The sequence below is a fragment of the Pseudorca crassidens genome, chromosome 1 (genome assembly GCF_039906515.1).
Source record: "Pseudorca crassidens isolate mPseCra1 chromosome 1, mPseCra1.hap1, whole genome shotgun sequence".
Lineage (NCBI taxonomy): Eukaryota > Metazoa > Chordata > Mammalia > Artiodactyla > Delphinidae > Pseudorca > Pseudorca crassidens.
Window position 1 is genome coordinate 163,856,094 of NC_090296.1, and position 576,716 is coordinate 164,432,809.

The following is a 576,716-nucleotide window of genomic DNA, read 5'->3' on the forward strand; positions in this document are numbered from 1 at the left end:
CAAAATCAGTGTCTCCCCGAAACCCAAACTGGGGAATTTTTTAAGCTACGGCTACACATATGTTCATTAAGGGCCTTGGGAAGTAGGCAGAGTCCAAACTTTAGATGATTGAAGTCTTCAGGGTCAGAAGCACTCACCACTGGCTTCCCTTAGGTTACACTTTAACTGTCATTGATAGATGATGTCAATAAAAATATCTATTCTTTTTCCGATTATTTCCCCTTATAGGTTATTGCAAAATATTGAGTGTAGTTCCCTGTGCTATACAGTGGTTCCTTGTTGATGATCTATTTTATACATAGCAGTGTGTATGTGTTAATTCCAAACTGTTAATTTATCCCTCCTCCCACCTTTCCCCTTTGGTAATAATAAATTATAAGATTTTATACTTCTCAGAAATGGGGGAGCTGAAAGAGAGGTATCATTTTCAATGGAAAAGCATTTAAAACAAGATTGAAGCTTTAACCAAGATTATTAGATGTACATCCTTGGAAAGAAATCACTTCATTTCTCTAATATTGACCTGACAAATAAGACAAACCTTTTCACTGAACTTGCTTATAATAAAGTGATGGAAATATCAAATGGAAGTGTTAGAAACATCTTATTTTACCCGAGCCTTATAAACTGTTCTATGTTAACTACAGTTTGGCTCACACATCTGTTCATTGAAGTTACAATAGTCTCAATTTCTGTTACTGATCCTCCAGAGTGGACCCCAACAAGTGTCCCCCTGCCCAGTGTCATTGGGGCCAACAGATCGAGACTGAGTTTGGTTCACAAGCAAAGGAAACTTTATATTTTGATCAGAGAATGGAGAGGTGAGAGCATGCACTACCCCGTGGGCTGTGGGCTGGGCTGCTGTGTAGAGATCCTGTCAGAGTCAGTGGGAGGGAGGGGGCGGAGCACTCAAGGGCCGGGTTGGCTGCAGCTCAGGCTCTATATCTTAGAGTCTGCACTGGGCCCCAGGAGCTGAGGTGTCGACCCAGCCATTCTGCACTAGGAAATCTGGTCTGAAGTGCCGGGTGTGGAACCTCTGCATGCGGGACCCTAGGAGCACGTGAAATTAGACAAAGCACAAAGGATAAAAAAGGTCAGACTTGACTTTATTGCCCAGATTCTATTTTTATCTCCCAGGGATTTTTAATGGGCTTTGCTGGGGACAAACCCCTCCTCTGCCTTTTGTCCCGTTCCTCATTCTTGGAGTGCTGAGGGTGCAGACCCTTCTTCTGTAACTGCTGAGTGCTGAGTTGGGAGCCCTCATACCAGGGGATGAGGGTCAGAACTTCTCCCCAGCAGCCTCCAGGTGACGTTGATTGGCCCCAGGACCCCTGCCTCCCTGCTCGTCCGCCTGAGCACCAGCATTGGAAGTGTTATAGATTCTAATGACCTTTAAGGGTTCAGGAAAGAGATGTGCAGAGACGCTGTGGGGGCCAGTTTCACCCCGCCCCACATTTGTTCGGCCACCTTAGGCTGACCGTTTCTGCCAGCCTAGATGCTCTGACCAGTAGTCTGCTCTTTCTTCAATTAGGCCCCTGAATTAACGTAAAAACAGCACCAGGTGTCAGAGCCCTGCCCGCTCAACTCCCAGACAGTCCAGGGTCAGTGGTGATCAAGGACCATGATGGCCACTGAGTCAACAGCCTTTTGAAGTAAACAGGAGTCCAGCCGGTCTTATTGGCCACCATCATCACGGTGTCTGTAGGCTTTTCTATGGTGACAGTGTGATATACGTTTCCCCCGCCAAGACTATTAGCTCCCCTCCGGGTGCAGTAAGTCCTGCAAGCAGTAGTCTACTCATTCGGGACACACTATTGTTGTTTTATGAGAGAAACTCCAGGTCAAGTGATGTTCACACGAGTCGTCATGGTGCCCTGTTGCCCCCGGTTATCTCTCTGGATGTTGGAGTTGGAGGGCCTCCTCACTCGAGGTCGGTGTGCCCACGGAGCGAACCCTGCAACTTCAGGGCATGGTTGGTGATTAGGATCACCACGTGGGGTCCTTTTCCCTTAGGAGGGAGGTGGCCTTTTGGGCTGCTGATTTCCAGGTTTTTAGATACCGCCAGTATCTTGGCCAGATGTGGCAGTGGGCCAAGCCCCTTGGTGACTCTATTTTATCCTACCTGGATGGCATTCTTGCGTTGTTCCATTTCAAGTGGTCCCAGTTTTTGCACTAATTCTCCAATGGCGACTCACCTTTCACCGGGAATGGAAAGGTCAAAGGGTTTAGCTCAATTAGGGAGTTCCAGGGCAAGGGTCTGAATTGACTGCTCTTTCCATTCTTGAAAGGCCACTTCTGGATTCTGTTCAAAAGGATCATCATCTTTTCCTTTCAGTGTTTCATATAGAGGCCCAGCTAGTAGACTGTAGTTAGGGATCCAGAAGCAGCAAACCCTGGCCTCCCCAGGAACCCCTAAGCTGTCTTCTAGTTTTAGAAAGGGGTAAGGCTGCAAATGGTTTCTTCCCTTTCCTGGGATGGGCTTCTCCGACCTTGTGTGAGAATGAAGCCCAGGCAGGTCACCGCAGTCTGTGATATTTGAGCTTTTTCTTGGACAACTTCTATCCTTTATTGGCTTGGTAGTTCAGAGGCCTCCTTAGTAGGGCTGGCGATCAGAATGTCGTCTGCATATTGAAGGAGGGTTTCCTTTTCTAGAGGTAGAACTTTTCGGTCTTTAGCTAAGCTTTCCCCAAAGATGGTGTGGGAATTTTTGAACCCTTGGGGCAAGACGGCCCGGAAGTATTGTTTTAGTTGTATGTTGAGTCCTGCCACTCACAAGCCAAAATTTCTTGTGACTCTGGGACTAATGGAATACAAAAGAAGGCATCATTGAAGACTAATACAGAATACCATGTCCTGGTGGTTGGTAGAATGACCAGCAGGGTGTAGGAAATGGAGCAACTGGAGGTATATCCTCGGTGGCTTCACTGACTGTCCTGACATCCTTTACCAGGTCCCCAGCAGCCCATGGGGCTCTCGTGGTCAGGCCAATCCCAGGATATGGAGCTCTCCTGGGCAGGTACCCCACCCCCAACCCAGCCCACGGGGCTCTCATGGTCAGGCCTCTCCCAGGATACAGAGCTACCCTTGCAGGTACCGTGGCAGGGCTGGGCACACAGGAACTGTGCACATAGCCCTCATTGAAGAGCACCCCCATCTCACCTGTCGCTCAGAGCTGACACAGAGCACCTCAGAGCAGGACTTGAACTAACAAACAGCAGCTCCGACAGGTCTGTGACCCTGGGCATCACTCTGTGTGGCCTCCCTCCACCTGGTCTTCCAGAGACTTCCACTGCACCCGGGGCACCAAGCCTCTGTCTCCAACCACCACCCACCCCTCCTCTCCCTGACTCCTGGGTTCCTCTCATTAGGAGAGGGTTTTCTTGAAGTTGTCTCCCACTCATGGGCCAGATAAAATGATTAGAAAACAAGCCAAAGCTGCAGCCCCTTGTCTATGCTGACTCTCAGGAGCCCACACCTGTTCCTTGGACCTGGCCGGTTCAGCAAGTTCCATTTTCTGCAACTGTGAGCCCCTGAGGGGTGATGATTGGCTGACCTGGGCAGCCTTACCATGCCGGCCAGCCCTCCCCAGGTGTGCCTGGGTTGAGATCAATATAAATACCACTCCAGGCAGCAAGAGCCCCTGCAGCTGTGCCTGACGCCATTTTCTCTGCCCTGTCAGCAGTCTCGGGGCTGGGCTGGTGGGAGGGAGTGAGAGGCCACGGCTTTGTGGGTGGCCCAGTGTGAGTGGGGCTCTGCTGGACTTTCTGCAGCAGTTGCCAGGCTGCCACCTGCTAAAGAAGAGGATGTGTCACCCATACCTGCTGCTGGAATTTCTCCCTGGGCAGAGGTGAGGAAGGAAAAAAGCAGTGGGGGCAGGGACAGGACGGGTATCTCAGGCAGGGAAATGGAAATCTTCCAGAAGAGCACCCAGGGACAGGACCATCCTGGCTGGCCTGCAGGCACCAAGTCAGCTGGCATGCTGTCACTCGTGTGGCTCCATGGCCCTTCCTCTAGGCTTTCAAGTCCTTGTATATATTCAGGTGTTTTACCTGGGAAGGGTGGGAACAGTTCAACAGCAACTGGCCTGGGGCTCAGCTCACGTTCACTCACAGATGCCTCGGCACAGTGCCCCAGCTTTGCAATGAGTACGCTTGTGTGGGGGCTGCTGGCTGAATGGGAGACGATTCCCCACCACTGACCAACTTCAGAATTGTTTACAACTGGAGCAAGTGCCCTGATACGGTTTTCCTCTGAGTAACTGGTGGGTTCTGTTTTTTTTTTTTCTCTTTTTCGTTTTTGGTTCAAGGTAGATTTTATTCCTCTTTTTTGTATTTACAGATATAAGCATGGAAATAATTTATTCATATAAATACATGTATGTGAAGGGAATAATTGTTTTTTCTGTTTTATTTTTTAAATTTTATTTCTTTTTAATTTTGAATTTTATTTTATATTTTTATACAGCAGGTTCTTATTGGTTATCTATTTTATACATATAAATGTTTACATGCCAATCCCAATCTCTCAGCTCCTCCCACAACCACCCCCCCAAGAGCTTTCCCCCCTTGTTGTCCATACGATTGTTGTCTACATCTGTTGCTCTATTTATGCCTTGCAAAACGGTTAATCTGTACAGTTTTTCTAGGTTCCACATATATGCATGAATATACAAGATTTGTTTTTCTCTTTCTGACTTACTTCACTCTGTATGACAGTCTCTAGATCCATCGACGTCTCTACAAATGACCCAATTTCATTCCTTTCATGGCTTAGTAATATTCCATTTTATATATGTACCACATCTTTATGCATTCGTCTGTCTGTGGGCATTTAGGTTGCTTCCATTACCTCGATATTGTAAATAGTGATGCAATGAACATTGCGGTGAATGTCTCTTTTTGATTTATGGTTTTGTCTGTGTATATGTCCAGTACTGGGATTGCTGTATCATATGGTAATTCTATTATTAGTTTCTTAAGACTCCATATTGTTCTCCATAGTGACTGTATCAATTTATATTCCCAACAATAGTGGAAGAGGCTTCCTTTTACCCACACCCTTTCCAGCAATTGTTGTTTGTAGATTTTCAGATGATGCCCATTCTAACAGGTGTGAGGTGATACCTCATTGTTGAGTCCATTTCGTTGAGCAAGGGGTAGGTCTTGTCTATTACATATTTGGCTTATGGAACGGTATCTGTGCTAATTTCAAACTCTGGTTTTATGCAGCACCCCAACTCACCTTTCCCCTTAAGCAAGTATAAGTTGGTTTTCTAAACTTGAGACCCTGTTCTGTTTTGTAATTCAGTTCATGTGTAGCCAAGTTTACATTCCATGTATTAGTGATACCTTATGATGTTTCCTTATCTGTGTGACTTATTTCACTTAGAATCATCGTGCCTCAATCCACTCATTATGCGGGTACAGGCCTGGTGACACAGATTTCATTGCTGAGTGGTATTCTGTTGTACGTTAAGTACCGCAACTTCTTTATCAATTATTTGCTCTCTGGGATACTTAACTTGTACCATAGAAGAGGTTCCTGTAAACAGAGCCGTCCCAAATTTTGGGGTGGCTGTGTCTTTTTGATTTTAATTTCCCTAAGCTATAGGACCATAAGTGGAAGTGCCCTAGGCTCTGTTGCTTTGTTTTGTAGATGTTTCAGGAAACACCATACACTTCTCCAGAGTGGCTGTTGGCAACTTACATCCCGCCCATCAGCATAACAAGGTTCATTTATCCCCATGGCCTGTCTTGCCTTTCTGCATTTTCCACTTTTTTCAGATGGCTCTTTAAACTGGGGGGAAGTGACACTTCATAGTAGTTCGGATTTCCATTGCAAGCTTGCTTGGTTTGCCAAAAAGGGCGTATGCGTTTTTTCCTGAATATATTCAGGAAAAAACGCATACGCCCTTTTTGGCCAAGTGCATCATTGTGGACGTTCTGCCTCTTTTCCTATGCTTTACATGCAATTCCAGTCTACCTCCTGAAATCGGTTTCCTGCAATTCTGCCCCGCTTTCAAGTCCTCTTGGCAGCCTTACTTCAATATATTTTTGGACGATAGCTGTCATTTATAACTCTGCAGGTTTGTGAATTACAGTGCCCCTAAGCTCCTTTCTTCAACTCGCTTTCTTGTGAGCTGGCCGCAACACCGCAGGATTGCTTCAGGCCCTAGTGTGGTTCCGGCATGGCACGCTGAGCCTTTGGTTAATTCCTCTTCCTGGTGGGAAATGAGAGTTAAATTTGCCCGTCCAGACACCTCCAGCTAGTCTCTCATTGGTTCTCCCTATTCCTGTTCATCTTTCAAAGAATTTGCAAACTGGGCCAAACAGGAGGTTAAAGGCACTGACTCTCCAAGTGGGGAGAGTGTTAGTAAAGCGTCTGGAATGTTGCACCCGAGTACCAGGGGACGAAACCTGAGACACATTTGAACACGTTTCCCGATCACACGGTGGATCATACTCTGGGTTCCACATGCATGTTTTAGCTGAAGGAAGAATCCCTTAAATCTGGAGAGTTGAGACCCTTGGCATGGGTAGCATGCAATATGACTTCAAAGGGTCTGCATTGGCTCACCGAACCTCACCAATCCTATCACTGCTGCGCTAATGCACTGTACACACGCTTGATTCTCTTTCAGAGACATATAAATCCATAGGTTTTAAGATTCTTACTAGTCAGGTATATTCTTAGGCGTTTAATATGGGGTGTAGAGTCCACTTCGTTGAGCAAGGAGTAGCTCTTGTCTATTACATATTTGGCTTATGGAACAGTATCTGTGCTAATTTCAATCTCTGGTTTTATGCAGCACCCCAACTCACCTTTGCCCTTAAGCAAGCATAAGTTGGTTTTCTACATTTGAGACCCTGTTCTGTTTTGTAATTCAGTTCCTGTGTACCCAAGTTTACATTCCGTGTATTAGTGATATCTTATGATGTTTCTTTTTCTGTGTGACTTATTTCACTTAGAATCATCGTACCTGAATCCACTCATTATGCTGCTACGGGCCTGATGATATACATTTCATTGCTGAGTGATATTGCATTGTACGTAAGTACCACAAATTCTTTATCCATTTTTCGCTTTCTGTGATATTGAACTTGTACCACAAACGAGGTTCTTGTAAACAGAGCCGTCCCAAACTTTGCGGTGGCTGTGTCTTTTTGATTTTAATTTCCCTAAGCTATACGACCATAAGTGGAAGTGCCCTAGGCTCTGTTGCTTTGTTTTTTAGATGTTTCAGGAAACACCATACACTTCTCCAGAGTGGCTGTTGGCAATTTACATCCCGCCCATCAGCATAACAAGGCTCCCAGTTCTCCATGGCCTGTCCTGCCTTTCTGGATTTTATACTTTTTTCAGATGGCCCTTTTGACCGGGGGGCAGTGAGACTTCATTGTAGTGCAGATTTCCTTTGCAAGCTTGCTTGGTTGGCCCAAAAGGGCGTATGCGTTTTTTCCTGAATATATTCAGGAAAAAACGCATACGCCCTTTTTAGCCAAGTGCATCATTGTGGACGTTCTGCCTCTTTTCCTATGCTTTACATGCAATTCCAGTCTACCTCCTGAAATCGGTTTCCTGCAATTCTGCCCCGCTTTCAAGTCCTCTTGGCAGCCTTACTTCAATATATTTTTGGACGATAGCTGTCATTTATAACTCTGCAGGTTTGTGAATTACAGTGCCCCTAAGCTCCTTTCTTCAACTCGCTTTCTTGTGAGCTGGCCGCAACGCCGCAGGATTGCTTCAGGCCCTAGTGTGGTTCCGGCATGGCACGCTGAGCCTTTGGTTAATTCCTCTTCCTGGTGGGAAATGAGAGTTAAATTTGCCCGTCCAGGCACCTCCAGCTAGTCTCTCATTGGTTCTCCCTATTCCTGTTCATTTTCCGCAGAAATGGCAAACTGGGCCAAACAGGAGGTTAAAGGCACTGACTCTCCAAGTGGGGAGAGTGTTAGTAAAGCGTCTGGAATGTTGCACCCGAGTACCAGGGGACGAAACCTGAGACACATTTGAACACGTTTCCCGATCACACGGTGGATCATACTCTGGGTTCCACATGCATGTTTTAGCTGAAGGAAGAATCCCTTAAACCTGGAGAGTTGAGACCCATGGAATGGGTACCATGCAATGTGACCTCAAAGGGTCTGCATTTGCTCACCGAACCTCACCAATCCTATCACTGCTGCGTTTATGCCGCTGTACACACGCTTGATTCTCTTTCGGAGACATAGAAATGTATAGGTTTTAAGATTCTTACTGGTCAGGTATATTCTTAGGCGTTTAATATGGGGTGTAGAGTCCACTTCGTTGAGCAAGGAGTAGCTCTTGTCTATTACATATTTGGCTTATGGAACGGTATCTGTGCTAATTTCAATCTCTGGTTTTATGCAGCACCCCAACTCACCTTTGCCCTTAAGCAAGCATAAGTTGGTTTTCTACATTTGAGACCCTGTTCTGTTTTGTAATTCAGTTCCTGTGTAGCCAAGTTTACATTCCGTGTAGTAGTGATATCTTATGATGTTTCTTTTTCTGTGTGACTTATCTCACTTAGAATCATCGTACCTGAATCCACTCATTATGCTGCTACGGGCCTGATGATATACATTTCATTGCTGAGTGATATTGCATTGTACGTAAGTACCACAACTTCTTTATCCATTTTTCGCTTTCTGTGATATTGAACTTGTACCGTAAACGAGGATCTTGTAAACAGAGCCGTCCCAAACTTTGAGGTGGCTGTGTCTTTTTGATTTTAATTTCCCTAAGCTATAGGACCATAAGTGGAAGTGCCGTAGGCTCTGTTGCTTTGTTTTTTAGATGTTTCAGGAAACACCATACACTTCTCCAGAGTGGCTGTTGGCAATTTACATCCCGCCCATCAGCATAACAAGGCTCCCATGTCTCCATGGCCTGTCCGGCCTTTTGGATTTTACACTTTTTTCAGATGGCCCTTTTGACTGGGGGGCAGTGAGACTTCATTGTAGTGCAGATTTCCTTTGCAAGCTTGCTTGGTTGGCCAAAAAGGGCGTATGCGTTTTTTCCTGAATATATTCAGGAAAAAACGCATACGCCCTTTTTGGCCAAGTGCATCATTGTGGACGTTCTGCCTCTTTTCCTATGCTTTACATGCAATTCCAGTCTACCTCCTGAAATCGGTTTCCTGCAATCCTGCCCCGCTTTCAAGTCCTCTTGGCAGCCTTACTTCAATATATTTTTGGACGATAGCTGTCATTTTTAACTCTGCAGGTTTGTGAATTACAGTGCCCCTGAGCTCCTTTCTTCAACTCACTTTCTTGTGAGCTGGCCGCAACACCGCAGGATTGCTTCAGGCCCTAGTGTGGTTCCGGCATGGCACGCTGAGCCTTTGGTTAATTCCTCTTCCTGGTGGGAAATGAGAGTTAAATTTGCCCATCCAGACACCTCCAGCTAGTCTCTCATTGGTTCTCCCTATTCCTGTTCATTTTCCGCAGAAATTGCAAACTGGGCCAAACAGGAGGTTAAAGGCACTGACTCTCCAAGTGGGGAGAGTGTTAGTAAAGCATCTGGAATGTTGCACCCGAGTACCAGGGGACAAAAACTGAGACACATTTGAACACGTTTCCCGATCACACGGTGGATCATACTCTGGGTTCCAAATGCATGTTTTAGCTGAAGGAAGAATCCCTTAAACCTGGAGAGTTGAGACCCATGGAATGGCTACCATGCAATATGACTTCAAAGGGTCTGCATTAGCTCATCAAACCTCACCAATCCTATCACTGCTGCGTTTATGCTGCTGTACACATGCTTGATTCTCTTTTGGAGACATATAAATCCATAGGTTTTAAGATTATTACTAGTCAGGTATATTCTTAGGCGATTAATATGGGGTGTAGAGTCCACTTCGTTGAGCAAGGAGTAGCTCTTGTCTATTACATATTTGGCTTATGGAATGGTATCTGTGCTAATTTCAATCTCTGGTTTTATGCAGAACCCCAACTCACCTTTCCCCTTAAGCAAGCATAAGTTGGTTTTCTACATTTGAGACCGTGTTCTGTTTTGTAATTCAGTTTCTGTGTAGCCAAGTTTACATTCCGTGTAGTAGTTATATCTTATGATGTTTCTTTTTCTGTGTGACTTATCTCACTTAGAATCATCGTACCTGAATCCACTCATTATGCTGCTACGGGCCTGATGATATAGATTTCATTGCTGAGTGATATTGCATTGTACGTAAGTACCACAAAATCTTTGTCCATTTTTCACTTTCTGTGATATTGAACTTGTACTGTAAACGAGGTTCTTGTAAACAGAGCCGTCCCAAACTTTGGGGTGGCTGTGTCTTTTTGATTTTAATTTCCCTAAGCTATAGGACCATAAGTGGAAGTGCCCTAGGCTCTGTTGCTTTGTTTTTTAGATGTTTCAGGAAACACCATACACTTCTCCAGAGTGGCTGTTGGCAATTTACATCCCGCCCATCAGCATAACAAGGCTCCCAGTTCTCCATGGCCTGTCCTGCCTTTCTGGATTTTACACTTTTTTCAGATGGCCCTATTGACCGGGGGGCAGTGAGACTTCATTGTAGTGCAGATTTCCTTTGCAAGCTTGCTTGGTTGGCCAAAAAGGGCGTATGCGTTTTTTCCTGAATATATTCAGGAAAAAACGCATACGTCCTTTTTGGCCAAGTGCATCATTGTGGACGTTCTGCCTCTTTTCCTATGCTTTACATGCAATTCCAGTCTACCTCCTGAAATCGGTTTCCTACAATTCTGCCCCGCTTTCAAGTCCTCTTGGCAGCCTTACTTCAATATATTTTTGGACGATAGCTGTCATTTTTAACTCTGCAGGTTTGTGAAATACAGGGCCCCTGAGCTCCTTTCTTCAACTCGCTTTCTTGTGAGCTGGCCGCAACACCGCAGGATTGCTTCAGGACATAGTGTGGTTCCGGAATGGCACGCTGAGCCTTTGTTTAATTCCTCTTCCTGGTGGGAAATGAGAGTTAAATTTGCCCGTCCAGACACCTCCAGCTAGTCTCTCATTGGTTCTCCCTATTCCTGTTCATCTTCCGCAGAAACTGCAAACTGGGCCAAACAGGAGGTTAAAGGCACTGACTCTCCAAGTGGGGAGAGTGTTAGTAAAGCATCTGGAATGTTGCACCCGAGTACCAGCGGACGAAAACTGACACATTTGAACACGTTTTCCGATCACACGGTGGATCATACTCTGGGTTCCACATGCATGTTTTAGCTGAAGGAAGAATCCCTTAAACCTGGAAATTTGAGACCCAAGGAATAGGTACCACGCAACATGACTTCAAAGGGTCTGCATTTGCTCACCGAACGTCACCAATCCTATCACTGCTGCGCTTATGCCGCTGTACACACGCTTGATTCTCTTTCGGAGACAAATAAGTCCATAGGTTTTAAGATTATTACTAGTCAGGTATATTCTTAGGCGATTAATATGGGGTGTAGAGTCCACTTCGTTGAGCAAGGAGTAGCTCTTGTCTATTACATATTTGGCTTATGGAATGGTATCTGTGCTAATTTCAATCTCTGGTTTTATGCAGAACCCCAACTCACCTTTCCCCTTAAGCAAGCATAAGTTGGTTTTCTACATTTGAGACCGTGTTCTGTTTTGTAATTCAGTTTCTGTGTAGCCAAGTTTACATTCCGTGTAGTAGTGATATCTTATGATGTTTCCTTTTCTGTGTGACTTATCTCACTTAGAATCATCATACCTGAATCCACTCATTATGCTGCTACGGGCCTGATGATATAGATTTCATTGCTGAGTGATATTGCATTGTACGTAAGTACCACAAATTCTTTATCCATTTTTCACCTTCTGTGATATTGAATTTGTACTGTAAATGAGGTTCTTGTAAACAGAGCCATCCCAAACTTTGGGGTGGCTGTGTCTTTTTGATTTTAATTTCCCTAAGCTATAGGACCATAAGTGGAAGTGCCCTAGGCTCTGTTGCTTTGTTTTTTAGATGTTTCAGGAAACACCATACACTTCTCCAGAGTGGCTGTTGGCAATTTACATCCCGCCCATCAGCATAACAAGGCTCCCAGTTCTCCATGGCCTGTCCTGCCTCTCTGGATTTTATACTTTTTTCAGATGGCCCTTTTGACCGGGGGGCAGTGAGACTTCATTGTAGTGCAGATTTCCTTTGCAAGCTTGCTTGGTTGGCCAAAAAGGGCGTATGCGTTTTTTCCTGAATATATTCAGGAAAAAACGCATACGCCCTTTTTGGCCAAGTGCATCATTGTGGACGTTCTGCCTCTTTTCGTATGCTTTACATGCAATTCCAGTCTACCTCCTGAAATCGGTTTCCTGCAATTCTGCCCCGCTTTCAAGTCCTCTTGGCAGCCTTACTTCAATATATTTTTGGACGATAGCTGTCATTTATAACTCTGCAGGTTTGTGAATTACAGTGCCCCTGAGCTGCTTTCTTCAACTCGCTTTCTTGTGAGCTGGCCGCAACACCGCAGGATTGCTTCAGGCCCTAGTGTGGTTCCGGCATGGCACGCTGAGCCTTTGGTTAATTCCTCTTCCTGGTGGGAAATGAGAGTTAAATTTGCCCGTCCAGACACCTCCAGCTAGTCTCTCATTGGTTCTCCCTATTCCTGTTCATCTTCCGCAGAAATTGCAAACTGGGCCAAACAGGAGGTTAAAGGCACTGACTCTCCAAGTGGGGAGAGTGTTAGTAAAGCGTCTGGAATGTTGCACCCGAGTACGAGGAGACGAAACCTGAGACACATTTCAACACGTTTCCCGATCACACGGTGGATCATACTCTGGGTTCCACATGCATGTTTTAGGTGAAGGAAGAATCCCTTAAACCTGGAGAGTTGAGACCCATGGAATGGGTACCATGCAATATGACTTCAAAGGTTCTGCATTGGCTAACCGAACCTCACCAATCCTATCACTGCTGTGCTTATGCCACTGTACACACGCTTGATTCCCTTTCGGAGACATATAAATCCATAGGTTTTAAGATTCTTACTAGTCATGTATATTCCTAGACGTTTAATATGGGGTGTTGAGTCCTCTTCGTTGAGCAAGGAGTAGCTCTTGTCTATTACATATTTGGCTTATGGAATGGTATCTGTGCTAATTTCAATCTCTGGTTTTATGCAGCACCCCAATTCACCTTTCCCCTTAAGCAAGCATAAGTTGGTTTTCTACATTTGAGACCGTGTTCTGTTTTGTATTTCAGTTCCTGGGTAGCCAAGTTTACATTCCGTGTAGTAGGGATATCTTATGATGTTTCTATTTCTGTGTGACTTATTTCACTTAGAATCATCGTACCTGAATCCACTCATTATGCTACTACGGGCCTGATGATATACATTTCATTGCTGAGTGATATTGCATTGTACGTAAGTACCACAAATTCTTTATCCATTTTTCGCTTTCTGTGATATTGAACTTGTACCGTAAATGATCTTCTTGTAAACAGAGCCGTCCCAAATTTTGGGGTGGCTGTTTCTTTTTGATTTTAATTTCCCTAAGCTATAGGACCATAAGTGGAAGTGCCCTAGGCTCTGTTGCTTTGTTTTTTACATGTTTCAGGAAACACCATACACTTCTCCAGAGTGGCTGTTGGCAATTTACATCCCGCCCATCAGCATAACAAGGCTCCCAGTTCTCCATGGCCTGTCCTGCCTTTCTGGATGTTATACTTTTTTCAGATGACCCTTTTGACCGGGGGGCAGTGAGACTTCATTGTAGTGCAGATTTCCTTTGCAAGCTTGCTTGGTTGGCCAAAAAGGGCGTATGCGTTTTTTCCTGAATATATTCAGGAAAAAACGCATACGCCCTTTTTGGCCAAGTGCATCATTGTGGACATTCTGTCTCTTTTCCTATGCTTTACATGCAATTCCAGTCTACCTCCTGAAATCGGATTCCTGCAATTCTGCCCCGCTTTCGAGTCCTCTTGGCAGCCTTACTTCAATATATTTTTGGACGATAGCTGTCATTTTTAACTCTGCAGGTTTGTGAATTACAGTGCCCCTGAGCTCCTTTCTTCAACTCGCTTTCTTGTGAGCTGGCCGCAACACCGCAGGATTGCTTCAGGCCCTAGTGTGGTTCCGGCATGGCACGCTGAGCCTTTGGTTAATTCCTCTTCCTGGTGGGAAATGAGAGTTAAATTTGCCCATCCAGACACCTCCAGCTAGTCTCTCATTGGTTCTCCCTATTCCTGTTCATTTTCCGCAGAAATTGCAAACTGGGCCAAACAGGAGGTTAAAGGCACTGACTCTCCAAGTGGGGAGAGTGTTAGTAAAGCGTCTGGAATGTTGCACCCGAGTACCAGGGGACGAAAACTGAGACACATTTGAACACGTTTCCCGATCACACGGTGGATCATACTCTGGGTTCCACATGCATGTTTTAGCTGAAGGAAGAATCCCTTAAACCTGGAGAGTTGAGACCCATGGAATGGCTACCATGCAATATGACTTCAAAGGGTCTGCATTTGCTCATCAAACCTCAGAAATCCTATCACTGCTGCGTTTATGCCGCTGTACACATGCTTGATTCTCTTTTGGAGACATATAAATCCATAGGTTTTAAGATTATTACTAGTCAGGTATATTCTTAGGCGATTAATATGGGGTGTAGAGTCCACTTCGTTGAGCAAGGAGTAGCTCTTGTCTATTACATATTTGGCTTATGGAATGGTATCTGTGCTAATTTCAATCTCTGGTTTTATGCAGAACCCCAACTCACCTTTCCCCTTAAGCAAGCATAAGTTGGTTTTCTACATTTGAGACCGTGTTCTGTTTTGTAATTCAGTTTCTGTGTAGCCAAGTTTACATTCCGTGTAGTAGTGATATCTTATGATGTTTCTTTTTCTGTGTGACTTATCTCACTTAGAATCATCGTACCTGAATCCACTCATTATGCTGCTACGGGCCTGATGATATAGATTTCATTGCTGAGTGATATTGAATTGTACGTAAGTACCACAAATTCTTTATCCATTTTTCACCTTCTGTGATATTGAATTTGTACTGTAAATGAGGTTCTTGTAAACAGAGCCATCCCAAACTTTGGGGTGGCTGTGTCTTTTTGATTTGAATTTCCCTAAGCTATAGGACCATAAGTGGAAGTGCCCTAGGCTCTGTTGCTTTGTTTTTTAGATGTTTCAGGAAACACCATACACTTCACCAGAGTGGCTGTTGGCAATTTACATCCCGCCCATCAGCATAACAAGGCTCCCAGTTCTCCATGGCCTGTCCTGCCTCTCTGGATTTTACACTTTTTTCAGATGGCCCTTTTGACCGGGGGGCAGTGAGACTTCATTGTAGTGCAGATTTCCTTTGCAAGCTTGCTTGGTTGGCCAAAAAGGGCGTATGCGTTTTTTCCTGAATATATTCAGGAAAAAACGCATACGCCCTTTTTGGCCAAGTGCATCATTGTGGACGTTCTGCCTCTTTTCCTATGCTTTACATGCAATTCCAGTCTACCTCCTGAAATCGGATTCCTGCAATTCTGCCCTGCTTTCAAGTCCTCTTGGCAGCCTTACTTCAATATATTTTTGGACGATAGCTGTCATTTATAACTCTGCAGGTTTGTGAATTACAGTGCCCCTGAGCTCCTTTCTTCAACTCGCTTTCTTGTGAGCTGGCCGCAACACCGCAGGATTGCTTCAGGCCCTAGTGTCGTTCCGGCATGGCACGCTGAGCCTTTGGTTAATTCCTCTTCCTGGTGGGAAATGAGAGTTAAATTTGTCCGTCCAGACACCTCCAGCTAGTCTCTCATTGGTTCTCCCTATTCCTGTTCATTTTCCGCAGAAATTGCAAACTGGGCCAAACAGGAGGTTAAAGGCACTGACTCTCCAAGTGGGGAGAGTGTTAGTAAAGCGTCTGGAATGTTGCACCCGAGTACCAGGGGACGAAATCTGACACATTTGAACACGTTTCCCGATCACACGGTGGATCATACTCTGGGTTCCACATGCATGTTTTAGCTGAAGGAAGAATCCCTTAAACCTGGAGAGTTGAGACCCATGGAATGGGTACCATGCAATATGACTTCAAAGGGTCTGCATTTGCTCACTGAACCTCACAAATCCTATCACTGCTGCATTTATGCCGCTGTAGACATGCTTGATTCTCTTTCGGAGACATATAAATCCATAGGTTTTAAGATTCTTACTAGTCAGGTATATTCTTAGGCATTTAATATGGGGTGTTGAGTCCACTTCGTTGAGCAAGGAGTAGCTCTTGTCTATTACCTATTTGGCTTATGGAATGGTATCTGTGCTAATTTCAATCTCTGGTTTTATGCAGCACCCCAACTCACCTTTCCCCTTAAGCAAGCATAAGTTGGTTTTCTACATTTGAGACCCTGTTCTGTTTTGTAATTCAGTTCCTGTGTAGCCAAGTTTACATTCCGTGTATTAGTGATATCTTATGATGTTTCTTTTTCTGTGTGACATATTTCACTTAGAAATATCGTACCTGAATCCACTCATTATGCTGCTACGGGCCTGATGACATAGATTTCATTCCTGAGTGATATTGCATTGTACGTAAGTACCACAACTTCTTTATCCATTTTTCACTTTCTGTGATATTGAACTTGTACCATAAACGAGATTCTTGTAAACAGAGCCGGCCCAAACTTTGGGGTGGCTGTGTCTTTTTGATTTTAATTTCCCTAAGCTATAGGACCATAAGTGGAAGTGCCCTAGGCTCTGTTGCTTTGTTTTTTAGATGTTTCAGGAAACACCATACACTTCTCCAGAGTGGCTGTTGGCAATTTACATCCCGCCCATCAGCATAACAAGGCTCCCAGTTCTCCATGGCCTGTCCTGCCTTTCTGGATTTTATACTTTTTTCAGATGGCCCTTTTGACCGGGGGGCAGTGAGACTTCATTGTAGTGCAGATTTCCTTTGCAAGCTTGCTTGTTTGGCCAAAATGGGTGTATGCGTTTTTTCCTGAATATATTCAAGAAAAAACGCATACGCCCTTTTTGGCCAAGTGCATCATTGTGGACGTTCTGCCTCTTTTCCTATGCTTTACATGCAATTCCAGTCTACCTCCTGAAATCGGTTTCCTGCAATTCTGCCCCGCTTTCAAGTCCTCTTGGCAGCCTTACTTCAATATATTTTTGGACGATAGCTGTCATTTATAACTCTGCAGGTTTGTGAATTACAGTGCCTCTGAGCTCCTTTCTTCAACTCGCTTTCTTGTGAGCTGGCCGCAACACCGCAGGATTGCTTCAGGCCCTAGTGTCGTTCCAGCATGGCACGCTGAGCCTTTGGTTAATTCCTCTTCCTGGTGGGAAATGAGAGTTAAATTTGCCCGTCCAGACACCTCCAGCTAGTCTCTCACTGGTTCTCCCTATTCCTGTTCATCTTCCGCAAAAATTGCAAACTGGGCCAAACAGGAGGTTAAAGGCACTGACTCTCCAAGTGGGGAGAGTGTTAGTAAAGCGTCTGGAATGTTGCACCCGAGTACCAGGGGACGAAACCTGAGACACATTTGAACACGTTTCCCGATCACACGGTGGATCATACTCTGGGTTCCACATGCATGTTTTAGCTGAAGGAAGAATCCCTTAAACCTGGAGAGTTGAGACCCATGGAATGGGTACCATGCAATATGACCTCAAAGGGTCTGCATTGGCTCACCGAACCTCACCAATCCTATCACTGCTGCACTTATGCCACTGTACACACGCTTGATTCTCTTTTGGAGACATATAAATCCATAGGTTTTAAGATTCTTACTAGTCAGCTATATTCTTAGACGTCTAATATGTGGTGTTGAGTCCTCTTCGTTGAGCAAGGAGTAGCTCTTGTCTATTACATATTTGGCTTATGGAACGGTATCTGTGCTAATTTCAATCTCTGGTTTTATGCAGCACCCCAACTCACCTTTCCCCTTAAGCAAGCATAAGTTGGTTTTCTACATTTGAGACCTTGTTCTCTTTTGTAATTCAGTTACTGTGTAGCCAAGTTTACATTCCGTGTATTAGTGATATCTTATGATGTTTCTTTTTCTGTGTGACTTATCTCACTTAGAATCATCGTACCTGAATCCACTCATTATGCTGCTATGGGCCTGATGACATAGATTTCATTGCTGAGTGATATTGCATTGTACGTAAGTACCACAACTTCTTTATCCATTTTTCACTTTCTGCGATATTGAACTTGTACCATAAACGAGATTCTTGTAAACAGAGCCGGCCCAAACTTTGGGGTGGCTGTGTCTTTTTGATTTTAATTTCCCTAAGCTATAGGACCATAAGTGGAAGTGCCCTAGGCTCTGTTGCTTTGTTTTTTAGATGTTTCAGGAAACACCATAAACTTCTCCAGAGTGGCTGTTGGCAATTTACATCCCGCCCATCAGCATAACAAGGCTCCCAGTTCTCCATGGCCTGTCCTGCCTTTCTGGATTTTATACTTTTTTCAGATGGCCCTTTTGACCGGGGGGCAGTGAGACTTCATTGTACTGCAGATTTCCTTTGCAAGCTTGCTTGGTTGGCCAAAAAGGGCGTATGCATTTTTTCCTGAATATATTCAGGAAAAAACGCATACGCCCTTTTTGGCCAAGTGCATCATTGTGGACGTTCTGCCTCTTTTCCTATGCTTTACATGCAATTCCAGTCTACCTCCTGAAATCGGTTTCCTGCAATTCTGCCCCGCTTTCAAGTCCTCTTGGCAGCCTTACTTCAATATATTTTTGGACGATAGCTGTCATTTATAACTCTGCAGGTTTGTGAATTACAGTGCCCCTGAGCTCCTTTCTTCAACTCGCTTTCTTGTGAGCTGGCCGCAACACCGCAGCATGGCTTCAGGCCCTAGTGTGGTTCCGGCATGGCACGCTGAGCCTTTGGTTAATTCCTCTTCCTGGTGGGAAATGAGAGTTAAATTTGCCCATCCAGACACCTCCAGCTAGTCTCTCATTGGTTCTCCCTATTCCTGTTCATTTTCCGCAGAAATTGCAAACTGGGCCAAACAGGAGGTTAAAGGCACTGACTCTCCAAGTGGGGAGAGTTTTAGTAAAGCGTCTGGAATGTTGCACCCGAGTACCAGGGGACGAAAACTGAGACACATTTGAACACGTTTCCCGATCACACGGTGGATCATACTCTGGGTTCCACATGCATGTTTTAGCTGAAGGAAGAATCCCTTAAACCTGGAGAGTTGAGACCCATGGAATGGCTACCATGCAATATGACTTCAAAGGGTCTGTATTTGCTCATCGAACCTCACCAATCCTATCACTGCTGCTTTTATGCTGCTGTACACATGCTTGATTCCTTTTGGAGACATATAAATCCATAGGTTTTAAGATTATTACTAGTCAGGTATATTCTTAGGCGATTAATATGGGGTGTAGAGTCCACTTCGTTGAGCAAGGAGTAGCTCTTGTCTATTACCTATTTGGCTTATTGAATGGTATCTGTGCTAATTTCAATCTCTGGTTTTATGCAGAACACCAACTCACCTTTCCCCTTAAGCAAGCATAAGTTGGTTTTCTACATTTGAGACCGTGTTCTGTTTTGTAATTCAGTTTCTGTGTAGCCAAGTTTACATTCCGTGTAGTAGTGATATCTTATGATGTTTCTTTTTCTGTGTGACTTATCTCACTTAGAATCATCGTACCTGAATCCACTCATTATGCTGCTACGGGCCTGATGACATAGATTTCATTGCTGAGTGATATTGCATTGTACGTAAGTACCACAACTTCTTTATCCATTTTTCGCTTTCTGTGATATTGAACTTGTACCGTAAACGAGGTTCTTGTAAACAGAGCCGTCCCAAACTTTGGGGTGGCTGTGTCTTTTTGATTTTAATTTCCCTATGCTACAGGACCATAATTGGCAGTGCCCTAGGCTCTGTTGCTTTGTTTTGTAGATGTTTCAGGAAACACCATACACTTCTCCAGAGTGGCTGTTGGCAATTTACATCCCACCCATCAGCATAACAAGGCTCCCAGTTCTCCATGGCCTGTCCGGTCTTTCTGGATTTTACACTTTTTTCAGATGGCCCTTTTGACCGGGGGGCAGTGAGACTTCATTGTAGTGCAGATTTCCTTTGCAAGCTTGCTTGGTTGGCCAAAAAGGGCGTATGTGTTTTTTTCTGAATATATTCAGGAAAAAATTCATACGCCCTTTTTGGCCAAGTGCATCATTGTGGACGTTCTGCCTCTTTTCCTATGCTTTACATGCAATTCCAGTCTACCTCCTGAAATCGGTTTCCTGCAATTCTGCCCCGCTTTCAAGTCCTCTTGGCAGCCTTACTTCAATATATTTTTGGACGATAGCTGTCATTTTTAACTCTGCAGGTTTGTGAATTACAGTGCCCCTGAGCTCCTTTCTTCAACTCGCTTTCTTGTGAGCTGGCCGCAACACCGCAGGATTGCTTCAGGCCCTAGTGTGGTTCCGGCATGGCATGCTGAGCCTTTGGTTAATTCCTCTTCCTGGTGGGAAATGAGAGTTAAATTTGCCCGTCCAGACACCTCCATCTAGTCTCTCATTGGTTCTCCCTATTCCTGTTCATTTTCCGCAGAAATTGCAAACTGGGCCAAACAGGAGGTTAAAGGCACTGACTCTCCAAGTGGGGAGAGTGTTAGTAAAGCGTCTGGAATGTTGCACCCGAGTACCAGGGGACGAAATCTGACACATTTGAACACGTTTCCCGATCACACGGTGGATCATACTCTGGGTTCCACATGCATGTTTTAGCTGAAGGAAGAATCCCTTAAACCTGGAGAGTTGAGACCCATGGAATGGCTACCATGCAATATGACTTCAAAGGGTCTGCATTTGCTCATCAAACCTCACCAATCCTATCACTGCTGCGTTTATGCCGCTGTACACATGCTTGATTCTCTTTTGGAGACATATAAATCCATAGGTTTTAAGATTCTTACTAGTCAGGTATATTCTTAGACGTTTAATATGGGGTGTTGAGTCCACTTCGTTGAGCAAGGAGTAGCTCTTGTCTATTACATATTTGGCTTATGGAACGGTATCTGTGCTAATTTCAATCTCTGGTTTTATGCAGCACCCCAACTCACCTTTCCCCTTAAGCAAGCATAAGTTGGTTTTCTACATTTGAGATCCTGTTCTGTTTTGTAATTCAGTTCCTGTGTAGCCAAGTTTACATTCCATGTATTAGTGATATCTTATGATGTTTCTTTTTCTGTGTGACTTATGTCACTTAGAATCATCGTACCTGAATCCACTCATTATGCTGCTACGGGCCTGATGACATAGATTTCATTCCTGAGTGATATTGCATTGTACGTAAGTACCACAACTTCTTTATCCATTTTTCGCTTTCTGTGATATTGAACTTGTACCATAAACGAGGTTCTTGTAAACAGAGCCGTCCCAAACTTTGGGGTGGCTGTGTCTTTTTTATTTTAATTTCCCTAAGCTATAGGACCATAAGTGGAAGTGCCCTAGGCTCTGTTGCTTTGTTTTTTAGATGTTTCAGGAAACACCATACACTTCTCCAGAGTGGCTGTTGGCAATTTACATCCCGCCCATCAGCATAACAAGGCTCCCAGTTCTCCATGGCCTGTCCTGCCTTTCTGGATTTTATACTTTTTTCAGATGGCCCTTTTGACCGGGGGGCAGTGAGACTTCATTGTACTGCAGATTTCCTTTGCAAACTTGCTTGGTTGGCCAAAAAGGGCGTATGCGTTTTTTCCTGAATATATTCAGGAAAAAACGCATACGCCCTTTTTGGCCAAGTGCATCATTGTGGACGTTCTGCCTCTTTTCCTATGCTTTACATGCAATTCCAGTCTACCTCCTGAAATCGGATTCCTGCAATTCTGCCCCGCTTTCGAGTCCTCTTGGCAGCCTTACTTCAATATATTATTGGACGATAGCTGTCATTTATAACTCTGCAGGTTTGTGAATTACAGTGCCCCTGAGCTCCTTTCTTCAACTCGCTTTCTTGTGAGCTGGCCGCAACACCGCAGGATTGCTTCAGGCCCTAGTGTGGTTCCGGCATGGCACGCTGAGCCTTTGGTTAATTCCTCTTCCTGGTTGGAAATGAGAGTTAAATTTGCCCGTCCAGACACCTCCAGCTAGTCTCTCATTGGTTCTCCCTATTCCTGTTCATTTTCCGCAGAAATTGCAAACTGGGCCAAACAGGAGGTTAAAGGCAGTGACTCTCCAAGTGGGGAGAGTTTTAGTAAAGCGTCTGGAATGTTGCACCCGAGTACCAGGGGACAAAAACGGAGACACATTTGAACACGTTTCCCGATCACACGGTGGATCATACTCTGGGTTCCACATGCATGTTTTAGCTGAAGGAAGAATCCCTTAAACCTGGAGAGTTGAGACCCATGGAATGGGTACCATTCAATATGACTTCAAAGGTTCTGCATTGGCTGACCGAACCTCAACAATCCTATCACTGCTGCGCTTATGCCACTGTACACACGTTTGATTCTCTTTCGGAGACATATAAATCCATAGATTTTAAGATTCTTACTAGTCAGGTATATTCTTAGACGTTTAATATGGGGTGTTGAGTCCTCTTCGTTGAGCAAGGAGTAGCTCTTGTCTATTACATATTTGGCTTATGGAACGGTATCTGTGCTAATTTCAATCTCTGGTTTTATGCAGCACCCCAACTCACCTTTCCCCTTAAGCAAGCATAAGTTGGTTTTCTACATTTGAGACCTTGTTCTGTTTTGTAATTCAGTTCCTGTGTAGCCAAGTTTACATTCCGTGTATTAGTGATATCTTATGATGTTTCTTTTTCTGTGTGACTTATCTCACTTAGAATCATCGTACCTGAATCCACTCATTATGCTGCTATGGGCCTGATGACATAGATTTCATTGCTGAGTGATATTGCATTGTACGTAAGTACCACAACTTCTTTATCCATTTTTCGCTTTCTGTGATATTGAACTTGTACCGTAAACGAGGTTCTTGTAAACAGAGCCGTCCCAAACTTTGGGGTGGCTGTGTCTTTTTGATTTTAATTTCCCTAAGCTATAGGACCATAAGTGGAAGTGCCCTAGGCTCTGTTGCTTTGTTTTTTAGATGTTTCAGGAAACACCATACACTTCTCCAGAGTGGCTGTTGGCAATTTACATCCCGCCCATCAGCATAACAAGGCTCCCAATTCTCCATGAGCTGTCCTGCCTTTCTGGATTTTACACTTTTTTCAGATGGCCCTTTTGACTGGGGGGCAGTGAGACTTCATTGTACTGCAGATTTCCTTTGCAAGCTTGCTTGGTTGGCCAAAAAGGGCGTATGCGTTTTTTCCTGAATATATTCAGGAAAAAACGCATACGCCCTTTTTGGCCAAGTGCATCATTGTGGACGTTCTGCCTCTTTTCCTATGCTTTACATGCAATTCCAGTCTACCTCCTGAAATCGGATTCCTGCAATTCTGCCCCGCTTTCGAGTCCTCTTGGCAGCCTTACTTCAATATATTTTTGGACGATAGCTGTCATTTATAACTCTGCAGGTTTGTGAATTACAGTGCCCCTGAGCTCCTTTCTTCAACTCGCTTTCTTGTGAGCTGGCCGCAACACCGCAGGATTGCTTCAGGCCCTAGTGTGGTTCCGGTATGGCACGCTGAGCCTTTGGTTAATTCCTCTTCCTGGTGGGAAATGAGAGTTAAATTTGCCCGTCCAGACACCTCCAGCTAGTCTCTCATTGGTTCTCCCTATTCCTGTTCATTTTCCGCAGAAATTGCAAACTGGGCCAAACAGGAGGTTAAAGGCACTGACTCTCCAAATGGGGAGAGTTTTAGTAAAGCGTCTGGAATGTTGCACCTGAGTACCAGGGGACAAAAACTGAGACACATTGGAACACGTTTCCCGATCACACGGTGGATCATACTCTGGGTTCCACATGCATGTTTTAGCTGAAGGAAGAATCCCTTAAACCTGGAGAGTTGAGACCCATGGAATGGGTACCATGCAATATGACTTCAAAGGGTCTGCATTTGCTCACCGAACCTCACCAATCCTATCACTGCTGCGTTTATGCCGCTGTACACACGCTTGATTCTCTTTCGGAGACATATAAATCCATAAGTTTTAAGATTATTACTAGTCAGGTATATTCTTAGACGTTTAATATGGGGTGTTGAGTCCTCTTCGTTGAGCAAGGAGTAGCTCTTGTCTATTACATATTTGGCTTATGGAACGGTATCTGTGCTAATTTCAATCTCTGGTTTTATGCAGCACCCCAACTAACCTTTCCCCTTAAGCAAGCATAAGTTGGTTTTCTACATTTGAGACCTTGTTCTGTTTTGTAATTCAGTTCCTGTGTAGCCAAGTTTACATTCCGTGTATTAGTGATATCTTATGATGTTTCTTTTTCTGTGTGACTTATCTCACTTAGAATCATCGTACCTGAATCCACTCATTATGCTGCTATGGGCCTGATGACATAGATTTCATTGCTGAGTGATAGTGCTTTGTACGTACCTACCACAACTTCTTTATCCATTTTTCACTTTCTGTGATATTGAACTCGAACTGTAAACGAGGTTCTTGTAAACAGAGCTGTCCCAAACTTTGGGGTGACTGTGTCTTTTTGATTTTAATTTCCCTAAGCTATAGGACCATAAGTGGAAGTGCCCTAGGCTCTGTTGCTTTGTTTTGTAGATGTTTCAGGAAACACCATACACTTCTCCAGAGTGGCTGTTGGCAATTTACATCCCGCCCATCAGCATAACAAGGTTCCCAGTTCTCCATGGCCTGTCCTGCCTTTCTGGATTTTACACTTTTTTCAGATGGCCCTTTTGACCGGGGGGCAGTGAGACTTCATTGTAGTGCAGATTTCCTTTGCAAGCTTGCTTGGTTGGCCAAAAAGGGCGTATGCGTTTTTTCCTGAATATATTCAGGAAAAAACGCATACGCCCTTTTTGGCCAAGTGCATCATTGTGGACGTTCTGCCTCTTTTCCTATGCTTTACATGCAATTCCAGTCTACCTCCTGAAATCGGTTTCCTGCAATTCTGCCCCGCATTCAAGTCCTCTTGGCAGCCTTACTTCAATATATTTTTGGACGATAGCTGTCATTTTTAACTCTGCAGGTTTGTGTATTACAGTGCCCCTGAGCTGCTTTCTTCAACTCGCTTTCTTGTGAGCTGGCCGCAACACCGCAGGATTGTTTCAGGCCCTAGTGTGGTTCCGGCATGGCACGCTGAGCCTTTGGTTAATTCCTCTTCCTGGTGGGAAATGAGAGTTAAATTTGCCCGTCCAGACACCTCCAGCTAGTCTCTCATTGGTTCTCCCTATTTCTGTTCATTTTCCGCAGAAATTGCAAACTGGGCCAAACAGGAGGTTAAAGGCACTGTCTCTCCAAGTGGGGAGAGTGTTAGTAAAGCGTCTGGAATGTTGCACCCGAGTACCAGGGGACAAAAACTGAGACACATTTGAACACGTTTCCCAATCACACGGTGGATCATACTCTGGGTTCCACATGCATGTTTTAGCTGAAGGAAGAATCCCTTAAACCTGGAGAGTTGAGACCCATGGAATGGCTACCATGCAATATGACTTCAAAGGGTCTGCATTTGCTCATCAAACCTCACCAATCCTATCACTGCTGCGTTTATGCCGCTGTACACATGCTTGATTCTCTTTTGGAGACATATAAATCCATAGGTTTTAAGATTATTACTAGTCAGGTATATTCTTAGGCGATTAATATGGGGTGTAGAGTCCACTTCGTTGAGCAAGGAGTAGCTCTTGTCTATTACATATTTGGCTTATGGAATGGTATCTGTGCTAATTTCAATCTCTGGTTTTATGCAGAAACCCAACTCACCTTTCCCCTTAAGCAAGCATAAGTTGGTTTTCTACATTTGAGACCGTGTTCTGTTTTGTAATTCAGTTTCTGTGTAGCCAAGTTTACATTCCGTGTAGTAGTGATATCTTATGATGTTTCTTTTTCTGTGTGACTTATCTCACTTAGAATCATCGTACCTGAATCCACTCATTATGCTGCTACGGGCCTGATGATATAGATTTCATTGCTGAGTGATATTGCATTGTACGTAAGTACCACAAAATCTTTGTCCATTTTTCACTTTCTGTGATATTGAACTTGTACTGTAAACGAGGTTCTTGTAAACAGAGCCATCCCAAACTTTGGGGTGGCTGTGTCTTTTTGATTTTAATTTCCCTAAGCTATAGGACCATAAGTGGAAGTGCCCTAGGCTCTGTTGCTTTGTTTTTTAGATGTTTCAGGAAACACCATACACTTCTCCAGAGTTGCTGTTGGCAATTTACATCCCGCCCATCAGCATAACAAGGCTCCCAATTCTCCATGGCCTGTCCTGCCTTTCTGGATTTTACACATTTTTCAGATGGCCCTTTTGACCGGGGGGCAGTGAGACTTCATTGTACTGCAGATTTCCTTTGCAAGCTTGCTTGGTTGGCCAAAAAGGGCGTATGCGTTTTTTCCTGAATATATTCAGGAAAAAACGCATACGCCCTTTTTGGCCAAGTGCATCATTGTGGACGTTCTGCCTCTTTTCCTATGCTTTACATGTAATTCCAGTCTACCTCCTGAAATCGGATTCCTGCAATTCTGCCCCGCTTTCGAGTCCTCTTGGCAGCCTTACTTCAATATATTTTTGGACGATAGCTGTCATTTATAACTCTGCAGGTTTGTGAATTACAGTGCCCCTGAGCTCCTTTCTTCAACTCGCTTTCTTGTGAGCTGGCCGCAACACCGCAGGATTGCTTCAGGCCCTAGTGTGGTTCCGGCATGGCACGCTGAGCCTTTGGTTAATTCCTCTTCCTGGTGGGAAATGAGAGTTAAATTTGCCCGTCCAGACACCTCCAGCTAGTCTCTCATTGGTTCTCCCTATTCCTGTTCATTTTCCGCAGAAATTGCAAACTGGGCCAAACAGGAGGTTAAAGGCACTGACTCTCCAAGTGGAGAGAGTTTTAGTAAAGCGTCTGGAATGTTGCACCCGAGTACCAGGGGACAAAAACTGAGACACATTTGAACACGTTTCCCGATCACACGGTGGATCATACTCTGGGTTCCACATGCATGTTTTAGCTGAAGGAAGAATCCCTTAAACCTGGAGAGTTGAGACCCATGGAATGGGTACCATGCAATATGACTTCAAAGGTTCTGCATTGGCTCACCGAACCTCACCAATCCTATCACTGCTGCGCTTATGCCACTGTACACACGCTTGATTCTCTTTCGGAGACATATAAATCCATAGATTTTAAGATTCTTCCTAGTCAGGTATATTCTTAGACGTTTAATATGGGGTGTTGAGTCCTCTTCGTTGAGCAAGGAGTAGCTCTTGTCTATTACATATTTGGCTTATGGAACGGTATCTGTGCTAATTTCAATCTCTGGTTTTATGCAGCACCCCAACTCACCTTTCCCCTTAAGCAAGCATAAGTTGGTTTTCTACATTTGAGACCCTGTTCTGTTTTGTAATTCAGTTCCTGTGTAGCCAAGTTTACATTCCGTGTAGTAGTGATATCTTATGATGTTTCTTTTTCTGTGTGACTTATCTCACTTAGAATCATCGTACCTGAATCCACTCATTATGCTGCTATGGGCCTGATGACATAGATTTCATTGCTGAGTGATAATGCATTGTACGTAAGTACCACAACTTCTTTATCCATTTTTCGCTTTCTGTGATATTGAACTTGTACCGTAAACGAGGTTCTTGTAAACAGACCCGTCCCAAACTTTGGGGTGGCTGTGTCTTTTTGATTTTAATTTCCCTAAGCTACAGGACCATAAGTGGCAGTGCCCTAGGCTCTGTTGCTTTGTTTTTTAGATGTTTCAGGAAACACCATACACTTCTCCAGAGTGGCTGTTGGCAATTTACATCCCACCCATCAGCATAACAAGGCTCCCAGTTCTCCATGGCCTGTCCTGCCTTTCTGGATTTTACACTTTTTTCAGATGGCCCTTTTGACCGGGGGGCAGTGAGACTTCATTGTAGTGCAGATTTCCTTTGCAAGCTTGCTTGGTTGGCCAAAAAGGGCGTATGCGTTTTTTTCTGAATATAATCAGGAAAAAATGCATACGCCCTTTTTGGCCAAGTGCATCATTGTGGACGTTCTGCCTCTTTTCCTATGCTTTACATGCAATTCCAGTCTACCTCCTGAAATCGGTTTCCTGCAATTCTGCCCCGCTTTCAAGTCCTCTTGGCAGCCTTACTTCAATATATTTTTGGACGATAGCTGTCATTTTTAACTCTGCACGTTTGTGAATTACAGTGCCCCTGAGCTCCTTTCTTCAACTCGCTTTCTTGTGAGCTGGCCGCAACACCGCAGGATTGCTTCAGGCCCTAGTGTGGTTCCGGCATGGCATGCTGAGCCTTTGGTTAATTCCTCTTCCTGGTGGGAAATGAGAGTTAAATTTGCCCGTCCAGACACCTCCAGCTAGTCTCTCATTGGTTCTCCCTATTCCTGTTCATTTTCCGCAGAAATGGCAAACTGGGCCAAACAGGAGGTTAAAGGCACTGACTCTCCAAGTTGAGAGAGTGTTAGTAAAGCGTCTGGAATGTTGCACCCGAATACCAGGGGACGAAATCTGACACATCTGAACACGTTTCCCGATCACACGGTGGATCATACTCTGGGTTCCACATGCATGTTTTAGCTGAAGGAAGATTCCCTTAAACCTGGAGAGTTGAGACCCATGGAATGGGTACCATGCAATATGACTTCAAAGGGTCTGCATTTGCTCACCGAACCTCACCAATCCTATTACTGCTGCATTTATGCCTCTGTAGACACGCTTGATTCTCTTTCGGAGACATATAAATCCATAGGTTTTAAGATTCTTACTAGTCAGGTATATTCTTAGACGTTTAATATGGGGTGTTGAGTCCACTTCGTTGAGCAAGGAGTAGCTCTTGTCTATTACATATTTGGCTTATGGAACGGTATCTGTGCTAATTTCAATCTCTGGTTTTATGCAGCACCCCAACTCACCTTTCCCCTTAAGCAAGCATAAGTTGGTTTTCTACATTTGAGATTCTGTTCTGTTTTGTAATTCAGTTCCTGTGTAGCCAAGTTTACATTCCATGTATTAGTGATATCTTATGATGTTTCTTTTTCTGTGTGACTTATGTCACTTAGAATCATCGTACCTGAATCCACTCATTATGCTGCTACGGGCCTGATGACATAGATTTCATTCCTGAGTGATATTGCATTGTACGTAAGTACCACAACTTCTTTATCCATTTTTCACTTTCTGCGATATTGAACTTGTACAATAAACGAGATTCTTGTAAACAGAGCCGGCCCAAACTTTGGGGTGCCTGTGTCTTTTTGATTTTAATTTCCCTAAGCTATAGGACCATAAGTGGAAGTGCCCTAGGCTCTGTTGCTTTGTTTTTTAGATGTTTCAGGAAACACCATACACTTCTCCAGAGTGGCTGTTGGCAATTTACATCCCGCCCATCAGCATAACAAGGCTCCCAATTCTCCATGGCCTGTCCTGCCTTTCTGGATTTTACACATTTTTCAGATGGCCCTTTTGACCGGGGGGCAGTGAGACTTCATTGTACTGCAGATTTCCTTTGCAAGCTTGCTTGGTTGGCCAAAAAGGGCGTTTGCGTTTTTTCCTGAATATATTCAGGAAAAAATGCATACGCCCTTTTTGGCCAAGTGCATCATTGTGGACGTTCTGCCTCTTTTCCTATGTTTTACATGTAATTCCAGTCTACCTCCTGAAATCGGATTCCTGCAATTCTGCCCCACTTTCGAGTCCTCTTGGCAGCCTTACTTCAATATATTTTTGGACGATAGCTGTCATTTATAACTCTGCAGGTTTGTGAATTACAGTGCCCCTGAGCTCCTTTCTTCAACTCGCTTTCTTGTGAGCTGGCCGCAACACCGCAGGATTGCTTCAGGCCCTAGTGTGGTTCCGGCATGGCACGCTGAGCCTTTGGTTAATTCCTCTTCCTGGTGGGAAATGAGAGTTAAATTTGCCCGTCCAGACACCTCCAGCTAGTCTCTCATTGGTTCTCCCTATTCCTGTTCATTTTCCGCAGAAATTGCAAACTGGGCCAAACAGGAGGTTAAAGGCACTGACTCTCCAAGTGGAGAGAGTTTTAGTAAAGCGTCTGGAATGTTGCACCCGAGTACCAGGGGACAAAAACTGAGACACATTTGAACACGTTTCCCGATCACACGGTGGATCATACTCTGGGTTCCACATGCATGTTTTAGCTGAAGGAAGAATCCCTTAAACCTGGAGAGTTGAGACCCATGGAATGGGTACCATGCAATATGACTTCAAAGGTTCTGCATTGACTCACTGAACCTCACCAATCCTATCACTGCTGCGCTTATGCCACTGTACACACGCTTGATTCCCTTTCGGAGACATATAAATCCATAGGTTTTAAGATTCTTCCTAGTCAGGTATATTCTTAGACGTTTAATATGGGGTGTTGAGTCCTCTTCGTTGAGCAAGGAGTAGCTCTTGTCTATTACATATTTGGCTTATGGAACGGTATCTGTGCTAATTTCAATCTCTGGTTTTATGCAGCACCCCAACTCACCTTTCCCCTTAAGCAAGCATAAGTTGGTTTTCTACATTTGAGACCCTGTTCTGTTTTGTAATTCAGTTCCTGTGTAGCCAAGTTTACATTCCGTGTAGTAGTGATATCTTATGATGTTTCTTTTTCTGTGTGACTTATCTCACTTAGAATCATCGTACCTGAATCCACTCATTATGCTGCTACGGGCCTGATGACATAGATTTCATTGCTGAGTGATATTGCATTGTACGTAAGTACCACAACTTCTTTATCCATTTTTCGCTTTCTGTGATATTGAACTTGTACCGTAAACGAGGTTCTTGTAAACAGAGCCATCCCAAACTTTGGGGTGGCTGTGTCTTTTTGATTTTAATTTCCCTAAGCTACAGGACCATAAGTGGCAGTGCCCTAGGCTCTGTTGCTTTGTTTTTTAGATGTTTCAGGAAACACCATACACTTCTCCAGAGTGGCTGTTGGCAATTTACATCCCGCCCATCAGCATAACAAGGCTCCCAGTTCTCCATGGCCTGTCCGGCCTTTCTGGATTTTACACTTTTTTCAGATGGCCCTTTTGACCGGGGGGCAGTGAGACTTCATTGTAGTGCAGATTTCCTTTGCAAGCTTGCTTGGTTGGCCAAAAAGGGCGTATGCGTTTTTTTCTGAATATATTCAGGAAAAAATGCATACGCCCTTTTTGGCCAAGTGCATCATTGTGGACGTTCTGCCTCTTTTCCTATGCTTTACATGCAATTCCAGTCTACCTCCTGAAATCGGTTTCCTGCAATTCTGCCCCGCTTTCAAGTCCTCTTGGCAGCCTTACTTCAATATATTTTTGGACGATAGCTGTCATTTTTAACTCTGCAGGTTTGTGAATTACAGTGCCCCTGAGCTCCTTTCTTCAACTCGCTTTCTTGTGAGCTGGCCGCAACACCGCAGGATTGCTTCAGGCCCTAGTGTGGTTCCGGCATGGCACGCTGAGCCTTTGGTTAATTCCTCTTCCTGGTGGGAAATGAGAGTTAAATTTGCCCGTCCAGACACCTCCAGCTAGTCTCTCATTGGTTCTCCCTATTCCTGTTCATTTTCCGCAGAAATTGCAAACTGGGCCAAACAGGAGGTTAAAGGCACTGACTCTCCAAGTGGAGAGAGTTTTAGTAAAGCGTCTGGAATGTTGCACCCGAGTACCAGGGGACAAAAACTGAGACACATTTGAACACGTTTCCCGATCACACGGTGGATCATACTCTGGGTTCCACATGCATGTTTTAGCTGAAGGAAGAATCCCTTAAACCTGGAGAGTTGAGACCCATGGAATGGGTACCATGCAATATGACCTCAAAGGGTCTGCATTGGCTCACCGAACCTCACCAATCCTATCACTGCTGCGCTTATGCCACTGTACACACGCTTGATTCTCTTTCGGAGACATATAAATCCATAGATTTTAAGATTCTTCCTAGTCAGGTATATTCTTAGACGTTTAATATGGGGTGTTGAGTCCTCTTCGTTGAGCAAGGAGTAGCTCTTGTCTATTACATATTTGGCTTATGGAACGGTATCTGTGCTAATTTCAATCTCTGGTTTTATGCAGCACCCCAACTCACCTTTCCCCTTAAGCAAGCATAAGTTGGTTTTCTACATTTGAGATCCTGTTCTGTTTTGTAATTCAGTTCCTGTGTAGCCAAGTTTACATTCCATGTATTAGTGATATCTTATGATGTTTCTTTTTCTGTGTGACTTATGTCACTTAGAATCATCGTACCTGAATCCACTCATTATGCTGCTACGGGCCTGATGACATAGATTTCATTCCTGAGTGATATTGCATTGTACGTAAGTACCACAACTTCTTTATCCATTTTTCACTTTCTGCGATATTGAACTTGTACAATAAACGAGATTCTTGTAAACAGAGCCGGCCCAAACTTTGGGGTGGCTGTGTGTTTTTGATTTTAATTTCCCTAAGCTATAGGACCATAAGTGGAAGTGCCCTAGGCTCTGTTGCTTTGTTTTTTAGATGTTTCAGGAAACACCATACACTTCTCCAGAGTGGCTGTTAGCAATTTACATCCCGCCCATCAGCATAACAAGGCTCCCAATTCTCCATGGCCTGTCCTGCCTTTCTGGATTTTACACATTTTTCAGATGGCCCTTTTGACCGGGGCCAGTGAGAGTTCATTGTACTGCAGATTTCCTTTGCAAGCTTGCTTGGTTGGCCAAAAAGGGCGTATGCGTTTTTTCCTGAATATATTCAGGAAAAAACGCATACGCCCTTTTTGGCCAAGTGCATCATTGTGGACGTTCTGCCTCTTTTCCTATGCTTTACATGTAATTCCAGTCTACCTCCTGAAATCGGATTCCTGCAATTCTGCCCCGCTTTCGAGTCCTCTTGGCAGCCTTACTTCAATATATTTTTGGACGATAGCTGTCATTTATAACTCTGCAGGTTTGTGAATTACAGTGCCCCTGAGCTCCTTTCTTCAACTCGCTTTCTTGTGAGCTGGCCGCAACACCGCAGGATTGCTTCAGGCCCTAGTGTGGTTCCGGCATGGCACGCTGAGCCTTTGGTTAATTCCTCTTCCTGGTGGGAAATGAGAGTTAAATTTGCCCGTCCAGACACCTCCAGCTAGTCTCTCATTGGTTCTCCCTATTCCTGTTCATTTTCCGCAGAAATTGCAAACTGGGCCAAACAGGAGGTTAAAGGCACTGACTCTCCAAGTGGAGAGAGTTTTAGTAAAGCGTCTGGAATGTTGCACCCGAGTACCAGGGGACAAAAACTGAGACACATTTGAACACGTTTCCCGATCACACGGTGGATCATACTCTGGGTTCCACATGCATGTTTTAGCTGAAGGAAGAATCCCTTAAACCTGGAGAGTTGAGACCCATGGAATGGGTACCATGCAATATGACTTCACAGGTTCTGCATTGGCTCACCGAACCTCACCAATCCTATCACTGCTGCGCTTATGCCACTGTACACACGCTTGATTCTCTTTCGGAGACATATAAATCCATAGATTTTAAGATTCTTCCTAGTCAGGTATATTCTTAGACGTTTAATATGGGGTGTTGAGTCCTCTTCGTTGAGCAAGGAGTAGCTCTTGTCTATTACATATTTGGCTTATGGAACGGTATCTGTGCTAATTTCAATCTCTGGTTTTATGCAGCACCCCAACTCACCTTTCCCCTTAAGCAAGCATAAGTTGGTTTTCTACATTTGAGATCCTGTTCTGTTTTGTAATTCAGTTCCTGTGTAGCCAAGTTTACATTCCGTGTAGTAGTGATATTTTATGATGTTTCTTATTCTGTGTGACTTATTTCACTTAGAATCATCGTACCTGAATCCACTCATTATGCTGCTATGGGCCTGATGACATAGATTTCATTGCTGAGTGATATTGCATTGTACGTAAGTACCACAACTTCTTTATCCATTTTTCACTTTCTGTGATATTGAACTTGTACCGTAAACGAGGTTCTTGTAAACAGAGCCGTCCCAAACTTTCGGGTGGCTGTGTATTTTTGATTTTAATTTCCCTAAGCTATAGGACCATAAGTGGAAGTGCCCTAGGCTCTGTTGCTTTGTTTTTTAGATGTTTCAGGAAACACCATACACTTCTCCAGAGTGGCTGTTGGCAATTTACATCCCGCCCATCAGCATAACAAGGCTCCCAATTCTCCATGGCCTGTAAGGCCTTTCTGGATTTTATACTTTTTTCAGTGGCCCTTTTGACCGGGGGGCAGTGAGACTTCATTGTAGTGCAGATTTCCTTTGTAAGCTTGCTTGGTTGGCCAAAAAGGGCGTATGCGTTTTCTCCTGAATATATTCAGGAAAAAACGCATACGCCCTTTTTGGCCAAGTGCATCATTGTGGACGTTCTGCCTCTTTTCCTATGCTTTACATGCAATTCCAGTCTACCTCCTGAAATCGGTTTCCTGCAATTCTGCCCCGCTTTCAAGTCCTCTTGGCAGCCTTACTTCAATATATTTTTGGACGATAGCTGTCATTTATAACTCTGCAGGTTTGTGAATTACAGTGCCCCTGAGCTCCTTTCTTCAACACGCTTTCTTGTGAGCTGGCCGCAACACCGCAGGATTGCTTCAGGCCCTAGTGTGGTTCCAGCATGGCACGCTGAGCCTTTGGTTAATTCCTCTTCCTGGTGGGAAATGAGAGTTAAATTTGCCCGTCCAGACACCTCCAGCTAGTCTCTCATTGGTTCTCCCTATTCCTGTTCATTTTCCGCAGAAATTGCAAACTGGGCCAAACAGGAGGTTAAAGGCACTGACTCTCCAAGTGGGGAGAGTGTTAGTAAAGCGTCTGGAATGTTGCCCCCGAGTACCAGGGGACAAAAACTGAGACACATTTGAACACGTTTCCTGATCACACGGTGGATCATACTCTGGGTTCCACATGCATGTTTTAGCTGAAGGAAGAATCCCTTAAACCTGGAGAGTTGAGACCCATGGAATGGCTACCATGCAATATGACTTCAAAGGGTCTGCATTTGCTCATCAAACCTCACCAATCCTATCACTGCTGCGTTTATGCCGCTGTACACATGCTTGATTCTCTTTTGGAGACATATAAATCCATAGGTTTTAAGATTCTTACTAGTCAGGTATATTCTTAGACGTTTAATATGGGGTGTTGAGTCCACTTCGTTGACCAAGGAGTAGCTCTTGTCTATTACATATTTGGCTTATGGAACGGTATCTGTGCTAATTTCAATCTCTGGTTTTATGCAGCACCCCAACTCACCTTTCCCCTTAAGCAAGCATAAGTTGGTTTTCTACATTTGAGATCCTGTTCTGTTTTGTAATTCAGTTCCTGTGTAGCCAAGTTTACATTCCATGTATTAGTGATATCTTATGATGTTTCTTTTTCTGTGTGACTTATGTCACTTAGAATCATCGTACCTGAATCCACTCATTATGCTGCTACGGGCCTGATGACATAGATTTCATTCCTGAGTGATATTGCATTGTACGTAAGTACCACAACTTCTTTATCCATTTTTCGCTTTCTGTGATATTGAACTTGTACCGTAAACGAGGTTCTTGTAAACAGAGCCGTCCCAAACTTTGGGGTGGCTGTGTCTTTTTGATTTTAATTTCCCTAAGCTATAGGACCATAAGTGGAAGTGCACTAGGCTCTGTTGCTTTGTTTTTTAGATGTTTCAGGAAACACCATACACTTCTCCAGAGTGGCTGTTGGCAATTTACATCCCGCCCATCAGCATAACAAGGCTCCCAGATCTCCATGGCCTGTCCTGCCTCTCTGGATTTTACACTTTTTTCAGATGGCCCTTTTGACCGGGGGGCAGTGAGACTTCATTGTACTGCAGATTTCCTTTGCAAGCTTGCTTGGTTGGCCAAAAAGGGCGTATGCGTTTTTTCCTGAATATATTCAGGAAAAAACGCATACGCCCTTTTTGGCCAAGTGCATCATTGTGGACGTTCTGCCTCTTTTCCTATGCTTTACATGCAATTCCAGTCTACCTCCTGAAATCGGATTCCTGCAATTCTGCCCCGCTTTCAAGTCCTCTTGGCAGCCTTACTTCAATATATTTTTGGACGATAGCTGTCATTTTTAACTCTGCAGGTTTGTGAATTACAGTGCCCCTGAGCTCCTTTCTTCAACTCGCTTTCTTGTGAGCTGGCCGCAACACCGCAGGATTGCTTCAGGCCCTAGTGTGGTTCCGGCATGGCACGCTGAGCCTTTGGTTAATTCCTCTTCCTGGTGGGAAATGAGAGTTAAATTTGCCCGTCCAGACACCTCCAGCTAGTCTCTCATTGGTTCTCCCTATTCCTGTTCATTTTTCGCAGAAATTGCAAACTGGGCCAAACAGGAGGTTAAAGGCAGTGACTCTCCAAGTGGGGAGAGTTTTAGTAAAGCGTCTGGAATGTTGCACCCGAGTACCAGGGGACAAAAACGGAGACACATTTGAACACGTTTCCCGATCACACGGTGGATCATACTCTGGGTTCCACATGCATGTTTTAGCTGAAGGAAGAATCCCTTAAACCTGGAGAGTTGAGACCCATGGAATGGGTACCATTCAATATGACTTCAAAAGTTCTGCATTGGCTCACCGAACCTCACCAATCCTATCACTGCTGCGCTTATGCCACTGTACACACGCTTGATTCTCTTTCGGAGACATATAAATACATAGATTTTAAGATTCTTACTAGTCAGGTATATTCTTAGACGTTTAATATGGGGTGTTGAGTCCTCTTCGTTGAGCAAGGAGTAGCTCTTGTCTATTACATATTTGGCTTATGGAACGGTATCTGTGCTAATTTCAATCTCTGGTTTTATGCAGCACCCCAACTCACCTTTTCCCTTAAGCAAGCGTAAGTTGGTTTTCTACATTTGAGACCTTGTTCTGTTTTGTAATTCAGTTCCTGTGTAGCCAAGTTTACATTCCGTGTATTAGTGATATCTTATGATGTTTCTTTTTCTGTGTGACTTATCTCACTTAGAATCATCGTACCTGAATCCACTCATTATGCTGCTATGGGCCTGATGACATAGATTTCATTGCTGAGTGATATTGCATTGTACGTAAGTACCACAACTTCTTTATCCATTTTTCGCTTTCTGTGATATTGAACTTGTACCGTAAATGAGGTTCTTGTAAACAGAGCCGTCCCAAACTTTGGGGTGGCTGTGTCTTTTTGATTTTAATTTCCCTAAGCTATACGACCATAAGTGGAAGTGCCCTAGGCTCTGTTGCTTTGTTTTTTAGATGTTTCAGGAAACACCATACACTTCTCCAGAGTGGCTGTTGGCAATTTACATCCCGCCCATCAGCATAACAAGGCTCCCAATTCTCCATGAGCTGTCCTGCCTTTCTGGATTTTACACTTTTTTCAGATGGCCCTTTTGACTGGGGGGCAGTGAGACTTCATTGTACTGCAGATTTCCTTTGCAAGCTTGCTTGGTTGGCCAAAAAGGGCGTATGCGTTTTTTCCTGAATATATTCAGGAAAAAACGCATACGCCCTTTTTGGCCAAGTGCATCATTGTGGACGTTCTGCCTCTTTTCCTATGCTTTACATGCAATTCCAGTCTACCTCCTGAAATCGGATTCCTGCAATTCTGCCCCGCTTTCGAGTCCTCTTGGCAGCCTTACTTCAATATATTTTTGGACGATAGCTGTCATTTATAACTCTGCAGGTTTGTGAATTACAGTGCCCCTGAGCTCCTTTCTTCAACTCGCTTTCTTGTGAGCTGGCCGCAACACCGCAGGATTGCTTCAGGCCCTAGTGTGGTTCCGGTATGGCACGCTGAGCCTTTGGTTAATTCCTCTTCCTGGTGGGAAATGAGAGTTAAATTTGCCCGTCCAGACACCTCCAGCTAGTCTCTCATTGGTTCTCCCTATTCCTGTTCATTTTCCGCAGAAATTGCAAACTGGGCCAAACAGGAGGTTAAAGGCACTGACTCTCCAAGTGGGGAGAGTTTTAGTAAAGCGTCTGGAATGTTGCACCCGAGTACCAGGGGACAAAAACTTAGACACATTGGAACACGTTTCCCGATCACACGGTGGATCATACTCTGGGTTCCACATGCATGTTTTAGCTGAAGGAAGAATCCCTTAAACCTGGAGAGTTGAGACCCATGGAATGGGTACCATTCAATATGCCTTCAAAGGTTCTGCATTGGCTCACCGAACCTCACCAATCCTATCACTGCTGCGCTTATGCCACTGTACACACGCTTGATTCTCTTTCGGAGACATATAAATCCATAGATTTTAAGATTCTTCCTAGTCAGGTATATTCTTAGACGTTTAATATGGGGTGTTGAGTCCTCTTCGTTGAGCAAGGAGTAGCTCTTGTCTATTACATATTTGGCTTATGGAACGGTATCTGTGCTAATTTCAATCTCTGGTTTTATGCAGCACCCCAACTCACCTTTCCCCTTAAGCAAGCATAAGTTGGTTTTCTACATTTGAGACCTTGTTCTGTTTTGTAATTCAGTTCCTGTGTAGCCAAGTTTACATTCCGTGTATTAGTGATATCTTATGATGTTTCTTTTTCTGTGTGACTTATCTCACTTAGAATCATCGTACCTGAATCCACTCATTATGCTGCTATGGGCCTGATGACATAGATTTCATTGCTGAGTGATATTGCATTGTACGTAAGTACCACAACTTCTTTATCCATTTTTCGCTTTCTGTGATATTGAACTTGTACCGTAAACGAGGTTCTTGTAAACAGAGCCGTCCCAAACTTTGGGGTGGCTGTGTCTTTTTGATTTTAATTTCCCTAAGCTATAGGACCATAAGTGGAAGTGCCCTAGGCTCTGTTGCTTTGTTTTTTAGATGTTTCAGGAAACACCATACACTTCTCCAGAGTGGCTGTTGGCAATTTACATCCCGCCCATCAGCATAACAAGGCTCCCAATTCTCCATGAGCTGTCCTGCCTTTCTGGATTTTACACTTTTTTCAGATGGCCCTTTTGACTGGGGGGCAGTGAGACTTCATTGTACTGCAGATTTCCTTTGCAAGCTTGCTTGGTTGGCCAAAAAGGGCGTATGCGTTTTTTCCTGAATATATTCAGGAAAAAACGCATACGCCCTTTTTGGCCAAGTGCATCATTGTGGACGTTCTGCCTCTTTTCCTATGCTTTACATGCAATTCCAGTCTACCTCCTGAAATCGGATTCCTGCAATTCTGCCCCGCTTTCGAGTCCTCTTGGCAGCCTTACTTCAATATATTTTTGGACGATAGCTGTCATTTATAACTCTGCAGGTTTGTGAATTACAGTGCCCCTGAGCTCCTTTCTTCAACTCGCTTTCTTGTGAGCTGGCCGCAACACCGCAGGATTGCTTCAGGCCCTAGTGTGGTTCCGGTATGGCACGCTGAGCCTTTGGTTAATTCCTCTTCCTGGTGGGAAATGAGAGTTAAATTTGCCCGTCCAGACACCTCCAGCTAGTCTCTCATTGGTTCTCCCTATTCCTGTTCATTTTCCGCAGAAATTGCAAACTGGGCCAAACAGGAGGTTAAAGGCACTGACTCTCCAAATGGGGAGAGTTTTAGTAAAGCGTCTGGAATGTTGCACCCGAGTACCAGGAGACAAAAACTGAGACACATTGGAACACGTTTCCCGATCACACGGTGGATCATACTCTGGGTTCCACATGCATGTTTTAGCTGAAGGAAGAATCCCTTAAACCTGGAGAGTTGAGACCCATGGAATGGGTACCATGCAATATGACTTCAAAGGGTCTGCATTTGCTCACCGAACCTCACCAATCCTATCACTGCTGCGTTTATGCCGCTGTACACACGCTTGATTCTCTTTCGGAGACATATAAATCCATAGGTTTTAAGATTATTTCTAGTCAGGTATATTCTTAGACGTTTAATATGGGGTGTTGAGTCCTCTTCGTTGAGCAAGGAGTAGCTCTTGTCTATTACATATTTGGCTTATGGAACGGTATCTGTGCTAATTTCAATCTCTGGTTTTATGCAGCACCCCAACTAACCTTTCCCCTTAAGCAAGCATAAGTTGGTTTTCTACATTTGAGACCTTGTTCTGTTTTGTAATTCAGTTCCTGTGTAGCCAAGTTTACATTCCGTGTATTAGTGATATCTTATGATGTTTCTTTTTCTGTGTGACTTATCTCACTTAGAATCATCGTACCTGAATCCACTCATTATGCTGCTATGGGCCTGATGACATAGATTTCATTGCTGAGTGATATTGCTTTGTACGTACCTACCACAACTTCTTTATCCATTTTTCACTTTCTGTGATATTGAACTCGAACTGTAAACGAGGTTCTTGTAAACAGAGCTGTCCCAAACTTTGGGGTGACTGTGTCTTTTTGATTTTAATTTCCCTAAGCTATAGGACCATAAGTGGAAGTGCCCTAGGCTCTGTTGCTTTGTTTTGTAGATGTTTCAGGAAACACCATACACTTCTCCAGAGTGGCTGTTGGCAATTTACATCCCGCCCATCAGCATAACAAGGTTCCCAGTTCTCCATGGCCAGTCCTGCCTTTCTGGATTTTACACTTTTTTCAGATGGCCCTTTTGACCGGGGGGCAGTGAGACTTCATTGTAGTGCAGATTTCCTTTGCAAGCTTGCTTGGTTGGCCAAAAAGGGCGTATGCGTTTTTTCCTGAATATATTCAGGAAAAAACGCATACGCCCTTTTTGGCCAAGTGCATCATTGTGGACGTTCTGCCTCTTTTCCTATGCTTTACATGCAATTCCAGTCTACCTCCTGAAATCGGTTTCCTGCAATTCTGCCCCGCATTCAAGTCCTCTTGGCAGCCTTACTTCAATATATTTTTGGACGATAGCTGTCATTTTTAACTCTGCAGGTTTGTGTATTACAGTGCCCCTGAGCTGCTTTCTTCAACTCGCTTTCTTGTGAGCTGGCCGCAACACCGCAGGATTGTTTCAGGCCCTAGTGTGGTTCCGGCATGGCACGCTGAGCCTTTGGTTAATTCCTCTTCCTGGTGGGAAATGAGAGTTAAATTTGCCCATCCAGACACCTCCAGCTAGTCTCTCATTGGTTCTCCCTATTTCTGTTCATTTTCCGCAGAAATTGCAAACTGGGCCAAACAGGAGGTTAAAGGCACTGTCTCTCCAAGTGGGGAGAGTGTTAGTAAAGCGTCTGGAATGTTGCACCCGAGTACCAGGGGACAAAAACTGAGACACATTTGAACACGTTTCCCAATCACACGGTGGATCATACTCTGGGTTCCACATGCATGTTTTAGCTGAAGGAAGAATCCCTTAAACCTGGAGAGTTGAGACCCATGGAATGGCTACCATGCAATATGACTTCAAAGGGTCTGCATTTGCTCATCAAACCTCACCAATCCTATCACTGCTGCGTTTATGCCGCTGTACACATGCTTGATTCTCTTTTGGAGACATATAAATCCATAGGTTTTAAGATTATTACTAGTCAGGTATATTCTTAGGCGATTAATATGGGGTGTAGAGTCCACTTCGTTGAGCAAGGAGTAGCTCTTGTCTATTACATATTTGGCTTATGGAATGGTATCTGTGCTAATTTCAATCTCTGGTTTTATGCAGAAACCCAACTCACCTTTCCCCTTAAGCAAGCATAAGTTGGTTTTCTACATTTGAGACCCTGTACTGTTTTGTAATTCAGTTTCTGTGTAGCCAAGTTTACATTCCGTGTAGTAGTGATATCTTATGATGTTTCTTTTTCTGTGTGACTTATCTCACTTAGAATCATCGTACCTGAATCCACTCATTATGCTGCTACGGGCCTGATGATATAGATTTCATTGCTGAGTGATATTGCATTGTACGTAAGTACCACAAAATCTTTGTCCATTTTTCACTTTCTGTGATATTGAACTTGTACTGTAAACGAGGTTCTTGTAAACAGAGCCATCCCAAACTTTGGGGTGGCTGTGTCTTTTTGATTTTAATTTCCCTAAGCTATAGGACCATAAGTGGAAGTGCCCTAGGCTCTGTTGCTTTGTTTTTTAGATGTTTCAGGAAACACCATACACTTCTCCAGAGTGGCTGTTGGCAATTTACATCCCGCCCATCAGCATAACAAGGCTCCCAATTCTCCATGGCTTGTCCTGCCTTTCTGGATTTTACACATTTTTCAGATGGCCCTTTTGACCGGGGGGCAGTGAGACTTCATTGTACTGCAGATTTCCTTTGCAAGCTTGCTTGGTTGGCCAAAAAGGGCGTATGCGTTTTTTCCTGAATATATTCAGGAAAAAACGCATACGCCCTTTTTGGCCAAGTGCATCATTGTGGACGTTCTGCCTCTTTTCCTATGCTTTACATGTAATTCCAGTCTACCTCCTGAAATCGGATTCCTGCAATTCTGCCCCGCTTTCGAGTCCTCTTGGCAGCCTTACTTCAATATATTTTTGGACGATAGCTGTCATTTATAAGTCTGCAGGTTTGTGAATTACAGTGCCCCTGAGCTCCTTTCTTCAACTCGCTTTCTTGTGAGCTGGCCGCAACACCGCAGGATTGCTTCAGGCCCTAGTGTGGTTCCGGCATGGCACGCTGAGCCTTTGGTTAATTCCTCTTCCTGGTGGGAAATGAGAGTTAAATTTGCCCGTCCAGACACCTCCAGCTAGTCTCTCATTGGTTCTCCCTATTCCTGTTCATTTTCCGCAGAAATTGCAAACTGGGCCAAACAGGAGGTTAAAGGCACTGACTCTCCAAGTGGAGAGAGTTTTAGTAAAGCGTCTGGAATGTTGCACCCGAGTACCAGGGGACAAAAACTGAGACACATTTGAACACGTTTCCCGATCACACGGTGGATCATACTCTGGGTTCCACATGCATGTTTTAGCTGAAGGAAGAATCCCTTAAACCTGGAGAGTTGAGACCCATGGAATGGGTACCATGCAATATGACTTCAAAGGTTCTGCATTGGCTCACCGAACCTCACCAATCCTATCACTGCTGCGCTTATGCCACTGTACACACGCTTGATTCTCTTTCGGAGACATATAAATCCATAGATTTTAAGATTCTTCCTAGTCATGTATATTCTTAGACGTTTAATATGGGGTGTTGAGTCCTCTTCGTTGAGCAAGGAGTAGCTCTTGTCTATTACATATTTGGCTTATGGAACGGTATCTGTGCTAATTTCAATCTCTGGTTTTATGCAGCACCCCAACTCACCTTTCCCCTTAAGCAAGCATAAGTTGGTTTTCTACATTTGAGACCCTGTTCTGTTTTGTAATTCAGTTCCTGTGTAGCCAAGTTTACATTCCGTGTAGTAGTGATATCTTATGATGTTTCTTTTTCTGTGTGACTTATCTCACTTAGAATCATCGTACCTGAATCCACTCATTATGCTGCTATGGGCCTGATGACATAGATTTCATTGCTGAGTGATAATGCATTGTACGTAAGTACCACAACTTCTTTATCCATTTTTCGCTTTCTGTGATATTGAACTTGTACCGTAAACGAGGTTCTTGTAAACAGACCCGTCCCAAACTTTGGGGTGGCTGTGTCTTTTTGATTTTAATTTCCCTAAGCTACAGGACCATAAGTGGCAGTGCCCTAGGCTCTGTTGCTTTGTTTTTTAGATGTTTCAGGAAACACCATACACTTCTCCAGAGTGGCTGTTGGCAATTTACATCCCACCCATCAGCATAACAAGGCTCCCAGTTCTCCATGGCCTGTCCTGCCTTTCTGGATTTTACACTTTTTTCAGATGGCCCTTTTGACCAGGGGGCAGTGAGACTTCATTGTAGTGCAGATTTCCTTTGCAAGCTTGCTTGGTTGGCCAAAAAGGGCGTATGCGTTTTTTTCTGAATATAATCAGGAAAAAATGCATACGCCCTTTTTGGCCAAGTGCATCATTGTGGACGTTCTGCCTCTTTTCCTATGCTTTACATGCAATTCCAGTCTACCTCCTGAAATCGGTTTCCTGCAATTCTGCCCCGCTTTCAAGTCCTCTTGGCAGCCTTACTTCAATATATTTTTGGACGATAGCTGTCATTTTTAACTCTGCACGTTTGTGAATTACAGTGCCCCTGAGCTCCTTTCTTCAACTCGCTTTCTTGTGAGCTGGCCGCAACACCGCAGGATTGCTTCAGGCCCTAGTGTGGTTCCGGCATGGCATGCTGAGCCTTTGGTTAATTCCTCTTCCTGGTGGGAAATGAGAGTTAAATTTGCCCGTCCAGACACCTCCATCTAGTCTCTCATTGGTTCTCCCTATTCCTGTTCATTTTCCGCAGAAATGGCAAACTGGGCCAAACAGGAGGTTAAAGGCACTGACTCTCCAAGTTGAGAGAGTGTTAGTAAAGCGTCTGGAATGTTGCACCCGAATACCAGGGGACGAAATCTGACACATCTGAACACGTTTCCCGATCACACGGTGGATCATACTCTGGGTTCCACATGCATGTTTTAGCTGAAGGAAGATTCCCTTAAACCTGGAGAGTTGAGACCCATGGAATGGGTACCATGCAATATGACTTCAAAGGGTCTGCATTTGCTCACCGAACCTCACCAATCCTATTACTGCTGCATTTATGCCTCTGTAGACACGCTTGATTCTCTTTCGGAGACATATAAATCCATAGGTTTTAAGATTCTTACTAGTCAGGTATATTCTTAGACGTTTAATATGGGGTGTTGAGTCCACTTCGTTGAGCAAGGAGTAGCTCTTGTCTATTACATATTTGGCTTATGGAACGGTATCTGTGCTAATTTCAATCTCTGGTTTTATGCAGCACCCCAACTCACCTTTCCCCTTAAGCAAGCATAAGTTGGTTTTCTACATTTGAGATCCTGTTCTGTTTTGTAATTCAGTTCCTGTGTAGCCAAGTTTACATTCCATGTATTAGTGATATCTTATGATGTTTCTTTTTCTGTGTGACTTATGTCACTTAGAATCATCGTACCTGAATCCACTCATTATGCTGCTACGGGCCTGATGACATAGATTTCATTCCTGAGTGATATTGCATTGTACGTAAGTACCACAACTTCTTTATCCATTTTTCACTTTCTGCGATATTGAACTTGTACAATAAACGAGATTCTTGTAAACAGAGCCGGCCCAAACTTTGGGGTGCCTGTGTCTTTTTGATTTTAATTTCCCTAAGCTATAGGACCATAAGTGGAAGTGCCCTAGGCTCTGTTGCTTTGTTTTTTAGATGTTTCAGGAAACACCATACACTTCTCCAGAGTGGCTGTTGGCAATTTACATCCCGCCCATCAGCATAACAAGGCTCCCAATTCTCCATGGCCTGTCCTGCCTTTCTGGATTTTACATATTTTTCAGATGGCCCTTTTGACCGGGGGGCAGTGAGACTTCATTGTACTGCAGATTTCCTTTGCAAGCTTGCTTGGTTGGCCAAAAAGGGCGTTTGCGTTTTTTCCTGAATATATTCAGGAAAAAATGCATACGCCCTTTTTGGCCAAGTGCATCATTGTGGACGTTCTGCCTCTTTTCCTATGTTTTACATGTAATTCCAGTCTACCTCCTGAAATCGGATTCCTGCAATTCTGCCCCACTTTCGAGTCCTCTTGGCAGCCTTACTTCAATATATTTTTGGACGATAGCTGTCATTTATAACTCTGCAGGTTTGTGAATTACAGTGCCCCTGAGCTCCTTTCTTCAACTCGCTTTCTTGTGAGCTGGCCGCAACACCGCAGGATTGCTTCAGGCCCTAGTGTGGTTCCGGCATGGCACGCTGAGCCTTTGGTTAATTCCTCTTCCTGGTGGGAAATGAGAGTTAAATTTGCCCGTCCAGACACCTCCAGCTAGTCTCTCATTGGTTCTCCCTATTCCTGTTCATTTTCCGCAGAAATTGCAAACTGGGCCAAACAGGAGGTTAAAGGCACTGACTCTCCAAGTGGAGAGAGTTTTAGTAAAGCGTCTGGAATGTTGCACCCGAGTACCAGGGGACAAAAACTGAGACACATTTGAACACGTTTCCCGATCACACGGTGGATCATACTCTGGGTTCCACATGCATGTTTTAGCTGAAGGAAGAATCCCTTAAACCTGGAGAGTTGAGACCCATGGAATGGGTACCATGCAATATGACTTCAAAGGTTCTGCATTGACTCACTGAACCTCACCAATCCTATCACTGCTGCGCTTATGCCACTGTACACACGCTTGATTCCCTTTCGGAGACATATAAATCCATAGGTTTTAAGATTCTTCCTAGTCAGGTATATTCTTAGACGTTTAATATGGGGTGTTGAGTCCTCTTCGTTGAGCAAGGAGTAGCTCTTGTCTATTACATATTTGGCTTATGGAACGGTATCTGTGCTAATTTCAATCTCTGGTTTTATGCAGCACCCCAACTCACCTTTCCCCTTAAGCAAGCATAAGTTGGTTTTCTACATTTGAGACCCTGTTCTGTTTTGTAATTCAGTTCCTGTGTAGCCAAGTTTACATTCCGTGTAGTAGTGATATCTTATGATGTTTCTTTTTCTGTGTGACTTATCTCACTTAGAATCATCGTACCTGAATCCACTCATTATGCTGCTACGGGCCTGATGACATAGATTTCATTGCTGAGTGATATTGCATTGTACGTAAGTACCACAACTTCTTTATCCATTTTTCGCTTTCTGTGATATTGAACTTGTACCGTAAACGAGGTTCTTGTAAACAGAGCCATCCCAAACTTTGGGGTGGCTGTGTCTTTTTGATTTTAATTTCCCTAAGCTACAGGACCATAAGTGGCAGTGCCCTAGGCTCTGTTGCTTTGTTTTTTAGATGTTTCAGGAAACACCATACACTTCTCCAGAGTGGCTGTTGGCAATTTACATCCCGCCCATCAGCATAACAAGGCTCCCAGTTCTCCATGGCCTGTCCGGCCTTTCTGGATTTTACACTTTTTTCAGATGGCCCTTTTGACCGGGGGGCAGTGAGACTTCATTGTAGTGCAGATTTCCTTTGCAAGCTTGCTTGGTTGGCCAAAAAGGGCGTATGCGTTTTTTTCTGAATATATTCAGGAAAAAACGCATACGCCCTTTTTGGCCAAGTGCATCATTGTGGACGTTCTGCCTCTTTTCCTATGCTTTACATGCAATTCCAGTCTACCTCCTGAAACCGGTTTCCTGCAATTCTGCCCCGCTTACAAGTCCTCTTGGCAGCCTTACTTCAATATATTTTTGGACGATAGCTGTCATTTTTAACTCTGCAGGTTTGTGAATTATAGTGCCCCTGAGCTACTTTCTTCAACTCGCTTTCTTGTGAGCTGGCCACAACTCCGCAGCCTTGCTTCAGGCCCTAGTGTGGTTCCTGCATGGCACGCTGAGCCTTTGGTTAATTCCTCTTCCTGGTGGGAAATGAGAGTTAAATTTGCCCGTCCAGACACCTCCAGCTAGTCTCTCATTGGTTCTCCCTATTCCTGTTCATTTTCCGCAGAAATGGCAAACTGGGCCAAACAGGAGGTTAAAGGCACTGACTCTCCAAGTGGAGAGAGTTTTAGTAAAGCGACTGGAATGTTGCACCCGAGTACCAGGGGACGAAAACTGAGACACATTTGAACACGTTTCCCGATCACACGGTGGATCATACTCTGGGTTCCACATGCATGTTTTAGCTGAAGGAAGAATCCCTTAAACCTGGAGAGTTGAGACCCATGGAATGAGTATCATGCAATATGACTTCAAAGGGTCTGCATTTGCTCACCGAACCTCACCAATCCTATCACTGCTGCGTTTATGACACTGTACACACGCTTGATTCTCTTTTGGAGACATATAAATCCATAGGATTTAAGATTCTTACTAGTCAGGTATATTCTTAGGCGTTTAATATGGGATGTAGAGTCCACTTCGTTGAGCAAGGAGTAGCTCTTGTCTATTACATGTTTGGCTTATGGAACGGTATCTGTGCTAATTTCAATCTCTGGTTTTATGCAGTACCCCAACTCACCTTTCCTCTTAAGCAAGCATAAGTTGGTTTTCTACATTTGAGACCCTGTTCTGTTTTGTAATTCAGTTCCTGGGTAGCCAAGTTTACATTCCATGTAGTAGTGATATCTTATGATGTTTCTTTTTCTGTGTGACTTATTTCACTTAGAATCATCGTACCTGAATCCACTCATTATGCTGCTACGGGCCTGATGATATACATTTCATTGCTGAGTGATATTGCATTGTACGTAAGTACCACAACTTCTTTATCCATTTTTCACTTTCTGTGATATTGAACTTGTACCGTAAACGAGGTTCTTGTAAACAGAGCCGTCCCAAACTTTGGGGTGTCTGTGTCTTTTTGATTTTAATTTCCCTAAGCTATAGAACCATAAGTGGAAGTGCCCTAGGCTCTGTTGCTTTGTTTTGTAGATGTTTCAGGAAACACCATACACTTCTCCAGAGTGGCTGTTGGCAATTTACATCCTGCCCATCAGCATAACAAGGCTCCCAATTCTCCATGGCCTGTCCTGCCTTTCTGGATTTTACACATTTTTCAGATGGCCCTTTTGACTGGGGGGCAGTGAGACTTCATTGTAGTGCAGATTTCTTTTGCAAGCTTGCTTGGTTGGCCAAATAGGGCGTATGCGTTTTTTCCTGAATATATTCAGGAAAAAACGCATATGCCCTTTTTGGCCAAGTGCATCATTGTGGACGTTCTGCATCTTTTCCTATGCTTTACATGCAATTCCAGTCTACCTCCTGAAATCGGATTCCTGCAATTCTGTCCCGCTTTCGAGTCCTCTTGGCAGCCTTACTTCAATATATTTTTGGATGATAGCTGTCATTTATAACTCTGCAGGTTTGTGAATTACAGTGCCTCTGAGCTCCTTTCTTCAACTCGCTTTCTTGTGAGCTGGCTGCAACACCGTAGCATTGCTTCAGGCCCTAGTGTGGTTCCGGCATGGCACGCTGAGCCTTTGGTTAATTCCTCTTCCTGGTGGGAAATGAGAGTTAAATTTGCCCGTCCAGACACCTCCAGCTAGTCTCTCATTGGTTCTCCCTATTCCTGTTCATTTTCCGCAGAAATTGCAAACTGGGCCAAACAGGAGGTTAAAGGCACTGACTCTCCAAGTGGGGAGAGGGTTAGTAAAGCGACTGGAATGTTGCACCCGAGTACCAGGGGACGAAAACTGAGACACATTTGAACACGTTTCCCGATCACACGGTGGATCATACTCTGGGTTCCACATGCATCTTTTAGCTGAAGGAAGAATCCCTTAAACCTGGAGAGTTGAGACCCATGGAATGGGTACCATGCAATATGACTTCAAAGGTTCTGCATTGGCTCACCGAACCTCACCAATCCTATCACTGCTTCGCTTTTGCCACTGTACACACGCTTGATTCTCTTTTTGAGACATATAAATCCATAGATTTTAAGATTCTTACTAGTCAGGTATATTCTTAGACGTTTAATATGGGGTGTTGAATCCTCTTCGTTGAGCAAAGACTAGCTCTTGTCTATTACATATTTGGCTTATGGAACGGTATCTGTGCTAATTTCAATCTCTGGTTTTATGCAGCACCCCAACTCACCTTTCCCCTTAAGCAAGAATAAGTTGGTTTTCTACATTTGAGACCCTGTTTTGTTTTGTAATTCAGTTCCTGTGTAGCCAAGTTTACATTCCGTGTAGTAGTGATATCTTATGATGTTTCTTTTTCTGTGTGACTTATTTCACTTAGAATCATCGTACCTGAATCCACTCAGTATGCTGCTACGGGCCTGAAGATATAGATTTCATTGCTGAGTGATATTGCATTGTACGTAAGTACCACAACTTCTTTATCCATTTTTCGCTTTCTGTGATATTGAACTTGTACCGTAAACGAGGTTCTTGTAAACAGAGCCGTCCCAAACTTTGGGGTGGCTGTGTCTTACTGATTTTAATTTCCCTAAGCTATAGGACCATAAGTGGAAGTGCCATAGGCTCTGTTCCTTTGTTTTTTAGATGTTTCAGGAAACACCATACACTTCTCCAGAGTGGCTGTTGGCAATTTACATCCCGCCCATCAGCATAACAAGGCTCCCAGTTCTCCATGGCCTGTCCTGACTTTCTGGATTTTACACTTTTTTCAGATGGCCCTTTTGACCGGGGGGCAGTGAGACTTCATTGTAGTGCAGATTTCCTTTGCAAGCTTGCTTGGTTGGCCAAAAAGGGCGTATGGGTTTTTCCCTGAATATATTCAGGGAAAAACGCATACACCCTTTTTGGCCAAGTGCATCATTGTGGACGTTCTGCCTCTTTCCCTACGCTTTACATGCAATTCCAGTCTACCTCCTGAAATCGGTTTCCTGCAATTCTGCCCCGCTTTCAAGTCCTCTTGGCAGCCTTACTTCAATATATTTTTGGACGATAGCTGTCATTTATAACTCTGCAGGTTTGTGAATTACAGTGCCCCTGAGCTCCTTTCTTCAACTCGCTTTCTTGTGAGCTGGCCGCAACCCCGCAGCATTGCTTCAGGCCCTAGTGTGGTTCCAGCATGGCATGCTGAGCCTTTGCTTAATTCCTCTTCCTGGTGGGAAATGAGAGTTAAATTTGCCCGTCCAGACACCTCCAGCTAGTCTCTCATTGGTTCTCCCTATTCCTGTTCATTTTTCGCAGAAATGGCAAACTGGGCCAAACAGGAGGTTAAAGGCACTGACTCTCCAAGTGGGGAGAGTGTTAGTAAAGTGACTGGAATGTTGCATCCGAGTACGAGGGGACGAAAACTGAGACACATTTGAACACGTTTCCCGATCACACGGTGGATCATACTCTGGGTTCCACATGCACGTTTTAGCTGAAGGAAGAATCCCTTAAACCTGGAGAGTTGAGACCCATGGAATGGGTACCATGAAATATGACCTCAAAGGGTCTGCATGTGTTCACCGAACCTCACCAATCCTATCACTGCTGCGTTTATGCCACTGTACACACGCTTGATTCTCTTTCGGAGACATATAAATCCATAGGTTTTAAGATTCTTACTAGTCAGGTATATTCTTAGGCGTTTAATATGGGGTGTAGAGCCCACTTCGTTGAGCAAGGAGTAGCTCTTGTCTATTACATATTTGGCTTATGGAACGGTATCTGAGCTAATTTCAATCTCTGGTTTTATGCAGTACCCCAACTCACCTTTCCCCTTAAGCAAGCATAAGTTGGTTTTCTACATTTGAGACCCTGTTCTGTTTTGTAATTCAGTTTCTGTGTAGCCAAGTTTACATTCCTTGTGGTAGTGATATCTTATGATGTTTCTTTTTCTGTGTGACTTATTTCACTTAGAATCATCGTACCTGAATCCACTCGTTATGCTGCTACGGGCCTGATGATATAGATTTCATTGCTGAGTGATATTGCATTGTACGTAAGTACCACAAATTCTTTATCCATTTTTCACTTTCTGTGTTATTGAACTTGTACCGTAAACGAGGATCTTGTAAACAGAGCCGTCCCAAACTTTGGGGTGGCTGTGTCTTTTTGATTTTAATTTCTCTAAGCTATACCACCATAAGTGGAAGTGCCCTAGGCTCTGTTGCTTTGTTTTGTAGATGTTTCAGGAAACACCATACACTTCTCCAGAGTGGCTGTTGGCAATTTACATCCCGCCCTTCAGCATAACAAGGCTCCCAGTTCTCCATGGCCTGTCCTGCCTTTCTGGATTTTATACGTTCTTCCGATGGCCCTTTTAACCGGGGGGCAGTGAGACTTCATTGTAGTGCAGATTTCCTTTGCAAGCTTGCTTGGTTGGCCCAAAAGGGCCTATGCGTTTTTTCCTGAATATATTCAGGAAAAAACGCATACGCCCTTTTTGGCCAAGTGCATCATTGTGGACGTTCTGCCTCTTTTCCTATGCTTTACATGCAATTCCAGTCTACCTCCTGAAATCGGTTTCCTGCAATTATGCCCCGCTTTCGAGTCCTCTTGGCAGCCTTACTTCAATATATTTTTGGATGATAGCTGTCATTTATAACTCTGCAGGTTTGTGAATTACAGTGCCCCTGAGCTGCTTTCTTCAACTCGCTTTCTTGTGAGCTGGCCGCAACACCGCAGCATTGCTTCAGGCCCTAGTGTGGTTCCGGCATGGCACGCTGAGCCTTTGGTTAATTCCTCTTCCTGGTGGGAAATGAGAGTTAAATTTGCCAGTACAGGCACCTCCAGCTAGTCTCTCATTGGTTCTCCCTATTCCTGTTCATTTTCTGCAGAAATGGCAAACTGGGCCATACAGGAGGTTAAAGGCACTGACTCTCCAAGTGGGGAGAGTGTTAGTAAAGCTACTGGAATGTTGCACCCGAGTACCAGGGGACGAAACCTGAGACACATTTGAACACGTTTCCCGATCACACGGTGGATCATACTCTGGGTTCCACATGCATGTTTTAGCTGAAGGAAGAATCCCTTAAACCTGGAGAGTTGAGACCCATGGAATGGGTACCATGCAATATGACTTCAAAGGGTCTGCATTGGCTCACAGAACCTCACCAATCCTATCACTGCTACGTTTATGCCGCTGTACACACGCCTTATTCTCTTTCGGAGACATAGAAATCCATAGGTTTTAAGATTCTTACTAGTCAGGTATATTCTTAGGCGTTTAATATGGGGTGTAGTGTCCACTTCGTTGAGCAAGGAGTAGCTCTTGTCTATTACATATTTGGCTTATGGAACGGTATCTGTGCTAATTTCAATCTCTGGTTTTATGGAGCACCCCAACTCACCTTTCCCCTTAAGCAAGCATAAGTTGGTTTTCTACATTTGAGACCCTGTTCTGTTTTGTAATTCAGTTCCTTTGTAGCTAAGTTTACATTCCGTGTAGTAGTGATATCTTATGATGTTTCTTTTTCTGTGTGATTTTTTTCACTTAGAATCATGGTACCTGAATCTACTCATTATGCTGCTACGGGCCTGATGACATAGATTTCATTGCTGAGTGATATTGCATTGTACATATGTACCACAACTTCTTTATCCATTTTTCGCTTTTTGCAATATTGAACTTGTACCATAAACGAGGTTCTTGTAAACAGAGTCGTTCCAAACTTTGGGGTGGCTGTGTCTTTTTGATTTTAATTTCCCTAAGCTATAGGACCATAAGTGGAAGTGCCCTAGGCTCTGTTGCTTTGTTTTTTAGATGTTTCAGGAAACACCATACACTTCTCCAGAGTGGCTGTTGGCAATTTACATCCCGCCCATCAGCATAACAAGGCTCCCAGTTCTCCATGGCCTGTCCTGCCTTTCTGGATTTTACACTTTTTTCAGATGCTCCTTTTGACAGGGAGGAAGTGAGACTTCATTGTAGTGCAGATTTCCTTTGCAAGCTTGCTTGGTTGGCCAAAAAGGGCGTATGCGTTTTTTCCTGAATATATTCAGGAAAAAACGCATACGCCCTTTTTGGCCAAGTGCATCATTGTCGACGTTCTGAGTGTTTTCATATGTTTTCAATGCAATTCCAGTCTACCTCCTGAAATCGGTTTCCTGCAATTCTGCCTTGCTGTCAGTGCCTCTTCATAGCCTTACCTCAATATACTTTTTGAAAATTGTTGGCCTTTTTAACTCTGCAGGTTTTTGAATTGCCGTGGCCCTTAGCTGCATTTTTCAGCTCTTATTTTTGTGATCTTGCCTCATATCCACAGGATTTCTTCAGGCCCTATTCTTCTTCTGGGTCGCCTTGCTCTGCCTTTGGTTAATTCTTCTTCCTGATGTGAATTAGAGTGACATGTTCCCATTGAAACCGCTACAGCTATTTTCTCACTGGTTCCCCCTATTCCCATTCATCCTCCGCACTAACTGCAGACTGTGCGATACCGGAACGTAAAGGCATTGACTCTCCATGTGGAGATGTTGTTAGTAAAGTGGCTGGAATGTTGATCCGGAGCCCCAGGAGAGGAAAATGAGGTGCGTTTTAGAAACCTTTCCCGATCATTTGGTATACCATCCGCTGGATTTCCCATGCATGGTTTAGCTGTAGGAAGATTCCCTTCAACCTGGAGTGTTGGGACCCTTGGAATGAGTAGCATGAAGTATTGCATTAAACTTTCAGCAGTTGCTCACCAAAGCTCACCAATCCTCTCAGCCCCAAGTGTCCAGCCTTATGTCTTATCCAGCTGTGGGTTTATATGTGGTCATTCCAGGTTGCATCACAGCCCCTGAGCGAATTTTGTAAGAATTTTTCTCTCTTTCATTGTTTCTGCGTTTTGGTTTTAAAATTTATTTCTATAATGGGGTTTAGCTCATTTTCACTGCTGTGTTTGGCCGCTCTGCACACACTTGATTCCCTTATGGAGATATATCAATACATGGGTTTTAAGATTCTTATTACTCAGATATATTTCTCTGCGGTGTATAGGGTGTGTTGAGGCCAGTTCATTGAGCAAGGTGTAGATCTTGTCTAATACCTATTTGGTTTATTGAACGGTATCTGTGCTAATTTCAAACTCTGGTTTTATGCATCACCCCACCTCTCCTTTCCCCTTAAGCTGACATAAGTGTGTTTTCTAAATGTGAGACACTGTTCTGTTTTGTAATTCATTTTTTGTGCAGCCATATTTATCCTCCCTCTATAAGTGATATCTTATGATATGTTTCTTTTTCTGTTTGACTTATTTCAAGTAGTATTATCGGACCTAAATCCACTCTTTATCCTTCTACTAGCCTTATTACATTGATTTCATGGTGAAGAGATATTCCATTGTACATAAGTACCACATTTTCTTTATCCATTGTTCTCTTTCCTGGGATATTTAAGGTGTACTGAAGTTGAGGTTCTTGTAAACAGAGTAGCCCTAAACTGTGGTGTGCTTGTGTCTTGTTGATTTTTAGACTTCCCTAGATATACTTCCGTGATTGGAAGTGCCCTATGCTCTGTAGCTCTGTTTTTTAGATGATTTAGGAACCACCATACACTTCTCCAGAGTGGCTCTCGGCAGTTCACACACTGTCCATCAGCGTATAAAGGCTCCCTGTTCTCCATGGCCTGTCCTGCATTTCTGGTTTTTACAATTTTTTCGGATGGCCCTTTTGACCGGTGGGAAATGAGACTTCTTTGTTGTGCACATTTGCATTGCTTGCTTGCTTGGTTGCCCATAAAGTGCGTATGCGTTTTTTCCTGGATATATTCAGGAAAAAACGCATACTCCCTTTTGGGCCAACTGCATCATTGTCGAAATTCTGCCGCTTTTCATGTGCTTTAAAGACGAGTCCAATCTATCTCTTGAAATCTGTTTCTTGCAATTCTGTCTTGCATTCAGATCCTCTTCTTTGCCTTACCTCAACATATTTTGGGACGTTAGTTTTCATTTATAACTCTGCAGGTTTGTGAATTGCAGTGACCCTGAGCTCCATTTTTTAAGTTGCTCTTTTGTGAGCTGGCCTCAAAGCCGCAGGATTGCTTCAGGCCCTATTTTGGCTCCGGCGAGGCGGGCTGAGCCTTTTTTTAATTCTTATTCTTAATGGGAAATTAGAGTGACATGTGCCCGTCCAAACCCCTACAACTATTCTCTCATTGGTTCCCCCTCTTCCCGTTCATCCTCCTCACAATTTGCAAAATGTGTGAAACAGAAGTTTAAATGTGCTGATTCTCTAAGTGGGGAGATTCTAAGTAACGTGGCTGGAATGATGAACAGGAGCACCAGGAGAGGATAAATGAGGTGCATTTTAGACACATCTCCCGATCACATGGTGTACAGTCCTCTGGGTTTTCCATGCATGTTTTCGCTGTAGGAAGATCCCTTGAACCTGCAGATTTGGGACCCATTGAATGGGTACCAGGTAGTATTACTTTAAAGGGTGTGCATTTCCTCACCCAACCTCACATTTCTCTTAGCACGAACAGTTTCCAGCCTTATGTCTCATCCTGCTGTGGGTCTAGATGTGTTCAATCCATGTTGCATCACCGTCCCTGAGGAAAAGTTGTAAGAGGTTTTCTCTGTCTCTCTGTCGTTTATTTTTTTCAATTTATTACTATATTGGTTACAGCTGATTTTCAAAGCTCTGTTTCTTGCTGCTGTACATCCACTTGATTCACATACAGAGAGACATCAATAAATTCTTTTTCAGATTCTTACCAGTCATATATATTCTTTTCCAGTGACTTGAGTGTGCTGAGTGCAGTTCTTTTAGCTACCGTGTAGGCCTTGTTGATTATCAGTTTGGTATTTGGAATGGTATCTTTGCTAATTTCAACCTCCTGGATGATGCCTCACCCCTCCCCACCTTTCCCGTTTAGCAGCCTTACGCGTGTTGTCTACATATTTGACTATGTTTTTGTTTTGTAATTTATTTCATGTGTAGCCATTTTGGATTCCACCTTTAAGTGATATCTTATGATATGTGTCTTTTTCTTTTTGAATTATGTCACTTAGAATGATCATACGTAACTCCTCCGGAGTTGTTACAACTGGCCATATTTCATTGACTTCCAGGCTGAGTAATATTCCACTCTACATAAGTACCACATCTCTATCCATTTTTTCCCTCCAGAGACATTTAAGTTATATCCTAGTCGAGAATCTTTTAAACAGAGAGGCAGTAAACATTGGGGTGCCTGTGTCCTCTCGATTTTTGTTTTTCCCAAGACATACGCCCATGAGTGCAAGTGCCCTATGCTCTGTAGCTCATTTTTTAGATGCTTTAGTAAACACAATACACTTCTCCAGAATGGCCATTGGCAATATACATTTCCACTATAAGCCTCACAGGGCTCCCTCTTCTCCTTGCCCTGTCCTGCATTTCTGGTGTTTACACTTTATGAGGATGGCTCTTCTGACTGATGCGAAGTGATATCTTTTGTAGTATTGATTTCCAGTGCCCACCTGTTTGGTTGGCTAAAAAAGTGTATGCCCTTTTCTTGAATATATACAGAAAAAAACGCATACAGCCTTTTTGGCCAACTGCAATGTTGGCAATGTTCAGCCCCTTTTCTTGTGCTTAATGGCGAGTCCTTTCTACCTCCTCAAATCCCTTTCCTGCCATTCTCCCTTGCTTACCAATCCTCTTCTCTGACTTTCCTCAAGACATTTTTCAGTGATAGATATTTTCAACTCTGCAGTTTCGTGAATTTTACTGCCCCTGAGTTCCATTGTTCAACTTGTGTTTATGGGAACTGGCCACAAAGCAGTGGGATTTCCTCAAGCCCTATACTGTTTCCATGGGCAACCCTAGCCTTTGGTCAATTCGTCTTCCTGATTGGAAATTAGAGTGACATGTGCCTGTCTGAACACCTAGGACTTGTCTCTCATTGTTCCTCATCCTTCCACTTCATCCTCTGGACAAATTCCAAACTGTATGCAACAGGATGTTGACAGTGCTGACATCTCCAAGTGGGGAGACTGTTAGTAAAGACGCTGGAGGGGTGAACCCGAGCACCAGGAGATGAGGAGATGAGATGCCTTTTCCAAACTCTTCCTGATCAGACGGTATACCATCCTCTGTGTGTGACAGACATGTTTTAGCAGTAGGAAGAGTCCCATTCATGTAAGGAGAACACCAGGGCTTTTTCAAAATCAGTGTCTCCCCGAAACCCAAACTGGGGAATTTTTTAAGCTACGGCTACACATATGTTCATTAAGGGCCTTGGGAAGTAGGCAGAGTCCAAACTTTAGATGATTGAAGTCTTCAGGGTCAGAAGCACTCACCACTGGCTTCCCTTAGGTTACACTTTAACTGTCATTGATAGATGATGTCAATAAAAATATCTATTCTTTTTCCGATTATTTCCCCTTATAGGTTATTGCAAAATATTGAGTGTAGTTCCCTGTGCTATACAGTGGTTCCTTGTTGATGATCTATTTTATACATAGCAGTGTGTATGTGTTAATTCCAAACTGTTAATTTATCCCTCCTCCCACCTTTCCCCTTTGGTAATAATAAATTATAAGATTTTATACTTCTCAGAAATGGGGGAGCTGAAAGAGAGGTATCATTTTCAATGGAAAAGCATTTAAAACAAGATTGAAGCTTTAACCAAGATTATTAGATGTACATCCTTGGAAAGAAATCACTTCATTTCTCTAATATTGACCTGACAAATAAGACAAACCTTTTCACTGAACTTGCTTATAATAAAGTGATGGAAATATCAAATGGAAGTGTTAGAAACATCTTATTTTACCCGAGCCTTATAAACTGTTCTATGTTAACTACAGTTTGGCTCACACATCTGTTCATTGAAGTTACAATAGTCTCAATTTCTGTTACTGATCCTCCAGAGTGGACCCCAACAAGTGTCCCCCTGCCCAGTGTCATTGGGGCCAACAGATCGAGACTGAGTTTGGTTCACAAGCAAAGGAAACTTTATATTTTGATCAGAGAATGGAGAGGTGAGAGCATGCACTACCCCGTGGGCTGTGGGCTGGGCTGCTGTGTAGAGATCCTGTCAGAGTCAGTGGGAGGGAGGGGGCGGAGCACTCAAGGGCCGGGTTGGCTGCAGCTCAGGCTCTATATCTTAGAGTCTGCACTGGGCCCCAGGAGCTGAGGTGTCGACCCAGCCATTCTGCACTAGGAAATCTGGTCTGAAGTGCCGGGTGTGGAACCTCTGCATGCGGGACCCTAGGAGCACGTGAAATTAGACAAAGCACAAAGGATAAAAAAGGTCAGACTTGACTTTATTGCCCAGATTCTATTTTTATCTCCCAGGGATTTTTAATGGGCTTTGCTGGGGACAAACCCCTCCTCTGCCTTTTGTCCCGTTCCTCATTCTTGGAGTGCTGAGGGTGCAGACCCTTCTTCTGTAACTGCTGAGTGCTGAGTTGGGAGCCCTCATACCAGGGGATGAGGGTCAGAACTTCTCCCCAGCAGCCTCCAGGTGACGTTGATTGGCCCCAGGACCCCTGCCTCCCTGCTCGTCCGCCTGAGCACCAGCATTGGAAGTGTTATAGATTCTAATGACCTTTAAGGGTTCAGGAAAGAGATGTGCAGAGACGCTGTGGGGGCCAGTTTCACCCCGCCCCACATTTGTTCGGCCACCTTAGGCTGACCGTTTCTGCCAGCCTAGATGCTCTGACCAGTAGTCTGCTCTTTCTTCAATTAGGCCCCTGAATTAACGTAAAAACAGCACCAGGTGTCAGAGCCCTGCCCGCTCAACTCCCAGACAGTCCAGGGTCAGTGGTGATCAAGGACCATGATGGCCACTGAGTCAACAGCCTTTTGAAGTAAACAGGAGTCCAGCCGGTCTTATTGGCCACCATCATCACGGTGTCTGTAGGCTTTTCTATGGTGACAGTGTGATATACGTTTCCCCCGCCAAGACTATTAGCTCCCCTCCGGGTGCAGTAAGTCCTGCAAGCAGTAGTCTACTCATTCGGGACACACTATTGTTGTTTTATGAGAGAAACTCCAGGTCAAGTGATGTTCACACGAGTCGTCATGGTGCCCTGTTGCCCCCGGTTATCTCTCTGGATGTTGGAGTTGGAGGGCCTCCTCACTCGAGGTCGGTGTGCCCACGGAGCGAACCCTGCAACTTCAGGGCATGGTTGGTGATTAGGATCACCACGTGGGGTCCTTTTCCCTTAGGAGGGAGGTGGCCTTTTGGGCTGCTGATTTCCAGGTTTTTAGATACCGCCAGTATCTTGGCCAGATGTGGCAGTGGGCCAAGCCCCTTGGTGACTCTATTTTATCCTACCTGGATGGCATTCTTGCGTTGTTCCATTTCAAGTGGTCCCAGTTTTTGCACTAATTCTCCAATGGCGACTCACCTTTCACCGGGAATGGAAAGGTCAAAGGGTTTAGCTCAATTAGGGAGTTCCAGGGCAAGGGTCTGAATTGACTGCTCTTTCCATTCTTGAAAGGCCACTTCTGGATTCTGTTCAAAAGGATCATCATCTTTTCCTTTCAGTGTTTCATATAGAGGCCCAGCTAGTAGACTGTAGTTAGGGATCCAGAAGCAGCAAACCCTGGCCTCCCCAGGAACCCCTAAGCTGTCTTCTAGTTTTAGAAAGGGGTAAGGCTGCAAATGGTTTCTTCCCTTTCCTGGGATGGGCTTCTCCGACCTTCTGTGAGAATGAAGCCCAGGCAGGTCACCGCAGTCTGTGATATTTGAGCTTTTTCTTGGACAACTTCTATCCTTTATTGGCTTGGTAGTTCAGAGGCCTCCTTAGTAGGGCTGGCGATCAGAATGTCGTCTGCATATTGAAGGAGGGTTTCCTTTTCTAGAGGTAGAACTTTTCGGTCTTTAGCTAAGCTTTCCCCAAAGATGGTGTGGGAATTTTTGAACCCTTGGGGCAAGACGGCCCGGAAGTATTGTTTTAGTTGTATGTTGAGTCCTGCCACTCACAAGCCAAAATTTCTTGTGACTCTGGGACTAATGGAATACAAAAGAAGGCATCATTGAAGACTAATACAGAATACCATGTCCTGGTGGTTGGTAGAATGACCAGCAGGGTGTAGGAAATGGAGCAACTGGAGGTATATCCTCGGTGGCTTCACTGACTGTCCTGACATCCTTTACCAGGTCCCCAGCAGCCCATGGGGCTCTCGTGGTCAGGCCAATCCCAGGATATGGAGCTCTCCTGGGCAGGTACCCCACCCCCAACCCAGCCCACGGGGCTCTCATGGTCAGGCCTCTCCCAGGATACAGAGCTACCCTTGCAGGTACCGTGGCAGGGCTGGGCACACAGGAACTGTGCACATAGCCCTCATTGAAGAGCACCCCCATCTCACCTGTCACTCAGAGCTGACACAGAGCACCTCAGAGCAGGACTTGAACTAACAAACAGCAGCTCCGACAGGTCTGTGACCCTGGGCATCACTCTGTGTGGCCTCCCTCCACCTGGTCTTCCAGAGACTTCCACTGCACCCGGGGCACCAAGCCTCTGTCTCCAACCACCACCCACCCCTCCTCTCCCTGACTCCTGGGTTCCTCTCATTAGGAGAGGGTTTTCTTGAAGTTGTCTCCCACTCATGGGCCAGATAAAATGATTAGAAAACAAGCCAAAGCTGCAGCCCCTTGTCTATGCTGACTCTCAGGAGCCCACACCTGTTCCTTGGACCTGGCCGGTTCAGCAAGTTCCATTTTCTGCAACTGTGAGCCCCTGAGGGGTGATGATTGGCTGACCTGGGCAGCCTTACCATGCCGGCCAGCCCTCCCCAGGTGTGCCTGGGTTGAGATCAATATAAATACCACTCCAGGCAGCAAGAGCCCCTGCAGCTGTGCCTGACGCCATTTTCTCTGCCCTGTCAGCAGTCTCGGGGCTGGGCTGGTGGGAGGGAGTGAGAGGCCACGGCTTTGTGGGTGGCCCAGTGTGAGTGGGGCTCTGCTGGACTTTCTGCAGCAGTTGCCAGGCTGCCACCTGCTAAAGAAGAGGATGTGTCACCCATACCTGCTGCTGGAATTTCTCCCTGGGCAGAGGTGAGGAAGGAAAAAAGCAGTGGGGGCAGGGACAGGACGGGTATCTCAGGCAGGGAAATGGAAATCTTCCAGAAGAGCACCCAGGGACAGGACCATCCTGGCTGGCCTGCAGGCACCAAGTCAGCTGGCATGCTGTCACTCGTGTGGCTCCATGGCCCTTCCTCTAGGCTTTCAAGTCCTTGTATATATTCAGGTGTTTTACCTGGGAAGGGTGGGAACAGTTCAACAGCAACTGGCCTGGGGCTCAGCTCACGTTCACTCACAGATGCCTCGGCACAGTGCCCCAGCTTTGCAATGAGTACGCTTGTGTGGGGGCTGCTGGCTGAATGGGAGACGATTCCCCACCACTGACCAACTTCAGAATTGTTTACAACTGGAGCAAGTGCCCTGATACGGTTTTCCTCTGAGTAACTGGTGGGTTCTGTTTTTTTTTTTTCTCTTTTTCGTTTTTGGTTCAAGGTAGATTTTATTCCTCTTTTTTGTATTTACAGATATAAGCATGGAAATAATTTATTCATATAAATACATGTATGTGAAGGGAATAATTGTTTTTTCTGTTTTATTTTTTAAATTTTATTTCTTTTTAATTTTGAATTTTATTTTATATTTTTATACAGCAGGTTCTTATTGGTTATCTATTTTATACATATAAATGTTTACATGCCAATCCCAATCTCTCAACTCCTCCCACCACCACCCCCCCAAGAGCTTTCCCCCCTTGTTGTCCATACGATTGTTGTCTACATCTGTTGCTCTATTTATGCCTTGCAAAACGGTTAATCTGTACAGTTTTTCTAGGTTCCACATATATGCATGAATATACAAGATTTGTTTTTCTCTTTCTGACTTACTTCACTCTGTATGACAGTCTCTAGATCCATCGACGTCTCTACAAATGACCCAATTTCATTCCTTTCATGGCTTAGTAATATTCCATTTTATATATGTACCACATCTTTATGCATTCGTCTGTCTGTGGGCATTTAGGTTGCTTCCATTACCTCGATATTGTAAATAGTGATGCAATGAACATTGCGGTGAATGTCTCTTTTTGATTTATGGTTTTGTCTGTGTATATGTCCAGTACTGGGATTGCTGTATCATATGGTAATTCTATTATTAGTTTCTTAAGACTCCATATTGTTCTCCATAGTGACTGTATCAATTTATATTCCCAACAATAGTGGAAGAGGCTTCCTTTTACCCACACCCTTTCCAGCAATTGTTGTTTGTAGATTTTCAGATGATGCCCATTCTAACAGGTGTGAGGTGATACCTCATTGTTGAGTCCATTTCGTTGAGCAAGGGGTAGGTCTTGTCTATTACATATTTGGCTTATGGAACGGTATCTGTGCTAATTTCAAACTCTGGTTTTATGCAGCACCCCAACTCACCTTTCCCCTTAAGCAAGCATAAGTTGGTTTTCTAAACTTGAGACCCTGTTCTGTTTTGTAATTCAGTTCATGTGTAGCCAAGTTTACATTCCATGTATTAGTGATACCTTATGATGTTTCCTTATCTGTGTGACTTATTTCACTTAGAATCATCGTGCCTCAATCCACTCATTATGCGGGTACAGGCCTGGTGACACAGATTTCATTGCTGAGTGGTATTCTGTTGTACGTTAAGTACCGCAACTTCTTTATCAATTATTTGCTCTCTGGGATACTTAACTTGTACCATAGAAGAGGTTCCTGTAAACAGAGCCGTCCCAAATTTTGGGGTGGCTGTGTCTTTTTGATTTTAATTTCCCTAAGCTATAGGACCATAAGTGGAAGTGCCCTAGGCTCTGTTGCTTTGTTTTGTAGATGTTTCAGGAAACACCATACACTTCTCCAGAGTGGCTGTTGGCAACTTACATCCCGCCCATCAGCATAACAAGGTTCCTTTATCCCCATGGCCTGTCTTGCCTTTCTGCATTTTCCACTTTTTTCAGATGGCTCTTTAAACTGGGGGGAAGTGACACTTCATAGTAGTTCGGATTTCCATTGCAAGCTTGCTTGGTTTGCCAAAAAGGGCGTATGCGTTTTTTCCTGAATATATTCAGGAAAAAACGCATACGCCCTTTTTGGCCAAGTGCATCATTGTGGACGTTCTGCCTCTTTTCCTATGCTTTACATGCAATTCCAGTCTACCTCCTGAAATCGGTTTCCTGCAATTCTGCCCCGCTTTCAAGTCCTCTTGGCAGCCTTACTTCAATATATTTTTGGACGATAGCTGTCATTTATAACTCTGCAGGTTTGTGAATTACAGTGCCCCTAAGCTCCTTTCTTCAACTCGCTTTCTTGTGAGCTGGCCGCAACACCGCAGGATTGCTTCAGGCCCTAGTGTGGTTCCGGCATGGCACGCTGAGCCTTTGGTTAATTCCTCTTCCTGGTGGGAAATGAGAGTTAAATTTGCCCGTCCAGACACCTCCAGCTAGTCTCTCATTGGTTCTCCCTATTCCTGTTCATCTTTCAAAGAATTTGCAAACTGGGCCAAACAGGAGGTTAAAGGCACTGACTCTCCAAGTGGGGAGAGTGTTAGTAAAGCGTCTGGAATGTTGCACCCGAGTACCAGGGGACGAAACCTGAGACACATTTGAACACGTTTCCCGATCACACGGTGGATCATACTCTGGGTTCCACATGCATGTTTTAGCTGAAGGAAGAATCCCTTAAACCTGGAGAGTTGAGACCCTTGGCATGGGTAGCATGCAATATGACTTCAAAGGGTCTGCATTGGCTCACCGAACCTCACCAATCCTATCACTGCTGCGCTAATGCACTGTACACACGCTTGATTCTCTTTCAGAGACATATAAATCCATAGGTTTTAAGATTCTTACTAGTCAGGTATATTCTTAGGCGTTTAATATGGGGTGTAGAGTCCACTTCGTTGAGCAAGGAGTAGCTCTTGTCTATTACATATTTGGCTTATGGAACAGTATCTGTGCTAATTTCAATCTCTGGTTTTATGCAGCACCCCAACTCACCTTTGCCCTTAAGCAAGCATAAGTTGGTTTTCTACATTTGAGACCCTGTTCTGTTTTGTAATTCAGTTCCTGTGTACCCAAGTTTACATTCCGTGTATTAGTGATATCTTATGATGTTTCTTTTTCTGTGTGACTTATTTCACTTAGAATCATCGTACCTGAATCCACTCATTATGCTGCTACGGGCCTGATGATATACATTTCATTGCTGAGTGATATTGCATTGTACGTAAGTACCACAAATTCTTTATCCATTTTTCGCTTTCTGTGATATTGAACTTGTACCACAAACGAGGTTCTTGTAAACAGAGCCGTCCCAAACTTTGCGGTGGCTGTGTCTTTTTGATTTTAATTTCCCTAAGCTATACGACCATAAGTGGAAGTGCCCTAGGCTCTGTTGCTTTGTTTTTTAGATGTTTCAGGAAACACCATACACTTCTCCAGAGTGGCTGTTGGCAATTTACATCCCGCCCATCAGCATAACAAGGCTCCCAGTTCTCCATGGCCTGTCCTGCCTTTCTGGATTTTATACTTTTTTCAGATGGCCATTTTGACCGGGGGGCAGTGAGACTTCATTGTAGTGCAGATTTCCTTTGCAAGCTTGCTTGGTTGGCCCAAAAGGGCGTATGCGTTTTTTCCTGAATATATTCAGGAAAAAACGCATACGCCCTTTTTAGCCAAGTGCATCATTGTGGACGTTCTGCCTCTTTTCCTATGCTTTACATGCAATTCCAGTCTACCTCCTGAAATCGGTTTCCTGCAATTCTGCCCCGCTTTCAAGTCCTCTTGGCAGCCTTACTTCAATATATTTTTGGACGATAGCTGTCATTTATAACTCTGCAGGTTTGTGAATTACAGTGCCCCTAAGCTCCTTTCTTCAACTCGCTTTCTTGTGAGCTGGCCGCAACGCCGCAGGATTGCTTCAGGCCCTAGTGTGGTTCCGGCATGGCACGCTGAGCCTTTGTTTAATTCCTCTTCCTGGTGGGAAATGAGAGTTAAATTTGCCCGTCCAGGCACCTCCAGCTAGTCTCTCATTGGTTCTCCCTATTCCTGTTCATTTTCCGCAGAAATGGCAAACTGGGCCAAACAGGAGGTTAAAGGCACTGACTCTCCAAGTGGGGAGAGTGTTAGTAAAGCGTCTGGAATGTTGCACCCGAGTACCAGGGGACGAAACCTGAGACACATTTGAACACGTTTCCCGATCACACGGTGGATCATACTCTGGGTTCCACATGCATGTTTTAGCTGAAGGAAGAATCCCTTAAACCTGGAGAGTTGAGACCCATGGAATGGGTACCATGCAATGTGACCTCAAAGGGTCTGCATTTGCTCACCGAACCTCACCAATCCTATCACTGCTGCGTTTATGCCGCTGTACACACGCTTGATTCTCTTTCGGAGACATAGAAATGTATAGGTTTTAAGATTCTTACTGGTCAGGTATATTCTTAGGCGTTTAATATGGGGTGTAGAGTCCACTTCGTTGAGCAAGGAGTAGCTCTTGTCTATTACATATTTGGCTTATGGAACGGTATCTGTGCTAATTTCAATCTCTGGTTTTATGCAGCACCCCAACTCACCTTTGCCCTTAAGCAAGCATAAGTTGGTTTTCTACATTTGAGACACTGTTCTGTTTTGTAATTCAGTTCCTGTGTAGCCAAGTTTACATTCCGTGTAGTAGTGATATCTTATGATGTTTCTTTTTCTGTGTGACTTATCTCACTTAGAATCATCGTACCTGAATCCACTCATTATGCTGCTACGGGCCTGATGATATACATTTCATTGCTGAGTGATATTGCATTGTACGTAAGTACCACAACTTCTTTATCCATTTTTCACTTTCTGTGATATTGAACTTGTACTGTAAATGAGGTTCTTGTAAACAGAGCCATCCCAAACTTTGGGGTGGCTGTGTCTTTTTGATTTTAATTTCCCTAAGCTATAGGACCATAAGTGGAAGTGCCCTAGGCTCTGTTGCTTTGTTTTGTAGATGTTTCAGGAAACACCATACACTTCTCCAGAGTGGCTGTTGGCAATTTACATCCCGCCCATCAGCATAACAAGGCTCCCAGTTCTCCATGGCCTGTCCTGCCTTTCTGGATTTTACACTTTTTTCAGATGGCCCTTTTGACCGGGGGGCAGTGAGACTTCATTGTAGTGCAGATTTCCTTTGCAAGCTTGCTTGGTTGGCCAAAAAGGGCGTATGCGTTTTTTCCTGAATATATTCAGGAAAAAACGCATACGCCCTTTTTGGCCAAGTGCATCATTGTGGACGTTCTGTCTCTTTTCCTATGCTTTACATGCAATTCCAGTCTACCTCCTGAAATCGGTTTCCTGCAATTCTGCCCCGCTTTCGAGTCCCCTTGGCAGCCTTACTTTAATATATTTTTGGACGATAGCTGTCATTTATAACTCTGCAGGTTTGTGAATTACAATGTCCCTGAGCTCCTTTCTTCAACTCGCTTTCTTGTGAGCTGGCCGCAACACCGCAGGATTGCTTCAGGCCCTAGTGTGGTTCCGGCATGGCACGCTGAGCCTTTGGTTAATTCCTCTTCCTGGTGGGAAATGAGAGTTAAATTTGCCCGTCCAGACACCTCCAGCTAGTCTCTCATTGGTTCTCCCTATTCCTTTTCATTTTCTGCAGAAATGGCAAACTGGGCCAAACAGGAGGTTAAAGGAACTGACTCTCCAAGTGGGGAGAGTTTTAGTAAAGCGTCTGGAATGTTGCACCCGAGTACCAGGGGACAAAAACTGAGACACATTTGAACACGTTTCCCAATCACACGGTGGATCATACTCTGGGTTCCACATGCATGTTTTAGCTGAAGGAAGAATCCCTTAAACCTGGAGAGTTGAGACCCATGGAATGGGTACCATGCAATATGACTTCAAAGGTTCTGCATTGGCTCACCGAACCTCACCAATCCTATCACTGCTGCGCTTATGCCACTGTACACACGCTTGATTCTCTTTCGGAGACATATAAATCCATAGATTTTAAGATTCTTACTGGTCAGGTATATTCTTAGACGTTTAATATGGGGTGTTGAGTCCTCTTCGTTGAGCAAGGAGTAGCTCTTGTCTATTACATATTTGGCTTATGGAACGGTATCTGTGCTAATTTCAATCTCTGGTTTTATGCAGCACCCCAACTCACCTTTCCCCTTAAGCAAGCATAAGTTGGTTTTCTACATTTGAGACCCTGTTCTGTTTTGTAATTCAGTTCCTGTGTAGCCAAGTTTACATTCCGTGTAGTAGTGATATCTTATGATGTTTCTTTTTCTGTGTGACTTATCTCACTTAGAATCATCGTACCTGAATCCACTCATTATGCTGCTACGGGCCTGATGACATAGATTTCATTGCTGAGTGATATTGCATTGTACGTAAGTACCACAACTTCTTTATCCATTTTTCGCTTTCTGTGATATTGAACTTGTACCGTAAACGAGGATCTTGTAAACAGAGCAGTCCCAAACTTTGAGGTGGCTGTGTCTTTTTGATTTTAATTTCCCTAAGCTATAGGACCATAAGTGGAAGTGCCGTAGGCTCTGTTGCTTTGTTTTTTAGATGTTTCAGGAAACACCATACACTTCTCCAGAGTGGCTGTTGGCAATTTACATCCCGCCCATCAGCATAACAAGGCTCCCATGTCTCCATGGCCTGTCCGGCCTTTTGGATTTTACACTTTTTTCAGATGGCCCTTTTGACTGGGGGGCAGTGAGACTTCATTGTAGTGCAGATTTCCTTTGCAAGCTTGCTTGGTTGGCCAAAAAGGGCGTATGCGTTTTTTCCTGAATATATTCAGGAAAAAACGCATACGCCCTTTTTGGCCAAGTGCATCATTGTGGACGTTCTGCCTCTTTTCCTATGCTTTACATGCAATTCCAGTCTACCTCCTGAAATCGGTTTCCTGCAATCCTGCCCCGCTTTCAAGTCCTCTTGGCAGCCTTACTTCAATATATTTTTGGACGATAGCTGTCATTTTTAACTCTGCAGGTTTGTGAATTACAGTGCCCCTGAGCTCCTTTCTTCAACTCAGTTTCTTGTGAGCTGGCCGCAACACCGCAGGATTGCTTCAGGCCCTAGTGTGGTTCCGGCATGGCACGCTGAGCCTTTGGTTAATTCCTCTTCCTGGTGGGAAATGAGAGTTAAATTTGCCCATCCAGACACCTCCAGCTAGTCTCTCATTGGTTCTCCCTATTCCTGTTCATTTTCCGCAGAAATTGCAAACTGGGCCAAACAGGAGGTTAAAGGCACTGACTCTCCAAGTGGGGAGAGTGTTAGTAAAGCATCTGGAATGTTGCACCCGAGTACCAGGGGACAAAAACTGAGACACATTTGAACACGTTTCCCGATCACACGGTGGATCATACTCTGGGTTCCAAATGCATGTTTTAGCTGAAGGAAGAATCCCTTAAACCTGGAGAGTTGAGACCCATGGAATGGCTACCATGCAATATGACTTCAAAGGGTCTGCATTTGCTCATCAAACCTCACCAATCCTATCACTGCTGCGTTTATGCTGCTGTAAACATGCTTGATTCTCTTTTGGAGACATATAAATCCATAGGTTTTAAGATTATTACTAGTCAGGTATATTCTTAGGCGATTAATATGGGGTGTAGAGTCCACTTCGTTGAGCAAGGAGTAGCTCTTGTCTATTACATATTTGGCTTATGGAATGGTATCTGTGCTAATTTCAATCTCTGGTTTTATGCAGAACCCCAACTCACCTTTCCCCTTAAGCAAGCATAAGTTGGTTTTCTACATTTGAGACCGTGTTCTGTTTTGTAATTCAGTTTCTGTGTAGCCAAGTTTACATTCCGTGTAGTAGTTATATCTTATGATGTTTCTTTTTCTGTGTGACTTATCTCACTTAGAATCATCGTACCTGAATCCACTCATTATGCTGCTACGGGCCTGATGATATAGATTTCATTGCTGAGTGATATTGCATTGTACGTAAGTACCACAAAATCTTTGTCCATTTTTCACTTTCTGTGATATTGAACTTGTACTGTAAACGAGGTTCTTGTAAACAGAGCCGTCCCAAACTTTGGGGTGGCTGTGTCTTTTTGATTTTAATTTCCCTAAGCTATAGGACCATAAGTGGAAGTGCCCTAGGCTCTGTTGCTTTGTTTTTTAGATGTTTCAGGAAACACCATACACTTCTCCAGAGTGGCTGTTGGCAATTTACATCCCGCCCATCAGCATAACAAGGCTCCCAGTTCTCCATGGCCTGTCCTGCCTTTCTGGATTTTTCACTTTTTTCAGATGGCCCTATTGACCGGGGGGCAGTGAGACTTCATTGTAGTGCAGATTTCCTTTGCAAGCTTGCTTGGTTGGCCAAAAAGGGCGTATGCGTTTTTTCCTGAATATATTCAGGAAAAAACGCATACGTCCTTTTTGGCCAAGTGCATCATTGTGGACGTTCTGCCTCTTTTCCTATGCTTTACATGCAATTCCAGTCTACCTCCTGAAATCGGTTTCCTACAATTCTGCCCCGCTTTCAAGTCCTCTTGGCAGCCTTACTTCAATATATTTTTGGACGATAGCTGTCATTTTTAACTCTGCAGGTTTGTGAAATACAGGGCCCCTGAGCTCCTTTCTTCAACTCGCTTTCTTGTGAGCTGGCCGCAACACCGCAGGATTGCTTCAGGACATAGTGTGGTTCCGGAATGGCACGCTGAGCCTTTGTTTAATTCCTCTTCCTGGTGGGAAATGAGAGTTAAATTTGCCCGTCCAGACACCTCCAGCTAGTCTCTCATTGGTTCTCCCTATTCCTGTTCATCTTCCGCAGAAACTGCAAACTGGGCCAAACAGGAGGTTAAAGGCACTGACTCTCCAAGTGGGGAGAGTGTTAGTAAAGCATCTGGAATGTTGCACCCGAGTACCAGCGGACGAAAACTGACACATTTGAACACGTTTTCCGATCACACGGTGGATCATACTCTGGGTTCCACATGCATGTTTTAGCTGAAGGAAGAATCCCTTAAACCTGGAAAGTTGAGACCCAAGGAATAGGTACCACGCAACATGACTTCAAAGGGTCTGCATTTGCTCACCGAACGTCACCAATCCTATCACTGCTGCGCTTATGCCGCTGTACACACGCTTGATTCTCTTTCGGAGACAAATAAGTCCATAGGTTTTAAGATTATTACTAGTCAGGTATATTCTTAGGCGATTAATATGGGGTGTAGAGTCCACTTCGTTGAGCAAGGAGTAGCTCTTGTCTATTACATATTTGGCTTATGGAATGGTATCTGTGCTAATTTCAATCTCTGGTTTTATGCAGAACCCCAACTCACCTTTCCCCTTAAGCAAGCATAAGTTGGTTTTCTACATTTGAGACCGTGTTCTGTTTTGTAATTCAGTTTCTGTGTAGCCAAGTTTACATTCCGTGTAGTAGTGATATCTTATGATGTTTCCTTTTCTGTGTGACTTATCTCACTTAGAATCATCATACCTGAATCCACTCATTATGCTGCTACGGGCCTGATGATATAGATTTCATTGCTGAGTGATATTGCATTGTACGTAAGTACCACAAATTCTTTATCCATTTTTCACCTTCTGTGATATTGAATTTGTACTGTAAATGAGGTTCTTGTAAACAGAGCCATCCCAAACTTTGGGGTGGCTGTGTCTTTTTGATTTTAATTTCCCTAAGCTATAGGACCATAAGTGGAAGTGCCCTAGGCTCTGTTGCTTTGTTTTTTAGATGTTTCAGGAAACACCATACACTTCTCCAGAGTGGCTGTTGGCAATTTACATCCCGCCCATCAGCATAACAAGGCTCCCAGTTCTCCATGGCCTGTCCTGCTTCTCTGGATTTTACACTTTTTTCAGATGGCCCTTTTGACCGGGGGGCAGTGAGACTTCATTGTAGTGCAGATTTCCTTTGCAAGCTTGCTTGGTTGGCCAAAAGGGGCGTATGCGTTTTTTCCTGAATATATTCAGGAAAAAACGCATACGCCCTTTTTGGCCAAGTGCATCATTGTGGACGTTCTGCCTCTTTTCGTATGCTTTACATGCAATTCCAGTCTACCTCCTGAAATCGGTTTCCTGCAATTCTGCCCCGCTTTCAAGTCCTCTTGGCAGCCTTACTTCAATATATTTTTGGACGATAGCTGTCATTTATAACTCTGCAGGTTTGTGAATTACAGTGCCCCTGAGCTGCTTTCTTCAACTCGCTTTCTTGTGAGCTGGCCGCAACACCGCAGGATTGCTTCAGGCCCTAGTGTGGTTCCGGCATGGCACGCTGAGCCTTTGGTTAATTCCTCTTCCTGGTGGGAAATGAGAGTTAAATTTGCCCGTCCAGACACCTCCAGCTAGTCTCTCATTGGTTCTCCCTATTCCTGTTCATCTTCCGCAGAAATTGCAAACTGGGCCAAACAGGAGGTTAAAGGCACTGACTCTCCAAGTGGGGAGAGTGTTAGTAAAGCGTCTGGAATGTTGCACCCGAGTACGAGGAGACGAAACCTGAGACACATTTCAACACGTTTCCCGATCACACGGTGGATCATACTCTGGGTTCCACATGCATGTTTTAGGTGAAGGAAGAATCCCTTAAACCTGGAGAGTTGAGACCCATGGAATGGGTACCATGCAATATGACTTCAAAGGTTCTGCATTGGCTCACCGAACCTCACCAATCCTATCACTGCTGTGCTTATGCCACTGTACACACGCTTGATTCCCTTTCGGAGACATATAAATCCATAGGTTTTAAGATTCTTACTAGTCATGTATATTCCTAGACGTTTAATATGGGGTGTTGAGTCCTCTTCGTTGAGCAAGGAGTAGCTCTTGTCTATTACATATTTGGCTTATGGAATGGTATCTGTGCTAATTTCAATCTCTGGTTTTATGCAGCACCCCAATTCACCTTTCCCCTTAAGCAAGCATAAGTTGGTTTTCTACATTTGAGACCCTGTTCTGTTTTGTATTTCAGTTCCTGGGTAGCCAAGTTTACATTCCGTGTAGTAGGGATATCTTATGATGTTTCTATTTCTGTGTGACTTATTTCACTTAGAATCATCGTACCTGAATCCACTCATTATGCTACTACGGGCCTGATGATATACATTTCATTGCTGAGTGATATTGCATTGTACGTAAGTACCACAAATTCTTTATCCATTTTTCGCTTTCTGTGATATTGAACTTGTACCGTAAATGATCTTCTTGTAAACAGAGCCGTCCCAAACTTTGGGGTGGCTGTTTCTTTTTGATTTTAATTTCCCTAAGCTATAGGACCATAAGTGGAAGTGCCCTAGGCTCTGTTGCTTTGTTTTTTACATGTTTCAGGAAACACCATACACTTCTCCAGAGTGGCTGTTGGCAATTTACATCCCGCCCATCAGCATAACAAGGCTCCCAGTTCTCCATGGCCTGTCCTGCCTTTCTGGATGTTATACTTTTTTCAGATGACCCTTTTGACCGGGGGGCAGTGAGACTTCATTGTAGTGCAGATTTCCTTTGCAAGCTTGCTTGGTTGGCCAAAAAGGGCGTATGCGTTTTTTACTGAATATATTCAGGAAAAAACGCATACGCCCTTTTTGGCCAAGTGCATCATTGTGGACATTCTGTCTCTTTTCCTATGCTTTACATGCAATTCCAGTCTACCTCCTGAAATCGGATTCCTGCAATTCTGCCCCGCTTTCGAGTCCTCTTGGCAGCCTTACTTCAATATATTTTTGGACGATAGCTGTTATTTTTAACTCTGCAGGTTTGTGAATTACAGTGCCCCTGAGCTCCTTTCTTCAACTCGCTTTCTTGTGAGCTGGCCGCAACACCGCAGGATTGCTTCAGGCCCTAGTGTGGTTCCGGCATGGCACGCTGAGCCTTTGGTTAATTCCTCTTCCTGGTGGGAAATGAGAGTTAAATTTGCCCATCCAGACACCTCCAGCTAGTCTCTCATTGGTTCTCCCTATTCCTGTTCATTTTCCGCAGAAATTGCAAACTGGGCCAAACAGGAGGTTAAAGGCACTGACTCTCCAAGTGGGGAGAGTGTTAGTAAAGCGTCTGGAATGTTGCACCCGAGTACCAGGGGACGAAAACTGAGACACATTTGAACACGTTTCCCGATCACACGGTGGATCATACTCTGGGTTCCACATGCATGTTTTAGCTGAAGGAAGAATCCCTTAAACCTGGAGAGTTGAGACCCATGGAATGGGTACCATGCAATATGACTTCAAAGGGTCTGCATTTGCTCATCAAACCTCAGAAATCCTATCACTGCTGCGTTTATGCCGCTGTACACATGCTTGATTCTCTTTTGGAGACATATAAATCCATAGGTTTTAAGATTATTACTAGTCAGGTATATTCTTAGGCGATTAATATGGGGTGTAGAGTCCACTTCGTTGAGCAAGGAGTAGCTCTTGTCTATTACATATTTGGCTTATGGAATGGTATCTGTGCTAATTTCAATCTCTGGTTTTATGCAGAACCCCAACTCACCTTTCCCCTTAAGCAAGCATAAGTTGGTTTTCTACATTTGAGACCGTGTTCTGTTTTGTAATTCAGTTTCTGTGTAGCCAAGTTTACATTCCGTGTAGTAGTGATATCTTATGATGTTTCCTTTTCTGTGTGACTTATCTCACTTAGAATCATCGTACCTGAATCCACTCATTATGCTGCTACGGGCCTGATGATATAGATTTCATTGCTGAGTGATATTGCATTGTACGTAAGTACCACAAATTCTTTATCCATTTTTCACCTTCTGTGATATTGAATTTGTACTGTAAATGAGGTTCTTGTAAACAGAGCCATCCCAAACTTTGGGGTGGCTGTGTCTTTTTGATTTTAATTTCCCTAAGCTATAGGACCATAAGTGGAAGTGCCCTAGGCTCTGTTGCTTTGTTTTTTAGATGTTTCAGGAAACACCATACACTTCACCAGAGTGGCTGTTGGCAATTTACATCCCGCCCATCAGCATAACAAGGCTCCCAGTTCTCCATGGCCTGTCCTGCCTCTCTGGATTTTACACTTTTTTCAGATGGCCCTTTTGACCGGGGGGCAGTGAGACTTCATTGTAGTGCAGATTTCCTTTGCAAGCTTGCTTGGTTGGCCAAAAAGGGCGTATGCGTTTTTTCCTGAATATATTCAGGAAAAAACGCATACGCCCTTTTTGGCCAAGTGCATCATTGTGGACGTTCTGCCTCTTTTCCTATGCTTTACATGCAATTCCAGTCTACCTCCTGAAATCGGTTTCCTGCAATTCTGCCCTGCTTTCAAGTCCTCTTGGCAGCCTTACTTCAATATATTTTTGGACGATAGCTGTCATTTATAACTCTGCAGGTTTGTGAATTACAGTGCCCCTGAGCTCCTTTCTTCAACTCGCTTTCTTGTGAGCTGGCCGCAACACCGCAGGATTGCTTCAGGCCCTAGTGTCGTTCCGGCATGGCACGCTGAGCCTTTGGTTAATTCCTCTTCCTGGTGGGAAATGAGAGTTAAATTTGTCCGTCCAGACACCTCCAGCTAGTCTCTCATTGGTTCTCCCTATTCCTGTTCATTTTCCGCAGAAATTGCAAACTGGGCCAAACAGGAGGTTAAAGGCACTGACTCTCCAAGTGGGGAGAGTGTTAGTAAAGCGTCTGGAATGTTGCACCCGAGTACCAGGGGTCGAAATCTGACACATTTGAACACGTTTCCCGATCACACGGTGGATCATACTCTGGGTTCCACATGCATGTTTTAGCTGAAGGAAGAATCCCTTAAACCTGGAGAGTTGAGACCCATGGAATGGGTACCATGCAATATGACTTCAAAGGGTCTGCATTTGCTCACTGAACCTCACAAATCCTATCACTGCTGCATTTATGCCGCTGTAGACATGCTTGATTCTCTTTCGGAGACATATAAATCCATAGGTTTTAAGATTATTACTAGTCAGGTATATTCTTAGGCATTTAATATGGGGTGTTGAGTCCACTTCGTTGAGCAAGGAGTAGCTCTTGTCTATTACCTATTTGGCTTATGGAATGGTATCTGTGCTAATTTCAATCTCTGGTTTTATGCAGCACCCCAACTCACCTTTCCCCTTAAGCAAGCATAAGTTGGTTTTCTACATTTGAGATCCTGTTCTGTTTTGTAATTCAGTTCCTGTGTAGCCAAGTTTACATTCCGTGTATTAGTGATATCTTATGATGTTTCTTTTTCTGTGTGACATATTTCACTTAGAAATATCGTACCTGAATCCACTCATTATGCTGCTACGGGCCTGATGACATAGATTTCATTCCTGAGTGATATTGCATTGTACGTAAGTACCACAACTTCTTTATCCATTTTTCACTTTCTGTGATATTGAACTTGTACCATAAACGAGATTCTTGTAAACAGAGCCGGCCCAAACTTTGGGGTGGCTGTGTCTTTTTGATTTTAATTTCCCTAAGCTATAGGACCATAAGTGGAAGTGCCCTAGGCTCTGTTGCTTTGTTTTTTAGATGTTTCAGGAAACACCATACACTTCTCCAGAGTGGCTGTTGGCAATTTACATCCCGCCCATCAGCATAACAAGGCTCCCAGTTCTCCATGGCCTGTCCTGCCTTTCTGGATTTTATACTTTTTTCAGATGGCCCTTTTGACCGGGGGGCAGTGAGACTTCATTGTAGTGCAGATTTCCTTTGCAAGCTTGCTTGTTTGGCCAAAATGGGCGTATGCGTTTTTTCCTGAATATATTCAAGAAAAAACGCATACGCCCTTTTTGGCCAAGTGCATCATTGTGGACGTTCTGCCTCTTTTCCTATGCTTTACATGCAATTCCAGTCTACCTCCTGAAATCGGTTTCCTGCAATTCTGCCCCGCTTTCAAGTCCTCTTGGCAGCCTTACTTCAATATATTTTTGGACGATAGCTGTCATTTATAACTCTGCAGGTTTGTGAATTACAGTGCCTCTGAGCTCCTTTCTTCAACTCGCTTTCTTGTGAGCTGGCCGCAACACCGCTGGATTGCTTCAGGCCCTAGTGTCGTTCCACCATGGCACGCTGAGCCTTTGGTTAATTCCTCTTCCTGGTGGGAAATGAGAGTTAAATTTGCCCGTCCAGACACCTCCAGCTAGTCTCTCACTGGTTCTCCCTATTCCTGTTCATCTTCCGCAAAAATTGCAAACTGGGCCAAACAGGAGGTTAAAGGCACTGACTCTCCAAGTGGGGAGAGTGTTAGTAAAGCGTCTGGAATGTTGCACCCGAGTACCAGGGGACGAAACCTGAGACACATTTGAACACGTTTCCCGATCACACGGTGGATCATACTCTGGGTTCCACATGCATGTTTTAGCTGAAGGAAGAATCCCTTAAACCTGGAGAGTTGAGACCCATGGAATGGGTACCATGCAATATGACCTCAAAGGGTCTGCATTGGCTCACCGAACCTCACCAATCCTATCACTGCTGCACTTATGCCACTGTACACACGCTTGATTCTCTTTTGGAGACATATAAATCCATAGGTTTTAAGATTCTTACTAGTCACCTATATTCTTAGACGTCTAATATGTGGTGTTGAGTCCTCTTCGTTGAGCAAGGAGTAGCTCTTGTCTATTACATATTTGGCTTATGGAACGGAATCTGTGCTAATTTCAATCTCTGGTTTTATGCAGCACCCCAACTCACCTTTCCCCTTAAGCAAGCATAAGTTGGTTTTCTACATTTGAGACCTTGTTCTCTTTTGTAATTCAGTTACTGTGTAGCCAAGTTTACATTCCGTGTATTAGTGATATCTTATGATGTTTCTTTTTCTGTGTGACTTATCTCACTTAGAATCATCATACCTGAATCCACTCATTATGCTGCTATGGGCCTGATGACATAGATTTCATTGCTGAGTGATATTGCATTGTACGTAAGTACCACAACTTCTTTATCCATTTTTCACTTTCTGCGATATTGAACTTGTACCATAAACGAGATTCTTGTAAACAGAGCCGGCCCAAACTTTGGGGTGGCTGTGTCTTTTTGATTTTAATTTCCCTAAGCTATAGGACCATAAGTGGAAGTGCCCTAGGCTCTGTTGCTTTGTTTTTTAGATGTTTCAGGAAACACCATACACTTCTCCAGAGTGGCTGTTGGCAATTTACATCCCGCCCATCAGCATAACAAGGCTCCCAGTTCTCCATGGCCTGTCCTGCCTTTCTGGATTTTATACTTTTTTCAGATGGCCCTTTTGACCGGGGGGCAGTGAGACTTCATTGTACTGCAGATTTCCTTTGCAAGCTTGCTTGGTTGGCCAAAAAGGGCGTATGCGTTTTTTCCTGAATATATTCAGGAAAAAACGCATACGCCCTTTTTGGCCAAGTGCATCATTGTGGACGTTCTGCCTCTTTTCCTATGCTTTACATGCAATTCCAGTCTACCTCCTGAAATCGGTTTCCTGCAATTCTGCCCCGCTTTCAAGTCCTCTTGGCAGCCTTACTTCAATATATTTTTGGACGATAGCTGTCATTTATAACTCTGCAGGTTTGTGAATTACAGTGCCCCTGAGCTCCTTTCTTCAACTCGCTTTCTTGTGAGCTGGCCGCAACACCGCAGCATGGCTTCAGGCCCTAGTGTGGTTCCGGCATGGCACGCTGAGCCTTTGGTTAATTCCTCTTCCTGGTGGGAAATGAGAGTTAAATTTGCCCATCCAGACACCTCCAGCTAGTCTCTCATTGGTTCTCCCTATTCCTGTTCATTTTCCGCAGAAATTGCAAACTGGGCCAAACAGGAGGTTAAAGGCACTGACTCTCCAAGTGGGGAGAGTTTTAGTAAAGCGTCTGGAATGTTGCACCCGAGTACCAGGGGACGAAAACTGAGACACATTTGAACACGTTTCCCGATCACACGGTGGATCATACTCTGGGTTCCACATGCATGTTTTAGCTGAAGGAAGAATCCCTTAAACCTGGAGAGTTGAGACCCATGGAATGGCTACCATGCAATATGACTTCAAAGGGTCTGTATTTGCTCATCGAACCTCACCAATCCTATCACTGCTGCTTTTATGCTGCTGTACACATGCTTGATTCTCTTTTGGAGACATATAAATCCATAGGTTTTAAGATTATTACTAGTCAGGTATATTCTTAGGCGATTAATATGGGGTGTAGAGTCCACTTCGTTGAGCAAGGAGTAGCTCTTGTCTATTACCTATTTGGCTTATGGAATGGTATCTGTGCTAATTTCAATCTCTGGTTTTATGCAGAACACCAACTCACCTTTCCCCTTAAGCAAGCATAAGTTGGTTTTCTACATTTGAGACCGTGTTCTGTTTTGTAATTCAGTTTCTGTGTAGCCAAGTTTACATTCCGTGTAGTAGTGATATCTTATGATGTTTCTTTTTCTGTGTGACTTATGTCACTTAGAATCATCGTACCTGAATCCACTCATTATGCTGCTACGGGCCTGATGACATAGATTTCATTGCTGAGTGATATTGCATTGTACGTAAGTACCACAACTTCTTTATCCATTTTTCGCTTTCTGTGATATTGAACTTGTACCGTAAACGAGGTTCTTGTAAACAGAGCCGTCCCAAACTTTGGGGTGGCTGTGTCTTTTTGATTTTAATTTCCCTATGCTACAGGACCATAATTGGCAGTGCCCTAGGCTCTGTTGCTTTGTTTTGTAGATGTTTCAGGAAACACCATACACTTCTCCAGAGTGGCTGTTGGCAATTTACATCCCACCCATCAGCATAACAAGGCTCCCAGTTCTCCATGGCCTGTCCGGTCTTTCTGGATTTTACACTTTTTTCAGATGGCCCTTTTGACCGGGGGGCAGTGAGACTTCATTGTAGTGCAGATTTCCTTTGCAAGCTTGCTTGGTTGGCCAAAAAGGGCGTATGCGTTTTTTTCTGAATATATTCAGGAAAAAATTCATACGCCCTTTTTGGCCAAGTGCATCATTGTGGACGTTCTGCCTCTTTTCCTATGCTTTACATGCAATTCCAGTCTACCTCCTGAAATCGGTTTCCTGCAATTCTGCCCCGCTTTCAAGTCCTCTTGGCAGCCTTACTTCAATATATTTTTGGACGATAGCTGTCATTTTTAACTCTGCAGGTTTGTGAATTACAGTGCCCCTGAGCTCCTTTCTTCAACTCGCTTTCTTGTGAGCTGGCCAAAACACCGCAGGATTGCTTCAGGCCCTAGTGTGGTTCCGGCATGGCATGCTGAGCCTTTGGTTAATTCCTCTTCCTGGTGGGAAATGAGAGTTAAATTTGCCCGTCCAGACACCTCCATCTAGTCTCTCATTGGTTCTCCCTATTCCTGTTCATTTTCCGCAGAAATTGCAAACTGGGCCAAACAGGAGGTTAAAGGCACTGACTCTCCAAGTGGGGAGAGTGTTAGTAAAGCGTCTGGAATGTTGCACCCGAGTACCAGGGGATGAAATCTGACACATTTGAACACGTTTCCCGATCACACGGTGGATCATACTCTGGGTTCCACATGCATGTTTTAGCTGAAGGAAGAATCCCTTAAATCTGGAAAGTTGAGACCCAAGGAATAGGTACCACGCAATATGACTTCAAAGGGTCTGCATTTGCTCACCGAACGTCACCAATCCTATCACTGCTGCGCTTATGCCGCTGTACACACGCTTGATTCTCTTTCGGAGACAAATAAGTCCATAGGTTTTAAGATTCTTACTAGTCAGGTATATTCTTAGGCGTTTAATATGGGGTGTTGTGTCCTCTTCGTTGAGCAAGGAGTAGATCTTGTCTATTACATATTTGGCTTGTGGAACGGTATCTGTGCTAATTTCAATCTCTGGTTTTATGCAGCACCCCAACTCACCTTTCCCCTTAAGCAAGCATAAGTTGGTTTTCTACATTTGACACCCTGTTCTGTTTTGTAATTCAGTTCCTGTGTAGCCAAGTTTACATTCCGTGTAGTAGTGATATCTTATGATGTTTCTTTTTCTGTGTGACTTATCTTACTTAGAATCATCGTACCTGAATCCACTCATTATGCTGTTACGGGCCTGATGACATACATTTCATTGCTGAGTGATATTGCATTGTACGTAAGTACCACAACTTCTTTATCCATTTTTCGCTTTCTGTGATATAGAACTTGTACCGTAAACGAGGTTCTTGTAAACAGAGCTGTCCCAAACTTTGGGGTGACTGTGTGTTTTTTATTTTAATTTCCCTAAGCTATAGGACCATAAGTGGAAATGTCCTAGGCTCTGTTGCTTTGTTTTTTAGATGTTTCAGGAAACACCATACACTTCTCCAGAGTGGCTGTTGGCAATTTACATCCCGCCCATCAGCATAACAAGGCTCCCAGTTCTCCATGGCCTGTCCTGCCTTTCTGGATTTTACACTTTTTTCAGATGGCCCTTTTGACCGGGGGGCAGTGAGACTTCATTGTACTGCAGATTTCCTTTGCAAGCTTGCTTGGTTGGCCAAAAAGGGCGTATGCGTTTTTTCCTGAATATATTCAGGAAAAAACGCATACGCCCTTTTTGGCAAAGTGCATCATTGTGGACGTTCTGCCTCTTTTCCTATGCTTTACATGCAATTCCAGTCTACCTCCTGAAACCGGTTTCCTGCAATTCTGCCCCGCTTTCAAGTCCTCTTGGCAGCCTTACTTCAATATATTTTTGGACGATAGCTGTCATTTATAACTCTGCAGGTTTGTGAATTACAGTGCCCCTGAGCTCCTTTCTTCAACTCGCTTTCTTGTGAGCTGGCCGCAACACCGCAGCATTGCTTCAGGCCCTAGTGTGGTTCCGGAATGGCATGCTGAGCCTTTGGTTAATTCCTCTTCCTGGTGGGAAATGAGAGTTAAATTTGCCCATCCAGACACCTCCAGCTAGTCTCTCATTGGTTCTCCCTATTCCTGTTCATTTTCCGCAGAAATTGCAAACTGGGCCAAACAGGAGGTTAAAGGCACTGACTCTCCAAGTGGGGAGAGTTTTAGTAAAGCGTCTGGAATGTTGCACCCGAGTACCAGGGGACGAAACCTGAGACACATTTGAACAAGTTTCCCGATCACACGGTGGATCATACTCTGGGTTCCAAATGCATGTTTTAGCTGAAGGAAGAATCCCTTAAACCTGGAGAGTTGAGACCCATGGAATGGGTACCATGCAATATGACTTCAAAGGGTCTGCATTTGCTCACCGAACCTCACCAATCCTATCACTGCTGCGTTTATGCCGCTGTACACACGCTTGATTCTCTTTCGGAGACATATAAATCCATAGATTTTAAGATTCTTACTAGTCAGGTATATTCTTAGACGTTTAATATGGGGTGTTGAGTCCTCTTCGTTGAGCAAGGAGTAGCTCTTGTCTATTACATATTTGGCTTATGGAACGGTATCTGTGCTAATTTCAATCTCTGGTTTTATGCAGCACCCCAACTCACCTTTCCCCTTAAGCAAGCATAAGTTGGTTTTCTACATTTGAGACCTTGTTCTGTTTTGTAATTCAGTTCCTGTGTAGCCAAGTTTACATTCCGTGTATTAGTGATATCTTATGATGTTTCTTTTTCTGTGTGACTTATCTCACTTAGAATCATCGTACCTGAATCCACTCATTATGCTGCTATGGGCCTGATGACATAGATTTCATTCCTGAGTGATATTGCATTGTACGTAAGTACCACAACTTCTTTATCCATTTTTCGCTTTCTGTGATATTGAACTTGTACCGTAAACGAGGTTCTTGTAAACAGAGCCGTCCCAAACTTTGGGGTGGCTGTGTCTTTTTGATTTTAATTTCCCTAAGCTATAGGACCATAAGTGGAAGTGCCCTAGGCTCTGTTGCTTTGTTTTTTAGATGTTTCAGGAAACACCATACACTTCTCCAGAGTGGCTGTTGGCAATTTACATCCCGCCCATCAGCATAACAAGGCTCCCAGTTCTCCATGGCCTGTCCTGCCTCTCTGGATTTTACACTTTTTTCAGATGGCCCTTTTGACCGGGGGGCAGTGAGACTTCATTGTAGTGCAGATTTCCTTTGCAAGCTTGCTTGGTTGGCCAAAAAGGGCGTATGCGTTTTTTCCTGAATATATTCAGGAAAAAACGCATACGCCCTTTTTGGCCAAGTGCATCATTGTGGACGTTCTGCCTCTTTTCCTATGCTTTACATGCAATTCCAGTCTACCTCCTGAAATCGGATTCCTGCAATTCTGCCCCGCTTTCGAGTCCTCTTGGCAGCCTTACTTCAATATATTTTTGGACGATAGCTGTCATTTTTAACTCTGCAGGTTTGTGAATTACAGTGCCCCTGAGCTCCTTTCTTCAACTCGCTTTCTTGTGAGCTGGCCGCAACACCGCAGGATTGCTTCAGGCCCTAGTGTGGTTCCGGCATGGCACGCTGAGCCTTTGGTTAATTCCTCTTCCTGGTGGGAAATGAGAGTTAAATTTGCCCGTCCAGACACCTCCAGCTAGTCTCTCATTGGTTCTCCCTATTCCTGTTCATTTTCCGCAGAAATTGCAAACTGGGCCAAACAGGAGGTTAAAGGCAGTGACTCTCCAAGTGGGGAGAGTTTTAGTAAAGCGTCTGGAATGTTGCACCCGAGTACCAGGGGACAAAAACGGAGACACATTTGAACACGTTTCCCGATCACACGGTGGATCATACTCTGGGTTCCACATGCATGTTTTAGCTGAAGGAAGAATCCCTTAAACCTGGAGAGTTGAGACCCATGGAATGGGTACCATTCAATATGACTTCAAAAGTTCTGCATTGGCTCACCGAACCTCACCAATCCTATCACTGCTGCGCTTATGCCACTGTACACACGCTTGATTCTCTTTCGGAGACATATAAATACATAGATTTTAAGATTCTTACTAGTCAGGTATATTCTTAGACGTTTAATATGGGGTGTTGAGTCCTCTTCGTTGAGCAAGGAGTAGCTCTTGTCTATTACATATTTGGCTTATGGAACGGTATCTGTGCTAATTTCAATCTCTGGTTTTATGCAGCACCCCAACTCACCTTTTCCCTTAAGCAAGCGTAAGTTGGTTTTCTACATTTGAGACCCTGTTCTGTTTTGTAATTCAGTTCCTGTGTAGCCAAGTTTACATTCCGTGTATTAGTGATATCTTATGATGTTTCTTTTTCTGTGTGACTTATCTCACTTAGAATCATCGTACCTGAATCCACTCATTATGCTGCTATGGGCCTGATGACATAGATTTCATTGCTGAGTGATATTGCATTGTACGTAAGTACCACAACTTCTTTATCCATTTTTCGCTTTCTGTGATATTGAACTTGTACCGTAAACGAGGTTCTTGTAAACAGAGCCGTCCCAAACTTTGGGGTGGCTGTGTCTTTTTGATTTTAATTTCCCTAAGCTATACGACCATAAGTGGAAGTGCCCTAGGCTCTGTTGCTTTGTTTTTTAGATGTTTCAGGAAACACCATACACTTCTCCAGAGTGGCTGTTGGCAATTTACATCCCGCCCATCAGCATAACAAGGCTCCCAATTCTCCATGAGCTGTCCTGCCTTTCTGGATTTTACACTTTTTTCAGATGGCCCTTTTGACTGGGGGGCAGTGAGACTTCATTGTACTGCAGATTTCCTTTGCAAGCTTGCTTGGTTGGCCAAAAAGGGCGTATGCGTTTTTTCCTGAATATATTCAGGAAAAAACGCATACGCCCTTTTTGGCCAAGTGCATCATTGTGGACGTTCTGCCTCTTTTCCTATGCTTTACATGCAATTCCAGTCTACCTCCTGAAATCGGATTCCTGCAATTCTGCCCCGCTTTCGAGTCCTCTTGGCAGCCTTACTTCAATATATTTTTGGACGATAGCTGTCATTTATAACTCTGCAGGTTTGTGAATTACAGTGCCCCTGAGCTCCTTTCTTCAACTCGCTTTCTTGTGAGCTGGCCGCAACACCGCAGGATTGCTTCAGGCCCTAGTGTGGTTCCGGTATGGCACGCTGAGCCTTTGGTTAATTCCTCTTCCTGGTGGGAAATGAGAGTTAAATTTGCCCGTCCAGACACCTCCAGCTAGTCTCTCATTGGTTCTCCCTATTCCTGTTCATTTTCCGCAGAAATTGCAAACTGGGCCAAACAGGAGGTTAAAGGCACTGACTCTCCAAATGGGGAGAGTTTTAGTAAAGCGTCTGGAATGTTGCACCCGAGTACCAGGGGACAAAAACTGAGACACATTGGAACACGTTTCCCGATCACACGGTGGATCATACTCTGGGTTCCACATGCATGTTTTAGCTGAAGGAAGAATCCCTTAAACCTGGAGAGTTGAGACCCATGGAATGGGTACCATGCAATATGACTTCAAAGGGTCTGCATTTGCTCACCGAACCTCACCAATCCTATCACTGCTGCGTTTATGCCGCTGTACACACGCTTGATTCTCTTTCGGAGACATATAAATCCATAGGTTTTAAGATTATTACTAGTCAGGTATATTCTTAGACGTTTAATATGGGGTGTTGAGTCCTCTTCGTTGAGCAAGGAGTAGCTCTTGTCTATTACATATTTGGCTTATGGAACGGTATCTGTGCTAATTTCAATCTCTGGTTTTATGCAGCACCCCAACTAACCTTTCCCCTTAAGCAAGCATAAGTTGGTTTTCTACATTTGAGACCTTGTTCTGTTTTGTAATTCAGTTCCTGTGTAGCCAAGTTTACATTCCGTGTATTAGTGATATCTTATGATGTTTCTTTTTCTGTGTGACTTATCTCACTTAGAATCATCGTACCTGAATCCACTCATTATGCTGCTATGGGCCTGATGACATAGATTTCATTGCTGAGTGATATTGCTTTGTACGTACCTACCACAACTTCTTTATCCATTTTTCACTTTCTGTGATATTGAACTCGAACTGTAAACGAGGTTCTTGTAAACAGAGCTGTCCCAAACTTTGGGGTGACTGTGTCTTTTTGATTTTAATTTCCCTAAGCTATAGGACCATAAGTGGAAGTGCCCTAGGCTCTGTTGCTTTGTTTTGTAGATGTTTCAGGAAACACCATACACTTCTCCAGAGTGGCTGTTGGCAATTTACATCCCGCCCATCAGCATAACAAGGTTCCCAGTTCTCCATGGCCTGTCCTGCCTTTCTGGATTTTACACTTTTTTCAGATGGCCCTTTTGACCGGGGGGCAGTGAGACTTCATTGTAGTGCAGATTTCCTTTGCAAGCTTGCTTGGTTGGCCAAAAAGGGCGTATGCGTTTTTTCCTGAATATATTCAGGAAAAAACGCATACGCCCTTTTTGGCCAAGTGCATCATTGTGGACGTTCTGCCTCTTTTCCTATGCTTTACATGCAATTCCAGTCTACCTCCTGAAATCGGTTTCCTGCAATTCTGCCCCGCATTCAAGTCCTCTTGGCAGCCTTACTTCAATATATTTTTGGACGATAGCTGTCATTTTTAACTCTGCAGGTTTGTGTATTACAGTGCCCCTGAGCTGCTTTCTTCAACTCGCTTTCTTGTGAGCTGGCCGCAACACCGCAGGATTGTTTCAGGCCCTAGTGTGGTTCCGGCATGGCACGCTGAGCCTTTGGTTAATTCCTCTTCCTGGTGGGAAATGAGAGTTAAATTTGCCCGTCCAGACACCTCCAGCTAGTCTCTCATTGGTTCTCCCTATTTCTGTTCATTTTCCGCAGAAATTGCAAACTGGGCCAAACAGGAGGTTAAAGGCACTGTCTCTCCAAGTGGGGAGAGTGTTAGTAAAGCGTCTGGAATGTTGCACCCGAGTACCAGGGGACAAAAACTGAGACACATTTGAACACGTTTCCCAATCACACGGTGGATCATACTCTGGGTTCCACATGCATGTTTTAGCTGAAGGAAGAATCCCTTAAACCTGGAGAGTTGAGACCCATGGAATGGCTACCATGCAATATGACTTCAAAGGGTCTGCATTTGCTCATCAAACCTCACCAATCCTATCACTGCTGCGTTTATGCCGCTGTACACATGCTTGATTCTCTTTTGGAGACATATAAATCCATAGGTTTTAAGATTATTACTAGTCAGGTATATTCTTAGGCGATTAATATGGGGTGTAGAGTCCACTTCGTTGAGCAAGGAGTAGCTCTTGTCTATTACATATTTGGCTTATGGAATGGTATCTGTGCTAATTTCAATCTCTGGTTTTATGCAGAAACCCAACTCACCTTTCCCCTTAAGCAAGCATAAGTTGGTTTTCTACATTTGAGACCGTGTTCTGTTTTGTAATTCAGTTTCTGTGTAGCCAAGTTTACATTCCGTGTAGTAGTGATATCTTATGATGTTTCTTTTTCTGTGTGACTTATCTCACTTAGAATCATCGTACCTGAATCCACTCATTATGCTGCTACGGGCCTGATGATATAGATTTCATTGCTGAGTGATATTGCATTGTACGTAAGTACCACAAAATCTTTGTCCATTTTTCACTTTCTGTGATATTGAACTTGTACTGTAAACGAGGTTCTTGTAAACAGAGCCATCCCAAACTTTGGGGTGGCTGTGTCTTTTTGATTTTAATTTCCCTAAGCTATAGGACCATAAGTGGAAGTGCCCTAGGCTCTGTTGCTTTGTTTTTTAGATGTTTCAGGAAACACCATACACTTCTCCAGAGTGGCTGTTGGCAATTTACATCCCGCCCATCAGCATAACAAGGCTCCCAATTCTCCATGGCCTGTCCTGCCTTTCTGGATTTTACACATTTTTCAGATGGCCCTTTTGACCGGGGGGCAGTGAGACTTCATTGTACTGCAGATTTCCTTTGCAAGCTTGCTTGGTTGGCCAAAAAGGGCGTATGCGTTTTTTCCTGAATATATTCAGGAAAAAACGCATACGCCCTTTTTGGCCAAGTGCATCATTGTGGACGTTCTGCCTCTTTTCCTATGCTTTACATGTAATTCCAGTCTACCTCCTGAAATCGGATTCCTGCAATTCTGCCCCGCTTTCGAGTCCTCTTGGCAGCCTTACTTCAATATATTTTTGGACGATAGCTGTCATTTTTAACTCTGCAGGTTTGTGAATTACAGTGCCCCTGAGCTCCTTTCTTCAACTCGCTTTCTTGTGAGCTGGCCGCAACACCGCAGGATTGCTTCAGGCCCTAGTGTGGTTCCGGCATGGCACGCTGAGCGTTTGGTTAATTCCTCTTCCTGGTGGGAAATGAGAGTTAAATTTGCCCGTCCAGACACCTCCAGCTAGTCTCTCATTGGTTCTCCCTATTCCTGTTCATTTTCCGCAGAAATTGCAAACTGGGCCAAACAGGAGGTTAAAGGCACTGACTCTCCAAGTGGAGAGAGTTTTAGTAAAGCGTCTGGAATGTTGCACCCGAGTACCAGGGGACAAAAACTGAGACACATTTGAACACGTTTCCCGATCACACGGTGGATCATACTCTGGGTTCCACATGCATGTTTTAGCTGAAGGAAGAATCCCTTAAACCTGGAGAGTTGAGACCCATGGAATGGGTACCATGCAATATGACTTCAAAGGTTCTGCATTGGCTCACCGAACCTCACCAATCCTATCACTGCTGCGCTTATGCCACTGTACACACGCTTGATTCTCTTTCGGAGACATATAAATCCATAGATTTTAAGATTCTTCCTAGTCAGGTATATTCTTAGACGTTTAATATGGGGTGTTGAGTCCTCTTCGTTGAGCAAGGAGTAGCTCTTGTCTATTACATATTTGGCTTATGGAACGGTATCTGTGCTAATTTCAATCTCTGGTTTTATGCAGCACCCCAACTCACCTTTCCCCTTAAGCAAGCATAAGTTGGTTTTCTACATTTGAGACCCTGTTCTGTTTTGTAATTCAGTTCCTGTGTAGCCAAGTTTACATTCCGTGTAGTAGTGATATCTTATGATGTTTCTTTTTCTGTGTGACTTATCTCACTTAGAATCATCGTACCTGAATCCACTCATTATGCTGCTATGGGCCTGATGACATAGATTTCATTGCTGAGTGATAATGCATTGTACGTAAGTACCACAACTTCTTTATCCATTTTTCGCTTTCTGTGATATTGAACTTGTACCGTAAACGAGGTTCTTGTAAACAGACCCGTCCCAAACTTTGGGGTGGCTGTGTCTTTTTGATTTTAATTTCCCTAAGCTACAGGACCATAAGTGGCAGTGCCCTAGGCTCTGTTGCTTTGTTTTTTAGATGTTTCAGGAAACACCATACACTTCTCCAGAGTGGCTGTTGGCAATTTACATCCCACCCATCAGCATAACAAGGCTCCCAGTTCTCCATGGCCTGTCCTGCCTTTCTGGATTTTACACTTTTTTCAGATGGCCCTTTTGACCGGGGGGCAGTGAGACTTCATTGTAGTGCAGATTTCCTTTGCAAGCTTGCTTGGTTGGCCAAAAAGGGCGTATGCGTTTTTTTCTGAATATAATCAGGAAAAAATGCATACGCCCTTTTTGGCCAAGTGCATCATTGTGGACGTTCTGCCTCTTTTCCTATGCTTTACATGCAATTCCAGTCTACCTCCTGAAATCGGTTTCCTGCAATTCTGCCCCGCTTTCAAGTCCTCTTGGCAGCCTTACTTCAATATATTTTTGGACGATAGCTGTCATTTTTAACTCTGCACGTTTGTGAATTACAGTGCCCCTGAGCTCCTTTCTTCAACTCGCTTTCTTGTGAGCTGGCCGCAACACCGCAGGATTGCTTCAGGCCCTAGTGTGGTTCCGGCATGGCATGCTGAGCCTTTGGTTAATTCCTCTTCCTGGTGGGAAATGAGAGTTAAATTTGCCCGTCCAGACACCTCCATCTAGTCTCTCATTGGTTCTCCCTATTCCTGTTCATTTTCCGCAGAAATGGCAAACTGGGCCAAACAGGAGGTTAAAGGCACTGACTCTCCAAGTTGAGAGAGTGTTAGTAAAGCGTCTGGAATGTTGCACCCGAATACCAGGGGACGAAATCTGACACATCTGAACACGTTTCCCGATCACACGGTGGATCATACTCTGGGTTCCACATGCATGTTTTAGCTGAAGGAAGAATCCCTTAAACCTGGAGAGTTGAGACCCATGGAATGGGTACCATGCAATATGACTTCAAAGGTTCTGCATTGGCTCACCGAACCTCACCAATCCTATCACTGCTGCGCTTATGCCACTGTACACACGCTTGATTCTCTTTCGGAGACATATAAATCCATAGATTTTAAGATTCTTCCTAGTCAGGTATATTCTTAGACGTTTAATATGGGGTGTTGAGTCCTCTTCGTTGAGCAAGGAGTAGCTCTTGTCTATTACATATTTGGCTTATGGAACGGTATCTGTGCTAATTTCAATCTCTGGTTTTATGCAGCACCCCAACTCACCTTTCCCCTTAAGCAAGCATAAGTTGGTTTTCTACATTTGAGATCCTGTTCTGTTTTGTAATTCAGTTCCTGTGTAGCCAAGTTTACATTCCATGTATTAGTGATATCTTATGATGTTTCTTTTTCTGTGTGACTTATGTCACTTAGAATCATCGTACCTGAATCCACTCATTATGCTGCTACGGGCCTGATGACATAGATTTCATTCCTGAGTGATATTGCATTGTACGTAAGTACCACAACTTCTTTATCCATTTTTCACTTTCTGCGATATTGAACTTGTACAATAAACGAGATTCTTGTAAACAGAGCCGGCCCAAACTTTGGGGTGCCTGTGTCTTTTTGATTTTAATTTCCCTAAGCTATAGGACCATAAGTGGAAGTGCCCTAGGCTCTGTTGCTTTGTTTTTTAGATGTTTCAGGAAACACCATACACTTCTCCAGAGTGGCTGTTAGCAATTTACATCCCGCCCATCAGCATAACAAGGCTCCCAATTCTCCATGGCCTGTCCTGCCTTTCTGGATTTTACACATTTTTCAGATGGCCCTTTTGACCGGGGCCAGTGAGACTTCATTGTACTGCAGATTTCCTTTGCAAGCTTGCTTGGTTGGCCAAAAAGGGCGTATGCGTTTTTTCCTGAATATATTCAGGAAAAAACGCATACGCCCTTTTTGGCCAAGTGCATCATTGTGGACGTTCTGCCTCTTTTCCTATGCTTTACATGTAATTCCAGTCTACCTCCTGAAATCGGATTCCTGCAATTCTGCCCCGCTTTCGAGTCCTCTTGGCAGCCTTACTTCAATATATTTTTGGACGATAGCTGTCATTTATAACTCTGCAGGTTTGTGAATTACAGTGCCCCTGAGCTCCTTTCTTCAACTCGCTTTCTTGTGAGCTGGCCGCAACACCGCAGGATTGCTTCAGGCCCTAGTGTGGTTCCGGCATGGCACGCTGAGCCTTTGGTTAATTCCTCTTCCTGGTGGGAAATGAGAGTTAAATTTGCCCGTCCAGACACCTCCAGCTAGTCTCTCATTGGTTCTCCCTATTCCTGTTCATTTTCCGCAGAAATTGCAAACTGGGCCAAACAGGAGGTTAAAGGCACTGACTCTCCAAGTGGAGAGAGTTTTAGTAAAGCGTCTGGAATGTTGCACCCGAGTACCAGGGGACAAAAACTGAGACACATTGGAACACGTTTCCCGATCACACGGTGGATCATACTCTGGGTTCCACATGCATGTTTTAGCTGAAGGAAGAATCCCTTAAACCTGGAGAGTTGAGACCCATGGAATGGGTACCATGCAATATGACTTCACAGGTTCTGCATTGGCTCACCGAACCTCACCAATCCTATCACTGCTGCGCTTATGCCACTGTACACACGCTTGATTCTCTTTCGGAGACATATAAATCCATAGATTTTAAGATTCTTCCTAGTCAGGTATATTCTTAGACATTTAATATGGGGTGTTGAGTCCTCTTCGTTGAGCAAGGAGTAGCTCTTGTCTATTACATATTTGGCTTATGGAACGGTATCTGTGCTAATTTCAATCTCTGGTTTTATGCAGCACCCCAACTCACCTTTCCCCTTAAGCAAGCATAAGTTGGTTTTCTACATTTGAGATCCTGTTCTGTTTTGTAATTCAGTTCCTATGTAGCCAAGTTTACATTCCGTGTAGTAGTGATATTTTATGATGTTTCTTATTCTGTGTGACTTATTTCACTTAGAATCATCGTACCTGAATCCACTCATTATGCTGCTATGGGCCTGATGACATAGATTTCATTGCTGAGTGATATTGCATTGTACGTAAGTACCACAACTTCTTTATCCATTTTTCACTTTCTGTGATATTGAACTTGTACCGTAAACGAGGTTCTTGTAAACAGAGCCGTCCCAAACTTTCGGGTGGCTGTGTATTTTTGATTTTAATTTCCCTAAGCTATAGGACCATAAGTGGAAGTGCCCTAGGCTCTGTTGCTTTGTTTTTTAGATGTTTCAGGAAACACCATACACTTCTCCAGAGTGGCTGTTGGCAATTTACATCCCGCCCATCAGCATAACAAGGCTCCCAATTCTCCATGGCCTGTAAGGCCTTTCTGGATTTTATACTTTTTTCAGTGGCCCTTTTGACCGGGGGGCAGTGAGACTTCATTGTAGTGCAGATTTCCTTTGTAAGCTTGCTTGGTTGGCCAAAAAGGGCGTATGCGTTTTTTCCTGAATATATTCAGGAAAAAACGCATACGCACTTTTTGGCCAAGTGCATCATTGTGGACGTTCTGCCTCTTTTCCTATGCTTTACATGCAATTCCAGTCTACCTCCTGAAATCGGTTTCCTGCAATTCTGCCCCGCTTTCAAGTCCTCTTGGCAGCCTTACTTCAATATATTTTTGGACGATAGCTGTCATTTATAACTCTGCAGGTTTGTGAATTACAGTGCCCCTGAGCTCCTTTCTTCAACTCGCTTTCTTGTGAGCTGGCCGCAACACCGCAGGATTGCTTCAGGCCCTAGTGTGGTTCCGGCATGGCACGCTGAGCCTTTGGTTAATTCCTCTTCCTGGTGGGAAATGAGAGTTAAATTTGCCCGTCCAGACACCTCCAGCTAGTCTCTCATTGGTTCTCCCTATTCCTGTTCATTTTCCGCAGAAATTGCAAACTGGGCCAAACAGGAGGTTAAAGGCACTGACTCTCCAAGTGGGGAGAGTGTTAGTAAAGCGTCTGGAATGTTGCCCCCGAGTACCAGGGGACAAAAACTGAGACACATTTGAACACGTTTCCCGATCACACGGTGGATCATACTCTGGGTTCCACATGCATGTTTTAGCTGAAGGAAGAATCCCTTAAACCTGGAGAGTTGAGACCCATGGAATGGCTACCATGCAATATGACTTCAAAGGGTCTGCATTTGCTCATCAAACCTCACCAATCCTATCACTGCTGCGTTTATGCTGCTGTACACATGCTTGATTCTCTTTTGGAGACATATAAATCCATAGGTTTTAAGATTCTTACTAGTCAGGTATATTCTTAGACGTTTAATATGGGGTGTTGAGTCCACTTCGTTGAGCAAGGAGTAGCTCTTGTCTATTACATATTTGGCTTATGGAACGGTATCTGTGCTAATTTCAATCTCTGGTTTTATGCAGCACCCCAACTCACCTTTCCCCTTAAGCAAGCATAAGTTGGTTTTCTACATTTGAGATCCTGTTCTGTTTTGTAATTCAGTTCCTGTGTAGCCAAGTTTACATTCCATGTATTAGTGATATCTTATGATGTTTCTTTTTCTGTGTGACTTATGTCACTTAGAATCATCGTACCTGAATCCACTCATTATGCTGCTACGGGCCTGATGACATAGATTTCATTCCTGAGTGATATTGCATTGTACGTAAGTACCACAACTTCTTTATCCATTTTTCGCTTTCTGTGATATTGAACTTGTACCGTAAACGAGGTTCTTGTAAACAGAGCCGTCCCAAACTTTGGGGTGGCTGTGTCTTTTTGATTTTAATTTCCCTAAGCTATAGGACCATAAGTGGAAGTGCCCTAGGCTCTGTTGCTTTGTTTTTTAGATGTTTCAGGAAACACCATACACTTCTCCAGAGTGGCTGTTGGCAATTTACATCCCGCCCATCAGCATAACAAGGCTCCCAGTTCTCCATGGCCTGTCCTGCCTCTCTGGATTTTACACTTTTTTCAGATGGCCCTTTTGACCGGGGGGCAGTGAGACTTCATTGTAGTGCAGATTTCCTTTGCAAGCTTGCTTGGTTGGCCAAAAAGGGCGTATACGTTTTTTCCTGAATATATTCAGGAAAAAACGCATACGCCCTTTTTGGCCAAGTGCATCATTGTGGACGTTCTGCCTCTTTTCCTATGCTTTACATGCAATTCCAGTCTACCTCCTGAAATCGGATTCCTGCAATTCTGCCCCGCTTTCAAGTCCTCTTGGCAGCCTTACTTCAATATATTTTTGGACGATAGCTGTCATTTTTAACTCTGCAGGTTTGTGAATTACAGTGCCCCTGAGCTCCTTTCTTCAACTCGCTTTCTTGTGAGCTGGCCGCAACACCGCAGCATTGCTTCAGGCCCTAGTGTGGTTCCGGCATGGCACGCTGAGCCTTTGGTTAATTCCTCTTCCTGGTGGGAAATGAGAGTTAAATTTGCCCGTCCAGACACCTCCAGCTAGTCTCTCATTGGTTCTCCCTATTCCTGTTCATTTTCCGCAGAAATTGCAAACTGGGCCAAACAGGAGGTTAAAGGCAGTGACTCTCCAAGTGGGGAGAGTTTTAGTAAAGCGTCTGGAATGTTGCACCCGAGTACCAGGGGACAAAAACGGAGACACATTTGAACACGTTTCCCGATCACACGGTGGATCATACTCTGGGTTCCACATGCATGTTTTAGCTGAAGGAAGAATCCCTTAAACCTGGAGAGTTGAGACCCATGGAATGGGTACCATTCAATATGACTTCAAAAGTTCTGCATTGGCTCACCGAACCTCACCAATCCTATCACTGCTGCGCTTATGCCACTGTACACACGCTTGATTCTCTTTCGGAGACATATAAATACATAGATTTTAAGATTCTTACTAGTCAGGTATATTCTTAGACGTTTAATATGGGGTGTTGAGTCCTCTTCGTTGAGCAAGGAGTAGCTCTTGTCTATTACATATTTGGCTTATGGAACGGTATCTGTGCTAATTTCAATCTCTGGTTTTATGCAGCACCCCAACTCACCTTTTCCCTTAAGCAAGCGTAAGTTGGTTTTCTACATTTGAGACCTTGTTCTGTTTTGTAATTCAGTTCCTGTGTAGCCAAGTTTACATTCCGTGTATTAGTGATATCTTATGATGTTTCTTTTTCTGTGTGACTTATCTCACTTAGAATCATCGTACCTGAATCCACTCATTATGCTGCTATGGGCCTGATGACATAGATTTCATTGCTGAGTGATATTGCATTGTACGTAAGTACCACAACTTCTTTATCCATTTTTCGCTTTCTGTGATATTGAACTTGTACCGTAAACGAGGTTCTTGTAAACAGAGCCGTCCCAAACTTTGGGGTGGCTGTGTCTTTTTGATTTTAATTTCCCTAAGCTATAGGACCATAAGTGGAAGTGCCCTAGGCTCTGTTGCTTTGTTTTTTAGATGTTTCAGGAAACACCATACACTTCTCCAGAGTGGCTGTTGGCAATTTACATCCCGCCCATCAGCATAACAAGGCTCCCAATTCTCCATGAGCTGTCCTGCCTTTCTGGATTTTACACTTTTTTCAGATGGCCCTTTTGACTGGGGGGCAGTGAGACTTCATTGTACTGCAGATTTCCTTTGCAAGCTTGCTTGGTTGGCCAAAAAGGGCGTATGCGTTTTTTCCTGAATATATTCAGGAAAAAACGCATACGCCCTTTTTGGCCAAGTGCATCATTGTGGACGTTCTGCCTCTTTTCCTATGCTTTACATGCAATTCCAGTCTACCTCCTGAAATCGGATTCCTGCAATTCTGCCCCGCTTTCGAGTCCTCTTGGCAGCCTTACTTCAATATATTTTTGGACGATAGCTGTCATTTATAACTCTGCAGGTTTGTGAATTACAGTGCCCCTGAGCTCCTTTCTTCAACTCGCTTTCTTGTGAGCTGGCCGCAACACCGCAGGATTGCTTCAGGCCCTAGTGTGGTTCCGGTATGGCACGCTGAGCCTTTGGTTAATTCCTCTTCCTGGTGGGAAATGAGAGTTAAATTTGCCCGTCCAGACACCTCCAGCTAGTCTCTCATTGGTTCTCCCTATTCCTGTTCATTTTCCGCAGAAATTGCAAACTGGGCCAAACAGGAGGTTAAAGGCACTGACTCTCCAAGTGGGGAGAGTTTTAGTAAAGCGTCTGGAATGTTGCACCCGAGTACCAGGGGACAAAAACTTAGACACATTGGAACACGTTTCCCGATCACACGGTGGATCATACTCTGGGTTCCACATGCATGTTTTAGCTGAAGGAAGAATCCCTTAAACCTGGAGAGTTGAGACCCATGGAATGGGTACCATTCAATATGCCTTCAAAGGTTCTGCATTGGCTCACCGAACCTCACCAATCCTATCACTGCTGCGCTTATGCCACTGTACACACGCTTGATTCTCTTTCGGAGACATATAAATCCATAGATTTTAAGATTCTTACTAGTCAGGTATATTCTTAGACGTTTAATATGGGGTGTTGAGTCCTCTTCGTTGAGCAAGGAGTAGCTCTTGTCTATTACATATTTGGCTTATGGAACGGTATCTGTGCTAATTTCAATCTCTGGTTTTATGCAGCACCCCAACTCACCTTTCCCCTTAAGCAAGCATAAGTTGGTTTTCTACATTTGAGACCTTGTTCTGTTTTGTAATTCAGTTCCTGTGTAGCCAAGTTTACATTCCGTGTATTAGTGATATCTTATGATGTTTCTTTTTCTGTGTGACTTATCTCACTTAGAATCATCGTACCTGAATCCACTCATTATGCTGCTATGGGCCTGATGACATAGATTTCATTGCTGAGTGATATTGCATTGTACGTAAGTACCACAACTTCTTTATCCATTTTTCGCTTTCTGTGATATTGAACTTGTACCGTAAACGAGGTTCTTGTAAACAGAGCCGTCCCAAACTTTGGGGTGGCTGTGTCTTTTTGATTTTAATTTCCCTAAGCTATAGGACCATAAGTGGAAGTGCCCTAGGCTCTGTTGCTTTGTTTTTTAGATGTTTCAGGAAACACCATACACTTCTCCAGAGTGGCTGTTGGCAATTTACATCCCACCCATCAGCATAACAAGGCTCCCAATTCTCCATGAGCTGTCCTGCCTTTCTGGATTTTACACTTTTTTCAGATGGCCCTTTTGACTGGGGGGCAGTGAGACTTCATTGTACTGCAGATTTCCTTTGCAAGCTTGCTTGGTTGGCCAAAAAGGGCGTATGCGTTTTTTCCTGAATATATTCAGGAAAAAACGCATACGCCCTTTTTGGCCAAGTGCATCATTGTGGACGTTCTGCCTCTTTTCCTATGCTTTACATGCAATTCCAGTCTACCTCCTGAAATCGGATTCCTGCAATTCTGCCCCGCTTTCGAGTCCTCTTGGCAGCCTTACTTCAATATATTTTTGGACGATAGCTGTCATTTATAACTCTGCAGGTTTGTGAATTACAGTGCCCCTGAGCTCCTTTCTTCAACTCGCTTTCTTGTGAGCTGGCCGCAACACCGCAGGATTGCTTCAGGCCCTAGTGTGGTTCCGGTATGGCACGCTGAGCCTTTGGTTAATTCCTCTTCCTGGTGGGAAATGAGAGTTAAATTTGCCCGTCCAGACACCTCCAGCTAGTCTCTCATTGGTTCTCCCTATTCCTGTTCATTTTCCGCAGAAATTGCAAACTGGGCCAAACAGGAGGTTAAAGGCACTGACTCTCCAAATGGGGAGAGTTTTAGTAAAGCGTCTGGAATGTTGCACCCGAGTACCAGGGGACAAAAACTGAGACACATTGGAACACGTTTCCCGATCACACGGTGGATCATACTCTGGGTTCCACATGCATGTTTTAGCTGAAGGAAGAATCCCTTAAACCTGGAGAGTTGAGACCCATGGAATGGGTACCATGCAATATGACTTCAAAGGGTCTGCATTTGCTCACCGAACCTCACCAATCCTATCACTGCTGCGTTTATGCCGCTGTACACACGCTTGATTCTCTTTCGGAGACATATAAATCCATAGGTTTTAAGATTATTACTAGTCAGGTATATTCTTAGACGTTTAATATGGGGTGTTGAGTCCTCTTCGTTGAGCAAGGAGTAGCTCTTGTCTATTACATATTTGGCTTATGGAACGGTATCTGTGCTAATTTCAATCTCTGGTTTTATGCAGCACCCCAACTAACCTTTCCCCTTAAGCAAGCATAAGTTGGTTTTCTACATTTGAGACCTTGTTCTGTTTTGTAATTCAGTTCCTGTGTAGCCAAGTTTACATTCCGTGTATTAGTGATATCTTATGATGTTTCTTTTTCTGTGTGACTTATCTCACTTAGAATCATCGTACCTGAATCCACTCATTATGCTGCTATGGGCCTGATGACATAGATTTCATTGCTGAGTGATATTGCTTTGTACGTACCTACCACAACTTCTTTATCCATTTTTCACTTTCTGTGATATTGAACTCGAACTGTAAACGAGGTTCTTGTAAACAGAGCCGTCCCAAACTTTGGGCTGGCTGTGTCTTTTTGATTTTAATTTCCCTAATCTATAGGACCATAAGTGGAAGTGCCCTAGGCTCTGTTGCTTTGTTTTTTAGATGTTTCAGGAAACACCATACACTTCTCCAGAGTGGCTGTTGGCAATTTACATCCCGCCCATCAGCATAACAAGGTTCCCAGTTCTCCATGGCCTGTCCTGCCTTTCTGGATTTTACACTTTTTTCAGATGGCCCTTTTGACCGGGGGGCAGTGAGACTTCATTGTAGTGCAGATTTCCTTTGCAAGCTTGCTTGGTTGGCCAAAAAGGGCGTATGCGTTTTTTCCTGAATATATTCAGGAAAAAACGCATACGCCCTTTTTGGCCAAGTGCATCATTGTGGACGTTCTGCCTCTTTTCCTATGCTTTACATGCAATTCCAGTCTACCTCCTGAAATCGGTTTCCTGCAATTCTGCCCCGCATTCAAGTCCTCTTGGCAGCCTTACTTCAATATATTTTTGGACGATAGCTGTCATTTTTAACTCTGCAGGTTTGTGTATTACAGTGCCCCTGAGCTGCTTTCTTCAACTCGCTTTCTTGTGAGCTGGCCGCAACACCCCAGGATTGTTTCAGGCCCTAGTGTGGTTCCGGCATGGCACGCTGAGCCTTTGGTTAATTCCTCTTCCTGGTGGGAAATGAGAGTTAAATTTGCCCGTCCAGACACCTCCAGCTAGTCTCTCATTGGTTCTCCCTATTTCTGTTCATTTTCCGCAGAAATTGCAAACTGGGCCAAACAGGAGGTTAAAGGCACTGTCTCTCCAAGTGGGGAGAGTGTTAGTAAAGCGTCTGGAATGTTGCACCCGAGTACCAGGGGACAAAAACTGAGACACATTTGAACACGTTTCCCAATCACACGGTGGATCATACTCTGGGTTCCACATGCATGTTTTAGCTGAAGGAAGAATCCCTTAAACCTGGAGAGTTGAGACCCATGGAATGGCTACCATGCAATATGACTTCAAAGGGTCTGCATTTGCTCATCAAACCTCACCAATCCTATCACTGCTGCGTTTATGCCGCTGTACACATGCTTGATTCTCTTTTGGAGACATATAAATCCATAGGTTTTAAGATTATTACTAGTCAGGTATATTCTTAGGCGATTAATATGGGGTGTAGAGTCCACTTCGTTGAGCAAGGAGTAGCTCTTGTCTATTACATATTTGGCTTATGGAATGGTATCTGTGCTAATTTCAATCTCTGGTTTTATGCAGAAACCCAACTCACCTTTCCCCTTAAGCAAGCATAAGTTGGTTTTCTACATTTGAGACCGTGTTCTGTTTTGTAATTCAGTTTCTGTGTAGCCAAGTTTACATTCCGTGTAGTAGTGATATTTTATGATGTTTCTTATTCTGTGTGACTTATTTCACTTAGAATCATCGTACCTGAATCCACTCATTATGCTGCTATGGGCCTGATGACATAGATTTCATTGCTGAGTGATATTGCATTGTACGTAAGTACCACAACTTCTTTATCCATTTTTCACTTTCTGTGATATTGAACTTGTACCGTAAACGAGGTTCTTGTAAACAGAGCCGTCCCAAACTTTCGGGTGGCTGTGTATTTTTGATTTTAATTTCCCTAAGCTATAGGACCATAAGTGGAAGTGCCCTAGGCTCTGTTGCTTTGTTTTTTAGATGTTTCAGGAAACACCATACACTTCTCCAGAGTGGCTGTTGGCAATTTACATCCCGCCCATCAGCATAACAAGGCTCCCAATTCTCCATGGCCTGTAAGGCCTTTCTGGATTTTATACTTTTTTCAGTGGCCCTTTTGACCGGGGGGCAGTGAGACTTCATTGTAGTGCAGATTTCCTTTGTAAGCTTGCTTGGTTGGCCAAAAAGGGCGTATGCGTTTTTTCCTGAATATATTCAGGAAAAAACGCATACGCCCTTTTTGGCCAAGTGCATCATTGTGGACGTTCTGCCTCTTTTCCTATGCTTTACATGCAATTCCAGTCTACCTCCTGAAATCGGTTTCCTGCAATTCTGCCCCGCTTTCAAGTCCTCTTGGCAGCCTTACTTCAATATATTTTTGGACGATAGCTGTCATTTATAACTCTGCAGGTTTGTGAATTACAGTGCCCCTGAGCTCCTTTCTTCAACTCGCTTTCTTGTGAGCTGGCCGCAACACCGCAGGATTGCTTCAGGCCCTAGTGTGGTTCCGGCATGGCACGCTGAGCCTTTGGTTAATTCCTCTTCCTGGTGGGAAATGAGAGTTAAATTTGCCCGTCCAGACACCTCCAGCTAGTCTCTCATTGGTTCTCCCTATTCCTGTTCATTTTCCGCAGAAATTGCAAACTGGGCCAAACAGGAGGTTAAAGGCACTGACTCTCCAAGTGGGGAGAGTGTTAGTAAAGCGTCTGGAATGTTGCCCCCGAGTACCAGGGGACAAAAACTGAGACACATTTGAACACGTTTCCCGATCACACGGTGGATCATACTCTGGGTTCCACATGCATGTTTTAGCTGAAGGAAGAATCCCTTAAACCTGGAGAGTTGAGACCCATGGAATGGCTACCATGCAATATGACTTCAAAGGGTCTGCATTTGCTCATCAAACCTCACCAATCCTATCACTGCTGCGTTTATGCCGCTGTACACATGCTTGATTCTCTTTTGGAGACATATAAATCCATAGGTTTTAAGATTCTTACTAGTCAGGTATATTCTTAGACGTTTAATATGGGGTGTTGAGTCCACTTCGTTGAGCAAGGAGTAGCTCTTGTCTATTACATATTTGGCTTATGGAACGGTATCTGTGCTAATTTCAATCTCTGGTTTTATGCAGCACCCCAACTCACCTTTCCCCTTAAGCAAGCATAAGTTGGTTTTCTACATTTGAGATCCTGTTCTGTTTTGTAATTCAGTTCCTGTGTAGCCAAGTTTACATTCCATGTATTAGTGATATCTTATGATGTTTCTTTTTCTGTGTGACTTATGTCACTTAGAATCATCGTACCTGAATCCACTCATTATGCTGCTACGGGCCTGATGACATAGATTTCATTCCTGAGTGATATTGCATTGTACGTAAGTACCACAACTTCTTTATCCATTTTTCGCTTTCTGTGATATTGAACTTGTACCGTAAACGAGGTTCTTGTAAACAGAGCCGTCCCAAACTTTGGGGTGGCTGTGTCTTTTTGATTTTAATTTCCCTAAGCTATAGGACCATAAGTGGAAGTGCCCTAGGCTCTGTTGCTTTGTTTTTTAGATGTTTCAGGAAACACCATACACTTCTCCAGAGTGGCTGTTGGCAATTTACATCCCGCCCATCAGCATAACAAGGCTCCCAGTTCTCCATGGCCTGTCCTGCCTCTCTGGATTTTACACTTTTTTCAGATGGCCCTTTTGACCGGGGGGCAGTGAGACTTCATTGTAGTGCAGATTTCCTTTGCAAGCTTGCTTGGTTGGCCAAAAAGGGCGTATGCGTTTTTTCCTGAATATATTCAGGAAAAAACGCATACGCCCTTTTTGGCCAAGTGCATCATTGTGGACGTTCTGCCTCTTTTCCTATGCTTTACATGCAATTCCAGTCTACCTCCTGAAATCGGATTCCTGCAATTCTGCCCCGCTTTCAAGTCCTCTTGGCAGCCTTACTTCAATATATTTTTGGACGATAGCTGTCATTTTTAACTCTGCAGGTTTGTGAATTACAGTGCCCCTGAGATCCTTTCTTCAACTCGCTTTCTTGTGAGCTGGCCGCAACACCGCAGCATTGCTTCAGGCCCTAGTGTGGTTCCGGCATGGCACGCTGAGCCTTTGGTTAATTCCTCTTCCTGGTGGGAAATGAGAGTTAAATTTGCCCGTCCAGACACCTCCAGCTAGTCTCTCATTGGTTCTCCCTATTCCTGTTCATTTTCCGCAGAAATTGCAAACTGGGCCAAACAGGAGGTTAAAGGCAGTGACTCTCCAAGTGGGGAGAGTTTTAGTAAAGCGTCTGGAATGTTGCACCCGAGTACCAGGGGACAAAAACGGAGACACATTTGAACACGTTTCCCGATCACACGGTGGATCATACTCTGGGTTCCACATGCATGTTTTAGCTGAAGGAAGAATCCCTTAAACCTGGAGAGTTGAGACCCATGGAATGGGTACCATTCAATATGACTTCAAAAGTTCTGCATTGGCTCACCGAACCTCACCAATCCTATCACTGCTGCGCTTATGCCACTGTACACACGCTTGATTCTCTTTCGGAGACATATAAATACATAGATTTTAAGATTCTTACTAGTCAGGTATATTCTTAGACGTTTAATATGGGGTGTTGAGTCCTCTTCGTTGAGCAAGGAGTAGCTCTTGTCTATTACATATTTGGCTTATGGAACGGTATCTGTGCTAATTTCAATCTCTGGTTTTATGCAGCACCCCAACTCACCTTTTCCCTTAAGCAAGCGTAAGTTGGTTTTCTACATTTGAGACCTTGTTCTGTTTTGTAATTCAGTTCCTGTGTAGCCAAGTTTACATTCCGTGTATTAGTGATATCTTATGATGTTTCTTTTTCTGTGTGACTTATCTCACTTAGAATCATCGTACCTGAATCCACTCATTATGCTGCTATGGGCCTGATGACATAGATTTCATTGCTGAGTGATATTGCATTGTACGTAAGTACCACAACTTCTTTATCCATTTTTCGCTTTCTGTGATATTGAACTTGTACCGTAAACGAGGTTCTTGTAAACAGAGCCGTCCCAAACTTTGGGGTGGCTGTGTCTTTTTGATTTTAATTTCCCTAAGCTATAGGACCATAAGTGGAAGTGCCCTAGGCTCTGTTGCTTTGTTTTTTAGATGTTTCAGGAAACACCATACACTTCTCCAGAGTGGCTGTTGGCAATTTACATCCCGCCCATCAGCATAACAAGGCTCCCAATTCTCCATGAGCTGTCCTGCCTTTCTGGATTTTACACTTTTTTCAGATGGCCCTTTTGACTGGGGGGCAGTGAGACTTCATTGTACTGCAGATTTCCTTTGCAAGCTTGCTTGGTTGGCCAAAAAGGGCGTATGCGTTTTTTCCTGAATATATTCAGGAAAAAACGCATACGCCCTTTTTGGCCAAGTGCATCATTGTGGACGTTCTGCCTCTTTTCCTATGCTTTACATGCAATTCCAGTCTACCTCCTGAAATCGGATTCCTGCAATTCTGCCCCGCTTTCGAGTCCTCTTGGCAGCCTTACTTCAATATATTTTTGGACGATAGCTGTCATTTATAACTCTGCAGGTTTGTGAATTACAGTGCCCCTGAGCTCCTTTCTTCAACTCGCTTTCTTGTGAGCTGGCCGCAACACCGCAGGATTGCTTCAGGCCCTAGTGTGGTTCCGGTATGGCACGCTGAGCCTTTGGTTAATTCCTCTTCCTGGTGGGAAATGAGAGTTAAATTTGCCCGTCCAGACACCTCCAGCTAGTCTCTCATTGGTTCTCCCTATTCCTGTTCATTTTCCGCAGAAATTGCAAACTGGGCCAAACAGGAGGTTAAAGGCACTGACTCTCCAAGTGGGGAGAGTTTTAGTAAAGCGTCTGGAATGTTGCACCCGAGTACCAGGGGACAAAAACTTAGACACATTGGAACACGTTTCCCGATCACACGGTGGATCATACTCTGGGTTCCACATGCATGTTTTAGCTGAAGGAAGAATCCCTTAAACCTGGAGAGTTGAGACCCATGGAATGGGTACCATTCAATATGCCTTCAAAGGTTCTGCATTGGCTCACCGAACCTCACCAATCCTATCACTGCTGCGCTTATGCCACTGTACACACGCTTGATTCTCTTTCGGAGACATATAAATCCATAGATTTTAAGATTCTTACTAGTCAGGTATATTCTTAGACGTTTAATATGGGGTGTTGAGTCCTCTTCGTTGAGCAAGGAGTAGCTCTTGTCTATTACATATTTGGCTTATGGAACGGTATCTGTGCTAATTTCAATCTCTGGTTTTATGCAGCACCCCAACTCACCTTTCCCCTTAAGCAAGCATAAGTTGGTTTTCTACATTTGAGACCTTGTTCTGTTTTGTAATTCAGTTCCTGTGTAGCCAAGTTTACATTCCGTGTATTAGTGATATCTTATGATGTTTCTTTTTCTGTGTGACTTATCTCACTTAGAATCATCGTACCTGAATCCACTCATTATGCTGCTATGGGCCTGATGACATAGATTTCATTGCTGAGTGATATTGCATTGTACGTAAGTACCACAACTTCTTTATCCATTTTTCGCTTTCTGTGATATTGAACTTGTACCGTAAACGAGGTTCTTGTAAACAGAGCCGTCCCAAACTTTGGGGTGGCTGTGTCTTTTTGATTTTAATTTCCCTAAGCTATAGGACCATAAGTGGAAGTGCCCTAGGCTCTGTTGCTTTGTTTTTTAGATGTTTCAGGAAACACCATACACTTCTCCAGAGTGGCTGTTGGCAATTTACATCCCGCCCATCAGCATAACAAGGCTCCCAATTCTCCATGAGCTGTCCTGCCTTTCTGGATTTTACACTTTTTTCAGATGGCCCTTTTGACTGGGGGGCAGTGAGACTTCATTGTACTGCAGATTTCCTTTGCAAGCTTGCTTGGTTGGCCAAAAAGGGCGTATGCGTTTTTTCCTGAATATATTCAGGAAAAAACGCATACGCCCTTTTTGGCCAAGTGCATCATTGTGGACGTTCTGCCTCTTTTCCTATGCTTTACATGCAATTCCAGTCTACCTCCTGAAATCGGATTCCTGCAATTCTGCCCCGCTTTCGAGTCCTCTTGGCAGCCTTACTTCAATATATTTTTGGACGATAGCTGTCATTTATAACTCTGCAGGTTTGTGAATTACAGTGCCCCTGAGCTCCTTTCTTCAACTCGCTTTCTTGTGAGCTGGCCGCAACACCGCAGGATTGCTTCAGGCCCTAGTGTGGTTCCGGTATGGCACGCTGAGCCTTTGGTTAATTCCTCTTCCTGGTGGGAAATGAGAGTTAAATTTGCCCGTCCAGACACCTCCAGCTAGTCTCTCATTGGTTCTCCCTATTCCTGTTCATTTTCCGCAGAAATTGCAAACTGGGCCAAACAGGAGGTTAAAGGCACTGACTCTCCAAATGGGGAGAGTTTTAGTAAAGCGTCTGGAATGTTGCACCCGAGTACCAGGGGACAAAAACTGAGACACATTGGAACACGTTTCCCGATCACACGGTGGATCATACTCTGGGTTCCACATGCATGTTTTAGCTGAAGGAAGAATCCCTTAAACCTGGAGAGTTGAGACCCATGGAATGGGTACCATGCAATATGACTTCAAAGGGTCTGCATTTGCTCACCGAACCTCACCAATCCTATCACTGCTGCGTTTATGCCGCTGTACACACGCTTGATTCTCTTTCGGAGACATATAAATCCATAGGTTTTAAGATTATTACTAGTCAGGTATATTCTTAGACGTTTAATATGGGGTGTTGAGTCCTCTTCGTTGAGCAAGGAGTAGCTCTTGTCTATTACATATTTGGCTTATGGAACGGTATCTGTGCTAATTTCAATCTCTGGTTTTATGCAGCACCCCAACTAACCTTTCCCCTTAAGCAAGCATAAGTTGGTTTTCTACATTTGAGACCTTGTTCTGTTTTGTAATTCAGTTCCTGTGTAGCCAAGTTTACATTCCGTGTATTAGTGATATCTTATGATGTTTCTTTTTCTGTGTGACTTATCTCACTTAGAATCATCGTACCTGAATCCACTCATTATGCTGCTATGGGCCTGATGACATAGATTTCATTGCTGAGTGATATTGCTTTGTACGTACCTACCACAACTTCTTTATCCATTTTTCACTTTCTGTGATATTGAACTCGAACTGTAAACGAGGTTCTTGTAAACAGAGCTGTCCCAAACTTTGGGGTGACTGTGTCTTTTTGATTTTAATTTCCCTAAGCTATAGGACCATAAGTGGAAGTGCCCTAGGCTCTGTTGCTTTGTTTTGTAGATGTTTCAGGAAACACCATACACTTCTCCAGAGTGGCTGTTGGCAATTTACATCCCGCCCATCAGCATAACAAGGTTCCCAGTTCTCCATGGCCTGTCCTGCCTTTCTGGATTTTACACTTTTTTCAGATGGCCCTTTTGACCGGGGGGCAGTGAGACTTCATTGTAGTGCAGATTTCCTTTGCAAGCTTGCTTGGTTGGCCAAAAAGGGCGTATGCGTTTTTTCCTGAATATATTCAGGAAAAAACGCATACGCCCTTTTTGGCCAAGTGCATCATTGTGGACGTTCTGCCTCTTTTCCTATGCTTTACATGCAATTCCAGTCTACCTCCTGAAATCGGTTTCCTGCAATTCTGCCCCGCATTCAAGTCCTCTTGGCAGCCTTACTTCAATATATTTTTGGACGATAGCTGTCATTTTTAACTCTGCAGGTTTGTGTATTACAGTGCCCCTGAGCTGCTTTCTTCAACTCGCTTTCTTGTGAGCTGGCCGCAACACCCCAGGATTGTTTCAGGCCCTAGTGTGGTTCCGGCATGGCACGCTGAGCCTTTGGTTAATTCCTCTTCCTGGTGGGAAATGAGAGTTAAATTTGCCCGTCCAGACACCTCCAGCTAGTCTCTCATTGGTTCTCCCTATTTCTGTTCATTTTCCGCAGAAATTGCAAACTGGGCCAAACAGGAGGTTAAAGGCACTGTCTCTCCAAGTGGGGAGAGTGTTAGTAAAGCGTCTGGAATGTTGCACCCGAGTACCAGGGGACAAAAACTGAGACACATTTGAACACGTTTCCCAATCACACGGTGGATCATACTCTGGGTTCCACATGCATGTTTTAGCTGAAGGAAGAATCCCTTAAACCTGGAGAGTTGAGACCCATGGAATGGCTACCATGCAATATGACTTCAAAGGGTCTGCATTTGCTCATCAAACCTCACCAATCCTATCACTGCTGCGTTTATGCCGCTGTACACATGCTTGATTCTCTTTTGGAGACATATAAATCCATAGGTTTTAAGATTATTACTAGTCAGGTATATTCTTAGGCGATTAATATGGGGTGTAGAGTCCACTTCGTTGAGCAAGGAGTAGCTCTTGTCTATTACATATTTGGCTTATGGAATGGTATCTGTGCTAATTTCAATCTCTGGTTTTATGCAGAAACCCAACTCACCTTTCCCCTTAAGCAAGCATAAGTTGGTTTTCTACATTTGAGACCGTGTTCTGTTTTGTAATTCAGTTTCTGTGTAGCCAAGTTTACATTCCGTGTAGTAGTGATATCTTATGATGTTTCTTTTTCTGTGTGACTTATCTCACTTAGAATCATCGTAGCTGAATCCACTCATTATGCTGCTACGGACCTGATGATATAGATTTCATTGCTGAGTGATATTGCATTGTACGTAAGTACCACAAAATCTTTGTCCATTTTTCACTTTCTGTGATATTGAACTTGTACTGTAAACGAGGTTCTTGTAAACAGAGCCATCCCAAACTTTGGGGTGGCTGTGTCTTTTTGATTTTAATTTCCCTAAGCTATAGGACCATAAGTGGAAGTGCCCTAGGCTCTGTTGCTTTGTTTTTTAGATGTTTCAGGAAACACCATACACTTCTCCAGAGTGGCTGTTGGCAATTTACATCCCGCCCATCAGCATAACAAGGCTCCCAATTCTCCATGGCCTGTCCTGCCTTTCTGGATTTTACACATTTTTCAGATGGCCCTTTTGACCGGGGGGCAGTGAGACTTCATTGTAGTGCAGATTTCCTTTGCAAGCTTGCTTGGTTGGCCAAAAAGGGCGTATGCGTTTTTTCCTGAATATATTCAGGAAAAAACGCATACGCCCTTTTTGGCCAAGTGCATCATTGTGGACGTTCTGCCTCTTTTCCTATGCTTTACATGTAATTCCAGTCTACCTCCTGAAATCGGATTCCTGCAATTCTGCCCCGCTTTCGAGTCCTCTTGGCAGCCTTACTTCAATATATTTTTGGACGATAGCTGTCATTTATAACTCTGCAGGTTTGTGAATTACAGTGCCCCTGAGCTCCTTTCTTCAACTCGCTTTCTTGTGAGCTGGCCGCAACACCGCAGGATTGCTTCAGGCCCTAGTGTGGTTCCGGCATGGCACGCTGAGCCTTTGGTTAATTCCTCTTCCTGGTGGGAAATGAGAGTTAAATTTGCCCGTCCAGACACCTCCAGCTAGTCTCTCATTGGTTCTCCCTATTCCTGTTCATTTTCCGCAGAAATTGCAAACTGGGCCAAACAGGAGGTTAAAGGCACTGACTCTCCAAGTGGAGAGAGTTTTAGTAAAGCGTCTGGAATGTTGCACCCGAGTACCAGGGGACAAAAACTGAGACACATTTGAACACGTTTCCCGATCACACGGTGGATCATACTCTGGGTTCCACATGCATGTTTTAGCTGAAGGAAGAATCCCTTAAACCTGGAGAGTTGAGACCCATGGAATGGGTACCATGCAATATGACTTCAAAGGTTCTGCATTGGCTCACCGAACCTCACCAATCCTATCACTGCTGCGCTTATGCCACTGTACACACGCTTGATTCTCTTTCGGAGACATATAAATCCATAGATTTTAAGATTCTTCCTAGTCAGGTATATTCTTAGACGTTTAATATGGGGTGTTGAGTCCTCTTCGTTGAGCAAGGAGTAGCTCTTGTCTATTACATATTTGGCTTATGGAATGGTATCTGTGCTAATTTCAATCTCTGGTTTTATGCAGCACCCCAACTCACCTTTCCCCTTAAGCAAGCATAAGTTGGTTTTCTACATTTGAGACCCTGTTCTGTTTTGTAATTCAGTTCCTGTGTAGCCAAGTTTACATTCCGTGTAGTAGTGATATCTTATGATGTTTCTTTTTCTGTGTGACTTATCTCACTTAGAATCATCGTACCTGAATCCACTCATTATGCTGCTATGGGCCTGATGACATAGATTTCATTGCTGAGTGATAATGCATTGTACGTAAGTACCACAACTTCTTTATCCATTTTTCGCTTTCTGTGATATTGAACTTGTACCGTAAACGAGGTTCTTGTAAACAGACCCGTCCCAAACTTTGGGGTGGCTGTGTCTTTTTGATTTTAATTTCCCTAAGCTACAGGACCATAAGTGGCAGTGCCCTAGGCTCTGTTGCTTTGTTTTTTAGATGTTTCAGGAAACACCATACACTTCTCCAGAGTGGCTGTTGGCAATTTACATCCCACCCATCAGCATAACAAGGCTCCCAGTTCTCCATGGCCTGTCCTGCCTTTCTGGATTTTACACTTTTTTCAGATGGCCCTTTTGACCGGGGGGCAGTGAGACTTCATTGTAGTGCAGATTTCCTTTGCAAGCTTGCTTGGTTGGCCAAAAAGGGCGTATGCGTTTTTTTCTGAATATAATCAGGAAAAAATGCATACGCCCTTTTTGGCCAAGTGCATCATTGTGGACGTTCTGCCTCTTTTCCTATGCTTTACATGCAATTCCAGTCTACCTCCTGAAATCGGTTTCCTGCAATTCTGCCCCGCTTTCAAGTCCTCTTGGCAGCCTTACTTCAATATATTTTTGGACGATAGCTGTCATTTTTAACTCTGCACGTTTGTGAATTACAGTGCCCCTGAGCTCCTTTCTTCAACTCGCTTTCTTGTGAGCTGGCCGCAACACCGCAGGATTGCTTCAGGCCCTAGTGTGGTTCCGGCATGGCATGCTGAGCCTTTGGTTAATTCCTCTTCCTGGTGGGAAATGAGAGTTAAATTTGCCCGTCCAGACACCTCCATCTAGTCTCTCATTGGTTCTCCCTATTCCTGTTCATTTTCCGCAGAAATGGCAAACTGGGCCAAACAGGAGGTTAAAGGCACTGACTCTCCAAGTTGAGAGAGTGTTAGTAAAGCGTCTGGAATGTTGCACCCGAATACCAGGGGACGAAATCTGACACATCTGAACACGTTTCCCGATCACACGGTGGATCATACTCTGGGTTCCACATGCATGTTTTAGCTGAAGGAAGATTCCCTTAAACCTGGAGAGTTGAGACCCATGGAATGGGTACCATGCAATATGACTTCAAAGGGTCTGCATTTGCTCACCGAACCTCACCAATCCTATTACTGCTGCATTTATGCCTCTGTAGACACGCTTGATTCTCTTTCGGAGACATATAAATCCATAGGTTTTAAGATTCTTACTAGTCAGGTATATTCTTAGACGTTTAATATGGGGTGTTGAGTCCACTTCGTTGAGCAAGGAGTAGCTCTTGTCTATTACATATTTGGCTTATGGAACGGTATCTGTGCTAATTTCAATCTCTGGTTTTATGCAGCACCCCAACTCACCTTTCCCCTTAAGCAAGCATAAGTTGGTTTTCTACATTTGAGATCCTGTTCTGTTTTGTAATTCAGTTCCTGTGTAGCCAAGTTTACATTCCATGTATTAGTGATATCTTATGATGTTTCTTTTTCTGTGTGACTTATGTCACTTAGAATCATCGTACCTGAATCCACTCATTATGCTGCTACGGGCCTGATGACATAGATTTCATTCCTGAGTGATATTGCATTGTACGTAAGTACCACAACTTCTTTATCCATTTTTCACTTTCTGCGATATTGAACTTGTACAATAAACGAGATTCTTGTAAACAGAGCCGGCCCAAACTTTGGGGTGCCTGTGTCTTTTTGATTTTAATTTCCCTAAGCTATAGGACCATAAGTGGAAGTGCCCTAGGCTCTGTTGCTTTGTTTTTTAGATGTTTCAGGAAACACCATACACTTCTCCAGAGTGGCTGTTGGCAATTTACATCCCGCCCATCAGCATAACAAGGCTCCCAATTCTCCATGGCCTGTCCTGCCTTTCTGGATTTTACACATTTTTCAGATGGCCCTTTTGACCGGGGGGCAGTGAGACTTCATTGTACTGCAGATTTCCTTTGCAAGCTTGCTTGGTTGGCCAAAAAGGGCGTTTGCGTTTTTTCCTGAATATATTCAGGAAAAAATGCATACGCCCTTTTTGGCCAAGTGCATCATTGTGGACGTTCTGCCTCTTTTCCTATGTTTTACATGTAATTCCAGTCTACCTCCTGAAATCGGATTCCTGCAATTCTGCCCCACTTTCGAGTCCTCTTGGCAGCCTTACTTCAATATATTTTTGGACGATAGCTGTCATTTATAACTCTGCAGGTTTGTGAATTACAGTGCCCCTGAGCTCCTTTCTTCAACTCGCTTTCTTGTGAGCTGGCCGCAACACCGCAGGATTGCTTCAGGCCCTAGTGTGGTTCCGGCATGGCACGCTGAGCCTTTGGTTAATTCCTCTTCCTGGTGGGAAATGAGAGTTAAATTTGCCCGTCCAGACACCTCCAGCTAGTCTCTCATTGGTTCTCCCTATTCCTGTTCATTTTCCGCAGAAATTGCAAACTGGGCCAAACAGGAGGTTAAAGGCACTGACTCTCCAAGTGGAGAGAGTTTTAGTAAAGCGTCTGGAATGTTGCGCCCGAGTACCAGGGGACAAAAACTGAGACACATTTGAACACGTTTCCCGATCACACGGTGGATCATACTCTGGGTTCCACATGCATGTTTTAGCTGAAGGAAGAATCCCTTAAACCTGGAGAGTTGAGACCCATGGAATGGGTACCATGCAATATGACTTCAAAGGTTCTGCATTGACTCACTGAACCTCACCAATCCTATCACTGTTGCGCTTATGCCACTGTACACACGCTTGATTCCCTTTCGGAGACATATAAATCCATAGGTTTTAAGATTCTTCCTAGTCAGGTATATTCTTAGACGTTTAATATGGGGTGTTGTGTCCTCTTCGTTGAGCAAGGAGTAGCTCTTGTCTATTACATATTTGGCTTATGGAACGGTATCTGTGCTAATTTCAATCTCTGGTTTTATGCAGCACCCCAACTCACCTTTCCCCTTAAGCAAGCATAAGTTGGTTTTCTACATTTGAGACCCTGTTCTGTTTTGTAATTCAGTTCCTGTGTAGCCAAGTTTACATTCCGTGTAGTAGTGATATCTTATGATGTTTCTTTTTCTGTGTGACTTATCTCACTTAGAATCATCGTACCTGAATCCACTCATTATGCTGCTACGGGCCTGATGACATAGATTTCATTGCTGAGTGATATTGCATTGTACGTAAGTACCACAACTTCTTTATCCATTTTTCGCTTTCTGTGATATTGAACTTGTACCGTAAACGAGGTTCTTGTAAACAGAGCCATCCCAAACTTTGGGGTGGCTGTGTCTTTTTGATTTTAATTTCCCTAAGCTACAGGACCATAAGTGGCAGTGCCCTAGGCTCTGTTGCTTTGTTTTTTAGATGTTTCAGGAAACACCATACACTTCTCCAGAGTGGCTGTTGGCAATTTACATCCCGCCCATCAGCATAACAAGGCTCCCAGTTCTCCATGGCCTGTCCGGCCTTTCTGGATTTTACACTTTTTTCAGATGGCCCTTTTGACCGGGGGGCAGTGAGACTTCATTGTAGTGCAGATTTCCTTTGCAAGCTTGCTTGGTTGGCCAAAAAGGGCGTATGCGTTTTTTTCTGAATATATTCAGGAAAAAATGCATACGCCCTTTTTGGCCAAGTGCATCATTGTGGACGTTCTGCCTCTTTTCCTATGCTTTACATGCAATTCCAGTCTACCTCCTGAAATCGGTTTCCTGCAATTCTGCCCCGCTTTCAAGTCCTCTTGGCAGCCTTACTTCAATATATTTTTGGACGATAGCTGTCATTTTTAACTCTGCACGTTTGTGAATTACAGTGCCCCTGAGCTCCTTTCTTCAACTCGCTTTCTTGTGAGCTGGCCGCAACACCGCAGGATTGCTTCAGGCCCTAGTGTGGTTCCGGCATGGCACGCTGAGCCTTTGGTTAATTCCTCTTCCTGGTGGGAAATGAGAGTTAAATTTGCCCGTCCAGACACCTCCAGCTAGTCTCTCATTGGTTCTCCCTATTCCTGTTCATTTTCCGCAGAAATTGCAAACTGGGCCAAACAGGAGGTTAAAGGCACTGACTCTCCAAGTGGAGAGAGTTTTAGTAAAGCGTCTGGAATGTTGCACCCGAGTACCAGGGGACAAAAACTGAGACACATTTGAACACGTTTCCCGATCACACGGTGGATCATACTCTGGGTTCCACATGCATGTTTTAGCTGAAGGAAGAATCCCTTAAACCTGGAGAGTTGAGACCCATGGAATGGGTACCATGCAATATGATTTCAAAGTGTCTGCATTTGCTCACCGAACCTCACCAATCCTATCACTGCTGCGTTTATGCCGCTGTACACACTCTTGATTCTCTTTTGGAGACATATAAATCCATAGGTTTTAAGATTCTTACTAGTCAGATATATTCTTAGACGTTTAATATCGGGTGTTGAGTCCACCTCGTTGAGCAAGGAGTAGCTCTTGTCTATTACATATTTGGCTTATGGAATGGTATCTGTGCTAATTTCAATCTCTGGTTTTATGCAGCACCCCAACTCACCTTTCCCCTTAAGCAAGCATAAGTTGGTTTTCTACATTTGAGACCCTGTTCTGTTTTGTAATTCAGTTCCTGTGTAGCCAAGTTTACATTCCGTGTAGTAGTGATATCTTATGATGTTTCTTTTTCTCTGTGAATTATTTCACTTAGAATCATCGTACCTGAATCCACTCGTTATGCTGCTACGGGCCTGATGACATAGATTTCATTGCTGAGTGATATTGTATTGTACGTAAGTACCACAAATTCTTTATCCATTTTTCGCTTTCTGTGATATTGAACTTGTACCGTAAATGAGGTTCTTGTAAACAGAGCCGTCCCAAACTTTGGGGTGGCTGTGTCTTTTTGATTTTAATTTCCCTAAGCTATAGGACCATAATTGGAAGTGCCCTAGGCTCTGTTGCTTTGTTTTTTAGATGTTTCAGGAAACACCATACACTTCTCCAGAGTGGCTGTTGGGAATTTACATCCCGCCCATCAGCATAACAAGGCTCCCACGTCTCCATGGCCTGTCCTGCCTTTCTGGATTTTACACTTTTTTCAGATGGCCCTTTTGACCGGGGGGCAGTGAGACTTCATTGTAGTGCACATTTCATTTGCAAGCTTGCTTGGTTGGCCAAAAAGGGCGTATGCGTTTTTTCCTGAATATATTCAGGAAAAAACGCATACACCCTTTTTGGCCAAGTGCATCATTGTGGACGTTCTGCCTCTTTTCGTATGCTTTACATGCAATTCCAGTCTACCTCCTGAAATCGGATTCCTGCAATTCTGCCCCCCTTTCGAGTCCTCTTGGCAGCCTTACTTCAATATATTTTTGGACGATAGCTGTCATTTATAACTCTGCAGGTTTGTGAATTACAGTGCCCCTGAGCTCCTTTCTTCAACTCGCTTTCTTGTGAGCTGGCCGCAACACCGCAGGATTGCTTCAGGCCCTAGTGTGGTTCCGGCATGGCACGCTGAGCCTTTGGTTAATTCCCCTTCCTGGTGGGAAATGAGAGTTAAATTTGCCCGTCCAGACACCTCCAGCTAGTCTCTCATTGGTTCTCCCTATTCCTGTTCATTTTCCGCAGAAATTGCAAACTGGGCCAAACAGGAAGTTAAAGGCACTGACTCTCCAAGTGGGGAGAGTGTTAGTAAAGCGTCTGGAATGTTGCACCCGAGTACCAGGGGACGAAAACTGAGACACATTTGAACACGTTTCCCGATCACACGGTGGATCATACTCTGGGTTCCACATGCATGTTTTAGCTGAAGGAAGAATCCCTTAAACCTGGAGAGTTGAGACCCATGGAATGGGTACCATGCAATATGACTTCAAAGGGTCTGCATTTGCTCACCGAACCTCACCAATCCTATCACTGCTGCATTTATGCCGCTGTACACACGCTTGATTCTCTTTCGGAGACATAGAAATCCATAGGTTTTAAGATTTTTACTAGGCAGGTATATTCTTAGGAGTTTAATATGGGGTGTTGTGTCCTCTTCGTTGAGCAAGGAGTAGCTCTTGTCTATTACATATTTGGCTTATGGAACGGTATCTGTGCTAATTTCAACTCTGGTTTTATGCAGCACCCCAACTCACCTTTCTCCTTAAGCAAGCATAAGTTGGTTTTCTACATTTCAGACCCTGTTCTGTTTTGTAATTCAGTTCCTGGGTAGCCAAGATTACATTCCATGTAGTAGTGATAACTTATGATGTTTCTTTTTCTGTGTGACTTATTTCACTTAGAATCATCGTACCTGAATCCACTCATTATGCTGCTACGGGCCTGATGACATAGATTTCATTGCTGAGTGATATTGCCTTGTACGTAAGTACCACAACTTCTTTATCCATTTTTCACTTTCTGCGATATTGAAATTGTACCGTAAACGAGGTTCTTGTAAACAGAGCTGTCCCAAACTTTGGGGCGGCAGTGTCTTTTTGATTTTAATTGCCCTAAGCTGTAGGACCATAAGTGGAAGTGCCCTAGGCTCTGTTGCTTTGTTTTTTAGATGTTTCAGGAAACACCATACTCTTCTCCAGAGTGGCTGTTGGCAATTTACATCCCGCCCTTCAGCATAACAAGGCTCCCACGTCTCCATGGCCTGTCCTGCCTTTCTGGATTTTACACTTTTTTCAGATGGCCCTTTTGACCGGGGTCAGTGAGACTTCATTGTAGTGCAGATTTCCTTTGTAAGCTTGCTTGGTTGGCCAAAAAGGGCGTATGCGTTTTTTCCTGAATATATTCAGGAAAAAACGCATACGCCCTTTTTGGCCAAGTGCATCATTGTGGACGTTCTGCGTCTTTTCCTATGCTTTACATGCAATTCCAGTCTACCTCCTGAAATCGGTTTCCTGCAATTCTGCCCCGCTTTCAAGTCCTCTTGGCAGCCTTACTTCAATATATTTTTGGACGATAGCTGTCATTTATAACTCTGCAGGTTTGTGAATTACAGTGCCTCTGAGCTCCTTTCTTCAACTCGCTTTCTTGTGAGCTGGCCGCAACACTGCAGGATTGCTTCAGGCCCTAGTGTGGTTCCGGCATGGCACGCTGAGCCTTTGGTTAATTCCTCTTCCTGGTGGGAAATGAGAGTTAAATTTGCCCATCCAGACACCTCCAGCTAGTCTCTCATTGGTTCTCCCTATTCCTGTTCATTTTCCGCAGAAATTGCAAACTGGGCCAAACAGGAGGTTAAAGGCACTGACTCTCCAAGTGGGGAGAGTGTTAGTAAAGCGTCTGGAATGTTGCCCCCGAGTACCAGGGGACGAAAACTGAGACACATTTGAACACGTTTCCCGATCACACGGTGGATCATACTCTGGGTTCCACATGCATGTTTTAGCTGAAGGAAGAATCCCTTAAACCTGGAGAGTTGAGACCCATGGAATGGGTACCATGCAATATGACTTCAAAGGGTCTGCATTGGCTCACCGAACCTCACCAATCCTATCACTGCTGCGTTTATGCCGCTGTACACACTCTTGATTCTCTTTTGGAGACATATAAATCCATAGGTTTTAAGATTCTTACTAGTCATGTATATTCTTAGACGTTTAATATCGGGTGTTGAGTCCACTTCGTTGAGCAAGGAGTAGCTCTTGTCTATTACATATTTGGCTTATGGAATGGTATCTGTGCTAATTTCAATCTCTGGTTTTATGCAGCACCCCAACTCACCTTTCCCCTTAAGCAAGCATAAGTTGGTTTTCTACATTTGAGACACTGTTCTGTTTTGTAATTCAGTTCTTGTGTAGCCAAGTTTACATTCCATGTAGTAGTGATATCTTATGATGTTTCTATTTCTGTGTGACTTATTTCACTTAGAATCATAATACCTGAATCCACTCATTATGCTGCTATGGGCCTGATGACATAGATTTCATTGCTGAGTAATATTGCATTGTACGTAAGTACCACGAATTCTTTATCCATTTTTCGCATTCTGCGATATTGAAATTGTACCGTAAACGAGGTTCTTGTAAACAGAGCCGTCCCAAACTTTGGGGCGGCTGTGTCTTTTTGATTTTAATTGCCCTAAGCTGTAGGACCATAAGTGGAAGTGCCCTAGGCTCTGTTGCTTTGTTTTTTAGATGTTTCAGGAAACACCATACACTTCTCCAGAGTGGCTGTTGGGAATTTACATCCCGCCCATCAGCATAACAAGGCTCCCACGTCTCCATGGCCTGTCAGGCCTTTCTGGATTTTACACTTTTTTCAGATGGCCCTTTTGACCGGGGGGCAGTGAGACTTCATTGTAGTGCACATTTCCTTTGCAAGCTTGCTTGGTTGGCCAAAAAGGGTGTATGAGTTTTTTCCTGAATATATTCAGAAAAAAACACATACGCCCTTTTTGGCCAAGTGCATCATTGTGGACGTTCTGCCTCTTTTCCTATGCTTTACGTGCAATTCCGGTCTACCTCCTGAAATCGGTTTCCTGCAATTCTGCCCCGCTTTCAAGTCCTCTTGGCAGCCTTACTTCAATATATTTTTGGATGATAGCTGTCATTTATAACTCTGCAGGTTTGTGAATTACAGTGCCCCTGAGCTCCTTTCTTCAACTCGCTTTCTTGTGAGCTGGCCACAACACCGCAGCCTTGCTTCAGGCCCTAGTGTGGTTCCGGCATGGCACGCTGAGCCTTTGGTTAATTCCTCTTCCTGGTGGGAAATGAGAGTTAAATTTGCCCGTCCAGACACCTCCAGCTAGTCTCTCATTGGTTCTCCCTATTCCTGTTCATTTTCCGCAGAAATTGCAAACTGGGCCAAACAGGAGGTTAAAGGCATTGACTCTCCAAGTGGGAAGAGTGTTAGTAAAGCGTCTGGAATGTTGCACACGAGTACCAGGGGACGAAACCTGAGACACATTTGAACACGTTTCCCGATCACACGGTGGATCATACTCTGGGTTCCACATGCATGTTTTAGCTGAAGGAAGAATCCCTTAAACCTGGAGAGTTGAGACCCATGGAATGGGTACCATGCAATATGACTTCAAAGGTTCTGCATTTGCTCACCGAACCTCACCAATCCTATCACTGCTGCGTTTATGCCGCTGTACACACGCTTGATTCTCTTTCGGAGACATAGAAATCCATAGGTTTTAAGATTTTTACTAGGCAGGTATATTCTAAGGCGTTTAATATGGGGTGTTGTGTCCTCTTCGTTGAGCAAGGAGTAGCTCTTGTCTATTACATATTTGGCTTATGGAACGGTATCTGTGCTAATTTCAATCTCTGGTTTTATGCAGCACCCCAACTCACCTTTATCCTTAAGCAAGCATAAGTTGGTTTTCTACATTTCAGACCCTGTTCTGTTTTGTAATTCAGTTCCTGGGTAGCCAAGATTACATTCCATGTAGTAGTGATAACTTATGATGTTTCTTTTTCTGTGTGACTTATTTCACTTAGAATCATCGTACCTGAATCCACTCATTATGCTGCTACGGGCCTGATGACATAGATTTCATTGCTGAGTGATATTGCCTTGTACGTAAGTACCACAACTTCTTTATCCATTTTTCACTTTCTGTGATATTGAATTTGTACTGTAAATGACGTTCTTGGAAACAGAGCCATCCCAAACTTTGAGGTGGCTGTGTCTTTTTGATTTTAATTTCCCTAAGCTATAGGACCATAAGTGGAAGTGCCCTAGGCTCTGTTGCTTTGTTTTGTAGATGTTTCAGGAAACACCATACACTTCTCCAGAGTGGCTGTTGGCAATTTACATCCCGCCCATCAGCATAACAAGGCTCCCAGGTCTCCATGGCCTGTCCTGCCTTTCTGGATTTTACACATTTTTCAGATGGCCCTTTTGACCAGGGGGCAGTGAGACTTCATTGTAGTGCAGATTTCCTTTGCAAGCATGCTTGGTTGGCCAAAAAGTGCGTATGCGTTTTTTCCTGAATATGTTCAGTAAAAAATGCATACGCCCTTTTTGGCCAAGTGCATCATTGTGGACGTTCTGCCTCTTTTCCTATGCTTTACATGCAATTCCAGTCTACCTCCTGAAACCGGTTTCCTGCAATTCTGCCCCGCTTTCAAGTCCTCTTGGCAGCCTTACTTCAATATATTTTTGGACGATAGCTGTCATTTTTAACTCTGCAGGTTTGTGAATTACAGTGCCCCTGAGCTCCTTTCTTCAACTCGCTTTCTTGTGAGCTGGCCGCAACACCGCAGGATTGCTTCAGGCCCTAGTGTGGTTCCGGCATGGCACGCTGAGCCTTTGGTTAATTCCTCTTCCTGGTGGGAAATGAGAGTTAAATTTGCCCGTCCAGACACCTCCAGCTAGTCTCTCATTGGTTCTCCCTATTCCTGTTCATTTTCCGCAGAAATTGCAAACTGGGCCAAACAGGAGGTTAAAGGCACTGACTCTCCAAGTGGGGAGAGTGTTAGTAAAGCGTCTGGAATGTTGCACCCGAGTACCAGAGGACGAAACCTGAGACACATTTGAACACGTTTCCCGATCACACGGTGGATCATACTCTGGGTTCCACATGCATGTTTTAGCTGAAGGAAGAATCCCTTAAACCTGGAGAGTTGAGACCCATGGAATGGGTACCATGCAATATGACTTCAAAGGGTCTGCATTGGCTCACCGAACCACACCAATCCTATCACTGCTGCGTTTATGCTGCTGTACACACGCTTGATTCTCTTTCGGAGACATAGAAATCCATAGGTTTTAAGATTTTTACTAGGCAGGTATATTCTTAGGCGTTTAATATGGGGTGTTGATTCCACTTGGTTGAGCAAGGAGTAGCTCTTGTCTATTACATATTTGGCTTATGGAACGGTATCTGTGCTAATTTCAATCTCTGGTTTTATGCAGCACCCCAACTCACCTTTCTCCTTAAGCAAGCATAAGTTGGTTTTCTACATTTGAGAACCTGTTCTGTTTTGTAATTCAGTTCCTGGGTAGCCAAGATTACATTCCGTGTAGTAGTGATAACTTATGATGTTTCTTATTCTATGTGACTTATTTCACTTAGAATCATCGTACCTGAATCCACTCATTATGCTGCTATGGGCCTGATGACATAGATTTCATTGCTGAGTGATATGGCATTGTACGTAAGTACCACAACTTCTTTATCCATTTTACACTTTCTGTGATATTGAACTTGTACCGTAAACGAGGTTCTTGTAAACAGAGCCGTCCCAAACTTTCGGGTGGCTGTGTATTTTTGATTTTAATTTCCCTAAGCTATAGGACCATAAGTGGAAGTGCCCTAGGCTCTGTTGCTTTGTTTTTTAGATGTTTCAGGAAACACCATACACTTCTCCAGAGTGGCTGTTGGCAATTTACATCCCGCCCATCAGCATAACAAGGCTCCCAGTTCTCCATGGGCTGTCCTGCCTTTCTGGATTTTACACTTTTTTCAGATGGCCCTTTTGACCGGGGGGGCAGTGAGACTTCATTGTAGTGCAGATTTCCTTTGCAAGCTTGCTTGGTTGGCCCAAAAGGGCGTATGCATTTTTTCCTGAGTATATTCAGGAAAAAACGCATACGCCCTTTTTGGCCAAGTGCATCATTGTGGACGTTCTGCCTCTTTTCCTATGCTTTACATGCAATTCCAGTCTACCTCCTGAAATCGGTTTCCTGCAATTCTGCCCCGCTTTCAAGTCCTCTTGGCAGCCATACTTCAATATATTTTTGGACTATAGCTGTCATTTATAACTCTGCAGGTTTGTGAATTACAGTGCCCCTGAGCTCCTTTCTTCAACTCGCTTTCTTGTGAGCTGGCAGCAACACCGCAGCATTGCTTCAGGCCCTAGTGTGGTTCCGGCATGGCACGCTGAGCCTTTGGTTAATTCCTCTTCCTGGTGGGAAATGAGAGTTAAATTTGCCCGTCCAGACACCTCCAGCTAGTCTCTCATTGGTTCTCCCTATTCCTGTTCATTTTCCGCAGAAATTGCAAACTGGGCCAAACAGGAGATTAAAGGCACTGACTCTCCAAGTGGGAAGAGTGTTAGGAAAGCGTCTGGAATGTTGCACACGAGTACCAGGGGACGAAACCTGAGACACATTTGAACACGTTTCCCGATCACACGGTGGATCATACTCTGAGTTCCACATGCATGTTTTAGCTGAAGGAAGAATCCCTTAAACCTGGAGAGTTGAGACCCATGGAATGGGTACCATGCAATATGACTTCAAAGGTTCTGCATTGGCTCACCGAACCTCACCAATCCTATCACTGCTGCGTTTATGCCGCTGTACACACGCTTGATTCTCTTTCGGAGACATAGAAATCCATAGGTTTTAAGATTTTTACTAGGCAGGTATATTCTTAGGCGTTTAATATGGGGTGTTGTGTCCTCTTCGTTGAGCAAGGAGTAGCTCTTGTCTATTACATATTTGGCTTATGGAACGGTATCTGTGCTAATTTCAATCTCTGGTTTTATGCAGCACCCCAACTCACCTTTCTCCTTAAGCAAGCATAAGTTTGTTTTCTACATTTCAGACCCTGTTCTGTTTTGTAATTCAGTTCCTGGGTAGCCAAGATTACATTCCATGTAGTAGTGATAACTTATGATGTTTCTTTTTCTGTGTGACTTATTTCACTTAGAATCATCGTACCTGAATGCACTCATTATGCTGCTACGGGCCTGATGACATAGATTTCATTGCTGAGTGATATTGCCTTGTACGTAAGTACCACAACTTCTTTATCCATTTTTCACTTTCTGTGATATTGAATTTGTACTGTAAATGACGTTCTTGGAAACAGAGCCATCCCAAACTTTGAGGTGGCTGTGTCTTTTTGATTTTAGTTTCCCTACGCTATTGGACCATAAGTGGAAGTGCCCTAGGCTCTGTTGCTTTGTTTTGTAGATGTTTCAGGAAACACCATACACTTCTCCAGAGTGGCTGTTGGCAATTTACATCCCGCCCATCAGCATAACAAGGCTCCAAGTTCTCCATGGCCTGTCCTGCCTTTCTGGATTTTACACATTTTTCAGATGGCCCTTTTGACCGGGGGGCAGTGAGACTTCATTGTAGTGCAGATTTCCTTTGCAAGCATGCTTGGTTGGCCAAAAAGTGCGTATGCGTTTTTTCCTGAATATATTCAGTAAAAAATGCATACGCCCTTTTTGGCCAAGTGCATCATTGTGGACGTTCTGCCTCTTTTCCTATGCTTTACATGCAATTCCAGTCTACCTCCTGAAACCGGTTTCCTGCAATTCTGCCCCGCTTTCAAGTCCTCTTGGCAGCCTTACTTCAATATATTTTTGGACGATAGCTGTCATTTATAACTCTGCAGGTTTGTGAATTACAGTGTCCCTGAGCTCCTTTCTTCAACTTGCTTTCTTGTGAGCTGGCCGCAACACCGCAGGATTGCTTCAGGCCCTAGTGTGGTTCCGGCATGGCACGCTGAGCCTTTGGTTAATTCCTCTTCCTGGTGGGAAATGAGAGTTAAATTTGCCCGTCCAGACACCTCCAGCTAGTCTCTCATTGGTTCTCCCTATTCCTGTTCATTTTCCGCAGAAATTGCAAACTGGGCCAAACAGGAGGTTAAAGGCACTGACTCTCCAAGTGGGGAGAGTGTTAGTAAAGCGTCTGGAATGTTGCACCCGAGTACCAGGGGACGAAAAGTGAGACATTTGAACACGTTTCCCGATCACACGGTGGATCATACTCTGTGTTCCACATGCATGTTTTAGCTGAAGGAAGAATCCTTTAAACCTGGAGAGTTGAGACCCATGGAATTGGTACCATGCAATATGACTTCAAAGGGTCTGCATTTGCTCACCGAACCTCACCAATCCTATCACTGCTGTGCTTACGCCGCTGTACACACGCTTGATTCTCTTTCAGAGACATAGAAATCCATAGGTTTTAAGATACTTAGTAGTCAGGTATATTCTTAGGCGTTTAATATGGGGTGTAGAGTCCACTTCGTTGAGCAAGGAGTAGCTCTTGTCTATTACGTATTTGGCTTATGGAACGGTATCTGTGCTAATTTCAATCTGTGGTTTTATGCAGCACCCCAACTCACCTTTCCCCCTAAGCAATCATAAGTTGGTTTTCTACATTTGAGACCCTGTTCTGTTTTGTAATTCAGTTTCTGTGTAGCCAAGTTTACATTCCGTGTAGTAATGATATCTTATGATGTTTCTTTTTCTGAGTGACTTATTTCACTTAGAATCATCGTACCTGAATCCACTCATTATGCTGCTACGGGCCTGATGACATAGATTTCATTGCTGAGTGATATTGCATTGTACGTAAGTACCACAATTTCTTTATCCATTTTTCACTTTCTGTGATATTGAATTTCTACAGTAAACGAGGTTCTTGTAAACAGAGCCGTCCCAAACTTTGGGGTGGCTGTGTCTTTTTGATTTTAGTTTCCCTAAGCTATAGGACCATAAGTGGAAGTGCCCTAGGCTCTGTTGCTTTGTTTTTTAGATGTTTCAGGAAACACCATACACTTCTCCAGAGTGGCTGTTGGCAATTTACATCCCGCCCATCAGCATAACAATGCTCCCACGTCTCCATGGCCTGTCCTGCCTTTCTGGATTTAACATTTTTTCACATGGCACTTTTGACCGGGGGGCAGTGAGACTTCATTGTAGTGCAGATTTCCTTTGCAAGCTTGCTTGGTTGGCCAAAAAGGGCGTATGCGTTTTTTCCTGAATATATTCAGGAAAAAGCGCATATGACCTTTTTGGCCAAGTGCATCATTGTGGACGTTCTGCCTCTTTTCCTATGCTTTACATGCAATTCCAGTCTACCTCCTGAAATCAGTTTCCTGCAATTCTGCCCCGCTTTCAATTCCTCTTGGCAGCCTTACTTCAATATATTTTTGGACGATAGCTGTCATTTATAACTCTGCAGGTTTGTGAATTACAGTGCCCCTGAGCTCCTTTCTTCAACTCGCTTTCTTGTTAGCTGGCCACAACACCGCAGCATTGCTTCAGGCCCTAGTGTGGTTCCGGCATGGCACACTGAGCCTTTGGTTAATTCCTCTTCCTGGTGGGAAATGAGAGTTAAATTTGCCCGTCCAGACACCTCCAGCTAGTCTCTCATTGGTTCTCCCTATTCCTGTTCATTTTCCGCAGAAATTGCAAACTGGGCCAAACAGGAGGTTAAAGGCACTGACTCTCCAAGTGGGAAGAGTGTTAGTAAAGCGTCTGGAATGTTGCACACGAGTACCAGGGGACGAAACCTGAGACACATTTGAACACGTTTCCCGATCACACGGTGGATCATACTCTGGGTTCCACATGCATGTTTTAGCTGAAGGAAGAATCCCTTAAACCTGGAGAGTTGAGACCCATGGAATGGCTACCATGCAATATGACTTCAAAGGGTCTGCATTTGCTCACCGAACCTCACCAATCCTATCACTGCTGCATTTATGCCGCTGTACACACGCTTGATTCTCTTTCGGAGACATAGAAATCCATAGGTTTTAAGATTTTTACTAGGCAGGTATATTCTTAGGCGTTTAATATGGGGTGTTGTGTCCTCTTCGTTGAGCAAGGAGTAGCTCTTGTCTATTACATATTTGGCTTATGGAACGGTATCCGTGCTAATTTCAATCTCTGGTTTTATGCAGCACCCCAACTCACCTTTCTCCTTAAGCAAGCATAAGTTGGTTTTCTACATTTCAGACCCTGTTCTGTTTTGTAATTCAGTTCCTGGGTAGCCAAGATTACATTCCATGTAGTAGTGATAACTTATGATGTTTCTTTTTCTGTGTGACTTATTTCACTTAGAATCATCGTACCTGAATTCACTCATTATGCTGCTACGGGCCTGATGACATAGATTTCATTGCTGAGTGATATTGCCTTGTATGTAAGTACCACAACTTCTTTATCCATTTTTCACTTTCTGCGATATTGAACTTGTACCGTGAACGAGGTTCTTGTAAACAGAGCCGTCCCAAACTTTGAGGTGGCTGTGTCTTTTTTATTTTAATTTCCCTAAGCTATAGGACCATAAGTGGAAGTGCCCTAGGCTCTGTTGCTTTGTTTTTTAGATGTTTCAGGAAACACCATACACTTCTCCAGAGTGGCTGTTGGCAATTTACATCCCACCCTTCAGCATAACAAGGCTCCCAGTTCTCCATGGCCTGTCAGGCCTTTCTGGATTTTATACTTTTTTCAGTGGCCCTTTTGACCGGGGGGCAGTGAGACTTCATTGTAGTGCAGATTTCCTTTGTAAGCTTGCTTGGTTGGCCAAAAAGGGCGTATGCGTTTTTTCCTGAATATATTCAGGAAAAAACGCATACGCCCTTTTTGGCCAAGTGCATCATTGTGGACGTTCTGCCTCTTTTCCTATGCTTTACATGCAATTCCAGTCTACCTCCTGAAATCGGTTTCCTGCAATTCTGCCCCGCTTTCAAGTCCTCTTGGCAGCCTTACTTCAATATATTTTTGGACGATAGCTGTCATTTATAACTCTGCAGGTTTGTGAATTACAGTGCCCCTGAGCTCCTTTCTTCAACTCGCTTTCTTGTGAGCTGGCCGCAACACCGCAGGATTGCTTCAGGCCCTAGTGTGGTTCCGGCATGGCACGCTGAGCCTTTGGTTAATTCCTCTTCCTGGTGGGAAATGAGAGTTAAATTTGCCCGTCCAGACACCTCCAGCTAGTCTCTCATTGGTTCTCCCTATTCCTGTTCATTTTCCGCAGAAATTGCAAACTGGGCCAAACAGGAGGTTAAAGGCACTGACTCTCCAAGTGGGGAGAGTGTTAGTAAAGCGTCTGGAATGTTGCCCCCGAGTACCAGGGGACGAAAACTGAGACACATTTGAACACGTTTCCCGATCACACGGTGGATCATACTCTGGGTTCCACATGCATGTTTTAGCTGAAGGAAGAATCCCTTAAACCTGGAGAGTTGAGACCCATGGAATGGGTACCATGCAATATGACTTCAAAGGGTCTGCATTGGCTCACCGAACCTCACCAATCCTATCACTGCTGCGTTTATGCCGCTGTACACACTCTTGATTCTCTTTTGGAGACATATAAATCCATAGGTTTTAAGATTCTTACTAGTCATGTATATTCTTAGACGTTTAATATCGGGTGTTGAGTCCACTTCGTTGAGCAAGGAGTAGCTCTTGTCTATTACATATTTGGCTTATGGAATGGTATCTGTGCTAATTTCAATCTCTGGTTTTATGCAGCACCCCAACTCACCTTTCCCCTTAAGCAAGCATAAGTTGGTTTTCTACATTTGAGACACTGTTCTGTTTTGTAATTCAGTTCTTGTGTAGCCAAGTTTACATTCCATGTAGTAGTGATATCTTATGATGTTTCTTTTTCTGTGTGACTTATTTCACTTAGAATCATCGTACCTGAATCCACTCATTATGCTCCTACGGGCCTGATGACATAGATTTCATTGCTGAGTGATATTGCCTTGTACGTAAGTACCACAACTTCTTTATCCATTTTTCACTTTCTGTGATATTGAATTTGTACTGTAAATGACGTTCTTGGAAACAGAGCCATCCCAAACTTTGAGGTGGCTGTGTCTTTTTGATTTTAATTTCCCTAAGCTATAGGACCATAAGTGGAAGTGCCCTAGGCTCTGTTGCTTTGTTTTGTAGATGTTTCAGGAAACACCATACACTTCTCCAGAGTGGCTGTTGGCAATTTACATCCCGCCCATCAGCATAACAAGGCTCCCAGTTCTCCATGGCCTGTCCTGCCTTTCTGGATTTTACACATTTTTCAGATGGCCCTTTTGACCGGGGGGCAGTGAGACTTCATTGTAGTGCAGATTTCCTTTGCAAGCATGCTTGGTTGGCCAAAAAGTGCGTATGCGTTTTTTCCTGAATATGTTCAGTAAAAAATGCATACGCCCTTTTTGGCCAAGTGCATCATTGTGGACGTTCTGCCTATTTTCCTATGCTTTACATGCAATTCCAGTCTACCTCCTGAAACCGGTTTCCTGCAATTCTGCCCCGCTTTCAAGTCCTCTTGGCAGCCTTACTTCAATATATTTTTGGACGATAGCTGTCATTTATAACTCTGCAGGTTTGTGAATTACAGTGCCCCTGAGCTCCTTTCTTCAACTCGCTTTCTTGTGAGCTGGCCGCAACACCGCAGGATTGCTTCAGGCCCTAGTGTGGTTCCGGCAAGGCACGCTGAGCCTTTGGTTAATTCCTCTTCCTGGTGGGAAATGAGAGTTAAATTTGCCCCTCCAGACACCTCCAGCTAGTCTCTCATTGGTTCTCCCTATTCCTGTTCATTTTCCGCAGAAATTGCAAACTGGGCCAAACAGGAGGTTAAAGGCACTGACTCTCCAAGTGGGGAGAGTGTTAGTAAAGCGTCTGGAATGTTGCACCCGAGTACCAGGGGACGAAACCTGAGACACATTTGAACACGTTTCCCGATCACACGGTGGATCATACTCTGGGTTCCACATGCATGTTTTAGCTGAAGGAAGAATCCCTTAAACCTGGAGAGTTGAGACCCATGGAATGGGTACCATGCAATATGACTTCAAAGGTCTACATTGGCTCACCGAACCTTACCAATCCTATCACTGCTGCGTTTATGCCGCTGTACACACGCTTGATTCTCTTTCGGAGACATAGAAATCCATAGGTTTTAAGATTCTTACTAGTCAGGTATATTCTTAGGCGTTTAATATGGGGTGTAGAGTCCACTTTGTTGAGCAAGGAGTAGCTCTTGTCTATTACATATTTGGCTTATGGAACGGTATCTGTGCTAATTTCAATCTCTGGTTTTATGCAGCACCCCAACTCACCTTTCCCCTTAAGCAAGCATAAGTTGGTTTTCTACATTTGAGACCCTGTTCTGTTTTGTAATTCAGTTCCTGTGTAGCCAAGTTTACATTCCGTGTAGTAGTGATATCTTATGATGTTTCTTTTTCTGTGTGACTTATTTCACTTAGAATCATCGTACCTGAATCCACTCATTATGCTGCTACGGGCCTGATGACATAGATTTCATTGCTGAGTGATATTGCATTGTACGTAAGTACCACAACTTCTTTATCCATTTTTCGCTTTCTGTGATATTGAACTTGTACCGTAAACGAGGTTCTTGTAAACACAGCTGTCCCAAACTTTGGGGTGGCTGTGTCTTTTTGATTTTAATTTCCCTAAGCTATAGGACCATAAGTGGAATTGCCCTAGGCTCTGTTGCTTTGTTTTTTAGATGTTTCAGGAAACACCATACACTTCTCCAGAGTGGCTGTTGGCAATTTACATCCCGCCCATCAGCATAACAAGGCTCCCAGTTCTCCATGGCCTGTCCTACCTTTCTGGATTTTACACTTTTTTCAGATGGCCCTTTTGACTGGGGGGCAGTGAGACTTCATTGTAGTGCAGATTTCCTTTGCAAGCTTGCTTGGTTGGCCCAAAAGGGCGTATGCGTTTTTTCCTGAATATATTCACGAAAAAACGCATACGCCCTTTTTGGCCAAGTGCATCATTGTGGACGTTCTGCCTCTTTTCCTATGCTTTACATGCAATTCCAGTCTACCTCCTGAAATCGGTTTCCTGCAATTCTGCCCCGCTTTCAAGTCCTCTTGGCAGCCTTACTTCAATATGTTTTTGGACGATAGCTGTCATTTATAACTCTGCAGGTTTGTGAATTACAGTGCCCCTGAGCTCCTTTCTTCAACTCGCTTTCTTGTGAGCTGGCCGCAACACCGCAGCATTGCTTCAGGCCCTAGTGTGGTTCCGGCATGGCACGCTGAGCCTTTGGTTAATTCCTCTTCCTGGTGGGAAATGAGAGTTAAATTTGCCCGTCCAGACACCTCCAGCTAGTCTCTCATTGGTTCTCCCTATTCCTGTTCATTTTCCGCAGAAATTGCAAACTGGGCCAAACAGGAGGTTAAAGGCACTGACTCTCCCAGTGGGGAGAGTGTTAGTAAAGCGTCTGGAATGTTGCACCCGAGTACCAGGGGACGAAACCTGAGACACATTTGAACACGTTTCCCGATCACACGTTGGATCATACTCTGGGTTCCACATGCATGTTTTAGCTGAAGGAAGAATCCCTTAAACCTGGAGAGTTGAGACCCATGGAATGGGTACCATGCAATATGACTTCAAAGGGTCTGCATTTGCTCACCGAACCTCACCAATCCTATCACTGCTGCGTTTATGCCGCTGTACACACGCTTGATTCTCTTTCGGAGTCATAGAAATCCATAGGTTTTAAGATACTTACTAGTCAGCTATATTCTTAGGCGTTTAATATGGGGTGTAGAGTCCACTTCGTTGAGCAAGGAGTAACTATTGTCTATTACATATTTGGCTTATGGAACGGTATCTGTGCTAATTTCAATCTCTGGTTTTATGCAGCACCCCAACTCACCTTTCCCCTTAAGCAAGCATAAGTTGGTTTTCTACATTTGAGACCCTGTTCTGTTTTGTAATTCAGTTCCTGTGTAGCCAAGTTTACATTCCGTGTAGTAGTGATATCTTATGATGTTTCTTTTTCTGTGTGACTTATTTCACTTAGAATCATCGTACCTGAATGCACTCATTATGCTGCTACGGGCCTGATGACATAGATTTCATTGCTGAGTGATATTGCATTGTACGTAAGTACCACAACTTCTTTATCCATTTTTCACTTTCTGTGATATTGAATTTCTACTGTAAACGAGGTTCTTGTAAACAGAGCCATCCCAAACTTTGGGGTGGCTGTGTCTTTTTGATTTTAATTTACCTATGCTATACGACTATAAGTGGAAGTGCCTTAGGCTCTGTTGCTTTGTTTTTTAGATGTTTCAGGAAACACCATACACTTCTCCAGAGTGGCTGTTGGCAATTTACATCCCGCCCATCAGCATAACAAGGCTCCCACGTCTCCATGGCCTGTCCTGCCTTTCTGGATTTTACACATTTTTCAGATGGCCCTTTTGACCGGGGGTGAGTGAGACTTCATTGTAGTGCAGATTTCCTTTGCAAGCTTGCTTGGTTGGCCAAAAAGTGCGTATGCGTTTTTTCCTGAATATATTCAGGAAAAAGCGCATACGCCCTTTTTGGCCAAGTGCATCATTGTGGACGTTCTGCCTCTTTTCCTATGCTTTACATGCAATTCCAGTCTACCTCCTGAAATCGGTTTCCTGCAATTCTGCCCCGCTTTCAAGTCCTCTTGGCAGCCTTACTTCAATATATTTTTGGACGATAGCTGTCATTTATAACTCTGCAGGTTTGTGAATTACAGTGCCCCTGAGCTCCTTTCTTCAACTCGCTTTCTTGTGAGCTGGCCGCAACTCCGCAGGATTGCTTCAGGCCCTAGTGTGGTTCTGGCATGGCACGCTGAGCCTTTGGTTAATTCCTCTTCCTGGTGGGAAATGAGAGTTAAATTTGCCCGTCCAGACACCTCCAGCTAGTCTCTCATTGTTTCTCCCTATTCCTGTTCATTTTCCACAGAAATGGCAAACTGGGCCAAACAGGAGGTTAAAGGCACTGACTCTCCAAGTGGGGAGAGTGTAGTAAAGCGACTGGAATGTTGCACCCGAGTACCAGGGGACGAAAACTGAGACACATTTGAACACGTTTCCCGATCACACGTTGGATCATACTCTGGGTTCCACATGCATATTTTAGCTGAAGGAAGAATCCCTTAAACCTGGAGAGTTGAGACCCATGGAATGGGTACCATGCAATATGACTTCAAAGGGTCTGCATTTGCTCACCGAACCTCACCAATCCTATCACTGCTGCGTTTATGCCGCTGTACACACGCTTGATTCTCTTTCGGAGACATAGAAATCCATAGGTTTTAAGATACTTACTAGTCAGCTATATTCTTAGGCGGTTAATATGTGGTGTAGAGTCCACTTCGTTGAGCAAGGAGTAACTCTTGTCTATTACATATTTGGCTTATGGAACGGTATCTGTGCTAATTTCAATCTCTGGTTTTATGCAGCACCCCAACTCACCTTTCCCCTTAAGCAAGCATAAGTTGGTTTTCTACATTTGAGACCCTGTTCTGTTTTGTAATTCAGTTCCTGTGTAGCCATGTTTACATTTCGTGTAGTAGTGATATCTTATGATGTTTCCTTTTTTGTGTGACTTATTTCACTTAGAATCATCGTACCTGAATGCACTCATTATGCTGCTACGGGCCTGATGACATAGATTTCATTGCTGAGTGATATTGCATTGCACGTAAGTACCATAACTTCTTTATCCATTTATCGCTTTCTGTGATATTGAACTTGTACCGTAAACGAGGTTCTTGTCAACACAGCTGTCCCAAACTTTGGGGTGGCTGTGTCTTTTTGATTTTAATTTCCCTAAGCTATAGGACCATAAGTGGAAGTGCCCTAGGCTCTGTTGCTTTGGTTTTTAGATGTTTCAGGAAACACCATACACTTCTCCAGAGTGGCTGTTGGCAATTTACATCCCGCCCATCAGCATAACAAGGCTCCCAGTTCTCCATGGCCTGTCCTGCCTTTCTGGATTTTATACTTTTTTCAGATGGCCCTTTTGACAGGGGGGCAGTGAGACTTCATTGTAGTGCAGATTTCCTTTGCAAGCTTGCTTGGTTGGCCTAAAAGAGCGTATATGTTTTTTCCTGAATATATTCAGGAAAAAATGCATACGCCCTTTTTCGCCAAGTGCATCATTGTGGACGTTCTGCCTCTTTTCCTATGCTTTACATGCAATTCCAGTCTACCTCCTGAAACCGGTTTCCTGCAATTCTGCCCCGCTTTCAAGTCCTCTTGGCAGCCTTACTTCAATATATTTTTGGACGATAGCTGTCATATTTAACTCTGCAGTTTTGTGAATTACAGTGCCCCTGAGCTCCTTTCTTCAACTCGCTTTCTTGTGAGCTGGCCGCAACACCGCAGGATTGCTTCAGGCCCTAGTGTGGTTCCGGCATGGCACGCTGAGCCTTTGGTTAATTCCTCTTCCTGGTGGGAAATGAGAGTTAAATTTTCCCGTCCAGACACCTCCAGATAGTCTCTCATTGGTTCTCCCTATTCCTGTTCATTTTCCGCAGAAATTGCAAACTGGGCCAAACAGGAGGTTAAAGGCACTGACTCTCCAAGTGGGGAGAGTGTTAGTAAAGCGTCTGGAATGTTGCACCCGAGTACCAGGGGACGAAACCTGAGACACATTTGAACACGTTTCCTGATCACACGGTGGATCATACTCTGGGTTCCACATGCATGTTTTAGCTGAAGGAAGAATCCCTTAAACCTGGAGAGTTGAGACCCATGGAATGGGTACCATGCAATATGACTTCAAAGGTTCTGCATTGGCTCACCGAACCTCACCAATCCTATCACTGCTGCGCTTATGCCACTGTACACACACTTGATTCTCTTTCAGAGACATATAAATCCATAGGTTTTAAGATTCTTACTAGTCAGGTATATTCTTAGACTTTTAATATGGGGTGTTGAGTCCTCTTCGTTGAGCAAGGAGTAGCTCTTGTCTATTACATATTTGGCTTATGGAACGGTATCTGTGCTAATTTCAATCTCTGGTTTTATGCAGCACCCCAACTCACCTTTCCCCTTAAGCAAGCATAAGTTGGTTTTCTACATTTGAGACCCTGATCTGTTTTGTAATTCAGTTCCTGTGTAGCCAAGTTTACATTCCGTGTAGTAGTGATATCTTATGATGTTTCTTTTTCTGTGTGACTTATCTCACTTAGAATCATCGTACCTGAATCCACTCATTATGCTGCTATGGGCCTGATGACATAGATTTCATTGCTGAGTGATATTGCCTTGTACGTAAGTACCACAACTTCTTTATCCATTTTTTGCTTTCTGTGATATTGAACTTGTACCGTAAACGAGGTTCTTGTAAACAGAGCCGTCCCATACTTTGGGCTGGCTGTGTCTTTTTGATTTTAATTTCCCTAATCTATAGGACCATAAGTGGAACTGCCGTAGGCTCTGTTGCTTTGCTTTTTAGATGTTTCAGGAAACACCATACACTTCTCCAGAGTGGCTGTTGGCAATTTACATCCCGCCCATCAGCATAACAAGGCTCCCAGTTCTCCATGGCCTGTCCTGCCTTTCTGGATTTTATACTTTTTCAGAAGGCCCTTTTGACCGGGGGGCAGTGAGACTTCATTGTAGTGCAGATTTCCTTTGCAAGCTTGCTTGGTTGGCCAAAAAGGGCGTATGCGTTTTTTCCTGAATATATTCAGTAAAAAACGCATACGCCCTTTTTGGCCAAGTGCATCATTGTGGACGTTTTGTCTCTTTTCCTATGCTTTACATGCAATTCCAGTCTACCTCCTGAAATCGGTTTCCTGCAATTCTGCCCCGCTTTCAAGTCCTCTTGGCAGCCTTACTTCAATATATTTTTGGACGATAGCTGTCATTATTAACTCTGCAGGTTTGTGAATACAGTGCCCCTGAGCTCCTTTCTTCAACTCGCTTTCTTGTGAGCTGGCTGCAACACTGCAGGATTGCTTCAGCCCCTAGTGTGGTTCCGACATGGCACGCTGAGCCTTTGGTTAATTCCTCTTCCTGGTGGGAAATGAGAGTTAAATTTGCCCGTCCAGACACCTCCAGCTAGTCTCTCACTGGTTCTCCCTATTCCTGTTCATTTTCCGCAGAAATTGCAAACTGGGCCAAACAGGAGGTTAAAGGCACTGACTCTCCAAGTGGGGAGAGTGTTAGTAAAGCGTCTGGAATGTTGCACCCGAGTACCAGGGGACGAAACCTGAGACACATTTGAACACGTTTCCCGATCACACGGTGGATCATACTCTGGGTTCCACATGCATGTTTTAGCTGAAGGAAGAATCCCTTAAACCTGGAGAGTTGAGACCCATGGAATGGGTACCATGCAATATGACTTCAAAGGTTCTGCATTTGCTCACCGATCCTCACCAATCCTATCACTGCTGCGCTTATGCCACTGTACACACGCTTGATTCTCTTTCGGAGACATATAAATCCATATGTTTTAAGATTCTTACTAGTCAGGTATATTCTTAGACGTTTAATATGGGGTGTTGAGTCCTCTTCGTTGAACAAGGAGTAGCTCTTGTCTATTACATATTTGGCTTATGGAACTGTATCTGTGCTAATTTCAATCTCTGGTTTTATGCAGCACCCCAACTCACCTTTCCCCTTAAGCAAGCATAAGTTGGTTTTCTACATTTGAGACGCTGTTCTGTTTTGTAATTCAGTTCCTGTGTAGCCAAGTTTACATTCCGTGTAGTAGTGATATCTTATGATGTTTCTTTTTCTGTGTGACTTATTTCACTTAGAATCATCGTACCTGAATCCACTCATTATGCTGCTTCGGGCCTGATGATATACATTTCATTGCTGAGTGATATTGCATTGTACGTAAGTAACAAAAATTCTTTATCCATTTTTCGCTTTCTGTGATATTGAACTTGTACCATAAACGAGGTTCTTGTAAACAGAGCCGTCCCAAAGTTTGGGGTGGCTGTGTCTTTTTGATTTTAATTTCCCTAAGCTATAGGACCATAAGTGGAAGTGCCCTAGGCTCTGTTGCTTTGTTTTTTAGATGTTTCAGGAAACACCATACACTTCTCCAGAGTGGCTGTTGGCAATTTACATCCCGCCCATCAGCATAACAAGGCTCCCACATCTCCATGGCCTGTCCTGCCTTTCTGGATTTTACAGTTTTTTCAGATGGCCCTATTGACCGGGGGGCAGTGAGACTTCATTGTAGTGCAGATTTCCTTTGCAAGCTTGCTTGGTTGGCCAAAAAGGGCGTATGCGTTTTTTCCTGAATATATTCAGGAAAAAACGTATACGCCCTTTTTGGCCAAGTGCATCATTGTGGACGTTCTGCCTCTTTTCCTATGCTTTGCATGCAATTCCAGTCTACCTCCTGAAATCGGTGTCCTGCAATTCTGCCCCGATTTCAAGTCCTCTTGGCAGCCTTACTTCAATATACTTTTGGACGATAGCTGTCATTTTTAACTCTGCAGGTTTGTGAATTACAGTGCCCCTGAGCTCCTTTCTTCAACTCGCTTTCTTGTGAGCTGGCCGCAACACCGCAGCATTGCTTCAGGCCCTAGTGTGGTTCCGGCATGGCACGCTGAGCCTTTGGTTAATTCCTCTTCCTGGTGGGAAATGAGAGTTAAATTTGCCCGTCCAGACACCTCCAGCTAGTCTCTCATTGGTTCTCCCTATTCCTGTTCATTTTCCGCAGAAATTGCAAACTGGGCCAAACAGGAGGTTAAAGGCACTGACTCTTCAAGTGGGGACAGTGTTAGTAAAGCATCTGGAATGTTGCACCCGAGTACCAGGGGACGAAACCTGAGACACATTTGAACACGTTTCCCGATCACACGGTGGATCATACTCTGGGTTCCACATGCATGTTTTAGGTGAAGGAAGAATCCCTTAAACCTGGAGAGTTGAGACCCATGGAATGGGTACCATGCAATATGACTTCAAAGGTTCTGCATTTGCTCACCGAACCTCACCAATCCTATCACTGCTGCGCTTATGCCACTGTACACACGCTTGATTCTCTTTCGGAGACATATAAATCCATAGGTTTTAAGATTCTTACTAGTCAGGTATATTCTTAGACGTTTAATATGGGGTGTTGAGTCCTCTTCGTTGGGCAAAGTCTAGCTCTTGTCTATTACATATTTGGCTTATGGAACGGTATCTGTGCTAATTTCAATTTCTGGTTTTATGCAGCACCCCAACTCGCCTTTCCCCTTAAGCAAGCATAAGTTGGTTTTCTACATTTGAGACCCTGTTCTGTTGTGTAATTCAGTTCCTGTGTAGCCAAGTTTACATTCCGTGTAGTAGTGATAACTTATGATGTTTCTTTTTCTGTGTGACTTATCTCACTTAGAATCATCGTACCTGAATCCACTCATTATGCTGCTACGGGCCTGATGACATAGATTTCATTGCTGAGTGATATTGCCTTGTACGTAAGTACCACAACTTCTTTATCCATTTTTCGCTTTCTGTGATATTGAACTTGTACCATAAACGAGGTTCTTGTAAACAGAGCCGTCCCAAACTTTGGGGTGGCTGTGTCTTTTTGATTTTAATTTCCGTAAGCTATAGGACCATAAGTGGAAGTGTCCTAGGCTCTGTTGCTTTGTTTTTTAGATGTTTCAGGAAACACCATACACTTCTCCAGAGTGGCTGTTGGCAATTTACATCCCGCCCATCAGCATAACAAGGCTCCTACGTCTCCATGGCCTGTCCTGCCTTTCAGGATTGTACACTTTTTTCAGATGGCCCTTTTGACCGGGGGGCAGTGAGACTTCATTGTAGTGCAGATTTCCTTTGCAAGCTTGCTTGGTTGGCCCAAAAGGGCGTATGCGTTTTTTCCTGAATATATTCAGGAAAAAACGCATACGCCCTTTTTGGCCAAGTGCATCATTGTGGACGTTCTGCCTCTTTTCCTATGCTTTACATGCAATTCCAGTCTACCTCCTGAAATCGGTGTCCTGCAATTCTGCCCCGCTTTCAAGTCCTCTTGGCAGCCTTACTTCAATATATTTTTGGACGATAGCTGTCATTTATAACTCTGCAGGTTCGTGAATTACAGTGCCTCTGAGCTCCTTTCTTCAACTCGCTTTCTTGTGAGCTGGCCGCAACACCGCAGGATTGCTTCAGGCCCTAGTGTGGTTCCGGCATGGCACGCTGAGCCTTTGGTTAATTCCTCTTCCTGGTGGGAAATGAGAGATAAATTTGCCCGTACAGGCACATCCAGCTAGTCTCTCATTGGTTCTCCCTATTCCTGTTTATTTTCCGCAGAAATGGCAAACTGGGCCAAACAGGAGGTTAAAGACACTGACTCTCCAAGTGGGGAGAGTGTTAGTAAAGTGACTGGAATGTTGCACCCGAGTACCAGGGGACGAAACCTGAGACACATTTGAACACGTTTCCCGATCACACGGTGGATCATACTCTGGGTTCCACATGCATGTTTTAGCTGAAGGAAGAATCCCTTAAACCTGGAGAGTTGAGACCCATGGAATGGGTACCATGCAATATGACTTCAAAGGGTCTGCATTTGCTCACCGAACCTCACCAATCCTATCACTGCTGCGTTTATGCCCCTGTACACACGCTTGATTCTCTTTCGGAGACATAGAAATCCATAGGTTTTAAGATTATTACTAGTCAGGTATATTCTTAGGCGTTTAATATGGGGTGTAGAGTCCACTTCGTTGAGCAAGGAGTAGCTCTTGTCTATTACATATTTGGCTTATGGAACGGTATCTGTGGTAATTTCAATCTCTGGTTTTATGCAGCACCCCAACTCACCTTTCCCCTTAAGCAAGCATAAGTTGGTTTTCTACATTTGAGACCCTGTTCTGTTTTGTAATTCAGTTCCTGTGTAGCCAAGTTTACATTCCGTGTAGTAGTGATATCTTATGATGTTTCTTTTTCTGTGTGACTTATTTCACTTAGAATCATCGTACCTGAATCCACTCATTATGCTGCTACGGGCCTGATGACATACATTTCATTGCTGAGTGATATTGCATTGTACGTAAGTACCACAAATTCTTTATCCATTTTTCGCTTTCTGTGATATTGAACTTGTACCGTAAACGAGGTTCTTGTAAACAGAGCCGTCCCAAACTTTGGGGTGGCTGTGTCTTTTTGATTTTAATTTCCCTAAGCTATAGGACCATAAGTGGAAGTGCCCTAGGCTCTGTTGCTTTGTTTTGTAGATGTATCAGGAAACACCATACACTTCTCCAGAGTGGCTGTTGGCAATTTACATCCCGCCCATCAGCATAACAAGGCTCCTTTATCCCCATGGCCTGTCTTGCCTTTCTGCATTTTACACTTTTTTCAGGTGGCCCTTTAGACCGTGGGGAAGTGACACTTCATAGTAGTTCGGATTTCCATTGCAAGCTTGCTTGGTTTGCCAAAAAGCGCATATGTGTCTTTTCCTGAATATATTCAGGAACAAACTCATACGCCCTTTTTTGCCAAGTGCATCATTGTCGATGTTCTGCCTCTTTTCCTATGCTTCAAATGCAAATCCAGTCTACCTCCTGAAATCGGTTTCCTGAAATTCTGCCCCGCTTTCAAGTCCTCTTCGCAGCCTTACTTCAATATATTTTTGGACGTTATCTGTCATTTATAACTCTGCAGGTTTGTGAATTACAGGGCCCCTGAGCTCCTTTCTTCAACTCGCTTTCTTGTGAGCTGGCCGCAAACCCGCAAGACTGCTTCAGGCCCTAATCTGCTTCTGGCAGGGCATGCTGAGCCTTTGGTTAATTCCTCTTCCTGGTGTGAAATGAGTGTTAAATATGCCCGTCCAGACACCTACCTCACTCTCAACCCCTTGGTGATGTGGGTCCTCTGGTTTGTGGCCACCTTTATGGGTTCCTCACCTTTCGATGATGTGGCCCCACTAGTGTGAGGACACTCCTGCCTGGTTTGGGCTATTCCTGCCTGCCTCACTCCCATTCCCTTTGTGATATGTGTCCTCTGATTTGAGGCCACATGTGCTGGGTTCCACACCTTTCGATGATGTGGCCCCACTGGAGGGAAGACAGTTCTGACTGGTTCCCATCCCCTTGCTGATGTGGGCCCTCAGGTGAGAGTCTGATCCTGGCTGGGTTCCTCACCCTTCTGTGAGGTGGGCCCTCTGCTGTGAGGTCAATCATGCCTGTCTGGCACACGTCACCTTGGCGACGTGGGCCCTCTGGTGGCAGTTGGAGTGTGCTGGGATCCTCCTCCCCTCGGTGATGAGGGCCCTCTTGCCTTAGGCCATAACTGCTGGGCTCCCCACATTTTCTGATGTGCGCCAAGTGAGTGAGGACACTCTTGCCAGGTTCCCATCCCCATGGGGATATGGGCCTTCTGCTCTGAGGTCAAAACGCCTGGCTTGCTCACAGTACCATGATGTGGGCCCTCTGCTGTGAGTTCACTCCGGCAAGGATCCCTTATCATCGGTGCTCTGAGCCGCCTGCTGGGAGGGTCCAACTGCTGGATTCCTCAACTTTTTTATTCTTTGGGCCCTCTGTTGTGAGGCTCCTCCTGCCTGCCTCACTGCCAGCCCCTTGGTGATGACTGTCCTATGGCTTGAGGCCACATGTGCTGCATTCCTCACCTTTCGATGATGTGGCCCCACTCGTGTGAGGACACTCCTGCCTGGTTCCCATCCCCTTGGTGAGGTGGGCCCTCTGGCGAGAGTCTAATCCTGGCTGGGTTCCTCAACGTTCTGTGAGGTAGGCCCTCTGCTGTGAGGTCACTCCTGCCTGGCTGGCACACGTCACCTTGGAGATGTGAGACATCTGGTGGCAGTTGGAGCGTGCAGGGTGCCTCCTCCTCTCGGTGATGACGGCCCTCTGGCGTCAGGCCCTAAATGGTGGGCTCCCCACATTTTCTGATGTGCGCCCAGTGGTGCGAGGACACTCCAGCCAGGTTCCCATTCCCATGGGGATGTGGGCCTTCTGCGCTGAGGTCCCAACGCCTGGGTTGCTCACAGTTTTATGATGTGGGCCCTCTGCTGTGAGTTCACTGCGGCCTGGATCCCATAGCCTCAGTGTTCTGAGCCACCTGCTGGAAGGTCTAAATGCTGGAATCCTCACGTTTTTTATATTATGTGCCCTGTGTTGTGAGTCTACTCCTGCCTGCCTCACTCCAAGGCCCTTGGTGATGTGGGTCCTCTGGTTTGAGGACACATGTGCTGGGTTCCTCACCTTAAGATGATGAGGCCCCACTGGTGTGAGGATAATCCTGACTGGTTCCCATCCCCTTTGTGATGTGGGACCTCTGGTGAGAGTCTGAACCTGGCTGGGTTCCTCACCCATCTGTGAGGTGGGCCCTCTATGATCAGGTAACTCTTGCATGGCTTGCTCACCTCGCCTTGTTGACATGAGCCCTCTGGTGGCACTTGGACCCTGCTGGGAGCCTCCTCACCTCTGTGATGAGGGCCCCCTGACGTCAGGCCCTAACTGCTGGGCTCCCCAACTTTTCTTAGTGAGCCCAGTGATGCTCGGGCACTCCTCTTAGGTTCCCATCTCCATAGGGATGTGGTCCTTCTGCTCTGAGATTAAAACGGCTAGGTTGATCACAATTTCATGATGTGGGCTCTCTGGTGTTAGTTCACTGTGGCCTGGATCCCATAGCCTCTGTGCTCTGGGCCGCCTGCTGGGAGGTTCCAAATGCTCGATTCCTCAACTTTTGTATTCTATGGGTCCTGTGTTGTGATGCTCCTCCTGCCTGCCTCACTCGCAACCCCTTCGTGATGTGGGTCCTCTGGTTTGAGGCCACATGTGCTGGGTTCCGCAACTTTCAATGATGTGACCCCACTGGTGTGAGGACACTCCTGCCTGGTTCCCATCCCCTTGGTGATGTGGGTCTTCTGGTGACAGTCTTATCCTGGCTGGGTTCCTCACTCTTCTGTGAGGTAGGCCCTCTGCTGTGAGGTCAATCTTGCCTGACTTGCACAAATCACCTTGGCGACGTGGGCCCTCTGTTGGCACATGGAACCTGCTGAGAACCTCCTGCTCTCGGTGATGACGGCCCTCTAGCATCAGACCCTAACTGCTGGGCTCCCCACGTTTTCTGATGTGAGCCCAGTGATGCCAGGACACTCCTGTCAGGTTCCCATCCCCATGGGGATGTGGGCTTTCTGCTCTGAGGTCCCAACGCCTGGGTTGCTCGCAGTTTCATGATGTGGGCTCTCTGGTGTTAGTTCACTCCTGCCTGCATCCCATAGGTTCTGTGCTCTCGGCCGCCTGCTGGGAGGTTCCAAATGCTGGATTCCTCACCTTTTTTATTCTTTGGGCCCTCTGTTTTTAGGCTACTCCTACCTGCCTCACTCCCATCCCCTTTGTGATGTATGTCCTCTGATATGAGGCCGCATGTGCTGGGTTCCTCACGTTTCGATGATGTGGCCCCACTGGTGGGAGGACAGTCCTGACTGGTTCTCATCCCCTTGGTGTTGTGGGCCCCCTGGCGAGAGTCTCATCCTGCCTCGGTTCCTCACCCTTCTGTGAGATAGGCCCTCTGCTGTGAGGTCACTACTGCCTTGCTGGCACATGCCACCTTGTAGACGTGGGCCCTCTGTTGGCAGTTGGAACCTGCTGGGAGTCTCCTCCCCTCAGTTATGAGGGCCCCCTGGTGTCAGGCCCTAACTGCTGGGCTCCTAACATTTTCTGATATGTGCTAAGTGGTGCAAAGCCACTCCTGCCAGGTTCCCATCCCAATGGGGATGTGGGCCTTCTGTTCTGAGGTCCCAACGGCTGGGCTGCTCACAGGTTCATGATGTGGGCCCTCTGCTGTGAGTTCACTGTGGCCTGGATCCCATAGCCTCGGTGCTCTGGGCTGCTTGCTGGGAGGTTCCAACTGCTGGATTCCTCAACTTTTATATTCTATGGACCCTGTGTTGTGAGGCCGGTCCTGCCAGCCTCATTCCGAACCCCTTGGTGATGTAGTTCCTCTGGTTTGAGGCTACATGTGCTGGGATCCTCACCTTTCGATGATGTTGTCTCACTGATGTGCGGACACTCCTGCCTGGTTCCCATCCCCTTGGTGATGTGGGCCCTCTGGTAAGAGTCTGATCCTGGCTGTGTTCCTCACCCTTCTGTGAGGTGGGCCCTCTGCTGTGAGGTCACTCCTGCCGGGCTGGCACACATCGCCTTGGCGACGTTGGCCCTCTGGTGGCAGCTGGAGCCTGCTGGGAGCCTCCTCCCCTCGGTGATCAGTGCCCTCTAGAGTCAGGCCCTAACTTCTGAGTACCCCACGTTTTCTGATGTGAGCCCAGTGATGCCAGGACACTCCTGTTATGTTCCCATCACCATGGGGATGTGGGCCTTCTGCTCTGAGGTCCCAATGTCTGGGTTGCTCACAGTTTCATGATGTGGGCTGTCTGGTGTTAGTTCACTCCGACCTGGATCCCCTAGCCTCTGTGCTCTGGGCCGCCTGCTGGGAGGTTCCAACTGCTGGATTCCTCAACTTTCTTATTTTTGGGCCCTCTGTTGTGAGGCTCCTCCTGCCTGCCTCACTCCCAGCCCCTTGGTGATGGGTGTCCTATGGTTTGAAGCCACATGTTCTGGGTTCCTCACCTTTAGATGATGTGGCCCTACTCATGTGAGGATACTCCTGCCTGGTTCCAATCCATTTGGTGATGTGGGCCCTCTGGTGTGAGTCTGATCCTGACTGGGTTCGTCACACTTCTCTGAGGTGGGCCCTCTGCTGTGAGATCATTCGTGCCTGGTTGGCACACATCGCCTTGGTGACGTCAGCCCTCTGGTGGCAGTTGGAGCCTGCTGGGAGCCTCCTTCCCTTGGTGATGAGGGTCCTCTGGCGTCAGGCCCTAACTGCTGGTCGGCCAAAATTTTCTGATATGTTCTCAGTGGTGCGAGGACACTCCTACCAGATTTCCATCCCCATGGGGATGTGGGCCTCCTGCTCTGAGGTCCCAATGGCTGGGTTGCTCAGTTTCATGACATGAGCCCTCTTCTGTGAGTTCACTGTGGCCTGGATCCCATAGCCTCGGTGATCTGGGCCGCCTGCTGGGAGGTTCCAACTGCTAGATTCCTCACTTTTTTATTCTATGGGCCCAGTGTTGTGAGGCTACTCCTGCCTGCCTCACTCCGAGGCCCTTGGTGATGTGGGTCCTCTGGTTTGAGGACACATGTGCTGAGTACCTCACCTTTCAATGATGTGGCCCCACTGGTGTGAAGACACTCCTGCCTGGTTCCCATCCCCTTGGTGATGTGGGCCCTCTGGTGAGAGTCTGATGTTGGCTGGGTTTCTCACCCTTCTGTGAGGTGGGACCTCTGCTGTGAGGTAACTCCTGCCTGGCTTGCTCACGTTGCCTTGGCAACGTGAGCCCTAGGTGGCAGTTGGAGCCTGCTGGGAATCTCCTCCCCTCAGTTATGAGAGCTCTGGATAAAACACATATGCCCTTTTTTGCCAAGTGCATTATTTTCCAAGTTCTGTCTCTTTTCCTATGTTTTAAGAGCGACTCCCGTGTACCTTCTGAAATCGGTTTCCAGCAATTCTACCCCACATTCAAGTCCTCTTCGCAGCCTTACTTCAGTATAATTTTGGATGATAGCTGTCATTTATAACTCTGCAGGTTTGTGAATTACAGTGCCCCTGAGCTCCATTCTTCAACTCGCATTCTTGTGAGCCTGCCGCAAAACCGCAGGATCTCTTCAGGTCCTAATCTAGTTCCAGCACGGCACGTGGAACCTTTGATTCATTCGTCTTCCTGGTGGGAAATGAGAGTTAAATTTGCCCGTCCAGAAACCTACAGATAGTCTCCCATTGCTTCTCCTTATTCCTGTTCATCTTCCGCAGAAATTGCAAACTGGGCCACACAGGAGGTTAAAGGCACTGACTCTCCAAGTGGGGAGAGTGTTGGTAAAGCTTCTGGAAAGTTGCACCGAGTACCAGGGGACAAAAAATGAGATACATTTAAAAAAGTTTCCCGATCACACGGTGGATCATACTCTGGGTTCCACACGCATGTTTTAGCTGAAGGAAGAATCCCTTACACCGGGAGAGTTGGGACCCATGGAATGGGTACCATGCAATATGACTTCAAAGGGTCTGCATTTGCTCAACGAACCTCAATAATCCTATCACTGCTGTGTTTATGCCGCTGTACACATGCTTAATTCACTTTCGGAGACATATAAATCCATAGGTTTATAATTCTTACTAGTCAGGTATATTCTTAGGCGTTTACTATGGGGTGTTGTGTCCACTTCGTTGAGCAAGGAGTAGCTCTTGTCTATTACATATTTGGCTTATGGAACGTTATCTGTGCTAATTTCAATCTTTGGTTTTATGCAGCACCCCAACTCACCTTTCCCCTTAAGCAACCATAAGTTGGTTTTCTACATTTGAGACCCTATTCTGTTTTGTAATTCAGTTCCTTTGTAGCTAAGTTTACATTCCGTGTAGTAGTGATATCTTATGATGTTTCTTTTTCTGTGTGATTTTTTTCACTTAGAATCATGGTACCTGAATCTACTCATTATGCTTCTACGGGCCTGATGACATAGATTTCATTGCTGAGTGATATTGCATTGTACGTAAGTACCACAACTTCTTTATCCATTTTTCCCTTTCTGCAATATTGAACTTGTACCATAAACGAGGTTCTTGTAAACAGAGCCGTCCCAAACTTTGGGGTGGCTGTGTCTTTTTGATTTTAATTTCCCTAAGCTATAGGACCATAAGTGGAACTGCCATAGGCTCTGTTGCTTTGTTTTTTAGATGTTTCAGGAAACACCATACACTTCTCCAGAGTGGCTGTTGGCAATTTACATCCCGCCCATCAGCATAACAAGGCTCCCAGTTCTCCATGGCCTGTCCTGCCTTTCTGAATTTTACACTTTTTCAGATGCTCCTTTTGACAGGGAGGAAGTGAGACTTCATTGTAGTGCAGATTTCCTTTGCAAGTTTGCTTCGTTGGTCAGAAAGTGCGTATGCGTTTCTTCCTGAATATATTCAGGAAAAAACGCATACGCCCTTTTTGGCCAAGTGCATCATTGTCGACGTTCTGAGTGTTTTCATATGTTTTCAATGCAATTCCATTCTACCTCCTGAAATCGGTTTCCTGCAATTCTGCCTTGCTGTCAGTGCCTCTTCATAGCCTTACCTCAATATACTTTTTGAAAATTGTTGGCCTTTATAGCTCTGCAGGTTTTTGAATTGCCGTGGCCCTTAGCTGCATTTTTCAGCTCTTATTTTTGTGATCTTGCCTCATATCCACAGGATTTCTTCAGGCTCTATTCTTCTTCTGGGGCGCCTTGCTCTGCCTTTGGTTAATTCTTCTTCCTGATGTGAATTAGAGTGACATGTTCCCATTGAAATCGCTACAGCTATTTTCTCACTGGTTCCCCCTATTCCCATTCATCCTCTGCACTAACTGCAGACTGTGCGATACCGGAACGTAAAGGCATTGACTCTCCATGTGGAGATCTTGTTAGTAAAGTGGCTGGAATGTTGATCCGGAGCCCCAGGAGAGGAAAATGAGGTGCGTTTTAGAAACCTTTCCCGATCATATGGTATACCATCCGTTGGATTTCCCATGCATGGTTTAGCTGTAGGAAGATTCCCTTCAACCTGGAGTGTTGGGACCCTTGGAATGAGTAGCATGAAGTATTGCATTAAACTTTCAGCAGTTGCTCACCAAAGCTCACCAATCCTCTCAGCCCCAAGTGTCCAGCCTTATGTCTTATCCAGCTGTGGGTTTATATGTGGTCATTCCAGGTTGCATCACAGCCCCTGAGCGAATTTTGTAAGAATTTTTCTCTCTTTCATTGTTTCTGCGTTTTGGTTTTAAAATTTATTTCTATAATGGGGTTTAGCTCATTTTCACTGCTGTGTTTGGCCGCTCTGCACACACTTGATTCCCTTATGGAGATATATCAATACATGGGTTTTAAGATTCTTATTACTCAGATATATTTCTCTGCAGTGTATAGGGTGTGTTGAGGCCAGTTCATTGAGCAAGGTGTAGATCTTGTCTAATACCTATTTGGTTTATTGAACGGTAGCTGTGCTAATTTCAAACTCTGGTTTTATGCATCACCCCACCTCTCCTTTCCCCTTAAGCTGACATAAGTGTGTTTTCTAAATGTGAGACACTGTTCTGTTTTGTAATTCATTTTTTGTGCAGCCATATTTATCCTCCCTCTATAAGTGATATCTTATGATATGTTTCTTTTTCTGTTTGACTTATTTCAAGTAGTATTATCGGACCTAAATCCACTCTTTATCCTTCTACTAGCCTTATTACATTGATTTCATGGTGAAGAGATATTCCATTGTACATAAGTACCACATTTTCTTTATCCATTGTTCTCTTTCCTGGGATATTTAAGGTGTACTGAAGTTGAGGTTCTTGTAAACAGAGTAGCCCTAAACTGTGGTGTGCTTGTGTCTTGTTGATTTTTAGACTTCCCTAGATATACTTCCGTGATTGGAAGTGCCCTATGCTCTGTAGCTCTGTTTTTTAGATGATTTAGGGACCACCATACACTTCTCCAGAGTGGCTCTCGGCAGTTCACACACTGTCCATCAGCGTATAAAGGCTCCCTGTTCTCCATGGCCTGTCCTGCATTTCTGGTTTTTACAATTTTTTCGGATGGCCCTTTTGACCGGTGGGAAATGAGACTTCTTTGTTGTGCACATTTGCATTGCTTGCTTGCTTGGTTGCCCATAAAGTGCGTATGCGTTTTTTCCTGGATATATTCAGGAAAAAACGCATACTCCCTTTTGGGCCAACTGCATCATTGTCGAAATTCTGCCGCTTTTCATGTGCTTTAAAGACGAGTCCAATCTATCTCTTGAAATCTGTTTCTTGCAATTCTGTCTTGCATTCAGATCCTCTTCTTTGCCTTACCTCAACATATTTTGGGACGTTAGTTTTCATTTATAACTCTGCAGGTTTGTGAATTGCAGTGACCCTGAGCTCCATTTTTTAAGTTGCTCTTTTGTGAGCTGGCCTCAAAGCCGCAGGATTGCTTCAGGCCCTATTTTGGCTCCGGCGAGGCGGGCTGAGCCTTTTTTTAATTCTTATTCTTAATGGGAAATTAGAGTGACATGTGCCCGTCCAAACCCCTACAACTATTCTCTCATTGGTTCCCCCTCTTCCCGTTCATCCTCCTCACAATTTGCAAAATGTGTGAAACAGAAGTTTAAATGTGCTGATTCTCTAAGTGGGGAGATTCTAAGTAACGTGGCTGGAATGATGAACAGGAGCACCAGGAGAGGATAAATGAGGTGCATTTTAGACACATCTCCCGATCACATGGTGTACAGTCCTCTGGGTTTTCCATGCATGTTTTCGCTGTAGGAAGATCCCTTGAACCTGCAGATTTGGGACCCATTGAATGGGTACCAGGTAGTATTACTTTAAAGGGTGTGCATTTCCTCACCCAACCTCACATTTCTCTTAGCACGAACAGTTTCCAGCCTTATGTCTCATCCTGCTGTGGGTCTAGATGTGTTCAATCCATGTTGCATCACCGTCCCTGAGGAAAAGTTGTAAGAGGTTTTCTCTGTCTCTCTGTCGTTTATTTTTTTCAATTTATTACTATATTGGTTACAGCTGATTTTCAAAGCTCTGTTTCTTGCTGCTGTACATCCACTTGATTCACATACAGAGAGACATCAATAAATTCTTTTTCAGATTCTTACCAGTCATATATATTCTTTTCCAGTGACTTGAGTGTGCTGAGTGCAGTTCTTTTAGCTACCGTGTAGGCCTTGTTGATTATCAGTTTGGTATTTGGAATGGTATCTTTGCTAATTTCAACCTCCTGGATGATGCCTCACCCCTCCCCACCTTTCCCGTTTAGCAGCCTTACGCGTGTTGTCTACATATTTGACTATGTTTTTGTTTTGTAATTTATTTCATGTGTAGCCATTTTGGATTCCACCTTTAAGTGATATCTTATGATATGTGTCTTTTTCTTTTTGAGTTATGTCACTTAGAATGATCATACGTAACTCCTCCGGAGTTGTTACAACTGGCCATATTTCATTGACTTCCAGGCTGAGTAATATTCCACTCTACATAAGTACCACATCTCTATCCATTTTTTCCCTCCAGAGACATTTAAGTTATATCCTAGTCGAGAATCTTTTAAACAGAGAGGCAGTAAACATTGGGGTGCCTGTGTCCTCTCGATTTTTGTTTTTCCCAAGACATACGCCCATGAGTGCAAGTGCCCTATGCTCTGTAGCTCATTTTTTAGATGCTTTAGTAAACACAATACACTTCTCCAGAATGGCCATTGGCAATATACATTTCCACTATAAGCCTCACAGGGCTCCCTCTTCTCCTTGCCCTGTCCTGCATTTCTGGTGTTTACACTTTATGAGGATGGCTCTTCTGACTGATGCGAAGTGATATCTTTTGTAGTATTGATTTCCAGTGCCCACCTGTTTGGTTGGCTAAAAAAGTGTATGCCCTTTTCTTGAATATATACAGAAAAAAACGCATACAGCCTTTTTGGCCAACTGCAATGTTGGCAATGTTCAGCCCCTTTTCTTGTGCTTAATGGCGAGTCCTTTCTACCTCCTCAAATCCCTTTCCTGCCATTCTCCCTTGCTTACCAATCCTTTTCTCTGACTTTCCTCAAGACATTTTTCAGTGATAGATATTTTCAACTCTGCAGTTTCATGAATTTTACTGCCCCTGAGTTCCATTGTTCAACTTGTGTTTATGGGAACTGGCCACAAAGCAGTGGGATTTCCTCAAGCCCTATACTGTTTCCATGGGCAACCCTAGCCTTTGGTCGATTCGTCTTCCTGATTGGAAATTAGAGTGACATGTGCCTGTCTGAACACCTAGGACTTGTCTCTCATTGTTCCTCATCCTTCCGCTTCATCCTCTGGACAAATTCCAAACTGTACGCAACAGGATGTTGACAGTGTTGACATCTCCAAGTGGGGAGACTGTTAGTAAAGACGCTGGAGGGGTGAACCCGAGCACCAGGAGATGAGGAGATGAGATGCCTTTTCCAAACTCTTCCCGATCAGACGGTATACCATCCTCTGGGTGTGACAGACATGTTTTAGCAGTAGGAAGAGTCCCATTCATGTAAGGAGAACACCAGGGCTTTTTCAAAATCAGTGTCTCCCCGAAACCCAAACTGGGGAATTTTTTAAGCTACGGCTACACATATGTTCATTAAGGGCCTTGGGAAGTAGGCAGAGTCCAAACTTTAGATGATTGAAGTCTTCAGGGTCAGAGGCACTCACCACCGGCTTCCCTTAGGTTACACTTTAACTGTCATTGATAGATGATGTCAATAAAAATATCTATTCTTTTTCCGATTATTTCCCCTTATAGGTTATTGCAAAATATTGAGTGTAGTTCCCTGTGCTATACAGTGGTTCCTTGTTGATGATCTATTTTATACATAGCAGTGTGTATGTGTTAATTCCAAACTGTTAATTTATCCCTCCTCCTACCTTTCCCCTTTGGTAATAATAAATTATAAGATTTTATACTTCTCAGAAATGGGGGAGCTGAAAGAGAGGTATCATTTTCAATGGAAAAGCATTTAAAACAAGATTGAAGCTTTAACCAAGATTATTAGATGTACATCCTTGGAAAGAAATCACTTCATTTCTCTAATATTGACCTGACAAATAAGACAAACCTTTTCACTGAACTTGCTTATAATAAAGTGATGGAAATATCAAATGGAAGTGTTAGAAACATCTTATTTTACCCGAGCCTTATAAACTGTTCTATGTTAACTACAGTTTGGCTCACACATCTGTTCATTGAAGTTACAATAGTCTCAATTTCTGTTACTGATCCTCCAGAGTGGACCCCAACAAGTGTCCCCCTGCCCAGTGTCATTGCGGCCAACAGATCGAGACTGAGTTTGGTTCACAAGCAAAGGAAACTTTATATTTTAAACAGAATGGAGAGGTGAGAGCATGCACTACCCCGTGGGCTGTGGGCTGGGCTGCTGTGTAGAGATCCTGTCAGAGTCAGTGGGAGGGAGGGGATGGAGCACTCGAGGGCCGGGTTGGCTGCAGCTCAGGCTCTATATCTCGGAGTCTGCACTGGGCCCCAGGAGTTGAGGTGTCGACCCAGCCTTTCTGCACTAGGAAATCTGGTCTGAAGTGCCGGGTGTGGAACCTCTGCATGCGGGACCCTAGGAGCACGTGAAATTAGACAAAGCACAAAGGATAAAAAAGGTCAGACTTGACTTTATTGCCCAGATTCTATTTTTATCTCCCAGGGATTTTTAATGGGCTTTGCTGGGGACAAACCCCTCCTCTGCCTTTTGTCCCGTTCCTCATTCTTGGAGTGCTGAGGGTGCAGACCCTTCTTCTGTAACTGCTGAGTGCTGACTTGGGAGCCCTCATACCAGGGGACGAGGGTCAGAACTTCTCCCCAGCAGCCTCCAGGTGACGTTGATTGGCCCCAGGACCCCTGCCTCCCTGCTCGTCCGCCTGAGCACCAGCATTGGAAGTGTTATAGATTCTAATGACCTTTAAGGGCCCAGAAAAGAGATGTGCAGAGACGCTGTGGGGGCCGGTTTCACCCCGCCCCACATTTGTTCGGCCACCTTAGGCTGACCGTTTCTGCCAGCCTAGATGCTCTGACCAGTAGTCTGCTCTTTCTTCAATTAGGCCCCTGAATTAATGTAAAAACAGCACCAGGTGTCAGAGCCCTGCCCGCTCAACTCCCAGACAGTCCAGGGTCAGTGGTGATCAAGGACCATGATGGCCACTGAGTCAACAGCCTTTTGAAGTAAACAGGAGTCCAGCCGGTCTTATTGGCCACCATCATCACGGTGTCTGTAGGCTTTTCTATGGTGACAGTGTGATATACGTTTCCCCCGCCAAGATTATTAGCTCCCCTCCGGGTGCAGTAAGTCCTGCAAGCAGTAGTCTACTCCTTCGGGACACACTATTGTTGTTTTTATGAGAGAAACTCCAGGTCAAGTGATGTTCACACGAGTCGTCATGGTGCCCTGTTGCCCCCGGTTATCTCTCTGGATGTTGGAGTTGGAGGGCCTCCTCACTCGAGGTCGGTGTGCCCACGGAGCGAACCCTGCAACTTCAGGGCATGGTTGGTGATTAGGATCACCACGTGGGGTCCTTTTCCCTTAGGAGGGAGGTGGCCTTTTGGGCTGCTGATTTCCAGGTTTTTAGATACCGCCAGTATCTTGGCCAGATGTGGCAGTGGGCCAAGCCCCTTGGTGACTGTAGTTTATCCTACCTGGATGGCATTCTTGTGTTGTTCCATTTCAAGTGGTCCCAGTTTTTGCACTAATTCTCCAATGGCGACTCACCTTTCACCGGGAATGGAAAGGTCAAAGGGTTTAGCTCAATTAAGGAGTTCCAGGGCAAGGGTCTGAATTGACTGCTCTTTCCATTCTTGAAAGGCCACTTCTGGATTCTGTTCAAAAGGATCATCATCTTTTCCCTTCAGTGTTTCATATAGAGGCCCAGCTAGTAGACTGTAGTTAGGGATCCAGAAGCAGCAAACCCTGGCCTCCCCAGGAACCCCTAAGCTGTCTTCTAGTTTTAGAAAGGGGTAAGGCTGCAAATGGTTTCTTCCCTTTCCTGGGATGGGCTTCTCCGACCTTCTGTGAGAATGAAGCCCAGGCAGGTCACCGCAGTCTGTGATATTTGAGCTTTTTCTTGGACAACTTCTATCCTTTATTGGCTTGGTAGTTCAGAGGCCTCCTTAGTAGGGCTGGTGATCAGAATGTCGTCTGCATATTGAAGGAGGGTTTCCTTTTCCAGAGGTAGAACTTTTCGGTCTTTAGCTAAGCTTTCCCCAAAGATGGTGTGGGAATTTTTGAACCCTTGGGGCAAGACGGCCCGGAAGTATTGTTTTAGTTGTATGTTGAGTCCTGCCACTCACAAGCCAAAATTTCTTGTGACTCTGGGACTAATGGAATACAAAAGAAGGCATCATTGAAGACTAATACAGAATACCATGTCCTGGTGGTTGGTAGAATGACCAGCAGGGTGTAGGAAATGGAGCAACTGGAGGTATATCCTCGGTGGCTTCACTGACTGTCCTGACATCTTTTACCAGGTCCCCAGCAGCCCATGGGGCTCTCGTGGTCAGGCCAATCCCAGGATATGGAGCTCTCCTGGGCAGGTACCCCACCCCCAACCCAGCCCACGGGGCTCTCGTTGTCAGGCCTCTCCCAGGATACAGAGCTACCCTTGCAGGTACCGTGGCAGGGCTGGGCACACAAGAACCGTGCACATAGCCCTCATTGAAGAGCACCCCCATCTCACCTGTTGCTCAGAGCTGACACAGAGCACCTCAGAGCAGGACTTGAACTAACAAACAGCAGCTCCGACAGGTCTGTGACCCTGGGCATCACTCTGTGTGGCCTCCCTCCACCTGGTCTTCCAGAGACTTCCACTGCACCTGGGACACCAGGTCTCTGTCTCCAACCACCACCCACCCCTCCTCTCCCTGACTCCTGGGTTCCTCTCATTAGGAGAGGGTTTTCTTGAAGTTGTCTCCCACTCATGGGCCAGATAAAATGATTAGAAAACAAGCAAAGCTGCAGCCCCTTGTCTATCCTGACTCTCAGGAGCCCACACCTGTTCCTTGGACCTGGCCAGTTCAGCAAGTTCCATTTTCTGCAACTGTGAGCCCCTGAGGGGTGATGATTGGCTGACCTGGGCAGCCTTACCGTGCCGGCCAGCCCTCCCCAGGTGTGCCTGGGTTGAGATCAATATAAATACCACTCCAGGCAACAAGAGCCCCTGCAGCTGTGCCTGACGCCATTTTCTCTGCCCTGTCAGCAGTCTCGGGGCTGGGCTGGTGGGAAGGAGTGAGAGGCCACGGCTTTGTGGGTGGCCCAGTGTGAGTGGGGCTCTGCTGGACTTTCTGCAGCAGTTGCCAGGCTGCCACCTGCTAAAGAAGAGGATGTGTCACCCATACCTGCTGCTGGAATTTCTCCCTGGGCAGAGGTGAGGAAGGAAAAAAGCAGTGGGGGCAGGGACAGGACGGGTATCTCAGGCAGGGAAATGGAAATCTTCCAGAAGAGCACCCAGGGCCAGGACCATCCTGGCTGGCCTGCAGGCACCAAGTCAGCTGGCATGCTGTCACTCGTGTGGCTCCATGGCCCTTCCTCTAGGCTTTCAAGTCCTTGTATATATTCAGGTGTTTTACCTGGGAAGGGTGGGAACAGTTCAGCAGCAACTGGCCTGGGGCTCAGCTCACGTTCACTCACAGATGCCTCGGCACGGTGCCCCAGCTTTGCAATGAGGACGCTTGTTGTGTGGGGGCTGCTGGCTGAATGGGAGACGATTCCCCACCACTGACCAACTTCAGAATTATTTACAACTGGAGCAAGTGCCCTGCTACGGTTTTCCTCTGAGTAACTGGTGGGTTCTGTTTTTTTTTTCTCTTTTTCGTTTTTGGTTCAAGGTAGATTTTATTCCTCTTTTTTGTATTTACAGATATAAGCATGGAAATAATTTATTCATATAAATACATGTATGTGAAGGGAATAATTGTTTTTTCTGTTTTATTTTTTAAATTTTATTTCTTTTTAATTTTGAATTTTATTTTATATTTTTATACAGCAGGTTCTTATTGGTTATCTATTTTATACATATAAATGTTTACATGCCAATCCCAATCTCTCAACTCCTCCCACCACCACCCCCCCAAGAGCTTTCCCCCCTTGTTGTCCATACGATTGTTGTCTACATCTGTTGCTCTATTTATGCCTTGCAAAACGGTTAATCTGTACAGTTTTTCTAGGTTCCACATATATGCATGAATATACAAGATTTGTTTTTCTCTTTCTGACTTACTTCACTCTGTATGACAGTCTCTAGATCCATCGACGTCTCTACAAATGACCCAATTTCATTCCTTTCATGGCTTAGTAATATTCCATTTTATATATGTACCACATCTTTATGCATTCGTCTGTCTGTGGGCATTTAGGTTGCTTCCATTACCTCGATATTGTAAATATTGATGCAATGAACATTGCGGTGAATGTCTCTTTTTGATTTATGGTTTTGTCTGGGTATATGTCCAGTACTGGGATTGCTGTATCATATGGTAATTCTATTATTAGTTTCTTAAGAAACTCCATATTGTTCTCCATAGTGACTGTATCAATTTATATGTCCAACAATAGTGGAAGAGGCTTCCTTTTCCCCACACCCTTTCCAGCATTTGTTGTTTGTAGATTTTCAGATGATGCCCATTCTAACAGGTGTGAGGTGATACCTCATTGTTGAGTCCATTTCGTTGAGCAAGGGGTAGGTCCTGTCTATTACATATTTGGCTTATGGAACGGTATCTGTGCTAATTTCAGTCTCTGGTTTTATGCAGCACCCCAAATCACCTTTCCCCTTAAGCAAGCATAAGTTGGTTTTCTAAACTTGAGACCCTGTTCTGTTTTGTAATTCAGTTCATGTGTCGCCAAGTTTACATTCCGTGCATTAGTGATATCTTATGATGTTTCTTTTTCTGTGTGACTTATTTCACTTAGAATCATCGTGCCCCAATCCACTCATTATGCTGGTACAGGCCTGGTGACACAGATTTCATTGCTGAGTGGTATTCTGTTGTACGTTAAGTACCACAACTTCTTTATCAATTATTTGCTCTCTGGGATACTTAACTTGTACCGTAGAAGAGGTTCCTGTAAACAGAGCCGTCCCAAATTTTGGGGTGGCTGTGTCTTTTTGATTTTAATTTCCCTAAGCTATAGGACCATAAGTGGAAATGCCCTAGACTCTGTTGCTTTGTTTTTCAGATGTATCAGGAAACACCATACACTTCTCCAGAGTGGCTGTTGGCAATTTACATCCCGCCCATCAGCATAACAAGGCTCCTTTATCCCCATGGCCTGTCTTGCCTTTCTGCATTTTACACTTTTTTCAGATGGCCCTTTAGACCGGGGGGAAGTAACACTTCATAGTAGTTCGGATTTCCATTGCAAGCTTGCTTGGTTTGCCAAAAAGGGCATATGTGTCTTTTCCTGAATATATTCAGGAACAAACTCATACGCCCTTTTTTGCCAAGTGCAGCATTGTCGATGTTCTGCCTCTTTTCCTATGCTTCAAATGCAAATCCAGTCTACCTCCTGAAATCGGTTTCCTGAAATTCTGCCCCGCTTTCAAGTCCTCTTCGCAGCCTTACTTCAATATATTTTTGGACGTTATCTGTCATTTATAACTCTGCAGGTTTGTGAATTACAGGGCCCCTGAGCTCCTTTCTTCAACTCGCTTTCTTGTGAGCTGGCCGCAAACCCGCAAGACTGCTTCAGGCCCTAATCTGCTTCTGGCAGGGCATGCTGAGCCTTTGGTTAATTCCTCTTCCTGGTGGGAAATGAGTGTTAAATATGCCCGTCCAGACACCTACCTCACTCTCAACCCCTTGGTGATGTGGGTCCTCTGGTTTGTGGCCACCTTTATGGGTTCCTCACCTTTCGATGATGTGGCCCCACTAGTGTGAGGACACTCCTGCCTGGTTCTCATCCACGTGGTTATGTGGACCCCCTGGTGAGAGTCTGTTCCTGGCTGTGTTCCTCACCCTTCTGTGAGGGAGACCCTCTGCTGATAGGTCACTCCTGCATGGCTGGCACACATTGCCTTGCTGAAGTCAGCCGTGTGGTGGCAGTTGGAGCGTGCTGGGAATCTCCTCCCCCCGGTGATGAGGGCCCTCTTGCGTCAGGCCCTAACTGCTGGGCTCCCCACATTTTGTGATGTGCGCCCAGTGGTGCGAGGACACTCCAGCCAGGTTCACATCCCCATTGGGATATGGGCCTTCTGCTCTGAGGTCCCAACGCCTGGGTTGCTCACAGTTTCATGATGTGGGCTCTCTGCTGTTAGTTCACTCCTGCCTGCATCCCATAGCTTCTGTGTTCTTGGCCGCCTGCTGGGAGGTTCCAACTGCTGGATTCCTCACCTTTCTTATTCTTTGGGCCCTCTGTTTTTAGGCTATTCCTGCCTGCCTCACTCCCATTCCCTTTGTGATATGTGTCCTCTGATTTGAGGTCACATGTGCTGGGTTCCGCACCTTTCGATGATGTGGCCCCACTGGAGGGAAGACAGTCCTGACTTGTTCCCATCCCCTTGCTGATGTGGGCCCTCAGGTGAGAGTCTGATCCTGGCTGGGTTCCTCACCCATCTGTGAGGTGGGCCCTCTACGATCAGGTAACTCTTGCATGGCTTGCTCACCTCGCCTTGTTGACATGAGCCCTCTGGTGGCACTTGGACCCTGCTGGGAGCCTCCTCACCTCTGTGATGAGGGCCCCCTGACGTCAGGCCCTAACTGCTGGGCTCCCCAACTTTTCTTAGTGAGCCCAGTGATGCTCGGGCACTCCTCTTAGGTTCCCATCTCCATAGAGATGTGGTCCTTCTGCTCTGAGGTTAAAACGGCTAGGTTGATCACAATTTCATGATGTGGGCTCTCTGGTGTTAGTTCACTGTGGCCTGGATCCCATAGCCTCTGTGCTCTGGGCCGCCTGCTGGGAGGTTCCAACTGCTCGATTCCTCAACTTTTGTATTCTATGGGTCCTGTGTTGTGATGCTCCTCCTGCCTGCCTCACTCGCAACCCCTTCGTGATGTGGGTCCTCTGGTTTGAGGCCACATGTGCTGGGTTCCGCAACTTTCAGTGATGTGACCCCACTGGTGTGAGGACACTCCTGCCTGGTTCCCATCCCCTTGGTGATGTGGGTCTTCTGGTGACAGTCTTATCCTGGCTGGGTTCCTCACTCTTCTGTGAGGTAGGCCCTCTGCTGTGAGGTCAATCTTGCCTGACTTGCACAAATCACCTTGGCGACGTGGGCCCTCTGTTGGCACATGGAACCTGCTGAGAACCTCCTGCTCTCGGTGATGATGGCCCTCTAGCATCAGGCCCTAACTGCTGGGCTCCCCACGTTTTCTGATGTGAGCCCAGTGATGCCAGGACACTCCTGTTATGTTCCCATCCACATGGGGATGTGGGCTTTCTGCTCTGAGGTCCCAACGCCTGGGTTGCTCACAGTTTCATGATGTGGGCTCTCTGGTGTTAGTTCACTCCTGCCTGCATCCCATAGCTTCTGTGCTCTCGGCCGCCTGCTGGGAGGTTCCAAATGCTGGATTCCTCACCTTTTTTATTCTTTGGGCCCTCTGTTTTTAGGCTACTCCTACCTGCCTCACTCCCATCCCCTTTGTGATGTATGTCCTCTGATATGAGGCCGCATGTGCTGGGTTCCTCACGTTTCGATGATGTGGCCCCACTGGTGGGAGGACAGTCCTGACTGGTTCTCATCCCCTTGGTGTTGTGGGCCCCCTGGTGAGAGTCTCATCCTGCCTCGGTTCCTCACCCTTCTGTGAGATAGGCCCTCTGCTGTGAGGTCACTACTGCCTGGCTGGCACATGCCACCTTGTAGACGTGGGCCCTCTGTTGGCAGTTGGAACCTGCTGGGAGTCTCCTCCCCTCAGTTATGAGGGCCCCCTGGCGTCAGGCCCTAACTGCTGGGCTCCTAACATTTTCTGATATGTGCTAAGTGGTGCAAAGCCACTCCTGCCAGGTTCCCATCCCAATGGGGATGTGGGCCTTCTGTTCTGAGGTCCCAACGGCTGGGCTGCTCACAGGTTCATGATGTGGGCCCTCTGCTGTGAGTTCACTGCGGCCTGGATCCCATAGCCTCGGTGCTCTGGGCTGCTTGCTGGGAGGTTCCAACTGCTGGATTCCTCAACTTTTATATTCTATGGACCCTGTGTTGTGAGGCCGGTCCTGCCAGCCTCATTCCGAACCCCTTGGTGATGTGGTTCCTCTGGTTTGAGGCTACATGTGCTGGGATCCTCACCTTTCGATGATGTTGTCTCACTGGTGTGCGGACACTCCTGCCTGGTTCCCATCCCCTTGGTGATGTGGGCCCTCTGGTGAGAGTCTGATCCTGGCTGTGTTCCTCACCCTTCTGTGAGGTGGGCCCTCTGCTGTGAGGTCACCCCTGCCGGGCTGGCACACATCGCCTTGGCGACGTTGGCCCTCTGGTGGCAGCTGGAGCCTGCTGGGAGCCTCCTCCCCTCGGTGATGAGTGCCCTCTAGAGTCAGGCCCTAACTTCTGAGTACCCCACGTTTTCTGATGTGAGCCCAGTGATGCCAGGACACTCCTGTCATGTTCCCATCACCATGGGGATGTGGGCCTTCTGCTCTGAGGTCCCAATGTCTGGGTTGCTCACAGTTTCATGATGTGGGCTGTCTGGTGTTAGTTCACTCCGACCTGGATCCCCTAGCCTCTGTGCTCTGGGCCGCCTGCTGGGAGGTTCCAACTGCTGGATTCCTCACCTTTCTTATTTTTGGGCCCTCTGTTGTGAGGCTCCTCCTGCCTGCCTCACTCCCAGCCCCTCGGTGATGGGTGTCCTATGGTTTGAAGCCACATGTTCTGGGTTCCTCACCTTTAGATGATGTGGCCCTACTCATGTGAGGATACTCCTGCCTGGTTCCAATCCATTTGGTGATGTGGGCCCTCTGGTGTGAGTCTGATCCTGACTGGGTTCGTCACACTTCTCTGAGGTGGGCCCTCTGCTGTGAGATCATTCGTGCCTGGTTGGCACACATCGCCTTGGTGACGTCAGCCCTCTGGTGGCAGTTGGAGCCTGCTGGGAGCCTCCTTCCCTTGGTGATGAGGGTCCTCTGGCGTCAGGCCCTAACTGCTGGTCGGCCAAAATTTTCTGATATGTTCTCAGTGGTGCGAGGACACTCCTACCAGATTTCCATCCCCATGGGGATGTGGGCCTCCTGCTCTGAGGTCCCAATGGCTGGGTTGCTCAGTTTCATGACATGGGCCCTCTTCTGTGAGTTCACTGTGGCCTGGATCCCATAGCCTCGGTGCTCTGGGCCACCTGCTGGGAGGTTCCAACTGCTGGATTCCTCACTTTTTTATTCTATGGGCCCAGTGTTGTGAGGCTACTCCTGCCTGCCTCACTCCGAGGCCCTTGGTGATGTGGGTCCTCTGGTTTGAGGACACATGTGCTGAGTACCTCACCTTTCAATGATGTGGCCCCACTGGTGTGAAGACACTCCTGCCTGGTTCCCATCCCCTTGGTGATGTGGGCCCTCTGGTGAGAGTCTGATGTTGGCTGGGTTTCTCACCCTTCTGTGAGGTGGGACCTCTGCTGTGAGGTAACTCCTGCCTGGCTTGCTCACGTTGCCTTGGCAACGTGAGCCCTAGGTGGCAGTTGGAGCCTGCTGGGAATCTCCTCCCCTCAGTTATGAGAGCTCTGGATAAAACACATATGCCCTTTTTTGCCAAGTGCATTATTTTCCAAGTTCTGTCTCTTTTCCTATGTTTTAAGAGCGACTCCCGTGTACCTTCTGAAATCGGTTTCCAGCAATTCTACCCCACATTCAAGTCCTCTTCACAGCCTAACTTCAGTATAATTTTGGATGATAGCTGTCATTTATAACTCTGCAGGTTTGTGAATTACAGTGCCCCTGAGCTCCATTCTTCAACTCGCTTTCTTGTGAGCCTGCCACAAAACCGCAGGATCTCTTCAGGTCCTAATCTAGTTCCAGCACGGCACGTAGAACCTTTGATTCATTCGTCTTCCTGGTGGGAAATGAGAGTTAAATTTGCCCGTCCAGACACCTCCAGCTAGTCTCCCATTGCTTCTCCTTATTCCTGTTCATCTTCCGCAGAAATTGCAAACTGGGCCAAGCAGGAGGTTAAAGGCACTGACTCTCCAAGTGGGGAGAGTTTTAGTAAAGCGTCTGGTATGTTGCATCCGAGTACCAGGGGACGAAAACTGAGACACATTTGAACACGTTTCCCGATCACACGGTGGATCATACTCTGGGTTCCACATGCATGTTTTAGCTGAAGGAAGAATCCCTTAAACCTGGAGAGTTGAGACCCATGGAATGGGTACCATGCAATATGACTTCAAAGGGTCTGCATTTGCTCACCGATCCTCACCAATCCTATCAGTGCTGCATTTATGCCGCTGTACACACGCTTGATTCTCTTTCGGAGACATATAAATCCATAGGTTTTAAGATTCTTACTAGTCAGGTATATTCTTAGGTGTTTAATATGAGATGTAGAGTCCACTTCGTTGAGCAAGGAGTAGCTCTTGTCTATTACATGTTTGGCTTATGGAATGGTATCTGTGCTAATTTCAATCTCTGGTTTTATGCAGCACCCCAACTCACCTTTCCCCTTAAGCAAGCATAAGTTGGTTTTCTACATTTGAGACCCTGTTCTGTTTTGTAATTCAGTTCCTGTGTAGCCAAGTTTACATTCCGTGTAGTAGTGATATCTTATGATGTTTCTTTTTCTGTGTGACTTATTTCACTTAGAATCATCGTACCTGAATCCACTCATTATGCTGCTATGGGCCTGATGACATAGATTTCATTGCTGAGTGATATTGCATTGTACGTAAGTACCACAACTTCTTTATCCATTTTTCACTTTCTGTGATATTGAACTTGTACTGTAAACGAGGTTCTTGTAAACAGAGCCGTCCCAAACTTTGGGGTGGCTGTGTCTTTTTGATTTTAATTTCCCTAAGCTATAGAACTGTAAGTGGAAGTGCCCTAGGCTCTGTTGCTTTGTTTTTTAGATGTTTCAGGAAACACCATACACTTCACCAGAGTGGCTGTTGGCAATTTACATCCCGCCCATCAGCATAACAAGGCTCCCAATTCTCCATGGCCTGTCCTGCCTTTCTGGATTTTACACTTTTTTCAGATAGCCCTTTTGACCGGGGGGCAGTGGGACTTCATTGTAATGCAGATTTCCTTTGCAAGCTTGCTTGGTTGGCCAAAAAGGGCGTATGCGTTTTTTCCTGAATATATTCAGGAAAAAACGCATACGCCCTTTTTGGCCAAGTGCATCATTGTGGACGTTCTGCCTCTTTTCCTATGCTTTACATGCAATTCCAGTCTACCTCCTGAAATCGGTTTCCTACAATTCTGCCCCGCTTTCAAGTCCTCTTGGCAGCCTTACTTCAATATATTTTTGGACGATAGCTGTCATTTATAACTCTGCAGTTTTGTGAATTACAGTGCCTCTGAGCTCCTTTCTTCAACTCGCTTTCTTGAGAGCTGGCTGCAACACCGCAGCATTGCTTCAGGCCCTAGTGTGGTTCCGGCATGGCACGCTGAGCCTTTGGTTAATTCCTATTCCTGGTGGGAAATGAGAGTTAAATTTGCCCGTACAGGCACCTCCAGCTAGTCTCTCATTGGTTCTCCCTATTCCTGTTCATTTTCCGCAGAAATGGCAAACTGGGCCAAACAGGAGGTTAAAGGCACTGACTCTCCAAGTGGGGAGAGTTTTAGTAAAGTGACTGGAATTTTGCACCCGAGTACCAGGGGATGAAAACTGAGACACATTTGAACACGTTTCCCGATCACATGGTGGATCATACTCTGGGTTCCACATGCATGTTTTAGCTGAAGGAAGAATCCCTTAAACCTGGAGAGTTGAGACCCATGGAATGGGTACCATGCAATATGACCTCAAGGGGTCTGCATTTGCTCACCGAACCTCACCAATCCTATCACTGCTGCGTTTATGCCACTGTACACATGCTTGATTCTCTTTCGGAGACATAGAAATCCATAGGTTTAAAGATTCTTACTAGTCAGGTATATTCTTAGGCGTTTAATATGGGGTGTAGAGTCCACTTCGTTGAGCAAGGAGTAGCTCTTGTCTATTACATATTTGGCTTATGGAATGGTATCTGTGCTAATTTCAATCTCTGGTTTTATGCAGCACCCCAACTCACCTTTCCCCTTGAGCAAGCATATGTTGGTTTTCTACATTTGAGACCCTGTTCTGTTTTGTAATTCAGTTCCTGTGTAGCCAAGTTTACATTCCGTATAGTAGTGATATCTTATGATGTTTCTTTTTCTGTGTGACTTATTTCACTTAGAATCATCGTACCTGAATCAACTCATTATGCTGCTACGGGCCTGATGACATAGATTTCATTGCTGAGTGATATTGCATTGTACGTAAGTACCACAACTTCTTTATCCATTTTTCGCTTTCTGTGATATTGAACTTGTACTGTAAACGAGGTTCTTGTAAACACAGCAGTCCCAAACTTTGGGGTGCCTATGTCTTTTTGATTTTAATTTCCCTAAGCTATAGGACCATAAGTGGAAGTGCCCTAGGCTCTGTTGCTTTGTTTTGTAGATGTTTCAGGAAACACCATACACTTCTCCAGAGTGGCTGTTGGCAATTTACATCCCGCCCATCAGCATAACAAGGCTCCCAATTCTCCATGGCCTGTCCTGCCTTTCTGGATTTTATACGTTTTTCAGATGGCCCTTTTGACCGGGGGGCAGTGAGACTTCATTGTAGTGCAGATTTCCTTTGCAAGCTTGCTTGGTTGGCCAAAAAGGGCGTATGCGTTTTTTCCTGAATATATTCAGGAAAAAACGCATACGCCCTTTTTGGCCAAGTGCATCATTGTGGACGTTCTGCCTCTTTTCCTATGCTTTACATGCAATTCCAGTCTACCTCCTGAAACCGGTTTCCTGCAATTCTGCCCCGCTTTCAAGTCCTCTTGGCAGCCTTACTTCAATATATTTTTGGACGATAGCTGTCATTTTTAACTCTGCAGGTTTGTGAATTACAGTGTCCCTGAGCTCCTTTCTTCAACTCGCTTTCTTGTGAGCTGGCCGCAACACCGCAGGATTGCTTCAGGCCCTAGTGTGGTTCCGGCATGGCACGCTGAGCCTTTGGTTAATTCCTCTTCCTGGTGGGAAATGAGAGTTAAATTTGCCCGTCCAGACACTTCCAGCTAGTCTCTCATTGGTTCTCCCTATTCCTGTTCATCTTCCACAGAAATTGCAAACTGGGCCAAACAGGAGGTTAAAGGCACTGACTCTCCAGTTGGGGAGAGTGCTACTAAAGCGTCTGGAATGTTGCACCCGAGTACCAGGGGACGAAACCTGAGACGCATTTGAACACGTTTCCCGATCACACGGTGGATCATACTCTGGGTTCCACATGCATGTTTTAGCTGAAGGAAGAATCCCTTAAACCTGGAGAGTTGAGACCCATGGAATGGGTACCATGCAATATGACCTCAAAGGGTCTGCATTTGCTCACCGAACCTCACCAATCCTATCACTGCTGCGTTTATGTCGCTGTACACACGCTTGATTCTCTTTCGGAGACATATAAATCCATAGGTTTTAAGATTCTTACTAGTCAGGTATATTCTTAGGCGTTTAATATGGGGTGTAGAGTCCACTTCGTTGAGCAAGGAGTAGCTCTTGTCTATTACATATTTGGCTTATGGAACGGTATCTGTGCTAATTTCAATCTCTGGATATGCAGCACCCCAACTCACCTTTCCCCTTAAGCAAGCATAAGTTGGTTTTCTACATTTGAGACCCTGTTCTGTTTTGTAATTCAGTTCCTGTGTAGGAAAGTTTACATTCCGTGTAGTAGTGATATCTTATGATGTTTCTTTTTCTGTGTGACTTATTTCACTTAGAATCATCGTACCTGAATCCACTCATTATGCTGCTATGGGCCTGATGATATACATTTCATTGCTGAGTGATATTGCATTGTACGTAAGTACCACAACTTCTTTATCCATTTTTCACTTTCTGTGATATTGAACTTGTACTGTAAACGAGGTTCTTGTAAACAGAGCCATCCCAAACTTTGGGGTGGCTGTGTCTTTTTGATTTTAATTTCCCTAAGCTATAGAACCGTAAGTGGAAGTGCCCTAGGCTCTGTTGCTTTGTTTTTTAGATGTTTCAGGAAACACCATACACTTCTCCAGAGTGGCTGTTGGCAATTTACATCCCGCCCATCAGCATAACAAGGCTCCAATTCTCCATGGCCTGTCCTGCCTTTCTGGATTTTACACTTTTTTCAGATGGCCCTTTTGACTGGGGGGCAGTGAGACTTCATTGTAATGCAGATTTCCATTGCAAGCTTGCTTGGTTGGCCAAAAAGTGCGTATGCGTTTTTTCCTGAATATATTCAGGAAAAAACGCATATGCCCTTTTTGGCCAAGTGCATCATTGTGGACGTTCTGCCTCTTTTCCTATGCTTTACATGCAATTCCAGTCTACCTCCTGAAGTCGGTTTCCTGCAATTCTGCCCCGCTTTCAAGTCCTCTTGGCCGCCTTACTTCAATATATTTTTGGACGATAGCTGTCATTTATAACTCTGCAGGTTTGTGAATTACAGTGCCTCTGAGCTCCTTTCTTCAACTCGCTTTCTTGTGAGCTGGCCGCAACACCGCAGGATTGCTTCAGGCCCTAGTGTCGTTCTGGCATGGCACGCTGAGCCTTTGGTTAATTCCTCTTCCTGGTGGGAAATGAGAGTTAAATTTGCCCGTCCAGACTCCTCCAGCTAGTCTCTCATTGGTTCTCCCTATTCCTGTTCATCTTCCACAGAAATTGCAAACTGGGCCAAACAGGAGGTTAAAGGCACTGACTCTCCAAGTGGGAAGAGTGTTAGTCAAGGGACTGGAATGTTGCTCCCGAGTACCAGGAGACAAAAACTGAGACACATTTGAAAACGTTTCCCGATCACACGGTGGATCATACTCTGGGATCCACATGCATGTTTTAGCTGAAGGAAGAATCCCTTAAACCTGGAGAGTTGAGACCCATGGAATGGGTACCATGCAATATGACTTCAAAGGGTCTGCATTTGCTCATCGAACCTCACCAGTCCTATCACTGCTGCGTTTATGCCACTGTACACACGCTTGATTCTCTTTTGGAGACATAGAAATCCATAGGTTTTAAGATTCTTACTAGTCAGGTATATTATTAGGCGTTTAATATGGGGTGTAGAGTCCACTTCGTTGAGCAAGGAGTAGCTCTTGTCTATTACATATTTGGCTTATGGAACGGTATCTGTGCTAATTTCAATCTCTGGTTTTATGCAGCACCCCAACTCACCTTTCCCCTTAAGCAAGCATAAGTTGGTTTTCTACATTTGAGACCCTGTTCTGTTTTGTAATTCAGTTCCTGTGTAGCCAAGTTTACATTCCGTGTAGTAGTGATATCTTATGATGTTTCTTTTTCTGTGTGACTTATTTCACTTAGAATCATCGTACCTGAATCCACTCATTATGCTGCTACGGTCCTGATGATATAGATTTCATTGCTGAGTGATATTGCATTGTACGTAAGTACCACAACTTCTTTATCCATTTTTCACTTTCTGTGATATTGAACTTGTACTGTAAACGAGGTTCTTGTAAACAGAGCCGTCCCAAACTTTGGGGTGGCTGTGTCTTTTTGATTTTAATTTCCCTAAGCTATAGAACTGTAAGTGGAAGTGCCCTAGGCTCTGTTGCTTTGTTTTTTAGATGTTTCAGGAAACACCATACACTTCTCCAGAGTGGCTGTTGGCAATTTACATCCCGCCCATCAGCATAACAAGGCTCCCAATTCTCCATGGCCTGTCCTGCCTTTCTGGATTTTACACTTTTTTCAGATGGCCCTTTTGACTGGGGGGCAGTGAGACTTCATTGTAGTGCAGATTTCCTTTGCAAGCTTGCTTGGTTGGCCCAAAAGTGCGTATGCGTTTTTTCCTGAATATATTCAGGAAAAAACGCATACGCCCTTTTTGGCCAAGTGCATCATTGTGGACGTTCTGCCTCTTTTCCTATGCTTTACATGCAATTCCATTCTACCTCCTGAAATCGGTTTCCTGCAATTCTGCCCCGCTTTCAAGTCCTCTTGGCAGCCTTACTTCAATATATTTTTGGACGATAGCTGTCATTTATAACTCTGCAGTTTTGTGAATTACAGTGCCTCTGAGCTCCTTTCTTCAACTCGCTTTCTTGTGAGCTGGCCGCAACACCGCAGCATTGCTTCAGGCGCTAGTGTGGTTCCGGCATGGCACGCTGAGCCTTTGGTTAATTCCTATTCCTGTTGGGAAATGAGAGTTAAATTTGCCCGTACAGGCACCTCTAGCTAGTCTCTCATTTGTTCTCCCTATTCCTGTTCATTTTCCGCAGAAATGGCAAACTGGGCCAAACAGGAGGTTAAAGGCACTGAATCTCCAAGTGGGGAGAGTTTTAGTAAAGTGACTGGAATGTTGCACCCGAGTACCAGGGGATGAAAAATGAGACACATTTCAACACGTTTCCCGATCACATGGTGGATCATACTCTGGGTTCCACATGCATGTTTTAGCTGAAGGAAGAATCCCTTAAACCTGGAGAGTTGAGACCCATGGAATGGGTACCATGCAATATGACCTCAAGGGGTCTGCATTTGCTCACCGAACCTCACCAATCCTATCACTGCTGCATTTATGCCGCTGTACACATGCTTGATTCTCTTTCGGAGACATAGAAATCCATAGGTTTTAAGATTCTTACTAGTCAGGTATATTATTAGGCGTTTAATATGGGGTGTAGAGTCCACTTCGTTGAGCAAGGAGTAGCTCTTGTCTATTACATATTTGGCTTATGGAACGGTATCTGTGCTAATTTCAATCTCTGGTTTTATGCAGCACCCCAACTCCCCTTTCCCCTTAAGTAAGCATATGTTGGTTTTCTACATGTGAGACGCTGTTCTGTTTTGTAATTCAATTCCTCTGTAGCCAAGTTTACATTCCGTGTATTAGGGATATCTTATGATGTTTCTTTTTCTGTGTGACTTATCTTACTTAGAATCATCATACCTGAATCCACTCATTATGCTGCTATGGGCCTGATGACATAGATTTCATTGCTGAGTTATATTGCATTGTACGTAAGTACCACAACTTCTTTATCCATTTTTCGCTTTCTGTGATATTGAACTTGTACCGTAAACGAGGTTCTTGTAAACAGAGCTGTCCGAAATATTGGGGTGTCTGTGTCTTTTTGATTTTAATTTCCCTAAGCTATAGGATCATAAGTGGAAGTGCCCTAGGCTCTGTTGCTTTGTTTTTTAGATGTTTCAGGAAACACCATACACTTCTCCAGAGTGGCTGTTGGCAATTTACATCCCGCCCATCAGCATAACAAGGCTCCCAATTCTCCATGGCCTGTCCTGCCTTTCTGGATTTTACACTTTTTTCAGATGGCCCTATTGACCGGGTGGCAGTGAGACTTCATTGTAGTGCCGATTTCATTTGCAAGCTTGCTTTGTTGGCCCAAAAGTGCGTGTGCGTTTTTTCCTGAATATATTCAGGAAAAAACGCATACGCCCTTTTTGGCCAAGTGCATCATTGTGGACGTTCTGCCTCTTTTCCTATGCTTTACATGCAATTCCAGTCTACCTCCTGAAATTGGTTTCCTGCAATTCTGCCCCGCTTTCAAGTCCTCTTGGCAGACTTACTTCAATATATTTTTGGACAATAGCTGTCATTTATAACTCTGCAGGTTTGTGAATTAGAGTGCCCCTGAGCTCCTTTCTTCAACTCGCTTTCTTGTGAGCTGGCCGCAACACCGCAGCATTGCTTCAGGCCCTAGTGTGGTTCCGGCATGGCACACTGAGCCTTTGGTTAATTCCTCTTCCTGGTGGGAAATGAGAGTTAAATTTGCCCGTCCAGACACCTCCAGCTAGTCACTCATTGGTTCTCCCTATTCCTGTTCATTTTCCGCAGAAATTGCAAACTTGGCCAAACAGGAGGTTAAAGCCACTGACTCTCCAAGTGGGGAGAGTGTTAGTAAAGCCTCTGGAATGTTGCACCCGAGTACCAGGGGACGAAAACTGAGACACATTTGAACACGTTTCCCGATCACACGGTGGATCATACTCTGGGTTCCACATGCATGTTTTAGCTGAAGGAAGAATCCCTTAAACCTGGAGAGTTGAGACCCATGGAATGGGTACCATGCAATATGACCTCAAAGGGTCTGCATTTGCTCACCGAACCTCACCAATCCTATCACTGCTGCATTTATGCCGCTGTACACACGCTTGATTCTCTTTCGGAGACATATAAATCCATAGGTTTTAAGATTCTTACTTGTCAGGTATATTCTTAGGCGCTTAATATGGGGTGAAGAGTCCACTTCATTGAGCAAGGAGTAGCTCTTGTCTATTACATATTTGGCTTATGGAACGGTATCTGTGCTAATTTCAATCTCTGGTTTTATGCAGCACCCCAACTCACCTTTCCCCTTAAGCAAGCATAAGTTGGTTTTCTACATTTGAGACCCTGTTCTGTTTTGTAATTCAGTTTCTGTGTAGCCAAGTTTACATTCTGTGTAGTAGTGATATCTTATGATGTTTCTTTTTCTGTGTGACTTATTTCACTTAGAATCATCGTACCTGAATCCACTCATTATGCTGCTACGGGCCTGATGATATAGATTTCATTGCTGAGTGATATTGCATTGTACGTAAGTACCACAAATTCTTTATCCATTTTTCACTTTCTGTGTTATTGAACTTGTACCGTAAACGAGGTTCTTGTAAATAGAGCCGTCCCAAACTTTGGGGTGGCTGTGTCTTTTTTATTTTAATTTCCCTAAGCTATAGGACCATAAGTGGAAGTGCCCTAGGCTCTGTTGCTTTGTTTTTTAGATGTTTCAGGAAACACCATACACTTCTCCAGAGTGGCTGTTGGCAATTTACATCCCGCCCATCAGCATAACAAGGCTCCCAATTCTCCATGGCCTGTCCTGCCTTTCTGGATTTTACACTTTTTTCAGATGGCCCTTTTGACCGGGGGGCAGTGAGACTTCATTGTAGTGCAGATTTCCTTTGCAAGCTTGGTTGGTTGGCCAAAAAGGGCGTATGCGTTTTTTCCTGAATATATTCAGGAAAAAACGCATACGCCCTTTTTGGCCAAGTGCATCATTGTGGACGTTCTGCCTCTTTTCCTATGCTTTACATGCAATTCAAGTCTACCTCCTGAAACCGGTTTCCTGCAATTCTGCCCCGCTTTCAAGTCCTCTTGGCAGCCTTACTTCAATATATTTTTGGACGATAGCTGTCATTTTTAACTCTGCAGGTTTGTGAATTACAGTGTCCCTGAGCTCCTTTCTGCAACTCGCTTTCTTGTGAGCTGGCCGCAACACCGCAGGATTGCTTCAGGCCCTAGTGTGGTTCCGGCATGGCACGCTGAGCCTTTGGTTAATTCCTCTTCCTGGTGGGAAATGAGAGTTAAATTTGCCCGTCCAGACACCTCCAGCTAGTCTCTCATTGGTTCTCCCTATTCCTGTTCATCTTCCACAGAAATTGCAAACTGGGCCAAACAGGAGGTTAAAGGCACTGACTCTCCAGTTGGGGAGAGTGCTAGTAAAGCGTCTGGAATGTTGCACCCGAGTACCAGGGGACGAAACCTGAGACACATTTGAACACGTTTCCCAATCACACGGTGGATCATACTCTGGGTTCCACATGCATGTTTTAGCTGAAGGAAGAATCCCTTAAACCTGGAGAGTTGAGACCCATGGAATGGGTACCATGCAATATGACCTCAAAGGGTCTGCATTTGCTCACCGAACCTCACCAATCCTATCACTGCTGCGTTTATGCCACTGTACACACGCTTGATTCTCTTTTGGAGACATAGAAATCCATAGGTTTTAAGATTCTTACTAGTCAGGTATATTCTTAGGCGTTTAAAATGGAGTGTAGAGTCCACTTCGTTGAGCAAGGAGTAGCTCTTGTCTATTACATATTTGGCTTATGGAACGGTATCTTTGCTAATTTCAATCTCTGGTTTTATGCAGCACCCCAACTCACCTTTCCCCTTAAGCAAGCATAAGTTGGTTTTCTACATTTGAGACCCTGTTCTGTTTTGTAATTCAGTTCCTGTGTAGCCAAGTTTACATTCCGTGTAGTAGTGATATCTTATGATGTTTCTTTTTCTGTGTGACTTATTTCACTTAGAATCATCGTACCTGAATCCACTCATTATGCTGCTACGGTCCTGATGATATACATTTCATTGCTGAGTGATATTGCATTGTACGTAAGTACCACAACTTCTTTATCCATTTTTCACTTTCTGTGATATTGAACTTGTACTGTAAACGAGGTTCTTGTAAACAGAGCCGTCCCAAACTTTGGGGTGGCTGTGTCTTTTTGATTTTAATTTCCCTAAGCTATAGAACTGTAAGTGGAAGTGCCCTAGGCTCTGTTGCTTTGTTTTTTAGATGTTTCAGGAAACACCATACACTTCTCCAGAGTGGCTGTTGGCAATTTACATCCCGCCCATCAGCATAACAAGGCTCCCAATTCTCCATGGCCTGTCCTGCCTTTCTGGATTTTACACTTTTTTCAGATGGCCCTATTGACCGGGTGGCAGTGAGACTTCATTGTAGTGCCGATTTCATTTGCAAGCTTGCTTTGTTGGCCCAAAAGTGCGTGTGCGTTTTTTCCTGAATATATTCAGGAAAAAACGCATACGCCCTTTTTGGCCAAGTGCATCATTGTGGACGTTCTGCCTCTTTTCCTATGCTTTACATGCAATTCCAGTCTACCTCCTGAAATTGGTTTCCTGCAATTCTGCCCCGCTTTCAAGTCCTCTTGGCAGACTTACTTCAATATATTTTTGGACAATAGCTGTCATTTATAACTCTGCAGGTTTGTGAATTAGAGTGCCCCTGAGCTCCTTTCTTCAACTCGCTTTCTTGTGAGCTGGCCGCAACACCGCAGCATTGCTTCAGGCGCTAGTGTGGTTCCGGCATGGCACACTGAGCCTTTGGTTAATTCCTCTTCCTGGTGGGAAATGAGAGTTAAATTTGCCCGTCCAGACACCTCCAGCTAGTCACTCATTGGTTCTCCCTATTCCTGTTCATTTTCCGCAGAAATTGCAAACTTGGCCAAACAGGAGGTTAAAGCCACTGACTCTCCAAGTGGGGAGAGTGTTAGTAAAGCCTCTGGAATGTTGCACCCGAGTACCAGGGGACGAAAACTGAGACACATTTGAACACGTTTCCCGATCACACGGTGGATCATACTCTGGGTTCCACATGCATGTTTTAGCTGAAGGAAGAATCCCTTAAACCTGGAGAGTTGAGACCCATGGAATGGGTACCATGCAATATGACCTCAAAGGGTCTGCATTTGCTCACCGAACCTCACCAATCCTATCACTGCTGCATTTATGCCGCTGTACACACGCTTGATTCTCTTTCGGAGACATATAAATCCATAGGTTTTAAGATTCTTACTTGTCAGGTATATTCTTAGGCGCTTAATATGGGGTGAAGAGTCCACTTCATTGAGCAAGGAGTAGCTCTTGTCTATTACATATTTGGCTTATGGAACGGTATCTGTGCTAATTTCAATCTCTGGTTTTATGCAGCACCCCAACTCACCTTTCCCCTTAAGCAAGCATAAGTTGGTTTTCTACATTTGAGACCCTGTTCTGTTTTGTAATTCAGTTTCTGTGTAGCCAAGTTTACATTCTGTGTAGTAGTGATATCTTATGATGTTTCTTTTTCTGTGTGACTTATTTCACTTAGAATCATCGTACCTGAATCCACTCATTATGCTGCTACGGGCCTGATGATATAGATTTCATTGCTGAGTGATATTGCATTGTACGTAAGTACCACAAATTCTTTATCCATTTTTCACTTTCTGTGTTATTGAACTTGTACCGTAAACGAGGTTCTTGTAAATAGAGCCGTCCCAAACTTTGGGGTGGCTGTGTCTTTTTTATTTTAATTTCCCTAAGCTATAGGACCATAAGTGGAAGTGCCCTAGGCTCTGTTGCTTTGTTTTTTAGATGTTTCAGGAAACACCATACACTTCTCCAGAGTGGCTGTTGGCAATTTACATCCCGCCCATCAGCATAACAAGGCTCCCAATTCTCCATGGCCTGTCCTGCCTTTCTGGATTTTACACTTTTTTCAGATGGCCCTTTTGACCGGGGGGCAGTGAGACTTCATTGTAGTGCAGATTTCCTTTGCAAGCTTGGTTGGTTGGCCAAAAAGGGCGTATGCGTTTTTTCCTGAATATATTCAGGAAAAAACGCATACGCCCTTTTTGGCCAAGTGCATCATTGTGGACGTTCTGCCTCTTTTCCTATGCTTTACATGCAATTCAAGTCTACCTCCTGAAACCGGTTTCCTGCAATTCTGCCCCGCTTTCAAGTCCTCTTGGCAGCCTTACTTCAATATATTTTTGGACGATAGCTGTCATTTTTAACTCTGCAGGTTTGTGAATTACAGTGTCCCTGAGCTCCTTTCTGCAACTCGCTTTCTTGTGAGCTGGCCGCAACACCGCAGGATTGCTTCAGGCCCTAGTGTGGTTCCGGCATGGCACGCTGAGCCTTTGGTTAATTCCTCTTCCTGGTGGGAAATGAGAGTTAAATTTGCCCGTCCAGACACCTCCAGCTAGTCTCTCATTGGTTCTCCCTATTCCTGTTCATCTTCCACAGAAATTGCAAACTGGGCCAAACAGGAGGTTAAAGGCACTGACTCTCCAGTTGGGGAGAGTGCTAGTAAAGCGTCTGGAATGTTGCACCCGAGTACCAGGGGACGAAACCTGAGACACATTTGAACACGTTTCCCAATCACACGGTGGATCATACTCTGGGTTCCACATGCATGTTTTAGCTGAAGGAAGAATCCCTTAAACCTGGAGAGTTGAGACCCATGGAATGGGTACCATGCAATATGACCTCAAAGGGTCTGCATTTGCTCACCGAACCTCACCAATCCTATCACTGCTGCGTTTATGCCACTGTACACACGCTTGATTCTCTTTTGGAGACATAGAAATCCATAGGTTTTAAGATTCTTACTAGTCAGGTATATTCTTAGGCGTTTAAAATGGAGTGTAGAGTCCACTTCGTTGAGCAAGGAGTAGCTCTTGTCTATTACATATTTGGCTTATGGAACGGTATCTTTGCTAATTTCAATCTCTGGTTTTATGCAGCACCCCAACTCACCTTTCCCCTTAAGCAAGCATAAGTTGGTTTTCTACATTTGAGACCCTGTTCTGTTTTGTAATTCAGTTCCTGTGTAGCCAAGTTTACATTCCGTGTAGTAGTGATATCTTATGATGTTTCTTTTTCTGTGTGACTTATTTCACTTAGAATCATCGTACCTGAATCCACTCATTATGCTGCTACGGTCCTGATGATATACATTTCATTGCTGAGTGATATTGCATTGTACGTAAGTACCACAACTTCTTTATCCATTTTTCACTTTCTGTGATATTGAACTTGTACTGTAAACGAGGTTCTTGTAAACAGAGCCGTCCCAAACTTTGGGGTGGCTGTGTCTTTTTGATTTTAATTTCCCTAAGCTATAGAACTGTAAGTGGAAGTGCCCTAGGCTCTGTTGCTTTGTTTTTTAGATGTTTCAGGAAACACCATACACTTCTCCAGAGTGGCTGTTGGCAATTTACATCCCGCCCATCAGCATAACAAGGCTCCCAATTCTCCATGGCCTGTCCTGCCTTTCTGGATTTTACACTTTTTTCAGATGGCCCTATTGACCGGGGGGCAGTGAGACTTCATTGTAGTGCAGATTTCCTTTGCAAGCTTGCTTGGTTGGCCCAAAAGGGCGTATGCGTTTTTTCCTGAATATATTCAGGAAAAAATGCATACGCCATTTTTGGCCAAGTGCATCATTGTGGACGTTCTGCCTCTTTTCCTATGCTTTACATGCAATTCCAGTCTACCTCCTGAAATCGGTTTCCTGCAATTCTGTCCCGCTTTCAAGTCCTCTTGGCAGCCTTACTTCAATAGATTTTTGGACGATAGCTGTCATTTATAACTCTGCAGGTTTGTGAATTACAGTGCCCCTGAGCTCCTTTCTTCAACTCGCTTTCTTGTGAGCTGGCCGCAACACCGCAGCATTGCTTCAGGCCCTAGTGTGGTTCCAGCATGGCAGGCTGAGCCTTTGGTTAATTCCTCTTCCTGGTGGTAAATGAGAGATAAATTTGCCCGTCCAGACACCTCCAGCTAGTCTCTCATTGGTTCTCACTATTCCTGTTCACTTTCCGCAGAAATTGAAAACTGGGCCAAACAGGAGGTTAAAGGCACTGACTCTCCAAGTGGGGAGAGTGTTAGTCAAGCGTCTGGAATGTTGCACCCGAGTACCAGGGGACGAAACCTGAGACACATTTGAACACGTTTCCTGATCACACGGTGGATCATACTCTGGGTTCCACATGCATGTTTTAGCTGAAGGAAGAATCCCTTAAACCTGGAGAGTTGAGACCCATGGAATGGGTACCATGCAATATGACTTCAAAGGGTCTGCATTTGCTCACCGAACCTCACCCATCCTATCACTGCTGCGTTTATGCCACTGTACACACATTTGTTTCTCTTTTGGAGACATATAAATCCATAGGTTTTAAGATTCTTACTAGTGAGGTATATTCTTTGACGTTTAATATCGGGTGTTGAGTCCACTTCGTTGAGTAAGGAGTAGCTCTTGTCTATTACATATTTGGCTTATGGAATGGTATCTGTGCTAAATTCAATCTCTGGTTTTATGCAGCACCACAACTCACCTTTCCCCTTAAGCAAGCATAAGTTGGTTTTCTACATTTGAGACCCTGTTCTGTTTTGTAATTCAGTTCCTGTGTAGCCAAGTTTACATTCCGTGTAGTAGTGATAACTTATGATGTTTCTTTTTCTGTGTGACTTATTTCACTTAGAATCATCGTACCTGAATCCACTCATTATGCTGCCATGGGCCTGATGACATAGATTTCATTGCTGAGTGATATTGCATTGTACGTAAGTACCACAACTTCTTTATCCATTTTTCACTTTCTGTGATATTGAACTTGTACCGTAAATGAGGTTCTTGTAAACAGAGCCGTCCCAAACTTTGGGGTGGCTGTGTCTTTTTGATTTTAATTTCCCTAAGCTATAGGACCATAAGTGGAAGTGCCTTAGGCTCTTTTGCTTTGTTTTTTAGATGTTTCAGGAAACACCATACACTTCTCCAGAGTGGCTGTTGGCAATTTACATCCCACCCATCAGCATAACAAGGCTCCCAAGTCTCCATGGCCTGTCCTGCCTTTCTGGATTTTATACTTTTTTCAGATGGCCCTTTTGACCGGGGGGCAGTGAGACTTCATTGTAGTGCAGATTTCCTTTGCAAGCTTGCTTGGTTGGCCAAAAAGGGCATATACGTTTCTTCCTGAACATATTCAGGAAAAAACGCATACGCCCTTTTTGGCCAAGTGCATCATTGTGGACGTTCTGTCTCTTTCCTATGCTCTACATGCAATTCCAGTCTACCTCCTGAAATCGATTTCCTGCAATTCTGCCCCGCTTTCAAGTCCTCTTGGCAGCCTTACTTCAATATATTTTTGGACGATAGCTGTCATTTATAACTCTGCAGGTTTGTGAATTACAGTGCCCCTGAGCTCCTTTCTTCAACTCGCTTTCTTGTGAGCTGGCCGCAACACCGCAGCATTGCTTCAGGTCCTAGTGTGGTTCCGGCATGGCACGCTGAGCCTTTGGTTAATTCCTCTTCCTGGTGGGTAATGCGAGTTAAATTTGCCCGTACAGGCACCTCCAGCTAGTCTCTCATTGGTTCTCCCTATTCCTGTTCATTTTCCGCAGAAATGGCAAACTGGGCCAAACAGGAGGTTAAAGGCACTGACTCTCCAAGTGGGGAGAGTTTTAGTAAAGTGACTGGAATGTTGCACCCGAGTACCAGGGGATGAAAAATGAGAGACATTTCAACACGTTTCCCGATCACATGGTGGATCATACTCTGGGTTCCACATGCATGTTTTAGCTGAAGGAAGAATCCCTTAAACCTGGAGAGTTGAGACCCATGGAATGGGTACCATGCAATATGACCTCAAGGGGTCTGCATTTGCTCACCGAACCTCACCAATCCTATCACTGCTGCGTTTATGCCGCTGTACACATGCTTGATTCTCTTTCGGAGACATAGAAATCCATAGGTTTTAAGATTCTTACTAGTCAGGTATATTATTAGGCGTTTAATATGGGGTGTAGAGTCCACTTCGTTGAGCAAGGAGTAGCTCTTGTCTATTACATATTTGGCTTATGGAACGGTATCTGTGCTAATTTCAATCTCTGGTTTTATGCAGCACCCCAACTCACCTTTCCCCTTAAGCAAGCATATGTTGGTTTTCTACATGTGAGACGCTGTTCTGTTTTGTAATTCAATTCCTCTGTAGCCAAGTTTACATTCCGTGTATTAGTGATATCGTATGATGTTTCTTTTTCTGTGTGACTTATCTTACTTAGAATCATCATACCTGAATCCACTCATTATGCTGCTATGTGCCTGATGACATAGATTTCATTGCTGAGTGATATTGCATTGTACGTAAGTACCACAACTTCTTTATCCATTTTTTGCTTTCTGTGATATTGAACTTGTACCGTAAACGAGGTTCTTGTAAACAGAGCCGTCCGAAATTTTGGGGTGGCTGTGTCTTTTTGATTTTAATTTCCCTAAGCTATAGGATCATAAGTGGAAGTGCCCTAGGCTCTGTTGCTTTGTTTTTTAGATGTTTCAGGAAACACCATACACTTCTCCAGAGTGGCTGTTGGCAATTTATATCCCGCCCATCAGCATAACAAGGCTCCCAATTCTCCATGGCCTGTCCTGCCTTTCTGGATTTTACACTTTTTTCAGATGGCCCTATTGACCGGGGGGCAGTGAGACTTCATTGTAGTGCAGATTTCATTTGCAAGCTTGCTTGGTTGGCCAAAAAGGGCGTATGCGTTTTTTCCTGAATATATTCAGGAAAAAACGCATACGCCCTTTTTGGCCAAGTGCATCATTGTGGACGTTCTGCCTCTTTTCCTATGCTTTGCATGCAATTCCAGTCTACCTCCTGAAACCGGTTTCCTGCAATTCTGCCCCGCTTTCAAGTCCTCTTGGCAGCCTTACTTCAATATATTTTTGGACGATAGCTGTCATTTTTAACTCTGCAGGTTTGTGAATTACAGTGTCCCTGAGCTCCTTTCTTCAACTCGCTTTCTTGTGAGCTGGCCGCAACACCGCAGCATTGCTTCAGTTCCTAGTGTGGTTCCGCAATGGCACGCTGAGCCTTTGGTTAATTCCTCTTCCTGGTGGGAAATGAGAGTTAAATTTGCCCGTCCAGACACCTCCAGCTAGTCTCTCATTGGTTCTCCCTATTCCTGTTCATTTTCCGCAGAAATTGCAAACTGGGCCAAACAGGAGGTTAAAGGCACTGACTCTCCAGTTGGGGAGAGTGCTAGTAAAGCGTCTGGAATGTTGCACCCGAGTACCAGGGGACGAAACCTGAGACACATTTGAACACGTTTCCCGATCATACGGTAGATCATACTCTGGGTTCCACATGCATGTTTTAGCTGAAGGAAGAATCCCTTAAACCTGGAGAGTTGAGACCCATGGAATGGGTACCATGCAATATGACTTCAAAGGTTCTGCATTGGCTCACCGAACCTCACCAATCCTATCACTGCTGCGCTTATGCCACTGTACACACGCTTGATTCTCTTTCGGAGACATATAAATCCATAGGTTTTAAGATTCTTACTAGTCAGGTATATTCTTAGACGTTTAATATGGGATGTAGAGTCCACTTCGTTGAGCAAGGAGTAGCTCTTGTCTATTACATGTTTGGCTTATGGAATGGTATCTGTGCTAATTTCAATCTCTGGTTTTATACAGCACCCCAACTCACCTTTCCCCTTAAGCAAGCATAAGTTGGTTTTCTACATTTGAGACCCTGTTCTGTTTTGTAATTCAGTTCCTGTGTAGCCATGTTTACATTCCGTGTAGTAGTGATAACTTATGATGTTTCTTTTTCTGTGTGACTTATTTCACTTAGAATTATCGTACCTGAATCCACTCATTATGCTGCTATGGGCCTGATGACATACATTTCATTGCTGAGTGATATTGCATTGTACGTAAGTACCACAAATTCTTTATCCATTTTTTGCTTTCTGTAATATTGAACTTGTACCGTAAACGAGGTTCTTGTAAACAGAGCCGTCCCAAACTTTGTGGTGGCTGTGTCTTTTTGATTTTAATTTCCCTAAGCTATAGGACCATAAGTGGAAGTGCCCTAGGCTCTGTTGCTTTGTTTTTTAGATGTTTCATGAAACACCATACACTTCTCCAGAGTGGCTGTTGGCAATTTACATCCCGCCCATCAGCATAACAAGGCTCCCAGTTCTCCATGGCCTGTTCTGCCTTTCTTGATTTTATACATTTTTCAGATGGCCCTTTTGACCGGGGGGCAGTGAGACTTCATTGTAGTGCAGATTTCCTTTGCAAGCTTGCTTGGTTGGCCAAAAAGGGCGTATGCGTTTTTTCCTGAATATATTCAGGAAAAAACGCATACGCCCTTTTTGGCCAAGTGCATCATTGTGGACGTTCTGTCTCTTTTCCTATGCTTTACATGCAATTCCAGTCTACCTCCTGAAATCGGATTCCTGCAATTCTGCCCCGCTTTCGAGTCCTCTTGGCAGCCTTACTTCAATATATTTTTGGACGATAGCTGTCATTTATAACTCTGCAGGTTTGTGAATTACAGTGCCCCTGAGCTCCTTTCTTCAACTCGCTTTCTTGTGAGCTGGCCGCAACACCGCAGGATTGCTTCAGGCCCTAGTGTGGTTCCGGCATGGCACGCTGAGCCTTTGGTTAATTCCTCTTGCTGGTGGGAAATGAGAGTTAAATTTGCCCGTCCAGACACCTCCAGCTAGTCTCTCATTGGTTCTCCCTATTCCTGTTCATTTTCTGCAGAAATTGCAAACTGGGCCAAACAGGAGGTTAAAGGCACTGACTCTCCAAGTGGGGAGAGTTTTAGTAAAGCGTCTGGAATGTTGCACCTGAGTACCAGGGGACGAAAACTGAGACACATTTGAACATGTTTCCCGATCACACGGTGGATCATACTCTGGGTTCCACATGCATGTTTTAGCTGAAAGAAGAATCCGTTAAACCTGGAGAGTTGAGACCCATGGAATTGGTACCATGCAATATGACTTCAAACGGTCTGCATTTGCTCACCAAACCTCACCAATCCTATCACTGCTGCGTTTATGCCGCTGTACACACGCTTGATTCTCTTTCGGAGACATATAAATCCATAGGTTTTAAGATTCTTACTAGTCAGGTATATTCTTAGGCATTTAATATGGGATGTAGAGTCCACTTCGTTGAGCAAGGAGTAGCTGTTGTCTATTACATATTTGGCTTATGGAACGGTATCTGTGCTAATTTCAATCTCTGGTTTTATACAGCACCCCAACTCACCTTTCCCCTTAAGCAAGCATAAATTGGTTTTCTACATTTGAGACCCTGTTCTGTTTTGTAATTCAGTTCCTGTGTAGCCAAGTTTACATTCCGTGTAGTAGTGATATCTTATGATGTTTCTTTTTCTGTGTGACTTATTTCACTTAGAATCATCGTACCTGAATCCACTCATTATGCTGCTACGGCCCTGATGATATAGGTTTCATTGCTGAGTGATATTGCATTGTACGTAAGTACCACAACTTCTTTATCCAATTTTCGCTTTCTGTGATATTGAACTTGTACCGTAAACGAGGTTCTTGTAAACAGAGCCGTCCCAAACTTTGGGGTGGCTGTGTCTTTTTGATTTTAATTTCCCTAAGCTATAGGACCATAAGTGGAAGTGCCCTAGGCTCTGTTGCTTTGTTTTGTAGATGTTTCAGGAAACACCATACACTTCTCCAGAGTGGCTGTTGGCAATTTACATCCCGCCCATCAGCATAACAAGGCTCCCAGTTCTCCATGGCCTGTCCTGCCTTTCTGGATTTTACACTTTTTTCCGATGGCCCTTTTGACCGGGGAGCAGTGAGACTTCATTGTAGTGCAGATTTCCTTTGCAAGCTTGCTTGGTTGGCCAAAAAGGGCGTAAGCTTTTTTTCCTGAGGAAAAAACGCATATGCCCTTTTTGGCCAAGTGCATCATTGTGGACGTTCTGCCTCTTTTCCTATGCTTTACATGCAATTCCAGTCTACCTTCTGAAATCGGTTTCCTGCAATTCTGCCCCGCTTTCAAGTCCTCTTGGCAGCCTTACTTCAATAGATTTTTGGACGATAGCTGTCATTTATAACTCTGCAGGTTTGTGAATTACAGTGCCCCTGAGCTCCTTTCTTCAACTCGCTTTCTTGTGAGCTGGCCGCAACACCGCAGCCTTGCTTCAGGCCCTAGTGTGGTTCCAGCATGGCAGGCTGAGCCTTTGGTTAATTCCTCTTCCTGGTGGCAAATGAGAGTTAAATTTGCCCGTCCAGACACCTCCAGCTAGTCTCTCATTGGTTCTCCCTATTCCTGTTCACTTTCCGCAGAAGTTGAAAACTGGGCCAAACAGGAGGTTAAAGGCACTGACTCTCCAAGTGGGGAGAGTGTTAGTAAAGCGTCTGGAATGTTGCACCTGAGGACCAGGGGACGAAATCTGACACATTTGAACACATTTCCCGATCACACGGTGGATCATACTCTGGGTTCCACATGCATGTTTTAGCTGAAGGAAGAATCCCTTAAACCTGGAGAGTTGAGACCCATGGAATGGGTACCATGCAATATGACTTCAAAGGGTCTCCATTTGCTCACCGATCCTCACCAATCCTATCACTGCTGCGCTTATGCCACTGTACACACGCTTGGTTCTCTTTCGGAGACATATAAATCCATAGGTTTTAAGATTCTTACTAGTCAGGTATATTCTTAGACGTTTAATATGGGGTGTTGAGTCCTCTTCGTTGAGCAAGGAGTAGCTCTTGTCTATTACATATTTGGCTTATGGAACGGTATCTGTGCTAATTTCAATCTCTGGTTTTATGCAGCACCCCAACTCACCTTTCCCCTTAAGCAAGCATAAGTTGGTTTTCTACATTTGAGACCCTGTTCTGTTTTGTAATTCTGTTCCTGTGTAGCCAAGTTTACATTCCGTGTAGTAGTGATATCTTATGATGTTTCTTTTTCTGTGTGACTTATTTCACTTAGAATCATCGTACCTGAATCCACTCATTATGCTGCTACGGGCCTGATGACATAGATTTCATTGCTGAGTGATATTGCATTGTATGTACCTACCACAACTTCTTTATCCATTTTTCGCTTTCTGTGATATTGAACTCGTACTGTAAACGAGGTTCTTGTAAACAGAGCCGTCCCAAACTTTGGGGTGGCTGTGCCTTTTTGATTCTAATTTCCCTAAGCTATAGGACCATAAGTGGAAGTGCCCTAGGCTCTGTTGCTTTGTTTTGTAGATGTTTCAGGAAACACCATACACTTCTCCAGAGTGGCTGTTGGCAATTTACGTCTCGCCCATCAGCATAATAAGGCTCCCAGTTCTCCATGGCCTGTCCTGCCTTTCTGGATTTTACACTATTTTCCGATGGCCCTTTTGACCGGGGGGCAGTGAGACTTCATTGTAGTGCAGATTTCCTTTGCAAGCTTGCTTGGTTGACCAAAAAGTGCGTATGCGTTTTTTCCTGAATATATTCAGGAAAAAACGCATACGCCCTTTTTGGCCAAGTGCATCATTGTGGACGTTCTGCCTCTTTTCCTATGCTTTACATGCAATTCCAGTCTACCTCCTGAAACCGGTTTCCTGCAATTCTGCCCCGCTTTCAAGTCCTCTTGGCAGCCTTACTTCAATATATTTTTGGACGATAGCTGTCATTTATAACTCTGCAGGTTTGTGAATTACAGTGCCCCTGAGCTCCTTTCTTCAACTCGCTTTCTTGTGAGCTGGCCGCAAGACCGCAGGATTGCTTCAGGCCCTAGTGTGGTTCCGGCATGGCACGCTGAGCCTTTGGTTAATTCCTCTTTCTGGTGGGAAATGAGAGTTAAATTTGCCCGTCCAGACACCTCCAGCTAGTCTCTCATTGGTTCTCCCTATTCCTGTTCATTTTCCGCAGAAATGGCAAACTGGGCCAAACAGGAGGTTAAAGGCACTGACTCTCCAAGTGGGGAGAGTGTTAGTAAAGCGACTGGAATGTTGCACCCGAGTACCAGGGGACAAAAACTGAGACACATTTGAACACATTTCCCGATCACATGGTGGATCATACTCTGGGTTCCACATGCATGTTTTAGCTGAAGGAAGAATCCCTTAAACCTGGAGAGTTGAGACCCATGGAATGGGTACCATGCAATATGACCTCAAAGGGTCTGCATTTGCTCACCGAACCTCACCAATCCTATCACTGCTGCGTTTATGCTGCTGTACACACGCTTGATTCTCTTTTGGAGACATATAAATCCATAGGTTTTGAGATTCTTACTAGTCAGGTATATTCTTAGGCGTTTAATATGTGGTGTAGAGTTCACTTCGTTGAGCAAGGAGTAGCTCTTGTCTATTTCATATTTGGCTTATGGAACATTATCTGTGCTAATTTCAATCTCTGGTTTTATGCAGCACCCCAACTCACCTTTCCCCTTAAGCAAGCATAAGTTGGTTTTCTACATTTGAGACCCTGTTCTGTTTTGTAATTCAGTTCCTGTGTAGCCAAGTTTACATTCCGTGTAGTAGTGATATCTTATGATGTTTCTTTTTCTGTGTGACTTATTTCACTTAGAATCATCGTACCTGAATCCACTCATTATGCTGCTACGGGCCTGATGACATAGATTTCATTGCTGAGTGATATTGCATTGTACGTAAGTACCACAACTTCTTTATCCATTTTTCACTTTCTGTGATATTGAACTTGTACTGTAAACGAGGTTCTTGTAAACAGAGCCATCCCAAACTTTGGGGTGGCTGTGTCTTTTTGATTTTAATTTCCCTAAACTATAGGACCATAAGTGGAAGTGCCCTAGGCTCTGTTGCTTTGTTTTTTAGATGTTTCAGGAAACACCATACACTTCTCCAGAGTGGCTGTTGGCAATTTACATCCCGCCCATCAGCATAACAAGGCTCCCAGTTCTCCATGGCCTGTCCTGCCTTTCTGGATTTTACACTTTTTTCAGATGGCCCTTTTGACCGGGGGGAAGTGAGACTTCATTGTAGTGCAGATTTCCTTTGCAAGCTTGCTTGGTTGGCCAAAAAGGGCGTATGCGTTTTTTCCTGAATATATTCAGGAAAAAACGCATACGCCCTTTTTGGCCAAGTGCATCATTGTGGACGTTCTGCCTCTTTTCCTATGCTTTGCATGCAATTCCAGTATACCTCCTGAAATTGGTTTCCTGCAATTCTGCCCCGATTTCAAGTCCTCTTGGCAGCCTTACTTCAATATATTTTTGGACGATAGCTGTCATTTATAACTCTGCAGGTTTGTGAATTACAGTGCCCCTGAGCTCCTTTCTTCAACTCGCTTTCTTGTGAGCTGGCCGCAACACTGCAGGATTGCTTCAGGCCCTAGTGTGGTTCCGGCATGGCACGCTGAGACTTTGGTTAATTCCTCTTCCTGGTGGGAAATGAGAGTTAAATTTGCCCGTCCAGACACCTCCAGCTAGTCTCTCATTGGTTCTCCCTATTCCTGTTCATCTTCCACAGAAATTGCAAACTGGGACAAACAGGAGGTTAAAGGCACTGACTCTCCAAGTGGAGAGAGTGTTAGTAAAGCGTCTGGAATGCTGCACCCGAGTACCAGGGGACGAAAACTGAGACACATTTGAACACGTTTCCCGATCACATGGTGGATCATACTCTGGGTTTCACATGCATGTTTTAGCTGAAGGAAGAATCCTTTAAACCTGGAGAGTTGAGACCCATGGAATGGGTACCATGGAATATGACTTCAAAGGGTGTGCATTTGCTCACCGAACATCACCAATCCTATCACTGCTGCGCTTATGCCGCTGTACACACGCTTGATTCTCTTTCGGAGACATATAAATCCATAGGTTTTAAGATTCTTACTAGTCAGGTATATTCTTTGGCGTTTAATATGGGGTGTTGTGTCCACTTCGTTGAGCAAGGAGTAGCTCTGGTCTATTACATATTTGGCTTATGGAACGGTATCTGTGCTAATTTCAATCTCTGGTTTTATGCAGCACCCCAACTCACCTTTCCCCTTAAGCAAGCATAAGTTGGTTTTCTACATTTGAGACCCTGTTCTGTTTTGTAATTCAGTTCCTGTGTAGCCAAGTTTACATTCCGTGTAGTAGTGATATCTTATGATGTTTATTTTTCTGTGTGACTTATCTTACTTAGAATCATCGTACCTGAATCCACTCATTATGTTGCTACGGGCCTGATGACATAGATTTCATTGCTGAGTGATATTGCATTGTATGTAAGTACCACAACTTCTTTATCCATTTTTTGCTTTCTGTGATATTGAACTTGTACTGTAAATGAGGTTCTTGTAAACAGAGCTGTCCCAAACTTTGGGGTGGCTGTGTCTTTTTGATTTTAATTTCCCTAAGCTATAGGACCATAAGTGGAAGTGCCCTAGGCTCTGTTGCTTTGTTTTTTAGATGTTTCAGGAAACACCTTATACTTCTCCAGAGTGGCTGTTGGATATTTACATCCCGCCCATCAGCATAACAAGGCTCCCAGTACACCATGGCCTGTCCTGCCTTTCTGGATTTTACACTTTTTTCAGATGGCCCTTTTGACCGGGGGGCAGTGAGACTTCATTGTAGTGCAGATTTCCTTTGCAAGCTTGCTTGGTTGGCCAAAATGTGCGTATGCGTTTTTTCCTGAATATATTCAGGAAAAAACGCATACACCCTTTTTGGCCAAGTGCATCATTGTGGACGTTCTGCCCCTTTTCCTATGCTTTACATACAATTCAAGTCTACGTCCTGAAATCAGTTTCCTGCAATTCTGCCCCGCTTTCAAGTCCTCTTGGCAGCCTTACTTCAATATATTTTTGGACGTTAGCTATCATTTATAACTCTGCAGGTTTGTGAATTACAGTGCCCCTGAACTCCTTTCTTCAACTCGCTTTCTTGTGAGCTGGCCGCAACACCGCAGGATTGCTTCAGGCCCTAGTGTGGTTCTGGCGTGGCACGCTGAGCCTTGGGTTAATTCCTCTTCCTGGTGGGAAATGAGAGTTAAATTTGCCCGTCCAGACACCTCCAGCTAGTCTCTCATTGGTTCTCCCTATTCCTGTTCATTTTCTGCAGAAATTGCAAACTTGGCCAAACAGGAGGTTAAAGGCACTGACTCTCCAAGTGGGGAGAGTGTTAGTAAAGCGTCTGGAATGTTGCACCCGAGTACCAGGGGACGGAACCTGAGACACATTTGAACACGTTTCCCGATCACACGGTGGATCATACTCTGTGTTCCACATGCATGTTTTAGCTGAAGGAAGAATCCCTTAAACCTGGAGAGTTGAGACCCATGGAATGGGTACCATGCAATATGACTTCAAAGGTTCTGCATTGGCTCACCGAACCTCACCAATCCTATCACTGCTGCGCTTATGGCACTGTACACACGCTTGATTCTCTTTCGGAGACATATAAATCCATAGGTTTTAAGATTCTTACTAGTCAGGTATATTCTTAGACGTTTAATATGGTGTGTTGAGTCCACTTCATTAAGCAAGGAGTAGCTGTTGTCTATTACATGTTTGGCTTATGGAATGGTATCTGTGCTAATTTCAGTCTCTGCTTTTATACAGCACCCCAACTCACCTTTCCCCTTAAGCAAGCATAAGTTGGTTTTCTACATTTGAGACCCTGTTCTGTTTTGTAATTCAGTTCCTGTGTAGCCAAGTTTACATTCCGTGTAGTAGTGATATCTTATGATGTTTCTTTTTCTGTGTGACTTATTTCACTTAGAATCATCGTACCTGAATCCACTCATTATGCTGCTATGGGCCTGATGACATAGATTTCATTGCTGAGTGATATTGCATTGTACGTAAGTACCACAACTTCTTTATCCATTTTTCACTTTCTGTGATATTGAACTTGTACTGTAAACGAGGTTCTTGTAAACAGAGCCGTCCCAAACTTTGGGGTGGCTGTGTCTTTTTGATTTTAATTTCCCTAAGCTATAGGACCATAAGTGGAAGTGCCCTAGGCTGTGTTGTTTTGTTTTTTAGATGTTTCAGGAAACACCATACACTTCTCCAGAGTGGCTGTTGGCAATTTACATCCCGCCCATCAGCATAACAAGGCTCCCAGTTCTCCATGGCCTGTCCTGCCTTTCTGGATTTTACACTTTTTTCAGATGGCCCTTTTGACCTGGGGGCAGTGAAACTTCATTGTAGTGCAGATTTCCTTTGCAAGCTTGCTTGGTTGGCCAAAAAGTGCGTAAGCTTTTTTTCCTGAGGAAAAAACGCATATGCCCTTTTTGGCCAAGTGCATCATTGTGGACGTTCTGCCTCTTTTCCTATGCTTTACATGCAATTCCAGTCTACCTCCTGAAATCGGATTCCTGCAATTCTGCCCCGCTTTCAAGTCCTCTTGGCAGCCTTACTTCAATAGATTTTTGGACGATAGCTGTCATTTATAACTCTGCAGGTTTGTGAATTACAGTGCCCCTGAGCTCCTTTCTTCAACTCGCTTTCTTGTGAGCTGGCCGCAACACCGCAGCATTGCTTCAGGCCCTAGTGTGGTTCCAGCATGGCAGGCTGAGCCTTTGGTTAATTCCTCTTCCTGGTGGGAAATGAGAGATAAATTTGCCCGTCCAGACACCTCCAGCTAGTCTCTCATTGGTTCTCACTATTCCTGTTCACTTTCCGCAGAAATTGAAAACTGGGCCAAACAGGAGGTTAAAGGCACTGACTCTCCAAGTGGGGAGAGTGTTAGTAAAGCGTCTGGAATGTTGCACCCGAGTACCAGGGGACGAAACCTGAGACACATTTGAACACGTTTCCTGATCACATGGTGGATCATACTCTGGGTTCCACATGCATGTTTTAGCTGAAGGAAGAATCCCTTAAACCTGGAGAGTTGAGACCCATGGAATGGGTACCATGCAATATGACTTCAAAGGGTCTGCATTTGCTCACCGAACCTCACCAATCCTATCACTGCTGCGTTTATGCCGCTGTACACACTCTTGTTTCTCTTTTGGAGACATATAAATCCATAGGTTTTAAGATTCTTACTAGTGAGGTATATTCTTAGACGTTTAATATCGGGTGTTGAGTCCACTTCGTTGAGTAAGGAGTAGCTCTTGTCTATTACATATTTGGCTTATGGAATGGTATCTGTGCTAAATTAAATCTCTGGTTTTATGCAGCACCCCAACTCACCTTTCCCCTTAAGCAAGCATAAGTTGGTTTTCTACATTTGAGACCCTGTTCTGTTTTGTAATTCAGTTCCTGTGTAGCCAAGTTTACATTCCGTGTAGTAGTGATATCTTATGATGTTTCATTTTCTCTGTGACTTATTTCACTTAGAATCATCGTACCTGAATCCACTCATTATGCTGCTACGGGCCTGATGATATAGATTTCATTGCTGAGTGATATTGCATTGTACGTAAGTACCACAACTTCTTTATCCATTTTTCGCTTTCTGTGATATTGAACTTGTACCGTAAACGAGGTTCTTGTAAACAGAGCCGTCCCAAACTTTGGGGTGGCTGTGTCTTTTTGATTTTAATTTCCCTAAGCTATAGGACCATAAGTGGAAGTGCCCTAGGCTCTGTTGCTTTGCTTTTTAGATGTTTCAGGAAACACCATACACTTCTCCAGAGTGGCTGTTGGCAATTTACATCCCGCCCATCAGCATAACAAGGCTCCCAGTTCTCCATGGCCTGTCCTGCCTTTCTGGATTTTATACTTTTTTCAGATGGCCTTTTTGACCGGGGGGCAGTGAGACTTCATTGTAGTGCAGATTTCCTTTGCAAGCTTGCTTGGTTGGCCAAAAAGGGCGTATGCGTTTTTTCCTGAATATATTCAGGAAAAAACGCATACGCCCTTTTTGGCCAAGTGCATCATTGTGGACGTTCTGCCTCTTTTCCTATGCTTTACATGCAATTCCAGTCTACCTCCTGAAATCGGATTCCTGCAATTCTGCCCCACTTTCGAGTCCTCTTGGCAGCCTTACTTCAATATATTTTTGGACGATAGCTGTCATTTATAACTCTGCAGGTTTGTGAATTACAGTGCCCCTGAGCTCCTTTCTTCAACTCGCTTTCTTGTGAGCTGGCCGCAACCCCGCAGCATTGCTTCAGGCCCTAGTGTGGTTCCGGCATGGCACGCTGAGCATTTGGTTACTTCCTCTTCCTGGTGGGAAATGAGAGTTAAATTTGCCCGTCCAGACACCTGCAGCTAGTCTCTCATTGGTTCTCCCTATTCCTGTTCATTTTCCGCAGAAATTGCAAACTGGGCCAAACAGGAGGTTAAAGGCACTGACTCTCCAAGTGGGGAGAGTTTTAGTAAAGCGTCTGGAATGTTGCACCCGAGTACCAGGGGACGAAAACTGAGATGCCTTTGAACACGTTTCCCGATCACATGGTGGATCATACTGTGGGTTCCACATGCATGTTTTAGCTGAAGGAAGAATCCCTTAAACCTGGAGAGTTGAGACCCATGGAATGGGTACCATGCAATATGACTTCAAAGGGTCTGCATTTGCTCACCGAACCTCACCAATCCTATCACTGCTGCATTTATGCCGCTGTACACACGCTTGATTCTCTTTCAGAGAAATATAAATCCATAGGTTTTAAGATTCTTACTAGTCAGGTGTATTCTTACGCGTTTAATATGGGATGTAGAGTCCACTTCGTTGAGCAAGGAGTAGCTGTTGTCTATTACATATTTGGCTTATGGAATGGTATCTGTGCTAATTTCAATCTCTGGTTTTATGCAGCACCCCAACTCACCTTTCCCCTTAAGCAAGCATAAGTTGGTTTTCTACATTTGAGACCCTGCTCTGTTTTGTAATTCAGTTCCTGTGTAGCCAAGTTTACATTCCGTGTAGTAGTGATATCTTATGATGTTTCTTTTTCTGTGTGACTTATTTCACTTAGAATCATCGTACCTGAATCCACTCATTATGCTGCTACGGGCCTGATGATATACATTTCATTGCTGAGTGATATTGCATTGTACGTAAGTACCACAAATTCTTTATCCATTTTTCGCTTTCTGTGATATTGAACTTGTACCGTAAACGAGGTTCTTGTAAACAGAGCCGTCCCAAACTTTGGGGTGGCTGTGTCTTTTTGATTTTAATTTCCCTAAGCTATAGGACCATAAGTGGAAGTGCCCTAGGCTCTGTTGCTTTGTTTTTTAGATGTTTCAGGAAACACCATACACTTCTCCAGAGTGGCTGTTGGCAATTTACATCCCGCCCATCAGCATAACAAGGCTCCCAGTTCTCCATGGCCTGTCCTGCATTTCTGGATTTTATACATTTTTCAGATGGCCCTTTTGACTGGGGAGCAGTGAGACTTCATTGTAGTGCAGATTTCCTTTGCAAGCTTGCTTGGTTGGCCATAAAGGGCGTATGCGTTTTTTCTTGAATATATTCAGGAAAAAACGCATACGCCCTTTTTGGCCAAGTGCATCATTGTGGACGTTCTGCCTCTTTTCCTATGCTTTACATGCAATTCCAGTCTACCTCCTGAAATTGGTTTCCTGCAATTCTGCCCCGCTTTCAAGTCCTCTTGGCAGCCTTATTTCAATATATTTTTGGACGATAGCTGTCATTTATAACTCTGCAGGTTTGTGAATTACAGTGCCCCTGAGCTCCTTTCTTCAACTCGCTTTCTTGTGAGCTGGCCGCAACACCGCAGGATTGCTTCAGGCCCTAGTGTGGTTCCGGCATGGCACACTGAGCCTTTGGTTAATTCCTCTTCCTGGTGGGAAATGAGAGTTAAATTTGCCCGTCCAGACACCTCCAGCTAGTCTCTCATTGGTTCTCCTTATTCCTGTTCATTTTCCGCAGAAATGGCAGACTGGGCCAAACAGGAGGTTAAAGGCACTGACTCTCCAAGTGGGGAGAGTGTTAGTAAAGCGACTGGAATGTTGCACCCGAGTACCAGGGGACGAAAACTGAGACGCATTTGAACACGTTTCCCGATCACATGGTGGATCATACTCTGGGTTCCACATGCATGTTTTAGCTGAAGGAAGAATCCCTTAAACCTGGAGAGTTGAGACCCATGGAATGGGTACCATGCAATATGACCTCAAAGGGTCTGCATTTGCTCACCGAACCTCACCCATCCTATCACTGCTGCGTTTATGCCGCTGTACACACGCTTGATTCTCTTTCGGAGACATAGAAATCTATAGGTTTTAAGATTCTTACTGGTCAGGTATATTCTTAGGCGTTTAATATGGGGTGTAGAGTCCACTTCATTGAGCAAGGAGTAGCTCTTGTCTATTACATATTTGGCTTATGGAACGGTATCTGTGCTAATTTCAATCTCTGGTTTTATGCAGCACCCCAACTCACCTTTCCCCTTAAGCAAGCATAAGTTGGTTTTCTACATTTGAGACCCTGTTCTGTTTTGTAATTCAGTTCCTGTGTAGCCAAGTTTACATTCCGTGTAGTAGTGATATCTTATGATGTTTCTTTTTCTGTGTGACTTATTTCACTTAGAATCATCGTACCTGAATCCACTCATTATGCTGCTACGGGCCTGATGATATACATTTCATTGCTGAGTGATATTGCATTGTACGTAAGTACCACAACTTCTTTATCCATTTTTCACTTTCTGTGATATTGAACTTGTACTGTAAACGAGGTTCTTGTAAACAGAGCCGTCCCAAACTTTGGGGTGGCTGTGTCTTTTTGATTTTAATTTCCCTAAGCTATAGAACCGTAAGTGGAAGTGCCCTAGGCTCTGTTGCTTTGTTTTTTAGATGTTTCAGGAAACACCATACACTTCTCCAGAGTGGCTGTTGGCAATTTACATCCCGCCCATCAGCATAACAAGGCTCCCAATGCTCCATGGCCTGTCCTGCCTTTCTGGATTTTACACTTTTTCAGATGGCCCTTTTGACTGGGGGGCAGTGAGACTTCATTGTAATGCAGATTTCATTTGCAAGCTTGCTTGGTTGGCCAAAAAGGGCGTATGCGTTTTTTCCTGAATATATTCAGGAAAAAACGCATACGCCCTTTTTGGCCAAGTGCATCATTGTGGACGTTCTGCCTCTTTTCCTATGCTTTACATGCAATTCCAGTCTACCTCCTGAAATCGGTTTCCTGCAATTCTGCCCCGCTTTCAAGTCCTCTTGGCAGCCTTACTTCAATATATTTTTGGACGATAGCTGTCATTTATAACTCTGCAGGTTTGTGAATTACAGTGCCTCTGAGCTCCTTTCTTCAACTCGCTTTCTTGTGAGCTGGCTGCAACACCGCAGCATTGCTTCAGGCCCTAGTGTGGTTCCGGCATGGCACGCTGAGCCTTTGGTTAATTCCTCTTCCTGGTGGGAAATGAGAGTTAAATTTGCCCGTCCAGGCACCTCCAGCTAGTCTCTCATTGGTTCTCCCTATTCCTGTTCATTTTCCGCAGAAATGGCAAACTGGGCCAAACAGGAGGTTAAAGGCACTGACTCTCCAAGTGGGGAGAGTGTTAGTAAAGCGTCTGGAATGTTGCACCCGAGTACCAGGGGACGAAACCTGAGACACATTTGAACACGTTTCCCAATCACACGGTGGATCATACTCTGGGTTCCACATGCATGTTTTAGCTGAAGGAAGAATCCCTTAAACCTGGAGAGTTGAGACCCATGGAATGGGTACCATGCAATATAAATTCAAAGGTTCTGCATTGGCTCACCGAACCTCACCAATCTTATCACTGCTGCGCTTTTGCCACTGTACACACGCTTGATTCTCTTTTGGAGACATATAAATCCATAGATTTTAAGATTCTTACTAGTCAGGTATATTCTTAGACGTTTAATATGGGGTATTCAGTCCTCTTCGTTGAGCAAAGACTAGCTCTTGTCTATTACATATTTGGCTTATGGAACGGTATCTGTGCTAATTTCAATCTCTGGTTTTATGCAGCACCCCAACTCACCTTTCCCCTTAAGCAAGCATAAGTTGGTTTTCTACATTTGAGACCCTGTTCTGTTTTGTAATTCTGTTCCTGTGTAGCCAAGTTTACATTCCGTGTAGTAGTGATATCTTATGATGTTTCTTTTTCTGTGTGACTTATTTCACTTAGAATCATCGTACCTGAATCCACTCATTATGCTGCTACGGGCCTGATGACATAGATTTCATTGCTGAGTGATATTGCATTGTATGTACCTACCACAACTTCTTTATCCATTTTTCACTTTCTGTGATATTGAACTCGTACTGTAAACGAGGTTCTTGTAAACAGAGCTGTCCCAAACTTTGGGGTGGCTGTGCCTTTTTGATTCTAATTTGCCTAAGCTATAGGACCATAAGTGGAAGTGCCCTAGGCTCTGTTGCTTTGTTTTGTAGATGTTTCAGGAAACACCATACACTTCTCCAGAGTGGCTGTTGGCAATTTACATCTCGCCCATCAGCATAATAAGTCTCCCAGTTCTCCATGGCCTGTCCTGCCTTTCTGGATTTTACACTATTTTCCGATTGCCATTTTGACCGGGGGGCAGTGAGACTTCATTGTAGTGCAGATTTCCTTTGCAAGCTTGCTTGGTTGACCAAAAAGTGCGTATGCGTTTTTTCCTGAATATATTCAGGAAAAAACGCATACGCCCTTTTTGGCCAAGTGCATCATTGTGGACGTTCTGCCTCTTTTCCTATGCTTTACATGTAATTCCAGTCTACCTCCTGAAATCGGTTTCCTACAATTCTGCCCCGCTTTCAAGTCCTCTTGGCAGCCTTACTTCAATATATTTTTGGACGATAGCTGTCATTTATAACTCTGCAGGTTTGTGAATTACAGTGCCCCTGAGCTCCTTTCTTCAACTCACTTTCTTGTGAGCTGGCCGCAACACCGCAGCCTTGCTTCAGGCCCTAGTGTGGTTCCGGCATGGCACGCTGAGCCTTTGGTTAATTCCTCTTCCTGGTGGGAAATGAGAGTTAAATTTGCCCGTCCAGACACCTCCAGCTAGTCTCTCATTGGTTCTCCCTATTCCTGTTCCTTTTCCGCAGAAATTGCAAACCGGGCCAAACAGGAGTTTAAAGGCACTGACTCTCCAAGTGGGGAGAGTTTTAGTAAAGCGTCTGGAATGTTGCACCCGAGTACCAGGGGACGAAAACTGAGACACATTTGAACACGTTTCCCGATCACACGGTGGATCATACTCTGGGTTCCACATGCATGTTTTAGGTGAAGGAAGAATCCCTTAAACCTGGAGAGTTGAGACCCATGGAATGGGTACCATGAAATATGACTTCAAAGGGTCTGCATTTGCTCACCGAACCTCACCAATCCTATCACTGCTGCGTTTATGCCACTGTACACACGTTTGATTCTCTTTTGGAGACATATAAATCCATAGGATTTAAGATTCTTACTAGTCAGGTGTATTCTTAGGCGTTTAATATGAGATGTAGAGTCCACTTCGTTGAGCAAGGAGTAGCTCTTGTCTATTACATATTTGGCTTATGGAACGGTATCTGTGCTAATTTCAATCTCTGGTTTTATGCAGCACCCCAACTCACCTTTCCCCTTAAGCAAGCATAAGTTGGTTTTCTACATTTGAGACCCTGTTCTGTTTTGTAATTCAGTTCCTGTGTAGCCAAGTTTACATTCCGTGTAGTAGTGATATCTTATGATGTTTCTTTTTCTGTGTGACTTATATCACTTAGAATCATCGTACCTGAATCCACTCATTATGCTGCTACTGGCCTGATGATATAGATTTCATTGCTGAGTGATATTGCATTGTACGTAGGTGCCACAAATTCTTTATCCATTTTTCGCTTTCTGTGATATTGAACTTGTACCGTAAACGAGGTTCTTGTAAACAGAGCCATCCCAAACTTTGGGGTGGCTGTGCCTTTTTGATTCTAATTTCCCTAAGCTATAGGACCATAAGTGGAAGTGCCCTAGGCTCTGTTGCTGTGTTTTGTAGATGTTTCAGGAAACACCATACACTTCTCCAGAGTGGCTGTTGGCAATTTACATCTCGCCCATCAGCATAATAAGGCTCCCAGTTCTCCATGGCCTGTCCTGCCTTTCTGGATTTTACACTTTTTTCAGATGGCCCTTTTGACCGGGGGGCAGTGAGACTTCATTGTAGTGCAGATTTCCTTTGCAAGCTTGCTTGGTTGGCCAAAAAGTGCGTATGCGTTTTTTCCTGAATATATTCAGGAAAAAACGCATACGCCCTTTTTGGCCAAGTGCATCATTGTGGACGTTCTGCCTCTTTTCCTATGCTTTACATGCAATTCCAGTCTACCTCCTGAAACCGGTTTCCTGCAATTCTGCCCCGCTTTCAAGTCCTCTTGGCAGCCTTACTTCAATATATTTTTGGACGATAGCTGTCATTTTTAACTCTGCAGGTTTGTGAATTACAGTGCCCCTGAGCTCCTTTCTTCAACTCGCTTTCTTGTGAGCTGGCCGCAAGACCGCAGGATTGCTTCAGGCCCTAGTGTGGTTCCGGCATGGCACGCTGAGCCTTTGGTTAATTCCTCTTCCTGGTGGGAAATGAGAGTTAAATTTGCCCGTCCAGACACCTCCAGCTAGTCTCTCATTGGTTCTCCCTATTTCTGTTCCTTTTCCGCAGAAATTGCAAACTGGGCCAAACAGGAGTTTAAAGGCACTGACTTTCCAAGTGGGGAGAGTTTTAGTAAAGCGTCTGGAATGTTGCACCCGAGTACCAGGGGACGAAAACTGAGACACATTTGAACACGTTTCCCGATCACACGGTGGATCATACTCTGGGTTCCACATGCATGTTTTAGCTGAAGGAAGAATCCCTTAAACCTGGAGAGTTGAGACCCATGGAATGGGTACCATGAAATATGACTTCAAAGGGTCTGCATTTGCTCACCGAACCTCACCAATCCTATCACTGCTGCGTTTATGCCGCTGTACACACGCTTGATTCTCTTTTGGAGACATATAAATCCATAGGATTTAAGATTCTTACTAGTCAGGTGTATTCTTAGGCGTTTAATATGAGATGTATAGTCCACTTCGTTGAGCAAGGAGTAGCTCTTGTCTATTACATATTTGGCTTATGGAACGGTATCTGTGCTAATTTAAATCTCTGGTTTTATGCAGCACCCCAACTCACCTTTCCCCTTAAGCAAGCATAAGTTGGTTTTCTACATTTGAGACCCTGTTCTGTTTTGTAATTCAGTTTCTGTGTAGGCAAGTTTACATTCCTTGTAGTAGTGATATCTTATGATGTTTCTTTTTCTGTGTGACTTATTTCACTTAGAATCATCGTACCTGAATCCACTCATTATGCTGCTACGGGCCTGATGATATAGATTTCATTGCTGAGTGATATTGCATTGTACGTAAGTACCACAACTTCTTTATCCATTTTTCACTTTCTGTGTTATTGAACTTGTACCGTAAACGAGGTTCTTGTAAACAGAGCCGTCCCAAACTTTGGGGTGGCTGTGTCTTTTTGATTTTAATTTCCCTAAGCTATAGGACCATAAGTGGAAGTGCCCTAGGCTCTGTTGCTTTGTTTTTTAGATGTTTCAGGAAACACCATACACTTCTCCAGAGTGGCTGTTGGCAATTTACATCCCGCCCATCAGCATAACAAGGCTCCCAGTTCTCCATGGCCTGTCCTGCCTTTCTGGATTTTATACATTTCTCAGATGGCCCTTTTGACCGGGGGGCAGTGACACTTCATTGTAGTGCAGATTTCCTTTGCAAGCTTGCTTGGTTGGCCAAAAAGGGCGTATGCGTTTTTTCCTGAATATATTCAGGAAAAAACGCATACGCCCTTTTTGGCCAAGTGCATCATTGTGGACGTTCTGCCTCTTTTCCTATGCTTTACATGCAATTCCAGTCTACCTCCTGAAACCGGTTTCCTGCAATTCTGCCCCGCTTTCAAGTCCTCTTGGCAGCCTTACTTCAATATATTTTTGGACGATAGCTGTCATTTTTAACTCTGCAGGTTTGTGAATTACAGTGCCCCTGAGCTCCTTTCTTCAACTCGCTTTCTTGTGAGCTGGCCGCAACACCGCAGGATTGCTTCAGGCCCTAGTGTGGTTCCGGCATGGCACGCTGAGCCTTTGGTTAATTCCTCTTCCTGGTGGGAAATGAGAGTTAAATTTGCCCGTCCAGACACCTCCAGCTAGTCTCTCATTGGTTCTCCCTATTTCTGTTCCTTTTCCGCAGAAATTGCAAACTGGGCCAAACAGCAGTTTAAAGGCACTGACTCTCCAAGTGGGGAGAGTTTTAGTAAAGCGTCTGGAATGTTGCACCCGAGTACCAGGGGACAAAAACTGAGACACATTTGAACACGTTTCCCGATCGCACGGTGGATCATACTCTGGGTTCCACATGCATGTTTTAGCTGAAGGAAGAATCCCTTAAACCTGGAGAGTTGAGACCCATGGAATGGGTACCATGAAATATGACTTCAAAGGGTCTGCATTTGCTCACCGAACCTCACCAGTCCTATCACTGCTGCGTTTATGCCGCTGTACACACGCTTGATTCTCTTTCGGAGACATATAAATCCATAGGATTTAAGATTCTTACTAGTCAGGTGTATTCTTAGGCGTTTAATATGAGATGTAGAGTCCACTTCGTTGAGCAAGGAGTAGCTCTTGTCTATTACATATTTGGCTTATGGAACGGTATCTGTGCTAATTTCAATCTCTGGTTTTATGCAGCACCCCAACTCACCTTTCCCCTTAAGCAAGCATAAGTTGGTTTTCTACATTTGAGACCCTGTTCTGTTTTGTAATTCAGTTTCTGTGTAGGCAAGTTTACATTCCTTGTAGTAGTGATATCTTATGATGTTTCTTTTTCTGTGTGACTTATTTCACTTAGAATCATCGTACCTGAATCCACTCATTATGCTGCTACGGGCCTGATGATATAGATTTCATTGCTGAGTGATATTGCATTGTACGTAAGTACCACAAATTCTTTATCCATTTTTCACTTTCTGTGTTATTGAACTTGTACCGTAAACGAGGTTCTTGTAAACAGAGCCGTCCCAAACTTTGGGGTGGCTGTGTCTTTTTGATTTTAATTTCCCTAAGCTATAGGACCATAAGTGGAAGTGCCCTAGGCTCTGTTGCTTTGTTTTTTAGATGTTTCAGGAAACACCATACACTTCTCCAGAGTGGCTGTTGGCAATTTACATCCCGCCCATCAGCATAACAAGGCTCCCAGTTCTCCATGGCCTGTCCTGCCTTTCTGGATTTTATACATTTTTCAGATGGCCCTTTTGACCAGGGGGCAGTGACACTTCATTGTAGTGCAGATTTCCTTTGCAAGCTTGCTTGGTTGGCCAAAAAGGGCGTATGCGTTTTTTCCTGAATATATTCAGGAAAAAACGCATACGCCCTTTTTGGCCAAGTGCATCATTTTGGACGTTCTGCCTCTTTTCCTATGCTTTACATGCAATTCCAGTCTACCTCCTGAAATCGGATTCCTGCAATTCTGCCCCGCTTTCAAGTCCTCTTGGCAGCCTTACTTCAATATATTTTTGGACGATAGCTGTCATTTATAACTCTGCAGGTTTGTGAATTACAGTGCCCCTGAGCTCCTTTCTTCAACTCGCTTTCTTGTGAGCTGGCCGCAACACCGCAGGATTGCTTCAGGCCCTAGTGTGGTTCCGGCATGGCACGCTGAGCCTTTGGTTAATTCCTCTTCCTGGTGGGAAATGAGAGTTAAATTTGCCCGTCCAGACACCTCCAGCTAGTCTCTCATTGGTTCTCCCTATTCCTGTTCATTTTCCGCAGAAATGGCAACCTGGGCCAAACAGGAGGTTAATGGCACTGACTCTCCAAGTGGGGAGAGTGTTAGTAAAGCGACTGGAATGTTGCACCCGAGTACCAGGGGACGAAAACTGAGACACATTTGAACACGTTTCCCGATCACATGGTGGATCATACTCTGGGTTCCACATGCATGTTTTAGCTGAAGGAAGAATCCCTTAAACCTGGAGAGTTGAGACCCATGGAATGGGTACCATGCAATATGACCTCAAAGGGTCTGCATTTGCTCACCGAACCTCACCAATCCTATCACTGCTGCGTTTATGCTGCTGTACACACGCTTGATTCTCTTTCAGAGACATAGAAATCTATAGGTTTTAAGATTCTTACTGGTCAGGTATATTCTTAGGCGTTTAATATGGGGTGTAGAGTCCACTTCGTTGAGCAAGGAGTAGCTCTAGTCTATTACATATTTGGCTTATGGAACGGTATCTGTGCTAATTTCAATCTCTGGTTTTATGCAGCACCCCAACTCACCTTTCCCCTTAAGCAAGCATAAGTTGGTTTTCTACATTTGAGACCCTGTTCTGTTTTGTAATTCAGTTTCTGTGTAGGCAAGTTTACATTCCTTGTAGTAGTGATATCTTATGATGTTTCTTTTTCTGTGTGACTTATTTCACTTAGAATCATCGTACCTGAATCCACTCATTATGCTGCTACGGGCCTGATGATATAGATTTCATTGCTGAGTGATATTGCATTGTACGTAAGTACCACAAATTCTTTATCCATTTTTCACTTTCTGTGTTATTGAACTTGTACCATAAACGAGGTTCTTGTAAACAGAACCGTCCCAAACTTTGGGGTGGCTGTGTCTTTTTGATTTTAATTTCCCTAAGCTATAGGACCATAAGTGGAAGTGCCCTAGGCTCTGTTGCTTTGTTTTTTAGATGTTTCAGGAAACACCATACACTTCTCCAGAGTGGCTGTTGGCAATTTACATCCCGCCCATCAGCATAACAAGGCTCCCAGTTCTCCATGGCCTGTCCTGCCTTTCTGGTTTTTATACATTTTTCAGATGGCCCTTTTGACCAGGGGGCAGTGACACTTCATTGTAGTGCAGATTTCCTTTGCAAGCTTGCTTGGTTGGCCAAAAAGGGCGTATGCGTTTTTTCCTGAATATATTCAGGAAAAAACGCATACGCCCTTTTTGGCCAAGTGCATCATTTTGGACGTTCTGCCTCTTTTCCTATGCTTTACATGCAATTCCAGTCTACCTCCTGAAATCGGATTCCTGCAATTCTGCCCCGCTTTCAAGTCCTCTTGGCAGCCTTACTTCAATATATTTTTGGACGATAGCTGTCATTTATAACTCTGCAGGTTTGTGAATTACAGTGCCCCTGAGCTCCTTTCTTCAACTCGCATTCTTGTGAGCTGGCCGCAACACCGCAGGATTGCTTCAGGCCCTAGTGTGGTTCTGGCATGGCACGCTGAGCCTTTGGTTAATTCCTCTTCCTGGTGGGAAATGAGAGTTAAATTTGCCCGTCCAGACACCTCCAGCTAGTCTCTCATTGGTTCTCCCTATTCCTGTTCATTTTCCGCAGAAATGGCAAACTGGGCCAAACAGGAGGTTAATGGCACTGACTCTCCAAGTGGGGAGAGTGTTAGTAAAGCGACTGGAATGTTGCACCCGAGTACCAGGGGACGAAAACTGAGACACATTTGAACACGTTTCCCGATCACATGGTGGATCATACTCTGGGTTCCACATGCATGTTTTAGCTGAAGGAAGAATCCCTTAAACCTGGAGAGTTGAGACCCATGGAATGGGTACCATGCAATATGACCTCAAAGGGTCTGCATTTGCTCACCGAACCTCACCAATCCTATCACTGCTGCGTTTATGCCGCTGTACACACGCTTGATTCTCTTTCAGAGACATAGAAATCTATAGGTTTTAAGATTCTTACTGGTCAGGTATATTCTTAGGCGTTTAATATGGGGTGTAGAGTCCACTTCGTTGAGCAAGGAGTAGCTCTTGTCTATTACATATTTGGCTTATGGAACGGTATCTGTGCTAATTTCAATCTCTGGTTTTATGCAGCACCCCAACTCAGCTTTCCCCTTAAGCAAGCATAAGTTGGTTTTCTACATTTGAGACCCTGTTCTGTTTTGTAATTCAGTTCCTGTGTAGCCAAGTTTACATTCCGTGTAGTAGTGATATCTTATGATGTTTCTTTTTCTGTATGACTTATTTCACTTAGAATCATCGTACCTGAATCCACTCATTATGCTGCTACGGGCCTGATGATATACATTTCATTGCTGAGTGATATTGCATTGTACGTAAGTACCACAAATTCTTTATCCATTTTTCGCTTTCTGTGATATTGAACTTGTACCGTAAACGAGGTTCTTGTAAACAGAGCCGTCCCAAACTTTGGGTGGCTGTGTCTTTTTGATTTTAATTTCCCTAAGCTATAGGACCATAAGTGGAAGTGCCCTAGGCTCTGTTGCTTTGTTTTGTAGATGTTTCAGGAAACACCATACACTTCACCAGACTGGCTGTTGGCAATTTACATCCCGCCCATCAGCATAACAAGGCTCCCAGTTCTCCATGGCCTGTCCAGCCTTTCTGGATTTTACACTTTTTTCAGATGGCCCTTTTGACTGGGGGGCAGTGAGACTTCATTGTAGTGCAGATTTCCTTTGCAAGCTTGCTTGGTTGGCTAAAAAGGGCGTATGCGTTTTTTCCTGAATATATTCAGGAAAAAACGCATACGCCCTTTTTGGCCAAGTGCATCATTGTGGACGTTCTGTCTCTTTTCCTATGCTTTACATGCAATTCCAGTCTACCTCCTGAAATCGGATTCCTGTAATTCTGCCCCGCTTTCGAGTCCTCTTGGCAGCCTTATTTCAATATATTTTTGGACGATAGCTGTCATTTATAACTCTGCATGTTTGTGAATTACAGTGCCCCTGAGCTCCTTTCTTCAACTCGCTTTCTTGTGAGCTGGCCGCAAGACCGCAGGATTGCTTCAGGCCCTAGTGTGGTTCCGGCATGGAACGCTGATCCTTTGGTTAATTCCTCTTCCTGGTGGGAAATGAGCGTTAAATTTCCCGTCCAGACACCTCCAGCTAGTCTCTCATTGGTTCTCCCTATTTCTGTTCCTTTTCCGCAGAAATTGCAAACTGGGCCAAACAGGAGTTTAAAGGCACTGACTCTCCAAGTGGGGATAGTTTTAGTAAAGCGTCTGGAATGTTGCACCCGAGTACCAGGGGACGAAAACTGAGACACATTTGAACACGTTTCCCGATCACACGGTGGATCATACTCTGGGTTCCACATGCATGTTTTAGGTGAAGGAAGAATCCCTTAAACCTGGAGAGTTGAGACCCATGGAATGGGTACCATGAAATATGACTTCAAAGGGTCTGCATTTGCTCACCGAACCTCACCAATCCTATCACTGCTGCGTTTATGCCGCTGTACACACGCTTGATTCTCTTTTGGAGACATATAAATCCATAGGATTTAAGATTCTTACTAGTCAGGTGTATTCTTAGGCGTTTAATATGAGATGTAGAGTCCACTTCGTTGAGCAAGGAGTAGCTCTTGTCTATTACATATTTGGCTTATGGAACGGTATCTGTGCTAATTTCAATCTCTGGTTTTATGCAGCACCCCAACTCACCTTTCCCCTTAAGCAAGCATAAGTTGGTTTTCTACATTTGAGACCCTGTTCTGTTTTGTAATTCAGTTCCTGTGTAGCCAAGTTTACATTCCGTGTAGTAGTGATATCTTATGATGTTTCTTTTTCTGTGTGACTTATTTCACTTAGAATCATCGTACCTGAATCCACTCATTATGCTGCTACGGGCCTGATGATATACATTTCATTGCTGAGTGATATTGCATTGTACGTAAGTACCACAAATTCTTTATCCATTTTTCGCTTTCTGTGATATTGAACTTGTACCGTAAACGAGGTTCTTGTAAACAGAGCCGTCCCAAACTTTGGGTGGCTGTGTCTTTTTGATTTTAATTTCCCTAAGCTATAGGACCATAAGTGGAAGTGCCCTAGGCTCTGTTGCTTTGTTTTTTAGATGTTTCAGGAAACACCATACACTTCACCAGAGTGGCTGTTGGCAATTTACATCCCGCCCATCAGCATAACAAGGCTCCCAGTTCTCCATGGCCTGTCCGGCCTTTCTGGATTTTACACTTTTTTCAGATGGCCCTTTTGACTGGGGGGCAGTGAGACTTCATTGTAGTGCAGATTTCCATTTCAAGCTTGCTTGGTTGGCCAAAAAGTGGGTATGCGTTTTTTCCTGAATATATTCAGGAAAAAACCCATACTCCCTTTTTGGCCAAGTGCATCATTGTGGATGTTCGGCCTCTTTTCCTATGCTTTACATGCAATTCCAGTCTACCTCCTGAAATCGGATTCCTGCAATTCTACCCCGCTTTCGAGTCCTCTTGGCAGCCTTACTTCAATATATTTTTGGACGATAGCTGTCATTTATAACTCTGCAGGTTTTTGAATTACAGTGCCCCTGAGCTCCTTTCTTCAACTCGTTTTCTTGTGAGCTGGCCGCAACACCGCAGGATTGCTTCAGGCCCTAGTGTGGTTCCGGCATTGCACGCTGAGCCTTTGGTTAATTCCTCTTCCTGGTGGGAAATGAGAGTTAAATTTGCCCGTCCAGACACCTCCAGCTAGTCTCTCATTGGTTCTCCCTATTCCTGTTCATTTTCCGCAGAAATGGCAAACTGGGCCAAACAGGAGTTTAAAGGCACTGACTCTCCAATTGGGGAGAGTGTTTGTAAAGCGTCTGGAATGTTGCACCCAAGTACCAGGGGACGAAACCTGAGACACATTTGAACACGTTTCCCGATCATACGGTAGATCATACTCTGGGTTCCACATGCATGTTTTAGCTGAAGGAAGAATCCCTTAAACCTGGAGAGTTGAGACCCATGGAATGGGTACCATGCAGTATGACTTCAAAGGGTCTGCATTTGCTCACCGAACCTCACCAATCCTATCACTGCTGCGTTTATGCCGCTGTACACACGCTTGATTCTCTTTCGGAGACATATAAATCCATAGGTTTTAAGATTCTTACTAGTCAGGTATATTCTTAGGCGTTTAATATGGGGTGTTGAGTCCACTTCGTTGAGCAAGGAGTAGCTCTTGTCTATTACATATTTGGCTTATGGAACGGTATCTGTGCTAATTTCAATCTCTGGTTTTATGCAGCACCCCAACTCACCTTTCCCCTTAAGCAAGCATAAGTTGGTTTTCTACATTTGAGACCCTGTTCTGTTTTGTAATTCAGTTCCTGTGTAGCCATGTTTACATTCCGTGTAGTAGTGATAACTTATGATGTTTCTTTTTCTGTGTGACTTATTTCACTTAGAATCATCGTACCTGAATCCACTCATTATGCTGCTACGGACCTGATGATATACATTTCATTGCTGAGTGATATTGCATTGTACGTAAGTACCACAACTTCTTTATCCAATTTTCGCTTTCTGTGATATTGAACTTGTACCGTAAACGAGGTTCTTATAAACAGAGCCGTCCCAAACATTGGGGTGGCTGTGTCTTTTTGATTTTAATTTCCCTAAGCTATAGGACCATAAGTGGAAGTGCCCTAGGCTCTGTTGCTTTGTTTTTTAGATGTTTCAGGAAACACCATACACTTCTCCAGAGTGGCTGTTGGCAATTTACATCCCGCCCATCAGCATAACAAGGCTCCCAGTTCTCCATGGCCTGTTCGGCCTTTCTGGATTTTACACTTTTTTCAGATGGCCCTTTTGACTGGGGGGCAGTGAGACTTCATTGTAGTGCAGATTTCCTTTGCAAGCTTGCTTGGTTGGCCAAAAAGGGCGTATGCGTTTTTTCCTGAATATATTCAGGAAAAAACGCATACGCCCTTTTTGGCCAAGTGCATCATTGTGGACGTTCTGTCTCTTTTCCTATGCTTTACATGCAATTCCAGTCTACCTCCTGAAATCGGATTCCTGTAATTCTGCCCCGCTTTCGAGTCCTCTTGGCAGCCTTATTTCAATATATTTTTGGACGATAGCTGTCATTTATAACTCTGCATGTTTGTGAATTACAGTGCCCCTGAGCTCCTTTCTTCAACTCGCTTTCTTGTGAGCTGGCCGCAACACCGCAGCATTGCTTCAGGCCCTAGTGTGGTTCCGGCATGGCACGCTGAGCCTTTGGTTAATTCCTCTTCCTGGTGGGAAATGACAGTTAAATTTGCCCGTCCAGACACCTCCAGCTATTCACTCATTGGTTCTCCCTATTCCTGTTCATTTTCTGCAGAAATTGCAAACTTGGCCAAACAGGAGGTTAAAGGCACTGACTCTCCAAGTGGGGAGAGTGTTAGTAAAGCGTCTGGAATGTTGCACCCGAGTACCAGGGGACGGAACCTGAGACACATTGGAACACGTTTCCCGATCACACGTTGGATCATACTCTGGGTTCCACATGCATGTTTTAGGTGAAGGAAGAATCCCTTAAACCTGGAGAGTTGAGACCCATGGAATGGGTACCATGAAATATGACTTCAAAGGGTCTGCATTTGCTCACCGAACCTCACCAATCCTATCACTGCTGCGTTTATGCCGCTGTACACACGCTTGATTCTCTTTTGGAGACATATAAATCCATAGGATTTAAGATTCTTACTAGTCAGGTGTATTCTTAGGCGTTTAATATGAGATGTAGAGTCCACTTCGTTGAGCAAGGAGTAGCTCTTGTCTATTACATATTTGGCTTATGGAACGGTATCTGTGCTAATTTAAATCTCTGGTTTTATGCAGCACCCCAACTCACCTTTCCCCTTAAGCAAGCATAAGTTGGTTTTCTACATTTGAGACCCTGTTCTGTTTTGTAATTCAGTTTCTGTGTAGGCAAGTTTACATTCCTTGTAGTAGTGATATCTTATGATGTTTCTTTTTCTGTGTGACTTATTTCACTTAGAATCATCGTACCTGAATCCACTCATTATGCTGCTACGGGCCTGATGATATAGATTTCATTGCTGAGTGATATTGCATTGTACGTAAGTACCACAAATTCTTTATCCATTTTTCGCTTTCTGTGATATTGAACTTGTACCGTAAACGAGGTTCTTGTAAACAGAGCTGTCCCAAACTTTGGGGTGGCTGTGTCTTTTTGATTTTAATTTCCCTAAGCTATAGGACCATAAGTGGAAGTGCCCTAGGCTCTGTTGCTTTGTTTTGTAGATGTTTCAGGAAACACCATACACTTCTCCAGAGTGGCTGTTGGCAATTTACATCCCGCCCATCAGCATAACAAGGCTCCCAGTTCTCCATGGCCTGTCCTGCCTTTCTGGATTTTACACTTTTTTCAGATGGCCCTTTTGACCGGGGGGCAGTGAGACATCATTGTAGTGCACATTTCCTTTGCAAGCTTGCTTGGTTGGCCAAAATGGGCGTAAGCTTTTTTTCCTGAGGAAAAAACGCATATGCCCTTTTTGGCCAAGTGCATCATTGTGGACGTTCTGCCTCTTTTCCTATGCTTTACATGCAATTCCAGTCTACCTCCTGAAATCGGTTTCCTGCAATTATGCCCCGCTTTCAAGTCCTCTTGGCAGCCTTACTTCAATAGATTTTTGGACGATAGCTGTCATTTATAACTCTGCAGTTTTGTGAATTACAGTGCCCCTGAGCTCCTTTCTTCAACTCGCTTTCTTGTGAGCTGGCCGCAACACCGCAGCATTGCTTCAGGCCCTAGTGTGGTTCCAGCATGGCAGGCTGAGCCTTTGGTTAATTCCTCTTCCTGGTGGGAAATGAGAGATAAATTTGCCCGTCCAGACACCTCCAGCTAGTCTCTCATTGGTTCTCACTATTCCTGTTCACTTTCCGGAGAAATTGAAAACTGGGCCAAACAGGAGGTTAAAGGCACTGACTCTCCAAGTGGGGAGAGTGTTAGTAAAGCGTCTGGAATGTTGCACCCGAGTACCAGGGGACGAAACCTGAGACACATTTGAACACGTTTCCTGATCACACGGTGGATCATACTCTGGGTTCCACATGCATGTTTTAGGTGAAGGAAGAATCCCTTAAACCTGGAGAGTTGAGACCCATGGAATGGGTACCATGCAATATGACTTCAAAGGTTCTGCATTTGCTCACCGAACCTCACCAATCCTATCACTGCTGCGTTTATGCCGCTGTACACACTCTTGTTTCTCTTTTGGAGACATATAAATCAATAGGTTTTAAGATTCTTACTAGTGAGGTATATTCTTAGACGTTTAATATCAGGTGTTGAGTCCACTTCGTTGAGTGATTTGATTTGGCTTATGGAATGGTATCTGTGCTAAATTCAATCTCTGGTTTTATGCAGCACCCCAACTCACCTTTCCCCTTAAGCAAGCATAAGTTGGTTTTCTACATTTGAGACCCTGTTCTGTTTTGTAATTCAGTTCCTGTGTAGCCAAGTTTACATTCCGTGTAGTAGTGATATCTTATGATGTTTCATTTTCTCTGTGACTTATTTCACTTAGAATCATCGTACCTGAATCCACTCATTATGCTGCTACGGGCCTGATGATATAGATTTCATTGCTGAGTGATATTGCATTGTACGTAAGTACCACAACTTCTTTATCCATTTTTCGCTTTCTGTGGTATTGAACTTGTACCGTAAACGAGGTTCTTGTAAACAGAGCCGTCCCAAACTTTGAGGTTGCTGTGTCTTTTTGATTTTTAATTTCCCTAAGCTATAGGACCATAAGTGGAAGTGCCCTAGGCTCTGTTGCTTTGTTTTTTAGATGTTTCAGGAAACACCATACACTTCTCCAGAGTGGCTGTTGGCAATTTACATCCGGCCCATCAGCATAACAAGGCTCCCAGTTCTCCATGGCCTGTCCTGCCTTTATGGATTTTATACTTTTTTCAGATGGCCCTTTTGACCGGGGGGCAGTGAGACTTCATTGTAGTGCAGATTTCCTTTGCAAGCTTGCTTGGTTGGCCAAAAAGGGCGTATACGTTTCTTCCTGAACATATTCAGGAAAAAACGCATACGCCCTTTTTGGCCAAGTGCATCATTGTGGACGTTCTGCCTCTTTTCCTATGCTTTACATGCAATTCCAGTCTACCTCCTGAAATCGGTTTCCTGCAATTCTGCCCCGCTTTCAAGTCCTCTTGGCAGCCTTACTTCAATAGATTTTTGGACGATAGCTGTCATTTATAACTCTGCAGGTTTGTGAATTACAGTGCCTCTGAGCTCCTTTCTTCAACTCGCTTTCTTGTGAGCTGGCCGCAACACCGCAGGATTGCTTCAGGCCCTAGTGTGGTTCCGGCATGGCACGTTGAGCCTTTGGTTAATTCCTCTTCCTGGTGGGAAATGAGAGTTAAATTTGCCCGTCCAGACACCTCCAGCTAGTCTCTCATTGGTTCTCCCTATTCCTGTTCATTTTCCGCAGAAATTGCAAACTGGGCCAAACAGGAGGTTAAAGGCACTGACTCTCCAATTGGGGAGAGTGTTTGTAAAGCGTCTGGAATGTTGCACCCGAGTACCAGGGGACGAAACCTGAGACACATTTGAACACGTTTCCCGATCATACGGTAGATCATACTCTGGGTTCCACATGCATGTTTTAGGTGAAGGAAGAATCCCTTAAACCTGGAGAGTTGAGACCCATGGAATGGGTACCATGAAATATGACTTCAAAGGGTCTGCATTTGCTCACCGAACCTCACCAATCCTATCACTGCTGCGTTTATGCCGCTGTACACACGCTTGATTCTCTTTTGGAGACACATAAATCCATAGGATTTAAGATTCTTACTAGTCAGGTGTATTCTTAGGCGTTTAATATGAGATGTAGAGTCCACTTCGTTGAGCAAGGAGTAGCTCTTGTCTATTACATATTTGGCTTATGGAACGGTATCTGTGCTAATTTAAATCTCTGGTTTTATGCAGCACCCCAACTCACCTTTCCCCTTAAGCAAGCATAAGTTGGTTTTCTACATTTGAGACCCTGTTCTGTTTTGTAATTCAGTTTCTGTGTAGGCAAGTTTACATTCCTTGTAGTAGTGATATCTTATGATGTTTCTTTTTCTGTGTGACTTATTTCACTTAGAATCATCGTACCTGAATCCACTCATTATGCTGCTACGGGCCTGTTGATATAGATTTCATTGCTGAGTGATATTCCATTGTACGTAAGTACCACAAATTCTGTATCCATTTTTCACTTTCTGTGTTATTGAACTTGTACCGTAAACGAGGTTCTTGTAAACAGAGCCGTCCCAAACTTTGGGGTGGCTGTGTCTTTTTGATTTTAATTTCCCTAAGCTATAGGACCATAAGTGGAAGTGCCCTAGGCTCTGTTGCTTTGTTTTTTAGATGTTTCAGGAAACACCATACACTTCTCCAGAGTGGCTGTTGGCAATTTACATCCTGCCCATCAGCATAACAAGGCTCCCAGTTCTCCATGGCCTGTCCTGCCTTTCTGGATTTTATACTTTTTTCAGATGGCCCTTTTGACCGGGGGAAAGTGAGACTTCATTGTAGTGCAGATTTCCTTTGCAAGCTTGCTTGGTTGGCCAAAAAGGGCGTATGCGTTTTTTCCTGAATATATTCAGGAAAAAACGCATACGCCCTTTTTGGCCAAGTGCATCATTGTGGACGTTCTGCCTCTTTTCCTATGCTTTACATGCAATTCCAGTCTACCTCCTGAAATCGGATTCCTGCAATTCTGCCCCGCTTTCAAGTCCTCTTGGCAGCCTTACTTCAATATATTTTTGGACAATAGCTGTCATTTATAACTCTGCAGGTTTGTGAATTACAGTGCCCCTGAGCTCCTTTCTTCAACTCGCTTTCTTGTGAGCTGGCCGCAACACCGCAGGATTGCTTCAGGCCCTAGTGTGGTTCCGGCATGGCACGCTGAGCCTTTGGTTAATTCCTCTTCCTGGTGGGAAATGAGAGTTAAATTTGCCCGTCCAGACACCTCCAGCTAGTCTCTCATTGGTTCTCCCTATTCCTGTTCATTTTCCGCAGAAATTGCAAACTGGGCCAAACAGGAGGTTAAAGGCACTGACTCTCCAAGTGGGGAGAGTTTTAGTAAAGCGTCTGGAATGTTGCATCCGAGTACCAGGGGACGAAAACTGAGACACATTTGAACACGTTTCCCGATCACACGGTGGATCATACTCTGGGTTCCACATGCATGTTTTAGCTGAAGGAAGAATCCCTTAAACCTGGAGAGTTGAGACCCATGGAATGGGTACCATGCAATATGACTTCAAAGGGTCTGCATTTGCTCACCGAACCTCACCAATCCTATCACTGCTGCATTTATGCCGCTGTACACACGCTTGATTCTCTTTCGGAGACATATAAATCCATAGGTGTTAAGATTCTTACTAGTCAGGTATATTCTTAGGCGTTTAATATGGGGTGTAGAGTCCACTTCGTTGAGCAAGGAGTAGCTCTTGTCTATTACATATTTGGCTTATGGAACGGTATCTGTGCTAATTTCAATCTCTGGTTTTATGCAGCACCCCAACTCACCTTTCCCCTTAAGCAAGCATAAGTTGGTTTTCTACATTTGAGACCCTGTTCTGTTTTGTAATTCAGTTCCTGGGTAGCCAAGTTTACATTCCATGTAGTAGTGATATCTTATGATGTTTCTTTTTCTGTGTGACTTATTTCACTTAGAATCATCGTACCTGAATCCACTCATTATGCTGCTACGGGCCTGATGATATACATTTCATTGCTGAGTGATATTGCATTGTACGTAAGTACCACAACTTCTTTATCCATTTTTCACTTTCTGTGATATTGAACTTGTACTGTAAACGAGGTTCTTGTAAACAGAGCCGTCCCAAACTTTGGGGTGGCTGTGTCTTTTTGATTTTAATTTCCCTAAGCTATAGAACCGTAAGTGGAAGTGCCCTAGGCTCTGTTGCTTTGTTTTTTAGATGTTTCAGGAAACACCATACACTTCTCCAGAGTGGCTGTTGGCAATTTACATCCCGCCCATCAGCATAACAAGGCTCCCAATTCTCCATGGCCTGTCCTGCCTTTCTGAATTTACACTTTTTTCAGATGGCCCTTTTGACTGGGGGGCAGTGAGACTTCATTGTAATGCAGATTTCCTTTGCAAGCTTGCTTGGTTGGCCAAAAAGGGCGTATGCGTTTTTTCCTGAATATATTCAGGAAAAAACGCATACGCCCTTTTTGGCCAAGTGCATCATTGTGGACGTTCTGCCTCTTTTCCTATGCTTTACATGCAATTCCAGTCTACCTCCTGAAATCGGTTTCCTGCAATTCTGCCCCGCTTTCAAGTCCTCTTGGCAGCCTTACTTCAATATATTTTTGGACGATAGCTGTCATTTATAACTCTGCATGTTTGTGAATTACAGTGCCCCTGAGCTCCTTTCTTCAACTCGCTTTCTTGTGAGCTGGCCGCAACACCGCAGGATTGCTTCAGGCCCTATTGTGGTTCCGGCATGGCACGCTGAGCCTTTGGTTAATTCCTCTTCCTGGTGGGAAATGAGAGTTAAATTTGCCCGTCCAGACACCTCCAGCTAGTCTCTCATTGGTTCTCCCTATTCCTGTTCATCTTCCGCAGAAATTGCAAACTGGGCCAAACAGGAGGTTAAAGGCACTGACTCTCCAAGTGGGGAGAGTGTTAGTAAAGCGTCTGGAATGTTGCACCCGAGTACCAGGGGACGAAACCTGAGACACATTTCAACACGTTTCCCGATCACACGGTGGATCATACTCTGGGTTCCACATGCATGTTTTAGCTGAAGGAAGAATCCCTTAAACCTGGAGAGTTGAGACCCATGGAATGGGTACCATGCAATATGACCTCAAAGGGTCTGCATGTGTTCACCGAACCTCACCAATCCTATCACTGCTGCGTTTATGCCACTGTACACACGCTTGATTCTCTTTCGGAGACATAGAAATCCATAGGTTTTAAGATTCTTACTAGTCAGGTATATTCTTAAGCGTTTAATATTGTGTGTAGAGTCCACTTCGTTGAGCAAGGAGTAGCTCTTGTCTATTACATATTTGGCTTATGGAACGGTATCTGTGTTAATTTCAATCTCTGGTTTTATGCAGCACCCCAACTCACCTTTCCCCTTAAGCAAGCATAAGTTGGTTTTCTACATTTGAGACCCTGTTCTGTTTTGTAATTCAGTTCCTTTGTAGCTAAGTTTACATTCCGTGTAGTAGTGATATCTTATGATGTTTCTTTTTCTGTGTGATTTTTTTCACTTAGAATCATGGTACCTGAATCTACTCATTATGCTGCTGCGGGCCTGATGACATAGATTTCATTGCTGAGTGATATTGCATTGTACATAAGTACCACAACTTCTTTATCCATTTTTCGCTTTCTGCAATATTGAACTTGTACCATAAACGAGGTTCTTGTAAACAGAGCCGTCCCAAACTTTGGGGTGGCTGTGTCTTTTTGATTTTAATTTCCCTAAGCTATAGGACCATAAGTGGAAGTGCCCTAGGCTCTGTTGCTTTGTTTTTTAGATGTTTCAGGAAACACCATACACTTCTCCAGAGTGGCTGTTGGCAATTTACATCCCGCCCATCAGCATAACAAGGCTCCCAGTTCTCCATGGCCTGTCCTGCCTTTCTGGATTTTACACTTTTTTCAGATGCTCCTTTTGACAGGGAGGAAGTGAGACTTCATTGTAGTGCAGATTTCCTTTGCAAGCTTGCTTGGTTGGCCAAAAAGGGCGTATGCGTTTTTTCCTGAATATATTCAGGAAAAAACGCATATGCCCTTTTTGGCCAAGTGCATCATTGTCGACGTTCTGAGTGTTTTCATATGTTTTCAATGCAATTCCAGTCTACCTCCTGAAATCGGTTTCCTGCAATTCTGCCTTGCTGTCAGTGCCTCTTCATAGCCTTACCTCAATATACTTTTTGAAAATTGTTGGCCTTTTTAACTCTGCAGGTTTTTGAATTGCCGTGGCCCTTAGCTGCATTTTTCAGCTCTTATTTTTGTGATCTTGCCTCATATCCACAGGATTTCTTCAGGCCCTATTCTTCTTCTCGGTCGCCTTGCTCTGCCTTTGGTTAATTCTTCTTCCTGATGTGAATTAGAGTGACATGTTCCCATTGAAACCGCTACAGCTATTTTCTCACTGGTTCCCCCTATTCCCATTCATCCTCCGCACTAACTGCAGACTGTGCGATACCGGAACGTAAAGGCATTGACTCTCCATGTGGAGATGTTGTTAGTAAAGTGGCTGGAATGTTGATCCGGAGCCCCAGGAGAGGAAAATGAGGTGCGTTTTAGAAACCTTTCCCGATCATATGGTATACCATCCGCTGGATTTCCCATGCATGGTTTAGCTGTAGGAAGATTCCCTTCAACCTGGAGTGTTGGGACCCTTGGAATGAGTAGCATGAAGTATTGCATTAAACTTTCAGCAGTTGCTCACCAAAGCTCACCAATCCTCTCAGCCCCAAGTGTCCAGCCTTATGTCTTATCCAGCTGTGGGTTTATATGTGGTCATTCCAGGTTGCATCACAGCCCCTGAGCGAATTTTGTAAGAATTTTTCTCTCTTTCATTGTTTCTGCGTTTTGGTTTTAAAATTTATTTCTATAATGGGGTTTAGCTCATTTTCACTGCTGTGTTTGGCCGCTCTGCACACACTTGATTCCCTTATGGAGATATATCAATACATGGGTTTTAAGATTCTTATTACTCAGATATATTTCTCTGCGGTGTATAGGGTGTGTTGAGGCCAGTTCATTGAGCAAGGTGTAGATCTTGTCTAATACCTATTTGGTTTATTGAACGGTAGCTGTGCTAATTTCAAACTCTGGTTTTATGCATCACCCCACCTCTCCTTTCCCCTTAAGCTGACATAAGTGTGTTTTCTAAATGTGAGACACTGTTCTGTTTTGTAATTCATTTTTTGTGCAGCCATATTTATCCTCCCTCTATAAGTGATATCTTATGATATGTTTCTTTTTCTGTTTGACTTATTTCAAGTAGTATTATCGGACCTAAATCCACTCTTTATCCTTCTACTAGCCTTATTACATTGATTTCATGGTGAAGAGATATTCCATTGTACATAAGTACCACATTTTCTTTATCCATTGTTCTCTTTCCTGGGATATTTAAGGTGTACTGAAGTTGAGGTTCTTGTAAACAGAGTAGCCCTAAACTGTGGTGTGCTTGTGTCTTGTTGATTTTTAGACTTCCCTAGATATACTTCCGTGATTGGAAGTGCCCTATGCTCTGTAGCTCTGTTTTTTAGATGATTTAGGGACCACCATACACTTCTCCAGAGTGGCTCTCGGCAGTTCACACACTGTCCATCAGCGTATAAAGGCTCCCTGTTCTCCATGGCCTGTCCTGCATTTCTGGTTTTTACAATTTTTTCGGATGGCCCTTTTGACCGGTGGGAAATGAGACTTCTTTGTTGTGCACATTTGCATTGCTTGCTTGCTTGGTTGCCCATAAAGTGCGTATGCGTTTTTTCCTGGATATATTCAGGAAAAAACGCATACTCCCTTTTGGGCCAACTGCATCATTGTCGAAATTCTGCCGCTTTTCATGTGCTTTAAAGACGAGTCCAATCTATCTCTTGAAATCTGTTTCTTGCAATTCTGTCTTGCATTCAGATCCTCTTCTTTGCCTTACCTCAACATATTTTGGGATGTTAGTTTTCATTTATAACTCTGCAGGTTTGTGAATTGCAGTGACCCTGAGCTCCATTTTTTAAGTTGCTCTTTTGTGAGCTGGCCTCAAAGCCGCAGGATTGCTTCAGGCCCTATTTTGGCTCCGGCGAGGCGGGCTGAGCCTTTTTTTAATTCTTATTCTTAATGGGAAATTAGAGTGACATGTGCCCGTCCAAACCCCTACAACTATTCTCTCATTGGTTCCCCCTCTTCCCGTTCATCCTCCTCACAATTTGCAAAATGTGTGAAACAGAAGTTTAAATGTGCTGATTCTCTAAGTGGGGAGATTCTAAGTAACGTGGCTGGAATGATGAACAGGAGCACCAGGAGAGGATAAATGAGGTGCATTTTAGACACATCTCCCAATCACATGGTGTACAGTCCTCTGGGTTTTCCATGCATGTTTTCGCTGTAGGAAGATCCCTTGAACCTGCAGATTTGGGACCCATTGAATGGGTACCAGGTAGTATTACTTTAAAAGGTGTGCATTTCCTCACCCAACCTCATATTTCTCTTAGCGCAAACAGTTTCCAGCCTTATGTCTCATCCTGCTGTGGGTCTAGATGTGTTCAATCCATGTTGCATCACCGTCCCTGAGGAAAAGTTGTAAGAGGTTTTCTCTGTCTCTCTGTCGTTTATTTTTTTCAATTTATTACTATATTGGTTACAGCTGATTTTCAAAGCTCTGTTTCTTGCTGCTGTACATCCACTTGATTCACATACAGAGAGACATCAATAAATTCTTTTTCAGATTCTTACCAGTCATATATATTCTTTTCCGGTGACTTGAGTGTGCTGAGTGCAGTTCTTTTAGCTACCGTGTAGGCCTTGTTGATTATCAGTTTGGTATTTGGAATGGTATCTTTGCTAATTTCAACCTCCTGGATGATGCCTCACCCCTCCCCACCTTTCCCGTTTAGCAGCCTTACGCGTGTTTTCTACATATTTGACTATGTTTTTGTTTTGTAATTTATTTCATGTGTAGCCATTTTGGATTCCACCTTTAAGTGATATCTTATGATATGTGTCTTTTTCTTTTTGAGTTATGTCACTTAGAATGATCATACGTAACTCCTCCGGAGTTGTTACAACTGGCCATATTTCATTGACTTCCAGGCTGAGTAATATTCCACTCTACATAAGTACCACATCTCTATCCATTTTTTCCCTCCAGAGACATTTAAGTTATATCCTAGTCGAGGATCTTTTAAACAGAGAGGCAGTAAACATTGGGGTGCCTGTGTCCTCTCGATTTTTGTTTTTCCCAAGACATACGCCCATGAGTGCAAGTGCCCTATGCTCTGTAGCTCATTTTTTAGATGCTTTAGTAAACATAATACACTTCTCCAGAATGGCCATTGGCAATATACATTTCCACTATAAGCCTCACAGGGCTCCCTCTTCTCCTTGCCCTGTCCTGCATTTCTGGTGTTTACACTTTATGAGGATGGCTCTTCTGACTGATGCGAAGTGATATCTTTTGTAGTATTGATTTCCAGTGCCCACCTGTTTGGTTGGCTAAAAAAGTGTATGCCCTTTTCTTGAATATATACAGAAAAAAACGCATACAGCCTTTTTGGCCAACTGCAATGTTGGCAATGTTCAGCCCCTTTTCTTGTGCTTAATGGTGAGTCCTTTCTACCTCCTCAAATCCCTTTCCTGCCATTCTCCCTTGCTTACCAATCCTTTTCTCTGACTTTCCTCAAGACATTTTTCAGTGATAGATATTTTCAACTCTGCAGTTTCGTGAATTTTACTGCCCCTGAGTTCCATTGTTCAACTTGTGTTTATGGGAACTGGCCACAAAGCAGTGGGATTTCCTCAAGCCCTATACTGTTTCCATGGGCAACCCTAGCCTTTGGTCAATTCGTCTTCCTGATTGGAAATTAGAGTGACATGTGCCTGTCTGAACACCTAGGACTTGTCTCTCATTGTTCCTCATCCTTCCGCTTCATCCTCTGGACAAATTCCAAACTGTATGCAACAGGATGTTGACAGTGCTGACATCTCCAAGTGGGGAGACTGTTAGTAAAGACGCTGGAGGGGTGAACCCGAGCACCAGGAGATGAGGAGATGAGATGTCTTTTCCAAACTCTTCCCGATCAGACGGTATACCATCCTCTGTGTGTGACAGACATGTTTTAGCAGTAGGAAGAGTCCCATTCATGTAAGGAGAACACCAGGGCTTTTTCAAAATCAGTGTCTCCCCGAAACCCAAACTGGGGAATTTTTTAAGCTACGGCTACACATATGTTCATTAAGGGCCTTGGGAAGTAGGCAGAGTCCAAACTTTAGATGATTGAAGTCTTCAGGGTCAGAAGCACTCACCACTGGCTTCCCTTAGGTTACACTTTAACTGTCATTGATAGATGATGTCAATAAAAATATCTATTCTTTTTCCGATTATTTCCCCTTATAGGTTATTGCAAAATATTGAGTGTAGTTCCCTGTGCTATACAGTGGTTCCTTGTTGATGATCTATTTTATACATAGCAGTGTGTATGTGTTAATTCCAAACTGTTAATTTATCCCTCCTCCCACCTTTCCCCTTTGGTAATAATAAATTATAAGATTTTATACTTCTCAGAAATGGGGGAGCTGAAAGAGAGGTATCATTTTCAATGGAAAAGCATTTAAAACAAGATTGAAGCTTTAACCAAGATTATTAGATGTACATCCTTGGAAAGAAATCACTTCATTTCTCTAATATTGACCTGACAAATAAGACAAACCTTTTCACTGAACTTGCTTATAATAAAGTGATGGAAATATCAAATGGAAGTGTTAGAAACATCTTATTTTACCCGAGCCTTATAAACTGTTCTATGTTAACTACAGTTTGGCTCACACATCTGTTCATTGAAGTTACAATAGTCTCAATTTCTGTTACTGATCCTCCAGAGTGGACCCCAACAAGTGTCCCCCTGCCCAGTGTCATTGGGGCCAACAGATCGAGACTGAGTTTGGTTCACAAGCAAAGGAAACTTTATATTTTGATCAGAGAATGGAGAGGTGAGAGCATGCACTACCCCGTGGGCTGTGGGCTGGGCTGCTGTGTAGAGATCCTGTCAGAGTCAGTGGGAGGGAGGGGGCGGAGCACTCGAGGGCCGGGTTGGCTGCAGCTCAGGCTCTATATCTCGGAGTCTGCACTGGGCCCCAGGAGCTGAGGTGTCGACCCAGCCATTCTGCACTAGGAAATCTGGTCTGAAGTGCCGGGTGTGGAACCTCTGCATGCAGGACCCTAGGAGCACGTGAAATTAGACAAAGCACAAAGGATAAAAAAGGTCAGACTTGACTTTATTGCCCAGATTCTATTTTTATCTCCCAGGGATTTTTAATGGGCTTTGCTGGGGACAAACCCCTCCTCTGCCTTTTGTCCCATTCCTCATTCTTGGAGTGCTGAGGGTGCAGACCCTTCTTCTGTAACTGCTGAGTGCTGAGTTGGGAGCCCTCATACCAGGGGATGAGGGTCAGAACTTCTCCCCAGCAGCCTCCAGGTGACGTTGATTGGCCCCAGGACCCCTGCCTCCCTGCTCGTCCGCCTGAGCACCAGCATTGGAAGTGTTATAGATTCTAATGACCTTTAAGGGTTCAGGAAAGAGATGTGCTGTGGGGACGCTGTGGGGGCCGGTTTCACCCCACCCCACATTTGTTTGGCCACCTTAGGCTGACCGTTTCTGCCAGCCTAGATGCTCTGACCAGTAGTCTGCTCTTTCTTCAATTAGGCCCCTGAATTAACGTAAAAACAGCACCAGGTGTCAGAGCCCTGCCCGCTCAACTCCCAGACAGTCCAGGGTCAGTGGTGATCAAGGACCATGATGGCCACTGAGTCAACAGCCTTTTGAAGTAAACAGGAGTCCAGCCGGTCTTATTGGCCACCATCATCACGGTGTCTGTAGGCTTTTCTATGGTGACAGTGTGATATACGTTTCCCCCGCCAAGATTATTAGCTCCCCTCCGGGTGCAGTAAGTCCTGCAAGCAGTAGTCTACTCATTCGGGACACACTATTGTTGTTTTATGAGAGAAACTCCAGGTCAAGTGATGTTCACACGAGTCGTCATGGTGCCCTGTTGCCCCCGGTTATCTCTCTGGATGTTGGAGTTGGAGGGCCTCCTCACTCGAGGTCAGTGTGCCCACGGAGCGAACCCTGCAACTTCAGGGCATGGTTGGTGATTAGGATCACCACGTGGGGTCCTTTTCCCTTAGGAGGGAGGTGGCCTTTTGGGCTGCTGATTTCCAGGTTTTTAGATACCGCCAGTATCTTGGCCAGATGTGGCAGTGGGCCAAGCCCCTTGGTGACTCTATTTTATCCTACCTGGATGGCATTCTTGCATTGTTCCATTTCAAGTGGTCCCAGTTTTTGCACTAATTCTCCAATGGCGACTCACCTTTCACCGGGAATGGAAAGGTCAAAGGGTTTAGCTCAATTAGGGAGTTCCAGGGCAAGGGTCTGAATTGACTGCTCTTTCCATTCTTGAAAGGCCACTTCTGGATTCTGTTCAAAAGGATCATCATCTTTTCCTTTCAGTGTTTCATATAGAGGCCCAGCTAGTAGACTGTAGTTAGGGATCCAGAAGCAGCAAACCCTGGCCTCCCCAGGAACCCCTAAGCTGTCTTCTAGTTTTAGAAAGGGGTAAGGCTGCAAATGGTTTCTTCCCTTTCCTGGGATGGGCTTCTCCGACCTTGTGTGAGAATGAAGCCCAGGCAGGTCACCGCAGTCTGTGATATTTGAGCTTTTTCTTGGACAACTTCTATCCTTTATTGGCTTGGTAGTTCAGAGGCCTCCTTAGTAGGGCTGGCGATCAGAATGTCGTCTGCATATTGAAGGAGGGTTTCCTTTTCTAGAGGTAGAACTTTTCGGTCTTTAGCTAAGCTTTCCCCAAAGATGGTGTGGGAATTTTTGAACCCTTGGGGCAAGACGGCCTGGAAGTATTGTTTTAGTTGTATGTTGAGTCCTGCCACTCACAAGCCAAAATTTCTTGTGACTCTGGGACTAATGGAATACAAAAGAAGGCATCATTGAAGACTAATACAGAATACCATGTCCTGGTGGTTGGTAGAATGACCAGCAGGGTGTAGGAAATGGAGCAACTGGAGGTATATCCTCGGTGGCTTCACTGACTGTCCTGACATCCTTTACCAGGTCCCCAGCAGCCCATGGGGCTCTCGTGGTCAGGCCAATCCCAGGATATGGAGCTCTCCTGGGCAGGTACCCCACCCCCAACCCAGCCCACGGGGCTCTCATGGTCAGGCCTCTCCCAGGATACAGAGCTACCCTTGCAGGTACCGTGGCAGGGCTGGGCACACAGGAACTGTGCACATAGCCCTCATTGAAGAGCACCCCCATCTCACCTGTCGCTCAGAGCTGACACAGAGCACCTCAGAGCAGGACTTGAACTAACAAACAGCAGCTCCGACAGGTCTGTGACCCTGGGCATCACTCTGTGTGGCCTCCCTCCACCTGGTCTTCCAGAGACTTCCACTGCACCCGGGGCACCAAGCCTCTGTCTCCAACCACCACCCACCCCTCCTCTCCCTGACTCCTGGGTTCCTCTCATTAGGAGAGGGTTTTCTTGAAGTTGTCTCCCACTCATGGGCCAGATAAAATGATTAGAAAACAAGCCAAAGCTGCAGCCCCTTGTCTATCCTGACTCTCAGGAGCCCACACCTGTTCCTTGGACCTGGCCGGTTCAGCAAGTTCCATTTTCTGCAACTGTGAGCCCCTGAGGGGTGATGATTGGCTGACCTGGGCAGCCTTACCATGCCGGCCAGCCCTCCCCAGGTGTGCCTGGGTTGAGATCAATATAAATACCACTCCAGGCAGCAAGAGCCCCTGCAGCTGTGCCTGACGCCATTTTCTCTGCCCTGTCAGCAGTCTCGGGGCTGGGCTGGTGGGAGGGAGTGAGAGGCCACGGCTTTGTGGGTGGCCCAGTGTGAGTGGGGCTCTGCTGGACTTTCTGCAGCAGTTGCCAGGCTGCCACCTGCTAAAGAAGAGGATGTGTCACCCATACCTGCTGCTGGAATTTCTCCCTGGGCAGAGGTGAGGAAGGAAAAAAGCAGTGGGGGCAGGGACAGGACGGGTATCTCAGGCAGGGAAATGGAAATCTTCCAGAAGAGCACCCAGGGACAGGACCATCCTGGCTGGCCTGCAGGCACCAAGTCAGCTGGCATGCTGTCACTCGTGTGGCTCCATGGCCCTTCCTCTAGGCTTTCAAGTCCTTGTATATATTCAGGTGTTTTACCTGGGAAGGGTGGGAACAGTTCAGCAGCAACTGGCCTGGGGCTCAGCTCACGTTCACTCACAGATGCCTCGGCACAGTGCCCCAGCTTTGCAATGAGTACGCTTGTGTGGGGGCTGCTGGCTGAATGGGAGACGATTCCCCACCACTGACCAACTTCAGAATTGTTTACAACTGGAGCAAGTGCCCTGATACGGTTTTCCTCTGAGTAACTGGTGGGTTCTGTTTTTTTTTTTTCTCTTTTTCGTTTTTGGTTCAAGGTAGATTTTATTCCTCTTTTTTGTATTTACAGATATAAGCATGGAAATAATTTATTCATATAAATACATGTATGTGAAGGGAATAATTGTTTTTTCTGTTTTATTTTTTAAATTTTATTTCTTTTTAATTTTGAATTTTATTTTATATTTTTATACAGCAGGTTCTTATTGGTTATCTATTTTATACATATAAATGTTTACATGCCAATCCCAATCTCTCAGCTCCTCCCACCACCACCCCCCCAAGAGCTTTCCCCCCTTGTTGTCCATACGATTGTTGTCTACATCTGTTGCTCTATTTATGCCTTGCAAAACGGTTAATCTGTACAGTTTTTCTAGGTTCCACATATATGCATGAATATACAAGATTTGTTTTTCTCTTTCTGACTTACTTCACTCTGTATGACAGTCTCTAGATCCATCGACGTCTCTACAAATGACCCAATTTCATTCCTTTCATGGCTTAGTAATATTCCATTTTATATATGTACCACATCTTTATGCATTCGTCTGTCTGTGGGCATTTAGGTTGCTTCCATTACCTCGATATTGTAAATAGTGATGCAATGAACATTGCGGTGAATGTCTCTTTTTGATTTCTGGTTTTGTCTGGGTATATGTCCAGTACTGGGATTGCTGTATCATATGGTAATTCTATTATTAGTTTCTTAAGACTCCATATTGTTCTCCATAGTGACTGTATCAATTTATATTCCCAACAATAGTGGAAGAGGCTTCCTTTTCCCCACACCCTTTCCAGCAATTGTTGTTTGTAGATTTTCAGATGATGCCCATTCTAACAGGTGTGAGGTGATACCTCATTGTTGAGTCCATTTCGTTGAGCAAGGGGTAGGTCTTGTCTATTACATATTTGGCTTATGGAACGGTATCTGTGCTAATTTCAAACTCTGGTTTTATGCAGCACCCCAACTCACCTTTCCCCTTAAGCAAGCATAAGTTGGTTTTCTAAACTTGAGACCCTGTTCTGTTTTGTAATTCAGTTCATGTGTAGCCAAGTTTACATTCCATGTATTAGTGATACCTTATGATGTTTCTTTATCTGTGTGACTTATTTCACTTAGAATCATCGTGCCTCAATCCACTCATTATGCGGGTACAGGCCTGGTGACACAGATTTCATTGCTGAGTGGTATTCTGTTGTACGTTAAGTACCGCAACTTCTTTATCAATTATTTGCTCTCTGGGATACTTAACTTGTACCATAGAAGAGGTTCCTGTAAACAGAGCCGTCCCAAATTTTGGGGTGGCTGTGTCTTTTTGATTTTAATTTCCCTAAGCTATAGGACCATAAGTGGAAATGCCCTAGACTCTGTTGCTTTGTTTTTCAGATGTATCAGGAAACACCATACACTTCTCCAGAGTGGCTGTTGGCAATTTACATCCCGCCCATCAGCATAACAAGGTTCCTTTATCCCCATGGCCTGTCTTGCCTTTCTGCATTTTCCACTTTTTTCAGATGGCTCTTTAAACCGGGGGGAAGTGACACTTCATAGTAGTTCGGATTTCCATTGCAAGCTTGCTTGGTTTGCCAAAAAGGGCGTATGCGTTTTTTCCTGAATATATTCAGGAAAAAACGCATACGCCCTTTTTGGCCAAGTGCATCATTGTGGACGTTCTGCCTCTTTTCCTATGCTTTACATGCAATTCCAGTCTACCTCCTGAAATCGGTTTCCTGCAATTCTGCCCCGCTTTCAAGTCCTCTTGGCAGCCTTACTTCAATATATTTTTGGATGATAGCTGTCATTTATAACTCTGCAGGTTTGTGAATTACAGTGCCCCTGAGCTCCTTTCTTCAACTCGCTTTCTGGTGAGCTGGCCGCAACACCGCAGGATTGCTTCAGGCCCTAGTGTGGTTCCGGCATGGCACGCTGAGCCTTTGGTTAATTCCCCTTCCTGGTGGGAAATGAGAGTTAAATTTGCCCGTCCAGACACCTCCAGCTAGTCTCTCATTGGTTCTCCCTATTCCTGTTCATTTTCCGCAGAAATTGCAAACTGGGCCAAACAGGAGGTTAAAGGCACTGACTCTCCAAGTGTGGAGAGTGTTAGTAAAGCGTCTGGAATGTTGCACCCGAGTACCAGGGGACGAAACCTGAGACACATTTGAACACGTTTCCCGATCACACGGTGGATCATACTCTGGGTTCCACATGCATGTTTTAGCTGAAGGAAGAATCCCTTAAACCTGGAGATTTGAGACCCATGGAATGGGTACCATGCAATATGATTTCATAGGGTCTGCATGTGTTCACCGAACCTCACCAATCCTATCACTGCAGCATTTATGCCACTGTACACACGCTTGATTCTCTTTCGGAGACATATAAATCCATAGGTTTTAAGATTCTTACTAGTCAGGTATATTCTTAGGCGTTTAATATGGGGTGTAGAGTCCACTTCGTTGAGCAAGGAGTAGCTCTTGTCTATTACATATTTGGCTTATGGAACGGTATCTGTGCTAATTTCAATCTCTGGTTTTATGCAGCACCCCAACTCACCTTTCCCCTTAAGCAAGCATAAGTTGGTTTTCTACATTTGAGACCCTGTTCTGTTTTGTAATTCTGTTCCTGTGTAGCCAAGTTTACATTCCGTGTAGTAGTGATATCTTATGATGTTTCTTTTTCTGTGTGACTTATTTCACTTAGAATCATCGTACCTGAATCCACTCATTATGCTGCTACGGGCCTGATGACATAGATTTCATTGCTGAGTGATATTGCATTGTATGTACCTACCACAACTTCTTTATCCATTTTTCACTTTCTGTGATATTGAACTCGTACTGTAAACGAGGTTCTTGTAAACAGAGCTGTCCCAAACTTTGGGGTGGCTGTGCCTTTTTGATTCTAATTTCCCTAAGCTATAGGACCATAAGTGGAAGTGCCCTAGGCTCTGTTGCTTTGTTTTGTAGATGTTTCAGGAAACACCATACACTTCTCCAGAGTGGCTGTTGGCAATTTACATCTCGCCCATCAGCATAATAAGGCTCCCAGTTCTCCATGGCCTGTCCTGCCTTTCTGGATTTTACACTATTTTCCGATGGCCCTTTTGACCGGGGGGCAGTGAGACTTCATTGTAGTGCAGATTTCGTTTGCAAGCTTGCTTGGTTGGCCAAAAAGGGCGTATGCGTTTTTTCCTGAATATATTCAAGAAAAAACGCATACGCCCTTTTTGGCCAAGTGCATCATTGTGGACGTTCTGCCTCTTTTCCTATGCTTTACATGCAATTCCAGTCTACCTCCTGAAATCGGTTTCCTTCAATTCTGCCCCGCTTTCAAGTCCTCTTGGCAGCCTTACTTCAATATATTTTTGGACGATAGCTGTCATTTATAACTCTGCAGGTTTGTGAATTACAGTGCCCCTGAGCTCCTTTCTTCAACTCGCTTTCTTGTGAGCTGGCCGCAACACCGCAGCATTGCTTCAGGCCCTAGTGTGGTTCCGGCATGGCACGCTGAGCCTTTGGTTAATTCCTCTTCCTGGTGGGAAATGAGAGTTAAATTTGCCCGTCCAGACACCTCCAGCTAGTCTCTCATTGGTTCTCCCTATTCCTGTTCATTTTCCGCAGAAATGGCAAACTGGGCCAAACAGGAGGTTAAAGGCACTGACTCTCCAAGTGGGGAGAGTGTTAGTAAAGCGACTGGAATGTTGCACCCGAGTACCAGGGGACGAAAACTGAGACACATTTGAACACGTTTCTCGATCACACGGTGGATCATACTCTGGGTTCCACATGCATGTTTTAGCTGAAGGAAGAATCCCTTAAACCTGGAGAGTTGAGACCCATGGAATGGGTACCATGCAATATGACTTCAAAGGGTCTGCATTGGCTCACCGAAACTCACCAATCCTATCACTGCTGCGCTAATGCACTGTACACACGCTTGATTCTCTTTCGGAGACATATAAATCCATAGGTTTTAAGATTCTTACTAGTCAGGTATATTCTTATGCGTTTAATATGGGGTGTAGAGTCCACTTCGTTGAGCAAGGAGTAGCTCTTGTCTATTACATATTTGGCTTATGGAACGGTATCTGTGCTAATTTCAATCTCTGGTTTTATGCAGCACCCCAACTCACCTTTCCCCTTAAGCAAGCATAAGTTGGTTTTCTACATTTGAGACCCTGTTCTGTTTTGTAATTCAGTTCCTGTGTAGCCAAGGTTACATTCCGTGTAGTAGTTATATCTTATGATGTTTCTTTTTCTGTGTGACTTATCTCACTTAGAATCATCGTACCTGAATCCACTCATTATGCTGCTACGGGCCTGATGATATAGATTTCATTGCTGAGTGATATTGCCTTGTACGTAAGTACCACAAATTCTTTATACATTTTTCACCTTCTGTGATATTGAATTTGTAATGTAAATGAGGTTCTTGTAAACAGAGCCGTCCCAAATTTTGGGGTGGCTGTGTCTTTTTGATTTTAATTTCCCTAAGCTATAGGACCATAAGTGGAAGTGCCCTAGGCTCTGTTGCTTTGTTTTGTAGATGTTTCAGGAAACACCATACACTTCTCCAGAGTGGCTGTTGGCAATTTACATCCCGCCCATCAGCATAACAAGGCTCCCAGTTCTCCATGGCCTGTCCTGCCTTGCTGGATTTTATACTTTTATCAGATGGCCCTTTGACCGGGGGGCAGTGAGACTTCATTGTAGTGCAGATTTCCTTTGCAAGCTTGCTTGGTTGGCCAAAAAGGGCGTATGCGTTTTTTCCTGAATATATTCAGGAAAAAACGCATACGCCCTTTTTGGCCAAGTGCATCATTGTGGACGTTCTGCCTCTTTTCCTATGCTTTACATGCAATTCCAGTCTACCTCCTGAAATCGGTTTCCTGCAATTCTGCCCCGCTTTCAAGTCCTCTTGGCAGCCTTACTTCAATATATTTTTGGACGATAGCTGTTATTTTTAACTCTGCAGGTTTGTGAATGATAGTGCCCCTGAGCTCCTTTCTTCAACTCGCTTTCTTCTGAGCTGGCCGCAACACCTCAGGATTGCTTCAGGCCCTAGTGTGGTTCCGGCATGGCACGCTGAGCCTTTGGTTAATTCCTCTTCCTGGTGGGAAATGAGAGTTAAGTTTGCCCGTCCAGACACCTCCAGATAGTCTCTCATTGGTTCTCCCTATTCCTGTTCATTTTCCGCAGAAATGGCAAACTTGGCCAAATAGGAGGTTAAAGGCACTGACTCTCCAAGTGGGGAGAGTTTTAGTAAAGCGTCTGGAATGTTACACCCGAGTACCAGGGGACAAATCTGAGACACATTTGAACACGTTTCCCGATCACACGGTGGATCATACTCTGGGTTCCACATGCATGTTTTAGCTGAAGGAAGAATCCCTTAAACCTGGAGAGTTGAGACCCATTAAATGGGTACCATGCAGTATGACTTCAAAGGGTCTGCGTTTGCTCACCGAACCTCACCAATCCTATCACTGCTGCGTTTATGCCCCTGTACACACGCTTGATTCTCTTTTGGAGACATATGATTCCATAGGTTTTAAGATTCTTACTAGTCAGGTATATTCTTAGGCGTTTAATATGGGGTGTAGAGTCCACTTCGTGGAGCAAGGAGTAGCTCTTGTCTATTACATATTTGGCTTATGGAATGGTATCTGTGCTAATTTCAATCTCTGGTTTTATGCAGCACCCCAACTCACCTTTCCCCTTAAGCAAGCATAAGTTGGTTTTCTACATTTGAGAACCTGTTCTGTTTTGTAATTCAGTTCCTGTGTAGCCAAGGTTACATTCCGTGTAGTAGTGATATCTTATGATGTTTCTTTTTCTGTGTGACTTATTTCACTTAGAATCATCGTACCTGAATCCACTCATTATGCTGCGATGGGCTTGATGATATACATTTCATTGCTGAGTGATATTGCATTGTACGTAAGTACCTCAAAGTCTTTATCCATTTTTCGCTTTCTGTGATATTGAACTTGTACCGTAAACGAGGTTCTTGTAAACAGAGCCGTCCCAAACTTTGGGGTGGCTGTGTCTTTTTGATTTTAATTTCCCTAAGCTATAGGACCATAAGTGGAAGTGCCCTAGGCTCTGTTGCTTTGTTTTGTAGATGTTTCAGGAAACACCATACACTTCTCCAGAGTGGCTGTTGACAATTTACATCCCGCCCATCAGCATAACAAGGCTCCCAGTTCTCCATGGCCTGTCCTGCCTTTCTGGATTTTATACATTTTTCAGATGGCCCTTTTGACCGGGGAGCAGTGAGACTTCATTGTAGTGCAGATTTCCTTTGCAAGCTTGCTTGTTTGGCCCAAAAGGGCGTATGCGTTTTTTCCTGAATATATTCAGGAAAAAACGCATACGCCCTTTTTGGCCAAGTGTATCATTTTGGACGTTCTGCCTCTTTTCCTATGCTTTATATGCAATTCCAGTCTACCTCCTGAAATCGGTTTCCTACAATTCTGCCCCGCTTTCAAGTCCTCTTGGCAGCCTTACTTCAATACATTTTTGGACGATAGCTGTCATTTATAACTCTGCATGTTTGTGAATTACAGTGCCCCTGAGCTCCTTTCTTCAACTCGCTTTCTTGTGAGCTGGCCGCAACACCGCAGCATTGCTTCAGTTCCTAGTGTGGTTCCGCAATGGCACGCTGAGCCTTTGGTTAATTCCTCTTCCTGGTGGGAAATGAGAGTTAAATTTGCCCGTACAGGCACTTCCAGCTAGTCTCTCATTGGTTCTCCCTATTCCTGTTCATTTTCCGCAGAAATGGCAAACTGGGCCAAACAGGAGGTTAAAGGCACTGACTCTCCAAGTGGGGAGAGTGTTAGTAAAGCGACTGGAATGTTGCACCCGAGTACCAGGGGACGAAAACTGAGACACATTTGAACACGTTTCCCGATCACATGGTGGATCATACTCTGGGTTCCACATGCATATTTTAGCTGAAGGAAGAATCCCTTAAACCTGGAGAGTTGAGACCCATGGAATGGGTACCATGCAATATGACCTCAAAGGGTCTGCATTTGCTCACCGAACCTCACCAATCCTATCACTGCTGCGTTTATGCCGCTGTACACACGCTTGATTCTCTTTTGGAGACATATAAATCCATAGGATTTAAGATTCTTACTAGTCAGGTGTATTCTTAGGCGTTTAATATGAGATGTAGAGTCCACTTCGTTGAGCAAGGAGTAGCTCTTGTCTATTACATATTTGGCTTATGGAATGGTATCTGTGCTAATTTCAATCTCTGGTTTTATGCAGCACCCCAACTCACCTTTCCCCTTAAGCAAGCATAAGTTGGTTTTCTACATTTGAGACCCTGTTCTGTTTTGTAATTCAGTTCCTGTGTAGCCAAGGTTACATTCCGTGTAGTAGTGATATCTTATGATGTTTCTTTTTCTGTGTGACTTATTTCACTTAGAATCATCGTACCTGAATCCACTCATTATGCTGCTACGGGCCTGATGATATACATTTCATTGCTGAGTGATATTGCATTGTACGTAAGTACCACAAATTCTTTATCCATTTTTCGATTTCTGTGATATTGAACTTGTACCGTAAACGAGGTTCTTGTAAACAGAGCCGTCCCAAACTTTCGGGTGGCTGTGTCTTTTTGATTTTAATTTCCCTAAGCTATAGGACCATAAGTGGAAGTGCCCTAGGCTCTGTTGCTTTGTTTTGTAGATGTTTCAGGAAACACCATACACTTCTCCAGAGTGGCTGTTGGCAATTTACATCCCGCCCATCAGCATAACAAGGCTCCCAGTTCTCCATGGCCTGTCCTGCCTTGCTGGATTTTATACTTTTTTCAGATGGCCCTTTTGACTGGGGTGCAGTGAGACTTCATTGTAATGCAGATTTCCTTTGCAAGCTTGCTTGGTTGGCCAAAAAGGGCGTATGCGTTTTTTCCTGAATATATTCAGGAAAAAACGCATACGCCCTTTTTGGCCAAGTGCATCATTGTGGACGTTCTGCCTCTTTTCCTATGCTTTACATGCAATTCCAGTCTACCTCCTGAAATCGGTTTCCTGCAATTCTGCCCCGCTTTCAAGTCCTCTTGGCAGCCTTACTTCAATATATTTTTGGACGATAGCTGTCATTTATAACTCTGCAGGTTTGTGAATTACAGTGCCTCTGAGCTCCTTTCTTCAACTCGCTTTCTTGTGAGCTGGCTGCAACACCGCAGCATTGCTTCAGGCCCTAGTGTGGTTCTGGCATGGCACGCTGAGCCTTTGGTTAATTCCTCTTCCTGGTGGGAAATGAGAGTTAAATTTGCCCGTCCAGGCACCTCCAGCTAGTCTCTCATTGGTTCTCCCTATTCCTGTTCATTTTCAGCAGAAATGGCAAACTGGGCCAAACAGGAGGTTAAAGGCACTGACTCTCCAAGTGGGGAGAGTGTTAGTAAAGCGTCTGGAATGTTGCACCCGAGTACCAGGGGACGAAACCTGAGACACATTTGAACACGTTTCCCGATCACACGGTGGATCATACTCTGGGTTACACATGCATGTTTTAGCTGAAGGAAGAATCCCGTAAACCTGGAGAGTTGAGACCCATGGAATGGGTACCATGCAATATGACTTCAAAGGGTCTGCATTTGCTCACTGAACCTCACCAATCCTATCACTGCTGCGTTTATGCCGCTGTACACACGCTTGATTCTCTTTCAGAGACATAGAAATCTATAGGTTTTAAGATTCTTACTGGTCAGGTATATTCTTAGGCATTTAATATGGGGTGTAGAGTCCACTTCGTTGAGCAAGGAGTAGCTCTTGTCTATTACATATTTGGCTTATGGAACGGTATCTGTGCTAATTTCAATCTCTGGTTTTATGCAGCACCCCAACTCACCTTTCCCCTTAAGCAAGCATAAGTTGGTTTTCTACATTTGAGACCCTGTTCTGTTTTGTAATTCATTTCCTGTGTAGCCAAGTTTACATTCCGTGTAGTAGTTATATCTTATGATGTTTCTTTTTCTGTGTGACTTATTTCACTTAGAATCATCGTACCTGAATCCACTCATTATGCTGCTACGGGCCTGATGACATAGATTTCATTGCTGAGTGATATTGCATTGTACGTAAGTACCACAACTTCTTTATCCATTTTTTTCTTTCTGTGATATTGAACTTGTAGTGTAAACGAGGTTCTTGTAAACAGAGCCGTCCCAAACTTTGGGGTGGCTGTGTCTTTTTGACTTTATTTTCCCTAAGCTATACGACCATAAGTGGAAGTGCCCTAGGCTCTGTTGCTTTGTTTTGTAGATGTTTCAGGAAACACCATACACTTCTCCAGAGTGGCTGTTGGCAATTTACATCTCGCCCATCAGCATAATAAGTTTCCCAGTTCTCAATGGCATGTCCTGCCTTTCTCGATTTTACACTATTTTCCGATGGCCCTTTTGACCGGGGGGCAGTGAGACTTCATTGTAGTGCAGATTTCCTTTGCAAGCTTGCTTGGTTGACCAAAAAGGGCGTATGCGTTTTTTCCTGAATATATTCAGGAAAAAACGCATACGCCCTTTTTGGCCAAGTGCATCATTGTGGACGTTCTGCCTCTTTTCCTATGCTTTACATGTAATTCCAGTCTACCTCCTGAAATCGGTTTCCTACAATTCTGCCCCGCTTTCAAGTCCTCTTGGCAGCCTTACTTCAATAGATTTTTGGACGATAGCTGTCATTTATAACTCTGCAGGTTTGTGAATTACAGTGCCCCTGAGCTCCTTTCTTCAACTCGCTTTCTTGTGAGCTGGCCGCAACACCGCAGGATTGCTTCAGGCCCTAGTGTGGTTCCGGCATGGCACACTGAGCCTTTGGTTAATTCCTCTTCCTGGTGGGAAATGAGAGTTAAATTTGCCCGTCCAGACACCTCCAGCTAGTCTCTCATTGGTTCTCCCTATTCCTGTTCATTTTCCGCAGAAATTGCAAACTGGGCCAAACAGGAGGTTAAAGGCACTGACTCTCCAAGTGGGGAGAGTGTTAGTAAAGCGTCTGGAATGTTGCACCCGAGTACCAGGGGACGAAACCTGAGACACATTTGAACACGTTTCCCGATCACACGGTGGATCATACTCTGGGTTCCACATGCATGTTTTAGCTGAAGGAAGAATCCCTTAAACCTGGAGAGTTGAGACCCATGGAATGGGTACCATGCAATATGACTTCAAAGGGTCTGCATTGGCTCACCGAACCTCACCAATCCTATCACTGCTGCGCTAATGCACTGTACACACGCTTGATTCTCTTTCGGAGACATATAAATCCATAGGTTTTAAGATTCTTACTAGTCAGGTATATTCTTATGCGTTTAATATGGGGTGTAGAGTCCACTTCGTTGAGCAAGGAGTAGCTCTTGTCTATTACATATTTGGCTTATGGAACGGTATCTGTGCTAATTTCAATCTCTGGTTTTATGCAGCACCCCAACTCACCTTTCCCCTTAAGCAAGCATAAGTTGGTTTTCTACATTTGAGACCCTGTTCTGTTTTGTAATTCAGTTCCTGTGTAGCCAAGGTTACATTCCGTGTAGTAGTTATATCTTATGATGTTTCTTTTTCTGTGTGACTTATCTCACTTAGAATCATCGTACCTGAATCCACTCATTATGCTGCTACGGGCCTGATGATATAGATTTCATTGCTGAGTGATATTGCCTTGTACGTAAGTACCACAAATTCTTTATACATTTTTCACCTTCTGTGATATTGAATTTGTAATGTAAATGAGGTTCTTGTAAACAGAGCCGTCCCAAATTTTGGGGTGGCTGTGTCTTTTTGATTTTAATTTCCCTAAGCTATAGGACCATAAGTGGAAGTGCCCTAGGCTCTGTTGCTTTGTTTTGTAGATGTTTCAGGAAACACCATACACTTCTCCAGAGTGGCTGTTGGCAATTTACATCCCGCCCATCAGCATAACAAGGCTCCCAGTTCTCCATGGCCTGTCCTGCCTTTCTGGATTTTATACTTTTATCAGATGGCCCTTTGACCGGGGGGCAGTGAGACTTCATTGTAGTGCAGATTTCCTTTGCAAGCTTGCTTGGTTGGCCAAAAAGGGCGTATGCGTTTTTTCCTGAATATATTCAGGAAAAAACGCATACGCCCTTTTTGGCCAAGTGCATCATTGTGGACGTTCTGCCTCTTTTCCTATGCTTTACATGCAATTCCAGTCTACCTCCTGAAATCGGTTTCCTGCATTTCTGCCCCGCTTTTGAGTCCTCTTGGCAGCCTTACTTCAATATATTTTTGGACGATAGCTGTTATTTTTAACTCTGCAGGTTTGTGAATGACAGTGCCCCTGAGCTCCTTTCTTCAACTCGCTTTCTTCTGAGCTGGCCGCAACACCGCAGGATTGCTTCAGGCCCTAGTGTGGTTCCGGCATGGCACGCTGAGCCTTTGGTTAATTCCTCTTCCTGGTGGGAAATGAGAGTTAAGTTTGCCCGTCCAGACACCTCCAGATAGTCTCTCATTGGTTCTCCCTATTCCTGTTCATTTTCCGCAGAAATGGCAAACTTGGCCAAATAGGAGGTTAAAGGCACTGACTCTCCAAGTGGGGAGAGTTTTAGTAAAGCGTCTGGAATGTTACACCCGAGTACCAGGGGACAAATCTGAGACACATTTGAACACGTTTCCCGATCACACGGTGGATCATACTCTGGATTCCACATGCATGTTTTAGCTGAAGGAAGAATCCCGTAAACCTGGAGAGTTGAGACCCATTAAATGGGTACCATGCAGTATGACTTCAAAGGGTCTGCGTTTGCTCACCGAACCTCACCAATCCTATCACTGCTGCGTTTATGCCCCTGTACACACGCTTGATTCTCTTTCGGAGACATATGAATCCATAGGTTTTAAGATTCTTACTAGTCAGGTATATTCTTAGGCGTTTAATATGGGGTGTAGAGTCCACTTCGCTGAGCAAGGAGTAGCTCTTGTCTATTACATATTTGGCTTATGGAATGGTATCTGTGCTAATTTCAATCTCTGGTTTTATGCAGCACCCCAACTCACCTTTCCCCTTAAGCAAGCATAAGTTGGTTTTCTACATTTGAGAACCTGTTCTGTTTTGTAATTCAGTTCCTGTGTAGCCAAGGTTACATTCCGTGTAGTAGTGATATCTTATGATGTTTCTTTTTCTGTGTGACTTATTTCACTTAGAATCATCGTACCTGAATCCACTCATTATGCTGCGATGGGCTTGATGATATACATTTCATTGCTGAGTGATATTGCATTGTACGTAAGTACCTCAAAGTCTTTATCCATTTTTCGCTTTCTGTGATATTGAACTTGTACCGTAAACGAGGTTCTTGTAAACAGAGCCGTCCCAAACTTTGGGGTGGCTGTGTCTTTTTGATTTTAATTTCCCTAAGCTATAGGACCATAAGTGGAAGTGCCCTAGGCTCTGTTGCTTTGTTTTGTAGATGTTTCAGGAAACACCATACACTTCTCCAGAGTGGCTGTTGACAATTTACATCCCGCCCATCAGCATAACAAGGCTCCCAGTTCTCCATGGCCTGTCCTGCCTTTCTGGATTTTATACATTTTTCAGATGGCCCTTTTGACCGGGGAGCAGTGAGACTTCATTGTAGTGCAGATTTCCTTTGCAAGCTTGCTTGTTTGGCCCAAAAGGGCGTATGCGTTTTTTCCTGAATATATTCAGGAAAAAACGCATACGCCCTTTTTGGCCAAGTGCATCATTTTGGACGTTCTGCCTCTTTTCCTATGCTTTATATGCAATTCCAGTCTACCTCCTGAAATCGGTTTCCTACAATTCTGCCCCGCTTTCAAGTCCTCTTGGCAGCCTTACTTCAATACATTTTTGGACGATAGCTGTCATTTATAACTCTGCAGGTTTGTGAATTACAGTGCCCCTGAGCTCCTTTCTTCAACTCGCTTTCTTGTGAGCTGGCCGCAACACCGCAGCATTGCTTCAGTTCCTAGTGTGGTTCCGCAATGGCACGCTGAGCCTTTGGTTAATTCCTCTTCCTGGTGGGAAATGAGAGTTAAATTTGCCCGTACAGGCACTTCCAGCTAGTCTCTCATTGGTTCTCCCTATTCCTGTTCATTTTCCGCAGAAATGGCAAACTGGGCCAAACAGGAGGTTAAAGGCACTGACTCTCCAAGTGGGGAGAGTGTTAGTAAAGCGACTGGAATGTTGCACCCGAGTACCAGGGGATGAAAACTGAGACACATTTGAACACGTTTCCCGATCACATGGTGGATCATACTCTGGGTTCCACATGCATGTTTTAGCTGAAGGAAGAATCCCTTAAACCTGGAGAGTTGAGACCCATGGAATGGGTACCATGCAATATGACTTCAAAGGGTCTGCATTTGCTCACCGAACCTCACCAATCCTATCACTGCTGCATTTATGCCGCTGTAGACACGCTTGATTCTCTTTCGGAGACATATAAATCCATAGGTTTTAAGATTCTTACTAGTCAGGTATATTCCTAGACGTTTAATATGGGGTGTTGAGTCCTCTTCGTTGAGCAAGGAGTAGCTCTTGTCTATTACATATTTGGCTTATGGAACGGTATCTGTGCTAATTTCAATCTCTGATTTTATGCAGCACCCCAACTCACCTTTCCCCTTAAGCAAGCATAAGTTGCTTTTCTACATTTGAGACCCTGTTCTGTTTTGTAATTCAGTTCCTGTGTAGCCAAGTTTACATTCTGTGTATTAGTGATATCTTATGATGTTTCTTTTTCTGTGTGACTTATCTCACTTAGAATCATCGTACCTGAATCCACTCATTATGTTGCTACGGGCCTGATGAGATAGATTTCATTGCTGAGTGATATTGCATTGTACGTAAGTACCACAACTTCTTTATCCATTTTTCGCTTTCTGTGAAATTGAACTTGTACCGTAAACGAGGTTCTTGTAAACAGAGCCGTCCCAAACTTTGGGGTGGCTGTGTCTTTTTGATTTTAATTTCCCTAATCTATAGGACCATAAGTGGAAGTGCCCTAGGCTCTGTTGCTTTGTTTTTTAGATGTTTCAGGAAACACCATACACTTCTCCAGAGTGGCTGTTGGCAATTTACATCCCGCCCATCAGCATAACAAGGCTCCCAGTTCTCCATGGCCTGTCCTGCCTTTCTGGATTTTACACTTTTTTAAGATGGCCCTTTTGACCGGCGGGCAGTGAGACTTCATTGTAGTGCAGATTTCCTTTGCAAGCTTGCTTGGTTGGCCAAAAAGGGCGTATGCGTTTTTTCCTGAATATATTCAGGAAAAAACGCATACGCCCTTTTTGGCCAAGTGCATCATTGTGGACGTTCTGCCTCTTTTCCTATGCTTTACATGCAATTCCAGTCTACCTCCTGAAATCGGTTTCCTGCAATTCTGCCACGCTTTCGAGTCCTCTTGGCAGCCTTACTTCAATATATTTTTGGACGATAGCTGTCATTTATAACTCTGCAGGTTTGTGAATTACAGTGCCCCTGAACTCCTTTCTTCAACTCGCTTTCTTGTGAGCTGGCCGCAACACCGCAGCATTGCTTCAGGTCCTAGTGTGGTTCCGGCATGGCACGCTGAGCCTTTGGTTAATTCCTCTTCCTGGTGGGAAATGAGAGTTAAATTTGCCCGTACAGGCACCTCCAGGTAGTCTCTCATTGGTTCTCCCTATTCCTGTTCATTTTCCGCAGAAATGGCAAACTGGGCCAAACAGGAGGTTAAAGGCACTGACTCTCCAAGTGGGGAGAGTGTTAGTAAAGCGACTGGAATGTTGCACCCGAGTACCAGGGGACGAAAACTGAGACACATTTGAACACGTTTCCCGATCACATGGTGGATCATACTCTGGGTTCCAGATGCATGTTTTAGCTGAAGGAAGAATCCCTTAAACCTGGAGAGTTGAGACCCATGGAATGGGTACCATGCAATATGACTTCAAAGGGTCTGCATTTGCTCACCGAACCTCACCAATCCTATCACTGCTGCATTTATCCCACTGTAGACACGCTTGATTCTCTTTCGGAGACATATAAATCCATAGGTTTTAAGATTCTTACTAGTCAGGTATATTCCTAGACCTTTAATATGGGGTGTAGAGTCCACTTCGTTGAGCAAGGAGTAGCTCTTGTCTATTACATATTTGGCTTATGGAACGGTATCTGTGCTAATTTCAATCTCTGGTTTTATGCAGCACCCCAACTCACCTTTCCCCTTAAGCAAGCATAAGTTGGTTTTCTACATTTGAGACCCTGTTCTGTTTTGTAATTCAGTTCCTGGGTAGCCAAGTTTACATTCCGTGTAGTAGTGATATCTTATGATGTTTCTTTTTCTGTGTGATTTATTTCACTTAGAATCATCGTACCTGAATCCACTCATTATGCTGCTACGGGCTGATGATATACATTTCATTGCTGAGTGATATTGCATTGTACGTAAGTACCACAAATTCTTTATCCATTTTTCGCTTTCTGTGATATTGAACTTGTACTGTAAACGAGGTTCTTGTAAACAGAGCCGTCCCAAACTTTCGGGTGGCTGTGTCTTTTTGATTTTAATTTCCCTAAGCTATAGGACCATAAGTGGAAGTGCCCTAGGCTCTGTTGCTTTGTTTTGTAGATGTTTCAGGAAACACCATACACTTCTCCAGAGTGGCTGTTGGCAATTTACATCCCGCCCATCAGCATAACAAGGCTCCCAGTTCTCCATGGCCTGTCCTGCCTTTCTGGATTTTACACTTTTTTCAGATGGCCCTTTTGACCGGGGGGCAGTGAGACTTCATTGTAGTGCAGATTTCCTTTGCAAGCTTGCTTGGTTGGCCCAAAATGGCGTATGCGTTTTTTCCTGAATATATTCAGGAAAAAACGCATACGCCCTTTTTGGCCAAGTGCGTCATTGTGGACGTTCTGCCTCTTTTCCTATGCTTTACATGCAATTCCAGTCTACCTCCTGAAATCGGTTTCCTGCAATTCTGCCCCACTTTCAAGTCCTCTTGGCAGCCATACTTCAATATATTTTTGGACTATAGCTGTCATTTATAACTCTGCAGGTTTGTGAATTACAGTGCCCCTGAGCTCCTTTCTTCAACTCGCTTTCTTGTGAGCTGGCCGCAACACCGCAGCATTGCTTCAGGCCCTAGTGTGGTTCCGGCATGGCACCCTGAGCCTTTGGTTAATTCCTCTTCCTGGTGGGAAATGAGAGTTAAATTTGCCCGTCCAGACACCTCCAGCTAGTCTCTCATTGGTTCTCCCTATTCCTGTTCATCTTCCGCAGAAGTTGCAAACTGGGCCAAACAGGAGGTTAAAGGCACTGACTCTCCAAGTGGGGAGAGTTTTAGTAAAGTGACTGGAATGTTTCACCCGAGTACCAGGGGACGAAGACTGAGACACATTTGAACACGTTTCCCGATCACACGGTGGATCATACTCTGGGTTCCACATGCATGTTTTAGCTGAAGGAAGAATCCCTTAAACCTGGAGAGTTGAGACCCATGGAATGGGTACCATGCAATATGACTTCAAAGGTTGTGCATTTGCTCACCGAACCTCACCAATCCTATCACTGCTGCGTTTATGCCGCTGTACACACGCTTGATTCTCTTTCGGAGACATAGAAATCCATAGGTTTTAAGATACTTACTAGTCAGCTATATACTTAGGCGTTTAATATGGGGTGTAGAGTCCACTTCGTTGAGCAAGGAGTAGCTCTTGTGTATTACGTATTTGGCTTATGGAACGGTATCTGTGCTAATTTCAATCTCTGGTTTTATGCAGCACCCCAACTCACCTTTCCCCTTAAGCAAGCATAAGTTGGTTTTCTACATTTCAGACCCTGTTCTGTTTTGTAATTCAGTTCCTGGGTAGCCAAGATTACATTCCATGTAGTAGTGATAACTTATGATGTTTCTTTTTCTGTGTGACTTATTTCACTTAGAATCATCGTACCTGAATCCACTCATTATGCTGCTAGGGGCCTGATGACATAGATTTCATTGCTGAGTGATATTGCCTTGTACGTAAGTACCACAACTTCTTTATCCATTTTTCACTTTCTGTGATACTGAATTTGTACTGTAAATGACGTTCTTGGAAACAGAGCCATCCCAAACTTTGAGGTGGCTGTGTCTTTTTGATTTTAATTTCCCTAAGCTATAGGACCATAAGTGGAAGTGCCCTAGGCTCTGTTGCTTTGTTTTGTAGATGTTTCAGGAAACACCATACACTTCTCCAGAGTGGCTGTTGGCAATTTACATCCCGCCCATCAGCATAACAAGGCTCCCAGTTCTCCATGGCCTGTCCTGCCTTTATGGATTTTACACATTTTTCAGATGGCCCTTTTGACCGGGGGGCAGTGAGACTTCATTGTAGTGCAGATTTCCTTTGCAAGCTTGCTTGGTTGGCCAAAAAGTGCGTATGCGTTTTGTCCTGAATATATTCAGTAAAAAATGCATACGCCCTTTTTGGACAAGTGCATCATTGTGGACGTTCTGCCTCTTTTCCTATGCTTTACATGCAATTCCAGTCTACCTCCTGAAATCGGTTTCCTGCAATTCTGCCCCGCTTTCAAGTCCTCTTGGCAGCCTTACTTCAATATATTTTTGGACGATAGCTGTCATTTTTAACTCTGCAGGTTTGTGAATTACAGTGCCCCTGAGCTCCTTTCTTCAACTCGCTTTCTTGTGAGCTGGCCGCAACACCGCAGGATTGCTTCAGGCCCTAGTGTGGTTCCGGCATGGCACGCTGAGCCTTTGGTTAATTCTTCTTCCTGGTGGCAAATGAGAGTTAAATTTGCCCGTCCAGACACCTCCAGCTAGTCTCTCATTGGTTCGCCCTATTCCTGTTCATTTTCCGCAGAAATTGCAAACTGGGCCAAACAGGAGGTTAAAGGCACTGACTCTCCAAGTGGGAAGAGTGTTAGTAAAGCGTCTGGAATGTTGCACACGAGTACCAGGGGATGAAACCTGAGACACATTTGAACACGTTTCCCGATCACACGGTGGATCATACTCTGGGTTCCACATGCATGTTTTAGCTGAAGGAAGAATCCCTTAAACCTGGAGAGTTGAGACCCATGGAATGGGTACCATGCAATATGACTTCAAAGGGTCTGCATTTGCTCACCGAACCTCACCAATCCTATCACTGCTGCGTTTATGCCGCTGTACACACGCTTGATTCTCTTGCGGAGACATAGAAATCCATAGGTTTTAAGATACTTACTAGTCATCTATATTCTTAGGCGGTTAATATGTGGTGTAGAGTCCACTTCATTGAGCAAGGAGTAACTCTTGTCTATTACATATTTGGCTTATGGAACGGTATCTGTGCTAATTTCAATCTCTGATTTTATGCAGCACCCCAACTCACCTTTCCCCTTAAGCAAGCATAAGTTGGTTTTCTACATTTGAGACCCTGTTCTGTTTTGTAATTCAGTTCCTGTGTAGCCAAGTTTACATTCCGTGTAGTAGTGATATCTTATGATGTTTATTTTTCTGTGTGACTTATTTCACTTAGAATCATCGTACCTGAATCCACTCATTATGCTGCTACGGGCCTGATGACATAGATTTCATTGCTGAGTGATATTGAATTGTACGTAAGTACCATAACTTCTTTATCCATTTTTCGCTTTCTGTGATATTGAACTTGTACCGTAAACGAGGTTCTTGTAAACAGAGCTGTCCCAAACTTTGGGGTGGCTGTGTCTTTTTTATTTTAATTTCCCTAAGCTATAGGACCATAAGTGGAATTGCCCTAGGCTCTGTTGCTTTGTTTTTTAGATGTTTCAGGAAACACCATACACTTCTCCAGAGTGGCTGTTGGCAATTTACATCCCGCCCATCAGCATAACAAGGCTCCCAGTTCTCCATGGCCTGTCCTGCCTTTCTGGATTTTACACTTTTTTCAGATGGCCCTTTTGACCGGGGGGCAGTGAGACTTCATTGTAGTGCAGATTTCCTTTGCAAGCTTGCTTGGTTGGCCAAAAAGGGCGTATGCGTTTTTTCCTGAATATACTCAGGAAAAAACGCATACGCCCTTTTTGGCCAAGTGCATCATTGTGGACGTTCTGCCTCTTTTCCCATGCTTTACATGCAATTCCAGTCTACCTCCTGAAATCGGTTTCCTGCAATTCTGCCCCACTTTCAAGTCCTCTTGGCAGCCTTACTTCAATATATTTTTGGACGATAGCTGTCATTTATAACTCTGCAGGTTTGTGAATTACAGTGCCCCTGAGCTCCTTTCTTCAACTCGCTTTCTTGTGAGCTGGCCGCAACACCGCAGCATTGCTTCAGGCCCTAGTGTGGTTCCGGCATGGCACGCTGAGCCTTTGGTTAATTCCTCTTCCTGGTGGCAAATGAGAGTTAAATTTGCCCGTCCAGACACCTCCAGCTAGTCTCTCATTGGTTCTCCCTATTCCTGTTCATTTTCCGCAGAAATTGCCAACTGGGCCAAACAGGAAGTTAAAGGCACTGACTCTCCAAGTTTGGAGAGTGTTAGTAAAGCGTCTGGAATGTTGCACCCGAGTACCAGGGGACGAAACCTGAGACACATTTGAACACGTTTCCCGATCACACGGTGGATCATACTCTGGGTTCCACATGCATGTTTTAGCTGAAGGAAGAATCCCTTAAACCTGGAGAGTTGAGACCCATGGAATGGGTAACATGCAATATGACTTCAAAGGGTCTGCATTTGCTCACCGAACCTCACCAATCCTATCACTGCTGCATTTATGCCGCTGTACACACGCTTGATTCTCTTTCGGAGACATAGAAATCCATACGTTTTAAGATTTTTACTAGGCAGGTATATTCTTAGGCGTTTAATATGCGGTGTTGTGTCCTCTTCGTTGAGCAAGGAGTAGCTCTTGTCTATTACATATTTGGCTTATGGAACGGTATCTGTGCTAATTTCAATCTCTCGTTTTATGCAGCACCCCAACTCACCTTTCTCCTTAAGCAAGCATAAGTTGGTTTTCTACATTTCAGACCCTGTTCTGTTTTGTAATTCAGTTCCTGGGTAGCCAAGATTACATTCCATGTAGTAGTGATAACTTATGATGTTTCTTTTTCTGTGTGACTTATTTCACTTAGAATCATCGTACCTGAATCCACTCATTATGCTGCTAGGGGCCTGATGACATAGATTTCATTGCTGAGTGATATTGCCTTGTACGTAAGTACCACAACTTCTTTATCCATTTTTCACTTTCTGTGATACTGAATTTGTACTGTAAATGACGTTCTTGGAAACAGAGCCATCCCAAACTTTGAGGTGGCTGTGTCTTTTTGATTTTAATTTCCCTAAGCTATAGGACCATAAGTGGAAGTGCCCTAGGCTCTGTTGCTTTGTTTTGTAGATGTTTCAGGAAACACCATACACTTCTCCAGAGTGGCTGTTGGCAATTTACATCCCGCCCATCAGCATAACAAGGCTCCCAGTTCTCCATGGCCTGTCCTGCCTTTATGGATTTTACACATTTTTCAGATGGCCCTTTTGACCGGGGGGCAGTGAGACTTCATTGTAGTGCAGATTTCCTTTGCAAGCTTGCTTGGTTGGCCAAAAAGTGCGTATGCGTTTTGTCCTGAATATATTCAGTAAAAAATGCATACGCCCTTTTTGGACAAGTGCATCATTGTGGACGTTCTGCCTCTTTTCCTATGCTTTACATGCAATTCCAGTCTACCTCCTGAAATCGGTTTCCTGCAATTCTGCCCCGCTTTCAAGTCCTCTTGGCAGCCTTACTTCAATATATTTTTGGACGATAGCTGTCATTTTTAACTCTGCAGGTTTGTGAATTACAGTGCCCCTGAGCTCCTTTCTTCAACTCGCTTTCTTGTGAGCTGGCCGCAACACCGCAGGATTGCTTCAGGCCCTAGTGTGGTTCCGGCATGGCACGCTGAGCCTTTGGTTAATTCTTCTTCCTGGTGGCAAATGAGAGTTAAATTTGCCCGTCCAGACACCTCCAGCTAGTCTCTCATTGGTTCTCCCTATTCCTGTTCATTTTCCGCAGAAATTGCAAACTGGGCCAAACAGAAGGTTAAGGGCACTGACTCTCCAAGTGGGGAGAGTGTTAGTAAAGCGTCTGGAATGTTGCACCCGAGTACCAGGGGACGAAAAGTGAGACATTTGAACACGTTTCCCGATCACACGGTGGATCATACTCTGGGTTCCACATGCATGTTTTAGCTGAAGGAAGAATCCTTTAAACCTGGAGAGTTGAGACCCATGGAATGGGTACCATGAAATATGACTTCAAAGGGTCTGCATTGGCTCACCGATCCTCACCAATCCTATCACTGCTGCGCTTATGCTGCTGTACACACGCTTGATTCTCTTTCGGAGACATATAAATCCATAGGTTTTAAGATTCTTACTAGTCAGCTATATTTTTAGGCGTTTAATATGGTGTGTTGTGTCCTCTTCGTTGAGCAAGGAGTAGCTCTTCTCTATTACATATTTGGATTATGGAACGGTATCTGTTCTAATTTCAATCTCTGGTTTTATGTAGCACCCCAACTCACCTTTCCCCTTAAGCAAGCATAAGTTGGTTTTCTACATTTGAAACCCTGTTCTGTTTTGTAATTCTGTTCCTGTGTAGCCAAGTTTACATTCCGTGTATTAGTGATATCTTATGATGTTTCTTTTTCTGTGTGACTTATTTCACTTAGAGTCATCATACCTGAATCCACTCATTATGCTGCTATGGGTCTGATGACATAGATTTCATTGCTGAGTGATATTGCATTGTACGTAAGTACCACAACTTCTTTATCCATTTTTCACTTTCTGTGATATTGAATTTGTACTGTAAACGAGGTTCTTGTAAACAGAGCCGTCCCAAATTTTGGGGTGGCTGTGTCTTTTTGATTTTAATTTCCCTAAGCTATAGGACCATAAGTGGAAGCGCCCTAGGCTCTGTTGCTTTGTTTTTTATATGTTTCAGGAAACACCATACACTTCTCCAGAGTGGCTGTTGGCAATTTACATCCCGCCCATCAGCATAACAAGGCTCCCAGTTCTCCATGGCCTGTCCTGCCTTTCTGGATTTTACACTTTTTTCAGACGGCCCTTTTGACCGGGGGGCAGTGAGACTTCATTTTAGTGCAGATTTCGTTTGCAAACTTGCTTGGTTGGACAAAAAGGGCGTATGCGTTTTTTCCTGAATATATTCAGGAAAAAACGCATACGCACTTTTTGGCCAAGTGCATCATTGTGGACGTTCTGCCTCTTTTCCTATGCTTTACATGCAATTCCAGTCTACCTCCTGAAACCGGTTTCCTGCAATTCTGCCCCGCATTCAAGTCCTCTTGGCAGCCTTACTTCAATATATTTTTGGACGATAGCTGTCATTTTTAACTCTGCAGGTTTGTGAATTACAGTGCCCCTGAGCTCCTTTCTTCAACTCGCTTTCTTGTGAGCTGGCCGCAACACCGCAGGATTGCTTCAGGCCCTAGTGTGGTTCCGGCATGGCACGCTGAGCCTTTGGTTAATTCCTCTTCCTGGTGGGAAATGAGAGTTAAATTTGCCCGTCCAGACACCTCCAGCTAGTCTCTCATTGGTTCTCCCTATTCCTGTTCCTTTTCCGCAGAAATTGCAAACTGGGCCAAACAGGAGTTTAAAGGCACTGACTCTCCAAGTGGGGAGAGTTTTAGTAAAGCGTCTGGAATGTTGCACCCGAGTACCAGGGGACGAAAACTGAGACACATTTGAACACGTTTCCCGATCACACGGTGGATCATACTCTGGGTTCCACATGCATGTTTTAGGTGAAGGAAGAATCCCTTAAACCTGGAGAGTTGAGACCCATGGAATGGGTACCATGAAATATGACTTCAAAGGGTCTGCATTTGCTCACCGAACCTCACCAATCCTATCACTGCTGCGTTTATGCCGCTGTACACACGCTTGATTCTCTTTTGGAGACATATAAATCCATAGGATTTAAGATTCTTACTAGTCAGGTGTATTCTTAGGCATTTAATATGAGATGTAGAGTCCACTTCGTTGAGCAAGGAGTAGCTCTTGTCTATTACATATTTGGCTTATGGAACGGTATCTGTGTTAATTTAAATCTCCGGTTTTATGCAGCACCCCAACTCACCTTTCCCCTTAAGCAAGCATAAGTTGGTTTTCTACATTTGAGACCCTGTTCTGTTTTGTAATTCAGTTTCTGTGTAGGCAAGTTTACATTCCTTGTAGTAGTGATATCTTATGATGTTTCTTTTTCTGTGTGCCTTATTTCACTTAGAATCATCGTACCTGAATCCACTCATTATGCTGCTACGGGCCTGATGATATAGATTTCATTGCTGAGTGATATTGCATTATACGTAAGTACCACAAATTCTTTATCCATTTTTCACTTTCTGTGTTATTGAACTTGTACCGTAAACGAGGTTCTTGTAAACAGAGCCGTCCCAAACTTTGGGGTGGCTGTGTCTTTTTGATTTTAATTTCCCTAAGCTATAGGACCGTAAGTGGAAGTGCCCTAGGCTCTGTTGCTTTGTTTTTTAGATGTTTCAGGAAACACCATACACTTCTCCAGAGTGGCTGTTGGCAATTTACATCCCGCCCATCAGCATAACAAGGCTCCCAGTTCTCCATGGCCTGTCCTGCCTTTCTGGATTTTACACTATTTTCCGATGGCCCTTTTGACCAGGGGGGCAGTGAGACTTCATTGTAGTGCAGATTTCCTTTGCAAGCTTGCTTGGTTGACCAAAAAGTGCATATGCGTTTTTTCCTGAATATATTCAGGAAAAAACGCATACGCCCTTTTTGGCCAAGTGCATCATTGTGGACGTTCTGCCTCTTTTCCTATGCTTTACATGTAATTCCAGTCTACCTCCTGAAATCGGTTTCCTACAATTCTGCCCCGCTTTCAAGTCCTCTTGGCAGCCTTACTTCAATATATTTTTGGACGATAGCTGTCATTTATAACTCTGCAGGTTTGTGAATTACAGTGCCCCTGAGCTCCTTTCTTCAACTCGCTTTCTTGTGAGCTGGCCGCAACACCGCAGCCTTGCTTCAGGCCCTAGTGTGGTTCCGGCATGGCACGCTGAGCCTTTGGTTAATTCCTCTTCCTGGTGGGAAATGAGAGTTAAATTTGCCCGTCCAGACACCTCCAGCTAGTCTCTCATTGGTTCTCCCTATTCCTGTTCATTTTCCGCAGAAATTGCAAACTGGGCCAAACAGGAGGTTAAAGGCACTGAATCTCCAAGTGGGGAGAGTGTTAGTAAAGCGTCTGGAATGTTGCACCCGAGTACCAGGGGACGAAAACTGACACATTTGAACACGTTTCCCAATCACACGGTGGATCATACTCTGGGTTCCACATGCATGTTTTAGCTGAAGGAAGAATCCCTTAAACCTGGAGAGTTGAGACCCATGGAATGGGTACCATGCAATATGATTTCATAGGGTCTGCATGTGTTCACCGAACCTCACCAATCCTATCACTGCAGCATTTATGCCACTGTACACACGCTTGATTCTCTTTCGGAGACATATAAATCCATAGGTTTTAAGATTCTTACTAGTCAGGTATATTCTTAGGCGTTTAATATGGGGTGTAGAGTCCACTTCGTTGAGCAAGGAGTAGCTCTTGTCTATTACATATTTGGCTTATGGAACGGTATCTGTGCTAATTTCAATCTCTGGTTTTATGCAGCACCCCAACTCACCTTTCCCCTTAAGCAAGCATAAGTTGGTTTTCTACATTTGAGACCCTGTTCTGTTTTGTAATTCAGTTCCTGTGTAGCCAAGTTTACATTCTGTGTAGTAGTGATATCTTATGATGTTTCTTTTTCTGTGTGACTTATTTCACTTAGAATCATCGTACCTGAATCCACTCATTATGCTGCTATGGGCCTGATGACATACATTTCATTGCTGAGTGATATTGCATTGTACGTAAGTACCACAACTTCTTTATCCATTTTTCACTTTCTGTGATATTGAACTTGTACTGTAAACGAGGTTCTTGTAAACAGAGCTGTCCCAAACTTTGGGGTGGCTGTGTCTTTTTGATTTTAATTTCCCTATGCTATAGGACCATAAGTGGAATTGCCCTAGGCTCTGTTGCTTTGTTTTTTAGATGTTTCAGGAAACACCATACACTTCTCCAGAGTGGCTGTTGGCAATTTACATTCCGCCCATCAGCATAACAAGGCTCCCAATTCTCCATGGCCTGTCCTGCCTTTCTGGATTTTACACTTTTTTCAGATGGCCCTTTTTACCGGGGGCCAGTGAGACTTCATTGTAGTGCAGATTTCCTTTGCAAGCTTGCTTGGTTGGCCAAAAAGGGCGTATGCGTTTTTTCCTGAATATATTCAGGAAAAAACGCATACGCCCTTTTTGGCCAAGTGCATCATTGTGGACGTTCTGCCTCTTTTCCTATGCTTTACATGCTATTCCAGTCTACCTCCTGAAACCGGTTTCCTGCAATTCTGCCCCGCTTTCAAGACCTCTTGGCAGCCTTACTTCAATATATTTTTGGACGATAGCTGTCATTTTTAACTCTGCAGGTTTGTGAATTACAGTGCCCCTGAGCTCCTTTCTTCAACTCGCTTTCTTGTGAGCTGGCCGCAACACCGCAGGATTGCTTCAGGCCCTAGTGTGGTTCCGGCATGGCACGTTGAGCCTTTGGTTAATTCCTCTTCCTGGTGGGAAATGAGAGTTAAATTTGCCCGTCCAGACACCTCCAGCTAGTCTCTCATTGGTTCTCCCTATTCCTGTTCATTTTCCGCAGAAATGGCAAACTGGGCCAAACAGGAGGTTAAAGGCACTGACTCTCCAAGTGGGGAGAGTGTTAGTAAAGCGCCTGGAATGTTGCACCCGAGTACCAGGGGACGAAAACTGAGACACATTTGAACACGTTTCCCGATCACATGGTGGATCATACTCTGGGTTCCACATGCATGTTTTAGCTGAAGGAAGAATCCCTTAAACCTGGAGAGTTGAGACCCATGGAATGGGTACCATGCAATATGACCTCAAAGGGTCTGCATTTGCTCACCGAACCTCACCAATCCTATCACTGCTGCGTTTATGCCGCTGTACACACGCTTGATTCTCTTTCGGAGACATAGAAATCTACAGGTTTTAAGATTCTTACTGGTCAGGTATATTCTTAGGCGTTTAATATGGGGTGTAGAGTCCACTTCGTTGAGCAAGGAGTAGCTCTTGTCTATTACATATTTGGCTTATGGAACGGTATCTGTGCTAATTTCAATCTCTGGTTTTATGCAGCACCCCAACTCACCTTTCCCCTTAAGCAAGCATAAGTTGGTTTTCTACATTTGAGACCCTGTTCTGTTTTGTAATTCAGTTCCTGTGTAGCCAAGTTTACATTCCGTGTAGTAGTGATATCTTATGATGTTTCTTTTTCTGTGTGACTTATTTCACTTAGAATCATCGTACCTGAATCCACTCATTATGCTGCTACGGGTCTGATGATATACATTTCATTGCTGAGTGATATTGCATTGTACGTAAGTACCACAAATTCTTTATCCATTTTTCGCTTTCTGTGATATTGAACTTGTACCGTAAACGAGGTTCTTGTAAACAGAGCCGTCCCAAACTTTGGGGTGGCTGTGTCTTTTTGATTTTAATTTCCCTATGCTATAGGACCGTAAGTGGAACTGCCCTAGGCTCTGTTGCTTTGTTTTTTAGATGTTTCAGGAAACACCATACACTTCTCCAGAGTGGCTGTTGGCAATTTACATCCCGCCCATCAGCATAACAAGGCTCCCAATTCTCCATGGCCTGTCCTGCCTTTCTGGATTTTACACTTTTTTCCGATGGCCCTTTTGACCGGGGCACAGTGAGACTACATTGTAGTGCAGATTTCCTTTGCAAGCTTGCTTGGTTGGCCAAAAAGGGCGTATGCGTTTTTTCCTGAATATATTCAGGAAAAAACGCATACACCCTTTTTGGCAAAGTGCATCATTGTGGACGTTCTGCCTCTTTTCCTATGCTTTACATGCAATTCCAGTCTACCTCCTGAAATCGGATTCCTGCAATTCTGCCCCGCTTTCGAGTCCTCTTGGCAGCCTTACTTCAATATATTTTTGGACAATAGCTGTCATTTATAACTCTGCAGGTTTGTGAATTACAGTGCCCCTGAGCTCCTTTCTTCAACTCGTTTTCTTGTGAGCTGGCCGCAACACCGCAGGATTGCTTCAGGCCCTAGTGTGGTTCCGGCATGGCACGCTGAGCCTTTGGTTAATTCCTCTTCCTGGTGGGAAATGAGAGTTAAATTTGCCCGTCCAGACACCTCCAGCTAGTCTCTCATTGGTTCTCCCTATTCCTGTTCATTTTCCGCAGAAATTGCAAACTGGGCCAAATAGGAGGTTAAAGGCACTGACTCTCCAAGTGGGGAGAGTTTTAGTAAAGCGTCTGGAATGTTGCACCCGAGTACCAGGGGACGAAAACTGAGACGCATTTGGACACGTTTCCCGATCACACGGTGGATCATACTCTGGGTTCCACATGCATGTTTTAGCTGAAGGAAGAATCCCTTAAACCTGGAGAGTTGAGACCCATGGAATGGGTACCATGCAATATGACTTCAAAGGGTCTGCATTTGCTCACCGAACCTCACCAATCCTATCACTGCTGCATTTATGCCGCTGTACACACGCTTGATTCTCTTTCGGAGACATATAAATCCATAGGTTTTAAGATTCTTACTAGTCAGGTATATTCTTAGGCGTTTAATATGGGATGTAGAGTCCACTTCGTTGAGCAAGGAGTAGCTGTTGTCTATTACATGTTTGGCTTATGGAATGGTATCTGTGCTAATTTCAATCTCTGGTTTTATGCAGCACCCCAACTCACCTTTCCCCTTAAGCAAGCATAAGTTGGTTTTCTACATTTGAGACCCTGTTCTGTTTTGTAATTCAGTTCCTGTGTAGCCAAGTTTACATTCCGTGTAGTAGTGATATCTTATGATGTTTCTTTTTCTGTGTGACTTATTTCACTTAGAATCATCGTACCTGAATCCACTCATTATGCTGCTATGGGCCTGATGACATAGATTTCATTGCTGAGTGATATTGCATTGTACGTAAGTACCACAACTTCTTTATCCATTTTTCACTTTCTGTGATATTGAACTTGTACTGTAAACGAGGTTCTTGTAAACAGAGCCGTCCCAAACTTTGGGGTGGCTGTGTCTTTTTGATTTTAATTTCCCTAAGCTATAGGACCATAAGTGGAAGTGCCCTAGGCTCTGTTGTTTTGTTTTTTAGATGTTTCAGGAAACACCATACACTTCTCCAGAGTGGCTGTTGGCAATTTACATCCCGCCCATCAGCATAACAAGGCTCCCAGTTCTCCATGGCCTGTCCTGCCTTTCTGGATTTTACACTTTTTTCAGATGGCCCTTTTGACCGGGGGGCAGTGAGACTTCATTGTAGTGCAGATTTCCTTTGCAAGCTTGCTTGGTTGGCCAAAAAGGGCGTAAGCTTTTTTTCCTGAGGAAAAAACGCATATGCCCTTTTTGGCCAAGTGCATCATTGTGGACGTTCTGCCTCTTTTCCTATGCTTTACATGCAATTCCAGTCTACCTCCTGAAATCGGATTCCTGCAATTCTGCCCCGCTTTCAAGTCCTCTTGGCAGCCTTACTTCAATAGATTTTTGGACGATAGCTGTCATTTATAACTCTGCAGGTTTGTGAATTACAGTGCCCCTGAGCTCCTTTCTTCAACTCGCTTTCTTGTGAGCTGGCCGCAACACCGCAGCATTGCTTCAGGCCCTAGTGTGGTTCCAGCATGGCAGGCTGAGCCTTTGGTTAATTCCTCTTCCTGGTGGGAAATGAGAGATAAATTTGCCCGTCCAGACACCTCCAGCTAGTCTCTCATTGTTTCTCACTATTCCTGTTCACTTTCCGGAGAAATTGAAAACTGGGCCAAACAGGAGGTTAAAGGCACTGACTCTCCAAGTGGGGAGAGTGTTAGTAAAGCGTCTGGAATGTTGCACCCGAGTACCAGGGGACGAAAAGTGAGACACATTAGAACATGTTTCCTGATCACACGGTGGATCATACTCTGGGTTCCACATGCATGTTTTAGCTGAAGGAAGAATCCCTTAAACCTGGAGAGTTGAGACCCATGGAATGGGTACCATGCAATATGACTTCAAAGGGTCTGCATTTGCTCACTGAACCTCACCAATCCTATCACTGCTGCGTTTATGCCGCTGTACACACTCTTGTTTCTCTTTTGGAGACATATAAATCCATAGGTTTTAAGATTCTTACTAGTGAGGTATATTCTTAGACGTTTAATATCGGGTGTTGAGTCCACTTCGTTGAGTAAGGAGTAGCTCTTGTCTATTACATATTTGGCTTATGGAATGGTATCTGTGCTAAATTAAATCTCTGGTTTTATGCAGCACCCCAACTCACCTTTCCCCTTAAGCAAGCATAAGTTGGTTTTCTACATTTGAGACCCTGTTCTGTTTTGTAATTCAGTTCCTGTGTAGCCAAGTTTACATTCCGTGTAGTAGTGATATCTTATGATGTTTCATTTTCTCTGTGACTTATTTCACTTAGAATCATCGTACCTGAATCCACTCATTATGCTGCTACGGGCCTGATGATATAGATTTCATTGCTGAGTGATATTGCATTGTACGTAAGTACCACAACTTCTTTATCCTTTTTTCACTTTCTGTGATATTGAACTTGTACTGTAAACGAGGTTCTTGTAAACAGAGCCGTCCCAAACTTTGGGGTGGCTGTGTCTTTTTGATTTTAATTTCCCTAAGCTATAGAACCATATGTGGAAGTGCCCTAGGCTCTGTTGCTTTGTTTTTTAGATGTTTCAGGAAACACCATACACTTCTCCAGAGTGGCTGTTGGCAATTTACATCCCGCCCATCAGCATAACAAGGCTCCCAATGCTCCATGGCCTGTCCTGCCTTTCTGGATTTTACACTTTTTTCAGATGGCCCTTTTGACTGGGGGGCAGTGAGACTTCATTGTAATGCAGATTTCCTTTGCAAGCTTGCTTGGTTGGCCAAAAAGGGCGTATGCGTTTTTTCCTGAATATATTCAGGAAAAAACGCATACGCCCTTTTTGGCCAAGTGCATCATTGTGGACGTTCTGCCTCTTTTCCTATGCTTTACATGCAATTCCAGTCTACCTCCTGAAATCGGTTTCCTGCAATTCTGCCCCGCTTTCAAGTCCTCTTGGCAGCCTTACTTCAATATATTTTTGGACGATACCTGTCATTTATAACCCTGCAGGTTTGTGAATTACAGTGCCTCTGAGCTCCTTTCTTCAACTCGCTATCTTGTGAGCTGGCCGCAACACCGCAGCATTGCTTCAGGCCCTAGTGTGGTTCCGGCATGGCACGCTGAGCCTTTGGTTAATTCCTCTTCCTGGTGGGAAATGAGAGTTAAATTTGCCCGTCCACGCACCTCCAGCTAGTCTCTCATTGGTTCTCCCTATTCCTGTTCATTTTCCGCAGAAATGGCAAACTGGGCCAAACAGGAGGTTAAAGGCACTGACTCTCCAAGTGGGGAGAGTGTTAGTAAAGCGTCTGGAATGTTGCACCCGAGTACCAGGGGACGAAACCTGAGACACATTTGAACACGTTTCCCAATCACACGGTGGATCATACTCTGGGTTCCACATGCATGTTTTAGCTGAAGGAAGAATCCCTTAAACCAGGAGAGTTGAGACCCATGGAATGGGTACCATGCAATATAAATTCAAAGGTTCTGCATTGGCTCACCGAACCTCACCAATCTTATCACTGCTGCGCTTTTGCCACTGTACACACGCTTGATTCTCTTTCGGAGACATATAAATCCATAGATTTTAAGATTCTTACTAGTCAGGTATATTCTTAGACGTTTAATATGGGGTATTCAGTCCTCTTCGTTGAGCAAAGACTAGCTCTTGTCTATTACATATTTGGCTTATGGAACGGTATCTGTGCTAATTTCAATCTCTGGTTTTATGCAGCACCCCAACTCACCTTTCCCCTTAAGCAAGCATAAGTTGGTTTTCTACATTTGAGACCCTGTTCTGTTTTGTAATTCAGTTTCTGTGTAGGCAAGTTTACATTCCGTGTAGTAGTGATATCTTATGATGTTTCTTTTTCTGTGTGACTTATTTCACTTAGAATCATCGTACCTGAATCCACTCATTATGCTGCTACGGGCCTGATGACATAGATTTCATTGCTGAGTGATATTGCATTGTATGTACCTACCACAACTTCTTTATCCATTTTTCACTTTCTGTGATATTGAACTCGTACTGTAAACGAGGTTCTTGTAAACAGAGCTGTCCCAAACTTTGGGGTGGCTGTGCCTTTTTGATTCTAATTTCCCTAAGCTATAGGACCATAAGTGGAAGTGCCCTAGGCTCTGTTGCTTTGTTTTGTAGATGTTTCAGGAAACACCATACACTTCTCCAGAGTGGCTGTTGGCAATTTACATCTCGCCCATCAGCATAATAAGGCTCCCAGTTCTCCATGGCCTGTCCTGCCTTTCTGGATTTTACACTATTTTCCGATGGCCCTTTTGACCGGGGGGCAGTGAGACTTCATTGTAGTGCAGATTTCCTTTGCAAGCTTGCTTGGTTGACCAAAAAGTGCGTATGCGTTTTTTCCTGAATATATTCAGGAAAAAACGCATACGCCCTTTTTGGCCAAGTGCATCATTGTGGACGTTCTGCCTCTTTTCCTATTTTTTACATGTAATTCCAGTCTACCTCCTGAAATCGGTTTCCTACAATTCTGCCCCGCTTTCAAGTCCTCTTGGCAGCCTTACTTCAGTATATTTTTGGACGATAGCTGTCATTTATAACTCTGCAGGTTTGTGAATTACAGTGCCCCTGAGCTCCTTTCTTCAACTCACTTTCTTGTGAGCTGGCCGCAACACCGCAGGATTGCTTCAGGCCCTAGTGTGGTTCCGGCATGGCACGCTGAGCCTTTGGTTAATTCCTCTTCCTGGTGGGAAATGAGAGTTAAATTTGCCCGTCCAGACACCTCCAGCTACTCTCTCATTGGTTCTCCCTATTCCTGTTCATTTTCCGCAGAAATTGCAAACTGGGCCAAACAGGAGGTTAAAGGCACTGACTCTCCAAGTGGGGAGAGTGTTAGTAAAGCGTCCGGAATGTTGCACCCGAGTACCAGGGGACGAAAACTGACACATTTGAACACGTTTCCCAATCACACGGTGGATCATACTCTGGGTTCCACATGTATGTTTTAGCTGAAGGAAGAATCCCTTAAACCTGGAGAGTTGAGACCCATGGAATGGGTACCATGCAATATGATTTCATAGGGTCTGCATTGTTCACCGAACCTCACCAAACCTATCACTGCAGCATTTATGCCACTGTACACACGCTTGATTCTCTTTCGGAGACATATAAATCCATAGGTTTTAAGATTCTTACTAGTCAGGTATATTCTTAGGCATTTAATATGGGGTGTAGAGTCCACTTCGTTGAGCAAGGAGTAGCTCTTGTCTATTACATATTTGGCTTATGGAACGGTATCTGTACTAATTTCAATCTCTGGTTTTATGCAGCACCCCAACTCACCTTTCCCCTTAAGCAAGCATAAGTTGGTTTTCTACATTTGAGACCCTGTTCTGTTTTGTAATTCAGTTCCTGTGTAGCCAAGTTTACATTCCGTGTAGTAGTGATATCTTATGATGTTTCTTTTTCTGTGTGACTTATCTCACTTAGAATCATCGTACCTGAATCCACTCATTATGCTGCTATGGGCCTGATGACATAGATTTCATTGCTGAGTGATATTGCATTGTACGTAAGTACCACAAATTCTTTATCCATTTTTCACTTTCTGTGATATTGAACTTGTACTGTAAACGAGGTTCTTGTAAACAGAGCCGTCCCAAACTTTCGGGTGGCTGTGTCTTTTTGATTTTAATTTCCCTAAGCTATAGGACCGTAAGTGGAATTGCCCTAGGCTCTGTTGCTTTGTTTTGTAGATGTTTCAGGAAACACCATACACTTCTCCAGAGTGGCTGTTGGCAATTTACATCCCGCCCATCAGCATAACGAGGCTCCCAATTCTCCATGGCCTGTCCTGCCTTTCTGGATTTTACACTTTTTTCAGATGGCCCTTTTGACTGGGGGGCAGTGAGACTTCATTGTAATGCAGATTTCCTTTGCAAGCTTGCTTGGTTGGCCAAAAAGGGCGTATGCGTTTTTTCCTGAATATATTCAGGAAAAAACGCATACGCCCTTTTTGGCCAAGTGCATCATTGTGGACGTTCTGCCTCTTTTCCTATGCTTTACATGCAATTCCAGTCTACCTCCTGAAACCGGTTTCCTGCAATTCTGCCCCGCTTTCAAGTCCTCTTGGCAGCCTTACTTCAATATATTTTTGGACGATAGCTGTCATTTTTAACTCTGCAGGTTTGTGAATTACAGTGCCCCTGAGCTCCTTTCTTCAACTCGCTTTCTTGTGAGCTGGCCGCAACACCGCAGGATTGCTTCAGGCCCTAGTGTGGTTCCGGCATGGCACGCTGAGCCTTTGGTTAATTCCTCTTCCTGGTGGGAAATGAGAGTTAAATTTGCCCGTCCAGACACCTCCAGCTAGTCTCTCATTGGTTCTCCCTATTCCTGTTCCTTTTCCGCAGAAATTGCAAACTGGGCCAAACAGGAGTTTAAAGGCACTGACTCTCCAAGTGGGGAGAGTTTTAGTAAAGCGTCTGGAATGTTGCACCCGAGTACCAGGGGACGAAAACTGAGACACATTTGAACACGTTTCCCGATCACACGGTGGATCATACTCTGGGTTCCACATGCATGTTTTAGGTGAAGGAAGAATCCCTTAAACCTGGAGAGTTGAGACCCATGGAATGGGTACCATGAAATATGACTTCAAAGGGTCTGCATTTGCTCACCGAACCTCACCAATCCTATCACTGCTGCGTTTATGCCGCTGTACACACGCTTGATTCTCTTTTGGAGACATATAAATCCATAGGATTTAAGATTCTTACTAGTCAGGTGTATTCTTAGGCGTTTAATATGAGATGTAGAGTCCACTTCGTTGAGCAAGGAGTAGCTCTTGTCTATTACATATTTGGCTTATGGAACGGTATCTGTGCTAATTTAAATCTCTGGTTTTATGCAGCACCCCAACTCACCTTTCCCCTTAAGCAAGCATAAGTTGGTTTTCTACATTTGAGACCCTGTTCTGTTTTGTAATTCAGTTTCTGTGTAGGCAAGTTTACATTCCGTGTAGTAGTGATATCTTATGATGTTTCTTTTTCTGTGTGACTTATTTCACTTAGAATCATCGTACCTGAATCCACTCATTATGCTGCTACGGGCCTGATGATATAGATTTCATTGCTGAGTGATATTGCATTGTACGTAAGTACCACAAATTCTTTATCCATTTTTCACTTTCTGTGTTATTGAACTTGTACCGTAAATGAGGTTCTGGTAAACAGAGCCGTCCCAAACTTTGGGGTGGCTGTGTCTTTTTGATTTTAATTTCCCTAAGCTATAGGACCATAAGTGGAAGTGCCCTAGGCTCTGTTGCTTTGTTTTTTAGATGTTTCAGGAAACACCATACACTTCTCCAGAGTGGCTGTTGGCAATTTACATCCCGCCCATCAGCATAACAAGGCTCCCAGTTCTCCATGGCCTGTCCTGCCTTTCTGGATTTTATACATTTTTCAGGTAGCCCTTTTGACCGGGGAGCAGTGAGACTTCATTGTAGTGCAGATTTCCTTTGCAAGCTTGCTTGGTTGGCCAAAAAGGGCATATGCGTTTTTTCCTGAATATATTCAGGAAAAAACGCATACGCCCTTTTTGGCCAAGTGCATCATTGTGGACGTTCTGCCTCTTTTCCTATGCTTTACATGCAATTCCAGTCTACCTCCTGAAATCGGTTTCCTGCAATTCTGCCCTGCTTTCAAGTCCTCTTGGCAGCCTTACTTCAATATATTTTTGGACGATAGCTGTCATTTATAACTCTGCAGGTTTGTGAATTACAGTGCCCCTGAGCTCCTTTCTTCAACTCGTTTTCTTGTGAGCTGGCCGCAACACCGCAGGATTGCTTCAGGCCCTAGTGTGGTTCCGGCATGGCACGCTGAGCCTTTGGTTAATTCCTCTTCCTGGTGGGAAATGAGAGTTAAATTTGCCCGTCCAGACACCTCCAGCTAGTCTCTCATTGGTTCTCCCTATTCCTGTTCATTTTCCGCAGAAATGGCAAACTGGGCCAAACAGGCGTTTAAAGGCACTGACTCTCCAAGTGGGGAGAGTGTTAGTAAAGCGACTGGAATGTTGCACCCGAGTACCAGGGGACGAAAACTGAGACACCTTTGAACAAGTTTCTCGATCACATGGTGGATCATACTCTGGGTTCCACATGCATGTTTTAGCTGAAGGAAGAATCCCTTAAACCTGGAGAGTTGAGACCCATGGCATGGGTACCATGCAATATGACTTCAAAGGGTCTGCATTTGCTCACCGATCCTCACCAATCCTATCACTGCTGCGTTTATGCCGCTGTACACACGCTTGATTCTCTTTTGGAGACATATAAATCCATAGGATTTAAGATTCTTACTAGTCAGGTGTATTCTTAGGCGTTTAATATGAGATGTAGAGTCCACTTCGTTGAGCAAGGAGTAGCTCTTGTCTATTACATATTTGGCTTATGGAACGGTATCTGTGCTAATTTAAATCTCTGGTTTTATGCAGCACCCCAACTCACCTTTCCCCTTAAGCAAGCATAAGTTGGTTTTCTACATTTGAGACCCTGTTCTGTTTTGTAATTCAGTTTCTGTGTAGGCAAGTTTACATTCCTTGTAGTAGTGATATCTTATGATGTTTCTTTTTCTGTGTGACTTATTTCACTTAGAATCATCGTACCTGAATCCACTCATTATGCTGCTACGGGCCTGATGATATAGATTTCATTGCTGAGTGATATTGCATTGTACGTAAGTACCACAAATTCTTTATCCATTTTTCACTTTCTGTGTTATTGAACTTGTACCGTAAACGAGGTTCTTGTAAACAGAGCCGTCCCAAACTTTCGGGTGGCTGTGTCTTTTTGATTTTAATTTCCCTAAGCTATAGGACCATAAGTGGAAGTGCCCTAGGCTCTGTTGCTTTGTTTTTTAGATGTTTCAGGAAACACCATACACTTCTCCAGAGTGGCTGTTGGCAATTTACATCCCGCCCATCAGCATAACAAGGCTCCCAGTTCTCCATGGCCTGTCCTGCCTTTCTGGATTTTATACATTTTTCAGATGGCCCTTTTGACCGGGGGGCAGTGACACTTCATTGTAGTGCAGATTTCCTTTGCAAGCTTGCTTGGTTGGCCAAAAAGGGCGTATGCGTTTTTTCCTGAATATATTCAGGAAAAAACGCATACGCCCTTTTTGGCCAAGTGCATCATTGTGGACGTTCTGCCTCTTTTCCTATGCTTTACATGCAATTCCAGTCTACCTCCTGAAATCGGATTCCTGCAATTATGCCCCGCTTTCAAGTCCTCTTGGCAGCCTTACTTCAATATATTTTTGGACGATAGCTGTCATTTATAACTCTGCAGGTTTGTGAATTACAGTGCCCCTGAGCTCCTTTCTTCAACTCGCTTTCTTGTGAGCTGGCCGCAACACCGCAGGATTGCTTCAGGCCCTAGTGTGGTTCCAGCATGGCACGCTGAGCCTTTGGTTAATTCCTCTTCCTGGTGGGAAATGAGAGTTAAATTTGCCCGTCCAGACACCTCCAGCTAGTCTCTCATTGGTTCTCCCTATTCCTGTTCATTTTCCGCAGAAATGGCAAACTGGGCCAAACAGGAGGTTAAAGGCACTGACTCTCCAAGTGGGGAGAGTGTTAGTAAAGCGACTGGAATGTTGCACCCGAGTACCAGGGGACGAAAACTGAGACACATTTGAACACGTTTCCCGATCACATGGTGGATCATACTCTGGGTTCCACATGCATGTTTTAGCTGAAGGAAGAATCCCTTAAACCTGGAGAGTTGAGACCCATGGAATGGGTACCATGCAATATGACCTCAAAGGGTCTGCATTTGCTCACCGAACCTCACCAATCCTATCACTGCTGCGTTTATGCCGCTGTACACACGCTTGATTCTCTTTCGGAGACATAGAAATCTATAGGTTTTAAGATTCTTACTGGTCAGGTATATTCTTAGGCGTTTAATATGGGGTGTAGAGTCCACTTCATTGAGCAAGGAGTAGCTCTTGTCTATTACATATTTGGCTTATGGAACGGTATCTGTGCTAATTTCAATCTCTGCTTTTATGCAGCACCCCAACTCACCTTTCCCCTTAAGCAAGCATAAGTTGGTTTTCTACATTTGAGACCCTGTTCTGTTTTGTAATTCAGTTCCTGTGTAGCCAAGTTTACATTCCGTGTAGTAGTGATATCTTATGATGTTTCTTTTTCTGTGTGACTTATTTCACTTAGAATCATCGTACCTGAATCCACTCATTATGCTGCTACGGGCCTGATGATATACATTTCATTGCTGAGTGATATTGCATTGTACGTAAGTACCACAAATTCTTTATCCATTTTTCGCTTTCTGTGATATTGAACTTGTACCGTAAATGAGGTTCTTGTAAACAGAGCCGTCCCAAACTTTGGGTGGCTGTGTCTTTTTGATTTTAATTTCCCTAAGCTATAGGACCATAAGTGGAAGTGCCCTAGGCTCTGTTGCTTTGTTTTGTAGATGTTTCAGGAAACACCATACACTTCACCAGAGTGGCTGTTGGCAATTTACATCCCGCCCATCTGCATAACAAGGCTCCCAGTTCTCCATGGCCTGTCCGGCCTTTCTGGATTTTACACTTTTTTCAGATGGCCCTTTTGACTGGGGGGCAGTGAGACTTCATTGTAGTGCAGATTTCCTTTGCAAGCTTGCTTGGTTGGCCAAAAAGTGCGTATGCGTTTTTTCCTGAATATATTCAGGAGAAAACCCATACGCCCTTTTTGGCCAAGTGCATCATTGTGGACGTTCGGCCTCTTTTCCTATGCTTTACATGCAATTCCAGTCTACCTCCTGAAATCGGATTCCTGCAATTCTACCCCGCTTTCGAGTCCTCTTGGCAGCCTTACTTCAATATATTTTTGGACGATAGCTGTCATTTATAACTCTGCAGGTTTGTGAATTACAGTGCCCCTGAGCTCCTTTCTTCAACTCGTTTTCTTGTGAGCTGGCCGCAACACCGCAGGATTGCTTCAGGCCCTAGTGTGGTTCCGGCATGGCACGCTGAGCCTTTGGTTAATTCCTCTTCCTGGTGGGAAATGAGAGTTAAATTTGCCCGTCCAGACACCTCCAGCTAGTCTCTCATTGGTTCTCCCTATTCCTGTTCATTTTCCGCAGAAATGGCAAACTGGGCCAAACAGGAGTTTAAAGGCACTGACTCTCCAATTGGGGAGAGTGTTTGTAAAGCGTCTGGAATGTTGCACCCGAGTACCAGGGGACGAAACCTGAGACACATTTGAACACGTTTCCCGATCATACGGTAGATCATACTCTGGGTTCCACATGCATGTTTTAGCTGAAGGAAGAATCCCTTAAACCTGGAGAGTTGAGACCCATGGAATGGGTACCATGCAATATGACTTCAAAGGGTCTGCATTTGCTCACCGAACCTCACCAATCCTATCACTGCTGCGTTTATGCCGCTGTGCACACGCTTGATTCTCTTTCGGAGACATATAAATCCATAGGTTTTAAGATTCTTACTAGTCAGGTATATTCTTAGGCGTTTAATATGGGGTGTTGAGTCCACTTCGTTGAGCAAGGAGTAGCTCTTGTCTATTACATATTTGGCTTATGGAACGGTATCTGTGCTAATTTAAATCTCTGGTTTTATGCAGCACCCCAACTCACCTTTCCCCTTAAGCAAGCATAAGTTGGTTTTCTACATTTGAGACCCTGTTCTGTTTTGTAATTCAGTTCCTGTGTAGCCGTGTTTACATTCCGTGTAGTAGTGATAACTTATGATGTTTCTTTTTCTGTGTGACTTATTTCACTTAGAATCATCGTACCTGAATCCACTCATTATGCTGCTACGGACCTGATGATATACATTTCATTGCTGAGTGATATTGCATTGTACGTAAGTACCACAACTTCTTTATCCAATTTTCGCTTTCTGTGATATTGAACTTGTACCGTAAACGAGGTTCTTATAAACAGAGCCGTCCCAAACTTTGGGGTGGCTGTGTCTTTTTGATTTTAATTTCCCTAAGCTATAGGACCATAAGTGGAAGTGCCCTAGGCTCTGTTGCTTTGTTTTTTCGATGTTTCAGGAAACACCATACACTTCTCCAGAGTGGCTGTCGGCAATTTACATCCCGCCCATCAGCATAACCAGGCTCCCAGTTCTCCATGGCCTGTCCGGCCTTTCTGGATTTTACACTTTTTTCAGATGGCCCTTTTGACTGGGGGGCAGTGAGACTTCATTGTAGTGCAGATTTCCTTTGCAAGCTTGCTTGGTTGGCCAAAAAGTGCGTATGCGTTTTTTCCTGAATATATTCAGGAAAAAACGCATACGCCCTTTTTGGCCAAGTGCATCATTGTGGACGTTCTGTCTCTTTTCCTATGCTTTACATGCAATTCCAGTCTACCTCCTGAAATCGGATTCCTGTAATTCTGCCCCGCTTTCGAGTCCTCTTGGCAGCCTTATTTCAATATATTTTTGGACGATAGCTGTCATTTATAACTCTGCATGTTTGTGAATTACAGTGCCCCTGAGCTCCTTTCTTCAACTCGCTTTCTTGTGAGCTGGCCGCAACACCGCAGCATTGCTTCAGGCCCTAGTGTGGTTCCGGCATGGCACGCTGAGCCTTTGGTTAATTCCTCTTCCTGGTGGGAAATGAGAGTTAAATTTGCCCGTCCAGACACCTCCAGCTATTCACTCATTGGTTCTCCCTATTCCTGTTCATTTTCTGCAGAAATTGAAAACTTGGCCAAACAAGAGGTTAAAGGCACTGACTCTCCAAGTGGGGAGAGTGTTAGTAAAGCGTCTGGAATGTTGCACCCGAGTACCAGGGGACGGAACCTGAGACACATTTGAACACGTTTCCCGATCACACGGTGGATCATACTCTGTGTTCCACATGCATGTTTTAGCTGAAGGAAGAATTCCTTAAACCTGGAGAGTTGAGACCCATGGAATGGGTACCATGCAATATGACTTCAAAGGTTCTGCATTGGCTCACCGAACCTCACCAATCCTATCACTGCTGCGCTTATGCCACTGTACACACGCTTGATTCTCTTTCGGAGACATAGAAATCTATAGGTTTTAAGATTCTTACTGGTCAGGTATATTCTTAGGCGTTTAATATGGGGTGTAGAGTCCACTTCGTTAAGCAAGGAGTAGCTCTTGTCTATTACATATTTGGCTTATGGAACGGTATCTGTGCTAATTTCAATCTCTGGTTTTATACAGCACCCCAACTCACCTTTCCCCTTAAGCAAGCATAAGTTGCTTTTCTACATTTGAGACCCTGTTCTGTTTTGTAATTCAGTTCCTGTGTAGCCAAGTTTACATTCCGTGTAGTAGTGATATCTTATGATGTTTCTTTTTCTGTGTGACTTATTTCACTTAGAATCATCGTACCTGAATCCACTCATTATGCTGCTACGGGCCTGATGATATACATTTCATTGCTGAGTGATATTGCATTGTACGTAAGTACCACAAATTCTTTATCCATTTTTCGCTTTCTGTGATATTGAACTTGTACCGTAAACGAGGTTCTTGTAAACAGAGCCGTCCCAAACTTTGGGGTGGCTGTGTCTTTTTGATTTTAATTTCCCTAAGCTATAGGACCATAAGTGGAAGTGCCCTAGGCTCTGTTGCTTTGTTTTTTAGATGTTTCAGGAAACACCATACACTTCTCCAGAGTGGCTGTTGGCAATTTACATCCCGCCCATCAGCATAACAAGGCTCCCAGTTCTCCATGGCCTGTCCTGCCTTTCTGGATTTTATACATTTTTCAGGTGGCCCTTTTGACCGGGGAGCAGTGAGACTTCATTGTAGTGCAGATTTCCTTTGCAAGCTTGCTTGGTTGGCCAAAAAGGGCGTATGCGTTTTTTCCTGAATATATTCAGGAAAAAACGCATACGCCCTTTTTGGCCAAGTGCATCATTGTGGACGTTCTGCCTCTTTTCCTATGCTTTACATGCAATTCCAGTCTACCTCCTGAAATCGGATTCCTGCAATTCTGCCCCGCTTTCAAGTCCTCTTGGCAGCCTTACTTCAATAGATTTTTGGACGATAGCTGTCATTTATAACTCTGCAGGTTTGTGAATTACAGTGCCCCTGAGCTCCTTTCTTCAACTCGCTTTCTTGTGAGCTGGCCGCAACACCGCAGGATTGCTTCAGGCCCTAGTGTGGTTCCGGCATGGCACGCTGAGCCTTTGGTTAATTCCTCTTCCTGGTGGGAAATGAGAGTTAAATTTGCCCGTCCAGACACCTCCAGCTAGTCTCTCATTGGTTCTCCCTATTCCTGTTCATTTTCCGCAGAAATGGCAAACTGGGCCAAACAGGAGTTTAAAGGCACTGACTCTCCAATTGGGGAGAGTGTTTGTAAAGCGTCTGGAATGTTGCACCCAAGTACCAGGGGACGAAACCTGAGACACATTTGAACACGTTTCCTGATCATACGGTAGATCATACTCTGGGTTCCACATGCATGTTTTAGCTGAAGGAAGAATCCCTTAAACCTGGAGAGTTGAGACCCATGGAATGGGTACCATGCAGTATGACTTCAAAGGGTCTGCATTTGCTCACCGAACCTCACCAATCCTATCACTGCTGCGTTTATGCTGCTGTGCACACGCTTGATTCTCTTTCGGAGACATATAAATCCATAGGTTTTAAGATTCTTACTAGTCAGGTATATTCTTAGGCGTTTAATATGGGGTGTTGAGTCCACTTCGTTGAGCAAGGAGTAGCTCTTGTCTATTACATATTTGGCTTATGGAACGGTATCTGTGCTAATTTCAATCTCTGGTTTTATGCAGCACCCCAACTCACCTTTCCCCTTAAGCAAGCATAAGTTGGTTTTCTACATTTGAGACCCTGTTCTGTTTTGTAATTCAGTTCCTGTGTAGCCAAGTTTACATTCCGTGTAGTAGTGATAACTTATGATGTTTCTTTTTCTGTGTGACTTATTTCACTTAGAGTCATCGTACCTGAATCCACTCATTATGCTGCTACGGACCTGATGATATACATTTCATTGCTGAGTGATATTGCATTGTACGTAAGTACCACAACTTCTTTATCCAATTTTCGCTTTCTGTGATATTGAACTTGTACCGTAAACGAGGTTCTTATAAACAGAGCCGTCCCAAACTTTGGGGTGGCTGTGTCTTTTAGATTTTAATTTCCCTAAGCTATAGTACCATAAGTGGAAGTGCCCTAGGCTCTGTTGCTTTGTTTTTTAGATGTTTCAGGAAACACCATACACTTCTCCAGAGTGGCTGTTGGCAATTTACATCCCACCCATCAGCATAACCAGGCTCCCAGTTTTCCATGGCCTGTCCGGCCTTTCTGGATTTTACACTTTTTTCAGATGGCCCTTTTGACTGGGGGGCAGTGAGACTTCATTGTAGTGCAGATTTCCTTTGCAAGCTTGCTTGGTTGGCCAAAAAGGGCGTATGCGTTTTTTCCTGAATATATTCAGGAAAAAACGCATACGCCCTTTTTGGCCAAGTGCATCATTGTGGACGTTCTGTCTCTTTTCCTATGCTTTACATGCAATTCCAGTCTACCTCCTGAAATCGGATTCCTGTAATTCTGCCCCACTTTCGAGTCCTCTTGGCAGCCTTATTTCAATATATGTTTGGACGATAGCTGTCATTTATAACTCTGCATGTTTGTGAATTACAGTGCCCCTGAGCTCCTTTCTTCAACTCGCTTTCTTGTGAGCTGGCCACAACACCGCAGCATTGCTTCAGGCCCTAGTGTGGTTCCGGCATGGCACGCTGAGCCTTTGGTTAATTCCTCTTCCTGGTGGGAAATGAGAGTTAAATTTGCCCGTCCAGACACCTCCAGCTATTCACTCATTGGTTCTCCCTATTCCTGTTCATTTTCTGCAGAAATTGCAAACTTGGCCAAACAGGAGGTTAAAGGCACTGACTCTCCAAGTGGGGAGAGTGTTAGTAAAGCGTCTGGAATGTTGCACCCGAGTACCAGGGGACGGAACCTGAGACACATTTGAACACGTTTCCCGATCACACGGTGGATCATACTCTGTGTTCCACATGCATGTTTTAGCTGAAGGAAGAATCCCTTAAACCTGGAGAGTTGAGACCCATGGAATGGGTACCATGCAATATGACTTCAAAGGGTCTGCATTTGCTCACCAAACCTCACCAATCCTATCACTGCTGCATTTATGCCGCTGTACACACGCTTGATTCTCTTTCGGAGACATAGAAATCCATAGGTTTTAAGATTCTTACTAGTCAGGTATATTCTTAGGCGTTTAATATGGGATGTAGAGTCCACTTCGTTGAGCATGGAGTAGCTGTTGTCTATTACATGTTTGGCTTATGGAATGGTATCTGTGCTAATTTCAATCTCTGGTTTTATGCAGCACCCCAACTCACCTTTCCCCTTAAGCAAGCATAAGTTGGTTTTCTACATTTGAGACCCTGTTCTGTTTTGTAATTCAGTTCCTGTGTAGCCAAGTTTACATTCCGTGTAGTAGTGATATCTTATGATGTTTCTTTTTCTGTGTGACTTATCTCACTTAGAATCATCGTACCTGAATCCACTCATTATGCTGCTATGGGCCTGATGACATAGATTTCATTGCTGAGTGATATTGCATTGTACGTAAGTACCACAACTTCTTTATCCATTTTTCACTTTCTGTGATATTGAACTTGTACCGTAAACGAGGTTCTTGTAAACAGAGCCGTCCCAAACTTTGGGGTGGCTGTGTCTTTTTGATTTTAATTTCCCTAAGCTATACCACCATAAGTGGAATTGCCCTAGGCTCTGTTGCTTTGTTTTGTAGATGTTTCAGGAAACACCATACACTTCTCCAGAGTGGCTGTTGGCAATTTACATCCCGCCCATCAGCATAACAAGGCTCCCAGTACTCCATGGCCTGTCCTGCCTTTCTGGATTTTATACTTTTTTCAGATGGCCCTTTTAACCGGGGGGCAGTGAGACTTCATTGTAGTGCAGATTTCCTTTGCAAGCTTGCTTGGTTGGCCCAAAAGGGCGTATGCGTTTTTTCCTGAATATATTCAGGAAAAAACGCATACGCCCTTTTTGGCCAAGTGCATCATTGTGGACGTTCTGCCTCTTTTCCTATGCTTTACATGCAATTCCAGTCTACCTCCTGAAATCGGTTTCCTGCAATTATGCCCCGCTTTCAAGTCCTCTTGGCAGCCTTACTTCAATATATTTTTGGACGATACCTGTCATTTATAACTCTGCAGGTTTGTGAATTACAGTGCCTCTGAGCTCCTTTCTTCAACTCGCTATCTTGTGAGCTGGCCGCAACACCGCAGCATTGCTTCAGGCCCTAGTGTGGTTCCGGCATGGCACGCTGAGCCTTTGGTTAATTCCTCTTCCTGGTGGGAAATGAGAGTTAAATTTGCCCGTCCACGCACCTCCAGCTAGTCTCTCATTGGTTCTCCCTATTCCTGTTCATTTTCCGCAGAAATGGCAAACTGGGCCAAACAGGAGGTTAAAGGCACTGACTCTCCAAGTGGGGAGAGTGTTAGTAAAGCGTCTGGAATGTTGCACCCGAGTACCAGGGGACGAAACCTGAGACACATTTGAACACGTTTCCCAATCACACGGTGGATCATACTCTGGGTTCCACATGCATGTTTTAGCTGAAGGAAGAATCCCTTAAACCAGGAGAGTTGAGACCCATGGAATGGGTACCATGCAATATAAATTCAAAGGTTCTGCATTGGCTCACTGAACCTCACCAATCTTATCACTGCTGCGCTTTTGCCACTGTACACACGCTTGATTCTCTTTCGGAGACATATAAATCCATAGATTTTAAGATTCTTACTAGTCAGGTATATTCTTAGACGTTTAATATGGGGTATTCAGTCCTCTTCGTTGAGCAAAGACTAGCTCTTGTCTATTACATATTTGGCTTATGGAACGGTATCTGTGCTAATTTCAATCTCTGGTTTTATGCAGCACCCCAACTCACCTTTCCCCTTAAGCAAGCATAAGTTGGTTTTCTACATTTGAGACCCTGTTCTGTTTTGTAATTCAGTTTTTGTGTAGGCAAGTTTACATTCCGTGTAGTAGTGATATCTTATGATGTTTCTTTTTCTGTGTGACTTATTTCACTTAGAATCATCGTACCTGAATCCACTCATTATGCTGCTACGGGCCTGATGACATAGATTTCATTGCTGAGTGATATTGCATTGTATGTACCTACCACAACTTCTTTATCCATTTTTCACTTTCTGTGATATTGAACTCGTACTGTAAACGAGGTTCTTGTAAACAGAGCTGTCCCAAACTTTGGGGTGGCTGTGCCTTTTTGATTCTAATTTCCCTAAGCTATAGGACCATAAGTGGAAGTGCCCTAGGCTCTGTTGCTTTGTTTTGTAGATGTTTCAGGAAACACCATACACTTCTCCAGAGTGGCTGTTGGCAATTTACATCTCGCCCATCAGCATAATAAGGCTCCCAGTTCTCCATGGCCTGTCCTGCCTTTCTGGATTTTACACTATTTTCCGATGGCCCTTTTGACCGGGGGGCAGTGAGACTTCATTGTAGTGCAGATTTCCTTTGCAAGCTTGCTTGGTTGACCAAAAAGTGCGTATGCGTTTTTTCCTGAATATATTCAGGAAAAAACGCATACGCCCTTTTTGGCCAAGTGCATCATTGTGGACGTTCTGCCTCTTTTCCTATTTTTTACATGTAATTCCAGTCTACCTCCTGAAATCGGTTTCCTACAATTCTGCCCCGCTTTCAAGTCCTCTTGGCAGCCTTACTTCAGTATATTTTTGGACGATAGCTGTCATTTATAACTCTGCAGGTTTGTGAATTACAGTGCCCCTGAGCTCCTTTCTTCAACTCACTTTCTTGTGAGCTGGCCGCAACACCGCAGGATTGCTTCAGGCCCTAGTGTGGTTCCGGCATGGCACGCTGAGCCTTTGGTTAATTCCTCTTCCTGGTGGGAAATGAGAGTTAAATTTGCCCGTCCAGACACCTCCAGCTACTCTCTCATTGGTTCTCCCTATTCCTGTTCATTTTCCGCAGAAATTGCAAACTGGGCCAAACAGGAGGTTAAAGGCACTGACTCTCCAAGTGGGGAGAGTGTTAGTAAAGCGTCTGGAATGTTGCACCCGAGTACCAGGGGACGAAAACTGACACATTTGAACACGTTTCCCAATCACACGGTGGATCATACTCTGGGTTCCACATGTATGTTTTAGCTGAAGGAAGAATCCCTTAAACCTGGAGAGTTGAGACCCATGGAATGGGTACCATGCAATATGATTTCATAGGGTCTGCATTGTTCACCGAACCTCACCAAACCTATCACTGCAGCATTTATGCCACTGTACACACGCTTGATTCTCTTTCGGAGACATATAAATCCATAGGTTTTAAGATTCTTACTAGTCAGGTATATTCTTAGGCATTTAATATGGGGTGTAGAGTCCACTTCGTTGAGCAAGGAGTAGCTCTTGTCTATTACATATTTGGCTTATGGAACGGTATCTGTACTAATTTCAATCTCTGGTTTTATGCAGCACCCCAACTCACCTTTCCCCTTAAGCAAGCATAAGTTGGTTTTCTACATTTGAGACCCTGTTCTGTTTTGTAATTCAGTTCCTGTGTAGCCAAGTTTACATTCCGTGTAGTAGTGATATCTTATGATGTTTCTTTTTCTGTGTGACTTATCTCACTTAGAATCATCGTACCTGAATCCACTCATTATGCTGCTATGGGCCTGATGACATAGATTTCATTGCTGAGTGATATTGCATTGTACGTAAGTACCACAAATTCTTTATCCATTTTTCACTTTCTGTGATATTGAACTTGTACTGTAAACGAGGTTCTTGTAAACAGAGCCGTCCCAAACTTTCGGGTGGCTGTGTCTTTTTGATTTTAATTTCCCTAAGCTATAGGACCGTAAGTGGAATTGCCCTAGGCTCTGTTGCTTTGTTTTGTAGATGTTTCAGGAAACACCATACACTTCTCCAGAGTGGCTGTTGGCAATTTACATCCCGCCCATCAGCATAACGAGGCTCCCAATTCTCCATGGCCTGTCCTGCCTTTCTGGATTTTACACTTTTTTCAGATGGCCCTTTTGACTGGGGGGCAGTGAGACTTCATTGTAATGCAGATTTCCTTTGCAAGCTTGCTTGGTTGGCCAAAAAGGGCGTATGCGTTTTTTCCTGAATATATTCAGGAAAAAACGCATACGCCCTTTTTGGCCAAGTGCATCATTGTGGACGTTCTGCCTCTTTTCCTATGCTTTACATGCAATTCCAGTCTACCTCCTGAAACCGGTTTCCTGCAATTCTGCCCCGCTTTCAAGTCCTCTTGGCAGCCTTACTTCAATATATTTTTGGACGATAGCTGTCATTTTTAACTCTGCAGGTTTGTGAATTACAGTGCCCCTGAGCTCCTTTCTTCAACTCGCTTTCTTGTGAGCTGGCCGCAACACCGCAGCATTGCTTCAGGCCCTAGTGTGGTTCCGGCATGGCACGCTGAGCCTTTGGTTAATTCCTCTTCCTGGTGGGAAATGAGAGTTAAATTTGCCCGTCCAGACACCTCCAGCTAGTCTCTCATTGGTTCTCCCTATTCCTGTTCCTTTTCCGCAGAAATTGCAAACTGGGCCAAACAGGAGTTTAAAGGCACTGACTCTCCAAGTGGGGAGAGTTTTAGTAAAGCGTCTGGAATGTTGCACCCGAGTACCAGGGGACGAAAACTGAGACACATTTGAACACGTTTCCCGATCACACGGTGGATCATACTCTGGGTTCCACATGCATGTTTTAGGTGAAGGAAGAATCCCTTAAACCTGGAGAGTTGAGACCCATGGAATGGGTACCATGAAATATGACTTCAAAGGGTCTGCATTTGCTCACCGAACCTCACCAATCCTATCACTGCTGCATTTATGCCGCTGTACACACGCTTGATTCTCTTTTGGAGACATATAAATCCATAGGATTTAAGATTCTTACTAGTCAGGTGTATTCTTAGGCGTTTAATATGAGATGTAGAGTCCACTTCGTTGAGCAAGGAGTAGCTCTTGTCTATTACATATTTGGCTTATGGAACGGTATCTGTGCTAATTTAAATCTCTGGTTTTATGCAGCACCCCAACTCACCTTTCCCCTTAAGCAAGCATAAGTTGGTTTTCTACATTTGAGACCCTGTTCTGTTTTGTAATTCAGTTTCTGTGTAGGCAAGTTTACATTCCGTGTAGTAGTGATATCTTATGATGTTTCTTTTTCTGTGTGACTTATTTCACTTAGAATCATCGTACCTGAATCCACTCATTATGCTGCTACGGGCCTGATGATATAGATTTCATTGCTGAGTGATATTGCATTGTACGTAAGTACCACAAATTCTTTATCCATTTTTCACTTTCTGTGTTATTGAACTTGTACCGTAAATGAGGTTCTGGTAAACAGAGCCGTCCCAAACTTTGGGGTGGCTGTGTCTTTTTGATTTTAATTTCCCTAAGCTATAGGACCATAAGTGGAAGTGCCCTAGGCTCTGTTGCTTTGTTTTTTAGATGTTTCAGGAAACACCATACACTTCTCCAGAGTGGCTGTTGGCAATTTACATCCCGCCCATCAGTATAACAAGGCTCCCAGTTCTCCATGGCCTGTCCTGCCTTTCTGGATTTTATACATTTTTCAGGTAGCCCTTTTGACCGGGGAGCAGTGAGACTTCATTGTAGTGCAGATTTCCTTTGCAAGCTTGCTTGGTTGGCCAAAAAGGGCGTATGCGTTTTTTCCTGAATATATTCAGGAAAAAACGCATACGCCCTTTTTGGCCAAGTGCATCATTGTGGACGTTCTGCCTCTTTTCCTATGCTTTACATGCAATTCCAGTCTACCTCCTGAAATCGGATTCCTGCAATTATGCCCCGCTTTCAAGTCCTCTTGGCAGCCTTACTTCAATATATTTTTGGACGATAGCTGTCATTTATAACTCTGCAGGTTTGTGAATTACAGTGCCCCTGAGCTCCTTTCTTCAACTCGCTTTCTTGTGAGCTGGCCGCAACACCGCAGGATTGCTTCAGGCCCTAGTGTGGTTCCGGCATGGCACGCTGAGCCTTTGGTTAATTCCTCTTCCTGGTGGGAAATGAGAGTTAAATTTGCCCGTCCAGACACCTCCAGCTAGTCTCTCATTGGTTCTCCCTATTCCTGTTCATTTTCCGCAGAAATGGCAAACTGGGCCAAACAGGAGGTTAAAGGCACTGACTCTCCAAGTGGGGAGAGTTTTAGTAAAGCGACTGGAATGTTGCACCCGAGTACCAGGGGACGAAAACTGAGACACATTTGAACACGTTTCCCGATCACATGGTGGATCATACTCTGGGTTCCACATGCATGTTTTAGCTGAAGGAAGAATCCCTTAAACCTGGAGAGTTGAGACCCATGGAATGGGTACCATGCAATATGACCTCAAAGGGTCTGCATTTGCTCACCGAACCTCACCAATCCTATCACTGCTGCGTTTATGCCGCTGTACACACGCTTGATTCTCTTTCGGAGACATAGAAATCTATAGGTTTTAAGATTCTTACTGGTCAGGTATATTCTTAGGCGTTTAATATGGGGTGTAGAGTCCACTTCATTGAGCAAGGAGTAGCTCTTGTCTATTACATATTTGGCTTATGGAACGGTATCTGTGCTAATTTCAATCTCTGCTTTTATGCAGCACCCCAACTCACCTTTCCCCTTAAGCAAGCATAAGTTGGTTTTCTACATTTGAGACCCTGTTCTGTTTTGTAATTCAGTTCCTGTGTAGCCAAGTTTACATTCCGTGTAGTAGTGATATCTTATGATGTTTCTTTTTCTGTGTGACTTATTTCACTTAGAATCATCGTACCTGAATCCACTCATTATGCTGCTACGGGCCTGATGATATACATTTCATTGCTGAGTGATATTGCATTGTACGTAAGTACCACAAATTCTTTATCCATTTTTCGCTTTCTGTGATATTGAACTTGTACCGTAAATGAGGTTCTTGTAAACAGAGCCGTCCCAAACTTTGGGTGGCTGTGTCTTTTTGATTTTAATTTCCCTAAGCTATAGGACCATAAGTGGAAGTGCCCTAGGCTCTGTTGCTTTGTTTTGTAGATGTTTCAGGAAACACCATACACTTCACCAGAGTGGCTGTTGGCAATTTACATCCCGCCCATCTGCATAACAAGGCTCCCAGTTCTCCATGGCCTGTCCGGCCTTTCTGGATTTTACACTTTTTTCAGATGGCCCTTTTGACTGGGGGGCAGTGAGACTTCATTGTAGTGCAGATTTCCTTTGCAAGCTTGCTTGGTTGGCCAAAAAGGGCGTATGCGTTTTTTCCTGAATATATTCAGGAGAAAACCCATACGCCCTTTTTGGCCAAGTGCATCATTGTGGACGTTCGGCCTCTTTTCCTATGCTTTACATGCAATTCCAGTCTACCTCCTGAAATCGGATTCCTGCAATTCTACCCCGCTTTCGAGTCCTCTTGGCAGCCTTACTTCAATATATTTTTGGACGATAGCTGTCATTTATAACTCTGCAGGTTTGTGAATTACAGTGCCCCTGAGCTCCTTTCTTCAACTCGTTTTCTTGTGAGCTGGCCGCAACACCGCAGGATTGCTTCAGGCCCTAGTGTGGTTCCGGCATGGCACGCTGAGCCTTTGGTTAATTCCTCTTCCTGGTGGGAAATGAGAGTTAAATTTGCCCGTCCAGACACCTCCAGCTAGTCTCTCATTGGTTCTCCCTATTCCTGTTCATTTTCCGCAGAAATGGCAAACTGGGCCAAACAGGAGTTTAAAGGCACTGACTCTCCAATTGGGGAGAGTGTTTGTAAAGCGTCTGGAATGTTGCACCCGAGTACCAGGGGACGAAACCTGAGACACATTTGAACACGTTTCCCGATCATACGGTAGATCATACTCTGGGTTCCACATGCATGTTTTAGCTGAAGGAAGAATCCCTTAAACCTGGAGAGTTGAGACCCATGGAATGGGTACCATGCAATATGACTTCAAAGGGTCTGCATTTGCTCACCGAACCTCACCAATCCTATCACTGCTGCGTTTATGCCGCTGTGCACACGCTTGATTCTCTTTTGGAGACATATAAATCCATAGGTTTTAAGATTCTTACTAGTCAGGTATATTCTTAGGCGTTTAATATGGGGTGTTGAGTCCACTTCGTTGAGCAAGGAGTAGCTCTTGTCTATTACATATTTGGCTTATGGAACGGTATCTGTGCTAATTTAAATCTCTGGTTTTATGCAGCACCCCAACTCACCTTTCCCCTTAAGCAAGCATAAGTTGGTTTTCTACATTTGAGACCCTGTTCTGTTTTGTAATTCAGTTCCTGTGTAGCCGTGTTTACATTCCGTGTAGTAGTGATAACTTATGATGTTTCTTTTTCTGTGTGACTTATTTCACTTAGAATCATCGTACCTGAATCCACTCATTATGCTGCTACGGACCTGATGATATACATTTCATTGCTGAGTGATATTGCATTGTACGTAAGTACCACAACTTCTTTATCCAATTTTCGCTTTCTGTGATATTGAACTTGTACCGTAAACGAGGTTCTTATAAACAGAGCCGTCCCAAACTTTGGGGTGGCTGTGTCTTTTTGATTTTAATTTCCCTAAGCTATAGGACCATAAGTGGAAGTGCCCTAGGCTCTGTTGCTTTGTTTTTTCGATGTTTCAGGAAACACCATACACTTCTCCAGAGTGGCTGTCGGCAATTTACATCCCGCCCATCAGCATAACCAGGCTCCCAGTTCTCCATGGCCTGTCCGGCCTTTCTGGATTTTACACTTTTTTCAGATGGCCCTTTTGACTGGGGGGCAGTGAGACTTCATTGTAGTGCAGATTTCCTTTGCAAGCTTGCTTGGTTGGCCAAAAAGTGCGTATGCGTTTTTTCCTGAATATATTCAGGAAAAAACGCATACGCCCTTTTTGGCCAAGTGCATCATTGTGGACGTTCTGTCTCTTTTCCTATGCTTTACATGCAATTCCAGTCTACCTCCTGAAATCGGATTCCTGTAATTCTGCCCCGCTTTCGAGTCCTCTTGGCAGCCTTATTTCAATATATTTTTGGACGATAGCTGTCATTTATAACTCTGCATGTTTGTGAATTACAGTGCCCCTGAGCTCCTTTCTTCAACTCGCTTTCTTGTGAGCTGGCCGCAACACCGCAGCATTGCTTCAGGCCCTAGTGTGGTTCCGGCATGGCACGCTGAGCCTTTGGTTAATTCCTCTTCCTGGTGGGAAATGAGAGTTAAATTTGCCCGTCCAGACACCTCCAGCTATTCACTCATTGGTTCTCCCTATTCCTGTTCATTTTCTGCAGAAATTGAAAACTTGGCCAAACAAGAGGTTAAAGGCACTGACTCTCCAAGTGGGGAGAGTGTTAGTAAAGCGTCTGGAATGTTGCACCCGAGTACCAGGGGACGGAACCTGAGACACATTTGAACACGTTTCCCGATCACACGGTGGATCATACTCTGTGTTCCACATGCATGTTTTAGCTGAAGGAAGAATTCCTTAAACCTGGAGAGTTGAGACCCATGGAATGGGTACCATGCAATATGACTTCAAAGGTTCTGCATTGGCTCACCGAACCTCACCAATCCTATCACTGCTGCGCTTATGCCACTGTACACACGCTTGATTCTCTTTCGGAGACATAGAAATCTATAGGTTTTAAGATTCTTACTGGTCAGGTATATTCTTAGGCGTTTAATATGGGGTGTAGAGTCCACTTCGTTAAGCAAGGAGTAGCTCTTGTCTATTACATATTTGGCTTATGGAACGGTATCTGTGCTAATTTCAATCTCTGGTTTTATACAGCACCCCAACTCACCTTTCCCCTTAAGCAAGCATAAGTTGCTTTTCTACATTTGAGACCCTGTTCTGTTTTGTAATTCAGTTCCTGTGTAGCCAAGTTTACATTCCGTGTAGTAGTGATATCTTATGATGTTTCTTTTTCTGTGTGACTTATTTCACTTAGAATCATCGTACCTGAATCCACTCATTATGCTGCTACGGGCCTGATGATATACATTTCATTGCTGAGTGATATTGCATTGTACGTAAGTACCACAAATTCTTTATCCATTTTTCGCTTTCTGTGATATTGAACTTGTACCGTAAACGAGGTTCTTGTAAACAGAGCCGTCCCAAACTTTGGGGTGGCTGTGTCTTTTTGATTTTAATTTCCCTAAGCTATAGGACCATAAGTGGAAGTGCCCTAGGCTCTGTTGCTTTGTTTTTTAGATGTTTCAGGAAACACCATACACTTCTCCAGAGTGGCTGTTGGCAATTTACATCCCGCCCATCAGCATAACAAGGCTCCCAGTTCTCCATGGCCTGTCCTGCCTTTCTGGATTTTATACATTTTTCAGGTGGCCCTTTTGACCGGGGAGCAGTGAGACTTCATTGTAGTGCAGATTTCCTTTGCAAGCTTGCTTGGTTGGCCAAAAAGGGCGTATGCGTTTTTTCCTGAATATATTCAGGAAAAAACGCATACGCCCTTTTTGGCCAAGTGCATCATTGTGGACGTTCTGCCTCTTTTCCTATGCTTTACATGCAATTCCAGTCTACCTCCTGAAATCGGATTCCTGCAATTCTGCCCCGCTTTCAAGTCCTCTTGGCAGCCTTACTTCAATAGATTTTTGGACGATAGCTGTCATTTATAACTCTGCAGGTTTGTGAATTACAGTGCCCCTGAGCTCCTTTCTTCAACTCGCTTTCTTGTGAGCTGGCCGCAACACCGCAGGATTGCTTCAGGCCCTAGTGTGGTTCCGGCATGGCACGCTGAGCCTTTGGTTAATTCCTCTTCCTGGTGGGAAATGAGAGTTAAATTTGCCCGTCCAGACACCTCCAGCTAGTCTCTCATTGGTTCTCCCTATTCCTGTTCATTTTCCGCAGAAATGGCAAACTGGGCCAAACAGGAGTTTAAAGGCACTGACTCTCCAATTGGGGAGAGTGTTTGTAAAGCGTCTGGAATGTTGCACCCAAGTACCAGGGGACGAAACCTGAGACACATTTGAACACGTTTCCTGATCATACGGTAGATCATACTCTGGGTTCCACATGCATGTTTTAGCTGAAGGAAGAATCCCTTAAACCTGGAGAGTTGAGACCCATGGAATGGGTACCATGCAGTATGACTTCAAAGCGTCTGCATTTGCTCACCGAACCTCACCAATCCTATCACTGCTGCGTTTATGCTGCTGTGCACACGCTTGATTCTCTTTCGGAGACATATAAATCCATAGGTTTTAAGATTCTTACTAGTCAGGTATATTCTTAGGCGTTTAATATGGGGTGTTGAGTCCACTTCGTTGAGCAAGGAGTAGCTCTTGTCTATTACATATTTGGCTTATGGAACGGTATCTGTGCTAATTTCAATCTCTGGTTTTATGCAGCACCCCAACTCACCTTTCCCCTTAAGCAAGCATAAGTTGGTTTTCTACATTTGAGACCCTGTTCTGTTTTGTAATTCAGTTCCTGTGTAGCCAAGTTTACATTCCGTGTAGTAGTGATAACTTATGATGTTTCTTTTTCTGTGTGACTTATTTCACTTAGAGTCATCGTACCTGAATCCACTCATTATGCTGCTACGGACCTGATGATATACATTTCATTGCTGAGTGATATTGCATTGTACGTAAGTACCACAACTTCTTTATCCAATTTTCGCTTTCTGTGATATTGAACTTGTACCGTAAACGAGGTTCTTATAAACAGAGCCGTCCCAAACTTTGGGGTGGCTGTGTCTTTTAGATTTTAATTTCCCTAAGCTATAGTACCATAAGTGGAAGTGCCCTAGGCTCTGTTGCTTTGTTTTTTAGATGTTTCAGGAAACACCATACACTTCTCCAGAGTGGCTGTTGGCAATTTACATCCCACCCATCAGCATAACCAGGCTCCCAGTTTTCCATGGCCTGTCCGGCCTTTCTGGATTTTACACTTTTTTCAGATGGCCCTTTTGACTGGGGGGCAGTGAGACTTCATTGTAGTGCAGATTTCCTTTGCAAGCTTGCTTGGTTGGCCAAAAAGGGCGTATGCGTTTTTTCCTGAATATATTCAGGAAAAAACGCATACGCCCTTTTTGGCCAAGTGCATCATTGTGGACGTTCTGTCTCTTTTCCTATGCTTTACATGCAATTCCAGTCTACCTCCTGAAATCGGATTCCTGTAATTCTGCCCCACTTTCGAGTCCTCTTGGCAGCCTTATTTCAATATATGTTTGGACGATAGCTGTCATTTATAACTCTGCATGTTTGTGAATTACAGTGCCCCTGAGCTCCTTTCTTCAACTCGCTTTCTTGTGAGCTGGCCGCAACACCGCAGCATTGCTTCAGGCCCTAGTGTGGTTCCGGCATGGCACGCTGAGCCTTTGGTAAATTCCTCTTCCTGGTGGGAAATGAGAGTTAAATTTGCCCGTCCAGACACCTCCAGCTATTCACTCATTGGTTCTCCCTATTCCTGTTCATTTTCTGCAGAAATTGCAAACTTGGCCAAACAGGAGGTTAAAGGCACTGACTCTCCAAGTGGGGAGAGTGTTAGTAAAGCGTCTGGAATGTTGCACCCGAGTACCAGGGGACGGAACCTGAGACACATTTGAACACGTTTCCCGATCACACGGTGGATCATACTCTGTGTTCCACATGCATGTTTTAGCTGAAGGAAGAATCCCTTAAACCTGGAGAGTTGAGACCCATGGAATGGGTACCATGCAATATGACTTCAAAGGGTCTGCATTTGCTCACCGAACCTCACCAATCCTATCACTGCTGCATTTATGCCGCTGTACACACGCTTGATTCTCTTTCGGAGACATAGAAATCCATAGGTTTTAAGATTCTTACTAGTCAGGTATATTCTTAGGCGTTTAATATGGGATGTAGAGTCCACTTCGTTGAGCATGGAGTAGCTGTTGTCTATTACATGTTTGGCTTATGGAATGGTATCTGTGCTAATTTCAATCTCTGGTTTTATGCAGCACCCCAACTCACCTTTCCCCTTAAGCAAGCATAAGTTGGTTTTCTACATTTGAGACCCTGTTCTGTTTTGTAATTCAGTTCCTGTGTAGCCAAGTTTACATTCCGTGTAGTAGTGATATCTTATGATGTTTCTTTTTCTGTGTGACTTATCTCACTTAGAATCATCGTACCTGAATCCACTCATTATGCTGCTATGGGCCTGATGACATAGATTTCATTGCTGAGTGATATTGCATTGTACGTAAGTACCACAACTTCTTTATCCATTTTTCACTTTCTGTGATATTGAACTTGTACTGTAAACGAGGATCTTGTAAACAGAGCCGTCCCAAACTTTGGGGTGGCTGTGTCTTTTTGATTTTAATTTCCCTAAGCTATACCACCATAAGTGGAAGTGCCCTAGGCTCTGTTGCTTTGTTTTGTAGATGTTTCAGGAAACACCATACACTTCTCCAGAGTGGCTGTTGGCAATTTACATCCCGCCCATCAGCATAACAAGGCTCCCAGTACTCCATGGCCTGTCCTGCCTTTCTGGATTTTATACTTTTTTCAGATGGCCCTTTTAACCGGGGGGCAGTGAGACTTCATTGTAGTGCAGATTTCCTTTGCAAGCTTGCTTGGTTGGCCCAAAAGGGCGTATGCGTTTTTTCCTGAATATATTCAGGAAAAAACGCATACGCCCTTTTTGGCCAAGTGCATCATTGTGGACGTTCTGCCTCTTTTCCTATGCTTTACATGCAATTCCAGTCTACCTCCTGAAATCGGTTTCCTGCAATTATGCCCCGCTTTCAAGTCCTCTTGGCAGCCTTACTTCAATATATTTTTGGACGATAGCTGTCATTTATAACTCTGCAGGTTTGTGAATTACAGTGCCCCTGAGCTGCTTTCTTCAACTCGCTTTCTTGTGAGCTGGCCGCACCACCGCAGCATTGCTTCAGGCCCTAGTGTGGTTCCGGCATGGCATGCTGAGCCTTTGGTTAATTCCTCTTCCTGGTGGGAAATGAGAGTTAAATTTGCCCGTACAGGCACCTCCAGCTAGTCTCTCATTGGTTCTCCCTATTCCTGTTCATTTTCCGCAGAAATGGCAAACTGGGCCAAACAGGAGGTTAAAGACACTGACTCTCCAAGTGGGGAGAGTGTTAGTAAAGCGACTGGAATGTTGCACCCGAGTACCAGGGGACGAAAACTGAGACACATTTGAACACGTTTCCCGATCACACGGTGGATCATACTCTGGGTTCCACATGCATGTTTTAGCTGAAGGAAGAATCCCTTAAACCTGGAGAGTTGAGACCCATGGAATGGGTAACATGCAATACGACCTCAAAGGGTCTGCATGTGTTCACCGAACCTCACCAATCCTATCACTGCTGCGTTTATGCCACTGTACACACGCTTGATTCTCTTTCGGAGACATAGAAATCCATAGGTTTTAAGATTCTTACTAGTCAGGTATATTCTTAGGCGTTTAATATGTGTGTAGAGTCCACTTCGTTGAGCAAGGAGTAGCTCTTGTCTATTACATATTTGGCTTATGGAACGGTATCTGTGTTAATTTCAATCTCTGGTTTTATGCAGCACCCCAACTCACCTTTCCCCTTAAGCAAGCATAAGTTGGTTTTCTACATTTGAGACCCTGTTCTGTTTTGTAATTCATTTCCTGTGTAGCCAAGTTTACATTCCGTGTAGTAGTGATATCTTATGATGTTTCTTTTTCTGTGTGACTTATTTCACTTAGAATCATCGTACCTGAATCCACTCATTATGCTGCTATGGGCCTGATGACATAGATTTCATTGCTGAGTGATATTGCATTGTACGTCAGTAGCACAATTTCTTTATCCGTTTTTCGCTTTCTGTGATATTGAACTTGTACCGTAAACGAGGTTCTTGTAAACAGAGCCGTCACAAACTTTGGGGTGGCTGTGTCTTTTTGATTTTTATTTCCCTAAGCTATAGGACCATAAGTGGAAGTGCCCTAGGCTCTGTTGCTTTGTTTCTTAGATGTTTCAGGAAACACCATACACTTCTCCAGAGTGGCTGTTGGCAATTTACATCCCGCCCATCAGCATAACAAGGCTCCCAGTTCTCCATGGCCTGTCCTGCCTTTCTGGATTTTACACATTTTTCAGATGGCCCTTTTGACTGGGGGGCAGTGAGTCTTCATTGTAATGCAGATTTCCTTTGCAAGCTTGCTTGGTTGGCCAAAAAGGGCGTATGCGTTTTTTCCTGAATATATTCAGGAAAAAATGCATACGCCCTTTTTGGCCAAGTGCATCATTGTGGACGTTCTGTCTCTTTTCCTATGCTTTACATTCAATTCCTGTCTACCTCCTGAAATCGGATTCCTGCAATTCTGCCCCGCTTTCGAGTCCTCTTGGCAGCCTTACTTCAATATATTTTTGGACGATAGCTGTCATTTATAACTCTGCAGGTTTGTGAATTACAGTGCCCCTGAGCTCCTTTCTTCAACTCGCTTTCTGGTGAGCTGGCCGCAACACCGCAGCATTGCTTCAGGCCCTAGTGTGGTTCCGGCATGGCACGCTGAGCCTTTGGTTAATTCCTCTTCCTGGTGGGAAATGAGAGTTAAATTTGCCCGTCCAGACACCTGCAGCTAGTCTCTCATTGGTTCTCCCTATTCCTGTTCATTTTCCGCAGAAATGGCAAACTGGGCCAAACAGGAGGTTAAAGGCACTGACTCTCCAAGTGGGGAGAGTGTTAGTAAAGTGACTGGAATGTTGCACCCGAGTACGAGGGGACGAAAACTGAGACACATTTGAACACGTTTCCCGATCACACGGTGGATCATACTCTGGGTTCCACATGCATGTTTTAGCTAAAGGAAGAATCCCTTAAACCTGGGGAGTTGAGACCCATGGAATGGGTACCATGCAATATGACCTCAAAGGGTCTGCATTTGCTCACCGAACCTCACCAATCCTATCACTGCTGCGTTTATGCCGCTGTACACACGCTTGATTCTCTTTCGGAGACATAGAAATCCATAGGTTTTAAGATTCTTACTAGTCAGGTATATTCTTAGTCGTTTAATATGGGGTGTAGAGTCCACTTCGTTGAGCAAGGAGTAGCTCTTGTCTATTACATATTTGGCTTATGGAACGGTATCTGTGCTAATTTCAATCTCTGGTTTTATGCAGCACCCCAACTCACCTTTCCCCTTAAGCAAGCATAAGTTGGTTTTCTACATTTGAGACCCTGTTCTGTTTTGTAATTCAGTTCCTGTGTAGCCAAGTTTACATTCCGTGTAGTAGTGATATCTTATGATGTTTCTTTTTCTGTGTGACTTATTTCACTTAGAATCATCGTACCTGAATCCACTCATTATGCTGCTACGGGCCTGGTGACGTAGATTTCATTGCTGAGTGATATTGCATTGTACGTAAGTAGCACAATTTCTTTATCCATTTTTCGCTTTCTGTGATATTGAACTTGTACCGTAAATGAGGTTCTTGTAAACAGAGCCGTCCCAAACTTTGGGGTGGCTGTGTCTTTTTGATTTTTATTTCCCTAAGCTATAGGACCATAAGTGGAAGTGCCCTAGGCTCTGTTGCTTTGTTTCTTAGATGTTTCAGGAAACACCATACACTTCTCCAGAGTGGCTGTTGGCAATTTACATCCCGCCCATCAGCATAACAAGGCTCCCAGTTCTCCATGGCCTGTCCTGCCTTTCTGGATTTTACATATTTTTCAGATGGCCCTTTTGACTGGGGGGCAATGAGTCTTCATTGTAATGCAGATTTCCTTTGCAAGCTTGCTTGGTTGGCCAAAAAGGGCGTATGCGTTTTTTCCTGAATATATTCAGGAAAAAACGCATATGCCCTTTTTGGCCAAGTGCATCATTGTGGACGTTCTGCCTCTTTTCCTATGCTTTACATGCAATTCCAGTCTACCTCCTGAAATCGGTTTCCTGCAATTCTGCCCCACTTTCAAGTCCTCTTGGCAGCCTTACTTCAATATATTTTTGGACGATAGCTGTCATTTATAACTCTGCAGGTTTGTGAATTACAGTGCCTCTGAGCTCCTTTCTTCAACTCGCTTTTTTCTGAGCTGGCTGCAACACCGCAGCATTGCTTCAGGCCCTAGTGTGGTTCCGGCATGGCATGCTGTGCCTTTGGTTAATTCCTCTTCCTGGTGGGAAATGAGAGTTAAATTTGCCCGTCCAGACACCTCCAGCTAGTCTCTCATTGGTTCTCCCTATTCCTGTTCATTTTCCGCAGAAATTGCAAACTGGGCCAAACAGGAGGTTAAAGGCACTGACTCTCCAAGTGGGGAGAGTGTTAGTAAAGCGTCTGGAATGTTGCACCCGAGTACCACGGGACGAAACCTGAGACACATTTGAACACGTTTCCCGATCACATGGTGGATCATACTCTGGGTTCCACATGCATGTTTTAGCTGAAGGAAGAATCCCTTAAACCTGGAGAGTTGAGACCCATGGAATGGGTACCATGCAATATGACTTCAAAGGGTCTGCATTTGCTCACCGAACCTCACCAATCCTATCACTGCTACGTTTATGCCGCTGTACACACGCTTGATTCTCTTTCGGAGACATAGAAATCCATAGGTTTTAAGATTCTTACTAGTCAGGTATATTCTTAGTCGTTTAATATGGGGTGTAGAGTCCACTTCGTTGAGCAAGGAGTAGCTCTTGTCTATTACATATTTGGCTTATGGAACGGTATCTGTGCTAATTTCAATCTCTGGTTTTATGCAGCACCCCAACTCACCTTTCCCCTTAAGCAAGCATAAGTTGGTTTTCTACATTTGAGACCCTGTTCTGTTTTGTAATTCAGTTCCTTTGTAGCTAAGTTTACATTCCGTGTAGTAGTGATATCTTATGATGTTTCTTTTTCTGTGTGATTTTTTTCACTTAGAATCATGGTACCTGAATCTACTCATTATGCTGCTGCGGGCCTGATGACATAGATTTCATTGCTGAGTGATATTGCATTGTACATAAGTACCACAACTTCTTTATCCATTTTTCGCTTTCTGCAATATTGAACTTGTACCATAAACGAGGTTCTTGTAAACAGAGCCGTCCCAAACTTTGGGGTGGCTGTGTCTTTTTGATTTTAATTTCCCTAAGCTATAGGACCATAAGTGGAAGTGCCCTAGGCTCTGTTGCTTTGTTTTTTAGATGTTTCAGGAAACACCATACACTTCTCCAGAGTGGCTGTTGGCAATTTACATCCCGCCCATCAGCATAACAAGGCTCCCAGTTCTCCATGGCCTGTCCTGCCTTTCTGGATTTTACACTTTTTTCAGATGCTCCTTTTGACAGGGAGGAAGTGAGACTTCATTGTAGTGCAGATTTCCTTTGCAAGCTTGCTTGGTTGGCCAAAAAGGGCGTATGCGTTTTTTCCTGAATATATTCAGGAAAAAACACATATGCCCTTTTTGGCCAAGTGCATCATTGTCGACGTTCTGAGTGTTTTCATATGTTTTCAATGCAATTCCAGTCTACCTCCTGAAATCGGTTTCCTGCAATTCTGCCTTGCTGTCAGTGCCTCTTCATAGCCTTACCTCAATATACTTTTTGAAAATTGTTGGCCTTTTTAACTCTGCAGGTTTTTGAATTGCCGTGGCCCTTAGCTGCATTTTTCAGCTCTTATTTTTGTGATCTTGCCTCATATCCACAGGATTTCTTCAGGCCCTATTCTTCTTCTGGGGCGCCTTGCTCTGCCTTTGGTTAATTCTTCTTCCTGATGTGAATTAGAGTGACATGTTCCCATTGAAACCGCTACAGCTATTTTCTCACTGGTTCCCCCTATTCCCATTCATCCTCTGCACTAACTGCAGACTGTGCGATACCGGAACGTAAAGGCATTGACTCTCCATGTGGAGATGTTGTTAGTAAAGTGGCTGGAATGTTGATCCGGAGCCCCAGGAGAGGAAAATGAGGTGCGTTTTAGAAACCTTTCCCGATCATATGGTATACCATCCGCTGGATTTCCCATGCATGGTTTAGCTGTAGGAAGATTCCCTTCAACCTGGAGTGTTGGGACCCTTGGAATGAGTAGCATGAAGTATTGCATTAAACTTTCAGCAGTTGCTCACCAAAGCTCACCAATCCTCTCAGCCCCAAGTGTCCAGCCTTATGTCTTATCCAGCTGTGGGTTTATATGTGGTCATTCCAGGTGGCATCACAGCCCCTGAGCGAATTTTGTAAGAATTTTTCTCTCTTTCATTGTTTCTGCGTTTTGGTTTTAAAATTTATTTCTATAATGGGGTTTAGCTCATTTTCACTGCTGTGTTTGGCCGCTCTGCACACACTTGATTCCCTTATGGAGATATATCAATACATGGGTTTTAAGATTCTTATTACTCAGATATATTTCTCTGCGGTGTATAGGGTGTGTTGAGGCCAGTTCATTGAGCAAGGTGTAGATCTTGTCTAATACCTATTTGGTTTATTGAACGGTAGCTGTGCTAATTTCAAACTCTGGTTTTATGCATCACCCCACCTCTCCTTTCCCCTTAAGCTGACATAAGTGTGTTTTCTAAATGTGAGACACTGTTCTGTTTTGTAATTCATTTCTTGTGCAGCCATATTTATCCTCCCTCTATAAGTGATATCTTATGATATGTTTCTTTTTCTGTTTGACTTATTTCAAGTAGTATTATCGGACCTAAATCCACTCTTTATCCTTCTACTAGCCTTATTACATTGATTTCATGGTGAAGAGATATTCCATTGTACATAAGTACCACATTTTCTTTATCCATTGTTCTCTTTCCTGGGATATTTAAGGTGTACTGAAGTTGAGGTTCTTGTAAACAGAGTAGCCCTAAACTGTGGTGTGCTTGTGTCTTGTTGATTTTTAGACTTCCCTAGATATACTTCCGTGATTGGAAGTGCCCTATGCTCTGTAGCTCTGTTTTTTAGATGATTTAGGAACCACCATACACTTCTCCAGAGTGGCTCTCGGCAGTTCACACACTGTCCATCAGCGTATAAAGGCTCCCTGTTCTCCATGGCCTGTCCTGCATTTCTGGTTTTTACAATTTTTTCGGATGGCCCTTTTGACCGGTGGGAAATGAGACTTCTTTGTTGTGCACATTTGCATTGCTTGCTTGCTTGGTTGCCCATAAAGTGCGTATGCGTTTTTTCCTGGATATATTCAGGAAAAAACGCATACTCCCTTATGGGCCAACTGCATCATTGTCGAAATTCTGCCGCTTTTCATGTGCTTTAAAGACGAGTCCAATCTATCTCTTGAAATCTGTTTCTTGCAATTCTGTCTTGCATTCAGATCCTCTTCTTTGCCTTACCTCAACATATTTTGGGACGTTAGTTTTCATTTATAACTCTGCAGGTTTGTGAATTGCAGTGACCCTGAGCTCCATTTTTTAAGTTGCTCTTTTGTGAGCTGGCCTCAAAGCCGCAGGATTGCTTCAGGTCCTATTTTGGCTCCGGCGAGGCGGGCTGAGCCTTTTTTTAATTCTTATTCTTAATGGGAAATTAGAGTGACATGTGCCCGTCCAAACCCCTACAACTATTCTCTCATTGGTTCCCCCTCTTCCCGTTCATCCTCCTCACAATTTGCAAAATGTGTGAAACAGAAGTTTAAATGTGCTGATTCTCTAAGTGGGGAGATTCTAAGTAACGTGGCTGGAATGATGAACAGGAGCACCAGGAGAGGATAAATGAGGTGCATTTTAGACACATCTCCCAATCACATGGTGTACAGTCCTCTGGGTTTTCCATGCATGTTTTCGCTGTAGGAAGATCCCTTGAACCTGCAGATTTGGGACCCATTGAATGGGTACCAGGTAGTATTACTTTAAAGGGTGTGCATTTCCTCACCCAACCTCATATTTCTCTTAGCGCAAACAGTTTCCAGCCTTATGTCTCATCCTGCTGTGGGTCTAGATGTGTTCAATCCATGTTGCATCACCGTCCCTGAGGAAAAGTTGTAAGAGGTTTTCTCTGTCTCTCTGTCGTTTATTTTTTTCAATTTATTACTATATTGGTTACAGCTGATTTTCAAAGCTCTGTTTCTTGCTGCTGTACATCCACTTGATTCACATACAGAGAGACATCAATAAATTCTTTTTCAGATTCTTACCAGTCATATATATTCTTTTCCAGTGACTTGAGTGTGCTGAGTGCAGTTCTTTTAGCTACCGTGTAGGCCTTGTTGATTATCAGTTTGGTATTTGGAATGGTATCTTTGCTAATTTCAACCTCCTGGATGATGCCTCACCCCTCCCCACCTTTCCCGTTTAGCAGCCTTACGCGTGTTTTCTACATATTTGACTATGTTTTTGTTTTGTAATTTATTTCATGTGTAGCCATTTTGAATTCCACCTTTAAGTGATATCTTATGATATGTGTCTTTTTCTTTTTGAGTTATGTCACTTAGAATGATCATACGTAACTCCTCCGGAGTTGTTACAACTGGCCATATTTCATTGACTTCCAGGCTGAGTAATATTCCACTCTACATAAGTACCACATCTCTATCCATTTTTTCCCTCCAGAGACATTTAAGTTATATCCTAGTCGAGGATCTTTTAAACAGAGAGGCAGTAAACATTGGGGTGCCTGTGTCCTCTCGATTTTTGTTTTTCCCAAGACATACGCCCATGAGTGCAAGTGCCCTATGCTCTGTAGCTCATTTTTTAGATGCTTTAGTAAACATAATACACTTCTCCAGAATGGCCATTGGCAATATACATTTCCACTATAAGCCTCACAGGGCTCCCTCTTCTCCTTGCCCTGTCCTGCATTTCTGGTGTTTACACTTTATGAGGATGGCTCTTCTGACTGATGCGAAGTGATATCTTTTGTAGTATTGATTTCCAGTGCCCACCTGTTTGGTTGGCTAAAAAAGTGTATGCCCTTTTCTTGAATATATACAGAAAAAAACGCATACAGCCTTTTTGGCCAACTGCAATGTTGGCAATGTTCAGCCCCTTTTCTTGTGCTTAATGGTGAGTCCTTTCTACCTCCTCAAATCCCTTTCCTGCCATTCTCCCTTGCTTACCAATCCTTTTCTCTGACTTTCCTCAAGACATTTTTCAGTGATAGATATTTTCAACTCTGCAGTTTCGTGAATTTTACTGCCCCTGAGTTCCATTGTTCAACTTGTGTTTATGGGAACTGGCCACAAAGCAGTGGGATTTCCTCAAGCCCTATACTGTTTCCATGGGCAACCCTAGCCTTTGGTCAATTCGTCTTCCTGATTGGAAATTAGAGTGACATGTGCCTGTCTGAACACCTAGGACTTGTCTCTCATTGTTCCTCATCCTTCCGCTTCATCCTCTGGACAAATTCCAAACTGTATGCAACAGGATGTTGACAGTGCTGACATCTCCAAGTGGGGAGACTGTTAGTAAAGACGCTGGAGGGGTGAACCCGAGCACCAGGAGATGAGGAGATGAGATGCCTTTTCCAAACTCTTCCCGATCAGACGGTATACCATCCTCTGTGTGTGACAGACATGTTTTAGCAGTAGGAAGAGTCCCATTCATGTAAGGAGAACACCAGGGCTTTTTCAAAATCAGTGTCTCCCCAAAACCCAAACTGGGGAATTTTTTAAGCTACGGCTACACTTATGTTCATTAAGGGCCTTGGGAAGTAGGCAGAGTCCAAACTTTAGATGATTGAAGTCTTCAGGGTCAGAAGCACTCACCACTGGCTTCCCTTAGGTTACACTTTAACTGTCATTGATAGATGATGTCAATAAAAATATCTATTCTTTTTCCGATTATTTCCCCTTATAGGTTATTGCAAAATATTGAGTGTAGTTCCCTGTGCTATACAGTGGTTCCTTGTTGATGATCTATTTTATACATAGCAGTGTGTATGTGTTAATTCCAAACTGTTAATTTATCCCTCCTCCCACCTTTCCCCTTTGGTAATAATAAATTATAAGATTTTATACTTCTCAGAAATGGGGGAGCTGAAAGAGAGGTATCATTTTCAATGGAAAAGCATTTAAAACAAGATTGAAGCTTTAACCAAGATTATTAGATGTACATCCTTGGAAAGAAATCACTTCATTTCTCTAATATTGACCTGACAAATAAGACAAACCTTTTCACTGAACTTGCTTATGATAAAGTGATGGAAATATCAAATGGAAGTGTTAGAAACATCTTATTTTACCCGAGCCTTATAAACTGTTCTATGTTAACTACAGTTTGGCTCACACATCTGTTCATTGAAGTTACAATAGTCTCAATTTCTGTTACTGATCCTCCAGAGTGGACCCCAACAAGTGTCCCCCTGCCCAGTGTCATTGGGGCCAACAGATCGAGACTGAGTTTGGTTCACAAGCAAAGGAAACTTTATATTTTGATCAGAGAATGGAGAGGTGAGAGCATGCACTACCCCGTGGGCTGTGGGCTGGGCTGCTGTGTAGAGATCCTGTCAGAGTCAGTGGGAGGGAGGGGGCGGAGCACTCGAGGGCCGGGTTGGCTGCAGCTCAGGCTCTATATCTCGGAGTCTGCACTGGGCCCCAGGAGCTGAGGTGTCGACCCAGCCATTCTGCACTAGGAAATCTGGTCTGAAGTGCCGGGTGTGGAACCTCTGCATGCGGGACCCTAGGAGCACGTGAAATTAGACAAAGCACAAAGGATAAAAAAGGTCAGACTTGACTTTATTGCCCAGATTCTATTTTTATCTCCCAGGGATTTTTAATGGGCTTTGCTGGGGACAAACCCCTCCTCTGCCTTTTGTCCCATTCCTCATTCTTGGAGTGCTGAGGGTGCAGACCCTTCTTCTGTAACTGCTGAGTGCTGAGTTGGGAGCCCTCATACCAGGGGATGAGGGTCAGAACTTCTCCCCAGCAGCCTCCAGGTGACGTTGATTGGCCCCAGGACCCCTGCCTCCCTGCTCGTCCGCCTGAGCACCAGCATTGGAAGTGTTATAGATTCTAATGACCTTTAAGGGTTCAGGAAAGAGATGTGCTGTGGGGACGCTGTGGGGGCCGGTTTCACCCCACCCCACATTTGTTTGGCCACCTTAGGCTGACCGTTTCTGCCAGCCTAGATGCTCTGACCAGTAGTCTGCTCTTTCTTCAATTAGGCCCCTGAATTAACGTAAAAACAGCACCAGGTGTCAGAGCCCTGCCCGCTCAACTCCCAGACAGTCCAGGGTCAGTGGTGATCAAGGACCATGATGGCCACTGAGTCAACAGCATTTTGAAGTAAACAGGAGTCCAGCCGGTCTTATTGGCCACCATCATCACGGTGTCTGTAGGCTTTTCTATGGTGACAGTGTGATATACGTTTCCCCCGCCAAGATTATTAGCTCCCCTCCGGGTGCAGTAAGTCCTGCAAGCAGTAGTCTACTCATTCGGGACACACTATTGTTGTTTTATGAGAGAAACTCCAGGTCAAGTGATGTTCACACGAGTCGTCATGGTGCCCTGTTGCCCCCGGTTATCTCTCTGGATGTTGGAGTTGGAGGGCCTCCTCACTCGAGGTCGGTGTGCCCACGGAGCGAACCCTGCAACTTCAGGGCATGGTTGGTGATTAGGATCACCACGTGGGGTCCTTTTCCCTTAGGAGGGAGGTGGCCTTTTGGGCTGCTGATTTCCAGGTTTTTAGATACCGCCAGTATCTTGGCCAGATGTGGCAGTGGGCCAAGCCCCTTGGTGACTCTATTTTATCTTACCTGGATGGCATTCTTGCATTGTTCCATTTCAAGTGGTCCCAGTTTTTGCACTAATTCTCCAATGGCGACTCACCTTTCACCGGGAATGGAAAGGTCAAAGGGTTTAGCTCAATTAGGGAGTTCCAGGGCAAGGGTCTGAATTGACTGCTCTTTCCATTCTTGAAAGGCCACTTCTGGATTCTGTTCAAAAGGATCATCATCTTTTCCTTTCAGTGTTTCATATAGAGGCCCAGCTAGTAGACTGTAGTTAGGGATCCAGAAGCAGCAAACCCTGGCCTCCCCAGGAACCCCTAAGCTGTCTTCTAGTTTTAGAAAGGGGTAAGGCTGCAAATGGTTTCTTCCCTTTCCTGGGATGGGCTTCTCCGACCTTCTGTGAGAATGAAGCCCAGGCAGGTCACCGCAGTCTGTGATATTTGAGCTTTTTCTTGGACAACTTCTATCCTTTATTGGCTTGGTAGTTCAGAGGCCTCCTTAGTAGGGCTGGCGATCAGAATGTCGTCTGCATATTGAAGGAGGGTTTCCTTTTCTAGAGGTAGAACTTTTCGGTCTTTAGCTAAGCTTTCCCCAAAGATGGTGTGGGAATTTTTGAACCCTTGGGGCAAGACGGCCCGGAAGTATTGTTTTAGTTGTATGTTGAGTCCTGCCACTCACAAGCCAAAATTTCTTGTGACTCTGGGACTAATGGAATACAAAAGAAGGCATCATTGAAGACTAATACAGAATACCATGTCCTGGTGGTTGGTAGAATGACCAGCAGGGTGTAGGAAATGGAGCAACTGGAGGTATATCCTCGGTGGCTTCACTGACTGTCCTGACATCCTTTACCAGGTCCCCAGCAGCCCATGGGGCTCTCGTGGTCAGGCCAATCCCAGGATATGGAGCTCTCCTGGGCAGGTACCCCACCCCCAACCCAGCCCACGGGGCTCTCATGGTCAGGCCTCTCCCAGGATACAGAGCTACCCTTGCAGGTACCGTGGCAGGGCTGGGCACACAGGAACTGTGCACATAGCCCTCATTGAAGAGCACCCCCATCTCACCTGTCGCTCAGAGCTGACACAGAGCACCTCAGAGCAGGACTTGAACTAACAAACAGCAGCTCCGACAGGTCTGTGACCCTGGGCATCACTCTGTGTGGCCTCCCTCCACCTGGTCTTCCAGAGACTTCCACTGCACCCGGGGCACCAAGCCTCTGTCTCCAACCACCACCCACCCCTCCTCTCCCTGACTCCTGGGTTCCTCTCATTAGGAGAGGGTTTTCTTGAAGTTGTCTCCCACTCATGGGCCAGATAAAATGATTAGAAAACAAGCCAAAGCTGCAGCCCCTTGTCTATCCTGACTCTCAGGAGCCCACACCTGTTCCTTGGACCTGGCCGGTTCAGCAAGTTCCATTTTCTGCAACTGTGAGCCCCTGAGGGGTGATGATTGGCTGACCTGGGCAGCCTTACCATGCCGGCCAGCCCTCCCCAGGTGTGCCTGGGTTGAGATCAATATAAATACCACTCCAGGCAGCAAGAGCCCCTGCAGCTGTGCCTGACGCCATTTTCTCTGCCCTGTCAGCAGTCTCGGGGCTGGGCTGGTGGGAGGGAGTGAGAGGCCACGGCTTTGTGGGTGGCCCAGTGTGAGTGGGGCTCTGCTGGACTTTCTGCAGCAGTTGCCAGGCTGCCACCTGCTAAAGAAGAGGATGTGTCACCCATACCTGCTGCTGGAATTTCTCCCTGGGCAGAGGTGAGGAAGGAAAAAAGCAGTGGGGGCAGGGACAGGACGGGTATCTCAGGCAGGGAAATGGAAATCTTCCAGAAGAGCACCCAGGGACAGGACCATCCTGGCTGGCCTGCAGGCACCAAGTCAGCTGGCATGCTGTCACTCGTGTGGCTCCATGGCCCTTCCTCTAGGCTTTCAAGTCCTTGTATATATTCAGGTGTTTTACCTGGGAAGGGTGGGAACAGTTCAGCAGCAACTGGCCTGGGGCTCAGCTCACGTTCACTCACAGATGCCTCGGCACAGTGCCCCAGCTTTGCAATGAGTACGCTTGTGTGGGGGCTGCTGGCTGAATGGGAGACGATTCCCCACCACTGACCAACTTCAGAATTGTTTACAACTGGAGCAAGTGCCCTGATACGGTTTTCCTCTGAGTAACTGGTGGGTTCTGTTTTTTTTTTTTTCTCTTTTTCGTTTTTGGTTCAAGGTAGATTTTATTCCTCTTTTTTGTATTTACAGATATAAGCATGGAAATAATTTATTCATATAAATACATGTATGTGAAGGGAATAATTGTTTTTTCTGTTTTATTTTTTAAATTTTATTTCTTTTTAATTTTGAATTTTATTTTATATTTTTATACAGCAGGTTCTTATTGGTTATCTATTTTATACATATAAATGTTTACATGCCAATCCCAATCTCTCAGCTCCTCCCACCACCACCCCCCCAAGAGCTTTCCCCCCTTGTTGTCCATACGATTGTTGTCTACATCTGTTGCTCTATTTATGCCTTGCAAAACGGTTAATCTGTACAGTTTTTCTAGGTTCCACATATATGCATGAATATACAAGATTTGTTTTTCTCTTTCTGACTTACTTCACTCTGTATGACAGTCTCTAGATCCATCGACGTCTCTACAAATGACCCAATTTCATTCCTTTCATGGCTTAGTAATATTCCATTTTATATATGTACCACATCTTTATGCATTCGTCTGTCTGTGGGCATTTAGGTTGCTTCCATTACCTCGATATTGTAAATAGTGATGCAATGAACATTGCGGTGAATGTCTCTTTTTGATTTCTGGTTTTGTCTGGGTATATGTCCAGTACTGGGATTGCTGTATCATATGGTAATTCTATTATTAGTTTCTTAAGACTCCATATTGTTCTCCATAGTGACTGTATCAATTTATATTCCCAACAATAGTGGAAGAGGCTTCCTTTTCCCCACACCCTTTCCAGCAATTGTTGTTTGTAGATTTTCAGATGATGCCCATTCTAACAGGTGTGAGGTGATACCTCATTGTTGAGTCCATTTCGTTGAGCAAGGGGTAGGTCTTGTCTATTACATATTTGGCTTATGGAACGGTATCTGTGCTAATTTCAAACTCTGGTTTTATGCAGCACCCCAACTCACCTTTCCCCTTAAGCAAGCATAAGTTGGTTTTCTAAACTTGAGACCCTGTTCTGTTTTGTAATTCAGTTCATGTGTAGCCAAGTTTACATTCCATGTATTAGTGATACCTTATGATGTTTCTTTATCTGTGTGACTTATTTCACTTAGAATCATCGTGCCTCAATCCACTCATTATGCGGGTACAGGCCTGGTGACACAGATTTCATTGCTGAGTGGTATTCTGTTGTACGTTAAGTACCGCAACTTCTTTATCAATTATTTGCTCTCTGGGATACTTAACTTGTACCATAGAAGAGGTTCCTGTAAACAGAGCCGTCCCAAATTTTGGGGTGGCTGTGTCTTTTTGATTTTAATTTCCCTAAGCTATAGGACCATAAGTGGAAATGCCCTAGACTCTGTTGCTTTGTTTTTCAGATGTATCAGGAAACACCATACACTTCTCCAGAGTGGCTGTTGGCAATTTACATCCCGCCCATCAGCATAACAAGGTTCCTTTATCCCCATGGCCTGTCTTGCCTTTCTGCATTTTCCACTTTTTTCAGATGGCTCTTTAAACCGGGGGGAAGTGACACTTCATAGTAGTTCGGATTTCCATTGCAAGCTTGCTTGGTTTGCCAAAAAGGGCGTATGCGTTTTTTCCTGAATATATTCAGGAAAAAACGCATACGCCCTTTTTGGCCAAGTGCATCATTGTGGACGTTCTGCCTCTTTTCCTATGCTTTACATGCAATTCCAGTCTACCTCCTGAAATCGGTTTCCTGCAATTCTGCCCCGCTTTCAAGTCCTCTTGGCAGCCTTACTTCAATATATTTTTGGATGATAGCTGTCATTTATAACTCTGCAGGTTTGTGAATTACAGTGCCCCTGAGCTCCTTTCTTCAACTCGCTTTCTGGTGAGCTGGCCGCAACACCGCAGGATTGCTTCAGGCCCTAGTGTGGTTCCGGCATGGCACGCTGAGCCTTTGGTTAATTCCCCTTCCTGGTGGGAAATGAGAGTTAAATTTGCCCGTCCAGACACCTCCAGCTAGTCTCTCATTGGTTCTCCCTATTCCTGTTCATTTTCCGCAGAAATTGCAAACTGGGCCAAACAGGAGGTTAAAGGCACTGACTCTCCAAGTGGGGAGAGTGTTAGTAAAGCGTCTGGAATGTTGCACCCGAGTACCAGGGGACGAAACCTGAGACACATTTGAACACGTTTCCCGATCACACGGTGGATCATACTCTGGGTTCCACATGCATGTTTTAGCTGAAGGAAGAATCCCGTAAACCTGGAGATTTGAGACCCATGGAATGGGTACCATGCAATATGATTTCATAGGGTCTGCATGTGTTCACCGAACCTCACCAATCCTATCACTGCAGCATTTATGCCGCTGTACACACGCTTGATTCTCTTTCGGAGACATATAAATCCATAGGTTTTAAGATTCTTACTAGTCAGGTATATTCTTAGGCGTTTAATATGGTGTGTAGAGTCCACTTCGTTGAGCAAGGAGTAGCTCTTGTCTATTACATATTTGGCTTATGGAACGGTATCTGTGCTAATTTCAATCTCTGGTTTTATGCAGCACCCCAACTCACCTTTCCCCTTAAGCAAGCATAAGTTGGTTTTCTACATTTGAGACCCTGTTCTGTTTTGTAATTCTGTTCCTGTGTAGCCAAGTTTACATTCCGTGTAGTAGTGATATCTTATGATGTTTCTTTTTCTGTGTGACTTATTTCACTTAGAATCATCGTACCTGAATCCACTCATTATGCTGCTACGGGCCTGATGACATAGATTTCATTGCTGAGTGATATTGCATTGTATGTACCTACCACAACTTCTTTATCCATTTTTCACTTTCTGTGATATTGAACTCGTACTGTAAACGAGGTTCTTGTAAACAGAGCTGTCCCAAACTTTGGGGTGGCTGTGCCTTTTTGATTCTAATTTCCCTAAGCTATAGGACCATAAGTGGAAGTGCCCTAGGCTCTGTTGCTTTGTTTTGTAGATGTTTCAGGAAACACCATACACTTCTCCAGAGTGGCTGTTGGCAATTTACATCTCGCCCATCAGCATAATAAGGCTCCCAGTTCTCCATGGCCTGTCCTGCCTTTCTGGATTTTACACTATTTTCCGATGGCCCTTTTGACCGGGGGGCAGTGAGACTTCATTGTAGTGCAGATTTCCTTTGCAAGCTTGCTTGGTTGGCCAAAAAGGGCGTATGCGTTTTTTCCTGAATATATTCAAGAAAAAACGCATACGCCCTTTTTGGCCAAGTGCATCATTGTGGACGTTCTGCCTCTTTTCCTATGCTTTACATGCAATTCCAGTCTACCTCCTGAAATCGGTTTCCTTCAATTCTGCCCCGCTTTCAAGTCCTCTTGGCAGCCTTACTTCAATATATTTTTGGACGATAGCTGTCATTTATAACTCTGCAGGTTTGTGAATTACAGTGCCCCTGAGCTCCTTTCTTCAACTCGCTTTCTTGTGAGCTGGCCGCAACACCGCAGCATTGTTTCAGGCCCTAGTGTGGTTCCGGCATGGCACGCTGAGCCTTTGGTTAATTCCTCTTCCTGGTGGGAAATGAGAGTTAAATTTGCCCGTCCAGACACCTCCAGCTAGTCTCTCATTGGTTCTCCCTATTCCTGTTCATTTTCCGCAGAAATGGCAAACTGGGCCAAACAGGAGTTTAAAGGCACTGACTCTCCAAGTGGGGAGAGTGTTAGTAAAGCGACTGGAATGTTGCACCCGAGTACCAGGGGACGAAAACTGAGACACATTTGAACACGTTTCCCGATCACATGGTGGATCATACTCTGGGTTCCACATGCATGTTTTAGCTGAAGGAAGAATCCCTTAAACCTGGAGAGTTGAGACCCATGGAATGGGTACCATGCAATATGACCTCAAAGGGTCTGCATTTGCTCACCGAACCTCACCAATCCTATCACTGCTGCGTTTATGCCGCTGTACACACGCTTGATTCTCTTTCAGAGACATAGAAATCTATAGGTTTTAAGATTCTTACTGGTCAGGTATATTCTTAGGCGTTTAATATGGGGTGTAGAGTCCACTTCGTTGAGCAAGGAGTAACTCTTGTCTATTACATATTTGGCTTATGGAACGGTATCTGTGCTAATTTCAATCTCTGGTTTTATGCAGCACCCCAACTCACCTTTCCCCTTAAGCAAGCATAAGTTGGTTTTCTACATTTGAGACCCTGTTCTGTTTTGTAATTCAGTTCCTGTGTAGCCAAGTTTACATTCCGTGTAGTAGTGATATCTTATGATGTTTCTTTTTCTGTGTGACTTATTTCACTTAGAATCATCGTACCTGAATCCACTCATTATGCTGCTACGGGCCTGATGATATAGATTTCATTGCTGAGTGATATTGCATTGTACGTAAGTACCACAACTTCTTTATCCATTTTTTACTTTCTGTGATATTGAACTTGTAGTGTAAACGAGGTTCTTGTAAACAGAGCCGTCCCAAACTTTGGGGTGGCTGTGTCTTTTTGATTTTAATTTCCCTAAGCTATAGAACCGTAAGTGGAAGTGCCCTAGGCTCTGTTGCTTTGTTTTTTAGATGTTTCAGGAAACACCATACACTTCTCCAGAGTGGCTGTTGGCAATTTACATCCCGCCCATCAGCATAACAAGGCTCCCAATTCTCCATGGCCTGTCCTGCCTTTCTGGATTTTACACTTTTTTCAGATGGCCCTTTTGACTGGGGTGCAGTGAGACTTCATTGTAATGCAGATTTCCTTTGCAAGCTTGCTTGGTTGGCCAAAAAGGGCGTATGCGTTTTTTCCTGAATATATTCAGGAAAAAACGCATACGCCCTTTTTGGCCAAGTGCATCATTGTGGACGTTCTGCCTCTTTTCCTATGCTTTACATGCAATTCCAGTCTACCTCCTGAAATCGGTTTCCTGCAATTCTGCCCCGCTTTCAAGTCCTCTTGGCAGCCTTACTTCAATATATTTTTGGACGATAGCTGTCATTTATAACTCTGCAGGTTTGTGAATTACAGTGCCTCTGAGCTCCTTTCTTCAACTCGCTTTCTTGTGAGCTGGCTGCAACACCGCAGCATTGCTTCAGGCCCTAGTGTGGTTCTGGCATGGCACGCTGAGCCTTTGGTTAATTCCTCTTCCTGGTGGGAAATGAGAGTTAAATTTGCCCGTCCAGGCACCTCCAGCTAGTCTCTCATTGGTTCTCCCTATTCCTGTTCATTTTCAGCAGAAATGGCAAACTGGGCCAAACAGGAGGTTAAAGGCACTGACTCTCCAAGTGGGGAGAGTGTTAGTAAAGCGTCTGGAATGTTGCACCCGAGTACCAGGGGACGATACCTGAGACACATTTGAACACGTTTCCCGATCACACGGTGGATCATACTCTGGGTTACACATGCATGTTTTAGCTGAAGGAAGAATCCCGTAAACCTGGAGAGTTGAGACCCATGGAATGGGTACCATGCAATATGACTTCAAAGGGTCTGGATTTGCTCACTGAACCTCACCAATCCTATCACTGCTGCGTTTATGCCGCTGTACACACGCTTGATTCTCTTTCAGAGACATAGAAATCTATAGGTTTTAAGATTCTTACTGGTCAGGTATATTCTTAGGCGTTTAATATGGGTTGTAGAGTCCACTTCGTTGAGCAAGGAGTAGCTCTTGTCTATTACATATTTGGCTTATGGAACGGTATCTGTGCTAATTTCAATCTCTGGTTTTATGCAGCACCCCAACTCACCTTTCCCCTTAAGCAAGCATAAGTTGGTTTTCTACATTTGAGACCCTGTTCTGTTTTGTAATTCATTTCCTGTGTAGCCAAGTTTACATTCCGTGTAGTAGTTATATCTTATGATGTTTCTTTTTCTGTGTGACTTATTTCACTTAGAATCATCGTACCTGAATCCACTCATTATGCTGCTACGGGCCTGATGACATAGATTTCATTGCTGAGTGATATTGCATTGTACGTAAGTACCACAACTTCTTTATCCATTTTTTTCTTTCTGTGATATTGAACTTGTAGTGTAAACGAGGTTCTTGTAAACAGAGCCGTCCCAAACTTTGGGGTGGCTGTGTCTTTTTGATTTTAATTTCCCTAAGCTATAGAACCGTAAGTGGAAGTGCCCTAGGCTCTGTTGCTTTGTTTTTTAGATGATTCAGGAAACACCATACACTTCTCCAGAGTGGCTGTTGGCAATTTACATCCCGCCCATCAGCATAACAAGGCTCCCAGTTCTCCATGGCCTGTCCTGCCTTTCTGGATTTTATACTTATTTCCGATGGCCCTTTTGACCGGGGGGCAGTGAGACTTCATTGTAGTGCAGATTTCCTTTGCAAGCTTGCTTGGTTGGCCAAAAAGGGCGTATGCGTTTTTTCCTGAATATATTCAGGAAAAAACGCATACGCCCTTTTTGGCCAAGTGCATCATTGTGGACGTTCTGCCTCTTTTCCTATGCTTTACATGCAATTCCAGTCTACCTCCTGAAATCGGTTTCCTGTAATTCTGCCCCGCTTTCAAGTCCTCTTGGCAGCCTTACTTCAATATATTTTTGGACGATAGCTGTAATTTTTAACTCTGCAGGTTTGTGAATGACAGTGCCCGTGAGCTCCTTTCTTCAACTCGCTTTCTTCTGAGCTGGCCGCAACACCGCAGGATTGCTTCAGGCCCTAGTGTGGTTCCGGCATGGCACGCTGAGCCTTTGGTTAATTCCTCTTCCTGGTGGGAAATGAGAGTTAAATTTGCCCGTCCAGACACCTCCAGATAGTCTCTCATTGGTTCTCCCTATTCCTGTTCATTTTCCGCAGAAATTGCAAACTGGGCCAAACAGGAAGTTAAAGGCACTGACTCTCCAAGTGGGGAGAGTGTGAGTAAAGCGTCTGGAATGTTGCACCCGGGTACCAGGGGACGAAATCTGACACATTTGAACACATTTCCCGATCACACGGTGGATCATACTCTGGGTTCCACATGCATGTTTTAGCTAAAGGAAGAATCCCTTAAACCTGGAGAGTTGAGACCCATGGAATGGGTACCATGCAATATGACTTCAAAGGGTCTGCATTTGCTCACCGATCCTCACCAATCCTATCACTGCTGCGCTTATGCCACTGTACACACGCTTGGTTCTCTTTCGGAGACATATAAATCCATAGGTTTTAAGATTCTTACTAGTCAGGTATATTCTTAGACGTTTAATATGGGGTGTTGAGTCCTCTTCGTTGAGCAAGGAGTAGCTCTTGTCTATTACATATTTGGCTTATGGAACGGTATCTGTGCTAATTTCAATCTCTGGTTTTATGCAGCACCCCAACTCACCTTTCCCCTTAAGCAAGCATAAGTTGGTTTTCTACATTTGAGACCCTGTTCTGTTCTGTAATTCTGTTCCTGTGTAGCCAAGTTTACATTCCGTGTAGTAGTGATATCTTATGATGTTTCTTTTTCTGTGTGACTTATTTCACTTAGAATCATCGTACCTGAATCCACTCATTATGCTGCTACAGGCCTGATGACATAGATTTCATTGCTGAGTGATATTGCATTGTATGTACCTACCACAACTTCTTTATCCATTTTTCGCTTTCTGTGATATTGAACTCGTACCGTAAACGAGGTTCTTGTAAACAGAGCCGTCCCAAACTTTGGGGTGGCTGTGTCTTTTTGACTTTATTTTCCCTAAGCTATACGACCATAAGTGGAAGTGCCCTAGGCTCTGTTGCTTTGTTTTGTAGATGTTTCAGGAAACACCATACACTTCTCCAGAGTGGCTGTTGGCAATTTACATCTCGCCCATCAGCATAATAAGTTTCCCAGTTCTCAATGGCATGTCCTGCCTTTCTCGATTTTACACTATTTTCCGATGGCCCTTTTGACCGGGGGGCAGTGAGACTTCATTGTAGTGCAGATTTCCTTTGCAAGCTTGCTTGGTTGACCAAAAAGGGCGTATGCGTTTTTTCCTGAATATATTCAGGAAAAAACGCATACGCCCTTTTTGGCCAAGTGCATCATTGTGGACGTTCTGCCTCTTTTCCTATGCTTTACATGTAATTCCAGTCTACCTCCTGAAATCGGTTTCCTACAATTCTGCCCCGCTTTCAAGTCCTCTTGGCAGCCTTACTTCAATAGATTTTTGGACGATAGCTGTCATTTATAACTCTGCAGGTTTGTGAATTACAGTGCCCCTGAGCTCCTTTCTTCAACTCGCTTTCTTGTGAGCTGGCCGCAACACCGCAGGATTGCTTCAGGCCCTAGTGTGGTTCCGGCATGGCACACTGAGCCTTTGGTTAATTCCTCTTCCTGGTGGGAAATGAGAGTTAAATTTGCCCGTCCAGACACCTCCAGCTAGTCTCTCATTGGTTCTCCCTATTCCTGTTCATTTTCCGCAGAAATTGCAAACTGGGCCAAACAGGAGGTTAAAGGCACTGACTCTCCAAGTGGGGAGAGTGTTAGTAAAGCGTCTGGAATGTTGCACCCGAGTACCAGGGGACGAAACCTGAGACACATTTGAACACGTTTCCCGATCACACGGTGGATCATACTCTGGGTTCCACATGCATGTTTTAGCTGAAGGAAGAATCCCTTAAACCTGGAGAGTTGAGACCCATGGAATGGGTACCATGCAATATGACTTCAAAGGGTCTGCATTGGCTCACCGAACCTCACCAATCCTATCACTGCTGCGCTAATGCACTGTACACACGCTTGATTCTCTTTCGGAGACATATAAATCCATAGGTTTTAAGATTCTTACTAGTCAGGTATATTCTTATGCGTTTAATATGGGGTGTAGAGTCCACTTCGTTGAGCAAGGAGTAGCTCTTGTCTATTACATATTTGGCTTATGGAACGGTATCTGTGCTAATTTCAATCTCTGGTTTTATGCAGCACCCCAACTCACCTTTCCCCTTAAGCAAGCATAAGTTGGTTTTCTACATTTGAGACCCTGTTCTGTTTTGTAATTCAGTTCCTGTGTAGCCAAGGTTACATTCCGTGTAGTAGTTATATCTTATGATGTTTCTTTTTCTGTGTGACTTATCTCACTTAGAATCATCGTACCTGAATCCACTCATTATGCTGCTACGGGCCTGATGATATAGATTTCATTGCTGAGTGATATTGCCTTGTACGTAAGTACCACAAATTCTTTATACATTTTTCACCTTCTGTGATATTGAATTTGTAATGTAAATGAGGTTCTTGTAAACAGAGCCGTCCCAAATTTTGGGGTGGCTGTGTCTTTTTGATTTTAATTTCCCTAAGCTATAGGACCATAAGTGGAAGTGCCCTAGGCTCTGTTGCTTTGTTTTGTAGATGTTTCAGGAAACACCATACACTTCTCCAGAGTGGCTGTTGGCAATTTACATCCCGCCCATCAGCATAACAAGGCTCCCAGTTCTCCATGGCCTGTCCTGCCTTTCTGGATTTTATACTTTTATCAGATGGCCCTTTGACCGGGGGGCAGTGAGACTTCATTGTAGTGCAGATTTCCTTTGCAAGCTTGCTTGGTTGGCCAAAAAGGGCGTATGCGTTTTTTCCTGAATATATTCAGGAAAAAACGCATACGCCCTTTTTGGCCAAGTGCATCATTGTGGACGTTCTGCCTCTTTTCCTATGCTTTACATGCAATTCCAGTCTACCTCCTGAAATCGGTTTCCTGCAATTCTGCCCCGCTTTTGAGTCCTCTTGGCAGCCTTACTTCAATATATTTTTGGACGATAGCTGTTATTTTTAACTCTGCAGGTTTGTGAATGACAGTGCCCCTGAGCTCCTTTCTTCAACTCGCTTTCTTCTGAGCTGGCCGCAACACCGCAGGATTGCTTCAGGCCCTAGTGTGGTTCCGGCATGGCACGCTGAGCCTTTGGTTAATTCCTCTTCCTGGTGGGAAATGAGAGTTAAGTTTGCCCGTCCAGACACCTCCAGATAGTCTCTCATTGGTTCTCCCTATTCCTGTTCATTTTCCGCAGAAATGGCAAACTTGGCCAAATAGGAGGTTAAAGGCACTGACTCTCCAAGTGGGGAGAGTTTTAGTAAAGCGTCTGGAATGTTACACCCGAGTACCAGGGGACAAATCTGAGACACATTTGAACACGTTTCCCGATCACACGGTGGATCATACTCTGGGTTCCACATGCATGTTTTAGCTGAAGGAAGAATCCCGTAAACCTGGAGAGTTGAGACCCATTAAATGGGTACCATGCAGTATGACTTCAAAGGGTCTGCGTTTGCTCACCGAACCTCACCAATCCTATCACTGCTGCGTTTATGCCCCTGTACACACGCTTGATTCTCTTTCGGAGACATATGAATCCATAGGTTTTAAGATTCTTACTAGTCAGGTATATTCTTAGGCGTTTAATATGGGGTGTAGAGTCCACTTCGCTGAGCAAGGAGTAGCTCTTGTCTATTACATATTTGGCTTATGGAATGGTATCTGTGCTAATTTCAATCTCTGGTTTTATGCAGCACCCCAACTCACCTTTCCCCTTAAGCAAGCATAAGTTGGTTTTCTACATTTGAGAACCTGTTCTGTTTTGTAATTCAGTTCCTGTGTAGCCAAGGTTACATTCCGTGTAGTAGTGATATCTTATGATGTTTCTTTTTCTGTGTGACTTATTTCACTTAGAATCATCGTACCTGAATCCACTCATTATGCTGCGATGGGCTTGATGATATACATTTCATTGCTGAGTGATATTGCATTGTACGTAAGTACCTCAAAGTCTTTATCCATTTTTCGCTTTCTGTGATATTGAACTTGTACCGTAAACGAGGTTCTTGTAAACAGAGCCGTCCCAAACTTTGGGGTGGCTGTGTCTTTTTGATTTTAATTTCCCTAAGCTATAGGACCATAAGTGGAAGTGCCCTAGGCTCTGTTGCTTTGTTTTGTAGATGTTTCAGGAAACACCATACACTTCTCCAGAGTGGCTGTTGACAATTTACATCCCGCCCATCAGCATAACAAGGCTCCCAGTTCTCCATGGCCTGTCCTGCCTTTCTGGATTTTATACATTTTTCAGATGGCCCTTTTGACCGGGGAGCAGTGAGACTTCATTGTAGTGCAGATTTCCTTTGCAAGCTTGCTTGTTTGGCCCAAAAGGGCGTATGCGTTTTTTCCTGAATATATTCAGGAAAAAACGCATACGCCCTTTTTGGCCAAGTGCATCATTTTGGACGTTCTGCCTCTTTTCCTATGCTTTATATGCAATTCCAGTCTACCTCCTGAAATCGGTTTCCTACAATTCTGCCCCGCTTTCAAGTCCTCTTGGCAGCCTTACTTCAATACATTTTTGGACGATAGCTGTCATTTATAACTCTGCAGGTTTGTGAATTACAGTGCCCCTGAGCTCCTTTCTTCAACTCGCTTTCTTGTGAGCTGGCCGCAACACCGCAGCATTGCTTCAGTTCCTAGTGTGGTTCCGCAATGGCACGCTGAGCCTTTGGTTAATTCCTCTTCCTGGTGGGAAATGAGAGTTAAATTTGCCCGTACAGGCACTTCCAGCTAGTCTCTCATTGGTTCTCCCTATTCCTGTTCATTTTCCGCAGAAATGGCAAACTGGGCCAAACAGGAGGTTAAAGGCACTGACTGTCCAAGTGGGGAGAGTGTTAGTAAAGCGACTGGAATGTTGCACCCGAGTACCAGGGGATGAAAACTGAGACACATTTGAACACGTTTCCCGATCACATGGTGGATCATACTCTGGGTTCCACATGCATGTTTTAGCTGAAGGAAGAATCCCTTAAACCTGGAGAGTTGAGACCCATGGAATGGGTACCATGCAATATGACTTCAAAGGGTCTGCATTTGCTCACCGAACCTCACCAATCCTATCACTGCTGCATTTATGCCGCTGTAGACACGCTTGATTCTCTTTCGGAGACATATAAATCCATAGGTTTTAAGATTCTTACTAGTCAGGTATATTCCTAGACGTTTAATATGGGGTGTTGAGTCCTCTTCGTTGAGCAAGGAGTAGCTCTTGTCTATTACATATTTGGCTTATGGAACGGTATCTGTGCTAATTTCAATCTCTGATTTTATGCAGCACCCCAACTCACCTTTCCCCTTAAGCAAGCATAAGTTGCTTTTCTACATTTGAGACCCTGTTCTGTTTTGTAATTCAGTTCCTGTGTAGCCAAGTTTACATTCTGTGTATTAGTGATATCTTATGATGTTTCTTTTTCTGTGTGACTTATCTCACTTAGAATCATCGTACCTGAATCCACTCATTATGTTGCTACGGGCCTGATGAGATTGATTTCATTGCTGAGTGATATTGCATTGTACGTAAGTACCACAACTTCTTTATCCATTTTTCGCTTTCTGTGAAATTGAACTTGTACCGTAAACGAGGTTCTTGTAAACAGAGCCGTCCCAAACTTTGGGGTGGCTGTGTCTTTTTGATTTTAATTTCCCTAATCTATAGGACCATAAGTGGAAGTGCCCTAGGCTCTGTTGCTTTGTTTTTTAGATGTTTCAGGAAACACCATACACTTCTCCAGAGTGGCTGTTGGCAATTTACATCCCGCCCATCAGCATAACAAGGCTCCCAGTTCTCCATGGCCTGTCCTGCCTTTCTGGATTTTACACTTTTTTAAGATGGCCCTTTTGACCGGCGGGCAGTGAGACTTCATTGTAGTGCAGATTTCCTTTGCAAGCTTGCTTGGTTGGCCAAAAAGGGCGTATGCGTTTTTTCCTGAATATATTCAGGAAAAAACGCATACGCCCTTTTTGGCCAAGTGCATCATTGTGGACGTTCTGCCTCTTTTCCTATGCTTTACATGCAATTCCAGTCTACCTCCTGAAATCGGTTTCCTGCAATTCTGCCCCGCTTTCAAGTCCTCTTGGCAGCCTTACTTCAATATATTTTTGGACGATAGCTGTCATTTATAACTCTGCAGGTTTGTGAATTACAGTGCCCCTGAGCTCCTTTCTTCAACTCGCTTTCTTGTGAGCTGGCCGCAACACCGCAGGATTGCTTCAGGCCCTAGTGTGGTTCCGGCATGGCATGCTGTGCCTTTGGTTAATTCCTCTTCCTGGTGGGAAATGAGAGTTAAATTTGCCCGTCCAGACACCTCCAGCTAGTCTCTCATTGGTTCTCCCTATTCCTGTTCATCTTCCGCAGAAATTGCAAACTGGGCCAAACAGGAGGTTAAAGGCACTGACTCTCCAAGTGGGGAGAGTGTTAGTAAAGCGTCTGGAATGTTGCACCCGAGTACCAGGGGACGAAACCTGAGACACATTTCAACACGTTTCCCGATCACACGGTGGATCATACTCTGGGTTCCACATGCATGTTTTAGCTGAAGGAAGAATCCCTTAAACCTGGAGAGTTGAGACCCATGGAATGGGTACCATGCAATATGACTTCAAAGGGTCTGCATTTGCTCCCCGAACCTCACCAATCCTATCACTGCTGCGCTACTGCACTGTACACACGCTTGATTCTCTCTCGGAGACATATAAATCCATAGGTGTTAAGATTCTTACTAGTCAGGTATATTCTTAGGCGTTTAATATGGGGTGTAGAGTCCACTTCGTTGAGCAAGGAGTAGCTCTTGTCTATTACATATTTGGCTTATGGAACGGTATCTGTGCTAATTTCAATCTCTTGTTTTATGCAGCACCCCAACTCACCTTTCCCCTTAAGCAAGCATAAGTTGGTTTTCTACATTTGAGACCCTGTTCTGTTTTGTATTTCTGTTCCTGGGTAGCCAAGTTTACATTCCATGTAGTAGTGATATCTTATGATGTTTCTTTTTCTGTGTGACTTATTTCACTTAGAATCATCGTACCTGAATCCACTCATTATGGTGCTATGGGCCTGATGACATAGATTTCATTGCTGAGTGATATTGCATTGTACGTAAGTACCACAACTTCTTTATACATTTTTCGCTTTCTGTGATATTGAACTTGTACCGTAAACGAGGTTCTTGTAAACAGAGCCGTCCCAAACTTTGGGGAGGCTGTGTCTTTTTGATTTTAATTTCCCTAAGCTATAGAACCGTAAGTGGAAGTGCCCTAGGCTCTGTTGCTTTGTTTTTTAGATGTTTCAGGAAACACCATACACTTCTCCAGAGTGGCTGTTTGCAATTTACATCCCGCCCATCAGCATAACAAGGCTCCCAGTTCTCAATGGCCTGTCCGGCCTTTCTGGATTTTACACTTTTTTCAGATGGCCCTTTTGACCGGGGGGCAGTGAGACTTCATTGTAGTGCAGATTTCCTTTGCAAGCTTGCTTGGTTGGCCCAAAAGGGCGTATGCGTTTTTTCCTGAATATATTCAGGAAAAAACGCATACGCCCTTTTTGGCCAAGTGCATCATTGTGGACGTTCTGCCTCTTTTCCTATGCTTTACATGCAATTCCAGTCTAACTCCTGAAATCAGTTTCCTGCAATTCTGCCCCGCTTTCAAGTCCTCTTGGCAGCCTTACTTCAATATATTTTTGGACGATAGCTGTCATTTATAACTCTGCAGGTTTGTGAATTACAGTGCCCCTGAGCTCCTTTCTTCAACTCGCTTTCTTGTGAGCTGGCCGCAACACCGCAGGATTGCTTCAGGCCTTAATGTGGTTCCGGCATGGCACGCTGAGCCTTTGGTTAATTCCTCTTCCTGGTGGGAAACGAGAGTTAAATTTGCCTGTACAGGCACCTCCAGCTAGTCTCTCATTGGTTCTCCCTATTCCTGTTCACTTTCCGCAGAAATGGCAAACTGGGCCAAACAGGAGGTTAAAGGCACTGACTCTCCAAGTGGGGAGAGTGTTAGTAAAGCGACTGGAATGTTGCACCCGAGTACCAGGGGACGAAAACTGAGACACATTTGAACACGTTTCCCGATCACATGGTGGATCATACTCTGGGTTCCACATGTATGTTTTAGCTGAAGGAAGAATCTCTTAAACCTGGAGAGTTGAGACCCATGGAATGGGTACCATGCAATATGACCTCAAAGGGTCTGCATTTGCTCACCGAACCTCACCAATCCTATCACTGCTGCGTTTATGTCGCTGTACACACGCTTGATTCTCTTTCGGAGACATATAAATCCATAGGTGTTAAGATTCTTACTAGTCAGGTATATTCTTAGGCGTTTAATATGGGGTGTAGAGTCCACTTCGTTGAGCAAGGAGTAGCTCTTGTCTATTACATATTTGGCTTATGGAACGGTATCTGTGCTAATTTCAATCTCTGGTTTTATGCAGCACCCCAACTCACCTTTCCCCTTAAGCAAGCATAAGTTGGTTTTCTACATTTGAGACCCTGTTCTGTTTTGTATTTCAGTTCCTGGGTAGCCAAGTTTACATTCCGTGTAGTAGTGATATCTTATGATGTTTCTTTTTCTGTGTGACTTATTTCACTTAGAATCATCGTACCTGAATCCACTCATTATGCTGCTACGGGCCTGATGATATACATTTCATTGCTGAGTGATATTGCATTGTACGTAAGTACCACAAATTCTTTATCCATTTTTCGCTTTCTGTGAAATTGAACTTGTACCGTAAACGAGGTTCTTGTAAACAGAGCCGTCCCAAACTTTGGGGTGGCTGTGTCTTTTTGATTTTAATTTCCCTAAGCTATACGACCATAAGTGGAAGTGCCCTAGGCTCTGTTGCTTTGTTTTGTAGATGTTTCAGGAAACACCATACACTTCTCCAGAGTGGCTGTTGGCAATTTACATCCCGCCCATCAGCATAACAAGGCTCCCAGTTCTCCATGGCCTGTCCTGCCTTTCTGGATTTTATAGTTTTTTCAGATGGCCCTTTTGACCGGGTGGCAGTGAGACTTCATTGTAGTGCAGATTTCCTTTGCAAGCTTGCTTGGTTGGCCCAAAAGGGCGTATGCGTTTTTTCCTGAATATATTCAGGAAAAAACGCATACGCCCTTTTTGGCCAAGTGCATCATTGTGGACGTTCTGCCTCTTTTCCTATGCTTTACATGCAATTCCAGTCTACCTCCTGAAATCGGTTTCCTGCAATTCTGCCCCGCTTTCAAGTCCTCTTGGCAGCCTTACTTCAATATATTTTTGGACGATAGCTGTCATTTATAACTCTGCAGGTTTGTGAATTACAGTGCCCCTGAGCTCCTTTCTTCAACTCGCTTTCTTGTGAGCTGTCCGCAACACCGCAGCATTGCTTCAGGCCCTAGTGTGGTTCCGGCATGGCACGCTGAGCCTTTGGTTAATTCCTCTTCCTGGTGGGAAATTAGAGTTAAATTTGCCCGTCCAGGCACCTCCAGCTAGTCTCTCATTGGTTCTCCCTATTCCTGTTCATCTTCCGCAGAAATGGCAAACTGGGCCAAACAGGAGGTTAAAGGCACTGACTCTCCAAGTGGGGAGAGTGTTAGTAAAGTGACTGGAATGTTGCACCCGAGTACCAGGGGACGAAAACTGAGACACATTTGAACACGTTTCCCGATCACATGGTGGATCATACTCTGGGTTCCAGATGCATGTTTTAGCTGAAGGAAGAATCCCTTAAACCTGGAGAGTTGAGACCCATGGAATGGGTACCATGCAATATGACTTCAAAGGGTCTGCATTTGCTCACCGAACCTCACCAATCCTACCACTGCTGCATTTCTCCCACTGTAGACACGCTTGATTCTCTTTCGGAGACATATAAATCCATAGGTTTTAAGATTCTTACTAGTCAGGTATATTCCTAGACCTTTAATATGGGGTGTTGAGTCCTCTTCGTTGAGCAAGGAGTAGCTCTTGTCTATTACATATTTGGCTTATGGAACGGTATCTGTGCTAATTTCAATCTCTGATTTTATGCAGCACCCCAACTCACCTTTCCCCTTAAGCAAGCATAAGTTGCTTTTCTACATTTGAGACCCTGTTCTGTTTTGTAATTCAGTTCCTGTGTAGCCAATTTTACATTCCGTGTTTTAGTGATATCTTATGATGTTTCTTTTTCTGTGTGACTTATCTCACTTAGAATCATCGTACCTGAATCCACTCATTATGCTGCTACGGGCCTGATGACATAGATTTCATTGCTGAGTGATATTGCATTGTACGTAAGTACCACAACTTCTTTATCCATTTTTCGATTTCTGTGATATTGAACTTGTACCGTAAACGAGGTTCTTGTAAACAGAGCCGTCCCAAACTTTGGGGTGGCTGTGTCTTTTTGATTTTAATTTCCCTAAGCTATAGGACCATAAGTGGAAGTGCCCTAGGCTCTGTTGCTTTGTTTTGTAGATGTTTCAGGAAACACCATACACTTCTCCAGAGTGGCTGTTGGCAATTTACATCCCGCCCATCAGCATAACAAGGCTCCCAGTTCTCCATGGCCTGTCCTGCCTTTATGGATTTTACACATTTTTCAGATGGCCCTTTTGACCGGGGGGCAGTGAGACTTCATTGTAGTGCAGATTTCCTTTGCAAGCTTGCTTGGTTGGCCAAAAAGTGCGTATGCGTTTTGTCCTGAATATATTCAGTAAAAAATGCATACGCCCTTTTTGGACAAGTGCATCATTGTGGACGTTCTGCCTCTTTTCCTATGCTTTACATGCAATTCCAGTCTACCTCCTGAAATCGGTTTCCTGCAATTCTGCCCCGCTTTCAAGTCCTCTTGGCAGCCTTACTTCAATATATTTTTGGACGATAGCTGTCATTTTTAACTCTGCAGGTTTGTGAATTACAGTGCCCTTGAGCTCCTTTCTTCAACTCGCTTTCTTGTGAGCTGGCCGCAACACCGCAGGATTGCTTCAGGCCCTAGTGTGGTTCCGGCATGGCACGCTGAGCCTTTGGTTAATTCCTCTTCCTGGTGGGAAATGAGAGTTAAATTTGCCCGTCCAGACACCTCCAGCTAGTCTCTCATTGGTTCTCCCTATTCCTGTTCATTTTCCGTAGAAATTGCAAACTGGGCCAAACAGAAGGTTAAGGGCACTGACTCTCCAAGTGGGGAGAGTGTTAGTAAAGCGTCTGGAATGTTGCACCCGAGTACCAGGGGACGAAAAGTGAGACATTTGAACACGTTTCCCGATCACACGGTGGATCATACTCTGGGTTCCACATGCATGTTTTAGCTGAAGGAAGAATCCTTTAAACCTGGAGAGTTGAGACCCATGGAATGGGTACCATGCAATATGACTTCAAAGGGTCTGCATTGGCTCACCGATCCTCACCAATCCTATCACTGCTGCGCTTATGCCGCTGTACACACGCTTGATTCTCTTTCGGAGACATATAAATCCATAGGTTTTAAGATTCTTACTAGTCAGGTATATTCTTAGGCTTTTAATATGGGGTGTTGTGTCCTCTTCGTTGAGCAAGGAGTAGCTCTTCTCTATTACATATTTGGATTATGGAACGGTATCTGTGCTAATTTCAATCTCTGGTTTTATGTAGCACCCCAACTCACCTTTCCCCTTAAGCAAGCATAAGTTGGTTTTCTACATTTGAGACCCTGTTCTGTTTTGTAATTCTGTTCCTGTGTAGCCAAGTTTACATTCCGTGTATTAGTGATATCTTATGATGTTTCTTTTTCTGTGTGACTTATCTCACTTAGAATCATCATACCTGAATCCACTCATTATGCTGCTATGTGTCTGATGACATAGATTTCATTGCTGAGTGATATTGCATTGTACGTAAGTACCACAACTTCTTTATCCATTTTTCACTTTCTGTGATATTGAATTTGTACTGTAAACGAGGTTCTTGTAAACAGAGCCGTCCCAAATTTTGGGGTGGCTGTGTCTTTTTGATTTTAATTTCCCTAAGCTATAGGACCATAAGTGGAAGCGCCCTAGGCTCTGTTGCTTTGTTTTTTATATGTTTCAGGAAACACCATACACTTCTCCAGAGTGGCTGTTGGCAATTTACATCACGCCCATCAGCATAACAAGGCTCCCAGTTCTCCATGGCCTGTCCTGCCTTTCTGGATTTTACACTTTTTTCAGACGGCCCTTTTGACCGGGGGGCAGTGAGACTTCATTGTAGTGCAGATTTCGTTTGCAAGCTTGCTTGGTTGGCCAAAAAGGGCGTATGCGTTTTTTCCTGAATATATTCAGGAAAAAACGCATACGCACTTTTTGGCCAAGTGCATCATTGTGGACGTTCTGCCTCTTTTCCTATGCTTTACATGCAATTCCAGTCTACCTCCTGAAATCGGTTTCCTGCAATTCTGCCCCACTTTCAAGTCCTCTTGGCAGCCTTACTTCAATATATTTTTGGACGATAATTGTCATTTATAACTCTGCAGGTTTGTGAATTACAGTGGCCCTGAGCTCCTTTCTTCAACTCGCTTTCTTGTGAGCTGGCCGCAGCACCGCAGGATTGTTACAGGCCCTAGTGTGGTTTCGGCATGGCACGCTGAGCCTTTGGTTAATTCCTCTTACTGGTGGGAAATGAGAGTTAAATTTGCCCGTCCAGACACCTCCAGCTAGTCTCTCATTGGTTCTCCCTATTCCTGTTCATTTTCCGCAGAAATTGCAAACTGGGCCAAACAGGAGGTTAAAGGCACTGACTCTCCAAGTGGGGAGAGTGTTAGTAAATCGTCTGGAATGTTGCACCCGAGTACCAGGGGACGAAACCTGACCCATTTGGACACGTTTCCCTATCACACGGTGGATCATACTATGGGTTCCACATGCATGTTTTAGCTGAAGGAAGAATCCCTTAAACCTGGAGAGTTGAGACCCATGGAATGGGTACCATGCAATATGACTTCAAAGGGTCTGCATTTGCTCACCGAACCTCACCAATCCTATCACTGCTGCGTTTATGCCGCTGTACACACGCTTGATTCTCTTTCGGAGACATAGAAATCCATAGGTTTTAAGATACTTACTAGTCAGCTATATTCTTAGGCGGTTAATATGTGGTGTAGAGTCCACTTCGTTGAGCAAGGAGTAACTCTTGTCTATTACATATTTGGCTTATGGAACGGTATCTGTGCTAATTTCAATCTCTGGTTTTATGCAGCACCCCAACTCACCTTTCCCCTTAAGCAAGCATAAGTTGGTTTTCTACATTTGAGACCCTGTTCTGTTTTGTAATTCAGTTCCTGTGTAGCCAAGATTACATTCCGTGTAGTAGTGATATCTTATGATGTTTCTTTTTCTGTGTGACTTATTTCACTTAGAATCATCGTACCTGAATCCACTCATTATGCTGCTACGGGCCTGATGACATAGATTTCATTGCTGAGTGATATTGCATTGTACGTAAGTACCACAATTTCTTTATCCATTTTTCACTTTCTGTGATATTGAATTTCTACTGTAAACGAGGTTCTTGTAAACAGAGCCGTCCCAAACTTTGGGGTGGCTGTGTCTTTTTGATTTTAATTTCCCTAAGCTATAGGACCATAAGTGGAAGTGCCCTAGGCTCTGTTGTTTTCTTTTTTAGATGTTTCAGGAAACACCATACACTTCTCCAGAGTGGCTGTTGGCAATTTACATCCCGCCCATCAGCATAACAACGCTCCCAGTTCTCCATGGCCTGTCCTGCCTTTCTGGATTTTACACTTTTTTCAGATGGCCCTTTTGACCGGGGGGCAGTGAGACTTCATTGTAGTGCAGATTTCGTTTGCAAGCTTGCTTGGTTGGCCAAAAAGGGCGTATGCGTTTTTTCCTGAATATATTCAGGAAAAAACGCATACGCCCTTTTTGGCCAAGTGCATCATTGTGGACGTTCTGCCTCTTTTCCTATGCTTTACATGCAATTCCAGTCTACCTCCTGAAATCGGTTTCCTGCAATTCTGCCCCGCTTTCAAGTCCTCTTGGCAGCCTTACTTCAATATATTTTTGGACGATAGCTGTCATTTATAACTCTGCAGGTTTGTGAATTACAGTGCCCCTGAGCTCCTTTCTTCAACTCGCTTTCTTGTGAGCTGGCCGCAACACCGCAGCATTGCTTCAGGCCCTAGTGTGGTTCCGGCATGGCACGCTGAGCCTTTGGTTAATTCCTCTTCCTGGTGGGAAATGAGAGTTAAATTTGCCCGTCCAGACACCTCCAGCTAGTCTCTCATTGGTTCTCCCTATTCCTGTTCATTTTCCGCAGAAATTGCAAACTGGGCCAAACAGGAGGTTAAAGGCACTGACTCTCCAAGTGGGAAGAGTGTTAGTAAAGCGTCTGGAATGTTGCACACGAGTACCAGGGGACGAAACCTGAGACACATTTGAACACGTTTCCCGATCACACGGTGGATCATACTCTGGGTTCCACACGCATGTTTTAGCTGAAGGAAGAATCCCTTAAACCTGGAGAGTTGAGACCCATGGAATGGGTACCATGCAATATGACTTCAAAGGTTCTGCATTTGCTCACCGAACCTCACCAATCCTATCACTGCTGCATTTATGCCGCTGTACACATGCTTGATTCTCTTTCGGAGACATAGAAATCCATAGGTTTTAAGATTTTTACTAGGCAGGTATATTCTTAGGCGTTTAATATGGGGTGTTGATTCCACTTGGTTGAGCAAGGAGTAGCTCTTGTCTATTACATATTTGGCTTATGGAACGGTATCTGTGCTAATTTCAATCTCTGGTTTTATGCAGCACCCCAACTCACCTTTCTCCTTAAGCAAGCATAAGTTGGTTTTCTACATTTGAGACCCTGTTCTGTTTTGTAATTCAGTTCCTGGGTAGCCAAGATTACATTCCATGTAGTAGTGATAACTTATGATGTTTCTTTTTCTGTGTGACTTATTTCACTTAGAATCATCGTACCTGAATCCACTCATTATGCTGCTATGGGCCTGATGACATAGATTTCATTGCTGAGTGATATTGCCTTGTACGTAAGTACCACAACTTCTTTATCCTTTTTTCACTTTCTGTGATATTGAATTTGTACTGTAAATGAGGTTCTTGTAAACAGAGCCGTCCCAAACTTTGGGGTGGCTGTGTCTTGTTGATTTTAATTTCCCTAAGCTATAGGACCATAAGTGGAAGTGCCCTAGGCTCCGTTGCTTTGTTTTTTAGATGTTTCAGGAAACACCATACACTTCTCCAGAGTGGCTGTTGGCAATTTACATCCCGCCCATCAGCATAACAAGGCTCCCAGTTCTCCATGGCCTGTCCTGCCTTTCTGGATTTTACACATTTTTCAGATGGCCCTTTTGACCGGGGGGCAGTGAGACTTCATTGTAGTGCAGATTTCCTTTGCAAGCTTGCTTGGTTGGCCATAAAGGGCGTATGCGTTTTTTCCTGAATATACTCAGGAAAAAACGCATACGCCCTTTTTGGCCAAGTGCATCATTGTGGACGTTCTGCCTCTTTTCCTATGCTTTACATGCAATTCCAGTCTACCTGCTGAAATCGGTTTCCTGCAATTCTGCCCCGCTTTCAAGTCCTCTTGGCAGCCTTACTTCAATATATTTTTGGACGATAGCTGTCATTTATAACTCTGCAGGTTTGTGAATTACAGTGCCCCTGAGCTCCTTTCTTCAACTCGCTTTCTTGTGAGCTGGCCGCAACACCGCAGCATTGCTTCAGGCCCTAGTGTGGTTCCGGCATGGCACGCTGAGCCTTTGGTTAATTCCTCTTCCTGGTGGGAAATGAGAGTTAAATTTGCCCGTCCAGACACCTCCAGCTAGTCTCTCATTTGTTCTCCCAATTCCTGTTCATTTTCCGCAGAAATTGCAAACTGGGCCAAACAGGAAGTTAAAGGCACTGACTCTCCAAGTGGGGAGAGTGTTAGTAAAGCATCTGGAATGTTGCACCCGAGTACCAGGGGACGAAACCTGAGACACATTTGAACACGTTTCCCGATCACACGGTGGATCATACTCTGGGTTCCACATGCATGTTTTAGCTGAAGGAAGAATCCCTTAAACCTGGAGAGTTGAGACCCATGGAATGGGTACCATGCAATATGACTTCAAAGGGTCTGCATTTGCTCACCGAACCTCACCAATCCTATCACTGCTGCATTTATGCCGCTGTACACACGCTTGATTCTCTTTCGGAGACATAGAAATGCATAGGTTTTAAGATTTTTACTAGGCAGGTATATTCTTAGGCGTTTAATATGGGGTGTTGTGTCCTCTTCGTTGAGCAAGGAGTAGCTCTTGTCTATTACATATTTGGCTTATGGAACGGTATCTGTGCTAATTTCAATCTCTGGTTTTATGCAGCACCCCAACTCACCTTTCTCCTTAAGCTAGTATAAGATGGTTTTCTACATTTCAGACCCTGTTCTGTTTTGTAATTCTGTTCCTGTGTAGCCAAGTTTACATTCCGTGTATTAGTGATATCTTATGATGTTTCTTTTTCTGTGTGACTTATCTCACTTAGAATCATCGTACCTGAATCCACTCATTATGCTGCTATGGGCCTGATGACATACATTTTATTGCTGAGTGATATTGCATTGTACGTAAGTACCACAACTTCTTTATCCATTTTTCACTTTCTGTGATATTGAACTTGTACCGTAAACGAGGTTCTTGTAAACTCAGCTGTCCCAAACTTTGGGGTGGCTGTGTCTTTTTTATTTTAATTTCCCTAAGCTATAGGACCATAAGTGGAATTGCCCTAGGCTCTGTTGCTTTGTTTTTTAGATGTTTCAGGAAACACCATACACTTCTCCAGAGTGGCTGTTGGCAATTTACATCCCGCCCATCAGCATAACAAGGCTCCCAGTTCTCCATGGCCTGTCCTGCCTTTCTGGATTTTACACTTTTTTCAGATGGCCCTTTTGACCGGGGGGCAGTGCGACTTCATTGTAGTGCAGATTTCCTTTGCAAGCTTGCTTGGTTGGCCAAAAAGGGCGTATGCGTTTTTTCCTGAATATACTCAGGAAAAAACGCATACGCCCTTTTTGGCCAAGTGCATCATTGTGGACGTTCTGCCTCTTTTCCTATGCTTTACATGCAATTCCAGTCTACCTCCTGAAATCGGTTTCCTGCAATTCTGCCCCACTTTCAAGTCCTCTTGGCAGCCTTACTTCAATATATTTTTGGACGATAGCTGTCATTTATAACTCTGCAGGTTTGTGAATTACAGTGCCCCTGAGCTCCTTTCTTCAACTCGCTTTCTTGTGAGCTGGCCGCAACACCACAGCATTGCTTCAGGCCCTAGTGTGGTTCTGGCATGGCACGCTGAGCCTTTGGTTAATTCCTCTTCCTGGTGGGAAATTAGAGTTAAATTTGCCCGTCCAGGCACCTCCAGCTAGTCTCTCATTGGTTCTCCCTATTCCTGTTCATTTTCCGCAGAAATTGCAAACTGGGCCAAACAGGAAGTTAAAGGCACTGACTCTCCAAGTGGGGAGAGTGTTAGTAAAGCGTCTGGAATGTTGCACCCGAGTACCAGGGGACGAAACCTGAGACACATTTGAACACGTTTCCCGATCACACGGTGGATCATACTCTGGGTTCCACATGCATGTTTTAGCTGAAGGAAGAATCCCTTAAACCTGGAGAGTTGAGACCCATGGAATGGGTACCATGCAATATGACTTCAAAGGGTCTGCATTTGCTCACCGAACCTCACCAATCCTATCACTGCTGCATTTATGCCGCTGTACACACGCTTGATTCTCTTTCGGAGACATAGAAATGCATAGGTTTTAAGATTTTTACTAGGCAGGTATATTCTTAGGCGTTTAATATGGGGTGTTGTGTCCTCTTCGTTGAGCAAGGAGTAGCTCTTGTCTATTACATATTTGGCTTATGGAACGGTATCTGTGCTAATTTCAATCTCTGGTTTTATGCAGCACCCCAACTCACCTTTCTCCTTAAGCTAGCATAAGTTGGTTTTCTACATTTCAGACCCTGTTCTGTTTTGTAATTCTGTTCCTGTGTAGCCAAGTTTACATTCCGTGTATTAGTGATATCTTATGATGTTTCTTTTTCTGTGTGACTTATCTCACTTAGAATCATCGTACCTGAATCCACTCATTATGCTGCTATGGGCCTGATGACATACATTTTATTGCTGAGTGATATTGCATTGTACGTAAGTACCACAACTTCTTTATCCATTTTTCACTTTCTGTGATATTGAACTTGTACCGTAAACGAGGTTCTTGTAAACTCAGCTGTCCCAAACTTTGGGGTGGCTGTGTCTTTTTTATTTTAATTTCCCTAAGCTATAGGACCATAAGTGGAATTGCCCTAGGCTCTGTTGCTTTGTTTTTTAGATGTTTCAGGAAACACCATACACTTCTCCAGAGTGGCTGTTGGCAATTTACATCCCGCCCATCAGCATAACAAGGCTCCCAGTTCTCCATGGCCTGTCCTGCCTTCTGGATTTTACACTTTTTTCAGATGGCCCTTTTGACCGGGGGGCAGTGCGACTTCATTGTAGTGCAGATTTCCTTTGCAAGCTTGCTTGGTTGGCCAAAAAGGGCGTATGCGTTTTTTCCTGAATATACTCAGGAAAAAACGCATACGCCCTTTTTGGCCAAGTGCATCATTGTGGACGTTCTGCCTCTTTTCCTATGCTTTACATGCAATTCCAGTCTACCTCCTGAAATCGGTTTCCTGCAATTCTGCCCCACTTTCAAGTCCTCTTGGCAGCCTTACTTCAATATATTTTTGGACGATAGCTGTCATTTATAACTCTGCAGGTTTGTGAATTACAGTGCCCCTGAGCTCCTTTCTTCAACTCGCTTTCTTGTGAGCTGGCCGCAACACCGCAGCATTGCTTCAGGCCCTAGTGTGGTTCCGGCATGGCACGCTGAGCCTTTGGTTAATTCCTCTTCCTGGTGGGAAATGAGAGTTAAATTTGCCCGTCCAGGCACCTCCAGCTAGTCTCTCATTGGTTCTCCCTATTCCTGTTCATTTTCCGCAGAAATTGCAAACTGGGCCAAACAGGAAGTTAAAGGCACTGACTCTCCAAGTGGGGAGAGTGTTAGTAAAGCGTCTGGAATGTTGCACCCGAGTACCAGGGGACGAAACCTGAGACACATTTGAACACGTTTCCCGATCACACGGTGGATCATACTCTGGGTTCCACATGCATGTTTTAGCTGAAGGAAGAATCCCTTAAACCTGGAGAGTTGAGAACCATGGAATGGGTACCATGCAATATGACTTCAAAGGGTCTGCATTTGCTCACCGAACCTCACCAATCCTATCACTGCTGCATTTATGCCGCTGTACACACGCTTGATTCTCTTTCGGAGACATAGAAATCCATACGTTTTAAGATTTTTACTAGGCAGGTATATTCTTAGGCGTTTAATATGCGGTGTTGTGTCCTCTTCGTTGAGCAAGGAGTAGTTCTTGTCTATTACATATTTGGCTTATGGAACGGTATCTGTGCTAATTTCAATCTCTGGTTTTATGCAGCACCCCAACTCACCTTTCTCCTTAAGCAAGCATAAGTTGGTTTTCTACATTTCAGACCCTGTTCTGTTTTGTAATTCAGTTCCTGGGTAGCCAAGATTACATTCCATGTAGTAGTGATAACTTATGATGTTTCTTTTTCTGTGTGACTTATTTCACTTAGAATCATCGTACCTGAATCCACTCATTATGCTGCTACGGGCCTGATGACATAGATTTCATTGCTGAGTGATATTGCCTTGTACGTAAGTACCACAACTTCTTTATCCATTTTTCACTTTCTGTGATATTGAATTTGTACTGTAAATGACGTTCTTGGAAACAGAGCCATCCCAAACTTTGAGGTGGCTGTGTCTTTTTGATTTTAATTTCCCTAAGCTATAGGACCATAAGTGGAAGTGCCCTAGGCTCTGTTGCTTTGTTTTGTAGATGTTTCAGGAAACACCATACACTTCTCCAGAGTGGCTGTTGGCAATTTACATCCCGCCCATCAGCATAACAAGGCTCCCAGTTCTCCATGGCCTGTCCTGCCTTTCTGGATTTTACACATTTTTCAGATGGCCCTTTTGACCGGGGGCAGTGAGACTTCATTGTACTGCAGATTTCCTTTGCAAGCTTGCTTGGTTGGCCAAAAAGTGCGTATGCGTTTTGTCCTGAATATATTCAGTAAAAAATGCATACGCCCTTTTTGGACAAGTGCATCATTGTGGACGTTCTGCCTCTTTTCCTATGCTTTACATGCAATTCCAGTCTACCTCCTGAAACCGGTTTCCTGCAATTCTGCCCCGCTTTCAAGTCCTCTTGGCAGCCTTACTTCAATATATTTTTGGACGATAGCTGTCATTTTTAACAATGCAGGTTTGTGAATTACAGTGCCCCTGAGCTCCTTTCTTCAACTCGCTTTCTTGTGAGCTGGCCGCAACACCGCAGGATTGCTTCAGGCCCTAGTGTGGTTCTGGCATGGCACGCTGAGCCTTTGGTTAATTCCTCTTCCTGGTGGGAAATGAGAGTTAAATTTGCCCGTCCAGACACCTCCAGCTAGTCTCTCATTGGTTCTCCCTATTCCTGTTCATTTTCCGCAGAAATTGCAAACTGGGCCAAACAGGAGGTTAAGGGCACTGACTCTCCAAGTGGGGAGAGTGTTAGTAAAGCGTCTGGAATGTTGCACCCGAGTACCAGGGGACGAAAAGTGAGACATTTGAACACGTTTCCCGATCACACGGTGGATCATACTCTGGGTTCCACATGCATGTTTTAGCTGAAGGAAGAATCCTTTAAACCTGGAGAGTTGAGACCCATGGAATGGGTACCATGCAATATGACTTCAAAGGGTCTGCATTTGCTCACCGAACCTCACCAATCCTATCACTGCTGTGTTTATGCCGCTGTACACATGCTTGATTCTCTTTTGGAGACATATAAATCCATAGGTTTTAAGATTCTTACTAGTCAGTTATATTCTTAGGCGTTTAATATTGGGCGTTGAGTCCACTTCGTTGAGCAAGGAGTAGCTCTTGTCTATTACATATTTGGCTTATGGAACGGTATCTGGCTAATTTCAATCTCTGGTTTTATGCAGCACCCCAACTCACCTTTCCCCTTAAGCAAGCATAAGTTGGTTTTCTACATTTGAGACCCTGTTCTGTTTTGTAATTCAGTTCCTGTGTAGCCAAGTTTACATTCCGTGTAGTAGTGATATCTTATGATGTTTCTTTTTCTGTGTGACTTATTTCACTTAGAATCATCGTACCTGAATCCACTCATTATGCTGCTATGGGCCTGATGACATAGATTTCATTGCTGAGTGATATTGCATTGTACGTAAGTACCACAACTTCTTTATCCTTTTTTCACTTTCTGTGATATTGAACTTGTACCGTAAAAGAGGTTCTTGTAAACAGAGCCGTCCGAAACTTTTGGGTGGCTGTGTATTTTTGATTTTAATTTCCCTAAGCTAAAGGACCATAAGTGGAAGTGCCCTAGGCTCTGTTGCTTTGTTTTTTAGATGTTTCAGGAAACACCATACACTTCTCCAGAGTGGCTGTTGGCAATTTACATCCCGCCCATCAGCATAACAAGGCTCCCAGTTCTCCATGGCCTGTCCTGCCTTTCTGGATTTTACACTTTTTTCAGATGGCCCTTTTGACCGGGGGGCAGTGCGACTTCATTGTAGTGCAGATTTCCTTTGCAAGCTTGCTTGGTTGGCCAAAAAGGGCGTATGCGTTTTTTCCTGAATATACTCAGGAAAAAACGCATACGCCCTTTTTGGCCAAGTGCATCATTGTGGACCTTCTGCCTCTTTTCCTATGCTTTACATGCAATTCCAGTCTACCTCCTGAAATCGGTTTCCTGCAATTCTGCCCCACTTTCAAGTCCTCTTGGCAGCCTTACTTCAATATATTTTTGGACGATAGCTGTCATTTATAACTCTGCAGGTTTGTGAATTACAGTGCCCCTGAGCTCCTTTCTTCAACTCGCTTTCTTGTGAGCTGGCCGCAACACCGCAGCATTGCTTCAGGCCCTAGTGTGGTTCCGGCATGGCACGCTGAGCCTTTGGTTAATTCCTCTTCCTGGTGGGAAATGAGAGTTAAATTTGCCCGTCCAGACACCTCCAGCTAGTCTCTCATTGGTTCTCCCTATTCCTGTTCATTTTCCGCAGAAATTGCAAACTGGGCCAAACAGGAAGTTAAAGGCACTGACTCTCCAAGTGGGGAGAGTGTTAGTAAAGCGTCTGGAATGTTGCACCCGAGTACCAGGGGACGAAACCTGAGACACATTTGAACACGTTTCCCGATCACATGGTGGATCATACTCTGGGTTCCACATGCATGTTTTAGCTGAAGGAAGAATCCCTTAAACCTGGAGAGTTGAGACCCATGGAATGGGTACCATGCAATATGACTTCAAAGGGTCTGCATTTGCTCACCGAACCTCACCAATCCTATCACTGCTGCATTTATGCCGCTGTACACACGCTTGATTCTCTTTCGGAGACATAGAAATCCATACGTTTTAAGATTTTTACTGGGCAGGTATATTCTTAGGCGTTTAATATGCGGTGTTGTGTCCTCTTCGTTGAGCAAGGAGTAGTTCTTGTCTATTACATATTTGGCTTATGGAACGGTATCTGTGCTAATTTCAATCTCTGGTTTTATGCAGCACCCCAACTCACCTTTCTCCTTAAGCAAGCATAAGTTGGTTTTCTACATTTCAGACCCTGTTCTGTTTTGTAATTCAGTTCCTGGGTAGCCAAGATTACATTCCATGTAGTAGTGATAACTTATGATGTTTCTTTTTCTGTGTGACTTATTTCACTTAGAATCATCGTACCTGAATCCACTCATTATGCTGCTACGGGCCTGATGACATAGATTTCATTGCTGAGTGATATTGCATTGTACGTAATTACCATAACTTCTTTATCCATTTTTCGCTTTCTGTGATATTGAACTTGTACCGTAAACGAGGTTCTTGTAAACACAGCTGTCCCAAACTTTGGGGTGGCTGTGTCTTTTTTATTTTAATTTCCCTAATCTATAGGACCATAAGTGGAATTGCCCTAGGCTCTGTTGCTTTGTTTTTTAGATGTTTCAGGAAACACCATACACTTCTCCAGAGTGGCTGTTGGCAATTTACATCCCGCCCTTCAGCATAACAAGGCTCCCAGTTCTCCATGGCCTGTCCTGCCTTTCTGGATTTTACACTTTTTTCAGATGGCCCTTTTGACCGGGGGGCAGTGAGACTTCATTGTAGTGCAGATTTCCTTTGCAAGCTTGCTTGGTTGGCCAAAAAGGGCGTATGCGTTTTTTCCTGAATATACTCAGGAAAAAACGCATACGCCCTTTTTGGCCAAGTGCATCATTGTGGACGTTCTGCCTCTTTTCCTATGCTTTACATGCAATTCCAGTCTACCTCCTGAAATCGGTTTCCTGCAATTCTGCCCCACTTTCAAGTCCTCTTGGCAGCCTTACTTCAATATATTTTTGGACGATAGCTGTCATTTATAACTCTGCAGGTTTGTGAATTACAGTGACCCTGAGCTCCTTTCTTCAACTCGCTTTCTTGTGAGCTGGCCGCAACACCGCAGCATTGCTTTAGGCCCTAGTGTGGTTCCGGCATGGCACGCTGAGCCTTTGGTTAATTCCTCTTCCTTGTGGGAAATGAGAGTTAAATTTGCCCGTCCAGACACCTCCAGCTAGTCTCTCATTGGTTCTCCCTATTCCTGTTCATTTTCCACAGAAATTGCAAACTGGGCCAAACAGGAGTTTAAAGGCAATGACTCTCCAAGTGGGGAGAGTGTTAGTAAAGCGTCTGGAATGTTGCACCCGAGTACCAGGGTACGAAACCTGAGACACATTTGAACACGTTTCCCGATCACACGGTGGATCATACTCTGGGTTCCACATGCATGTTTTAGCTGAAGGAAGAATCCCTTAAACCTGGAGAGTTGAGACCCATGGAATGGGTACCATGCAATATGACTTCAAAGGGTCTGCATTTGCTCACCGAACCTCACCAATCCTATCACTGCTGTGTTTATGCCGCTGTACACACGCTTGATTCTCTTTCGGAGTCATAGAAATCCATAGGTTTTAAAATACTTACTAGTCAGCTATATTCTTAGGCGTTTAATATGGGGTGTAGAGTCCACTTGGTTGAGCAAGGAGTAGCTCTTGTCTATTACATATTTGGCTTATGGAACGGTATCTGTGCTAATTTCAATCTCTGGTTTTATGCAGCACCCCAACTCACCTTTCCCCTTAAGCAAGCATAAGTTGGTTTTCTACATTTGAGACCCTGTTCTGTTTTGTAATTCTGTTCCTGTGTAGCCAAGTTTACATTCCGTGTAGTAGTGATATCTTATGATGTTTCTTTTTCTGTGTGACTTATTTCACTTAGAATCATCGTACCTGTATCCACTCATTATGCTGCTACGGGCCTGATGACATAGATTTCATTGCTGAGTGATATTGCATTGTACGTAAGTACCACAAATTCTTTATCCATTTTTCGCTTTCTGTGATATTGAATTTCTACTGTAAACGAGGTTCTTGTAAACAGAGCCGTCCCAAACTTTGGGGTGGCTGTGTCTTTTTGATTTTAATTTCCCTAAGCTATAGGACCATAAGTGGAAGTGCCCTAGGCTCTGTTGCTTTGTTTTTTAGATGTTTCAGGAAACACCATACACTTCTCCAGAGTGGCTGTTGGCAATTTACATCCCGCCCATCAGCATAACAAGGCTCCCAGTTCTCCATGGCCTGTCCTGCCTTTCTGGATTTTACACTTTTTTCAGATGGCCCTTTTGACTGGGGGTGAGTGAGACTTCATTGTAGTGCAGATTTCCTTTGCAAGCTTGTTTGGTTGGCCAAAAAGGGCGTATGCGTTTTTTCTTGAATATATTCAGGAAAAAGCGCATACGCCCTTTTTGGTCAAGTGCATCATTGTGGACGTTCTGCCTCTTTTCCTATGCTTTACATGCAATTCCAGTCTAACTCCTGAAATCAGTTTCCTGCAATTCTGCCCCGCTTTCAAGTCCTCTTGGCAGCCTTACTTCAATATATTTTTGGACGATAGCTGTCATTTATAACTCTGCAGGTTTGTGAATTACAGTGCCCCTGAGCTCCTTTCTTCAACTCGCTTTCTTGTGAGCTGGCCGCAACACCGCAGCATTGCTTCAGGCCCTAGTGTGGTTCCGGCATGGCACGCTGAGCCTTTGGTTAATTCCTCTTCCTGGTGGGAAATGAGAGTTAAATTTGCGCGTCCAGACATCTCCAGCTAGTCTCTCATTGGTTCTCCCTATTCCTGTTCATTTTCCGCAGAAATTGCAAACTGGGCTAAACAGGAGGTTAAAGGCACTGACTCTCCAAGTGGGAAGAGTGTTAGTAAAGCGTCTGGAATGTTGCACACGAGTACCAGGGGACGAAACCTGAGACACATTTGAACACGTTTCCCGATCACACGGTGGATCATACTCTGGGTTCCACATGCATGTTTTAGCTGAAGGAAGAATCCCTTAAACCTGGAGAGTTGAGACCCATGGAATGGGTACCATGCAATATGACTTCAAAGGGTCTGCATTTGCTCACCGAACCTCACCAATCCTATCACTGCTGCGTTTATGCCGCTGTACACACGCTTGATTCTCTTTCGGAGACATAGAAATCCATAGGTTTTAAGATACTTACTAGTCAGCTATATTCTTAGGCGGTTAATATGTGGTGTAGAGTCCACTTCGTTGAGCAAGGAGTAACTCTTGTCTATTACATATTTGGCTTATGGAACGGTATCTGTGCTAATTTCAATCTCTGGTTTTATGCAGCACCCCAACTCACCTTTCCCCTTAAGCAAGCATAAGTTGGTTTTCTACATTTGAGACCCTGTTCTGTTTTGTAATTCAGTTCCTGTGTAGCCAAGTTTACATTCCGTGTAGTAGTGATATCTTATGATGTTTCTTTTTCTGTGTGACTTATTTCACTTAGAATCATCGTACCTGAATCCACTCATTATGCTGCTACGGGCCTGATGACATAGATTTCATTGCTGAGTGATATTGCATTGTACGTAATTACCATAACTTCTTTATCCATTTTTCGCTTTCTGTGATATTGAACTTGTACCGTAAACGAGGTTCTTGTAAACACAGCTGTCCCAAACTTTGGGGTGGCTGTGTCTTTTTTATTTTAATTTCCCTAAGCTATAGGACCATAAGTGGAATTGCCCTAGGCTCTGTTGCTTTGTTTTTTAGATGTTTCAGGAAACACCATACACTTCTCCAGAGTGGCTGTTGGCAATTTACATCCCGCCCATCAGCATAACAAGGCTCCCAGTTCTCCATGGCCTGTCCTGCCTTTCTGGATTTTACACTTTTTTCAGATGGCCCTTTTGACCGGGGGGCAGTGAGACTTCATTGTAGTGCAGATTTCCTTTGCAAGCTTGCTTGGTTGGCCAAAAAGGGCGTATGCGTTTTTTCCTGAATATATTCAGGAAAAAACGCATACGCCCTTTTTGGCCAAGTGCATCATTGTGGACGTTCTGCCTCTTTTCCTATGCTTTACATGCAATTCCAGTCTACCTCCTGAAATCGGTTTCCTGCAATTCTGCCCCACTTTCAAGTCCTCTTGGCAGCCTTACTTCAATATATTTTTGGACGATAGCTGTCATTTATAACTCTGCAGGTTTGTGAATTACAGTGACCCTGAGCTCCTTTCTTCAACTCGCTTTCTTGTGAGCTGGCCGCAACACCGCAGCATTGCTTCAGGCCCTAGTGTGATTCCGGCATGGCACGCTGAGCCTTTGGTTAATTCCTCTTCCTGGTGGGAAATGAGAGTTAAATTTGCCCGTCCAGACACCTCCAGCTAGTCTCTCATTGGTTCTCCCTATTCCTGTTCATTTTCCACAGAAATTGCAAACTGGGCCAAACAGGAAGTTAAAGGCAATGACTCTCCAAGTGGGGAGAGTGTTAGTAAAGCGTCTGGAATGTTGCACCCGAGTACCAGGGTACGAAACCTGAGACACATTTGAACACGTTTCCCGATCACACGGTGGATCATACTCTGGGTTCCACATGCATGTTTTAGCTGAAGGAAGAATCCCTTAAACCTGGAGAGTTGAGACCCATGGAATGGGTACCATGCAATATGACTTCAAAGGGTCTGCATTTGCTCACCGAACCTCACCAATCCTATCACTGCTGCGTTTATGCCGCTGTACACACGCTTGATTCTCTTTCGGAGTCATAGAAATCCATAGGTTTTAAAATACTTACTAGTCAGCTATATTCTTAGGCGTTTAATATGGGGTGTAGAGTCCACTTGGTTGAGCAAGGAGTAGCTCTTGTCTATTACATATTTGGCTTATGGAACGGTATCTGTGCTAATTTCAATCTCTGGTTTTATGCAGCACCCCAACTCACCTTTCCCCTTAAGCAAGCATAAGTTGGTTTTCTACATTTGAGACCCTGTTCTGTTTTGTCATTCAGTTCCTGTGTAGGAAAGTTTACATTCCGTGTAGTAGTGATATCTTATGATGTTTCTTTTTCTGTGTGACTTATTTCACTTAGAATCTTCGTACCTGTATCCACTCATTATGCTGCTACGGGCCTGATGACATAGATTTCATTGCTGAGTGATATTGCATTGTACGTAAGTACCACAAATTCTTTATCCATTTTTCACTTTCTGTGATATTGAATTTCTACTGTAAACAAGGTTCTTGTAAACAGAGCCGTCCCAAACTTTGGGGTGGCTGTGTCTTTTTGATTTTAATTTCCCTAAGCTATAGGACCATAAGTGGAAGTGCCCTGGCTCTGTTGCTTTGTTTTTTAGATGTTTCAGGAAACACCATACACTTCTCCAGAGTGGCTGTTGGCAATTTACATCCCGCCCATCAGCATAACAAGGCTCCCAGTTCTCCATGGCCTGTCCTGCCTTTCTGGATTTTACACTTTTTTCAGATGGCCCTTTTGACTGGGGGTGAGTGAGACTTCATTGTAGTGCAGATTTCCTTTGCAAGCTTGCTTGGTTGGCCAAAAAGGGCGTATGCGTTTTTTCTTGAATATATTCAGGAAAAAGCGCATACGCCCTTTTTGGCCAAGTGCATCATTGTGGACGTTCTGCCTCTTTTCCTATGCTTTACATGCAATTCCAGTCTACCTCCTGAAATCAGTTTCCTGCAATTCTGCCCCGCTTTCAATTCCTCTTGGCAGCCTTACTTCAATATATTTTTGGACGATAGCTGTCATTTATAACTCTGCAGGTTTGTGAATTACAGTGCCCCTGAGCTCCTTTCTTCAACTCGCTTTCTTGGGAGCTGGCCGCAACACCGCAGCATTGCTTCAGGCCCTAGTGTGGTTCTGGCATGGCACGCTGAGCCTTTGGTTAATTCCTCTTCCTGGTGGGAAATGAGAGTTAAATTTGCCCGTCCAGACACCTCCAGCTAGTCTCTCATTGGTTCTCCCTATTCCTGTTGATTTTCCGCAGAAATTGCAAACTGGGCCAAACAGGAGGTTAAAGGCACTGACTGTCTAAGTGGGGAGAGTGTTAGTAAAGCGTCTGGAATGTTGCACCCGAGTACCAGCGGACGAAACCTGAGACACATTTGAACACGTTTCCCGATCACACGGTGGATCATACTCTGGGTTCCACATGCATGTTTTAGCTGAAGGAAGAATCCCTTAAACCTGGAGAGTTGAGACCCATGGAATGGGTACCATGCAATATGACCTCCAAGGGTCTGCATTTGCTCACCGAACCTCACCAATCCTATCACTGCTGCGCTTATGCCACTGTACACACGCTTGATTCTCTTTCGGAGACATATAAATCCATAGGTTTTAAGATTCTTACTAGTCATGTATATTCTTAGGCGTTTAATATGGGGTGTTGTGTCCTCTTCGTTGAGCAAGGAGTAGCTCTTGTCTATTACATATTTGGCTTATGGAACGGTATCTGTGCTAATTTCAATCTCTGGTTTTATGCAGCACCCCAACTCACCTTTCCCCTTAAGCAAGCATAAGTTGGTTTTCTACATTTGAGACCCTGTTCTGTTTTGTATTTCAGTTCCTGTGTAGCCAAGTTTACATTCCGTGTAGTAGTGATATCTTATGATGTTTCTTTTTCTGTGTGACTTATCTCACTTAGAATCATCGTACCTGAATCCACTCATTATGCTGCTATGGGCCTGATGACATAGATTTCATTGCTGAGTGATATTGCATTGTACGTAAGTACCACAAATTCTTTATCCATTTTTCGCTTTCTGTGATATTGAACTTTTACCGTAAACGAGGTTCTTGTAAACAGAGCCGTCCCATACTTTGGGGTGGCTGTGTCTTTTTGATTTTAATTTCCCTAATCTATAGGACCATAAGTTGAAGTGCCCTAGGCTCTGTTGCTTTGTTTTTTAGATGTTTCAGGAAACACCATACACTTCTCCAGAGTGGCTGTTGGCAATTTACATCCCGCCCATCAGCATAACAAGGCTCCCAATTCTCCATGACCTGTCCTGCCTTTCTGGATTTTACACTTTTTTCAGATGGCCCTTTTGACCGGGGGGCAGTGAGACTTCATTGTAGTGCAGATTTCCTTTGCAAGCTTGCTTGGTTGGCCAAAAAGGGCGTATGCGTTTTTTCCTGAATATATTCAGGAAAAAACGCATACGCCCTTTTTGGCCAAGTGCATCATTGTGGACGTTCTGCCTCTTTTCCTATGCTTTACATGCAATTCCAGTCTACCTCCTGAAATCGGTTTCCTGCAATTCTGCCCCGCTTTCAAGTCCTCTTGGCAGCCTTACTTCAATATATTTTTGGACGATAGCTGTCATTTATAACTCTGCAGGTTTGTGAATTACAGTGCCCCTGAGCTCCTTTCTTCAACTCGCTTTCTTGTGAGCTGGCCGCAACTCCGCAGCCTTGCTTCAGGCCCTAGTGTGGTTCCGGCATGGCACGCTGAGCCTTTGGTTAATTCCTCTTCCTGGTGGGAAATGAGAGTTAAATTTGCCCGTCCAGACACCTCCAGCTAGTCTCTCATTGGTTCTCCCTATTCCTGTTCATTTTCCGCAGAAATTGCAAACTGGGCCAAACAGGAGGTTAAAGGCACTGACTCTCCAAGTGGGGAGAGTGTTAGTAAAGCGTCTGGAATGTTGCACCCGAGTACCAGGGGACGAAACCTGAGACACATTTCAACACGTTTCCCTGTCAAACGGTGGATCATACTCTGGGTTCCACATGCATGTTTTAGCTGAAGGAAGAATCCCTTAAACCTGGAGAGTTGAGACCCATGGAATGGGTACCATGCAATATGACCTCAAAGGGTCTGCATTTGCTCACCGAACCTCACCAATCCTATCACTGCTGCGCTTATGCCACTGTACACACGCTTGATTCTCTTTCGGAGACATATAAATCCATAGGTTTTAAGATTCTTACTAGTCAGGTATATTCTTAGACGTTTAATATGGGATGTTGAGTCCTCTTCGTTGAGCAAGGAGTAGCTCTTGTCTATTACATATTTGGCTTATGGAATGGTATCTGTGCTAATTTCAATCTCTGGTTTTATGCAGAACCCCAACTCACCTTTCCCCTTAAGCAAGCATAAGTTGGTTTTCTACATTTGAGACCCTGTTCTGTTTTGTAATTCAGTTCCTGTGTAGCCAAGTTTACATTCCGTGTAGTAGTGATATCTTATGATGTTTCTTTTTCTGTGTGACTTATTTCACTTAGAATCATCGTACCTGAATCCACTCATTATGCTGCCACGGGCCTGATGATATAGATTTCATTGCTGAGTGATATTGCCTTGTACGTAAGTACCACAAATTCTTTATCCATTTTTCACTTTCTGTGTTATTGAACTTGTACCGTAAACGAGGATCTTGTAAACAGAGCCGTCCCAAAATTTGGGGTGGCTGTGTCTTTTTGATTTTAATTTCCCTAAGCTATAGGACCATAAGTGGAAGTGCCCTAGGCTCTGTTGCTTTGTTTTTTAGATGTTTCAGGAAACACCATACACTTCTCCAGAGTGGCTGTTGGCAATTTACATCCCGCCCATCAGCATAACAAGGCTCCCAGTTCTCCATGGCCTGTCCTGCCTTTCTGGATTTTATACTTTTTTCAGATGGCCCTTTTGACTGGGGAGCAGTGAGACTTCATTGTAGTGCAGATTTCCTTTGCAAGCTTGCTTGGTTGGACAAAAAGGGCGTATGCGTTTTTTCCTGAATATATTCAGGAAAAAACGCATACGCCCTTTTTGGCCAAGTGCATCATTGTGGACGTTCTGCCTCTTTTCCTATGCTTTACATGCAATTCCAGTCTACCTCCTGAAACCGGTTTCCTGCAATTCTGCCCCGCTTTCAAGTCCTCTTGGCAGCCTTACTTCAATATATTTTTGGACGATAGCTGTCATTTATAACTCTGCAGGTTTGTGAATTACAGTGCCCCTGAGCTCCTTTCTTCAACTCGCTTTCTTGTGAGCAGGCCGCAACACCACAGCCTTGCTTCAGGCCCTAGTGTGGTTCCGGCATGGCACGCTGAGCCTTTGGTTAATTCCTCTTCCTGGTGGGAAATGAGAGTTAAATTTGCCGGTCCAGACACCTCCAGATAGTCTCTCATTGGTTCTCCCTATTCCTGTTCATTTTCTGCAGAAATTGCAAACTGGGCCAAACAGGAGGTTAAAGGCACTGACTCTCCAAGTGGGGAGAGTGTTAGTAAAGCGTCTGGAATGTTTCACCCGAGTACCAGGGGACGAAACCTGAGACACATTTGAACACGTTTCCCGATCACATGGTGGATCATACTCTGGGTTCCAGATGCATGTTTTAGCTGAAGGAAGAATCCCTTAAACCTGGAGAGTTGAGACCCATGGAATGGGTACCATGCAACATGACTTCAAAGGGTCTGCATTTGCTCACCGAACCTCACCAATCCTATCACTGCTGCGTTTATGCCCCTGTACACACGCTTGATTCTCTTTCGGAGACATAGAAATCCATAGGTTTTAAGATTCTTACTAGTCAGGTATATTCTTTGGCGTTTAATATGGGGTGTAGAGTCCACTTCGTTGAGCAAGGAGTAGCTCTTGTCTATTACATATTTGGCTTATGGAACGGTATCTGTGCTAATTTCAATCTCTGGTTTTATGCAGCACCCCAACCCACCTTTCCCCTTAAGCAAGCATAAGTTGGTTTTCTACATTTGAGACGCTATTCTGTTTTGTAATTCAGTTCCTGTGTAGCCAAGTTTACATTCCGTGTAGTAGTGATATCTTATGATGTTTCTTTTTCTGTGTGACTTATTTCACTTAGAATCATCGTACCTGAATGCACTCATTATGCTGCTACGGGCCTGATGATATACATTTCATTGCTGAGTGATATTGCATTGTACGTAAGTACCACAAATTCTTTATCCATTTTTCGCTTTCTGTGATATTGAACTTGTACCATAAACGAGGTTCTTGTAAACAGAGCCGTCCCAAACTTTGGGGTGGCTGTGTCTTTTTGATTTTAATTTCCCTAAGCTATACGACCATAAGTGGAAGTGCCCTAGGCTCTGTTGCTTTGTTTTGTAGATGTTTCAGGAAACACCATACACTTCTCCAGAGTGGCTGTTGGCAATTTACATCCCGCCCATCAGCATAACAAGGCTCCCAGTTCTCCATGGCCTGTCCTGCCTTTCTGGATTTAACATTTTTTCGCATGGCACTTTTGACCGGGGGGCAGTGAGACTTCATTGTAGTGCAGATTTCCTTTGCAAGCTTGCTTGGTTGGTCCAAAAGGGCGTATGCGTTTTTTCCTGAATATATTCAGGAAAAAACGCATACGCCCTTTTTGGCCAAGTGCATCATTGTGGACGTTCTGCCTCTTTTCCTATGCTTTACATGCAATTCCAGTCTACCTCCTGAAATCGGTTTCCTGCAATTCTGCCCCGCTTTCAAGTCCTCTTGGCAGCCTTACTTCAATATATTTTTGGACGATAGCTGTCATTTATAACTCTGCAGGTTTGTGAATTACAGTGCCCCTGAGCTCCTTTCTTCAACTCGCTTTCTGGTGAGCTGGTCGCAACACCGCAGCATTGCTTCAGGCCCTAGTGTGGTTCCGGCATGGCACGCTGAGCCTTTGGTTAATTCTTCTTCCTGGTGGGAAATGAGAGTTAAGTTTGCCCATACAGGCACCTCCAGCTAGTCTCTAATTGGTTCTCCCTATTCCTGTTCATTTTCCACAGAAATGGCAAACTGGGCCAAACAGGAGGTTAAAGACAATGACTCTCCAAGTGGGGAGAGTGTAGTAAAGCGACTGGAATGTTGCACCCGAGTACCAGGGGACGAAAACTGAGACACATTTGAACACGTTTCCCGATCACACGGTGGATCATACTCTGGGTTCCACATGCATGTTTTAGCTGAAGGAAGAATCCCTTAAACCTGGAGAGTTGAGACCCATGGAATGGGTACCATGCAATATGACTTCAAAGGTCTACATTGGCTCACCGAACCTTACCAATCCTATCACTGCTGCGTTTATGCCGCTGTACACACGCTTGATTCTCTTTCGGAGACATAGAAATCCATAGGTTTTAAGATTCTTACTAGTCAGGTATATTCTTAGGCGTTTAATATGGGGTGTAGAGTCCACTTTGTTGAGCAAGGGGTGGCTCTTGTCTATTACATATTTGGCTTATGGAACGGTATCTGTGCTAATTTCAATCTCTGGTTTTATGCAGCACCCCAACTCACCTTTCCCCTTAAGCAAGCATAAGTTGGTTTTCTACATTTGAGACCCTGTTCTGTTTTGTAATTCAGTTCCTGTGTAGCCAAGTTTACATTCCGTGTAGTAGTGATATCTTATGATGTTTCTTTTTCTGTGTGACTTATTTCACTTAGAATCATCGTACCTGAATCCACTCATTATGCTGCTACGGGCCTGATGACATAGATTTCATTGCTGAGTGATATTGCATTGTACGTAAGTACCACAACTTCTTTATCCATTTTTCGCTTTCTGTGATATTGAACTTGTACCGTAAACGAGGTTCTTGTAAACACAGCTGTCCCAAACTTTGGGGTGGCTGTGTCTTTTTGATTTTAATTTCCCTAAGCTATAGGACCATAAGTGGAATTGCCCTAGGCTCTGTTGCTTTGTTTTTTAGATGTTTCAGGAAACACCATACACTTCTCCAGAGTGGCTGTTGGCAATTTACATCCCGCCCATCAGCATAACAAGGCTCCCAGTTCTCCATGACCTGTCCTACCTTTCTGGATTTTACACTTTTTTCAGATGGCCCTTTTGACCGGGGGGCAGTGAAACTTCATTGTAGTGCAGATTTCCTTTGCAAGCTTGCTTGGTTGGCCCAAAAGGGCGTATGCGTTTTTTCCTGAATATATTCACGAAAAAACGCATACGCCCTTTTTGGCCAAGTGCATCATTGTGGACGTTCTGCCTCTTTTCCTATGCTTTACATGCAATTCCAGTCTACCTCCTGAAATCAGTTTCCTGCAATTCTGCCCCTCTTTCGAGTCCTCTTGGCAGCCTTACTTCAATATATTTTTGGACGATAGCTGTCATTTATAACTCTGCAGGTTTGTGAATTACAGTGCCCCTGAGCTCCTTTCTTCAACTCGCTTTCTGGTGAGCTGGTCGCAACACCGCAGCATTGCTTCAGGCCCTAGTGTGGTTCCGGCATGGCACTCTGAGCCTTTGGTTAATTCTTCTTCCTGGTGGGAAATGAGAGTTAAGTTTGCCCATACAGGCACCTCCAGCTAGTCTCTAATTGGTTCTCCCTATTCCTGTTCATTTTCCACAGAAATGGCAAACTGGGCCAAACAGGAGGTTAAAGACAATGACTCTCCAAGTGGGGAGAGTGTAGTAAAGTGACTGGAATGTTGCACCCGAGTACCAGGGGACGAAAACTGAGACACATTTGAACACGTTTCCCGATCACACGGTGGATCATACTCTGGGTTCCACATGCATGTTTTAGCTGAAGGAAGAATCCCTTAAACCTGGAGAGTTGAGACCCATGGAATGGGTACCATGCAATATGACTTCAAAGGTCTACATTGGCTCACCGAACCTTACCAATCCTATCACTGCTGCGTTTATGCCGCTGTACACACGCTTGATTCTCTTTCGGAGACATAGAAATCCATAGGTTTTAAGATTCTTACTAGTCAGGTATATTCTTAGGCGTTTAATATGGGGTGTAGAGTCCACTTTGTTGAGCAAGGAGTAGCTCTTGTCTATTACATATTTGGCTTATGGAACGGTATCTGTGCTAATTTCAATCTCTGGTTTTATGCAGCACCCCAACTCACCTTTCCCCTTAAGCAAGCATAAGTTGGTTTTCTACATTTGAGACCCTGTTCTGTTTTGTAATTCAGTTCCTGTGTAGCCAAGTTTACATTCCGTGTAGTAGTGATATCTTATGATGTTTCTTTTTCTGTGTGACTTATTTCACTTAGAATCATCGTACCTGAATCCACTCATTATGCTGCAACGGGCCTGATGGCATAGATTTCATTGCTGAGTGATATTGCATTGTACGTAAGTACCACAACTTCTTTATCCATTTTTCACTTTCTGTGATATTGAATTTCTACTGTAAACGAGGTTCTTGTAAACAGAGCCATCCCAAACTTTGGGGTGGCTGTGTCTTTTTGATTTTAATTTCCCTAAGCTATACGACTATAAGTGGAAGTGCCTTAGGCTCTGTTGCTTTGTTTTTTAGATGTTTCAGGAAACACCATACACTTCTCCAGAGTGGCTGTTGGCAATTTACATCCCGCCCATCAGCATAACAAGGCTCCCACGTCTCCATGGCCTGTCCTGCCTTTCTGGATTTTACACATTTTTCAGATGGCCCTTTTGACCGGGGGGCAGTGAGACTTCATTGTAGTGCAGATTTCCTTTGCAAGCTTGCTTGGTTGGCCAAAAAGTGCGTATGCGTTTTTTCCTGAATATATTCAGGAAAAAGCGCATACGCCCTTTTTGGCCAAGTGCATCATTGTGGACGTTCTGCCTCTTTTCCTATGCTTTACATGCAATTCCAGTCTACCTCCTGAAATCGGTTTCCTGCAATTCTGCCCCGCTTTCAAGTCCTCTTGGCAGCCTTACTTCAATATATTTTTGGACGATAGCTGTCATTTATAACTCTGCAGGTTTGTGAATTACAGTGCCCCTGAGCTCCTTTCTTCAACTCGCTTTCTTGTGAGCTGGCCGCAACTCCGCAGGATTGCTTCAGGCCCTAGTGTGGTTCCGGCATGGCACACTGAGCCTTTGGTTAATTCCTCTTCCTGGTGGGAAATGAGAGTTAAATTTGCCCGTCCAGACACCTCCAGCTAGTCTCTCATTGGTTCTCCCTATTCCTGTTCATTTTCCACAGAAATGGCAAACTGGGCCAAACAGGAGGTTAAAGGCACTGACTCTCCAAGTGGGGAGAGTGTAGTAAAGCGACTGGAATGTTGCACCCGAGTACCAGGGGACGAAAACTGAGACACATTTGAACACGTTTCCCGATCACACGTTGGATCATACTCTGGGTTCCACATGCATGTTTTAGCTGAAGGAAGAATCCCTTAAACCTGGAGAGTTGAGACCCATGGAATGGGTACCATGCAATATGACTTCAAAGGTCTGCATTGGCTCACCGAACCTCACCAATCCTATCACTGCTGCGTTTATGCCGCTGTACACACGCTTGATTCTCTTTCGGAGACATAGAAATCCATAGGTTTTAAGATTCTTACTAGTCATGTATATTCTTAGGCGTTTCATATGGGGTGTAGAGTCCACTTTGTTGAGCAAGGAGTAGCTCTTGTCTATTACATATTTGGCTTATGGAACGGTATCTGTGCTAATTTCAATCTCTGGTTTTATGCAGCACCCCAACTCACCTTTCCCCTTAAGCAAGCATAAGTTGGTTTTCTACATTTGAGACCCTGTTCTGTTTTGTAATTCAGTTCCTGTGTAGCCAAGTTTACATTCCGTGTAGTAGTGATATCTTATGATGTTTCTTTTTCTGTGTGACTTATTTCACTTAGAATCATCGTACCTGAATCCACTCATTATGCTGCTACGGGCCTGATGACATAGATTTCATTGCTGAGTGATATTGCATTGTACGTAAGTACCACAACTTCTTTATCCATTTTTCGCTTTCTGTGATATTGAACTTATACCGTAAACGAGGTTCTTGTAAACAGAGCCGTCCCAAACTTTGGGGTGGCTGTGTATTTTTGATTTTAATTTCCCTAAGCTATACGACCATAAGTGGAAGTGCCCGAGGCTCTGTTGCTTTGTTTTTTAGATGTTTCAGGAAACACCATACACTTCTCCAGAGTGGCTGTTGGCAATTTACATCTCGCCCATCAGCATAACAAGGCTCCCAGTTCTCCATGGCCTGTCCTGCCTTTCTGGATTTTACACATTTTTCAGATGGCCCTTTTGACCGGGGGGCAGTGAGACTTCATTGTAGTGCAGATTTCCTTTGCAAGCTTGCTTGGTTGGCCAAAAAGTGCGTATGCGTTTTTTCCTGAATATATTCAGGAAAAAGCGCATACGCCCTTTTTGGCCAAGTGCATCATTGTGGACGTTCTTCCTCTTTTCCTATGCTTTACATGCAATTCCAGTCTACCTCCTGAAATCAGTTTCCTGCAATTCTGCCCCGCTTTCAAGTCCTCTTGGCAGCCTTACTTCAATATATTTTTGGAAGATAGCTGTCATTTATAACTCTGCAGGTTTGTGAATTACAGTGCCCCTGAGCTCCTTTCTTCAACTCGCTTTCTTGTGAGCTGGCCGCAACTCCGCAGCCTTGCTTCAGGCCCTAGTGTGGTTCCGGCATGGCACGCTGAGCCTTTGGTTAATTCCTCTTCCTGGTGGGAAATGAGAGTTAAATTTGCCCGTCCAGACACCTCCAGATAGTCTCTCATTGGTTCTCCCTATTCCTGTTCATTTTCCGCAGAAATTGCAAACTGGGCCAAACAGGAGGTTAAAGACAATGACTCTCCAAGTGGGGAGAGTGTAGTAAAGCGACTGGAATGTTGCACCCGAGTACCAGGGGACGAAACCTGAGACACATTTGAACACGTTTCCCGATCACACGGTGGATCATACTCTGGGTTCCACATGCATGTTTTAGCTGAAGGAAGAATCCCTTAAACCTGGAGAGTTGAGACCCATGGAATGGGTACCATGCAATATGACTTCAAAGGTTCTGCATTGGCTCATCGAACCTCACCAATCCTATCACTGCTGCGCTTATGCCACTGTACACACACTTGATTCTCTTTCAGAGACATATAAATCCATAGGTTTTAAGATTCTTACTAGTCAGGTATATTCTTAGACTTTTAATATGGGGTGTTGAGTCCTCTTCGTTGAGCAAGGAGTAGCTCTTGTCTATTACATATTTGGCTTATGGAACGGTATCTGTGCTAATTTCAATCTCTGGTTTTATGCAGCACCCCAACTCACCTTTCCCCTTAAGCAAGCATAAGTTGGTTTTCTACATTTGAGACCCTGATCTGTTTTGTAATTCATTTCCTGTGTAGCCAAGTTTACATTCCGTGTAGTAGTGATATCTTATGATGTTTCTTTTTCTGTGTGACTTATCTCACTTAGAATCATCGTACCTGAATCCACTCATTATGCTGCTATGGGCCTGATGACATAGATTTCATTGCTGAGTGATATTGCCTTGTACGTAAGTACCACAACTTCTTTATCCATTTTTTGCTTTCTGTGATATTGAACTTGTACCGTAAACGAGGTTCTTGTAAACAGAGCCGTCCCATACTTTGGGCTGGCTGTGTCTTTTTGATTTTAATTTCCCTAATCTATAGGACCATAAGTGGAACTGCCGTAGGCTCTGTTGCTTTGCTTTTTAGATGTTTCAGGAAACACCATACACTTCTCCAGAGTGGCTGTTGGCAATTTACATCCCGCCCATCAGCATAACAAGGCTCCCAGTTCTCCATGGCCTGTCCTGCCTTTCTGGATTTTATACTTTTTTCAGAAGGCCCTTTTGACCGGGGGGCAGTGAGACTTCATTGTAGTGCAGATTTCCTTTGCAAGCTTGCTTGGTTGGCCAAAAAGGGCGTATGCGTTTTTTCCTGAATATATTCAGTAAAAAACGCATACGCCCTTTTTGGCCAAGTGCATCATTGTGGACGTTTTGTCTCTTTTCCTATGCTTTACATGCAATTCCAGTCTACCTCCTGAAATCGGTTTCCTGCAATTCTGCCCCGCTTTCAAGTCCTCTTGGCAGCCTTACTTCAATATATTTTTGGACGATAGCTGTCATTTTTAACTCTGCAGGTTTGTGAATACAGTGCCCCTGAGCTCCTTTCTTCAACTCGCTTTCTTGTGAGCTGGCCGCAACACCGCAGGATTGCTTCAGCCCCTAGTGTGGTTCCGACATGGCACGCTGAGCCTTTGTTTAATTCCTCTTCCTGGTGGGAAATGAGAGTTAAATTTGCCCGTCCAGACACCTCCAGATAGTCTCTCATTGGTTCTCCCTATTCCTGTTCATTTTCCGCAGAAATTGCAAACTGGGCCAAACAGGAGGTTAAAGGCACTGACTCTCCAAGTGGGGAGAGTGTTAGTAAAGCGTCTGGAATGTTGCACCCGAGTACCAGGGCACAAAACCTGAGACACATTTGAACACGTTTCCCGATCACACGGTGGATCATACTCTGGGTTCCACATGCATGTTTTAGCTGAAGGAAGAATCCCTTAAACCTGGAGAGTTGAGACCCATGGAATGGGTACCATGCAATATGACTTCAAAGGTTCTGCATTTGCTCACCGATCCTCACCAATCCTATCACTGCTGCGCTTATGCCACTATACACACGCTTGATTCTCTTTCGGAGACATATAAATCCATATGTTTTAAGATTCTTACTAGTCAGGTATATTCTTAGACGTTTAATATGGGGTGTTGAGTCCTCTTCGTTGAACAAGGAGTAGCTCTTGTCTATTACATATTTGGCTTATGGAACGGTATCTGTGCTAATTTCAATCTCTGGTTTTATGCAGCACCCCAACTCACCTTTCCCCTTAAGCAAGCATAAGTTGGTTTTCTACATTTGAGACGCTGTTCTGTTTTGTAATTCAGTTCCTGTGTAGCCAAGTTTACATTCCGTGTAGTAGTGATATCTTATGATGTTTCTTTTTCTGTGTGACTTATTTCACTTAGAATCATCGTACCTGAATCCACTCATTATGCTGCTTCGGGCCTGATGATATACATTTCATTGCTGAGTGATATTGCATTGTACGTAAGTAACAAAAATTCTTTATCCATTTTTCGCTTTCTGTGATATTGAACTTGTACCATAAACGAGGTTCTTGTAAACAGAGCCGTCCCAAACTTTGGGGTGGCTGTGTCTTTTTGATTTTAATTTCCCTAAGTTATAGGACCATAAGTGGAAATGCCCTAGACTCTGTTGCTTTGTTTTTCAGATGTATCAGGAAACACCATACACTTCTCCAGAGTGGCTGTTGGCAATTTACATCCCGCCCATCAGCATAACAAGGCTCCTTTATCCCCATGGCCTGTCTTGCCTTTCTGCATTTTACACTTTTTTCAGGTGGCCCTTTAGACCGTGGGGAAGTGACACTTCATAGTAGTTCGGATTTCCATTGCAAGCTTGCTTGTTTTGCCAAAAAGCGCATATGTGTCTTTTCCTGAATATACTCAGGAACAAACTCATACGCCCTTTTTTGCCAAGTGCATCATTGTCGATGTTCTGCCTCTTTTCCTATGCTTCAAATGCAAATCCAGTCTACCTCCTGAAATCGGTTTCCTGAAATTCTGCCCCGCTTTCAAGTCCTCTTCGCAGCCTTACTTCAATATATTTTTGGACGTTATCTGTCATTTATAACTCTGCAGGTTTGTGAATTACAGGGTCCCTGAGCTCCTTTCTTCAACTCGCTTTCTTGTGAGCTGGCCGCAAACCCGCAAGACTGCTTCAGGCCCTAATCTGCTTCTGGCAGGGCATGCTGAGCCTTTGGTTAATTCCTCTTCCTGGTGGGAAATGAGTGTTAAATATGCCCGTCCAGACACCTACCTCACTCTCAACCCCTTGGTGATGTGGGTCCTCTGGTTTGTGGCCACCTTTATGGGTTCCTCACCTTTCGATGATGTGGCCCCACTAGTGTGAGGACACTCCTGCCTGGTTTGGGCTATTCCTGCCTGCCTCACTCCCATTCCCTTTGTGATATGTGTCCTCTGATTTGAGGCCACATGTGCTGGGTTCCACACCTTTCGATGATGTGGCCCCACTGGAGGGAAGACAGTTCTGACTGGTTCCCATCCCCTTGCTGATGTGGGCCCTCAGGTGAGAGTCTGATCCTGGCTGGGTTCCTCACCCTTCTGTGAGGTGGGCCCTCTGCTGTGAGGTCAATCATGCCTGTCTGGCACACGTCACCTTGGCGACGTGGGCCCTCTGGTGGCAGTTGGAGTGTGCTGGGATCCTCCTCCCCTCAGTGATGAGGGCCCTCTTGCCTTAGGCCATAACTGCTGGGCTCCCCACATTTTCTGATGTGCGCCAAGTGAGTGAGGACACTCTTGCCAGGTTCCCATCCCCATGGGGATATGGGCCTTCTGCTCTGAGGTCAAAACGCCTGGCTTGCTCACAGTACCATGATGTGGGCCCTCTGCTGTGAGTTCACTCCGGCAAGGATCCCTTATCATCGGTGCTCTGAGCCGCCTGCTGGGAGGGTCCAACTGCTGGATTCCTCAACTTTTTTATTCTTTGGGCCCTCTGTTGTGAGGCTCCTCCTGCCTGCCTCACTGCCAGCCCCTTGGTGATGACTGTCCTATGGCTTGAGGCCACATGTGCTGCATTCCTCACCTTTCGATGATGTGGCCCCACTCGTGTGAGGACACTCCTGCCTGGTTCCCATCCCCTTGGTGAGGTGGGCCCTCTGGCGAGAGTCTAATCCTGGCTGGGTTCCTCAACGTTCTGTGAGGTAGGCCCTCTGCTGTGAGGTCACTCCTGCCTGGCTGGCACACGTCACCTTGGAGATGTGAGACATCTGGTGGCAGTTGGAGCGTGCAGGGTGCCTCCTCCTCTCGGTGATGACGGCCCTCTGGCGTCAGGCCCTAAATGGTGGGCTCCCCACATTTTCTGATGTGCGCCCAGTGGTGCGAGGACACTCCAGCCAGGTTCCCATTCCCATGGGGATGTGGGCCTTCTGCGCTGAGGTCCCAACGCCTGGGTTGCTCACAGTTTTATGATGTGGGCCCTCTGCTGTGAGTTCACTGCGGCCTGGATCCCATAGCCTCAGTGTTCTGAGCCACCTGCTGGAAGGTCTAAATGCTGGAATCCTCACGTTTTTTATATTATGTGCCCTGTGTTGTGAGGCTACTCCTGCCTGCCTCACTCCAAGGCCCTTGGTGATGTGGGTCCTCTGGTTTGAGGACACATGTGCTGGGTTCCTCACCTTAAGATGATGAGGCCCCACTGGAGGGAAGACAGTCCTGACTGGTTCCCATCCCCTTTGTGATGTGGGACCTCTGGTGAGAGTCTGATCCTGGCTGGGTTCCTCACCCATCTGTGAGGTGGGCCCTCTATGATCAGGTAACTCTTGCATGGCTTGCTCACCTCGCCTTGTTGACATGAGCCCTCTGGTGGCACTTGGACCCTGCTGGGAGCCTCCTCACCTCTGTGATGAGGGCCCCCTGACGTCAGGCCCTAACTGCTGGGCTCCCCAACTTTTCTTAGTGAGCCCAGTGATGCTCGGGCACTCCTCTTAGGTTCCCATCTCCATAGGGATGTGGTCCTTCTGCTCTGAGGTTAAAACGGCTAGGTTGATCACAATTTCATGATGTGGGCTCTCTGGTGTTAGTTCACTGTGGCCTGGATCCCATAGCCTCTGTGCTCTGGGCCGCCTGCTGGGAGGTTCCAACTGCTCGATTCCTCAACTTTTGTATTCTATGGGTCCTGTGTTGTGATGCTCCTCCTGCCTGCCTCACTCGCAACCCCTTCGTGATGTGGGTCCTCTGGTTTGAGGCCACATGTGCTGGGTTCCGCAACTTTCAATGATGTGACCCCACTGGTGTGAGGACACTCCTGCCTGGTTCCCATCCCCTTGGTGATGTGGGTCTTCTGGTGACAGTCTTATCCTGGCTGGGTTCCTCACTCTTCTGTGAGGTAGGCCCTCTGCTGTGAGGTCAATCTTGCCTGACTTGCACAAATCACCTTGGCGACGTGGGCCCTCTGTTGGCACATGGAACCTGCTGAGAACCTCCTGCTCTCGGTGATGACGGCCCTCTAGCATCAGACCCTAACTGCTGGGCTCCCCACGTTTTCTGATGTGAGCCCAGTGATGCCAGGACACTCCTGTCAGGTTCCCATCCACATGGGGATGTGGGCTTTCTGCTCTGAGGTCCCAAAGCCTGGGTTGCTCGCAGTTTCATGATGTGGGCTCTCTGGTGTTAGTTCACTCCTGCCTGCATCCCATAGCTTCTGTGCTCTCGGCCGCCTGCTGGGAGGTTCCAAATGCTGGATTCCTCACCTTTTTTATTCTTTGGGCCCTCTGTTTTTAGGCTACTCCTACCTGCCTCACTCCCATCCCCTTTGTGATGTATGTCCTCTGATATGAGGCCGCATGTGCTGGGTTCCTCACGTTTCGATGATGTGGCCCCACTGGTGGGAGGACAGTCCTGACTGGTTCTCATCCCCTTGGTGTTGTGGGCCCCCTGGCGAGAGTCTCATCCTGCCTCGGTTCCTCACCCTTCTGTGAGATAGGCCCTCTGCTGTGAGGTCACTACTGCCTTGCTGGCACATGCCACCTTGTAGACGTGGGCCCTCTGTTGGCAGTTGGAACCTGCTGGGAGTCTCCTCCCCTCAGTTATGAGGGCCCCCTGGCGTCAGGCCCTAACTGCTGGGCTCCTAACATTTTCTGATATGTGCTAAGTGGTGCAAAGCCACTCCTGCCAGGTTCCCATCCCAATGGGGATGTGGGCCTTCTGTTCTGAGGTCCCAACGGCTGGGCTGCTCACAGGTTCATGATGTGGGCCCTCTGCTGTGAGTTCACTGCGGCCTGGATCCCATAGCCTCGGTGCTCTGGGCTGCTTGCTGGGAGGTTCCAACTGCTGGATTCCTCAACTTTTATATTCTATGGACCCTGTGTTGTGAGGCCGGTCCTGCCAGCCTCATTCCGAACCCCTTGGTGATGTAGTTCCTCTGGTTTGAGGCTACATGTGCTGGGATCCTCACCTTTCGATGATGTTGTCTCACTGATGTGCGGACACTCCTGCCTGGTTCCCATCCCCTTGGTGATGTGGGCCCTCTGGTAAGAGTCTGATCCTGGCTGTGTTCCTCACCCTTCTGTGAGGTGGGCCCTCTGCTGTGAGGTCACTCCTGCCAGGCTGGCACACATCGCCTTGGCGACGTTGGCCCTCTGGTGGCAGCTGGAGCCTGCTGGGAGCCTCCTCCCCTCGGTGATGAGTGCCCTCTAGAGTCAGGCCCTAACTTCTGAGTACCCCACGTTTTCTGATGTGAGCCCAGTGATGCCAGGACACTCCTGTTATGTTCCCATCACCATGGGGATGTGGGCCTTCTGCTCTGAGGTCCCAATGTCTGGGTTGCTCACAGTTTCATGATGTGGGCTGTCTGGTGTTAGTTCACTCCGACCTGGATCCCCTAGCCTCTGTGCTCTGGGCCGCCTGCTGGGAGGTTCCAACTGCTGGATTCCTCACCTTTCTTATTTTTGGGCCCTCTGTTGTGAGGCTCCTCCTGCCTGCCTCACTCCCAGCCCCTCGGTGATGGGTGTCCTATGGTTTGAAGCCACATGTTCTGGGTTCCTCACCTTTAGATGATGTGGCCCTACTCATGTGAGGATACTCCTGCCTGGTTCCAATCCATTTGGTGATGTGGGCCCTCTGGTGTGAGTCTGATCCTGACTGGGTTCGTCACACTTCTCTGAGGTGGGCCCTCTGCTGTGAGATCATTCGTGCCTGGTTGGCACACATCGCCTTGGTGACGTCAGCCCTCTGGTGGCAGTTGGAGCCTGCTGGGAGCCTCCTTCCCTTGGTGATGAGGGTCCTCTGGCGTCAGGCCCTAACTGCTGGTCGGCCAAAATTTTCTGATATGTTCTCAGTGGTGCGAGGACACTCCTACCAGATTTCCATCCCCATGGGGATGTGGGCCTCCTGCTCTGAGGTCCCAATGGCTGGGTTGCTCAGTTTCATGACATGAGCCCTCTTCTGTGAGTTCACTGTGGCCTGGATCCCATAGCCTCGGTGATCTGGGCCGCCTGCTGGGAGGTTCCAACTGCTGGATTCCTCACTTTTTTATTCTATGGGCCCAGTGTTGTGAGGCTACTCCTGCCTGCCTCACTCCGAGGCCCTTGGTGATGTGGGTCCTCTGGTTTGAGGACACATGTGCTGAGTACCTCACCTTTCAATGATGTGGCCCCACTGGTGTGAAGACACTCCTGCCTGGTTCCCATCCCCTTGGTGATGTGGGCCCTCTGGTGAGAGTCTGATGTTGGCTGGGTTTCTCACCCTTCTGTGAGGTGGGACCTCTGCTGTGAGGTAACTCCTGCCTGGCTTGCTCACGTTGCCTTGGCAACGTGAGCCCTAGGTGGCAGTTGGAGCCTGCTGGGAATCTCCTCCCCTCAGTTATGAGAGCTCTGGATAAAACACATATGCCCTTTTTTGCCAAGTGCATTATTTTCCAAGTTCTGTCTCTTTTCCTATGTTTTAAGAGCGACTCCCGTGTACCTTCTGAAATCGGTTTCCAGCAATTCTACCCCACATTCAAGTCCTCTTCGCAGCCTTACTTCAGTATAATTTTGGATGATAGCTGTCATTTATAACTCTGCAGGTTTGTGAATTACAGTGCCCCTGAGCTCCATTCTTCAACTCGCATTCTTGTGAGCCTGCCGCAAAACCGCAGGATCTCTTCAGGTCCTAATCTAGTTCCAGCACGGCACGTGGAACCTTTGATTCATTCGTCTTCCTGGTGGGAAATGAGAGTTAAATTTGCCCGTCCAGAAACCTACAGATAGTCTCCCATTGCTTCTCCTTATTCCTGTTCATCTTCCGCAGAAATTGCAAACTGGGCCACACAGGAGGTTAAAGGCACTGACTCTCCAAGTGGGGAGAGTGTTGGTAAAGCTTCTGGAAAGTTGCACTGAGTACCAGGGGACAAAAAATGAGATACATTTAAAAAAGTTTCCCGATCACACGGTGGATCATACTCTGGGTTCCACATGCATGTTTTAGCTGAAGGAAGAATCCCTTACACCGGGAGAGTTGGGACCCATGGAATGGGTACCATGCAATATGACTTCAAAGGGTCTGCATTTGCTCAACGAACCTCAATAATCCTATCACTGCTGTGTTTATGCCGCTGTACACATGCTTAATTCACTTTCGGAGACATATAAATCCATAGGTTTATAATTCTTACTAGTCAGGTATATTCTTAGGCGTTTACTATGGGGTGTTGTGTCCACTTCGTTGAGCAAGGAGTAGCTCTTGTCTATTACATATTTGGCTTATGGAACGTTATCTGTGCTAATTTCAATCTTTGGTTTTATGCCGCACCCCAACTCACCTTTCCCCTTAAGCAACCATAAGTTGGTTTTCTACATTTGAGACCCTATTCTGTTTTGTAATTCAGTTCCTTTGTAGCTAAGTTTACATTCCGTGTAGTAGTGATATCTTATGATGTTTCTTTTTCTGTGTGATTTTTTTCACTTAGAATCATGGTACCTGAATCTACTCATTATGCTTCTACGGGCCTGATGACATAGATTTCATTGCTGAGTGATATTGCATTGTACGTAAGTACCACAACTTCTTTATCCATTTTTCCCTTTCTGCAATATTGAACTTGTACCATAAACGAGGTTCTTGTAAACAGAGCCGTCCCAAACTTTGGGGTGGCTGTGTCTTTTTGATTTTAATTTCCCTAAGCTATAGGACCATAAGTGGAACTGCCATAGGCTCTGTTGCTTTGTTTTGTAGATGTTTCAGGAAACACCATACACTTCTCCAGAGTGGCTGTTGGCAATTTACATCCCGCCCATCAGCATAACAAGGCTCCCAGTTCTCCATGGCCTGTCCTGCCTTTCTGGATTTTACACTTTTTCAGATGCTCCTTTTGACAGGGAGGAAGTGAGACTTCATTGTAGTGCAGATTTCCTTTGCAAGTTTGCTTCGTTGGTCAGAAAGTGCGTATGCGTTTCTTCCTGAATATATTCAGGAAAAAACGCATACGCCCTTTTTGGCCAAGTGCATCATTGTCGACGTTCTGAGTGTTTTCATATGTTTTCAATGCATTTCCATTCTACCTCCTGAAATCGGTTTCCTGCAATTCTGCCTTGCTGTCAGTGCCTCTTCATAGCCTTACCTCAATATACTTTTTGAAAATTGTTGGCCTTTATAGCTCTGCAGGTTTTTGAATTGCCGTGGCCCTTAGCTGCATTTTTCAGCTCTTATTTTTGTGATCTTGCCTCATATCCACAGGATTTCTTCAGGCTCTATTCTTCTTCTGGGGCGCCTTGCCCTGCCTTTGGTTAATTCTTCTTCCTGATGTGAATTAGAGTGACATGTTCCCATTGAAATCGCTACAGCTATTTTCTCACTGGTTCCCCCTATTCCCATTCATCCTCTGCACTAACTGCAGACTGTGCGATACCGGAACGTAAAGGCATTGACTCTCCATGTGGAGATCTTGTTAGTAAAGTGGCTGGAATGTTGATCCGGAGCCCCAGGAGAGGAAAATGAGGTGCGTTTTAGAAACCTTTCCCGATCATATGGTATACCATCCGTTGGAATTCCCATGCATGGTTTAGCTGTAGGAAGATTCCCTTCAACCTGGAGTGTTGGGACCCTTGGAATGAGTAGCATGAAGTATTGCATTAAACTTTCAGCAGTTGCTCACCAAAGCTCACCAATCCTCTCAGCCCCAAGTGTCCAGCCTTATGTGTTATCCAGCTGTGGGTTTATATGTGGTCATTCCAGGTTGCATCACAGCCCCTGAGCGAATTTTGTAAGAATTTTTCTCTCTTTCATTGTTTCTGCGTTTTGGTTTTAAAATTTATTTCTATAATGGGGTTTAGCTCATTTTCACTGCTGTGTTTGGCCGCTCTGCACACACTTGATTCCCTTATGGAGATATATCAATACATGGGTTTTAAGATTCTTATTACTCAGATATATTTCTCTGCAGTGTATAGGGTGTGTTGAGGCCAGTTCATTGAGCAAGGTGTAGATCTTGTCTAATACCTATTTGGTTTATTGAACGGTAGCTGTGCTAATTTCAAACTCTGGTTTTATGCATCACCCCACCTCTCCTTTCCCCTTAAGCTGACATAAGTGTGTTTTCTAAATGTGAGACACTGTTCTGTTTTGTAATTCATTTTTTGTGCAGCCATATTTATCCTCCCTCTATAAGTGATATCTTATGATATGTTTCTTTTTCTGTTTGACTTATTTCAAGTAGTATTATCGGACCTAAATCCACTCTTTATCCTTCTACTAGCCTTATTACATTGATTTCATGGTGAAGAGATATTCCATTGTACATAAGTACCACATTTTCTTTATCCATTGTTCTCTTTCCTGGGATATTTAAGGTGTACTGAAGTTGAGGTTCTTGTAAACAGAGTAGCCCTAAACTGTGGTGTGCTTGTGTCTTGTTGATTTTTAGACTTCCCTAGATATACTTCCGTGATTGGAAGTGCCCTATGCTCTGTAGCTCTGTTTTTTAGATGATTTAGGGACCACCATACACTTCTCCAGAGTGGCTCTCGGCAGTTCACACACTGTCCATCAGCGTATAAAGGCTCCCTGTTCTCCATGGCCTGTCCTGCATTTCTGGTTTTTACAATTTTTTCGGATGGCCCTTTTGACCGGTGGGAAATGAGACTTCTTTGTTGTGCACATTTGCATTGCTTGCTTGCTTGGTTGCCCATAAAGTGCGTATGCGTTTTTTCCTGGATATATTCAGGAAAAAACGCATACTCCCTTTTGGGCCAACTGCATCATTGTCGAAATTCTGCCGCTTTTCATGTGCTTTAAAGACGAGTCCAATCTATCTCTTGAAATCTGTTTCTTGCAATTCTGTCTTGCATTCAGATCCTCTTCTTTGCCTTACCTCAACATATTTTGGGACGTTAGTTTTCATTTATAACTCTGCAGGTTTGTGAATTGCAGTGACCCTGAGCTCCATTTTTTAAGTTGCTCTTTTGTGAGCTGGCCTCAAAGCCGCAGGATTGCTTCAGGCCCTATTTTGGCTCCGGCGAGGCGGGCTGAGCCTTTTTTTAATTCTTATTCTTAATGGGAAATTAGAGTGACATGTGCCCGTCCAAACCCCTACAACTATTCTCTCATTGGTTCCCCCTCTTCCCGTTCATCCTCCTCACAATTTGCAAAATGTGTGAAACAGAAGTTTAAATGTGCTGATTCTCTAAGTGGGGAGATTCTAAGTAACGTGGCTGGAATGATGAACAGGAGCACCAGGAGAGGATAAATGAGGTGCATTTTAGACACATCTCCCGATCACATGGTGTACAGTCCTCTGGGTTTTCCATGCATGTTTTCGCTGTAGGAAGATCCCTTGAACCTGCAGATTTGGGACCCATTGAATGGGTACCAGGTAGTATTACTTTAAAGGGTGTGCATTTCCTCACCCAACCTCACATTTCTCTTAGCACGAACAGTTTCCAGCCTTATGTCTCATCCTGCTGTGGGTCTAGATGTGTTCAATCCATGTTGCATCACCGTCCCTGAGGAAAAGTTGTAAGAGGTTTTCTCTGTCTCTCTGTCGTTTATTTTTTTCAATTTATTACTATATTGGTTACAGCTGATTTTCAAAGCTCTGTTTCTTGCTGCTGTACATCCACTTGATTCACATACAGAGAGACATCAATAAATTCTTTTTCAGATTCTTACCAGTCATATATATTCTTTTCCAGTGACTTGAGTGTGCTGAGTGCAGTTCTTTTAGCTACCGTGTAGGCCTTGTTGATTATCAGTTTGGTATTTGGAATGGTATCTTTGCTAATTTCAACCTCCTGGATGATGCCTCACCCCTCCCCACCTTTCCCGTTTAGCAGCCTTACGCGTGTTTTCTACATATTTGACTATGTTTTTGTTTTGTAATTTATTTCATGTGTAGCCATTTTGGATTCCACCTTTAAGTGATATCTTATGATATGTGTCTTTTTCTTTTTGAGTTATGTCACTTAGAATGATCATACGTAACTCCTCCGGAGTTGTTACAACTGGCCATATTTCATTGACTTCCAGGCTGAGTAATATTCCACTCTACATAAGTACCACATCTCTATCCATTTTTTCCCTCCAGAGACATTTAAGTTATATCCTAGTCGAGGATCTTTTAAACAGAGAGGCAGTAAACATTGGGGTGCCTGTGTCCTCTCGATTTTTGTTTTTCCCAAGACATACGCCCATGAGTGCAAGTGCCCTATGCTCTGTAGCTCATTTTTTAGATGCTTTAGTAAACACAATACACTTCTCCAGAATGGCCATTGGCAATATACATTTCCACTATAAGCCTCACAGGGCTCCCTCTTCTCCTTGCCCTGTCCTGCATTTCTGGTGTTTACACTTTATGAGGATGGCTCTTCTGACTGATGCGAAGTGATATCTTTTGTAGTATTGATTTCCAGTGCCCACCTGTTTGGTTGGCTAAAAAAGTGTATGCCCTTTTCTTGAATATATACAGAAAAAAACGCATACAGCCTTTTTGGCCAACTGCAATGTTGGCAATGTTCAGCCCCTTTTCTTGTGCTTAATGGCGAGTCCTTTCTACCTCCTCAAATCCCTTTCCTGCCATTCTCCCTTGCTTACCAATCCTTTTCTCTGACTTTCCTCAAGACATTTTTCAGTGATAGATATTTTCAACTCTGCAGTTTCGTGAATTTTACTGCCCCTGAGTTCCATTGTTCAACTTGTGTTTATGGGAACTGGCCACAAAGCAGTGGGATTTCCTCAAGCCCTATACTGTTTCCATGGGCAACCCTAGCCTTTGGTCAATTCGTCTTCCTGATTGGAAATTAGAGTGACATGTGCCTGTCTGAACACCTAGGACTTGTCTCTCATTGTTCCTCATCCTTCCGCTTCATCCTCTGGACAAATTCTAAACTGTACGCAACAGGATGTTGACAGTGTTGACATCTCCAAGTGGGGAGACTGTTAGTAAAGACGCTGGAGGGGTGAACCCGAGCACCAGGAGATGAGGAGATGAGATGCCTTTTCCAAACTCTTCCCGATCAGACGGTATACCATCCTCTGGGTGTGACAGACATGTTTTAGCAGTAGGAAGAGTCCCATTCATGTAAGGAGAACACCAGGGCTTTTTCAAAATCAGTGTCTCCCCGAAACCCAAACTGGGGAATTTTTTAAGCTACGGCTACACATATGTTCATTAAGGGCCTTGGGAAGTAGGCAGAGTCCAAACTTTAGATGATTGAAGTCTTCAGGGTCAGAAGCACTCACCACTGGCTTCCCTTAGGTTACACTTTAACTGTCATTGATAGATGATGTCAATAAAAATATCTATTCTTTTTCCGATTATTTCCCCTTATAGGTTATTGCAAAATATTGAGTGTAGTTCCCTGTGCTATACAGTGGTTCCTTGTTGATGATCTATTTTATACATAGCAGTGTGTATGTGTTAATTCCAAACTGTTAATTTATCCCTCCTCCCACCTTTCCCCTTTGGTAATAATAAATTATAAGATTTTATACTTCTCAGAAATGGGGGAGCTGAAAGAGAGGTATCATTTTCAATGGAAAAGCATTTAAAACAAGATTGAAGCTTTAACCAAGATTATTAGATGTACATCCTTGGAAAGAAATCACTTCATTTCTCTAATATTGACCTGACAAATAAGACAAACCTTTTCACTGAACTTGCTTATAATAAAGTGATGGAAATATCAAATGGAAGTGTTAGAAACATCTTATTTTACCCGAGCCTTATAAACTGTTCTATGTTAACTACAGTTTGGCTCACACATCTGTTCATTGAAGTTACAATAGTCTCAATTTCTGTTACTGATCCTCCAGAGTGGACCCCAACAAGTGTCCCCCTGCCCAGTGTCATTGCGGCCAACAGATCGAGACTGAGTTTGGTTCACAAGCAAAGGAAACTTTATATTTTAAACAGAATGGAGAGGTGAGAGCATGCACTACCCCGTGGGCTGTGGGCTGGGCTGCTGTGTAGAGATCCTGTCAGAGTCAGTGGGAGGGAGGGGATGGAGCACTCGAGGGCCGGGTTGGCTGCAGCTCAGGCTCTATATCTCGGAGTCTGCACTGGGCCCCAGGAGCTGAGGTGTCGACCCAGCCATTCTGCACTAGGAAATCTGGTCTGAAGTGCCGGGTGTGGAACCTCTGCATGCGGGACCCTAGGAGCACGTGAAATTAGACAAAGCACAAAGGATAAAAAAGGTCAGACTTGACTTTATTGCCCAGATTCTATTTTTATCTCCCAGGGATTTTTAATGGGCTTTGCTGGGGACAAACCCCTCCTCTGCCTTTTGTCCCGTTCCTCATTCTTGGAGTGCTGAGGGTGCAGACCCTTCTTCTGTAACTGCTGAGTGCTGAGTTGGGAGCCCTCATACCAGGGGACGAGGGTCAGAACTTCTCCCCAGCAGCCTCCAGGTGACGTTGATTGGCCCCAGGACCCCTGCCTCCCTGCTCGTCCGCCTGAGCACCAGCATTGGAAGTGTTATAGATTCTAATGACCTTTAAGGGCCCAGGAAAGAGATGTGCAGAGACGCTGTGGGGGCCGGTTTCACCCCGCCCCACATTTGTTCGGCCACCTTAGGCTGACCGTTTCTGCCAGCCTAGATGCTCTGACCAGTAGTCTGCTCTTTCTTCAATTAGGCCCCTGAATTAATGTAAAAACAGCACCAGGTGTCAGAGCCCTGCCCGCTCAACTCCCAGACAGTCCAGGGTCAGTGGTGATCAAGGACCATGATGGCCACTGAGTCAACAGCATTTTGAAGTAAACAGGAGTCCAGCCGGTCTTATTGGCCACCATCATCACGGTGTCTGTAGGCTTTTCTATGGTGACAGTGTGATATACGTTTCCCCCGCCAAGATTATTAGCTCCCCTCCGGGTGCAGTAAGTCCTGCAAGCAGTAGTCTACTCCTTCGGGACACACTATTGTTGTTTTTATGAGAGAAACTCCAGGTCAAGTGATGTTCACACGAGTCGTCATGGTGCCCTGTTGCCCCCGGTTACCTCTCTGGATGTTGGAGTTGGAGGGCCTCCTCACTCGAGGTCGGTGTGCCCACGGAGCGAACCCTGCAACTTCAGGGCATGGTTGGTGATTAGGATCACCACGTGGGGTCCTTTTCCCTTAGGAGGGAGGTGGCCTTTTGGGCTGCTGATTTCCAGGTTTTTAGATACCGCCAGTATCTTGGCCAGATGTGGCAGTGGGCCAAGCCCCTTGGTGACTCTATTTTATCTTACCTGGATGGCATTCTTGCATTGTTCCATTTCAAGTGGTCCCAGTTTTTGCACTAATTCTCCAATGGCGACTCACCTTTCACCGGGAATGGAAAGGTCAAAGGGTTTAGCTCAATTAGGGAGTTCCAGGGCAAGGGTCTGAATTGACTGCTCTTTCCATTCTTGAAAGGCCACTTCTGGATTCTGTTCAAAAGGATCATCATCTTTTCCTTTCAGTGTTTCATATAGAGGCCCAGCTAGTAGACTGTAGTTAGGGATCCAGAAGCAGCAAACCCTGGCCTCCCCAGGAACCCCTAAGCTGTCTTCTAGTTTTAGAAAGGGGTAAGGCTGCAAATGGTTTCTTCCCTTTCCTGGGATGGGCTTCTCCGACCTTCTGTGAGAATGAAGCCCAGGCAGGTCACCGCAGTCTGTGATATTTGAGCTTTTTCTTGGACAACTTCTATCCTTTATTGGCTTGGTAGTTCAGAGGCCTCCTTAGTAGGGCTGGCGATCAGAATGTCGTCTGCATATTGAAGGAGGGTTTCCTTTTCTAGAGGTAGAACTTTTCGGTCTTTAGCTAAGCTTTCCCCAAAGATGGTGTGGGAATTTTTGAACCCTTGGGGCAAGACGGCCCGGAAGTATTGTTTTAGTTGTATGTTGAGTCCTGCCACTCACAAGCCAAAATTTCTTGTGACTCTGGGACTAATGGAATACAAAAGAAGGCATCATTGAAGACTAATACAGAATACCATGTCCTGGTGGTTGGTAGAATGACCAGCAGGGTGTAGGAAATGGAGCAACTGGAGGTATATCCTCGGTGGCTTCACTGACTGTCCTGACATCCTTTACCAGGTCCCCAGCAGCCCATGGGGCTCTCGTGGTCAGGCCAATCCCAGGATATGGAGCTCTCCTGGGCAGGTACCCCACCCCCAACCCAGCCCACGGGGCTCTCATGGTCAGGCCTCTCCCAGGATACAGAGCTACCCTTGCAGGTACCGTGGCAGGGCTGGGCACACAGGAACTGTGCACATAGCCCTCATTGAAGAGCACCCCCATCTCACCTGTCGCTCAGAGCTGACACAGAGCACCTCAGAGCAGGACTTGAACTAACAAACAGCAGCTCCGACAGGTCTGTGACCCTGGGCATCACTCTGTGTGGCCTCCCTCCACCTGGTCTTCCAGAGACTTCCACTGCACCCGGGGCACCAAGCCTCTGTCTCCAACCACCACCCACCCCTCCTCTCCCTGACTCCTGGGTTCCTCTCATTAGGAGAGGGTTTTCTTGAAGTTGTCTCCCACTCATGGGCCAGATAAAATGATTAGAAAACAAGCCAAAGCTGCAGCCCCTTGTCTATCCTGACTCTCAGGAGCCCACACCTGTTCCTTGGACCTGGCCGGTTCAGCAAGTTCCATTTTCTGCAACTGTGAGCCCCTGAGGGGTGATGATTGGCTGACCTGGGCAGCCTTACCATGCCGGCCAGCCCTCCCCAGGTGTGCCTGGGTTGAGATCAATATAAATACCACTCCAGGCAGCAAGAGCCCCTGCAGCTGTGCCTGACGCCATTTTCTCTGCCCTGTCAGCAGTCTCGGGGCTGGGCTGGTGGGAGGGAGTGAGAGGCCACGGCTTTGTGGGTGGCCCAGTGTGAGTGGGGCTCTGCTGGACTTTCTGCAGCAGTTGCCAGGCTGCCACCTGCTAAAGAAGAGGATGTGTCACCCATACCTGCTGCTGGAATTTCTCCCTGGGCAGAGGTGAGGAAGGAAAAAAGCAGTGGGGGCAGGGACAGGACGGGTATCTCAGGCAGGGAAATGGAAATCTTCCAGAAGAGCACCCAGGGACAGGACCATCCTGGCTGGCCTGCAGGCACCAAGTCAGCTGGCATGCTGTCACTCGTGTGGCTCCATGGCCCTTCCTCTAGGCTTTCAAGTCCTTGTATATATTCAGGTGTTTTACCTGGGAAGGGTGGGAACAGTTCAGCAGCAACTGGCCTGGGGCTCAGCTCACGTTCACTCACAGATGCCTCGGCACAGTGCCCCAGCTTTGCAATGAGTACGCTTGTGTGGGGGCTGCTGGCTGAATGGGAGACGATTCCCCACCACTGACCAACTTCAGAATTGTTTACAACTGGAGCAAGTGCCCTGATACGGTTTTCCTCTGAGTAACTGGTGGGTTCTGTTTTTTTTTTTTCTCTTTTTCGTTTTTGGTTCAAGGTAGATTTTATTCCTCTTTTTTGTATTTACAGATATAAGCATGGAAATAATTTATTCATATAAATACATGTATGTGAAGGGAATAATTGTTTTTTCTGTTTTATTTTTTAAATTTTATTTCTTTTTAATTTTGAATTTTATTTTATATTTTTATACAGCAGGTTCTTATTGGTTATCTATTTTATACATATAAATGTTTACATGCCAATCCCAATCTCTCAGCTCCTCCCACCACCACCCCCCCAAGAGCTTTCCCCCCTTGTTGTCCATACGATTGTTGTCTACATCTGTTGCTCTATTTATGCCTTGCAAAACGGTTAATCTGTACAGTTTTTCTAGGTTCCACATATATGCATGAATATACAAGATTTGTTTTTCTCTTTCTGACTTACTTCACTCTGTATGACAGTCTCTAGATCCATCGACGTCTCTACAAATGACCCAATTTCATTCCTTTCATGGCTTAGTAATATTCCATTTTATATATGTACCACATCTTTATGCATTCGTCTGTCTGTGGGCATTTAGGTTGCTTCCATTACCTCGATATTGTAAATAGTGATGCAATGAACATTGCGGTGAATGTCTCTTTTTGATTTCTGGTTTTGTCTGGGTATATGTCCAGTACTGGGATTGCTGTATCATATGGTAATTCTATTATTAGTTTCTTAAGACTCCATATTGTTCTCCATAGTGACTGTATCAATTTATATTCCCAACAATAGTGGAAGAGGCTTCCTTTTCCCCACACCCTTTCCAGCAATTGTTGTTTGTAGATTTTCAGATGATGCCCATTCTAACAGGTGTGAGGTGATACCCCATTGTTGAGTCCATTTCGTTGAGCAAGGGGTAGGTCTTGTCTATTACATATTTGGCTTATGGAACGGTATCTGTGCTAATTTCAAACTCTGGTTTTATGCAGCACCCCAACTCACCTTTCCCCTTAAGCAAGCATAAGTTGGTTTTCTAAACTTGAGACCCTGTTCTGTTTTGTAATTCAGTTCATGTGTAGCCAAGTTTACATTCCATGTATTAGTGATACCTTATGATGTTTCTTTATCTGTGTGACTTATTTCACTTAGAATCATCGTGCCTCAATCCACTCATTATGCGGGTACAGGCCTGGTGACACAGATTTCATTGCTGAGTGGTATTCTGTTGTACGTTAAGTACCGCAACTTCTTTATCAATTATTTGCTCTCTGGGATACTTAACTTGTACCATAGAAGAGGTTCCTGTAAACAGAGCCGTCCCAAATTTTGGGGTGGCTGTGTCTTTTTGATTTTAATTTCCCTAAGCTATAGGACCATAAGTGGAAATGCCCTAGACTCTGTTGCTTTGTTTTTCAGATGTATCAGGAAACACCATACACTTCTCCAGAGTGGCTGTTGGCAATTTACATCCCGCCCATCAGCATAACAAGGTTCCTTTATCCCCATGGCCTGTCTTGACTTTCTGCATTTTCCACTTTTTTCAGATGGCTCTTTAAACCGGGGGGAAGTGACACTTCATAGTAGTTCGGATTTCCATTGCAAGCTTGCTTGGTTTGCCAAAAAGGGCGTATGCGTTTTTTCCTGAATATATTCAGGAAAAAACGCATACGCCCTTTTTGGCCAAGTGCATCATTGTGGACGTTCTGCCTCTTTTCCTATGCTTTACATGCAATTCCAGTCTACCTCCTGAAATCGGTTTCCTGCAATTCTGCCCCGCTTTCAAGTCCTCTTGGCAGCCTTACTTCAATATATTTTTGGATGATAGCTGTCATTTATAACTCTGCAGGTTTGTGAATTACAGTGCCCCTGAGCTCCTTTCTTCAACTCGCTTTCTGGTGAGCTGGCCGCAACACCGCAGGATTGCTTCAGGCCCTAGTGTGGTTCCGGCATGGCACGCTGAGCCTTTGGTTAATTCCCCTTCCTGGTGGGAAATGAGAGTTAAATTTGCCCGTCCAGACACCTCCAGCTAGTCTCTCATTGGTTCTCCCTATTCCTGTTCATTTTCCGCAGAAATTGCAAACTGGGCCAAACAGGAGGTTAAAGGCACTGACTCTCCAAGTGGGGAGAGTGTTAGTAAAGCGTCTGAAATGTTGCACCCGAGTACCAGGGGACGAAACCTGAGACACATTTGAACACGTTTCCCGATCACACGGTGGATCATACTCTGGGTTCCACATGCATGTTTTAGCTGAAGGAAGAATCCCTTAAACCTGGAGAGTTGAGACCCATGGAATGGGTACCATGCAATATGATTTCATAGGGTCTGCATGTGTTCACCGAACCTCACCAATCCTATCACTGCAGCATTTATGCCGCTGTACACACGCTTGATTCTCTTTCGGAGACATATAAATCCATAGGTTTTAAGATTCTTACTAGTCAGGTATATTCTTAGGCGTTTAATATGGGGTGTAGAGTCCACTTCGTTGAGCAAGGAGTAGCTCTTGTCTATTACATATTTGGCTTATGGAACGGTATCTGTGCTAATTTCAATCTCTGGTTTTATGCAGCACCCCAACTCACCTTTCCCCTTAAGCAAGCATAAGTTGGTTTTCTACATTTGAGACCCTGTTCTGTTTTGTAATTCTGTTCCTGTGTAGCCAAGTTTACATTCCGTGTAGTAGTGATATCTTATGATGTTTCTTTTTCTGTGTGACTTATTTCACTTAGAATCATCGTACCTGAATCCACTCATTATGCTGCTACGGGCCTGATGACATAGATTTCATTGCTGAGTGATATTGCATTGTATGTACCTACCACAACTTCTTTATCCATTTTTCACTTTCTGTGATATTGAACTCGTACTGTAAACGAGGTTCTTGTAAACAGAGCTGTCCCAATCTTTGGGGTGGCTGTGCCTTTTTGATTCTAATTTCCCTAAGCTATAGGACCATAAGTGGAAGTGCCCTAGGCTCTGTTGCTTTGTTTTGTAGATGTTTCAGGAAACACCATACACTTCTCCAGAGTGGCTGTTGGCAATTTACATCTCGCCCATCAGCATAATAAGGCTCCCAGTTCTCCATGGCCTGTCCTGCCTTTCTGGATTTTACACTATTTTCCGATGGCCCTTTTGACCGGGGGGCAGTGAGACTTCATTGTAGTGCAGATTTCCTTTGCAAGCTTGCTTGGTTGGCCAAAAAGGGCGTATGCGTTTTTTCCTGAATATATTCAAGAAAAAACGCATACGCCCTTTTTGGCCAAGTGCATCATTGTGGACGTTCTGCCTCTTTTCCTATGCTTTACATGCAATTCCAGTCTACCTCCTGAAATCGGTTTCCTTCAATTCTGCCCCGCTTTCAAGTCCTCTTGGCAGCCTTACTTCAATATATTTTTGGACGATAGCTGTCATTTATAACTCTGCAGGTTTGTGAATTACAGTGCCCCTGAGCTCCTTTCTTCAACTCGCTTTCTTGTGAGCTGGCCGCAACACCGCAGCATTGCTTCAGGCCCTAGTGTGGTTCCGGCATGGCACGCTGAGCCTTTGTTTAATTCCTCTTCCTGGTGGGAAATGAGAGTTAAATTTGCCCGTCCAGACACCTCCAGCTAGTCTCTCATTGGTTCTCCCTATTCCTGTTCATTTTCCGCAGAAATGGCAAACTGGGCCAAACAGGAGGTTAAAGGCACTGACTCTCCAAGTGGGGAGAGTGTTAGTAAAGCGACTGGAATGTTGCACCCGAGTACCAGGGGACGAAAACTGAGACACATTTGAACACGTTTCCCGATCACATGGTGGATCATACTCTGGGTTCCACATGCATGTTTTAGCTGAAGGAAGAATCCCTTAAACCTGGAGAGTTGAGACCCATGGAATGGGTACCATGCAATATGACCTCAAAGGGTCTGCATTTGCTCACCGAACCTCACCAATCCTATCACTGCTGCGTTTATGCCGCTGTACACACGCTTGATTCTCTTTCAGAGACATAGAAATCTATAGGTTTTAAGATTCTTACTGGTCAGGTATATTCTTAGGCGTTTAATATGGGGTGTAGAGTCCACTTCGTTGAGCAAGGAGTAGCTCTTGTCTATTACATATTTGGCTTACGGAACGGTATCTGTGCTAATTTCAATCTCTGGTTTTATGCAGCACCCCAACTCACCTTTCCCCTTAAGCAAGCATAAGTTGGTTTTCTACATTTGAGACCCTGTTCTGTTTTGTAATTCAGTTCCTGTGTAGCCAAGTTTACATTCCGTGTAGTAGTGATATCTTATGATGTTTCTTTTTCTGTGTGACTTATTTCACTTAGAATCATCGTACCTGAATCCACTCATTATGCTGCTACGGGCCTGATGATATAGATTTCATTGCTGAGTGATATTGCATTGTACGTAAGTACCACAACTTCTTTATCCATTTTTTATTTTCTGTGATATTGAACTTGTAGTGTAAACGAGGTTCTTGTAAACAGAGCCGTCCCAAACTTTGGGGTGGCTGTGTCTTTTTGATTTTAATTTCCCTAAGCTATAGAACCGTAAGTGGAAGTGCCCTAGGCTCTGTTGCTTTGTTTTTTAGATGTTTCAGGAAACACCATACACTTCTCCAGAGTGGCTGTTGGCAATTTACATCCCGCCCATCAGCATAACAAGGCTCCCAATTCTCCATGGCCTGTCCTGCCTTTCTGGATTTTACACTTTTTTCAGATGGCCCTTTTGACTGGGGGGCAGTGAGACTTCATTGTAATGCAGATTTCCTTTGCAAGCTTGCTTGGTTGGCCAAAAAGGGCGTATGCGTTTTTTCCTGAATATATTCAGGAAAAAACGCATACGCCCTTTTTGGCCAAGTGCATCATTGTGGACGTTCTGCCTCTTTTCCTATGCTTTACATGCAATTCCAGTCTACCTCCTGAAATCGGTTTCCTGCAATTCTGCCCCGCTTTCAAGTCCTCTTGGCAGCCTTACTTCAATATATTTTTGGACGATAGCTGTCATTTATAACTCTGCAGGTTTGTGAATTACAGTGCCTCTGAGCTCCTTTCTTCAACTCGCTTTCTTGTGAGCTGGCTGCAACACCGCAGCATTGCTTCAGGCCCTAGTGTGGTTCTGGCATGGCACGCTGAGCCTTTGGTTAATTCCTCTTCCTGGTGGGAAATGAGAGTTAAATTTGCCCGTCCAGACACCTCCAGCTAGTCTCTCATTGGTTCTCCCTATTCCTGTTCATTTTCCGCAGAAATGGCAAACTGGGCCAAACAGGAGGTTAAAGGCACTGACTCTCCAAGTGGGGAGAGTGTTAGTAAAGCGTCTGGAATGTTGCACCCGAGTACCAGGGGACGAAACCTGAGACACATTTGAACACGTTTCCCGATCACACGGTGGATCATACTCTGGGTTCCACATGCATGTTTTAGCTGAAGGAAGAATCCCGTAAACCTGGAGAGTTGAGACCCATGGAATGGGTACCATGCAATATGACTTCAAACGGTCTGCATTTGCTCACTGAACCTCACCAATCCTATCACTGCTGCGTTTATGCCGCTGTACACACGCTTGATTCTCTTTCAGAGACATAGAAATCTATAGGTTTTAAGATTCTTACTGGTCAGGTATATTCTTAGGCGTTTAATATGGGGTGTAGAATCCACTTCGTTGAGCAAGGAGTAGCTCTTGTCTATTACATATTTGGCTTATGGAACGGTATCTGTGCTAATTTCAATCTCTGGTTTTATGCAGCACCCCAACTCACCTTTCCCCTTAAGCAAGCATAAGTTGGTTTTCTACATTTGAGACCCTGTTCTGTTTTGTAATTCATTTCCTGTGTAGCCAAGTTTACATTCCGTGTAGTAGTTATATCTTATGATGTTTCTTTTTCTGTGTGACTTATTTCACTTAGAATCACCGTACCTGAATCCACTCATTATGCTGCTACGGGCCTGATGACATAGATTTCATTGCTGAGTGATATTGCATTGTACGTAAGTACCACAACTTCTTTATCCATTTTTTTCTTTCTGTGATATTGAACTTGTAGTGTAAACGAGGTTCTTGTAAACAGAGCCGTCCCAAACTTTGGGGTGGCTGTGTCTTTTTGATTTTAATTTCCCTAAGCTATAGAACCGTAAGTGGAAGTGCCCTAGGCTCTGTTGCTTTGTTTTTTAGATGTTTCAGGAAACACCATACACTTCTCCAGAGTGGCTGTTGGCAATTTACATCCCGCCCATCAGCATAACAAGGCTCCCAGTTCTCCATGGCCTGTCCTGCCTGTCTGGATTTTATACTTTTTTCAGATGGCCCTTTTGACCGGGGGGCAGTGAGACTTCATTGTAGTGCAGATTTCCTTTGCAAGCTTGCTTGGTTGGCCAAAAAGGGCGTATGCGTTTTTTCCTGAATATATTCAGGAAAAAACGCATACGCCCTTTTTGGCCAAGTGCATCATTGTGGACGTTCTGCCTCTTTTCCTATGCTTTACATGCAATTCCAGTCTACCTCCTGAAATCGGTTTCCTGCAATTCTGCCCCGCTTTCTAGTCCTCTTGGCAGCCTTACTTCAATATATTTTTGGACGATAGCTGTAATTTTTAACTCTGCAGGTTTGTGAATGACAGTGCCCGTGAGCTCCTTTCTTCAACTCGCTTTCTTCTGAGCTGGCCGCAACACCGCAGGATTGCTTCAGGCCCTAGTGTGGTACCGGCATGGCACGCTGAGCCTTTGGTTAATTCCTCTTCCTGGTGGGAAATGAGAGTTAAATTTGCCCGTCCAGACACCTCCAGATAGTCTCTCATTGGTTCTCCCTATTCCTGTTCATTTTCCGCAGAAATGGCAAACTGGGCCAAACAGGAAGTTAAAGGCACTGACTCTCCAAGTGGGGAGAGTGTTAGTAAAGCGTCTGGAATGTTGCACCCGGGTACCAGGGGACGAAATCTGACACATTTGAACACATTTCCCAATCACACGGTGGATCATACTCTGGGTTCCACATGCATGTTTTAGCTAAAGGAAGAATCCCTTAAACCTGGAGAGTTGAGACCCATGGAATGGGTACCATGCAATATGACTTCAAAGGGTCTGCATTTGCTCACCGATCCTCACCAATCCTATCACTGCTGCGCTTATGCCACTGTACACACGCTTGGTTCTCTTTCGGAGACATATAAATCCATAGGTTTTAAGATTCTTACTAGTCAGGTATATTCTTAGACGTTTAATATGGGGTGTTGAGTCCTCTTCGTTGAGCAAGGAGTAGCTCTTGTCTATTACATATTTGGCTTATGGAACGGTATCTGTGCTAATTTCAATCTCTGGTTTTATGCAGCACCCCAACTCACCTTTCCCCTTAAGCAAGCATAAGTTGGTTTTCTCCATTTGAGACCCTGTTCTGTTTTGTAATTCTGTTCCTGTGTAGCCAAGTTTACATTCCGTGTAGTAGTGATATCTTATGATGTTTCTTTTTCTGTGTGACTTATTTCACTTAGAATCATCGTACCTGAATCCACTCATTATGCTGCTACAGGCCTGATGACATAGATTTCATTGCTGAGTGATATTGCATTGTATGTACCTACCACAACTTCTTTATCCATTTTTCGCTTTCTGTGATATTGAACTCGTACCGTAAATGAGGTTCTTGTAAACAGAGCCGTCCCAAACTTTGGGGTGGCTGTGTCTTTTTGATTTTAATTTCCCTAAGCTATACGACCATAAGTGGAAGTGCCCTAGGCTCTGTTGCTTTGTTTTGTAGATGTTTCAGGAAACACCATACACTTCTCCAGAGTGGCTGTTGGCAATTTACATCTCGCCCATCAGCATAATAAGTTTCCCAGTTCTCAATGGCATGTCCTGCCTTTCTCGATTTTACACTATTTTCCGATGGCCCTTTTGACCGGGGGGCAGTGAGACTTCATTGTAGTGCAGATTTCTTTTGCAAGCTTGCTTGGTTGACCAAAAAGGGCGTATGCGTTTTTTCCTGAATATATTCAGGAAAAAACGCATACGCCCTTTTTGGCCAAGTGCATCATTGTGGACGTTCTGCCTCTTTTCCTATGCTTTACATGTAATTCCAGTCTACCTCCTGAAATCGGTTTCCTACAATTCTGCCCCGCTTTCAAGTCCTCTTGGCAGCCTTACTTCAATAGATTTTTGGACGATAGCTGTCATTTATAACTCTGCAGGTTTGTGAATTACAGTGCCCCTGAGCTCCTTTCTTCAACTCGCTTTCTTGTGAGCTGGCCGCAACACCGCAGGATTGCTTCAGGCCCTAGTGTGGTTCCGGCATGGCACGCTGAGCCTTTGGTTAATTCCTCTTCCTGGTGGGAAATGAGAGTTAAATTTGCCCGTCCAGACACCTCCAGCTAGTCTCTCATTGGTTCTCCCTATTCCTGTTCATTTTCCGCAGAAATTGCAAACTGGGCCAAACAGGAGGTTAAAAGCACTGACTCTCCAAGTGGGGAGAGTGTTAGTAAAGCGTCTGGAATGTTGCACCCGAGTACCAGGGGACGAAACCTGAGACACATTTGAACACGTTTCCCGATCACACGGTGGATCATACTCTGGGTTCCACATGCATGTTTTAGCTGAAGGAAGAATCCCTTAAACCTGGAGAGTTGAGACCCATGGAATGGGTACCATGCAATATGACTTCAAAGGGTCTGCATTGGCTCACCGAACCTCACCAATCCTATCACTGCTGCGCTAATGCACTGTACACACGCTTGATTCTCTTTCGGAGATATATAAATCCATAGGTTTTAAGATTCTTACTAGTCAGGTATATTCTTATGCGTTTAATATGGGGTGTAGAGTCCACTTCGTTGAGCAAGGAGTAGCTCTTGTCTATTACATATTTGGCTTATGGAACGGTATCTGTGCTAATTTCAATCTCTGGTTTTATGCAGCACCCCAACTCACCTTTCCCCTTAAGCAAGCATAAGTTGGTTTTCTACATTTGAGACCCTGTTCTGTTTTGTAATTCAGTTCCTGTGTAGCCAAGGTTACATTCCGTGTAGTAGTTATATCTTATGATGTTTCTTTTTCTGTGTGACTTATCTCACTTAGAATCATCGTACCTGAATCCACTCATTATGCTGCTACGGGCCTGATGATATAGATTTCATTGCTGAGTGATATTGCCTTGTACGTAAGTACCACAAATTCTTTATACATTTTTCACCTTCTGTGATATTGAATTTGTAATGTAAATGAGGTTCTTGTAAACAGAGCCATCCCAAATTTTGGGGTGGCTGTGTCTTTTTGATTTTAATTTCCCTAAGCTATAGGACCATAAGTGGAAGTGCCCTAGGCTCTGTTGCTTTGTTTTGTAGATGTTTCAGGAAACACCATACACTTCTCCAGAGTGGCTGTTGGCAATTTACATCCCGCCCATCAGCATAACAAGGCTCCCAGTTCTCAATGGCCTGTCCGGCCTTTCTGGATTTTACACTTTTTTTCAGATGGCCCTTTTGACCGGGGGGCAGTGAGACTTCATTGTAGTGCAGATTTCCTTTGCAAGCTTGCTTGGTTGGCCAAAAAGGGCGTATGCGTTTTTTCCTGAATATATTCAGGAAAAAACGCATATGCCCTTTTTGGCCAAGTGCATCATTGTGGACGTTCTGCCTCTTTTCCTATGCTTTACATGCAATTCCAGTCTACCTCCTGAAACCGGTTTCCTGCAATTCTGCCCCGCTTTCAAGTCCTCTTGGCAGCCTTACTTCAATATATTTTTGGACGATAGCTGTCATTTATAACTCTGCAGGTTTGTGAATTACAGTGCCCCTGAGCTCCTTTCTTCAACTCGCTTTCTTGTGAGCTGGCCGCAACACCGCAGGATTGCTTCAGGCCTTAGTGTGGTTCCGGCATGGCACGCTGAGCCTTTGGTTAATTCCTCTTCCTGGTGGGAAATGAGAGTTAAATTTGCCTGTACAGGCACCTCCAGCTAGTCTCTCATTGGTTCTCCCTATTCCTGTTCACTTTCCGCAGAAATGGCAAACTGGGCCAAACAGGAGGTTAAAGGCACTGACTCTCCAAGTGGGGAGATTGTTAGTAAAGCGACTGGAATGTTGCACCCGAGTACCAGGGGACGAAAACTGAGACACATTTGAACACGTTTCCCGATCACATGGTGGATCATACTCTGGGTTCCACATGTATGTTTTAGCTGAAGGAAGAATCTCTTAAACCTGGAGAGTTGAGACCCATGGAATGGGTACCATGCAATATGACCTCAAAGGGTCTGCATTTGCTCACCGAACCTCACCAATCCTATCACTGCTGCGTTTATGTCGCTGTACACACGCTTGATTCTCTTTCGGAGACATATAAATCCATAGGTGTTAAGATTCTTACTAGTCAGGTATATTCTTAGTCGTTTAATATGGGGTGTAGAGTCCACTTCGTTGAGCAAGGAGTAGCTCTTGTCTATTACATATTTGGCTTATGGAACGGTATCTGTGCTAATTTCAATCTCTGGTTTTATGCAGCACCCCAACTCACCTTTCCCCTTAAGCAAGCATAAGTTGGTTTTCTACATTTGAGACCCTGTTCTGTTTTGTATTTCAGTTCCTGGGTAGCCAAGTTTACATTCCGTGTAGTAGTGATATCTTATGATGTTTCTTTTTCTGTGTGACTTATTTCACTTAGAATCATCGTACCTGAATCCACTCATTATGCTGCTACGGGCCTGATGATATACATTTCATTGCTGAGTGATATTGCATTGTACGTAAGTACCACAAATTCTTTATCCATTTTTCGCTTTCTGTGTTATTGAACTTGTACCGTAAACGAGGTTCTTGTAAACAGAGCCGTCCCAAACTTTGGGGTGGCTGTGTCTTTTTGATTTTAATTTCCCTAAGCTATACGACCATAAGTGGAAGTGCCCTAGGCTCTGTTGCTTTGTTTTGTAGATGTTTCAGGAAACACCATACACTTCTCCAGAGTGGCTGTTGGCAATTTACATCCCGCCCATCAGCATAACAAGGCTCCCAGTTCTCCATGGCCTGTCCTGCCTTTCTGGATTTTATAGTTTTTTCAGATGGCCCTTTTGACCGGGTGGCAGTGAGACTTCATTGTAGTGCAGATTTCCTTTGCAAGCTTGCTTGGTTGGCCCAAAAGGGCGTATGCGTTTTTTCCTGAATATATTCAGGAAAAAACGCATACGCCCTTTTTGGCCAAGTGCATCATTGTGGACGTTCTGCCTCTTTTCCTATGCTTTACATGCAATTCCAGTCTACCTCCTGAAATCGGTTTCCTGCAATTCTGCCCCGCTTTCAAGTCCTCTTGGCAGCCTTACTTCAATATATTTTTGGACGATAGCTGTCATTTATAACTCTGCAGGTTTGTGAATTACAGTGCCCCTGAGCTCCTTTCTTCAACTCGCTTTCTTGTGAGCTGTCCGCAACACCGCAGCATTGCTTCAGGCCCTAGTGTGGTTCCGGCATGGCACGCTGAGCCTTTGGTTAATTCCTCTTCCTTGTGGGAAATTAGAGTTAAATTTGCCCGTCCAGGCACCTCCAGCTAGTCTCTCATTGGTTCTCCCTATTCCTGTTCATTTTCCGCAGAAATGGCAAACTGGGCCAAACAGGAGGTTAAAGGCACTGACTCTCCAAGTGGGGAGAGTGTTACTAAAGCGACTGGAATGTTGCACCCGAATACCAGGGGACAAAAACTGAGACACATTTGAACACGTTTCCCGATCACACGGTGGATCATACTCTGGGTTCCACATGCATGTTTTAGCTGAAGGAAGAATTCCGTAAACCTGGAGAGTTGAGACCCATGGAATGGGTACCATGCAATATGACTTCAAAGGTTCTGCATTTGCTCACCGAACCTCACCAATCCTATCACTGCTGCGTTTATGCCGCTGTACACACGCTTGATTCTCTTTTGGAGACATATAAATCCATAGGATTTAAGATTCTTACTAGTCAGGTGTATTCTTAGGCGTTTAATATGAGATGTAGAGTCCACTTCGTTGAGCAAGGAGTAGCTCTTGTCTATTACATATTTGGCTTATGGAACGGTATCTGTGCTAATTTCAATCTCTGGTTTTATGCAGCACCCCAACTCACCTTTCTCCTTAAGCAAGCATAAGTTGGTTTTCTACATTTGAGACCCTGTTCTGTTTTGTATTTCATTTCCTGTGTAGCCAAGTTTACATTCCGTGTAGTAGTGATATCTTATGATGTTTCTTTTTCTGTGTGACTTATTTCACTTAGAATCATCGTACCTGAATCCACTCATTATGCTGCTACGGGCCTGAGGATATACATTTCATTGCTGAGTGATATTGCATTGTACGTAAGTACCACAAATTCTTTATCCATTTTTCGCTTTCTGTGATATTGAACTTGTACCGTAAACGAGGTTCTTGTAAACAGAGCCGTCCCAAACTTTCGGGTGGCTGTGTCTTTTTGATTTTAATTTCCCTAAGCTATAGGACCATAAGAGGAAGTGCCCTAGGCTCTGTTGCTTTGTTTTGTAGATGTTTCAGGAAACACCATACACTTCTCCAGAGTGGCTGTTGGCAATTTACATCCCGCCCATCAGCATAACAAGGCTCCCAGTTCTCCATGGCCTGTCCTGCCTTGCTGGATTTTATACTTTTTTCAGATGGCCCTTTTGACCGGGGGGCAGTGAGACTTCATTGTAGTGCAGATTTCCTTTGCAAGCTTGCTTGGTTGGCCAAAAAGGGCGTATGCGTTTTTTCCTGAATATATTCAGGAAAAAACGCATACGCCCTTTTTGGCCAAGTGCATCATTGTGGACGTTCTGCCTCTTTTCCTATGCTTTACATGCAATTCCAGTCTACCTCCTGAAATCGGTTTCCTGCAATTCTGCCACGCTTTCGAGTCCTCTTGGCAGCCTTACTTCAATATATTTTTGGACGATAGCTGTCATTTATAACTCTGCAGGTTTGTGAATTACAGTGCCCCTGAGCTCCTTTCTTCAACTCGCTTTCTTGTGAGATGGCCGCAACACCGCAGGATTGCTTCAGGCCCTAGTGTGGTTCCGGCATGGCACGCTGAGCCTTTGGTTAATTCCTCTTCCTGGTGGGAAATGAGAGTTAAATTTGCCCGTCCAGACACCTCCAGCTAGTCTCTCATTGGTTCTCCCTATTCCTGTTCATCTTCCGCAGAAATTGCAAACTGGGCCAAACAGGAGGTTAAAGGCACTGACTCTCCAAGTGGGGAGAGTGTTAGTAAAGCGTCTGGAATGTTGCACCCGAGTACCAGGGGACGAAAAGTGAGACATTTGAACACGTTTCCCGATCACACGGTGGATCATACTCTGGGTTCCACATGCATGTTTTAGCTGAAGGAAGAATCCCTTAAACCTGGAGAGTTGAGACCCATGGAATGGGTACCATGCAATAAGACTTCATAGGGTCTGCATGTGTTCACCGAACCTCACCAATCCTATCACTGCAGCATTTATGCCGCTGTACACATGCTTGATTCTCTTTCGGAGACATAGAAATCCATAGGTGTTAAGATTCTTACTAGTCAGTTATATTCTTAGGCTTTTAATATGGGGTGTAGAGTCCACTTCGTTGAGCAAGGAGTAGCTCTTGTCTATTACATATTTGGCTTATGGAACGGTATCTGTGCTAATTTCAATCTCTGGTTTTATGCAGCACCCCAACTCACCTTTCCCCTTAAGCAAGCATAAGTTGGTTTTCTACATTTGAGACCCTGTTCTGTTTTGTAATTCAGTTCCTGGGTAGCCAAGTTTACATTCCGTGTAGTAGTGATATCTTATGATGTTTCTTTTTCTGTGTGATTTATTTCACTTAGAATCATCGTACCTGAATCCACTCATTATGCTGCTACGGGCCTGATGATATACATTTCATTGCTGAGTGATATTGCATTGTACGTAAGTACCACAAATTCTTTATCCATTTTTCGCTTTCTGTGATATTGAACTTGTACCGTAAACGAGGTTCTTGTAAACAGAGCCGTCCCAAACTTTCGGGTGGCTGTGTCTTTTTGATTTTAATTTCCCTAAGCTATAGGACCATAAGTGGAAGTGCCCTAGGCTCTGTTGCTTTGTTTTGTAGATGTTTCAGGAAACACCATACACTTCTCCAGAGTGGCTGTTGGCAATTTACATCCCGCCCATCAGCATAACAAGGCTCCCAGTTCTCCATGGCCTGTCCTGCCTTTCTGGATTTTACACTTTTTTCAGATGGCCCTTTTGACCGGGGGGCAGTGAGACTTCATTGTAGTGCAGATTTCCTTTGCAAGCTTGCTTGGTTGGCCAAAAAGGGCGTATGCGTTTTTTCCTGAATATACTCAGGAAAAAACGCATACGCCCTTTTTGGCCAAGTGCATCATTGTGGACGTTCTGCCTCTTTTCCTATGCTTTACATGCAATTCCAGTCTACCTCCTGAAATCGGTTTCCTGCAATTCTGCCCCACTTTCAAGTCCTCTTGGCAGCCTTACTTCAATATATTTTTGGACGATAGCTGTCATTTATAACTCTACAGGTTTGTGAATTACAGTGCCCCTGAGCTCCTTTCTTCAACTCGCTTTCTTGTGAGCTGGCCGCAACACCGCAGCATTGCTTCAGGCCCTAGTGTGGTTCCGGCATGGCACGCTGAGCCTTTGGTTAATTCCTCTTCCTGGTGGCAAATGAGAGTTAAATTTGCCCGTCCAGACACCTCCAGCTAGTCTCTCATTGGTCCTCCCTATTCCTGTTCATTTTCCGCAGAAATTGCCAACTGGGCCAAACAGGAAGTTAAAGGCACTGACTCTCCAAGTTTGGAGAGTGTTAGTAAAGCGTCTGGAATGTTGCACCCGAGTACCAGGGGACGAAACCTGAGACACATTTGAACACGTTTCCCGATCACACGGTGGATCATACTCTGGGTTCCACATGCATGTTTTAGCTGAAGGAAGAATCCCTTAAACCTGGAGAGTTGAGACCCATGGAATGGGTACCATGCAATATGACTTCAAAGGGTCTGCATTTGCTCACCGAACCTCACCAATCCTATCACTGCTGCATTTATGCCGCTGTACACACGCTTGATTCTCTTTCGGAGACATAGAAATCCATACGTTTTAAGATTTTTACTAGGCAGGTATATTCTTAGGCGTTTAATATGCGGTGTTGTGTCCTCTTCGTTGAGCAAGGAGTAGCTCTTGTCTATTACATATTTGGCTTATGGAACGGTATCTGTGCTAATTTCAATCTCTCGTTTTATGCAGCACCCCAACTCACCTTTCTCCTTAAGCAAGCATAAGTTGGTTTTCTACATTTCAGACCCTGTTCTGTTTTGTAATTCAGTTCCTGGGTAGCCAAGATTACATTCCATGTAGTAGTGATAACTTATGATGTTTCTTTTTCTGTGTGACTTATTTCACTTAGAATCATCGTACCTGAATCCACTCATTATGCTGCTAGGGGCCTGATGACATAGATTTCATTGCTGAGTGATATTGCCTTGTACGTAAGTACCACAACTTCTTTATCCATTTTTCACTTTCTGTGATATTGAATTTGTACTGTAAATGACGTTCTTGGAAACAGAGCCATCCCAAACTTTGAGGTGGCTGTGTCTTTTTGATTTTAATTTCCCTAAGCTATAGGACCATAAGTGGAAGTGCCCTAGGCTCTGTTGCTTTGTTTTGTAGATGTTTCAGGAAACACCATACACTTCTCCAGAGTGGCTGTTGGCAATTTACATCCCGCCCATCAGCATAACAAGGCTCCCAGTTCTCCATGGCCTGTCCTGCCTTTCTGGATTTTACACATTTTTCAGATGGCCCTTTTGACTGGGGGGCAGTGAGACTTCATTGTAGTGCAGATTTCCTTTGCAAGCTTGCGTGGTTGGCCAAAAAGTACGTATGCGTTTTGTCCTGAATATATTCAGTAAAAAATGCATACGCCCTTTTTGGACAAGTGCATCATTGTGGACGTTCTGCCTCTTTTCCTATGCTTTACATGCAATTCCAGTCTACCTCCTGAAATCGGTTTCCTGCAATTCTGCCCCGCTTTCAAGTCCTCTTGGCAGCCTTACTTCAATATATTTTTGGACGATAGCTGTCATTTTTAACTCTGCAGGTTTGTGAATTACAGTGCCCCTGAGCTCCTTTCTTCAACTCGCTTTCTTGTGATCTGGCCGCAACACCGCAGGATTGCTTCAGGCCCTAGTGTGGTTCCGGCATGGCACGCTGAGCCTTTGGTTAATTCCTCTTCCTGGTGGCAAATGAGAGTTAAATTTGCCCGTCCAGACACCTCCAGCTAGTCTCTCATTGGTTCTCCCTATTCCTGTTCATTTTCCGCAGAAATTGCAAACTGGGACAAACAGAAGGTTAAGGGCACTGACTCTCCAAGTTTGGAGAGTGTTAGTAAAGCGTCTGGAATGTTGCACCCGAGTACCAGGGGACGAAAAGTGAGACATTTGAACACGTTTCCCGATCACACGGTGGATCATAATCTGGGTTCCACATGCATGTTTTAGCTGAAGGAAGAATCCTTTAAACCTGGAGAGTTGAGACCCATGGAATGGGTACCATGCAATATGACTTCAAAGGGTCTGCATTGGCTCACCGATCCTCACCAATCCTATCACTGCTGCGTTTATGCCGCTGTACACACGCTTGATTCTCTTTCGGAGACATAGAAATCTATAGGTTTTAAGATTCTTACTGGTCAGGTATATTCTTAGGCGTTTAATATGGGGTGTAGAGTCCACTTCGTTGAGCAAGGAGTAGCTCTTGTCTATTACATATTTGGCTTATGGAACGGTATCTGTGCTAATTTAAATCTCTGGTTTTATGCAGCACCCCAACTCACCATTCCCCTTAAGCAAGCATAAGTTGGTTTTCTACATTTGAGACCCTGTTCTGTTTTGTAATTCAGTTTCTGTGTAGGCAAGTTTACATTCCTTGTAGTAGTGATATCTTATGATGTTTCTTTTTCTGAGTGACTTATTTCACTTAGAATCATCGTACCTGAATCCACTCATTATGCTGCTACGGGCCTGATGATATAGATTTCATTGCTGAGTGATATTGCATTGTACGTAAGTACCACAAATTCTTTATCCATTTTTCACTTTCTGTGTTATTGAACTTGTACCGTAAACGAGGTTCTTGTAAACAGAGCCGTCCCAAACTTTGGGGTGGCTGTGTCTTTTTGATTTTAATTTCCCTAAGCTATAGGACCATAAGTGGAAGTGCCCTAGGCTCTGTTGCTTTGTTTTTTAGATGTTTCAGGAAACACCATACACTTCTCCAGAGTGGCTGTTGGCAATTTACATCCCGCCCATCAGCATAACAAGGCTCCCAGTTCTCCATGGCCTGTCCTGCCTTTCTGGATTTTATACATTTTTCAGATGGCCCTTTTGACCGGGGAGCAGTGAGACTTCATTGTAGTGCAGATTTCCTTTGCAAGCTTGCTTGGTTGGCCAAAAAGTGCGTATGCGTTTTTTCCTGAATATATTCAGGAAAAAACGCATACGCCCTTTTTGGCCAAGTGCATCATTGTGGACGTTCTGCCTCTTTTCCTATGCTTTACATGCAATTCCAGTCTACCTCCTGAAATCGGTTTCCTGCAATTCTGCCCCGCTTTCAAGTCCTCTTGGCAGCCTTACTTCAATATATTTTTGGACGATAGCTGTCATTTATAACTCTGCAGGTTTGTGAATTACAGTGCCCCTGAGCTCCTTTCTTCAACTCGCTTTCTTGTGAGCTGGCCGCAACACCGCAGGATTGCTTCAGGCCCTAGTGTGGTTCCGGCATGGCACGTTGAGCCTTTGGTTAATTCCTCTTCCTGGTGGGAAATGAGAGTTAAATTTGCCCGTCCAGACACCTCCAGCTAGTCTCTCATTGGTTCTCCCTATTCCTGTTTATTTTCCGCAGAAATGGCAAACTGGGCCAAAAAGGAGGTTAAAGGCACTGACTCTCCAAGTGGGGAGAGTGTTAGTAAAGCGACTGGAATGTTGCACCCGAGTACCAGGGGACGAAAACTGAGACACATTTGAACACGTTTCCCGATCACATGGTGGATCATACTCTGGGTTCCACATGCATGTTTTAGCTGAAGGAAGAATCCCTTAAACCTGGAGAGTTGAGACCCATGGAATGGGTACCATGCAATATGACCTCAAAGGGTCTGCATTTGCTCACCGAACCTCACCAATCCTATCACTGCTGCATTTATGCCGCTGTACACACGCTTGATTCTCTTTCGGAGACATAGAAATCTATAGGTTTTAAGATTCTTACTGGTCAGGTATATTCTTAGGCGTTTAATATGGGGTGTAGAGTCCACTTCGTTGAGCAAGGAGTAGCTCTTGTCTATTACATATTTGGCTTATGGAACGGTATCTGTGCTAATTTCAATCTCTGGTTTTATGCAGCACCCCAACTCACCTTTCCCCTTAAGCAAGCATAAGTTGGTTTTCTACATTTGAGACCCTGTTCTGTTTTGTAATTCAGTTCCTGTGTAGCCAAGTTTACATTCCGTGTAGTAGTGATATCTTATGATGTTTCTTTTTCTGTGTGACTTATTTCACTTAGAATCATCGTACCTGAATCCACTCATTATGCTGCTACGGGCCTGATGATATACATTTCATTGCTGAGTGATATTGCATTGTACGTAAGTACCACAAATTCTTTATCCATTTTTCGCTTTCTGTGATATTGAACTTGTACCGTAAACGAGGTTCTTGTAAACAGAGCCGTCCCAAACTTTGGGGTGGCTGTGTCTTTTTGATTTTAATTTCCCTAAGCTATAGGACCGTAAGTGGAAGTGCCCTAGGCTCTGTTGCTTTGTTTTTTAGATGTTTCAGGAAACACCATACACTTCTCCAGAGTGGCTGTTGGCAATTTACATCCCGCCCATCAGCATAACAAGGCTCCCAATTCTCCATGACCTGTCCTGCCTTTCTGGATTTTACACTTTTTTCCGATGGCCCTTTTGACCGGGGGCAGTGAGACTTCATTGTAGTGCAGATTTCCTTTGCAAGCTTGCTTGGTTGGCCAAAAAGGGCGTAAGCTTTTTTTCCTGAATATATTCAGGAAAAAACCCATACGCCCTTTTTGGCCAAGTGCATCATTGTGGACGTTCTGCCTCTTTTCCTATGCTTTACATGCAATTCCAGTCTACCTCCTGAAATCGGATTCCTGCAATTCTACCCCGCTTTCGAGTCCTCTTGGCAGCCATACTTCAATATATTTTTGGACGATAGCTGTCATTTATAACTCTGCAGGTTTGTGAATTACTGTGCCCCTGAGCTCCTTTCTTCAACTCGTTTTCTTGTGAGCTGGCCGCAACACCGCAGGATTGCTTCAGGCCCTAGTGTGGTTCCGGCATGGCACGCTGAGCCTTTGGTTAATTCCTCTTCCTGGTGGGAAATGAGAGTTAAATTTGCCCGTCCAGACACCTCCAGCTAGTCTCTCATTGGTTCTCCCTATTCCTGTTCATTTTCCGCAGAAATTGCAAACTGGGCCAAACAGGAGGTTAAAGGCACTGACTCTCCAATTGGGGAGAATGTTTGTAAAGCGTCTGGAATGTTGCACCCGAGTACCAGGGGACGAAACCTGAGACACATTTGAACACGTTTCCCGATCATACGGTAGATCATACTCTGGGTTCCACATGCATGTTTTAGGTGAAGGAAGAATCCCTTAAACCTGGAGAGTTGAGACCCATGGAATGGGTACCATGAAATATGACTTCAAAGGGTCTGCATTTGCTCACCGAACCTCACCAATCCTATCACTGCTGCGTTTATGCCGCTGTACACACGCTTGATTCTCTTTTGGAGACACATAAATCCATAGGATTTAAGATTCTTACTAGTCAGGTGTATTCTTAGGCGTTTAATATGAGATGTAGAGTCCACTTCGTTGAGCAAGGAGTAGCTCTTGTCTATTACATATTTGGCTTATGGAACGGTATCTGTGCTAATTTCAATCTCTGGTTTTATACAGCACCCCAACTCACCTTTCCCCTTAAGCAAGCATAAGTTGGTTTTCTACATTTGAGACCCTGTTCTGTTTTGTAATTCAGTTCCTGTGTAGCCAAGTTTACATTCCGTGTAGTAGTGATATCTTATGATGTTTCATTTTCTCTGTGACTTATTTCACTTAGAATCATCGTACCTGAATCCACTCATTATGCTGCTACGGGCCTGATGATATAGATTTCATTGCTGAGTGATATTGCATTGTACGTAAGTACCACAACTTCTTTATCCATTTTTCGCTTTCTGTGATATTGAACTTGTATCGTAAACGAGGTTCTTGTAAACAGAGCCGTCCCAAACTTTGAGGTGGCTGTGTCTTTTTGATTTTAATTTCCCTAAGCTATAGGACCATAAGTGGAAGTGCCCTAGGCTCTGTTGCTTTGTTTTTTAGATGTTTCAGGAAACACCATACACTTCTCCAGAGTGGCTGTTGGCAATTTACATCCCGCCCATCAGCATAACAAGGCTCCCAGTTCTCCATGGCCTGTCCTGCCTTTCTGGATTTTATACTTTTTTCAGATGGCCCTTTTGACCGGGGGGCAGTGAGACTTCATTGTAGTGCAGATTTCCTTTGCAAGCTTGCTTGGTTGGCCAAAAAGGGCGTATGCGTTTTTTCCTGAATATATTCAGGAAAAAACGCATACGCCCTTTTTGGCCAAGTGCATCATTGTGGACGTTCTGCCTCTTTTCCTATGCTTTACATGCAATTCCAGTCTACCTCCTGAAATCGGATTCCTGCAATTCTGCCCCACTTTCGAGTCCTCTTGGCAGCCTTACTTCAATATATTTTTGGACAATAGCTGTCATTTATAACTCTGCAGGTTTGTGAATTACAGTGCCCCTGAGCTCCTTTCTTCAACTCGCTTTCTTGTGAGCTGGCCGCAACACCGCAGCATTGCTTCAGGCCCTAGTGTGGTTCCAGCATGGCATGCTGAGCCTTTGGTTAATTCCTCTTCCTGGTGGGAAATGAGAGTTAAATTTGCCCGTCCAGATACCTGCAGCTAGTCTCTCATTGGTTCTCCCTATTCCTGTTCATTTTCCGCAGAAATTGCAAACTTGGCCAAACAGGAGGTTAAAGGCACTGACTCTCCAAGTGGGGAGAGTTTTAGTAAAGCGTCTGGAATGTTGCACCCGAGTACCAGGGGACGAAAACTGAGATGCATTTGAACACGTTTCCCCATCACATGGTGGATCATACTCTGGGTTCCACATGCATGTTTTAGCTGAAGGAAGAATCCCTTAAACCTGGAGAGTTGAGACCCATGGAATGGGTACCATGCAATATGACTTCAAAGGGTCTGCATTTGCTCACCGAACCTCACCAATCCTATCACTGCTGCATTTATGCCGCTGTACACACGCTTGATTCTCTTTCGGAGACATATAAATCCATAGGTTTTAAGATTCTTACTAGTCAGGTATATTCTTAGGCGTTTAATATGGGATGTAGAGTCCACTTCGTTGAGCAAGGAGTAGCTGTTGTCTATTACCTATTTGGCTTATGGAATGGTATCTGTGCTAATTTCAATCTCTGGTTTTATGCAGCACCCCAACTCACCTTTCCCCTTAAGCAAGCATAAGTTGGTTTTCTACATTTGAGACCCTGTTCTGTTTTGTAATTCAGTTCCTGTGTAGCCAAGTTTACATTCCGTGTAGTAGTGATATCTTATGATGTTTCTTTTTCTGTGTGACTTATTTCACTTAGAATCATCGTACCTGAATCCACTCATTATGCTGCTATGGGCCTGATGACATACATTTCATTGCTGAGTGATATTGCATTGTACGTAAGTACCACAACTTCTTTATCCATTTTTCACTTTCTGTGATATTGAACTTGTACTGTAAACGAGGTTCTTGTAAACAGAGCCGTCCCAAACTTTGGGGTGGCTGTGTCTTTTTGATTTTAATTTCCCTAAGCTATAGGACCATAAGTGGAAGTGCCCTAGGCTCTGTTGTTTTGTTTTTTAGATGTTTCAGGAAACACCATACACTTCTCCAGAGTGGCTGTTGGCAATTTACATCCCGCCCATCAGCATAACAAGGCTCCCAGTTCTCCATGGCCTGTCCTGCCTTTCTGGATTTTACACTTTTTTCAGATGGCCCTTTTGACCGGGGGGCAGTGAGACTTCATTGTAGTGCAGATTTCCTTTGCAAGCTTGCTTGGTTGGCCAAAAAGGGCGTAAGCTTTTTTTCCTGAGGAAAAAACGCATATGCCCTTTTTGGCCAAGTGCATCATTGTGGACGTTCTGCCTCTTTTCCTATGCTTTACATGCAATTCCAGTCTACCTCCTGAAATCGGATTCCTGCAATTCTGCCCCGCTTTCAAGTCCTCTTGGCAGCCTTACTTCAATAGATTTTTGGACGATAGCTGTCATTTATAACTCTGCAGGTTTGTGAATTACAGTGCCCCTGAGCTCCTTTCTTCAACTCGCTTTCTTGTGAGCTGGCCGCAACACCGCAGCATTGCTTCAGGCCCTAGTGTGGTTCCAGCATGGCAGGCTGAGCCTTTGGTTAATTCCTCTTCCTGGTGGGAAATGAGAGATAAATTTGCCCGTCCAGACACCTCCAGCTAGTCTCTCATTGGTTCTCACTATTCCTGTTCACTTTCCGCAGAAATTGAAAACTGGGCCAAACAGGAGGTTAAAGGCACTGACTCTCCAAGTGGGGAGAGTGTTAGTAAAGCGTCTGGAATGTTGCACCCGAGTACCAGGGGACGAAACCTGAGACACATTAGAACATGTTTCCTGATCACACGGTGGATCATACTCTGGGTTCCACATGCATGTTTTAGCTGAAGGAAGAATCCCTTAAACCTGGAGAGTTGAGACCCATGGAATGGGTACCATGCAATATGACTTCAAAGGGTCTGCATTTGCTCACCGAACCTCACCAATCCTATCACTGCTGCGTTTATGCCGCTGTACACACTCTTGTTTCTCTTTTGGAGACATATAAATCCATAGGTTTTAAGATTCTTACTAGTGAGGTATATTCTTAGACGTTTAATATCGGGTGTTGAGTCCACTTCGTTGAGTAAGGAGTAGCTCTTGTCTATTACATATTTGGCTTATGGAATGGTATCTGTGCTAAATTAAATCTCTGGTTTTATGCAGCACCCCAACTCACCTTTCCCCTTAAGCAAGCATAAGTTGGTTTTCTACATTTGAGACCCTGTTCTGTTTTGTAATTCAGTTCCTTTGTAGCTAAGTTTACATTCCGTGTAGTAGTGATATCTTATGATGTTTCTTTTTCTGTGTGATTTTTTTCACTTAGAATCATGGTACCTGAATCTACTCATTATGCTGCTGCGGGCCTGATGACATAGATTTCATTGCTGAGTGATATTGCATTGTACATAAGTACCACAACTTCTTTATCCATTTTTCGCTTTCTGCAATATTGAACTTGTACCATAAACGAGGTTCTTGTAAACAGAGCCGTCCCAAACTTTGGGGTGGCTGTGTCTTTTTGATTTTAATTTCCCTAAGCTATAGGACCATAAGTGGAAGTGCCCTAGGCTCTGTTGCTTTGTTTTTTAGATGTTTCAGGAAACACCATACACTTCTCCAGAGTGGCTGTTGGCAATTTACATCCCGCCCATCAGCATAACAAGGCTCCCAGTTCTCCATGGCCTGTCCTGCCTTTCTGGATTTTACACTTTTTTCAGATGCTCCTTTTGACAGGGAGGAAGTGAGACTTCATTGTAGTGCAGATTTCCTTTGCAAGCTTGCTTGGTTGGCCAAAAAGGGCGTATGCGTTTTTTCCTGAATATATTCAGGAAAAAACGCATATGCCCTTTTTGGCCAAGTGCATCATTGTCGACGTTCTGAGTGTTTTCATATGTTTTCAATGCAATTCCAGTCTACCTCCTGAAATCGGTTTCCTGCAATTCTGCCTTGCTGTCAGTGCCTCTTCATAGCCTTACCTCAATATACTTTTTGAAAATTGTTGGCCTTTTTAACTCTGCAGGTTTTTGAATTGCCGTGGCCCTTAGCTGCATTTTTCAGCTCTTATTTTTGTGATCTTGCCTCATATCCACAGGATTTCTTCAGGCCCTATTCTTCTTCTCGGTCGCCTTGCTCTGCCTTTGGTTAATTCTTCTTCCTGATGTGAATTAGAGTGACATGTTCCCATTGAAACCGCTACAGCTATTTTCTCACTGGTTCCCCCTATTCCCATTCATCCTCCGCACTAACTGCAGACTGTGCGATACCGGAACGTAAAGGCATTGACTCTCCATGTGGAGATGTTGTTAGTAAAGTGGCTGGAATGTTGATCCGGAGCCCCAGGAGAGGAAAATGAGGTGCGTTTTAGAAACCTTTCCCGATCATATGGTATACCATCCGCTGGATTTCCCATGCATGGTTTAGCTGTAGGAAGATTCCCTTCAACCTGGAGTGTTGGGACCCTTGGAATGAGTAGCATGAAGTATTGCATTAAACTTTCAGCAGTTGCTCACCAAAGCTCACCAATCCTCTCAGCCCCAAGTGTCCAGCCTTATGTCTTATCCAGCTGTGGGTTTATATGTGGTCATTCCAGGTTGCATCACAGCCCCTGAGCGAATTTTGTAAGAATTTTTCTCTCTTTCATTGTTTCTGCGTTTTGGTTTTAAAATTTATTTCTATAATGGGGTTTAGCTCATTTTCACTGCTGTGTTTGGCCGCTCTGCACACACTTGATTCCCTTATGGAGATATATCAATACATGGGTTTTAAGATTCTTATTACTCAGATATATTTCTCTGCGGTGTATAGGGTGTGTTGAGGCCAGTTCATTGAGCAAGGTGTAGATCTTGTCTAATACCTATTTGGTTTATTGAACGGTAGCTGTGCTAATTTCAAACTCTGGTTTTATGCATCACCCCACCTCTCCTTTCCCCTTAAGCTGACATAAGTGTGTTTTCTAAATGTGAGACACTGTTCTGTTTTGTAATTCATTTTTTGTGCAGCCATATTTATCCTCCCTCTATAAGTGATATCTTATGATATGTTTCTTTTTCTGTTTGACTTATTTCAAGTAGTATTATCGGACCTAAATCCACTCTTTATCCTTCTACTAGCCTTATTACATTGATTTCATGGTGAAGAGATATTCCATTGTACATAAGTACCACATTTTCTTTATCCATTGTTCTCTTTCCTGGGATATTTAAGGTGTACTGAAGTTGAGGTTCTTGTAAACAGAGTAGCCCTAAACTGTGGTGTGCTTGTGTCTTGTTGATTTTTAGACTTCCCTAGATATACTTCCGTGATTGGAAGTGCCCTATGCTCTGTAGCTCTGTTTTTTAGATGATTTAGGGACCACCATACACTTCTCCAGAGTGGCTCTCGGCAGTTCACACACTGTCCATCAGCGTATAAAGGCTCCCTGTTCTCCATGGCCTGTCCTGCATTTCTGGTTTTTACAATTTTTTCGGATGGCCCTTTTGACCGGTGGGAAATGAGACTTCTTTGTTGTGCACATTTGCATTGCTTGCTTGCTTGGTTGCCCATAAAGTGCGTATGCGTTTTTTCCTGGATATATTCAGGAAAAAACGCATACTCCCTTTTGGGCCAACTGCATCATTGTCGAAATTCTGCCGCTTTTCATGTGCTTTAAAGACGAGTCCAATCTATCTCTTGAAATCTGTTTCTTGCAATTCTGTCTTGCATTCAGATCCTCTTCTTTGCCTTACCTCAACATATTTTGGGACGTTAGTTTTCATTTATAACTCTGCAGGTTTGTGAATTGCAGTGACCCTGAGCTCCATTTTTTAAGTTGCTCTTTTGTGAGCTGGCCTCAAAGCCGCAGGATTGCTTCAGGCCCTATTTTGGCTCCGGCGAGGCGGGCTGAGCCTTTTTTTAATTCTTATTCTTAATGGGAAATTAGAGTGACATGTGCCCGTCCAAACCCCTACAACTATTCTCTCATTGGTTCCCCCTCTTCCCGTTCATCCTCCTCACAATTTGCAAAATGTGTGAAACAGAAGTTTAAATGTGCTGATTCTCTAAGTGGGGAGATTCTAAGTAACGTGGCTGGAATGATGAACAGGAGCACCAGGAGAGGATAAATGAGGTGCATTTTAGACACATCTCCCAATCACATGGTGTACAGTCCTCTGGGTTTTCCATGCATGTTTTCGCTGTAGGAAGATCCCTTGAACCTGCAGATTTGGGACCCATTGAATGGGTACCAGGTAGTATTACTTTAAAAGGTGTGCATTTCCTCACCCAACCTCATATTTCTCTTAGCGCAAACAGTTTCCAGCCTTATGTCTCATCCTGCTGTGGGTCTAGATGTGTTCAATCCATGTTGCATCACCGTCCCTGAGGAAAAGTTGTAAGAGGTTTTCTCTGTCTCTCTGTCGTTTATTTTTTTCAATTTATTACTATATTGGTTACAGCTGATTTTCAAAGCTCTGTTTCTTGCTGCTGTACATCCACTTGATTCACATACAGAGAGACATCAATAAATTCTTTTTCAGATTCTTACCAGTCATATATATTCTTTTCCAGTGACTTGAGTGTGCTGAGTGCAGTTCTTTTAGCTACCGTGTAGGCCTTGTTGATTATCAGTTTGGTATTTGGAATGGTATCTTTGCTAATTTCAACCTCCTGGATGATGCCTCACCCCTCCCCACCTTTCCCGTTTAGCAGCCTTACGCGTGTTTTCTACATATTTGACTATGTTTTTGTTTTGTAATTTATTTCATGTGTAGCCATTTTGGATTCCACCTTTAAGTGATATCTTATGATATGTGTCTTTTTCTTTTTGAGTTATGTCACTTAGAATGATCATACGTAACTCCTCCGGAGTTGTTACAACTGGCCATATTTCATTGACTTCCAGGCTGAGTAATATTCCACTCTACATAAGTACCACATCTCTATCCATTTTTTCCCTCCAGAGACATTTAAGTTATATCCTAGTCGAGGATCTTTTAAACAGAGAGGCAGTAAACATTGGGGTGCCTGTGTCCTCTCGATTTTTGTTTTTCCCAAGACATACGCCCATGAGTGCAAGTGCCCTATGCTCTGTAGCTCATTTTTTAGATGCTTTAGTAAACATAATACACTTCTCCAGAATGGCCATTGGCAATATACATTTCCACTATAAGCCTCACAGGGCTCCCTCTTCTCCTTGCCCTGTCCTGCATTTCTGGTGTTTACACTTTATGAGGATGGCTCTTCTGACTGATGCGAAGTGATATCTTTTGTAGTATTGATTTCCAGTGCCCACCTGTTTGGTTGGCTAAAAAAGTGTATGCCCTTTTCTTGAATATATACAGAAAAAAACGCATACAGCCTTTTTGGCCAACTGCAATGTTGGCAATGTTCAGCCCCTTTTCTTGTGCTTAATGGTGAGTCCTTTCTACCTCCTCAAATCCCTTTCCTGCCATTCTCCCTTGCTTACCAATCCTTTTCTCTGACTTTCCTCAAGACATTTTTCAGTGATAGATATTTTCAACTCTGCAGTTTCGTGAATTTTACTGCCCCTGAGTTCCATTGTTCAACTTGTGTTTATGGGAACTGGCCACAAAGCAGTGGGATTTCCTCAAGCCCTATACTGTTTCCATGGGCAACCCTAGCCTTTGGTCAATTCGTCTTCCTGATTGGAAATTAGAGTGACATGTGCCTGTCTGAACACCTAGGACTTGTCTCTCATTGTTCCTCATCCTTCCGCTTCATCCTCTGGACAAATTCCAAACTGTATGCAACAGGATGTTGACAGTGCTGACATCTCCAAGTGGGGAGACTGTTAGTAAAGACGCTGGAGGGGTGAACCCGAGCACCAGGAGATGAGGAGATGAGATGCCTTTTCCAAACTCTTCCCGATCAGACGGTATACCATCCTCTGGGTGTGACAGACATGTTTTAGCAGTAGGAAGAGTCCCATTCATGTAAGGAGAACACCAGGGCTTTTTCAAAATCAGTGTCTCCCCGAAACCCAAACTGGGGAATTTTTTAAGCTACGGCTACACATATGTTCATTAAGGGCCTTGGGAAGTAGGCAGAGTCCAAACTTTAGATGATTGAAGTCTTCAGGGTCAGAAGCACTCACCACTGGCTTCCCTTAGGTTACACTTTAACTGTCATTGATAGATGATGTCAATAAAAATATCTATTCTTTTTCCGATTATTTCCCCTTATAGGTTATTGCAAAATATTGAGTGTAGTTCCCTGTGCTATACAGTGGTTCCTTGTTGATGATCTATTTTATACATAGCAGTGTGTATGTGTTAATTCCAAACTGTTAATTTATCCCTCCTCCCACCTTTCCCCTTTGGTAATAATAAATTATAAGATTTTATACTTCTCAGAAATGGGGGAGCTGAAAGAGAGGTATCATTTTCAATGGAAAAGCATTTAAAACAAGATTGAAGCTTTAACCAAGATTATTAGATGTACATCCTTGGAAAGAAATCACTTCATTTCTCTAATATTGACCTGACAAATAAGACAAACCTTTTCACTGAACTTGCTTATAATAAAGTGATGGAAATATCAAATGGAAGTGTTAGAAACATCTTATTTTACCCGAGCCTTATAAACTGTTCTATGTTAACTACAGTTTGGCTCACACATCTGTTCATTGAAGTTACAATAGTCTCAATTTCTGTTACTGATCCTCCAGAGTGGACCCCAACAAGTGTCCCCCTGCCCAGTGTCATTGGGGCCAACAGATCGAGACTGAGTTTGGTTCACAAGCAAAGGAAACTTTATATTTTGATCAGAGAATGGAGAGGTGAGAGCATGCACTACCCCGTGGGCTGTGGGCTGGGCTGCTGTGTAGAGATCCTGTCAGAGTCAGTGGGAGGGAGGGGGCGGAGCACTCGAGGGCCGGGTTGGCTGCAGCTCAGGCTCTATATCTCGGAGTCTGCACTGGGCCCCAGGAGCTGAGGTGTCGACCCAGCCATTCTGCACTAGGAAATCTGGTCTGAAGTGCCGGGTGTGGAACCTCTGCATGCGGGACCCTAGGAGCACGTGAAATTAGACAAAGCACAAAGGATAAAAAAGGTCAGACTTGACTTTATTGCCCAGATTCTATTTTTATCTCCCAGGGATTTTTAATGGGCTTTGCTGGGGACAAACCCCTCCTCTGCCTTTTGTCCCGTTCCTCATTCTTGGAGTGCTGAGGGTGCAGACCCTTCTTCTGTAACTGCTGAGTGCTGAGTTGGGAGCCCTCATACCAGGGGACAAGGGTCAGAACTTCTCCCCAGCAGCCTCCAGGTGACGTTGATTGGCCCCAGGACCCCTGCCTCCCTGCTCGTCCGCCTGAGCACCAGCATTGGAAGTGTTATAGATTCTAATGACCTTTAAGGGTTCAGGAAAGAGATGTGCTGTGGGGACGCTGTGGGGGCCGGTTTCACCCCACCCCACATTTGTTTGGCCACCTTAGGCTGACCGTTTCTGCCAGCCTAGATGCTCTGACCAGTAGTCTGCTCTTTCTTCAATTAGGCCCCTGAATTAACGTAAAAACAGCACCAGGTGTCAGAGCCCTGCCCGCTCAACTCCCAGACAGTCCAGGGTCAGTGGTGATCAAGGACCATGATGGCCACTGAGTCAACAGCCTTTTGAAGTAAACAGGAGTCCAGCCGGTCTTATTGGCCACCATCATCACGGGGTCTGTAGGCTTTTCTATGGTGACAGTGTGATATACGTTTCCCCCGCCAAGATTATTATCTCCCCTCCGGGTGCAGTAAGTCCTGCAAGCAGTAGTCTACTCATTCGGGACACACTATTGTTGTTTTATGAGAGAAACTCCAGGTCAAGTGATGTTCACACGAGTCGTCATGGTGCCCTGTTGCCCCCGGTTATCTCTCTGGATGTTGGAGTTGGAGGGCCTCCTCACTCGAGGTCGGTGTGCCCACGGAGCGAACCCTGCAACTTCAGGGCATGGTTGGTGATTAGGATCACCACGTGGGGTCCTTTTCCCTTAGGAGGGAGGTGGCCTTTTGGGCTGCTGATTTCCAGGTTTTTAGATACCGCCAGTATCTTGGCCAGATGTGGCAGTGGGCCAAGCCCCTTGGTGACTCTATTTTATCCTACCTGGATGGCATTCTTGCATTGTTCCATTTCAAGTGGTCCCAGTTTTTGCACTAATTCTCCAATGGCGACTCACCTTTCACCGGGAATGGAAAGGTCAAAGGGTTTAGCTCAATTAGGGAGTTCCAGGGCAAGGGTCTGAATTGACTGCTCTTTCCATTCTTGAAAGGCCACTTCTGGATTCTGTTCAAAAGGATCATCATCTTTTCCTTTCAGTGTTTCATATAGAGGCCCAGCTAGTAGACTGTAGTTAGGGATCCAGAAGCAGCAAACCCTGGCCTCCCCAGGAACCCCTAAGCTGTCTTCTAGTTTTAGAAAGGGGTAAGGCTGCAAATGGTTTCTTCCCTTTCCTGGGATGGGCTTCTCCGACCTTGTGTGAGAATGAAGCCCAGGCAGGTCACCGCAGTCTGTGATATTTGAGCTTTTTCTTGGACAACTTCTATCCTTTATTGGCTTGGTAGTTCAGAGGCCTCCTTAGTAGGGCTGGCGATCAGAATGTCGTCTGCATATTGAAGGAGGGTTTCCTTTTCTAGAGGTAGAACTTTTCGGTCTTTAGCTAAGCTTTCCCCAAAGATGGTGTGGGAATTTTTGAACCCTTGGGGCAAGACGGCCCGGAAGTATTGTTTTAGTTGTATGTTGAGTCCTGCCACTCACAAGCCAAAATTTCTTGTGACTCTGGGACTAATGGAATACAAAAGAAGGCATCATTGAAGACTAATACAGAATACCATGTCCTGGTGGTTGGTAGAATGACCAGCAGGGTGTAGGAAATGGAGCAACTGGAGGTATATCCTCGGTGGCTTCACTGACTGTCCTGACATCCTTTACCAGGTCCCCAGCAGCCCATGGGGCTCTCGTGGTCAGGCCAATCCCAGGATATGGAGCTCTCCTGGGCAGGTACCCCACCCCCAACCCAGCCCACGGGGCTCTCATGGTCAGGCCTCTCCCAGGATACAGAGCTACCCTTGCAGGTACCGTGGCAGGGCTGGGCACACAGGAACTGTGCACATAGCCCTCATTGAAGAGCACCCCCATCTCACCTGTCGCTCAGAGCTGACACAGAGCACCTCAGAGCAGGACTTGAACTAACAAACAGCAGCTCCGACAGGTCTGTGACCCTGGGCATCACTCTGTGTGGCCTCCCTCCACCTGGTCTTCCAGAGACTTCCACTGCACCCGGGGCACCAAGCCTCTGTCTCCAACCACCACCCACCCCTCCTCTCCCTGACTCCTGGGTTCCTCTCATTAGGAGAGGGTTTTCTTGAAGTTGTCTCCCACTCATGGGCCAGATAAAATGATTAGAAAACAAGCCAAAGCTGCAGCCCCTTGTCTATCCTGACTCTCAGGAGCCCACACCTGTTCCTTGGACCTGGCCGGTTCAGCAAGTTCCATTTTCTGCAACTGTGAGCCCCTGAGGGGTGATGATTGGCTGACCTGGGCAGCCTTACCATGCCGGCCAGCCCTCCCCAGGTGTGCCTGGGTTGAGATCAATATAAATACCACTCCAGGCAGCAAGAGCCCCTGCAGCTGTGCCTGACGCCATTTTCTCTGCCCTGTCAGCAGTCTCGGGGCTGGGCTGGTGGGAGGGAGTGAGAGGCCACGGCTTTGTGGGTGGCCCAGTGTGAGTGGGGCTCTGCTGGACTTTCTGCAGCAGTTGCCAGGCTGCCACCTGCTAAAGAAGAGGATGTGTCACCCATACCTGCTGCTGGAATTTCTCCCTGGGCAGAGGTGAGGAAGGAAAAAAGCAGTGGGGGCAGGGACAGGACGGGTATCTCAGGCAGGGAAATGGAAATCTTCCAGAAGAGCACCCAGGGACAGGACCATCCTGGCTGGCCTGCAGGCACCAAGTCAGCTGGCATGCTGTCACTCGTGTGGCTCCATGGCCCTTCCTCTAGGCTTTCAAGTCCTTGTATATATTCAGGTGTTTTACCTGGGAAGGGTGGGAACAGTTCAGCAGCAACTGGCCTGGGGCTCAGCTCACGTTCACTCACAGATGCCTCGGCACAGTGCCCCAGCTTTGCAATGAGTACGCTTGTGTGGGGGCTGCTGGCTGAATGGGAGACGATTCCCCACCACTGACCAACTTCAGAATTGTTTACAACTGGAGCAAGTGCCCTGATACGGTTTTCCTCTGAGTAACTGGTGGGTTCTGTTTTTTTTTTTTCTCTTTTTCGTTTTTGGTTCAAGGTAGATTTTATTCCTCTTTTTTGTATTTACAGATATAAGCATGGAAATAATTTATTCATATAAATACATGTATGTGAAGGGAATAATTGTTTTTTCTGTTTTATTTTTTAAATTTTATTTCTTTTTAATTTTGAATTTTATTTTATATTTTTATACAGCAGGTTCTTATTGGTTATCTATTTTATACATATAAATGTTTACATGCCAATCCCAATCTCTCAGCTCCTCCCACCACCACCCCCCCAAGAGCTTTCCCCCCTTGTTGTCCATACGATTGTTGTCTACATCTGTTGCTCTATTTATGCCTTGCAAAACGGTTAATCTGTACAGTTTTTCTAGGTTCCACATATATGCATGAATATACAAGATTTGTTTTTCTCTTTCTGACTTACTTCACTCTGTATGACAGTCTCTAGATCCATCGACGTCTCTACAAATGACCCAATTTCATTCCTTTCATGGCTTAGTAATATTCCATTTTATATATGTACCACATCTTTATGCATTCGTCTGTCTGTGGGCATTTAGGTTGCTTCCATTACATCGATATTGTAAATAGTGATGCAATGAACATTGCGGTGAATGTCTCTTTTTGATTTCTGGTTTTGTCTGGGTATATGTCCAGTACTGGGATTGCTGTATCATATGGTAATTCTATTATTAGTTTCTTAAGACTCCATATTGTTCTCCATAGTGACTGTATCAATTTATATTCCCAACAATAGTGGAAGAGGCTTCCTTTTCCCCACACCCTTTCCAGCAATTGTTGTTTGTAGATTTTCAGATGATGCCCATTCTAACAGGTGTGAGGTGATACCTCATTGTTGATTCCATTTCGTTGAGCAAGGGGTAGGTCTTGTCTATTACATATTTGGCTTATGGAACGGTATCTGTGCTAATTTCAAACTCTGGTTTTATGCAGCACCCCAACTCACCTTTCCCCTTAAGCAAGCATAAGTTGGTTTTCTAAACTTGAGACCCTGTTCTGTTTTGTAATTCAGTTCATGTGTAGCCAAGTTTACATTCCATGTATTAGTGATACCTTATGATGTTTCTTTATCTGTGTGACTTATTTCACTTAGAATCATCGTGCCTCAATCCACTCATTATGCGGGTACAGGCCTGGTGACACAGATTTCATTGCTGAGTGGTATTCTGTTGTACGTTAAGTACCGCAACTTCTTTATCAATTATTTGCTCTCTGGGATACTTAACTTGTACCATAGAAGAGGTTCCTGTAAACAGAGCCGTCCCAAATTTTGGGGTGGCTGTGTCTTTTTGATTTTAATTTCCCTAAGCTATAGGACCATAAGTGGAAATGCCCTAGACTCTGTTGCTTTGTTTTTCAGATGTATCAGGAAACACCATACACTTCTCCAGAGTGGCTGTTGGCAATTTACATCCCGCCCATCAGCATAACAAGGTTCCTTTATCCCCATGGCCTGTCTTGACTTTCTGCATTTTCCACTTTTTTCAGATGGCTCTTTAAACCGGGGGGAAGTGACACATCATAGTAGTTCGGATTTCCATTGCAAGCTTGCTTGGTTTGCCAAAAAGGGCGTATGCGTTTTTTCCTGAATATATTCAGGAAAAAACGCATACGCCCTTTTTGGCCAAGTGCATCATTGTGGACGTTCTGCCTCTTTTCCTATGCTTTACATGCAATTCCAGTCTACCTCCTGAAATCGGTTTCCTGCAATTCTGCCCCGCTTTCAAGTCCTCTTGGCAGCCTTACTTCAATATATTTTTGGATGATAGCTGTCATTTATAACTCTGCAGGTTTGTGAATTACAGTGCCCCTGAGCTCCTTTCTTCAACTCGCTTTCTGGTGAGCTGGCCGCAACACCGCAGGATTGCTTCAGGCCCTAGTGTGGTTCCGGCATGGCACGCTGAGCCTTTGGTTAATTCCCCTTCCTGGTGGGAAATGAGAGTTAAATTTGCCCGTCCAGACACCTCCAGCTAGTCTCTCATTGGTTCTCCCTATTCCTGTTCATTTTCCGCAGAAATTGCAAACTGGGCCAAACAGGAGGTTAAAGGCACTGACTCTCCAAGTGGGGAGAGTGTTAGTAAAGCGTCTGAAATGTTGCACCCGAGTACCAGGGGACGAAACCTGAGACACATTTGAACACGTTTCCCGATCACACGGTGGATCATACTCTGGGTTCCACATGCATGTTTTAGCTGAAGGAAGAATCCCTTAAACCTGGAGAGTTGAGACCCATGGAATGGGTACCATGCAATATGATTTCATAGGGTCTGCATGTGTTCACCGAACCTCACCAATCCTATCACTGCAGCATTTATGCCGCTGTACACACGCTTGATTCTCTTTCGGAGACATATAAATCCATAGGTTTTAAGATTCTTACTAGTCAGGTATATTCTTAGGCGTTTAATATGGGGTGTAGAGTCCACTTCGTTGAGCAAGGAGTAGCTCTTGTCTATTACATATTTGGCTTATGGAACGGTATCTGTGCTAATTTCAATCTCTGGTTTTATGCAGCACCCCAACTCACCTTTCCCCTTAAGCAAGCATAAGTTGGTTTTCTACATTTGAGACCCTGTTCTGTTTTGTAATTCTGTTCCTGTGTAGCCAAGTTTACATTCCGTGTAGTAGTGATATCTTATGATGTTTCTTTTTCTGTGTGACTTATTTCACTTAGAATCATCGTACCTGAATCCACTCATTATGCTGCTACGGGCCTGATGACATAGATTTCATTGCTGAGTGATATTGCATTGTATGTACCTACCACAACTTCTTTATCCATTTTTCACTTTCTGTGATATTGAACTCGTACTGTAAACGAGGTTCTTGTAAACAGAGCTGTCCCAATCTTTGGGGTGGCTGTGCCTTTTTGATTCTAATTTCCCTAAGCTATAGGACCATAAGTGGAAGTGCCCTAGGCTCTGTTGCTTTGTTTTGTAGATGTTTCAGGAAACACCATACACTTCTCCAGAGTGGCTGTTGGCAATTTACATCTCGCCCATCAGCATAATAAGGCTCCCAGTTCTCCATGGCCTGTCCTGCCTTTCTGGATTTTACACTATTTTCCGATGGCCCTTTTGACCGGGGGGCAGTGAGACTTCATTGTAGTGCAGATTTCCTTTGCAAGCTTGCTTGGTTGGCCAAAAAGGGCGTATGCGTTTTTTCCTGAATATATTCAAGAAAAAACGCATACGCCCTTTTTGGCCAAGTGCATCATTGTGCACGTTCTGCCTCTTTTCCTATGCTTTACATGCAATTCCAGTCTACCTCCTGAAATCGGTTTCCTTCAATTCTGCCCCGCTTTCAAGTCCTCTTGGCAGCCTTACTTCAATATATTTTTGGACGATAGCTGTCATTTATAACTCTGCAGGTTTGTGAATTACAGTGCCCCTGAGCTCCTTTCTTCAACTCGCTTTCTTGTGAGCTGGCCGCAACACCGCAGCATTGCTTCAGGCCCTAGTGTGGTTCCGGCATGGCACGCTGAGCCTTTGTTTAATTCCTCTTCCTGGTGGGAAATGAGAGTTAAATTTGCCCGTCCAGACACCTCCAGCTAGTCTCTCATTGGTTCTCCCTATTCCTGTTCATTTTCCGCAGAAATGGCAAACTGGGCCAAACAGGAGGTTAAAGGCACTGACTCTCCACGTGGGGAGAGTGTTAGTAAAGCGACTGGAATGTTGCACCCGAGTACCAGGGGACGAAAACTGAGACACATTTGAACACGTTTCCCGATCACATGGTGGATCATACTCTGGGTTCCACATGCATGTTTTAGCTGAAGGAAGAATCCCTTAAACCTGGAGAGTTGAGACCCATGGAATGGGTACCATGCAATATGACCTCAAAGGGTCTGCATTTGCTCACCGAACCTCACCAATCCTATCACTGCTGCGTTTATGCCGCTGTACACACGCTTGATTCTCTTTCAGAGACATAGAAATCTATAGGTTTTAAGATTCTTACTGGTCAGGTATATTCTTAGGCGTTTAATATGGGGTGTAGAGTCCACTTCGTTGAGCAAGGAGTAGCTCTTGTCTATTACATATTTGGCTTATGGAACGGTATCTGTGCTAATTTCAATCTCTGGTTTTATGCAGCACCCCAACTCACCTTTCCCCTTAAGCAAGCATAAGTTGGTTTTCTACATTTGAGACCCTGTTCTGTTTTGTAATTCAGTTCCTGTGTAGCCAAGTTTACATTCCGTGTAGTAGTGATATCTTATGATGTTTCTTTTTCTGTGTGACTTATTTCACTTAGAATCATCGTACCTGAATCCACTCATTATGCTGCTACGGGCCTGATGATATAGATTTCATTGCTGAGTGATATTGCATTGTACGTAAGTACCACAACTTCTTTATCCATTTTTTACTTTCTGTGATATTGAACTTGTAGTGTAAACGAGGTTCTTGTAAACAGAGCCGTCCCAAACTTTGGGGTGGCTGTGTCTTTTTGATTTTAATTTCCCTAAGCTATAGAACTGTAAGTGGAAGTGCCCTAGGCTCTGTTGCTTTGTTTTGTAGATGTTTCAGGAAACACCATACACTTCTCCAGAGTGGCTGTTGGCAATTTACATCCCGCCCATCAGCATAACAAGGCTCCCAATTCTCCATGGCCTGTCCTGCCTTTCTGGATTTTACACTTTTTTCAGATGGCCCTTTTGACTGGGGGGCAGTGAGACTTCATTGTAATGCAGATTTCCTTTGCAAGCTTGCTTGGTTGGCCAAAAAGGGCGTATGCGTTTTTTCCTGAATATATTCAGGAAAAAACGCATACGCCCTTTTTGGCCAAGTGCATCATTGTGGACGTTCTGCCTCTTTTCCTATGCTTTACATGCAATTCCAGTCTACCTCCTGAAATCGGTTTCCTGCAATTCTGCCCCGCTTTCAAGTCCTCTTGGCAGCCTTACTTCAATATATTTTTGGACGATAGCTGTCATTTATAACTCTGCAGGTTTGTGAATTACAGTGCCTCTGAGCTCCTTTCTTCAACTCGCTTTCTTGTGAGCTGGCTGCAACACCGCAGCATTGCTTCAGGCCCTAGTGTGGTTCTGGCATGGCACGCTGAGCCTTTGGTTAATTCCTCTTCCTGGTGGGAAATGAGAGTTAAATTTGCCCGTCCAGGCACCTCCAGCTAGTCTCTCATTGGTTCTCCCTATTCCTGTTCATTTTCCGCAGAAATGGCAAACTGGGCCAAACAGGAGGTTAAAGGCACTGACTCTCCAAGTGGGGAGAGTGTTAGTAAAGCGTCTGGAATGTTGCACCCGAGTACCAGGGGACGAAACCTGAGACACATTTGAACACGTTTCCCGATCACACGGTGGATCATACTCTGGGTTCCACATGCATGTTTTAGCTGAAGGAAGAATCCCGTAAACCTGGAGAGTTGAGACCCATGGAATGGTTACCATGCAATATGACTTCAAAGGGTCTGCATTTGCTCACTGAACCTCACCAATCCTATCACTGCTGCGTTTATGCCGCTGTACACATGCTTGATTCTCTTTCAGAGACATAGAAATCTATAGGTTTTAAGATTCTTACTGGTCAGGTATATTCTTAGGCGTTTAATATGGGGTGTAGAGTCCACTTCGTTGAGCAAGGAGTAGCTCTTGTCTATTACATATTTGGCTTATGGAACGGTATCTGTGCTAATTTCAATCTCTGGTTTTATGCAGCACCCCAACTCACCTTTCCCCTTAAGCAAGCATAAGTTGGTTTTCTACATTTGAGACCCTGTTCTGTTTTGTAATTCATTTCCTGTGTAACCAAGTTTACATTCCGTGTAGTAGTTATATCTTATGATGTTTCTTTTTCTGTGTGACTTATTTCACTTAGAATCATCGTACCTGAATCCACTCATTATGTTGCTACGGGCCTGATGACATAGATTTCATTGCTGAGTGATATTGCATTGTACGTAAGTACCACAACTTCTTTATCCATTTTTTTCTTTCTGTGATATTGAACTCGTACCGTAAACGAGGTTCTTGTAAACAGAGCCGTCCCAAACTTTGGGGTGGCTGTGTCTTTTTGATTTTAATTTCCCTAAGCTATACGACCATAAGTGGAAGTGCCCTAGGCTCTGTTGCTTTGTTTTGTAGATGTTTCAGGAAACACCATACACTTCTCCAGAGTGGCTGTTGGCAATTTACATCTCGCCCATCAGCATAATAAGTTTCCCAGTTCTCAATGGCATGTCCTGCCTTTCTCGATTTTACACTATTTTCCGATGGCCCTTTTGACCGGGGGGCAGTGAGACTTCATTGTAGTGCAGATTTCCTTTGCAAGCTTGCTTGGTTGACCAAAAAGGGCGTATGCGTTTTTTCCTGAATATATTCAGGAAAAAACGCATACGCCCTTTTTGGCCAAGTGCATCATTGTGGACGTTCTGCCTCTTTTCCTATGCTTTACATGTAATTCCAGTCTACCTCCTGAAATCGGTTTCCTACAATTCTGCCCCGCTTTCAAGTCCTCTTGGCAGCCTTACTTCAATAGATTTTTGGACGATAGCTGTCATTTATAACTCTGCAGGTTTGTGAATTACAGTGCCCCTGAGCTCCTTTCTTCAACTCGCTTTCTTGTGAGCTGGCCGCAACACCGCAGGATTGCTTCAGGCCCTAGTGTGGTTCCGGCATGGCACGCTGAGCCTTTGGTTAATTCCTCTTCCTGGTGGGAAATGAGAGTTAAATTTGCCCGTCCAGACACCTCCAGCTAGTCTCTCATTGGTTCTCCCTATTCCTGTTCATTTTCCGCAGAAATTGCAAACTGGGCCAAACAGGAGGTTAAAGGCACTGACTCTCCAAGTGGGGAGAGTGTTAGTAAAGCGTCTGGAATGTTGCACCCGAGTACCAGGGGACGAAACCTGAGACACATTTGAACACGTTTCCCGATCACACGGTGGATCATACTCTGGGTTCCACATGCATGTTTTAGCTGAAGGAAGAATCCCTTAAACCTGGAGAGTTGAGACCCATGGAATGGGTACCATGCAATATGACTTCAAAGGGTCTGCATTGGCTCACCGAACCTCACCAATCCTATCACTGCTGCGCTAATGCACTGTACACACGCTTGATTCTCTTTCGGAGACATATAAATCCATAGGTTTTAAGATTCTTACTAGTCAGGTATATTCTTATGCGTTTAATATGGGGTGTAGAGTCCACTTCGTTGAGCAAGGAGTAGCTCTTGTCTATTACATATTTGGCTTATGGAACGGTATCTGTGCTAATTTCAATCTCTGGTTTTATGCAGCACCCCAACTCACCTTTCCCCTTAAGCAAGCATAAGTTGGTTTTCTACATTTGAGACCCTGTTCTGTTTTGTAATTCAGTTCCTGTGTAGCCAAGGTTACATTCCGTGTAGTAGTTATATCTTATGATGTTTCTTTTTCTGTGTGACTTATCTCACTTAGAATCATCGTACCTGAATCCACTCATTATGCTGCTACGGGCCTGATGATATAGATTTCATTGCTGAGTGATATTGCCTTGTACGTAAGTACCACAAATTCTTTATACATTTTTCACCTTCTGTGATATTGAATTTGTAATGTAAATGAGGTTCTTGTAAACAGAGCCGTCCCAAATTTTGGGGTGGCTGTGTCTTTTTGATTTTAATTTCCCTAAGCTATAGGACCATAAGTGGAAGTGCCCTAGGCTCTGTTGCTTTGTTTTGTAGATGTTTCAGGAAACACCATACACTTCTCCAGAGTGGCTGTTGGCAATTTACATCCCGGCCATCAGCATAACAAGGCTCCCAGTTCTCCATGGCCTGTCCTGCCTTTCTGGATTTTATACTTTTATCAGATGGCCCTTTGACCGGGGAGCAGTGAGACTTCATTGTAGTGCAGATTTCCTTTGCAAGCTTGCTTGGTTGGCCAAAAAGGGCGTATGCGTTTTTTCCTGAATATATTCAGGAAAAAACGCATACGCCCTTTTTGGCCAAGTGCATCATTGTGGACGTTCTGCCTCTTTTCCTATGCTTTACATGCAATTCCAGTCTACCTCCTGAAATCGGTTTCCTGCAATTCTGCCCCGCTTTCGAGTCCTCTTGGCAGCCTTACTTCAATATATTTTTGGACGATAGCTGTTATTTTTAACTCTGCAGGTTTGTGAATGACAGTGCCCCTGAGCTCCTTTCTTCAACTCGCTTTCTTGTGAGCTGGCCGCAACACCGCAGGATTGCTTCAGGCCCTAGTGTGGTTCCGGCATGGCACGCTGAGCCTTTGGTTAATTCCTCTTCCTGGTGGGAAATGAGAGTTAAGTTTGCCCGTCCAGACACCTCCAGCTAGTCTCTCATTGGTTCTCCCTATTCCTGTTCATCTTCCGCAGAAATTGCAAACTGGGCCAAACAGGAGGTTAAAGGCACTGACTCTCCAAGTGGGGAGAGTGTTAGTAAAGCGTCTGGAATGTTGCACCCGAGTACCAGGAGACGAAACCTGAGACACATTTCAACACGTTTCCCGATCACACGGTGGATCATACTCTGGGTTCCACATGCATGTTTTAGCTGAAGGAAGAATCCCTTAAACCTGGAGAGTTGAGACCCATGGAATGGGTACCATGCAATATGACTTCAAAGGGTCTGCATTTGCTCCCCGAACCTCACCAATCCTATCACTGCTGCGCTACTGCACTGTACACACGCTTGATTCTCTCTCGGAGACATATAAATCCATAGGTGTTAAGATTCTTACTAGTCAGGTATATTCTTAGGCGTTTAATATGGGGTGTAGAGTCCACTTCGTTGAGCAAGGAGTAGCTCTTGTCTATTACATATTTGGCTTATGGAACGGTATCTGTGCTAATTTCAATCTCTTGTTTTATGCAGCACCCCAACTCACCTTTCCCCTTAAGCAAGCATAAGTTGGTTTTCTACATTTGAGACCCTGTTCTGTTTTGTATTTCTGTTCCTGGGTAGCCAAGTTTACATTCCGTGTAGTAGTGATATCTTATGATGTTTCTTTTTCTGTGTGACTTATTTCACTTAGAATCATCGTACCTGAATCCACTCATTATGGTGCTATGGGCCTGATGACATAGATTTCATTGCTGAGTGATATTGCATTGTACGTAAGTACCACAACTTCTTTATACATTTTTCGCTTTCTGTGATATTGAACTTGTACCGTAAACGAGGTTCTTGTAAACAGAGCCATCCCAAACTTTGGGGAGGCTGTGTCTTTTTGATTTTAATTTCCCTAAGCTATAGAACCGTAAGTGGAAGTGCCCTAGGCTCTGTTGCTTTGTTTTTTAGATGTTTCAGGAAACACCATACACTTCTCCAGAGTGGCTGTTTGCAATTTACATCCCGCCCATCAGCATAACAAGGCTCCCAGTTCTCAATGGCCTGTCCGGCCTTTCTGGATTTTACACTTTTTTCAGATGGCCCTTTTGACTGGGGGGCAGTGAGACTTCATTGTAGTGCAGATTTCCTTTGCAAGCTTGCTTGGTTGGCCAAAAAGGGCGTATGCGTTTTTTCCTGAATATATTCAGGAAAAAACGCATACGCCCTTTTTGGCCAAGTGCATCATTGTGGACGTTCTGCCTCTTTTCCTATGCTTTACATGCAATTCCAGTCTAACTCCTGAAATCAGTTTCCTGCAATTCTGCCCCGCTTTCAAGTCCTCTTGGCAGCCTTACTTCAATATATTTTTGGACGATAGCTGTCATTTATAACTCTGCAGGTTTGTGAATTACAGTGCCCCTGAGCTCCTTTCTTCAACTCGCTTTCTTGTGAGCTGGCCGCAACACCGCAGGATTGCTTCAGGCCTTAGTGTGGTTCCGGCATGGCACGCTGAGCCTTTGGTTAATTCCTCTTCCTGGTGGGAAATGAGAGTTAAATTTGCCTGTACAGGCACCTCCAGCTAGTCTCTCATTGGTTCTCCCTATTCCTGTTCATTTTCCGCAGAAATTGCAAACTGGGCCAAACAGGAGGTTAAAGGCACTGACTCTCCAAGTGGGGAGAGTGTTACTAAAGCGACTGGAATGTTGCACCCGAATACCAGGGGACGAAAACTGAGACACATTTGAACACGTTTCCCGATCACACGGTGGATCATACTCTGGGTTCCACATGCATGTTTTAGCTGAAGGAAGAATCCCGTAAACCTGGAGAGTTGAGACCCATGGAATGGGTACCATGCAATATGACTTCAAAGGTTCTGCATTTGCTCACCGAACCTCACCAATCCTATCACTGCTGCGTTTATGCCGCTGTACACACGCTTGATTCTCTTTTGGAGACATATAAATCCATAGGATTTAAGATTCTTACTAGTCAGGTGTATTCTTAGGCGTTTAATATGAGATGTAGAGTCCACTTCGTTGAGCAAGGAGTAGCTCTTGTCTATTACATATTTGGCTTATGGAATGGTATCTGTGCTAATTTCAATCTCTGGTTTTATGCAGCACCCCAACTCACCTTTCCCCTTAAGCAAGCATAAGTTGGTTTTCTACATTTGAGACCCTGTTCTGTTTTGTAATTCAGTTCCTGTGTAGCCAAGGTTACATTCCGTTTAGTAGTGATATCTTATGATGTTTCTTTTTCTGTGTGACTTATTTCACTTAGAATCATCGTACCTGAATCCACTCATTATGCTGCTACGGGCCTGATGATATACATTTCATTGCTGAGTGATATTGCATTGTACGTAAGTACCACAAATTCTTTATCCATTTTTCGCTTTCTGTGATATTGAACTTGTACCGTAAACGAGGTTCTTGTAAACAGAGCCGTCCCAAACTTTGGGGTGGCTGTGTCTTTTTGATTTTAATTTCCCTAAGCTATAGGACCATAAGAGGAAGTGCCCTAGGCTCTGTTGCTTTGTTTTGTAGATGTTTCAGGAAACACCATACACTTCTCCAGAGTGGCTGTTTGCAATTTACATCCCGCCCATCAGCATAACAAGGCTCCCAGTTCTCCATGGCCTGTCCTGCCTTGCTGGATTTTATACTTTTTTCAGATGGCCCTTTTAACCGGGGGGCAGTGAGACTTCATTGTAGTGCAGATTTCCTTTGCAAGCTTGCTTGGTTGGCCAAAAAGGGCGTATGCGTTTTTTCCTGAATATATTCAGGAAAAAACGCATACGCCCTTTTTGGCCAAGTGCATCATTGTGGACGTTCTGCCTCTTTTCCTATGCTTTACATGCAATTCCAGTCTACCTCCTGAAATCGGTTTCCTGCAATTCTGCCACGCTTTCGAGTCCTCTTGGCAGCCTTACTTCAATATATTTTTGGACGATAGCTGTCATTTATAACTCTGCAGGTTTGTGAATTACAGTGCCCCTGAACTCCTTTCTTCAACTCGCTTTCTTGTGAGCTGGCCGCAACACCGCAGCATTGCTTCAGGTCCTAGTTTGGTTCCGGCATGGCACGCTGAGCCTTTGGTTAATTCCTCTTCCTGGTGCGAAATGAGAGTTAAATTTGCCCGTACAGGCACCTCCAGGTAGTCTCTCATTGGTTCTCCCTATTCCGGTTCATTTTCCGCAGAAATGGCAAACTGGGCCAAACAGGAGGTTAAAGGCACTGACTCTCCAAGTGGGGAGAGTGTTAGTAAAGCGACTGGAATGTTGCACCCGAGTACCAGGGGACGAAAACTGAGACACATTTGAACACGTTTCCCGATCACATGGTAGATCATACTCTGGGTTCCAGATGCATGTTTTAGCTGAAGGAAGAATCCCTTAAACCTGGAGAGTTGAGACCCATGGAATGGGTACCATGCAATATGACTTCAAAGGGTCTGCATTTGCTCACCGAACCTCACCAATCCTATCACTGCTGCATTTATCCCACTGTAGACACGCTTGATTCTCTTTCGGAGACATATAAATCCATAGGTTTTAAGATTCTTACTAGTCAGGTATATTCCTAGACCTTTAATATGGGGTGTTGAGTCCTCTTCGTTGAGCAAGGAGTAGCTCTTGTCTATTACATATTTGGCTTATGGAACGGTATCTGTGCTAATTTCAATCTCTGATTTTATGCAGCACCCCAACTCACCTTTCCCCTTAAGCAAGCATAAGTTGCTTTTCTACATTTGAGACCCTGTTCTGTTTTGTAATTCAGTTCCTGTGTAGCCAATTTTACATTCCGTGTATTAGTGATATCTTATGATGTTTCTTTTTCTGTGTGACTTATCTCACTTAGAATCATCGTACCTGAATCCACTCATTATGCTGCTACGGGCCTGATGACATAGATTTCATTGCTGAGTGATATTGCATTGTACGTAAGTACCACAACTTCTTTATCCATTTTTCGCTTTCTGTGATATTGAACTTGTACCGTAAACGAGGTTCTTGTAAACAGAGCCGTCCCAAACTTTGGGGTGGCTGTGTCTTTTTGATTTAATTTCCCTAATCTATAGGACCGTAAGTGGAAGTGCCCTAGGCTCTATTGCTTTGGTTTTTAGATGTTTCAGGAAACACCATACACTTCTCCAGATTGGCTGTTGGCAATTTACATCCCGCCCATCAGCATAACAAGGCTCCCAGTTCTCCATGGCCTGTCCTGCCTTTCTGGATTTTACACTTTTTTCAGATGGCCCTTTTGACCGGGGGGCAGTGAGACTTCATTGTAGTGCAGATTTCCTTTGCAAGCTTGCTTGGTTGGCCAAAAAGGGCGTATGCGTTTTTTCCTGAATATATTCAGGAAAAAACGCATACGCCCTTTTTGGCCAAGTGCATCATTGTGGACGTTCTGCCTCTTTTCCTATGCTTTACATGCAATTCCAGTCTACCTCCTGAAATCGGTTTCCTGCAATTCTGCCCCGCTTTCAAGTCCTCTTGGCAGCCTTACTTCAATATATTTTTGGACGATAGCTGTCATTTATAACTCTGCAGGTTTGTGAATTACAGTGCCCCTGAGCTCCTTTCTTCAACTCGCTTTCTTGGGAGCTGGCCGCAACACCGTAGCATTGCTTCAGGCCCTAGTGTGGTTCCGGCATGGCACGCTGAGCCTTTGGTTAATTCCTCTTCCTGGTGGGAAATTAGAGTTAAATTTGCCCGTCCAGAGACCTCCAGCTAGTCTCTCATTGATTCTCCCTATTCCTGTTCATCTTCCGCAGAAATGGCAAACTGGGCCAAACAGGAGGTTAAAGGCACTGACTCTCCAAGTGGGGAGAGTGTTAGTAAAGCGACTGGAATGTTGCACCCGAGTACCAGGGGACGAAAACTGAGACACATTTGAACACGTTTCCCGATCACATGGTGGATCATACTCTGGGTTCCACATGTATGTTTTAGCTGAAGGAAGAATCTCTTAAACCTGGAGAGTTGAGACCCATGGAATGGGTACCATGCAATATGACCTCAAAGGGTCTGCATTTGCTCACCGAACCTCACCAATCCTATCACTGCTGCGTTTATGTCGCTGTACACACGCTTGATTCTCTTTCGGAGACATATAAATCCATAGGTGTTAAGATTCTTACTAGTCAGGTATATTCTTAGTCGTTTAATATGGGGTGTAGAGTCCACTTCGTTGAGCAAGGAGTAGCTCTTGTCTATTACATATTTGGCTTATGGAACGGTATCTGTGCTAATTTCAATCTCTGGTTTTATGCAGCACCCCAACTCACCTTTCCCCTTAAGCAAGCATAAGTTGGTTTTCTACATTTGAGACCCTGTTCTGTTTTGTATTTCATTTCCTGTGTAGCCAAGTTTACATTCCGTGTAGTAGTGATATCTTATGATGTTTCTTTTTCTGTGTGACTTATTTCACTTAGAATCATCGTACCTGAATCCACTCATTATGCTGCTACGGGCCTGATGATATACATTTCATTGCTGAGTGATATTGCATTGTACGTAAGTACCACAAATTCTTTATCCATTTTTCGCTTTCTGTGATATTGAACTTGTACCGTAAACGAGGTTCTTGTAAACAGAGCCGTCCCAAACTTTCGGGTGGCTGTGTCTTTTTGATTTTAATTTCCCTAAGCTATAGGACCATAAGAGGAAGTGCCCTAGGCTCTGTTGCTTTGTTTTGTAGATGTTTCAGGAAACACCATACACTTCTCCAGAGTGGCTGTTGGCAATTTACATCCCGCCCATCAGCATAACAAGGCTCCCAGTTCTCCATGGCCTGTCCTGCCTTGCTGGATTTTATACTTTTTTCAGATGGCCCTTTTGACCGGGGGGCAGTGAGACTTCATTGTAGTGCAGATTTCCTTTGCAAGCTTGCTTGGTTGGCCAAAAAGGGCGTATGCGTTTTTTCCTGAATATATTCAGGAAAAAACGCATACGCCCTTTTTGGCCAAGTGCATCATTGTGGACGTTCTGCCTCTTTTCCTATGCTTTACATGCAATTCCAGTCTACCTCCTGAAATCGGTTTCCTGCAATTCTGCCACGCTTTCGAGTCCTCTTGGCAGCCTTACTTCAATATATTTTTGGACGATAGCTGTCATTTATAACTCTGCAGGTTTGTGAATTACAGTGCCCCTGAGCTCCTTTCTTCAACTCGCTTTCTTGTGAGCTGGCCGCAACACCGCAGCATTGCTTCAGGCCCTAGTGTGGTTCCGGCATGGCACGCTGAGCCTTTGGTTAATTCCTCTTCCTGGTGGGAAATTAGAGTTAAATTTGCCCGTCCAGACACCTCCAGCTAGTCTCTCATTGGTTCTCCCTATTCCTGTTCATCTTCCGCAGAAATGGCAAACTGGGCCAAACAGGAGGTTAAAGGCACTGACTCTCCAAGTGGGGAGAGTGTTAGTAAAGCGTCTGGAATGTTGCACCCGAGTACCAGGGGACGAAAAGTGAGACATTTGAACACGTTTCCCGATCACACGGTGGATCATACTCTGGGTTCCACATGCATGTTTTAGCTGAAGGAAGAATCCCTTAAACCTGGAGAGTTGAGACCCATGGAATGGGTACCATGCAATAAGACTTCATAGGGTCTGCATGTGTTCACCGAACCTCACCAATCCTATCACTGCAGCATTTATGCCGCTGTACACATGCTTGATTCTCTTTCGGAGACATAGAAATCCATAGGTGTTAAGATTCTTACTAGTCAGGTATATTCTTAGGCTTTTAATATGGGGTGTAGAGTCCACTTCGTTGAGCAAGGAGTAGCTCTTGTCTATTACATATTTGGCTTATGGAACGGTATCTGTGCTAATTTCAATCTCTGGTTTTATGCAGCACCCCAACTCACCTTTCCCCTTAAGCAAGCATAAGTTGGTTTTCTACATTTGAGACCCTGTTCTGTTTTGTAATTCAGTTCCTGGGTAGCCAAGTTTACATTCCGTGTAGTAGTGATATCTTATGATGTTTCTTTTTCTGTGTGATTTATTTCACTTAGAATCATCGTACCTGAATCCACTCATTATGCTGCTACGGGCCTGATGATATACATTTCATTGCTGAGTGATATTGCATTGTACGTAAGTACCACAAATTCTTTATCCATTTTTCGCTTTCTGTGATATTGAACTTGTACCGTAAACGAGGTTCTTGTAAACAGAGCCGTCCCAAACTTTTGGGTGGCTGTGTCTTTTTGATTTTAATTTCCCTAAGCTATAGGACCATAAGTGGAAGTGCCCTAGGCTCTGTTGCTTTGTTTTGTAGATGTTTCAGGAAACACCATACACTTCTCCAGAGTGGCTGTTGGCAATTTACATCCCGCCCATCAGCATAACAAGGCTCCCAGTTCTCCATGGCCTGTCCTGCCTTTCTGGATTTTACACTTTTTTCAGATGGCCCTTTTGACCGGGGGGCAGTGAGACTTCATTGTAGTGCAGATTTCCTTTGCAAGCTTGCTTGGTTGGCCCAAAAGGGCGTATGCGTTTTTTCCTGAATATATTCAGGAAAAAACGCATACGCCCTTTTTGGCCAAGTGCGTCATTGTGGACGTTCTGCCTCTTTTCCTATGCTTTACATGCAATTCCAGTCTACCTCCTGAAATCGGTTTCCTTCAATTCTGCCCCACTTTCAAGTCCTCTTGGCAGCCTTACTTCAATATATTTTTGGACGATAGCTGTCATTTATAACTCTGCAGGTTTGTGAATTACAGTGCCCCTGAGCTCCTTTCTTCAACTCGCTTTCTTGTGAGCTGGCCGCAACACCGCAGCATTGCTTCAGGCCCTAGTGTGGTTCCGGCATGGCACGCTGAGCCTTTGGTTAATTCCTCTTCCTGGTGGCAAATGAGAGTTAAATTTGCCCGTCCAGACACCTCCAGCTAGTCTCTCATTGGTCCTCCCTATTCCTGTTCATTTTCCGCAGAAATTGCCAACTGGGCCAAACAGGAGGTTAAAGGCACTGACTCTCCAAGTGGGGAGAGTGTTAGTAAAGCGTCTGGAATGTTGCACCCGAGTACCAGGGGACGAAAAGTGAGACATTTGAACACGTTTCCCGATCACACGGTGGATCATACTCTGGGTTCCACATGCATGTTTTAGCTGAAGGAAGAATCCCTTAAACCTGGAGAGTTGAGACCCATGGAATGGGTACCATGCAATAAGACTTCATAGGGTCTGCATGTGTTCACCGAACCTCACCAATCCTATCACTGCAGCATTTATGCCGCTGTACACATGCTTGATTCTCTTTCGGAGACATAGAAATCCATAGGTGTTAAGATTCTTACTAGTCAGGTATATTCTTAGGCTTTTAATATGGGGTGTAGAGTCCACTTCGTTGAGCAAGGAGTAGCTCTTGTCTATTACATATTTGGCTTATGGAACGGTATCTGTGCTAATTTCAATCTCTGGTTTTATGCAGCACCCCAACTCACCTTTCCCCTTAAGCAAGCATAAGTTGGTTTTCTACATTTGAGACCCTGTTCTGTTTTGTAATTCAGTTCCTGGGTAGCCAAGTTTACATTCCGTGTAGTAGTGATATCTTATGATGTTTCTTTTTCTGTGTGATTTATTTCACTTAGAATCATCGTACCTGAATCCACTCATTATGCTGCTACGGGCCTGATGATATACATTTCATTGCTGAGTGATATTGCATTGTACGTAAGTACCACAAATTCTTTATCCATTTTTCGCTTTCTGTGATATTGAACTTGTACCGTAAACGAGGTTCTTGTAAACAGAGCCGTCCCAAACTTTTGGGTGGCTGTGTCTTTTTGATTTTAATTTCCCTAAGCTATAGGACCATAAGTGGAAGTGCCCTAGGCTCTGTTGCTTTGTTTTGTAGATGTTTCAGGAAACACCATACACTTCTCCAGAGTGGCTGTTGGCAATTTACATCCCGCCCATCAGCATAACAAGGCTCCCAGTTCTCCATGGCCTGTCCTGCCTTTCTGGATTTTACACTTTTTTCAGATGGCCCTTTTGACCGGGGGGCAGTGAGACTTCATTGTAGTGCAGATTTCCTTTGCAAGCTTGCTTGGTTGGCCCAAAAGGGCGTATGCGTTTTTTCCTGAATATATTCAGGAAAAAACGCATACGCCCTTTTTGGCCAAGTGCGTCATTGTGGACGTTCTGCCTCTTTTCCTATGCTTTACATGCAATTCCAGTCTACCTCCTGAAATCGGTTTCCTGCAATTCTGCCCCACTTTCAAGTCCTCTTGGCAGCCTTACTTCAATATATTTTTGGACGATAGCTGTCATTTATAACTCTGCAGGTTTGTGAATTACAGTGCCCCTGAGCTCCTTTCTTCAACTCGCTTTCTTGTGAGCTGGCCGCAACACCGCAGCATTGCTTCAGGCCCTAGTGTGGTTCCGGCATGGCACGCTGAGCCTTTGTTTAATTCCTCTTCCTGGTGGGAAATGAGAGTTAAATTTGCCCGTCCAGACACCTCCAGCTAGTCTCTCATTGGTCCTCCCTATTCCTGTTCATTTTCCGCAGAAATTGCCAACTGGGCCAAACAGGAAGTTAAAGGCACTGACTCTCCAAGTTTGGAGAGTGTTAGTAAAGCGTCTGGAATGTTGCACCCGAGTACCAGGGGACGAAACCTGAGACACATTTGAACACGTTTCCCGATCACATGGTGGATCATACTCTGGGTTCCACATGCATGTTTTAGCTGAAGGAAGAATCCCTTAAACCTGGAGAGTTGAGACCCATGGAATGGGTACCATGCAATATGACTTCAAAGGGTCTGCATTTGCTCACCGAACCTCACCAATCCTATCACTGCTGCATTTATGCCGCTGTACACACGCTTGATTCTCTTTCGGAGACATAGAAATCCATACGTTTTAAGATTTTTACTAGGCAGGTATATTCTTAGGCGTTTAATATGCGGTGTTGTGTCCTCTTCGTTGAGCAAGGAGTAGCTCTTGTCTATTACATATTTGGCTTATGGAACGGTATCTGTGCTAATTTCAATCTCTGGTTTTATGCAGCACCCCAACTCACCTTTCCCCTTAAGCAAGCATAAGTTGGTTTTCTACATTTGAGACCCTGTTCTGTTTTGTAATTCAGTTCCTGTGTAGCCAAGTTTACATTCCGTGTAGTAGTGATATCTTATGATGTTTCTTTTTCTGTGTGACTTATTTCACTTAGAATCATCGTACCTGAATCCACTCATTATGCTGCTACGGGCCTGATGACATAGATTTCATTGCTGAGTGATATTGCATTGTATGTACCTACCACAACTTCTTTATCCATTTTTCACTTTCTGTGATATTGAACTCGTACTGTAAACGAGGTTCTTGTAAACAGAGCTGTCCCAAACTTTGGGGTGGCTGTGCCTTTTTGATTCTAATTTCCCTAAGCTATAGGACCATAAGTGGAAGTGCCCTAGGCTCTGTTGCTTTGTTTTGTAGATGTTTCAGGAAACACCATACACTTCTCCAGAGTGGCTGTTGGCAATTTACATCTCGCCCATCAGCATAATAAGGCTCCCAGTTCTCCATGGCCTGTCCTGCCTTTCTGGATTTTACACTATTTTCCGATGGCCCTTTTGACCGGGGGGCAGTGAGACTTCATTGTAGTGCAGATTTCCTTTGCAAGCTTGCTTGGTTGGCCAAAAAGGGCGTATGCGTTTTTTCCTGAATATATTCAAGAAAAAACGCATACGCCCTTTTTGGCCAAGTGCATCATTGTGGACGTTCTGCCTCTTTTCCTATGCTTTACATGCAATTCCAGTCTACCTCCTGAAATCGGTTTCCTTCAATTCTGCCCCACTTTCAAGTCCTCTTGGCAGCCTTACTTCAATATATTTTTGGACGATAGCTGTCATTTATAACTCTGCAGGTTTGTGAATTACAGTGCCCCTGAGCTCCTTTCTTCAACTCGCTTTCTTGTGAGCTGGCCGCAACACCGCAGCATTGCTTCAGGCCCTAGTGTGGTTCCGGCATGGCACGCTGAGCCTTTGGTTAATTCCTCTTCCTGATGGGAAATGAGAGTTAAATTTGCCCGTCCAGACACCTCCAGCTAGTCTCTCATTGGTTCTCCCTATTCCTGTTCATTTTCCGCAGAAATGGCAAACTGGGCCAAACAGGAGGTTAAAGGCACTGACTCTCCACGTGGGGAGAGTGTTAGTAAAGCGACTGGAATGTTGCACCCGAGTACCAGGGGACGAAAACTGAGACACATTTGAACACGTTTCCCGATCACATGGTGGATCATACTCTGGGTTCCACATGCATGTTTTAGCTGAAGGAAGAATCCCTTAAACCTGGAGAGTTGAGACCCATGGAATGGGTACCATGCAATATGACCTCAAAGGGTCTGCATTTGCTCACCGAACCTCACCAATCCTATCACTGCTGCGTTTATGCCGCTGTACACACGCTTGATTCTCTTTCAGAGACATAGAAATCTATAGGTTTTAAGATTCTTACTGGTCAGGTATATTCTTAGGCGTTTAATATGGGGTGTAGAGTCCACTTCGTTGAGCAAGGAGTAGCTCTTGTCTATTACATATTTGGCTTATGGAACGGTATCTGTGCTAATTTCAATCTCTGGTTTTATGCAGCACCCCAACTCACCTTTCCCCTTAAGCAAGCATAAGTTGGTTTTCTCCATTTGAGACCCTGTTCTGTTTTGTATTTCTGTTCCTCTGTAGCCAAGTTTACATTCCGTGTAGTAGTGATATCTTATGATGTTTCTTTTTCTGTGTGACTTATTTCACTTAGAATCATCGTACCTGAATCCACTCATTATGGTGCTATGGGCCTGATGACATAGATTTCATTGCTGAGTGATATTGCATTGTACGTAAGTACCACAACTTCTTTATACATTTTTCGCTTTCTGTGATATTGAACTTGTACCGTAAACGAGGTTCTTGTAAACAGAGCCATCCCAAACTTTGGGGAGGCTGTGTCTTTTTGATTTTAATTTCCCTAAGCTGTAGAACCGTAAGTGGAAGTGCCCTAGGCTCTGTTGCTTTGTTTTTTAGATGTTTCAGGAAACACCATACACTTCTCCAGAGTGGCTGTTTGCAATTTACATCCCGCCCATCAGCATAACAAGGCTCCCAGTTCTCAATGGCCTGTCCGGCCTTTCTGGATTTTACACTTTTTTCAGATGGCCCTTTTGACTGGGGGGCAGTGAGACTTCATTGTAGTGCAGATTTCCTTTGCAAGCTTGCTTGGTTGGCCAAAAAGGGCGTATGCGTTTTTTCCTGAATATATTCAGGAAAAAACGCATACGCCCTTTTTGGCCAAGTGCATCATTGTGGACGTTCTGCCTCTTTTCCTATGCTTTACATGCAATTCCAGTCTAACTCCTGAAATCAGTTTCCTGCAATTCTGCCCCGCTTTCAAGTCCTCTTGGCAGCCTTACTTCAATATATTTTTGGACGATAGCTGTCATTTATAACTCTGCAGGTTTGTGAATTACAGTGCCCCTGAGCTCCTTTCTTCAACTCGCTTTCTTGTGAGCTGGCCGCAACACCGCAGGATTGCTTCAGGCCTTAGTGTGGTTCCGGCATGGCACGCTGAGCCTTTGGTTAATTCCTCTTCCTGGTGGGAAATGAGAGTTAAATTTGCCTGTACAGGCACCTCCAGCTAGTCTCTCATTGGTTCTCCCTATTCCTGTTCATTTTCCGCAGAAATTGCAAACTGGGCCAAACAGGAGGTTAAAGGCACTGACTCTCCAAGTGGGGAGAGTGTTACTAAAGCGACTGGAATGTTGCACCCGAATACCAGGGGACGAAAACTGAGACACATTTGAACACGTTTCCCGATCACACGGTGGATCATACTCTGGGTTCCACATGCATGTTTTAGCTGAAGGAAGAATCCCGTAAACCTGGAGAGTTGAGACCCATGGAATGGGTACCATGCAATATGACTTCAAAGGTTCTGCATTTGCTCACCGAACCTCACCAATCCTATCACTGCTGCGTTTATGCCGCTGTACACACGCTTGATTCTCTTTTGGAGACATATAAATCCATAGGTTTTAAGATTCTTACTAGTCAGGTGTATTCTTAGGCGTTTAATATGAGATGTAGAGTCCACTTCGTTGAGCAAGGAGTAGCTCTTGTCTATTACATATTTGGCTTATGGAATGGTATCTGTGCTAATTTCAATCTCTGGTTTTATGCAGCACCCCAACTCACCTTTCCCCTTAAGCAAGCATAAGTTGGTTTTCTACATTTGAGACCCTGTTCTGTTTTGTAATTCAGTTCCTGTGTAGCCAAGGTTACATTCCGTGTAGTAGTGATATCTTATGATGTTTCTTTTTCTGTGTGACTTATTTCACTTAGAATCATCGTACCTGAATCCACTCATTATGCTGCTACGGGCCTGATGATATACATTTCATTGCTGAGTGATATTGCATTGTACGTAAGTACCACAAATTCTTTATCCATTTTTCGCTTTCTGTGATATTGAACTTGTACCGTAAACGAGGTTCTTGTAAACAGAGCCGTCCCAAACTTTGGGGTGGCTGTGTCTTTTTGATTTTAATTTCCCTAAGCTATAGGACCATAAGAGGAAGTGCCCTAGGCTCTGTTGCTTTGTTTTGTAGATGTTTCAGGAAACACCATACACTTCTCCAGAGTGGCTGTTGGCAATTTACATCCCGCCCATCAGCATAACAAGGCTCCCAGTTCTCCATGGCCTGTCCTGCCTTGCTGGATTTTATACTTTTTTCAGATGGCCCTTTTAACCGGGGGGCAGTGAGACTTCATTGTAGTGCAGATTTCCTTTGCAAGCTTGCTTGGTTGGCCAAAAAGGGCGTATGCGTTTTTTCCTGAATATATTCAGGAAAAAACGCATACGCCCTTTTTGGCCAAGTGCATCATTGTGGACGTTCTGCCTCTTTTCCTATGCTTTACATGCAATTCCAGTCTACCTCCTGAAATCGGTTTCCTGCAATTCTGCCACGCTTTCGAGTCCTCTTGGCAGCCTTACTTCAATAGATTTTTGGACGATAGCTGTCATTTATAACTCTGCAGGTTTGTGAATTACAGTGCCCCTGAGCTCCTTTCTTCAACTCGCTTTCTTGTGAGCTGGCCGCAACACCGCAGGATTGCTTCAGGCCCTAGTGTGGTTCCGGCATGGCACGCTGAGCCTTTGGTTAATTCCTCTTCCTGGTGGGAAATGAGAGTTAAATTTGCCCGTCCAGACACCTCCAGCTAGTCTCTCATTGGTTCTCCCTATTCCTGTTCATTTTCCGCAGAAATTGCAAACTGGGCCAAACAGGAGGTTAAAGGCACTGACTCTCCAAGTGGGGAGAGTGTTAGTAAAGCGTCTGGAATGTTGCACCCGAGTACCAGGGGACGAAACCTGAGACACATTTGAACACGTTTCCCGATCACACGGTGGATCATACTCTGGGTTCCACATGCATGTTTTAGCTGAAGGAAGAATCCCTTAAACCTGGAGAGTTGAGACCCATGGAATGGGTACCATGCAATATGACTTCAAAGGGTCTGCATTGGCTCACCGAACCTCACCAATCCTATCACTGCTGCGCTAATGCACTGTACACACGCTTGATTCTCTTTCGGAGACATATAAATCCATAGGTTTTAAGATTCTTACTAGTCAGGTATATTCTTATGCGTTTAATATGGGGTGTAGAGTCCACTTCGTTGAGCAAGGAGTAGCTCTTGTCTATTACATATTTGGCTTATGGAACGGTATCTGTGCTAATTTCAATCTCTGGTTTTATGCAGCACCCCAACTCACCTTTCCCCTTAAGCAAGCATAAGTTGGTTTTCTACATTTGAGACCCTGTTCTGTTTTGTAATTCAGTTCCTGTGTAGCCAAGTTTACATTCCGTGTAGTAGTTATATCTTATGATGTTTCTTTTTCTGTGTGACTTATCTCACTTAGAATCATCGTACCTGAATCCACTCATTATGCTGCTACGGGCCTGATGATATAGATTTCATTGCTGAGTGATATTGCCTTGTACGTAAGTACCACAAATTCTTTATACATTTTTCACCTTCTGTGATATTGAATTTGTAATGTAAATGAGGTTCTTGTAAACAGAGCCGTCCCAAATTTTGGGGTGGCTGTGTCTTTTTGATTTTAATTTCCCTAAGCTATAGGACCATAAGTGGAAGTGCCCTAGGCTCTGTTGCTTTGTTTTGTAGATGTTTCAGGAAACACCATACACTTCTCCAGAGTGGCTGTTGGCAATTTACATCCCGGCCATCAGCATAACAAGGCTCCCAGTTCTCCATGGCCTGTCCTGCCTTTCTGGATTTTATACTTTTATCAGATGGCCCTTTGACCGGGGAGCAGTGAGACTTCATTGTAGTGCAGATTTCCTTTGCAAGCTTGCTTGGTTGGCCAAAAAGGGCGTATGCGTTTTTTCCTGAATATATTCAGGAAAAAACGCATACGCCCTTTTTGGCCAAGTGCATCATTGTGGACGTTCTGCCTCTTTTCCTATGCTTTACATGCAATTCCAGTCTACCTCCTGAAATCGGTTTCCTGCAATTCTGCCCCGCTTTCGAGTCCTCTTGGCAGCCTTACTTCAATATATTTTTGGACGATAGCTGTTATTTTTAACTCTGCAGGTTTGTGAATGACAGTGCCCCTGAGCTCCTTTCTTCAACTCGCTTTCTTCTGAGCTGGCCGCAACACCGCAGGATTGCTTCAGGCCCTAGTGTGGTTCCGGCATGGCACGCTGAGCCTTTGGTTAATTCCTCTTCCTGGTGGGAAATGAGAGTTAAGTTTGCCCGTCCAGACACCTCCAGCTAGTCTCTCATTGGTTCTCCCTATTCCTGTTCATCTTCCGCAGAAATTGCAAACTGGGCCAAACAGGAGGTTAAAGGCACTGACTCTCCAAGTGGGGAGAGTGTTAGTAAAGCGTCTGGAATGTTGCACCCGAGTACCAGGAGACGAAACCTGAGACACATTTCAACACGTTTCCCGATCACACGGTGGATCATACTCTGGGTTCCACATGCATGTTTTAGCTGAAGGAAGAATCCCTTAAACCTGGAGAGTTGAGACCCATGGAATGGGTACCATGCAATATGACTTCAAAGGGTCTGCATTTGCTCCCCGAACCTCACCAATCCTATCACTGCTGCGCTACTGCACTGTACACACGCTTGATTCTCTCTCGGAGACATATAAATCCATAGGTGTTAAGATTCTTACTAGTCAGGTATATTCTTAGGCGTTTAATATGGGGTGTAGAGTCCACTTCGTTGAGCAAGGAGTAGCTCTTGTCTATTACATATTTGGCTTATGGAACGGTATCTGTGCTAATTTCAATCTCTGGTTTTATGCAGCACCCCAACTCACCTTTCCCCTTAAGCAAGCATAAGTTGGTTTTCTACATTTGAGACCCTGTTCTGTTTTGTATTTCTGTTCCTGGGTAGCCAAGTTTACATTCCGTGTAGTAGTGATATCTTATGATGTTTCTTTTTCTGTGTGACTTATTTCACTTAGAATCATCGTACCTGAATCCACTCATTATGGTGCTATGGGCCTGATGACATAGATTTCATTGCTGAGTGATATTGCATTGTACGTAAGTACCACAACTTCTTTATACATTTTTCGCTTTCTGTGATATTGAACTTGTACCGTAAACGAGGTTCTTGTAAACAGAGCCGTCCCAAACTTTGGGGAGGCTGTGTCTTTTTGATTTTAATTTCCCTAAGCTATAGAACCGTAAGTGGAAGTGCCCTAGGCTCTGTTGCTTTGTTTTTTAGATGTTTCAGGAAACACCATACACTTCTCCAGAGTGGCTGTTTGCAATTTACATCCCGCCCATCAGCATAACAAGGCTCCCAGTTCTCAATGGCCTGTCCGGCCTTTCTGGATTTTACACTTTTTTCAGATGGCCCTTTTGACTGGGGGGCTGTGAGACTTCATTGTAGTGCAGATTTCCTTTGCAAGCTTGCTTGGTTGGCCAAAAAGGGCGTATGCGTTTTTTCCTGAATATATTCAGGAAAAAACGCATACGCCCTTTTTGGCCAAGTGCATCATTGTGGACGTTCTGCCTCTTTTCCTATGCTTTACATGCAATTCCAGTCTAACTCCTGAAATCAGTTTCCTGCAATTCTGCCCCGCTTTCAAGTCCTCTTGGCAGCCTTACTTCAATATATTTTTGGACGATAGCTGTCATTTATAACTCTGCAGGTTTGTGAATTACAGTGCCCCTGAGCTCCTTTCTTCAACTCGCTTTCTTGTGAGCTGGCCGCAACACCGCAGGATTGCTTCAGGCCTTAGTGTGGTTCCGGCATGGCACGCTGAGCCTTTGGTTAATTCCTCTTCCTGGTGGGAAATGAGAGTTAAATTTGCCTGTACAGGCACCTCCAGCTAGTCTCTCATTGGTTCTCCCTATTCCTGTTCATTTTCCGCAGAAATTGCAAACTGGGCCAAACAGGAGGTTAAAGGCACTGACTCTCCAAGTGGGGAGAGTGTTACTAAAGCGACTGGAATGTTGCACCCGAATACCAGGGGACGAAAACTGAGACACATTTGAACACGTTTCCCGATCACACGGTGGATCATACTCTGGGTTCCACATGCATGTTTTAGCTGAAGGAAGAATCCCGTAAACCTGGAGAGTTGAGACCCATGGAATGGGTACCATGCAATATGACTTCAAAGGTTCTGCATTTGCTCACCGAACCTCACCAATCCTATCACTGCTGCGTTTATGCCGCTGTACACACGCTTGATTCTCTTTTGGAGACATATAAATCCATAGGATTTAAGATTCTTACTAGTCAGGTGTATTCTTAGGCGTTTAATATGAGATGTAGAGTCCACTTCGTTGAGCAAGGAGTAGCTCTTGTCTATTACATATTTGGCTTATGGAATGGTATCTGTGCTAATTTCAATCTCTGGTTTTATGCAGCACCCCAACTCACCTTTCCCCTTAAGCAAGCATAAGTTGGTTTTCTACATTTGAGACCCTGTTCTGTTTTGTAATTCAGTTCCTGTGTAGCCAAGGTTACATTCCGTGTAGTAGTGATATCTTATGATGTTTCTTTTTCTGTGTGACTTATTTCACTTAGAATCATCGTACCTGAATCCACTCATTATGCTGCTACGGGCCTGATGATATACATTTCATTGCTGAGTGATATTGCATTGTACGTAAGTACCACAAATTCTTTATCCATTTTTCGCTTTCTGTGATATTGAACTTGTACCGTAAACGAGGTTCTTGTAAACAGAGCCGTCCCAAACTTTGGGGTGGCTGTGTCTTTTTGATTTTAATTTCCCTAAGCTATAGGACCATAAGAGGAAGTGCCCTAGGCTCTGTTGCTTTGTTTTGTAGATGTTTCAGGAAACACCATACACTTCTCCAGAGTGGCTGTTGGCAATTTACATCCCGCCCATCAGCATAACAAGGCTCCCAGTTCTCCATGGCCTGTCCTGCCTTGCTGGATTTTATACTTTTTTCAGATGGCCCTTTTAACCGGGGGGCAGTGAGACTTCATTGTAGTGCAGATTTCCTTTGCAAGCTTGCTTGGTTGGCCAAAAAGGGCGTATGCGTTTTTTCCTGAATATATTCAGGAAAAAACGCATACGCCCTTTTTGGCCAAGTGCATCATTGTGGACGTTCTGCCTCTTTTCCTATGCTTTACATGCAATTCCAGTCTACCTCCTGAAATCGGTTTCCTGCAATTCTGCCACGCTTTCGAGTCCTCTTGGCAGCCTTACTTCAATATATTTTTGGACGATAGCTGTCATTTATAACTCTGCAGGTTTGTGAATTACAGTGCCCCTGAACTCCTTTCTTCAACTCGCTTTCTTGTGAGCTGGCCGCAACACCGCAGCATTGCTTCAGGTCCTAGTGTGGTTCCGGCATGGCACGCTGAGCCTTTGGTTAATTCCTCTTCCTGGTGGGAAATGAGAGTTAAATTTGCCCGTACAGGCACCTCCAGGTAGTCTCTCATTGGTTCTCCCTATTCCGGTTCATTTTCCGCAGAAATGGCAAACTGGGCCAAACAGGAGGTTAAAGGCACTGACTCTCCAAGTGGGGAGAGTGTTAGTAAAGCGACTGGAATGTTGCACCCGAGTACCAGGGGACGAAAACTGAGACACATTTGAACACGTTTCCCGATCACATGGTAGATCATACTCTGGGTTCCAGATGCATGTTTTAGCTGAAGGAAGAATCCCTTAAACCTGGAGAGTTGAGACCCATGGAATGGGTACCATGCAATATGACTTCAAAGGGTCTGCATTTGCTCACCGAACCTCACCAATCCTATCACTGCTGCATTTATCCCACTGTAGACACGCTTGATTCTCTTTCGGAGACATATAAATCCATAGGTTTTAAGATTCTTACTAGTCAGGTATATTCCTAGACCTTTAATATGGGGTGTTGAGTCCTCTTCGTTGAGCAAGGAGTAGCTCTTGTCTATTACATATTTGGCTTATGGAACGGTATCTGTGCTAATTTCAATCTCTGATTTTATGCAGCACCCCAACTCACCTTTCCCCTTAAGCAAGCATAAGTTGCTTTTCTACATTTGAGACCCTGTTCTGTTTTGTAATTCAGTTCCTGTGTAGCCAATTTTACATTCCGTGTATTAGTGATATCTTATGATGTTTCTTTTTCTGTGTGACTTATCTCACTTAGAATCATCGTACCTGAATCCACTCATTATGCTGCTACGGGCCTGATGACATAGATTTCATTGCTGAGTGATATTGCATTGTACGTAAGTACCACAACTTCTTTATCCATTTTTCGCTTTCTGTGATATTGAACTTGTACCGTAAACGAGGTTCTTGTAAACAGAGCCGTCCCAAACTTTGGGGTGGCTGTGTCTTTTTGATTTTAATTTCCCTAATCTATAGGACCGTAAGTGGAAGTGCCCTAGGCTCTATTGCTTTGGTTTTTAGATGTTTCAGGAAACACCATACACTTCTCCAGAGTGGCTGTTGGCAATTTACATCCCGCCCATCAGCATAAGAAGGCTCCCAGTTCTCCATGGCCTGTCCTGCCTTTCTGGATTTTACACTTTTTTCAGATGGCCCTTTTGACCGGGGGGCAGTGAGACTTCATTGTAGTGCAGATTTCCTTTGCAAGCTTGCTTGGTTGGCCAAAAAGGGCGTATGCGTTTTTTCCTGAATATATTCAGGAAAAAACGCATACGCCCTTTTTGGCCAAGTGCATCATTGTGGACGTTCTGCCTCTTTTCCTATGCTTTACATGCAATTCCAGTCTACCTCCTGAAATCGGTTTCCTGCAATTCTGCCCCGCTTTCAAGTCCTCTTGGCAGCCTTACTTCAATATATTTTTGGACGATAGCTGTCATTTATAACTCTGCAGGTTTGTGAATTACAGTGCCCCTGAGCTCCTTTCTTCAACTCGCTTTCTTGTGAGCTGGCCGCAACACCGCAGCATTGCTTCAGGCCCTAGTGTGGTTCCGGCATGGCACGCTGAGCCTTTGGTTAATTCCTCTTCCTGGTGGGAAATTAGAGTTAAATTTGCCCGTCCAGACACCTCCAGCTAGTCTCTCATTGGTTCTCCCTATTCCTGTTCATCTTCCGCAGAAATGGCAAACTGGGCCAAACAGGAGGTTAAAGGCACTGACTCTCCAAGTGGGGAGAGTGTTAGTAAAGCGACTGGAATGTTGCACCCGAGTACCAGGGGACGAAAACTGAGACACATTTGAACACGTTTCCCGATCACATGGTGGATCATACTCTGGGTTCCACATGTATGTTTTAGCTGAAGGAAGAATCTCTTAAACCTGGAGAGTTGAGACCCATGGAATGGGTACCATGCAATATGACCTCAAAGGGTCTGCATTTGCTCCCCGAACCTCACCAATCCTATCACTGCTGCGCTACTGCACTGTACACACGCTTGATTCTCTCTCGGAGACATATAAATCCATAGGTGTTAAGATTCTTACTAGTCAGGTATATTCTTAGGCGTTTAATATGGGGTGTAGAGTCCACTTCGTTGAGCAAGGAGTAGCTCTTGTCTATTACATATTTGGCTTATGGAACGGTATCTGTGCTAATTTCAATCTCTGGTTTTATGCAGCACCCCAACTCACCTTTCCCCTTAAGCAAGCATAAGTTGGTTTTCTACATTTGAGACCCTGTTCTGTTTTGTATTTCTGTTCCTGGGTAGCCAAGTTTACATTCCGTGTAGTAGTGATATCTTATGATGTTTCTTTTTCTGTGTGACTTATTTCACTTAGAATCATCGTACCTGAATCCACTCATTATGGTGCTATGGGCCTGATGACATAGATTTCATTGCTGAGTGATATTGCATTGTACGTAAGTACCACAACTTCTTTATACATTTTTCGCTTTCTGTGATATTGAACTTGTACCGTAAACGAGGTTCTTGTAAACAGAGCCATCCCAAACTTTGGGGAGGCTGTGTCTTTTTGATTTTAATTTCCCTAAGCTATAGAACCGTAAGTGGAAGTGCCCTAGGCTCTGTTGCTTTGTTTTTTAGATGTTTCAGGAAACACCATACACTTCTCCAGAGTGGCTGTTTGCAATTTACATCCCGCCCATCAGCATAACAAGGCTCCCAGTTCTCAATGGCCTGTCCGGCCTTTCTGGATTTTACACTTTTTTCAGATGGCCCTTTTGACTGGGGGGCTGTGAGACTTCATTGTAGTGCAGATTTCCTTTGCAAGCTTGCTTGGTTGGCCAAAAAGTGCGTATGCGTTTTTTCCTGAATATATTCAGGAAAAAACGCATACGCCCTTTTTGGCCAAGTGCATCATTGTGGACGTTCTGCCTCTTTTCCTATGCTTTACATGCAATTCCAGTCTAACTCCTGAAATCAGTTTCCTGCAATTCTGCCCCGCTTTCAAGTCCTCTTGGCAGCCTTACTTCAATATATTTTTGGACGATAGCTGTCATTTATAACTCTGCAGGTTTGTGAATTACAGTGCCCCTGAGCTCCTTTCTTCAACTCGCTTTCTTGTGAGCTGGCCGCAACACCGCAGGATTGCTTCAGGCCTTAGTGTGGTTCCGGCATGGCACGCTGAGCCTTTGGTTAATTCCTCTTCCTGGTGGGAAATGAGAGTTAAATTTGCCTGTACAGGCACCTCCAGCTAGTCTCTCATTGGTTCTCCCTATTCCTGTTCATTTTCCGCAGAAATTGCAAACTGGGCCAAACAGGAGGTTAAAGGCACTGACTCTCCAAGTGGGGAGAGTGTTACTAAAGCGACTGGAATGTTGCACCCGAATACCAGGGGACGAAAACTGAGACACATTTGAACACGTTTCCCGATCACACGGTGGATCATACTCTGGGTTCCACATGCATGTTTTAGCTGAAGGAAGAATCCCGTAAACCTGGAGAGTTGAGACCCATGGAATGGGTACCATGCAATATGACTTCAAAGGTTCTGCATTTGCTCACCGAACCTCACCAATCCTATCACTGCTGCGTTTATGCCGCTGTACACACGCTTGATTCTCTTTTGGAGACATATAAATCCATAGGATTTAAGATTCTTACTAGTCAGGTGTATTCTTAGGCGTTTAATATGAGATGTAGAGTCCACTTCGTTGAGCAAGGAGTAGCTCTTGTCTATTACATATTTGGCTTATGGAATGGTATCTGTGCTAATTTCAATCTCTGGTTTTATGCAGCACCCCAACTCACCTTTCCCCTTAAGCAAGCATAAGTTGGTTTTCTACATTTGAGACCCTGTTCTGTTTTGTAATTCAGTTCCTGTGTAGCCAAGGTTACATTCCGTGTAGTAGTGATATCTTATGATGTTTCTTTTTCTGTGTGACTTATTTCACTTAGAATCATCGTACCTGAATCCACTCATTATGCTGCTACGGGCCTGATGATATACATTTCATTGCTGAGTGATATTGCATTGTACGTAAGTACCACAAATTCTTTATCCATTTTTCGCTTTCTGTGATATTGAACTTGTACCGTAAACGAGGTTCTTGTAAACAGAGCCGTCCCAAACTTTGGGGTGGCTGTGTCTTTTTGATTTTAATTTCCCTAAGCTATAGGACCATAAGAGGAAGTGCCCTAGGCTCTGTTGCTTTGTTTTGTAGATGTTTCAGGAAACACCATACACTTCTCCAGAGTGGCTGTTGGCAATTTACATCCCGCCCATCAGCATAACAAGGCTCCCAGTTCTCCATGGCCTGTCCTGCCTTGCTGGATTTTATACTTTTTTCAGATGGCCCTTTTAACCGGGGGGCAGTGAGACTTCATTGTAGTGCAGATTTCCTTTGCAAGCTTGCTTGGTTGGCCAAAAAGGGCGTATGCGTTTTTTCCTGAATATATTCAGGAAAAAACGCATACGCCCTTTTTGGCCAAGTGCATCATTGTGGACGTTCTGCCTCTTTTCCTATGCTTTACATGCAATTCCAGTCTACCTCCTGAAATCGGTTTCCTGCAATTCTGCCACGCTTTCGAGTCCTCTTGGCAGCCTTACTTCAATATATTTTTGGACGATAGCTGTCATTTATAACTCTGCAGGTTTGTGAATTACAGTGCCCCTGAACTCCTTTCTTCAACTCGCTTTCTTGTGAGCTGGCCGCAACACCGCAGCATTGCTTCAGGTCCTAGTGTGGTTCCGGCATGGCACGCTGAGCCTTTGGTTAATTCCTCTTCCTGGTGGGAAATGAGAGTTAAATTTGCCCGTACAGGCACCTCCAGGTAGTCTCTCATTGGTTCTCCCTATTCCGGTTCATTTTCCGCAGAAATGGCAAACTGGGCCAAACAGGAGGTTAAAGGCACTGACTCTCCAAGTGGGGAGAGTGTTAGTAAAGCGACTGGAATGTTGCACCCGAGTACCAGGGGACGAAAACTGAGACACATTTGAACACGTTTCCCGATCACATGGTAGATCATACTCTGGGTTCCAGATGCATGTTTTAGCTGAAGGAAGAATCCCTTAAACCTGGAGAGTTGAGACCCATGGAATGGGTACCATGCAATATGACTTCAAAGGGTCTGCATTTGCTCACCGAACCTCACCAATCCTATCACTGCTGCATTTATCCCACTGTAGACACGCTTGATTCTCTTTCGGAGACATATAAATCCATAGGTTTTAAGATTCTTACTAGTCAGGTATATTCCTAGACCTTTAATATGGGGTGTTGAGTCCTCTTCGTTGAGCAAGGAGTAGCTCTTGTCTATTACATATTTGGCTTATGGAACGGTATCTGTGCTAATTTCAATCTCTGATTTTATGCAGCACCCCAACTCACCTTTCCCCTTAAGCAAGCATAAGTTGCTTTTCTACATTTGAGACCCTGTTCTGTTTTGTAATTCAGTTCCTGTGTAGCCAATTTTACATTCCGTGTATTAGTGATATCTTATGATGTTTCTTTTTCTGTGTGACTTATCTCACTTAGAATCATCGTACCTGAATCCACTCATTATGCTGCTACGGGCCTGATGACATAGATTTCATTGCTGAGTGATATTGCATTGTACGTAAGTACCACAACTTCTTTATCCATTTTTCGCTTTCTGTGATATTGAACTTGTACCGTAAACGAGGTTCTTGTAAACAGAGCCGTCCCAAACTTTGGGGTGGCTGTGTCTTTTTGATTTTAATTTCCCTAATCTATAGGACCGTAAGTGGAAGTGCCCTAGGCTCTATTGCTTTGGTTTTTAGATGTTTCAGGAAACACCATACACTTCTCCAGAGTGGCTGTTGGCAATTTACATCCCGCCCATCAGCATAAGAAGGCTCCCAGTTCTCCATGGCCTGTCCTGCCTTTCTGGATTTTACACTTTTTTCAGATGGCCCTTTTGACCGGGGGGCAGTGAGACTTCATTGTAGTGCAGATTTCCTTTGCAAGCTTGCTTGGTTGGCCAAAAAGGGCGTATGCGTTTTTTCCTGAATATATTCAGGAAAAAACGCATACGCCCTTTTTGGCCAAGTGCATCATTGTGGACGTTCTGCCTCTTTTCCTATGCTTTACATGCAATTCCAGTCTACCTCCTGAAATCGGTTTCCTGCAATTCTGCCCCGCTTTCAAGTCCTCTTGGCAGCCTTACTTCAATATATTTTTGGACGATAGCTGTCATTTATAACTCTGCAGGTTTGTGAATTACAGTGCCCCTGAGCTCCTTTCTTCAACTAGCTTTCTTGTGAGCTGGCCGCAACACCGCAGCATTGCTTCAGGCCCTAGTGTGGTTCCGGCATGGCACGCTGAGCCTTTGGTTAATTCCTCTTCCTGGTGGGAAATTAGAGTTAAATTTGCCCGTCCAGACACCTCCAGCTAGTCTCTCATTGGTTCTCCCTATTCCTGTTCATCTTCCGCAGAAATGGCAAACTGGGCCAAACAGGAGGTTAAAGGCACTGACTCTCCAAGTGGGGAGAGTGTTAGTAAAGCGACTGGAATGTTGCACCCGAGTACCAGGGGACGAAAACTGAGACACATTTGAACACGTTTCCCGATCACATGGTGGATCATACTCTGGGTTCCACATGTATGTTTTAGCTGAAGGAAGAATCTCTTAAACCTGGAGAGTTGAGACCCATGGAATGGGTACCATGCAATATGACCTCAAAGGGTCTGCATTTGCTCACCGAACCTCACCAATCCTATCACTGCTGCGTTTATGTCGCTGTACACACGCTTGATTCTCTTTCGGAGACATATAAATCCATAGGTGTTAAGATTCTTACTAGTCAGGTATATTCCTAGACCTTTAATATGGGGTGTTGAGTCCTCTTCGTTGAGCAAGGAGTAGCTCTTGTCTATTACATATTTGGCTTATGGAACGGTATCTGTGCTAATTTCAATCTCTGATTTTATGCAGCACCCCAACTCACCTTTCCCCTTAAGCAAGCATAAGTTGCTTTTCTACATTTGAGACCCTGTTCTGTTTTGTAATTCAGTTCCTGTGTAGCCAATTTTACATTCCGTGTATTAGTGATATCTTATGATGTTTCTTTTTCTGTGTGACTTATCTCACTTAGAATCATCGTACCTGAATCCACTCATTATGCTGCTACGGGCCTGATGACATAGATTTCATTGCTGAGTGATATTGCATTGTACGTAAGTACCACAACTTCTTTATCCATTTTTCGCTTTCTGTGATATTGAACTTGTACCGTAAACGAGGTTCTTGTAAACAGAGCCGTCCCAAACTTTGGGGTGGCTGTGTCTTTTTGATTTTAATTTCCCTAAGCTATAGGACCGTAAGTGGAAGTGCCCTAGGCTCTATTGCTTTGGTTTTTAGATGTTTCAGGAAACACCATACACTTCTCCAGAGTGGCTGTTGGCAATTTACATCCCGCCCATCAGCATAACAAGGCTCCCAGTTCTCCATGGCCTGTCCTGCCTTTCTGGATTTTACACTTTTTTCAGATGGCCCTTTTGACCGGGGGGCAGTGAGACTTCATTGTAGTGCAGATTTCCTTTGCAAGCTTGCTTGGTTGGCCAAAAAGGGCGTATGCGTTTTTTCCTGAATATATTCAGGAAAAAACGCATACGCCCTTTTTGGCCAAGTGCATCATTGTGGACGTTCTGCCTCTTTTCCTATGCTTTACATGCAATTCCAGTCTACCTCCTGAAATCGGTTTCCTGCAATTCTGCCCCGCTTTCAAGTCCTCTTGGCAGCCTTACTTCAATATATTTTTGGACGATAGCTGTCATTTATAACTCTGCAGGTTTGTGAATTACAGTGCCCCTGAGCTCCTTTCTTCAACTCGCTTTCTTGTGAGCTGGCCGCAACACCGCAGCATTGCTTCAGGCCCTAGTGTGGTTCCGGCATGGCACGCTGAGCCTTTGGTTAATTCCTCTTCCTGGTGGGAAATTAGAGTTAAATTTGCCCGTCCAGACACCTCCAGCTAGTCTCTCATTGGTTCTCCCTATTCCTGTTCATCTTCCGCAGAAATGGCAAACTGGGCCAAACAGGAGGTTAAAGGCACTGACTCTCCAAGTGGGGAGAGTGTTAGTAAAGCGACTGGAATGTTGCACCCGAGTACCAGGGGACGAAAACTGAGACACATTTGAACACGTTTCCCGATCACATGGTGGATCATACTCTGGGTTCCACATGTATGTTTTAGCTGAAGGAAGAATCTCTTAAACCTGGAGAGTTGAGACCCATGGAATGGGTACCATGCAATATGACCTCAAAGGGTCTGCATTTGCTCACCGAACCTCACCAATCCTATCACTGCTGCGTTTATGTCGCTGTACACACGCTTGATTCTCTTTCGGAGACATATAAATCCATAGGTGTTAAGATTCTTACTAGTCAGTTATATTCTTAGTCGTTTAATATGGGGTGTAGAGTCCACTTCGTTGAGCAAGGAGTAGCTCTTGTCTATTACATATTTGGCTTATGGAACGGTATCTGTGCTAATTTCAATCTCTGGTTTTATGCAGCACCCCAACTCACCTTTCCCCTTAAGCAAGCATAAGTTGGTTTTCTACATTTGAGACCCTGTTCTGTTTTGTATTTCATTTCCTGTGTAGCCAAGTTTACATTCCGTGTAGTAGTGATATCTTATGATGTTTCTTTTTCTGTGTGACTTATTTCACTTAGAATCATCGTACCTGAATCCACTCATTATGCTGCTACGGGCCTGATGATATACATTTCATTGCTGAGTGATATTGCATTGTACGTAAGTACCACAAATTCTTTATCCATTTTTCGCTTTCTGTGATATTGAACTTGTACCGTAAACGAGGTTCTTGTAAACAGAGCCGTCCCAAACTTTCGGGTGGCTGTGTCTTTTTGATTTTAATTTCCCTAAGCTATAGGACCATAAGAGGAAGTGCCCTAGGCTCTGTTGCTTTGTTTTGTAGATGTTTCAGGAAACACCATACACTTCTCCAGAGTGGCTGTTGGCAATTTACATCCCGCCCATCAGCATAACAAGGCTCCCAGTTCTCCATGGCCTGTCCTGCCTTTCTGGATTTTACACTTTTTTCAGATGGCCCTTTTGACCGGGGGGCAGTGAGACTTCATTGTAGTGCAGATTTCCTTTGCAAGCTTGCTTGGTTGGCCCAAAAGGGCGTATGCGTTTTTTCCTGAATATATTCAGGAAAAAACGCATACGCCCTTTTTGGCCAAGTGCGTCATTGTGGACGTTCTGCCTCTTTTCCTATGCTTTACATGCAATTCCAGTCTACCTCCTGAAATCGGTTTCCTGCAATTCTGCCCCACTTTCAAGTCCTCTTGGCAGCCTTACTTCAATATATTTTTGGACGATAGCTGTCATTTATAACTCTGCAGGTTTGTGAATTACAGTGCCCCTGAGCTCCTTTCTTCAACTCGCTTTCTTGTGAGCTGGCCGCAACACCGCAGCATTGCTTCAGGCCCTAGTGTGGTTCCGGCATGGCACGCTGAGCCTTTGGTTAATTCCCCTTCCTGGTGGCAAATGAGAGTTAAATTTGCCCGTCCAGACACCTCCAGATAGTCTCTCATTGGTCCTCCCTATTCCTGTTCATTTTCCGCAGAAATTGCCAACTGGGCCAAACAGGAAGTTAAAGGCACTGACTCTCCAAGTTTGGAGAGTGTTAGTAAAGCGTCTGGAATGTTGCACCCGAGTACCAGGGGACGAAACCTGAGACACATTTGAACACGTTTCCCGATCACACGGTGGATCATACTCTGGGTTCCACATGCATGTTTTAGCTGAAGGAAGAATCACTTAAACCTGGAGAGTTGAGACCCATGGAATGGGTACCATGCAATATGACTTCAAAGGGTCTGCATTTGCTCACCGAACCTCACCAATCCTATCACTGCTGCATTTATGCCGCTGTACACACGCTTGATTCTCTTTCGGAGACATAGAAATCCATACGTTTTAAGATTTTTACTAGGCAGGTATATTCTTAGGCGTTTAATATGCGGTGTTGTGTCCTCTTCGTTGAGCAAGGAGTAGCTCTTGTCTATTACATATTTGGCTTATGGAATGGTATCTGTGCTAATTTCAATCTCTCGTTTTATGCAGCACCCCAACTCACCATTCTCCTTAAGCAAGCATAAGTTGGTTTTCTACATTTCAGACCCTGTTCTGTTTTGTAATTCAGTTCCTGGGTAGCCAAGATTACATTCCATGTAGTAGTGATAACTTATGATGTTTCTTTTTCTGTGTGACTTATTTCACTTAGAATCATCGTACCTGAATCCACTCATTATGCTGCTAGGGGCCTGATGACATAGATTTCATTGATGAGTGATATTGCCTTGTACGTAAGTACCACAACTTCTTTATCCATTTTTCACTTTCTGTGATATTGAATTTGTACTGTAAATGACGTTCTTGGAAACAGAGCCATCCCAAACTTTGAGGTGGCTGTGTCTTTTTGATTTTAATTTCCCTAAGCTATAGGACCATAAGTGGAAGTGCCCTAGGCTCTGTTGCTTTGTTTTGTAGATGTTTCAGGAAACACCATACACTTCTCCAGAGTGGCTGTTGGCAATTTACATCCCGCCCATCAGCATAACAAGGCTCCCAGTTCTCCATGGCCTGTCCTGCCTTTATGGATTTTACACATTTTTCAGATGGCCCTTTTGACCGGGGGGCAGTGAGACTTCATTGTAGTGCAGATTTCCTTTGCAAGCTTGCTTGGTTGGCCAAAAAGGGCGTATGCGTTTTTTCCTGAATATATTCAGGAAAAAACGCATACGCCTTTTTTGGCCAAGTGCATCATTGTGGACGTTCTGCCTCTTTTCCTATGCTTTACATGCAATTCCAGTCTACCTCCTGAAACCGGTTTCCTGCAATTCTGCCCCGCTTTCAAGTCCTCTTGGCAGCCTTACTTCAATATATTTTTGGACGATAGCTGGAATTTTTAACTCTGCAGGTTTGTGAATTACAGTGCCCCTGAGCTCCTTTCTTCAACTCGCTTTCTTGTGAGCTGGCCGCAACACCGCAGGATTGCTTCAGGCCCTAGTGTGGTTCCGGCATGGCACGCTGAGCCTTTGGTTAATTCCTCTTCCTGGTGGGAAATGAGAGTTAAATTTGCCCGTCCAGACACCTCCAGCTAGTCTCTCATTGGTTCTCCCTATTCCTGTTCCTTTTCCGCAGAAATTGCAAACTGGGCCAAACAGGAGTTTAAAGGCACTGACTCTCCAAGTGGGGAGAGTTTTAGTAAAGCGTCTGGAATGTTGCACCCGAGTACCAGGGGACGAAAACTGAGACACATTTGAACACGTTTCCCGATCACACGGTGGATCATACTCTGAGTTCCACATGCATGTTTTAGGTGAAGGAAGAATCCCTTAAACCTGGAGAGTTGAGACCCATGGAATGGGTACCATGAAATATGACTTCAAAGGGTCTGCATTTGCTCACCGAACCTCACCAATCCTATCACTGCTGCGTTTATGCCGCTGTACACACGCTTGATTCTCTTTTGGAGACATATAAATCCATAGGATTTAAGATTCTTACTAGTCAGGTGTATTCTTAGGCGTTTAATATGAGATGTAGAGTCCACTTCGTTGAGCAAGGAGTAGCTCTTGTCTATTACATATTTGGCTTATGGAACGGTATCTGTGCTAATTTAAATCTCTGGTTTTATGCAGCACCCCAACTCACCTTTCCCCTTAAGCAAGCATAAGTTGCTTTTCTACATTTGAGACCCTGTTCTGTTTTGTAATTCAGTTTCTGTGTAGGCAAGTTTACATTCCGTGTAGTAGTGATATCTTATGATGTTTCTTTTTCTGTGTGACTTATTTCACTTAGAATCATCGTACCTGAATCCACTCATTATGCTGCTACGGGCCTGATGATATAGATTTCATTGCTGAGTGATATTGCATTGTACGTAAGTACCACAAATTCTTTATCCATTTTTCACTTTCTGTGTTATTGAACTTGTACCGTAAATGAGGTTCTGGTAAACAGAGCCGTCCCAAACTTTGGGGTGGCTGTGTCTTTTTGATTTTAATTTCCCTAAGCTATAGGACCATAAGTGGAAGTGCCCTAGGCTCTGTTGCTTTGTTTTTTAGATGTTTCAGGAAACACCATACACTTCTCCAGAGTGGCTGTTGGCAATTTACATCCCGCCCATCAGCATAACAAGGCTCCCAGTTCTCCATGGCCTGTCCTGCCTTTCTGGATTTTATACATTTTTCAGATGGCCCTTTTGACCGGGGGGCAGTGACACTTCATTGTAGTGCAGATTTCCTTTGCAAGCTTGCTTGGTTGGCCAAAAAGGGCGTATGCGTTTTTTCCTGAATATATTCAGGAAAAAACGCATACGCCCTTTTTGGCCAAGTGCATCATTGTGGACGTTCTGCCTCTTTTCCTATGCTTTACATGCAATTCCAGTCTACCTCCTGAAATCGGATTCCTGCAATTATGCCCCGCTTTCAAGTCCTCTTGGCAGCCTTACTTCAATATATTTTTGGACGATAGCTGTCATTTATAACTCTGCAGGTTTGTGAATTACAGTGCCCCTGAGCTCCTTTCTTCAACTCGCTTTCTTGTGAGCTGGCCGCAACACCGCAGCATTGCTTCAGGCCCTAGTGTGGTTCCGGCATGGCACGCTGAGCCTTTGGTTAATTCCTCTTCCTGGTGGGAAATGAGAGTTAAATTTGCCCGTCCAGACACCTCCAGCTAGTCTCTCATTGGTTCTCCCTATTCCTGTTCATTTTCCGCAGAAATGGCAAACTGGGCCAAACAGGAGGTTAAAGGCACTGACTCTCCACGTGGGGAGAGTGTTAGTAAAGCGTATGGAATGTTGCACCTGAGTACCAGGGGACAAAAACTGAGACACATTTGAACACGTTTCCCGATCACATGGTGGATCATACTCTGGGTTCCACATGCATGTTTTAGCTGAAGGAAGAATCCCTTAAACCTGGAGAGTTGAGACCCATGGAATGGGTACCATGCAATATGACCTCAAAGGGTCTGCATTTGCTCACCGAACCTCACCAATCCTATCACTGCTGCGTTTATGCCGCTGTACACACGCTTGATTCTCTTTCAGAGACATAGAAATCTATAGGTTTTAAGATTCTTACTGGTCAGGTATATTCTTAGGCGTTTAATATGGGGTGTAGAGTCCACTTCGTTGAGCAAGGAGTAGCTCTTGTCTATTACATATTTGGCTTATGGAACGGTATCTGTGCTAATTTCAATCTCTGGTTTTATGCAGCACCCCAACTCACCTTTCCCCTTAAGCAAGCATAAGTTGGTTTTCTACATTTGAGACCCTGTTCTGTTTTGTAATTCAGTTCCTGTGTAGCCAAGTTTACATTCCGTGTAGTAGTGATATCTTATGATGTTTCTTTTTCTGTGTGACTTATTTCACTTAGAATCATCGTACCTGAATCCACTCATTATGCTGCTACGGGCCTGATGATATAGATTTCATTGCTGAGTGATATTGCATTGTACGTAAGTACCACAACTTCTTTATCCATTTTTTACTTTCTGTGATATTGAACTTGTAGTGTAAACGAGGTTCTTGTAAACAGAGCCGTCCCAAACTTTGGGGTGGCTGTGTCTTTTTGATTTTAATTTCCCTAAGCTATAGAACTGTAAGTGGAAGTGCCCTAGGCTCTGTTGCTTTGTTTTGTAGATGTTTCAGGAAACACCATACACTTCTCCAGAGTGGCTGTTGGCAATTTACATCCCGCCCATCAGCATAACAAGGCTCCCAATTCTCCATGGCCTGTCCTGCCTTTCTGGATTTTACACTTTTTTCAGATGGCCCTTTTGACTGGGGGGCAGTGAGACTTCATTGTAATGCAGATTTCCTTTGCAAGCTTGCTTGGTTGGCCAAAAAGGGCGTATGCGTTTTTTCCTGAATATATTCAGGAAAAAACGCATACGCCCTTTTTGGCCAAGTGCATCATTGTGGACGTTCTGCCTCTTTTCCTATGCTTTACATGCAATTCCAGTCTACCTCCTGAAATCGGTTTCCTGCAATTCTGCCCCGCTTTCAAGTCCTCTTGGCAGCCTTACTTCAATATATTTTTGGACGATAGCTGTCATTTATAACTCTGCAGGTTTGTGAATTACAGTGCCTCTGAGCTCCTTTCTTCAACTCGCTTTCTTGTGAGCTGGCTGCAACACCGCAGCATTGCTTCAGGCCCTAGTGTGGTTCTGGCATGGCACGCTGAGCCTTTGGTTAATTCCTCTTCCTGGTGGGAAATGAGAGTTAAATTTGCCCGTCCAGGCACCTCCAGCTAGTCTCTCATTGGTTCTCCCTATTCCTGTTCATTTTCCGCAGAAATGGCAAACTGGGCCAAACAGGAGGTTAAAGGCACTGACTCTCCAAGTGGGGAGAGTGTTAGTAAAGCGTCTGGAATGTTGCACCCGAGTACCAGGGGACGAAACCTGAGACACATTTGAACACGTTTCCCGATCACACGGTGGATCATACTCTGGGTTCCACATGCATGTTTTAGCTGAAGGAAGAATCCCGTAAACCTGGAGAGTTGAGACCCATGGAATGGGTACCATGCAATATGACTTCAAAGGGTCTGCATTTGCTCCCCGAACCTCACCAATCCTATCACTGCTGCGCTACTGCACTGTACACACGCTTGATTCTCTCTCGGAGACATATAAATCCATAGGTGTTAAGATTCTTACTAGTCAGGTATATTCTTAGGCGTTTAATATGGGGTGTAGAGTCCACTTCGTTGAGCAAGGAGTAGCTCTTGTCTATTACATATTTGGCTTATGGAACGGTATCTGTGCTAATTTCAATCTCTTGTTTTATGCAGCACCCCAACTCACCTTTCCCCTTAAGCAAGCATAAGTTGGTTTTCTACATTTGAGACCCTGTTCTGTTTTGTATTTCTGTTCCTGGGTAGCCAAGTTTACATTCCGTGTAGTAGTGATATCTTATGATGTTTCTTTTTCTGTGTGACTTATTTCACTTAGAATCATCGTACCTGAATCCACTCATTATGGTGCTATGGGCCTGATGACATAGATTTCATTGCTGAGTGATATTGCATTGTACGTAAGTACCACAACTTCTTTATACATTTTTCGCTTTCTGTGATATTGAACTTGTACCGTAAACGAGGTTCTTGTAAACAGAGCCATCCCAAACTTTGGGGAGGCTGTGTCTTTTTGATTTTAATTTCCCTAAGCTATAGAACCGTAAGTGGAAGTGCCCTAGGCTCTGTTGCTTTGTTTTTTAGATGTTTCAGGAAACACCATACACTTCTCCAGAGTGGCTGTTTGCAATTTACATCCCGCCCATCAGCATAACAAGGCTCCCAGTTCTCAATGGCCTGTCCGGCCTTTCTGGATTTTACACTTTTTTCAGATGGCCCTTTTGACTGGGGGGCAGTGAGACTTCATTGTAGTGCAGATTTCCTTTGCAAGCTTGCTTGGTTGGCCAAAAAGGGCGTATGCGTTTTTTCCTGAATATATTCAGGAAAAAACGCATACGCCCTTTTTGGCCAAGTGCATCATTGTGGACGTTCTGCCTCTTTTCCTATGCTTTACATGCAATTCCAGTCTAACTCCTGAAATCAGTTTCCTGCAATTCTGCCCCGCTTTCAAGTCCTCTTGGCAGCCTTACTTCAATATATTTTTGGACGATAGCTGTCATTTATAACTCTGCAGGTTTGTGAATTACAGTGCCCCTGAGCTCCTTTCTTCAACTCGCTTTCTTGTGAGCTGGCCGCAACACCGCAGGATTGCTTCAGGCCTTAGTGTGGTTCCGGCATGGCACGCTGAGCCTTTGGTTAATTCCTCTTCCTGGTGGGAAATGAGAGTTAAATTTGCCTGTACAGGCACCTCCAGCTAGTCTCTCATTGGTTCTCCCTATTCCTGTTCATTTTCCGCAGAAATTGCAAACTGGGCCAAACAGGAGGTTAAAGGCACTGACTCTCCAAGTGGGGAGAGTGTTACTAAAGCGACTGGAATGTTGCACCCGAATACCAGGGGACGAAAACTGAGACACATTTGAACACGTTTCCCGATCACACGGTGGATCATACTCTGGGTTCCACATGCATGTTTTAGCTGAAGGAAGAATCCCGTAAACCTGGAGAGTTGAGACCCATGGAATGGGTACCATGCAATATGACTTCAAAGGTTCTGCATTTGCTCACCGAACCTCACCAATCCTATCACTGCTGCGTTTATGCCGCTGTACACACGCTTGATTCTCTTTTGGAGACATATAAATCCATAGGATTTAAGATTCTTACTAGTCAGGTGTATTCTTAGGCGTTTAATATGAGATGTAGAGTCCACTTCGTTGAGCAAGGAGTAGCTCTTGTCTATTACATATTTGGCTTATGGAATGGTATCTGTGCTAATTTCAATCTCTGGTTTTATGCAGCACCCCAACTCACCTTTCCCCTTAAGCAAGCATAAGTTGGTTTTCTACATTTGAGACCCTGTTCTGTTTTGTAATTCAGTTCCTGTGTAGCCAAGGTTACATTCCGTTTAGTAGTGATATCTTATGATGTTTCTTTTTCTGTGTGACTTATTTCACTTAGAATCATCGTACCTGAATCCACTCATTATGCTGCTACGGGCCTGATGATATACATTTCATTGCTGAGTGATATTGCATTGTACGTAAGTACCACAAATTCTTTATCCATTTTTCGCTTTCTGTGATATTGAACTTGTACCGTAAACGAGGTTCTTGTAAACAGAGCCGTCCCAAACTTTGGGGTGGCTGTGTCTTTTTGATTTTAATTTCCCTAAGCTATAGGACCATAAGAGGAAGTGCCCTAGGCTCTGTTGCTTTGTTTTGTAGATGTTTCAGGAAACACCATACACTTCTCCAGAGTGGCTGTTTGCAATTTACATCCCGCCCATCAGCATAACAAGGCTCCCAGTTCTCCATGGCCTGTCCTGCCTTGCTGGATTTTATACTTTTTTCAGATGGCCCTTTTAACCGGGGGGCAGTGAGACTTCATTGTAGTGCAGATTTCCTTTGCAAGCTTGCTTGGTTGGCCAAAAAGGGCGTATGCGTTTTTTCCTGAATATATTCAGGAAAAAACGCATACGCCCTTTTTGGCCAAGTGCATCATTGTGGACGTTCTGCCTCTTTTCCTATGCTTTACATGCAATTCCAGTCTACCTCCTGAAATCGGTTTCCTGCAATTCTGCCACGCTTTCGAGTCCTCTTGGCAGCCTTACTTCAATATATTTTTGGACGATAGCTGTCATTTATAACTCTGCAGGTTTGTGAATTACAGTGCCCCTGAACTCCTTTCTTCAACTCGCTTTCTTGTGAGCTGGCCGCAACACCGCAGCATTGCTTCAGGTCCTAGTTTGGTTCCGGCATGGCACGCTGAGCCTTTGGTTAATTCCTCTTCCTGGTGCGAAATGAGAGTTAAATTTGCCCGTACAGGCACCTCCAGGTAGTCTCTCATTGGTTCTCCCTATTCCGGTTCATTTTCCGCAGAAATGGCAAACTGGGCCAAACAGGAGGTTAAAGGCACTGACTCTCCAAGTGGGGAGAGTGTTAGTAAAGCGACTGGAATGTTGCACCCGAGTACCAGGGGACGAAAACTGAGACACATTTGAACACGTTTCCCGATCACATGGTAGATCATACTCTGGGTTCCAGATGCATGTTTTAGCTGAAGGAAGAATCCCTTAAACCTGGAGAGTTGAGACCCATGGAATGGGTACCATGCAATATGACTTCAAAGGGTCTGCATTTGCTCACCGAACCTCACCAATCCTATCACTGCTGCATTTATCCCACTGTAGACACGCTTGATTCTCTTTCGGAGACATATAAATCCATAGGTTTTAAGATTCTTACTAGTCAGGTATATTCCTAGACCTTTAATATGGGGTGTTGAGTCCTCTTCGTTGAGCAAGGAGTAGCTCTTGTCTATTACATATTTGGCTTATGGAACGGTATCTGTGCTAATTTCAATCTCTGATTTTATGCAGCACCCCAACTCACCTTTCCCCTTAAGCAAGCATAAGTTGCTTTTCTACATTTGAGACCCTGTTCTGTTTTGTAATTCAGTTCCTGTGTAGCCAATTTTACATTCCGTGTATTAGTGATATCTTATGATGTTTCTTTTTCTGTGTGACTTATCTCACTTAGAATCATCGTACCTGAATCCACTCATTATGCTGCTACGGGCCTGATGACATAGATTTCATTGCTGAGTGATATTGCATTGTACGTAAGTACCACAACTTCTTTATCCATTTTTCGCTTTCTGTGATATTGAATTTGTACCGTAAACGAGGTTCTTGTAAACAGAGCCGTCCCAAACTTTGGGGTGGCTGTGTCTTTTTGATTTAATTTCCCTAATCTATAGGACCGTAAGTGGAAGTGCCCTAGGCTCTATTGCTTTGGTTTTTAGATGTTTCAGGAAACACCATACACTTCTCCAGATTGGCTGTTGGCAATTTACATCCCGCCCATCAGCATAACAAGGCTCCCAGTTCTCCATGGCCTGTCCTGCCTTTCTGGATTTTACACTTTTTTCAGATGGCCCTTTTGACCGGGGGGCAGTGAGACTTCATTGTAGTGCAGATTTCCTTTGCAAGCTTGCTTGGTTGGCCAAAAAGGGCGTATGCGTTTTTTCCTGAATATATTCAGGAAAAAACGCATACGCCCTTTTTGGCCAAGTGCATCATTGTGGACGTTCTGCCTCTTTTCCTATGCTTTACATGCAATTCCAGTCTACCTCCTGAAATCGGTTTCCTGCAATTCTGCCCCGCTTTCAAGTCCTCTTGGCAGCCTTACTTCAATATATTTTTGGACGATAGCTGTCATTTATAACTCTGCAGGTTTGTGAATTACAGTGCCCCTGAGCTCCTTTCTTCAACTCGCTTTCTTGTGAGCTGGCCGCAACACCGTAGCATTGCTTCAGGCCCTAGTGTGGTTCCGGCATGGCACGCTGAGCCTTTGGTTAATTCCTCTTCCTGGTGGGAAATTAGAGTTAAATTTGCCCGTCCAGACACCTCCAGCTAGTCTCTCATTGATTCTCCCTATTCCTGTTCATCTTCCGCAGAAATGGCAAACTGGGCCAAACAGGAGGTTAAAGGCACTGACTCTCCAAGTGGGGAGAGTGTTAGTAAAGCGACTGGAATGTTGCACCCGAGTACCAGGGGACGAAAACTGAGACACATTTGAACACGTTTCCCGATCACATGGTGGATCATACTCTGGGTTCCACATGTATGTTTTAGCTGAAGGAAGAATCTCTTAAACCTGGAGAGTTGAGACCCATGGAATGGGTACCATGCAATATGACCTCAAAGGGTCTGCATTTGCTCACCGAACCTCACCAATCCTATCACTGCTGCGTTTATGTCGCTGTACACACGCTTGATTCTCTTTCGGAGACATATAAATCCATAGGTGTTAAGATTCTTACTAGTCAGGTATATTCTTAGTCGTTTAATATGGGGTGTAGAGTCCACTTCGTTGAGCAAGGAGTAGCTCTTGTCTATTACATATTTGGCTTATGGAACGGTATCTGTGCTAATTTCAATCTCTGGTTTTATGCAGCACCCCAACTCACCTTTCCCCTTAAGCAAGCATAAGTTGGTTTTCTACATTTGAGACCCTGTTCTGTTTTGTATTTCATTTCCTGTGTAGCCAAGTTTACATTCCGTGTAGTAGTGATATCTTATGATGTTTCTTTTTCTGTGTGACTTATTTCACTTAGAATCATCGTACCTGAATCCACTCATTATGCTGCTACGGGCCTGATGATATACATTTCATTGCTGAGTGATATTGCATTGTACGTAAGTACCACAAATTCTTTATCCATTTTTCGCTTTCTGTGATATTGAACTTGTACCGTAAACGAGGTTCTTGTAAACAGAGCCGTCCCAAACTTTCGGGTGGCTGTGTCTTTTTGATTTTAATTTCCCTAAGCTATAGGACCATAAGAGGAAGTGCCCTAGGCTCTGTTGCTTTGTTTTGTAGATGTTTCAGGAAACACCATACACTTCTCCAGAGTGGCTGTTGGCAATTTACATCCCGCCCATCAGCATAACAAGGCTCCCAGTTCTCCATGGCCTGTCCTGCCTTTCTGGATTTTATACATTTTTCAGATGGCCCTTTTGACCGGGGGGCAGTGACACTTCATTGTAGTGCAGATTTCCTTTGCAAGCTTGCTTGGTTGGCCAAAAAGTGCGTATGCGTTTTTTCCTGAATATATTCAGGAAAAAACGCATACGCCCTTTTTGGCCAAGTGCATCATTGTGGACGTTCTGCCTCTTTTCCTATGCTTTACATGCAATTCCAGTCTACCTCCTGAAATCGGATTCCTGCAATTCTGCCCCGCTTTCAAGTCCTCTTGGCAGCCTTACTTCAATATATTTTTGGACGATAGCTGTCATTTATAACTCTGCAGGTTTGTGAATTACAGTGCCCCTGAGCTCCTTTCTTCAACTCGCTTTCTTGTGAGCTGGCCGCAACACCGCAGCATTGCTTCAGGCCCTAGTGTGGTTCCGGCATGGCACGCTGAGCCTTTGGTTAATTCCTCTTCCTGGTGGGAAATGAGAGTTAAATTTGCCCGTCCAGACACCTCCAGCTAGTCTCTCATTGGTTCTCCCTATTCCTGTTCATTTTCCGCAGAAATGGCAAACTGGGCCAAACAGGAGGTTAAAGGCACTGACTCTCCAAGTGGGGAGAGTGTTAGTAAAGCGACTGGAATGTTGCACCCGAGTACCAGGGGACGAAAACTGAGACACATTTGAACACGTTTCCCGATCACATGGTGGATCATACTCTGGGTTCCACATGCATGTTTTAGCTGAAGGAAGAATCCCTTAAACCTGGAGAGTTGAGACCCATGGAATGTGTACCATGCAATATGACCTCAAAGGGTCTGCATTTGCTCACCGAACCTCACCAATCCTATCACTGCTGCGTTTATGCCGCTGTACACACGCTTGATTCTCTTTCGGAGACATAGAAATCTATAGGTTTTAAGATTCTTACTGGTCAGGTATATTCTTAGGCGTTTAATATGGTGTGTAGAGTCCACTTCATTGAGCAAGGAGTAGCTCTTGTCTATTACATATTTGGCTTATGGAACGGTATCTGTGCTAATTTCAATCTCTGGTTTTATGCAGCACCCCAACTCACCTTTCCCCTTAAGCAAGCATAAGTTGGTTTTCTACATTTGAGACCCTGTTCTGTTTTGTAATTCAGTTCCTGTGTAGCCAAGTTTACATTCCGTGTAGTAGTGATATCTTATGATGTTTCTTTTTCTGTGTGACTTATTTCACTTAGAATCATCGTACCTGAATCCACTCATTATGCTGCTACGGGCCTGATGACATAGATTTCATTGCTGAGTGATATTGCATTGTATGTACCTACCACAACTTCTTTATCCATTTTTCACTTTCTGTGATATTGAACTCGTACTGTAAACGAGGTTCTTGTAAACAGAGCTGTCCCAAACTTTGGGGTGGCTGTGCCTTTTTGATTCTAATTTCCCTAAGCTATAGGACCATAAGTGGAAGTGCCCTAGGCTCTGTTGCTTTGTTTTGTAGATGTTTCAGGAAACACCATACACTTCTCCAGAGTGGCTGTTGGCAATTTACATCTCGCCCATCAGCATAATAAGGCTCCCAGTTCTCCATGGCCTGTCCTGCCTTTCTGGATTTTACACTATTTTCCGATGGCCCTTTTGACCGGGGGGCAGTGAGACTTCATTGTAGTGCAGATTTCCTTTGCAAGCTTGCTTGGTTGGCCAAAAAGGGCGTATGCGTTTTTTCCTGAATATATTCAAGAAAAAACGCATACGCCCTTTTTGGCCAAGTGCATCATTGTGGACGTTCTGCCTCTTTTCCTATGCTTTACATGCAATTCCAGTCTACCTCCTGAAATCGGTTTCCTTCAATTCTGCCCCACTTTCAAGTCCTCTTGGCAGCCTTACTTCAATATATTTTTGGACGATAGCTGTCATTTATAACTCTGCAGGTTTGTGAATTACAGTGCCCCTGAGCTCCTTTCTTCAACTCGCTTTCTTGTGAGCTGGCCGCAACACCGCAGCATTGCTTCAGGCCCTAGTGTGGTTCCGGCATGGCACGCTGAGCCTTTGGTTAATTCCTCTTCCTGATGGGAAATGAGAGTTAAATTTGCCCGTCCAGACACCTCCAGCTAGTCTCTCATTGGTTCTCCCTATTCCTGTTCATTTTCCGCAGAAATGGCAAACTGGGCCAAACAGGAGGTTAAAGGCACTGACTCTCCACGTGGGGAGAGTGTTAGTAAAGCGACTGGAATGTTGCACCCGAGTACCAGGGGACGAAAACTGAGACACATTTGAACACGTTTCCCGATCACATGGTGGATCATACTCTGGGTTCCACATGCATGTTTTAGCTGAAGGAAGAATCCCTTAAACCTGGAGAGTTGAGACCCATGGAATGGGTACCATGCAATATGACCTCAAAGGGTCTGCATTTGCTCACCGAACCTCACCAATCCTATCACTGCTGCGTTTATGCCGCTGTACACACGCTTGATTCTCTTTCAGAGACATAGAAATCTATAGGTTTTAAGATTCTTACTGGTCAGGTATATTCTTAGGCGTTTAATATGGGGTGTAGAGTCCACTTCGTTGAGCAAGGAGTAGCTCTTGTCTATTACATATTTGGCTTATGGAACGGTATCTGTGCTAATTTCAATCTCTGGTTTTATGCAGCACCCCAACTCACCTTTCCCCTTAAGCAAGCATAAGTTGGTTTTCTCCATTTGAGACCCTGTTCTGTTTTGTATTTCTGTTCCTCTGTAGCCAAGTTTACATTCCGTGTAGTAGTGATATCTTATGATGTTTCTTTTTCTGTGTGACTTATTTCACTTAGAATCATCGTACCTGAATCCACTCATTATGGTGCTATGGGCCTGATGACATAGATTTCATTGCTGAGTGATATTGCATTGTACGTAAGTACCACAACTTCTTTATACATTTTTCGCTTTCTGTGATATTGAACTTGTACCGTAAACGAGGTTCTTGTAAACAGAGCCATCCCAAACTTTGGGGAGGCTGTGTCTTTTTGATTTTAATTTCCCTAAGCTATAGAACCGTAAGTGGAAGTGCCCTAGGCTCTGTTGCTTTGTTTTTTAGATGTTTCAGGAAACACCATACACTTCTCCAGAGTGGCTGTTTGCAATTTACATCCCGCCCATCAGCATAACAAGGCTCCCAGTTCTCAATGGCCTGTCCGGCCTTTCTGGATTTTACACTTTTTTCAGATGGCCCTTTTGACTGGGGGGCAGTGAGACTTCATTGTAGTGCAGATTTCCTTTGCAAGCTTGCTTGGTTGGCCAAAAAGGGCGTATGCGTTTTTTCCTGAATATATTCAGGAAAAAACGCATACGCCCTTTTTGGCCAAGTGCATCATTGTGGACGTTCTGCCTCTTTTCCTATGCTTTACATGCAATTCCAGTCTAACTCCTGAAATCAGTTTCCTGCAATTCTGCCCCGCTTTCAAGTCCTCTTGGCAGCCTTACTTCAATATATTTTTGGACGATAGCTGTCATTTATAACTCTGCAGGTTTGTGAATTACAGTGCCCCTGAGCTCCTTTCTTCAACTCGCTTTCTTGTGAGCTGGCCGCAACACCGCAGGATTGCTTCAGGCCTTAGTGTGGTTCCGGCATGGCACGCTGAGCCTTTGGTTAATTCCTCTTCCTGGTGGGAAATGAGAGTTAAATTTGCCTGTACAGGCACCTCCAGCTAGTCTCTCATTGGTTCTCCCTATTCCTGTTCATTTTCCGCAGAAATTGCAAACTGGGCCAAACAGGAGGTTAAAGGCACTGACTCTCCAAGTGGGGAGAGTGTTACTAAAGCGACTGGAATGTTGCACCCGAATACCAGGGGACGAAAACTGAGACACATTTGAACACGTTTCCCGATCACACGGTGGATCATACTCTGGGTTCCACATGCATGTTTTAGCTGAAGGAAGAATCCCGTAAACCTGGAGAGTTGAGACCCATGGAATGGGTACCATGCAATATGACTTCAAAGGTTCTGCATTTGCTCACCGAACCTCACCAATCCTATCACTGCTGCGTTTATGCCGCTGTACACACGCTTGATTCTCTTTTGGAGACATATAAATCCATAGGATTTAAGATTCTTACTAGTCAGGTGTATTCTTAGGCGTTTAATATGAGATGTAGAGTCCACTTCGTTGAGCAAGGAGTAGCTCTTGTCTATTACATATTTGGCTTATGGAATGGTATCTGTGCTAATTTCAATCTCTGGTTTTATGCAGCACCCCAACTCACCTTTCCCCTTAAGCAAGCATAAGTTGGTTTTCTACATTTGAGACCCTGTTCTGTTTTGTAATTCAGTTCCTGTGTAGCCAAGGTTACATTCCGTGTAGTAGTGATATCTTATGATGTTTCTTTTTCTGTGTGACTTATTTCACTTAGAATCATCGTACCTGAATCCACTCATTATGCTGCTACGGGCCTGATGATATACATTTCATTGCTGAGTGATATTGCATTGTACGTAAGTACCACAAATTCTTTATCCATTTTTCGCTTTCTGTGATATTGAACTTGTACCGTAAACGAGGTTCTTGTAAACAGAGCCGTCCCAAACTTTGGGGTGGCTGTGTCTTTTTGATTTTAATTTCCCTAAGCTATAGGACCATAAGAGGAAGTGCCCTAGGCTCTGTTGCTTTGTTTTGTAGATGTTTCAGGGAACACCATACACTTCTCCAGAGTGGCTGTTGGCAATTTACATCCCGCCCATCAGCATAACAAGGCTCCCAGTTCTCCATGGCCTGTCCTGCCTTGCTGGATTTTATACTTTTTTCAGATGGCCCTTTTAACCGGGGGGCAGTGAGACTTCATTGTAGTGCAGATTTCCTTTGCAAGCTTGCTTGGTTGGCCAAAAAGGGCGTATGCGTTTTTTCCTGAATATATTCAGGAAAAAACGCATACGCCCTTTTTGGCCAAGTGCATCATTGTGGACGTTCTGCCTCTTTTCCTATGCTTTACATGCAATTCCAGTCTACCTCCTGAAATCGGTTTCCTGCAATTCTGCCACGCTTTCGAGTCCTCTTGGCAGCCTTACTTCAATAGATTTTTGGACGATAGCTGTCATTTATAACTCTGCAGGTTTGTGAATTACAGTGCCCCTGAGCTCCTTTCTTCAACTCGCTTTCTTGTGAGCTGGCCGCAACACTGCAGGATTGCTTCAGGCCCTAGTGTGGTTCCGGCATGGCACGCTGAGCCTTTGGTTAATTCCTCTTCCTGGTGGGAAATGAGAGTTAAATTTGCCCGTCCAGACACCTCCAGCTAGTCTCTCATTGGTTCTCCCTATTCCTGTTCATTTTCCGCAGAAATTGCAAACTGGGCCAAACAGGAGGTTAAAGGCACTGACTCTCCAAGTGGGGAGAGTGTTAGTAAAGCGTCTGGAATGTTGCACCCGAGTACCAGGGGACGAAACCTGAGACACATTTGAACACGTTTCCCGATCACACGGTGGATCATACTCTGGGTTCCACATGCATGTTTTAGCTGAAGGAAGAATCCCTTAAACCTGGAGAGTTGAGACCCATGGAATGGGTACCATGCAATATGACTTCAAAGGGTCTGCATTGGCTCACCGAACCTCACCAATCCTATCACTGCTGCGCTAATGCACTGTACACACGCTTGATTCTCTTTCGGAGACATATAAATCCATAGGTTTTAAGATTCTTACTAGTCAGGTATATTCTTATGCGTTTAATATGGGGTGTAGAGTCCACTTCGTTGAGCAAGGAGTAGCTCTTGTCTATTACATATTTGGCTTATGGAACGGTATCTGTGCTAATTTCAATCTCTGGTTTTATGCAGCACCCCAACTCACCTTTCCCCTTAAGCAAGCATAAGTTGGTTTTCTACATTTGAGACCCTGTTCTGTTTTGTAATTCAGTTCCTGTGTAGCCAAGTTTACATTCCGTGTAGTAGTTATATCTTATGATGTTTCTTTTTCTGTGTGACTTATCTCACTTAGAATCATCGTACCTGAATCCACTCATTATGCTGCTACGGGCCTGATGATATAGATTTCATTGCTGAGTGATATTGCCTTGTACGTAAGTACCACAAATTCTTTATACATTTTTCACCTTCTGTGATATTGAATTTGTAATGTAAATGAGGTTCTTGTAAACAGAGCCGTCCCAAATTTTGGGGTGGCTGTGTCTTTTTGATTTTAATTTCCCTAAGCTATAGGACCATAAGTGGAAGTGCCCTAGGCTCTGTTGCTTTGTTTTGTAGATGTTTCAGGAAACACCATACACTTCTCCAGAGTGGCTGTTGGCAATTTACATCCCGGCCATCAGCATAACAAGGCTCCCAGTTCTCCATGGCCTGTCCTGCCTTTCTGGATTTTATACTTTTATCAGATGGCCCTTTGACCGGGGAGCAGTGAGACTTCATTGTAGTGCAGATTTCCTTTGCAAGCTTGCTTGGTTGGCCAAAAAGGGCGTATGCGTTTTTTCCTGAATATATTCAGGAAAAAACGCATACGCCCTTTTTGGCCAAGTGCATCATTGTGGACGTTCTGCCTCTTTTCCTATGCTTTACATGCAATTCCAGTCTACCTCCTGAAATCGGTTTCCTGCAATTCTGCCCCGCTTTCGAGTCCTCTTGGCAGCCTTACTTCAATATATTTTTGGACGATAGCTGTTATTTTTAACTCTGCAGGTTTGTGAATGACAGTGCCCCTGAGCTCCTTTCTTCAACTCGCTTTCTTCTGAGCTGGCCGCAACACCGCAGGATTGCTTCAGGCCCTAGTGTGGTTCCGGCATGGCACGCTGAGCCTTTGGTTAATTCCTCTTCCTGGTGGGAAATGAGAGTTAAGTTTGCCCGTCCAGACACCTCCAGCTAGTCTCTCATTGGTTCTCCCTATTCCTGTTCATCTTCCGCAGAAATTGCAAACTGGGCCAAACAGGAGGTTAAAGGCACTGACTCTCCAAGTGGGGAGAGTGTTAGTAAAGCGTCTGGAATGTTGCACCCGAGTACCAGGAGACGAAACCTGAGACACATTTCAACACGTTTCCCGATCACACGGTGGATCATACTCTGGGTTCCACATGCATGTTTTAGCTGAAGGAAGAATCCCTTAAACCTGGAGAGTTGAGACCCATGGAATGGGTACCATGCAATATGACTTCAAAGGGTCTGCATTTGCTCCCCGAACCTCACCAATCCTATCACTGCTGCGCTACTGCACTGTACACACGCTTGATTCTCTCTCGGAGACATATAAATCCATAGGTGTTAAGATTCTTACTAGTCAGGTATATTCTTAGGCGTTTAATATGGGGTGTAGAGTCCACTTCGTTGAGCAAGGAGTAGCTCTTGTCTATTACATATTTGGCTTATGGAACGGTATCTGTGCTAATTTCAATCTCTGGTTTTATGCAGCACCCCAACTCACCTTTCCCCTTAAGCAAGCATAAGTTGGTTTTCTACATTTGAGACCCTGTTCTGTTTTGTAATTCAGTTCCTGTGTAGCCAAGGTTACATTCCGTGTAGTAGTGATATCTTATGATGTTTCTTTTTCTGTGTGACTTATTTCACTTAGAATCATCGTACCTGAATCCACTCATTATGCTGCTACGGGCCTGATGATATACATTTCATTGCTGAGTGATATTGCATTGTACGTAAGTACCACAAATTCTTTATCCATTTTTCGCTTTCTGTGATATTGAACTTGTACCGTAAACGAGGTTCTTGTAAACAGAGCCGTCCCAAACTTTGGGGTGGCTGTGTCTTTTTGATTTTAATTTCCCTAAGCTATAGGACCATAAGAGGAAGTGCCCTAGGCTCTGTTGCTTTGTTTTGTAGATGTTTCAGGAAACACCATACACTTCTCCAGAGTGGCTGTTGGCAATTTACATCCCGCCCATCAGCATAACAAGGCTCCCAGTTCTCCATGGCCTGTCCTGCCTTGCTGGATTTTATACTTTTTTCAGATGGCCCTTTTAACCGGGGGGCAGTGAGACTTCATTGTAGTGCAGATTTCCTTTGCAAGCTTGCTTGGTTGGCCAAAAAGGGCGTATGCGTTTTTTCCTGAATATATTCAGGAAAAAACGCATACGCCCTTTTTGGCCAAGTGCATCATTGTGGACGTTCTGCCTCTTTTCCTATGCTTTACATGCAATTCCAGTCTACCTCCTGAAATCGGTTTCCTGCAATTCTGCCACGCTTTCGAGTCCTCTTGGCAGCCTTACTTCAATATATTTTTGGACGATAGCTGTCATTTATAACTCTGCAGGTTTGTGAATTACAGTGCCCCTGAACTCCTTTCTTCAACTCGCTTTCTTGTGAGCTGGCCGCAACACCGCAGCATTGCTTCAGGTCCTAGTGTGGTTCCGGCATGGCACGCTGAGCCTTTGGTTAATTCCTCTTCCTGGTGGGAAATGAGAGTTAAATTTGCCCGTACAGGCACCTCCAGGTAGTCTCTCATTGGTTCTCCCTATTCCGGTTCATTTTCCGCAGAAATGGCAAACTGGGCCAAACAGGAGGTTAAAGGCACTGACTCTCCAAGTGGGGAGAGTGTTAGTAAAGCGACTGGAATGTTGCACCCGAGTACCAGGGGACGAAAACTGAGACACATTTGAACACGTTTCCCGATCACATGGTGGATCATACTCTGGGTTCCACATGTATGTTTTAGCTGAAGGAAGAATCTCTTAAACCTGGAGAGTTGAGACCCATGGAATGGGTACCATGCAATATGACCTCAAAGGGTCTGCATTTGCTCACCGAACCTCACCAATCCTATCACTGCTGCGTTTATGTCGCTGTACACACGCTTGATTCTCTTTCGGAGACATATAAATCCATAGGTGTTAAGATTCTTACTAGTCAGGTATATTCCTAGACCTTTAATATGGGGTGTTGAGTCCTCTTCGTTGAGCAAGGAGTAGCTCTTGTCTATTACATATTTGGCTTATGGAACGGTATCTGTGCTAATTTCAATCTCTGATTTTATGCAGCACCCCAACTCACCTTTCCCCTTAAGCAAGCATAAGTTGCTTTTCTACATTTGAGACCCTGTTCTGTTTTGTAATTCAGTTCCTGTGTAGCCAATTTTACATTCCGTGTATTAGTGATATCTTATGATGTTTCTTTTTCTGTGTGACTTATCTCACTTAGAATCATCGTACCTGAATCCACTCATTATGCTGCTACGGGCCTGATGACATAGATTTCATTGCTGAGTGATATTGCATTGTACGTAAGTACCACAACTTCTTTATCCATTTTTCGCTTTCTGTGATATTGAACTTGTACCGTAAACGAGGTTCTTGTAAACAGAGCCGTCCCAAACTTTGGGGTGGCTGTGTCTTTTTGATTTTAATTTCCCTAAGCTATAGGACCGTAAGTGGAAGTGCCCTAGGCTCTATTGCTTTGGTTTTTAGATGTTTCAGGAAACACCATACACTTCTCCAGAGTGGCTGTTGGCAATTTACATCCCGCCCATCAGCATAACAAGGCTCCCAGTTCTCCATGGCCTGTCCTGCCTTTCTGGATTTTACACTTTTTTCAGATGGCCCTTTTGACCGGGGGGCAGTGAGACTTCATTGTAGTGCAGATTTCCTTTGCAAGCTTGCTTGGTTGGCCAAAAAGGGCGTATGCGTTTTTTCCTGAATATATTCAGGAAAAAACGCATACGCCCTTTTTGGCCAAGTGCATCATTGTGGACGTTCTGCCTCTTTTCCTATGCTTTACATGCAATTCCAGTCTACCTCCTGAAATCGGTTTCCTGCAATTCTGCCCCGCTTTCAAGTCCTCTTGGCAGCCTTACTTCAATATATTTTTGGACGATAGCTGTCATTTATAACTCTGCAGGTTTGTGAATTACAGTGCCCCTGAGCTCCTTTCTTCAACTCGCTTTCTTGTGAGCTGGCCGCAACACCGCAGCATTGCTTCAGGCCCTAGTGTGGTTCCGGCATGGCACGCTGAGCCTTTGGTTAATTCCTCTTCCTGGTGGGAAATTAGAGTTAAATTTGCCCGTCCAGACACCTCCAGCTAGTCTCTCATTGGTTCTCCCTATTCCTGTTCATCTTCCGCAGAAATGGCAAACTGGGCCAAACAGGAGGTTAAAGGCACTGACTCTCCAAGTGGGGAGAGTGTTAGTAAAGCGACTGGAATGTTGCACCCGAGTACCAGGGGACGAAAACTGAGACACATTTGAACACGTTTCCCGATCACATGGTGGATCATACTCTGGGTTCCACATGTATGTTTTAGCTGAAGGAAGAATCTCTTAAACCTGGAGAGTTGAGACCCATGGAATGGGTACCATGCAATATGACCTCAAAGGGTCTGCATTTGCTCACCGAACCTCACCAATCCTATCACTGCTGCGTTTATGTCGCTGTACACACGCTTGATTCTCTTTCGGAGACATATAAATCCATAGGTGTTAAGATTCTTACTAGTCAGTTATATTCTTAGTCGTTTAATATGGGGTGTAGAGTCCACTTCGTTGAGCAAGGAGTAGCTCTTGTCTATTACATATTTGGCTTATGGAACGGTATCTGTGCTAATTTCAATCTCTGGTTTTATGCAGCACCCCAACTCACCTTTCCCCTTAAGCAAGCATAAGTTGGTTTTCTACATTTGAGACCCTGTTCTGTTTTGTATTTCATTTCCTGTGTAGCCAAGTTTACATTCCGTGTAGTAGTGATATCTTATGATGTTTCTTTTTCTGTGTGACTTATTTCACTTAGAATCATCGTACCTGAATCCACTCATTATGCTGCTACGGGCCTGATGATATACATTTCATTGCTGAGTGATATTGCATTGTACGTAAGTACCACAAATTCTTTATCCATTTTTCGCTTTCTGTGATATTGAACTTGTACCGTAAACGAGGTTCTTGTAAACAGAGCCGTCCCAAACTTTCGGGTGGCTGTGTCTTTTTGATTTTAATTTCCCTAAGCTATAGGACCATAAGAGGAAGTGCCCTAGGCTCTGTTGCTTTGTTTTGTAGATGTTTCAGGAAACACCATACACTTCTCCAGAGTGGCTGTTGGCAATTTACATCCCGCCCATCAGCATAACAAGGCTCCCAGTTCTCCATGGCCTGTCCTGCCTTTCTGGATTTTACACTTTTTTCAGATGGCCCTTTTGACCGGGGGGCAGTGAGACTTCATTGTAGTGCAGATTTCCTTTGCAAGCTTGCTTGGTTGGCCCAAAAGGGCGTATGCGTTTTTTCCTGAATATATTCAGGAAAAAACGCATACGCCCTTTTTGGCCAAGTGCGTCATTGTGGACGTTCTGCCTCTTTTCCTATGCTTTACATGCAATTCCAGTCTACCTCCTGAAATCGGTTTCCTGCAATTCTGCCCCACTTTCAAGTCCTCTTGGCAGCCTTACTTCAATATATTTTTGGACGATAGCTGTCATTTATAACTCTGCAGGTTTGTGAATTACAGTGCCCCTGAGCTCCTTTCTTCAACTCGCTTTCTTGTGAGCTGGCCGCAACACCGCAGCATTGCTTCAGGCCCTAGTGTGGTTCCGGCATGGCACGCTGAGCCTTTGGTTAATTCCCCTTCCTGGTGGCAAATGAGAGTTAAATTTGCCCGTCCAGACACCTCCAGATAGTCTCTCATTGGTCCTCCCTATTCCTGTTCATTTTCCGCAGAAATTGCCAACTGGGCCAAACAGGAAGTTAAAGGCACTGACTCTCCAAGTTTGGAGAGTGTTAGTAAAGCGTCTGGAATGTTGCACCCGAGTACCAGGGGACGAAACCTGAGACACATTTGAACACGTTTCCCGATCACACGGTGGATCATACTCTGGGTTCCACATGCATGTTTTAGCTGAAGGAAGAATCACTTAAACCTGGAGAGTTGAGACCCATGGAATGGGTACCATGCAATATGACTTCAAAGGGTCTGCATTTGCTCACCGAACCTCACCAATCCTATCACTGCTGCATTTATGCCGCTGTACACACGCTTGATTCTCTTTCGGAGACATAGAAATCCATACGTTTTAAGATTTTTACTAGGCAGGTATATTCTTAGGCGTTTAATATGCGGTGTTGTGTCCTCTTCGTTGAGCAAGGAGTAGCTCTTGTCTATTACATATTTGGCTTATGGAATGGTATCTGTGCTAATTTCAATCTCTCGTTTTATGCAGCACCCCAACTCACCATTCTCCTTAAGCAAGCATAAGTTGGTTTTCTACATTTCAGACCCTGTTCTGTTTTGTAATTCAGTTCCTGGGTAGCCAAGATTACATTCCATGTAGTAGTGATAACTTATGATGTTTCTTTTTCTGTGTGACTTATTTCACTTAGAATCATCGTACCTGAATCCACTCATTATGCTGCTAGGGGCCTGATGACATAGATTTCATTGATGAGTGATATTGCCTTGTACGTAAGTACCACAACTTCTTTATCCATTTTTCACTTTCTGTGATATTGAATTTGTACTGTAAATGACGTTCTTGGAAACAGAGCCATCCCAAACTTTGAGGTGGCTGTGTCTTTTTGATTTTAATTTCCCTAAGCTATAGGACCATAAGTGGAAGTGCCCTAGGCTCTGTTGCTTTGTTTTGTAGATGTTTCAGGAAACACCATACACTTCTCCAGAGTGGCTGTTGGCAATTTACATCCCGCCCATCAGCATAACAAGGCTCCCAGTTCTCCATGGCCTGTCCTGCCTTTATGGATTTTACACATTTTTCAGATGGCCCTTTTGACCGGGGGGCAGTGAGACTTCATTGTAGTGCAGATTTCCTTTGCAAGCTTGCTTGGTTGGCCAAAAAGGGCGTATGCGTTTTTTCCTGAATATATTCAGGAAAAAACGCATACGCCTTTTTTGGCCAAGTGCATCATTGTGGACGTTCTGCCTCTTTTCCTATGCTTTACATGCAATTCCAGTCTACCTCCTGAAACCGGTTTCCTGCAATTCTGCCCCGCTTTCAAGTCCTCTTGGCAGCCTTACTTCAATATATTTTTGGACGATAGCTGGAATTTTTAACTCTGCAGGTTTGTGAATTACAGTGCCCCTGAGCTCCTTTCTTCAACTCGCTTTCTTGTGAGCTGGCCGCAACACCGCAGGATTGCTTCAGGCCCTAGTGTGGTTCCGGCATGGCACGCTGAGCCTTTGGTTAATTCCTCTTCCTGGTGGGAAATGAGAGTTAAATTTGCCCGTCCAGACACCTCCAGCTAGTCTCTCATTGGTTCTCCCTATTCCTGTTCCTTTTCCGCAGAAATTGCAAACTGGGCCAAACAGGAGTTTAAAGGCACTGACTCTCCAAGTGGGGAGAGTTTTAGTAAAGCGTCTGGAATGTTGCACCCGAGTACCAGGGGACGAAAACTGAGACACATTTGAACACGTTTCCCGATCACACGGTGGATCATACTCTGAGTTCCACATGCATGTTTTAGGTGAAGGAAGAATCCCTTAAACCTGGAGAGTTGAGACCCATGGAATGGGTACCATGAAATATGACTTCAAAGGGTCTGCATTTGCTCACCGAACCTCACCAATCCTATCACTGCTGCGTTTATGCCGCTGTACACACGCTTGATTCTCTTTTGGAGACATATAAATCCATAGGATTTAAGATTCTTACTAGTCAGGTGTATTCTTAGGCGTTTAATATGAGATGTAGAGTCCACTTCGTTGAGCAAGGAGTAGCTCTTGTCTATTACATATTTGGCTTATGGAACGGTATCTGTGCTAATTTAAATCTCTGGTTTTATGCAGCACCCCAACTCACCTTTCCCCTTAAGCAAGCATAAGTTGCTTTTCTACATTTGAGACCCTGTTCTGTTTTGTAATTCAGTTTCTGTGTAGGCAAGTTTACATTCCGTGTAGTAGTGATATCTTATGATGTTTCTTTTTCTGTGTGACTTATTTCACTTAGAATCATCGTACCTGAATCCACTCATTATGCTGCTACGGGCCTGATGATATAGATTTCATTGCTGAGTGATATTGCATTGTACGTAAGTACCACAAATTCTTTATCCATTTTTCACTTTCTGTGTTATTGAACTTGTACCGTAAATGAGGTTCTGGTAAACAGAGCCGTCCCAAACTTTGGGGTGGCTGTGTCTTTTTGATTTTAATTTCCCTAAGCTATAGGACCATAAGTGGAAGTGCCCTAGGCTCTGTTGCTTTGTTTTTTAGATGTTTCAGGAAACACCATACACTTCTCCAGAGTGGCTGTTGGCAATTTACATCCCGCCCATCAGCATAACAAGGCTCCCAGTTCTCCATGGCCTGTCCTGCCTTTCTGGATTTTATACATTTTTCAGATGGCCCTTTTGACCGGGGGGCAGTGACACTTCATTGTAGTGCAGATTTCCTTTGCAAGCTTGCTTGGTTGGCCAAAAAGGGCGTATGCGTTTTTTCCTGAATATATTCAGGAAAAAACGCATACGCCCTTTTTGGCCAAGTGCATCATTGTGGACGTTCTGCCTCTTTTCCTATGCTTTACATGCAATTCCAGTCTACCTCCTGAAATCGGATTCCTGCAATTATGCCCCGCTTTCAAGTCCTCTTGGCAGCCTTACTTCAATATATTTTTGGACGATAGCTGTCATTTATAACTCTGCAGGTTTGTGAATTACAGTGCCCCTGAGCTCCTTTCTTCAACTCGCTTTCTTGTGAGCTGGCCGCAACACCGCAGCATTGCTTCAGGCCCTAGTGTGGTTCCGGCATGGCACGCTGAGCCTTTGGTTAATTCCTCTTCCTGGTGGGAAATGAGAGTTAAATTTGCCCGTCCAGACACCTCCAGCTAGTCTCTCATTGGTTCTCCCTATTCCTGTTCATTTTCCGCAGAAATGGCAAACTGGGCCAAACAGGAGGTTAAAGACACTGACTCTCCAAGTGGGGAGAGTGTTAGTAAAGCGACTGGAATGTTGCACCCGAGTACCAGGGGACGAAAACTGAGACACATTTGAACACGTTTCCCGATCACATGGTGGATCATACTCTGGGTTCCACATGCATGTTTTAGCTGAAGGAAGAATCCCTTAAACCTGGAGAGTTGAGACCCATGGAATGGGTACCATGCAATATGACCTCAAAGGGTCTGCATTTGCTCACCGAACCTCACCAATCCTATCACTGCTGCGTTTATGCCGCTGTACACACGCTTGATTCTCTTTCGGAGACATAGAAATCTATAGGTTTTAAGATTCTTACTGGTCAGGTATATTCTTAGGCGTTTAATATGGTGTGTAGAGTCCACTTCATTGAGCAAGGAGTAGCTCTTGTCTATTACATATTTGGCTTATGGAACGGTATCTGTGCTAATTTCAATCTCTGGTTTTATGCAGCACCCCAACTCACCTTTCCCCTTAAGCAAGCATAAGTTGGTTTTCTACTTTTGAGACCCTGTTCTGTTTTGTAATTCAGTTCCTGTGTAGCCAAGTTTACATTCCGTGTAGTAGTGATATCTTATGATGTTTCTTTTTCTGTGTGACTTATTTCACTTAGAATCATCGTACCTGAATCCACTCATTATGCTGCTACGGGCCTGATGATATACATTTCATTGCTGAGTGATATTGCATTGTACGTAAGTACCACAAATTCTTTATCCATTTTTCGCTTTCTGTGATATTGAACTTGTACCGTAAACGAGGTTCTTGTAAACAGAGCGGTCCCAAACTTTGGGGTGGCTGTGTCTTTTTGATTTTAATTTCCCTAAGCTATAGGACCATAAGTGGAAGTGCCCTAGGCTCTGTTGCTTTGTTTTGTAGATGTTTCAGGAAACACCATACACTTCTCCAGAGTGGCTGTTGGCAATTTACATCCCGCCCATCAGCATAACAAGGTTCCCAGTTCTCCATGGCCTGTCCTGCCTTTCTGGATTTTATACATTTTTCACATGGCCCTTTTGACCGGGGGGCAGTGAGACTTCATTGTAGTGCAGATTTCCTTTGCAAGCTTGCTTGGTTGGCCAAAAAGGGCGTATGCGTTTTTTCCTGAATATATTCAGGAAAAAACGCATACGCCCTTTTTGGCCAAGTGCATCATTGTGGACGTTCTGTCTCTTTTCCTATGCTTTACATGCAATTCCAGTCTACCTCCTGAAATCGGATTCCTGCAATTCTGCCCCGCTTTCGAGTCCTCTTGGCAGCCTTACTTCAATATATTTTTGGACGATAGCTGTCATTTTTAACTCTGCAGGTTTGTGAATTACAGTGCCCCTGAGCTCCTTTCTTCAACTCGCTTTCTTGTGAGCTGGCCGCAACACCGCAGGATTGCTTCAGGCCCTAGTGTGGTTCCGGCATGGCACGCTGAGCCTTTGGTTAATTCCTCTTCCTGGTGGGAAATGAGAGTTAAATTTGCCCGTCCAGACACCTCCAGCTAGTCTCTCATTGGTTCTCCCTATTCCTGTTCCTTTTCCGCAGAAATTGCAAACTGGGCCAAACAGGAGTTTAAAGGCACTGACTCTCCAAGTGGGGAGAGTTTTAGTAAAGCGTCTGGAATGTTGCACCCGAGTACCAGGGGACGAAAACTGAGACACATTTGAACACGTTTCCCGATCACACGGTGGATCATACTCTGGGTTCCACATGCATGTTTTAGGTGAAGGAAGAATCCCTTAAACCTGGAGAGTTCAGACCCATGGAATGGGTACCATGAAATATGACTTCAAAGGGTCTGCATTTGCTCACCGAACCTCACCAATCCTATCACTGCTGCGTTTATGCTGCTGTACACACGCTTGATTCTCTTTTGGAGACATATAAATCCATAGGATTTAAGATTCTTACTAGTCAGGTGTATTCTTAGGCGTTTAATATGAGATGTAGAGTCCACTTCGTTGAGCAAGGAGTAGCTCTTGTCTATTACATATTTGGCTTATGGAACGGTATCTGTGCTAATTTAAATCTCTGGTTTTATGCAGCACCCCAACTCACCTTTCCCCTTAAGCAAGCATAAGTTGGTTTTCTACATTTGAGACCCTGTTCTGTTTTGTAATTCAGTTTCTGTGTAGGCAAGTTTACATTCCGTGTAGTAGTGATATCTTATGATGTTTCTTTTTCTGTGTGACTTATTTCACTTAGAATCATCGTACCTGAATCCACTCATTATGCTGCTACGGGCCTGATGATATAGATTTCATTGCTGAGTGATATTGCATTGTACGTAAGTACCACAAATTCTTTATCCATTTTTCACTTTCTGTGTTATTGAACTTGTACCGTAAATGAGGTTCTTGTAAACAGAGCCGTCCCAAACTTTGGGGTGGCTGTGTCTTTTTGATTTTAATTTCCCTAAGCTATAGGACCATAAGTGGAAGTGCCCTAGGCTCTGTTGCTTTGTTTTTTAGATGTTTCAGGAAACACCATACACTTCTCCAGAGTGGCTGTTGGCAATTTACATCCCGCCCATCAGCATAACAAGGCTCCCAGTTCTCCATGGCCTGTCCTGCCTTTCTGGATTTTATACATTTTTCAGGTGGCCCTTTTGACCGGGGAGCAGTGAGACTTCATTGTAGTGCAGATTTCCTTTTCAAGCTTGCTTGGTTGGCCAAAAAGGGCGTATGCGTTTTTTCCTGAATATATTCAGGAAAAAACGCATACGCCCTTTTTGGCCAAGTGCATCATTGTGGACGTTCTGCCTCTTTTCCTATGCTTTACATGCAATTCCAGTCTACCTCCTGAAATCGGATTCCTGCAATTCTGCCCCACTTTCGTGTCCTCTTGGCAGCCTTACTTCAATATATTTTTGGACGATAGCTGTCATTTATAACTCTGCAGGTTTGTGAATTACAGTGCCCCTGAGCTCCTTTCTTCAACTCGCTTTCTTGTGAGCTGGCCGCAACCCCGCAGCATTGCTTCAGGCCCTAGTGTGGTTCCGGCATGGCACGCTGAGCCTTTGGTTAATTCCTCTTCCTGGTGGGAAATGAGAGTTAAATTTGCCCGTCCAGACACCTGCAGCTAGTCTCTCATTGGTTCTCCCTATTCCTGTTCATTTTCCGCAGAAATTGCAAACTGGGCCAAACAGGAGGTTAAAGGCACTGACTCTCCAAGTGGGGAGAGTATTAGTAAAGCGTCTGGAATGTTGCACCCGAGTACCAGGGGACGAAAACTGAGACACATTTGAACACGTTTCCCGATCACACGGTGGATCATACTCTGGGTTCCACATGCATGTTTTAGCTGAAGGAAGAATCCCTTAAACCTGGAGAGTTGAGACCCATGGAATGGGTACCATGCAATATGACCTCAAAGGGTCTGCATGTGTTCACCGAACCTCACCAATCCTATCACTGCTGCGTTTGTGCCACTGTACACACGCTTGATTCTCTTTCGGAGACATAGAAATCCATAGGTTTTAAGATTCTTACTAGTCAGGTATATTCTTAGGCGTTTAATATGAGATGTAGAGTCCACTTCGTTGAGCAAGGAGTAGCTCTTGTCTATTACATATTTGGCTTATGGAACGGTATCTGTGCTAATTTAAATCTCTGGTTTTATGCAGCACCCCAACTCACCTTTCCCCTTAAGCAAGCATAAGTTGGTTTTCTACATTTGAGACCCTGTTCTGTTTTGTAATTCAGTTTCTGTGTAGGCAAGTTTACATTCCTTGTAGTAGTGATATCTTATGATATTTCTTTTTCTGTGTGACTTATTTCACTTAGAATCATCGTACCTGAATCCACTCATTATGCTGCTACGGGCCTGATGATATAGATTTCATTGCTGAGTGATATTGCATTGTACGTAAGTACCACAACTTCTTTATCCATTTTTCACTTTCTGTGATATTGAACTTGGACTGTAAACGAGGTTCTTGTAAACAGAGCCGTCCCAAACTTTGGGGTGGCTGTGTCTTTTTGATTTTAATTTCCCTAAGCTATAGGACCATAAGTGGAAGTGCCCTAGGCTCTGTTGCTTTGTTTTTTAGATGTTTCAGGAAACACCATACACTTCTCCAGAGTGGCTGTTGGCAATTTCCATCCCGCCCATCAGCATAACAAGGCTCCCAGTTCTCCATGGCCTGTCCTGCCTTTCTGGATTTTACACTTTTTTCAGATGGTCCTTTTGACCGGGGGGCAGTGAGACATCATTGTAGTGCACATTTCCTTTGCAAGCTTGCTTGGTTGGCCAAAAAGGGCGTAAGCTTTTTTTCCTGAGGAAAAAACGCATATGCCCTTTTTGGCCAAGTGCATCATTGTGGACGTTCTGCCTCTTTTCCTATGCTTTACATGCAATTCCAGTCTACCTCCTGAAATCGGTTTCCTGCAATTCTGCCCCGCTTTCAAGTCCTCTTGGCAGCCTTACTTCAATAGATTTTTGGACGATAGCTGTCATTTATAACTCTGCAGGTTTGTGAATTACAGTGCCCCTGAGCTCCTTTCTTCAACTCGCTTTCTTGTGAGCTGGCCGCAACACCGCAGCATTGCTTCAGGCCCTAGTGTGGTTCCAGCATGGCAGGCTGAGCCTTTGGTTAATTCCTCTTCCTGGTGGGAAATGAGAGATAAATTTGCCCGTCCAGACACCTCCAGCTAGTCTCTCATTGTTTCTCACTATTCCTGTTCACTTTCCGGAGAAATTGAAAACTGGGCCAAACAGGAGGTTAAAGGCACTGACTCTCCAAGTGGGGAGAGTGTTAGTAAAGCGTCTGGAATGTTGCACCCGAGTACCAGGGGACGAAACCTGAGACACATTTGAACACGTTTCCTGATCACACGGTGGATCATACGCTGGGTTCCACATGCATGTTTTAGCTGAAGGAAGAATCCCTTAAACCTGGAGAGTTGAGACCCATGGAATGGGTACCATGCAATATGACTTCAAAGGTTCTGCATTTGCTCACCGAACCTCACCAATCCTATCACTGCTGCATTTATGCCGCTGTACACACTCTTGTTTCTCTTTTGGAGACATATAAATCCATAGGTTTTAAGATTCTTACTAGTGAGGTATATTCTTAGACGTTTAATATCGGGTGTTGAGTCCACTTCGTTGAGTAAGGAGTAGCTCTTGTCTATTACATATTTGGCTTATGGAATGGTATCTGTGCTAAATTCAATCTCTGGTTTTATGCAGCACCCCAACTCACCTTTCCCCTTAAGCAAGCATAAGTTGGTTTTCTACATTTGAGACCCTGTTCTGTTTTGTAATTCAGTTCCTGTGTAGCCAAGTTTACATTCCGTGTAGTAGTGATATCTTATGATGTTTCATTTTCTCTGTGACTTATTTCACTTAGAATCATCGTACCTGAATCCACTCATTATGCTGCTACGGGCCTGATGATATAGATTTCATTGCTGAGTGATATTGCATTGTACGTAAGTACCACAACTTCTTTATCCATTTTTCGCTTTCTGTGGTACTGAACTTGTACCGTAAACGAGGTTCTTGTAAACACAGCCGTCCCAAACTTTGAGGTGGCTGTGTCTTTTTGATTTTTAATTTCCCTAAGGTATAGGACCATAAGTGGAAGTGCCCTAGGCTCTGTTGCTTTGTATTTTAGATGTTTCAGGAAACACCATACACTTCTCCAGAGTGGCTGTTGGCAATTTACATCCCGCCCATCAGCATAACAAGGCTCCCAGTTCTCCATGGCCTGTCCTGCCTTTCTGGATTTTATACTTTTTTCAGATGGCCCTTTTGACCGGGGGGCAGTGAGACTTCATTGTAGTGCAGATTTCCTTTGCAAGCTTGCTTGGTTGGCCAAAAAGGGCGTATGCGTTTTTTCCTGAATATATTCAGGAAAAAACACATACGCCCTTTTTGGCCAAGTGCATCATTGTGGACGTTCTGTCTCTTTTCCTATGCTTTACATGCAATTCCAGTCTACCTCCTGAAATCGGATTCCTGCAATTCTGCCCCACTTTCGTGTCCTCTTGGCAGCCTTACTTCAATATATTTTTGGATGATAGCTGTCATTTATAACTCTGCAGGTTTGTGAATTACAGTGCCCCTGAGCTCCTTTCTTCAACTCGCTTTCTTGTGAGCTGGCCGCACCACCGCAGCATTGCTTCAGGCCCTAGTGTGGTTCCGGCATGGCACGCTGAGCCTTTGGTTAATTCCTCTTCCTGGTGGGAAATGAGAGTTAAATTTGCCCGTCCAGACACCTGCAGCTAGTCTCTCATTGGTTCTCCCTATTCCTGTTCATTTTCCGCAGAAATTGCAAACTGGGCCAAACAGGAGGTTAAAGGCACTGACTCTCCAAGTGGGGAGAGTTTTAGTAAAGCGTCTGGAATGTTGCACGCGAGTACCAGGGGACGAAAACTGAGACACATTTGAACACGTTTCCCGATCACACGGTGGATCATACTCTGGGTTCCACATGCATGTTTTAGCTGAAGGAAGAATCCCTTAAACCTGGAGAGTTGAGACCCAGGGAATGGGTACCATGCAATATGACCTCAAAGGGTCTGCATGTGTTCACCGAACCTCACCAATCCTATCACTGCTGCGTTTATGCCACTGTACACACGCTTGATTCTCTTTCGGAGACATAGAAATCCATAGGTTTTAAGATTCTTACTAGTCAGGTATATTCTTAGGCGTTTAATATGGTGTGTAGAGTCCACTTCGTTGAGCAAGGAGTAACTCTTGTCTATTACATATTTGGCTTATGGAACGGTATCTGTGTTAATTTCAATCTCTGGTTTTATGCAGCACCCCAACTCACCTTTCCCCTTAAGCAAGCATAAGTTGGTTTTCTACATTTGAGACCCTGTTCTGTTTTGTAATTCATTTCCTGTGTAGCCAAGTTTACATTCCGTGTAGTAGTGATATCTTATGATGTTTCTTTTTCTGTGTGACTTATTTCACTTAGAATCATCATACCTGAATCCACTCATTATGCTGCTATGGGCCTGATGACATAGATTTCATTGCTGAGTGATATTGCATTGTACGTAAGTAGCACAATTTCTTTATCCATTTTTCGCTTTCTGTGATATTGAACTTGTACCGTAAACGAGGTTCTTGTAAACAGAGCCGTCCCAAACTTTGGGTGGCTGTGTCTTTTTGATTTTAATTTCCCTAAGCTATAGGACCATAAGTGGATGTGCCCTAGGCTCAGTTGCTTGGTTTTGTAGATGTTTCAGGAAACACCATACACTTCACCAGAGTGGCTGTTGGCAATTTACATCCCGCCCATCAGCATAACAAGGCTCCCAGTTCTCCATGGCCTGTCCGGCCTTTCTGGATTTTACACTTTTTTCAGATGGCCCTTTTGACTGGGGGGCAGTGAGACTTCATTGTAGTGCAGATTTCCTTTTCAAGCTTGCTTGGTTGGCCAAAAAGTGCGTATGCGTTTTTTCCTGAATATATTCAGGAAAAAACGCATATGCCCTTTTTGGCCAAGTGCATCATTGTGGACGTTCGGCCTCTTTTCCTATGCTTTACATGCAATTCCAGTCTACCTCCTGAAATCGGATTCCTGCAATTCTACCCCGCTTTCGAGTCCTCTTGGCAGCCTTACTTCAATATATTTTTGGACGATAGCTGTCATTTATAACTCTGCAGGTTTGTGAATTACAGTGCCCCTGAGCTCCTTTCTTCAACTCGTTTTCTTGTGAGCTGGCCGCAACACCGCAGGATTGCTTCAGGCCCTAGTGTGGTTCCGGCATGGCACGCTGAGCCTTTGGTTAATTCCTCTTCCTGGTGGGAAATGAGAGTTAAATTTGCCCGTCCAGACACCTCCAGCTAGTCTCTCATTGGTTCTCCCTATTCCTGTTCATTTTCCGCAGAAATGGCAAACTGGGCCAAACAGGAGTTTAAAGGCACTGACTCTCCAATTGGGGAGAGTGTTTGTAAAGCGTCTGGAATGTTGCACCCGAGTACCAGGGGACAAAACCTGAGACACATTTGAACACGTTTCCCGATCACACGGTGGATCATACTCTGTGTTCCACATGCATGTTTTAGCTGAAGGAAGAATCCCTTAAACCTGGAGAGTTGAGACCCATGGAATGGGTACCATGCAATATGACTTCAAAGGGTCTGCATTTGCTCACCGAACCTCACCAATCCTATCACTGCTGCATTTATGCCGCTGTACACACGCTTGATTCTCTTTCGGAGACATAGAAATCCATAGGTTTTAAGATTCTTACTAGTCAGGTATATTCTTAGGCGTTTAATATGGGATGTAGAGTCCACTTCGTTGAGCATGGAGTAGCTGTTGTCTATTACATGTTTGGCTTATGGAATGGTATCTGTGCTAATTTCAATCTCTGGTTTTATGCAGCACCCCAACTCACCTTTCCCCTTAAGCAAGCATAAGTTGGTTTTCTACATTTGAGACCCTGTTCTGTTTTGTAATTCAGTTCCTGTGTAGCCAAGTTTACATTCCGTGTAGTAGTGATATCTTATGATGTTTCTTTTTCTGTGTGACTTATCTCACTTAGAATCATCGTACCTGAATCCACTCATTATGCTGCTATGGGCCTGATGACATAGATTTCATTGCTGAGTGATATTGCATTGTACGTAAGTACCACAACTTCTTTATCCATTTTTCACTTTCTGTGATATTGAACTTGTACTGTAAACGAGGATCTTGTAAACAGAGCCGTCCCAAACTTTGGGGTGGCTGTGTCTTTTTGATTTTATTTTCCCTAAGCTATACCACCATAAGTGGAAGTGCCCTAGGCTCTGTTGCTTTGTTTTGTAGATGTTTCAGGAAACACCATACACTTCTCCAGAGTGGCTGTTGGCAATTTACATCCCGCCCATCAGCATAACAAGGCTCCCAGTTCTCCATGGCCTGTCCTGCCTTTCTGGATTTTATACTTTTTTCAGATGGCCCTTTTAACCGGGGGGCAGTGAGACTTCATTGTAGTGCAGATTTCCTTTGCAAGCTTGCTTGGTTGGCCCAAAAGGGCGTATGCGTTTTTTCCTGAATATATTCAGGAAAAAACGCATACGCCCTTTTTGGCCAAGTGCATCATTGTGGACGTTCTGCCTCTTTTCCTATGCTTTACATGCAATTCCAGTCTACCTCCTGAAATCGGTTTCCTGCAATTATGCCCCGCTTTCAAGTCCTCTTGGCAGCCTTACTTCAATATATTTTTGGACGATAGCTGTCATTTATAACTCTGCAGGTTTGTGAATTACAGTGCCCCTGAGCTGCTTTCTTCAACTCGCTTTCTTGTGAGCTGGCCGCACCACCGCAGCATTGCTTCAGGCCCTAGTGTGGTTCCGGCATGGCATGCTGAGCCTTTGGTTAATTCCTCTTCCTGGTGGGAAATGAGAGTTAAATTTGCCCGTACAGGCACATCCAGCTAGTCTCTCATTGGTTCTCCCTATTCCTGTTCATTTTCCGCAGAAATGGCAAACTGGGCCAAACAGGAGGTTAAAGGCACTGACTCTCCAAGTGGGGAGAGTGTTAGTAAAGCGACTGGAATGTTGCACCCGAGTACCAGGGGACGAAAACTGAGACACATTTGAACACGTTTCCCGATCACACGGTGGATCATACTCTGGGTTCCACATGCATGTTTTAGCTGAAGGAAGAATCCCTTAAACCTGGAGAGTTGAGACCCATGGAATGGGTACCATGCAATATGACCTCAAAGGGTCTGCATGTGTTCACCGAACCTCACCAATCCTATCACTGCTGCGTTTATGCCACTGTACACACGCTTGATTCTCTTTCGGAGACATAGAAATCCATAGGTTTTAAGATTCTTACTAGTCAGGTATATTCTTAGGCGTTTAATATGGTGTGTAGAGTCCACTTCGTTGAGCAAGGAGTAGCTCTTGTCTATTACATATTTGGCTTATGGAACGGTATCTGTGTTAATTTCAATCTCTGGTTTTATGCAGCACCCCAACTCACCTTTCCCCTTAAGCAAGCATAAGTTGGTTTTCTACATTTGAGACCCTGTTCTGTTTTGTAATTCATTTCCTGTGTAGCCAAGTTTACATTCCGTGTAGTAGTGATATCTTATGATGTTTCTTTTTCTGTGTGACTTATTTCACTTAGAATCATCGTACCTGAATCCACTCATTATGCTGCTACGGGCCTGATGACATAGATTTCATTGCTGAGTGATATTGCATTGTACGTCAGTAGCACAATTTCTTTATCCGTTTTTCGATTTCTGTGATATTGAACTTGTACCGTAAACGAGGTTCTTGTAAACAGAGACGTCCCAAACTTTGGGGTGGCTGTGTCTTTTTGATTTTTATTTCCCTAAGCTATAGGACCATAAGTGGAAGTGCCCTAGGCTCTGTTGCTTTGTTTCTTAGATGTTTCAGGAAACACCATACATTTCTCCAGAGTGGCTGTTGGCAATTTACATCCCGCCCATCAGCATAACAAGGCTCCCAGTTCTCCATGGCCTGTCCTGCCTTTCTGGATTTTACACATTTTTCAGATGGCCCTTTTGACTGGGGGGCAATGAGTCTTCATTGTAATACAGATTTCCTTTGCAAGCTTGCTTGGTTGGCCAAAAAGGGCGTATGCGTTTTTTCCTGAATATATTCAGGAAAAAACGCATACGCCCTTTTTGGCCAAGTGCATCATTGTGGACGTTCTGCCTCTTTTCCTATGCTTTACATGCAATTCCAGTCTACCTCCTGAAATCGGTTTCCTGCAATTCTGCCCCACTTTCAAGTCCTCTTGGCAGCCTTACTTCAATATATTTTTGGACGATAGCTGTCATTTATAACTCTGCAGGTTTGTGAATTACAGTGCCTCTGAGCTCCTTTCTTCAACTCGCTTTTTTGTGAGCTGGCCGCAACACCGCAGCATTGCTTCAGGCCCTAGTGTGGTTCCGGCATGGCATGCTGTGCCTTTGGTTAATTCCTCTTCCTGGTGGGAAATGAGAGTTAAATTTGCCCGTCCAGACACCTCCAGCTAGTCTCTCATTGGTTCTCCCTATTCCTGTTCATTTTCCGCAGAAATTGCAAACTGGGCCAAACAGGAGGTTAAAGGCACTGACTCTCCAAGTGGGGAGAGTGTTAGTAAAGCGTCTGGAATGTTGCACCCGAGTACCAGGGGACGAAACCTGAGACACATTTGAACACGTTTCCCGATCACATGGTGGATCATACTCTGGGTTCCACATGCATGTTTTAGCTGAAGGAAGAATCCCTTAAACCTGGAGAGTTGAGACCCATGGAATGGGTACCATGCAATATGACTTCAAAGGGTCTGCATTTGCTCACCGAACCTCACCAATCCTATCACTGCTACGTTTATGCCGCTGTACACACGCTTGATTCTCTTTCGGAGACATAGAAATCCATAGGTTTTAAGATTCTTACTAGTCAGGTATATTCTTAGTCGTTTAATATGGGGTGTAGAGTCCACTTCGTTGAGCAAGGAGTAGCTCTTGTCTATTACATATTTGGCTTATGGAACGGTATCTGTGCTAATTTCAATCTCTGGTTTTATGCAGCACCCCAACTCACCTTTCCCCTTAAGCAAGCATAAGTTGGTTTTCTACATTTGAGACCCTGTTCTGTTTTGTAATTCAGTTCCTTTGTAGCTAAGTTTACATTCCGTGTAGTAGTGATATCTTATGATGTTTCTTTTTCTGTGTGATTTTTTTCACTTAGAATCATGGTACCTGAATCTACTCATTATGCTGCTGCGGGCCTGATGACATAGATTTCATTGCTGAGTGATATTGCATTGTACATAAGTACCACAACTTCTTTATCCATTTTTCGCTTTCTGCAATATTGAACTTGTACCATAAACGAGGTTCTTGTAAACAGAGCCGTCCCAAACTTTGGGGTGGCTGTGTCTTTTTGATTTTAATTTCCCTAAGCTATAGGACCATAAGTGGAAGTGCCCTAGGCTCTGTTGCTTTGTTTTTTAGATGTTTCAGGAAACACCATACACTTCTCCAGAGTGGCTGTTGGCAATTTACATCCCGCCCATCAGCATAACAAGGCTCCCAGTTCTCCATGGCCTGTCCTGCCTTTCTGGATTTTATACTTTTTTCAGATGGCCCTTTTGACCGGGGGGCAGTGAGACTTCATTGTAGTGCAGATTTCCTTTGCAAGCTTGCTTGGTTGGCCAAAAAGGGCGTATGCGTTTTTTCCTGAATATATTCAGGAAAAAACGCATACGCCCTTTTTGGCCAAGTGCATCATTGTCGACGTTCTGAGTGTTTTCATATGTTTTCAATGCAATTCCAGTCTACCTCCTGAAATCGGTTTCCTGCAATTCTGCCTTGCTGTCAGTGCCTCTTCATAGCCTTACCTCAATATACTTTTTGAAAATTGTTGGCCTTTTTAACTCTGCAGGTTTTTGAATTGCCGTGGCCCTTAGCTGCATTTTTCAGCTCTTATTTTTGTGATCTTGCCTCATATCCACAGGATTTCTTCAGGCCCTATTCTTCTTCTGGGGCGCCTTGCTCTGCCTTTGGTTAATTCTTCTTCCTGATGTGAATTAGAGTGACATGTTCCCATTGAATCCGCTACAGCTATTTTCTCACTGGTTCCCCCTATTCCCATTCATCCTCCGCACTAACTGCAGACTGTGCGATACCGGAACGTAAAGGCATTGACTCTCCATGTGGAGATGTTGTTAGTAAAGTGGCTGGAATGTTGATCCGGAGCCCCAGGAGAGGAAAATGAGGTGCGTTTTAGAAACCTTTCCCGATCATATGGTATACCATCCGCTGGATTTCCCATGCATGGTTTAGCTGTAGGAAGATTCCCTTCAACCTGGAGTGTTGGGACCCTTGGAATGAGTAGCATGAAGTATTGCATTAAACTTTCGGCAGTTGCTCACCAAAGCTCACCAATCCTCTCAGCCCCAAGTGTCCAGCCTTATGTGTTATCCAGCTGTGGGTTTATATGTGGTCATTCCAGGTTGCATCACAGCCCCTGAGCGAATTTTGTAAGAATTTTTCTCTCTTTCATTGTTTCTGCGTTTTGGTTTTAAAATTTATTTCTATAATGGGGTTTAGCTCATTTTCACTGCTGTGTTTGGCCGCTCTGCACACACTTGATTCCCTTATGGAGATATATCAATACATGGGTTTTAAGATTCTTATTACTCAGATATATTTCTCTGCGGTGTATAGGGTGTGTTGAGGCCAGTTCATTGAGCAAGGTGTAGATCTTGTCTAATACCTATTTGGTTTATTGAACGGTAGCTGTGCTAATTTCAAACTCTGGTTTTATGCATCACCCCACCTCTCCTTTCCCCTTAAGCTGACATAAGTGTGTTTTCTAAATGTGAGACACTGTTCTGTTTTGTAATTCATTTTTTGTGCAGCCATATTTATCCTCCCTCTATAAGTGATATCTTATGATATGTTTCTTTTTCTGTTTGACTTATTTCAAGTAGTATTATCGGACCTAAATCCACTCTTTATCCTTCTACTAGCCTTATTACATTGATTTCATGGTGAAGAGATATTCCATTGTACATAAGTACCACATTTTCTTTATCCATTGTTCTCTTTCCTGGGATATTTAAGGTGTACTGAAGTTGAGGTTCTTGTAAACAGAGTAGCCCTAAACTGTGGTGTGCTTGTGTCTTGTTGATTTTTAGACTTCCCTAGATATACTTCCGTGATTGGAAGTGCCCTATGCTCTGTAGCTCTGTTTTTTAGATGATTTAGGAACCACCATACACTTCTCCAGAGTGGCTCTCGGCAGTTCACACACTGTCCATCAGCGTATAAAGGCTCCCTGTTCTCCATGGCCTGTCCTGCATTTCTGGTTTTTACAATTTTTTCCGATGGCCCTTTTGACCGGTGGGAAATGAGACTTCTTTGTTGTGCACATTTGCATTGCTTGCTTGCTTGGTTGCCCATAAAGTGCGTATGCGTTTTTTCCTGGATATATTCAGGAAAAAACGCATACTCCCTTATGGGCCAACTGCATCATTGTCGAAATTCTGCCGCTTTTCATGTGCTTTAAAGACGAGTCCAATCTATCTCTTGAAATCTGTTTCTTGCAATTCTGTCTTGCATTCAGATCCTCTTCTTTGCCTTACCTCAACATATTTTGGGATGTTAGTTTTCATTTATAACTCTGCAGGTTTGTGAATTGCAGTGACCCTGAGCTCCATTTTTTAAGTTGCTCTTTTGTGAGCTGGCCTCAAAGCCGCAGGATTGCTTCAGGCCCTATTTTGGCTCCGGCGAGGCGGGCTGAGCCTTTTTTTAATTCTTATTCTTAATGGGAAATTAGAGTGACATGTGCCCGTCCAAACCCCTACAACTATTCTCTCATTGGTTCCCCCTCTTCCCGTTCATCCTCCTCACAATTTGCAAAATGTGTGAAACAGAAGTTTAAATGTGCTGATTCTCTAAGTGGGGAGATTCTAAGTAACGTGGCTGGAATGATGAACAGGAGCACCAGGAGAGGATAAATGAGGTGCATTTTAGACACATCTCCCAATCACATGGTGTACAGTCCTCTGGGTTTTCCATGCATGTTTTCGCTGTAGGAAGATCCCTTGAACCTGCAGATTTGGGACCCATTGAATGGGTACCAGGTAGTATTACTTTAAAGGGTGTGCATTTCCTCACCCAACCTCATATTTCTCTTAGCGCAAACAGTTTCCAGCCTTATGTCTCATCCTGCTGTGGGTCTAGATGTGTTCAATCCATGTTGCATCACCGTCCCTGAGGAAAAGTTGTAAGAGGTTTTCTCTGTCTCTCTGTCGTTTATTTTTTTCAATTTATTACTATATTGGTTACAGCTGATTTTCAAAGCTCTGTTTCTTGCTGCTGTACATCCACTTGATTCACATACAGAGAGACATCAATAAATTCTTTTTCAGATTCTTACCAGTCATATATATTCTTTTCCAGTGACTTGAGTGTGCTGAGTGCAGTTCTTTTAGCTACCGTGTAGGCCTTGTTGATTATCAGTTTGGTATTTGGAATGGTATCTTTGCTAATTTCAACCTCCTGGATGATGCCTCACCCCTCCCCACCTTTCCCGTTTAGCAGCCTTACGCGTGTTTTCTACATATTTGACTATGTTTTTGTTTTGTAATTTATTTCATGTGTAGCCATTTTGGATTCCACCTTTAAGTGATATCTTATGATATGTGTCTTTTTCTTTTTGAGTTATGTCACTTAGAATGATCATACGTAACTCCTCCGGAGTTGTTACAACTGGCCATATTTCATTGACTTCCAGGCTGAGTAATATTCCACTCTACATAAGTACCACATCTCTATCCATTTTTTCCCTCCAGAGACATTTAAGTTATATCCTAGTCGAGGATCTTTTAAACAGAGAGGCAGTAAACATTGGGGTGCCTGTGTCCTCTCGATTTTTGTTTTTCCCAAGACATACGCCCATGAGTGCAAGTGCCCTATGCTCTGTAGCTCATTTTTTAGATGCTTTAGTAAACACAATACACTTCTCCAGAATGGCCATTGGCAATATACATTTCCACTATAAGCCTCACAGGGCTCCCTCTTCTCCTTGCCCTGTCCTGCATTTCTGGTGTTTACACTTTATGAGGATGGCTCTTCTGACTGATGCGAAGTGATATCTTTTGTAGTATTGATTTCCAGTGCCCACCTGTTTGGTTGGCTAAAAAAGTGTATGCCCTTTTCTTGAATATATACAGAAAAAAACGCATACAGCCTTTTTGGCCAACTGCAATGTTGGCAATGTTCAGCCCCTTTTCTTGTGCTTAATGGTGAGTCCTTTCTACCTCCTCAAATCCCTTTCCTGCCATTCTCCCTTGCTTACCAATCCTTTTCTCTGACTTTCCTCAAGACATTTTTCAGTGATAGATATTTTCAACTCTGCAGTTTCGTGAATTTTACTGCCCCTGAGTTCCATTGTTCAACTTGTGTTTATGGGAACTGGCCACAAAGCAGTGGGATTTCCTCAAGCCCTATACTGTTTCCATGGGCAACCCTAGCCTTTGGTCAATTCGTCTTCCTGATTGGAAATTAGAGTGACATGTGCCTGTCTGAACACCTAGGACTTGTCTCTCATTGTTCCTCATCCTTCCGCTTCATCCTCTGGACAAATTCCAAACTGTATGCAACAGGATGTTGACAGTGCTGACATCTCCAAGTGGGGAGACTGTTAGTAAAGACGCTGGAGGGGTGAACCCGAGCACCAGGAGATGAGGAGATGAGATGCCTTTTCCAAACTCTTCCCGATCAGACGGTATACCATCCTCTGTGTGTGACAGACATGTTTTAGCAGTAGGAAGAGTCCCATTCATGTAAGGAGAACACCAGGGCTTTTTCAAAATCAGTGTCTCCCCGAAACCCAAACTGGGGAATTTTTTAAGCTACGGCTACACATATGTTCATTAAGGGCCTTGGGAAGTAGGCAGAGTCCAAACTTTAGATGATTGAAGTCTTCAGGGTCAGAAGCACTCACCACTGGCTTCCCTTAGGTTACACTTTAACTGTCATTGATAGATGATGTCAATAAAAATATCTATTCTTTTTCCGATTATTTCCCCTTATAGGTTATTGCAAAATATTGAGTGTAGTTCCCTGTGCTATACAGTGGTTCCTTGTTGATGATCTATTTTATACATAGCAGTGTGTATGTGTTAATTCCAAACTGTTAATTTATCCCTCCTCCCACCTTTCCCCTTTGGTAATAATAAATTATAAGATTTTATACTTCTCAGAAATGGGGGAGCTGAAAGAGAGGTATCATTTTCAATGGAAAAGCATTTAAAACAAGATTGAAGCTTTAACCAAGATTATTAGATGTACATCCTTGGAAAGAAATCACTTCATTTCTCTAATATTGACCTGACAAATAAGACAAACCTTTTCACTGAACTTGCTTATGATAAAGTGATGGAAATATCAAATGGAAGTGTTAGAAACATCTTATTTTACCCGAGCCTTATAAACTGTTCTATGTTAACTACAGTTTGGCTCACACATCTGTTCATTGAAGTTACAATAGTCTCAATTTCTGTTACTGATCCTCCAGAGTGGACCCCAACAAGTGTCCCCCTGCCCAGTGTCATTGGGGCCAACAGATCGAGACTGAGTTTGGTTCACAAGCAAAGGAAACTTTATATTTTGATCAGAGAATGGAGAGGTGAGAGCATGCACTACCCCGTGGGCTGTGGGCTGGGCTGCTGTGTAGAGATCCTGTCAGAGTCAGTGGGAGGGAGGGGGCGGAGCACTCGAGGGCCGGGTTGGCTGCAGCTCAGGCTCTATATCTCGGAGTCTGCACTGGGCCCCAGGAGCTGAGGTGTCGACCCAGCCATTCTGCACTAGGAAATCTGGTCTGAAGTGCCGGGTGTGGAACCTCTGCATGCGGGACCCTAGGAGCACGTGAAATTAGACAAAGCACAAAGGATAAAAAAGGTCAGACTTGACTTTATTGCCCAGATTCTATTTTTATCTCCCAGGGATTTTTAATGGGCTTTGCTGGGGACAAACCCCTCCTCTGCCTTTTGTCCCATTCCTCATTCTTGGAGTGCTGAGGGTGCAGACCCTTCTTCTGTAACTGCTGAGTGCTGAGTTGGGAGCCCTCATACCAGGGGATGAGGGTCAGAACTTCTCCCCAGCAGCCTCCAGGTGACGTTGATTGGCCCCAGGACCCCTGCCTCCCTGCTCGTCCGCCTGAGCACCAGCATTGGAAGTGTTATAGATTCTAATGACCTTTAAGGGTTCAGGAAAGAGATGTGCTGTGGGGATGCTGTGGGGGCCGGTTTCACCCCACCCCACATTTGTTTGGCCACCTTAGGCTGACCGTTTCTGCCAGCCTAGATGCTCTGACCAGTAGTCTGCTCTTTCTTCAATTAGGCCCCTGAATTAACGTAAAAACAGCACCAGGTGTCAGAGCCCTGCCCGCTCAACTCCCAGACAGTCCAGGGTCAGTGGTGATCAAGGACCATGATGGCCACTGAGTCAACAGCCTTTTGAAGTAAACAGGAGTCCAGCCGGTCTTATTGGCCACCATCATCACGGTGTCTGTAGGCTTTTCTATGGTGACAGTGTGATATACGTTTCCCCCGCCAAGATTATTATCTCCCCTCCGGGTGCAGTAAGTCCTGCAAGCAGTAGTCTACTCATTCGGGACACACTATTGTTGTTTTATGAGAGAAACTCCAGGTCAAGTGATGTTCACACGAGTCGTCATGGTGCCCTGTTGCCCCCGGTTATCTCTCTGGATGTTGGAGTTGGAGGGCCTCCTCACTCGAGGTCGGTGTGCCCACGGAGCGAACCCTGCAACTTCAGGGCATGGTTGGTGATTAGGATCACCACGTGGGGTCCTTTTCCCTTAGGAGGGAGGTGGCCTTTTGGGCTGCTGATTTCCAGGTTTTTAGATACCGCCAGTATCTTGGCCAGATGTGGCAGTGGGCCAAGCCCCTTGGTGACTCTATTTTATCCTACCTGGATGGCATTCTTGCATTGTTCCATTTCAAGTGGTCCCAGTTTTTGCACTAATTCTCCAATGGCGACTCACCTTTCACCGGGAATGGAAAGGTCAAAGGGTTTAGCTCAATTAGGGAGTTCCAGGGCAAGGGTCTGAATTGACTGCTCTTTCCATTCTTGAAAGGCCACTTCTGGATTCTGTTCAAAAGGATCATCATCTTTTCCTTTCAGTGTTTCATATAGAGGCCCAGCTAGTAGACTGTAGTTAGGGATCCAGAAGCAGCAAACCCTGGCCTCCCCAGGAACCCCTAAGCTGTCTTCTAGTTTTAGAAAGGGGTAAGGCTGCAAATGGTTTCTTCCCTTTCCTGGGATGGGCTTCTCCGACCTTGTGTGAGAATGAAGCCCAGGCAGGTCACCGCAGTCTGTGATATTTGAGCTTTTTCTTGGACAACTTCTATCCTTTATTGGCTTGGTAGTTCAGAGGCCTCCTTAGTAGGGCTGGCGATCAGAATGTCGTCTGCATATTGAAGGAGGGTTTCCTTTTCTAGAGGTAGAACTTTTCGGTCTTTAGCTAAGCTTTCCCCAAAGATGGTGTGGGAATTTTTGAACCCTTGGGGCAAGACGGCCCGGAAGTATTGTTTTAGTTGTATGTTGAGTCCTGCCACTCACAAGCCAAAATTTCTTGTGACTCTGGGACTAATGGAATACAAAAGAAGGCATCATTGAAGACTAATACAGAATACCATGTCCTGGTGGTTGGTAGAATGACCAGCAGGGTGTAGGAAATGGAGCAACTGGAGGTATATCCTCGGTGGCTTCACTGACTGTCCTGACATCCTTTACCAGGTCCCCAGCAGCCCATGGGGCTCTCGTGGTCAGGCCAATCCCAGGATATGGAGCTCTCCTGGGCAGGTACCCCACCCCCAACCCAGCCCACGGGGCTCTCATGGTCAGGCCTCTCCCAGGATACAGAGCTACCCTTGCAGGTACCGTGGCAGGGCTGGGCACACAGGAACTGTGCACATAGCCCTCATTGAAGAGCACCCCCATCTCACCTGTCGCTCAGAGCTGACACAGAGCACCTCAGAGCAGGACTTGAACTAACAAACAGCAGCTCCGACAGGTCTGTGACCCTGGGCATCACTCTGTGTGGCCTCCCTCCACCTGGTCTTCCAGAGACTTCCACTGCACCCGGGGCACCAAGCCTCTGTCTCCAACCACCACCCACCCCTCCTCTCCCTGACTCCTGGGTTCCTCTCATTAGGAGAGGGTTTTCTTGAAGTTGTCTCCCACTCATGGGCCAGATAAAATGATTAGAAAACAAGCCAAAGCTGCAGCCCCTTGTCTATCCTGACTCTCAGGAGCCCACACCTGTTCCTTGGACCTGGCCGGTTCAGCAAGTTCCATTTTCTGCAACTGTGAGCCCCTGAGGGGTGATGATTGGCTGACCTGGGCAGCCTTACCATGCCGGCCAGCCCTCCCCAGGTGTGCCTGGGTTGAGATCAATATAAATACCACTCCAGGCAGCAAGAGCCCCTGCAGCTGTGCCTGACGCCATTTTCTCTGCCCTGTCAGCAGTCTCGGGGCTGGGCTGGTGGGAGGGAGTGAGAGGCCACGGCTTTGTGGGTGGCCCAGTGTGAGTGGGGCTCTGCTGGACTTTCTGCAGCAGTTGCCAGGCTGCCACCTGCTAAAGAAGAGGATGTGTCACCCATACCTGCTGCTGGAATTTCTCCCTGGGCAGAGGTGAGGAAGGAAAAAAGCAGTGGGGGCAGGGACAGGACGGGTATCTCAGGCAGGGAAATGGAAATCTTCCAGAAGAGCACCCAGGGACAGGACCATCCTGGCTGGCCTGCAGGCACCAAGTCAGCTGGCATGCTGTCACTCGTGTGGCTCCATGGCCCTTCCTCTAGGCTTTCAAGTCCTTGTATATATTCAGGTGTTTTACCTGGGAAGGGTGGGAACAGTTCAGCAGCAACTGGCCTGGGGCTCAGCTCACGTTCACTCACAGATGCCTCGGCACAGTGCCCCAGCTTTGCAATGAGTACGCTTGTGTGGGGGCTGCTGGCTGAATGGGAGACGATTCCCCACCACTGACCAACTTCAGAATTGTTTACAACTGGAGCAAGTGCCCTGATACGGTTTTCCTCTGAGTAACTGGTGGGTTCTGTTTTTTTTTTTTCTCTTTTTCGTTTTTGGTTCAAGGTAGATTTTATTCCTCTTTTTTGTATTTACAGATATAAGCATGGAAATAATTTATTCATATAAATACATGTATGTGAAGGGAATAATTGTTTTTTCTGTTTTATTTTTTAAATTTTATTTCTTTTTAATTTTGAATTTTATTTTATATTTTTATACAGCAGGTTCTTATTGGTTATCTATTTTATACATATAAATGTTTACATGCCAATCCCAATCTCTCAGCTCCTCCCACCACCACCCCCCCAAGAGCTTTCCCCCCTTGTTGTCCATACGATTGTTGTCTACATCTGTTGCTCTATTTATGCCTTGCAAAACGGTTAATCTGTACAGTTTTTCTAGGTTCCACATATATGCATGAATATACAAGATTTGTTTTTCTCTTTCTGACTTACTTCACTCTGTATGACAGTCTCTAGATCCATCGACGTCTCTACAAATGACCCAATTTCATTCCTTTCATGGCTTAGTAATATTCCATTTTATATATGTACCACATCTTTATGCATTCGTCTGTCTGTGGGCATTTAGGTTGCTTCCATTACATCGATATTGTAAATAGTGATGCAATGAACATTGCGGTGAATGTCTCTTTTTGATTTCTGGTTTTGTCTGGGTATATGTCCAGTACTGGGATTGCTGTATCATATGGTAATTCTATTATTAGTTTCTTAAGACTCCATATTGTTCTCCATAGTGACTGTATCAATTTATATTCCCAACAATAGTGGAAGAGGCTTCCTTTTCCCCACACCCTTTCCAGCAATTGTTGTTTGTAGATTTTCAGATGATGCCCATTCTAACAGGTGTGAGGTGATACCTCATTGTTGAGTCCATTTCGTTGAGCAAGGGGTAGGTCTTGTCTATTACATATTTGGCTTATGGAACGGTATCTGTGCTAATTTCAAACTCTGGTTTTATGCAGCACCCCAACTCACCTTTCCCCTTAAGCAAGCATAAGTTGGTTTTCTAAACTTGAGACCCTGTTCTGTTTTGTAATTCAGTTCATGTGTAGCCAAGTTTACATTCCATGTATTAGTGATACCTTATGATGTTTCTTTATCTGTGTGACTTATTTCACTTAGAATCATCGTGCCTCAATCCACTCATTATGCGGGTACAGGCCTGGTGACACAGATTTCATTGCTGAGTGGTATTCTGTTGTACGTTAAGTACCGCAACTTCTTTATCAATTATTTGCTCTCTGGGATACTTAACTTGTACCATAGAAGAGGTTCCTGTAAACAGAGCCGTCCCAAATTTTGGGGTGGCTGTGTCTTTTTGATTTTAATTTCCCTAAGCTATAGGACCATAAGTGGAAATGCCCTAGACTCTGTTGCTTTGTTTTTCAGATGTATCAGGAAACACCATACACTTCTCCAGAGTGGCTGTTGGCAATTTACATCCCGCCCATCAGCATAACAAGGTTCCTTTATCCCCATGGCCTGTCTTGACTTTCTGCATTTTCCACTTTTTTCAGATGGCTCTTTAAACCGGGGGGAAGTGACACTTCATAGTAGTTCGGATTTCCATTGCAAGCTTGCTTGGTTTGCCAAAAAGGGCGTATGCGTTTTTTCCTGAATATATTCAGGAAAAAACGCATACGCCCTTTTTGGCCAAGTGCATCATTGTGGACGTTCTGCCTCTTTTCCTATGCTTTACATGCAATTCCAGTCTACCTCCTGAAATCGGTTTCCTGCAATTCTGCCCCGCTTTCAAGTCCTCTTGGCAGCCTTACTTCAATATATTTTTGGACGATAGCTGTCATTTATAACTCTGCAGGTTTGTGAATTACAGTGCCCCTGAGCTCCTTTCTTCAACTCGCTTTCTTGTGAGCTGGCCGCAACACCGCAGGATTGCTTCAGGCCCTAGTGTGGTTCCGGCATGGCACGCTGAGCCTTTGGTTAATTCCCCTTCCTGGTGGGAAATGAGAGTTAAATTTGCCCGTCCAGACACCTCCAGCTAGTCTCTCATTGGTTCTCCCTATTCCTGTTCATTTTCCGCAGAAATTGCAAACTGGGCCAAACAGGAGGTTAAAGGCACAGACTCTCCAAGTGGGGAGAGTGTTAGTAAAGCGTCTGGAATGTTGCACCCGAGTACCAGGGGACGAAACCTGACACATTTGAACACGTTTCCCGATCACACGGTGGATCATACTCTGGGTTCCACATGCATGTTTTAGCTGAAGGAAGAATCCCTTAAACCTGGAGATTTGAGACCCATGGAATGGGTACCATGCAATATGATTTCATAGGGTCTGCATGTGTTCACCGAACCTCACCAATCCTATCACTGCAGCATTTATGCCGCTGTACACACGCTTGATTCTCTTTCGGAGACATATAAATCCATAGGTTTTAAGATTCTTACTAGTCAGGTATATTCTTAGGCGTTTAATATGGGGTGTAGAGTCCACTTCGTTGAGCAAGGAGTAGCTCTTGTCTATTACATATTTGGCTTATGGAACGGTATCTGTGCTAATTTCAATCTCTGGTTTTATGCAGCACCCCAACTCACCTTTCCCCTTAAGCAAGCATAAGTTGGTTTTCTACATTTGAGACCCTGTTCTGTTTTGTAATTCTGTTCCTGTGTAGTCAAGTTTACATTCCGTGTAGTAGTGATATCTTATGATGTTTCTTTTTCTGTGTGACTTATGTCACTTAGAATCATCGTACCTGAATCCACTCGTTATGCTGCTACGGGCCTGATGACATAGATTTCATTGCTGAGTGATATTGCATTGTATGTACCTACCACAACTTCTTTATCCATTTTTCACTTTCTGTGATATTGAACTCGTAATGTAAACGAGGTTCTTGTAAACACAGCTGTCCCAAACTTTGGGGTGGCTGTGCCTTTTTGATTCTAATTTCCCTAAGCTATACGACCATAAGTGGAAGTGCCCTAGGCTCTGTTGCTTTGTTTTGTAGATGTTTCAGGAAACACCATACACTTCTCCAGAGTGGCTGTTGGCAATTTACATCTCTCCCATCAGCATAATAAGTTTCCCAGTTCTCAATGGCATGTCCTGCCTTTCTCGATTTTACACTATTTTCCGATGTCCCTTTTGACCGGGGGGCAGTGAGACTTCATTGTAGTGCAGATTTCCTTTGCAAGCTTGCTTGGTTGACCAAAAAGGGCGTATGCATTTTTTCCTGAATATATTCAGGAAAAAACGCATACGCACTTTTTGGCCAAGTGCATCATTGTGGACGTTCTGCCTCTTTTCCTATGCTTTACATGTAATTCCAGTCTACCTCCTGAAATCGGTTTACTACAATTCTGCCCCGCTTTCAAGTCCTCTTGGCAGCCTTACTTGAATAGATTTTTGGACGATAGCTGTCATTTATAACTCTGCAGGTTTGTGAATTACAGTGCCCCTGAGCTCCTTTCTTCAACTCGCTTTCTTGTGAGCTGGCCGCAACACCGCAGGATTGCTTCAGGCCCTAGTGTGGTTCCGGCATGGCACGCTGAGCCTTTGGTTAATTCCTCTTCCTGGTGGGAAATGAGAGTTAAATTTGCCCGTCCAGACACCTCCAGCTAGTCTCTCATTGGTTCTCCCTATTCCTGTTCATTTTCCGCAGAAATTGCAAACTGGGCCAAACAGGAGGTTAAAGGCACTGACTCTCCAAGTGGGGAGACTGTTAGTAAAGCGTCTGGAATGTTGCACCCGAGTACCAGGGGACGAAACCTGAGACACATTTGAACACGTTTCCCGATCACACGGTGGATCATACTCTGGGATCCACATGCATCTTTTAGCTGAAGGAAGAATCCCTTAAACCTGGAGAGTTGAGACACATGGCATGGGTACCATGCAATATGACTTCAAAGGGTCTGCATTGGCTCACCGAACCTCACCAATCCTATCACTGCTGCGCTAATGCACTGTACACACGCTTGATTCTCTTTCGGAGACATATAAATCCATAGGTTTTAAGATTCTTACTAGTCAGGTATATTCTTAGGCGTTTAATATGGGGTGTAGAGTCCACTTCGTTGAGCAAGGAGTAGCTCTTGTCTATTACATATTTGGCTTATGGAACGGTATCTGTGCTAATTTCAATCTCTGGTTTTATTTAGCACCCCAACTCACCTTTCCCCTTAAGCAAGCATAAGTTGGTTTTCTACATTTGAGACCCTGTTCTGTTTTGTAATTCAGTTCTTGTATAGCCAAGTTTACATTCCGTGTAGTAGTGATATCTTATGATGTTTCTTTTTCTGTGTGACTTATTTCAATTAGAATCATCGTACCTGAATCCACTCATTATGCTGCTACGGGCCTGATGACATAGATTTCATTGCTGAGTGATATTGCATTGTACGTAAGTACCACAACTTCTTTATCCATTTTTCACCTTCTGTGATATTGAACTTGTACCGTAAACGAGGTTCTTGTAAACAGAGCCGTCCCAAACTTTGGGGTGGCTGTGTCTTTTTGATTTTAATTTCCCTAAGCTATAGGACCATAAGTGGAAGTGCCCTAGGCTCTGTTGCTTTGGTTTTTAGATGTTTCAGGAAACACCATACACTTCTCCAGAGTGGCTGTTGGCAATTTACATCCCGCCCATCAGCATAACAAGGCTCCCAGTTCTCCATGGCCTGTCCTGCCTTTCTGGATTTTACACTTTTTTTAGATGGCCCTTTTGACCAGGGGGCATTGAGACTTCATTGTAGTGCAGATTTCCTTTGCAAGCTTGCTTGGTTGGCCAAAAAGGGCGTATGCGTTTTTTCCTGAATATATTCAGGAAAAAACGCATACGCCCTTTTTGGCCAAGTGCATCATTGTGGACGTTCTGCCTCTTTTCCTATGCTTTACATGCAATTCCAGTCTACCTCCTGAAATCGGTTTCCTGCAATTCTGCCCCGCTTTCAAGTCCTCTTGGCAGCCTTACTTCAATATATTTTTGGACGATAGCTGTCATTTATTACTCTGCAGGTTTGTGAATTACAGTGCCCCTGAGCTCCTTTCTTCAACTCGCTTTCTTGTGAGCTGGCCGCAACACCGCAGCATTGCTTCAGGCCCTAGTGTGGTTCCGGCATGGCACGCTGAGCCTTTGGTTAATTCCTCTTCCTGGTGGGAAATGAGAGTTAAATTTGCCCGTCCAGACACCTCCAGCTAGTCTCTCATTAGTTCTACCTATTCCTGTTCATTTTCCGCAGAAATTGCAAACTGGGCCAAACAGGAGGTTAAAAGCACTGACTCTCCAAGTGGGGAGAGTGTTAGTAAAGCGTCTGGAATGTTGCACCCGAGTACCAGGGGACGAAACCTGAGACACATTTGAACACGTTTCCCGATCACATGGTGGATCATACTCTGGGTTCCAGATGCATGTTTTAGCTGAAGGAAGAATCCCTTAAACCTGGAGAGTTGAGACCCATGGAATGGGTACCATGCAATATGACTTCAAAGGTTGTGCATTTGCTCACCGAAAATCACCAATCTTATCACTGCTGCGTTTATGCCGCTGTACACATGCTTGATTCTCTTTCAGAGACATAGAAATCCATAGGTTTTAAGATACTTAGTAGTCAGGTATATTCTTAGGCGTTTAATATGGGGTGTAGAGTCCACTTCGTTGAGCAAGGAGTAGCTCTAGTCTATTACGTATTTGGCTTATGGAACGGTATCTGTGCTAATTTCAATCTGTGGTTTTATGCAGCACCCCAACTCACCTTTCCCCTTAAGCAAGCATAAGTTGGTTTTCTACATTTGAGACCCTGTTCTGTTTTGTAATTCAGTTTCTGTGTAGCCAAGTTTACATTCCGTGTAGTCGTGATATCTTATGATGTTTCTTTTTCTGAGTGACTTATTTCACTTAGAATCATCGTACCTGAATCCACTCATTATGCTGCTACGGGCCTGATGACATAGATTTCATTGCTGAGTGATATTGCATTGTACGTAAGTACCACAACTTCTTTATCCATTTTTCACTTTCTGTGATATTGAATTTCTACTATAAACGAGGTTCTTGTAAACAGAGCCGTCCCAAACTTTGGGGTGGCTGTGTCTTTTTGATTTTAATTTTCCTAAGCTATAGGACCATAAGTGGAAGTGCCCTAGGCTCTGTTGCTTTGTTTTTTAGATGTTTCAGGAAACACCATACACTTCTCCAGAGTGGCTGTTGGCAATTTACATCCCGCCCATCAGCATAACAAGGCTCCCACGTCTCCATGGCCTGTCCTGCCTTTCTGGATTTAACATTTTTTCACATGGCACTTTTGACCGGGGGGCAGTGAGACTTCATTGTAGTGCAGATTTCCTTTGCAAGCTTGCTTGGTTGGCCAAAAAGGGCGTATGCGTTTTTTCCTGAATATATTCAGGAAAAAACGCATACGCCCTTTTTGGCCAAGTGCATCATTGTGGACGTTCTGCCTCTTTTCCTATGCTTTACATGCAATTCCAGTCTACCTCCTGAAATCAGTTTCCTGCAATTCTGCCCCGCTTTCAAGTCCTCTTGGCAGCCTTACTTCAATATATTTTTGGACGATAGCTGTCATTTATAACTCTGCAGGTTTGTGAATTACAGTGCCCCTGAGCTCCTTTCTTCAACTCGCTTTCTTGTGAGCTGGCCGCAACACTGCAGCCTTGCTTCAGGCCCTAGTGTGTTTCCGGCATGACACACTGAGACTTTGGTTAAGTCCTCTTCCTGGTGGGAAATGAGAGTAAAATTTGCCCGTCCAGACACCTCCATCTAGTCTCTCATTGGTTCTCCCTATTCCTGTTCATTTTCCAAAGAAATTGCAAACTGGGCCAAAGAGGAGCTTAAAGGCACTGACTCTCCAAGTGGGGAGAGTGTTAGTAAAGCGTCTGGAATGTTGCACCCGAATACCAGGGGACGAAAACTGAGACACATTTGAACACGTTTCGCGATCACACGGTGGATCATACTCTGGGTTCCACATGCATGTTTTAGCTGAAGGAAGAATCCCTTAAACCTGGAGAGTTGAGACCCATGGAATGGGTACCATGCAATATGACTTCAAAGGGTCTGCATTTGCTCACCGAACCTCACCAATCCTATCACTGCTGCGTTTATGCCGCTGTACACATGCTTGATTCTCTTTTGGAGACATATAAATCCATAGGTTTTAAGATTCTTACTAGTCAGTTATATTCTTAGGCGTTTAATATGGGGCGTTGACTCCACTTCGTTGAGGAAGGAGTAGCTCTTGTCTATTACATATTTGGCTTATGGAACGGTATCTGGCTAATTTCAATCTCTGGTTTTATGCAGCACCCCAACTCACCTTTCTCCTTAAGCAAGCATAAGTTGGTTTTCTACATTTGAGACACTGTTCTGTTTTGTAATTCAGTTCCTGTGTAGCCAAGTTTACATTCCGTGTAGTAGTGATAACTTATGATGTTTCTTTTTCTGAGTGACTTATTTCACTTAGAATAATCGTACCTGAATCCACTCATTATGCTGCTACGGGCCTGATGACATAGATTTCATTGCTGAGTGATATTGCATTGTACGTAAGTACCACAACTTCTTTATCCATTTTTCGCTTTCTGTGATATTGAACTTGTACCGTAAACGAGGTTCTTGTAAACACAGCTGTCCCAAACTTTGGGGTGGCTGTGTCTTTTTTATTTTAATTTCCCTAAGCTATAGGACCATAAGTGGAAGTGCCCTAGGCTCTGTTGCTTTGTTTTTTAGATGTTTCAGGAAACACCATACACTTCTCCAGAGTGGCTGTTGGCAATTTACATCCCGCCCATCAGCATAACAAGGCTCCCAGTTCTCCATGGCCTGTCCTGCCTTTCTGGATTTTACACTTTTTTCAGATGGCCCTTTTGACCGGGGGGCAGTGCGACTTCATTGTAGTGCAGATTTCCTTTGCAAGCTTGCTTGGTTGGCCAAAAAGGGCGTATGCGTTTTTTCCTGAGTATACTCAGGAAAAAACGCATACGCCCTTTTTGGCCAAGTGCATCATTGTGGACGTTCTGCCTCTTTTCCTATGCTTTACATGCAATTCCAGTCTACCTCCTGAAATCGGTTTCCTGCAATTCTGCCCCGCTTTCAAGTCCTCTTGGCAGCCTTACTTCAATATATTTTTGGACGATAGCTGTCATTTATAACTCTGCAGGTTTGTGAATTACAGTGCCCCTGAGCTCCTTTCTTCAACTCGCTTTCTTGTGAGCTGGCCGCAACACCGCAGCATTGCTTCAGGCCCTAGTGTGGTTCCGGCATGGCACGTTGAGCCTTTGGTTAATTCCTCTTCCTGGTGGGAAATGAGAGTTAAATTTGCCCGTCCAGACACCTCCAGCTAGTCTCTCATTGGTTCTCCCTATTCCTGTTCATTTTCCGCAGAAATTGCAAACTGGGCCAAACAGGAGGTTAAAGGCACTGACTCTCCAAGTGGGAAGAGTGTTAGTAAAGCGTCTGGAATGTTGCACACGAGTACCAGGGGACGAAACCTGAGACACATTTCAACACGTTTCCCGATCACACGGTGGATCATACTCTGGGTTCCACATGCATGTTTTAGCTGAAGGAAGAATCCCTTAAACCTGGAGAGTTGAGACCCATGGAATGGGTACCATGCAATATGACTTCAAAGGGTCTGCATTTGCTCACCGAACCTCACCAATCCTATCACTGCTGCGTTTATGCCACTGTACACACCCTTGATTCTCTTTCGGAGACATAGAAATCCATAGGTTTTAAGATACTTACTAGTCAGCTATATTCTTAGGCAGTTAATATGTGGTGTAGAGTCCACTTCATTGAGCAAGGAGTAACTCTTGTCTATTACATATTTGGCTTATGGAACGGTATCTGTGCTAATTTCAATCTCTGGTTTTATGCAGCACCCCAACTCACCTTTCCCCTTAAGCAAGCATAAGTTGGTTTTCTACATTTGAGACCCTGTTCTGTTTTGTAATTCAGTTCCTGTGTAGCCAAGTTTACATTCCGTGTAGTAGTGATATCTTATGATGTTTCTTTTTCTGTGTGACTTATTTCACTTAGAATCATCGTACCTGAATGCACTCATTATGCTGCTACGGGCCTGATGACATAGATTTCATTGCTGAGTGATATTGCATTGTACGTAAGTACCATAACTTCTTTATCCATTTTTCGCTTTCTGTGATATTGAACTTGTACCGTAAACGAGGTTCTTGTAAACTCAGCTGTCCCAAACTTTGGGGTGGCTGTGTCTTTTTTATTTTAATTTCCCTAAGCTATAGGACCATAAGTGGAAGTGCCCTAGGCTCTGTTGCTTTGTTTTTTAGATGTTTCAGGAAACACCATACACTTCTCCAGAGTGGCTGTTGGCAATTTACATCCCGCCCATCAGCATAACAAGGCTCCCAGTTCTCCATGGCCTGTCCTGCCTTTCTGGATTTTACACTTTTTTCAGATGGCCCTTTTGACCGGGGGGCAGTGCGACTTCATTGTAGTGCAGATTGCCTTTGCAAGCTTGCTTGGTTGGCCAAAAAGGGCGTATGCGTTTTTTCCTGAATATACTCAGGAAAAAACGCATACGCCCTTTTTGGCCAAGTGCATCATTGTGGACGTTCTGCATCTTTTCCTATGCTTTACATGCAATTCCAGTCTACCTCCTGAAATCGGTTTCCTGCAATTCTGCCCCACTTTCAAGTCCTCTTGGCAGCCTTACTTCAATATATTTTTGGACGATAGCTGTCATTTATAACTCTGCAGGTTTGTGAATTACAGTGCCCCTGAGCTCCTTTCTTCAACTCGCTTTCTTGTGAGCTGGCCGCAACACCGCAGCATTGCTTCAGGCCCTAGTGTGGTTCCGGCATGGCACGCTGAGCCTTTGGTTAATTCCTCTTCCTGGTGGGAAATGAGAGTAAAATTTGCCCGTCCAGACACCTCCAGCTAGTCTCTCATTGGTTCTCCCTATTCCTGTTCATTTTCCGCAGAAATTGCAAACTGGGCCAAACAGGAAGTTAAAGGCACTGACTCTCCAAGTGGGGAGAGTGTTAGTAAAGCGTCTGGAATGTTGCCCCCGAGTACCAGGGGACGAAACCTGAGACACATTTGAACACGTTTCCCGATCACACGGTGGATCATACTCTGGGTTCCACATGCATGTTTTAGCTGAAGGAAGAATCCCTTAAACCTGGAGAGTTGAGACCCATGGAATGGGTACCATGCAATATGACCTCAAAGGGTCTGCATTTGCTCACCGAACCTCACCAATCCTATCACTGCTGCATTTATGCCGCTGTACACACGCTTGATTCTCTTTCGGAGACATAGAAATCCATACATTTTAAGATTTTTACTAGGCAGGTATATTCTTAGGCGTTTAATATGCGGTGTTGTGTCCTCTTCGTTGAGCAAGGAGTAGTTCTTGTCTATTACATATTTGGCTTATGGAACGGTATCTGTGCTAATTTCAATCTCTGGTTTTATGCAGCACCCCAACTCACCTTTCTCCTTAAGCAAGCATAAGTTGGTTTTCTACATTTCAGACCCTGTTCTGTTTTGTAATTCAGTTCCTGGGTAGCCAAGATTACATTCCATGTATTAGTGATAACTTATGATGTTTCTTTTTCTGTGTGACTTATTTCACTTAGAATCATCGTACCTGAATCCACTCATTATGCTGCTACGGGCCTGATGACATAGATTTCTTTGTTGAGTGATATTGCCTTGTACGTAAGTACCACAACTTCTTTATCCATTTTTCACTTTCTGTGATATTGAATTTGTACTGTAAATGACGTTCTTGGAAACAGAGCCATCCCAAACTTTGAGGTGGCTGTGTCTTTTTGATTTTAATTTCCCTAAGCTATAGGACCATAAGTGGAAGTGCCCTAGGCTCTGTTGCTTTGTTTTGTAGATGTTTCAGGAAACACCATACACTTCTCCAGAGTGGCTGTTGGCAATTTACATCCCGCCCATCAGCATAACAAGGCTCCCAGTTCTCCATGGCCTGTCCTGCCTTTCTGGATTTTACACATTTTTCAGATGGCCCTTTTGACCGGGGGGCAGTGAGACTTCATTGTACTGCAGATTTCCTTTGCAAGCTTGCTTGGTTGGCCAAAAAGTGCGTATGCGTTTTGTCCTGAATATATTCAGTAAAAAATGCATACGCCCTTTTTGGACAAGTGCATCATTGTGGACGTTCTGCCTCTTTTCCTATGCTTTACATGCAATTCCAGTCTACCTCCTGAAACCGGTTTCCTGCAATTCTGCCCCGCTTTCAAGTCCTCTTGGCAGCCTTACTTCAATATATTTTTGGACGATAGCTGTCATTTTTAACAATGCAGGTTTGTGAATTACAGTGCCCCTGAGCTCCTTTCTTCAACTCGCTTTCTTGTGAGCTGGCCGCAACACCGCAGGATTGCTTCAGGCCCTAGTGTGGTTCTGGCATGGCACACTGAGCCTTTGGTTAATTCCTCTTCCTGGTGGGAAATGAGAGTTAAATTTGCCCGTCCAGACACCTCCAGCTAGTCTCTCATTGGTTCTCCCTATTCCTGTTCATTTTCCGCAGAAATTGCAAACTGGGCCAAAGAGGAGCTTAAAGGCACTGACTCTCCAAGTGGGGAGAGTGTTAGTAAAGCATCTGGAATGTTGCACCCGAGTACCAGGGGACGAAAACTGAGACACATTTGAACACGTTTCCCGATCACACGGTGGATCATACTCTGGGTTCCACATGCATGTTTTAGCTGAAGGAAGAATCCCTTAAACCTGGAGAGTTGAGACCCATGGAATGGGTACCATGCAATATGACTTCAAAGGGTCTGCATTTGCTCACCGAACCTCACCAATCCTATCACTGCTGCGTTTATGCCGCTGTACACATGCTTGATTCTCTTTTGGAGACATATAAATCCATAGGTTTTAAGATTCTTACTAGTCAGTTATATTCTTAGGCGTTTAATATTGGGCGTTGAGTCCACTTCGTTGAGCAAGGAGTAGCTCTTGTCTATTACATATTTGGCTTATGGAACGGTATCTGGCTAATTTCAATCTCTGGTTTTATGCAGCACCCCAACTCACCTTTCCCCTTAAGCAAGCATAAGTTGGTTTTCTACATTTGAGACCCTGTTCTGTTTTGTAATTCAGTTCCTGTGTAGCCAAGTTTACATTCCGTGTAGTAGTGATATCTTATGATGTTTCTTTTTCTGTGTGACTTATTTCACTTAGAATCATCGTACCTGAATCCACTCATTATGCTGCTATGGGCCTGATGACATAGATTTCATTGCTGAGTGATATTGCATTGTACGTAAGTACCACAACTTCTTTATCCTTTTTTCACTTTCTGTGATATCGAACTTGTACCGTAAAAGAGGTTCTTGTAAACAGAGCCGTCCGAAACTTTCGGGTGGCTGTGTATTTTTGATTTTAATTTCCCTAAGCTAAAGGACCATAAGTGGAAGTGCCCTAGGCTCTGTTGCTTTGGTTTTTAGATGTTTCAGGAAACACCATACACTTCTCCAGAGTGGCTGTTGGCAATTTACATCCCGCCCATCAGCATAACAAGGCTCCCAGTTCTCCATGGCCTGTCCTGCCTTTCTGGATTTTACACTTTTTTCAGATGGCCCTTTTGACCGGGGGGCAGTGAGACTTCATTGTAGTGCAGATTTCCTTTGCAAGCTTGCTTGGTTGGCCAAAAAGGGCGTATGCGTTTTTTCCTGAATATATTCAGGAAAAAACGCATACGCCCTTTTTGGCCAAGTGCGTCATTGTGGACGTTCTGCCTCTTTTCCTATGCTTTACATGCAATTCCAGTCTACCTCCTGAAATCGGTTTCCTGCAATTCTGCCCCGCTTTCAAGTCCTCTTGGCAGCCATACTTCAATATATTTTTGGACTATAGCTGTCATTTATAACTCTGCAGGTTTGTGAATTACAGTGCCCCTGAGCTCCTTTCTTCAACTCGCTTTCTTGTGAGCTGGCCGCAACACCGCAGCATTGCTTCAGGCCCTAGTGTGGTTCCGGCATGGCACGCTGAGCCTTTGGTTAATTCCTCTTCCTGTTGGGAAATGAGAGTTAAATTTGCCTGTCCAGACACCTCCAGCTAGTCTCTCATTGGTTCTCCCTATTCCTGTTCATTTTCCGCAGAAATTGCAAACTGGGCCAAACAGGAGGTTAAAGGCACTGACTCTCCAAGTGGGAAGAGTGTTAGTAAAGCGTCTGGAATGTTGCACACGAGTACCAGGGGACGAAACCTGAGACACATTTGAACACGTTTCCCGATCACACGGTGGATCATACTCTGGGTTCCACATGCATGTTTTAGCTGAAGGAAGAATCCCTTAAACCTGGAGAGTTGAGACCCATGGAATGGGTACCATGCAATATGACTTCAAAGGGTCTGCATTTGCTCACCAAACCTCACCAATCCTATCACTGCTGCGTTTATGCCGCTGTACACACGCTTGATTCTCTTTCGGAGACATAGAAATCCATAGGTTTTAAGATACTTACTAGTCAGCTATATTCTTAGGCGGTTAATATGTGGTGTAGAGTCCACTTCGTTGAGCAAGGAGTAACTCTTGTCTATTACATATTTGGCTTATGGAACGGTATCTGGCTAATTTCAATCTCTGGTTTTATGCAGCACCCCAACTCACCTTTCCCCTTAAGCAAGCATAAGTTGGTTTTCTACATTTGAGACCCTGTTCTGTTTTGTAATTCAGTTCCTGTGTAGCCAAGTTTACATTCCGTGTAGTAGTGATATCTTATGATGTTTCTTTTTCTGTGTGACTTATTTCACTTAGAATCATCGTACCTGAATGCACTCATTATGCTGCTACGGGCCTGATGACATAGATTTCATTGCTGAGTGATATTGCATTGTACGTAAGTACCATAACTTCTTTATCCATTTTTCGCTTTCTGTGATATTGAACTTGTACCGTAAACGAGGTTCTTGTAAACACAGCTGTCCCAAACTTTGGGGTGGCTGTGTCTTTTTTATTTTAATTTCCCTAAGCTATAGGACCATAAGTGGAATTGCCCTAGGCTCTGTTGCTTTGTTTTTTAGATGTTTCAGGAAACACCATACACTTCTCCAGAGTGGCTGTTGGCAATTTACATCCCGCCCATCAGCGTAACAAGGCTCCCAGTTCTCCATGGCCTGTCCTGCCTTTCTGGATTTTACACTTTTTTCAGATGGCCCTTTTGACCGGGGGGCAGTGCGACTTCATTGTAGTGCAGATTTCCTTTGCAAGCTTGCTTGGTTGGCCAAAAAGGGCGTATGCGTTTTTTCCTTAATATACTCAGGAAAAAACGCATACGCCCTTTTTGGCCAAGTGCATCATTGTGGACCTTCTGCCTCTTTTCCTGTGCTTTACATGCAATTCCAGTCTACCTTCTGAAATCGGTTTCCTGCAATTCCGCCCCACTTTCAAGTCCTCTTGGCAGCCTTACTTCAATATATTTTTGGACGATAGCTGTCCTTTATAACTCTGCAGGTTTGTGAATTACAGTGCCCCTGAGCTCCTTTCTTCAACTCGCTTTCTTGTGAGCTGGCCGCAACACCGCAGCATTGCTTCAGGCCCTAGTGTGGTTCCGGCATGGCACGCTGAGCCTTTGGTTAATTCCTCTTCCTGGTGGGAAATGAGAGTTAAATTTGCCCGTCCAGACACCTCCAGCTAGTCTCTCATTGGTTCTCCCTATTCCTGTTCATTTTCCGCAGAAATTGCAAACTGGGCCAAACAGGAAGTTAAAGGCACTGACTCTCCAAGTGGGGAGAGTGTTAGTAAAGCGTCTGGAATGTTGCACCCGAGTACCAGGGGACGAAACCTGAGACACATTTGAACACGTTTCCCGATCACACGGTGGATCATACTCTGGGTTCCACATGCATGTTTTAGCTGAAGGAAGAATCCCTTAAACCTGGAGAGTTGAGACCCATGGAATGGGTACCATGCAATATGACTTCAAAGGGTCTGCATTTGCTCACCGAACCTCACCAATCCTATCACTGCTGCATTTATGCCGCTGTACACACGCTTGATTCTCTTTCGGAGACATAGAAATCCATACGTTTTAAGATTTTTACTAGGCAGGTATATTCATAGGCGTTTAATATGCGGTGTTGTGTCCTCTTCGTTGAGCAAGGAGTAGTTCTTGTCTATTACATATTTTGCTTATGGAACGGTATCTGTGCTAATTTCAATCTCTGGTTTTATGCAGCACCCCAACTCACCTTTCTCCTTAAGCAAGCATAAGTTGGTTTTCTACATTTCAGACCCTGTTCTGTTTTGTAATTCAGTTCCTGGGTAGCCAAGATTACATTCCATGTAGTAGTGATAACTTATGATGTTTCTTTTTCTGTGTGACTTATTTCACTTAGAATCATCGTACCTGAATCCACTCATTATGCTGCTACGGGCCTGATGACATAGATTTCATTGCTGAGTGATATTGCCTTGTACGTAAGTACCAAAACTTCTTTATCCATTTTTCACTTTCTGTGATATTGAATTTGTACTGTAAATGACGTTCTTGGAAACAGAGCCATCCCAAACTTTGAGGTGGCTGTGTCTTTTTGATTTTAATTTCCCTAAGCTATAGGACCATAAGTGGAAGTGCCCTAGGCTCTGTTGCTTTGTTTTGTAGATGTTTCAGGAAACACCATACACTTCTCCAGAGTGGCTGTTGGCAATTTACATCCCGCCCATCAGCATAACAAGGCTCCCAGTTCTCCATGGCCTGTCCTGCCTTTCTGGATTTTACACATTTGTCAGATGGCCCTTTTGACCGGGGGGCAGTGAGACTTCATTGTACTGCAGATTTCCTTTGCAAGCTTGCTTGGTTGGCCAAAAAGTGCGTATGCGTTTTGTCCTGAATATATTCAGTAATAAATGCATACGCTCTTTTTGGACAAGTGCATCATTGTGGACGTTCTGCCTCTTTTCCTATGCTTTACATGCAATTCCAGTCTACCTCCTGAAACCGGTTTCCTGCAATTCTGCCCCGCTTTCAAGTCCTCTTGGCAGCCTTACTTCAATATATTTTTGGACGATAGCTGTCATTTTTAACAATGCAGGTTTGTGAATTACAGTGCCCCTGAGCTCCTTTCTTCAACTCGCTTTCTTGTGAGCTGGCCGCAACACCGCAGGATTGCTTCAGGCCCTAGTGTGGTTCTGGCATGGCACGCTGAGCCTTTGGTTAATTCCTCTTCCTGGTGGGAAATGAGAGTTAAATTTGCCCGTCCAGACACCTCCAGCTAGTCTCTCATTGGTTCTCCCTATTCCTGTTCATTTTCCGCAGAAATTGCAAACTGGGCCAAACAGGAGGTTAAGGGCACTGACTCTCCAAGTGGGGAGAGTGTTAGTAAAGCGTCTGGAATGTTGCACCCGAGTACCAGGGGACGAAAAGTGAGACATTTGAACACGTTTCCCGATCACACGGTGGATCATACTCTGGGTTCCACATGCATGTTTTAGCTTAAGGAAGAATCCTTTAAACCTGGAGAGTTGAGACCCATGGAATGGGTACCATGCAATATGACTTCAAAGGGTCTGCATTGGCTCACCGAACCTCACCAATCCTATCACTGCTGCGCTTATGCCGCTGTACACACGCTTGATTCTCTTTCGGAGACATATAAATCCATAGGTTTTAAGATTCTTACTAGTCAGGTATATTCTTAGGCGTTTAATATGGGGTGTTGTGTCCTCTTCATTGAGCAAGGAGTAGCTCTTCTCTATTACATATTTGGATTATGGAACGGTATCTGTGCTAATTTCAATCTCTGGTTTTATGTAGCACCCCAACTCACCTTTCCCCTTAAGCAAGCATAAGTTGGTTTTCTACATTTGAGACCCTGTTCTGTTTTGTAATTCTGTTCCTGTGTAGCCAAGTTTACATTCCGTGTATTAGTGATATCTTATGATGTTTCTTTTTCTGTGTGACTTATCTCACTTAGAATCATCGTACCTGAATCCACTCATTATGCTGCTATGGGCCTGATGACATAGATTTCATTGCTGAGTGATATTGCATTGTACGTAAGTACCACAACTTCTTTATCCATTTTTCACTTTCTGTGATATTGAATTTGTACTGTAAACGAGGTTCTTGTAAACAGAGCCGTCCCAAATTTTGGGGTGGCTGTGTCTTTTTGATTTTAATTTCCCTAAGCTATAGGACCATAAGTGGAAGCGCCCTAGGCTCTGTTGCTTTGTTTTTTATATGTTTCAGGAAACACCATACACTTCTCCAGAGTGGCTGTTGGCAATTTACATCCCGCCCATCAGCATAACAAGGCTCCCAGTTCTCCATGGCCTGTCCTGCCTTTCTGGATTTTACACTTTTTTCAGATGGCCCTTTTGACCGGGGGGCAGTGAGACTTCATTGTAGTGCAGATTTCCTTTGCAAGCTTGCTTGGTTGGCCAAAAAGTGCGTATGCGTTTTTTCCTGAATATATTCAGGAAAAAACGCATACGCCCTTTTTGGCCAAGTGCATCATTGTGGACGTTCTGCCTCTTTTCCTATGCTTTACATGCAATTCCAGTCTACCTCCTGAAATCGGTTTCCTGCAATTCTGCCCCACTTTCAAGTCCTCTTGGCAGCCTTACTTCAATATATTTTTGGACGATAATTGTCATTTATAACTCTGCAGGTTTGTGAATTACAGTGCCCCTGAGCTCCTTTCTTCAACTCGCTTTCTTGTGAGCTGGCCGCAACACCGCAGGATTGCTTCAGGCCCTAGTGTGGTTCCGGCATGGCACGCTGAGCCTTTGGTTAATTCCTCTTCCTGGTGGGAAATGAGAGTAAAATTTGCCCGTCCAGACACCTCCATCTAGTCTCTCATTGGTTCTCCCTATTCCTGTTCATTTTCCAAAGAAATTGCAAACTGGGCCAAAGAGGAGCTTAAAGGCACTGACTCTCCAAGTGGGGAGAGTTTTAGTAAAGCATCTGGAATGTTGCACCCGAGTACCAGGGGACGAAAACTGAGACACATTTGAACACGTTTCCCGATCACACGGTGGATCATACTCTGGGTTCCACATGCATGTTTTAGCTGAAGGAAGAATCCCTTAAACCTGGAGAGTTGAGACCCATGGAATGGGTACCATGCAATATGACTTCAAAGGGTCTGCATTTGCTCACCGAACCTCAACAATCCTATCACTGCTGCGTTTATGCCGCTGTACACACGCTTGATTCTCTTTTGGAGACATATAAATCCATAGGTTTTAAGATTCTTACTAGTCAGTTATATTCTTAGGCGTTTAATATTGGGCGTTGAGTCCACTTCGTTGAGCAAGGAGTAGCTCTTGTCTATTACATATTTGGCTTATGGAACGGTATCTGGCTAATTTCAATCTCTGGTTTTATTTAGCACCCCAACTCACCTTTCCCCTTAAGCAAGCATAAGTTGGTTTTCTACATTTGAGACCCTGTTCTGTTTTGTAATTCAGTTCCTGTGTAGCCAAGTTTACATTCCGTGTAGTAGTGATATCTTATGATGTTTCTTTTTCTGTGTGACTTATTTCACTTAGAATCATCGTACCTGAATCCACTCATTATGCTGCTACGGGCCTGATGACATAGATTTCATTGCTGAGTGATATTGCATTGTACGTAATTACCATAACTTCTTTATCCATTTTTCGCTTTCTGTGATATTGAACTTGTACCGTAAACGAGGTTCTTGTAAACACAGCTGTCCCAAACTTTGGGGTGGCTGTGTCTTTTTTATTTTAATTTCCCTAATCTATAGGACCATAAGTGGAATTGCCCTAGGCTCTGTTGCTTTGTTTTTTAGATGTTTCAGGAAACACCATACACTTCTCCAGAGTGGCTGTTGGCAATTTACATCCCGCCCATCAGCATAACAAGGCTCCCAGTTCTCCATGGCCTGTCCTGCCTTTCTGGATTTTACACTTTTTTCAGATGGCCCTTTTGACCGGGGGGCAGTGAGACTTCATTGTAGTGCAGATTTCCTTTGCAAGCTTGCTTGGTTGGCCAAAAAGGGCGTATGCGTTTTTTCCTGAATATACTCAGGAAAAAACGCATACGCCCTTTTTGGCCAAGTGCATCATTGTGGACGTTCTGCCTCTTTTCCTATGCTTTACATGCAATGCCAGTCTACCTCCTGAAATCGGTTTCCTGCAATTCTGCCCCACTTTCAAGTCCTCTTGGCAGCCTTACTTCAATATATTTTTGGACGATAGCTGTCATTTATAACTCTGCAGGTTTGTGAATTACAGTGACCCTGAGCTCCTTTCTTCAACTCGCTTTCTTGTGAGCTGGCCGCAACACCGCAGCATTGCTTCAGGCCCTAGTGTGGTTCCGGCATGGCACGCTGAGCCTTTGGTTAATTCCTCTTCCTGGTGGGAAATGAGAGTTAAATTTGCCCGTCCAGACATCTCCAGCTAGTCTCTCATTGGTTCTCCCTATTCCTGTTCATTTTCCGCAGAAATTGCAAACTGGGCTAAACAGGAGGTTAAAGGCACTGACTCTCCAAGTGGGAAGAGTGTTAGTAAAGCGTCTGGAATGTTGCACACGAGTACCAGGGGACGAAACCTGAGACACATTTGAACACGTTTCCCGATCACACGGTGGATCATACTCTGGGTTCCACATGCATGTTTTAGCTGAAGGAAGAATCCCTTAAACCTGGAGAGTTGAGACCCATGGAATGGGTACCATGCAATATGACTTCAAAGGGTCTGCATTTGCTCACCGAACCTCACCAATCCTATCACTGCTGCGTTTATGCCGCTGTACACACGCTTGATTCTCTTTCGGAGACATAGAAATCCATAGGTTTTAAGATACTTACTAGTCAGCTATATTCTTAGGCGGTTAATATGTGGTGTAGAGTCCACTTCGTTGAGCAAGGAGTAACTCTTGTCTATTACATATTTGGCTTATGGAACGGTATCTGTGCTAATTTCAATCTCTGGTTTTATGCAGCACCCCAACTCACCTTTCCCCTTAAGCAAGCATAAGTTGGTTTTCTACATTTGAGACCCTGTTCTGTTTTGTAATTCAGTTCCTGTGTAGCCAAGTTTACATTCCGTGTAGTAGTGATATCTTATGATGTTTCTTTTTCTGTGTGACTTATTTCACTTAGAATCATCGTACCTGAATCCACTCATTATGCTGCTACGGGCCTGATGACATAGATTTCATTGCTGAGTGATATTGCATTGTACGTAATTACCATAACTTCTTTATCCATTTTTCGCTTTCTGTGATATTGAACTTGTACCGTAAACGAGGTTCTTGTAAACACAGCTGTCCCAAACTTTGGGGTGGCTGTGTCTTTTTTATTTTAATTTCCCTAAGCTATAGGACCATAAGTGGAATTGCCCTAGGCTCTGTTGCTTTGTTTTTTAGATGTTTCAGGAAACACCATACACTTCTCCAGAGTGGCTGTTGGCAATTTACATCCCGCCCATCAGCATAACAAGGCTCCCAGTTCTCCATGGCCTGTCCTGCCTTTCTGGATTTTACACTTTTTTCAGATGGCCCTTTTGACCGGGGGGCAGTGAGACTTCATTGTAGTGCAGATTTCCTTTGCAAGCTTGCTTGGTTGGCCAAAAAGGGCGTATGCGTTTTTTCCTGAATATATTCAGGAAAAAACGCATACGCCCTTTTTGGCCAAGTGCATCATTGTGGACGTTCTGCCTCTTTTCCTATGCTTTACATGCAATTCCAGTCTACCTCCTGAAATCGGTTTCCTGCAATTCTGCCCCACTTTCAAGTCCTCTTGGCAGCCTTACTTCAATATATTTTTGGACGATAGCTGTCATTTATAACTCTGCAGGTTTGTGAATTACAGTGACCCTGAGCTCCTTTCTTCAACTCGCTTTCTTGTGAGCTGGCCGCAACACCGCAGCATTGCTTCAGGCCCTAGTGTGATTCCGGCATGGCACGCTGAGCCTTTGGTTAATTCCTCTTCCTGGTGGGAAATGAGAGTTAAATTTGCCCGTCCAGACACCTCCAGCTAGTCTCTCATTGGTTCTCCCTATTCCTGTTCATTTTCCGCAGAAATTGCAAACTGGGCCAAACAGGAGGTTAAAGGCAATGACTCTCCAAGTGGGGAGAGTGTTAGTAAAGCGTCTGGAATGTTGCACCCGAGTACCAGGGTACGAAACCTGAGACACATTTGAACACGTTTCCCGATCACACGGTGGATCATACTCCGGGTTCCACATGCATGTTTTAGCTGAAGGAAGAATCCCTTAAACCTGGAGAGTTGAGACCCATGGAATGGGTACCATGCAATATGACTTCAAAGGGTCTGCATTTGCTCACCGAACCTCACCAATCCTATCACTGCTGCGTTTATGCCGCTGTACACACGCTTGATTCTCTTTCGGAGTCATAGAAATCCATAGGTTTTAAAATACTTACTAGTCAGCTATATTCTTAGGCGTTTAATATGGGGTGTAGAGTCCACTTGGTTGAGCAAGGAGTAGCTCTTGTCTATTACATATTTGGCTTATGGAACGGTATCTGTGCTAATTTCAATCTCTGGTTTTATGCAGCACCCCAACTCACCTTTCCCCTTAAGCAAGCATAAGTTGGTTTTCTACATTTGAGACCCTGTTCTGTTTTGTAATTCAGTTCCTGTGTAGGAAAGTTTACATTCCGTGTAGTAGTGATATCTTATGATGTTTCTTTTTCTGTGTGACTTATTTCACTTAGAATCATCGTACCTGTATCCACTCATTATGCTGCTACGGGCCTGATGACATAGATTTCATTGCTGAGTGATATTGCATTGTACGTAAGTACCACAAATTCTTTATCCATTTTTCGCTTTCTGTGATATTGAATTTCTACTGTAAACGAGGTTCTTGTAAACAGAGCCGTCCCAAACTTTGGGGTGGCTGTGTCTTTTTGATTTTAATTTCCCTAAGCTATAGGACCATAAGTGGAAGTGCCCTAGGCTCTGTTGCTTTGTTTTTTAGATGTTTCAGGAAACACCATACACTTCTCCAGAGTGGCTGTTGGCAATTTACATCCCGCCCATCAGCATAACAAGGCTCCCAGTTCTCCATGGCCTGTCCTGCCTTTCTGGATTTTACACTTTTTTCAGATGGCCCTTTTGACTGGGTGTGAGTGAGACTTCATTGTAGTGCAGATTTCCTTTGCAAGCTTGCTTGGTTGGCCAAAAAGGGCGTATGCGTTTTTTCTTGAATATATTCAGGAAAAAGCTCATACGCCCTTTTTGGCCAAGTGCATCATTGTGGACGTTCTGCCTCTTTTCCTATGCTTTACATGCAATTCCAGTCTACCTCCTGAAATCAGTTTCCTGCAATTCTGCCCCGCTTTCAATTCCTCTTGGCAGCCTTACTTCAATATATTTTTGGACGATAGCTGTCATTTATAACTCTGCAGGTTTGTGAATTACAGTGCCCCTGAGCTCCTTTCTTCAACTCGCTTTCTTGTGAGCTGGCCGCAACACCGCAGCATTGCTTCAGGCCCTAGTGTGGTTCTGGCATGGCACGCTGAGCCTTTGGTTAATTCCTCTTCCTGGTGGGAAATGAGAGTTAAATTTTCCCGTCCAGACACCTCCAGCTAGTCTCTCATTGGTTCTCCCTATTCCTGTTGATTTTCCGCAGAAATTGCAAACTGGGCCAAACAGGAGGTTAAAGGCACTGACTGTCTAAGTGGGGAGAGTGTTAGTAAAGCGTCTGGAATGTTGCACCCGAGTACCAGCGGACGAAACCTGAGACACATTTGAACACGTTTCCCGATCACACGGTGGATCATACTCTGGGTTCCACATGCATGTTTTAGCTGAAGGAAGAATCCCTTAAACCTGGAGAGTTGAGACCCATGGAATGGGTACCATGCAATATGACCTCCAAGGGTCTGCATTTGCTCACCGAACCTCACCAATCCTATCACTGCTGCGCTTATGCAACTGTACACACGTTTGATTCTCTTTCGGAGACATATAAATCCATAGGTTTTAAGATTCTTACTAGTCATGTATATTCTTAGGCGTTTAATATGGGGTGTTGTGTCCTCTTCGTTGAGCAAGGAGTAGCTCTTGTCTATTACATATTTGGCTTATGGAACGGTATCTGTGCTAATTTCAATCTCTGGTTTTATGCAGCACCCCAACTCACCTTTCCCCTTAAGCAAGCATAAGTTGGTTTTCTACATTTGAGACCCTGTTCTGTTTTGTAATTCAGTTCCTGTGTAGCCAAGTTTACATTCCGTGTAGTAGTGATATCTTATGATGTTTCTTTTTCTGTGTGACTTATTTCACTTAGAATCATCGTACCTGAATCCACTCATTATGCTGCTATGGGCCTGATGACATAGATTTAATTGCTGAGTGATATTGCATTGTACGTAAGTACCACAACTTCTTTATCCATTTTTCGCTTTCTGTGATATTGAACTTGTACCGTAAACGAGGTTCTTGTAAACACAGCTGTCCCAAACTTTGGGGTGGCTGTGTCTTTTTGATTTTAATTTCCCTAAGCTATAGGACCATAAGTGGAATTGCCCTAGGCTCTGTTGCTTTGTTTTTTAGATGTTTCAGGAAACACCATACACTTCTCCAGAGTGGCTGTTGGCAATTTACATCCCGCCCATCAGCATAACAAGGCTCCCAGTTCTCCATGGCCTGTCCTACCTTTCTGGATTTTACACTTTTTTCAGATGGCCCTTTTGACCGGGGGGCAGTGAGACTTCATTGTAGTGCAGATTTCCTTTGCAAGCTTGCTTGGTTGGCCCAAAAGGGCGTATGCGTTTTTTCCTGAATATATTCACGAAAAAACGCATACGCCCTTTTTGGCCAAGTGCATCATTGTGGACGTTCTGACTCTTTTCCTATGCTTTACATGCAATTCTAGTCTACCTCCTGAAATCGGTTTCCTGCAATTCTGCCTCGCTTTCAAGTCCTCTTGGCAGCCTTACTTCAATATGTTTTTGGACGATAGGTGTCATTTATAACTCTGCAGGTTTGTGAATTACAGTGCCCCTGAGCTCCTTTCTTCAACTCGCTTTCTTGTGAGCTGGCCGCAACACCGCAGCATTGCTTCAGGCCCTAGTGTGGTTCCGGCATGGCACGCTGAGCCTTTGGTTAATTCCTCTTCCTGGTGGGAAATGAGAGTTAAATTTGCCCGTCCAGACACCTCCAGCTAGTCTCTCATTGGTTCTCCCTATTCCTGTTCATTTTCCGCAGAAATTGCAAACTGGGCCAAACAGGAGGTTAAAGGCACTGACTCTCCCAGTGGGGAGAGTGTTAGTAAAGCGTCTGGAATGTTGCACCCGAGTACCAGGGTACGAAACCTGAGACACATTTGAACACGTTTCCCGATCACACGTTGGATCATACTCTGGGTTCCACATGCATGTTTTAGCTGAAGGAAGAATCCCTTAAACCTGGAGAGTTGAGACCCATGGAATGGGTACCATGCAATATGACTTCAAAGGGTCTGCATTTGCTCACCGAACCTCACCAATCCTATCACTGCTGCGTTTATGCCGCTGTACACACGCTTGATTCTCTTTCGGAGTCATAGAAATCCATAGGTTTTAAGATACTTACTAGTCAGCTATATTCTTAGGCGTTTAATATGGGGTGTAGAGTCCACTTCGTTGAGCAAGGAGTAACTATTGTCTATTACATATTTGGCTTATGGAACGGTATCTGTGCTAATTTCAATCTCTGGTTTTATGCAGCACCCCAACTCACCTTTCCCCTTAAGCAAGCATAAGTTGGTTTTCTACATTTGAGACCCTGTTCTGTTTTGTAATTCAGTTCCTGTGTAGCCAAGTTTACATTCCGTGTAGTAGTGATATCTTATGATGTTTCTTTTTCTGTGTGACTTATTTCACTTAGAATCATCGTACCTGAATGCACTCATTATGCTGCTACGGGCCTGATGACATAGATTTCATTGCTGAGTGATATTGCATTGTACGTAAGTACCACAACTTCTTTATCCATTTTTCACTTTCTGTGATATTGAATTTCTACTGTAAACGAGGTTCTTGTAAACAGAGCCATCCCAAACTTTGGGGTGGCTGTGTCTTTTTGATTTTAATTTCCCTAAGCTATACGACTATAAGTGGAAGTGCCTTAGGCTCTGTTGCTTTGTTTTTTAGATGTTTCAGGAAACACCATACACTTCTCCAGAGTGGCTGTTGGCAATTTACATCCCGCCCATCAGCATAACAAGGCTCCCACGTCTCCATGGCCTGTCCTGCCTTTCTGGATTTTACACATTTTTCAGATGGCCCTTTTGACAGGGGGTGAGTGACACTTCATTGTAGTGCAGATTTCCTTTGCAAGCTTGCTTGGTTGGCCAAAAAGTGCGTATGCGTTTTTTCCTGAATATATTCAGGAAAAAACGCATACGCCCTTTTTGGCCAAGTGCATCATTGTGGACGTTCTGCCTCTTTTCCTATGCTTTACATGCAATTCCAGTCTACCTCCTGAAATCGGTTTCCTGCAATTCTGCCCCGCTTTCAAGTCCTCTTGGCAGCCTTACTTCAATATATTTTTGGACGATAGCTGTCATTTATAACTCTGCAGGTTTGTGAATTACAGTGCCCCTGAGCTCCTTTCTTCAACTCGCTTTCTTGTGAGCTGGCCGCAACTCCGCAGGATTGCTTCAGGCCTTAGTGTGGTTCCGGCATGGCACACTGAGCCTTTGGTTAATTCCTCTTCCTGGTGGGAAATGAGAGTTAAATTTGCCCGTCCAGACACCTCCAGCTAGTCTCTCATTGTTTCTCCCTATTCCTGTTCATTTTCCACAGAAATGGCAAACTGGGCCAAACAGGAGGTTAAAGGCACTGACTCTCCAAGTGGGGAGAGTGTAGTAAAGTGACTGGAATGTTGCACCCGAGTACCAGGGGACGAAAACTGAGACACATTTTAACACGTTTCCCGATCACACGTTGGATCATACTCTGGGTTCCACATACATGTTTTAGCTGAAGGAAGAATCCCTTAAACCTGGAGAGTTGAGACCCATGGAATGGGTACCATGCAATATGACTTCAAAGGTCTGCATTGGCTCACCGAACCTCACCAATCCTATCACTGCTGCGTTTATGCCACTGTACACATGCTTGATTCTCTTTCGGAGACATAGAAATCCATAGGTTTTAAGATTCTTACTAGTCAGGTATATTCTTAGGCGTTTAATATGGGGTGTAGAGTCCACTTTGTTGAGCAAGGAGTAGCTCTTGTCTATTACATATTTGGCTTATGGAACGGTATCTGTGCTAATTTCAATCTCTGGTTTTATGCAGCACCCCAACTCACCTTTCCCCTTAAGCAAGCATAAGTTGGTTTTCTACATTTGAGACCCTGTTCTGTTTTGTAATTCAGTTCCTGTGTAGCCAAGTTTACATTCCGTGTAGTAGTGATATCTTATGATGTTTCTTTTTCTGTGTGACTTATTTCACTTAGAATCATCGTACCTGAATCCACTCATTATGCTGCTACGGGCCTGATGACATAGATTTCATTGCTGAGTGATATTGCATTGTACGTAAGTACCACAAATTCTTTATCCATTTTTCACTTTCTGTGATATTGAATTTCTACTGTAAACGAGGTTCTTGTAAACAGAGCCTTCCCAAACTTTGGGGTGGCTGTGTCTTTTTGATTTTAATTTCCCTAAGCTATAGGACCATAAGTGGAAGTGCCCTAGGCTCTGTTGCTTTGTTTTTTAGATGTTTCAGGAAACAACATACACTTCTCCAGAGTGGCTGTTGGCAATTTACATCCCGCCCATCAGCATAACAAGGCTCCCAGTTCTCCATGGCCTGTCCTGCCTTTCTGGATTTTATACTTTTTTCAGATGGCCCTTTTGACCGGGGGGCAGTGAGACTTCATTGTACTGCAGATTTCCTTTGCAAGCTTGCTTGGTTGGCCAAAAAGGGCGTATGCGTTTTTTCCTGAATATATTCAGGAAAAAACGCATACGCCCTTTTTGGCCAAGTGCATCATTGTGGACGTTCTGCCTCTTTTCCTATGCTTTACATGCAATTCCAGTCTACCTCCTGAAATCGGATTCCTGCTATTCTGCCCCGCTTTCGAGTCCTCTTGGCAGCCTTACTTCAATATATTTTTGGACGATAGCTGTCATTTATAACTCTGCAGGTTTGTGAATTACAGTGCCCCTGAGCTCCTTTCTTCAACTCGCTTTCTTGTGAGCTGGCTGCAACACCGCAGGATTGCTTCAGGCCCTAGTGTCGTTCCGGTATGGCACGCTGAGCCTTTGGTTAATTCCTCTTCCTGGTGGGAAATGAGAGTTAAATTTGCCCGTCCAGACACCTCCAGCTAGTCTCTCATTGGTTCTCCCTATTCCTGTTCATTTTCCGCAGAAATTGCAAACTGGGCCAAACAGGAGGTTAAAGGCACTGACTCTCCAATTGGGGAGAGTTTTAGTAAAGCGTCTGGAATGTTGCACCCGAGTACCAGGGGACAAAAACTGAGACACATTTGAACACGTTTCCCGATCACACGGTGGATCATACTCTGGGTTCCACATGCATGTTTTAGCTGAAGGAAGAATCCCTTAAACCTGGAGAGTTGAGACCCATGGAATGGGTCCCATTCAATATGACTTCAAAGGTTCTGCATTGGCTCACCGAACCTCACCAATCCTATCACTGCTGCGCTTATGCCACTGTACACAAACTTGATTCTCTTTCGGAGACATATAAATCCATAGATTTTAAGATTCTTACTAGTCAGGTATATTCTTAGACGTTTAATATGGGGTGTTGAGTCCTCTTCGTTGAGCAAGGAGTAGCTCTTGTCTATTACATATTTGGCTTATGGAACGGTATCTGTGCTAATTTCAATCTCTGGTTTTATGCAGCACCCCAACTCACCTTTCCCCTTAAGCAAGCATAAGTTGGTTTTCTACATTTGAGACCTTGTTCTCTTTTGTAATTCAGTTCCTGTGTAGCCAAGTTTACATTCCGTGTATTAGTGATATCTTATGATGTTTCTTTTTCTGTGTGACTTATCTCACTTAGAATCATCGTACCTGAATCCACTCATTATGCTGCTATGGGCCTGATGACATAGATTTCATTGCTGAGTGATATTGCATTGTACGTAAGTACCACAACTTCTTTATCCATTTTTCGCTTTCTGTGATATTGAACTTGTACCGTAAACGAGGTTCTTGTAAACAGAGCCGTCCCAAACTTTGGGGTGGCTGTGTCTTTTTGATTTTAATTTCCCTAAGCTATAGGACCATAAGTGGAAGTGCCCTAGGCTCTGTTGCTTTGTTTTTTAGATGTTTCAGGAAACACCATACACTTCTCCAGAGTGGCTATTGGCAATTTACATCCCGCCCATCAGCATAACAAGGCTCCCAGTTCTCCATGGCCTGTCCTGCCTTTCTGGATTTTATACTTTTTTCAGATGGCCCTTTTGACCGGGGGGCAGTGAGACTTCATTGTAGTGCAGATTTCCTTTGCAAGCTTGCTTGGTTGGCCAAAAAGGGCGTATGCGTTTTTTCCTGAATATATTCAGGAAAAAACGCATACGCCCTTTTTGGCCAAGTGCATCATTGTGGACGTTCTGCCTCTTTTCCTATGCTTTACATGCAATTCCAGTCTACCTCCTGAAATCGGTTTCCTGCAATCCTGCCCCGCTTTCAAGTCCTCTTGGCAGCCTTACTTCAATATATTTTTGGACGATAGCTGTCATTTTTAACTCTGCAGGTTTGTGAATTACAGTGCCCCTGAGCTCCTTTCTTCAACTCACTTTCTTGTGAGCTGGCCGCAACACCGCAGGATTGCTTCAGGCCCTAGTGTGGTTCCGGCATGGCACGCTGAGCCTTTGGTTAATTCCTCTTCCTGGTGGGAAATGAGAGTTAAATTTCCCCATCCAGACACCTCCAGCTAGTCTCTCATTGGTTCTCCCTATTCCTGTTCATTTTCCGCAGAAATTGCAAACTGGGCCAAACAGGAGGTTAAAGGCACTGACTCTCCAAGTGGGGAGAGTGTTAGTAAAGCGTCTGGAATGTTGCACCCGAGTACCAGGGGAGAAAAACTGAGACACATTTGAACACGTTTCCCGATCACACGGTGGATCATACTCTGGGTTCCACATGCATGTTTTAGCTGAAGGAAGAATCCCTTAAACCTGGAGAGTTGAGACCCATGGAATGGGTACCATGCAATATGACTTCAAAGGGTCTGCATTGGCTCACCGAACCTCACCAATCCTATTACTGCTGCATTTATGCCTCTGTAGACACGCTTGATTCTCTTTCGGAGACATATAAATCCATAGATTTTAAGATTCTTACTAGTCAGGTATATTCTTAGACGTTTAACATGGGGTGTTGAGTCCTCTTCGTTGAGCAAGGAGTAGCTCTTGTCTATTACATATTTGGCTTATGGAACGGTATCTGTGCTAATTTCAATCTCTGGTTTTATGCAGCACCCCAACTCACCTTTCCCCTTAAGCAAGCATAAGTTGGTTTTCTACATTTGAGACCTTGTTCTGTTTTGTAATTCAGTTCCTGTGTAGCCAAGTTTACATTCCGTGTATTAGTGATATCTTATGATGTTTCTTTTTCTGTGTGACTTATCTCACTTAGAATCATCGTACCTGAATCCACTCATTATGCTGCTATGGGCCTGATGACATAGATTTCATTGCTGAGTGATATTGCATTGTACGTAAGTACTACAACTTCTTTATCCATTTTTCGCTTTCTGTGATATTGAACTTGTACCGTAAACGAGGTTCTTGTAAACAGAGCCGTCCCAAACTTTGGGGTGGCTGTGTCTTTTTGATTTTAATTTCCCTAAGCTATACGACCATAAGTGGAAGTGCCCTAGGCTCTGTTGCTTTGTTTTTTAGATGTTTCAGGAAACACCATACACTTCTCCAGAGTGGCTGTTGGCAATTTACATCCCGCCCATCAGCATAACAAGGCTCCCAGTTCTCCATGAGCTGTCCTGCCTTTCTGGATTTTACACTTTTTTCAGATGCCCCTTTTGACTGGGGGGCAGTGAGACTTCATTGTACTGCAGATTTCTTTGCAAGCTTGCTTGGTTGGCCAAAAAGGGCGTATGCGTTTTTTCCTGAATATATTCAGGAAAAAACGCATACGCCCTTTTTGGCCAAGTGCATCATTGTGGACGTTCTGCCTCTTTTCCTATGCTTTACATGCAATTCCAGTCTACCTCCTGAAATAGGTTTCCTGCAATTCTGCCCCGCATTCAAGTCCTCTTGGCAGCCTTACTTCAATATATTTTTGGACGATAGCTGTCATTTTTAACTCTGCAGGTTTGTGTATTACAGTGACCCTGAGCTGCTTTCTTCAACTCGCTTTCTTGTGAGCTGGCCGCAACACCGCAGGATTGCTTCAGGCCCTAGTGTGGTTCCGGCATGGCACGCTGAGCCTTTGGTTAATTCCTCTTCCTGGTGGGAAATGAGAGTTAAATTTGCCCATCCAGACACCTCCAGCTAGTCTCTCATTGGTTCTCCCTATTTCTGTTCATTTTCCGCAGAAATTGCAAACTGGGCCAAACAGGAGGTTAAAGGCACTGTCTCTCCAAGTGGGGAGAGTGTTAGTAAAGCGTCTGGAATGTTGCACCCGAGTACCAGGGGACGAAACCTGAGACACATTTGAACACGTTTCCCGATCACACGGTGGATCATACTCTGGGTTCCACATGCATGTTTTAGCTGAAGGAAGAATCCCTTAAACCTGGAGAGTTGAGACCCATGGAATGGCTACCATGCAATATGACTTCAAAGGGTCTGCATTTGCTCATCAAACCTCACCAATCCTATCACTGCTGCGTTTATGCCGCTGTACACATGCTTGATTCTCTTTTGGAGACATATAAATCCATAGGTTTTAAGATTCTTACTAGTCAGGTATATTCTTAGACGTTTAATATGGGGTGTTGAGTCCACTTCGTTGAGCAAGGAGTAGCTCTTGTCTATTACATATTTGGCTTATGGAACGGTATCTGTGCTAATTTCAATCTCTGGTTTTATGCAGCACCCCAACTCACCTTTCCCCTTAAGCAAGCATAAGTTGGTTTTCTACATTTGAGATCCTGTTCTGTTTTGTAATTCAGTTCCTGTGTAGCCAAGTTTACATTCCATGTATTAGTGATATCTTATGATGTTTCTTTTTCTGTGTGACTTATCTCACTTAGAATCATCGTACCTGAATCCACTCATTATGCTGCTACGGGCCTGATGACATAGATTTCATTCCTGAGTGATATTGCATTGTACGTAAGTACCACAACTTCTTTATCCATTTTTCGCTTTCTGTGATATTGAACTTGTACCATAAACGAGGTTCTTGTAAACAGAGCCGTCCCAAACTTTGGGGTGGCTGTGTCTTTTTGATTTTAATTTCCTTAAGCTATAGGACCATAAGTGGAAGTGCCCTAGGCTCTGTTGCTTTGTTTTTTAGATGTTTCAGGAAACACCATACACTTCTCCAGAGTGGCTGTTGGCAATTTACATCCCGCCCATCAGCATAACAAGGCTCGCAGTTCTCCATGGCCTGTCCGGCCTTTCTGGATTTTACACTTTTTTCAGATGGCCCTTTTGACCGGGGGGCAGTGAGACTTCATTGTACTGCAGATTTCCTTTGCAAGCTTGCTTGGTTGGCCAAAAAGGGCGTATGCGTTTTTTCCTGAATATATTCAGGAAAAAACGCATATGCCCTTTTTGGCCAAGTGCATCATTGTGGACGTTCTGCCTCTTTTCCTATGCTTTACATGCAATTCCAGTCTACCTCCTGAAATCGGATTCCTGCAATTCTGCCCCGCTTTCGAGTCCTCTTGGCAGCCTTACTTCAATATATTTTTGGACGATAGCTGTCATTTATAACTCTGCAGGTTTGTGAATTACAGTGCCCCTGAGCTCCTTTCTTCAACTCGCTTTCTTGTGAGCTGGCCGCAACACCGCAGGATTGCTTCAGGCCCTAGTGTCGTTCCGGTATGGCACGCTGAGCCTTTGGTTAATTCCTCTTCCTGGTGGGAAATGAGAGTTAAATTTGCCCGTCCAGACACCTCCAGCTAGTCTCTCATTGGTTCTCCCTATTCCTGTTCATTTTCCGCAGAAATTGCAAACTGGGCCAAACAGGAGGTTAAAGGCAGTGACTCTCCAAGTGGGGAGAGTTTTAGTAAAGCGTCTGGAATGTTGCACCTGAGTACCAGGGGACAAAAACTGAGACACATTTGAACACGTTTCCCGATCACACGGTGGATCATACTCTGGGTTCCACATGCATGTTTTAGCTGAAGGAAGAATCCCTTAAACCTGGAGAGTTGAGACCCATGGAATGGGTACCATTCAATATGACTTCAAAGGTTCTGCATTGGCTCACCAAACCTCACCAATCCTATCACTGCTGCGCTTATGCCACTGTACACAAACTTGATTCTCTTTCGGAGACATATAAATCCATAGATTTTAAGATTCTTACTAGTCAGGTATATTCTTAGACGTTTAATATGGGGTGTTGAGTCCTCTTCGTTGAGCAAGGAGTAGCTCTTGTCTATTACATATTTGGCTTATGGAACGGTATCTGTGCTAATTTCAATCTCTGGTTTTATGCAGAACCCCAACTCACCTTTCCCCTTAAGCAAGCATAAGTTGGTTTTCTACATTTGAGACCCTGTTCTGTTTTGTATTTCAGTTCCTGGGTAGCCAAGTTTACATTCCGTGTAGTAGGGATATCTTATGATGTTTCTTTTCCTGTGTGACTTATTTCACTTAGAATCATCGTACCTGAATCCACTCATTATGCTGCTACGGGCCTGATGATATACATTTCATTGCTGAGTGATATTGCATTGTACGTAAGTACCACAAATTCTTTATCCATTTTTCGCTTTCTGTGATATTGAACTTGTACCATAAATGAGGTTCTTGTAAACAGAGCCGTCCCAAACTTTGGGGTGGCTGTTTCTTTTTGATTTTAATTTCCCTAAGCTATAGGACCATAAGTGGAAGTGCCCTAGGCTCTGTTGCTTTGTTTTTTAGATGTTTCAGGAAACACCATACACTTCTCCAGAGTGGCTGTTGGCAATTTACATCCCGCCCATCAGCATAACAAGGCTCCCAGTTCTCCATGGCCTGTCAGGCCTTTCTGGATTTTACACTTTTTTCAGATGGCCCTTTTGACTGGGGGGCAGTGAGACTTCATTGTAGTGCAGATTTCCTTTGCAAGCTTGCTTGGTTGGCCAAAAAGGGCGTATGCGTTTTTTCCTGAATATATTCAGGAAAAAACGCATACGCCCTTTTTGGCCAAGTGCATCATTGTGGACATTCTGTCTCTTTTCCTATGCTTTACATGCAATTCCAGTCTACCTCCTGAAATCGGATTCCTGCAATTCTGCCCCGCTTTCGAGTCCTCTTGGCAGCCTTACTTCAATATATTTTTGGACGATAGCTGTCATTTTTAACTCTGCAGGTTTGTGAATTACAGTGCCCCTGAGCTCCTTTCTTCAACTCGCTTTCTTGTGAGCTGGCCGCAACACCGCAGGATTGCTTCAGGCCCTAGTGTGGTTCCGGCATGGCACGCTGAGCCTTTGGTTAATTCCTCTTCCTGGTGGGAAATGAGAGTTAAATTTGCCCATCCAGACACCTCCAGCTAGTCTCTCATTGGTTCTCCCTATTCCTGTTCATTTTCCGCAGAAATTGCAAACTGGGCCAAACAGGAGGTTAAAGGCACTGACTCTCCAAGTGGGGAGAGTGTTAGTAAAGCGTCTGGAATGTTACACCCGAGTACCAGGGGACGAAAACTGAGACACATTTGAACACGTTTCCCGATCACACGGTGGATCATACTCTGGGTTCCACATGCATGTTTTAGCTGAAGGAAGAATCCCTTAAACCTGGAGAGTTGAGACCCATGGAATGGCTACCATGCAATATGACTTCAAAGGGTCTGCATTTGCTCATCAAACCTCAGAAATCCTATCACTGCTGCGTTTATGCCGCTGTACACATGCTTGATTCTCTTTTGGAGACATATAAATCCATAGGTTTTAAGATTATTACTAGTCAGGTATATTCTTAGGCGATTAATATGGGGTGTAGAGTCCACTTCGTTGAGCAAGGAGTAGCTCTTGTCTATTACATATTTGGCTTATGGAATGGTATCTGTGCTAATTTCAATCTCTGGTTTTATGCAGAACCCCAACTCACCTTTCCCCTTAAGCAAGCATAAGTTGGTTTTCTACATTTGAGACCGTGTTCTGTTTTGTAATTCAGTTTCTGTGTAGCCAAGTTTACATTCCGTGTAGTAGTGATATCTTATGATGTTTCCTTTTCTGTGTGACTTATCTCACTTAGAATCATCGTACCTGAATCCACTCATTATGCTGCTACGGGCCTGATGATATAGATTTCATTGCTGAGTGATATTGCATTGTACGTAAGTACCACAAATTCTTTATCCATTTTTCACCTTCTGTGATATTGAATTTGTACTGTAAATGAGGTTCTTGTAAACAGAGCCGTCCCAAACTTTGGGGTGGCTGTGTCTTTTTGATTTTAATTTCCCTAAGCTATAGGACCATAAGTGGAAGTGCCCTAGGCTCTGTTGCTTTGTTTTTTAGATGTTTCAGGAAACACCATACACTTCTCCAGAGTGGCTGTTGGCAATTTACATCCCGCCCATCAGCATAACAAGGCTCCCAGTTCTCCATGGCCTGTCCTGCCTTTCTGGATTTTACACTTTTTTCAGATGGCCCTTTTGACTGGGTGTGAGTGAGACTTCATTGTAGTGCAGATTTCCTTTGCAAGCTTGCTTGGTTGGCCAAAAAGGGCGTATGCGTTTTTTCTTGAATATATTCAGGAAAAAGCTCATACGCACTTTTTGGCCAAGTGCATCATTGTGGACGTTCTGCCTCTTTTCCTATGCTTTACATGCAATTCCAGTCTACCTCCTGAAATCAGTTTCCTGCAATTCTGCCCCGCTTTCAATTCCTCTTGGCAGCCTTACTTCAATATATTTTTGGACGATAGCTGTCATTTATAACTCTGCAGGTTTGTGAATTACAGTGCCCCTGAGCTCCTTTCTTCAACTCGCTTTCTTGTGAGCTGGCCGCAACACCGCAGCATTGCTTCAGGCCCTAGTGTGGTTCTGGCATGGCACGCTGAGCCTTTGGTTAATTCCTCTTCCTGGTGGGAAATGAGAGTTAAATTTTCCCGTCCAGACACCTCCAGCTAGTCTCTCATTGGTTCTCCCTATTCCTGTTGATTTTCCGCAGAAATTGCAAACTGGGCCAAACAGGAGGTTAAAGGCACTGACTGTCTAAGTGGGGAGAGTGTTAGTAAAGCGTCTGGAATGTTGCACCCGAGTACCAGCGGACGAAACCTGAGACACATTTGAACACGTTTCCCGATCACACGGTGGATCATACTCTGGGTTCCACATGCATGTTTTAGCTGAAGGAAGAATCCCTTAAACCTGGAGAGTTGAGACCCATGGAATGGGTACCATGCAATATGACCTCCAAGGGTCTGCATTTGCTCACCGAACCTCACCAATCCTATCACTGCTGCGCTTATGCAACTGTACACACGTTTGATTCTCTTTCGGAGACATATAAATCCATAGGTTTTAAGATTCTTACTAGTCATGTATATTCTTAGGCGTTTAATATGGGGTGTTGTGTCCTCTTCGTTGAGCAAGGAGTAGCTCTTGTCTATTACATATTTGGCTTATGGAACGGTATCTGTGCTAATTTCAATCTCTGGTTTTATGCAGCACCCCAACTCACCTTTCCCCTTAAGCAAGCATAAGTTGGTTTTCTACATTTGAGACCCTGTTCTGTTTTGTAATTCAGTTCCTGTGTAGCCAAGTTTACATTCCGTGTAGTAGTGATATCTTATGATGTTTCTTTTTCTGTGTGACTTATTTCACTTAGAATCATCGTACCTGAATCCACTCATTATGCTGCTATGGGCCTGATGACATAGATTTAATTGCTGAGTGATATTGCATTGTACGTAAGTACCACAACTTCTTTATCCATTTTTCGCTTTCTGTGATATTGAACTTGTACCGTAAACGAGGTTCTTGTAAACACAGCTGTCCCAAACTTTGGGGTGGCTGTGTCTTTTTGATTTTAATTTCCCTAAGCTATAGGACCATAAGTGGAATTGCCCTAGGCTCTGTTGCTTTGTTTTTTAGATGTTTCAGGAAACACCATACACTTCTCCAGAGTGGCTGTTGGCAATTTACATCCCGCCCATCAGCATAACAAGGCTCCCAGTTCTCCATGGCCTGTCCTACCTTTCTGGATTTTACACTTTTTTCAGATGGCCCTTTTGACCGGGGGGCAGTGAGACTTCATTGTAGTGCAGATTTCCTTTGCAAGCTTGCTTGGTTGGCCCAAAAGGGCGTATGCGTTTTTTCCTGAATATATTCACGAAAAAACGCATACGCCCTTTTTGGCCAAGTGCATCATTGTGGACGTTCTGACTCTTTTCCTATGCTTTACATGCAATTCTAGTCTACCTCCTGAAATCGGTTTCCTGCAATTCTGCCTCGCTTTCAAGTCCTCTTGGCAGCCTTACTTCAATATGTTTTTGGACGATAGGTGTCATTTATAACTCTGCAGGTTTGTGAATTACAGTGCCCCTGAGCTCCTTTCTTCAACTCGCTTTCTTGTGAGCTGGCCGCAACACCGCAGCATTGCTTCAGGCCCTAGTGTGGTTCCGGCATGGCACGCTGAGCCTTTGGTTAATTCCTCTTCCTGGTGGGAAATGAGAGTTAAATTTGCCCGTCCAGACACCTCCAGCTAGTCTCTCATTGGTTCTCCCTATTCCTGTTCATTTTCCGCAGAAATTGCAAACTGGGCCAAACAGGAGGTTAAAGGCACTGACTCTCCCAGTGGGGAGAGTGTTAGTAAAGCGTCTGGAATGTTGCACCCGAGTACCAGGGTACGAAACCTGAGACACATTTGAACACGTTTCCCGATCACACGTTGGATCATACTCTGGGTTCCACATGCATGTTTTAGCTGAAGGAAGAATCCCTTAAACCTGGAGAGTTGAGACCCATGGAATGGGTACCATGCAATATGACTTCAAAGGGTCTGCATTTGCTCACCGAACCTCACCAATCCTATCACTGCTGCGTTTATGCCGCTGTACACACGCTTGATTCTCTTTCGGAGTCATAGAAATCCATAGGTTTTAAGATACTTACTAGTCAGCTATATTCTTAGGCGTTTAATATGGGGTGTAGAGTCCACTTCGTTGAGCAAGGAGTAACTATTGTCTATTACATATTTGGCTTATGGAACGGTATCTGTGCTAATTTCAATCTCTGGTTTTATGCAGCACCCCAACTCACCTTTCCCCTTAAGCAAGCATAAGTTGGTTTTCTACATTTGAGACCCTGTTCTGTTTTGTAATTCAGTTCCTGTGTAGCCAAGTTTACATTCCGTGTAGTAGTGATATCTTATGATGTTTCTTTTTCTGTGTGACTTATTTCACTTAGAATCATCGTACCTGAATGCACTCATTATGCTGCTACGGGCCTGATGACATAGATTTCATTGCTGAGTGATATTGCATTGTACGTAAGTACCACAACTTCTTTATCCATTTTTCACTTTCTGTGATATTGAATTTCTACTGTAAACGAGGTTCTTGTAAACAGAGCCATCCCAAACTTTGGGGTGGCTGTGTCTTTTTGATTTTAATTTCCCTAAGCTATACGACTATAAGTGGAAGTGCCTTAGGCTCTGTTGCTTTGTTTTTTAGATGTTTCAGGAAACACCATACACTTCTCCAGAGTGGCTGTTGGCAATTTACATCCCGCCCATCAGCATAACAAGGCTCCCACGTCTCCATGGCCTGTCCTGCCTTTCTGGATTTTACACATTTTTCAGATGGCCCTTTTGACAGGGGGTGAGTGACACTTCATTGTAGTGCAGATTTCCTTTGCAAGCTTGCTTGGTTGGCCAAAAAGTGCGTATGCGTTTTTTCCTGAATATATTCAGGAAAAAACGCATACGCCCTTTTTGGCCAAGTGCATCATTGTGGACGTTCTGCCTCTTTTCCTATGCTTTACATGCAATTCCAGTCTACCTCCTGAAATCGGTTTCCTGCAATTCTGCCCCGCTTTCAAGTCCTCTTGGCAGCCTTACTTCAATATATTTTTGGACGATAGCTGTCATTTATAACTCTGCAGGTTTGTGAATTACAGTGCCCCTGAGCTCCTTTCTTCAACTCGCTTTCTTGTGAGCTGGCCGCAACTCCGCAGGATTGCTTCAGGCCTTAGTGTGGTTCCGGCATGGCACACTGAGCCTTTGGTTAATTCCTCTTCCTGGTGGGAAATGAGAGTTAAATTTGCCCGTCCAGACACCTCCAGCTAGTCTCTCATTGTTTCTCCCTATTCCTGTTCATTTTCCACAGAAATGGCAAACTGGGCCAAACAGGAGGTTAAAGGCACTGACTCTCCAAGTGGGGAGAGTGTAGTAAAGCGACTGGAATGTTGCACCCGAGTACCAGGGGACGAAAACTGAGACACATTTTAACACGTTTCCCGATCACACGTTGGATCATACTCTGGGTTCCACATACATGTTTTAGCTGAAGGAAGAATCCCTTAAACCTGGAGAGTTGAGACCCATGGAATGGGTACCATGCAATATGACTTCAAAGGTCTGCATTGGCTCACCGAACCTCACCAATCCTATCACTGCTGCGTTTATGCCACTGTACACATGCTTGATTCTCTTTCGGAGACATAGAAATCCATAGGTTTTAAGATTCTTACTAGTCAGGTATATTCTTAGGCGTTTAATATGGGGTGTAGAGTCCACTTTGTTGAGCAAGGAGTAGCTCTTGTCTATTACATATTTGGCTTATGGAACGGTATCTGTGCTAATTTCAATCTCTGGTTTTATGCAGCACCCCAACTCACCTTTCCCCTTAAGCAAGCATAAGTTGGTTTTCTACATTTGAGACCCTGTTCTGTTTTGTAATTCAGTTCCTGTGTAGCCAAGTTTACATTCCGTGTAGTAGTGATATCTTATGATGTTTCTTTTTCTGTGTGACTTATTTCACTTAGAATCATCGTACCTGAATCCACTCATTATGCTGCTACGGGCCTGATGACATAGATTTCATTGCTGAGTGATATTGCATTGTACGTAAGTACCACAAATTCTTTATCCATTTTTCACTTTCTGTGATATTGAATTTCTACTGTAAACGAGGTTCTTGTAAACAGAGCCTTCCCAAACTTTGGGGTGGCTGTGTCTTTTTGATTTTAATTTCCCTAAGCTATAGGACCATAAGTGGAAGTGCCCTAGGCTCTGTTGCTTTGTTTTTTAGATGTTTCAGGAAACAACATACACTTCTCCAGAGTGGCTGTTGGCAATTTACATCCCGCCCATCAGCATAACAAGGCTCCCAGTTCTCCATGGCCTGTCCTGCCTTTCTGGATTTTATACTTTTTTCAGATGGCCCTTTTGACCGGGGGGCAGTGAGACTTCATTGTACTGCAGATTTCCTTTGCAAGCTTGCTTGGTTGGCCAAAAAGGGCGTATGCGTTTTTTCCTGAATATATTCAGGAAAAAACGCATACGCCCTTTTTGGCCAAGTGCATCATTGTGGACGTTCTGCCTCTTTTCCTATGCTTTACATGCAATTCCAGTCTACCTCCTGAAATCGGATTCCTGCTATTCTGCCCCGCTTTCGAGTCCTCTTGGCAGCCTTACTTCAATATATTTTTGGACGATAGCTGTCATTTATAACTCTGCAGGTTTGTGAATTACAGTGCCCCTGAGCTCCTTTCTTCAACTCGCTTTCTTGTGAGCTGGCTGCAACACCGCAGGATTGCTTCAGGCCCTAGTGTCGTTCCGGTATGGCACGCTGAGCCTTTGGTTAATTCCTCTTCCTGGTGGGAAATGAGAGTTAAATTTGCCCGTCCAGACACCTCCAGCTAGTCTCTCATTGGTTCTCCCTATTCCTGTTCATTTTCCGCAGAAATTGCAAACTGGGCCAAACAGGAGGTTAAAGGCACTGACTCTCCAATTGGGGAGAGTTTTAGTAAAGCGTCTGGAATGTTGCACCCGAGTACCAGGGGACAAAAACTGAGACACATTTGAACACGTTTCCCGATCACACGGTGGATCATACTCTGGGTTCCACATGCATGTTTTAGCTGAAGGAAGAATCCCTTAAACCTGGAGAGTTGAGACCCATGGAATGGGTCCCATTCAATATGACTTCAAAGGTTCTGCATTGGCTCACCGAACCTCACCAATCCTATCACTGCTGCGCTTATTCCACTGTACACAAACTTGATTCTCTTTCGGAGACATATAAATCCATAGATTTTAAGATTCTTACTAGTCAGGTATATTCTTAGACGTTTAATATGGGGTGTTGAGTCCTCTTCGTTGAGCAAGGAGTAGCTCTTGTCTATTACATATTTGGCTTATGGAACGGTATCTGTGCTAATTTCAATCTCTGGTTTTATGCAGCACCCCAACTCACCTTTCCCCTTAAGCAAGCATAAGTTGGTTTTCTACATTTGAGACCTTGTTCTCTTTTGTAATTCAGTTCCTGTGTAGCCAAGTTTACATTCCGTGTATTAGTGATATCTTATGATGTTTCTTTTTCTGTGTGACTTATCTCACTTAGAATCATCGTACCTGAATCCACTCATTATGCTGCTATGGGCCTGATGACATAGATTTCATTGCTGAGTGATATTGCATTGTACGTAAGTACCACAACTTCTTTATCCATTTTTCGCTTTCTGTGATATTGAACTTGTACCGTAAACGAGGTTCTTGTAAACAGAGCCGTCCCAAACTTTGGGGTGGCTGTGTCTTTTTGATTTTAATTTCCCTAAGCTATAGGACCATAAGTGGAAGTGCCCTAGGCTCTGTTGCTTTGTTTTTTAGATGTTTCAGGAAACACCATACACTTCTCCAGAGTGGCTATTGGCAATTTACATCCCGCCCATCAGCATAACAAGGCTCCCAGTTCTCCATGGCCTGTCCTGCCTTTCTGGATTTTATACTTTTTTCAGATGGCCCTTTTGACCGGGGGGCAGTGAGACTTCATTGTAGTGCAGATTTCCTTTGCAAGCTTGCTTGGTTGGCCAAAAAGGGCGTATGCGTTTTTTCCTGAATATATTCAGGAAAAAACGCATACGCCCTTTTTGGCCAAGTGCATCATTGTGGACGTTCTGCCTCTTTTCCTATGCTTTACATGCAATTCCAGTCTACCTCCTGAAATCGGTTTCCTGCAATCCTGCCCCGCTTTCAAGTCCTCTTGGCAGCCTTACTTCAATATATTTTTGGACGATAGCTGTCATTTTTAACTCTGCAGGTTTGTGAATTACAGTGCCCCTGAGCTCCTTTCTTCAACTCACTTTCTTGTGAGCTGGCCGCAACACCGCAGGATTGCTTCAGGCCCTAGTGTGGTTCCGGCATGGCACGCTGAGCCTTTGGTTAATTCCTCTTCCTGGTGGGAAATGAGAGTTAAATTTCCCCATCCAGACACCTCCAGCTAGTCTCTCATTGGTTCTCCCTATTCCTGTTCATTTTCCGCAGAAATTGCAAACTGGGCCAAACAGGAGGTTAAAGGCACTGACTCTCCAAGTGGGGAGAGTGTTAGTAAAGCGTCTGGAATGTTGCACCCGAGTACCAGGGGAGAAAAACTGAGACACATTTGAACACGTTTCCCGATCACACGGTGGATCATACTCTGGGTTCCACATGCATGTTTTAGCTGAAGGAAGAATCCCTTAAACCTGGAGAGTTGAGACCCATGGAATGGGTACCATGCAATATGACTTCAAAGGGTCTGCATTGGCTCACCGAACCTCACCAATCCTATTACTGCTGCATTTATGCCTCTGTAGACACGCTTGATTCTCTTTCGGAGACATATAAATCCATAGATTTTAAGATTCTTACTAGTCAGGTATATTCTTAGACGTTTAACATGGGGTGTTGAGTCCTCTTCGTTGAGCAAGGAGTAGCTCTTGTCTATTACATATTTGGCTTATGGAACGGTATCTGTGCTAATTTCAATCTCTGGTTTTATGCAGCACCCCAACTCACCTTTCCCCTTAAGCAAGCATAAGTTGGTTTTCTACATTTGAGACCTTGTTCTGTTTTGTAATTCAGTTCCTGTGTAGCCAAGTTTACATTCCGTGTATTAGTGATATCTTATGATGTTTCTTTTTCTGTGTGACTTATCTCACTTAGAATCATCGTACCTGAATCCACTCATTATGCTGCTATGGGCCTGATGACATAGATTTCATTGCTGAGTGATATTGCATTGTACGTAAGTACTACAACTTCTTTATCCATTTTTCGCTTTCTGTGATATTGAACTTGTACCGTAAACGAGGTTCTTGTAAACAGAGCCGTCCCAAACTTTGGGGTGGCTGTGTCTTTTTGATTTTAATTTCCCTAAGCTATACGACCATAAGTGGAAGTGCCCTAGGCTCTGTTGCTTTGTTTTTTAGATGTTTCAGGAAACACCATACACTTCTCCAGAGTGGCTGTTGGCAATTTACATCCCGCCCATCAGCATAACAAGGCTCCCAGTTCTCCATGAGCTGTCCTGCCTTTCTGGATTTTACACTTTTTTCAGATGCCCCTTTTGACTGGGGGGCAGTGAGACTTCATTGTACTGCAGATTTCTTTGCAAGCTTGCTTGGTTGGCCAAAAAGGGCGTATGCGTTTTTTCCTGAATATATTCAGGAAAAAACGCATACGCCCTTTTTGGCCAAGTGCATCATTGTGGACGTTCTGCCTCTTTTCCTATGCTTTACATGCAATTCCAGTCTACCTCCTGAAATAGGTTTCCTGCAATTCTGCCCCGCATTCAAGTCCTCTTGGCAGCCTTACTTCAATATATTTTTGGACGATAGCTGTCATTTTTAACTCTGCAGGTTTGTGTATTACAGTGACCCTGAGCTGCTTTCTTCAACTCGCTTTCTTGTGAGCTGGCCGCAACACCGCAGGATTGCTTCAGGCCCTAGTGTGGTTCCGGCATGGCACGCTGAGCCTTTGGTTAATTCCTCTTCCTGGTGGGAAATGAGAGTTAAATTTGCCCATCCAGACACCTCCAGCTAGTCTCTCATTGGTTCTCCCTATTTCTGTTCATTTTCCGCAGAAATTGCAAACTGGGCCAAACAGGAGGTTAAAGGCACTGTCTCTCCAAGTGGGGAGAGTGTTAGTAAAGCGTCTGGAATGTTGCACCCGAGTACCAGGGGACGAAACCTGAGACACATTTGAACACGTTTCCCGATCACACGGTGGATCATACTCTGGGTTCCACATGCATGTTTTAGCTGAAGGAAGAATCCCTTAAACCTGGAGAGTTGAGACCCATGGAATGGCTACCATGCAATATGACTTCAAAGGGTCTGCATTTGCTCATCAAACCTCACCAATCCTATCACTGCTGCGTTTATGCCGCTGTACACATGCTTGATTCTCTTTTGGAGACATATAAATCCATAGGTTTTAAGATTCTTACTAGTCAGGTATATTCTTAGACGTTTAATATGGGGTGTTGAGTCCACTTCGTTGAGCAAGGAGTAGCTCTTGTCTATTACATATTTGGCTTATGGAACGGTATCTGTGCTAATTTCAATCTCTGGTTTTATGCAGCACCCCAACTCACCTTTCCCCTTAAGCAAGCATAAGTTGGTTTTCTACATTTGAGATCCTGTTCTGTTTTGTAATTCAGTTCCTGTGTAGCCAAGTTTACATTCCATGTATTAGTGATATCTTATGATGTTTCTTTTTCTGTGTGACTTATCTCACTTAGAATCATCGTACCTGAATCCACTCATTATGCTGCTACGGGCCTGATGACATAGATTTCATTCCTGAGTGATATTGCATTGTACGTAAGTACCACAACTTCTTTATCCATTTTTCGCTTTCTGTGATATTGAACTTGTACCATAAACGAGGTTCTTGTAAACAGAGCCGTCCCAAACTTTGGGGTGGCTGTGTCTTTTTGATTTTAATTTCCTTAAGCTATAGGACCATAAGTGGAAGTGCCCTAGGCTCTGTTGCTTTGTTTTTTAGATGTTTCAGGAAACACCATACACTTCTCCAGAGTGGCTGTTGGCAATTTACATCCCGCCCATCAGCATAACAAGGCTCGCAGTTCTCCATGGCCTGTCCGGCCTTTCTGGATTTTACACTTTTTTCAGATGGCCCTTTTGACCGGGGGGCAGTGAGACTTCATTGTACTGCAGATTTCCTTTGCAAGCTTGCTTGGTTGGCCAAAAAGGGCGTATGCGTTTTTTCCTGAATATATTCAGGAAAAAACGCATATGCCCTTTTTGGCCAAGTGCATCATTGTGGACGTTCTGCCTCTTTTCCTATGCTTTACATGCAATTCCAGTCTACCTCCTGAAATCGGATTCCTGCAATTCTGCCCCGCTTTCGAGTCCTCTTGGCAGCCTTACTTCAATATATTTTTGGACGATAGCTGTCATTTATAACTCTGCAGGTTTGTGAATTACAGTGCCCCTGAGCTCCTTTCTTCAACTCGCTTTCTTGTGAGCTGGCCGCAACACCGCAGGATTGCTTCAGGCCCTAGTGTCGTTCCGGTATGGCACGCTGAGCCTTTGGTTAATTCCTCTTCCTGGTGGGAAATGAGAGTTAAATTTGCCCGTCCAGACACCTCCAGCTAGTCTCTCATTGGTTCTCCCTATTCCTGTTCATTTTCCGCAGAAATTGCAAACTGGGCCAAACAGGAGGTTAAAGGCAGTGACTCTCCAAGTGGGGAGAGTTTTAGTAAAGCGTCTGGAATGTTGCACCAGAGTACCAGGGGACAAAAACTGAGACACATTTGAACACGTTTCCCGATCACACGGTGGATCATACTCTGGGTTCCACATGCATGTTTTAGCTGAAGGAAGAATCCCTTAAACCTGGAGAGTTGAGACCCATGGAATGGGTACCATTCAATATGACTTCAAAGGTTCTGCATTGGCTCACCAAACCTCACCAATCCTATCACTGCTGCGCTTATGCCACTGTACACAAACTTGATTCTCTTTCGGAGACATATAAATCCATAGATTTTAAGATTCTTACTAGTCAGGTATATTCTTAGACGTTTAATATGGGGTGTTGAGTCCTCTTCGTTGAGCAAGGAGTAGCTCTTGTCTATTACATATTTGGCTTATGGAACGGTATCTGTGCTAATTTCAATCTCTGGTTTTATGCAGAACCCCAACTCACCTTTCCCCTTAAGCAAGCATAAGTTGGTTTTCTACATTTGAGACCCTGTTCTGTTTTGTATTTCAGTTCCTGGGTAGCCAAGTTTACATTCCGTGTAGTAGGGATATCTTATGATGTTTCTTTTCCTGTGTGACTTATTTCACTTAGAATCATCGTACCTGAATCCACTCATTATGCTGCTACGGGCCTGATGATATACATTTCATTGCTGAGTGATATTGCATTGTACGTAAGTACCACAAATTCTTTATCCATTTTTCGCTTTCTGTGATATTGAACTTGTACCATAAATGAGGTTCTTGTAAACAGAGCCGTCCCAAACTTTGGGGTGGCTGTTTCTTTTTGATTTTAATTTCCCTAAGCTATAGGACCATAAGTGGAAGTGCCCTAGGCTCTGTTGCTTTGTTTTTTAGATGTTTCAGGAAACACCATACACTTCTCCAGAGTGGCTGTTGGCAATTTACATCCCGCCCATCAGCATAACAAGGCTCCCAGTTCTCCATGGCCTGTCAGGCCTTTCTGGATTTTACACTTTTTTCAGATGGCCCTTTTGACTGGGGGGCAGTGAGACTTCATTGTAGTGCAGATTTCCTTTGCAAGCTTGCTTGGTTGGCCAAAAAGGGCGTATGCGTTTTTTCCTGAATATATTCAGGAAAAAACGCATACGCCCTTTTTGGCCAAGTGCATCATTGTGGACATTCTGTCTCTTTTCCTATGCTTTACATGCAATTCCAGTCTACCTCCTGAAATCGGATTCCTGCAATTCTGCCCCGCTTTCGAGTCCTCTTGGCAGCCTTACTTCAATATATTTTTGGACGATAGCTGTCATTTTTAACTCTGCAGGTTTGTGAATTACAGTGCCCCTGAGCTCCTTTCTTCAACTCGCTTTCTTGTGAGCTGGCCGCAACACCGCAGGATTGCTTCAGGCCCTAGTGTGGTTCCGGCATGGCACGCTGAGCCTTTGGTTAATTCCTCTTCCTGGTGGGAAATGAGAGTTAAATTTGCCCATCCAGACACCTCCAGCTAGTCTCTCATTGGTTCTCCCTATTCCTGTTCATTTTCCGCAGAAATTGCAAACTGGGCCAAACAGGAGGTTAAAGGCACTGACTCTCCAAGTGGGGAGAGTGTTAGTAAAGCGTCTGGAATGTTACACCCGAGTACCAGGGGACGAAAACTGAGACACATTTGAACACGTTTCCCGATCACACGGTGGATCATACTCTGGGTTCCACATGCATGTTTTAGCTGAAGGAAGAATCCCTTAAACCTGGAGAGTTGAGACCCATGGAATGGCTACCATGCAATATGACTTCAAAGGGTCTGCATTTGCTCATCAAACCTCAGAAATCCTATCACTGCTGCGTTTATGCCGCTGTACACATGCTTGATTCTCTTTTGGAGACATATAAATCCATAGGTTTTAAGATTATTACTAGTCAGGTATATTCTTAGGCGATTAATATGGGGTGTAGAGTCCACTTCGTTGAGCAAGGAGTAGCTCTTGTCTATTACATATTTGGCTTATGGAATGGTATCTGTGCTAATTTCAATCTCTGGTTTTATGCAGAACCCCAACTCACCTTTCCCCTTAAGCAAGCATAAGTTGGTTTTCTACATTTGAGACCGTGTTCTGTTTTGTAATTCAGTTTCTGTGTAGCCAAGTTTACATTCCGTGTAGTAGTGATATCTTATGATGTTTCCTTTTCTGTGTGACTTATCTCACTTAGAATCATCGTACCTGAATCCACTCATTATGCTGCTACGGGCCTGATGATATAGATTTCATTGCTGAGTGATATTGCATTGTACGTAAGTACCACAAATTCTTTATCCATTTTTCACCTTCTGTGATATTGAATTTGTACTGTAAATGAGGTTCTTGTAAACAGAGCCGTCCCAAACTTTGGGGTGGCTGTGTCTTTTTGATTTTAATTTCCCTAAGCTATAGGACCATAAGTGGAAGTGCCCTAGGCTCTGTTGCTTTGTTTTTTAGATGTTTCAGGAAACACCATACACTTCTCCAGAGTGGCTGTTGGCAATTTACATCCCGCCCATCAGCATAACAAGGCTCCCAGTTCTCCATGGCCTGTCCTGCCTTTCTGGATTTTACACTTTTTTCAGATGGCCCTTTTGACTGGGGGGCAGTGAGACTTCATTGTAGTGCAGATTTCCTTTGCAAGCTTGCTTGGTTGGCCAAAAAGGGCGTATGCGTTTTTTCCTGAATATATTCAGGAAAAAACGCATACGCCCTTTTTGGCCAAGTGCATCATTGTGGACGTTCTGCCTCTTTTCCTATGCTTTACATGCAATTCCAGTCTACCTCCTGAAATCGGTTTCCTGCAATTCTGCCCCGCTTTCAAGTCCTCTTGGCAGCCTTACTTCAATATATTTTTGGACGATAGCTGTCATTTATAACTCTGCAGGTTTGTGAATTACAGTGCCCCTGAGCTCCTTTCTTCAACTCGCTTTCTTGTGAGCTGGCCGCAACACCGCAGGATTGCTTCAGGCCCTAGTGTCGTTCCGGCATGGCACGCTGAGCCTTTGGTTAATTCCTCTTCCTGGTGGGAAATGAGAGTTAAATTTGCCCATCCAGACACCTCCAGCTAGTCTCTCATTGGTTCTCCCTATTCCTGTTCATTTTCCGCAGAAATTGCAAACTGGGCCAAACAGGAGGTTAAAGGCACTGACTCTCCAAGTGGGGAGAGTGTTAGTAAAGCATCTGGAATGTTGCACCCGAGTACCAGGGGACAAAAAGTGAGACATTTGAACACGTTTCCCGACCACACAGTGGATCATACTCTGGTTTCCACATGCATGTTTTAGGTGAAGGAAGAATCCCTTAAACCTGGAGAGTTGAGACCCATGGAATGGGTACCATGCAATATGACTTCAAAGGGTCTGCATTTGCTCATCAAACCTCACCAATCCTATCACTGCTGCGTTTATGCCACTGTACACACGCTTGATTCTCTTTCGGAGACATATAAATCCACAGGTTTTAAGATTATTACTAGTCAGGTATATTCTTAGGCGATTAATATGGGGTGTTGAGTCCACTTCGTTGAGCAAGGAGTAGCTCTTGTCTATTACATATTTGGCTTATGGAATGGTATCTGTGCTAATTTCAATCTCTGGTTTTATGCAGCACCCCAACTCACCTTTCCCCTTAAGCAAGCATAAGTTGGTTTTCTACATTTGAGACCGTGTTCTGTTTTGTAATTCAGTTTCTGTGTAGCCAAGTTTACATTCCGTGTAGTAGTGATATCTTATGATGTTTCTTTTTCTGTGTGACTTATCTCACTTAGAATCATCGTACCTGAATCCACTCATTATGCTGCTACGGGCCTGATGATATAGATTTCATTGCTGAGTGATATTGCATTGTACGTAAGTACCACAAATTCTTTATCCATTTTTCACCTTCTGTGATATTGAATTTGTACTGTAAATGAGGTTCTTGTAAACAGAGCCGTCCCAAACTTTGGGGTGGCTGTGTCTTTTTGATTTTAATTTCCCTAAGCTATAGGACCATAAGTGGAAGTGCCCTAGGCTCTGTTGCTTTGTTTTTTAGATGTTTCAGGAAACACCATACACTTCTCCAGAGTGGCTGTTGGCAATTTACATCCCGCCCATCAGCATAACAAGGCTCCCAGTTCTCCATGGCCTGTCCTGCCTTTCTGGATTTTACACTTTTTTCAGATGGCCCTTTTCACCGGGGGGCAGTGAGACTTCATGGTAGTGCAGATTTCCTTTGCAAGCTTGCTTGGTTGGCCAAAAAGGGCGTATGCGTTTTTTCCTGAATATATTCAGGAAAAAACGCATACGCCCTTTTTGGCCAAGTGCATCATTGTGGACGTTCTGCCTCTTTTCCTATGCTTTACATGCAATTCCAGTCTACCTCCTGAAATCGGTTTCCTAAAATTCTGCCCCGCTTTCAAGTCCTCTTGGCAGCCTTACTTCAATATATTTTTGGACGATAGCTGTCATTTTTAACTCTGCAGGTTTGTGAATTACAGTGCCCCTGAGCTCCTTTCTTCAACTCACTTTCTTGTGAGCTGGCCGCAACACCGCAGGATTGCTTCAGGCCCTAGTGTGGTTCCGGCATGGCACGCTGAGCCTTTGGTTAATTCCACTTCCTGGTGGGAAATGAGAGTTAAATTTGCCCATCCAGACACCTCCAGCTAGTCTCTCATTGGTTCTCCCTATTCCTGTTCATTTTCCACAGAAATTGCAAACTGGGCCAAACAGGAGGTTAAAGGCACTGACTCTCCAGTGGTGAGAGTGTTAGTAAAGCGTCTGGAATGTTGCACCCGAGTACCAGGGGACAAAAACTGAGACACATTTGAACACGTTTCCCGATCACACGGTGGATCATACTCTGGGTTCCACATGCATGTTTTAGCTGAAGGAAGAATCCCTTAAACCTGGAGAGTTGAGACCCATGGAATGGCTACCATGCAATATGACTTCAAAGGGTCTGCATTTGCTCATCAAACCTCACCAATCCTATCACTGCTGCGTTTATGCTGCTGTACACATGCTTGATTCTCTTTTGGAGACATATAAATCCATAGGTTTTAAGATTCTTACTAGTCAGGTATATTCTTAGACGTTTAATATGGGGTGTTGAGTCCACTTCGTTGAGCAAGGAGTAGCTCTTGTCTATTACATATTTGGCTTATGGAACGGTATCTGTGCTAATTTCAATCTCTGGTTTTATGCAGCACCCCAACTCACCTTTCCCCTTAAGCAAGCATAAGTTGGTTTTCTACATTTGAGATCCTGTTCTGTTTTGTAATTCAGTTCCTGTGTAGCCAAGTTTACATTCCATGTATTAGTGATATCTTATGATGTTTCTTTTTCTGTGTGACTTATGTCACTTAGAATCATCGTACCTGAATCCACTCATTATGCTGCTACGGGCCTGATGACATAGATTTCATTCCTGAGTGATATTGCATTGTACGTAAGTACCACAACTTCTTTATCCATTTTTCGCTTTCTGTGATATTGAACTTGTACCGTAAATGAGGTTCTTGTAAACAGAGCCGTCCCAAACTTTGGGGTGGCTGTGTCTTTTTGATTTTAATTTCCCTAAGCTATAGGACCATAAGTGGAAGTGCCCTAGGCTCTGTTGCTTTGTTTTTTAGATGTTTCAGGAAACACCATACACTTCTCCAGAGTGGCTGTTGGCAATTTACATCCCGCCCATCAGCATAACAAGGCTCCCAGTTCTCCATGGCCTGTCCTGCCTTTCTGGATTTTATACTTTTTTCAGATGGCCCTTTTGACCGGGGGGCAGTGAGACTTCATTGTACTGCAGATTTCCTTTGCAAGCTTGCTTGGTTGGCCAAAAAGGGCGTATGCGTTTTTTCCTGAATATATTCAGGAAAAAACGCATACGCCCTTTTTGGCCAAGTGCATCATTGTGGACGTTCTGCCTCTTTTCCTATGCTTTACATGCAATTCCAGTCTACCTCCTGAAATCGGATTCCTGCAATTCTGCCCCGCTTTCGAGTCCTCTTGGCAGCCTTACTTCAATATATTTTTGGACGATAGCTGTCATTTATAACTCTGCAGGTTTGTGAATTACAGTGCCCCTGAGCTCCTTTCTTCAACTCGCTTTCTTTTGAGCTGGCTGCAACACCGCAGGATTGCTTCAGGCCCTAGTGTGGTTCCGGTATGGCACGCTGAGCCTTTGGTTAATTCCTCTTCCTGGTGGGAAATGAGAGTTAAATTTGCCCGTCCAGACACCTCCAGCTAGTCTCTCATTGGTTCTCCCTATTCCTGTTCATTTTCCGCAGAAATTGCAAACTGGGCCAAACAGGAGGTTAAAGGCACTGACTCTCCAATTGGGGAGAGTTTTAGTAAAGCGTCTGGAATGTTGCACCCGAGTACCAGGGGACAAAAACTGAGACACATTTGAACACGTTTCCCGATCACACGGTGGATCATACTCTGGGTTCCACATGCATGTTTCAGCTGAAGGAAGAATCCCTTAAACCTGGAGAGTTGAGACCCATGGAATGGGTCCCATTCAATATGACTTCAAAGGTTCTGCATTGGCTCACCGAACCTCACCAATCCTATCACTGCTGCGCTTATGCCACTGTACACAAACTTGATTCTCTTTCGGAGACATATAAATCCATAGATTTTAAGATTCTTACTAGTCAGGTATATTCTTAGACGTTTAATATGGGGTGTTGAGTCCTCTTCGTTGAGTAAGGAGTAGCTCTTGTCTATTACATATTTGGCTTATGGAACGGTATCTGTGCTAATTTCAATCTCTGGTTTTATGCAGCACCCCAACTCACCTTTCCCCTTAAGCAAGCATAAGTTGGTTTTCTACATTTGAGACCTTGTTCTCTTTTGTAATTCAGTTACTGTGTAGCCAAGTTTACATTCCGTGTATTAGTGATATCTTATGATGTTTCTTTTTCTGTGTGACTTATCTCACTTAGAATCATCGTACCTGAATCCACTCATTATGCTGCTATGGGCCTGATGACATAGATTTCATTGCTGAGTGATATTGCATTGTACGTAAGTATCACAAATTCTTTATCCATTTTTCGCTTTCTGTGATATTGAACTTGTACCGTAAATGAGGTTCTTGTAAACAGAGCCGTCCCAAACTTTGGGGTGGCTGTTTCTTTTTGATTTTAATTTCCCTAAGCTATAGGACCATAAGTGGAAGTGCCCTAGGCTCTGTTGCTTTGTTTTTTAGATGTTTCAGGAAACACCATACACTTCTCCAGAGTGGCTGTTGGCAATTTACATCCAGCCCATCAGCATAACAAGGCTCCCAGTTCTCCATGGCCTGTCCGGCCTTTCTGGAATTTACACTTTTTTCAGATGGCCCTTTTGACTGGGGGGCAGTGAGACTTCATTGTAGTGCAGATTTCCTTTGCAAGCTTGCTTGGTTGGCCAAAAAGGGCGTATGCGTTTTTTCCTGAATATATTCAGGAAAAAACGCATACGCCCTTTTTGGCCAAGTGCATCATTGTGGACATTCTGTCTCTTTTCCTATGCTTTACATGCAATTCCAGTCTACCTCCTGAAATCGGATTCCTGCAATTCTGCCCCGCTTTCAAGTCCTCTTGGCAGCCTTACTTCAATATATTTTTGGACGATAGCTGTCATTTTTAACTCTGCAGGTTTGTGAATTACAGTGCCCCTGAGCTCCTTTCTTCAACTCGCTTCCTTGTGAGCTGGCCGCAACACCGCAGGATTGCTTCAGGCCCTAGTGTGGTTCCGGCATGGCACGCTGAGCCTTTGGTTAATTCCTCTTCCTGGTGGGAAATGAGAGTTAAATTTGCCCATCCAGACACCTCCAGCTAGTCTCTCATTGGTTCTCCCTATTCCTGTTCATTTTCCGCAGAAATTGCAAACTGGGCCAAACAGGAGGTTAAAGGCAGTGACTCTCCAAGTGGGGAGAGTGTTAGTAAAGCGTCTGGAATGTTGCACCCGAGTACCAGGGGACGAAAACTGAGACACATTTGAACACGTTTCCCGATCACACGGTGGATCATACTCTGGGTTCCACATGCATGTTTTAGCTGAAGGAAGAATCCCTTAAACCTGGAGAGTTGAGACCCATGGAATGGCTACCATGCAATATGACTTCAAAGGGTCTGCATTTGCTCATCAAACCTCAGAAATCCTATCACTGCTGCGTTTATGCCGCTGTACACATGCTTGATTCTCTTTTGGAGACATATAAATCCATAGGTTTTAAGATTATTACTAGTCAGGTATATTCTTAGGCGATTAATATGGGGTGTAGAGTCCACTTCGTTGAGCAAGGAGTAGATCTTGTCTATTACATATTTGGCTTATGGAATGGTATCTGTGCTAATTTCAATCTCTGGTTTTATGCAGAACCCCAACTCACCTTTCCCCTTAAGCAAGCATAAGTTGGTTTTCTACATTTGAGACCGTGTTCTGTTTTGTAATTCAGTTTCTGTGTAGCCAAGTTTACATTCCGTGTAGTAGTGATATCTTATGATGTTTCCTTTTCTGTGTGACTTATCTCACTTAGAATCATCGTACCTGAATCCACTCATTATGCTGCTACGGGCCTGATGACATAGATTTCATTCCTGAGTGATATTGCATTGTACGTAAGTACCACAACTTCTTTATCCATTTTTCACTTTCTGCGATATTGAACTTGTACCATAAACGAGATTCTTGTAAACAGAGCCGGCCCAAACTTTGGGGTGGCTGTGTCTTTTTGATTTTAATTTCCCTAAGCTATAGGACCATAAGTGGAAGTGCCCTAGGCTCTGTTGCTTTGTTTTTTAGATGTTTCAGGAAACACCATACACTTCTCCAGAGTGGCTGTTGGCAATTTACATCCCGACCATCAGCATAACAAGGCTCCCAATTCTCCATGGCCTGTCCTGCCTTTCTGGATTTTACACATTTTTCAGATGGCCCTTTTGACCGGGGGGCAGTGAGACTTCATTGTACTGCAGATTTCCTTTGCAAGCTTGCTTGGTTGGCCAAAAAGGGCGTATGCGTTTTTTCCTGAATATATTCAGGAAAAAACGCATACGCCCTTTTTGGCCAAGTGCATCATTGTGGACGTTCTGCCTCTTTTCCTATGCTTTACATGCAATTCCAGTCTACCTCCTGAAATCGGATTCCTGCAATTCTGCCCCGCTTTCAAGTCCTCTTGGCAGCCTTACTTCAATATATTTTTGGACGATAGCTGTCATTTTTAACTCTGCAGGTTTGTGAATTACAGTGCCCCTGAGCTCCTTTCTTCAACTCGCTTTCTTGTGAGCTGGCCGCAACACCACAGGATTGCTTCAGGCCCTAGTGTGGTTCTGGCATGGCACGCTGAGCCTTTGGTTAATTCCTCTTCCTGGTGGGAAATGAGAGTTAAATTTGCCCGTCCAGACACCTCCAGCTAGTCTCTCATTGGTTCTCCCTATTCCTGTTCATTTTCCGCAGAAATGGCAAACTGGGCCAAACAGGAGGTTAAAGGCACTGACTCTCCAAGTGGGGAGAGTTTAAGTAAAGCGTCTGGAATGTTGCACCCGAGTACCAGGGGACAAAAACTGAGACACATTTGAACACGTTTCCCGATCACACGGTGGATCATACTCTGGGTTCCACATGCATGTTTTAGCTGAAGGAAGAATCCCTTAAACCTGGAGAGTTGAGACCCATGGAATGGGTACCATTCAATATGACTTCAAAGGTTCTGCATTGGCTCACCGAACCTCACCAATCCTATCACTGCTGCGCTTATGCCACTGTACACACGCTTGATTCTCTTTCGGAGACATATAAATCCATAGATTTTAAGATTCTTACTAGTCAGGTATATTCTTAGACGTTTAATATGGGGTGTTGAGTCCTCTTCGTTGAGCAAGGAGTAGCTCTTGTCTATTACATATTTGGCTTATGGAACGGTATCTGTGCTAATTTCAATCTCTGGTTTTATGCAGCACCCCAACTCACCTTTCCCCTTAAGCAAGCATAAGTTGGTTTTCTACATTTGAGACCTTGTTCTGTTTTGTAATTCAGTTCCTGTGTAGCCAAGTTTACATTCCGTGTATTAGTGATATCTTATGATGTTTCTTTTTCTGTGTGACTTATCTCACTTAGAATCATCGTACCTGAATCCACTCATTATGCTGCTATGGGCCTGATGACATAGATTTCATTGCTGAGTGATATTGCATTGTACGTAAGTACCACAACTTCTTTATCCATTTTTCGCTTTCTGTGATATTGAACTTGTACCGTAAACGAGGTTCTTGTAAACAGAGCCGTCCCAAACTTTGGGGTGGCTGTGTCTTTTTGATTCTAATTTCCCTAAGCTATACGACCATAAGTGGAAGTGCCCTAGGCTCTGTTGCTTTGCTTTTTAGATGTTTCAGGAAACACCATACACTTCTCCAGAGTGGCTGTTGGCAATTTACATCCCGCCCATCAGCATAACAAGGCTCCCAATTCTCCATGAGCTGTCCTGCCTTTCTGGATTTTACACTTTTTTCAGATGGCCCTTTTGACTGGGGGGCAGTGAGACTTCATTGTACTGCAGATTTCCTTTGCAAGCTTGCTTGGTTGGCCAAAAAGGGCGTATGCGTTTTTTCCTGAATATATTCAGGAAAAAACGCATACGCCCTTTTTGGCCAAGTGCATCATTGTGGACGTTCTGCCTCTTTTCCTATGCTTTACATGCAATTCCAGTCTACCTCCTGAAATCGGATTCCTGCAATTCTGCCCCGCTTTCAAGTCCTCTTGGCAGCCTTACTTCAATATATTTTTGGACGATAGCTGTCATTTTTAACTCTGCAGGTTTGTGAATTACAGTGCCCCTGAGCTCCTTTCTTCAACTCGCTTTCTTGTGAGCTGGCCGCAACACCGCAGGATTGCTTCAGGCCCTAGTGTGGTTCTGGCATGGCATGCTGAGCCTTTGGTTAATTCCTCTTCCTGGTGGGAAATGAGAGTTAAATTTGCCCGTCCAGACACCTCCAGCTAGTCTCTCTTTGGTTCTCCCTATTCCTGTTCATTTTCCGCAGAAATTGCAAACTGGGCCAAACAGGAGGTTAAAGGCACTGACTCTCCAAGTGGGGAGAGTGTTAGTAAAGCGTCTGGAATGTTGCACCCGAGTACCAGGGGACGAAATCTGACACATTTGAACACGTTTCCCGATCACACGGTGGATCATACTCTGGGTTCCACATGCATGTTTTAGCTGAAGGAAGAATCCCTTAAACCTGGAGAGTTCAGACCCATGGAATGGGTACCATGCAATATGACTTCAAAGGTTCTGCATTGGCTCACCGAACCTCACCAATCCTATCACTGCTGCGCTTATGCCACTGTACACACGCTTGATTCTCTTTCGGAGACATAGAAATCCATAGATTTTAAGATTGTTACTAGTCAGGTATATTCTTAGACGTTTAATATGGGGTGTTGAGTCCTCTTCGTTGAGCAAGGAGTAGCTCTTGTCTATTACATATTTGGCTTATGGAACGGTATCTGTGCTAATTTCAATCTCTGGTTTTATGCAGCACCCCAACTCACCTTTCCCCTTAAGCAAGCATAAGTTGGTTTTCTACATTTGAGACCTTGTTCTGTTTTGTAATTCAGTTCCTGTGTAGCCAAGTTTACATTCCGTGTATTAGTGATATCTTATGATGTTTCTTTTTCTGTGTGACTTATCTCACTTAGAATCATCGTACCTGAATCCACTCATTATGCTGCTATGGTCCTGATGACATAGATTTCATTGTTGAGTGATATTGCATTGTACGTAAGTACCACAACTTCTTTATCCATTTTTCGCTTTCTGTGATATTGAACTTGTACCGTAAACGAGGTTCTTGTAAACAGAGCCGTCCCAAACTTTGGGGTGGCTGTGTCTTTTTGATTCTAATTTCCCTAAGCTATAGGACCATAAGTGGAAGTGCCCTAGGCTCTGTTGCTTTGCTTTTTAGATGTTTCAGGAAACACCATACACTTCTCCAGAGTGGCTGTTGGCAATTTACATCCCGCCCATCAGCATAACAAGGCTCCCAATTCTCCATGAGCTGTCCTGCCTTTCTGGATTTTACACTTTTTTCAGATGGCCCTTTTGACTGGGGGGCAGTGAGACTTCATTGTACTGCAGATTTCCTTTGCAAGCTTGCTTGGTTGGCCAAAAAGGGCGTATGCGTTTTTTCCTGAATATATTCAGGAAAAAACGCATACGCCCTTTTTGGCCAAGTGCATCATTGTGGACATTCTGTCTCTTTTCCTATGCTTTACATGCAATTCCAGTCTACCTCCTGAAATCGGATTCCTGCAATTCTGCCCCGCTTTCGAGTCCTCTTGGCAGCCTTACTTCAATATATTTTTGGACGATAGCTGTCATTTTTAACTCTGCAGGTTTGTGAATTACAGTGCCCCTGAGCTCCTTTCTTCAACTCGCTTTCTTGTGAGCTGGCCGCAACACCGCAGGATTGCTTCAGGCCCTAGTGTGGTTCCGGCATGGCACGCTGAGCCTTTGGTTAATTCCTCTTCCTGGTGGGAAATGAGAGTTAAATTTGCCCATCCAGACACCTCCAGCTAGTCTCTCATTTGTTCTCCCTATTCCTGTTCATTTTCCGCAGAAATTGCAAACTGGGCCAAACAGGAGGTTAAAGGCACTGACTCTCCAAGTGGGGAGAGTGTTAGTAAAGCGTCTGGAATGTTGCACCCGAGTACCAGGGGACGAAAACTGAGACACATTTGAACACGTTTCCCGATCACACGGTGGATCATACTCTGGGTTCCACATGCATGTTTTAGCTGAAGGAAGAATCCCTTAAACCTGGAGAGTTGAGACCCATGGAATGGCTACCATGCAATATGACTTCAAAGGGTCTGCATTTGCTCATCAAACCTCAGAAATCCTATCACTGCTGCGTTTATGCCGCTGTACACATGCTTGATTCTCTTTTGGAGACATATAAATCCATAGGTTTTAAGATTATTACTAGTCAGGTATATTCTTAGGCGATTAATATGGGGTGTAGAGTCCACTTCATTGAGCAAGGAGTAGATCTTGTCTATTACATATTTGGCTTATGGAATGGTATCTGTGCTAATTTCAATCTCTGGTTTTATGCAGAACCCCAACTCACCTTTCCCCTTAAGCAAGCATAAGTTGGTTTTCTACATTTGAGACCGTGTTCTGTTTTGTAATTCAGTTTCTGTGTAGCCAAGTTTATATTCCGTGTAGTAGTGATATCTTATGATGTTTCCTTTTCTGTGTGACTTATCTCACTTAGAATCATCGTACCTGAATCCACTCATTATGCTGCTACGGGCCTGATGATATAGATTTCATTGCTGAGTGATATTGCATTGTACGTAAGTACCACAAATTCTTTATCCATTTTTCACCTTCTGTGATATTGAATTTGTACTGTAAATGAGGTTCTTGTAAACAGAGCCGTCCCAAACTTTGGGGTGGCTGTGTCTTTTTGATTTTAATTTCCCTAAGCTATAGGACCATAAGTGGAAGTGCCCTAGGCTCTGTTGCTTTGTTTTTTAGATGTTTCAGGAAACACCATACACTTCTCCAGAGTGGCTGTTGGCAATTTACATCCCGCCCATCAGCATAACAAGGCTCCCAGTTCTCCATGGCCTGTCCTGCCTTTCTGGATTTTACACTTTTTTCAGATGGCCCTTTTGACTGGGGGGCAGTGAGACTTCATTGTAGTGCAGATTTCCTTTGCAAGCTTGCTTGGTTGGCCAAAAAGTGCGTATGCGTTTTTTCCTGAATATATTCAGGAAAAAACGCATACGTCCTTTTTGGCCAAGTGCATCATTGTGGACGTTCTGCCTCTTTTCCTATGCTTTACATGCAATTCCAGTCTACCTCCGGAAATCGGATTCCTGCAATTCTGCCCCGCTTTCGAGTCCTCTTGGCAGCCTTACTTCAATATATTTTTGGACGATAGCTGTCATTTATAACTCTGCAGGTTTGTGAATTACAGTGCCCCTGAGCTCCTTTCTTCAACTCGCTTTCTTGTGAGCTGGCCGCAACACCGCAGCATTGCTTCAGGCCCTAGTGTGGTTCTGGCATGGCACGCTGAGCCTTTGGTTAATTCCTCTTCCTGGTGGGAAATGAGAGTTAAATTTGCCCGTCCAGACACCTCCAGCTAGTCTCTCACTGGTTCTCCCTATTCCTGTTCATCTTCCGCAGAAATTGCAAACTGGGCCAAACAGGAGGTTAAAGGCACTGACTCTCCAAGTGGGGAGAGTGTTAGTAAAGCGTCTGGAATGTTGCACCCGAGTACCAGGGGACAAAACCTGAGACACATTTGAACATGTTTCCCGATCACACGGTGGATCATACTCTGGGTTCCACATGCATGTTTTAGGTGAAGGAAGAATCCCTTAAACCTGGAAAGTTGAGACCCATGGAATGGGTACCATGCAATATGACTTCAAAGGTTCTGCATTGGCTCACCGAACCTCACCAATCCTATCACTGCTGCGCTTATGCCACTGTATGCAGGCTTGATTCTCTTTCGGAGACATATAAATCCATAGGTTTTAAGATTCTTCTAGTCAGGTATATTCTTTGACGTTTAATATGGGGTGTTGAGTCCTCTTCGTTGAGCAAGGAGTAGCTCTTGTCTATTACATATTTGGCTTATGGAACGGTATCTGTGCTAATTTCAATCTCTGGTTTTATGCAGCACCACAACTCACCTTTCCCCTTAAGCAAGCATAAGTTGGTTTTCTACATTTGAGACCTTGTTCTGTTTTGTAATTCAGTTCCTGTGTAGCCAAGTTTATATTCCATGTATTAGTGATATCTTATGATGTTTCTTTTTCTGTGTGACTTATCTCACTTAGAATCATCGTACCTGAATCCACTCATTATGCTGCTACGGGCCTGATGACATAGATTTCATTGCTGAGTGATATTGCATTGTACGTAAGTACCACAACTTCTTTATCCATTTTTCGCTTTCTATGATATTGAACTTGTACCGTAAACGAGGTTCTTGTAAACAGAGCCGTCCCAAACTTTGGGGTGGCTGTGTCTTTTTGATTTTAATTTCCCTAAGCTATAGGACCATAAGTGGAAGTGCCCTAGGCTCTGTTGCTTTGTTTTTTAGATGTTTCAGGAAACACCATACACTTCTCCAGAGTGGCTGTTGGCAATTTACATCCCGCCCATCAGCATAACAAGGCTCCCAGTTCTCCATGGCCTGTCCGGCCTTTCTGGATTTTTCACTTTTTTCAGATGGCCCTTTTGACTGGGGGGCAGTGAGACTTCATTGTAGTGCAGATTTCCTTTGCAAGCTTGCTTGGTTGGCCAAAAAGTGCGTATGCGTTTTTACCTGAATATATTCAGGAAAAAACGCATACGCCCTTTTTGGCCAAGTGCATCATTGTGGACATTCTGTCTCTTTTCCTATGCTTTACATGCAATTCCAGTCTACCTCCTGAAATCGGATTCCTGCAATTCTGCCCCGCTTTCGAGTCCTCTTGGCAGCCTTACTTCAATATATTTTTGGACGATAGCTGTCATTTTTAACTCTGCAGGTTTGTGAATTACAGTGCCCCTGAGCTCCTTTCTTCAACTCGCTTTCTTGTGAGCTGGCCGCAACACCGCAGGATTGCTTCAGGCCCTAGTGTGGTTCCGGCATGGCATGCTGAGCCTTTGGTTAATTCCTCTTCCTGGTGGGAAATGAGAGTTAAATTTGCCCGTCCAGACACCTCCATCTAGTCTCTCATTGGTTCTCCCTATTCCTGTTCATTTTCCGCAGAAATTGCAAACTGGGCCAAACAGGAGGTTAAAGGCACTGACTCTCCAAGTGGGGAGAGTGTTAGTAAAGCGTCTGGAATGTTGCACCCGAGTACCAGGGGACGAAATCTGACACATTTGAACACGTTTCCCGATCACACGGTGGATCATACTCTGGGTTCCACATGCATGTTTTAGCTGAAGGAAGAATCCCTTAAACCTGGAGAGTTGAGACCCATGGAATGGGTACCATGCAATATGACTTCAAAGGGTCTGCATTTGCTCACCGAACCTCACCAATCCTATTACTGCTGCATTTATGCCTCTGTAGACACGCTTGATTCTCTTTCGGAGACATATAAATCCATAGGTTTTAAGATTCTTACTAGTCAGGTATATTCTTAGGCATTTAATATGGGGTGTTGAGTCCACTTTGTTGAGCAAGGAGTAGCTCTTGTCTATTACCTATTTGGCTTATGGAATGGTATCTGTGCTAATTTCAATCTCTGGTTTTATGCAGCACCCCAACTCACCTTTCCCCTTAAGCAAGCATAAGTTGGTTTTCTACATTTGAGATCCTGTTCTGTTTTGTAATTCAGTTCCTGTGTAGCCAAGTTTACATTCCGTGTATTAGTGATATCTTATGATGTTTCTTTTTCTGTGTGACTTATGTCACTTAGAATCATCGTACCTGAATCCACTCATTATGCTGCTATGGGCCTGATGACATAGATTTCATTCCTGAGTGATATTGCATTGTACGTAAGTACCACAACTTCTTTATCCATTTTTCACTTTCTGCGATATTGAACTTGTACCATAAACGAGATTCTTGTAAACAGAGACGGCCCAAACTTTGGGGTGGCTGTGTCTTTTTGATTTTAATTTCCCTAAGCTATAGGACCATAAGTGGAAGTGCCCTAGGCTCTGTTGCTTTGTTTTTTAGATGTTTCAGGAAACACCATACACTTCTCCAGAGTGGCTGTTGGCAATTTACATCCCGCCCATCAGCATAACAAGGCTCCCAATTCTCCATGGCCTGTCCTGCCTTTCTGGATTTTACACATTTTTCAGATGGCCCTTTTGACCGGGGGGCAGTGAGACTTCATTGTACTGCAGATTTCCTTTGCAAGCTTGCTTGGTTGGCCAAAAAGGGCGTATGCGTTTTTTCCTGAATATATTCAGGAAAAAACGCATACGCCCTTTTTGGCCAAGTGCATCATTGTGGACGTTCTGCCTCTTTTCCTATGCTTTACATGCAATTCCAGTCTACCTCCTGAAATCGGATTCCTGCAATTCTGCCCCGCTTTCAAGTCCTCTTGGCAGCCTTACTTCAATATATTTTTGGACGATAGCTGTCATTTTTAACTCTGCAGGTTTGTGAATTACAGTGCCCCTGAGCTCCTTTCTTCAACTCGCTTTCTTGTGAGCTGGCCGCAACACCGCAGGATTGCTTCAGGCCCTAGTGTGGTTCTGGCATGGCACGCTGAGCCTTTGGTTAATTCCTCTTCCTGGTGGGAAATGAGAGTTAAATTTGCCCGTCCAGACACCTCCAGCTAGTCTCTCATTGGTTCTCCCTATTCCTGTTCATTTTCCGCAGAAATGGCAAACTGGGCCAAACAGGAGGTTAAAGGCACTGACTCTCCAAGTGGGGAGAGTTTAAGTAAAGCGTCTGGAATGTTGCACCCGAGTACCAGGGGACAAAAACTGAGACACATTTGAACACGTTTCCCGATCACACGGTGGATCATACTCTGGGTTCCACATGCATGTTTTAGCTGAAGGAAGAATCCCTTAAACCTGGAGAGTTGAGACCCATGGAATGGGTACCATTCAATATGACTTCAAAGGTTCTGCATTGGCTCACCGAACCTCACCAATCCTATCACTGCTGCGCTTATGCCACTGTACACACGCTTGATTCTCTTTCGGAGACATATATATCCATAGATTTTAAGATTCTTACTAGTCAGGTATATTCTTAGACGTTTAATATGGGGTGTTGAGTCCTCTTCGTTGAGCAAGGAGTAGCTCTTGTCTATTACATATTTGGCTTATGGAACGGTATCTGTGCTAATTTCAATCTCTGGTTTTATGCAGCACCCCAACTCACCTTTCCCCTTAAGCAAGCATAAGTTGGTTTTCTACATTTGAGACCTTGTTCTGTTTTGTAATTCAGTTCCTGTGTAGCCAAGTTTACATTCCGTGTATTAGTGATATCTTATGATGTTTCTTTTTCTGTGTGACTTATCTCACTTAGAATCATCGTACCTGAATCCACTCATTATGCTGCTATGGGCCTGATGACATAGATTTCATTGCTGAGTGATATTGCATTGTACGTAAGTACCACAACTTCTTTATCCATTTTTCGCTTTCTGTGATATTGAACTTGTACCGTAAACGAGGTTCTTGTAAACAGAGCCGTCCCAAACTTTGGGGTGGCTGTGTCTTTTTGATTCTAATTTCCCTAAGCTATACGACCATAAGTGGAAGTGCCCTAGGCTCTGTTGCTTTGCTTTTTAGATGTTTCAGGAAACACCATACACTTCTCCAGAGTGGCTGTTGGCAATTTACATCCCGCCCATCAGCATAACAAGGCTCCCAATTCTCCATGAGCTGTCCTGCCTTTCTGGATTTTACACTTTTTTCAGATGCCCCTTTTGACTGGGGGGCAGTGAGACTTCATTGTACTGCAGATTTCCTTTGCAAGCTTGCTTGGTTGGCCAAAAAGGGCGTATGCGTTTTTTCCTGAATATATTCAGGAAAAAACGCATACGCCCTTTTTGGCCAAGTGCATCATTGTGGACGTTCTGCCTCTTTTCCTATGCTTTACATGCAATTCCAGTCTACCTCCTGAAATCGGATTCCTGCAATTCTGCCCCGCTTTCAAGTCCTCTTGGCAGCCTTACTTCAATATATTTTTGGACGATAGCTGTCATTTTTAACTCTGCAGGTTTGTGAATTACAGTGCCCCTGAGCTCCTTTCTTCAACTCGCTTTCTTGTGAGCTGGCCGCAACACCGCAGGATTGCTTCAGGCCCTAGTGTGGTTCTGGCATTGCATGCTGAGCCTTTGGTTAATTCCTCTTCCTGGTGGGAAATGAGAGTTAAATTTGCCCGTCCAGACACCTCCAGCTAGTCTCTCATTGGTTCTCCCTATTCCTGTTCATTTTCCGCAGAAATTGCAAACTGGGCCAAACAGGAGGTTAAAGGCACTGACTCTCCAAGTGGGGAGAGTTTTAGTAAAGCGTCTGGAATGTTGCACCCGAGTACCAGGGGACGAAATCTGACACATTTGAACACATTTCCCGATCACACGGTGGATCATACTCTGGGTTCCACATGCATGTTTTAGCTGAAGGAAGAATCCCTTAAACCTGGAGAGTTGAGACCCATGGAATGGGTACCATGCAATATGACTTCAAAGGGTCTGCATTTGCTCACCGAACCTCACCAATCCTATTACTGCTGCATTTATGCCTCTGTAGACACGCTTGATTCTCTTTCGGAGACATATAAATCCATAGGTTTTAAGATTCTTACTAGTCAGGTATATTCTTAGGCATTTAATATGGGGTGTAGAGTCCACTTTGTTGAGCAAGGAGTAGCTCTTGTCTATTACCTATTTGGCTTATGGAATGGTATCTGTGCTAATTTCAATCTCTGGTTTTATGCAGCAGCCCAACTCACCTTTCCCCTTAAGCAAGCATAAGTTGGTTTTCTACATTTGAGATCCTGTTCTGTTTTGTAATTCAGTTCCTGTGTAGCCAAGTTTACATTCCGTGTATTAGTGATATCTTATGATGTTTCTTTTTCTGTGTGACTTATTTCACTTAGAATCATCGTACCTGAATCCACTCATTATGCTGCTATGGACCTGATGACATAGATTTCATTCCTGAGTGATATTGCATTGTACGTAAGTACCACAACTTCTTTATCCATTTTTCACTTTCTGCGATATTGAACTTGTACCATAAACGAGATTCTTGTAAACAGAGCCGGCCCAAACTTTGGGGTGGCTGTGTCTTTTTGATTTTAATTTCCCTAAGCTATAGGACCATAAGTGGAAGTGCCCTAGGCTCTGTTGCTTTGTTTTTTAGATGTTTCAGGAAACACCATACACTTCTCCAGAGTGGCTGTTGGCAATTTACATCCCGCCCATCAGCATAACAAGGCTCCCAGTTCTCCATGGCCTGTCCTGCCTTTCTGGATTTTATACTTTTTTCAGATGGCCCTTTTGACCGGGGGGCAGTGAGACTTCATTGTACTGCAGATTTCCTTTGCAAGCTTGCTTGGTTGGCCAAAAAGGGCGTATGCGTTTTTTCCTGAATATATTCAGGAAAAAACGCATACGCCCTTTTTGGCCAAGTGCATCATTGTGGACGTTCTGCCTCTTTTCCTATGCTTTACATGCAATTCCAGTCTACCTCCTGAAATCGGATTCCTGCAATTCTGCCCTGCTTTCAAGTCCTCTTGGCAGCCTTACTTCAATATATTTTTGGACGATAGCTGTCATTTATAACTCTGCAGGTTTGTGAATTACAGTGCCCCTGAGCTCCTTTCTTCAACTCGCTTTCTTGTGAGCTGGCCGCAACACCGCAGGATTGCTTCAGGCCCTAGTGTGGTTCCGGCATGGCACGCTGAGCCTTTGGTTAATTCCTCTTCCTGGTGGGAAATGAGAGTTACATTTGCCCATCCAGACACCTCCAGCTAGTCTCTCATTGGTTCTCCCTATTCCTGTTCATTTTCCGCAGAAATTGCAAACTGGGCCAAACAGGAGGTTAAAGGCAGTGACTCTCCAAGTGGGGAGAGTTTTAGTAAAGCGTCTGGAATGTTGCACCCGAGTACCAGGGGACAAAAACTGAGACACATTTGAACACGTTTCCCGATCACACGGTGGATCATCCTCTGGGTTCCACATGCATGTTTTAGCTGAAGGAAGAATCCCTTAAACCTGGAGAGTTGAGACCCATGGAATGGGTACCATTCAATATGACTTCAAAGGTTCTGCATTGGCTCACCGAACCTCACCAATCCTATCACTGCTGCGCTTATGCCACTGTACACACGCTTGATTCTCTTTCGGAGACATAGAAATCCATAGATTTTAAGATTCTTACTAGTCAGGTATATTCTTAGACGTTTAATATGGGGTGTTGAGTCCTCTTCGTTGAGCAAGGAGTAGCTCTTGTCTATTACATATTTGGCTTATGGAACGGTATCTGTGCTAATTTCAATCTCTGGTTTTATGCAGCACCCCGACTCACCTTTCCCCTTAAGCAAGCATAAGATGGTTTTCTACATTTGAGACCTTGTTCTGTTTTGTAATTCAGTTCCTGTGTAGCCAAGTTTTCATTCCGTGTAGTAGTGATATCTTATGATGTTTCTTTTTCTGTGTGACTTATCTCACTTAGAATCATCGTACCTGAATCCACTCATTATGCTGCTATGGGCCTGATGACATAGATTTCATTGCTGAGTGATATTGCATTGTACGTAAGTACCACAACTTCTTTATCCATTTTTCGCTTTCTGTGATATTGAACTTGTACCGTAAACGAGGTTCTTGTAAACAGAGCCGTCCTAAACTTTGGGGTGGCTGTGTCTTTTTGATTTTAATTTCCCTAAGCTATACGACCATAAGTGGAAGTGCCCTAGGCTCTGTTGCTTTGTTTTTTAGATGTTTCAGGAAACACCATACACTTCTCCAGAGTGGCTGTTGGCAATTTACATCCCGCCCATCAGCATAACAAGGCTCCCAGTTCTCCATGGCCTGTCCTGCCTTTCTGGATTTTATACTTTTTTCAGATGGCCCTTTTGACCGGGGGGCAGTGAGACTTCATTGTAGTGCAGATTTCCTTTGCAAGCTTGCTTGGTTGGCCAAAAAGGGCGTATGCGTTTTTTCCTGAATATATTCAGGAAAAAACGCATACGCCCTTTTTGGCCAAGTGCATCATTGTGGACGTTCTGCCTCTTTTCCTATGCTTTACATGCAATTCCAGTCTACCTCCTGAAATCGGATTCCTGCAATCCTGCCCCGCTTTCAAGTCCTCTTGGCAGCCTTACTTCAATATATTTTTGGACGATAGCTGTCATTTTTAACTCTGCAGGTTTGTGAATTACAGTGCCCCTGAGCTCCTTTCTTCAACTCACTTTCTTGTGAGCTGGCCGCAACACCGCAGGATTGTTTCAGGCCCTAGTGTGGTTCCGGCATGGCACGCTGAGCCTTTGGTTAATTCCTCTTCCTGGTGGGAAATGAGAGTTAAATTTGCCCATCCAGACACCTCCAGCTAGTCTCTCATTGGTTCTCCCTATTCCTGTTCATTTTCCGCAGAAATTGCAAACTGGGCCAAACAGGAGGTTAAAGGCACTGACTCTCCAAGTGGGGAGAGTTTTAGTAAAGCATCTGGAATGTTGCACCCGAGTACCAGGGGACAAAAACAGAGACACATTTGAACACGTTTCCCGATCACACGGTGGATCATACTCTGGGTTCCACATGCATGTTTTAGGTGAAGGAAGAATCCCTTAAACCTGGAGAGTTGAGACCCATGGAATGGCTACCATGCAATATGACTTCAAAGGGTCTGCATTTGCTCATCGAACCTCACCAATCCTATCACTGCTGCGTTTATGCCGCTGTACACATGCTTGATTCTCTTTTGGAGACATATAAATCCATAGGTTTTAAGATTATTACTAGTCAGGTATATTTTTAGGCGATTAATATGGGGTGTAGAGCCCACTTCGTTGAGCAAGGAGTAGCTCTTGTCTATTACCTATTTGGCTTATGGAATGGTATCTGTGCTAATTTCAATCTCTGGTTTTATGCAGCACCCCAACTCACCTTTCCCCTTAAGCAAGCATAAGTTGGTTTTCTACATTTGAGATCCTGTTCTGTTTTGTAATTCAGTTCCTGTGTAGCCAAGTTTACATTCCGTGTATTAGAGATATCTTATGATGTTTCTTTTTCTGTGTGACATATTTCACTTAGAAATATCGTACCTAAATCCACTCATTATGCTGCTATGGGCCTGATGACATAGATTTCATTCCTCATTGATATTGCATTGTACGTAAGTACCACAACTTCTTTATCCATTTTTCACTTTCTGTGATATTGAACTTGTACCATAAACGAGATTCTTGTAAACAGAGCCGGCCCAAACTTTGGGGTGGCTGTGTCTTTTTGATTTTAATTTCCCTAAGCTATAGGACCATAAGTGGAAGTGCCCTAGGCTCTGTTGCTTTGTTTTGTAGATGTTTCAGGAAACACCATACACTTCTCCAGAGTGGCTGTTGGCAATTTACATCCCGCCCATCAGCATAACAATGCTCCCAGTTCTCCATGGCCTGTCCTGCCTTTCTGGATTTTATACTTTTTTCAGATGGCCCTTTTGACCGGGGGGCAGTGAGACTTCATTGTAGTGCAGATTTCCTTTGCAAGCTTGCTTAGTTGGCCAAAATGGGCGTATGCGTTTTTTCCTGAATATATTCAAGAAAAAACGCATACGCCCTTTTTGGCCAAGTGCATCATTGAGGACGTTCTGCCTCTTTTCCTATGCTTTACATGCAATTCCAGTCTACCTCCTGAAATCGGTTTCCTGCAATTCTGCCCCGCTTTCAAGTCCTCTTGGCAGCCTTACTTCAATATATTTTTGGACGATAGCTGTCATTTATAACTCTGCAGGTTTGTGAATTACAGTGCCTCTGAGCTCCTTTCTTCAACTCGCTTTCTTGTGAGCTGGCCGCAACACCGTAGGATTGCTTCAGGCCCTAGTGTCGTTCCAGCATGGCACACTGAGCCTTTGGTTAATTCCTCTTCCTGGTGGGAAATGAGAGTTAAATTTGCCCGTCCAGACACCTCCAGCTAGTCTCTCACTGGTTCTCCCTATTCCTGTTCATCTTCCGCAAAAATTGCAAACTGGGCCAAACAGGAGGTTAAAGGCACTGACTCTCCAAGTGGGGAGAGTTTTAGTAAAGCGTCTGGAATGTTGCACCCGAGTACCAGGGGACGAAAACTGAGACACATTTGAACACGTTTCCCGATCACATGGTGGATCATACTCTGGGTTCCACATGCATGTTTTAGCTGAAGGAAGAATCCCTTAAACCTGGAGAGTTGAGACCCATGGAATGGCTACCATGCAATATGACTTCAAAGGGTCTGTATTTGCTCATCGAACCTCACCAATCCTATCACTGCTGCTTTTATGCCGCTGTACACATGCTTGATTCTCTTTTGGAGACATATAAATCCATAGGTTTTAAGATTATTACTAGTCAGGTATATTCTTAGGCGATTAATATGGGGAGTAGAGTCCACTTGGTTGAGCAAGGAGTAGCTCTTGTCTATTACATATTTGGCTTATGGAACGGTATCTGTGCTAATTTCAATCTCTGGTTTTATGCAGAACCCCAACTCACCTTTCCCCTTAAGCAAGCATAAGTTGGTTTTCTACATTTGAGACCGTGTTCTGTTTTGTAATTCAGTTCCTGTGTAGCCAAGTTTACATTCCGTGTAGTAGTGATATCTTATGATGTTTCTTTTTCTGTGTGACTTATCTCACTTAGAATCATCGTACCTGAATCCACTCATTATGCTGCTACGGGCCTGATGATATAGATTTCATTGTTGAGTGATATTGCATTGTACGTAAGTACCACAAATTCTTTATCCATTTTTCACCTTCTGTGATATTGAATTTGTACTGTAAATGAGGTTCTTGTAAACAGAGCCGTCCCAAACTTTGGGGTGGCTGTGTCTTTTTGATTTTAATTTCCCTAAGCTATAGGACCATAAGTGGAAGTGCCCTAGGCTCTGTTGCTTTGTTTTTTAGATGTTTCAGGAAACACCATACACTTCTCCAGAGTGGCTGTTGGCAATTTACATCCCGCCCATCAGCATAACAAGGCTCCCAGTTCTCCATGGCCTGTCCTGCCTTTCTGGATGTTACACTTTTTTCAGATGGCCCTTTTGACCGGGGGCAGTGAGACTTCATTGTAGTGCAGATTTCCTTTGCAAGCTTGCTTGGTTGGCCAAAAAGGGCGTATGCGTTTTTTCCTGAATATAATCAGGAAAAAACGCATACGCCCTTTTTGGCCAAGTGCATCATTGTGGACGTTCTGCCTCTTTTCCTATGCTTTACATGCAATTCCAGTCTACCTCCTGAAACCGGTTTCCTGCAATTCTGCCCCACTTTCAAGTCCTCTTGGCAGCCTTACTTCAATATATTTTTGGACGATAGCTGTCATTTTTAACTCTGCAGGTTTGTGAATTACAGTGCCTCTGAGCTCCTTTCTTCAACTCGCTTTCTTGTGAGCTGGCTGCAACACCGTAGCATTGCTTCAGGCCCTAGTGTGGTTCCGGCATGGCACGCTGAGCCTTTGGTTAATTCCTCTTCCTGGTGGGAAATGAGAGTTAAATTTGCCCATCCAGACACCTCCAGCTAGTCTCTCATTGGTTCTCCCTATTCCTGTTCATTTTCCGCAGAAATTGCAAACTGGGCCAAACAGGAGGTTAAAGGCACTGACTCTCCAAGTGGGGAGAGGGTTAGTAAAGCGTCTGGAATGTTGCACCCGAGTACCAGGGGACCAAACCTGAGACACATTTGAACACGTTTCCCGATCACATGGTGGATCATACTCTGGGTTCCACATGCATCTTTTAGCTGAAGGAAGAATCCCTTAAACCTGGAGAGTTGAGACCCATGGAATGGGTACCATGCAATATGACTTCAAAGGTTCTGCATTGGCTCACCGAACCTCACCAATCGTATCACTGCTGCGCTTTTGCCACTGTACACACGCTTGATTCTCTTTTGGAGACATATAAATCCATAGATTTTAAGATTCTTACTAGTCAGGTATATTCTTAGACGTTTAATATGGGGTGTTGAGTCCTCTTCGTTGAGCAAAGACTAGCTCTTGTCTAATACATATTTGGCTTATGGAACGGTATCTGTGCTAATTTCAATCTCTGGTTTTATGCAGGACCCCAACTCAACTTTCCCCTTAAGCAAGCATAAGTTGGTTTTCTACATTTGAGACCCTGTTTTGTTTTGTAATTCAGTTCCTGTGTAGCCAAGTTTACATTCCGTGTAGTAGTGATATCTTATGATGTTTCTTTTTCTGTGTGACTTATTTCACTTAGAATCATCGTACCTGAATCCACTCAGTATGCTGCTACGGGCCTGAAGATATAGATTTCATTGCTGAGTGATATTGCATTGTACGTAAGTACCACAAATTCTTTATCCATTTTTCGCTTTCTGTGATATTGAACTTGTACCGTAAACGAGGTTCTTGTAAACAGAGCCGTCCCAAACTTTGGGGTGGCTGTGTCTTACTGATTTTAATTTCCCTAAGCTATAGGACCATAAGTGGAAGTGCCACAGGCTCTGTTCCTTTGTTTTTTAGATGTTTCAGGAAACACCATACACTTCTCCAGAGTGGCTGTTGGCAATTTACATCCCGCCCATCAGCATAACAAGGCTCCCAGTTCTCCATGGCCTGTCCTGTCTTTCTGGATTTTACACTTTTTTCAGATGGCCCTTTTGACCGGGGGACAGTGAGACTTCATTGTAGTGCAGATTTCCTTTGCAAGCTTGCTTGGTTGGCCAAAAAGGGCGTATGGGTTTTTTCCTGAATATATTCAGGGAAAAACGCATACGCCCTTTTTGGCCAAGTGCATCATTGTGGACGTTCTGCCTCTTTCCCTATGCTTTACATGCAATTCCAGTCTACCTCCTGAAATCGGTTTCCTGCAATTCTGCCCCGCTTTCAAGTCCTCTTGGCAGCCTTACTTCAATATATTTTTGGACGATAGCTGTCATTTATAACTCTGCAGGTTTGTGAATTACAGTGCCCCTGAGCTCCTTTCTTCAACTCGCTTTCTTGTGAGCTGGCCGCAACACCGCAGCATTGCTTCAGGCCCTAGTGTGGTTCCAGCATGGCATGCTGAGCCTTTGCTTAATTCCTCTTCCTGGTGAGAAATGAGAGTTAAATTTGCCCGTCCAGACACCTCCAGCTAGTCTCTCATTGGTTCTCCCTATTCCTGTTCATTTTCCGCAGAAATGGCAAACTGGGCCAAACAGGAGGTTAAAGGCACTGACTCTCCAAGTGGGGAGAGTGTTAGTAAAGTGACTGGAATGTTGCATCCGAGTACGAGGGGACGAAAACTGAGACACATTTGAACACGTTTCCCGATCACACGGTGGATCATACTCTGGGTTCCACATGCACGTTTTAGCTGAAGGAAGAATCCCTTAAACCTGGAGAGTTGAGACCCATGGAATGGGTACCATGCAATATGACCTCAAAGGGTCTGTAAGTGTTCACCGAACCTCACCAATCCTATCACTGCTGTGTTTATGCCACTGTACACACGCTTGATTCTCTTTCGGAGACATATAAATCCATAGGTTTTAAGATTCTTACTAGTCAGGTATATTCTTAGGTGTTTAATATGGGGTGTAGAGCCCACTTCGTTGAGCAAGGAGTAGCTCTTGTCTATTACATATTTGGCTTATGGAATGGTATCTGTGCTAATTTCAATCTCTGGTTTTATGCAGTACCCCAACTCACCTTTCCCCTTAAGAAAGCATAAGTTGGTTTTCTACATTTGAGACCCTGTTCTGTTTTGTAATTCAGTTTCTGTGTAGGCAAGTTTACATTCCTTGTAGTAGTGATATCTTATGATGTTTCTTTTTCTGTGTGACTTATTTCACTTAGAATCATCGTACCTGAATCCACTCATTATGCTGCTACGGGCCTGATGATATAGATTTCATTGCTGAGTGATATTGCATTGTACGTAAGTACCACAAATTCTTTATCCATTTTTCACTTTCTGTGTTATTGAACTTGTATCGTAAACGAGGATCTTGTAAACAGAGCCGTCCCAAACTTTGGGGTGGCTGTGTCTTTTTGATTTTAATTTCCCTAAGCTATACCACCATAAGTGGAAGTGCCCTAGGCTCTGTTGCTTTGTTTTGTAGATGTTTCAGGAAACACCATACACTTCTCCAGAGTGGCTGTTGGCAATTTACATCCCGCCCATCAGCATAACAAGGCTCCCAGTTCTCCATGGCCTGTCCTGCCTTTCTGGATTTTATACGTTCTTCAGATGGCCCTTTTGACCGGGGGGCAGTGAGACTTCATTGTAGTGCAGATTTCCTTTGCAAGCTTGCTTGGTTGGCCCAAAAGGGCGTATGCGTTTTTTCCTGAATATATTCAGGAAAAAACGCATACGCCCTTTTTGACCAAGTGCATCATTGTGGACGTTCTGCCTCTTTTCATATGCTTTACATGCAATTCCAGTCTACCTCCTGAAATCGGTTTCCTGCAATTATGCCCCGCTTTCAAGTCCTCTTGGCAGCCTTACTTCAATATATTTTTGGACGATAGCTGTCATTTATAACTCTGCAGGTTTGTGAATTACAGTGCCCCTGAGCTCCTTTCTTCAACTCGCTTTCTTGTGAGCTGGCCGCAACACCGCAGCATTGCTTCAGGCCCTAGTGTCGTTCCGGCATGGCACGCTGAGCCTTTGGTTAATTCCTCTTCCTGGTGGGAAATGAGAGTTAAATTTGCCAGTACAGGCACCTCCAGCTAGTCTCTCATTGGTTCTCCCTATTCCTGTTCATTTTCCGCAGAAATGGCAAACTGGGCCATACAGGAGGTTAAAGGCACTGACTCTCCAAGTGGGGAGAGTGTTAGTAAAGCTACTGGAATGTTGCACCCGAGTACCAGGGGACGAAACCTGAGACACATTTGAACACGTTTCCCGATCACACGGTGGATCATACTCTGGGTTCCACATGCATGTTTTAGCTGAAGGAAGAATCCCTTAAACCTGGAGAGTTGAGACCCATGGAATGGGTACCATGCAATATGACTTCAAAGGGTCTGCATTGGCTCACAGAACCTCACCAATCCTATCACTGCTACGTTTATGCCGCTGTACACACGCCTTATTCTCTTTCGGAGACATAGAAATCCATAGGTTTTAAGATTCTTACTAGTCAGGTATATTCATAGGCGTTTAATATGGGGTGTAGAGTCCACTTCGTTGAGCAAGGAGTAGCTCTTGTCTATTACATATTTGGCTTATGGAACGGTATCTGTGCTAATTTCAATCTCTGGTTTTATGCAGCACCCCAACTCACCTTTCCCCTTAAGCAAGCATAAGTTGGTTTTCTACATTTGAGACCCTGTTCTGTTTTGTAATTCAGTTCCTTTGTAGCTAAGTTTACATTCCGTGTAGTAGTGATATCTTATGATGTTTCTTTTTCTGTGTGATTTTTTTCACTTAGAATCATGGTACCTGAATCTACTCATTATGCTGCTACGGGCCTGATGACATAGATTTCATTGCTGAGTGATATTGCATTGTACATAAGTACCACAACTTCTTTATCCATTTTTTGCTTTCTGCGATATTGAACTTGTACCATAAACGAGGTTCTTGTAAACAGAGCCGTCCCAAACTTTGGGGTGGCTGTGTCTTTTTGATTTTAATTTCCCTAAGCTATAGGACCATAAGTGGAAGTGCCCTAGGCTCTGTTGCTTTGTTTTTTAGATGTTTCAGGAAACACCATACACTTCTCCAGAGTGGCTGTTGGCAATTTACATCCTGCCCATCAGCATAACAAGGCTCCCAGTTCTCCATGGCCTGTCCTGTCTTTCTGGATTTTACACTTTTTTCAGATGCTCCTTTTGACAGGGAGGAAGTGAGACTTCATTGTAGTGCAGATTTCCTTTGCAAGCTTGCTTGGTTGGCCAAAAAGGGCGTATGCGTTTTTTCCTGAATATATTCAGGAAAAAACGCATACGCCCTTTTTGGCCAAGTGCATCATTGTCGACATTCTGAGTGTTTTCATATGTTTTCAATGCAATTCCAGTCTACCTCCTGAAATCGGTTTCCTGCAATTCTGCCTTGCTGTCAGTGCCTCTTCATAGCCTTACCTCAATATACTTTTTGAAAATTGTTGGCCTTTTTAACTCTGCAGGTTTTTGAATTGCCGTGGCCCTTAGCTGCATTTTTCAGCTCTTATTTTTGTGATCTTGCCTCATATCCACAGGATTTCTTCAGGCCCTATTCTTCTTCTGGGTCGCCTTGCTCTGCCTTTGGTTAATTCTTCTTCCTGATGTGAATTAGAGTGACATGTTCCCATTGAAACCGCTACAGCTATTTTCTCACTGGTTCCCCCTATTCCCATTCATCCTCCGCACTAACTGCAGACTGTGCGATACCGGAACGTAAAGGCATTGACTCTCCATGTGGAGATGTTGTTAGTAAAGTGGCTGGAATGTTGATCCGGAGCCCCAGGAGAGGAAAATGAGGTGCGTTTTAGAAACCTTTCCCGATCATATGGTATACCATCCGCTGGATTTCCCATGCATGGTTTAGCTGTAGGAAGATTCCCTTCAACCTGGAGTGTTGGGACCCTTGGAATGAGTAGCATGAAGTATTGCATTAAACTTTCGGCAGTTGCTCACCAAAGCTCACCAATCCTCTCAGCCCCAAGTGTCCAGCCTTATGTCTTATCCAGCTGTGGGTTTATATGTGGTCATTCCAGGTTGCATCACAGCCCCTGAGCGAATTTTGTAAGAATTTTTCTCTCTTTCATTGTTTCTGCGTTTTGGTTTTAAAATTTATTTCTATAATGGGGTTTAGCTCATTTTCACTGCTGTGTTTGGCCGCTCTGCACACACTTGATTCCCTTATGGAGATATATCAATACATGGGTTTTAAGATTCTTATTACTCAGATATATTTCTCTGCGGTGTATAGGGTGTGTTGAGGCCAGTTCATTGAGCAAGGTGTAGATCTTGTCTAATACCTATTTGGTTTATTGAACGGTATCTGTGCTAATTTCAAACTCTGGTTTTATGCATCACCCCACCTCTCCTTTCCCCTTAAGCTGACATAAGTGTGTTTTCTAAATGTGAGACACTGTTCTGTTTTGTAATTCATTTTTTGTGCAGCCATATTTATCCTCCCTCTATAAGTGATATCTTATGATATGTTTCTTTTTCTGTTTGACTTATTTCAAGTAGTATTATCGGACCTAAATCCACTCTTTATCCTTCTACTAGCCTTATTACATTGATTTCATGGTGAAGAGATATTCCATTGTACATAAGTACCACATTTTCTTTATCCATTGTTCTCTTTCCTGGGATATTTAAGGTGTACTGAAGTTGAGGTTCTTGTAAACAGAGTAGCCCTAAACTGTGGTGTGCTTGTGTCTTGTTGATTTTTAGACTTCCCTAGATATACTTCCGTGATTGGAAGTGCCCTATGCTCTGTAGCTCTGTTTTTTAGATGATTTAGGAACCACCATACACTTCTCCAGAGTGGCTCTCGGCAGTTCACACACTGTCCATCAGCGTATAAAGGCTCCCTGTTCTCCATGGCCTGTCCTGCATTTCTGGTTTTTACAATTTTTTCGGATGGCCCTTTTGACCGGTGGGAAATGAGACTTCTTTGTTGTGCACATTTGCATTGCTTGCTTGCTTGGTTGCCCATAAAGTGCGTATGCGTTTTTTCCTGGATATATTCAGGAAAAAACGCATACTCCCTTTTGGGCCAACTGCATCATTGTCGAAATTCTGCCGCTTTTCATGTGCTTTAAAGACGAGTCCAATCTATCTCTTGAAATCTGTTTCTTGCAATTCTGTCTTGCATTCAGATCCTCTTCTTTGCCTTACCTCAACATATTTTGGGACGTTAGTTTTCATTTATAACTCTGCAGGTTTGTGAATTGCAGTGACCCTGAGCTCCATTTTTTAAGTTGCTCTTTTGTGAGCTGGCCTCAAAGCCGCAGGATTGCTTCAGGCCCTATTTTGGCTCCGGCGAGGCGGGCTGAGCCTTTTTTTAATTCTTATTCTTAATGGGAAATTAGAGTGACATGTGCCCGTCCAAACCCCTACAACTATTCTCTCATTGGTTCCCCCTCTTCCCGTTCATCCTCCTCACAATTTGCAAAATGTGTGAAACAGAAGTTTAAATGTGCTGATTCTCTAAGTGGGGAGATTCTAAGTAACGTGGCTGGAATGATGAACAGGAGCACCAGGAGAGGATAAATGAGGTGCATTTTAGACACATCTCCCGATCACATGGTGTACAGTCCTCTGGGTTTTCCATGCATGTTTTCGCTGTAGGAAGATCCCTTGAACCTGCAGATTTGGGACCCATTGAATGGGTACCAGGTAGTATTACTTTAAAGGGTGTGCATTTCCTCACCCAACCTCATATTTCTCTTAGCGTAAACAGTTTCCAGCCTTATGTCTCATCCTGCTGTGGGTCTAGATGTGTTCAATCCATGTTGCATCACCGTCCCTGAGGAAAAGTTGTAAGAGGTTTTCTCTGTCTCTTTGTCGTTTATTTTTTTCAATTTATTACTATATTGGTTACAGCTGATTTTCAAAGCTCTGTTTCTTGCTGCTGTACATCCACTTGATTCACATACAGAGAGACATCAATAAATTCTTTTTCAGATTCTTACCAGTCATATATATTCTTTTCCAGTGACTTGAGTGTGCTGAGTGCAGTTCTTTTAGCTACCGTGTAGGCCTTGTTGATTATCAGTTTGGTATTTGGAATGGTATCTTTGCTAATTTCAACCTCCTGGATGATGCCTCACCCCTCCCCACCTTTCCCGTTTAGCAGCCTTACGCGTGTTGTCTACATATTTGACTATGTTTTTGTTTTGTAATTTATTTCATGTGTAGCCATTTTGGATTCCACCTTTAAGTGATATCTTATGATATGTGTCTTTTTCTTTTTGAATTATGTCACTTAGAATGATCATACGTAACTCCTCCGGAGTTGTTACAACTGGCCATATTTCATTGACTTCCAGGCTGAGTAATATTCCACTCTACATAAGTACCACATCTCTATCCATTTTTTCCCTCCAGAGACATTTAAGTTATATCCTAGTCGAGAATCTTTTAAACAGAGAGGCAGTAAACATTGGGGTGCCTGTGTCCTCTCGATTTTTGTTTTTCCCAAGACATACGCCCATGAGTGCAAGTGCCCTATGCTCTGTAGCTCATTTTTTAGATGCTTTAGTAAACACAATACACTTCTCCAGAATGGCCATTGGCAATATACATTTCCACTATAAGCCTCACAGGGCTCCCTCTTCTCCTTGCCCTGTCCTGCATTTCTGGTGTTTACACTTTATGAGGATGGCTCTTCTGACTGATGCGAAGTGATATCTTTTGTAGTATTGATTTCCAGTGCCCACCTGTTTGGTTGGCTAAAAAAGTGTATGCCCTTTTCTTGAATATATACAGAGAAAAACGCATACAGCCTTTTTGGCCAACTGCAATGTTGGCAATGTTCAGCCCCTTTTCTTGTGCTTAATGGCGAGTCCTTTCTACCTCCTCAAATCCCTTTCCTGCCATTCTCCCTTGCTTACCAATCCTTTTCTCTGACTTTCCTCAAGACATTTTTCAGTGATAGATATTTTCAACTCTGCAGTTTCGTGAATTTTACTGCCCCTGAGTTCCATTGTTCAACTTGTGTTTATGGGAACTGGCCACAAAGCAGTGGGATTTCCTCAAGCCCTATACTGTTTCCATGGGCAACCCTAGCCTTTGGTCAATTCGTCTTCCTGATTGGAAATTAGAGTGACATGTGCCTGTCTGAACACCTAGGACTTGTCTCTCATTGTTCCTCATCCTTCCGCTTCATCCTCTGGACAAATTCCAAACTGTATGCAACAGGATGTTGACAGTGCTGATATCTCCAAGTGGGGAGACTGTTAGTAAAGACGCTGGAGGGGTGAACCCGAGCACCAGGAGATGAGGAGATGAGATGCCTTTTCCAAACTCTTCCTGATCAGACGGTATACCATCCTCTGTGTGTGACAGACATGTTTTAGCAGTAGGAAGAGTCCCATTCATGTAAGGAGAACACCAGGGCTTTTTCAAAATCAGTGTCTCCCCGAAACCCAAACTGGGGAATTTTTTAAGCTACGGCTACACATATGTTCATTAAGGGCCTTGGGAAGTAGGCAGAGTCCAAACTTTAGATGATTGAAGTCTTCAGGGTCAGAAGCACTCACCACTGGCTTCCCTTAGGTTACACTTTAACTGTCATTGATAGATGATGTCAATAAAAATATCTATTCTTTTTCCGATTATTTCCCCTTATAGGTTATTGCAAAATATTGAGTGTAGTTCCCTGTGCTATACAGTGGTTCCTTGTTGATGATCTATTTTATACATAGCAGTGTGTATGTGTTAATTCCAAACTGTTAATTTATCCCTCCTCCCACCTTTCCCCTTTGGTAATAATAAATTATAAGATTTTATACTTCTCAGAAATGGGGGAGCTGAAAGAGAGGTATCATTTTCAATGGAAAAGCATTTAAAACAAGATTGAAGCTTTAACCAAGATTATTAGATGTACATCCTTGGAAAGAAATCACTTCATTTCTCTAATATTGACCTGACAAATAAGACAAACCTTTTCACTGAACTTGCTTATAATAAAGTGATGGAAATATCAAATGGAAGTGTTAGAAACATCTTATTTTACCCGAGCCTTATAAACTGTTCTATGTTAACTACAGTTTGGCTCACACATCTGTTCATTGAAGTTACAATAGTCTCAATTTCTGTTACTGATCCTCCAGAGTGGACCCCAACAAGTGTCCCCCTGCCCAGTGTCATTGGGGCCAACAGATCGAGACTGAGTTTGGTTCACAAGCAAAGGAAACTTTATATTTTGATCAGAGAATGGAGAGGTGAGAGCATGCACTACCCCGTGGGCTGTGGGCTGGGCTGCTGTGTAGAGATCCTGTCAGAGTCAGTGGGAGGGAGGGGGCGGAGCACTCAAGGGCCGGGTTGGCTGCAGCTCAGGCTCTATATCTTAGAGTCTGCACTGGGCCCCAGGAGCTGAGGTGTCGACCCAGCCATTCTGCACTAGGAAATCTGGTCTGAAGTGCCGGGTGTGGAACCTCTGCATGCGGGACCCTAGGAGCACGTGAAATTAGACAAAGCACAAAGGATAAAAAAGGTCAGACTTGACTTTATTGCCCAGATTCTATTTTTATCTCCCAGGGATTTTTAATGGGCTTTGCTGGGGACAAACCCCTCCTCTGCCTTTTGTCCCGTTCCTCATTCTTGGAGTGCTGAGGGTGCAGACCCTTCTTCTGTAACTGCTGAGTGCTGAGTTGGGAGCCCTCATACCAGGGGATGAGGGTCAGAACTTCTCCCCAGCAGCCTCCAGGTGACGTTGATTGGCCCCAGGACCCCTGCCTCCCTGCTCGTCCGCCTGAGCACCAGCATTGGAAGTGTTATAGATTCTAATGACCTTTAAGGGTTCAGGAAAGAGATGTGCAGAGACGCTGTGGGGGCCGGTTTCACCCCGCCCCACATTTGTTCGGCCACCTTAGGCTGACCGTTTCTGCCAGCCTAGATGCTCTGACCAGTAGTCTGCTCTTTCTTCAATTAGGCCCCTGAATTAACGTAAAAACAGCACCAGGTGTCAGAGCCCTGCCCGCTCAACTCCCAGACAGTCCAGGGTCAGTGGTGATCAAGGACCATGATGGCCACTGAGTCAACAGCCTTTTGAAGTAAACAGGAGTCCAGCCGGTCTTATTGGCCACCATCATCACGGTGTCTGTAGGCTTTTCTATGGTGACAGTGTGATATACGTTTCCCCCGCCAAGACTATTAGCTCCCCTCCGGGTGCAGTAAGTCCTGCAAGCAGTAGTCTACTCATTCGGGACACACTATTGTTGTTTTATGAGAGAAACTCCAGGTCAAGTGATGTTCACACGAGTCGTCATGGTGCCCTGTTGCCCCCGGTTATCTCTCTGGATGTTGGAGTTGGAGGGCCTCCTCACTCGAGGTCGGTGTGCCCACGGAGCGAACCCTGCAACTTCAGGGCATGGTTGGTGATTAGGATCACCACGTGGGGTCCTTTTCCCTTAGGAGGGAGGTGGCCTTTTGGGCTGCTGATTTCCAGGTTTTTAGATACCGCCAGTATCTTGGCCAGATGTGGCAGTGGGCCAAGCCCCTTGGTGACTCTATTTTATCCTACCTGGATGGCATTCTTGCGTTGTTCCATTTCAAGTGGTCCCAGTTTTTGCACTAATTCTCCAATGGCGACTCACCCTTCACCGGGAATGGAAAGGTCAAAGGGTTTAGCTCAATTAGGGAGTTCCAGGGCAAGGGTCTGAATTGACTGCTCTTTCCATTCTTGAAAGGCCACTTCTGGATTCTGTTCAAAAGGATCATCATCTTTTCCTTTCAGTGTTTCATATAGAGGCCCAGCTAGTAGACTGTAGTTAGGGATCCAGAAGCAGCAAACCCTGGCCTCCCCAGGAACCCCTAAGCTGTCTTCTAGTTTTAGAAAGGGGTAAGGCTGCAAATGGTTTCTTCCCTTTCCTGGGATGGGCTTCTCCGACCTTCTGTGAGAATGAAGCCCAGGCAGGTCACCGCAGTCTGTGATATTTGAGCTTTTTCTTGGACAACTTCTATCCTTTATTGGCTTGGTAGTTCAGAGGCCTCCTTAGTAGGGCTGGCGATCAGAATGTCGTCTGCATATTGAAGGAGGGTTTCCTTTTCTAGAGGTAGAACTTTTCGGTCTTTAGCTAAGCTTTCCCCAAAGATGGTGTGGGAATTTTTGAACCCTTGGGGCAAGACGGCCCGGAAGTATTGTTTTAGTTGTATGTTGAGTCCTGCCACTCACAAGCCAAAATTTCTTGTGACTCTGGGACTAATGGAATACAAAAGAAGGCATCATTGAAGACTAATACAGAATACCATGTCCTGGTGGTTGGTAGAATGACCAGCAGGGTGTAGGAAATGGAGCAACTGGAGGTATATCCTCGGTGGCTTCACTGACTGTCCTGACATCCTTTACCAGGTCCCCAGCAGCCCATGGGGCTCTCGTGGTCAGGCCAATCCCAGGATATGGAGCTCTCCTGGGCAGGTACCCCACCCCCAACCCAGCCCACGGGGCTCTCATGGTCAGGCCTCTCCCAGGATACAGAGCTACCCTTGCAGGTACCGTGGCAGGGCTGGGCACACAGGAACTGTGCACATAGCCCTCATTGAAGAGCACCCCCATCTCACCTGTCGCTCAGAGCTGACACAGAGCACCTCAGAGCAGGACTTGAACTAACAAACAGCAGCTCCGACAGGTCTGTGACCCTGGGCATCACTCTGTGTGGCCTCCCTCCACCTGGTCTTCCAGAGACTTCCACTGCACCCGGGGCACCAAGCCTCTGTCTCCAACCACCACCCACCCCTCCTCTCCCTGACTCCTGGGTTCCTCTCATTAGGAGAGGGTTTTCTTGAAGTTGTCTCCCACTCATGGGCCAGATAAAATGATTAGAAAACAAGCCAAAGCTGCAGCCCCTTGTCTATCCTGACTCTCAGGAGCCCACACCTGTTCCTTGGACCTGGCCGGTTCAGCAAGTTCCATTTTCTGCAACTGTGAGCCCCTGAGGGGTGATGATTGGCTGACCTGGGCAGCCTTACCATGCCGGCCAGCCCTCCCCAGGTGTGCCTGGGTTGAGATCAATATAAATACCACTCCAGGCAGCAAGAGCCCCTGCAGCTGTGCCTGACGCCATTTTCTCTGCCCTGTCAGCAGTCTCGGGGCTGGGCTGGTGGGAGGGAGTGAGAGGCCACGGCTTTGTGGGTGGCCCAGTGTGAGTGGGGCTCTGCTGGACTTTCTGCAGCAGTTGCCAGGCTGCCACCTGCTAAAGAAGAGGATGTGTCACCCATACCTGCTGCTGGAATTTCTCCCTGGGCAGAGGTGAGGAAGGAAAAAAGCAGTGGGGGCAGGGACAGGACGGGTATCTCAGGCAGGGAAATGGAAATCTTCCAGAAGAGCACCCAGGGACAGGACCATCCTGGCTGGCCTGCAGGCACCAAGTCAGCTGGCATGCTGTCACTCGTGTGGCTCCATGGCCCTTCCTCTAGGCTTTCAAGTCCTTGTATATATTCAGGTGTTTTACCTGGGAAGGGTGGGAACAGTTCAACAGCAACTGGCCTGGGGCTCAGCTCACGTTCACTCACAGATGCCTCGGCACAGTGCCCCAGCTTTGCAATGAGTACGCTTGTGTGGGGGCTGCTGGCTGAATGGGAGACGATTCCCCACCACTGACCAACTTCAGAATTGTTTACAACTGGAGCAAGTGCCCTGATACGGTTTTCCTCTGAGTAACTGGTGGGTTCTGTTTTTTTTTTTTTTCTCTTTTTTGTTTTTGGTTCAAGGTAGATTTTATTCCTCTTTTTTGTATTTACAGATATAAGCATGGAAATAATTTATTCATATAAATACATGTATGTGAAGGGAATAATTGTTTTTTCTGTTTTATTTTTTAAATTTTATTTCTTTTTAATTTTGAATTTTATTTTATATTTTTATACAGCATGTTCTTATTGGTTATCTATTTTATACATATAAATGTTTACATGCCAATCCCAATCTCTCAGCTCCTCCCACCACCACCCCCCCAAGAGCTTTCCCCCCTTGTTGTCCATACGATTGTTGTCTACATCTGTTGCTCTATTTATGCCTTGCAAAACGGTTAATCTGTACAGTTTTTCTAGGTTCCACATATATGCATGAATATACAAGATTTGTTTTTCTCTTTCTGACTTACTTCACTCTGTATGACAGTCTCTAGATCCATCGACGTCTCTACAAATGACCCAATTTCATTCCTTTCATGGCTTAGTAATATTCCATTTTATATATGTACCACATCTTTATGCATTCGTCTGTCTGTGGGCATTTAGGTTGCTTCCATTACCTCGATATTGTAAATAGTGATGCAATGAACATTGCGGTGAATGTCTCTTTTTGATTTATGGTTTTGTCTGTGTATATGTCCAGTACTGGGATTGCTGTATCATATGGTAATTCTATTATTAGTTTCTTAAGACTCCATATTGTTCTCCATAGTGACTGAATCAATTTATATTCCCAACAATAGTGGAAGAGGCTTCCTTTTCCCCACACCCTTTCCAGCAATTGTTGTTTGTAGATTTTCAGATGATGCCCATTCTAACAGGTGTGAGGTGATACCTCATTGTTGAGTCCATTTCGTTGAGCAAGGGGTACGTCTTGTCTATTACATATTTGGCTTATGGAACGGTATCTGTGCTAATTTCAAACTCTGGTTTTATGCAGCACCCCAACTCACCTTTCCCCTTAAGCAAGCATAAGTTGGTTTTCTAAACTTGAGACCCTGTTCTGTTTTGTAATTCAGTTCATGTGTAGCCAAGTTTACATTCCATGTATTAGTGATACCTTATGATGTTTCCTTATCTGTGTGACTTATTTCACTTAGAATCATCGTGCCTCAATCCACTCATTATGCGGGTACAGGCCTGGTGACACAGATTTCATTGCTGAGTGGTATTCTGTTGTACGTTAAGTACCGCAACTTCTTTATCAATTATTTGCTCTCTGGGATACTTAACTTGTACCATAGAAGAGGTTCCTGTAAACAGAGCCGTCCCAAATTTTGGGGTGGCTGTGTCTTTTTGATTTTAATTTCCCTAAGCTATAGGACCATAAGTGGAAATGCCCTAGACTCTGTTGCTTTGTTTTTCAGATGTATCAGGAAACACCATACACTTCTCCAGAGTGGCTGTTGGCAATTTACATCCCGCCCATCAGCATAACAAGGTTCCTTTATCCCCATGGCCTGTCTTGCCTTTCTGCATTTTCCACTTTTTTCAGATGGCTCTTTAAACTGGGGGGAAGTGACACTTCATAGTAGTTCGGATTTCCATTGCAAGCTTGCTTGGTTTGCCAAAAAGGGCGTATGCGTTTTTTCCTGAATATATTCAGGAAAAAACGCATACGCCCTTTTTGGCCAAGTGCATCATTGTGGACGTTCTGCCTCTTTTCCTATGCTTTACATGCAATTCCAGTCTACCTCCTGAAATCGGTTTCCTGCAATTCTGCCCCGCTTTCAAGTCCTCTTGGCAGCCTTACTTCAATATATTTTTGGACGATAGCTGTCATTTATAACTCTGCAGGTTTGTGAATTACAGTGCCCCTAAGCTCCTTTCTTCAACTCGCTTTCTTGTGAGCTGGCCGCAACACCGCAGGATTGCTTCAGGCCCTAGTGTGGTTCCGGCATGGCACGCTGAGCCTTTGGTTAATTCCTCTTCCTGGTGGGAAATGAGAGTTAAATTTGCCCGTCCAGACACCTCCAGCTAGTCTCTCATTGGTTCTCCCTATTCCTGTTCAACTTTCAAAGAATTTGCAAACTGGGCCAAACAGGAGGTTAAAGGCACTGACTCTCCAAGTGGGGAGAGTGTTAGTAAAGCGTCTGGAATGTTGCACCCGAGTACCAGGGGACGAAACCTGAGACACATTTGAACACGTTTCCCGATCACACGGTGGATCATACTCTGGGTTCCACATGCATGTTTTAGCTGAAGGAAGAATCCCTTAAACCTGGAGAGTTGAGACCCTTGGCATGGGTACCATGCAATATGACTTCAAAGGGTCTGCATTGGCTCACCGAACCTCACCAATCCTATCACTGCTGCGCTAATGCAATGTACACACGCTTCATTCTCTTTCAGAGACATATAAATCCATAGGTTTTAAGATTCTTACTAGTCAGGTATATTCTTAGGCGTTTAATATGGGGTGTAGAGTCCACTTCGTTGAGCAAGGAGTAGCTCTTGTCTATTACATATTTGGCTTATGGAACGGTATCTGTGCTAATTTCAATCTCTGGTTTTATGCAGCACCCCAACTCACCTTTGCCCTTAAGCAAGCATAAGTTGGTTTTCTACTTTTGAGACCCTGTTCTGTTTTGTAATTCAGTTCCTGTGTAGCCAAGTTTACATTCCGTGTATTAGTGATATCTTATGATATTTCTTTTTCTGTGTGACTTATTTCACTTAGAATCATCGTACCTGAATCCACTCATTATGCTGCTACGGGCCTGATGATATACATTTCATTGCTGAGTGATATTGCATTGTACGTAAGTACCACAAATTCTTTATCCATTTTTCGCTTTCTGTGATATTGAACTTGTACCACAAACGAGGTTCTTGTAAACAGAGCCGTCCCAAACTTTGCGGTGGCTGTGTCTTTTTGATTTTAATTTCCCTAAGCTATAGGACCATAAGTGGAAGTGCCCTAGGCTCTGTTGCTTTGTTTTGTAGATGTTTCAGGAAACACCATAAACTTCTCCAGAGTGGCTGTTGGCAATTTACATCCCGCCCATCAGCATAACAAGGCTCCCAGTTCTCCATGGCCTGTCCTGCCTTTCTGGATTTTATACTTTTTTCAGATGGCCCTTTTGACCGGGGGGCAGTGAGACTTCATTGTAGTGCAGATTTCCTTTGCAAGCTTGCTTGGTTGGCCAAAAAGGGCGTATGCGTTTTTTCCTGAATATATTCAGGAAAAAACGCATACGTCCTTTTTAGCCAAGTGCATCATTGTGGACGTTCTGCCTCTTTTCCTATGCTTTACATGCAATTCCAGTCTACCTCCTGAAATCGGTTTCCTGCAATTCTGCCCCGCTTTCAAGTCCTCTTGGCAGCCTTACTTCAATATATTTTTGGACGATAGCTGTCATTTATAACTCTGCAGGTTTGTGAATTACAGTGCCCCTAAGCTCCTTTCTTCAACTCGCTTTCTTGTGAGCTGGCCGCAACACCGCAGGATTGCTTCAGGCCCTAGTGTGGTTCCGGCATGACACGCTGAGCCTTTGGTTAATTCCTCTTCCTGGTGGGAAATGAGAGTTAAATTTGCCCGTCCAGGCACCTCCAGCTAGTCTCTCATTGGTTCTCCCTATTCCTGTTCATTTTCCGCAGAAATGGCAAACTGGGCCAAACAGGAGGTTAAAGGCACTGACTCTCCAAGTGGGGAGAGTGTTAGTAAAGCGTCTGGAATGTTGCACCCGAGTACCAGGGGACGAAACCTGAGACATATTTGAACACGTTTCCCGATCACACGGTGGATCATACTCTGGGTTCCACATGCATGTTTTAGCTGAAGGAAGAATCCCTTAAACCTGGAGAGTTGAGACCCATGGAATGGGTACCATGCAATATGACTTCAAAGGTTCTGCATTGGCTCACCGAACCTCACCAATCCTATCACTGCTGCGCTTATGCCACTGTACACACGCTTGATTCTCTTTCGGAGACATATAAATCCATAGATTTTAAGATTCTTCCTAGTCAGGTATATTCTTAGGCGTTTAATATGGCGTGTTGAGTCCTCTTCGTTGAGCAAGGAGTAGCTCTTGTCTATTACATATTTGGCTTATGGAACGGTATCTGTGCTAATTTCAATCTCTGGTTTTATGCAGCACCCCAACTCACCTTTCCCCTTAAGCAAGCATAAGTTGGTTTTCTACATTTGAGACCCTGTTCTGTTTTGTAATTCAGTTCCTGTGTAGCCAAGTTTACATTCCGTGTAGTAGTGATATCTTATGATGTTTCTTTTTCTGTGTGACTTATCTCACTTAGAATCATCGTACCTGAATCCACTCATTATGCTGCTACGGGCCTGATGACATAGATTTCATTGCTGAGTGATATTGCATTGTACGTAAGTACCACCACTTCTTTATCCATTTTTCGCTTTCTGTGATATTGAACTTGTACCGTAAACGAGGTTCTTGTAAACAGAGCCGTCCCAAACTTTGGGGTGGCTGTGTCTTTTTGATTTTAATTTCCCTAAGCTATAGGACCATAAGTGGAAGTGCCCTAGGCTCTGTTGCTTTGTTTTTTAGATGTTTCAGGAAACACCATACACTTCTCCAGAGTGGCTGTTGGCAATTTACATCCCGCCCATCAGCATAACAAGGCTCCCACGTCTCCATGGCCTGTCCTGCCTTTCTGGATTTTACACTTTTTTCAGATGGCCCTTTTGACCGGGGGGCAGTGAGACTTCATTGTAGTGCAGATTTCCTTTGCAAGCTTGCTTGGTTGGCCAAAAAGTGCGTATGCGTTTTTTCCTGAATATATTCAGGAAAAAACGCATACGCCCTTTTTGGCCAAGTGCATCATTGTGGACGTTCTGCCTCTTTTCCTATGCTTTACATGCAATTCCAGTCTACCTCCTGAAATCGGTTTCCTGCAATTCTGCCCCGCTTTCAAGTCCTCTTGGCAGCCTTACTTCAATATATTTTTGGATGATAGCTGTCATTTATAACTCTGCAGGTTTGTGAATTACAGTGCCTCTGAGCTCCTTTCTTCAACTCGCTTTCTTGTGAGCTGGCCGCAACACCGCAGGATTGCTTCAGGCCCTAGTGTGGTTCCGGCATGGCACGCTGAGCCTTTGGTTAATTCCTCTTCCTGGTGGGAAATGAGAGTTAAATTTGCCAATCCAGACACCTCCAGCTAGTCTCTCATTGGTTCTCCCTATTCCTGTTCATTTTCCGCAGAAATTGCAAACTGGGCCAAACAGGAGGTTAAAGGCACTGACTCTCCAAGTGGGGAGAGTTTTAGTAAAGCGTCTGGAATGTTGCACCCAAGTACCAGCGGAGAAAATCTGAGACACATTTGAACACGTTTCCCGATCACACGGTGGATCATACTCTGGGTTCCACATGCATGTTTTAGCTGAAGGAAGAATCCCTTAAACCTGGAGAGTTGAGACCCATGGAATGGCTGGCATGCAATATGACTTCAAAGGGTCTGCATTTGCTCATCAAACCTCACCAATCCTATCACTGCTGCGTTTATGCTGCTGTACACATGCTTGATTCTCTTTTGGAGACATATAAATCCATAGGTTTTAAGATTATTACTAGTCAGGTATATTCTTAGGCGATTAATATGGGGTGTAGAGTCCACTTCATTGAGCAAGGAGTAGCTCTTGTCTATTACATATTTGGCTTATGGAATGGTATCTGTGCTAATTTCAATCTCTGGTTTTATGCAGAACCCCAACTCACCTTTCCCCTTAAGCAAGCATAAGTTGGTTTTCTACATTTGAGACCGTGTTCTGTTTTGTAATTCAGTTTCTGTGTAGCCAAGTTTACATTCCGTGTAGTAGTGATATCTTATGATGTTTCTTTTTCTGTGTGACTTATCTCACTTAGAATCATCGTACCTGAATCCACTCATTATGCTGCTACGGGCCTGATGATATAGATTTCATTGCTGAGTGATATTGCATTGTACGTAAGTACCACAAATTCTTTATCCATTTTTCACCTTCTGTGATATTGAATTTGTACCGTAAATGAGGTTCTTGTAAACAGAGCCGTCCCAAACTTTGGGGTGGCTGTGTCTTTTTGATTTTAATTTCCCTAAGCTATAGGACCATAAGTGGAAGTGCCCTAGGCTCTGTTGCTTTGTTTTTTAGATGTTTCAGGAAACACCATACACTTCTCCAGAGTGGCTGTTGGCAATTTACATCCCGCCCATCAGCATAACAAGGCTCCCAGTTCTCCATGGCCTGTCCTGCCTTTCTGGATTTTACACTTTTTTCAGATGGCCCTTTTGACTGGGGGGCAGTGAGACTTCATTGTAGTGCAGATTTCCTTTGCAAGCTTGCTTGGTTGGCCAAAAAGGGCGTATGCGTTTTTTCCTGAATATATTCAGAAAAAAACGCATACGCCCTTTTTGGCCAAGTGCATCATTGTGGACGTTCTGCCTCTTTTCGTATGCTTTACATGCAATTCCTGTCTACCTCCTGAAATCGGTTTCCTGCAATTCTGCCCCGCTTTCAAGTCCTCTTGGCAGCCTTACTTCAATATATTTTTGGACGATAGCTGTCATTTTTAACTCTGCAGGTTTGTGAATTACAGTGCCCCTGAGCTCCTTTCTTCAACTCGCTTTCTTGTGAGCTGGCCGCAACACCGCAGGATTGCTTCAGGCCCTAGTGTGGTTCCGGCATGGCACGCTGAGCCTTTGGTTAATTCCTCTTCCTGGTGGGAAATGAGAGTTACATTTGCCCGTCCAGACACCTCCAGCTAGTCTCTCATTGGTTCTCCCTATTCCTGTTCATTTTCCGCAGAAATTGCAAACTGGGCCAAACAGGAGGTTAAAGGCACTGACTCTCCAAGTGGGGAGAGTTTTAGTAAAGCGTCTGGAATGTTGCACCCAAGTACCAGCGGAGAAAATCTGAGACACATTTGAACACGTTTCCTGATCACATGGTGGATCATACTCTGGGTTCCACATGCATGTTTTAGCTGAAGGAAGAATCCCTTAAACCTGGAGAGTTGAGACCCATGGAATGGCTAGCATGCAATATGACTTCAAAGGGTCTGCATTTGCTCATCAAACCTCACCAATCCTATCACTGCTGCGTTTATGCCGCTGTACACATGCTTGATTCTCTTTTGGAGACATATAAATCCATAGGTTTTAAGATTATTACTAGTCAGGTATATTCTTATGCGATTAATATGGGGTGTAGAGTCCACTTCGTTGAGCAAGGAGTAGCTCTTGTCTATTACATATTTGGCTTATGGAATGGTATCTGTGCTAATTTCAATCTCTGGTTTTATGCAGTACCCCAACTCACCTTTCCCCTTAAGCAAGCATAAGTTGGTTTTCTACATTTGAGACCGTGTTCTGTTTTGTAATTCAGTTTCTGTGTAGCCAAGTTTACATTCCGTGTAGTAGTGATATCTTATGATGTTTCTTTTTCTGTGTGACTTATCTCACTTAGAATCATCGTACCTGAATCCACTCATTATGCTGCTACGGGCCTGATGATATAGATTTCATTGCTGAGTGATATTGCATTGTACGTAAGTACCACAAATTCTTTATCCATTTTTCACCTTCTGTGATATTGAATTTGTACTGTAAATGAGGTTCTTGTAAACAGAGCCGTCCCAAACTTTGGGGTGGCTGTGTCTTTTTGATTTTAATTTCCCTAAGCTATAGGACCATAAGTGGAAGTGCCTTAGGCTCTTTTGCTTTGTTTTTTAGATGTTTCAGGAAACACCATACACTTCTCCAGAGTGGCTGTTGGCAATTTACATCCCGCCCATCAGCATAACAAGGCTCCCAGTTCTCCATGGCCTGTCCTGCCATTCTGGATTTTACACTTTTTTCAGATGGCCCTTTTGACTGGCGGCAGTGAGACTTCATTGTAGTGCAGATTTCCTTTGCAAGCTTGCTTGGTTGGCCAAAAAGGGCGTATGCGTTTTTTCCTGAATATATTCAGGAAAAAACGCATACGCCCTTTTTGGCCAAGTGCATCATTGTGGACGTTCTGCCTCTTTTCCTATGCTTTACATGCAATTCCAGTCTACCTCCTGAAATCGGTTTCCTGCAATCCTGCCCCGCTTTCAAGTCCTCTTGGCAGCCTTACTTCAATATATTTTTGGACGATAGCTGTCATTTTTAACTCTGCAGGTTTGTGAATTACAATGCCCCTGAGCTCCTTTCTTCAACTCACTTTCTTGTGAGCTGGCCGCAACACCGCAGGATTGCTTCAGGCCCTAGTGTGGTTCTGGCATGGCACGCTGAGCCTTTGGTTAATTCCTCTTCCTGGTGGGAAATGAGAGTTAAATTTGCCCATCCAGACACCTCCAGCTAGTCTCTCATTGGTTCTCCCTATTCCTGTTCATTTTCCACAGAAATTGCAAACTGGGCCAAACAGGAGGTTAAAGGCACTGACTCTCCAAGTGGGGAGAGTGTTAGTAAAGCGTCTGGAATGTTGCACCCGAGTACCAGGGGACAAAAACTGAGACACATTTGAACACGTTTCCCGATCACACGGTGGATCATACTCTGGGTTCCACATGCATGTTTTAGCAGAAGGAAGAATCCCTTAAACCTGGAGAGTTGAGACCCATGGAATGGGTACCATGCAATATGACTTCAAAGGTTCTGCATTGGCTCACCGAACCTCACCAATCCTATTACTGCTGCATTTATGCCTCTGTAGACACGCTTGATTCTCTTTCGGAGACATATAAATCCATAGGTTTTAAGATACTTACTAGTCAGGTATATTCTTAGGCATTTAATATGGGGTGTTGAGTCCACTTTGTTGAGCAAGGAGTAGCTCTTGTCTATTACCTATTTGGCTTATGGAATGGTATCTGTGCTAATTTCAATCTCTGGTTTTATGCAGCACCCCAACTCACCTTTCCCCTTAAGCAAGCATAAGTTGGTTTTCTACATTTGAGATCCTGTTCTGTTTTGTAATTCAGTTCCTGTGTAGCCAAGTTTACATTCCGTGTATTAGTGATATCTTATGATGTTTCTTTTTCTGTGTGACTTATGTCACTTAGAATCATCGTACCTGAATCCACTCATTATGCTGCTACGGGCCTGATGACATAGATTTCATTCCTGAGTGATATTGCATTGTACGTAAGTACCACAACTTCTTTATCCATTTTTCACTTTCTGCGATATTGAACTTGTACCATAAACGAGATTCTTGTAAACAGAGCCGGCCCAAACTTTGGGGTGGCTGTGTCTTTTTGATTTTAATTTCCCTAAGCTATAGGACCATAAGTGGAAGTGCCCTAGGCTCTGTTGCTTTGTTTTTTAGATGTTTCAGGAAACACCATACACTTCTCCAGAGTGGCTGTTGGCAATTTACATCCCGCCCATCAGCATAACAAGGCTCCCAGTTCTCCATGGCCTGTCCTGCCTTTCTGGATTTTATACTTTTTTCAGATGGCCCTTTTGACCGGGGGGCAGTGAGACTTCATTGTACTGCAGATTTCCTTTGCAAGCTTGCTTGGTTGGCCAAAAAGGGCGTATGCGTTTTTTCCTGAATATATTCAGGAAAAAACGCATATGCCCTTTTTGGCCAAGTGCATCATTGTGGACGTTCTGCCTCTTTTCCTATGCTTTACATGCAATTCCAGTCTACCTCCTGAAATCGGATTCCTGCAATTCTGCCCCGCTTTCAAGTCCTCTTGGCAGCCTTACTTCAATATATTTTTGGACGATAGCTGTCATTTTTAACTCTGCAGGTTTGTGAATTACAGTGCCCCTGAGCTCCTTTCTTCAACTCGCTTTCTTGTGAGCTGGCCGCAACACCGCAGGATTGCTTCAGGCCCTAGTGTGGTTCCGGCATGGCACGCTGAGCCTTTGGTTAATTCCTCTTCCTGGTGGGAAATGAGAGTTAAATTTGCCCATCCAGACACCTCCAGCTAGTCTCTCATTGGTTCTCCCTATTCCTGTTCATTTTCCGCAGAAATTGCAAACTGGGCCAAACAGGAGGTTAAAGGCAATGACTCTCCAAGTGGGGAGAGTTTTAGTAAAGCGTCTGGAATGTTGCACCCGAGTACCAGGGGACAAAAACTGAGACACATTTGAACACGTTTCCCGATCACACGGTTGATCATACTCTGGGTTCCACATGCATGTTTTAGCTGAAGGAAGAATCCCTTAAACCTGGAGAGTTGAGACCCATGGAATGGGTACCATTCAATATGACTTCAAAGGTTCTGCATTGGCTCACCGAACTTACCAATCCTATCACTGCTGCGCTTATGCCACTGTACACACGCTTGATTCTCTTTTGGAGACATATAAATCCATAGATTTTAAGATTCTTACTAGTCAGGTATATTCTTAGACGTTTAATATGGGGTGTTGAGTCCTCTTCGTTGAGCAAGGAGTAGCTCTTGTCTATTACATATTTGGCTTATGGAACGGTATCTGTGCTAATTTCAATCTCTGGTTTTATGCAGCACCCCAACTCACCTTTCCCCTTAAGCAAGCATAAGTTGGTTTTCTACATTTGAGACCTTGTTCTGTTTTGTAATTCAGTTCCTGTGTAGCCAAGTTTACATTCCGTGTAGTAGTGATATCTTATGATGTTTCTTTTTCTGTGTGACTTATCTCACTTAGAATCATCGTACCTGAATCCACTCATTATGCTGCTATGGGCCTGATGACATAGATTTCATTGCTGAGTGATATTGCATTGTACGTAAGTACCACAACTTCTTTATCCATTTTTCGCTTTCTGTGATATTGAACTTGTACCGTAAACGAGGTTCTTGTAAACAGAGCCGTCCCAAACTTTGGGGTGGCTGTGTCTTTTTGATTTTAATTTCCCTAAGCTATACGACCATAAGTGGAAGTGCCCTAGGCTCTGTTGCTTTGTTTTTTAGATGTTTCAGGAAACACCATACACTTCTCCAGAGTGGCTGTTGGCAATTTACATCCCACCCATCAGCATAACAAGGCTCCCAGTTCTCCATGGCCTGTCCTGCCTTTCTGGATTTTACACTTTTTTCAGATGGCCCTTTTGACCGGGGGGGCAGTGAGACTTCATGGTAGTGCAGATTTCCTTTGCAAGCTTGCTTGGTTGGCCAAAAAGGGCGTATGCGTTTTTTCCTGAATATATTCAGGAAAAAACGCATACGCCCTTTTTGGCCAAGTGCATCATTGTGGACGTTCTGCCTCTTTTCCTATGCTTTACATGCAATTCCAGTCTACCTCCTGAAATCGGTTTCCTGCAATTCTGCCCCGCTTTCAAGTCCTCTTGGCAGCCTTACTTCAATATATTTTTGGACGATAGCTGTCATTTTTAACTCTGCAGGTTTGTGAATTACAGTGCCCCTGAGCTCCTTTCTTCAACTCGCTTTCTTGTGAGCTGGCCGCAACACCGCAGGATTGCTTCAGGCCGTAGTGTGGTTCCGGCATGGCACGCTGAGCCTTTGGTTAATTCCTCTTCCTGGTGGGAAATGAGAGTTAAATTTGCCCATCCAGACACCTCCAGCTAGTCTCTCATTCGTTCTCCCTATTCCTGTTCATTTTCCACAGAAATTGCAAACTGGGCCAAACAGGAGGTTAAAGGCACTGACTCTCCAAGTGGGGAGAGTGTTAGTAAAGCGTCTGGAATGTTGCACCCGAGTACCAGGGGACAAAAACTGAGACACATTTGAACACGTTTCCCGATCACACGGTGGATCATACTCTGGGTTCCACATGCATGTTTTAGCTGAAGGAAGAATCCCTTAAACCTGGAGAGTTGAGACCCATGGAATGGGTACCATGCAATATGACTTCAAAGGGTCTGCATTTGCTCATCAAACCTCACCAATCCTATCACTGCTGCGTTTATGCCGCTGTACACATGCTTGATTCTCTTTTGGAGACATATAAATCCATAGGTTTTAAGATTCTTACTAGTCAGGTATATTCTTAGACGTTTAATATGGGGTGTAGAGTCCACTTCGTTGAGCAAGGAGTAGCTCTTGTCTATTACATATTTGGCTTATGGAACGGTATCTGTGCTAATTTCAATCTCTGGTTTTATGCAGCACCCCAACTCACCTTTCCCCTTAAGCAAGCATAAGTTGGTTTTCTACATTTGAGATCCTGTTCTGTTTTGTAATTCAGTTCCTGTGTAGCCAAGTTTACATTCCATGTAGTAGTGATATCTTATGATGTTTCTTTTTCTGTGTGACTTATCTCACTTAGAATCATTGTACCTGAATCCACTCATTATGCTGCTATGGGCCTGATGACATAGATTTCATTCCTGAGTGATATTGCATTGTACGTAAGTACCACAACTTCTTTATCCATTTTTCACTTTCTGCGATATTGAACTTGTACCATAAACGAGATTCTTGTAAACAGAGCCGGCCCAAACTTTGGGGTGGCTGTGTCTTTTTGATTTTAATTTCCCTAAGCTATAGGACCATAAGTGGAAGTGCCCTAGGCTCTGTTGCTTTGTTTTTTAGATGTTTCAGGAAACACCATACACTTCTCCAGAGTGGCTGTTGGCAATTTACATCCCGCCCATCAGCATAACAAGGCTCCCAGTTCTCCATGGCCTGTCCTGCCTTTCTGGATTTTACACATTTTTCAGATGGCCCTTTTGACCGGGGGGCAGTGAGACTTCATTGTACTGCAGATTTCCTTTGCAAGCTTGCTTGGTTGGCCAAAAAGGGCGTATGCGTTTTTTCCTGAATATATTCAGGAAAAAACGCATACGCCCTTTTTGGCCAAGTGCATCATTGTGGACGTTCTGCCTCTTTTCCTATGCTTTACATGTAATTCCAGTCTACCTCCTGAAATCGGATTCCTGCAATTCTGCCCTGCTTTCGAGTCCTCTTGGCAGCCTTACTTCAATATATTTTTGGACGATAGCTGTCATTTATAACTCTGCAGGTTTGTGAATTACAGTGCCCCTGAGCTCCTTTCTTCAACTCGCTTTCTTGTGAGCTGGCCGCAACACCGCAGCATTGCTTCAGGCCCTAGTGTGGTTCCGGCATGGCACGCTGAGCCTTTGGTTAATTCCTCTTCCTGGTGGGAAATGAGAGTTAAATTTGCCCGTCCAGACACCTCCAGCTAGTCTCTCATTGGTTCTCCCTATTCCTGTTCATTTTCCGCAGAAATTGCAAACTGGGCCAAACAGGAGGTTAAAGGCAGTGACTCTCCAAGTGGGGAGAGTGTTAGTAAAGCGTCTGGAATGTTGCACCTGAGTACAAGGGGACGAAATCTGACACATTTGAACACGTTTCCCGATCACACGGTGGATCATACTCTGGGTTCCACATGCATGTTTTAGTTGAAGGAAGAATCCCTTAAACCTGGAGAGTTGAGACCCATGGAATGGGTACCATGCAATATGACTTCAAAGTGTCTGCATTTGCTCACCGAACCTCACCAATCCTATCACTGCTGTATTTATGCCGCTGTAGACACGCTTGATTCTCTTTCGGAGACATATAAATCCATAGGTTTTAAGATTCTTACTAGTCAGGTATATTCTTAGGCATTTAATATGGGGTGTTGAGTCCACTTCGTTGAGCAAGGAGTAGCTATTGTCTATTACCTATTTGGCTTATGGAATGGTATCTGTGCTAATTTCAATCTCTGGTTTTATGCAGCACCCCAACTCACCTTTCCCCTTAAGCAAGCATAAGTTGGTTTTCTACATTTGAGATCCTGTTCTGTTTTGTAATTCAGTTCCTGTGTAGCCAAGTTTACATTCCATGTATTAGTGATATCTTATGATGTTTCTTTTTCTGTGTGACTTATGTCACTTAGAATCATCGTACCTGAATCCACTCATTATGCTGCTACGGGCCTGATGACATAGATTTCATTCCTGAGTGATATTGCATTGTACGTAAGTACCACAACTTCTTTATCCATTTTTCACTTTCTGCGATATTGAACTTGTACCATAAACGAGATTCTTGTAAACAGAGCCGGCCCAAATTTTTGGGTGGCTGTGTCTTTTTGATTTTAATTTCCCTAAGCTATAGGACCATAAGTGGAAGTGCCCTAGGCTCTGTTGCTTTGTTTTTTAGATGTTTCAGGAAACACCATACACTTCTCCAGAGTGGCTGTTGGCAATTTACATCCCGCCCATCAGCATAACAAGGCTCCCAATTCTCCATGGCCTGTCCTGCCTTTCTGGATTTTACACATTTTTCAGATGGCCCTTTTGACCGGGGGGCAGTGAGACTTCATTGTACTGCAGATTTCCTTTGCAAGCTTGCTTGGTTGGCCAAAAAGGGCGTATGCGTTTTTTCCTGAATATATTCAGGAAAAAACGCATACGCCCTTTTTGGCCAAGTGCATCATTGTGGACGTTCTGCCTCTTTTCCTATGCTTTACATGTAATTCCAGTCTACCTCCTGAAATCGGATTCCTGCAATTCTGCCCCGCTTTCGAGTCCTCTTGGCAGCCTTACTTCAATATATTTTTGGACGATAGCTGTCATTTATAACTCTGCAGGTTTGTGAATTACAGTGCCCCTGAGCTCCTTTCTTCAACTCGCTTTCTTGTGAGCTGGCCGCAACACCGCAGCATTGCTTCAGGCCCTAGTGTGGTTCCGGCATGGCACGCTGAGCCTTTGGTTAATTCCTCTTCCTGGTGGGAAATGAGAGTTAAATTTGCCCGTCCAGACACCTCCAGCTAGTCTCTCATTGGTTCTCCCTATTCCTGTTCATTTTCCGCAGAAATTGTAAAGTGGGCCAAACAGGAGGTTAAAGGCACTGACTCTCCAAGTGGGGAGAGTGTTAGTAAAGCGTATGGAATGTTGCACCTGAGTACCAGGGGACAAAAACTGAGACACATTTGAACACGTTTCCCGATCACACGGTGGATCATACTCTGGGTTCCACATGCATGTTTTAGCTGAAGGAAGAATCCCTTAAACCTGGAGAGTTGAGACCCATGGAATGGCTACCATGCAATATGACTTCAAAGGGTCTGCATTTGCTCATCAAACCTCACCAATCCTATCACTGCTGCGTTTATGCCGCTGTACACATGCTTGATTCTCTTTTGGAGACATATAAATCCATAGGTTTTAAGATTATTACTAGTCAGGTATATTCTTAGACGTTTAATATGGGGTGTAGAGTCCACTTCGTTGAGCAAGGAGTAGCTCTTGTCTATTACATATTTGGCTTATGGAATGGTATCTGTGCTAATTTCAATCTCTGGTTTTATGCAGAACCCCAACTCACCTTTCCCCTTAAGCAAGCATAAGTTGGTTTTCTACATTTGAGACCCTGTTCTGTTTTGTAATTCAGTTTCTGTGTAGCCAAGTTTACATTCCGTGTATTAGTGATATCTTATGATGTTTCTTTTTCTGTGTGACTTATCTCACTTAGAATCATCGTACCTGAATCCACTCATTATGCTGCTACGGGCCTGATGATATAGATTTCATTGCTGAGTGATATTGCATTGTACGTAAGTACCACAAATTCTTTATCCATTTTTCACCTTCTGTGATATTGAATTTGTACTGTAAATGAGGTTCTTGTAAACAGAGCCGTCCCAAACTTTGGGGTGGCTGTGTCTTTTTGATTTTAATTTCCCTAAGCTATAGGACCATAAGTGGAAGTGCCCTAGGCTCTGTTGCTTTGTTTTTTAGATGTTTCAGGAAACACCATACACTTCTCCAGAGTGGCTGTTGGCAATTTACATCCCGCCCATCAGCATAACAAGGCTCCCAGTCCTCCATGGCCTGTCCTGCCTTTCTGGATTTTACACTTTTTTCAGATGGCCCTTTTGACCGGGGGGCAGTGAGACTTCATGGTAGTGCAGATTTCCTTTGCAAGCTTGCTTGGTTGGCCAAAAAGGGCGTATGCGTTTTTTCCTGAATATATTCAGGAAAAAACGCATACGCCCTTTTTGGCCAAGTGCATCATTGTGGACGTTCTGCCTCTTTTCCTATGCTTTACATGCAATTCCAGTCTACCTCCTGAAATCGGATTCCTGCAATTCTGCCCCGCTTTCGAGTCCTCTTGGCAGCCTTACTTCAATATATTTTTGGACGATAGCTGTCATTTATAACTCTGCAGGTTTGTGAATTACAGTGCCCCTGAGCTCCTTTCTTCAACTCGCTTTCTTGTGAGCTGGCCGCAACACCGCAGGATTGCTTCAGGCCCTAGTGTGGTTCCGGCATGGCACGCTGAGCCTTTGGTTAATTCCTCTTCCTGGTGGGAAATGAGAGTTAAATTTGCCCGTCCAGACACCTCCATCTAGTCTCTCATTGGTTCTCCCTATTCCTGTTCATTTTCCGCAGAAATTGCAAACTGGGCCAAACAGGAGGTTAAAGGCACTGACTCTCCAAGTGGAGAGAGTGTTAGTAAAGCGTCTGGAATGTTGCACCCGAGTACCAGGGGACAAAAACTGAGACACATTTGAACACGTTTCCCGATCACACGGTGGATCATACTCTGGGTTCCACATGCATGTTTTAGCTGAAGGAAGAATCCCTTAAACCTGGAGAGTTGAGACCCATGGAATGGGTACCATGCAATATGACTTCAAAGGTTCTGCATTGGCTCACCGAACCTCACCAATCCTATTACTGCTGCATTTATGCCTCTGTAGACACGCTTGATTCTCTTTCGGAGACATATAAATCCATAGGTTTTAAGATACTTACTAGTCAGCTATATTCTTAGGCATTTAATATGGGGTGTTGAGTCCACTTTGTTGAGCAAGGAGTAGCGCTTGTCTATTACCTATTTGGCTTATGGAATGGTATCTGTGCTAATTTCAATCTCTGGTTTTATGCAGCACCCCAACTCACCTTTCCCCTTAAGCAAGCATAAGTTGGTTTTCTACATTTGAGATCCTGTTCTGTTTTGTAATTCAGTTCCTGTGTAGCCAAGTTTACATTCCGTGTATTAGTGATATCTTATGATGTTTCTTTTTCTGTGTGACTTATGTCACTTAGAATCATCGTACCTGAATCCACTCATTATGCTGCTACGGGCCTGATGACATAGATTTCATTCCTGAGTGATATTGCATTGTACGTAAGTACCACAACTTCTTTATCCATTTTTCACTTTCTGCGATATTGAACTTGTACCATAAAAGAGATTCTTGTAAACAGAGCCGGCCCAAACTTTGGGGTGGCTGTGTCTTTTTGATTTTAATTTCCCTAAGCTATAGGACCATAAGTGGAAGTGCCCTAGGCTCTGTTGCTTTGTTTTTTAGATGTTTCAGGAAACACCATACACTTCTCCAGAGTGGCTGTTGGCAATTTACATCCCGCCCATCAGCATAACAAGGCTCCCAGTTCTCCATGGCCTGTCCTGCCTTTCTGGATTTTATACTTTTTTCAGATGGCCCTTTTGACCGGGGGGCAGTGAGACTTCATTGTACTGCAGATTTCCTTTGCAAGCTTGCTTGGTTGGCCAAAAAGGGCGTATGCGTTTTTTCCTGAATATATTCAGGAAAAAACGCATACGCCCTTTTTGGCCAAGTGCATCATTGTGGACGTTCTGCCTCTTTTCCTATGCTTTACATGCAATTCCAGTCTACCTCCTGAAATCGGATTCCTGCAATTCTGCCCCGCTTTCAAGTCCTCTTGGCAGCCTTACTTCAATATATTTTTGGACGATAGCTGTCATTTTTAACTCTGCAGGTTTGTGAATTACAGTGCCCCTGAGCTCCTTTCTTCAACTCGCTTTCTTGTGAGCTGGCCGCAACACCGCAGGATTGCTTCAGGCCCTAGTGTGGTTCCGGCATGGCACGCTGAGCCTTTGGTTAATTCCTCTTCCTGGTGGGAAATGAGAGTTAAATTTGCCCATCCAGACACCTCCAGCTAGTCTCTCATTGGTTCTCCCTATTCCTGTTCATTTTCCGCAGAAATTGCAAACTGGGCCAAACAGGAGGTTAAAGGCAATGACTCTCCAAGTGGGGAGAGTTTTAGTAAAGCGTCTGGAATGTTGCACCCGAGTACCAGGGGACAAAAACTGAGACACATTTGAACACGTTTCCCGATCACACGGTTGATCATACTCTGGGTTCCACATGCATGTTTTAGCTGAAGGAAGAATCCCTTAAACCTGGAGAGTTGAGACCCATGGAATGGGTACCATTCAATATGACTTCAAAGGTTCTGCATTGGCTCACCGAACCTCACCAATCCTATCACTGCTGCGCTTATGCCACTGTACACACGCTTGATTCTCTTTCGGAGACATATAAATCCATAGATTTTAAGATTCTTACTAGTCAGGTATATTCTTAGACGTTTAATATGGGGTGTTGAGTCCTCTTCGTTGAGCAAGGAGTAGCTCTTGTCTATTACATATTTGGCTTATGGAACGGTATCTGTGCTAATTTCAATCTCTGGTTTTATGCAGCACCCCAACTCACCTTTCCCCTTAAGCAAGCATAAGTTGGTTTTCTACATTTGAGACCTTGTTCTGTTTTGTAATTCAGTTCCTGTGTAGCCAAGTTTACATTCCGTGTAGTAGTGATATCTTATGATGTTTCTTTTTCTGTGTGACTTATCTCACTTAGAATCATCGTACCTGAATCCACTCATTATGCTGCTATGGGCCTGATGACATAGATTTCATTGCTGAGTGATATTGCATTGTACGTAAGTACCACAACTTCTTTATCCATTTTTCGCTTTCTGTGATATTGAACTTGTACCGTAAACGAGGTTCTTGTAAACAGAGCCGTCCCAAACTTTGGGGTGGCTGTGTCTTTTTGATTTTAATTTCCCTAAGCTATACGACCATAAGTGGAAGTGCCCTAGGCTCTGTTGCTTTGTTTTTTAGATGTTTCAGGAAACACCATACACTTCTCCAGAGTGGCTGTTGGCAATTTACATCCCGCCCATCAGCATAACAAGGCTCCCAGTTCTCCATGGCCTGTCCTGCCTTTCTGGATTTTATACTTTTTTCAGATGGCCCTTTTGACCGGGGGGCAGTGAGACTTCATTGTACTGCAGATTTCCTTTGCAAGCTTGCTTGGTTGGCCAAAAAGGGCGTATGCGTTTTTTCCTGAATATATTCAGGAAAAAACACATACGCCCTTTTTGGCCAAGTGCATCATTGTGGACGTTCTGCCTCTTTTCCTATGCTTTACATGTAATTCCAGTCTACCTCCTGAAATCGGTTTCCTGCAATTCTGCCCCGCTTTCAAGTCCTCTTGGCAGCCTTACTTCAATATATTTTTGGACGATAGCTGTCATTTATAACTCTGCAGGTTTGTGAATTACAGTGCCCCTAAGCTCCTTTCTTCAACTCGCTTTCTTGTGAGCTGGCCGCAACACCGCAGGATTGCTTCAGGCCCTAGTGTGGTTCCGGCATGACACGCTGAGCCTTTGGTTAATTCCTCTTCCTGGTGGGAAATGAGAGTTAAATTTGCCCGTCCAGGCACCTCCAGCTAGTCTCTCATTGGTTCTCCCTATTCCTGTTCATTTTCCGCAGAAATGGCAAACTGGGCCAAACAGGAGGTTAAAGGCACTGACTCTCCAAGTGGGGAGAGTGTTAGTAAAGCGTCTGGAATGTTGCAGCCGAGTACCAGGGGACGAAACCTGAGACATATTTGAACACGTTTCCCGATCACATGGTGGATCATACTCTGGGTTCCACATGCATGTTTTAGCTGAAGGAAGAATCCCTTAAACCTGGAGAGTTGAGACCCATGGAATGGGTACCATGCAATATGACTTCAAAGGTTCTGCATTGGCTCACCGAACCTCACCAATCCTATCACTGCTGCGCTTATGCCGCTGTACACACGCTTGATTCTCTTTCGGAGACATATAAATCCATAGATTTTAAGATTCTTCCTAGTCAGGTATATTCTTAGACGTTTAATATGGGGTGTTGAGTCCTCTTCGTTGAGCAAGGAGTAGCTCTTGTCTATTACATATTTGGCTTATGGAACGGTATCTGTGCTAATTTCAATCTCTGGTTTTATGCAGCACCCCAACTCACCTTTCCCCTTAAGCAAGCATAAGTTGGTTTTCTACATTTGAGACCCTGTTCTGTTTTGTAATTCAGTTCCTGTGTAGCCAAGTTTACATTCCGTGTAGTAGTGATATCTTATGATGTTTCTTTTTCTGTGTGACTTATCTCACTTAGAATCATCGTACCTGAATCCACTCATTATGCTGCTACGGGCCTGATGACATAGATTTCATTGCTGAGTGATATTGCATTGTACGTAAGTACCACCACTTCTTTATCCATTTTTCGCTTTCTGTGATATTGAACTTGTACCGTAAACGAGGTTCTTGTAAACAGAGCCGTCCCAAACTTTGGGGTGGCTGTGTCTTTTTGATTTTAATTTCCCTAAGCTATAGGACCATAAGTGGAAGTGCCCTAGGCTCTGTTGCTTTGTTTTTTAGATGTTTCAGGAAACACCATACACTTCTCCAGAGTGGCTGTTGGCAATTTACATCCCGCCCATCAGCATAACAAGGCTCCCACGTCTCCATGGCCTGTCCTGCCTTTCTGGATTTTACACTTTTTTCAGATGGCCCTTTTGACCGGGGGGCAGTGAGACTTCATTGTAGTGCAGATTTCCTTTGCAAGCTTGCTTGGTTGGCCAAAAAGTGTGTATGCGTTTTTTCCTGAATATATTCAGGAAAAAACGCATACGCCCTTTTTGGCCAAGTGCATCATTGTGGACGTTCTGCCTCTTTTCCTATGCTTTACATGCAATTCCAGTCTACCTCCTGAAATCGGTTTCCTGCAATTCTGCCCCGCTTTCAAGTCCTCTTGGCAGCCTTACTTCAATATATTTTTGGATGATAGCTGTCATTTATAACTCTGCAGGTTTGTGAATTACAGTGCCTCTGAGCTCCTTTCTTCAACTCGCTTTCTTGTGAGCTGGCCGCAACACCGCAGGATTGCTTCAGGCCCTAGTGTCGTTCCGGCATGGCACGCTGAGCCTTTGGTTAATTCCTCTTCCTGGTGGGAAATGAGAGTTAAATTTGCCCGTCCAGACACCTCCAGCTAGTCTCTCATTGGTTCTCCCTATTCCTGTTCAACTTTCAAAGAATTTGCAAACTGGGCCAAACAGGAGGTTAAAGGCACTGACTCTCCAAGTGGGGAGAGTGTTAGTAAAGCGTCTGGAATGTTGCACCCGAGTACCAGGGGACGAAACCTGAGACACATTTGAACACGTTTCCCGATCACACGGTGGATCATACTCTGGGTTCCACATGCATGTTTTAGCTGAAGGAAGAATCCCTTAAACCTGGAGAGTTGAGACCCTTGGCATGGGTACCATGCAATATGACTTCAAAGGGTCTGCATTGGCTCACCGAACCTCACCAATCCTATCACTGCTGCGCTAATGCACTGTACACACGCTTCATTCTCTTTCAGAGACATATAAATCCATAGGTTTTAAGATTCTTACTAGTCAGGTATATTCTTAGGCGTTTAATATGGGGTGTAGAGTCCACTTCGTTGAGCAAGGAGTAGCTCTTGTCTATTACATATTTGGCTTATGGAACGGTATCTGTGCTAATTTCAATCTCTTGTTTTATGCAGCACCCCAACTCACCTTTCCCCTTAAGCAAGCATAAGTTGGTTTTCTACATTTGAGACCCTGTTCTGTTTTGTAATTCAGTTCCTGTGTAGCCAAGTTTACATTCCGTGTAGTAGTGATATCTTATGATGTTTCTTTTTCTGTGTGACTTATTTCACTTAGAATCATCGTACCTGAATCCACTCATTATGCTGCTACGGGACTGATGACATAGATTTCATTGCTGAGTGATATTGCATTGTACGTAAGTACCACAACTTCTTTATCCATTTTTCGCTTTCTGTGATATTGAACTTGTACCGTAAACGAGGTTCTTGTAAACAGAGCCGTCCCAAACTTTGGGGTGGCTGTGTCTTTTTGATTTTAATTTCCCTAAGCTATAGGACCATAAGTGGAAGTGCCCTAGGCTCTGTTGCTTTGTTTTTTAGATGTTTCAGGAAACACCATACACTTCTCCAGAGTGGCTGTTGGCAATTTACATCCCGCCCATCAGCATAACAAGGCTCCCAGTTCTCCATGGCCTGTCCTGCCTTTCTGGATTTTATACTTTTTTCAGATGGCCCTTTTGACCGGGGGGCAGTGAGACTTCATTGTAGTGCAGATTTCCTTTGCAAGCTTGCTTGGTTGGCCAAAAAGGGCGTATGCGTTTTTTCCTGAATATATTCAGGAAAAAACGCATACGCCCTTTTTGGCCAAGTGCATCATTGTGGACGTTCTGCCTCTTTTCCTATGCTTTACATGCAATTCCAGTCTACCTCCTGAAATCGGTTTCCTGCAATTCTGCCCCGCTTTCAAGTCCTCTTGGCAGCCTTACTTCAATATATTTTTGGACGATAGCTGTCATTTTTAACTCTGCAGGTTTGTGAATTACAGTGCCCCTGAGCTCCTTTCTTCAACTCGCTTTCTTGTGAGCTGGCCGCAACACCGCAGGATTGCTTCAGGCCGTAGTGTGGTTCCGGCATGGCACGCTGAGCCTTTGGTTAATTCCTCTTCCTGGTGGGAAATGAGAGTTACATTTGCCCATCCAGACACCTCCAGCTAGTCTCTCATTGGTTCTCCCTATTCCTGTTCATTTTCCGCAGAAATGGCAAACTGGGCCAAACAGGAGGTTAAAGGTACTGACTCTCCAAGTGGGGAGAGTTTTAGTAAAGCGTCTGGAATGTTGCACCCAAGTACCAGCGGAGAAAATCTGAGACACATTTGAACACGTTTCCCGATCACACGGTGGATCATACTCTGGGTTCCACATGCATGTTTTAGCTGAAGGAAGAATCCCTTAAACCTGGAGAGTTGAGACCCATGGAATGGCTACCATGCAATATGACTTCAAAGGGTCTGCATTTGCTCATCAAACCTCACCAATCCTATCACTGCTGCGTTTATGCCGCTGTACACATGCTTGATTCTCTTTTGGAGACATATAAATCCATAGGTTTTAAGATTATTACTAGTCAGGTATATTCTTAGGCGATTAATATGGGGTGTAGAGTCCACTTCGTTGAGCAAGGAGTAGCTCTTGTCTATTACATATTTGGCTTATGGAATGGTATCTGTGCTAATTTCAATCTCTGGTTTTATGCAGAACCCCAACTCACCTTTCCCCTTAAGCAAGCATAAGTTGGTTTTCTACATTTGAGACCCTGTTCTGTTTTGTAATTCAGTTTCTGTGTAGCCAAGTTTACATTCCGTGTATTAGTGATATCTTATGATGTTTCTTTTTCTGTGTGACTTATCTCACTTAGAATCATCGTACCTGAATCCACTCATTATGCTGCTACGGGCCTGATGATATAGATTTCATTGCTGAGTGATATTGCATTGTACGTAAGTACCACAAATTCTTTATCCATTTTTCACCTTCTGTGATATTGAATTTGTACTGTAAATGAGGTTCTTGTAAACAGAGCCGTCCCAAACTTTGGGGTGGCTGTGTCTTTTTGATTTTAATTTCCCTAAGCTATAGGACCATAAGTGGAAGTGCCCTAGGCTCTGTTGCTTTGTTTTTTAGATGTTTCAGGAAACACCATACACTTCTCCAGAGTGGCTGTTGGCAATTTACATCCCGCCCATCAGCATAACAAGGCTCCCAGTCCTCCATGGCCTGTCCTGCCTTTCTGGATTTTACACTTTTTTCAGATGGCCCTTTTGACCGGGGGGCAGTGAGACTTCATGGTAGTGCAGATTTCCTTTGCAAGCTTGCTTGGTTGGCCAAAAAGGGCGTATGCGTTTTTTCCTGAATATATTCAGGAAAAAACGCATACGCCCTTTTTGGCCAAGTGCATCATTGTGGACGTTCTGCCTCTTTTCCTATGCTTTACATGCAATTCCAGTCTACCTCCTGAAATCGGATTCCTGCAATTCTGCCCCGCTTTCGAGTCCTCTTGGCAGCCTTACTTCAATATATTTTTGGACGATAGCTGTCATTTATAACTCTGCAGGTTTGTGAATTACAGTGCCCCTGAGCTCCTTTCTTCAACTCGCTTTCTTGTGAGCTGGCCGCAACACCGCAGGATTGCTTCAGGCCCTAGTGTGGTTCCGGCATGACACGCTGAGCCTTTGGTTAATTCCTCTTCCTGGTGGGAAATGAGAGTTAAATTTGCCCGTCCAGACACCTCCATCTAGTCTCTCATTGGTTCTCCCTATTCCTGTTCATTTTCCGCAGAAATTGCAAACTGGGCCAAACAGGAGGTTAAAGGCACTGACTCTCCAAGTGGAGAGAGTGTTAGTAAAGCGTCTGGAATGTTGCACCCGAGTACCAGGGGACAAAAACTGAGACACATTTGAACACGTTTCCCGATCACACGGTGGATCATACTCTGGGTTCCACATGCATGTTTTAGCTGAAGGAAGAATCCCTTAAACCTGGAGAGTTGAGACCCATGGAATGGGTACCATGCAATATGACTTCAAAGGTTCTGCATTGGCTCACCGAACCTCACCAATCCTATTACTGCTGCATTTATGCCTCTGTAGACACGCTTGATTCTCTTTCGGAGACATATAAATCCATAGGTTTTAAGATACTTACTAGTCAGGTATATTCTTAGGCATTTAATATGGGGTGTTGAGTCCACTTTGTTGAGCAAGGAGTAGCTCTTGTCTATTACCTATTTGGCTTATGGAATGGTATCTGTGCTAATTTCAATCTCTGGTTTTATGCAGCACCCCAACTCACCTTTCCCCTTAAGCAAGCATAAGTTGGTTTTCTACATTTGAGATCCTGTTCTGTTTTGTAATTCAGTTCCTGTGTAGCCAAGTTTACATTCCGTGTATTAGTGATATCTTATGATGTTTCTTTTTCTGTGTGACTTATGTCACTTAGAATCATCGTACCTGAATCCACTCATTATGCTGCTACGGGCCTGATGACATAGATTTCATTCCTGAGTGATATTGCATTGTACGTAAGTACCACAACTTCTTTATCCATTTTTCACTTTCTGCGATATTGAACTTGTACCATAAACGAGATTCTTGTAAACAGAGCCGGCCCAAACTTTGGGGTGGCTGTGTCTTTTTGATTTTAATTTCCCTAAGCTATAGGACCATAAGTGGAAGTGCCCTAGGCTCTGTTGCTTTGTTTTTTAGATGTTTCAGGAAACACCATACACTTCTCCAGAGTGGCTGTTGGCAATTTACATCCCGCCCATCAGCATAACAAGGCTCCCAGTTCTCCATGGCCTGTCCTGCCTTTCTGGATTTTATACTTTTTTCAGATGGCCCTTTTGACCGGGGGGCAGTGAGACTTCATTGTACTGCAGATTTCCTTTGCAAGCTTGCTTGGTTGGCCAAAAAGGGCGTATGCGTTTTTTCCTGAATATATTCAGGAAAAAACGCATATGCCCTTTTTGGCCAAGTGCATCATTGTGGACGTTCTGCCTCTTTTCCTATGCTTTACATGCAATTCCAGTCTACCTCCTGAAATCGGATTCCTGCAATTCTGCCCCGCTTTCAAGTCCTCTTGGCAGCCTTACTTCAATATATTTTTGGACGATAGCTGTCATTTTTAACTCTGCAGGTTTGTGAATTACAGTGCCCCTGAGCTCCTTTCTTCAACTCGCTTTCTTGTGAGCTGGCCGCAACACCGCAGGATTGCTTCAGGCCCTAGTGTGGTTCCGGCATGGCACGCTGAGCCTTTGGTTAATTCCTCTTCCTGGTGGGAAATGAGAGTTAAATTTGCCCATCCAGACACCTCCAGCTAGTCTCTCATTGGTTCTCCCTATTCCTGTTCATTTTCCGCAGAAATTGCAAACTGGGCCAAACAGGAGGTTAAAGGCAATGACTCTCCAAGTGGGGAGAGTTTTAGTAAAGCGTCTGGAATGTTGCACCCGAGTACCAGGGGACAAAAACTGAGACACATTTGAACACGTTTCCCGATCACACGGTTGATCATACTCTGGGTTCCACATGCATGTTTTAGCTGAAGGAAGAATCCCTTAAACCTGGAGAGTTGAGACCCATGGAATGGGTACCATTCAATATGACTTCAAAGGTTCTGCATTGGCTCACCGAACCTCACCAATCCTATCACTGCTGCGCTTATGCCACTGTACACACGCTTGATTCTCTTTCGGAGACATATAAATCCATAGATTTTAAGATTCTTACTAGTCAGGTATATTCTTAGACGTTTAATATGGGGTGTTGAGTCCTCTTCGTTGAGCAAGGAGTAGCTCTTGTCTATTACATATTTGGCTTATGGAACGGTATCTGTGCTAATTTCAATCTCTGGTTTTATGCAGCACCCCAACTCACCTTTCCCCTTAAGCAAGCATAAGTTGGTTTTCTACATTTGAGACCTTGTTCTGTTTTGTAATTCAGTTCCTGTGTAGCCAAGTTTACATTCCGTGTAGTAGTGATATCTTATGATGTTTCTTTTTCTGTGTGACTTATCTCACTTAGAATCATCGTACCTGAATCCACTCATTATGCTGCTATGGGCCTGATGACATAGATTTCATTGCTGAGTGATATTGCATTGTACGTAAGTACCACAACTTCTTTATCCATTTTTCGCTTTCTGTGATATTGAACTTGTACCGTAAACGAGGTTCTTGTAAACAGAGCCGTCCCAAACTTTGGGGTGGCTGTGTCTTTTTGATTTTAATTTCCCTAAGCTATACGACCATAAGTGGAAGTGCCCTAGGCTCTGTTGCTTTGTTTTTTAGATGTTTCAGGAAACACCATACACTTCTCCAGAGTGGCTGTTGGCAATTTACATCCCGCCCATCAGCATAACAAGGCTCCCAGTTCTCCATGGCCTGTCCTGCCTTTCTGGATTTTACACATTTTTCAGATGGCCCTTTTGACCGGGGGGCAGTGAGACTTCATTGTACTGCAGATTTCATTTGCAAGCTTGCTTGGTTGGCCAAAAAGGGCGTATGCGTTTTTTCCTGAATATATTCAGGAAAAAACGCATACGCCCTTTTTGGCCAAGTGCATCATTGTGGACGTTCTGCCTCTTTTCCTATGCTTTACATGTAATTCCAGTCTACCTCCTGAAATCGGTTTCCTGCAATTCTGCCCCGCTTTCAAGTCCTCTTGGCAGCCTTACTTCAATATATTTTTGGACGATAGCTGTCATTTATAACTCTGCAGGTTTGTGAATTACAGTGCCCCTAAGCTCCTTTCTTCAACTCGCTTTCTTGTGAGCTGGCCGCAACACCGCAGGATTGCTTCAGGCCCTAGTGTGGTTCCGGCATGACACGCTGAGCCTTTGGTTAATTCCTCTTCCTGGTGGGAAATGAGAGTTAAATTTGCCCGTCCAGGCACCTCCAGCTAGTCTCTCATTGGTTCTCCCTATTCCTGTTCATTTTCCGCAGAAATGGCAAACTGGGCCAAACAGGAGGTTAAAGGCACTGACTCTCCAAGTGGGGAGAGTGTTAGTAAAGCGTCTGGAATGTTGCACCCGAGTACCAGGGGACGAAACCTGAGACATATTTGAACACGTTTCCCGATCACATGGTGGATCATACTCTGGGTTCCACATGCATGTTTTAGCTGAAGGAAGAATCCCTTAAACCTGGAGAGTTGAGACCCATGGAATGGGTACCATGCAATATGACTTCAAAGGTTCTGCATTGGCTCACCGAACCTCACCAATCCTATCACTGCTGCGCTTATGCCGCTGTACACACGCTTGATTCTCTTTCGGAGACATATAAATCCATAGATTTTAAGATTCTTCCTAGTCAGGTATATTCTTAGACGTTTAATATGGGGTGTTGAGTCCTCTTCGTTGAGCAAGGAGTAGCTCTTGTCTATTACATATTTGGCTTATGGAACGGTATCTGTGCTAATTTCAATCTCTGGTTTTATGCAGCACCCCAACTCACCTTTCCCCTTAAGCAAGCATAAGTTGGTTTTCTACATTTGAGACCCTGTTCTGTTTTGTAATTCAGTTCCTGTGTAGCCAAGTTTACATTCCGTGTAGTAGTGATATCTTATGATGTTTCTTTTTCTGTGTGACTTATCTCACTTAGAATCATCGTACCTGAATCCACTCATTATGCTGCTACGGGCCTGATGACATAGATTTCATTGCTGAGTGATATTGCATTGTACGTAAGTACCACCACTTCTTTATCCATTTTTCG